Below are 576,716 nucleotides of genomic sequence, written 5' to 3'. Positions count from 1 at the left end.
TCATAATTTTTCTTCCAAGGAGCAAGAGTCTTTTAATTTCATGGCTACACTCACCATCTTCAGTGATTCTAGAGCCCCCCAAAATAAAGTCTCTCACTGTTTTCACTGTTTCCCCATCTATTTGCCATGAAGTGATGGGACCAGATGCCATGATCTTAGTTTTCTGAATGTTGAGTTTTAACTCAGCTTCTTCACTCTCCTCTTTCACTTTTACCAAGAGGCTCTTTAGTTCTTTGCTTTCTGCCATAAGGGTGTTGTCATCTGCATATCTGGGTTTATTGGTGTCTCTCCCGGAAATCTTGATTCCAGCTTGTGCTTATTCCAGCCCAGCATTTCTCATGATGTATTCTGCATATAAGTTAAATAAGCAGGGTGACAATATATAGCCTTGATGTACTCCTTTCCCGATTTGGAACCAGTCTGTTGTTCCATGACTAGTTCTAACTGTTGCTTCCTGACCTGCATACAGATTTCTCAGGAGGCCGGTCAGGTGGTCTGGTATTCCCATCTCTTGAAGAATTTTTCACAGTTTGTTGTGATCCACAAAGTCAAAGGCTTTGGCGTAGTCAATAAAGCAGAAGTAGATGTTTTTCTGGAACTCTTGCTTTTTTGATGATCCAATGGATGTTGGAAATTTGATCTCTGATTCCTCTGCCTTTTCTAAATCTAGCTTGAACATCTGGAAGTTCCCGGTTCACATACTGTTGAAGCCTGGCTTGGAGAATTTTGAGCTTTATTTTGCTAGCGTTTGAGATGAGTGCAATTGTGCAGTAGTTTGAGCATTCTTTGGCATTACCTTTCTTTGGGATTGGAATGACGACCTTTACTGATCCTGTGGAAGACCCAGTTTCCCCCTCAGTTGGTCTCTCCTATCAGGAAGCTTCCATAAGCCTCTTATCCTTCTCCATCAGAGAGCAGGCAGACTGAAAACCACAATCACAATCACTAAAGAAGTTATCTTTAGTCAATAGAATTTGAAGATAACAGACTGAATCAGAATCCTTTTTGGCAAAGCTGTATTATCTTCAGTCCCTTCTTTGAAATTAACTCTTACTGAATTTATTTCTTTTAGGCCTCTTTTTTTTTTGAAATTTTATTTTATTTTTAAACTTTACAATATTGTATTAGTTTTGCCAAATATCGAAATGAATCCGCCACAGGTATACCTGTGTTCCCCATCCTGAACCCTCCTCCCTCCTCCCTCCCCATACCATCCCTCTGGGTCATCCCAGTGCACCAGCCCCAAGCATCCAGTGTCGTGCATCAAACCTGGACTGGCGACTCATTTCATACATGATATTATACATGTTTCAAAAATGTCAAGGAAGAGCCAACTGCATCACTATTTTGACTATTTGTAATGACTTTCTCTAGAGCTACACAGTCCAATAAGGTAGCCACACACCAAATGTGGCTTAACTGTAAATTAATGAAAATTAAAATGTAATATTCAATACCTCAGTTGCAGTAGCCACATTTCAGTTGCTTAGTAGTCAACTCAAGAATAATTGCTGTTGCAATAAACACCACAAATGTAGAAATGTTCCGTATTTGTGTGAAGTTCTATTAGACAACACTGTATACTCAGTTGCTCAGTTGTGTCCAAATCTTTGCAACCCCATGTATGATAGCCTGCCAGGCTCCTCTGTCCATGGAATTTTCCAGGCAAGAATACTGGAGTTGTTACCATTTCCTGCTCCAGGGGATCTTCCTGGTACAGGGATTGAAACCACATCTCTTGTGTCTCCTGGATTGGCAGGCAGATTCTTTACCACTAGTGCCACCTAAGGGACCCCGTTAGCAACACTAATCTAAAGCTATCATAGTTTGCCTTTTAATTTTTAATCAAGACTCACTAGCTTTTCAGCTGGCAATACTTGCTAAGTTAAGAGTATTCACTTAGAATATTTGGCCAAGGGAATATCAGTTTTTTTGAGAGTCAGTTGTGAAAAACTATGCACGATTTCTTAAATGTCAGTGTTTTTAAAAGGTAATCCTTGATTTTTAAATTTTTCTGGTGGTATAAGCATGGTTACCTCTTTTCTCAAAGCCCAGTAAGGAGTGAGTTTGGTCATGATAAGGTAAGGGACGTGTCTCACCATTCAGCACATAGTTTTTTTTTTTTCATTGTGGAGTAATCCTACTTTCTTTTGGTTGTGTTAAAGAGAGCTCATCGTTTGAACCTACGGATTCAGGAGGGATGTCTAGGATTCTAATGGCTTCACACACAGACTATCAACCAGTTCAGTCATTTTTGACCTCACTCACTCTGCATCTGCAGAGTTTATGGTATCATATTTTCAGCCTCTTCTTGGCATAGAGCGCATATTGATCTGCTTTGGCTTCTTACGCTTCCAGATACTTAGTTTTCAGTCTTCTCTGTGCATTGCACTTTACCATTTGTCCACTTTCCTTCCAGTTTTCTTGTTTAACTAAAAGCTCCTATCTGCTACTTTCTTCTCTGTTTCTTTGTTCTCCTGGGTGATCCTCCTCCCTTTAAAAAAAAAAAGCTTTTATATAAATTATAATACAATTTTTCAAGGGAGAGGAGGTAAATGTTCACTGCTGCTGTGCCATGCTTAGTCATTAGTCATGTCTGATTCTTTGTGACCCCATGGACTGTAGCCTCCCAGGCTCCTCTGTCCATTGGGATTCTCCAGGCAAGAATACTGTAGTGGGTTGCCATGCCCTCCTCCAGGGGATCTTCCTAATCTAGGGATCAAACCCAGGTCTTCTACATTGCAGTTGGATTCTTCATCAGCTGAGCTACCAGGAAAGACCAAACTTTCACTATGTCAGGTTTAACCAGGAACCATGCATTATTTTATAGCTGAGCACTGAATAATAAGCAGGTGTAAAATATATATCAGGGAACTGACATGTATTGTGTATTTAATATGTACAGGATATCCTTTTAACATTAATATTCTTTTAGCATTAGAGTAATTTTATGCCATAGTTGGTATTATACATATGAGAAAATCAAAGTTATAGTAGATCATATCCTGGAGTTGCCAGTGTTTAATAAGTCAGAAGCTTAGCCTTTTAACTATGTTTGATTTTGTCATGCTCCCTAGTATCATATAGTTCAGTGATTAAAGGCACTGTTTGTTAAGGCTTCCTACTTGGGTTTGAATCCTAGATATGCAAAGCAACATTTAATTTCTGTTGTGCTTAATTTCTCCATATCTCATTTTCTCTGTGTGTTAAGATGTTGATAATAGTAGTATTAATGTCTAGTCTCATGGAGTTGTTGAAAGGATTAAATTCATAAATATAAAAGATTTTGAGCAGTGCCTGGCAGGTAGTAAAGTCAGTGGTTTGCTCATTTTTATTATTTTACTCTTCTCTCTGAAAGTAAAGGGCATCCCTTTCTCTTATGGATGGTCTTTTAAATCTAGGAGGAAGTATAACATTGAAAGTCTGATGTCCCTTTGTACTTTGCTTTTCATATTTTTTTTTCCTAGAACTTTCTATAACTAAGGATTGTATATGAAAGAATTGTTACTGAATGGGCTAATGAAAGAGAAAGATGCTAATCTATTTTACTTTTAAGGGGGAAATAGACCATGTAACTTTTGAAGATGGCTATCATGCTACAATTAAAATCTTCCAATTTGAGTGTCTTTCCGTATTACATCCATTCTCTTCATTCCCGTTCTCATAACCCTTCTAATTTCTCTGTCTTCCACCTTTGATTTAACATCCCTAGAAAATATTCTCCCCATAACAAAATTGCTTCAGAACCTTAGTTTTCAAAGTGTTGGTGCACAGAACATGAGAAGTAGCTGTGGGAATTTTAAAACTATCCTGAAACAACCTCTTTGCTTGCCTGGATTTTATACTTCTAACTAAATCCAATCCACTTCAAGCCTGAGTGCCATGAGCCTTTGGCAAAACTGAGTTTCTCGGTTCTATGCAGAAGTGAATTTTTTTTTTTTAAACATGCTGACAACCAAGATATAAATCTGTTCGTTTACACAGGTGACCTCATGAATATTCTTTTTCACTCTTTGTGTATTGGAGATTTAAAAATAATAAAGGCATTGAATATTTAAACTTTTTCTAATCATTGTAACTGGAGGGAGAGGGAGTGCAGATCCGTTCTTTGTACATGTGTTTTAAGGTTTAGGAGGAGAAGACATGAGAAAATACTTTATAGGCTTTGCTGAAACCAAAGCATGTGGAGCACAGTTTAATACATTTGCCAAATCCCAAATACAGCTGGGTACTCCCACAGTTCTTTTAATTGGAAACAGATTTCTTTGTTAATTCTGCACTGTGGAGAGAGCTCTAACAGTGTTTCTTTCCTGAAAGTAGGACATTATATTTGCAATGGGCACTTCTAATATCAACAACTCCTTAGCAAAGCTTTTGTTACAGTTTGAATAATATCTGACTGAAAAATTTCCAGTATTTTTCAGTAGGATTAGTAACTTCTATGTAGTTTAATGAATAGATAATTCATAATCAACACATAATTTTGTGTTTTAAAAATATGAAAGTAGAATTTATCTAAAGAATTAAAAATATAGAATATGTATATTAAAAATAAAAATTTACATTGTTTTAATTCATACAAAGCAAGAAAAAATTTACTTTTCTTGTAAGTTTGCAAAGTTTACTAAATTTTTAACATTTTCGTATGATAAAGTAAAAAAGACTTTATGTTGAGATAAAAATTTATGTATATGCAATATTTATTTTTATATGAAGTATACATATATATATTTGAAAAATATATATATTCCATTTAAAACAGCTAGCTTTTGAGTTATCAAATGTACAAATTCATATTAGTAAAATGGAAATACAATTCTTTAAAATGTATCTGTATCTAATACCTATAAGTGAAGTATAATTCACTTAATCATGTCCAAATCTTTGCGACCCCATGGACTATTCAGTCTATTCCCGTCCCAGGTCTCACACACTGCAGATGGATTCTTTACCAGCTGAGCCACCAGGGAAGCACAAGAATACTGGAGTGTGTAGCCTATCCGTTCTCCAGGGGATCTTCCCAGCTCAGGACTCAAACCGGGGTCTCCTGCATTGCAGGCAGATTCTTTGCCAGCTGAACTAACAGGGAAACCTTTCTGATACCCGTATGCCCATTCTAATGCTCAGTATATTTTGTTCTTAATAAAGGCTAATAATACTATTAATAATTTCAAAGAATATCATTATTAAGTTTTATAAACAAAGCATTATATTTTTTTAAAGAGTAACATTGAGGCATTATTTCAGATTGTCTTAGAATGTACATTAGGTATCGAAAAGAGGAAAGCAGCATCTAATTTTTAAAAACAGGTCCTTTTTGATAATCTAAAAGTTGGATAAAAGAGAATCATGTTAAAATAGTTTTACATTCACTGAACAGTTTTTAGGTCACACTTATAAAGTACATTTGAAACAATAAATATTTTTATATCTAATAGTATCATAATGATTATCTATATTTTCTACTGTTTGAAAATAATGTAGCTGACAGTGCTATTTTAAATTGGAATATGGAACTAAATTTAACAGAATAACTATTCTGTTAAATAGAGCTATTCTAGGAAACTGAGCATAATTGAAATACTGGCATTTGCTAAGGATATTCTGTAAAGACCATTTTCATTAAGAAACAGAAACATTCCTGAAAGTCTTAGTTTAAGTACTAAACTTTGTCCCAGCAATGTTTTTTTGAGAAGACAGCCCTTCCCTATTCCTCTGAAGGGGAGCTAAATAAAGGGTACATGTATGCATCAATCTGTTCCCAGGACTTTTGTTCTTTTCTGTGGATCTTTGTGTTATTCCCAGTGCTAATATCACAGTGTCTTAATACAAAAATTTTTAAAGTTTTTTTTGCTATCAGATGAAAAAGTCCTTTCCTGTTTTATTTTCATGCAGAATACTTACCCATTCATGGCCTTTTTAATTTCCATTTTTAGTTTAGAATCAGCTGTATAGTAGAGATTGTGCTATGGTGTTTGTTGGTAGTACATTGAATATGTGGATGAACTTGACATATTTATAATGAGTCTTCCAATCCATGTACTAGATATATCTTTCCATGTGTACAGGTCATCCTTAATTTCTCTCACTAAAGTTCTATCATCTGCTCCACAGAATTACTGCATATGTTCTCTTAGATTTATGTCCCACTGCCTAGTATTTTTGACATTATGGTAAGCTGTACCTTGTAAAGTTGGAGAAGGAAATGGCAACCAATTCCAGTATTCTCGCCTAGAGAATCCTGTGGGCAGAGGAGCCTGGTGGACTGCTGTCCACAGGGTCTCACAGAGTTGGACACGACTGAAGCGACTTAGCATGTATGCATGCATGCATTGGAGAAGGAAATGGCAACCCACTCCAGTATTCTTGCCTGGAGACTCCCAGGAACAGACGAGCCTGGTGGGCTGGCGTCTATGGGGTTGCACAGAGTCTGACACAACTGAAGTGACTTAGCAGCAGCAGCACTACCTTATAAAAATATTTTTAATGGTTGATGTTTAAAAATAAAAGATTTTGGTATGCCGATTTTATAGAGAATGACCTTATTCTCCTATCAATTTGTAGATTATTTTCATTTTCTGTGTAAAAAATTATATTATCCACAAATGTTGACAGTTGTCACATATACATATGGAATAAAATGATGATACTGGCTATCTTTGTTTTGTGCTTACTGTTGTAGTTTTAGCATTAAGCAGAATGTTTATGGAAATTTTTACTTTGTAGATAAATTTTATTAAATTGAAGGATATAGCTTTTATTTCTAATTTATTAAAAGTTGATTTTTTAAATCATAAAGGGATGTTGAATTCTAATGGATGTTTTTCTATATTAAAGCTAGTAATGCAATATTCTCTTTAAAATGTTAATGTGGCAAATTGTATCGATTGATTTTTCAGTGTAAGCCAGCACTGTACGCCTGAGATAGACCTAACTTGGTCATGACATGTTTTGTACATTATGCACAGCTGGTTTTAGTTTGTGAAATTTTGAATTTTTTCATCCATATTTGTACATATGACAGTGAATCACATTTTTTTTCCCTCTGGTTTCAATGTCTAAGTTTTTTGACTTACAAAATGAGATGTAGAATGTGGTTTCTTTTTGTCTAATTTCTAGAAGACTTTATTAATATTGGAAATATGTATTCTTTATGTCTTAGAACTCACTGAGGAGGACAAAAAGTTCTGGACCATATTTTGAGCTATTGCTGTCATGCATGTTAACATTTTAAATTCAATATAACTATATACATGTGTGTGTTTGTGTGTGTACACACACACACATATATATGTGGGCACACATACATATTTATGCTGAATTTAAAATGTTAACATACATGACGGCAATAATTCATAATATGGTCCAGAACTTTTTGTGGCGGAGGGCAAGGCAACCCACTCGAGTATTCTTGCCTGAAGAATCCCCATGGACAAAGCCTGGCAGGTTACAGTTCCTAGGTTGTGCAGAGTTGGACACGGCTAAGCAACTTAGCACGCACCATGTGTGTGTGTGTGTATCTGTATGTTTGTATGATATTTATCAACTAGTGAAATAAAATGCACATACAGAGAAACACATCATTTGTGTACAGATCAATGAACTGTCACAAAGTAAGCATACTCATGTAATCATCACCTATGTTAAAATGCAAACAAAATAAAACAGAGAAATAGGCATACCCCAGAAGCCCTCCTTGGTTCCTCATCACTCATTACCTCTGCATTCCACCCCAACCCCAACTCTCCTTACTTCATACACCAGAAGTTAATTTTGCCTATTTTCCTAGTTTCTTTTATTCCTGGCTTATGTTATTCACTATTAGGTTTGTTAAATTCATCTATATTTTTGTGAGGAGCAGTAGTTAGTTCATTTTCATGGCTGCTAGGTACTAAAATATATGTCAGTTGTACTTTTCATGCATATTTTAGTTGTGGTGGTTTATTTGCTAGGTCATGTCCAACTCTTGTGACCCCATGGACTGTCAGCTGCCAGGCTCCTTAGTCCATGGGATTTTCCAGGCAAGAATACTGGAGTGGGTGCCATTTCCTTCTCCAGAGGATCTTCCTAACCCAGAGATTGAACCCAGGTCTCCTGCACTGCCTATTAAAAGGCAGAGACATTACTTTGCCTACAAAAGTCTGTCTAGTCAAAGCTATGGTTTTTCCAGTATTCATGTATGGACATGAGAGTTGGGCCATAAAGAAACCTGAGTGTGGAAGAATTGACACTTTACTGTGATGTTTAAGAAGACTCTTGAGAGTCCCTTGGACTGCAAGGAGATCAAAGTAGTCAATCCTAAAGGAAATCAGTCCTGAATATTCATTAGAAGGACTGATGCTGAAGCTGAAGCTCCAATACTTTGGCTACCTGATACGAAGAACTGACTAATTGGAAAAGACCTTGATGCTGGAAGATTGAAGGCAGGAGGAGAAGGTGATGACAGAGGATGAGATGGTTGGATGGCATCATCAACTCAATAGACATGAATCCGAGCAAGCTCCGGGAGTTGGTAATAGACAGCGAAGCCTGGCATGCTACAGTCCATGGGGTCACAGAGAGTCGGACACAACTGAGCGACTGAACTAACTGACTCCGGCACTCCAGGCAGCTTCTTTACCAACTGAGCTACCAGGAGATTCCCATATTTTAGATAATGTCTAGTTAAAATACTGTTATGATAAGCACTCTTACAGAAGGCTCTTGTTCCATCAGTTCAGTTCAGTTCAGTTGCTCAGTCGTGTCCGACTCTTTGCGACCCCATGAATGGCAGCACGCCAGGCCTCCCTGTCCATCATCAACTTCCGGAGTTCACTCAGACTCACATCCATCGAGTCAGTGATGCCATCCAGCCATCTCATCCTCTGTCATCCCCTTCTCCTCCTGCCCCCAATCCCTCCCAGTATGAGTCTTTTCCAATGAGTCAACTCTTCGCATGAGGTGGCCAAAGTACTGGAGTTTCAGCTTTAGCATCATTCCTTCCAAAGAAATCCCAGGGCTGATCTCCTTCAGAATGGACTGGTTGGATCTCTTTGCAGTCCAAGGGACTCTCAAGAGTCTTCTCCAACACCACAGTTCAAAAGCATCAAATCTTGTTCCATAGATGCATATAATTTTAGGTGAAATGCTATTCATAGTGATCTTCTTAATTCAATAATGCCTGACTATTTGTGAATGAAATTTCTTGTTGCTTCACATCTTAGCCAATGTGTTGTCTTGCTGGGTGTAGTATCTCATTGTTTTTAATTAGAATTTTTTCATTGTTAGTGAAGATTAAAATCTTTTAGTATGCCTAATAGGTATTTGAATATTGTGTTTATAAAGTGCCTGTTCAGGTGTCCTACACATTTTTTACAAAAATAGGTTGCCTGACTCTTCTGTGTGGATGTGTAAAAAATTATTATATAACAGAATTATATATCATTCCAGATATGAGTGCTTGTTAATACATATAACTCCCTTTTGTAGGCTTGGATTTCCACTTTCTTAAGGATGTCTTTTAGCAAATATAACTTCTCAATTTTAATGTAATCAAGTTACTCAATCTTTAACTAAGATTTTTAAGGTTTTTTTTTAATTAAAAAATTAAAATTAAGTTTTTTTTTAATACTATTTAATAAGCTTTTTCTTACTCTGAGGTCCTGTTGATGTTCTGCTGTATCTATTAGAATCTTTATTTTGTTTTTAAGTTGGTGTATGAACTTGTATGAAACTGATTGTTCTATCTATTCTGAGGTAGGATTGTTTTAATTTCAATTTTTATAAACTTTATAAATAACCTTTATTATTGTTTTACAGAATCAGTGTTTAATCTGATTTATTCACATTTCCATTCTTTCCTCTGTGCTTTCTTTTTCCTTGCAGCTCTTAGCTTACCTTTGGGGATGTTTCCTCATGACTAAAGAATACCACTCAGAATTTCATTTAATATAAATCTGTTGGTTGCAAAGTCTTAGTTTTGCTTTGAAATGTAGTTTTTTGACTTTAAGTTTTTTGCTTATATATTACTTTGTATTTTTTTAATTAAAAATTTTTTTTTTTAATTTTAGGTCATTGATTCTTGAACTTTCTTTTTTTTCTTTTTTTCTTTTATATATATATATGTATATATATATATTTTACAATATTGCATTGGTTTTTCTTCACCTTCATTCTTAAAATATTTTTTATTAGATATAAAATCATCAGTTAAAACGTCTCTTATCTAAATACATTGAAAAAACATTCTAATGTTTTCTGACTTTTAATTAAGAAGTCAGCCATTAATCCTTGGAAAGTAATTTATCTTTCTGTCTTTCTCATTTTATATTCTTTCTCACTCTGATTTCTTTGTAGTTTTTCTTAGCTTCACTATTTTATGTCTGCTCTTTATCCTTATCCTGCTTGGATATCATTGCATTTTAAAATTTGGATAGTATCCTTTTCAACCCTTGAAAATTTTCACTGTCTCTTCAAATGCAGCTTGTGTCTCATTATCTTTCTGAGACTCTATTTAAATGTATGTTAGATTTACTCAAAAGTGAAAGTGAAAGCTCAGTTGAGTCTGACTCTTTGTGACCCCATGCACTACACAGTCCATGGAATTCTCCAGGCCAGAACACTGGAGTGGGTAGCCTTTCCCTTCTCCAGGGGATCTTCCCAACCCAGGGATCGATCCCAGGTCTCCCACACTGCACGCAGATTCTTTACCAGCTGAGCCACCAGGGAACTGTATCCTTAAGTATAATATATTTTCTCTCATAATGTAATATTTTTGTTTCTGTGTTTTACTCTTGATGGTTTCTATCTTCTAGTTCACAAATAGTTTCTTCATTTGTTACTAATTTTATCTTAAATCTATTATATCTTATTTTAGTAATTATACTTTTTGGTACTGTACATTCTATTTAGCTCTTTTTAAAATATATTACTTGAAAATATTGTGTTGCATTTTCCAGCTTGGCTTTTGCTGCCTTGAAAACTCTAAGCCTGGTTATTTTGCAATTGATTAAATTATGGTAATCCAGTATGTGAAGTGTCTATGGGTCTGCTTCTGTTGAGTTTTGTAAATGATGTCTTTCTTTTAGGTATCTAGTTATCTTGACTGTGCACTAGACACTGTACTTGAAAAAAAAAATCATAGAAAATTTCAAAGCCCAGAATACAATATTATCTTCTTACACAGAAAATTTTGGTTTGCTTTAGCTACACGTCTAGAAGTGCTAGAAATACTAGATTTGCTAATCCAATTTCAACACAGCATTTTTGGGGCTGTATACACACACACACACACACACACACACACATGCAGCTCAGCTGTGCATTATTAAGAGCCCAGAAAATGTATGTGTATATATATATATATATATATATATATATATATACATACACACACACAATTGTTGTTTTATTTATTGTTCATCTATATTTCTAGGGAGCAGTCCTTTGGGGTTGTAGTACAGGGAGTACTTGTAAGCCCGATGTGTGTGTGCTTAGTTGCTCAGTTGTGTCCGACTCTTTGTGACCCCATAGACTGTAACCTGCCAGGCTCCTCTGTTCATGGGGATTCTCCAAGCAAAAATACTGGAGTGGGCTGCCATTTCCTTCTCCAGGGGATCTTCCCAACCCAGGGACTGAACCCAGGGGTTCTGCATTACAGGTGGATTCTTTCCTGTCTGATCCACCAGGGAAGCCCTGGTGGCTTAAAAAGCCAGCCTTTTTTAAGTCCTTAACTCCAGGTTTTGTGTTTTGATCCCTGCAAGGCTATTGAACTGCAGCTTAGCAACTCAGCTCTTTCTTTTCATTTCCTAAATAGTCCCAGTACAAAAGTAATCTTGAACGTTGGGTTTGTTTTAAGTTGCATCCTCTCTTGGATTGATCTCAGCTTAGTAATTCTTTATGACTTATAAGTTATTCTATACATTAAAGAAGATTTATTCTTAATATTTTATCTAGCTATTTTTAGTCATTTCAACTAAATGACTGGTCTGAATTAACTAGTCTATCTCCAGCAGAGTTTCCTGAGATTTTGTGCTTTCAGTGTGATTTCATATCCTCAAAAGTGGTCACTGTAGTAAGGAGGATAGAGCATATTTCCATTTCCTTCAGTCCCCATAAAAAGTCTGCCTACAATGCAGGAGAACCGTGTTCCAATCCTGAGTCTCAAAGATCCCCTGGAGAAGGGACTGACTAACCAATCCAGTATTCTTGTCTGGAGAATTCATGGACAGAGGAGCCTGGCACTTTACAGTCCATGGGGTCGCAAAGAGTCAGACATGCCTGAGCGACTAACATTTTCACTTTTTTTCTCACGTATTCCCCATACATTAAGGTATAGGCCTAGTCCACTGATGATAAATGAGTTCAAAAAAGACATTAACTTTTGAAATCTAATAATATTTGTTTTAGATCAAATAAAGCTGTTAAACAAGTCAGTATTCTGCCCACATATGAAAGAGTGAGTTTTATAAAGCTTATATTATTACTCCCAATAAAATATCTGAGATTTTTTTTCTTTTCGTCTTGCTTAATGTTTATCGTAAAGGCAAACCACTTTTCATGTGAAAATGCAATTGGGTTTGTCAAGTACATTACTGTAGAGATTGTGTGTGTGCTCAGTTCTGTCCAACACTTTATGACCCACCATGATTCTCTGCTCATGGGATTTTCCTGGCAAGAATATTAGAGCAGGTTGCCATTTCCTGCTCCATGGAATCTTCCCAACCCAGAGACAGATATGCATCTCCAGTGTCTTCTGCATTGCGGGAGAATTCTTTACTGCTGAGCCACTGGGGAAGCCGATAGAGACTGTTACTATATGGTTAGAGAACGTCAGCATTTTAGGAATCAGCGAACTAAAATGGACTGGAATGGGTGAATTTAACTCAGATGACTGTTATATCTACTACTGTGGACAGGAATCCCTTAGAAGAAATGGAGTAGCTACCATGGTCAACAAAAGAGTCCAAAATGCAGTACTTGGATGCAATCTCAAAAATAACAGAATGATCTCTGTTCATTTCCAAGGCAAACCATTAAATATCATGGTTATCCAAGTCTATACCCCGACTAGTAACACTGAAGAAGCTGAAGTTGAATGGTTCTATGAAGACCTACAAGGCCTTTTAGAACGAACACCCAAAAAAGATGTCCTTTTCACTATAGGGGGCTGGAATGCAAAAGTAGGAAGTTAATAAACACCTGGAGTAACAGGCAAATTTGGCCTTGGAATACGGAATGAAGCAGGGCAAAGGCTAATAGAGTTTGCCAAGAGAATGCACTGGTTATAGCAAATACCCTCTTCCAACAACACAAGAGAAGGCTCTACACATGGAAATCATCAGATGGGCAACATCAAAATCAATTGATTATATTCTTTGCAGCCAAAGATGGAGAAATTCTATACAGTCAGCAAAACAAGACCAGGAGCTGACTGTGGCTCAGACCATGAACTCCTTATTGCCAAATGCAGACGTAAATTGAAGAAAGTGGGGAAAACCACTAGACCACTTAGGTATGACCTAAATCAAATCCTTTACGATTACACAGTGGAAGTGGGAAATAGATTTAAGGGACTAGATCTGATAGACTGAATGCCTGATGAACTATGGAGGTTCATGACATTGTACACGAGACAGGGAGCAAGACCATCCTCAAGAAAAGAAATGCAAAAAAGCAAAATGGCTGTCTGAGCAGGCCTTACAAATAGCTGTGAAAGGAAGAGAAGTGAAAAGCAAAGGAGAAAAGGAAAGATATACCCATTTGAATGTAGAGTTCCAAAGAATAGCAAGGAGAGATAAGAAAACCTTCCTCAGTGATCAGTGCAAAGAAATAGAGGAAAGCAATAGAATGGGAAAGACTAGAGATCTCTTCAAGAAAATCAGAGATACCAAGGGAACATTTCATGCAAAGATGGGCTCAATAAAGGACAGAAATGGTAGGGACCTAACAGAAGCAGAAGAGAGTAAGAAGAGATGGCAACAATACACAGAAGAACTGTACAAAAAGATCTTCATGACCCAGATAATCATGAAGGTGAGATCACTCATCTAGAGCCAGATGTCCTGGAATGTGAAGTCAAGTGGGCCTTAGGAAGCTTCACTATGAACAAAGCTAGTGGAGGTGATGAAATTCCAGTTGAGCTATTTTAAATTCTGAAAGATGATGCTGTGAAAGTACTGCCCTCAATATGCCAGCAAATTTGGAAAACTCAGCAGTGGTCACAGGACTGGAAAATGTCAATTTTTCATTCCAATCCCAAAGAAAGGCAATGCCAAAAAATGCTCAAACTATGCTCAAACTACCACACACTTGCACTCGTCTCACACACTAGCAAAGTAATGCTGAAAATTCTCCATGCCAGGCTTCAGCAATATGTGAACTGTGAACTTCCAGATGTTCAAGCTCAATTTAGAGGAACCAGAGATCAAATTGCCAAAATCTGCTGGATCATCAGAAAAGCAAGAGACTTCCAGAAAAACATCTATTTCTGCTTTATTGACTATGCCAAAGCCTTTGACTATGGATTACAATAAACTGTGGAAAATTCTGAAAGAGATGGGAATACAAGACCACCTGAACTGCCTCTTGAGAAATCTGTATGCAGGTCAGGAAGGAATAGTTAGAACTGGACATGAAACAACAGACTGATTCCAAATAGGAAAAGGAGTACATCAAGGCTGTATACTGTCACCCTGCTTATTTAACTTATATGCAAAGTACATCATGAGAAACGTTGGGCTGGAGGAAACACAAGCTAGAATCAGGATTGCTGGGAGAAATATATGCAGATGACACCACCCTTATGGCAGAAAGTGAAGAAGAACTAAAGGGCCTCTTGATGAACGTGAAATAGGAGAGTGAAAAGTTGGCTTAAAGCTCAACATTCAGAAAACGAAGATCATGACATCTGGTCCCATCACTTCATGGGAAATATATGAAGAAACAGTGGAAACAGTGGCTGACTTTATTTTCCTGGGCTCCAAAATCACTGCGTTGGTGACTGCAGCCATGAAATTAAAAGACCCTTACTCAGTGGAAGGAAAGTTACGCCCAACCTAGACAGCATTTTCAAAAGCAGAGACATGACTTTGCCAACAAAGGTTCCTCTATTCAAGGCTATGGTTTTTCCAATAGTCATGTGTGGATATAAGAGTTGGACTATAAAGAAAGCTGAGCCCTGAAAATTGATGTTTTTGAACTGTGGTGTTGGAGAAGACTCTTGAGATTCCCTTGGACTGCAAGGAGATCCAACCAGTCCATCTTAAATGAGATCAGTCCTGGGTGTTCACTGGAAGGACTGATGTTGAAGCTGAAATTCAAATACTTTGACCACCTGATAGGAAGAGTGGACTCATTTGAAAATACCCTGATCCTGGGTGGGATTGGGGGCAGGAGGAGAAGGGGATGACAGAGGATGAGATGGCTGGATGGCATCACCCACTCAATGGACATGAGTTTGAGTAAACTCTGGGAGTTAGTGATGGACAGGGAGGCCTGGTGTTCTGTGGTTCATGTGGTCACAGAGTTGGGCATGACAGCAACTGAACTGAACTGATATATGGCATTTGTGTTCTATTCAGCAAATGGCCATACTACTTCCTATTCTGCTTGTTGAAACATTGAATTCACTTAATACATGCATTCTTCAGTGGAATAATAAATATATTATTTAATGTGAAATAAAACATATCATTTGTTTATTTTTGCTTTTATTTTCAATATTCTGGGAGGTGGGTCATAGAGGATCCTGCTGTGATGTATGTCAGAGAGTGTTTCGCCTATGTTCTCCTCTAGGAGTTTTATAGTTTCTGGTCTTACGTTGAGATCTTTAATCCATTTTGAGTTTATTTTTGTGTATGGTGTTAGAAAATGTTCTAGTTTCATTCTTTTACAAGTGGCTGACCAGTTTTCCCAGCACCACTTGTTAAAGAGATTGTCTTTAATCCATTGTATATTCTTGCCTCCTTTGTCAAAGATAAGGTGTCCATAGGTACGTGGATTTATCTCTGGGCTTTCTATTTTGTTCCACTGATCTATATTTCTGTCTTTGTGCCAGTACCATATTGTCTTGATGACTGTGGCTTTGTAGTAGAGCCTGAAGTCAGGCAGGTTGATTCCTCCAGTTCCATTCTTCTTTCTCAAGATTGCTTTGGCTATTCGAGGTTTTTTGTATTTCCATACAAATTGTGAAATTATTTGTTCTAGCTCTGTGACGAATACCATTGGTAGCTTGATAGGGATTGCATTGAATCTATAAATTGCTTTGGGTAGTATATTCGTTTTCACTATATTGATTCTTCCAATCCATAAACATGGTATATTTCTCCATTTATTAATATCCTCTTTGATTTCTTTCACCAGTGTTTTATAGTTTTCTATATATAGGTCTTTAGTTTCTTTAGGTAGATGTATTCCTAAGTATTTTATTCTTTTCGTTGCAATGGTGAATAGAATTGTTTCCTTAATTTCTCTTTCTGTTTTCTCATTATTAGTGTATAGGAATGCAAGGGATTTCTGTGTGTTGATTTTATATCCTGCAACTTTACTATGCACAAATGGGACCTAGTTAAATTTAAAAGCTTCTGCACAACAAAGGAAACTGTAAGCAAGGTGAAAGACAGCCTTCAGAATGGAAGAAAATAATAGCAAATGAAGCAACTGACAAACAACTAATCTTAAATATATACAAGCAACTCCTACAGCTCAATTCCAGAAAAATAAATGACCCAATCAAAAAATGGGCCAAAGAACTAAAGACATTTCTCCAAAGAAGACATACAGATGGCTAACAAACACATGAAAAGATGCTAAAACATCACTTATTATTAGAGACATGCAAATCAAAACCACTATGAGGTACCATTTCACACCAGTCAGAATGGCTGTGATCCAAAAGTCTACAAGTAATGAATGCTGGAGAGGGTGTGGAGAAAAGGGAACCCTCTTACACTGCTGATGGGAATGCAAACTAGTACAGCCTCTATGGAGAACAGTGTGGAGATTCCTTAAAAAACTGGAAATAGAACTGCCTTATGACCCAGCAGTGCCACTGCTGGGCATACACACCGAGGAAACCAGAATTGCAAGAGACACATGTACCCCAATGTTCATTGCAGCACTGTTTATAATAGCCAGGACATGGAAGCAACCTAGATATCCATCAGCAGATGAATGGATAAGAAAGCTGTGGTACATATACACAGTGGAGTATTACTCAGCCATTAAAAAGAATACATTTGAATCAGTTCTAATGAGGTGGATGAAACTGGAGCCTATTATACAGAGTGAAGTAAGCCAGAAAGAATAACACCAATACAGTATACTAACACATATATATGGAATTTAGAAAGATGGTAACAATAACCCTGTATTCAAGACAGCAAAAGAGACACTGATGTATAGAACAGTCTTTTGGACTCTGTGGGAGAGGGAGAGGGTGGGATGATTTGGGAGAATGGCATTGAGACATGTATAATATCATATATGAAACGAGTTGCCAGTCCAGGTTCGATGCACGATACTGGATGCTTGGGGCTGGTGCACTGGGACGACCCAGAGGGATGGTATGGGGAGGGAGGAGGGAGGAGGGTTCAGGATGGGGAACACATGTATACCTGTAGTGGATTCATGTTGATATATGGCAAAACCAATACAATATTGTAAAGTTAAAAATAAAGTAAAATACATTAATTAATTTAAAAAAAGAAATAAAACATATCAAAGCACTTGTACTCTTATTTATCCAAAGTCACGTTACTTTTTCTCTATCAGTTCTGTGTATAACTTCAAATACAAAGAGGAATACAAATTCATGAGCTAGTTTTTTGCAAGTAATCATCTTTTCTATTCTTTATCTTTCAAATACTTGCTGATATCTACTTCACGGTTTCATTATGGTTCGCATTTGCACCACTCTTTACATGACTACATTGGAGAAAAGTGAATGTTAAGAGTTGTAATTATTACTCTCATTTATTCATAAAGAAACTGCAGTGCAAGAAATTAAATGTCACATGACTGTTCAGATTCAGAACCAGTGCTCCCTCTAAGACCCCTAGATTGTTTTCCCCCAACTTTTACTGATTTATAGCCTTCCCCTACTTTACATTAGAGATTTCAACTGTCGTGGGATGATTTATGCAAATTATGCATTGACATTTTTGAGAGAGTTGCTGAAATTTCTTTTTAATGAGTGATATAAATATAGCACGAGATAAGTTTTATAATGTCTTAGTTTAATTCTTTAGCATCAGTTACTTCTATAAATTGATTCAAAGTTCTCTGCCTTTCTTGATGGTCATGGAATAATTCTGTAGGTAATAAAGTTGTATTTAATTTAGCCATTCATGGAACTCTTGGAAGGATATTTTATATTTAGTTTGCATGGCATGGTGACATTTAAAATTTGATTTTAGAGCACTCTAACCAAATCTCCAAGAACTGTAACTAGCAATAAGTCCTTTACATAACCCAAGGGTTGTTTGGTTTTGATTAGTTTTACTTGACTTCATTTGGTTTTAATTAAACCTTGAGACAGTCCAGTGACTTTCATGAATAATGTGGGTTTCTCAAGTTAGAAAATAATTCTTCTGTGTAGAAAAGTGTAATATTTTCTTCACTGGGATGAATAAATATCAATTCAAAGACAATTTCAGAAGATTTCATAATCAGGATACATAGTGAGATTTTTTTTCTACTTAAGTGTTTCATGTTATTTTTTTGTATATTGATTCTTTATGTTGTTAGATGATAAAATGAAAATCACTCTATATGCTTCCAAAGCAATAATAAGATATATGCAATCATATAACTGTGAAAACCTTTATATTTAATGACATATTGTGGAAAGCAATTTGATTTTAAAAATAAGCTGCGATTCTAGTGAATTCAGGGAATTCTTTAATTCATGTGCTTTATAATAGCCTTTATTTCAATATTACAAAATCATAGGTTGTGTCTGAGACCATTTACTTAAGTCTTCTGTTACCTAGAACATAAATCTACCAGTAAAATAACTCTCTGGATATTAGTTAAATATAATGCGTATTATTCCTTTGAGAAGGGAGACAGAATAAGCACACTGAGCAGCACACTTTGAGGTTATCATTTTATTATTTGCCTTAAAAAAGAGAAATGTGGTCCTAGAGAAAAACCATAAGTTTTTTTTACAATTTCCAAATATTTACTTCATTCTGAAAAAAAGTGCTTTGGTCTCCTAAGATTTTATTTTTAAAAAGCCTACGTTGAGAAGCATAGACAAATACAAAACAAACTCAGAAATGGTGCTACTGGTGATAGAAAAATTCAAATTTCTCTTTGTTTAAATTTATGACTCCCTGGGTTCAGATAATACTGATTTCTTCCCAGAATCAATAACCCTATCACATAATTTAAGGTTATGCCAAAAACATTGCAGTTATAAATACAGGACACAGGAAGAAAAAAAAATGGATATAATAATTTAAGGACCTTATAATAATACTATTTTATGTTGTTATCATCAAATGAAGAAATCAATATATACATGAATATTCTGCCCCAAACAATATGTCTGCAGAATTTTGAACTGGAAAATAAATTTGTTCAAAAATGCAAGAAAATTTATTATTTCCCACCCTGAATCCAACAGCAAATCATTTATTGCATAAGTGTCTCCCAATTCTGTGATTTTAACACAGCACATATTTAATACTTACAAGTTTTTTTAATTGCATTCTTGAAATATTTGATTCCAGGATATAAATATCAATAGCCTCCACACATATTTTTGTTGAAAGTTGTTTATTAATACCTCGTGTGGTGACATAAATGAAAATTAATGACATCTGGCATCCCTGTGAATAAAGTTTTTGCATATTTACTTGTATTTAAATAAATAGCATGGGGAAAAAAGCACTGACTTCATATTTATACTGCTGATACTGGTGTTTAAGGTTTGCCATGAATTTACACTGTGTCTTTCTGTATTTCTCTTTCATCAAATGAGAGAGCTAAAAGCATTCGATGATTTTCCCATATTGCATGATCTATTAGTTAAGTTTATTTTGGCCAGCCTAGGATTATACAAGCTTAATATTTATAGTATGATACCATGTCAATTTCTTAATTATTTTTGACCTTGCAACTTTTAAATTCATCCTTAAGGAAGTAAAACTAATTGAACTGGCAAAAATTTTTATTCAATATTTCACTATTTCAAAATGAACAGATCTTGGTTTCTGTATAGGGCCGTTCAGTTCAGTGGCTCAGTCGTGTCTGACTCTTTGTGATGCCAAGGAATGCAGCATGCCAGGCTTCCCTGTCCATCACCAATTCCTGGAACTTACTCAAACTCATATCCATCAGGTCAATGATGCTATCCAACCATATCATCCTCTGTCGTGCCCTTCTCCCCCAACTTTCAATCTTTTCCAGCATCAGGGTCTTTTCAAATGAGTCAGTTCTTCCCATCAGGTGGCCAAGGTATTGGAGTTTCAGCTTCAGCATCAGTCCTTCCAGTGAATATTCAGAATTGATTTCCTTTAGGATGGACTGGTTGAATCTCCTTGCAGTCCAAGGGACTCTCAAGAGTCTTCTCCAACACCACAGTTCAAAAGCATCAATTCTTCGGCACTCAGTTTTCTTTATAGTCCAATTCTCACATCCATACATGACTACTGGAAAAACCATATTTTCACTGGACAGGCCTGTGTTGGCAAAGTAGTATCTGCTTTTTAATATGCTGTCTAGGTTGGTCATAACATTTCTTCAAAGGAGCAAGTATCTTTTTAATTTCATGGTTGCAGTCACCATCTGCAGTGATTTTGGAGCCCCCCAAAATAAAGTCAGCCACTGTTTTCATTGCTTCCTCATCTATTTGCCATGAAGTGATGGGACTGGACACCATGATCTTAGTTTTCTGAATGTTGTTTTAATCCAACTTTTTCACTCTCTTCTTTCACTTTCATCAAGAGGCTCTTTCTTTAGTTCTTCTTTGTTTTCTGCCATAAGGGTGATGTCATCTGCATATCTGGGGTTATTGATATTTCTCCCAGCAATCTTGATTCCAGCTTGTGCTTCATCCAGCCTGGCATTTCACATGATGTACTCTGCATATACATTAAACAAGCAGGGTGACAATATGCAGCCTTGATGTACTCCTTTCTCAATTTGGAACCAGTTTGTTATTCCATGTTCAGTTATAACTGTTGCTTCTTGACATGCATACAGATTTCTCAGGAGTCAGGTCAGGTGGTCTGGTATTCCCATCTCTTTCAGAATTTTCCACAGTTTATTGTGATCACACAGTCAAAGGCTTTGGCATAGTCAATAAAGCAGAAATAGATGTTTTTCTGGAACTCCCTTGCTTTTTCGATGATCCAGGGGATGTTGGCAATTTGATCTCTGGTTTCTCTGCCTTTTCTAAAACCAGCTTGAACACCTGGAAGTTCATGGTTCACATATTGCTGAAGCCTGGCTTGGAGAATTTTGAGCATTACTTTACTAGCGTGTGAGATGAGTGCAATTGTATGGTAGTTTGTGCATTCTTTGGCATTGCCTTTCTTTTAAATTTGAATGTAAACTGACCTTATCCAGTCCTGTGGCCACTGCTGTGTTGTCCAAATTTGCTGGAATATTGCATGCAGTATTGTCACAGCATCATCTTTGAGGATTTGAAAGAGCTCAACTGGAATTCCATCACCTCCACTAGCTTTGTTAGTAGTAATGTTTCCTAAGGCCCACCTGACTTCGCATTCCAGGATGTCTGGCTCAAGGTGAGTGATCACAACATCATTGTTATCTGAGTCATGATCACCTTTTTTGTATAATTCTTCTGTGTATTCTTGCCACCTCTTCTTAATAGCTTCTGCTTCTGCTTGGTCCATACTATTTCTGTCCTTTATTGTGGCCATCTTTGGATGAAATGTTCCCTTGGTATCTCTGATTTTCCTTAGGCCAAAGAGTACCTATTAATCCACTAAAGTGTTTTGAGGGCTTCTTGTTTTATTTTGCAGATACTGGTCAAGACCTTAGTGTCCTTAGGATTAAAAATTTAAGAAATTAATAAGACATGGACTTTGACCCTAATTTAGTCCTCTAGCTAGAAAGATGACAAAATTCAGTGAATAAAATGTTTATCAGTTCAATTTTTCATTAGCAGTAAATCTAAATTTTATTGATTCAGAATTCATCTCAGGTTTGTAAAACTAAGAGCTGGTACTCCTTTCAGTGAAAATGGAAACATTTTATTTAGAAAATGAACTTATGTGATCCATTTCAGCATGTCCATCAGAAGAGAGATTGATATAACTGTTTCATTTCACATGTAGAGAAGTATAAACTTGAACATAAAAGGCTCCATTTGAATTGAATTTCCTTGTCTTGAAACAAAAGGAACAAGAAGGTAGTGACTGATGTGTCTACTGGCGTGTCAGAGGTGGATTTCATCAGCTGCTCACTTGCATGCTGCCTTCAAGAGTTATAATGATCATCAGAATGGGGAAAATGTGCTAGTGAGTAACTGTGGGAAATGAAAGGTGTGGGTGACATTCACCACAGGTGTGCACTTGACTACTTTTTATTTTCCTGGATGGATTAATGAAAGGATGCAGAACCCGGGTTTTCTAAAAGCAGTGAGTTCCTCCTAACCCATCAGAATAGGGAAATGAAAAGCAACTGCACTGTATCTTCCTAACCACTTTTATTTTTGGTTGTAGTTATGTAAAAATCTTTGCTCTTAAAAAAATAAAGATTTGGCCAAGTCATGAGATCAACTCAGGATTTCGTTGGAATCCAGATTTTGGATAGCCACATTTTTTCAAAATGTCCAGTAGACTGAATTGCTTCTCTGGCTTCTAACACCAACCACTAATGCCAAGAACACTGGAGTGGAAGCAGGCAGTCACTAAAACACAATAGGACTTATTCCTACATCCTGGTTTTAAAGATGGGTCTTAAAAAATCAGGTATCTTGCTGTAGAAATCTCCACAAACCTTTTTCAAATACCTATGAGTAATCTTTGAACTAGCTCAACACACTAGTCCATTCCATTCACACAAGGAGATTCTCAGCTCTAAGTTCTCTCCCTTGGAGAGGATGAAATGATCAAGTAAGTATGGTCTGAACTTTGCCTTTTAGAAAACCTTCCCAAGGAATGAAATTGAGCTCTTGGAATAATGTAAAACAGTGAAATACAGACTTTTTGTTAACCTCACTGGAAAGCTGATTAAGAGTATATGTTTCTGTATTGACTGAAAGAAATTTATTTTTTCCTTTAAGTTCAGTTCAGTCACTCAGTCATGTCTGACTCTTTGCAACTCCATGGACTGCAGCATGCCAGACTTCCCTGTCCATCACTAAGTCCTGGAGCTTGCTCAAACTCATGTCCATTGAGTTGGTGATACCATCCAACCATCCCTGATATCTCAGTTGGTAAAGAATCTGCCTGCAATGCAGGAGACCCTGGTTCTATTCCTGGCCCAGGAAGATCCTCTGGAGAAGGGATAGGCTACCCACTCCAGTATTCATGGGCTTCCCTTGTGGCTCAGCTGGTAAAGAATCTGCCTGCAATGCCGGAGACCTGGGTTGGATCCCTGGGTTGGGAAGATCTCCTGGAGAAGGAAACAGCTACGCACTTCAGTATTCTGGCCTGGAGAATTCCATGGACTGTATAGTCCATAGGGTTGCAAAGAGTCAAACATGACTGAGCGACTTTCACAAACACAAACAAACTAGCAATCTAACCATCTCATCCTCTGTCATCCCCTTCTCCTCCTGCTTTCTGTCTTTCCCAGCATCAAGATCTTTTCCAATGAGTCAGTTCTTTCCATCAGGTGGCCAAAGTATTAGAGCTTCAGCTTCAGCATCAGTCCTTCCAACAAGTATTCACATACAATACAAAACACTCTATTATAATGTGAAATAACTCTCCTTTTGTCAGCTTCAAAGATTTTAGAGCCATTATTATAACAACCCCACATATTATTTGGAGGGTGGCCTTGAGCTAGGAGCTAGAAAGCCTGAATTACGGTCATGAATCTGGCAGTCACTCCTTATATTACCTTTGCCATCACCTCTTCTAGAAGAGATCATTAGTTCTAATCAAATATCCATGTGCTCACCAACATTTTCTGGCATCCCCTGTGGTGAGGTTGGAGTTGTGTGACAAAAGCCAGACATTAATCCCAGGGATGATTGTCACTTCCAATCTGAGGGATTTAAGTTAACCTGGATAAGTTTTCAATGATCTATGTCTATAGAGCAGTAAAAAAAAAAGGATTCCAAATGGGACAGCTGCAAGATGGAAGCAAAGAGATCTCTGAGTTGTAAAAGTAGAAAAAAAGCCACTTGCTCATTATGACATGAGCAAGGAGTAAATCTTTGTTGTGTCAAGCCACTCCAAACTGGGAGTCATTTGTTACCATAGTACAGCTTCCCCTCTGCTGATTAGTATCACTCTGGGAGTCATTGAAAACTGAGGGGTTCGGAGATTTCTAGACTCAATATGTCCCAGATGGAATTCTTGAGATTCTTTGGGGACATATGGCCTTCATTTTACAAGAGAAGGAATGGAGAAGTTTGGAGAGAATTGACTAAGGTCACAAAGTAAGTTTGGGGCTGTACTGCAAAATGTATTTCTCTGTAATTCTGTGGATTCCTATTTCCCAGCTATATTTCCCCACTACCCATAGCTTAACTATGGGACCATTCAAATTGGTTATTAATAAAATGCAAAACTGATTTTTCCTGGCTAGTAGGTTTTGTTCACTTAAACATGATGTAATTCTTGATGTGATGAATGATAGTGCATTCAAAATCCTGACTTTCAACCCAGGGATTTTTCTATCAAACTCTATTTTCTGGTAGTATATATACAATATATACATATTATGCAAAAATGGACACTGCATATATATATATATATATATATATATATATATATATATATATATGAAACACTACATATATATATATATATATATATATGTCCATTTTTATTGTAGTTGTTGAGTTGCTAAGTCATGTCCAACTCTTTGATTCCATGGACTGCTGCATGCCAGGCTTCCTGGTCCTTCACCATCTCCCAAAGTTTACTCAAACTCATGTCATTGAGTTGCTAATCCAATCCAATTGCCTAATCTTCTGTCACCCCCCTCTCCTCCTGTCTTCAATCTTTCCCAGCATCAGGGTCTTTTACAATGGGTGGGCTCTTCGCATTAGGTGCTAAAGAACTGGAGCTTCAACTTCTGCCTTAGTCCTTCCAATGAATATTCAGGGTTGATTTCCTTTAGGATTAACTGGTTTAATCTTCTTGTTGTCCAAGGGACTTTCAAGAGTCTTCTCCAGCACTACAATTTGAAAGTACCAATTCCTCGGCAAGTCCATGTTTTATGGGCAAAAAAAAAAAAAAAATCCTATCTCCCTTCTTAGTTCTAAGACAGTTTCAAGAACCCTATGATAGAATCCAGGCTGTTTTCACACTAATTAGTATTTAGAAACATTGCTTTTGTGACAAGTGGTAGTTTCTTATCTTTGGTAGCCAGTGTGAACATGACTATAGTCAAAATGGTTAAGCATCAGAATGAAAATTAAGTAAATGTCTACAATGTACTTAAAACAGAGCCTAGCACAGAATTAACAACAAATAGGTGTTTGTTAAGTAAAACAAGTAAATACAGTGATAATGATGGATCATGGGCTCTGAGAGTTAGAATCGAGTTGGCTTCCCATCTGATCTTTCTCTTGTAGTGCCCCCACATTTGTGGTATCTAGTTTCTATTTGATCATTTTTGGTGCTAGGAGATATAGATGTGCATTGTGTGATCAGATCAGATCAGCCACTCAGTCGTGTCCGACTCTTTGTGACCCCATGAATCGCAGCACACCAGGCCTCCCTGTCCATCACCAACTCCCGGAGTTCACTGAGACTGACGTCCATTGAGTCAGTGATGCCATCCAGCCATCTCATCCTCTGTCGTCCCCTTCTCCTCTTGCCCCCAATCCCTCCCAGCATCAGAGTCTTTTCCAATGAGTCAACTCTTCACATGAGGTGGCCAAAGTACTGGAGTTTCAGCTTTAGCATCATTCCTTCCAAAGAAATCCCAGGGCTGACCTCCTTCAGAATGGACTGGTTGGATCTCCTTGCAGTCCAAGGGACTCTCAAGAGTCTTCTCCAATACCACAGTTCGAAAGCATCAATTCTTCAGCGCTCAGCCTTCTTCACAGTCCGACTCTCACATCCATACATGACCACAGGGAAAACCATAGCCTTGACTAGATGAACCTTTGTTGGCAAAGTAATGTTTCTGCTTTTGAATATGCTCTCTAGATTGGTCATAACTTTCCTTCCAAGGAGTAAGCGTCTTTTAATTTCATGGCTGCAGTCACCATCTGTAGTGATTTTGGAGCCCAGAAAAATAAAGTCTGACACTGTTTCCACTGTTTCTTCATCTATTTCCCATGAAGTGATGGGACTGGATGCCATAATCTTCATTTTCTGAATGTTGAGTTTTAAGCCAACTTTTTCACTCCCCACTTTCACTTTCATCAAGAGGCTTTTGAGTTCCTCTTCACTTTCTGCTATAAGGGTGGTGTCATCTGCATATCTGAGGTTATTGATGTTTCTCCCGGCAATCTTGATTCCAGCTTGTGTTTCTTCCAGTCCAGCGTTTCTCATGATGTACTCTGCATATAAGTTAAATAAACAGTATTGTGTCGTACTATCTTTTTATTCAGGACCCTTTATCATCCCAATCATAGGTGAAAAAACAGGCTTGGAGATGTTAAGAAGTTTATTCAAGGTGGTGATGGTGGTTGTTCAGTTGCTAAGTCCATGTCTGATATTTTGCCACCCTGTGGACTGCAGCACACCAGGCTTCCCTGTCCCTCACTATCTCCTTGAGTTTGCCCAGGTTCATGTCCATTGATTTGATGATACTATCCAGTCATCTCATGCTCTGCCACTCTTTTGCCTTCAACCTTCCCCAGTGTCAGGGTCTTTTCCAATGAGTTGATTCTTGGCATAAGGTGGCCAAAGTATTGGAGCTTCAGCTTACCCAAGGTTACACAGCAAATAAGGCTCTTCCTAGGAAGTTCACAGTCTCGCCAATATTACTCTTTCGATTAGTAGTAGTGGGCTTCCCTGGTGGCTCAGTCGGTAAAGAATCTGACTGCAATGCAGGAGACCCAGGTTCAGTCCCTTGGTTGGGAAGATCCCCTGGAGAAGGAAATGGCAACACACTCCAGCATTCTTGCCTGGGAGGATCCTGTGGACAGAGGAGCCTGACAAACAACAGTCCATGGCGTCTCAAAGAGTCGGACATGAGTGAGTGACTAAACCACCACCACCATTAGTTACAGTAGATGTAGCAGTGTTGAATGTGGTAGCCTACAAGTTCTGACATTCATTTCCCACAGGGTAGGAGTGACTTGAGCCAAGACTGTGGGCTAAGGTTATTTCACTCCAACGGAGCAGCATTTTTTTTTTTTTAATTTAAACTACTAATTCAGTTATTTAATAATCTGTGCAAGAATTTTGTCAGAGAATCACCTCTTTTCTTTGGCCTTTTTGAAGTATTTTTCCCAGTGGCTACGGTGTGTACTTCTCTAGGCATCTCAAAGAAAAGTAGTGCAGCATACTGAATGTTTGTTTGTTGTATAAGTACTAAAGAAAGGCAGATAAAAATGAGTTCCCTTGTAGTCTAATTAGGACTTCAGTAGGTATTCAAGTGTTTAAAAGCTTCCATCATTACTATATATTGCTTCTGGGAGATTTTGGTTTTCTCTATTAGGAGAGCACCATATAAGTTCTATCACTGTGTAGATTGTAATTTGCTCAAACAATTATCACTTATGTTCTCATCATTTACTAAAAATCTTACCATTCTGCTTCTCTGTTTCAGAGTTGAATCTTAATTCCAATCCTTCCTTCTGCATTACTTCTATAAAATCTAATTTTTGGTTTGTTTTTGTGATGCTGATTAAGGTTTTACCTAGTCACTATTGTGTTCTAGGCATGAACCTATCAAGTGTCTCAGAGATAGTCATTAGATTGTATATTTGCCTTATGTTAAAAACTGAAGCTTACGTTTTTTAAATAACTGTATTCTATGCATTGCTATTTTTGGCAATTGAGGCCGTGCCACTCTTCACTTTCATTTTAAGAAACCACATCATTTTTTTCCCTGGGACCAAATGATATCTTCTCATAGGCATATTTTTCTAACCTTAATATGATTATAATTTCCTACTAATTTTTGCAATTCTTTATCTCCTTAGGGATATACAGTGGAAATATGTGGAAAAATGGAAAGCATATTGGCTTTGGGTCTGGAATCTAGCTTTAATATTTGGTTCCCATGTGATACTGAACATATTTAATTTCCCTGAACTGCATTTTCCCTTTGCATAAAAGGAGCATAATATTCAATATAGGATAGAGATCAAAAGCACAAACTCTGAATCTGTGTTGCCTAGTTTGAAGCTTGGCTCTGCCATTTTTCTGTGTTACCTTTGGCAAATTAGTTAACTCTTGGTGGCTCAGTTTCCACAATGGAAAGTGAGGAAATAATATCCAACTCATATGGTATTGTGAGGAATACACACACACACACATACACACACTTGCTTTGACTTTCAGATTATGATGAAGATTCATGATAAAGCTTGATGTACTGGCACTCTGTAAATGGTGGTGGTGATGACTATTATTTGTATGTGTATGATGATGCTTTAATGTAGCTCAGGGGATCGTAAACTTTTTTTGAAAAAGGTCAGTGAATGTTTTGGGCTTTGTGGCACATTTACTCAACTGTGCCATCATATAGCAACAGGAACTGTAAAGAACATGTAAATAAATGGCCATAGCTTTGTCCCAATAAAATTTCATTTACTAAAAACAGGCTTAAGGCTATGTTTGTAAATCATAATTTACCAACCTCTGGTTTAACTGATATCTAACATGCAAATTTGATGACATCAAGCAATTATGCCTTCTCTTCCCAAGTTACGTATAGTCAGTCTCTATCATTTGGTACTTGTGCTTTTTTCCTCTTTTGGAGTCTGACAAGTTTCTATTTTCAGTGGTTTGACAAGCATTCCTAGCTGTGTGCTAAAGTCAGTCTTACACTGTTAATTTAGACATAATGAATAGAATTAGCAACAATATTTTAGAATCATACCTGCTCATAATAAAAAGAGCTTCTATAGTTTATCATGATCTCTGTTGAGTATTTAATCTTACAACTACTTTTTCAGGAAAAATGTTTAAATCCTGCTCCTTTTCTCCAGGGTCTTGGGCTCCTTCACAGTGTTCTGTCATATCAATGCATAGTTCATGTACTACGGACAATGGTCAGTGTTATGGGTCTTGATTTATTGGAATCTTCATATTAACATTAATTTATTGCAGCCCAAATATTGCCTTTGACTTAGATCTGTGTCATAGTTTCTAAGTATAAATCACTACGTGTATGCTAAGTCACTTCAGTCTATTCTTTTGTGACGCTATGGACTATAGCCTGCCAGGTTCCTCTGTTCATGGGATTCTCCAGGCAAGAATACTGGAGAGGTTGTCATGCCCTCCTCCAGGGATTCTTTCCAACCCAGGAGTCAAACCTGTGTCTCCTGCGGCTCCTACATTATGGGCAGATTCTTTACCATTGAGCCACCGGGGAAGCCTATAATTATTATCCTCTTCAATATATAGTATGTGGAATTTCAATTGGTGAAACTGAAGACACATTTTCACTCAAAAGCATCTTAAGATTGCCATACATTGCTGTGGTGCACATGTTAATGGGCCTCTGAATACAAGGAGCATGATTGACTAAGAGGTTCAACTTCTGTGTCTTGAAATCCATCACTGCTTCTGTATCAGGCTTCCAATAGGCTGCTTGTCACCAGCAACTGAGTACAGAAGGGAGGCCATTTTCTGGGATAACTGTAGCTCATCTATTGAACAACTTTGGCTCAAGTATTCCCCAGTAGACTTTGCCAAACTCTTGGAACTCACATTATTGTGTAATATACTAAGAAGTACTTTCCTTCTGTCTTTACCTTATCTAGAGCCAGACCTATATCATATATGATGGCTCTACACATCTCTCCAGTCTTCCTCATAGACATTGCTCCTAATAAATCACTTTATCATATGTCTTCTAGTCTTTCAGTCCTGTCAGACTCTGTACGACCCCATGCACAGTAGCTTGCCAGGCTCCTCTGCCAATGGAATTCTCCAGGCAAGAATACTTGAGTGGGTTCCCAGTTCCTTCTCCAAGGGATCTTCCCAACCCAGAAATTGAACCCAAGCCTCCCACATTGCAGGTAGACCCTTTACCATCTAAGCCACCAGAGAAGCTTGCTGATTTTGACCTGGGGTCTGCTTCTAGGTAATCTATCAAATGGCAGACCTAAAATTAGAAGTATTATTTTGCTATCAATTTTTGAAGATGAGCAAATATTTTTAAAATAGATGGATAGAGAGCATTGTTCAAGAATCCAGAATATGTATAAGCATGGAAACATTGTTGTGGGGGAAGCAAAGTAGAATAAAAAGCATATTTTCAAGGATAAGTGAGGATTTTATTAAGATTTTGGTGGTAAAATGATTCATGCAAGACATGGAAAAACTTGTGCCTAGTAAATACTTTTAAGAATTGAAAGACTTCATCTTTCTTCATGGAAATTGATCAAAACAACTGATTTTGATTAAAAAGTAGTAATAAACATTTGTGGTAATTCTACTATTCACCAGGCGCTATAGACACTGTGCAATTGATTGGCAATATCCTAATGGCATCCCTTTCCAGTTCATTGTTTATAACTTGCGAAATAGCAGGCTTTTGTTGTATTTTCCAAATCACTCTGTCATTTTTTTTTCTTAGGAAATTTATTTATTTTGACAGGTCTCCTAGATAAGGAAATTCTGATGACTATTACCCAACAACTTTATATATGAAAGGGGAATCTTCTATTGAAAGAAGATTCAGTTCAGTTGCTCAGTTGTGTCCGACTCTTTGTGACCCCATGGACTGCAGCACTCCAGGCATCCCTGTCCATCACCAACTCCTGGAGATTACATAAGGTCCATTGAGTCGGTGATGCCATCCAACCATCTCATCCTCTGTCGTCCCCTTCTCCTCCCACTTTCAATCTTTCCCAGCATTAGGGCTTTTTCCAATGAGTCAGTTCTTCCCATCAGATGGCCAAAGTATTGGATTTTCAGTTTCAGTATCAGTCCTTTCCAATGAATATTCAGGACTGATTTCCTTTAGGATGGACTAATTGGATCTCTTTGCTGTTCAAGGGACTCTCAAGAATCTTCTCCAACACCACAGTTCAAAAGCATCAATTCTTCTGTGCTCAGTTTTCTTTATAGTCCAACTCTCACATCCATACATGACTACTGGAAAAACCATAACTTTGACTAGATGGTCCTTTGTTGACAAAGTAATGTCTCTGCTTTGTAATATTCAGTCTAGGTTGGTCATAACTTTTCTTCCAAGGGGCAAGTGTCTTGAAAACTTAATTGATACAGCAACATATAAAAGAATCTATGCTTAAATAAGTGAAAATATAGCATACAAAATTATATGTTCCATTATAACATAGTTAACACTGTGTTAACATGTATTTATGTATGTGTATATAAAATTAGAGCTTCCTTGGTAGCTCAGGTGGTAAAGAATCTGTCTGCAATGCAGAAGACCCCAGTTTGATTCCTGGGTCAGGAAGATCCCCTGGAGAAGGGAGAGGATACCCACTCCAGTATTCTTGGGCTTCCCTGATGGCTCAGCTGGCAAAGAATCTGCCTGCCCGAAACACTCTCTAATGTAAATCACGGCAGGATCCTCTATGACCCACCTCCCAGAGTAATGGAAATAAAAGCAAAAATAAACAAATGTGCCATAATTAAACTTAAAAGCTTTTGCACAATGAAAGAAACTATAAGCAAGGTGAAAAGACAGCCTTCAGAATGGGAAAAAATAATAGCAAATGAAGCAACTGACAAAGAATGAATCTCACAAATATACAAGCAGCTCATATACCTCAATACCAGAAAAATAAAAGACTCAATCAAAAAATGGGCCAAAGATCTAAACAGACATTTCCCCAAAGAAGACATATAGATGGCTAACAAACACATGAAAAGATACTCATCACTTATTATCAGAGAAATGCAAATCAAAACCACAATGAGGTACCTTCTCATGCTGGTCAGAATAGATGCTATCAAAATGTCTACAAACAGTAAATGCTGGAAAGGGTGCAGAGAAAAGGGAACCCTCTTACACTGTTGGTGGGAATGCAAACTAGTACAGCCACTATGGAGAACAGTGTGGAGATTCCTTAAAAAACTGGAAATAGAACTGCCATATGACCTAGAAATGCCACTGCTGGGCATATACACTGAAGAAACCAGAATTGAAAGAGACACGTGTACCCCACTGTTTATTGCAGCACTGTTTACAATATCTAGGACATGGAAGCAACCTAGATGTCTATCAGCAGCTGAATGGATAAGAAAGTTGTGGTACATATACACAGTGGAATATTACTCAGCTATTAAAAAGAATGCCTTTGAATCAGTTCTAATGAAGTGAATGAAACTGGAGCCTATTATACAGAGTGAAGTAAGTCAGAAAGAAAAACAGCAATATAGTATATTAACACATATATCTGAAGGAGATCAGCCCTGGTTTCTTTGGAGGGAATGATGCTGAAGCTGAAACTCCAGTACTTTGGCCACCTCATGTGAAGAGTTGACTCATTGGAAAAGACTCTGATGCTGGGAGGGATGGGGGGCAAGAGGAGAAGGGGACGACAGAGGATGAGATGGCTGGATGGCATCACTGACTCGATGGACGTGAGTCTCAGTGAACTCCGGGAATTGGTGATGGATAGGGAGACCTGGCGTGCTGCGATTCATGGGGTCCCGAAGAGTTGGACATGACAGAGCAACTGAACTGAACTGAAGAAAGATGGTAACGATGACCCTATATGCAAGACAGCAAAAGAGACACAGATATAAAGAACAGACTTTGAGACTCTGTGGAAGAAGTTAGGGGTGGGATGATCTGAGAGAATAGCACTAAAACATGTATATTAAAATATGTGAAGTAGATCACCAGTCCAAGCTTGATGCATGAAACAGGGCACTCAAAACTGGTGCACTGGGACAACCCTGAGGGATGGGATGTGGAGGGAGGTGAGAGGGGGGTTCAGGATGGGGGACACATGTACACCCATGGCTAATTCATGTCAATGGCAAAAACCACCATGATATTGTAAAGTAATTAGCCTCCAATTAAAATAAATTGAAAAAAAAAAAAAAGACTCTGCCTGCAATGCAGGAGACCTGGGTTCAATCCCTGGGTTGGGAAGATCCCCGGGAGGAGGGTATGGCAACCCACTCCAGATTCCTTACCTGGCAAATCCCCATGGTTAGAGGAGCCTCGTGGGCTATAGTCCATGGGGTTGCAAAGAGTCAGACATGACTGAATGACTAAGCACAGCACATACAAAATTAGAAGTTCATAATAATAATACATATTTGTGTTATGATGGGACTAAGTGATTTATTACTTCTCAGTTTTTGAAAATTTGCCTTGTATTGACGATTATGCTTTAAATATTAAACATTATAATCTAACAGAAACTTAAATATTGGGTGACAAACACATATATATGCTGCTGCTGCTAAGTCGCTTCAGTTGTGTCCAACTCTGTGCTACCCCATAGACAGCAGCCCACCAGGCTCCCCCATCCCTGGGATTCTCCAGGCAAGAACACTGGAATGGGTTGCCATTTCCTCCTCAATGCATGAAAGTGAAAAGTGAAAGTGAAGTCGCTCAGTCGTGTCCAACTCTCAGCGACCCCATGGACTGCAGCCTACCAGGCTCCTCTGAATATGGGATTTTCCAGGCAAGAGTACTGGAGTGGGGTGCCATTGCCTTCTCCACACATATATATAAGAGTTTACAATTCTTTTGAAGGTAGCCAATAAAATACTTGACTTTTTTGATTAGTAATTAGGTAATTAGGAAACAGTGGTTGCTATATATATTTTACTTGAGTATCATTCCTTCTGAAGTAAAATAGTAACTTTTCTTCTTATTTTGGAAAGCTCTGGGGGGGGGGTCTCAGTAATTTTAATTATTCTGTAACAAATTTTATTGAAAATTTAAATTTTAAATATACTCAATTTCACTCTAATCGTTCCTCATTCTCATATTTGCCCTTGGGACAAGATCCCCAAATTGAGTTTTGCTCTAAAAAAGGTTAATAGACTTGAATTATAGATGGAATACCATTTTTCTTGGCTAATATTTTAGTGTAAAAATAACCAAATGACATATTTCATGGTGTTTCACACTTCATAAAACACTTTCATTACATTATCTCATTTTATTCTCCTAAGTTTGTTGGAATGCATGGTAGAGTTATTTCCATTTTACCAGATGAGTACACACAATTAAAGTGCAATGAAATCAGGGTTCAATCTTGATCTGACTCCAGGTAAATCGAAATCAATGGCAATCAAAATGTAAATGGAACATTCATATAAGAGTGTATACTAGGAATAAACACACTAGGGAGAGTGAAATTTAACTCAAAGCTATAATTATTTATTTGATTTCTTTCAGGACCTTGTACTAATTAAATGATTCTCAGTTTTTTATATTGAAGGTTGAAAAGTTTAAAGAATGTTAGTTATAACAGTAGGAAAAGTGCAAAAATAAAAATCTTAGCCATGACCCACAAGTCCAAAGCAAACGTGATCAGTTTTATGTGTTTACTTGTTTTTTTATTTTTTCCTAAAAACAGTGATGATTGTATGAAAGGCATAATACTTTTCATGATAGAACCTCACATGCTTTGGAGAAGTAGGAGTAGAATGACGTGCATAGACCACAAAATGCAAAGGATCAAAGCCTTTTGTCTTTGTGGGGGAGATATTTTCAGAGAGTCTTCTATCTAGACTTCAAATCTAGCATAACCCTTCCTGTTTCCGAGCAGAGAAAAAATCCTGTTACAGAGAGCACAGAGAAAACATCAGTTCCTTTATAACAGTAGCTTTGAGGAGAGTAAATCTTCTTTGGCTCAAACATTTCACAGACTTGTGAACCAGAAAATTAGGAACAGTCAGTCACTAAAGCTAAAGAAATCCAGTTGGAAATTCTGTATTTGAGCAGTTGCAGACTGAGTATGTTCACAGTAAACATATGATTGTGTACTATGCTTTTTTATTTATGTTGTACTATTTATAACTTATGAAAATTATACCCATCAAGTGATCTGGAAAAGATTTCATACTATGTTAGCTTTTAAAACATGGTCTTTCGATTTCAAGACATTTAACATTTAAATGCCCTTGAAATGTATTTAGGTAAAGATTGTGAATAATGAGATTCAACAGAGTATTAAAATTTTAATAATCTCATGATTTATTAAAGAATCACTTCTATTTCCTTGTCAATCATCTAAATATTGCATACCTATAAATGCCTAGAATCAAACTATTTTAACCCAGTGAACTATGTGTGGTTCTAATCCTGTGCCAGGGCCACACTTTTGAAACAAAATCCTACATGAACCCATTGCTATATCATTGCCTGCGTCTGTACCTTTGGCATTTCCTCACATTGGTATGGAAACAACGTCTGCCTTCCTATATAAGACCACCCCTACATGTACCTGTGCTCGCAATCTGTTCATCTCTGGAATTAAAGGACTGTGCTTCCCAACCTTATATCTCTGCTTCAAACTTAATTTTCCCTCCCTGCTGGATCATTCCCAATGCGTAGGAATATTCTGTACTTTATCCAATCTTACAAAAATAAATAACTCCCTTGACCCTGCATGGCCAACTAGCCAAGCCACTTCTCTGATCTCCTTTGAGATAAGACTAATCAAGAGTCCTTCAAACTCTCTGCCTCTAATTCCTTTCTTCCATTCTCCCATATATCCATTCCAAGCAGGATTTTCTTGACAACATTCTAATGAAATAGCTCTTGTCAGAGTCACTAGTGACCTACACATTGCTGAACACAGCAGTCAGTTCTTGATCCTCATCTTACTCAAGCAGGATTTACGAGAATAAAACACTTCCTCACTCTTGAGTCCTTTCTTTGCTTGACTTCTGGGAATAAACTATCACTTGCTTTTATTCCATAGCACTTGCCCCTCCTTTTTTCTTTTCTTTGCTGGCCCTTCCCTGTTCCTGTTTCCTAAGCCACTTCAAAATTTTAATATCTCTCACAATTTTTTTTAAATTTTATTTTATTTTTAAACTTTACAATATTGTATTGGTTTTGCCAAATATCGAAATGAATGTGCCACAAGTATACATGTATTCCCCATCCTGAACCCTCCTCCCTCCTCCCTCCCCATACCATCCCTCTGGGTCGTTCCAGTGCACCAGCCCCAAGCATCCAGTATCGTGCATCGAACCTGGACTGGCAACTCGTTTCATATATGATATTATACATGTTTCAATGCCATTCTCCCAAATCTTCCCACCCTCTCCCTCTCCCACAGAGTCCAAAAGACTGTTCTATACATCAGTGTCTCTTTTGCTGTCTTGTATACAGGGTTATTGTTACCATCTTCCTGAATTCCATATATACGCGTTAGTATACTGTATTGGTGTTTTTCTTTCTGGCTTACTTCACTCTGTATAATAGGCTCCAGTTTCATCCACCTCATTAGAACTGATTCAAATGTATTCTTTTTAATGGCTGAGTAATACTCCATTGTGTATATGTACCACAGCTTTCTTATCCATTCATCTGCTGATGGGCATCTAGGTTGCTTCCATGTCCTGGCTATTATAAACAGTGCTGCAATGAACATTGGGGTACATATGTCTCTTTCAATTCTGGTTTCCTCGGTGTGTATGCCCAGCAGTCGGATTGCTGGATCAAAAGAAAGTTCTATTTCCAGTTTTTTAAGGAATCTCCACACTGTTCTCCATAGTTGCTGTACTAGTTTGCATTCCCACCAACAGTGTAAGAGGGTTCCCTTTTCTCCACACCCTCTCCAGCACTTATTACTTGTAGACTTTTGGATCGCAGCCATTCTGACTGGTGTGAAATGGTACCTCATTGTGGTTTTGATTTGCATTTCTCTGATAATGAGTGATGTTGAGCATCTTTTCATGTGTTTGTTAGCCATCTGTATGTCTTCTTTGGAGAAATGTCGGTTTAGTTCTTTGGCCCGTTTTTTGATTGGGTCATTTATTTTTCTGGAGTTGAGCTGTAGGAGTTGCTTGTATATTTTTGAGATTAGTTGTTTGTCAGTTGCTTCACTTGCTATTATTTTCTCCCATTCTGAAGGCTGTCTTTTCACCTTGATAATAGTTTCCTTTGTTGTGCAGAAGCTTTTAAGGTTAATTAGGTCCCATTTGTTTATTTTTGCTTTTATTTCCAATATTCTGGGAGGTGGGTCATAGAGGATCCTGCTGTGATGTATGTCGGAGAGTGTTTTGCCTATGTTCTCCTCTAGGAGTTTTATAGTTTCTGGTCTTACGTTTAGATCTTTAATCCATTTTGAGTTTATTTTTGTGTATGGTGTTAGAAAGTGCTCTAGTTTCTTTCTTTTACAAGTGGTTGGCCAGTATTCCCAGCACCACTTGTTAAAGAGATTGTCTTTAATCCATTGTATATTCTTGCCTCCTTTGTCAAAGATAAGGTGTCCATAGGTGCATGGATTTATCTCTGGGCTTTCTATTTTGTTCCATTGATCTATATTTCTGTCTTTGTGCCAGTACCATACTGTCTTGATGACTGTGGCTTTGTAGTAGAGCCTGAAGTCGGGTAGGTTGATTCCTCCAGTTCCATTCTTCTTTCTCAAGACAGCTTTGGCTATTCGAGGTTTTTTGTGTTTCCATACAAATTGTGAAATTATTTGTTCTAGCTCTGTGATGAATACCATTGGTAGCTTGATAGGGATTGCATTGAATCTATAAATTGCTTTGGGTAGTATACTCATTTTCACTATATTGATTCTTCCAATCCATGAACATGGTATATTTCTCCATCTATTAGTGTCCTCTTTGATTTCTTTCACCAGTGTTTTATAGTTTTCTATAGATAGGTCTTTAGTTTCTTTAGGTAGATATATTCCTAAGTATTTTATTCTTTTCGTTGCAATGGTGAATGGAATTGTTTCCTTAATTTCTCTTTCTGTTTTCTCATTATTAGTGTATAGGAATGCAAGGGATTTCTGTGTGTTGATTTTATATCCTGCAACTTTACTATAATCATTGATTAGTTCTAGTAATTTTCTGGTGGAGTCTTCAGGGTTTTCTATGTAGAGGATCATGTCATCTGCAAACAGTGAGAGTTTTACTTCTTCTTTTCCAGTTTGGATTCCTTTTATTTCTTTTTCTGCTCTGATTGCTGTGGCCAAAACTTCCAAAACTATGTTGAATAGTAATAGTGAAAGTGGACACCCTTGTCTTGTTCCTGACTTTAGAGGAAATGCTTTCAATTTTTCACCATTGAGGATAATGTTTGCTGTGGGTTTGTCATATATAGTTTTTATTATGTTGAGGTATGTTCCTTCTATTCCTGCTTTCTGGAGAGTTTTTATCATAAATGGATGTTGAATTTTGTCAAAGGCTTTCTCTGCATCTATTGAGATAAATATATGGTTTTTATTTTCCAATTTGTTAATGTGGTGTATTACATTGATTGACTTGTGGATATTGAAGAATCCTTGCATCCCTGGGATAAAGTCCACTTGGTCATCGTGTATGATCGTTTTAATGTGTTGTTGGATTCTGATTGCTAGAATTTTGTTAAGGATTTTTGCATCTATGTTCATCAGTCATATTGGCCTGTAGTTTTCTTTTTTTGTGGCATCTTTGTCAGGTTTTGGTATTAGGGTGATGGTGGCCTCATAGAATGAGTTTGGAAGTTTACCTTCCTCTGCAATTTTCTGGAAGAGTTTGAGTAGGATAGGTGTTAGCTCTTCTCTAAAGTTTTGGTAGAATTCAGCTGTGAAGCCATCTGGACCTGGGCTTTTGTTGGCTGGAAGATTTTTGATTACAGTTTCAATTTCCTTGCTTGTGATGGGTCTGTTAAGATTTTCTATTTCTTCCTGGTCCAGTTTTGGAAAATTGTACTTTTCTAAGAATTTGTCCATTTCTTCCATGTTGTCCAATTTATTGGCATATAATTGTTGATAGTAGTCTCTTATGATCCTTTGTATTTCTGTGTTGTCTGTTGTGATCTCTCCATTTTCATTTCTAATTTTATTGATTTGATTTTTCTCCCTTTGTTTCTTGATGAGTCTGGCTAATGGTTTGTCAATTTTAGTTATCCTCTCAAAGAACCAGCTTTTGGCTTTGTTGATTTTTGCTATGGTCTCTTTTGTTTCTTTTGCATTTATTTCTGCCCTAATTTTTAAGGTTTCTTTCCTTCTACTAACCCTGGGGTTCTTCATTTCTTCCTTTTCTAGTTGCTTTAGGTGTAGAGTTAGGTTGTTTATTTGACTTTTTTCTTGTTTCTTGAGGTATGCCTGTATTGCTATGAACTTTCCCCTTAGGACTGCTTTTACAGTGTCCCACAGGTTTTGAGTTGTTGTGTTTTCATTTTCATTCATTTCTATGCAAATTTTGATTTCTTTCTTGATTTCTTCTGTGATTTGTTGGTTATTCAGCAGTGTGTTGTTCAGCCTCCATGTGATGGAATTTTTAATAGTTTTTCTCCTGTAATTGAGATCTAATCTTACTGCATTGTGGTCAGAGAAGATGCTTGGAATGATTTCAATTTTTTTTGAATTTACCAAGGCTAGATTTATGGCCCAGGATGTGATCTATCCTGGAGAAGGTTCCATGTGCACTTGAGAAAAAGGTGAAATTCATTGTTTTGGGGTGAAATGTCCTATAGATATCAATTAGGTCTAACTGGTCTATTGTATCATTCAAAGTTTGTGTTTCCTTGTTGATTTTCTGTTTAGCTGATCTATCCATAGGTGTGAGTGGGGTATTAAAGTCTCCCACTATTATTGTGTTATTGTTAATTTCTCCTTTCATACTTGTTAGCATTTGTCTTATGTATTGCGGTGCTCCCGTGTTGGGTCCATATATATTTATAATTGTTATATCTTCTTCTTGGATTGATCCTTTGATCATTATGTAGTGACCATCTTTGTCTCTTTTCACAGCCTTTGTTTTAAAGTCTATTTTATCTGATATGAGTATTGCTACTCCTGCTTTTTTTTGGTCTCTATTTGCATGGAAAATCTTTTTCCAGCCCTTCACTTTCAGTCTGTATGTGTCCCCTGTTTTGAGGTGGGTCTCTTGTAGACAACATATGTAGGGGTCTTGTTTTTGTATCCATTCAGCCAGTCTTTGTCTTTTGGTTGCGGTGTTCAACCCATTTATGTTTAAGGTAATTATTGATAAGTATGATCCCGTTGCCATTTACTTTATTGTTTTGGGTTCGAATTTATACACCGTTTTTGTGTTTCCTGTCTAGAGAATATCCTTTAGTATTTGTTGGAGAGCTGGTTTGGTGGTGCTGAATTCTCTCAGCTTTTGCTTGCCTGTAAAGCTTTTGATTTCTCCTTCATATTTGATAGATCCTTGCTGGGTACAATAATCTGGGCTGTAGGTTATTTTCTTTCATCACTTTAAGTATGTCTTGCCATTCCCTCCTGGCTTGAAGAGTTTCTATTGAAAGATCAGCTGTTATCCTTATGGGAATTCCCTTGTGTGTTATTTGTTGCTTTTCCCTTGCTGCTTTTAATATTTGTTCTTTGTGTTTGATCTTTGTTAATTTGATTAATATGTGTCTTGGGGTGTTTCACCTTGGGTTTATCCTGTTTGGGACTCTCTGGCTTTCTTGGACTCGAGTGATTATTTCCTTCCCCATTTTAGGGAAGTTTTCAACTATTATCTCCTCAAGTATTTTCTCATGGTCTTTCTTTTTGTCTTCTTTTTCTGGGACCCCTATGATTCGAATGTTGTAGCGTTTAATATTGTCCTGGAGGTCTCTGAGATTGTCTTCATTTCTTTTAATTCATTTTTATTTTTTCCTCTCTGATTCATTTATTTTTCCCATTCTATCTTCTAATTCACTAATCCTATCTTCTGCCTCTGTTATTCTACTATTTATTGCCTCCAGAGTGTTTTTGATTTCATTTATTGCATTATTCATTATATATTGACTCTTTTTTATTTCTTTTAGGTCCTTGTTAAACCTTTCTTTCATCTTCTCAATCCTTGTCTCCAGGCTATTTATCTGTGATTCCATTTTGATTTCAAGATTTTGGGTCAATTTCACTATCATTATTTGGAATTCTTTATCAGATAGATTCCTTATCTCTTCCTCTTTTATTTGGTTTGGTGGGCATTTATCCTGTTCCTTTATCTGCTGGGTATTCCTCTCTCTCTTCATCTTGTTTAAATTGCTGAGTTTGGGGTGTCCTTTCTGTATTCTGGCAGTTTGTGGAGTTCTCTTTATTGTGGCATTTCCTCGCTGTGTGTGGGTTTGTACAGGTGGTTTGTCAAGGTTTCTTGGTTAGGGAAGCTTGTGTCGGTGTTCTGGTGGGTGGAGCTGTATTTCTTCTCTCTGGAGTGCAATGAAGTGTCCATTTATGAGTTATGAGGTGTCTATGGTTTTGGGGTGACTTTGGGCAGCCTGTATCTTGGAGCTCAGGGCTGTGTTCCTGTGTTGCTGGAGAATTTGCTTGGTATGTCTTGCCCTGGAACTTGTTGGCCCTTGTGTGGTGCTTGGTTTCAGTGTAGGTATGGAGGCGTTTGATAAGCTCCTGTCAATTACTGTTCCCTGGAGTCAGGAGTTCCCTGGAGTCAAGGTTTGGACTTAAGCCTCCTGTTTCCAGTTATCAGTCTTATTTTTACAGTAGTTTCAAAACTTCTCCTTCTATACAGCACCATTGATAAAACATCTATGTTAAAGGTGAAATGTTTCTCTACCGTGGGGGTCACCCAGAGAGGTTCACAGCATTACATGGAGAAGAGAAGAGGGAGTAGGGAGTAAGAGGTGACCCGAATGAGATGAGGTGGAATAATAGAGGAGAAAGTGGGCTAGCCAGTAATCACTTCCTTTTGTGCAATCCACAACTGGACCTCTCAGAGATGTTCACGGGGTTATACAGAGAAGAGAAGAAGGAGGAAGGAGACAGAAGTGGCAGGAGTATAAAAGGGGGGAATGAAAAGGAGGGAGACAGATCCAGCCAATACTCAGTTCCCTAAGTGTTCTCCACTGTCTGGAACACACAGAAATTCACAGAGTTGGGTAGAGTAGAGAGGGGTTAGGGAGGAGACACAGGCGACCTGGTGGAGAAAAAGGAGAGTCCAAAGGGAGAGAGAGCAGTCAAGCCAGTAACCTCACTCCCTAGTGAAAAATGGGTGCTGAAGATTGGGTTCTTAAAGGTACAAAATTGGTAACAAATACATAAAAGCAAAAATTAAAAATCTAGAGTAGAGTTTGGAATTTCAAAAATACAATGTTAAAGAAAAGAAGAAGGAAAAGAAAGAGAAAAAGAAACAAACAAAAACAAACAAAGTTGCAAAAATTATAAAGAAAATATAGGTACAAAATTGATAACAAATACCAAAAAACATAAATTAAAAATCTAGAGTAGAGTTTGGAATTTCAGATTTACAATGTTATATAAAAGAAGAATAGAAAGAAAGAGAGGGAGAAAAAAAAGTCACAAAAATTATAAAAAAATATATAGGTACAAAATTAATAACAAATACCAAAAAGCTAAAATTAAAAATCTAGAGTAGAGATTGGAATTTCAAAAATACAATGTTAAAGAAAAGAAGAAAAGGAAAAAAAAAGTCACAAAAACTGTAAAAAATATATATATGAAGTTTGCTTTAAAAAAAAAGGGTCTTTTTTTTTTTTGCTAAGTAATAGTAGGTTATAAAAGTGAAAATTAAAGGAATAATAGAGGACTTAAAATTTTTTTAAAAATTTAAAAAAAAAGAAAGAGAGAATGATCATAAAAATAGTAAAAATATATCTAGGACTTTCTCTGGTTTTGTTGTGGGTATTGTGGGGTCAGTTCATTTTCGGCTAGTTCCTTGGTCCGACATATTTCTTAAGATCTATAGGTCCCTTCCTATGTAGTCGGTACTATCCACAGGGTTTTAATCTATTGCCTGTAGCTTCCAAGGCGTTTCCCTCTGTTATAGCTTCTTTTGTTTGCTGGTCTCTTCAGTGTCTGGTTTCTGCCCTGACACAAAGGGCACGGTGGTGGACACTTTTGTTTTTTAGGCTCACTTGTTCAGTCGCGCTGTGGGAAGGGAGGGACGCTGCAAACAAATAACACTGGCATGTGCTCGCGATGCCTCAGCCACACTGGGTCTGCCCCTGCTCACGGCACATGTAGCCTCCCTGCCCACACTGCTCAGGCTCTAGGTTGCTCCGCCGGGAACCATCCGTGGCTGGCCCTGGGCTGCTTGCACCTCCCAGGTCCAAGCTGCTCAGGTTCAGGCACTCGGGTAGTCCTCAGAGGCGCAGACTCGGTTGGGTCTGCGTTTTGTGCCCTTCCCAGGTCCGAGCAGCTCAGGTGACCAGGTGTTTGGCGAGCGCGATTGCTGCGACTTATCGCCTCCCCGCCTCTCGGTTATCTAGGTGTACAACCAGTGCACCTTCTCAGGCAGATGTTGACCGTCCAGACCCCCAAGAAGTTTTAGTTAGCAAAGAAGCCTGCTTACAGTTTTGTAGATAATGTCTCTCTGGGGCTGCGATTGCCCCCTTCCAGCTCTGGCTGCCTGTCACCGGAGGGGGATGGTCTGTAGCCAGCTATCTCTGTTCAGTCCTTTGTTCCGTGCGTGGGCCTGGCGGTGTCTTAGGTTAGGGCTGGCTTTTTGCGTGGTAGATATCCCACAGTCTGGTTTGCTAGCCCAAATTATTTCGCTCAGATAGCGCTTGGGGTATTCAGGCCAGATCCTTACCCTAAGTGATGCAGCCCGCGCCCCGCCTCCCTGCCCAGCCCCCACTTGCTAGTGGCGTGTGCAGGCATCTGCGCTGCTTCTCCGCTGGGGGAGTTACCGTAGGGCTCACAGTCTGTGGGTTTTAATTGTTTATTTATTTTTCCTCCCTGTTATGTTGCCCTCTGTGCTTCCAAGGCTCGGCACAGATTCGGCAGTGAGGAGGTTTCCTGGTGTTTGGAAACTTCTCTCTTTTTAAGGCTCCCTTCCCTGGACGGAACTCTGTCCCTCCCTCTTTTGTTTCTTTTTTTGTCTTTTATATTTTTTCCTACCTCCTTTCGAAGACTTGGGTTACTTTTCTGGGTGCCTGATGTCCTCTGCTGGCATTCAGAAGTGGTTTTGTGGAATTTACTTGGCGTTTAAATGTTCTTTTGATGAATTTGTGGGGGAGAAAGTGTTCTCCCCGTCCTACTCCTCCGCCATCTTAGCCCCTCCCCTCTCACAATTTTTTGAACTTGGACTTTGGGTTAGGGTGACTCTTGCACTCCATTGGAATTGACAGGGGTCATTTGATGCCATTCAGCTGGTGGCTAATCTGGTTGGAAAGTTTTCAAGGTGATTTCACTTATGTGCTTTTTGCCTTGGTGAGTATATCTGGAAGTCAGAGTTCAGCAGGGTTCCTCTATCTATTGACTCCTTCCAGTAGTCTCTCCACTAGACTGACTGGACTTTATTCTTGGAAGCTCTGACTTCAAGAGACCAAAGCAAAAGCTGTCAGCCCTTTTCAGTCCAGGCCTGAAATTGACACTGTGTCATCTCTGCTATGTACTTTATTGGTCACTGCAGGCACAGATTTAAAAGCAAAGGAAATGAGGTTGCAATCATTGGGAGGAATATCAAATAATTTTCTGCCATCTTTAACTTTTCACATTCCTCAAACCCTTGTTTGATAAAATGTGGGAGTATCTCAGAGGTCAATCCTTATATATTTTCTATTCAATATGTCTATTTTTTTATGAACTCATCCAGTCTCTTGGCTTTAAATATCATCTGTTACCCTACGAGTCCCAAATAGCATTTCTACATTAGAGTCCAGAAATCAAGACTCTTTGATATCCAACTTATATCCATTATAGTTTCTCAGCCTCTGTACCTAGATCTCTAATGAACATCTCAAACTTGCCATGTTCAAAATAAAACTACTTATTCTTATCCTGAGATCTACCCCCTTCTCTTCGTTCTGTTTCTCAGTCCAAAACCCTTGGGGTCATTCTTGACAGTTCACTTTCTCTCACATTCTATTTCTAATTCAGCAGAAAATTATCTTGGGACGATGATCAACATACATTCATATTCTGGCTACGTTATACAACTTTCACCACCACCACACTACACATGGATATCACCAAATGGTCAATACCGAAAACAGACTGATTATATTCTTTGTGGCCAAAGATGGAGAAACTGTATATAGTCAGCAAAAAGAAGACCAGGAGCTGACTGTGGCTCGGATCATGAACTCCTTATTGCCAAATTCAGACTTAAATTGAAGAAAGTAGGGAAAACCACTAGACCATTCAGTTATGACCTAAATCAAATCCCTTATGATTATGCAGTGGAAGTGAAAAATAAATTCAAGGGGTTAGATCTGAGAGAGTGCCTAAAGAACTATGGATGGAGTTTCATGACACTGTACAGGAGGCAGTTATCAAGACCATCTCCAAGAAAAAGAAATGCAAAAAAGCAAAATGGTTGTCTGAGGAGGCCTTACAAATAGCTGAGAAAAGAAGAGAAGCAAAAGGCAAAGGAGAAAAGTAGAGATATACCCATTTGAATGCAGAGTTCCAAAGAATAGCAAGGAGAGATAAGAAAGCCTTCCACAGTGATCAATGCAAAGAAATAGAGGAAAATAATAGAATGGTAAAGACTAGAGACTTCTTCAAGAAAATTAGATATATCAAGGGGAACATTTCATGCAAAGATGGGCTCAATAAAGGACAGAAATGGTATGGATATAACAGAAGCAGAAGGTATTAAGAAGAGGTGGCAAGAATACATAGAAGAGAGATACAAAAAAGATCTTCATGACCCAGATAATCATGATGGTTTGATCTCTCACCTAGAGCCAGACATCCTGGAATGTAAAGTCAAGTGGGCCTTAGGAAACATCCCTATGAACAAAGCTAGTGGAGGTGATGGAATTTCAGTTGTGTTATTTCAAATCCTCAAAGATGATGCTGTGAAAGTGCTGCACTCAATCTGCCAGCAAATTTGGAAAACTCAACAGTGGCCACAGGACTGGGAAAGGTCAGTTTTCATTTCAATCCCAAGGAAAGGCAATGCCACAGAATGTTTGAACTACCACACAATTGCACTCATCTCACACGCTAGCAAAGTAATGCTCAAAATTCTCCAAACTAGGCTTCAATGGTATGTGAACTATGAACTTCCAGATGTTCAAACTCGTTTTAGAAAAGGTAGAGGAACCAGAGATCAGATTGTCAATATCTGCTGGATCATGGAAAAAGCAAGAGTTCCATAAAAACATCTACTTCTGCTTTATTGACTATGACAAAGCCTTTGACTGTGTGGATCACAGCAAACTGTTGAAAATTCTTTAAGAGATAGGAATACCAGACCACCTGAACTGCCTCTTGAGAAATCTGTATGCAGGTCAAGACGTGAGAGTTAGAACTGGACAAGAAACAACAGACTGGTACCAAATTGGGAAAGGAGTAATGCAAGGCTGCATATTGTCACCCTGCTTATTTAACTTATATGCAGAGTACATCATGCAAAATGCTGGGCTGAATGAAGCACAGGCTGGAATCAAGACTGTTGGGAGAAATATCAATAACCTCAGATATGCAGATGAGACCACCCTTATGGCAGAAAGCAAAGAAGAACTAAAGAGCCTCTTGATGAAAATGAAAGAGGAGAATGAAAAAGCTGGGTTAAAACTCAGCATTCAGAAAACTAAGATCATGGGATCATGTCCCATCCCTTCATGGCAAATAGATGGGGAAACAATGGAAACAATGAGAGACTTTATTTTGGGGGGCTCTAAAATGATGCTAAAGCTGAAACTCTAGTACTTTGGCCACCTCATGCGAAGAGTTGACTCATTGGAAAAGACTCTGATGCTGGAAGGGATTGGGGGCAGGAGGAGAAGGGGATGACAGAGGATGAGATGGCTGGATGGCATCACTGACTCGATGGACGTGAGTCTGAGTGAACTCTGGGAGTTGGTGATGGACAGAGAGGCCTGGCGTGCTGCGATTCATGGAGTCACAAAGAGTCGGACACGACTGAGCGACTGAACTGAACTGAAAATCACTGCAGATGACAACTGCAGCCATGCAATTAAAAGATGCTTGCTCCTTGGAAGAAAAGTTGTAACAAACCTAGACAGCATATTAAAGAGCAGAAACATTACCTTTCCAACAAAGATTTGTCTAGTCAAAGCTATGGTTTTTCCAGTAGTCATGTATGGGTGTGAGAGTTGGGCTATAAAGAAAGCTGAACACTGAAGTATTGATGCTTTTGAACTGTGGTATTAGAGAAGAGACTTGAGACACCCTTGGACTGCAAAGAGATCCAAGCAATCCATCCTAAAGGAAATCAGTGCTGAAAACTCATTGGAAGTACTGATGTTGAAGCTGAAACTCCAATATTTGGCAACCTGATGAGAAGAGCTGACTCATTTGAAAAGACCCTGATGCTGGGAAAGATTGAAGGCAGGAGGAGAAGGGGACAACAGAGGATGAGATGGTTTGATGGCATCACCAACTTGATGGACATGAGTTTGAGTAAGCTCCAGGTGTTGGTGACAGGCAAGGAAGCCTGGCATGCTACAGTCCATGGGGTCACAAATAGTCAGACACGACTGAGCAACTGAACTGACTGACTAAGCGTATAGCTATTACCTCTTACTTATCATTTTGTAATAGCCTATTAGCTGGTCTTTTTTCTTTTTGCTTTATCTTTTAGAAAATAAAATCTATTTGCAAATAGTTGCTGGAATGGTACTTTACAAATTGAAGTCTGCTTATACTGTTCTTTTGTTCAAATATTCCCATCTCAGGGTAAAAGTCAAATATGCAGAGAGTCTTTTGAGATTCCATGTGTCCTGCCCTGAACAATGTTCCTGACCTCATCTCTTATCATTCAGCTCTCGCTGACTACATGAAACTATACAGGGATCCCTTGCTTTTACTCAAACAGGCCAAGTAAATTCCCATTTAAGTACCTGGAAGGTTCTCCTCCTTTATTTTATTCAGGTCTCTGCTCTGCTGTCAATGCATCAGTGAGGCCATCCCTGACCTCCCTATGTAGAAACACAGTAGCAAAACCTCACAGTCTGAGACTTTCTAACTCCTAGAATGTCTCACCATTTCATATTTCTCCATTGTGCTTATCTCCAACTGTTGCCTTGCTTACCTTTTATGATCCCTCCCTATCAGAATTTGAGCTTCATGAAGAGAGATTCTTGTTAGGATTAAGGCTCGGTTTAGAGTTGGCTAAAAGGAAGAATCAACATTATCTATGTTTTAATATGTACTTTCTCAGTCATTTATTTTGTAGAATATACTATGATATCTTTTTCTAGTTCATAAATATTGGTTACATTTAGAATTTTTTTTCAAAGTTTCTAAGATTTGATTAGGAATGATCAGGAAGTGTTCTAGCACATTAAGTGAAAGTGACAGTCTCTCAGTTGTGTCCGACTCTTTGCAAACCATGGACTATACAGTACATGGAATTTTCCAGGCCAGAATACTGGAGTGGGTAGCCTATCCTTTCCCAGGGGATCTTCCCAACCCAGGAATTTAACTGGGGTCTCCTGCATTGCAGGCAGATTCTTTACCCGCTGAGCTACCAGGGAAGCTAGTATCCAATCATCATAACACTGGGTAAGAATGCCACCCTGGCCACTTACTAGCTATGTGACCTAAGGCAAATGACCTAAACTCTCCCTAAACATTAGCTACCCTGTCTTTAAATTGGGAAAACAGTACTATTTACTTCCTATGGATGCTATGAACATGTGATGATATAATGAATGTATGATATAATGAATGCACTTATGTTTGTCTAGAACATCATAACACATAGTAGGCACCCGATTAATATGGGTTGCTATTTTCTAATGTTAAATATTTGAGGATAAATAAAATATTTCAACATTTATTAATTTTTTCACAGTGACTCAGACATTTTTCAACTTGAAAGATGCTAAAAAGCTAAATTTAAACCGGGTTAGAATAATTTATTAATAAAATTATCCCATTTACACTCTTTTCATTCACATTTATTTCATTTCAATATACTCTAACTGGGTCCTGTTTTCTTCCAAAATGGCTATAATTATGGTGTAACATGTAGGCCATTTTGGAGAAGGCAATGGCAACCCACTCCAGTACTCTTGCCTGGAAAATCCCATGGACGGAGGAGCCTGGTGGGCTACAGTCCATGGGGTTCCTAAGAGTTGGACACGTCTGAGCGACTTCACTCTCACTTTTCACTTTCCTGCATTGGAGAAGGAAATGGCAACCCACTCCAATGTTCTTGCCTGGAGAATCCCAGGGATGGGGGAGCCTCGTGGGCTGACGTCTATGGGGTCACACAGAGTCGGACACGACTGAAGTGACTTAGCAGCAGCAACAGTAGGCCATTTTACTCAACTTTCAAAATAGTCTCTTTACTGTCTTTACCATTTTTACAACATACTTCTGTCATTAAGACATTGTAAAATTTTGCCTTTCCCCTCAAATATTTATATCTTTATTTGTGGAAGTTGTGCAATTTATTAAAACAAGTTATTTATACTGAAATATACTTTATGATTTTATTTCCTACTTAAGGAGTATTTGGAATTGCAAATAAAAAAAGCCAACTGATTATTTTAGTATTGCATAGTATGTTGAGATAAAGCCATTCTGCAATATTGGCTAGGCTTTAGAATATTTTATTGCTTATTTGCTGATACTTAGGTACTGTTACACAATTTTTCTAAATTATTAGATATAATTTGCATAGTATGAAATCTTACTTTACTTTTCAAATTATTTTAAATGAAAAATGGTGAATTGTAAATGGAATGGAAAATCATATGCCCATTTTAGACTGCATATTCAATTCTGTTCAATGAACAACAGACTCTACAATAAATATGATATGTAAAATTTTATAAGGAATATGATATAAATATTAGCTTTTACTAGTCAGTGTAATGAGGATACCACCTGACTATATAAACAGTAAAGGTATTACATATCTCTAAGGTAAATGAATGTTTTAAAGAATATTTCCCCATTGTTATTAGAACAGTTTTAGACTTTCTCAACTGTTGGTTTATATTTAGATGTTTTCATATTTCTTGTTTACTTTCAGTCTTTGGAAGTGGAAAAATAAATCAAGATTATGGTACTCATCTGTGAGTAGAACTGTCTCTTTTCTGTCACCTTCTTTTCCTTGAAAATCTTATTTGTCAGGCTGGCAGCAGTGCCAGTAGCACTCCAGACACCATGGCAGACCATCATACCCAAGCATTCAGCTTTGGTCTTTCTTGAATTCCTGGTGATACTGTGAAATCTGTTTGGATGAATATTACTTTCATTCTTCAAGAAAATAAGTTAGCACGTGGCTATAGCTAGTAAAGTGCCTGGCTCTTAGTGGATGAACCAAGACTATACCTACTGCCAGTTGTGCCACTCTGGGAAGTTGACTGAGTTTCTCGAGACCTCGATTTTCTTGTGCATAAAATGAGAATGGATTCCTGCTTCCTGGAATTGTAGTGCAGAATAAATGAGATTATAGCTCTCTTAAATCTTCTCTTGAAGAAATATGTTCATTGCAGCATGATTTACAATAGCCAAGACAGGGACACAAGCTCAGTGTTCATTGACAGATGAATGGATTGAGAAAGCGTGATATATAATATTATTCAACCATAGAAAAGAAGGAAATTCTGCTATTTGCATAAACATGGATGGATTTGAGGGCATTACACTTACATTACAGTAAATCAGACAAAGACAAATACTATATGATCTCACTTTTATCTGGGATTAGCAAAAAATAGCTAATAGAAACAGAGTAAATGTTGCCAAGGGCATGGGTGCCAGAGAACGTGGTGAAGCTGATCAAAGGGTACAAACTTCCAGTGATAAGATGAATAGGTTCTGGGGATCTAATATACAGCATGGTGATCATAGTTACCAACAGTGCAGTGCATACTTGAAGACTGTGAATAGAGTAAATCTTAACTTGAACTTTTGAAAAATGAAAAAAAAAAAAGTAACCTATGTGAGATGATATATGCATTAACTAGCATTATTGTTGTAATCATTTTGCAATATGTACCTGTATCAGTTTATCACATTGTATACCTTAAAGTTGCACAATGTTTTATGTCAATTATATCGCAGCAAAGCTGAAAAAAAGTAGTACTCAAAATTTAGATGACTGGATTTTTAAGAGTAGTAAACATTTAGTATTCAGACAACAAAGACAAAATAATTCTAAAAAATAAGAACAGGTCTATTTCTATGATATTGTGACTTAATGGAAATATGTGTGCTGTGCTGTGCTTAGTCACTCAGTCATGTCCGACTCTTTGCCACCCCAAGTATTGTAATCCACCAGGCTCCTCTGTCCATGGGATTCCCCAGACAAGAATACTGAAGTGGGTTGCCATGCCCTCCTCCAGGGGATCTTCCCAACCCAGGGATTGAACCCAGGTCTCCTGCATTACAGGTGGATTCTTTACCATCTGAGCCACTAGGGAAGCTCTATTGGAAATATATATATTTGGTTATTCATATTATCTTAGTCAATAGTTCCTGGCTCCCAGCTCCCTAAAACTTTGGAATTTCCTGAAAGATAGTAGCAGTAACAGCATCTTCTGTCATAGTATTTGGGCTCTTTTCCTAGTTCCTGAAAACCCTCAGAGTCATGAGATGGAAAAAAAGTGTCTTGTTACTTATACTAAGCACCTTTCCACCACAGCTGGATTTATATTAATGAAGTGACTCTGGAAAGTATGCAGTGGTAAAATCCTTACGTCTCATGCAGAAGGCACAAGAGACATGGATCCCTGGGTGGGGAAATCCTCTGCAGAAGGAAATGACAACCCACTCCAGTATTTCCTGGGGAATCCCATGGACAGAGGAGGCTGGTGGGCTACAGTTATGAAGAGTCACAAAGAGTTGAACGCAACTGAGCAACTGAGGGACTGAGGGTAGGGGCTAGTGTTCAGGGGAACCAACCATGAAAAGGGGATTTCAGCTTTAAATCCCACCCCTCGAGTTTCTAGGGAGAAAAGGGCCCCTGGAGATTGAATCCATTACTAATGGCCAAGGATTTACTCAATCAGGCTTATGAAATGAAGCCTCCATAAAAATTCAAAAGGGCAGAGTTTGAAGAGCTTCTGGCTTGGTGAGTACTTGGAGATTTGGCAGGAGTGCCTGGAGAGATCATGGAAGTTCTGTACTCCTTTCCACATACTTTCCCCTACATATCTTTTCAACTAACTGTTGATTCATATCCTTCGTAATAAAATGCTAATCTCATATGTAAACTGGTTTCTTGAGTTCTGTGAGCAACTTTAAAAAAATTAATCAAACCCAAGGAAGGGGTTGTGGAAACCTCTACATTATAGCCAGACTCTCAGAAGTGTAGGTAACAACTAGTCGGTAGGTCTGGAGCACGTATAACTTCCTGGGTTTGTGACTGGTATCTGAAGTGGAAAGTGGTCTTGTGAGTCTGAGCCCTGTGGGACTCAATGCAACCTCTGGGTAGATAGTGTCAGAACTGAGCTGAATTGTAAGATGCTCAGCTAGTGTCCTGAGAACTGCTTGGTGATGGGGGGAACCCCACCCCCTGTGACACTGGATGTACAGAATCTAAATAATATTCCAATGTATTTAATTTATTCAACATGGGCATAAAAGTAAGTAGAGAGTACTTAATAACATACTTGAGTATTAAAATTACCCAGATTTATAGATTACTTATTTTCCATTCAGATGTATTAGAGGCATTCATGAATTAAAATATAGAAATATGGTTTGCAGTAGTCCAGATCATAATGATTTTAGGTTCCTATGATACGGAATTCATTATCAAAATGGTGTATTTTACTCCAGGTTGTAAAAGCAAAGTCTTTGAGATATTTTGTTTTTATCATCTGTTACCTTTCAAAAGCAAATAGACTCAATCAAGACTTGCTATTAATGTCTCTCAGCTTCTTTTTTAACTTTTTATTTTATATTGGAGTGTAGTGAATTAACAGTGTTGTGATAGTTTCATGTGAAGAGTGAAAGGACTCAGCCATACATATACATGTGTCCATTCCCCCCCTGACTCCCCTCCTAGGCCATCCAGGCTGGTATATAACAGCAAGTTCTCCATTAGCCTCACAACATTCAGTTGCCCACCTGTCACTGGAAATTCCCCACACTGTTTAAACTTATGGACCGTTCCTTTGGGGTTTTGTATTCTGAAGTCTTTCCTCTTTAAGAAAAGCATCCATCACTCCATCTGTTTCCTGGGGACATCTTAGCTCTTTACCAGAGACATATATTTTCAAATGAGAATTTTGTTGGAAGATATATCAGATCTTTGACAGACCAGGAGATAGAAAATACATATGAAAACTCAAAGCTTTGAAAAACGTTATTGTTTTTCTGTGGTAATAAGAAATAGTACTACCTAAATAAGAATGGTCAACTCTCAAATCATAATCAGAATTTATGGATTAGTTCAATTCAATTATTCTCTAAGAAAAAAAAAATATATGCTCACTTCTGAAGTTGAATGTGGTATTCCATTGGTTCTCTAGGAATTAGTTTTATTTATTCATAATTTTGGTATTGGTACCTGGATTTTTCTTATCTTGTCTTACAATTTTTCTTGTTAAATATTTTAATCTTGACATTAAAAGTTTAAAGAATCATACAATTTATTTCTAGTTAAAATTACAACTATTTTTACTCCATTGTATTTACCAGACAAATATATTTTATAAGGAAATTTCAGATTTCAAATTAGAAAATAATCATATGTCACTTCAAATACACAGTTAAGAGGATATGATAAGTCACTTGAAGGATTCATGATAAAACTTAATACCAGTAGCACACATTTTAGAAGATGTTAAGCAGAAATGTTGCACAAGAAATAGACTTTCTGTTAAAAAAGAAAAAGCTGTTATAATTACTTAATCCAAATAGGGAAGAAGGCCTAAATTTGAATTCAAGGCATATTGCTGTAATACGCTATTAGCCTAATCCTTCATTTTCTTGTCAATTAAAGACTTATCTTTATTCACTGATTCACTTATCAGTAATTCGCTGGGTATTTTAAATCTGGTTGTTAAAAATCCCTTTGTTTATGGCAATAAGGCACCATTCATTTTGTGAACTTTATAAAACCAACCTCTGCCAACTTTGCTCTTTGAGAATGGCTCTAAAGTTGTGTTCCCACAGTAATTACTTATTCCAGAGATGTTCATTAAAGAATGAAGTAAGAGGCAAGTGTTTGAAACAATTGTATCCCACCAAAGCCAGCTTTACTAAGCACCTCCCCAGCATCTACAGTGCTGATACACATTTTTAAAACAGTTCTTGAGAAATATTATGCAGAATTTATACTTTAAGGGCTATTACCTAGAGTGATACTAAATATATAGGATATTATTTTTGCATTTTACATATTTAAATAAGAAATTCAGTGAAAGTTTGGGGGAAAGCTGGAATGGTTTTTGAATGAGACTGTCCATCATATACCTACTGTGAATAGTTCTGGTCATTCTAGTGTCTCTGCCCTCTATTCCCTACTCACCCACAGACTCAGGGATGTGAAAGGGAAGGAGGGGGATAAACCCAGTGAAGTTAGCTGAATCGTAACAGAGGGGAAAAAAATTAAAAAAAAAAAACATAGCTTTGGAGTTGTATATTTATTTTAGACCTAGTTTGTTATTGTAGCTAAGTAGGAAGAAGAGTTTCAGCATTTTACTGCTAAAGTGCTAGAATGTGTTCAAGTATTACATAGTTATCCTACAATGACAGTAAAGCCTCCCACTGACACTTAGTGGGTGAAAGAAGAGAGAAAATTCAGAACAAGGGAGAGATTTCAAGTGTCAACCTGTTAGTGACACATCTGAATTGATAAATCCCTTATACAAACAGAGATTTATTTATTTCTGTTACGTAAAATACTACAAGGGACCAAGGGAGGAAATCAGAGAACCTGGGATTGGGTATATTTCTCAAACTTCTAGGAGCTAAACAAAGTAAATACCAACCACTCCTAGTCAGCACATTCATTGTTTGAATGCTAAGAACACAGCCAAAGTGTTTTCAAAGTGCTTGGTAACTGTTTTCTGTTTCTGTCCTCTGGGTTTGATCTATTTTGTCCACCCAATTTTTTCCCTTTTGGTTAACTCTTATCCATCATGAAGATTTTGAATATAAATGCAGCTTAGTTTCAATATGCACACGTATGGTGTCTTGATGTTTAAATGAATTATTTAACTCTAAATTTCCAATGTTTTGCCTGCTATGTAGAATGATAAAACCAAGGGTCATATGGAAAAATACTGCAAGGAATAGTGGTATTTGCTGGACCTTATTTCCAGAAGGGTGGAGATCCTTGTATTGTTGTACTTAGACATATTTAGTCAAGATTCAGTCTGGTAGCATTTGAGAGAGATTACAGAAACTGTTTCTTCATCTGTTCGATAACAAGATTTATCTCAACTTTTTTTATTTTTATAAATAAAGATTAAATGACATTCACTATGAACACTGTAAGATCATTTTCTGGCATATAATGAATAGTCAATAAATGTTAACCATTATTATTACTCTATACCTATGACTAGAACACCTTATCTGTTTTTAAAAATAATACTTATATCCAAATTATAAATTAGTTCATATACCTATTACCAAAATTCTGAAAAATTAGAACAGAAAATAAGAATCTAGTGTAATACTGTTCTCTGGATGTGTCCACCATTAATAAAACATCATCATGCCTGCTCAGTCCCTCAGTCATGTCTGCCTCTTTGTAGGGCCATGGATTATAGTCTGTCAGGCTCCTCTGTCCATGGGATTCTCCAAGCAAGAATACTGGAGTGGGTTTCCACGCCCTCCTCCAGGGGATCTTCCTGACCCAGGGATCGAACCTGTGCCTCCTGTGGCTCCTGCATTGCTAGGCAGATTCTTTACCACTGAGCCACCTGGGAAGCCCAATATAACTACTATATGCCTTTGTTAAAACAGAATCCCCTTCTAAACAGTGGTTCTTAACCTTTTTTTTTTTTTCCACTGCCAGTTCATGAATATCTTTCCATCAATAAACACAGATGCACCATTGAATTTTTAGTGTCTGCATCATACTTCATTGTAGAACATAATTTAAGCAACCATCCCTGGCATCTTAAATGCTCTTTGTGGAAATAGGTGATAAGAAATGCTTTTAATCAGCACATTCTCATTAATTGCCTCTCTTTGTTTGTTAGAAATGATTGGAACTTACTTACTGCTTAGATCTGGATCCCAGCTCTGCTACCTATAGGCTGTTTGATCTTGGGCAAGTTACATAACTTCACTTTATCTCATATATCTTTTTTTTTCCATCTGTAAAATGGGGATATGATATCTGCATAACTTATTCTGTTGAGCAGGATACATTAGCTAAGACCTAAAGCTTTTGTGATTGATTTTTGGCATGTATTTAGTACTTGATGCGTATTAGATTGAGGCCCTGGAGATCCTCCCAAATCATTAAAGAAAAATTATCTCTTTGACTTAGGTAAATTTTATTTGCAAACGTGACATTTCCCTGAAATATATATGTGTTCTTTGCAATATTTACATGTAAAATATACATAACCCTTCAAAAATTTTAATTTCTAAACCATAATGTTTAGAGTAGAGTTTAAAATCATTTTGGGGCACACTTCTCACTGAACTATCTGGAAAAAATTATCATTGAACATCAGGAACTAGGTTGATATTTTGAAACTTTTCTTTCTTAACATATCTGAAGAATAGAGGACAGCCTTGGCAATATTCAGTCTTACTGTACTTCGTTGATGGGTACAGGGGTGCAGCCATGGGATCAGGAAGTTATCCCTCCTTTTTAAGCACAGAATGGGGGAGGGGGTAAAATCTGAAAGGATTCCGAAAAATGGTCTTCCCTCAGGTATGGTGATAATGTTGGTTCTACTTCTGCAGTGCTCATATATAACACCCTTACTAGGTAATCCTGGAACACATTGACCTTGATCAGTAAGACTCTTCAGTACCAACTTCCTCTGCCCTGCGGTGGTCCAAGCAGGGAAGGGCAAGGCAGGGCAGCTGGAGAACTTTGGTCAGGCTATCTGCAGCTTCATTTACTTCTCCCAGAAGGTCATAAGTGAACTGAAGTTTCACTGTGTGCCCAGGCATGGAAAACATTAGAAAGCATATTCTTAAGTGCTACTTTCTACTGATTCTACTTGTTAAAGCAATAAGCTCCAGACATATGATGGAAGATGTTCATAAGAATTTTCCTTGTTAGGTACATTAATTTGCATTTGTTATATCATAGTATAGGATTATGACTTAAACCTGTGTTTTTAAAATTTAGAGATTCATGGAACTCTAGGAATCATTTAATGACCAAGTTTGAGAAATTCTTCTAAAATATACACTATATGATAGTTTAGTGCTCACACAATTAGAAGTGCAAATATAAATTCTAGCGCAAATACAAACTGAAAAGATAAAAACTTGAGAGTAACCTGGTCATTAGTATTAAAAAATGTAAGTATTAATATAGCTTTCAGTTCAGTCACTCAGTCGTGTCCGACTCTTTGCAACCTCATGAACCACAGCACTCCAGGCCTCCCTGTCATCACCAACAACCAGAGTCTGAACAAACCCATGTCCATTGAGTCAGTGATGCCATCCAACCATCTCATCCTCTGTTGTCCCCTTCTCCTCCTGCCTTCAACTTTCCCAGCATCAGAGTCTTTTCAAATGAGTCAGCTCTTCCCATCAGGTGGCCAAAGTATTGGAGTTTCAGCTTCAACATCAGTCCTTCCAGTGAACACCCAGGACTGATCTCCTTTAGGATGGACTGGTTGGATAGCCTTGCAGTCCAGGGAACTCTCAAGAGTCTTCTCCAACACCACAGTTCAAAAGCATCAATTCATCTTCACTCAGCTTTCCTTATAGTCCAACTCTCACATCTATACATGACTACTGGAAAAACCATAGCCTTGACTAGACAGAACTTTGTTGACAAAATGATGTCTCTGCTTTTTAAAATGCTGTCTAGGTTTGTCATAACTTACCTTCCAAGGAGTAAGTGTCTTTTAATTTCATGGCTGCAATCACCATCTGCAGTGATTTTGGAGCCCAGAAAAATAATGTCAGCCACTGTTTCCACTGTTTCCCCATCTATTTGCCATGGAGTGATGGGACCAGATGCCATGATCTTTGTTTTCTGAATATTGAGCTTTAAGCCAATTTTTTCACTTTCCTCTTTCACTTTCATCAAGAGGCTCTTTAGTTCTTCTTCATTTTCTGTCATAAGGGTGGTGTCATCTGCATATCTGAGGTTATTGATATTTCTCCCAGCAATCTTGATGCCAGCTTGTGCTTCCTCCAGCCTAGCATTTCTCATGATGTACTCTGCATATAAGTTAAATAAGTAGGGTGACAATATACAGCCTTGATGGACTCCTTTTCCTATTTGGAATCAGTCTGTTGTTCCATGCCCAGTTCTAACTGTTGCTTCCTGACCTGCATACAGGTTTCTCAAGGGGCATATTCTTGTATCCCTGCAGGCAAAGATGTCTCAAGACATCCCCCAAAAGATGTCCTTTTCATTATAGGGAACTGGAATGCAAAAGTAGAAAGTCAAGAAACACCTGGAGTACAATTTGGCAAATTTGGCCTTGGAGTACAGAATGAACCAGGGCAAAGGCTAAGAGAGTTTTGCCAAGAGAATACACTGGTCATAGCAAACACCCTCTTCCAACAACACAAGAGAAAACTCTACACATGGACTTCACCAGATGGCCAACACCGAAATCAGATTGATTATATTCTTTGCAGCCAAAGATGGAGAAGCTCTATACAGTCAGCAAAAACAAGACTGGGAGCTGACTGTGGCTCAGATCATGAACTCCTTATCGCCAAATTCAGACAAATTGAAGAAAGTGGGGAAAACCGTTAGACCTTTCAGATATGACATAAATCACATCCCTTGTGACTATACAGTGGAAATCAGGAATAGATTTAAGGGACTAGATCTGATAGACAGAGTGCCTGATGAACTATAGATGGAGGTTTGTGACACTGTACAGGAGACAGGGATCAAGACCATCCCCAGGAAAAAGAAATGCAAAAAAGCAAATAGGCTGTCTGAGGAGGCCTTACAAATAGCTGTGAAAAGAAGAGATATGAAAAGCAAAGGAGAAAAGGAAAGATATACCCATTTGAATGCAGAATTCCAAAGATTAGCAAGAAGAGATAAGAAAGCCTTCCTTGGCGATCAATGCAAAAAATAGAGGAAAACAATAGAATAGGAAAGACTAGAGATCTCTAAAAGAAAATTAGAGATACCAAGGGAACATTTCAAGCAAAGATGGTCTCAATAAAGGACAGAAATGGTATGGACCTAACAGAAGCAGAAGAGAGTAAGAAGAGGTGGCAAGAATACACAGAAGAACTGTACAAAAAAGACCTTCATGACCCAGAAAATCATGATGGTGTGATCATTCACACTCACCTAGAGCCAGACATCCTGGAATGTGGAGTCAAGTGGGCCTTAGGAAGCATCACTACGAACAAAGCTAGTGGAGGTGATGGAATTTCAGTTGATATATTTCAAATCCTAAAAGATGATGCTGTGAAAGTTCTGCACTCAATATGCCAGCAAATTTGGAAAACTCAGCAGTGGCTACAGGACTGGAAAATGTCAATTTTCATTCCAATCCCACCCAAAGGCAATGCCAAAGAATACTCAAACTACGGCACAATTGCACTCATCTCACACGCTAGTAAAGTAATGCTCAAAATTCTCCAAGCCAGACTTCAGCAGTACATGAACCATGAACTTCCAGATGTTCAAGCTTGTTTTAGAAAATGCATTGGGACCAGAGATCAAATTGCCAACATCCACTGGATCATTGAAAAAGCAAGAGAGTTTCAGAAAAACATTTGTTTCTGCTTTGTTGACTATGCCAAAGCCTTTGACTGTGTGGATCACAATAAACTGTGGAAAATATAGCTTTAGGAGATAATAAAATAAAGACATCAAAATTAACAGAGATGTAAAATCGTCTAAGATCATATCTATGGAGACCACAGGATAATACCATTGCAAAGCAATGGTTCTCAATATGTGGTCCCCAGGGCATCATCACCTGGAAACTTATGGAAAAGTGAATTTTGAGACTCACTTCAAATTTGCTGAAACAGAAGATCTGGGGGTGTGACTCAGTCATCAGTGTTTTATTTTTTTAACAAGCTCTTTAGGTAATTCTGATATGCATGGGTTTGAGAACAATGTCATGATGTCAACTACATTCTAATCTTTCAGTTCAGTTCAGTCACTCAGTTGTGTCCAACTCTTTGCAACCCCATGGACTGCAGCATGCCAGGCCTCCCTGTCCACCACCAGCTCCTGGAGTTTACTCAAACTCATGCCCATCAAGTCGGTAATGCCATCCAACCATCTCATCCTCTGTCGTCCCCTTCTCCTCCTGCCCTCAATCTTTCCCAGCATCAGGGCCTTTTCAGATGAGTCAGCTCTTTGCATCAGGTGGCCAAAGTATTGGAGTTTCAGCTTCAACATCAATCCTCCCAACGAATATTCAGTACTGATTTCCCCTAGGATGGACTGGTTGGATCTCCTTGCAGTCCAAGGGACTCTCAAGAGTCTTCTCCAACACCACAGTTCAAAAGCATCAATTCTTCTGCACTCAGCTTTCTTTATAGTCCAACTCTCACATGCATACATGGCTACTGAAAAAACCATAGCCTTGACTAGACAGACCTTTGTTTGCAAAGTAATGTCTCTGCCTTTTAATATGCTATCTAGATTGGTCATAACTTTTCTTCAAAGGAGTAAGTGTCTTTTAATTTTATGGCTGCAGTCTCCATCCTCAATGATTTTGGAGTCCCCCAAAATAAAGTCTGCAACTGTTTCCACTGTTTCCCCATCTATTTGCCATGAAGTGATGGGACCAAATGCCATGTCTTTGTTTTGTGAATAGTAAGCTATAAGCCAACTTTTTCACTCTCCTCTTTCACTTTCATCAAGTGGCTCTTTAGTTCTTCTTTGCTTTCTGCCATAAGGGTGGTGTTATCTGCATATCTGAGGTTATTAATATTTCTCCTGGCAATATTCCAATCTTTACATACCAAATAAATACTCTCTGTTATTTACCTTAGGCTTCCCAGGTGGCACTAGAGGTAAAGAAGTTGCCTGTCAAAGCAGGAGACTTAAGAGATGTGGGTTTGATCCCTGGATTGGGAAGATCCGCTGGGAGAGGACATGGCAACCCACTCCAGTATTTTTGCCTTGGAAATCCAAGGGACAGAGGAGACTGGTGAGCTACAGTCCACAGCGTCTCAAAGAGTCGCACACGACTGAAGTGACTTATCATATTTATTTTATTTCACTCCATTTAAAGAGTTTGTCTCAGAGCCAGTTTGTAACTAAGGAAAAATTCAGTTTCATCTTTTTGTAGTCAAGCTCATTAAACAGTTATTCAGAGTATCTGAATGAATCTTACATTTGATTTTCCCTGCAGTGTGAACAAATATTTGGAAGCTTTTCAGATTAAAAGTGATTAATCTTCAAGGAAATGCAATCACATTTTTTTTGAAAGTCTAGTACTTATTAAAGAGTCCTTCATAGACTACCTTTGGAACTTGTAGGACATTCTCCACCATAATATTTTTTAGCTTCAAATTCTCCCTAATTGACCTCTGGTCAGAAACATTAACCTGATGACTACTTAATTTATTTGACTTTCCTAACTCCTGAGTCACAGTTGGAGTTAGCTTTGGAAGGAAACCGGAGGTCAAGTGCTTGCTGGAGTAAAACCGATTTTATTGGGAGAACTCAAAGCCAAAAGCTTATGTACCGCCCCCCTACTCCCTGCCCCCTGTTGCCACTGCTGATGTGGCTACTGATGTCTCTGCTGCTATGAAATCCTTTTTCCAAATGCCTAATTTATACATAGTTCTGAAGTCTCATCTTATGTCAGAGCAATGATGGTGATTGGGCTGCCCAGGATGAGAAAAGAAACAAGAGACCAGAAATCTCAGTGGTCAGTCTCCTGTTTCGTCCATCACCAGTATTCTGTCCACATTCACTGCCAATTCAAGTTGATCCATCTTTCATCCCCGATTTTCCAAACTTGAGCTTGTGAATAAATGTCCAGGATGACCATCATTTATGCAATGGAAGTACATTCTGGAGGAATAATCTAGAGGTTTTCCTCTGAACCTTAAAAGGACCTCTCATCTACTTCCTGAAGTTCACCCTCTAGAGCCCCTATGCTGCTACTGCTAAGTCGCTTCAGTCGTGTCTGACTCTGTGCGACCCCATAGACGGCAGCCTACCAGGCATCCCCGTCCCTGGGATTGTCCAGGCAAGAACACTGGAGTGGGTTGCCCTTTCCTTCTCCAATGCATGAAAGTGAAAAGTGAAAGTGAAGTCGCTCAGTCGTGTCCGACTCTTAGCGACCCCATGGACTGCAGCCTACCAGGCTGTTCCATCCATGGGATTTTCCAGGCAAGAGTACTGGAGTAGGGTGCCACTGGTATAGCCTGATTCTTTTTCCATAGCAGACAAGAAAGTGAGGGAACATTCTGGTCCCTGGAGGAAGAGAAATGCTCAGGGTCATGTTCAGTAGTTAGAACACCAACCAGGGATGTGGTGAGCAGAACCAGGGTCACTGAGCAAAATGCACATAAAACTCAATCTACTGCCACATCTCACAAGAAACCACTGGTGAGATTTATAAACAAATTTGTAGTCATTTATTGCTTTGTATGTACCCTATTTTACACAAAGTAGGTAATTTCTTATGTTTGTTTTTAACCTGCCTCTTTATAAAATTAAAAATTTATCATAAGCATCCCATTTTGGGGGTTTCTGTGGTGACTCAGGTGGTAAAGAATCTGCCTGCAAATCAGGAGACCTGTGTTTGATCCCTGAGTCGGGATGAACCCCTGGAGAAAGAACTGGCAACCCACTCCAGTATTCTTGCCTGGAGAATTCCACAGACAGAGGAGCCTGGCAGGTTATATAGTCCATGGGGTCACAAAGAGTTGGAATGAGCGATTAACACCATATCCCTTTTAAGGTCACACATGTTTCTATTGCAGTATCTTTTTAATAAGATTTCATAGTGTTTTCTTATTGTACAAAAGTTATTAAAACTATTTTAAATGCTTTAAAATTTAAAATATTTATTGTCTTCATTTTTGGACTGGGGCTTTTTAAATTATCTCCTATGAGTATGTAGAATAAAATCCAAAATATCAGCATGAGTGTTCACTTTTTTATTAGTGAATTTTAATAAAAATCTATCTTTTTAATGTAGATTAAATTGTTCAAGGTCAAAACTATATGAAGAAACAAACTGAAAATTCCTTCTAGCACCGTTTAAATTTTGTAGACTTCCAACATTTTGTAATACTGCTGCTGCTGCTGCTAAGTCGCTTCAGTCGTGTCCGACTCTGTGCGACCCCATAGACGGCAGCCCACCAGGCTTCCCCGTCCCTGGGATTCTCCAGGCAAGAACACTGGAGTGGCTTGCCATTTCCTCCTCCAATGCATGAAAGAGAAAAGTGAAAGTGAAGGCACTCAGTTGTGTCCAACTCTTAGCAACCCCATGGACTGCAGCCTACCAGGCTCCTCCGTCCATGGGATTTTCCAGGCAAGAGTACTGGAGTGGGGTGCTATATTTTGTAATACAAGTATCATCAAATATGATATATATCTTGTTTTGTCACATTTCTCTTTTCATAGAGGTAGCAGACTAGGAACATTTTTCTTTATTTAAAAGGAATTTTATACTGTATCCTGGCACTCTCTGACATTAGTACATAGATTGTGTATCTTTATGTGTAAGTTTTGTAGTTTATAATATGTATAATTTTTGTCCCTGACACAGAGTATTTGTTGTGTGAAGGAACTATATTATTGAATGCTGGGTACTTTCTTTTGCTACCACTTGTCTCAGTGAATAGTTTTATATATACTATATAAACTTATGTATGTCACATATATAATTCTATATGTAATATAGAATTTCATATCGATGTAGAATTATCTGCTGAAATTCATCTGGACAAAGTATAATCTATTTTTATAGCATTAATACTACTTTGATAGCTACTAATTCGACCTAAACTCCTTTCATAATCCAGGTATAGTAATTGTCCTATTTTATTTCTGAAATGTAGTAATGTAGGCAGTAACATAACAATCTGGGTATCTCAAATACCATTTCTTACCTTATAAAACGAAAAGTATATTTTAGTTGACTCCAGAGAATTTTTGCTCTTTGACAAAAGTTACCATGTGGGACAATTTAATTGTCAAAAAGAAGCATGAGATTTTCTTCCATGATTTTTCACAAGTTGCAAAGGAAAATTTACATAATTTAAGTGTAGGCATCTTCTGATATTTAGATTTGCTTTTGCAAATGTATAATCTTAATAAACATTTTTTTCTATGTATGTGTATGTGTGTGTGCACTCAATAATGTCTGACTCTTTTTGACACCACAGACTGTAACCTGCCAGGTTCCAGTCCATAAAATTTTCCAGGCAAGAAACTGGAGTGGGTTGCCTTTCCTACTCCAGAAGTTCTTGCCAACCCAGGGATCAAACCCCCGTCTCTTGTCTCCTGCATCTCCTGCATTGGTAGGCACATTCTTTACCCCTGTGCCACCTTCAAAGCCCATCTATTCCATACTGTACTTTTAAAAGACAGTGGATTGCCTGCTATGACAATTATTCTTTACTTTGGAGGATGTAACTTTTCTGACTTTTGGTCAAAGCCTCAAACTGATAACAATTACAAGACAATTGCATATTGTAATTATATATGTAATTCCCCATATAGATGGGGAAATAATGGAAACAATGAAACACTATTTTCTTAGGCTCCAAAATCACTATAGATGGTTACTGCAGCCATGAAATTAAAAGACACTTGCTCCTTGGAATAAAAGCTATGACAAATCTAGGCAGTATATTAAAAAGCAGATACATTACTTTGCTGACAAAGGTCCACATAGTCAAAGCTATGGTTTTTCTAGTAGTCATGTATATTAAAAAGCAGAGACATTACTTTTTCTAAAGAGGTCTGTCTAGTCAAGGCTTTGGTTTTTCCAGTGGTCATGTATGGATGTGAGAGTTGGACTATAAAGAAAGCTGAGCACCAAAGAATTGATGCTTTTGAACTGTGGTGTTGGAGAAGATTCTTGAGAGTCCCTTGGACTGCAAGGAGATCCAACCAGTCCATCCTAAAGGAGATCAGTCCTGGGTGTTCATTGGAAGGACTGATGCTGAAGCTGAAGTTCCAATACTTTGGCCACCTGATGCAAAGAGCTGATTCATTTGAAAAGGCCCTGATGCTGGGAAAGATTGAGGGCAGGAGGAGAAGGGGATGACAGAGGATGAGATGGTTAGATGGCATCACTGACTCCATGGACATGGGTTTGGGTGGACTCCCGGAGTTGGTCATGGACAGGAAGGCCTGGTGTGCTGCAGTTTATGGGGTCGCAAAGAGTTGGACACGACTGAGCAACTGGACTGAACTGAACTGAACTGAACATGTATGGGTGTGAGAGTTGAACCATAAAGAAGGCTGAGAGCTGAAGAATTGATGCTTTTGAACTGTGGTGTTGGAGAAGACTTGAGAGCCCGTTGGACTGCAAAGGGATCAAACCAGTCTATCCTAAAGGAAATTATATCTGAATATCCATCAGAAGTACTGATGCTGACCCTGAAGTTAAAGCTCCAGTACTTTGGCCACCTGATGAGAAAAACCGATTCATTGGAAAAGATCCTGATGCTGGGAAGGATAGATGGCAGAGGAGAAGGGGATGGCAGAGGATGAGATGGTTGGATGGCATCACCGATTCAGTAGACATGAGTTTGAGCAAGCTCTGGGAGATAGTGAAGGACAGGGACATTTGGTGTGCTGCAGTCCATGGGGTTGCAAAGAGTTGGACACTACTGAGAGACTGAACAACAACAGGACAATATGTACTGTTACTTTTAGTGAATTACATTTAGTAACTTGGGTTCTCTTCTTGCAGACTTCTTGAAGCATGCTTTCACCTTTAAGGATTTTGGCTGGTCATTAATGCAATGATTTCACTGTTTTTGTTCCCCTAGACTGTGTAATCTCATCAAAGTTTTCCCACATGGCCAAAATCTATATTAGCTATTTGGTGTGCGGTAAATTTAAAAGCCAGTAGTATTACTTCTACTCCTTATATATACAAAAAACAGATGTAGTGATTACACTGTAATGTTCCTGGCTAAAAGTAAATTTAGATGTTAGAATACAGTGTTTATATGTATTGGAGCAAAGTATATCATTCTTTCTCATTTCACTTAAATAGATGTTTAATAAAGTTCCTACTTATCAAAAGAGAAACTCCAGAGGAAGCCTAAATAAATGAGGTGATATTTTAAAAGTTAATGAATGAGGTGCCTTGATCTATGGCTCCATTATACTCTTTCATTGCTTCACAGAGCTCTTAAAACACAAGATGTGATGTAAAGGGTAGGTAAGCTAATTTAAACACTGCTTTAAAAAGTAGGCAGTGAAACACTTATGTTTACCAAAGAGCAAGAGTAAAAAGTCTTTATTCTAGAAGATATTAAAAGGCAACTTGTACCATTTAAATCTCCTTTTTAACATAATTAAAATTAAATTTGAATTGAATTGTGTTTAAAGTGAATAAGGCTATTAAAAATGTCTGGTGAGATAAAACACCAAAAATACTTTAAAACTTTAATTGTTACTCAGATAATATAAACATATTTGCTTTTGATAGAGATTGATTTGTATTATATGCTCATGAATATAGGTTTTTTTAATAACTGAAGTATAATTGACATCTAAGATTTGTCTCAGGTGCAATAGAATGGTTTGATATCTGTGTGTACTGGAAAATGGTCAACATGACAATTCTAGTTAACATCTGTCACCATACATAGTTACTCATTTTTTCTTTTTTGGCTTGTGATGGAGACTTTTCAAGATTTACTATCTCAGCAACTTTGAAATATACAATACAATATTTTTAACTATAGTCACTGTGCTGTAAATTATGTCCCTATGATTTATTTTTTATAAGCATAGTTTTATTATAAGTAGAGATCAGGCTTTTGGAGCCAACTTATTTCACATTGGTAATTTTGAAAGTTCTTTCATTTATTTTGGAATTTTGTATGAATGATTTTAACAGTATTACTAAGGTATCTCAGACATAGTTAGGGCTCTTTGTTCACAAGTAAGCCAAATTGAGTTAGCATAAACTGAAAATATGATTATTAAATGGCTGCTAGATTGTTTTGTGCTGTCTAATAGCAAGAAAGTGTTTTGCTCTTTAGCAGAGATTGAAATACTGTTTGTCTTCCATCTCTGCTTCTTCCTGTGTTCTTGTAGCTTTTCCTGTGCCAGACTGCTGATTCCAGCCTTCAAAAAGCTAGAAAGACGATCACTATACAGTTATGAGTCTCCATTGATTTCCAGGGGCTTCTATGGTAACTCAGATGGTTAAGAATCTGCCTGTAGTTCACGAGACCTGGGTTCGATACCTGGGTCAGAAAGATCCCTTAGAGAAAGGAATGGCAACCCACTCCAGTATTCTTGCCTGGAAAATTCCATGGACAGAGGAGCCTGGTGGGCTATAGTCCATGGGGTCACAAAGAGTCAGACACAACTGAGCGACTAATACACAACATTCAATTAAGTAAACTATATGATATATGGTACACAAATGCCATTTTCTCAAGCAAATTGTTCACAATAGGAGTATATAAAAGATGAATTAGAGATTTCCAAGTCCAAAATCCACACACAAACACATATGTATAAAGTGATGGAGGTTGAAGTTTTTTGTTTAAAGTTGCAAAACTATGTAGTGAAAACTTGTGATAAGGAACCACATGTTCTGGTTTTTAGCCCGTCATGCAGCTGCTATGAAATGATCCTTTGAGGAGAGAGCATTGTGCGATTTTAAGAATTACAGTGCAAAAATTTTATTCTCATGTTAAATTTAAATAGCTGTCTGTTTTACTGACTCAACAAATTCCTGAAAAGTACTGAAACTGAGAAAGATATATGGAGTTATATTTGGCACATACCTATCAGAATTTGGGGAGGCTTCTCATATGGCCCATGTTTTCAGTTCATTCACAACTCTGCATTACTTAAAAAAAAATTATTAATATGTACAAATGAGTCCACAGAGTGCCTGAAAGGGCTTTATTAGTAAAGTTCACCCAGAAGACTATTTTTTTTTTTTTTGAGGAAAATTATAGTAAGAAATGCATTTAAACTGTACTTTTCCAGCTGAATCATTAATTCATGAGTTCATTTATTTTCAAGAATAAGTTTATTGTTGCTATAATTTAGAAATTTGTAATTTCCTTTAACTGGAATTCTAAAGTCGTCCACAGTAGTGAGTTAATGAAAAGAATGAACGTAGCAATATTTTTGCTGAGTGTAAAAGATGATTTCCTGTTCATGCTCTTTATTTTCAGCACAAATGATCTGTGATAGTGGCAGTTGTTTCTAGTACATGTTGGTAATTAAGGGGTGGTGTTAACATGTACGGTAATCCATGAGCTTATTCTGTAACATCAGTGCTGCTTAGAAATTTGATTTTGTCAATGAAGTTCTTGAGCAAGATGAATTCATTTGTGTATTTATTTTTGAAAATCAAATTATGTGCATGAGAAGAATATTTAAGTATACCGTTACATAGGTAAGGCTTCCCTTGCGGATCAGATAGTAAAGAGTCCACCAACAATGCAGGAGACCTGGGTTCAATCCCTGGGTTGTGAAGATCCCTTGGAGGAGGGCATGGCAACCCACTCCAGTATTCTTGCCTGGAGAACTCCCACGGACAGAGGAGCCTGGAGGGCTACAGTCCATGGGGTCACAGAGTCAGACACGACTGAGTGACTAAGCACAGCACAACATATACAGGTAAGAAACTGCACGTTGGAGAAAACAACAGTTTTTCTACTACATTTCTATGTGCCGTTAATAAACTACTTTATTTTCTTAGGCATTATCTGTAAAATGTATAGTTAAGAAACTGAGGTTTCTTCTAGTTCTAACCAATCATGTTTCTAAGATAAACATTAATTACATATATAATTATGAATAAAAATTAACAAGATGAAGGTAAAATCTAATGTCCCATTCTTTTGAAACTTCAAAAAAAAAAAAAGAAAAAGGAATTGCTTCTGTGAAAACTAAATTAATTATTCTGGAAAAACTCCATGAAGGAGACCTTTAAAAAAGAGTCTCTGAAGAATTTACCACTTACTGTAAAGCTGTAACAGTCACTCAGTTGTGCCCGACTCCTTGCATCTCCATGGACTATAGTCTGCCAAGCCCCTCTCTCCATGGGATTCTCCAGGCAAGAATACTGGAGTGAGTTGCCATTTCCTTCTCCAAAGGATCTTTCTCACCCAGGGATTGAACCCGAGTCTCCTGCATTGCAGGTATATTCTTTACTGTTTGAGCCATCAGGGAAACCCTAACAGTTATGGGTGTAGTTTTTTTAAGAAAATCTAATAGTGTAGACTTCCTTAAGAGACGACCTTGGTGTTAAGTCAGTGATTAGGGAGTTAATGTATAAGTGAAGTACATTTTGAATTAAAATACCAAAGTGTGCATGGTTTAACAAATAATAAATGAATAAATACATAAACAAATAACTGTGTATTCCATAGTCTCCTAATGTAAGCTATCTCTATTCTTTCCTTAGTATCTTTCCTCTTGTGGAATTCTAGGAACTCAAGGAAGATTTTATAAATGAAGCATCCTAGACACTCTCATGCAATAGCTGCTCAGTCAATGTTATTTTCACTTCCTTCCCATTCTCACATTCATAGTAATGTTCCAACTTTCAAGCAAGCAGTTTAGAATATTTGAAATTAAAAAGAACAGAAAAGAGGAACATGAAACACTATTTTTAACTATGAGGAAGGCTGCTCTTTTTAAGGAGAAGATAAAAAGCTGACTCCCAATATTTTAAGGTAGAGATGACCACCCCGCCACCAGCCACCACTGCTAACTACTGCCCTTAAGATTTGGTTGTTATGAATGAGTGCATGAGAAGAAGCTGGCACTGTACGGTGTTTTCAGGTTCAGAAGTAATGCAACGTTGGAATGAACACTCTGGGCTCAGGAGATATAATGCCATCTACCAACTTTCCAGTGATATTTGTTAAATCTCTTTATTTCCCTACATTTCTTTCAATATCTAGAAATTAAGGAGTCTGAGCTACATTTAGTCTAAGCCACTTTTAACTACAAACATATTGCTTTTAGATGTGTATCCATTATGTACATACAAGCATATATTTTTGGCAAGTGGTTATTGTTTTTAATCCCCCAAATAGTTTTATCCATTATTTTCTGGAATATTCTCAGAGAATACAAATAATTCACATATTTACTTAGGCAAACTGTGAAGAGAAATGTAAAATTTCAGGTACTTTTCCTCCTGCATTATTTTCTGTTTTTTATAAAGCATTATAAGCAAGACTTGCCTTTAAGACTACCACCCAAGTAAGTAAATTTGTATCTGTGAATAATTACAAGCAGAGGAACATTGCATCTTAAAACAAGCAAAAACCATAAAGTCAACAAAAACAAGAAAACTCTTCATAAAAACAAAAGCGAAGTAAAATATTCCTATTAAGTGAAAGGCAAATATGGGAATGATTTTCACAGGGATGAGAAATATTGCTCTTTTACAACATCAGTTAAGGTGTAATATACACTCATGCCAAAAAAAATAGTCCTTTATGTTCTAGAGGCCCAAAAGAGGGTGGACTTATTTAGCTTATTTCTAAATTGTCAGCTCCCCCCCCCCATTCTTTCAATAAAATAAACTGTTTTGCTGAATAAGAGGGTTAAGAAAAGACCTGAGTGAATCACTCCAATTTGTTTCCACATTCTGAACAGTCAATAAAGGAATTTATTGCCTCATTAGGCAGTTTGAGTAGATTTCTGGAAATCTGGGTGATGTAAGACAGAAAAGTAACCTAGTAAGATATTTTACAAGCAATCGCAGATGAATTTGTTTTTGAAATTACAAGTTGCCAGTTAAACTGGAATGACATAGCAATTTGTGTCAAGAAATGGTGCCAGTCAGTGGGCTGGTTTCAAGGAGGAAACTGTATATCTATTTTCAGCAAGTACTAAAAAGTACTGTAAATACCGAGACTAAAAAATACAGTAAGACGACGGAGCCAGGATGACTGGAATCAGGAATCAACTTCTAAGTGAAAGCGATGAAAGGTGGTCCATTCAGATTTAATATATAGCCAGCAACGCCTACACAGGTTGTTGTATCCTGACTTTTGCCCTTCTAAGGTCTTGCCCTTTGTTTAGCTGATATTTAGCTCTAAATTCCAATGATACTTAAACTCAGATGTACCTCAGACCAAGGCAATTGTAACAGCTGTACTCCAACTGTGGGCCCAAAGACTCACAGCCAAGCAAGGGTAGATTCCTCCCCCACACTTTATGCTTGTAATAATCTTTCAGAGTCAGAGGGAACTTCTCTTTAACTTCTTTTAAAGTGACTGGAAATTTATTTGGTGGAAGCTAACGTATTTTTCTTGAAGGAAAGAATGTTGAATTCACTTCAAAACGTAAACAACCCAGGAGGAAAAAAAAAAACTAATAGAACAAATGATCTCATAGTTAGTAGGACACAGTGACTTGCTTGCCTAAACTTTCTTATCCTGTGCTTAAACAGATTAATCATGGTCAGTCTGCACTGTATCAATAGAGAATTGGATAGATTAATCAAATCAGCCATAAGTAAGGCATTTCAGGGAATCTTCCAGATGAAAGGAGTGGAAATATTTGTTTCCCATAATGAAAAGAACATGTGTATATGTGTCATATATATGACATCCTAGTTAACATATTTGGATATTGTTAAATTTGGAGAATAATGGAATAAAAATGAAAATAAAGGTTTAATCAGAACTCTGTTCTTGTCAGTCAAAAATCAGTTTTTCAGCATTGTTTTATGTTCTTCTTATAAAAGATGAAAATTTTAAGAGTGACCTTAGGATGTAAAAAGAAGGAAATGTATTCTCTACCATCAAATCTCCCCTTTCTTCCAAGTGACCATTCTTCTGCAGATGACTTTCTATCAGTATTTTATTGAATATGCTAGAGAATAAAAGGTAAGAGAAGAAGAAATAAGAAATATGATGACAGGATACTAAGAGGGAGACACTGGGAGAAGAGGCCTGGACTCCGGTCCTAGCTCTTCTCATCTCTATGGAGACACTTCCTTCATCTGTAAAATGTGAGGTTTGAACTGAATGATTTCAAGTTGCCCTTGGGGTTTTAAGACTCTGTGAGTCTAACATAGTGGTCCTGAGATTAAGATCCACTTAAACTTGAAGGATAGAATTAAAAGTATCAGAATGGTGCCATTTCTCATTAACATTTAAAAATTCCTTTCTAATTAACACCCTAAAAATTCCATATCTAATACCCTGTCAAATTTAAAGGTCTGCTATTTTGCATATTCTCCTACATAAAGTTATTTCTCCCTAGAAATCACAATATCGGTTATTTTTAATGATTATTTATGTTGATGGTGATATTCAATCCGTGAGGCTCTCATGGATTGCCTAATTCAGCAAATATTGAATTAATGGTTAATATGTGTTGGGCAGTGAGTAGGCAATAGAGAATACTACCACCACTGTGACCAGTATCCTCTTCCTCCACAAAATGACAAAATACTAAATAGTCCTTGATCTAGGGAGCTTAGAGTATGGTACATAATAATTAGGCAAATATTTGTTTGATGATTGAATGAATGTACTAAAGGAGATATTTAGAGTATAACATTGTGTGTGCTTAGTCACTCAGTCATGTCCGATTCTTTGCAACCCCATTGGCAGTACAGTAGCCTGCCAGGCTTCTGTGCCCATGGCAATTCTCCAGGCAAGAATACTGGAGTGGGTTGCCAAGCCCTCCTCCAGGGGATCTTCCCAACCCAGATATTGACTTCAGGTCTCTCACATTGCAGGCAGGTTCTTTACCATCTGAGCCACCAGGGAAGCCCATAATATTGTAAATCTGTGTGTGTGTGTATATATATATTCAGGCATATCCAGCTCTTTGCAACCCCATGGACTGCAGGACGCCAGGCTTCCCTGTCCTTCACCATCTCCCAAACTCATGTCCATTGAGTCGGTGATACCATCCAACAATCTCATCCTCTGTTGTCTCCTTCTCCTCCTGCCTTCAATCTTTCCCAGCATCAGGGTCTTTTCTAATAAGTTGGCTATTCCCATTGGGTGGCCAAAGTACTTGAGCTTCAGCTTCAGCTTCAGCATCAGTCCTTCCATTGAATATTCAGGGTTAATTTCCTTTAGGATTGACTGGTTTGATTTCCTTGTAGTCCAAGGGACTCTCAAGAGTCTTCTCCAACACTACAGTTCAAAAGCATAAATTATTTGGTGCTCAGCTTTCCTTATGGTCCAACTCTCACATCCATACATAACTACCAGAAAAACCATAGCTTTGACTATACAGACCTTTGTTGGCAAAGCAATATCTCTGTTTTTTAATATGCTGCCTAGTTTTGTCATAGGTTTTCTTTTTTTTTTTTTTTTTTTTTTTTTATTATTACAATTTTATTTTATTTTTAAACTTTACATAATTGTATTAGTTTTGCCAAATATCAAAATGAATCCGCCACAGGTATACATGAGAAGCAAGTGTCTTTTAATTTCTTGGCTGCAGTCACCATCTGCAGTGCTTTTGGAACTCAAGAAAATAAAGTCTGTCACTCTTTCCATTGTTTCCCCATCTATTTGCCATGAAATGATTGGGACTGGATGCCATGATCTTAGTTTTTTTAATGTTGAGTTTTAAGCAAGCTTTTTCACTCTCCTCTTTCACATTCATCAAGAATGTCTTTAGTTCCTCTTCACTTTCTGTCAGAAGAGTGGTGTCATCTGCATATCTGAGGTTATTTATATTTCTCCCAGCAATCTTGATTCCAGCTTGGGCTTCATCCAGCCCAGCATTTCGCATAATGTACTTTGCATAGAAGTTATATAAGCAGGGTGACAATATACAACCTTGATGTACTCCTTTGCCAATTTGGAGCCAGTCCATTGTTACATGTCCTGTTCTAACTGTTGTTTCTTGACCTGCATACCAATTTCTCAGGAGTCAAGTAAGGTGGTCTGGTATTCCCTTCTCTTTCAGAATTTTCCACAGTTTATTGTGATCCACACAGTCAAAGACATTGGTGTAGTCAATAAAGCAGAAGTAGATGGTTGTTTTGGAATTCTCTTGCTTTTTCCATGATCCAGCAGATGTTGGCAATTTGATCTATGGTTCCTTTGCCTTTTCTAAGTCCAGTTTGAACATCTGGACATTTTGAGCCTTATTTTGCTAACATGGACTTTTACAGTCCTATGGCCACTGTTGAGTTTTCCAAATTTGCTGGTATATTGAGTACAGCACTTTAATAGCATCATCTTTTAGGATTTGAAATAGCTCAGCTGGATTTCTGTCACCTCCACTAGCTTTGTTTGTAATGATGTTTTCTAAGGCCCGTTTGACTTGTACTCCAGGATGTCTGGCTCTAGGTGAGTGATCACAGCATTGTGGTTATCTGGGTCATTAAGATCTGTTTTATATAGTTCTTCTGTGTATTCTTGCCACCCCTTCTTAATATCTTGCCTGTTACGTCCTTACCATTTTTTCCTTTATTGTGCACAGCTTTGCATGAAATGTTCTCTAATTTTCTTGAAGAGATCTGTAGTCTTTCCCATTCTATTGTTTTCCTCTATTTCTCTTTATTTTTCACTTAGGAAGGCTTTCTTACCTCTCCTTGCTGTCTTTTGAAACTGCATTCAGATGAGTATTTCTTTACTTTTCTCCTTTTCCTTTCACTTCTTTTCTCAGCTATTTGTAAGTCCTCTTCAGAAAACCATTTTGCATTTTTACATTTCTTTTTCTTGGTGATGGTTTTGATCATGGCCTTCTGTTCAATGTTATGAACTTCCATCCATAGTTCGTCAGGCGCTCTGTCTCTCAGACCTAATCTCTTGAATTTTTTTTTTTTTCACTTCCACTGTATAATCATAAGGGATTTGGTTTAGGTCATGCCTGAGTGGCTTAGTGGTTTTCTCTACTTTCTTCAAGTCTGAATTTGCAATAATACATACATATATTTCTTCAAGTCTGAATTTGCAATAATACATACATATATTTATATGTGTAAATATAAATATATGTATGTATACATATTGGCCTGAAGAAAGTAGGGAAAACCACTAGGCAAATATATATGTATAATAAATGTATAGTTCTGCAGAGGAGTAGGAAAAGCTTGAGGAATCATGGTAATATTTAGAGAGGAGTTGACGTTCGAGCTGAGTGTGTGTGTGCTAAGTTGCTGCAGTTATGTCTGACCTTTTGTGTCCCTATGGACTGTAACCCTCCAGGCCACTTGGTCCATGGGATTCTCCAAGCAAGAATATGAGTGGGCTCTCCTCCAGGAGATCTTCTTGAGCCAGGGATCAAACCCCAGTCTCTTATGTCTCCTGCATTGGCAGCCGGGTTCTTTACCACTAGCACCACCTGGGAAGCCCTTTTGAGCTGAGTCATAATCCACAAATAAGATTTCTAAAGCACATTTCCTTACAGAGGTGGCATATCAGCTTATGGGATGTTTGGGGTTGTTGAGTTATATATTATGAGAAGTCATAGGTTATAGGATGTGAGGCTAGAGCAAAAATTGCCAAGATTTTTTACTGTCAGCCTGAGTAGTTAGAACTTCGCCCTATTAATCTTAGCATTTTGTTTGTGTAAGGAAAGGAACGGGATGAGCAGGTTGCTTTTGTGACTTCTGGTTCTCTGGCATGCCCAGAGGATCTGGATTAAACATTTTGAGGGATTCTCCAACTTTTTCACCCATGCTTCAGCAACCAAAGTCATGCCTTTCCTTTTAAAGTAATTTACCTTCTATAAATAATTTTGATGTTTAAACTACAAAATTGAACATACTGAGTAGGTCTTTTCCAATGATACATCCCCTTTCAACTTTCTGGAGATTCTGACATGTCTTCCATCACTTCAGCCACACCTACCTCCCGTTTTCTTAGACTCACGAATATACTGTATGCACCCAAGTGCTGTTCATACCCTAACACACACCCTTAAGGGACATAACTATTGCTAATTTTGTAACGAGCAAAGATAATAATATGGAAAGCCAGCAAGCAGTAACAAACATCTGGTTCAGACCTTGGGTTTGCCTCTGGCTACTGTGACTTGACCAAGATACTTAAACTCTCTGTAGCTAGGTTTTGAGGGATAATGTTACCTTCTTTTGTAGGGTTGTTTAGAGGACTAAAATACTTGATACAAACTATGACTTGACATATAATAAGAGGTTCATAAATTGCTGTTGATATCAGTGTTGTCATCATACAGTCGAGGAAGTCGGTATAATGTGTGTTCATCTCCTATGATGCCTTCCTTCTGAACCAATGAGTGGTGGTCTTTCCTTTTTGGAACACCCTTGAGTCCTTTTCAATCTCTCCCATGGAGAAGACACATTCTTCTCTTAGCCAGTCCCTCCTGTATTTCAATAGGAATCAATCCCTGAACCTAAGAACACATTCAAATCACCTCAAATTAAAACACTTCTTGTTCTAACCAATCGCCATTTTTATTCTTTTTTTCTTTCTTGTGCTTTCCTATTCTTAAAATGGTAACTTTTCTTTCTCTATCTGCTTTCTGCCCATGCATTCATTCAAGGATTTTTTTTTTTTTTTTCCCAAAGTTGCCTCTTTTATGCTTAACAGTTTAAGGACTATCAGGTCATTTCATTATCTCAGCACACTCCCCAATTTGAAAAAAAAAATGTCCTTTTTATTAATGCTGCTGAAGTAGCATTAGGCATGAATTAAATCTAAAAAGTGCTTTAGAAGGGATGTCACTGCAAAATGTAAGTTTTTTTTTGACACAAGGCTAAATTTAAGAATGATCCAGGATTTCAAAATCAAAGTAAGAGTAAGACAAAAGCAAAACAGTTTTGTGATAGGTTTATTATTGATTTTGTTGAGGTGCCAAGGTTAATTGGATTTGAAATAATATGAGTAATATTAATATTATATAAAATAATGAGATATTAAGCCATTCTTTTCATCATTTTATAGAAGTAGTTTGTTTCCTCCACCCTTTCCACCTTTTTTGATAAAACTAAGCACTCTAGAACATCTTGAATAAATGCAAGAAGATAGATTAGCATTATTAATACATCTGAACTGAACTTTTAATACTCTTTAATTTTGGCCAGTGAAAGTGTTTTGTTAATCTGAGCTTTCAAAAATAAACAGCATTCCAGAACGCGTAGACCCAAGGCACTTTGGTCTCATATTTCTCTGAATACCAAAATTCCTTTTCTTTTCTGTCTCTTTCAGGACACTTAAATCATTTGAAACAGAGCTGTGAGACTATATATGAGCTATTGACGATAACAGTGTGCATGTGTGTCTGTCAAGTCACTTCAGTCGTGTCCAACTCTTTGTGACCCATGGACTGTAGCCCGCTAGGCTCCTCTGTCCACAGGATTCTCCAGGCAAGAATACTGAAGTGGGTTACCATGACCTCCTCCAGGAGATCTTCTCAACCCATGGATCAAACCCACATCTCCCGTGTCTCCTGCATTGGCAGGCGGTTCTTTACCACTTGGGCTTCCTTCATATCTCAGCTGGTAAAGAATCTGCCTGCAATGCAGGAGACCCCAGGTTGATTCCTAGGTCAGGAAGATCCCCTGGAGAAGGGATAGGCTACCCACTCCAGTATTCTTGGGCTTCCTCTGTGGCTCAGCTGGTAAAAGAAACTGCCTGCAATGCGGGAGACCTGAGTTCGAGCACTGGGTTGGGAAGATCCCCTGGAGAAGGGAAAGGCTACCCACTCCAGTATTCTGGCCTGGAGAATTTCATGGACTGTATAGTCCATAGGGTCACAAAGAGTCTGACACGACTGAGCGACTTTCACTTCACTTCACTCTTTACCACTAGTGCCACCTGGGCAGCCCTAACACTGACCAAAGGGGGAAGCCTGGATAATAGGTAACATACCAAAACCAGGAAAACCTCATTACCTTAAATAGGATGAGATTGTGAAAGGAGGAACAAGCTGAATAAAACAGCTTGTTTGGTAGGACCTTTTTAGACTGCGTTACCTTTCCTCTGGAAAGATGTTGCAGGTAAATAAAATCAGGTCTTACTGGATAATAAGTATAATATATGCCATTTATTTTCATTACAAAGGGTTTTTATTGTATCTGAAGAATTCCACAGAGGGCCATTAAAAATCCATTATAGTGTTTTTAGTTAGTGATCTGCTCTGCTTCCCAAAACATGGTCATTTTATGCAGTATTAGACTTATGTGCATTTCTGCTTCTTGCCTGGTCCTCATTCTGAATACTTACAAGTAATTACTTGAGAGGGTTTTTCTTGCCTTGTTGGCCATTTCTTAAAGGTACAATATAATTTATTTGAGCAAAATAAATATACTAATGCTCTTTAGGAAAATTTCTCTTACATAAAAACTCAATTTAAACTCAAATGAAAGGTAATTTTTATTTGCAGTAATCGAAAGAAATGTACATTTCCAAAAGGAAAGGCTTCAAAGTTAAGAGTATTAATAATTTAGTTTGATAACAACATTAGCAATTATGTCTAGGAAAATAAGTTCTGTTTGCCATGCTCAGGAGGTTTCACTGGCTTTCTAAGATATCCCATTCTTCCACTTGGAATTCATGGTCTGTCTTTCAACTTACATTTTTTACTTATTTTATATGTAATTATTTTTTCCACATAAGTCCTTCTTCCACTGAGATCTACCTTTCCACCTTTGTGTATTTTCATCCATATGTGGGAATTTTCATCTATACTTATATTTTTACTTTTCTGTAAACACATTTTACTCTCTCTAAACACCTTTTCTGTTGCTTCAGTTTTTCTCCTGTCCTAAAGCTCTCTTAAATTCCTTCCTTCTCTATAAAACCTTGTGTGGATGTGGCTGTCTTTTTCTTTCCAATAGGTTTGTGTCTCTGCTGTCTTAAACTAATACGTCTTTGGGTAAAGCAGAGAGGGAGCATGCACTTGTTGGATGACCATGTTTTTCCACAGATTCTGCTAGGTGTCCTATATTATGTCTCATTTAATTCACATAGCACTCAGGGAATGAGGAGCAATTTTGTCTCTTGTACAAGTGAAGAAACTGGGCATAGTGAATTTAAGTAACATTCCCAAATTCCCTCTGGTAAAAAGCAATATAGCATACATTTAAATCTTTTGCTCTTTTGCATCAAAATCTGTTCCTGCATTCAGATGTCTTTCCCTATATGTGTGACTATTTCCTTTTCCCATCTTTCTGACAGCAAGGACTGTATAATGAGAATTTTTATCTGCTAGGTAGCTGTCACATAGCTGACCACATAATGGGCCTCAAATCTGCATTTTAAGTCCTTGTATAACTCAGTTGTGTTTTACAGTGTTTTTCTTATGCTACTCATTTTAAATGTATAAATTTATAATTGGAAATGGTATATTTTTCCCTGTAAGCAAAAAATAACTCATATGAATAATGAAGGCTCTTTCAAAAAATCTGGCTATAGCATCTCCAAGTTGGTCATAAACATATAAAAGTTTCTCATGTTTCTTGAGTTTAATTTCTGAGTGCCAAAGAATTGATGCTTTTGAACTGTGGTGTTGGAGAAGACTCTTGAGAGTCCCTTGGACTGCAAGGAGATCCAATCAGTCCATTTTGAAGATCAGCCCTGGGATTTCTTTGGAAGGAATGATGCTAAAGCTGAAACTCCAGTACTTTGGCCACCTCATGCGAAGAGTTGACTCATTGGAAAAGACTCTGATGCTGGGAGGGATTGGGGGCAGGAGGAGAAGGGGAGGACAGAGGATGAGATGGCTGGATGGCATCACTGACTCAATGGGCGTGAGTCTGAGTGAACTCCGGGAATTGGTGATGGACAGGGAGGCCTGGTGTGCTGCGATTCATGGGGTCACAAAGAGTCGGACACAACTGAGCGACTGAACTGAACTGAACTGACTGAGTCTGTGCATGGCAGATAATATTTGTTAGTTTATACAGCTTTGTGTTCTCTTCAGACCTACTTTTCTCAGATCGTTGAATCTTCATTGAGGACACAAAACATCTTTGAAAAAGTACTTTAAAAAGGCTTTTTTAAGAGGGAGGGTATATATGTATACCTATGGCTGATTCTTGATGTTTGACAGAAAACAACAAAAATCTGTAAAGCAATTATCCTTCAATTAAAAAATAAATAAATTTTAAAAACTAAAAATAAAAAGGAATGTATTTGAGTCAATTCTATTGAGGTGGTTGAACCAAGAGCCTATTATACAGAGTGAAGTAAGTCAGAAAGAGAAAGACAAATATTGTATATTAACAAATATGAATGGAATCTAAAAAGATGGTACCAATGATCCTACATGCAGAACAGGAGAGGAGATACAGACATAAAGAACAGACTTTTGGATTCAGTAGAAGAAGGAGAGGGTGTGATGATTTGAGAGAATAGCATTTAAACATCAGTTCAGTTCAGTTCAGTTGCTCAGTCGTGTCTGACCCTTTGCAACCCCATGGACTGCAGAACAGCAGGCTTCCTTGTCCATCACCAACTCCTGGAGCCTACTCAAATTCATGTCCATTGAGTAGGTCATGCTATCAAACCATCTCATCCTCTATTGTCCCCTTCTCCTTCCACCTTCAGTCTTTCCCAACATTAGGCTGTTTTCCAATGAGTCAGTTCTTCACATCAGGTGGCAAAAGTATTGGAGTTTCAGCTTCAGCATGAGTCCGTCTAATGAATATTCAGGACTGGTTTCCTTTAGGATGGACTGGTTGGATCTCCTTGCTGTCCAAGGAACGCTTAAGAGTCTTCTCCAACACCACAGTTCAAAAGCATCACTTCTTTGGCACTCAGCTTTCTTTATAGTCCAACTTTCACATCCATACATGACTACTGAAAAAAACATAGCTTTGACTACATGGACCTTTGTTGGCAAAGTAATGTCTCTGCTTTTTAATATGCTCTCTAGGTTGGTCATAACTTTTCTTCCAAGGAGCAGGCATCTTTTAATTTCATGGCTGCAGTCACCATCTGCAGTGATTTTAGAGCCCCCCCTAAATAAAGTCTGTCACTGTTTCCATTGTTTCCCCATCTATTTGCCATGAAGTGATGGGACCGGACGCCATGATCTTAGTTTTCTGAATGTTGAGCTTTAAGCCAACTTTTTCAGTCTCCTCTTTCACTTTTATCAAGAGGCTCTTTAGTTCTTTTTTGCGTTCTGCCATAAGCGTAGTGTCATCTGCATATATGAGGTTATTGATATTTCTGCCAGAAATCTTGATTCCAGCTTCTGCTTCATCCAGTGCAGCTTTTCTCATGATGTACTCTGCATATAAGTTAAATAAGCAGCGTGACAATATACAGCCTTGATGTACTCCTTTGTCGATTTGGGGCCAGTTTGTTCCATGTCCAGTTCTAACTATTGCTTCTTGACCTGCATACAGATTTCTAAGGAGGCAGATCAGATGGTCTGGTATTCCCATCTCTTGAAGAATTTTCCACAGTTTATTGTGATCCACACAGTCAAAGGCTTTGGCATAGTCTATAAAGCAGAAGTAGATGTTTTTCTGGAACTCTTTTGCTTTTTTTGATGATCCAACGGATGTCAGCAATTTGATGTCTGGTTCCTTTGCCTTTTCTAAATCCAGCTTGAACATTTGGAAGTTTGCGGTTCACGTACTGTATTTTGAAGCCTGACTTGGAGAATTTTGAGCATTACTTTGCTAGCGTGTGAGATGAGTGCAATGGTGTGGTAGTTTGAGCATTCTTTGGCATTGCCTTTTTTTGGGATTGGAATGAAAACTGACCTTTCCCAGTCCTGTTCCTTAAAAAAAAAAAAAAAGTACCTAAAAAAGGCATATCTAACTTTGAACTAAACTTACGTGTGAATTTATATGTCCTTAGGAAAGTCAGTGTTTAATACTTTGCCTTGGATTTGGTATCTTAAAAAGACAATTCATTTTTTTTTAATTTAAATTAAATAATATGTCTGAAGATATTTTCCAGGCCCAGCATGTTCTTGGGTAGAGAGAGCAAATTACAAAAAAGTTTTTACTGAACTCATACATATTGAGGTGACCTGTGAATGACTGACAAGCAACTCAGAAACTGCTCTGTAAATATTACCCATCTATTGTTTATCATTTAGTCTAAGCCAAGTTAATTAATAACTAAAAAAGAAGCTTTAGGTGATTGGATATTATTTCTTCACAGATCAGCATAAATTTCTTCCTTGTAACATGTATTCTAAGACAAACAGAAGTCATACTATACTACTTAGGCTAAATGAAAAATTTTATATAGGTTTTTTTTGTCAACCATTTCATATTAATTATGTAGGATGAAGGTGTGAGCTGCAGGAAACTAAAACAGAAAATAGGCTTGGTTCTTGGTCTAGTGGGATTTGCACTATGACAGGGGAAATTAGACATTGGCTTAAACAAACTGAGATACACTTAAAACATCCTAAGATATAACTGGTGAGAGAGGTGTAGATGAGTTCAGTAGAGACGGCCAAGATCTAGGATAGTCAGGGTAATTGTTTCCAAGGAGGTACAATTTGAGTGGAGCCTTCAAAGAGGAGCAGGATTTTTGTTAGATGGACAAAGCAGGTGACAGAGCAATTAGAGTGAGTGGGAAATTGAAAGTTAAATTTTAGAAGTCCCTTAGAATGATGAAAATGAAAGCTTTGTTCAAATAACAAAATTTTATTTATTTTTTCTTAGCTTGCATCTATCATTGACCACTGGTTTTGATTAGTGCATGTTACTGTGTTTGATATCTGTGCTCTTTTATTATTTGTATGATATAAACTTTGAATTCTTAGACACAAGCAATCCATTCCCTTGAGGGTCTGATCACTTGATGGGACCCAGTGATCTTAGCTGCTAGATGACTGATCACTTTGCACCCTATGGAACACCATCCTATCAAGCTATACCCTAATAGCATCAAAACCTGCAACTTCTGGAGAAGCTAAACTAGGAGTGTTAGAGCTTACTTCTACATATTCTCCAGCTGTGCATGAACAGCTTGACTTCTCATCTATTTCACGGTGAAATAGAAATTTTCAGACATTCTTTTTTCCCTTTGAGCTACCAAGATTTTGTGCTGCTTCTTTACTGGTCATTTCCTGAAAGTGTTGGAGGATTTGACTATCCTAAATCACTTTTTGTAGAACCAGCACATCCCTATAATGGTCTGAGGCTTCTCCTTTAATTATTGATAAGGATTGCCTTGAGACGAGTCAAAGAAGAGACCAGATTGAAACAGGAATCTGTTGGGTTCCCTGTTGCATGTTTTTAATTCACACGCCCACATAACTACATCCAACAGAGGTGACCTGAATTTTCTCCTTTGATGTTACATGCCATGAATTCCCATAGCAGGTCAGGAACAAAGAGGGCATTTTAAAGCTTTTTTCTAACATTGCCCTAGCAGTGACTGACTGAGTCCCAGGAACCTGCTCCTGATTTTAGAATCATAAACATCAGTAGGACTGAGATGCTTGCAGAGTGACTTTGATTTCTCTTGGGTGGTCAAAACACAGCATGTGTGATATTTTTACAAACTATGGTTCACAAAGCACATAGTTCTAGAGCATTTTGTTTTCATCATGTTCGTGTCAGTGGAAACAGTTGTGCTTCCTGATGTCTTACAGAGATGGCCTTTTTGGTAATTTTGGGCTACATTCCCAAGGATCCTGCATGTTGTCTGACCCTTATTCCTGAGGAAATAAGTAGGACTTGGACTGACCTGTTGTGGATAATGTACTTTCTCTAAGAATGGCAGAAGTAAAAACATCAGACTAGGATGCTCTCCAGAAATAATAATGGGGAATCACATCCTGTTTTGTAAACTCTTTGTACTTTACTCTCAGTGTGTTTGGTGAGAATATCAGTTTTAAAGGGCCATTATACTCTGAAAGATATAATTTTGCATTAAATTTGTTTTAGAGTTAAGGAAGATGAAGATAAGCTAAGGAAGAGAAATAAGACATTATTAACAGTTTATAAAATTGGCATAGGTACACCTATAGGAAGTTTTTGAATGGGTGATAATTTACAAGTTGACATTTCTTCTCTCCAGCAGTTTTATTTAAACTGCCTGTGATGATATGAAGATAAGAATGAATATCAATACTTAACCAGTGCTTCTTTTGAAAAAAATATTCTGGAAATCAGGTAAAAATAATACAAATAATTTTAGGAATGCATATTCCCTTTGTAAAAATAAACTATTTTCTTTATCAAGTTTGCTCTACAGATTCCTTCAAGAACTATATTTACCATCAAATTAATAGTTTAGAAACATTCCTTTGTTTCTAATATTTCATTTCTTTATAAAGAGCAGAATGTTTTACTACAGCATACATTCATAAATTCATTCCTTTAATAAAGTTATATTAGTAATATAATTACTTTTGTCGAAATATATTAAAGAGAATACAGAACATGTGCCTATTTGATTTGACTCGTTATAATTCTAAACAAAGGGCAGAGGTGAGATTTATGGAGAGAGTAACTTGGAAACTTACATTAACATATGTTAAATAGATAACCAATGGGAATTTCCTGTGTGTCTCAGGAAACCCAAACAGGGGCTCTGTATCAACCTAGAGAGGTGCGATGGGGAAGAAGATGGGAGGGAGGTTCAAAAGGGTGGGGATTTATGTATACCTATGGCAACCCACTCCAGTACTCTTGCCTGGAGAATCCCATGGATGGAAGAGTCTGGTAGGCTACAGCACACAGGGTCGCAAAGAGTCGCACACAACTAAGCGATTTCACTTCACTTCACTTCACTTCATGGGTGATTCATATTGAGGTCTGACATAAAATAACAACATTCTGCAAAGTGATTATCCTTCAATTAAAAATAAATTTAAAATATTTCTTTTAAAATAAATTTTTATCAAATAAATATATGCACACATATTTAAAATGCAAATAAGTTTAAAGTTAAAAAAAATCTAAAGAAACAAACCATTTGGCAGCAATACAGGAAGGAAGTCACTTTTAACTTCTTTACATTTATTTTACTTCTCTATTTTTTGAATAAAGTACATAGGCCTGCTCATGATTCCTCAGCTTAGATCTTATTGTTTTGATTTTTACTGCAAAAGTTGAAAATGTAAGCTCTCTGAAAACTCTGTAATTTTTTGCTCTATTCTTACAAAAGTATAGCTACATCGCCCTTTCAATTTAAATCCAGATCTGAGTTTTTAAGTATGAAGACTGTACAAATAGTGTTTAATTTTGAGACTAGAGATATGATATGATTATATTCCTTTCATTGCAGGATTTTTGTTTTCCCTTAAATTAATAAGTGCTTGATTTACTTTTCTGTTTCCTCCATCTGCCTTCCTCATTCCCTCTCTCCCTTCCTTGTTTTGCTGTCTCAAAACTTCAAAATCTTTATAAAACACTCCTGTCTTCAATTTTATATGTAATCAAGTTGGTTAGATCATCTATGCCATTAAAAACTAATTTTTTAAAAATGTAATTCTTCCTGGGCCCTCTATTCTCCCAGTTTATCTTGTCTAGTTTGTGCAAAAAATATGTCATTCAGGGGCTTTTTTGACTGTCATCCTGGAAATTTGTTTCCATTTTATGATGTTGCAACCTATTCCTTCTAGAAATTATGTCCTCCTTTATATATATATATTTTTTTTTCTTTTTTCTTGCTTGTACTTATGTTCTAGTAATGTTTTCAAAAGGATTCTACGGGTAATAAATATTTTACAAGCTTGTATGTTGAGAATTACCTATTCTACCTGATACTTGCTTGAATCTTTGACTGGGAATAGAATTATAGGCCTAAAATAACTTTTACTCAGAACTTTAAAAGCATTTTTTAAATTACCTTCCAGTTTCTTATGGTATTGAGAAGATCAATGTCATTTTGATCCTAATATTTTATATATCACCTACTTTCTCACTAATAAAATTTTGAGATATTCTCTTTATTTCTGGTGTTACAGATTTTATCAGGATGTGTTTTAGTGTAGGTTTTTATTCATTCCTTGTTTTGGGACACTTGATAGATCTTTTTAGTCACAATACTTATGCCGCCAATTATGAGACATTTCCTTGTATTATATCCCTAATCATTTCTTCAGTGACATTTTTTTCTCATCTCCATTTCTTTTTTAAATTTGACTAGTTCATTAATCTGTTTATTTATTTATTTTTGGCAGTGCTGGGACTTTGTTGCCACATGGGTTTTTGTCTGCTTGCAGTGAATGGGGGCTACTCTCTAGATGTGGTGTGCAAGCTGCTCATTGCAGAGGCTTCTCTTGTTCTGGAGCACGGGTTGTAGGGTACACAGACTTCAGTAATCATGACACATGGGGTCAGCAGTTGTGGCTCCCGGGCTTAGAGCACAAGCTTAATAGTTGTGGCACATGGGTTTGTTGCTCCTTGGCATGTGGGATCTTCCTGGATCAGGGATCAAACCCATTGCTCCTGTATTGGCAGGTGGATTCTTTATCACTGAGTCACCAGGGAAGACCGAATGACCATTTCCTGAATTAGCATTTGTGAGAATTATCTCCATTGACAATCTACTTTTTTAAAAGTCTTTTCTCTCCTCTATGTATTAATTTTTCTTTTTCAGTTTATTATTATCTTTTAACATTTTTACTAAATTTTCCTTGTTATGTTTATAGGTTAAATTAGTAATTATATGCTTTATTCATTGTTTGCTTCTTATGTTTTTTATTGCGTCTTATTTCACTAGGGCAATATTTTCCCTCATATTTGTGGATATTTATTATTCCTTTGAAATTTTCTTCTCACTGCAGATTCACTATTCTGAGTACCTTCATTCCTTTCCCTTGTTTCCTAATTTTTCCTTGATGGATTCCCAGTGACGGTTCTTGGCTTTCCAATCTTACTTTTGCAAGTGGTGCTGAAAACTTAATTGGAATTTTGTGCACAGGAGTGATTTATGTCAGCAGGTAGACTTTACTTTTGATCCATTGGGTTGGCAGTTGCCTTTTTTGATGGGCAAGACAACACATTATTATCTGTATTGGAGGTTATTTCTCTTTTGGAAGTTATTTACTCAAGAGAAAATTTCTTATTGTTTTTTTGAGCATTTAAAACCCCTGGGACTTAGCTGGGGAAGGTTGAAGTTTCACACTTCCCTGTGTGCTTAGACTTTCATATAACCTATAACTTTTTGCATTTTGATACCAAGTCTCTCGGCTGCCTTTTGTATTACAGTTTAGGGCCATTGTAGTTCAATTTCTCCAGACACCATTTACTTCCTTTAGAAATGAGAAGTTAATCCTCTCATTCCTTTACAGTGGTTATGTGATCATAAACAGGTGCCTAAATGTTCCTCTTATCATTTTTCAAATAGTCTGTCTATTTTCAACTCGTAGCCTCAACCCCACTTTTAACAATACCTGGATATTCCAAAGTCTGAGCTTTTCCTGAAAATTGTTGTGTAAGTATGTTTGTTATTTGTGATTATCATATGCTGTTTGTCTTTAATTTACTCTGTTAAATACAATTCCATTATTACACCCACTTTCTGCCTTTATATATTGTGATTTAGAGTTGTAAAAGTCCCTAGTTTTAGAAAATATTTGGGTTTGTGTGGTTTGTTTGGATGGCTTCCAAAAAAATATGTCCATGTCTTTATTCCCAGAATCTGTGAATGATACCTTATTGGAGAAAGAGCCTTTACGATGTAATTAAGTTAAGGACATGGAGACAAGAAGACTATCTTGGATTATCAATATAGGCCCTAAGTGCATCACAGCAGTTCTTACAAGAAGGAGGCAAAGGGAGATTTAATACACACAACAGAGAAGGCAATATGAAGATAGAGGCAGAGACTGGAGTGATATGACAATAAGACAGGAAATGCCAAGAAATATAGAAGTCATCAGAAACTAGAAAAAGCAAGGAAGGGATTCTTCTCCAGAACCTGCAAAGAGAACATGGTTCTACCAAAAAGATTGATTTCAGCCCATGAAACTAATGCTGAACTTCTGGTATTCAGAACTGTAAGAAAATAAATTTGTTTTCAGCCAGTAGGTTTGTAGGAATGTGTTACAGCAGCCACAAGAAACAAACACGGTTTGTATTAGAGTTTCTTTTTCTCCTTCATGCTTTGTGATGATTACTGAAGAAGGAAGGTATTTATTTCACCTTTTAGAAATGGGCATACTTTAATTCATAAGATAGTTTTATTTCTCAGAATTCTATCCTTCTCATATGAAGTATGCTCACTTTCAGAAGCATTAGAGCTTTCTCAGATATAGAATTTTAAGAGTGTTTTTATGTATTCCTCTCCTCTTATTACGTAGTGGAAAAAAAGAAAATAAATGAGTTGATGTGCTCAGTTGCGTCTGACTCTTTGCAAAGCTATAGACTGTAGCCTGCCAGGCTCCTCTGCCCACGGGATTGTCCCCGCAAGAATACTTGTGTGGTTTGCAATTTCTTCCTCCTGAATTGCCATTTCCTCCTCCACAGGATCTTCCTGACCCAGGGTTCAAACCTGAGTCTCCTGTATCTCCTTCACAGCAGGCTGAGCCACTGGGGAAGCTGCTATCTCCTCTCACATGGATCCTGCTCCTTTCCTTGCCTTTATTACCCTTTATTTTTCTACTCCAATAATCTGTTGATTATATACTTAGTGTTGGGCATTGTGGTAAGCTTTGGAAATAAAGAACCAATAAATCAGTTTTATTGCTCTCCATGAGCTCATCATCTATTGGCATAGAAAAGAAGCAAAAGCACAACGTTTACTTGGTGTAAGACATAAATCCAAAAGCAGAAATAAAAATCCACAACTGAAATATGGTATTGTAAGTGTGAAATTAGATACATGAGCAAAATGCTGTGGGCTTACAGGCCCATAGCAAATAGCTGCACTTGACAGAAACGGAGAGGATTTATGAAGTACAACTTGAGCAGGGTCTTGGGAGGTGAACTGAACAAGGAAAAGGCATTTTATAGAAAGGACTGCCTCAACACAAGACACATAATGTTAAAGAGCATGGATTATTTGGCTGGCAAGATATTTAATATGCTCAAGCATAGATTAAAGGTGGAAGAGTATAGGGTCATGAGACTGTAAATGTTGGAATCAGATTATGATGAATACATGTTTGCTATGTAAAGAAGTACAGGTGTTTATTATTTTTGAAATGAAGAAAAATGGGCTTAAAGCAAAAAAAAAAAAAAAAAAGTGGCATGGTCAATCAGGAGAAAAATTCTGGCAGAATTTTGATTATTGGAAGGATGAAGAGTAGCTAGAAGATCAGTTAGGTGTCCCTTGTAAGAAACCAGGTGAGCAGTAGATGAAAATGACCAGATCCAAAGCAGAGGTGATGAGACAAAGATGAGAGAATGGAATGAAGAGATAGTTATGAAGCATAAGTGGCGAAGTGATGGAAATCTACCACTCAGTGGAAGTGGTAAGGGCAATGCTGGCTCTCACAAAGTGTGATTGGAGGTTAGGGGAGAGGAATTCAATTGAGCCTGGGGGTGGGCAGAGGAGGTGACACTTCAGTGGAATCTTGAAAGAAGGAACAAAGTTATTTGAAACAGAGAAACTGTGGCAGCAAGGCTCCCCCAACACTGGAGATAATCTGAGAAAAGACATGAATGTGAGAAACAGATTGGCTGCTGCATTAACTCTAGGTGCTGTGCCTCTTGTGGGGTAAGACAGTCTATTGGGATGCAAGGTTTAAAGGAAGTCAGTGGAAGTCTCTGGGTGATTTTCCTCATCATTTCTTTCCCTAAATGTTCATTTTCACATTTATGTAAATCTTTATGCCTGGACCAATGTTTTGTCCACTACTTATACTTTCTTCCTTTTAAAATATACTCAGAACCTCTGTCTTTAAGGATAGCCATCCTAATATCATGTTCTTGAGAGAAATGTATACAGATTTGTACTCATTAAAATTTTATACAACTGTTTTGTACTTTTGTAATACACATTTTATTAAGTCAGCACATATCTAGCCAGTAGAAGGGAAGAGTCAAGATACTGTTCATGGCTCCCATTGGAGTTCAACACACTAATGTGTTCTCTTTTTGACCCGTGTTAAAGAAAAAGACAGCACCTCATAGCAGGGCTTTATAGTTCTCTGTATTACAAGTATCCTGCCATGTTTGACTATTTCTTCTTGAGTTTTGTTTTCTGAAAAAAAGAAAGCAGGAAAAGAATAAACTTTATAGTGTGTAAGCTAAATAATATATTCTAAAGTGCTCTAGCTCAGAGATTTACATAACTTTTTGAGCATATGCCATAGTTAGAATCAATTTCCTTTCATTAAAAGTCTCAAAGTTAATTAATTTAGCTAACAATTGGGGACAAAATGACAAACATGGCAACAATTCCCCAGTCTAATTAAATAGCTGTTAGGATCTAAAAAACAGCTCTTTACTGAAAGTTTTAAAACCAGAATCACAGAAATTCATCTGCCTTTGTGTTCAATAGCCCATCATATCCTTTCATAATTGGAAGTTGAAGTCTGATCACTGGGGTATAGGCTCAGAGACCACACAATAGTAGTATGTTGCTGAAGATTAACTTTTTAGGATCATCAAAATCAATAGTCTAAATTTTAATAACAGCAACCAGAGCTTCAGGTACAGTATAACAAAGGTTTTAGAGCCAGTGGTATATAATCTTAACTTGAATTTAGCACCCTTAATTTGGCATCTTGGTAGGCTTGCCACTCTTGACAATATCCCCTGACTCAGAATTTCCCCTCAGTTCAGTTCAGTAGAGTCGCTCAGTCGTGTCCGACTCTTTGTGACCCCATGAATCGCAGCACGCCAGGCCCGCCTGTCCATCACCAACTCCTGGAGTTCACTCAGACTCACGTCCATAGAGTCAGTGATGCCATCCATCCATCTCATCCTCTGTCGTCCCCTTCTCCTCCTGCCCCCAATCCCTCCCAGCATCAGAGTCTTTTCCAATGAGCCAACTCTTCACATGAGGTGGCCAAAGTACTGGGGTTTCAGCTTCAGCATCATCCCCTCCAAAGAAATCCCAGGGCTGATCTCCTTCAGAATGGACTGGTTGGATCTCCTTGCAGTCCAAGGGACTCTCAAGAGTCTTCTCCAACACCACAGTTCAAAAGCATCAATTCTTCGGCTGTCAGCCTTCTTCATAGTCCAACTCTCACATCCATACATGACCACAGGAAAAACCATAGCATTGACTAGATGGACCTTTGTTGGCAAAGTAATGTCTCTGCTTTTGAATATGCTATCTAGGTTGGTCATAACTTTCCTTCCAAGGAGTAATTGTCTTTTAATTTCATGACTGCGGTTACCATCTGTAGTGATTTTGGAGCCCAGAAAAATAAAGTCTGACACTGTTGCCACTGTTTCCCCATCTATTTCCCATGAAGTGATGGGACCAGATGCCATGATCTTCGTTTTCTGAATGTTGAGCTTTTAGCCAACTTTTTCACTCTCCACTTTCACTTTCATCAAGAGGCTTTTGAGTTCCTCTTCACTTTCTGCCATAAGGGTGGTGTCATCTGCATATCTGAGGTTATTGATATTTCTCCTGGCAATCTTGATTCCAGCTTGTGCTTCTTCCAGTCCAGCCTTTCTCATGATGTACTCTGCATATAAGTTAAATAAGCAGGGTGACAATACACAGCCTTGACGTACTCCTTTTCTTATTTGCAACCAGTCTGTTGTTCCATGTCCAGTTCTAACTGTTGCTTCCTGACCTGCATACAGATCTCAAGAGGCAGGTCAGGTGTTCTGGTATTCCCATCTCTTGAAGAATTTTCCACAGTTTATTGTGATCCATACAGTCAAAGGTTTTTGCATAGTCAATAAAGCAGAAATAGATGTTTTTCTGGAACTCTCTTGCTTTTTCCATGATCCAGAGGATGTTGGCAATTTGATCTCTGGTTCCTCTGCCTTTTCTAAACCAGCTTGAACATCTGGAAGTTCACAGTTCATGTATTGCTGAAGCCTGGCTTGGAGAATTTTAAGCATTATTTTACTAGCGTGTGAGATGAGTGCAACTGTGCGGTAGTTTGAGCATTCTTTGGCATTGCCTTTCTTTGGGATTGGAATGAAAACTGACCTTTTCCAGTCCTGTGGCCATTGCTGAGTTTTCCAAATTTGCTGGCATATTAAGTGCAGCACTTTCACAGCATCATCGTCCCAGATATCCTAGTCTGAAGGCTGAGAGTAGTTATATGAACGTAATCTTCACGTGTAAGAGTTGGCAGATATAGTATTTGACCCATATTACAATTAATGTCTTGGTAGTGTAGGAGAAAGAGGAATGAAGAAAAGCTACAGAGAAAGAACTTATGGTAGGCTGGCATTTTCACACCCTCTCAAGCTGCTCTTCATGACCTGCTCATGAAAGCCTCGCTTTATCTCAAAGACATTCCTCTGTCTCAATAGCAACTGGATTCTAGTCCTTGCCTAAGCACTGCCACCCCGCATGAGTCTTAATACACTAGAGTACATCTGCCTAAAGCTTCTGTTTTTTTTTTCCCCTGAATTTGTTACTGCTCTCATACCCTAGGTCTGTTTCTGGGGCCCAGGCAGATTTAGCTATGTGAGCTAGAGCAGTGATTTGACTGGATGGATCCTACCGACCTGAGGGTGCACGGGGACAGCTCAGGATCCCATGTGTAATCCCAGACAATCTGAATAGAAGGACAGCAATTCAGTACTGGCCACTCAGAAGACCCTTCCTTGAAGACCTCAGCACATGTCCCCTACAACAGTTTCCCACAGGATCAGGCTTCAGCTTTTACCTCTTACTAAGCTTCTCCCCCAACCCCCACCCCAGTGGTGCTAATGGTAAAGAACCTGCCTGCCACTGCGGGAAGATTTAAGAGTTGTGGGTTGGATCCCTGGGTCAGGAAGATCCCCTGGAGGAGGAAATGGCAACCCATTCCAGTATTCTTGCCTGGGAAATCCAATGGACAGAGGAGCCTGGCGGGCTACAGTCCATGGAGTGGTGAAGAGTCCTAGGCGACTGAATGACTAAGCACGCCCGCAGGCATGCAAGGCATGTGACCCATCCCGATTTGTCCCAGTTTGTGACTTTTCTCCATTCCCCTGTAGTTTGTAAATCTGTTTATTTACTTTGATCTGAATCAATCTCATACTTTCCAACCACTCTAGTTTTCTCAACCCTATTTGCTATCATCTCCAGTCCAGTTAGACTACTTTCCACATTCTCTTAAAAAGCCTCACTGACAGTGATACAGCAGCACAGAAACACTTACACATACACATTTCATATCACTTCTTCCGGAGCCATGTTTCTCTTCCCATTCTAGTCAGTTATTTTTTCAGATTATACAGTTCATCTCTCTCTCTCTGTCTCTCTGCATGTTGCATTCTCTCCTTTTTTCCTATTTCTAATCTCCATATTTTACCTCCTTTACTTGCTTTATTTATTTTTGTTGTTGTTTTGTTTTGTTTGTTTGTTTTAAAGAGACCTTTGAATGATAGGACCTAGACTTATTTTTTACATCTTTCTTGAAACAACAAAAGTTATGGAACTGGCTACTTTGGGCCAACCTGTACTCATTCTTGAGCCTGAGATTTTGCTTTTGTATTCCAATGCCTTGTTCTTTCTCTCTTCATTAATGACCCATTTGTGTAGATTCCTGTTTTCTTTCTTTCTATCTTTCTTTTCTTCTTCCTTCTTTCCACCCTTCCTTTCTCTGTCCTTTCCTATCTCCCGTTCTTATTTCCTTCCTTCTTTCTTCTTGTAATTTTCTTTTTAAACAACACCACTCATGTCCCTACTTGCTCACCAATTTGCTTCACACACCCTAAACTATAGCAACATTTCTTCTTGCTTTCCCGCTGCTCCCCCAATCCTTTGGGACCCATAGATAGAGGGTGGGTCTTAGACATGATGCTAAGTCACTTCAGTCGTGTCCGACTCTGTGTGACTCCATAGACGGCAGCCCATCAGGCTTCCCCCCGTCCCTGGGATTCTCCAGGCAAGAACACTGGAGTGGGTTGCCATTTCCTTCTCCAATGCATGAAAGTAAAAAGTGAAAGTGAAGTCGCTCAGTCATGTCTGACTCTTAGCGACCCCATGGACTGCAGCCTATCAGGCTCTTCCGTCCATGGGATTTTCCAGGCAAGAGTACTGGAGTGGCCTGCCATTGCCTTCTCTGGGGTCTTAGACATGAGATAGGTTAATTGTCTGGGAAGAAGATCTAATTAATTGTCAAAGTAGTAGGTGCTATGAGAAGACAATTGTCACTGAATGAAGAAGATGACTTTTGTGATATACTCTCAAAGGACAAAGCAAGAGTATATCCATACATGAACATGATTTTGCATATCAGTTCAGTTCAGTTCAGTTGCTCAGTCTTGTCCGACTCTTTGTGACCCCATGGACTGCAGCATGCCAGGCCTCCCTATCACCAACTCCTGGAGTTTACCCAAACTCATGTCAATTGAGTCAGTGATGCCACCCAATAATCTCATCCTCTGTTCTTCCCTTCTCCTCCTGCCTTCAATCTCTCCCACCATCAGGGTTTTTCAAATGAGTCAGCTCTGTGCATCAGGTGGCCAAAATATTGGAGTTTCAGCTTCAACATCAGTCCTTACAATGAATATTCAGCACTGGTTTCCTTTAGGATAGACTGTTTGGGTCTCCTTGCAGTCCAAGGGACTCTCAAGCATCTTCTCCAACACCACAGTTCAAAAGCATCAATTCTTCAGTGCTCAGCTTTCATTATAGTCCAACTCTCACATTCATACATAACTACTGGAAAAACCATAGCCTTAACTAGATGGACTTTGTTGACAAAGCAATGTCTCTGCTTTTTCAATATGCTATCTGGGTTGGTCATACATTTTCTTCCAAGGAGTAAGCATCTTTTAATTTCATGGCTGCAGTCACCATCTGCAGTGATTTTGAAGCCCCCCAAAATAAAATCTGCCACTGTTTCTCCTATTTCCCCATCTATTTCCCATGAAGTGATGGGACCAGAGGTCATGATCTTAGTTTTATGAATGTTGAGCTTTAAGCCAACTTTTTCACTCTCCACTTTCACTTTCATCAACAGGCTTTTTAGTTCCTCTTCGCTTTCTGCCATAAGAGTGGCGTCATCTGCATATCTGAGGTCATTGATATTTCTCCTGGCAATCTTGATTCAAGCTTGTGCTTCTTCCAGCACAGCGTTTCTCATGATGTACTCTGCATTTAAGTTAAATAAGCAGGGTGATGTTATACAGCCTTGATATACTCCTTTTCCTATTTGGAACCAAACTGTTGTTCCATGTCCGGTTCTAACTGTTGCTTCCTGACCTGCATACAGGTTTCTCAAGAGACTGGTCAGATGGTCTGGTCTTCCCATCTCTTTCAGAATTTTCTACAGTTTATTGTGATCCACAGAGTCAAAGACTCTGGCATAGTCAATAAAGCAGAAATAGATGTTTTTCTTGAACTCTTTTGCTTTTCTGATGATCCAGCAGATTTTGGCAATTTGATCTCCGGTTCCTCTGCCTTTTCTAAAACCAGCTTGAACATCAGGAAGTTCACGGTTCACATATTGCTGAAGCCTGACTTGGAGAATTTTGAGCATTACTTTACTAGCATGTGAGATGAGTGCAATTGTGCGGTAGTTTGAGCATTCTTTGGCATTGCCTTTCTTTGGGATTGGAATGAAAACTGACCTTTTCCAGTCCTGTGGCCATTGCTGAGTTTTCCAAGTTTGCTGACATATTGGGTGCAGCACTTTTACAGCATCATCTTTTAGGATTCGAAATAGCTCAACTGGAATTCCATCACCTCCACTAGCTTTGTTTGTAGTGATGCTTCCTAAGGTCCACTTGACTTCATATTCCAGGATGTCTAGCTCTAGGTGAGTGATCACACCATCGTGATCATCTGGGTCATGAAGATCTTTTTTTACCTCTTCTTAATATCTTCTGCTTCTGTTAGGTCCATACCTTTTCTGTCCTTTATTGAGCCCATCTTTGCATGAAATGTTCCCTTGGTATCTCTAATTTTCTTGAAGAGATCTCTAGTCTTTCCCATTCTGTTGTCCTCTATTTCTTTGCACTGATCCCTAAGGAAGGCTTTCTTATCTCTCCTTGGGGATGGTCTTGATAACTATCTCCTGTATAATGTGACAGACTTCTGTCCATTGTTCATTAGGCACTCTGTCTATCAGATCTCATCCCTTAAATCTATTTCTCACTTCCGCTGTATAATTGTGAAGGATTTGATTTTGGTCATACCTGAATGGTCTAGTGATTTTCCCTACTTTCTTCAATTTAAGTCTGAATTTGGCAATAAGGAGTTCATGATCTGAGCCACAGTCAGCTCCCAGTCTTGTTTTTGGTGACTGTATAAAGCTTCTCCATTTTGGCTACAAAGAATATAATTTATCTGATTTTGGTACAATAGTAGATATAATGGTCATCTGAGTTAAATTTACCCATTCCAGTCCATTTTAGTTCACTGATTCCTAAAATTTTGACGTTCACTCTTGCCATCTCCTGTTTGACCACTTCCAATTTGCCTTGATTCATGGATCTAATATTCCAGGTTCCTATGCAATATTGCTCTTTACAGAATGAGACCTTGCTTCTATCACCAGTCACATCCATAACTTGGTGTTGTTTTTGCTATGGCTCCATCTCTTCATTCTTTCTGGAGTTATTTCTCCACTGATCTCCATTTAAAATACTTTGAATTTTTTTCCTATAGAGATAAATAACAGAATAGAAGCAGTGAGATGGAAGGGTAAGAGTAACTTTCATTTAATTTTCAAAAAACACTAATTGATTGTATTTCAGAGTGTAAATAATAAAATAAGTTGAAAACTTTAAGGGTTGTGATAAAGAGAATGCTGGAATTAAGAGTATACCTAAGTTAGTAAAACCTGCCTCTCCTTTTATTTAATAAATATTTTTCTGTTATAAAGAAAATACAGTTAAAGTAATTTAGAGAAAGAAAAGTAAAAAATGAAGAAATCCATGACTCTGCCCTACAGAAATGACTGTAGATGTCAACATTTTAATACCTTATCCTTTTTCTATATTTAAGGACAGTCATCTTACAAAATTAGAATCATATATTACCTGGAGCTTGTTTTTTTTTTTTTTTTCTATTTCTGCTCTTTTTTACCTAAGGTTCATATTTTGTGACTTGACAATAATAATAAGTCCTAAAATAATGATTTTAAATGGCTGTATAACACAAATTGTTATACTCATTCTCAGTTTTGTAGACAATATAAACAACTTTATATAAAAATATTGGTCTATCTCACTGAGGAGTTTCTTAACAAAAGAGTCTGCCTTCTTCACGATAGAATCATTGACTTAACACTTTCTTAATTCAATGTTTCTGAGACTCCTTCCCCAGCTCAGAGCCTGTTCACTGGCAGATTCCTCTCTGGAAGTGTTGTCTCCTATATGTTATCATGATAGACCTCTACATTGTGCTTCAGTTACTGCTCTAACATTATCATACCAGAGATATATTTCCCTGAGCAGCTATATAAAATATAATGCCCACCATCTCCAAATTCATTCATTATCCCTCTGGTCCGCGTTACTTTTCATCTTAGTGTCAGCAGTACCTAACATGGTATGTTCACTTGTTTCTTGTCTCCCTTTACCTCCTAGAGTCTGAGTTAAATGAGAACAGATTCTATTTTGTTAAATACTTTATCCCCATTGCCTCAAACAATGCCTGGCACATAGTAAGTGATAGAGAAATATCTGTTTAATAAATAAACAAATAAAAAGAAAAAATGCAGGAATCTTGGCATGGAAGCTAGTTGCTTTCTACAAAGCTTGTTCCAATTTATACACTCATAAGCATAGAATAACCCACTTAGAATATTACTTTTAAAATTGTCAAACAATAGGAAATCTTGTACTATATTTCAATGTTACTTTAGTTTTTATTTATTTTATCTCTTCTTTGAATTATCTGTTCCTTTTATATTTTTCATCAAGGTGGTTGTTTCTTTCAAAGAATGTGCCAGAGTCTGTATGCATTATGTTGAAAATTTTCATATTTTTATAGTCATTTTCCATTTTTCATCGCATTCTCTCAATTTTTCCTTATGTTTTATGACATCTTAGATAAAATGAGTAGAATCGATTATTTTAGGAGTTCTTCCAGTGAGCTCACCTACACTGTTGCTATAGATTTCAAACTTGTCTTCCTATTTTTTAAAAATTTGTCATCCTTATCACTTCAATGACTTTTTTGGAGAGTCTTTATTTTTTTTCTTTTCTTGATAATACAGTGCTCGCTTTTATTTTGGCTTTCCCTTTAGTGATGTATACATATTTTTGAAGTAGTTCTACTATAAAATATACTTTAAACTCTTCTTAAAAACATAATTCAGTACAAAAATATTATATTTATAAATGTCCCATATTTATTTCTTTGGCTGTGCTGTTCTTTGTTGTGGCGAGCAGCCTCTTTAGTTGCAGCATATGAACTCTTAGTTTCGACACGTGTGAGGTAGTTCCCTGCCCAGGGATCAAATCCCAGCTTCCTGTCTTGGGAGCATGGAGTTTTAAACACTGGGCCATCTGGGAAGTCCCTGGAGTGTCATTTCTTATTTTCACTTTGTTTTTTTCCTTAATATCCACTCTTCTCTTTTCCTTTTAAAAATGTGCATTTCCATTGTATTTTCTTTATTTTAGGCCACTTCCTTCTTACATTAACGGGATTGGGATCATGTCTTCAAGAATTCTGCTTAAAATTCCTTTTTTAATATAGGATTTATTCAGTTGTTGCTCTTCTTTTGCTAATGCTCTTTTCCCATTTTCTCCATCATATTTTAAATATATATTTATATATTTTATTTTAATATATTTTCTCCATCATATTTTCCCCATTTTCTCCATCATATTTGTATACACTTTATATTTGTTTTTCATTTGTTTAACACTAAATTAGCTTATTCAATTTCATGTGTACACCCAGATGACACCTGTTGTTTTCTTACCATCCATTTCTTGCTGGTGAAATCCCCTTCTTGTCACCCTGCTGGTTGACAGCTTGGTGTGCAGATCTCCAAGAAGCATACATGGAGTGCAATTTCACTCTCTAAAAAGTAAAGGCTGTCTCTTGTATATCAAACCTTGTTGTTTCAGAAGCAGGAAAAGCTGCAATTCCTAACATGTGCCTTTCTCCACTATCTTCCTACTTCTGCTACCATCTACATTGCTTTAACCAAATTTTAGGGTATAAGATGTCACATGGTAATCTTCTCTCTCTCCCTTCCAATTTTCAAATACTAATGTCACAATAGGAAAAGATGGTACTGTGAAGATATACCTTTATTTGTCCCAAGAAGCAGCACTTTCTATTGATACCCAATAAAATCATGATAATCCAGGTTTTGGCAGGGGGAAGTAAAGTGGCTCAGTTATGTCTGACTCTTTGCGACCCCATGGACTATAGCCTACCAGGCTCCTCCATCCATAGGATTTTCCAGGCAAGAGTACTGGAGTGGGTTGCCACTTCCTTTTCCAAGAGATCTTCCCGACCCAGGGATAGAACCCAGGTCTCCCACATTGTAGGCAGACGCTTTACTCTCTGAGCCACAAGGAGAGCAGGGGGAGAGGATCCATTAATCAGAATATAGTTAATCAAGAAATGTTTAAATACTTTCTTGACTTTCAAATGAATAGGACTAGTCTGTCTATGTGTATAGACCATTCAATGTTTTTTCTTTTTTTTTTTCCAATGTTTTTTCTTAGTCCAATAGCATTAGCTTTAGAAGGATGGTAAAGAGCTTGTCTCTTTAAACTTAGTTTTTAGGATTGTTGTAAGATGTGTTTTTCTGTGTAGCTGTTTTAGTAGAAAATTGGTTGAAATCAACTTATGATGGCAGGAGTTATAGAAAACTGGCAGTTGGATAGTAAAGTTTTTTAAGCCTTTCATTTTAGTTCATCTGTACCTCTATCCAAAAGTGACTACCTTCCAAAGCATTGCAGGGAAAAATGTGTAGATATAGAATAAAATCCTTATGGGAAATTTCAACACCATATAATGTCACTAATATTTTGTCATTATTATACAATGCTTAGAAATTTTGCTTATAACTTCATATAGAAATATCATACTCTATCATTTTGAATGTCTTTTTAATTAACTGAAAGATAATTTAAAATTATTTTTATTTTTATTATGTATTCTAACTTCATATCTGTAAATACAAATATCTGGTGGTAAAGCTACCTAAACTATTAAATCTCTTTTCAAATTAGTTGAATTTAGCAAAAATTATCTGAAATTTTTGTTTAAATTATCATGGCATATAGAGTAGTAGATTTTTCTCTATAAAACTTAGATGGAACTGAAGGGGGAACAAATTGACAAACTATTTCCAATGCTATCCTAGTAGTAATCTTTTTGATGAAAGAGACCCCATTTCACAAAGTGGATTATTTTCATAATCTTTGTGTAATTAAAATATGTCTATGTATGTTTTAGCCAACTGGCCATAAGAAAATATCCCAGCCTATGAATTCACTAACGTTCTTTTAAATGGTGGTGTATATTTTGTTTTATGTAGGTTATCAGCGACCCTTCTGCACTTATCATAAAATCTTTTGTTTTTAGCATGCTGAAACTGCTGCAGAAGAAGTCAGATCCTTGGGGTGGTGACTGTAAACTTCTAATGTTTAAGACTGGGGACCTTGTTGACTATTAGGAGATAGCTGTCAGTTTTTAATAAGAACAAGAAAATAAAACTTGTTCTTCATAACGGATGAAAATGGAATATAGAATTACAGGGTGGTGTTGAATCATGGAATTTCTGAAGACTAGGCACAACCTCTTGAGAAACCTATATGCAGGTCAGGAAGCAACAGTTAGAACTGGACATGGAACAACAGACTGGTTCCAAATAGGAAAAGGAGTACATCAAGGCTGTATATTGTCACCCTGCTTATTTAACTTCTATGCAGAGTACATCATGAGAAATGCTGGGCTGGAAGAAGCACAAGCTGGAATCAAGATTGCTGGGAGAAATATCAATAACCTCAGATATGCAGATAACACCACCCTTATGGCAGAAAGTGAAGAGGAACTAAAGAGCGTCTTGATGAAAGTGAAAGAGGAGAGTGAAAAAGTTGGCTTAAAGCTCAACATTCAGAAAACAAAGATCATGGCATCTGGTCCCATCACTTCATGGGAAATAGATATGGGAACAGTGGAAACAGTGTCAGACTTTACTTTTTGGGGCTCCAAAATCACTGTGGATGGTGATTGCAGCCATGAAATTAAAAGACAATTACTCCTTGGAAGGAAAGTTATGACCAACCTAGATGGCATATTCAAAAGCAGAGACATTACTTTGCCAACAAAGGTCCATCTAGTCAAGGCTATGGTTTTTCCAGTGGTCATGTATGGATGTGAGAGTTGGACTATGAAGAAAGCTGAGCACTGAAGAATTAATGCTTTTCAACTGTGGTGTTGGAAAAGACTCTTGAGAGTGCCTTGGACTGCAAGGAGATCCAACCAGTCCATGCTAAAGGAGATCAGTCCCGGGTGTTCTTTGGAAGGAATGATGCTAAAGCTGAAACTCCAATACTTTGGCCACCTCATGCGAAGAGTTGACTCATTGGAAAAGACTCTGATGCTGAGAGGGATTGGGGGCAGGAGGAGAAGGGGACGACAGAGGATGAGATAGCTGGATGGCATCACCGACTCGATGGACATGAGTTTGAGTGAACTCCGGGAGTTGGTGATAGACAGGGAGGCCTGGTGTGCTGCAGCAAAGAGTCGGACACGACTGAGTGACTGAACTGAACTGAGGCACCTTTTAGGCAATAATTAATAATTCTTTTTTTAGTAGTTAGAATTCTTGATTTTCTGCATCTCTATTGCCTATATATACTCAAACTTTGGAATAATACTTGCTTTCAATATATAAAAATGTTACAACTGAATCACTAAAATGTGCCAAGACATTATTATTACTGTCATTGTTATTTCTATTATTATCTAACTTTTAAATTTAGTTTTATTGTTTATTGTTACTACAGGGGAAAAGTTTTAAGGGGAAGTTTGATTTTTTTTTTTTTTTTTTGAGATATAGTTGACACATAACATTCAATTAGTTTTAGGGATATAACACAGTAATTTGATACTGGTTATAACTGATTTTTTTTTTAACTTAGAGGCAATGTTAAATTAAATCTATCAGTTACTCCTATTGAATATTGGAAAAAAAAATGGAAACTCATTTTTGCCCTAACCTCCATTCATAACTAATTTTAACACTTTAATTACTAAATTCTTTATTGCCACAGTTTTCAAAATTGATCCTATCCACTAGATAATATTGTCTGATCCTATTTCTCTCACCTGCTTTATTCGTTCTTGGATTTTTGATTTGTCTTATTTTAGTAAGATAATGTCCAGTTTGAAGATCATGCCATTGGTCAACTAAAGATTATGGGATTGAAATACCAAGCTCAGCATCCAGATGTGATATTACCATTCCTATAGAAAGTTGCACCAGATGATGTTTTGTGGCTTCCTCAAGTAAATAGGATGCAAGAAATGTGGATGTGGCAGATTCATCTTTTTAATGATGGCTAGGGGAGTCAGACATGACTGAAGTGACTTAGCAGCAGCAGGGAGGTGCTTAGGCTTCCTGTGTGGCTCAGCAGTAAAAGAATCCACCCGCAATGCAGGAGCCACAGGAAATGCGGTTCGATCCCTGGGTTGGGAAGATCCCCTGGCGGAGGGCATGACAACCCACTCCAGTATTCTTGCCTGGAGAATCCCATGGACAGAGTAGCCTGGCTCGTTAGTCCTAGGGTCTCAAAGAGTCCAACATGACTGAAGCAACTGAGCAGGCACACATGCATTGGGGGGGTGGTCATTGTCTGTATAATTGCTATAAAATGCTATACAACTCTTTAATTGGATTATATTATCCAAAAGCATAAATTTGATTTGAAATAAAATTCCATCATATTTTTGTGTCATTATTTTATTGATGATGATGGTGGCTATTATTTTTAAAGTGTTTTTCTTTGAAGAATATGCAAACAATGTATGAAGTTCAAACAAACCTGCAGTTTTAAAAGATTGCTTTTCTCTTTAGTGTTTCACTTGTTTTCTGTTATTTTGAACTCTTATTTTTATGTGTATTTTAAAAAGAGGAAGCATTTGTCTTAGCTAGAGAACAAGATTTAATTAAAGTAGTTATGAGAATAAGAGAAATAGTGACGTTAAGATAATATGTAATCTTGAAAGAGTTTAAAGTAACTATTCCTATCTCCCAAAGTGGTATGATTTGAATTTTCCTACGCTTAGAGAACTTTGTTTATAGTAGTTTAACTTTGCGATTAGATATAATAAGTCAGTATCTTTAAAGAGAATGAAGCTAAAACAAAACCTAAGAACCAAGGTTATTAAGTGATATCTGTGACTATACAATGCATTATTTTGTCATTTCTATATTCCCAGCTTGAAATTTAATATAAAAGAAATACTTCATTGCTTTGTTCTAAAATTTGACCCAACATGGAAAAAATACGTTGTCTTGGACTTCTTAATAGAAAAAAATAAATAAATAAATAAAAATCTTTGACTGAATTAAGAGCTGTTCCTGCAAAAAGAAACTTGGAATATTTATTTACCTTTAGTCTATTTCATTTCTTTAGCATATTTTTTCTTAAAAATATTTCTAGATAGTAGTGTCTGCTTGGTTTTGGTTATCTTAGCTGTAATAAATAGACTTGGGACCCCCGAAGGCACACCCCACACACTTATGCTGTGTGACCTAAGGTCACAAGTAATGGCTGCAAGCTAATTGATTGAGAAAGGCTTGTCTGGAGGGGCCTCTTTGCGTCCTCCCTTTACATTCCTAAGTTCTGTGAAAGAGGCACTAGCAGCTCAGACTGGCAAGGAAGGAAAAAAAGAGAGGAAGTTTCTCTGCGTTCTGATTACATTCTGAGTTCCCTGTAGTGAGCTTAACTTCTCTCCACCCACTTCTTACCAAGAACTCTCTCACTTGAAGGTGAACAACTTAAAGCCTGAGCTCAGAGAGTTACCCGAAAAGTGATTTGAGTATTTATTGAACTGAAAGAACAAATTACCTACTTCAGGCGGTGGGAAGCGTATGGAAATTATATTAGAACTTCAGCAAAGTGCACAGCCGCATAATACAGAAGCCGAGACTCAGATTGACAGGCAAATAAGCCAGCTCGTGGAAGGGGCCTCTGGGTGGCAGCTCTGGGCTATTGGGTGTTGAACAACCATAGGCAAAACTGAAATGGAACAGGGGCAGAAAATAGCACCCTTTAACGCTGCGCAACCGTTGCTTTCTCATGGTGAGTGCAGATTTAAGATCCTATTTAAAATATACTTTCTATTCTGTAAAACAAGAAATCGTTTGTCCTTTGAGGGAAAAATCTAGCAGGAGCATTTCTTGAAAGTTCGTAGGCGATCTGGTTTTGTTTCTGCTTGATCTCACATTAAACTTGGCAGTGCTCACAGAGAAATACACTATTTGTATTGTCTTGCATGTCCTGTTGCTTAAAATTGTCCTTTTGTTTAAATCATGCTTCTCTTCAACCTGAATCAATATTGTTTTAGGCAAAGCATGTGTGGAATAGGTAATGAAGGAACCGTGGAGTGACAGAATATATGTAAACATTTCATTTAGTCCAACTTTGTGTCACTTCTCCCCGGCTTCACGTTTTGCCACCTTATCTCAGGAATATATAGCACAGTCTGTATGAAGAGAGCTTTGTGTGAGAATTCCAGCGAGTTAAAGGGTCAGGGCCTGTGTGTTATCTGACTGCCAGTGAGACTCAATGGGGTGTCCTCTGATTTTTAATCTAAAATAGGGGGGGAAAGTGCATCTTTACATATTAAAAAGTAAGTGTGTTACGATTCCAACAGTTGCCTCCTTATAGTTTATGCATGTTATTCCTGGCAAAAGATTGTGTAAGCTTCTTTTGAGAAGCAGCGTGCAAACTTCTTTTGTTTCTTTTTGCCTGGTTTGCTCACATTTCATGGCAGAAACTTTGCACAGTTTTTTTGTGTGTGTGTGTGTTTTTTTTTAATTATTGTGAAACAATGCTGAGGAATTTTTAATCTCAGTGCAAATATACTGGAAGTTAGTAAGCTTGCTTTTTCTGGGGAGAAAAAAAATACCTCACTGTAAATTGTGCTTAATTCATAGTTTGGCCACATTTAAAATCCTGTTTTAAATGTGCTTTTGTTAAACAACAACAACAAAAAAAATCAGAGTCTACAGGGAGTACTTCTAGAATGTTATAGAAGAGATTCTTCTGCCAAAACTGCAAAGTCAGTATTATAATTTTTATAAGTGCCAAAATATTATTGCTATTGTTGACATTGTTCAAAAAGCAATTTTATTAGCAAGGTGACTGCATTAGATGTTACCAAATGAATGAGGGGGAAAATGTGTCTTCTGTATTGTTGATTTGATAGAATACAGAGTTCTATATTGTAATTGTGCTTCATGTTCATTTATACTTTTTAAAGAGGACCTGTGCAATACAAATTTTGAAAAATTATTTTAAAAATAAAATTTCCTAAACTCCCTATGTTTTGAGAATTATGGTTTCTGTTTGCTAAATTAAAAAAAGAAAAAATATATATTAGAGTAATTGTGAAGCTATAAAACTTTATACTAAAGGGAGGAAAGCTTTTAAGAAAGAACAAATATGTTTTTACTTAGAGGGCAATTTTGAAGCATTACTTTGCTCTTCTTTTCTAAAGATTTCTGGAAACCTTTCATCTGTTGCAGAACTAAGTCATAGTCTTGACTTTTATACAATAACTATAAGGATAATTATTTTTGAGCTATTCTTATGATTTGATACAAGCTTCTTTCAACAATTGCAAAACGTGACTGACAAATCCATTTCTAAGAGAATAAGTTCATTATGTCCGTCACCTGTTACATTCATTCTGTTTTTTTTTTTTTTACCTAATACACAGTTTTTCACTGTTTATTAGTGTTGCAAAGAATTGAAAACCTTTGTTTTTTAAGAGAAAATGTTGAAGTGTTTATTTGCCTGAGCGTTTTGAGGTTTTTAAAATTACGTTCTCATCAGAATCTCCCAAAGTATGATTATTAAATAATGCCATTTGTTATGATCTTTATATAAATGGTCAAAATAGGAGATGTAAATTGTTTGAGTTTTTCTTTTAATATGTCTCAGTAAGTAAAGTTAAGATACGACTGAAGCCCTAGAAAATTTCTCCCTTTGATATGAAGATTGTGGAAAAAAAAAAAGTTTACAGCTTACCTATTCCCTTTCAACCATTCTGAGACCAAAAATTAAAGAGAACTTGATTATTCTCCTCGGTTAGAATCTCTAACCGAAACTCAGGAAGTTAGCCTGCTTTGGGGAGGGGCTACAAAGAATAGGGTTCCCTCTAATGGAAGTACATGAATTGTGATAAACAAAGGATAGGAAGATGTACTGCCAAGTTTTACTAACATTTAATCTTAAGCTACTATCTTCAGTCTTTTCCATTCGTATTTACTTATTGATTGGTTACTGAGGTGAAGGCATATTTTAAAACCTTTTACAATATTCGATAACATTATTTTTAAGCCATAATTTTAAGAAGGTATACATTTTCTTACATAAGGCCATTTCTCCACAGATGTTTAAATTTTGTATTAGATTAATAGGAAACAATGGAAATATGTTCACAAATTAATATGCAGTTATCTCTCTGATTCCCACATAAAACATATTTGTGATTAACTGTCTTTTCCTTATATTACTGTATCACATTAGATTAAATGTGATTGGGTTACTATATCACACACACACACAGAGTGTATGTGTATGTGTGTGGGTGTGTTTGCACTTGTGAGCTCACTGGACAGAGTGACTGAGTGGCCTGGACATATGCTAGGGTTATGACACTCTTTAACTTACTTCCTTAAATCTCATGGTCACTAAATATCAGGGTTTGTTCTATATGCTGGCAGCAGTAGACATCTGTTGCAGTGAATTTATGCCTTCTCTATGGAGGATGAATACCATATTGGCTGTGTTCTTGTTTCAATTACATTCATCAATTTGTTTTTTAAGATGAATTATTCTATCAAAATATAGGACAGAATCTACAGAATTAGATTCTATCATCTCTGACAAATTATGAGTCCTCAAAGACTTTCGTAGAGAGTGACCGTATGGTTTTTATTACCCTCCTCATGAGGTAGAAAGCATAGTCATTGCTCATTTTTCTAGACGCTTTGATCTTAGGAGTAGCATCTTTCTTAAATTGTGGAAATTTTAAAATTTTTCATTTCAAATATGGCTTCTTTTACCATTAGCTCTAATCTCTTTTTCTAGAACATCCTAGTATATGTGTGTTGAAGCTTCACAATATATCATACATATCTTAAGTTCTCTTTCATAATATAATCTTTCTGTGTTATGACTTTTTGTGTGTGAATTACTAATTTTTTGTGTATGTGGATTACTTCCAATTTACTAATTCTTGTTTTGACTCTATCCATTCCAGAATTTTTTTGACTATATTTTCTCCCCTGGGAATTCTAATTAATTCTTATACCACTTTTATTGTTTCATCTCTACTAACTTTCTTGTAAATTGTATTGATGATATTTCTAACTTCATTCTTCAAGGCTTCTAACATGCTTATTTTGAAATTCTGAAATTGATCTATTATTTTCATGTATCTGGAATGACTTCATTGATTTTGTGAAAAATTTTCCTCACAGTCTTTTTATATAATTTTACATGTCTTGGAATTTTGGTTTTCAGGCTCAATTGAGTGAGAGGGATTTTTAAAAATTCTTTAAATGTCTCTGTCTTTGTTAGCCTCACCTCACTATTATGGTCATAGAGTTGGGGCCCTGCACCCTCTCCATTCCCAGCTCAGAATCTCTGGTAATGGCTGTACGTTATCCAGTCACCACGTCAAAAAGCAGTTGTCCCAGCTGCTGACTGCCATGTTGTACCTGCTGCCTGGGGCCTCCCTACTGAGCAGTCTCTGTAATCCACGGCTCCAGGGAGACATGGTTCTTCACCTTCCTGTTATCTTACGCTCGGATTTTAATCAGTAAACATAGCACTGTTTCTCACCCCTTATGTGCAAGTGTGGCACCCTAGTTACCTTACAGATAGAGAAATGCTTGTCTCGTATTCCAAAAACCAACTGTTGCCCTGCAGCTCACTTTCTACTATTCTATCTCTGGCCCACAGAAGGATTGGCTTTTTTTGATTATCACTTTTACATGATCTCATTTAATATTTTACTTATTGCAGTTATATGTGGGAAGCAAAGGCAAGAGATTCAAGCCATATTCTTGACATCTTTGTAAGTTTCCCAACCAATGGGCTTTGGAATCAGAAAACGTGGGTTCAAATTCTAACTCATTTATTACTTTAGGAAAAGTCTTTAATTTCTTAAAAGTCTCCATTTTTTCCCAGCAAAGATACTGATAGCTATGCTTGTCTCATAATGCTGTTCTAAGCGCTGATTTAGATAATGCATGGAAAGCAGCTAGCCTTGAGGTTAGCTATATTAAATATCCAAATTCTAGGAAGTAAAATAGCAACCAAAATAAAGCCAGATTCTACCAACAAATCATGGAGTGAATAGATATGGTAATTCTTGTTTCTTGTATTCTGAGAAAATGAAACATTATTTTTGATAGCTAAAATTTTAAAGCTGAATGTCCAGTGCACGTCTAACAGGTAAATGTTCTGTTACAATACCCACGTACCCTAGGGCTTGCATGCTTAGTTGCCTGGTTGTATCCTACGCTTTGCAGCCCTTTGGACTGTAGCCTGCCAGACTCCTCTGACCATGGGATTTTCCAGGCAAGAATACTGGAAGGGGTTACCATTTCCTTTTCCAGGGGATCTTTCTGACCCAGAGATCGAGCCCCCATTTCCTGTGTCTCCTTCATTGCAGGTGGATTCTTGATGCCTGGAGCCGTCAGGAAGCCCCACATACCTTAGCAAGTGAATATATTTCAGAGAATTTCAGTAAAACACAAAGCGTTTTGCAAAATGATCTCTTGGTATAGTTATTCTAAATCCAAAGTAAAGTTATCTTTAAGCACAGTAGAAGAATGTGAGATAGTGCTATGAGAAAATGTTTGTGGAATGTTCTTTTGATTTTTTGGCTTTTTCTTTTGACTTTATTAACAGTTACATATAATACATGTTAAATAAATGTATAGAGTTTACAAATTATTATATACATATATATTTTACATATATAGGTTACAGTTATAGGTATATTACAGTTTCACCCCAGAATGGGTTTCAGTAATAGTGAAAAAAGAAGGAAGGAGGGTCTACTGAAAGGCCTTCAGGAGACTTGTTTTGTAGTTTTGTAGCTAATTTGTAACATTAGTATCTTTTCAAAATATCTGCTCTGATGGATTAGGATTCAAATTGACAACACTGGTAAAGGATATGTTTAGTTAGGAGTGGGGCAGGAATGAGTTTCTGAAAAGGTTTTCAAGATGAAGACTATGTGAGCAGTACACGAAGAGCTTCTCCTCTGTACATTGAAGGAGCATTGAAGTCACTTCCAAATGTCTGCTATTTCAACAACACTGCATAAAACATCATTTGTATATGTCCCTTGTGAGCATGTGGAGCTTTGTATTTTTAGGGTATACATCCAAAAGTGAAATCACTGGGTTGTGAGACGTATGTGGCCTCAGTTTTGTAAGTCTCCAAATTACTCTCCTAAATAGTAAAATTATTCTCTAACAGTGCTGTACAAATTTCTGCTTCCTTCAGAAGTTATTCGAGTACCCTTTGGCCCACGTTCTTTTCAGCCTTAAATGTTGCCCAATGTTTTAATTTTGGAAATCTGTTGAGTAAAATAGTATACTAAACTTCTTCAGCTTGATTTGCTTTTATTCCTATGAACTCAGGGGCTTTGCTGGTGGTGCTAGTGGTAAAGAACACCTTTACCCATGCAGGACACACAAGAGATGTGAGTTCTATCCCTGGGTTGGGAAGATGCCCTGGAGGAGAGCAGGACAACCTACTTCAGTATTCCTGCCTGGAGAATCCCATGGACAGAGGCTATAGGCCATAGTGTTACAAAGAGTCAGACACGGCTGAAGCAACTAAGCATGGACAATGAATTCAGAAAGATTTCCAATGAATTCCTAAAGATAGGTGAGCAATGGATGGACACTTTAGTTAGAAAGAGACTACAATAGGCTACTCATTTTTTAATGTGAATGTATCTTTATTTATTGACAATTCAAATGCTCTCTCTGGCTAATGGCTTGTTATACCTTTGCCAATTTTTTTTTTTTTTTGGTTAGGTTGTTTGTCTTTTTTTCATAGACTTATTGGCATCATTTATTTATTCCATCTGCCTTTCTCCCCACCATAGATCCCTTCACAGAGTGTCTTCTTGAATATAAAGCAAATAAAATCAGAGTTTTATCCCTTCTTTTTATATACAGTATTTTAAACCATGCTTTGGTTGTGTAATATACTATGGAGTTATTTCAAGAAATGTAAGAAACTGTGTTGCAAACTGTGAGGGATGAACACGTGAACACAATACACAGTATACCCATTGAGAACTTGGTTTTGCATGTGACTTTAAGAGAATTATAAAGCATTACAGGAATTTAGAGAGAAGATATTTATGTTCCCATTGAAAAATTTATATTCTTCAAAACAGTTGAGAATTATGTATTAGGAAATATGATTTATTCCTACTTTTAACCCAGCATTTTAAATATTACATTTTCTATACCTGTGGAAAGTTTGCAAATTGTAATTAAAGAAAACATATATTAAGGGCCTACTATATATCAACTGTGACAAGTATTAGTGAAGATGTAAGAATGAACAAAGCAGATAATCCTCGAATTCATGGGAGGTGGAGCCTGAGAGGTAAATGACAACGAGGGAAGAGTGTATACAGTGTAAAACAGACATTCATCGACAGAACACCTAGATGTCAGGCTGAAGTATGTTTGAGAAGTAAGGACAGCCAAATAGGCATGGGGAAGGCTCCAGGCAAAGGACAGATGCACAATATTATGAGTTTGAGAAACTGCTAGAAGCTTAAATTGGATAGAGTAGAATTTTAGGGATGATGAGAGGTTGAGAAGAAACTACAGAGATTAGTACTGGCTCAGTTTTGAACAGCCTAGTTTGGATTTTACCCTAAGTGCACTAGAGACCCATTTAAAGAGTTTAATATGGCTGCCCATTTGTCAGATATTGTCTTAGTTTGATAGAACCATATCCTGAGAGATGAATGATAGTGAAAACCATAACAATTGATATATTTCTCAAGAAATTACATAATCTGACTACTATAGTTAATTAGAGGGTTCAAAAGAAGGTTTCAAATTATGTGTTAATGAGCAATGTTTACATGCTTTCTCTTTCACACACACACACACATATATATATATATGATTATATGTGTGTGTGTGTGTGCATGCGTGTGCATGCATGCATGCATGCTCACTCAGTTGTATCTGACTTGCAACCTCATGAATCATAGCCCGCCAGGCTCCAATGTCCAGGCAACTATACTGTAATGAGTTGCCATTTCCTACTCCAGGGGAACTTCCTGACCCAGGGATCAAACCCACATCTCCACCATCTCCTTTATTGGCAGGCAGATCCTTTACCACTGAGCCACCTGGGAAGCCCATATACACACATATATATATATATATATATATATATGTATATATGTGTATATGTGTATAAAATCCTCATTAAATTACAAAACTTGTCATTGACTAAAAAATTTAAGAATCACTAAGTTAAACTAAGAACAGTAGTTGATTTTTCAGTTATAGAAACAGATGGAAATCCTGCCATTTGCAACGAGATGGATGAATCCTGAGAGTATTATAGTAAGTGAAATGTCAAAGAGAGAAAGATAAATGCTGTATGATTTTGCTTATATATGAAATCTAAAAACCAAACTTATAAAAACAGGTAACAGATTGGTGGTTGCCAGACGTAAGGGGAAGGGAGAGGGGGAAATAAATGAAGGTGATTAAAAGGTACAAACTTCCAGTTATAAAATAGATAAATCTTGGGTTGTAATGTATTGCATGTGGACCATAGTTAACAATATTGCATATTTGAAAGTTGTTATGAGAGTAGACTTTACAGCTTCTCATTACAAGAAAAAAATTGTTAAATACATGAGGTGATGAATATTAAGTAAGCATTGTGGTAATCATTTCACAGTGTATACTTACATATATTACATCATTATTTTGGAGCTTCCCTGTAACTCAAATGGTAAAGAACTTGCCTGCAATACAGGAAACCTGGGTTCGAATCCTGGGTCAGGAAGATCCTCTGGAGAAGGGAATGGCAACCCACTACAGCATTCTTGCCTGGAGAATCCCATGGACAGAGAAGCCTGGTGAGCTACATTCCATGGAGTTGCAAAGAATTGGACACGACTGAGTCTAACACTACTACTATGTTGCATATCTTAAATTTATAAAATGTTATATGTCAGTTATATTTCAGTAAAATTGGAGTGAAAAAAAAGACAAAAAAAAAAACCCCTGTAGTTGGCCAGAAAAAACCCTTGAGAAAATCAGTACTTAAGGAACAGATAGAGAAGGAGAAGTTCAAAAGGAAATAAAGAATGACCAGAAAAATAGCAGAGAGAATCATAGAAGCCTTGTGTGTTAAACACTTGGTAGTTAAAAGAAAAGGATTCCAATATTAAGTTCCTCAAATAAAATAAAACTTTATTCTCTGACCCTGTAAGCCAGTCCATGTATGCCAGGCGGCCACTCTGCTCTTCCAGGTCACTCAGGAACCTAGGAAGAGAGAAGAACCAAAGTGCAGAGGCAGCATCCTGTCCCTAAGTTGAAGACAGCCTAGAAACTAGATATGATATTCTGCTCTGTTCTACTCACCTAAATTTAGTCACACAGCCATGGCTAGAAGCAAGAAAACTGGGAAATGTAGTTTCCACTTGGGTGGCCATGTGATTAGAAAGAGAGGAAGAATGAATTTTGGGAGAATAACCAGCAGTTACTTCACCAACATTTTAAGTTAAAAAAACACTTCGTGATTAGAAAGTGATATGTGTGTGCGTGTGTGTGTGTGTGTGTGTGTACCTATTTAATATATTTATTGAGCAATTTTTCTATTTGGTCATTATATTATGTGATAAAAGTGAAAGTTGCTCAGTCATGACCAACTCTGTGACCCCATGGACTGTAGCCTGCCAGGCTTCTCTGCCCATGGAATTCTCCAGGCCAGAATACTGCAGTGGGTAGCTGTTCCTTTCTCCAGGGGATCTCCCCAATCCAGGGATCGAATCCAGGTCTCCGGGATTGCAGGCAGATTCTTTACCAGCTGAGCCACCAGGGAAGCGCCCCCGACTATGTGATAAGATTATAGCCATTTCAAAGAAATTCACTACCAAGTAGTTTATATTCTAGAAAGAAAAGATAGATTGAACGAATTAACAAATAAATGTTTGTGGCATAATATTAGAAAGTTATAAGTCCTAAGAAGAAAAAGATAGAAGTGCTATTTTCAGATACAACAGCCAGGGAACATCTATTATGCTAAAAATTGAAAAGGGTCCTTTGAAAGACAAAATATCGAGATCTCTGTCTTTAGGGAAAAATTCATAGTTGAGTTGAAAGTCTTGAATATTGGTTGAAAAAGGATGAGGAAAGTTGCTAATTAGGAGATTCAGAGTTAAAGGAGAGTTGTCTTTTTAAGGATTTGGTGGAGAAAATTGACCATGATTATAGCCTAAAGAGAAAATGCATGTAGAGATGAAGTTGTTGCAGGTCCTAGTGCTAGAACAACAGGCATGATTGATGGGCACAAGTGCAAACAGTTCAAGTAGGATGACCTCATTTTTTCTCAAGAATCAGGAAAGCTACTGAGAATGAGAGTTGTGTGGATTGGGTCAGTTTCTTGAGAAGAATTATATAAGTGTAGAGTTGCTGCATATCTGAAAAATCTAAGTCTAAGAGATAAGTGTGTCATGGGATTGACTCTGTGTTTGGATTACTCAGGATGTGGCTGATAGGCTAGATATTAGTAGTAGTGTTAGCCACTCAGTCATGTCTAACTCTTTGCCACCCCGTACACTGTAGTCCGCCATGCCTGTCTGTCCATGAAATTCTCCAGGCAAGAATACTACAGTGTGCTTCCATTTCCTTCTCCAAGTAGGCTAGGTAAGAGAGGTCATAACGAGAGTGGTTTAAGTCAGGGAGCCCCAACTCTGGAATCTAATACCTGATGATCTTAGGTAGAGGTGATATAATAATAATAGGAATAAAGTGTACAGTGAGTGTAACATACTGTAATCATCCTGAAACCATCCCCCTACCCCAGTCCATGGGAAAGTTGTCTTCCATGAAAAAGGTCCCTGGTGCCAAAAAAGTTGGGGACTACTAATTTAAGTGATGAAGCATAATGTCTATTCCAATGACAAAAGGAACCGTTTCCTTCAGGAGAGAAGAACTAGATAACCACATGCAGTTCGAGATCAATCCTGAGTTTGTAGAGTGACTGAGAAATGTATTTCAGGTTATTTTTTATATTAACAGGTTTTATATTTTTATATTAACAGCTTTCTTTTATATTAACTTGATGTTCAGAATTCCAAATTTTTAATTTAGCTGACTTCCTCATTTTTTATGTGTTTGTGTGTTATATAGAATTGTAAATTCACTGTCCAAGTTATGAAATCATGAAGACAAGTCATAAAACTATTAAGAAATTAAAACCATTAAGTGAACACCTATTGAGTTGGCATTTGGTTTTTCTTTAACTAATATGCTGGACCCTGGTAGAAATACTGTTTTTATTTCATGGAACAACTAAGGAAATAGAAACTACTAGGAAAAACATGTAGTTTATAAGCTACTTATTAATTTTCTAAATGTTTAGCATCTTATGTGTCATCATCTATATTCCATTAATCCATAGATTAAATCATACAGTAGACAGCCCTTCTTGGCAGGTGTGTTTTTCTTGGCAAGTTGATTCTGTTTTTCCATGTTTTGTCCTTTTTGTCTGGATATTTTCATATGCCTACCTACACTCCATCTTTTTATCAAAAATGACACCAATATAGAGAAATCATGGCCAAGCCTATGAGGATTTTTGCCTTTTGAAGGTAATACCTTGACATTATGACATTGTGGCATTTTCTTTCAAGCCTTTAAATTTATTTTTATAAAACTGTTCATAGTTTCTGTTAATTTTCTAGTTCACAGATTAATCCAAGATATACCTAATTTAGCTTTTTTGAGGTATTGTTGTTGTTTACTCGTCTCCAAGCAAGATCATCCTTCTTGTGTTCTGTTGTTCAGTCATGTCTGATTCTTTGTGACTCCATGGACTGTGGCCCACCATGCTCGTCTGTCCATGAAATTCTCCAGGCAAGAATACTGGAGTGGGTTGCCATTTCCTCCTTCAGGTAATCTTCTCAACCCAGGGATCGAACCCACATCTCTTGTGTCTCCTGCATTGGCAGGCAGATTCTTTACCATTGAGCCACCTGGGAAGCCTAGTATTTACTTTTCCATGAAATATATTTATTGGTTTGTCTTTCCTGTAAGTGCGCAAGTGTCTGTATGATTTTGCCTTTCAGTTGCATTAACCCATTTTTTTGACTTTTTTTTTGGGAGATAAGGCTGATTTCTGCATTTACATCTTATAATTCGTTACGTTGAAGTGCAATGCCTTTTTGCCTTCAGATCTCCGCACAATCTTTCATTACTCTTTCATACTGCCATTTCTTAGTGCTTTAAGTTTCTCCTCCACTACTTATTCCCCATTGCTAACACAGTCCACCCTTCAGCAGAATTTCACTCCAATTTCTGTGAAATATCTCCCTCAATAAAGAAGAGGTAAATATGTCAACCTCAAAACTAAATATGGTATTCTTTGACATCAGTATTTTCCATGTTAAATTCAGATATCTCATATACACCAATAATTGGTTTTCTTATTGTTCTCACCTTCTCAATCAATATTTTCTTGTCAGTCAGATGCAAATTAGTAGGATTAGATTTCATATGTTCTTGAAGGGAGGATATCACAACGCAATGTAGGAAGAGTTTTACAATCAATATTCATTTGTACTGTTTATGCACACATAGGGGAAAATGTCACAGGAATATGGCCCAAAACATCCAGGTTTAGAACACGTTAATCAACACTTAGAATTCTTTTTTCCTGTGGATAGAAAAAATGATCAATGCTTATTAAATGTTATTAACCTTTTAATCACTGTTATGCATTTAGCAAATCAATGTAATTATCTATTGGATGATTCGAAATGACGAGTTTGAAACAGAAATTTAGAAAAGCACACTGATGCTTGATACACATGCACAGACATGGGCATGTAGATTGATAGACATGCATTATGGAAAGCTGTATTATTTTATCTGCGTAAATTACTGAAATACTTTGAATTGGATTCAGATAAAATGAATTCTGAGTTGAAAATTTCAGCAGACACTACTAAAAATGAGGAACCAAAGGCATAGTCTTTACAATTTTGTTTTTAAAAAATTGATGAATCATGAACCATGTAACTTCAAAATAATGCTAACCTTTACGAAAATTTGAGGAATTGACTTCCTCTAGTGCCTTTAGATTCAAGGGATTTGATTTTTTAAATAGGGTAAAATTGCATGTATCATACATTTTGGAATATAACATATATAGACAGTTAGACACTAGACTCGGAACTTCCTGGGTGGCTCAGAGGTAAAGAATCCACCTGCCAATGCAGGAAACTCGGTTTCAATTCCTGGGTCAGGAAGATACCCTAGAGAAGGAAATGGCAAACCACTCCAGTGTTCTTGCCTGGGAAATCCCATGGACAGAAGAGCCTGGCGGGCTACACTCCTTGGGGTCACAAAGAGTCAGACAGGACTGAGGAAATGAACATCAGCAATAAACACATCAATTAAAGATAACTAAGACAGTGCTGCCTCCTCTCAAAAAGTTCTTGCCTCATTTTAGTTCACTTCATTTTGCAGAAAGTGTAACTATTATTTATAATGCTACTTACTATATCCCATTTCTTTTTAGTGTTTTCAAATATTCACTATTGAGCTAGATTAGCTCTTTTGGGGATTAGCCTAAACGCTTTAACTTTTTTACAGGGAAGAATGCTACATGTTGTGAATCAGCAGTTCAGGAACAGACTAGCTACATTCCCCATTTCTCTCCAGCCACTCTGGCAGGTGCTTTGAGATCCACAGAAAAATATCTGAGGATAAATCCCACTCACAAGTAGTACAGTGACATTAGTAGTTTAAGTAACAGTTTTTTTTTGACACTTTATAGAAAAGGCAGAATATAAAGACTCTTTTAGAACATGAAGTGTTATCAAATGAATGCTATGGAAATACATAACAAGGCAAAAACATTCTCAAAGACTTGATAATAATCATTGTGTAAGGGCAAAGCATCTGCTAGGCCTTGAGTGATGGAAAGGATTGACACATATGGCTACAGATTTAAAAGTCTAGCCAAATGGATTCAGTACTAGTGGGAAGGTCTATGGACCAATTCCATGTAGATGTAGCAATTCCTAGAAGAGTAAGTATGTCCAAATGGAGAAACTTTGTGGTCCAAGCAATAGCACAGGGGTGGGTTCAACACTGGAGAAAAGATGTGATGGCCATTCTACTCAAAGCAGGGTCATTCCAGCAAGTCTATCCAAAAATAAGATCATTGCCACCATGATTTTTTATTTTCCACTGTAATAATTAGATGATCAGTCAGCAGTCTTAGGCTCATAAGCCCACATGTGCTGAAGTAGTAGATAAAACCCCAGCATCTTAGAAGTTTAGAACTTACAGCAGAGTCCATGATGGTATTTTTGGGCACCTTTCTGCTCAGGATCCTTTCTCTTGCAGGTCCACCGATATCAACTCCCACAGCCTCAAATTATGAGTTCACACATAAGAGGATGGTACAGCTCTCGTGGGGAAGTGTTGTGCGTTGATCCTACCCACACTCTGAGTTCTTCAGAACTCAGCCACATGACCATACTTTGCTCAAGTGAATCTGGGAAATATGGTCTATCTGTGTCCCTGAAACAAAAACCTGAACCACTTATTCAAATAACATGTTTCTTTTGTAATTACAAATCTTCAAGTCAGGTACTATGGAGAACACCTTTATGAATAGGACATACTTTCTGCCCTCAAATTCTTAGGTAGGACTATACATAAATAAACGTTAGTGTGAGACCAGATGTATTAGTTCTCTATTAGAAGGGTAAAGTGTCTCTTACAAAGGAAAAACTCCCTGTAAGAGGCAAGGCTCGAGTAGAACTTGAAGCATAGGTGGGGGCTCACCACCAGGCAGCCGTGGAGAGCAGGAACACTGACACGGTAGCCGGTAGTTGTCACACAGCCTGCTGGGTGTAGAGAGAAAGATGTCTGGAAGACACTTGGGGATGACAATGTAACAGACCCTAAACACTCTGTTAGGCTTCTTGGATGGCTCAGATGATAAAGAATCTGCCTGCAATGCAGGAGACCTGGGTTCAATCCCTGGGTCAGGAAGATTGCCTGGAAAAGGAAATGACCACCCGATCCAGGATTTTTGACCGGAGAAATCCATGGACAGAGGAGCCTTCAGTCCATGGGGTCACAAAGAGTCAGCCACGACTGAGCAACTAACGCTTTCACTTTCACTTTTAACACAGTATTTATAGCTCAAGAGTCATTGCAAAATCCGCAGCATATGCTTAAGAAAGAAAGCAGTGTTCAGAATATGTTAGTATGAAAAGAAATTAACAAAGAGTAACAAGGAGCTACTTGAATTAAGGCAGTGGGAATGGAAATGAGAGAACAGTTAATGCAAAAACATTTGAAAAAGTGGATTTGAGATTGTTTGTGTTGGTGAGTAAATCTAGAGATTTTTGCATTCCACTGACAGAATGTTCTTGATGGTTAATCCTTGGGAATTATTTGAAGAGTTCAAAGAGCACTTTTGGTTGAGCTCATTAGCTAAGGGACTGGTAACAGCTGCCAAAGCAGGAACTTTTTCGGGGTTTGAGCAATGACATCTCTGGAGGCCTTGAACTTGAGAAGAGCAACAGAGATATCTAAGTTCTATTGTACTCACAAATTACCATATTTTGAAAAACAATTTCAAACAATATTAATGTGTAATTAAAATAGAAGTGTGTTATTTGGATAAGTCATTCAAATTTTTCTTTCAGGGTCACAGATAGATCACATTTCCCAGATTCACCTGAGCAAAATATGGCCATTTGGCTGAGTTCTGTAAAACAGAGTGTGAATCGAATCTATGTACAGTGGTTCACATTGTTAAATCCTCCCATGTATGAACTCATAATTGAAAAACAATTTCATAACAAGAAATAATACAAGTTAGATCCCCTTCCATCCTTTCAGCCCTAAGCAAATATATTTCTTTTATTTCTAAGTACCTTCCCTTGACCATATTCTCATACCACATTCTCTTCTAGACTTACTGTCAGAATATAGATAGTTTCAAAATTATGCAGAAAGGTAATTAACTTTAGAGAGTTTGAAGTCTCCATGAGTTCTTTTACTTGGTGATACTTGGTGAAGAACAGGGTAGGAATTCAGTTCTTCTCAAGTGGCACATGAAGTCTCCTCTGGATGTTCAAGAATATTCATTACTTAAAATGCTCTCCAGGAATGAGTGTTTTGAGGGCCACTTCTCCCCATTTCTTATGATGCAAGTATTTAAATGTTTGAGAAGTAATATAGCCTCTTGAACTCCCATTAGACCTGCTAGCAATAATTTACCAGATGTAAAGATCAAAAACTGTTGGTGGAGAATATTTGAAGCCTGGTTTCCAGGTGCTGTACTCTAAGAAAAATTTTCTATTAGCTACTGAAAATTGTACTCCTCCTAGAAGATAGCCTAATCCTTGTTAAGGTCAAAACAGAAGATCTTCGTCAATTCCTGCAGAGAAGAGGTAACAAAGTTTAGATGACAACCATGGCATTATAATTAATGTGTAACTTTTAGAACGATAATTTACTTTAAAATTACTCCAACTTTCAGTGAAATCATCTTACTTCCATTAAGCAAATTTTATGCTACATTTAAAATAAGTTGTGACTACCAATTGGAAATAGAGTACAGTAGCAACATTCAAATGAAAGTGCATTAATTATAATAAAAGTTTGTATCTCATAATACATTTTTCAAATGGTTTCAGTTACAATAATGGTTAGCATTTATGAATTCTTAAAATGCTTTGATCTAATGTGTAGTTTTCCATTTACTAATGGATACATTTTTAAAATTAATTGATTTTTTATTGAAGGATAATTGCTTTACAGAATTTTGCTGTTTTCTGTCAAACCTCAACATGAATCAGCCATAGGTATTCATAAACCCCCTCCCCTTTTGAAACTTCCTCCCATCTCCCTCCCCACCCCTCTAGGTTGATTAGCCAACGGGAATTTGCTGTATGGCTCAGGATACTAATGGATACATTTTCAAAACTGAAAAGAGGGCAGGATATCCTAAAAGTGTCTGAGATTACATTTGTTCCTTCCTGTTCATTGATGGTATTCTTTTGGTAAAGTGTGTGGAAAAAGACTGATTAGTTAACAGAAAATATGGATTTAGCTTAGGTTATTCTCTGGTTGACCATAAAATTTGTCTGAGTTCTTAGTTTTCGTCTATGATAACCACTCTATCCCCTGCATAGAGTTATTTTGAGGACAAAATTATGTTTCAGCGTACATAGAGAAAGGTATGAAGTACTCTTGGGTCTCTCCAGTATTTTTATACTATTGGCATATCTCAGCTGACTTCATCCCCATGTCCTACGTTGTCTCTTTTGGTCATTCAAAGCTCTGTAAAGTAGTCTTTGAGCCCAGACTACCAGTCTAAGTTTTCACCACCTGGGAGAATGAGACAGTTGATACATTTCTGTAAAGTAAAATACTGGATCAGTGATAAGGACAAAGAAAGAAAGGAATTGTATTCTATAGTTGGTTTCTGCCATAGGATTATTATTTTTTCCCATATTGCAATTATTAGTATATCATACCACTCTACTTAAAACCATCCATTAATGTTTTATAAATCTCTTGGCGTTTGATTTTTTTGTTTCTTCAAGGTTATCTTATTAATCTGTGATTTGAGGATTAGGTTGAAAATGTTTGATAATTAGGCATTCTTCTTGAAGTTTGTTTGCTTGAGTTAAAACTACAGTTAAGAATACTTCTTTTTTTTTTTTTTCCTGATAAAATAAAGGCTGACTCCCACTTACTTTTAAATAATATGCAATTGAAGGGAAAAAAATGTTTTCCTTGTTGATTCATTTTAGGGTTGGTTGTTCCTAATGACAATTTCTCCAACCTTGTAGGATCGTACTGCAGAAGGACCTTTTAGGATACTTATTACTTACAGAAACAAAAATTTAAAAAAAATAGAAAGTGAGAAGTGAAAACGTTGGGGGCTAAGTTTGTGTGTATAATAACTGGATAAATCCTTTGGTGAAGTACACTGGGTACTTATGGTATTTGATATATAAAATATAATGAATTTCATATTGGCATGATTTTAATAGGCCAAAATATTTATGATTAAACAAAGCATTTCCCAATTAAGAATTATGGGCATATTTGAAGTAAGAGTAGTTAAACTTTGTCAAGTGTCTCAAAAGTACACAAGGATTTGGTAGATAATCAGTCAAAATATTAGTTAGGATGAATGAATACATGTAACAGTGTGTATTTGGTTTGTTTTGTTTGTTTTCCTGTCTTTTTACAACTCCTTTAATAGGTAGGATTTATCTTCTGGTTCTTTTAAGAGTAGGATTTTCATTCACCTGTACTTTTTTTCCAAAGAGAAAAACCTTAAGTTTTTAGAAAATGTGCATAGAAAATATTAAGCATTTTAGCAATTCTTGTAATTTTTACCTTGCTTGTCAAAAGCAGTAATATTGCCATCATTCAGTGGCTACAATAATGTCGACAATTCACAAGCTTTTAAGAACAAGTGCATTATTCAGGGGAAATTTACAAATGACTGTTCATTCCCCCAGACTGCTAAAACAAAGCAAAATTAATTTTAGGTCTTACAGATCTAAGGTAACTGTCTGCAGCTTAATAAGTATGAGAAAGAAGATGAACTGAAAGGCAGGAAATACAATTTAGTGGTCAAATTTGTGCAGTTATGGAGGAAATTTCCAACGGAAATGGTGGAAGTACTGGCATACAAGGACTTTGGATAAGTGAAAATTCTGCTGGACAAAGGACTGAATTACAATTAGTAAGAATTTAATATTGCTCTAAGAAGGAATGCCTCTCTTGTCACTTATACTTATCTAATGAGTAGATTTCCAAGCTGAAACTTTAACATTTTGCTGTCAGTTATAAGTAAGTTGGGCAAATCAAGGTATGGGAATTGGACATATACAGTAAAGTATTTTCTCCCTGCTAGGATTTAGTTGCTTATGACCATGTAGCAGAATACCTAGAGGTCCTTTGTTCCAGAAACACTGAGGACATAGGAGATGTTCAGCAAATGCATGTGATTAGTTAAATAGAATTGTAAATATGTAGCTAGTGCAATCTTAAATCATGTTAGGATAAGAACATGTTTGGTTTAGTGAAACAGATTTAGTCACATTACAAAGTTCTAGAAATGACAACTTAAAATGTTTCTTTTAAATTTGTAGAAATTAAAAAAAAACATGGCAGGCTAGAAATGATGGGATGATAACTGAGATTTTACTATAGCAAGATTTAGCTAAGCAGCTGTTGAGATTGGATAATGGTATGTGAGTTTTCTCATCAGGTCTGTAACACATTTCCCCTAATACAGATTAAGAGTGCCTGGATAAATTATAATTATCCCTGTGGCTTTTGCATAATATAATTAAGTCTTGCTAATGCAGGGTACTTTCATTAAGTGAAAATTGATGTTTAAAAAGGATGGAAATATCTACAAGATCAGTTGAACTAAGGACAGAAATGTTGGCACTCATAACAGTGATGAAAATTTAAAAAAAAGAAATCCTGTATATTTTTGTTATATGGAGTTTTCAGAACGCAGAGTCTTGTTTATGTGACAGGCACATGAAGGATGGTTTCAATTAGGCTGACCCTGCTCAAGGCTGAGCTTGTGCACCAGGTGTCCAGACCACAGAATGGAAAATGCAATCTTTGTCTGCTTTACTTAAATATAGTACTGAGATCAGCCTGTCTTTTAAGTGCCTGATTGCTATTTAATTACAGAGAATTTCTCTTTAAAAGAGCAACCCAACAATAACAGAAAAAACAATACAGCACTCATTTCAGAGCCTCCTGCACCTTCCCATCATGTGGGAAGAGTGTGATATATCTAATAACTTTATACTGCTGGGTTTATTAAGTGGTAATCATTATCTGTTTTATAAAAGCTGTCTTTAAAATAGCTAATGGGAGTATTTCTGTTGACCAATAAGTGCCAACTAAAACTATGAATGCAAAGTAATCATGTTCATTCTTATGATAGTTTTATATATGGGTTTTAAGAGTTACAGTCATGTGGTAAAAAGACTGTTAATTTAGAGTGAACAAAGGTGAATTCAAATTCCAGCTCTGAAATGGTGACTTGCTATTTCTAAGCAAGTTTGTTAACTTCTCTAAGCCTAGATTTATCATCATTAAAATGAGGCCAATAATTCCTACCCTGGTGGGCTGTTGAGAGAGTTAAGTGAGTTGATTTACGTGAACCACCATCTTAAGAATGTTTTGATTAAATCTGATTTTAAGAAATAACTCACAAGAAATCTCTCAAAGGAGGGAATATGAAATAGACTAAATGATACTTTTCAGGAAAGTACTGCATTTGAAACTATGTTTATAAGATTATGAATTTATATTTAATTATAGAATAATAGTTTCCTCTTCTTTTTATCTCCTTTAAGTGAATTATTTAGCTTTCTCTAACACTCTGAAAGGCAAATATTTTTCAATGTTTATATCATAATTCTAAAAGAATTTCTCAATGTTTACTTAAGTCATTTTCAGAAGATTTAGAAAAGTTTTTTTTTTCCTTTTTCATTATGTTTCACATCTAGTATTTCTGCATTTATTTTATTAATTGATTTTGAATAACCTGGCACATGGGTCCATTTCCTTGCCCTCACTTTTTGGAAATAAGGACTGGCCTAGATATGTCAGTGATTAATAGAGTCCAGATGTTTATATTACTAGATCTTTCCTTCGATACTATTTAATAGAAGGCAAAATATGAAGCTGCCAATTGACAAACCATGAGATCCCTTTTATCTCTTCTTCACCATCTAGCTCCTCTAGCACAGCCATGAAAAATAGATCCTTAAGATGTGGCTGAAAAAAAAGTGTGAGGACTCGATGGTAGCATAAATTTGTTCATTGAAACTTTTTGAACCTTTACCATTTTATTTCCTATCAGAAGTTACAGTAATATAGACATAACACTAATATTTATTTTTCTACTGTTCTGCATTTATTCGGATCATTCCATGAGAATGATTAATAGGATAAGTTAGTAAAGTGATAAAAAGGGAAAGAAGACCCATATCTTACAGGTATTTTATTTTATAGTATGACAATAGATACAAAAATGGACGGTTAAATACGAACAAATGACAAACACATGGCAAACTATTATCAGAAATGAAGAACTATTTTTCTTTTCAGTAGGTTTTGTACTTAGTCTAGTAAGATTAAACATTCTTTTTGAAGTAAATTGTTTTACCTTTTAAAAGTGCCTTATTGCTGAATAGTGAATTAAGATGAACTTAATGTCACTAAAAAAAATTTTTTTTAATCCGTGCTGCACTTAAAGTGCAGTTTTATTTAATAAATTGTCATCCTTAACAAAAAACCTATTGTTTTATTAACCAGTTGTCTTTACTTACTGTATAAATTAAGTTGGTATGTGTTAAAGAACTGAGATCATCAAAATTTAGTTGAGGGAATCAAAGAATTATTGGAGGAAGTATTTTCATTATAGTTTTGAAACACATTTTATGAGTGACTCTTTAACCCTTTACACTAGGTGTTTTCATTCTTTTCATTACTATTATTCCTATTTGGAGGTTGGGAAACAGGCTGAGAAACAGCAAGTCTGGTTTCTCAGAGTCAGCTTTCCAAGCCTAGTGATCTTTGTAACTACACCCCAAAGGGGCAAGTGTTCTAAGAAAAACTAAATCCAGTCCTTTTTCAATCTGATATCTACCAGAAATTCTTACTGCCTTAAGAATTTTTCTTGGGTTGAAGAACTTACAATTACTGATAGTCTTTGACTAGACTTGTTCTTGAGGCATGTTGCTTACGAACAAAGCTGAATTAATATTTCCAGGATAATAAAATAAATAGCTTGTAAGTACATAAGTCCACTACATTTACATAGTATGGATAAATCACAATATATTAAAATGTTCTCATATTGTTAGATGTTTATATTGTTTCCTCTACTTCATTATTTCTAACAATCAATCCTGTAAGAAATACCAGTGTTTCTGCCTTCTTTTGCAGAAATGGGATTGTTAGTTAGGCTGAATTTTAAAATCATCCTTCAACAATTTTCTTGACAGTATATACTTCTATCAACAATGTCTTAAAGTCTTACTATTAAGAGAAAATGCAGGACATAGCTCAATATATATAATTAATCATGCGTGTATGCTCAGTCACTTTAGTTGTGTCTGACTCTTGGCAAGCCTATGGAATGTAGCCCACTAGGCTCCTCAGTCCATAGCATTCTCCAGTCAAGAGTACTGAAGTGGGTTTGCCGTGCCCTCTTCTGGGGGATCTTCCTGACCCAGGAATCAAACCCATGTCTTCTCCATTGCAGGCAGATTCTTTATTGCTGAGCTACTGGGAAAGCCAATAATTAATCATATGTATGTTAAAAACCACATATGTAATTGTGTAACATAACGACTGATGTGCACGAAGCTCTTATTTCTGAGGAACGGAATAAAATTGAAGAAAAGTAGGAAGGGAAATTTTTATATTAAATACATATGTATTGTCTGAACCTTTTATAATTAACATGAGTTTATATACTGTATGTATTTTAAAAATTGAAATAGAAACTCAAATATAATTAATATAGTGGTGCAAAGTAAATTTCAGAGCTTAATATGATGGCATTCAGATTCAAAACTGTCTGGGTATATTTTTGGTCTGAGGTTCCTCATATGTACTAGCACATGAACTTATTTTTGTAGGTAAAAATGGTAAAATAATAAAGCTATCTCAGTTTCCAGAACAAATCATTTCCATCTGTACCCCTGGATAAGTGTATTTCTGACTCGACCACATGAATAACATTACATATGTTTTTAAAAATCACTGTTTGCTGAAGACCTGAAGCAATTCACTTCACAACCACTGCTTTGCCTATGGTTGGCTTTGGCAATAAGAAACAAGACAGCTAATGCAATTTTAAGCTGTAACTAAAGATAGCACCAATTGGATTTAAGCTGAATATGCAGTTTATTTCAGTTGCTTTCCTTCTCCCTAAACCCTGATGTTCAAAGTTTAACTTGGAGTTGTTTTCTCAAGTTTAGCTATAGCCAAAGTCCACGAAATAGCTTAAGTCTGTCAACAGTTGACCTAATAGACTTGTCCTGTGTTGACATTTTGTTTTTTTCGTGTTAGACTCTTTATGGTAGGTACATGATTGTCAGCGAACTATATATTAAAATGGTCTAAGGAAATAAGTCTTGGGGAGTTTTAACAAATATTTAGGAATATTAGAGTTTTTTTAGTAGGATTTTGGGAGAAAGCATTTGTTCAGTAATTAATTCATTATTTCTCTTTAGTGATTTCTGAATAGGATCAATTATTTATTGAATACTGATCATGTCAGTAGGGTTATCAAGAAAAGACCAGTAGAGTGAAGTTAGAGGCATGGAATCAATGGATTCCATAAAATATATGGGGAATTAGTATAAACAGAATTAAAATAACCAAGAAGAATCCCTTCTACCAGGGCAATCAGGGGATACTCATTTAAGTGGAGAAACTCCAGCAGAATCTGGATGGATAGAGAGATGATTCATGGGTAGAGATGGGGCCATATTTTTGATATGATGAAATTTGAGAGGAGGAAAAAAAAATCAACATCTGATATATGCTACTGCTAGAGTAGGTAATAGGGTTTGGTGAGAGATATGCAGTGGTTGAAAAAAAAATCTTCCTGCTAATGCAGGAGATGTAAAAATCTTGGGTTTGATCTCTGGGTTGGAAAGATGCCCTGGAGAATAGAATGGCACCCTACTCCAGTGTTCTTGCCTGTAAAATTCCATGGGCAGAGGAGCCTGGTGGACTACAGTCCATAGGGTGGCAAAGAATTTAACACAACTGAACACATAGTATTTCATGAATGAAGGTTGGCTTCCCTGATAGCTCAAATGGTAAAGAATCTGCTTGCAATGCAGGAGTCTCAGAAGATGCAGGTTCAATCCCTGGGTTGGGAAGAACCCCTGGATGAGGAATAGCAACCCACTCCGGTATTCTTGCCTGGGAAATTCCATGGAGAGAGGAGCCTGGTGGGCTACAGTACAAGGGGTTACAGAGAGTCAGACATGACTGAGCATGCACATGCATTGACATTGGCAAGAATGAAGATAAGAGTGTAATGGAGGGCTCAGATCTTGAAAGTGATTAGAAGCCATGCTGAAGTCCACAGGTTTTTCCTTTGGGTGGTAAAGGCCTTTTAAAGGGTTTTCAACCAGAGACCAACTGTTCTGTACAATTTCAAAAGAGACCTTTGGAGTCGATGCAGAGGGGAAATAGAGGAAGCAAATAAGAAAAAAATTAAACGTTTCTTTCAGGTCATATTGATACATGAAATAAGGCCAGAGTACATTGGGATGTAAAGAACTGATACGCACAGGACATGTTAATGAAGTAGAGTTGACAGGAGTGGGTCAGTGATAACACTTGGAAGATGTAGAAATGCAGAAGTAAGGTTGATTCTCAAGCAAATCACCAGACAATGAGTAGACAGTGATGCTACCCACCAATATGAATAGGAGGGAAGGTCTGGAAGTGAAGGTAAAGAGTTCAGGGTTCAGACATGCTTTGTTTGAAGTATAAACAGGACTGCCATTTGGAGATGCCAAGTAACCAGTTGAATATGTGGGCCCACAGACTTGAAAATAGGAGAGGATTAAAGAAATAAATTTGTTTGTCATAAGCAATTAAAATGTGGAGTGTTAATATTACTCATGGTGAAGTACTGAGAAGAGAAAGAATAAAATTAGCAGTAGTGATGTGCAGAAACATCACATTTAAGTGAAGAAGAAGCTAGTAACGACTCTTGCCAAAATAATCCATAAGGTGTTAAAGTTAAGAGTCTCTTGGGAATGTTTGTGAGTTCAGTTTCAGTAATGCAGTGAAGTAGAAACATCCACTCAGTAGTATAAAAGAATTAAAAATAAATGGTAAAGTTCAAATGGACAAGTTCATTCTCTTTTTTTGAGGAACTTAGCTGTGAAAGGGAGGAGAAGACATTAAATAAAAGGTTCACAGGGTAGAGAAATGTATTGCCTGTCAAAATAGGAGATATATGAATATTATTAATGCTTTGTGGGAAATGAGCTGGTAGAGCAAGGGGTTGAAAATCTATAGACGATACGGAATTACTCAAGAAACACCTCAACATGATCCAGCAGAAATAAGAATCTGGTTCTCATCCTCATTATCAAGGAAACTGTGGTTGATGTAGCCGAAATTATGATATTTGACAGAACATCTTGTTTTCCATGACTTATATAACAAGTATTTTTAAACCTACATAGTCAAATGGCCAAAATAGTAGTCTTCCCTCCCATTCTCCTTCTGCTCCACTGTGTACAAGTATGTCTGTCTCTTCCTAGACCTGTTTAAAAAAAAACAAAAAAAAAACCACTAAAGTCTACCCCATTGCTCAAGCCAAAAACCTGAGTCATCCTTGCTTCTCAGCATAGATAGTTCTCCAATAATGTCCTCTGCATCTGCTTCTTTCATTTAGACTAATGCCTTGGGGTTGAAAGCATCAGTACATTATATTTGCACTATAAGTAATCTTCTAACTTTCTCTCTCTTTCTAGAACCTCCTGCCCCAACTTTTGCATCTGTTTTCCACTTGAAAGTGAAGTCGCTCAGTCGTGTCCTTGAAAGTGAAGTCGCTCAGTCGTGTCCTTGAAAGTGAAGTCGCTCAGTCGTGTCCGACTCTTTGTGACACCGTGGACTGTAGCCCACCAGGCTTCTCCGTCCATGGGATTCTACAGGAAAGAATACTGGAGTGGGTTGTCATTTCCTTCTCCAGGGGATCTTCCCGACCCAGGGATTGAACCCAGGTCTCCCGCATTGCGGGAAGATGCTTTAACCTCTGAGCCACCAGGGAAGCCCACTTAGCAGCCAGAATAATGCTATTGAAATTTAATCAAATCATGTTATTCTCTGGCTCAGTCTCTCCTTAACTCATAGTGGGCATGAGTAAATGATGACTACAAGAATCATTACTAGAATTTTTCCTTCTCCTTTCTCTTTTAGTGTCCCTTTTTCCCTGGTGACTCAGACAGTAAAGAATCTGCCTGCAAGGCAGGAGACCCAGGTTCCATCGTTGGGTCAGGAAGATACTCCGGAGAATGAAATGGCTACCCACTCCAGTATTCTTGCTTGGAGAATACCATGGATAGAGGAGGCTGGTGGGCTATAGACTGTGGGGTTTCAGAGAGTCAGACACAACTGAGTGATTAATAATTTAACCTTCTTTCCTTTGACTCTATCCAGTAAAGATATTATTAAAAGGAATTGATCATCTTATTTCAAACATATAGTAATCAATAAACTTGTGGCAAACAGAGTTAGTGTCAATGTGGCTTGTTTCTGTCATAAACACTTGGACCCTAGTTAATGTCTTCTTTGAATGAATTAGACTGAAGTATTATTTCTGTCACCTGTGTTTTATTGTACTCTCCAATTCCTAGTCATAAGTAAGATAATAGTTGATGATCTTTCATATTGTTTTTCTAATCAGATAATGGATAATGTCAAGTTCAGTTCAGTTTAGTCCCTCAGTAGTGTCTGACTCTTTGCAACCACACGGACTGCAGCACACCAGGCTTCCCTGTCCATCACCAACTCCCAGAGCTTGCTCAAACTCATGTCCATCAAGTTGGTGATGCCATCCAACCATCTCATCCTCTATCGTCCCCTTCTCCTCATGCCTTTAATCTTTCCCAGAATTAGGGTATTTCCAATGAGTAAATTTTTTTGCATCAGATGGCCAAAGTATTGGAGTTTCAGCTTCAGCATCAGTCCTTCCAAAGAATATTCAGAACTGATTTCCTTTGGGATTGACTGGTTGGAACTCCTTGCAGTCCAAGGGACTTTCAAGAGTCTTCTCCAACACCACAGTTAAAAAGCATCAATTCTTCAATGCTCAGCTTTCTTTGTAGTCCAAATCTCATATCCATACATGACTACTGGAAAAAACATAGGTTTGACTAGATGTAATGTCTCTGCTTTTTAATATGCTGTCTAGGTTGGTCATAGCTTTTCTTCCAAGGAGCAAGCATCTTTTAGTTTCATAGCTGCAGTCACCATCTGCAGTGATTTTGGAGCCCCCCAAAATAAAGTCTCTCGCTGTTTCCATTGTTTCCCCATCTATTAGACATGCAGTGATGGGACCAGATGCCATGATCTTAGTTTTCTGAATGTTGAGCTTTAAGCCAAATTTTTCACTCTCCTCTTTCATTTTCATCAAGAGGCTCTTTAGTTCTTTGCTTTCTGCCATAAGGGTGGTGTCATCTGCGTACCTGAGGTTATTGTTATTTCTCCCAGCAATCTTGATTCCAGCTTGTGCTTCATCCAGCCTTGCATTTTGCATGATGCATTTTGCATATAAGTTGAATAAGCAGGATGACAATATACAGCCTTGACATACTCCTTTTCTGATTTGGGACCAGTCTGTTGTTCCATGTCCAGTTCTAACTGTTGTTTCCTGACCTGCATGCAAATTTCTCAGGAGACAGTTCAGGTGGTCTGGTATTTCCATCTCTAAGAATTTTCCAAAGTTTGTTGTGATCCACACAGTCAAAGGCTTTGGCATAGTCAATAAGTCAGAAGTAAATGTTTTTCTGGAACTCTCTTGCTTTTTCAATGATCCAATGGGTGTTGGCAATTTGATCTCTGGTTCCTTTGCCTTTTCTAAATCCAGCTTGAACATCTGGAAGTTCATGGTTGACGTACTGTTGAAGCCTGACTTGTAGAATTTTGAGCATTACTTTGCTAGGGTGTGAGATGAGTGCAATTGTGTGGTAGTTTGAACATTCTTTGGCATTTCCTTTCTTGGGATTGGAATGAAAATTGACCTTTTCCAGTCCTATGGCCACTGCTGAGTTTTCCAAATTTGCTGGAAATATCAAAGTATGCACCATTTGTGTCAAAGATATAAAGAATGAAATTTTTAAGTACAGAAATAAATAGACCAAAAGAGAGACACTGATATTTTGAAAAGTTCAAGTCTTGCAACTAAGATTTATATAATGGCAGGTATTAGAAATAAGAGCATAACATAGGACAGTAAGTTCTGACTTTTTTTTAGGAAAATGTTTTTCTTAGTCCTCCTGCACTAAACTTGATTGTAAAAGAGGAAGGCACTTCAGAAGACTCTGTAGGAATCTCATCTACTGGAAAAAGATTACTGCAAGGAAGGTAGGGTGGAGTTGGTCAAAGACAATGGGTACAAATCTTGGTCATGCAATTTCTTATGGTTCTTAAATGTCATAATTCTGGGAAGATAATATAATTTTATTATTAATATATATTATTTCAAAAAATTCATTTTATGTTCAATATATATTCAGTATATTTGATTAATAATCTTGTGTTAATTTTAAGTGTGCAGCAAAGGGATTCAGTTATACATATACATACATTTATTCTTTTTCATATTCTTTTCTCATGTAAGTTATTACAGAATATTGAGTTGAGTTCCCTGTGCTATATAGTAGGTCACTCTTATCTATTTATATATAAATTTATATATTTTGTATATGTTAAACCCAAATTCAGTTTAGTTCAATTCAGTCGCTCAGTGGTGTCCAACTCCTTGTGACCCCATGAACCGCAGCACACCAGGCCTCCTTGTCCATCACCAAGTCCTGGAGTTTACCTAAACTCATGTCCATTGAGTTGCCATATAACCATCTCATCCTCTGTTGTCCCCTTCTCCTTCTGCCCTCAATCTTCAGCATCAGGTGGCCAAAATATTGGAGTTTCAGCTTTAACATCTGTCCTTCCAATGAACACCCAGGACTGATCTTTAGGGTGGATTGATTAGATCTCCTTGCAGTCCAAGGGACTCTCAAGAGTCTTCTCCAACACCACAGTTCAAAAGCATCAATTCTTTGGCACTCAGCTTTCTTTATAGTCCAACTCTCACATCAACACATGACTACTGGAAAAACCATAGCCTTGGCTAGACGGATCTTTGTTGACAAAGTAACGTCTCTGCTTTTGTCTAGGTTGGTCATAACTTTCCTTCCAAGGAGTAAGTGTCTTTTAATTTCATGGCTGCAATCACCATCTGCAGTGAGTTTGGAGCCCAGAAAAATAAACCCAGCCACTGTTTCCACTTTTTCCCCATCTATTTGCCATGAAGTGATGGGACCGGATGCCATGATCTTAATTTTCTGAATGTTAAGCTTTAGGCCAACTTTTTCACTCTCCTCTTTCACTTTCATCAAGAGGCTCTTTAGTTCTTCTTCACTTTCTGCCATAATGATGGTGTCATCTGCATATCTGAAGTTATTGATATTTCTCCTGGCAATATTGATTCCAGCTTATGCTTCTTCCAGCCCAAATTAAGGGCTTGTAATTAAAATAGTATCTTTAAATGATGGAGCTGGTCACTAAAAGCAGAAACTACCAGTTTCAAGTTCAGACATATCTAGTGAATATATAGATACATTATACATTACACATGTAATAATCTATACTATTATAGGGTTTCCCTGTTTGTGCAGTGGTAGAAAATCCACCTGGAATGCAAGTGATGTGGGTTCAGTCTGTGGATCAGAAAGATCTCCCAGAAAAGGAAATGGCAACCCCCTCCAGAATTCTTGCCTGGGAAATCACATGGACTGAGGAGCCTGGTTGGCTACAGTACATTGGGTCACAAAAGAGTTGGATACAACATAGCAACTAAACAACAACAACTGTAATATATACTAGCACTTAATTTTTGCGATATCTGTCATAAAACGCCCCTTAAAAACTAGTACTAGTAAATAAGGGTTATTAACTTGATTATACTATCAATAATCAAGTATGTGACTATGGGCCACCCTCTTGTCATCTCTTCTTTAAAATGAAGGGAACAAGTCTCCCCAGGCTTCCTCTGATGGGTCTATTCTACAATTTGATTTTTTTTTTTTTTTTGAATGAAGTGATTCACTAATTCAGTATGCTGCTGCTGCTAAGTCATGTCAGTCTTGTCCGACCCTGTGCGACCCCATAGACGGCAGCCCACCAAGTTCCAGTCCCTGGGATTCTCCAGGCAAGAACACTGGAGTGGGTTGCCATTTCCTCTCCATTGCATGAAAGTGAAAAGTGAAAGTGGAGTCGCTCAGTCATGTCCGACTCTTCGAGACTCCTTGGACTGTAGCCTACTGAATGTCATATTAAGGGAGTCTACAGGGAATGGGAGCATTAACTGGTAAAGCAGAAGCATTGCTAATGGACCTGAGACAGTAGCCACAGTCAGAGACTGGGCTGCCTATATCAAGGGAACCTAACCAATAATCATTTTATATTTACTAAACATTCTGTATATCTCTGTATCATTTTAATTTACAGAACTGTAGTTTCAGGCTGAACTTGAGCTCATGTTTTGTATGTTATTTGGGGTTCTTTGTTTACATTTCTAAAGTCAGCAAGATAAAACAACTACACAGAAAAGTGTTAATAGTTACATAATATCTTATTGGTAGGAGGTATGAAAATAAAGGCATGAGAAAGGTGCTTTAGTAGTCTAAAAATTCAGTCTTTTATGTTTAAACTATGTCATCCTATTTTGCAAATGCCTGCTCTAAGCATAACACTGAACTCATCCCTAAATATGAAACAGTAGTTAAGAAATTATTTGCAAAACAGATCTCAAGGTCTTTATTTTGTTCTTCCATGTGGAATCTATTTACTCATTTGCACATGTGGAACTTCTCATCTCTGCAGCATGCTTGAAAGCTTCACACTGAGTCTGAAAGTTGAGACAGATTTGGATCAGTAAGCAAATTAAAGATTCGCTTCAAAACATTCAATAGAAAAAAAATGTGTTCCTTTCAGTTTTTGAGGATTTATCTTTGCACAAAATATCTATCTACACATCAAAGACATTTAGATGTTTAGCTAAGTATTTTGTGGGCTGAAAAAGGAATATTCATTGGAAAGCAAGCTTGCCTCACAATAGAATTGTATTCTAAAATCTTGTTTGTATTTACATTCTGTATTTTATATGGATGGAATAATTTCACAAAGGCATGTCCTTTACCTGTCTTGTTCATATCCAGTGCTCCATTCAGTTCCTGGTATATATCAGAGTCTTAATAAATGTTTTGAAATAATACCATGGAAAAAAGATAAGCTAAAGCCTTGAGATTTAGCATTTGATCATTAGTACTGCCTCTAAACTAAGATTTTAGCCAAACTATTCCACCTTCATTAGGTCTCATTTTCCTTATCTTTTAAAAATAAGGATTTTTTTTTGATTGATGAGTAGTCTGGTTTTATAAAAGTACTTAGCAATTATAATATATATCTGAATAATCTTGTAATATATATCTGAATAATCTTGTAATCCCTCGAAGAAGGCAGTGGCACCCCACTCCAGTGTTCTTGCCTGGAGAATCCCAGGGACAGGGGAGCCTGGTGGGCTGCCGTCTATCGGGTCGCACAGAGTCGGACACGACTGAAGCGACTTAGCAGCAGCAGCAGCAGCAATCTTGTAATCCCTACCTTAAAATAAATATTTTTCTATAGATGATAAAATTTCTAAATTTATCAGTTAGGTCATCTAGTACATGAATTAAAAATTTCATGATATAGATTTTGTCTTATCACACTAAAGCATCATAATGCACTTTTACCCCACAGAAAGTTTGTATTGGAAAATAAGAACATAGTGGTACAATCTCTTAACTTTGAGAGAAGTACCAAGTTAGAGTCAAAATGAATTATTCCTTTTTTCTGCTGTGTGGTTCTGTAGGTTGAGGTTGAGAGCAGGCAGGCTGGAAAAGTGCACTAGGGTGAATGAAAGGTGGTATGTTAATAAATAAATGGGCATGATACTTCCCAAGTTTAGACAATACTCATGTTAAATGAGAATTCTAAGTCTGGATGTATCCTTGTGGAAATCTAGAACAGATATGAGTCAGATATCATATGGGATTAATATGTTATAAAATAATATATAAAGTATTGATCCTCCTGAATCACTCTCATTTTCAGGTCATTAGGAATTTTGTTGGGATAATCCTCCAAATGAATTTGAAGCATTCTATTCAAATGGTAAGTAGAACTACTTGTTATATTACCATTTTTCATCTGTAATTAATATAATTTTCTGAGTATTAAAATGAGAAATATTAATTACTATTCTTCACTCATATTTTGAATCATTTTTAAAGGAGAATTATGAAAGAACTTTCTTTTATTTTTTAAATTATCATGCTGGAATGAAAATATATGCCTTGTAAACTTGGGGAGTATTTATGACAGTCTTCTAAAAACTGGAATAAAGTTAGTGCCTGGAAATTAATAGATCTGCGATAAGCAAATATAGATAGGTAGGACTATTTGTAGAAATATACGTATAAAATTCTCTTTCCACATAATTATGTTTCTTCTTTTTTTTTTAATTTTATTTTATTTTTAAACTTTACATAATTGTATTAGTTTTGCTTCTTATATTGAAATTGTAAAATATGATTTATGGACTTCAACGGATGTGTAATTTACTTGAAAATGATATTGAATTCTGTACATTTTTACATCTGAGTACATTGGTCTAAAGTTACTTTGTTATCATTAAGAGTTATTTCATCAGGTTTTGAGATGAGATAAGTGAAGCCATTATTATTCTTGTTTAGTTTAGAAGCAATTTGCCAGAAACTGAGGACTATCATCCTTAAAACTTGCTGCTAAAGTGTGTGGTAATCATGGTGTTTGCCAGATGGGCTCTCAGTGTTTTCACACTATTGAAATAAGGGAGGTGTCCAAAATACAGCTAATTCTACATCTGACCTCGTGGCACAGGCAAGTGCTTTACAATTTTGTTTATTGTATTTTCTCATTATATATATTTACCATGGACAGATATTAAATGAAAACCAATTCAAATAAGAACAAAGCAACCATATTCTTACCACCTAAACATTACCAGTTAACCCTTCGAATATACTGGTGAATGTTTTTAGTATGTGAACACACAATTTTTTGCAGCAATTTGAAAAATGAAAGTGATAGCAGTATACAATTTAGCTTCACCCTATTTGCCCCCAAATGACTCTGCAACCTGAGTTTGAATCACTCGTTCTCTCTCTCTCTGCATGACATTGGGTACATTCTTTACCCTCTCTGGGCCTTTCTTTCCTTATAGGAAAAATAATAATCTACACCTAGTTGATGAGGTTCTCTTGAAGACTAAGCAAGTAAATAGAAATAAAGTGCTTAGAACAGTACTCAGTTGTTTCAAAATTATCCATTGATTTTTATTTTTATTTTCTGAAAAGTCAGATAAATAATGTAAATTTGTGCTTTTTTTTTTTTTTTGTATCCTGATACCTTATTTAAGCTCTTTATTTATTGTAATTACCTTTCTGTTGGTTCTTTTGTGTTTTCACTCTGAAAATAATTTTATCTTCAAAAAGAAATTGCTTATAGATAATTTTTGTTTTTAATGTTCAACACTTTTAAATTTTGAGTTCACCATGCAAATTTTCTTGACTACAGCTTTCAGTTCAATGCTAAATAGTGATAAATAACTTCTTCCTAGTTTTATTGGGGATGACGCTCTTGATGATCATTTAAGTATGATGTTGACTAAGTTTTTATTCTTTTTCATGTTAGGAAGTTATCATTTTCTTAGTGAGCTAGATTATCAGAAATTTCTGTTGATGCTTTAGATACACAGATATCATTTGAATCTGTTGAGGTGATGATTTCATTTTCCTCTCTCACTAATTTTAAGTATTCTTTGAATAGCTGGAAGCTTAGTCTTTTATACATACTTTAATTCAATGTTTATTTATTTTTTTAGTTTATGAGGGACTTTGAAAAAATGCTCAAAAGTAAAGGTGATTTATAGTATATTAAATTCCTTCCTTTAAAGTATTTTTTATTCTTTCTTTTGGGTACTCTTAAGGAAGTTATAGTCACATTGGAATCTTTACAATATGCTCTGTGGATATATTTTATCTTTTCTAATTTGTTAATTCTGTTGAATACTTAATCTATTTTTCATTGAATTTTTAAAATTCTGAGTTGTGCTTCTATCAAAATTTCTATAAGTGTATTCTAGATTATTTATATTAAGGTTTTAATATCATCAACTTTTTAAATCTTTGGAGAATGTTTTAAAACAATATATAATCCATGTCATGTTCTAAGTCAAATATGTTTTTATTTATTCAGTTTAACATAAGTAACCTTATTGTTCAAGTTTCATGTTTTTATAGTCTGTCTGCTGAACAGAGATGGGGCTACTTTGTACAAATTCTTACAAAGCCCAAGTGATTCACTGAATTTATATTCTAGTCACAAAGCTGCCAAGCATAAGTTGGTGAGTTATATCAGTCATACTTGTTTAGGAATAAGCATATAATAAGTTGTACTTATTTAGGAAGGAGAGTCTCTCAGGGATGAAAAAGATCGACTATAATCGGGATAACACTAAAGCCAGAAGAAAAAAATTAATATCTGTTTTGATCCGACATTAGGATCTTTTAGGAGTCCGACCTTTAGAAATACTCTCTTTTCTAAGAAAGGGGTGTTATTGTCCTTATTCTTTCCCAAGGTTCTGGCTCTTCCCTCTATATTCCTATTTCCTTCATCCAGGACATTTAAAAGATTTTCTTCTCAGTACTTTTTGACACTCTTTGACACTACCCTCTTAAATATCCAGTATAATGGCTTTGTCTGCTGAGTTCTCTTATTGCCCTCCCCTTTTCTCTTTAACAATTTTGCTATATATATAGCTTGTAAACACCAAGATGAATTTCTTCCAGAATTTGATATTCAGTGTTCATCCAGCCATCCATCAAACACTTATTGAAAATCAGCTATGTGTTATGCACTATAATAGGAAGTAGAAAATGCTATCTCCCTAGCTCAGCTAGAATGTTTAATCTCTATACTAAAGAGATCTTAATCTTCTGCTTGAACTCTTCAGGGTTCAGTGTCTCCAACTGGCATGAGTCTATCTTTAACTTGATAACCTAAAGATACCCAAAACTTTACTAAGTTCTATCTTTATTTCTAAATTTACACTTCTTACCATTCTTGTCCTGGTTTATGGTTGATAGTAAGCTTCTAGGCTCTTAATATATAATCTTTATTAAATTATTATTTTATGCTAAAGTCTTTTTATTGGGATATAGTTGCTTTACAATATTGTGTTACTTTCTTCTGTACAACAAAGTGAATTGGCTATATGCATACATATCCCTTCCCTCTTGGACCTCCCTCCCACCCCTCACCTATACCATCCATCTAGGTCATGACAGAGCACTGAGCTGAACTCCCACTAGCTTTCTGTTTTACACATAGTAGTGTATATATGTCAATCCCAGTCTCCTGATTAATTTCCCACCCCTCTTCTTCCCCCTCCTTGTGTCCACACATCCATTCCCTACACGTGCATCTCTATTTCTGACCTTCAAATACGTTTGTCTGTACCATTTTTCTAGATTCCACATACAAGCATTAGTCCTATCCCTAACTGACATTCATCAAAATCCTGTTGTTCACATATTTACATTTGTCCCAAGCTTCTCTACTTTTCTTTATCTTTGTATTTGTTACCTTAGTGTTAGAAGCACAAAATTTGCTTCTTGATTTTTTACAAGCTCCTATTCTGTATCCCTCCCTCTCTCGTCCATCAACCACAGTGCCATTAAGGTTCTCCCTGAAATGTGTATGGAATTAATGAGGTAATTAATTCCAGGTCTTCCCTTGGGGCTAGGATAGTAAAGAATCTGCTTGCAATGCAGGAGACCCAGGTTCCACTCCTAGGTTGGGAAGATCCCCTGGAGAAAGGAACGGCTACTCACTCCAGTTTTTTTGCCTGGAGAATTCCATGGACAGAGGAGCCCGGCAGGCTACAGTCCATGGGGTCACAAAAAGTTGGACATGGCTGAGTGATGAACACTAATGAGATAGTTACCCATTCAAAATTTTTGTGAGTTTGCTTTGCTTAGAGGAAAAGCACAAACTCCTCAGCTTGGCATTTTGTTTTTCTTCACAACTTGGTACCAAGTTCATTTCTTCTCAGTTTACTTGACACCTCTCTCCCCACTCATATGATGTAGTCATCTTTGACTACTGTGTATTGTGGCTTCTTCGTATTTAGATCATTTTCTGATACATAGTAGGTATTCAAATGGTGTTTGTTGATCATTATTTTGAGAAGACTCAGGTTTATGATAAGCAAGACGTTGTGATCTTCTGGGTGGGTCAGATTGATGAGATACTGTTTAATTTTGTAATTTATGAAAGCCTTTGAAGTTTCATATTACTGGAATGCCAGGAAAATAGGAATCATATATGTGACTTAGACAATCACATATGTGACTTAGTCAAGGACTTGGACAGTGACTTCGTCTAGCTGTGTTTTCTGGTTGTTAAATTGATGCTTCAAGCACCAGAAATTTATTCAGTATTATGGTTACAACTGTTTAATGCTCTAAGATTGATTGCTTTCCATTATCTGTGGAAGCTAAAGAAAACAATGGTTTGTATTTTGAGTATAAGTTTACCAGACGTGATGTAACATAATTATTATATGATGTGAGTATTCCGATTGATTCAAAACGGTTGTATACATAGACCTCAAAATAATTCACCTCCAAGACTGTATTATTATGATTTTTCCTGGTAGTGAAGTATTTATGATTATGTAATTTTCAGTGTTTTTTTTTTTAAAGAATGTAATTGGGTATTTGATTCTTTAACTCAAAGAACTGGGCTGAGATAGCTAGAAATAGGAGAGTCATAAGGATGTCATGGAAAATTTGAAGTGGAGAGTTTCACATCAAGATTAAATAAATTTAGCAGCTATTTGGCACAACTTATTTCAAATACTTGTTTTTGTCCTGCTTGTCTTCATCACATGAAGAGCAGCCAAGCTAGGTTTTTTTCTTATGATATTTTTGTTGAGTTAAAAGGTTTGAACCAAATGTTAAGTCTCTGAAATGATCCTTTACAAATTTTTATTGCTTGGTCATAGTCACTTCTTTCCAAGTGTCAAGGTTTGTCAACTCAGTAGTGTGATATGTCGGAGAAGGCAATGGCACCCCACTCCAGCACTCTTGCCTAGAAAATCCCATGGATGGAGGAGCCTGGTGGGCTGCAGTCCATGGGGTCGCTAAAGAGTCAGACACGACTGAGCAACTTCACTTTCACTTTTCACTTTCATCCATTGGAGAAGGAAATGGCAACCCACTCCAGTGTTCTTCCCTGGAGAATCCCAGGGATGGGGAAGCCTGGTGGGCTGCCGTCTATGGGGTCGCACAGAGTTGGACATGATTGAAGCAACTTAGCAGCAGCAGCAGTGTGATATGTAGTATATTCTGTACACATTGTCAATGACACAGTCTTTGAACATTTACTAGATTATTTTGACTACTTCACTAATGAAGGAAACTAAATTGAATGTACTATGGTTGCACTGATCTTTAACCATTGATGAGGAAAACATTATTCTGAATTGACTTAGTCACTATCGAGACGTTCTTTTCCTATATCCTGGAGAGTAAGAAAATCTTTGGTTTTCTAACTTCATCAGCAGGGGAGAAAATGAATTTTTTTTTGTAGTTTTAATTTACACATTTCTTTTGACTTTATAGTACTGTAAGCATTATAGTGAAGTGAAAGTCTCTCAGTCATGTTCGACTTTTTGCGACCCCATGGACTATACAGTCTGTGGAATTCTCCAGGCCAGAATATTGGAGTGGGTAGCCTTTCCCTTCTCTAGGGCATCTTCCCAACCCAGGGATCAAACCCAGATCTCCCACATTACAGGCAGATTCTTTACCAGCTGAGCCACCATGGACGCCCTGTAAGCATTATGAGCGCTATGAATGTATATTCAGTTTTATATTAAAACTTTGAAAAGATTAATTTCCATATTAAAGGTTTGCAAATATTTTTATTTTTTCCTTCTAAAAAGGGACTCTACTGTTCAGAGTTGACAATTATGATATGACAGCAAATAGCTTAAAATTGTTCGAGTTTTCCAATTTTGAGTGAGTTCCTAGTGTGAAAGGATGGGCTTCTATATACAAAATTATAGTTTTATATATCTGATAGTGTTCTTGAGAGCATCTGATATAATGTTCATGTTATACAGACATAGTACCAGAAAGGTTGAGTGAATTATCAAGTTCAGTGAATTATCTAGTCAGTGACAGATGGACCATAACCATAATGGTAAATATATGCATATAAGCATGAAAAGTCTTTCACAATAACTTCAAATTGATTATAAAAAAAGAACTGGGTCAAATCAGACTAAATACAGAAGAGTTAAAATAAGTATCTCAATATTAAAAATCACTGAAATTTTGCTTCATGTAGGCTTTTTTGAATTTTTAAATAAAATTCTAAAATAATCTCTGACAAGTACTTTTTTATAAATGAGTAGTTTTAATAACAGCAGATATTAACATTTATTTATTTTCATTGCAATATATTTTGAATTTTAAATATTTTTTTGAAATACATCTCTTTTTATGTAATTCAAAAGGGAGAGTAAGATTTTCTATTGTGAGTTTTTGAAAGACATTTAAAGTTTTATTTCAGAATAAAAGTTATTTCAGATGATGAATATGATGATTTCATCATACAAAATGTTGTAAAGCATAAATGATTTTAACTATGATAGAAATATATTAATCAGATTATAGCTAGTTGCTTATGATTAACTCTAATGTGAATATGTTTTTCCATTCCTACTGTTTTCCAACAATATAGTTCTTGCTTCTATGTTTAGAAAAATTTTAGGTTCTCTTGTTTAGAATTAAATATTGCTATATTTGTTGTTCAGTCACTAAGTCGTGTCAAACACTTTGAGATCCCATAGATTGCAGCACAGCAGGCTCATCTGTTCTCCACTATCTTCCAGAGATTGCTCAAATTCATATCCATTGAGTCAGTGATGCTATCTAACCATCTCATCCTCTGCCATGCCTTCAACCTGCCTGATGCCTTTCCCAGAATCAGTATCTTTTCCAGTGAGTCGCTCTTTGCATCACATGGCCAAAATCTTGGAGCCTCAGCTTCAGAAATAGTTCTTTTGATGAACATTCAGGGTTGATTTCCTTTAGGATTGACTGGTTTGAGTCAACTGTGGTCCTTGTAGGGACTCTCAAGAGTGAGATACCATTCTTACTTATCTCTTTCTCTCTATCTACTACCATGTTGCTCAAATTTGGCTGCTCCTTAGAAACACCTGAGATTAAAAAATACTCAGGCATAGATGATGAAAAGTTGATTGTGATGGTATTTTGCATGCATCTATGTCAAAACTTATAAAATTGTTTTGTTGTTATTGTTGTTCAGTCACTCAGTAATGTCCAGTTCATTGCAACCCCATGGACAGCAGCACACCAGCCTTCCCTGTCCTTCGCCATCTCCCAGAGCTTGCTCAAACTCATGTCCATTAAGTCAGTGATGCCATCCCCTTCTCTTCCTGCCTTCAATCTTTCCCAGCATCAGGGTCTTTTCCAATGAGTCAGTTCTTTGCATCAGGTGGTCAAAGTATTGGAGCTTCAGCTTCAACATCAGTCCTTCCAATGACTGTTCAGCACTGATTTCCTTTAGGATTCACTGGTTGATCTCCTTGTAGTCCAAGGGATTCTCAAGAGTCTTCTCCAACACCATAGCTCAAAAACATCAATTATTCAGCATTCAGCCTTCTTTATGGTCAAAACCTTGCATCCATGCATGACTACTGATAAAACCATAGCTTTGAATAGATGGACTTTTGTCGGCACAGTAATGTCTCTGTTTTTTAATATGCTGTTTAGGTTTGTCATAGCTTTTCTTTCAAGGAGCAAGCGTCTTTCAATTCTGTTGCTGTAGTCACCATATGCAGTGTTTTTGGAGCCCAGGAAAATAAAGTCTGTCACTGTTTCCATTGTGTCCCCATCTATTTGTCATGAAGTGATGGAACTAGATGTGATGATCTTCATTTTTTGATTGTTGAGTTTTAAGCCAGTTTTTTCACTCTCCTCTTTCACCTGCACCAAGAGGCCCTGTAGCTCCTCTTCACTTTCTGCCATAAGGGTGGTGTCATCTGCATGTCTGAGGTTATTGATATTTCTCCCAGCAGTCCTGATTCCAACTTGTGCTTCATCCAGCCTGGGATTTTCCATGATGTACTCTTCATATAACTTAAATTAACAGGGTGACAATATACAGCCTTGATGTACTCCTTTGGAACCAGTCTGTTGTTTCATGTCCATTTTCTAATTGTTTTTTCTTGACCTGCATACAGATTTCTCAGGAGGCAGGTAAGGTGGTTTGGTAGTCCCATCCCTTGAAGAATTTTCCACAGTTTTCTGTGATCCACACAGTCAAAAGATTTGGCGTAGTCAATAAAGCAAAATTAGATGTTTTTCTGAAACTCTTAGTTTTTTAACGATCCAACAGATGTTGGCATTTTGATCTCTGGTTCTTCTGCCTTTTCTAAATCCAGCTTGAACATCTGGAACTTCTCAGTTCATGTACTGTGGAAACCTGGCTTGGAGAGTTTTGAACATTACTTTGCTAGCATGTGAAAACCAAGCATACTGATCACTTGGATCATAACCTTGCCTAACTCAATGAAACTATGAGCCATGCTGTGTAGAGCCACCCAAGGTAGACAGATTATGATGGAGAGTTCTGATAAAACATGATCTACTGGAAAATAAAATGGCAAACCACTTTAGCATTCTTGCCTTGAGAACCCCATGAACAGTATGAAAAGGCAAAAAGATATGACACGGAAAGATTAATTCCCCAGGTTAGTAGGCACCCGGTGTGCTACTGGAGAAGAGTGGAGAAATAGCTCCAGAAAGAATGAAGAGGCTGAGCCAAAGCAGGAACAAGATCCTGTTGTGATGCGTCTGGTGGTGAAAGTAGTCTGTTGCTATAAAGAACAGTACTGCATAGGAACCTGGAATGTTAGGGCCATGAATCAAGGTAAATTGGAAGTGTGCAAGCAGGAGTTGGCAAGAGTGAACATCGACCTTTTAGGAATCAGTGAACTAAAAGGGAGCAGAATGGGTGAATTTAATTCAGATGATCATCTATTACTATGGGCATGAATCCCTCAGAAGAAATGGAGTAGCTCTTATAGTCAATAAAAGAGTCTGAAATGCAGGTGCAATCTCAAAAATGATAGAATGATCTCTGATCAAATTGTGTACTTTGAATATATTGTTTTTGTTGTTCTGTTGCTAAGTTGTGTCCAACTCTCTGGAACCCCGTGGACTGTAGCTCACCAGGCCTCCCTGTCCCTCACTATCTTCCAGTGATTTCCCAAGTTCATATCCATTGAACCAGTGATGCCATCCAACCATCTCATCCTCTGTCTACCTCTTCTTTTTCTGCCTTCAATCTTTACCAGCATCTGTTTGTTGTTGTTGTTGTTGTTGTTTTAAGTAACTCATTTGAAAAGACCCTGATGCTGGGAAAGACTGAAGGTGGGAGAAGGGGACGACAGAGGATGATGTGTTTGGATGGCATCACTGGCTCAATGGACATGAGTTTGAGTGACCTTCGGGAATTGGTAATGGACAGGAAAGCCTGGCATGCTGCAGTCCATGGGGTCGCAAAGAGTTGGACACGACTGAACGACTGAACTGAACTGAAAACATAATCTTACTTTTGGACCACTAATCCCCCTACTTGGTGGAGGAGAAAGAATACTCAGATCTCACTTGCAGAGATCCTGATTTAATTGGTTTTAGGCAGGGCTCAGGAGCTGGTGTTTGTTAATCTCCTCATATGATTATAATGCAACACCAGCATTGAGAACCTCTCCCCTAGTACTCATCTCAACTACTATGTATATGGTAAATTCTCAAAAATGGCTGTTATCATTGGAGAACTGAATACATTTCTTCTTTGTATTTGGTAATTCATTCACAGTAATGAAGGTTCACACACTGAAAGGACAGGAAATGAATAGATATGCCAGAGGAACTCCAGAAAAGGAAGTACAGTTGTTCCTCAGTAAAACAGAGGAAGAGACCCAACACCCACCAGGGATACCAAAATCCGTGCATGCTCAGGTCCTGTAGTCTACCCTCCGTATCTGTGGTTCTGGACTCAACCAACCTCAGAATAGTATAATGCTGTTCATTTATTAAAAAACCATTTATGTTGGCCCACACGATTCAGTCCTGTGTTGTTCAGAGGTCAACTGTACTCTCCAAATAGCCTTATGCAGAGTGTAACTATGCCACAGTCCTTCAAGCATACCTCTTAACTATGACACATCATAAAACTCCATCTGGGTAGGTTATGGTCCATTTTGAACAAAGACTGATAAAATCTGACAAATTGATCTGTTTAATATATGGAATTTAAGGCACAGCTTTTTTATTTTTTTCTTTTTAAAACAGTTAAAGAATGTATTTGTTGGAAAATTGCAATTTTATATGAAAAGTAACAGTTTATAAAACGTGTGCATAAAACACTTTCCTTTGGGAATTTATATATTTCGTGAGTCAGAATATTCAAGGTTATGGTGCAGTAATAAAGCATCCCACATTTCACTGGTTTACTGCAACAAAGATTTACTCTTTTACTTATACTACAGAACTCAAATAACTTTTAACATCAGTCCAGGCTCATGGAGGGACCACCTTGATTGTTATAACTGAGAAAAGGATATAAGCGAATGGCATGCTAACTCTTGAAGTTTTATATCTGCTCACACTCATTGACTGACACAGGTTATAAAGTCATAGCTAAGTCAAAAAGATATGAAAATACATTCCTACTAAGTGAACATGAGAGGAAAATTGGAGTATTTGTAACCAAGTTCTAGTGACTATCACAATCATTTTCTGCTGGATGACATAATTTTAGGGATAGCTTTTTTATGATTGTGGATGACTGGATATCTTTACTTCTCAATATAAGTCTACATTGTTAAGGAAGGTAGAATATTATTGTTGCTCCTTCTCAGAGAAGCTGAGAATCAGAAGGCCTGGATAGCGTTACTATACACCCACAGTTAGTGAGAAGGAGACTGGGGCTTATTTTATCTTTATAAAGTAATTGCTTTTCCATATGGTTCATTAATGAAAATCCTGTACTGTGTTCTTCTACTTTATATTCTATGGTCCTTTTGTATAACTGCTACTTATTTTCTAGTCAAATAAAGAGCCAATTTATGATTAACATACATTTTAGTTTTAAAGATATAAATTTATAACTGTTACTATCTCTTTTCTATATGTTTTCATTTTTATAATTTTATTATAAAAATATTATAAAATTATAAAAATTCATTATAAAAATTTCCCAAGCTTCTGTCCATCTTTAGAACTTCACTAGAAAATTATACTCTATCAAGTAAGAAGGCAAAACAAATCATTGTCACCAGGGTGTCACTGTTATATCACTGGAAGTAATGTTATTGTTTCTTAGTAAGATTTGATTTTGGTTGAAATCCCAGTGTTTCAGCTTACCACACAAAAAAACAAGAACAAACTGCAAACTAGTACAGCCACTATGGAGAACAGTGTGGAGATTGCTTAAAAAACTGGAAATAGAACTGCCTTATGATCCAGCAATCCCACTGCTGGGCACACACACTGAGGAAACCAGAAGGGAAAGAGACACGTGTACCCCAATGTTCATCGCAGCACTGTTTATAATAGCCAGGACATGGAAGCAACCTAGATGTCCATCAGCAGATGAATGGGTAAGAAAGCTGTGGTACATATACACAATGGAGTATTACTCAGCCATTAAAAAGAATACATTTGAATCAGTTCTAATGAGGTGGATGAAACTGGAGCCTATTATACAGAGTGAAGTAAGCCAGAAGGAAAAACACCAATACAGTATACTAACGCATATATATGGAATTTAGAAAGATGGTAACGATAACCCTGTATACGAGACAGCAAAAGAGACACTGATGTATAGAACAGGCTTATGGACTCTGTGGGAGAGGGAAAGAGTGGGAAGATTTGGGAGAATGGCATTGAAACATGTGAAATGTCATGTATGAAACGAGATACCAGTCCAGGTTCAATGCACGATACTGGATGCTTGGGGCTGGTGCACTGGGATGACCCAGAGGGATGGTATGGGGAGGGAGGAGGGAGGAGGGTTCAGGATGTGGAACACATGAGAAATAAAGGAATAAAAAATTTTAAAAGAAAAAAAAAAAAAAGAACAAACTGCTAATGGACAATTTCTTAAGAAACAGGAGGGAAACCTTTTCAATGTACAAAGTTCAGCTGATGGAGAGTTCTTTAATTATATTATTCTGGAATATTGGTATTTATTTATTTATATTTATATTATAAGAGTTGTGTCTGACTCTGTGATCCCACAAATGGTAATCTGCCAGACCTCTCTGTCCATGGAATTTTCCAGGCAAGAATACTGGATCAGGTTGCCATTTCCTACTTTAGGTGATCTCCTGACCCAGGGATTGAAACTGGATGTCCTGTATATCTGGCATTACAGATAAATTCTTTACTGCTGAGCCACCAGAGAAAAACATTTATATTTTATTTTTTAATAGATTTTAATAAAAATGAATCAGAAAACCTAATTAATCAAGTATGACTTGTAATTTTTTTTTTTTTTTTGGTGAAAGGATGTGAGCATGAACTTAACAAATTACATATAAAAGCCTTACAGAACCAAGTATTGTGGGATAGGTTCATAGTGCATCGGTGTTTTCAAGTTCACTCTATAACTTTACAAAGAAACCGTCAAAGGCAGGATGACTCAAGTTTTCCCTAACAGCACCTCTTCCTACCTAACATGAAAACAGTGCGGTTCAAAACTATGAACTGGGCTGCCAAGCTTTTGCTTTCAAATGTTTAACATTTTGGGAAACATGTGAATTCCACTATAATTTGCTTATTAAAGATCTCCATTTTGTAAAGTGCTATATATTATGATATATTTAAATATTGCTGGAGATTCAGTAGAAAAAACTTTTCATTGATGTGAAGTAGTAACAAGACAATATTCATCTGATGCACAAAAGCAGTCTATTGATACATCATTCTGCTGCTAAAATAGAGTATTAGGGAACATCCTCCGCACCCCTTTAGAAATATTACAGCCATGATTTCTGAAATATAAAGTCTGAGCCATTTGTTTTCAAAAATCTGACTGTGTCATGACACAACAGTGGAACTAAACCATAGTGAGTGGTTTAGCTCCATTTCCTCTACCTTCCCTAAGTGCCTACGGTTCTCATACCATATTACTTTCTGGGAGTCATCTCTGAAGCCTGTGGGAGATAACTTCCTCCCATTGCTAGTCAGTAGAGGGGTCCACCTTTCCTTGTGTTGGAGTTGGGGTGTATTTGTTCTACCCTGTTTATAGCTGGCAGGAGCCCTGCTTCTTCCTTATAACTCTCCTCTTCATCAGCACAGAGGGAGATTCAAAATCAGAAATGATCTTAATTAAATATTTTTTAGTACAGAAACACCCATTCCACAACCATGGTCTTTAGTACTCTTTTGGAGGTGTCCCTCCCCATCTTTGTCTTAGTAAAATTGAAGGCAGTAAAGCTTATCACAAAAGACAAGAATAAACATTCATCAAGGTGCAAAAGATATTTAGAGAATCTACATTTACTTACATTCATTATTGTCAACATGTTTAATCATGTGAGGTGTTATCAAAACTGGCTGAAATATTTTCCTCTATAGTATTTTCAAATAAAATTGTCTCCAAGAAAAATTATAAAAAGAATTTAAACATCCAAGATAAATATTAGAGAATATTTATTTTAGGGTTTGAGCTTCTAAAAATATCTTATACTACATCTTATTTGTATATATATGTATAAATATCTTTAATATGTATATATATATGTATAAATATCTTATACTACATCTTATATGTATATAGATGTATAAATATCTTATACTTTTAAAATATCTTATACTATAATAAATTATTATAATGCCTGATTTTTAGAGGAACTTATAGATCTTTTAGCTTTTTAATGAAACCATTTTATACATCTTAGTGATCTATAAACTATATGAGTATTAAATGAAAACATAACCAGATTTTAGTTGGTTTAGTTAATAGAGATTTTTTTTCTTAAAGACAAAACCATTGTCTGCTTTTAAAATCACACATTAAAGGTATCCACATCAAATATAAACTTTACAATGTCTTTTTGGAATATGAATAGAGTAAAAGTTTATATTTGGTTGGTTGTAAAAAATCTTTTCCTTTATCACATATTAATAAATAACATAAACATGATTTGGAAGACAGGAGCTAATTAGTAGATTATTCACAAGATTTAATTGAATATATATATTTTTTAATTACAGAAAGCATTTGAAATAATTGTTTAGGTAGATACCAAAAGCAGAATTTAGCAATTAATCTTATTCATTAAAAGACACATTTTCAAGAAACAAACAGAAACTAAAGTTTTGAGATGGCAATTTTATAATTATTGTTTTAAGAAGAATTTTATTATCTTAATAGAATGGAAATATCTACCACTATGAGAGAAATTTTATATTTTGATAAATACAATTTTAATTTAGACATAAGTTATTTTAAGCTATAAATGCTCATTAAAATTTTCATATTTCCACTTCTGTGCATTATTTATTGATTCAATAATCACAATTAAGCAGTAAAACATTATTTTAAAAGAGAATTTTGCAACCAGTATGTTGTCTTTAACAATGATATCATCTGCTGAAAAATTATAATTATATTTACATGATATTTTTTATAGTTTTTGAACTTTTTTAAGGTTGAGTACTTGTTTCTCTTTATGAAAAGGCATATAGAGAATAATAATTTTTGCTGATTCACTATAAAGTTTTACACTTGGTGGAAGAATTTTGCAAAATTTAAATTGTTTTAGTGATGAGCTAATTTTTAAAATATGGTTTAGCATTTACACAGAGACTGTGATGAAACGTCTTGTGCAGATATTATGGGATCTTTGTTCGTCCAAAATGCATTATTATATGTGAATTGGGCATGACTTTTATATTCTAATTTGATGCCTACCTTTGTTTAATTCTCTGCTCTCTGATGTTTTCTCAGGGGGCAAAGAAATAGAAAGTCACTCCTTTAAAAGATACATTTTCTTACAAGAATAAAACACTTTCTGAAATGTTAGTGAGGTACTGGTATTTTAATGTCCCTCATGTTTTTTTTATTTCTGAATTAAAAGAAATTTTAATTAAAGAACACTGTGATTGTTTTTTTCCTATCTCAAAAGTAGTTGATTTTGAATTAAAATTAAATATATTTGAATCTACATATGGTACTACTACTAAAGGAAATAAATGATTATAATGACTACATTTAGAGCTTTTTAAAAGTGCAACTTCTCATTTAAAAGAATTTATTTTCAACCATAAGGAATTGGTTATTCTGTGTGCATTTATCAGATAGGCCTCATATAATTTCTTGTATCTCTTAAGGAAGTCCATATGTAATAGACAAAGCATCCAAAAATACAAACCTAATGAAAAACATGCTTTTGTTGAGATGGTTTCACTCCAGTAACCCCAGAAATGTTGGCAAGTAATTTGAGTTTCAGTGATAAGATTCTGCTGCTGCTAGTGATGTTTCTGGCCCTTAGATAGTTTGAATTTTTACAAGAAAATCTTGCTGTTTATAGAAAGCTTAGGTCTGAGGGAATGTAGCCCCACTCTTGAGTTTAGATTTTGTGTGAGCATTAATAAAACCTCTGATTTCTGTTTTGGAAGAAGAATAGTGTATTTTAAAATAAATTTTTAATTTTTTTAAATTTATTTATTTTAATTGGAGGCTAATTACTTTACAATATTGTATTGGTTTGCCATACATCAACGTGAATCCACCACAGGTGTACACGTGTTCCCCATGCTGAACCCCCCTCCCACCATCCTCCCCGTACCATCCCTCTGGGTCATCCCAGTGCACCAGCCCCAAGCATCCTGTATCCTGCGTCAAACCTGGACTGGTGATTCGTTTCTTATATGATATTATACATGTTTCAATGTCATTCTCCCAAATCATCCCACCCTCTCTCTCTCCCACACAGTCGAAAAGATGGTTCTATACCTCTGTGTCTCTTTTGCTGTCTCGCATACAGGGTTATCATTACCATCTTTCTAAATTCCATATATATGCATTAGTATACTGTATTGGTGTTTTTCTTTCTGGCTTACTTCACTCTGTATAATAGGCTCCAGTTTCATCCACCTCATTAGAAATGATTCAAATGTATTCTTTTTAATGGCTGAGTAATATCTATTGTTTTACTATTGCTTACTCCTTGAAGGAAAGTTATGACCAACCTAGATAGCATATTCAAAAGCAGAGACATTACTTTGCCAACAAAGGTTCGTCTAGTCAAGGCTATGGTTTTTCCTGTGGTCATGTATGGATGTGAGAGTTGGACTGTGAAGAAGGCTGAGCGCCGAAGAATTGATGCTTTTGAACTGTGGTGTTGGAGAAGACTCTTAAGAGTCCCTTGGACTGCAAGGAGATCCAACCAGTCCATTCTGAAGAAAATCAGCCCTGGGATTTCTTTGGAAGGAATGATGCTAAAGCTGAAACTCCAGTACTTTGGCCACCTCATGCGAAAAGTTGACTCATTGGAAAAGACTCTGATGCTGGGAGGGATTGGGGGCAGGAGGAGAAGGGGACAACAGAGGATGAGATGGCTGGATGGCATCACTGACTCGATGGAGGTGAGTCTGAGTGAACTCCGGGAGTTGGTGATGGACAGGGAGGCCTGGCATGCTGCGATTCATGGGGTCGCAAAGAGTTGGACACGACTGAACGACTGATCTGATCTGATCTGAATATCTATTGTATATATGTACCACAGCTTTCTTATCCATTCATCTGCTGATGGACATCTAGGTTGCTTCCATGTCCTGGCTATTATAAACAGTGCTGCGATGAACATTGGGGTACACGTGTCTCTTTCAATTCTGGTTTCCTCAGTGTGTATGCCCAGCATTGGGATTGCTGGGTCATAAGGCAGTTCTGTTTCCAGTTTTTTAAGGAATCTCCACACTATCTCTCCACGGTGGCTGTACTAGTTTGCATTCCCACCAACAGTGTAAGAGGGTTCCCTTTTCTCCACACCCTCTCCAGCATTTATTGCTTGTAGACTTTTAGATCGCAGCCATTCTGACTGGCGTGAAATGGTACCTCATTGTGGTTTTGATTTGCATTTCTCTGATAATGAGTGATGTTGAGCATCTTTTCATGTGTTTGTTAGCCATCTGTATGTCTTCTTTGGAGAAATGTCTATTTAGTTCTTTGGCCACTTTTTTGATTGGGTCATTTATTTTTCTGGAATTGAGCTGTAGGAGTTGCTTGTATATTTTTGAGATTAGTGGTTTGTCAGTTGCTTCACTTGCTATTATTTCCTCCCATTCTGAAGGCTGTCTTTTCACCTTGCTTATAGTTTCCTTTGTTGTGCAGAAGCTTTTAATTTTAATTTGATCCCATTTGTTTATTTTTGCTTTGATTTCCAATATTCTGGGAGGTGGGTCATAGAGGATCCTGATGTGATTTATGTCGGAGAGTGTTTTTCCTATGTTCTCCTCTATGAGTTTCTGGTCTTACGTTTAGATCTTTAATCCATTTTGAGTTTATTTTTGTTTTACATTTTGTCCTATGTTCTCCTCTAGGAGTTTCTGGTCTTACGTTTAGATCTTTAATCCATTTTATTTTTGTGTATGGTGTTAGAAAGTGTTCTAGTTTCATTCTTTTACAAGTGGTTGACAAGTTTTCCCAGCACCACTTGTTAAAGAGATTGTCTTTAACCCATTGTATATTCTTGCCTCCTTTGTCAAAGATAAGGTGTCCATAGGTGCATGGATTTATCTCTGGGCTTTCTATTTTGTTCCATTGATCTATATTTCTGTCTTTGTGTCAGTACAATACTGTCTTGATGACTGTGGCTTTGTAGTAGAGCCTGATGTCAGGCAGGTTGATTCCTCCAATTCCATTCTTCTTTCTCAAGATTGCTTTGGCTATTCGAGGTTTTTTGTATTTCCATACAAATTGTGACATTATTTGTTCTAGCTCTGTGAAAAATACCATTGGTAGCTTGATAGAAATTGCATTGAATCTATAGATTGCTTTGGGTAGTATACTCATTTTCACTATATTGATTCTTCCAATCCATGAACATGGTATATTTCTCCATCTATTAGTGTCCTCTTTGATTTCTATAATAATTTAAAGGAAGGACTATTTTAGCCTTCCAAATTGTCTCTTTTGTATTCATGTGGTGTTGCTGAATTACTAAAATTTGTTTTTCCTGCTGGACATTTAAAATTATTTAACAAATCTTTTCTGCTCCAAGTAAAAGTCATTAAAATATAGTGTTTGAAAGTAAAACTTTTGAAAAGGTTTAATGCTTAAGTTCTGCAATGACTTGTAAAAATTTCTATCTATAAACTTGTTTTTGTTACTGATAATTTTGTGTAAACAGTGAATGGCTAAAATATATATTTAGTCATAAAAGAAATTAGCTGAACAGCAAAATGAGAATTGTTGTTTAGTCCCTAAGTCATGCCTAACTCTTTGTGACCCCATGAACCATAGCATTCCAGGCTTCCCTGTCCCTGTCCTTCACCATCTCCTGGAGTTTGCTCAACCTCATGTCCATTGAGTTGATGATGCCATCCAACCATCTCATCAAATTAAAACTAGTCTATCAAAGTTCCACTGCCCAGCTAAGAATGTTGGCTGCCACTAAGTAAGGACATTGACATGTCATTTAACCTCTTGAAGTCTCAGATTCACCATTAAAATAAGAGGACTGGATAAAGAAAATCATATACCATTTTATAATTTGAGATGACAAGCTGCAACCTCAAGTTTTCAACTTCTTCAAATTAGGATAGAGGACTTCAAAATGTTATTATAGTACTAACTAAATTTAGTAAGAGCACATATGTTAAACATTCACTCTTTTAATGTTCTATTTTGAGAAAAATAAAAAATAAACCATTCACTATGTTCACTATGTTAATATCACAATTTATAAAACTCAATATTTGGTATTTTGAACTTAAGTAGCTAAAGTGTGAAAGTTCTCCTATTATTAATTCTATCATGTTAGTGTAAGTTTAAATTCTGTGACAATCCATGTCTAATGAAATGACAATATTATATTTAATCCTATTCTGAGTGTTTTAGATGAAGGAAAGATCATAGCAAAACTCAACTTATAGCAATCTTCAAAAGTTAAGATTCACTGCTCTTTTTAAGAATACAGTGATTTCACTGTCAACTTAAAAAATTATTTTATTAAAAAAATACAATTTTATTTGAATTAATAAGAAATAAACATTTATCATTTTTTAAAATGTCATTCTTTTCCCAAAAATATACCATCTTGTGTCAAATCTGAAAGTAATGACATAATTAATGGCATGTCCTTAGTTACTCAGTCATGTCTGACTCTTTGTGACCCCAAGGACTGTAGCCTGCCAGGTTCCTCTGTCCATGGGGATTCTTCAGGCAAAAATACCAGAGTGGGTTGCCATGTCCTCAATTAATTGTATATGTAATATATTAAGATGTAACTTCAAAGCTGATTCAACAACAAATGAATACATATCATGAACCTTCCTTTTCCTTATTGATGCTCAAGCTAGTTAATAATAAAGTGAGGAATAATTTAGTTAACAACATTATCTAGATATATAGTCAAATTTAGAAATGCATTCATGGTAATATCATATTAAAAAGCAGAGACATTACTTTGCCAACAAAGAGACATCTTTGCCAACAAAGTCAAAGCTATGGTTTTTCCAGTAGTCATGTGTGGATGTAAGAGTTGGACTATAAAGAAAGCTGAATGCCGAAGGACTGATGCTTTTGAACTGTGGTGTTGGAGAAGACTCTTGAAAGTCCCTTGGACAGCAAGAGATTCAACCAGTCCATCGTAAAGGAAATCAGTCCTGAATATTCATTGGAAGGACTGATGCTGAAGCTGTAACTCCAATACTTTGGCCAACTGATGTGAAGAACTTACTTATTTGAAAAGACCCTGAATATGGGAAAGATTGAAGGCAGGAGGAGAAGGGGATGACAGAGGATGTGATGGCATTACCGACTCAATGGACATAATTTTGAGTAAACTCTTGGAGTTGGTGGTGAACAGAGAAGCCTGGCATGCTGCAGTCCATGGGGTCACAGAGTTGGACATGACTGAGCTACTGAACTGAACTGAACAAATTTTATATTGCATGCTTTTCTGAGGGATTTGTTGTATTAGGCTCTATGAAAACCTCTGAAGAAACTACTGCTTTTTACCACAGAATAAGGTTTTTACATTTACACTATGGAAGTGTAAAAATGGATAGCAAATATATGACAAAAAAATATTTGTGATGAGGTAACCTTAAAATAAAGAAAGCTGAGTGCAGAAGAATTGACGCTTTTGAACTATGGTGTTGGAGAAGACTCTTGAGAGTCCCTTGGACTGCAAGGAGATCCAACCAGTCCATCCTAAAGGAGATCAGTCCTGAGAATTCATTGGAAGGACTGATGTTGAAGCTGAAACTCCAATACTTTGGCCACCTGATGCTAAGAGCTGACTCATTGGAAAAGACCCTGATGCTGGTAAAGACTAAGGGAAGGAGGAGAAGGGGACAACGGAGGATAAGATGGTTGGATGGTATCACTGACTCAATGGACATGGGTTCGGGTAGACTCCAGGAGTTGGTGATGGACAGGGAGGCCTGGTGTGCTGCGGTTCATGGTGTGGCAATGAGTCGGACACTACTGAGCAACTGAACTGAACCTTAAAATATATTTCTAATTCATACCAGAAATTCTACTGTAGTAATATTTTTTGTCACTTATGAACATCTTTAATTATTTTCTTATTGAAATTTAAAAGTATTACATATCACTAATTTTGTACAATGAAATTTAATGTACTTAATCTATTGTTTTACTTAAATTCTGTCAATAATGTCAATATATTATCAGTGTAACAATGCCCCTCCATTGAAATATTTAGTATAAAGCCATGCTGTACAAATTCAAAAGTAGAATAGATCTATATCTTATCCTATTAGTGATTTCTGAGGAATAAAGTATGAGTATTCCAACTGATGTGCTTCTGAGGTGGCATAGTGGTAAAGTACCGGCCTGCCAGTGCAGGAGACGTAAGAGGTGCTGTTTTGATTCCTGGGTCAGGAAAATTCCCTGGAGGAGGGCATGGTAACCCACTCCAGCAATGTTGTCTGGAGAATTCCATGGACAGAGGAGCCTTGTGGGCTACAGTCCATAGGGTTGCAAAGAGGTGGACACGACTGAGATGACGTAGCACGAATTCCAACTGATACATTGAATAGACAGAGATGTTTCTTAGAGAGTTCTGTCATTTTCCTAAGCTGCCAGTTATGATAAAAACTAGTTCTAAATCCATAAATTCTTGTGAAAAAATAATACTCTTTTAGTAATCTGGTAATTTTAGAAAATTTTACTCCTGTTGATAGAACTAAGATGAATCACTTTCCCCCATGATTTTCAAATAGTTTACCACTTTTTGTCAGTATCTCTTTCTATGTTCTTTACACACAACTGTCATACAATTTCTTTTCCAATATCATTGTCTTTTCAATGTTTATGTTCAGAATTTATAGTAACAATTGGAATGAAACTTCTTTGCTTTGCACTAATTAAGATACCTCATCTCAAACAAGCTCTGCATTACTAAATGATATTAAAATTTATTAAACAGAAAATTTCTCTTTCAATTTGTTGATAGCTTATTTTACTACTTTTTTGGTATTCTTCATACAATTCAGCCAAATTATATTGGATATAATTGTCTATTAAAAAAAAAAAAAAACAGTCTATGCATTTAAAGAGTAATATCACGAAGGACCTTAGCTCATCATGCCACAGTATATCATGGCTGAAAATATCTCAGATAAGATAATGCATTGGGTCTTTGTTTTCTAGGGACATTGGAATTAAAATTAAATATAGAAGAAATGGAGTCTGAATATTTGATGTGAGTCCCAAGGTTTATGTTGAGTGTCTTATGTCATTATTAGAAGTCAAGTCTAAACAGTAAATCAAGAGACTTAGGATTCTACTCTGTCACTATGGTAGAACTTCTTAAGTGACAGTGAGCACAACAATCATCCAGAACAAATTATTTCTAAAATAGAATCCTAAACCCACCTCCCATTCAGATTTTTTGAATCTTCATTGTGTCTTTCAAATTCACATTTCTTAGAAACAACCACAAATGATTTTGATTAGACAAGGTTTTAAAAATTTTTTTTGTTTAGAGCATACATTTTTAGGCATGTCATTTTTATTATTACCAACTCAAGTCCTTTATCCATCAAAAAATAAATAAATAAATCATTTACAGGAATCTAAATTTCACAAAATCACATACTTTTTATGGAATGCTGCTGCTGCTGTGCTGCTGCTAAGTCGCTTCAGTCATGTCTGACTCTGTGTGACCCCATAGACAGCAGCCCACCAGGCTCCCCCTTCCCTGGAATTCTCCAGGCAAGAACACTGGAGTGGGTTGCCATTTCCTTCTCCAATGCATGAAAGTGAAAAGTGAAAGTGAAGTCGCTCAATCGTGTCTGACTCTTAGCGACCCCATGGACTGCAGCCCACCATGCTCCTCCATCCATGGGATTTTCCAGGCAAGAGTACTGGAGTGGGGTGCCATTGCCTTCTCCATTTTATGGAATAACATCTTTCAAAAACAGGTTTAATGACTGCCATGTTTTTGAACTTGAGCACTAATCTTTCTGTCAGCAATTTTTGTTATTCTCTGTAAACATTTTTGATTTTCCAGGTGGTGCTAGTGGTAAAGAACACAACTACCAATGCAGGAGACATAAGAGATGTGGGTTAGATCCCTGGGTCGGGACTACCACCTGGAAGAAGGCATGGCAACCCACTCCAGTGTTCTTGCCTGGAGAATCTCATAGACAGGGGAGCCTGGCAGGCTACAGTCTACGGAGTCACACAGAGTCAAACATGACACAAGTGACTTAGCATGCATGCACATTAATATTTTAGAATTAGATGTGCTATTGCAGTTTTCTGAGGTGATTCAGATTTTAATCATACTTTCCTGCTAGTAGCATAAACAACAGAAGCATTGCAGAAATTTTAGCTACTTCTAGAATCTGGACTATATCTCCCAGACCTCTATTCATGTAAAAACACACAATTTTTTTTTTTCAGACAAATTGTCTCACTTTGTGGTTCAAGAAATAGGATTGGAATAGCTAGGGGTGAAATACTATAGAAGCATAATATTTTAGAGCTTAGAGATGCCTCAGAGAATGTTGATCAGCTCCTGTCCTATACATGAAGTCCCTTTTAGCAATGTGCTGGACACATACGATATTATAGTATATCAATCACTAAGAACTACACTGGATCATGTTTTAAAACAGTTAGAAATGGATACATGCATATGTATGCCTGAGTCACTTGAAAGTATTCACTTGAAAGTATCATAACATTGTTAATCAACTAAACCCAATACAAAATAAAGTTAAAAAAAAAAGAAATTATTGTACAAGTAACAGAGGACACTACTTAAGCAGCTTGAGTTCAGTTCAGTTGCACAGTCATGTCCAACTCTTTGCAACCCCATGGACTGCAGCACACCAGGCTTCCGTTCATCACCAACTCCCAGCATTTACTAAAACTCCTGTCCATTGAGTTGGTGATGCCATCCAACCATCTCATCCTCTGTCTTCACCTTCTCCTCCTGCATTCTATATTTCCCAGCATCATGGTCTTTTCAGATGAGTCAGTTCTTCGCATCCGGTGGCCTAAGTACTGGAGTTTCAGCTTTAGCATCAGTCCTTCCAATGAATATTCAAGACTGATTTCCTTTAGGATGGACGAGTTGGATCTCCCTGCAGTCCAAGGGACTCTCAAGAGTCTTCTCCAACACCACAGTTCAAAAGCATCAATTCTTCAGCACTCAGATTTCTTTATAATCCAACTCTCACATACATATGTGACTACTTGGAAAAATCATAGCCTTGACTAGACAGCCCTTTGTTGGCAAAGTAATCTGCTTTCTAATATGCTGTCTAGATTGGTCTTAACTTTTCTTCCAAGGAGTAAGCATCTTTTAATTTCATGTCAATCACCATCTGCACCATCTGCAGTGATTTTGGAGCCCCCCAAAATACAGTCTGCCACTATTTCTACTGTTTCCCCATCCATTTGCCATGAAGTAATGGGACTAGATGCCATGATCTTAGTTTTCTGAATGTTGAGCTTTAAGCCAACTTTTTCACTCTTCTCCTTCATTTTCATCAACAGGCCCTTTAGTGCTTCTTCAATTTCTGCAATAAGGGTAATATCATCTGCAGATCTGAGGTTATTGATATTTCTCCTGGCAATCTTGATTCCAGTTTGTGCTTCATCCAGCCCAGCATTTCTCATGATGTCCTCTGCATATAAGTTAAATAAGTAGGGTGATAATATACAGCCTTAATGTACTCCTTTTCCTATTTGGAACCAGTCTGTTGTTCCATGTCTAGTTCTAACTGTTGCTTCTTGACCTGCATACAGATTTCTCAAGAGCCAGGGCAGGTGGTCTGGTATTCCCATTTCTTAAAGAATTTTCCACAGTTTGTTGTGATCCACACAGTCAAAGGCTTTGGCATAGTCAATAACCAGAAGTAGATGCTTTTCTGGAAATCTCTTGTTTTTTCGATGATCCAACAGATGTTGGCAATTTGATCTCTGGTGCCTGTGCCTTTTCTAAAACCAGCTTGAACATCTGGAAGTTCATGGTTCACATGTTGCTGAAGCCTGGCTTCAAGAATTTTGAGCATTATTTTACTAGCGTGTGAGATGAGTGCAATTGTGTAGTAGTTTGAGTATTCTTTGGCATTGCTTTTCTTTGGGATTGGAATGAAAACTGATCTTTCCCAGTCCTGTGTCTACTGCTGAGTTTTCCAAATTTGCTGGCATATTGAGTGCAGCCCTTTCATAGCATCATCTTTTAGGATTTGAAATATCTCAACTGGAATTCCATCACTTCCACTAGCTTTGTCCATAGTTATGCTTCCTAAGGCCCACTTGACTTCACATCACAGGATATCTGGCTCTAAGTGAGTAATCACACCATCGTGATTATCTGGGTCATGAAGTTCTTTTTTTGTAATTCTTTTGTGTATTCTTGCCACCTCTTCTTAATATGTTCTGCTTCTGTTAGGTCCATACCATTTCTGTCTTTTATTGAGCCTATCTTGGCATGAAATGTTCCCTTGGTATCTCTGATTTTCTTGAAGAGATCTCTAGTGTTTCCCATTCTGTTGTTTTCCTCTATTTCCTCTAACCAGCTTGAGCAGAAGGATAAATACTGTCTCACACTACAAGAAGCCTGATATTAGGCCATGTTGCTGTTGTTCAATCTCTAAGTCATGTCTGACTCTTTGAAACTCCATGGACTGCAGCACATTAGGCTTCCCTGTTCTTCACTCTTTCTCAGGGTTGCTCAAGCTCATGTCCATTGGATTGATGATGCCATCCAGCCATCTCATCCTCTGCAGCCCTCTTCTCCTCCTGCCTTCATTCTTTCCCAGCATCACAGTCTTTTCCAATGAGTCAGTTGTTTATATCAAGTGGCCAAAGTATCGGAGCTTCAGCTTCATTGTCAGTCCTTCCAGTATATACTCAGGGTTGATTTCCTTTAGGAGGTTAAGCCATAATTAAGTCTAATTAAAATCCTCAAGGATGCCTTTTAGATTCCAGATTCTTTCCCTCTGGTCCATACTGGGGCCTCTTATGCTTGCACTTTCTTTCATTGTTTTTTTTGCACTTTCTTTTGCTCTATAGCCTCATATTGACTGTCTAGGCAGGAAGCAAAGAAAAAAAATATGCTAAAAGCAAGATGGTGCCATTAAATTTGGGAAAGGATGTTTGCTTCTACATAAACCTCACTAGCCGGAACTGTGTCACTTTGTCTGTTCTGGCTTTATAAGAACCTGAGAAATTGAGTAATTTTACTTGAGCCCTCTGATGTCCCAAACCAAATAAGGGTTCTGACAGGGAAAAAAGTGAGAATTTATATATGGTGTTGGCAAATGGAAATTACCTGCTACAGCTGGTGTTTGTCTAAAGGAAAAATGTATCCAAAAGCTTTAGAATACTTGGTATAGATATGAAGGTATAATTCATTATTTGCTCATTGTGTGCAGCATTAACTATTTGGCACATTGCATTATTTAAAAAATGTAGTCATGGGTCTTCATAGTGCCTGGCTCACTTGTCTATGACAATAAAATTGGTGCTCATGTCTACCTGCCACAAAGGAATCTAAGAGGAAAAGGGAGAAGCTCCAGTTAAATTTTCGGAGTATAGTTGTGGATGAAAGATGGTGACGAATCCACTCAAATTGCAAAAACTATTGGCACCTCAGTGTGATAGGGTGGCTCAGATGGTAAAGAATCTTCCTGCAATGCTGGAGACCTGGGTTCGATCTTTGAGTCAGGAAGATCCCCCTAAGAAAGAAATGGCTACCCATCCCAGTATTCCAGCCTGGGGAATTCCATGAACAGTGGTGCCTGGTGGGCTACAGTCCATGGGGTCACAAAGAGTCAGACACAATTGAACGACTAACACTTTTGCTTTCAGTGTGGGAGCAGTCAGCAGGAAGGTAACCATTGTGTAACTGAACTCTATGCTGTTTTCATCAGTTTAAATATACGACTGACTTTGAGAAAGTCCTGAAATGGCCACTGCTCCACCTCTGAGAGACTCTGAGACAGTAAGTCCCCTATGTACAAACTTCAAGTTGCAAACTTTCAAATGTGAGAACATGTCAGCTGCTGTGCTATCCTACTGTACTTTTCAAGGTACTGTACTATAAGATTAAAAATATTTTCTTTAAAAACATTTTTTAAATGTTTGCTTTTTGTATTTGGCTCTTATGAGTTATTTGTGTGAAAAGTATTATAAACTTACTACAGTATAGTACTATGTAGCCAACTGTGTTAGTTTGGTACCTAGGCTAACTTTGTTGGACTTGAGAACAAATTGGACTTAATGAACTTGCTTTTGGAATGGGCCTCCTTTGTATATAGTGGACTTGCTGTATTTTGTTCCTTGTCAAATAGCAAATATGAATTAAAATGCTAAAATTTGGCAGTCTTCAACTGTCTTTTCTCCTCACAACTCCAGTCACCATTGGCATCTCTAGAATTTAAGCTTTTCCTGTAGGGTCTGGAGGAGGGTGAGGAAGGTGCAGTGGAAAGGGGGTTTCAGTGTTCACTGGCAGAGCTCCTTCTGGCAATCTCAGATGCCTTGGGCAGAGATAGAAGGGAACTTCTTTCTGGCAGCTTGTTGGAATTCAAATTAGTCAGTTCAAAATTAATCTTGATTATCACCTTTATGCCATAGCTTAGCTACTTCATAAGTTAAAGGTTGTGTGTGTGTGTGTGTGTGTGCGTGCCTAATCATGGAAAGAAACAAACCTGTACTAAGTTGAAAGCATACATTTATTTTGAGGGAAGAAATTGATGAATCTATCAAGAGAGATTTTCCATTATAAAAGGTAAATGTAATTTTGTATGATGCAGAAATCAACATTACTCAATAAACATAAAACAGTCTTAGATAGATAAATACTGGTAATACTTGGTATATATAATATGTGTGTAATATCTGTGTTTATCATGTATCCTAATGTAGTCTATAGGAAAGGTGAATATTTTTAAAAAAGAATTCAAAGGAACATATATTTGGTATATATGCACATAGTCTTAACTGAAAATAAGCACAAAAATGCTGCAAAATACAACAAATCATTAAGAACATTTTGAAAGACCTCTTGTCTATGTTGAACAAAGAATCCATTTCCTAGCTACATATTTACATTAGAAAATGGAACAGATGATATTATTTTTCCTTTGCCTGAGTAATTTCTTTTCACTTAATTGATTTTTCTTTTGTCTTTGCTATCAATTTGTCAGATAGCATGTGGTTTATTACTTTTATGGAGCTCAGATTTTCAAACAGAAGAGTTGAACATCTTTTCCATAATTTTATAACATTTTATTTCAGACATAATAAAGACAAATAGGTATGTGTGTGTTTTTACAACATTATGTCTCCTGCAATGTGAAGCAATATTTTATATAATAGCTTTAGGTATTCTATAATTATCACTTGAACTGAAAAAGGCAAACATTTTCCTTTGAGCACATTTTAAGAATAATTTTTCAAATACATATATTTGTGTGGATCGCAGAGTTCCCGGATTTCTTTCTGTGGCGCTTCAATAATATAACCAGCCTAGACAAGAGCTATTTCATGGCACAACTGAGTAGCTTTTATTATGTATTTCAATCAACGATTTGAGAAAAGCTTTTTGAAGTTTAATTTAAAACCCCTGTTATCATTGTAGTAGAGCAGCTCTAGCTATTTTTCTTCAGTTCATTGTCATTAACTAAAGCTAAGCCATTCTCTGTAATAATAAGGAACTGTTGGTGATTGCATTAACTCTTGAGGCTCTATCCAGTCTCAGGAGTAGCAGTCTGATGAACAAGGAGCAACCACTAAAAGTATTGGAAACCAAGTGAGGAACAGCAGTTTTGTCAAACTCGTGTAAATCCTTTAAGGGGTGCTAAAGATTTCGTTATTTGTCATGGTCAGTATTATTGTTGTTAGTTTCTATGGTTCTTTTCAGTTACGTATAGGAAACAAAATCTGTGTTTCTTTCAGGAGGAATCTTGTTAACTTCTGGAGTGGTATATGGGGTGAGGCAAAGATTCCCTAAGCTTTCTGATATACAATGGCAATTCTAATGTAAGAGTGACTGTTTGTGCACTTTCCATATCACCCTTATGGAAGTCTGCTGAACTCCAGTACACATTCAGGAGCACTACAATAGCTTCACGCAAATCTAATTTATTTATCTAATTCCTTGTGTAACATAAGAAAAAAAAAAAATAAATCCAGACTTCACCCCGAAGAGCTTGTCATGTATAGCTTTTGCCATTGCAGGAGATGTGGATTCGATCCCTGGATGGGGAAGATCCCTTGGAGAAGGAAATGACAACCTACTCCAGAATTCTTGCATGGGAAATCCCATGACAGAGGAGCCTGGCTGGCCACAGTTCTTGGGGTCACAAAGCAGTCAGACACAACTTAGCAGCTAAACAAGGACAAAAACAAACACTCAGATCACAGCATGGTTCATTCCACTGTATTTCCAAATATGAATTACCACAGATAGTATTATTCTTTAACATCATCTCTGTTTCCTTGAAGACAAATTGTCCGGACTATAGCACCTGTAACCACAGGCCTTGCAGGATGCTTCAGGTACGAATTCCACTGATATCCTGGTTCCTTGTCAGGTTGAGAGATCTAATGGAGACACTAGCCACCTCTGCAGGGATTTCAGTATTTATCACAGGCTTTTCCTATAAAATGATATCATTCTCATCACCATACAAAAAGATTATCAGTAAGGCTGTTGGACACATCACATATTATTAATATTCCTGTTTGTTTCTGGTATATAAATTCATCAAAATTCATTTTGAAGTACTGATTCATCGAGTGTATATGTGTTTGCATGCATGTCTGTATATCACAAAATTTAGTATCTTTATTTTACTAATATTTATTAAATTTGAGAAACAACCTGTCATTAATAATTTTGAAGAATATCAAAAATTAAAAAGTTTTCCCGATGTTTTTCTGTAAATACAAAATTAATTACATAGAAACTTTTTAAAAAGCAAAATCCAATCATAAAGGAAAAAAAGAAAAAAAGCTTTGATCTTTTATTTTGTGTGCTATTTATCTACTGCTGGTGTGGAACTACTTTTTCAATTATATCATTTATTTTTATAAATGATGTATAAATTATTAAAAAAATTTTATGCTTCTGTTCCTATTTTTAGGGTTACCATGTAACTTATTTTGTATGGACATTTGCCAGAATAAATAGTTCCAATGAATAAGATGTTTGCCATGTTATCTTTTTTCAGCAATTTTTTAAAAAGTCATTTCTTGCCATATTGTACTTGGTTCCAAGTTACTACTGTGCTTTACTGCCACAGAACATCTCACCTAAGTGTACAAAAGCTTACACATTCCTGGGATGTTCTGAATGGCAGTTAATGGCTTAAAAAGGAAAGTTTTATGATTAAACGTAAGTTTTCCAGACATGAGATTCATCAACATAGCTATTTAATACAATAGACAACTTGTCATAAATTATTGCTCTTAAAATGTCAAATTTGTTAATTTCATTGAAAGAAATATTTCAGAACTAATTTAAGAGAAAGCTAGTGTATTACCTTCCACTGCAAATGTAATAGTTTTTATATCCATAGCACAGATAGGAATGGTTTTGCTTTGTTTTGCCAGAGTATGGAGAAGGCAATGGCACCCCACTCCAGTACTCTTGCCTGGAAAATCCCATGGATGGAAGGGCCTGGTGGGCTGCAGTCCATGGGGTTGCTAGGAGTCGGACACGACTGAGCGACTTCACTTTATTTTTTCACTTTCATGCATTGGAGAAGGAAATGGCAACCCACTCCAGTGTTCTTGCCTGGAGAATCCCAGGGATGGGGGAGCCTGGTGGGCTTCTGTCTATGGGGTTGCACAGAGTCGGACACGACTGAAGCGACTTAGCAGCAGCAGCAGCAGCACCCAGAGTATAGAATTCATTCATTATGTCCTATCCTAATCTTGGACTTCCTTAGATTTCCATAAAGGCAGAGGCTTCTAAAAAAGGAACTGGCTCCAACATCTGCTGTTTTGACTTCTTAAAAATAATTCCATGTGAATGATTTTGTGATCCTATCCTCTTAAATATTGTCATTCTCTTAAGATATATATTTAAAAAGAAATCAAACTTTTAAAAACATCTCCTAGTTAGAGAATAAAAAACTTGTTGACTTAATTTGTAACTATCAAAAGATTCTGCCACTTTTTCTTCTTTCATAGTTAAATTTAAGCATTACCAAAAGAACTCTGGGAAAAATTGTCAAGAAGGCTTTTATGTTTTACAAATAATATTTGTTATGATGATTCATACTATCATTTTATAGTTATTTAGGGAGAATGTATATAGGCCGAGACAAGACAGTTAAGCTTTATTACTGGATATTGCTTAGAAATGTGCTACTCAACTGAAGACCTCTTTGATTTCCCCATAATTATTTTGTTGAAGTATGCTGGTAGATGATTTTTACTAGGTCATCTTATAGGAATTGCAGATACAAAATAGAGAAATAGAAATGCATGTAGAAATAAGAATATAAAATAGGCCAGAATTAAATGAAACATAAATCTAGTTCAATCAGCATCCCTGTATTATCACTGATGGTAGGTTGGAATGTTATCTTCTTTGATTTTTGTATTTAATAAGGAATTACTGAATACAAAACTTTAATTTCTAACTTAATGGACTAAATGAATAATGGAATGCCAGGCTCTTATGGTTGATTGAAGAAGAAAGTCATCTGGGGGCTAACATTTCTGCTGAGATCATGGAGGAGACGTGTGCTTACTTGATTAAATCATGATTCTTCTGGACCAACTTCTGCTCTAACTTATGGTTAGGTATGTAGGCAAAACATGCATACAGTAGATTTAAGAGCAACTCGATACCTTTGCCTCTTTATAATTTTAATGAATAATGTAGATTCTGAGTATGCAAAAGTTTTGATCATCTATGTTTTATGCTAAGCTGCTAAGTCGCTTCAGTCGTGTCTGACTCTGTGTGACCCCATAGACGGCAGCCCACCAGGGTCCCCCATCCCTGGGATTCTCCAGGCAAGAACACTGGAGTGGGTTGCCATTTCCTTCTCCAATGCATAAAAGTGAAAAGTGAAAGTGAAGTCGCTCAGTTGTGTCCAACTCTTCGCCACCCCATGGACTGCAGCCTACCAGGCTCCTCCGTCCATGGGATTTTCCAGGCAAGAGTACTGGAGTGGGGTGCCATTGCCTTCTCCCTATGTTTTATGGTTAGATACCCAAAATTTCTATCTCACGTCAGACAGTGCATTACCTACTAATAAACATAGAACATCCAGTGGCAGTAATGTTGATATAATCTGCTACTGTTTACTGGTTTGCATGTGTGTGTGATAATTCTGCCATATTCTTTACTATTTGTTTAGTTTTCCTAATGTTACCTATATGTATGTATACCTCCAGTTACACATACTTAAAGCATTATTTTTAATACCTTCAATACAAAGAAATATTTTTAAATATGTGAGAAGCCTGAATTCTATAGTAGCATTTACAATAGCATTTTATGTCTCAATTGATATTGATTTTTTAAAAATGCTTTTGCCTCAGAAACATTCTTTTTAGATTATTTGGTTTTTTCTTTATATGCAAATTGAAGAAATTCAAAGTTATTAGAAAAACATTTCTATTTAACTTAGTCTTCTTCAGACTGCAACCATATTGCCTAAAAAAATTAATAGCTAGATGTTTTCACATTTGTAGTTCATACAATGAGCTAATTTTATAAAAGGAAAAGACAAAACTTCTTTCTATGATTTGGCTTCATTTATTACAAAAGATTGCAAAGTAATTGAAGGAAAATGAAAACTAAATGAAATAATTAAATAAGCAATCTAATTTCTAGGTGTTAATTCAATTCTATTTCTAATCAATTTTCTGTATTTTAAACTTCAATTGCTTCTATCTCCTTTTTGCCTACAGGCATAGATGTCTCAAATTATGGGTTGGATACATCCCTGAGTACTTGGCATGATGACACAAGGGAAAAATGCCACTCAGAGAACTAGACTAATACATTTAACAGTTATACTGTTATTGGTGGTTTTAAACTCCAGATGGCCATGTCTAGTTGATTTGATTGTATTTGCCTGTAAGTTAGAAATCCGCACTGTGAAATAATAAGGCCAGAAAAGGATAAATCTTGACTTACTTGAGATGACCTTTTGCTTTTGAGATATTTTTAAGGGAAAGAGAGGGGTAGTGTATCAAAATGGAAATGTTGAGCAAGGTAAGTGAAAACCTTTTTGAATGTGTCTTGGTCAGTAAACTATACCAAATTGCCAGGAAGTAAACATACTGACTTTCATATTGATGCAGTTAATAAGTTTCCATATGTTCTACCTACACATTTGCAAATCTGAAAAAAATTAACTGAAGAATTCACTGAATTGTCATGCAAGAACCTTCTCTATAAACCATGGGGTCATTTGTTAGTCCCTTCTTGAATGATTACCTATCTCTAAAACTAACAGAGGTGTTCTTGAACCTAAATACATTTTTTTTAAGGCAGGAAAGATAAGTAAAAGTACATGGGAGGCTGACTGTTAACATTATCACAAACATTCTCCAGTGTAAGTGATCAGGATATTGAATTTATGATAATTGAATTTAATAGCTTTTGTCATAAAAGTATTTTCAAATATGAATAAGTAACTTCTTAACCAACAATTCATCTTTTGAAAGTACTTATATTTGGATTAGAATGAAAAGTTTTAGATTTGCTTTTAGGATGCCACTTAAAAAAACAGAGAAATCTCTCACAAGCCTTAATGGATTTCTTACTAGGAGACAAGCTTTCCATCAAAATTTTGCTGTAGTTTTTTGCAGCCTTGAATTCACATGAAGTTAATAGTTAACCTTGACCATCTTTGTTCCTTTTTTAAAAATTAAATATTTAGAAATAATTCATTACAATTTTAGCTGCTCCATTCTAAATATTTCTGCTGGTCAAATTTATAGTGAATAGGGGACCATTTTAAAGATAATCACTAACAGATTTTCTAGATCCCTTTTTACTACAGATTGCTTTACAATAAAGCTAACATATATCATTGAGTAATATTAATGCATACCATTCTTTTTTCTTTTAATCAAACTGAATTAAAACATATATGGAATGGCAGTTCTTCCTTTCATTTCAAACATGCTTAGTAGTTTGACTAATTTTCAAATAGTGGCCTGATTAATTGTAGTAAATGTATGCGTGCTTAGTCGTTCCTCTTTTGCAAATCCATGAACTGTCGCCTAGCAGGCTCCTCTGTCCATGGGGTTCTCCAGGCAAAAAGACTGGAGTGGGTTGCCATGCCCTCCTCCAGGGGATCTTCTCAACCCAGGGACTGAAACTGTCTCCTGAAGCTCCTGCACTGACAGCTGGATACGTTACCAATGTGCCACCGTTGTACTAAATATTGGGCATTAAATCAAGATTGTGTGTGTGTGTGAATCATAATTGCACAAAGTTCTTTATAGGGCCATCCAAAGACCTAGTTCTTTATATCTCTTGTCCCCTGGAGTTTTGTGCAAGATCTTCTCTGGTGGCTCAGATGGTAAAGAATCTGTCTGCAATGCAGGAGACTCAGGTTTGACCTCTGGATCAGGAAGGTCCTCTGGAGAAGGGAATAGCCACCCACTCCATTATTCTTGCCAGGAGAATTCCATGGACAGAGGAACCTATGGGCTACAGCCCAGGGGATCACAAACAGTTGGACACAGCTGAGTGCCTCACTCTTTTTCACACTTGCTTCTCTGTGGCTAAGCACACATCCCTAAATTCTATGACTGCCAATCTCCCTTGGCATATGGTAGTGATCTCCCTTTACGATATCTTAAAGATGGATTAAGTGAGGCTGGATTTGTGGATTCTGCCTTTAGTCCTGTCAGAGACCAGTGCTCTCTCTCTCTCCTTTGGGAACCTACAGTGAGGAAAAGCCCTGAGCCATCCTGCTTCCTTGACCCCATATCATATTCCTGAGTGATCAGAATATGGGGTTTCAATTATATATTGTCTTATCATTCCAAGGAGAGATAAAATCCCTGTTTCTCAATTCCCAAACCTCTTACTTCTGTATAATATTTATATGATTATGGACTTGGAAAGAGCCAATTTTGTAATGCTATCATATGTGATAGTAGGCTTTTGCTTTTAATTTTGACAGTCTGAAAGCTTATTCTGAGAGCTGCTTCCAGAGAAATCTAATTATTCTTGGTTAGGAATGTTCTTCTGGTGATACCACCAGCCTCCTGGGTACTAAGCATGTCTGATGATAGGTGATTCATAAGCCCTCTGTGACATTTCCCAATGAGCTGTTTTGTCACAGGTGATCCATTTTGTCAGATGTGTTATTTCAGCCTGAGCTTTAATGTGACTATCATGTTGCTGGGCAAGCAGCTGAGAGTGTTGCATAGCTTGTCACACGCTATACACCCTTTGAATCAGAATACATAATTTTCAAATCCCAGCATGTGAAATTTAAATGAGAATCCCGCCAAGTCACAGCTAATTTCTTCCTTCCTTACTTGATACCCGGGGGTCCAAAGTGCAAGCATTAAACTATCATAATCAGTCCTTGAAAATAAGTTAAATCAGTGCAAGGGCATAGATTCTCACTGGGGCAGGTTCTTTTACCTCTTCTCGCATTAGATTACTGATGGGTGAGTTTAAGAAAGCAGTCTGTTCAGATGACAAGCTGCTTGAATCAACTGTGACAAATGCAGGAGACTCTGCACGTGTGTGTGTGTGCACGCGCGCAATTCTAATGCTCATGTCTCCAGTCTTACTTTCTTTATGTTCCCACCTTGCAAGTTAGTATATCTATTAAAATGTGAATTTGTAATTTCAGTACAGCTCATTTTAATACAGTAACTTATTTGCATGAGTTCTGTAAATTCAGAGGAGTTGAAGATTAGTGACCAAGAATACAGTATAAGTATTCAGATCATTCTTAAAAATGGCTCACTTCCCTAACTAATTTTTAAATAAGCATTGGAAATTAAACTTAGAATTGCCTCATCAGTGTGAAAGTGAAGTTGCTCAGTCGTGTCCAACTCTTTGCAACTCCATGGACTGTAGCCTACCACGCTCCTCTGTCCATGGGATTTTCCAGGCAAGAGTACTGGAGTGGGGTGCCATTGCCTTCTCCAGAGGATCTTCATCAGTGTAGAATTCCCTTTAATTAGATTATTATGAAATTAGCTAAAGGGCATTTATAGAATTTGAATCCATTTAAAGAACAATTTTATACATTCCCTTGTGTTAGTATTTTGACTTTTCTTTTAAAAGTATTTTCTTTTAGTCATCTTACTTGTTTTAATTTTTAATTAAACTTACTTTTAACTTTTAATTCTTAAAAATGATTATGTATTTATATTTTTATAGATAGGTAACAATGTGTGTGTGCAAACTCAAACCATCCTGACAATAAAATCAAGCCAATTCATGTTTGAATTAAAGTAAAGAATGCAGAAAGGAAAGACCACAGGGGAAAAATAATGGTAAGCTTCACATCTATTTAAGTATAAAGCTAAAACTTAGCCACTAAAAGTAATATTTTATCAGAAATGACAAAAGTCTAGAGAAGGTGAATTGAAGCATATTCACATTTAAAAATTTGGAAGTAAGAGATGATATTGGTACATTTGAAACTATTAATATCATTATGTATCACTGGAAAAGTCATGCTGAATAATGTATTTTTAAATCATTGAACGTGTAGTTTTAAAAAAGATAATGACCTTCTTATAATGTCTTAAGCTAAAAGGAAATTTAAAGATATAATGTCTTTTTTGATATCTAAATATTCCAAATTTATCATTGTCTTCAGCTTCATTCTTTTGTTATATTCTACTGAAGTTAAATTTAATAACTTAAAATATTATTTGTAATGATTCAATATTCATAAAGATATCATTTTTCACTCATCTATCCATCCATATATGTACTTTGAAAGATGCCTGAAGTGAAGCTCTCCTGATACCAATTCTAGTTATTACTGCTTAAGGATTTTGGGTGTTTTAACATGTTTCTCTGTACCTTTTATTTCTTTACAAATAAATTTTTGAGTTCACAGTGGACATGAACCCTATAAATATAATAAAACAATTTTATTTAAAAGATAGTAATGACTAATATGCTAAGACATTACTGATGCTTAATTCTGGGTGGTAGGAATATGTATGATAGGGATGGCTTGTTTACTTCTTAGTACATTTCAGTATCATTTTAATTAAAAAATTCAAACAAATAAATTAATAAATTACAAGACATTGTAGAACCTACTATGGACAGGAATGGTATTTCCAAAAAAAAAGTAACAAACTGTTTCATCATGTGGAGCTTTGTTCTGTTAGTCAGTGACCCTAATAGTTATTTTCATTCCTTGAGGGAACAAATTTTGAACCTTGTGAAATGAGGTGGAATTTTCCGTAAGGGTGGAATTCATTAGCACAATATCTGCATTCTATGAAAACATCTGGTGATTTTGTCATATTGTCTTGTGTTTAGGCTTAATTTCCTGCCAAATAATAAGGGTGGGTTTTAAGAATAATTCACCATTTTTCTGTCCATAGACTTTTGACCAAATAAAGTATATTTGCATCAAAGGACTAAATAAGTTGCATTATAATTGTAACAGTTTTAAACTTTTCTGAAACATCTACTATTTTTCTCATTTTGAAGAGTAAATGTCACAATTCTTAGAATAAGTAAGTCCAGTTCACTTTCCAAGCAAAGCCTCCAAAGTATTCCGTAGAGATGCTTTAAGAAGGAAAGTAATGGTGGATGCTGTTTCCACTCATTTTCTACATAATATATTAACTTATCAACATATTGTTGTTGTTGTTGAGTCGCTAAGTCAAGACTGAGTTTTTGTGACTCCATGGACCATAGCCTGCCATGCTCCTCTGTCCGTGGAATTTCCCAGGCAAGAATATTGGACTGGGTTGCCATTTCCTTCTCCAGGGGATCTTCCTGACCAGGGATTGAACCCGACTCTCCTGCATTGACAGGAGGATTCTTTGCCACTGAGCCACCTGAGAAACCCAATCTTATCAACATGATCTAATGTCAAAGAAAATGAATAGAGTTAGTTTTTCACAAAGCAAAGATTAATCAGCTTTACTGACTTTGAGGTCAAATCTAGAAAGTAAAAAAAAAAAAATGAAGTACATTTTATAATTAGAAATGGCGAAATAATTGAAAAGTATTTTTAGAAATAACCATCTTCAATGTTTGCATTGAACATCTGTGCATTTTCTGTGGTTTGTTAACTTGTCATAAATATATTAATGAACTGGTATATAGCTAATTTAGAATGAACAAACTGTTCCTTAATGAGAGTGGTAATTGTGTTATCTTTTTGTCCCTGTTCTTTGCACAGTTCTTTTCATGTGGTGTGGCCTCACCACATGTGAAATTAGTGCTTCTGGAAGTTGAAATTGAATTAAATGCAGGAAAATAATTAATTCCAGTGCAAGATTGTCTATTATTTTCAAATTGTAGGCAAGTCAAGAAATTTCCCTGATCTTAAATCACAATTGTTTTTGTTCAGTCATTCATTCGTGTCTGACTCTTTGCGACCCCCTGGACTGCAGTATACCAGGCTTCCCTGTCTTTCACAATCTCCCAGAGTTTGGTCAAACTCATGTCCATTGAGTCAGTGATGCCACCCAATCATCTCGTTCTCTGTCATCCCCTTCTCCTTCTGCCTTCAATCTTTCCCAACATCAGGGCCTTTTCTAATGAGCCAGCTCTTTGCATCAGGTTGGCAAAGTTTTGGTAGCTTCAATTTCAGCATCAGTCCTTTCAATGAATATTCAGGATTGATTTCCTTTAGTATTGACTGGTTTGATCTCCTTGTAGTCCAAGGGACTCTCAAGAGTCTTCTCCAACACCACAGTCTAAATTTTTCAGCACTCAGCCTTCTTTGTGGTCCAACTCTCACATTCATGCATGACATAATTATGAAAAAATACCTCTCAGTGTAACGTGTTTTGACTATCAGAAGTGGTGGTTCAGTTGCTAAGTTGTGTCTGACTCTTTCGACCTTGTGGACTATAATTCACCAGGCTCCTCTGTCCTTGGGATTTTCCAGGCAAGAATACTGGAGTGGGTTGCCATTTCCTTCTCCAGGGGATCTTCCTGATCCACAAATCCAACCCAGGTCTCCTGCATTGCAGGCAGATTCTTTACTGACTAAGCTATAAGGGAAGCCTTGACTATCAGTGGATCTGGGTAAAAACTAAATTTTATACTTTCCATGATTCTGTTTCACTGGTCAAATTTATTTCCACTTTCCTTTTCCTCCTTAAAGAGTAACATTCTGTTTATTTATGGTATCACTCCCAATTTAAACCTCTTGACACCTGCCCCCGACCACAGAATATCTCTGTAGTATCTTTGTTTAATAATATTTAAAATATAGTTTTCATTGAGGGAACTCTTCCCATGTATCTGAGGTAAAATTGGTTCTCTTATTGTGTGCGTGGATTACTTTTAGATAAAAGTTCATGAGTTGGCAGAAGGAATTGAATGGGAACTAGTGAGTCAATCCTGAAAGGAATTCTATGAATGGATACTATAGTGCCTTCCCTCTAATAAAACCATTGTACATCTAACATTTAGTTTATGTTAATTGCTTTTTGACACATAAATAAACCCATCTTTATATTATGCAGGATTCCTGTTAGTGGTAATATCAAGAATATAAATCTTTCCTTGTGCCTTCTATTACTGTTCTTCTTCCCCAACCTGAAGTGACCTTAAGCAGGTTTTTAATTAAAGTAATGTGAGCCCCTGAGTGTATCACCTCTTTTATGCATGATCAGGTTACCCTAGCATATATTCCAACTCTCTTGTAAACTTGAATTTTATGGATGGGTAATAAAATCCTTCTTTTCAAGGTTTGCAATTTTATTTCCACCTTAAAAAAAAGTGATATATTCTTTGCAGTGCTTATATAATAGTGTGTAAAGTCTGAGAAATTCACATAAAGGTGTTTTAGATGGGGTTTGCAAATGTGGACTTTTAAGCCTCTGTTAATTTTTCAGCTCTTTAGAAATGAAGTGATGCTATTTTTTTTCTATGCAATATATATTTGATAGAGTTTTAATTTACTTGATTTGAAACAAGACTAAATTGTGGTTTCCAGCAGAAATATTTTAATCAGAGCTCCAAGTTTTGTAGGAATAAAACCCTCAGTCTTTGGAAAGATGCTTTAAGAATATCGGTGTACATGAAGATCATCAAATGTTAGCCCCACGTCATGTATGTCACAAATGTCAACACAGACAGTAATATAGGGTAGGGCTTAAGAATGTGGTGTTTGGAGGCAGACCAGCCTCTAACTTTTACTGTCATTATGACCTTGAGCAAGGATATTAATCTTTCTAAGATGGTTGATTTGTCTGTAAAACTGAAAGTAATTACATTAATTTTTAAGTTTGAGAAATTAGAGATGATGCAATTAAAAATGCTGATCACGAAGGGAGCAGTCTAAAGTATTTACTATTTTCAATGATTTATTCATACTTTAAATAACTAAAGAACTTCCTTCTTGCTCAGTCCTAAATAGCAGGCCTCGAATAGTTTAGTGAACTTTTTAGTATCTTGAACCCTCCATCATTTACTCAAAACTGTTTGTTTTTTTTAACACATTACATTTTATAAGGTAAAAAATACCTTACATCTTGTTTTTGTTCTGCCATAAGATATTATTTCTCTCTATAATGTTCTCTTTCTTTTCCAGTTGAGGCTGTCATGTAGATGGATACAATTCTGCCTTTGATTAGGGTTGTTGAAATAGTTCTTTCTTTCTTTCTTCTTTTCTTTCTTCCTTATAATGTAACCCTGGAAAGCTTTGTTGATTGAAAATTACCAAATAAAGGTTGATAGCAGTGATACCTTTAAATATTTTCTTCACACTCTTTTAAAATACAGTATTTGTATGTATGGTATGGGCTTCCCAGGTGAGTCAATGGTAAAGAATCCACCTGCCAATGTAGGAGACACAAGAGATGCAGGTTCAATCCCTGGGTTGGGAAGATTCCCTGAATAAGAAAATGGTAACCCACTCCAATATTCTTGCCTAGGAAATCCCATGGACAGAGGATACTGGTAGGTTACAGTCCACAGGGTCACACAAGTCAGACATGACCTAGAAACTAAACAATAATAACAACAATATATGGTATGTATGTGTCTGTGTGTATTTATATACATACATGCTGCTAAGTCACTTCAGTCGTGTCTGACTCTGTGTGACGCCATAGACGGCAGCCCACCAGGCTCCCCCATCCCTGGGATTCTCCAGGCAAGAACACTGGAGTGGGTTGCCATTTCCTTCTCCAAAGCATAAAAGTGAAAAGTGAAAGGGAAGTCGCTCAGTTGTGCCCGACTCTTAGCGACCCCATGGACTGCAGCCTACCAGGCTCCTCCGCCCATGGGATTTTCCAGGCAAGAGTACTGGAGTGGGGTGCCATTGCCTTCTCCGATATACATACATAGATATTTAAAATCAGTAGATGTCTACTGTTGATTATGTAACTTGATGTATATATACATTGGAGAAGGAAATGGCAACCTGCTCCTATATTCTTTCTTTTAAATTAATTAATTTATTTTAATTGGAGGATAATTACTTTACAGCATTGTGATGGTTTCTGCCATACATCCACATGAATTGGTCACAGGTATACACAGGTAGACACATGTAATCCTCCGTCCCACCTCCCTCCCCACCCTTTCTCTTTGAGTTGTCCCAGAGTACTGGTTTTGGGTGCCCTGCTTCGTGCATCAAATTTGCACTGGTCATCTATTTTTACATATGGTGATGTACATGTTTCAATGCTATTTTCTCAAATCATCCCACCTTGGCCTTCTCCCACTAGATCCAAAAGTCTGTTCTTTAAAATATGTCTCCTTTGCTGCCCTGCACGTAGGATCATTGGTACCATCTTTCTAAATTCCCTATATATATATACGTTAATATACAGTATTTGTCTTTCTCTGACTTACTTCACTTTGTACGATAGGCTCAAGGTTTATCTACCTCATTAGAACTAACTCAAATGCATTCCTTTTTATGGCTGAGTAGGCAAAGGCAACCCACTCCAGTACTCTTGCCTGGAAAATCCCATGGACGGAGGGGCCTGGTGGGCTGCAGTCCATGGGGTCGCTAGGAGTCAGACATGACTGAGCGACTTCACTTTCACTTTTCACTTTTCCTGCATTGGAGATGGAAATGGCAACCCACTCCAGTGTTCTTGCCTGGAGAATCCCAGGGACGGGGGAGCCTGGTGGGCTGCAGTCCATGGGGTCGCTAGGAGTCAGACATGACTGAGGGACTTCACTTTCACTTTTCACTTTCATGCATTGGAGAAGGAAATGGCAACCCACTCCAGTGTTCTTGCCTGGAGAATCCCAGGGATGGGGGAGCCTGGTGGGCCGCCATCTATGGGGTCGCACAGAATCGGACACGACTGAAGTGACTCAGCAGCAGCAGCAGCAGCAATATTCCATTGTATGTATGTACCACCATTCTTTATCCATTCATCTGTCAATGGACATCTAGGTTGCTTCCATATTCTTCCCTGGAAAATTCCATGGACAGAAAAGCCTAGTGGGCTACAGTCCATGGGGTCACAAAGAGTCGGACACAACTGAACACATGTGCGTGCATGTGTGCACACACACACACACACACATACATATGGTGGACAATTGTTGCTTTTAAATAAGGAACCAAATTTAAGAAGCACCATTCCTAAGAACTGATTATTTTAAAGCAGAAGTCACTCTTAAAGCTCTCAATCATGGGCTAAATTTACCCATTTTTAAATAGAGCTGCTGGGTGATATATGAGGAGGAGGTATGAGCTCTTGGCTTGAAAACAGAATACTTGCACTCTGGACAGAGATTGCATTCTCTCTTAACTTAGAACTATTATTTACATCTTTTCATTCCAATTCTTTCTTTATGAGATAGCCTTAAGAGTCTAAATATACTCGACGTAAACATGTTTTTCATTTTGTTTGGCTTTATTTTTTCTTCAGTATCTTGAGTTTTTCTCAGTATTTAATTTATGCAGGATCATGTAGTTTATGGGCTTCCCTGGTGGCTCAGATGGTAAAGAATATGCCTGCAATGAAGGAGACCTGGGTTCCATCCCTCAGTTGGGAAGATGCCCTGGAGAAGAGAGTGGCAACCAGTGTAGTTTATCTTATGTGCCATAATAAAGTTAAACTGAAGAGTTAAACAAAAGTCACTCAAGTTTTCTGAGTCTGTGTCTTAAAAGCATATTTTACCACAGAATTCTTTATTGAATAAATGATCCTCTGAGAGCTGAGTGAATTGTGTAAAGCTGTCTGAATGAGTTGGGGAAGTTTTCTCACAGGATGTAATGATTGAGCTTGAAGAAGGAATCTTCCAGCTGAAGATTAGAGCTACAAATTAGTCTATATTGAAGGTGTTGGGAACTGAAATTAGAGATGAAAATTCTTCCACCTGGAGTGTTTTCAGCTTCCAGGATTAGAGAACACACTTCATAGTGCCTTAAGCAACAGCAATAAAGACACCCACATAGAGTGGACCAAACAAGGTGGAAATGTAGTTCTGTTTCCCATAAAAGTCTTGAGAAAGCCAGCAGGTGGGTGACTGCTCCAGGAAGCCATCCAAGGTTCCAGATTCCATCTGTCTTATCATCTGCCATTTTCCAGACTGTATATATTATAGCTACCTGAACTGTTTGTATGTTAAGGAGTTAAGAGAATATATACAGGGAATAACCACTAATTTTGTTTTTTATTTTTGTTTTTTGCACAAATCTGATTTTGGAGACACATTTAATGTTTTCTGGGGAATTTACAGTTCTACAAAGCACTGGGAAATGCTGCTTAAGTTATGGTTTGTCTATTCATCTCCAACCTTTTGGTGTCAGGCAAATGGTTAAGTGTAGAACAGAACTTCTGTAGAGCAGCTTCTCAAAAAACGAAACACTAACAATAAGAAAAAAAAAGAAGGTAAGCAAGAGATGTTAAGGAGTTTTGTGCACATTTGGAGTTATAATTTCATTGACCCACAGGATTTTGAGGATTTTTATAGTCTTATGGTGACAATTATAACTTAAAAAATGAGTCTCAAAATATGGTCATCAGGCAATAGTCACTCTGTGGACTACAGTAAGAGGAATTAAATCAAAGAGCTGTGTTATAGTTACTGTTCAAAAACATCAAAACCAGGAAGGTAATCTCTCCATTTCCAAAGCAGACATGATTTAATATTGGGGTAGATTTGGACATTATGCTCTAGATACTCTTTGGAAAAGCAATTCAGAGGACACTAATTGAATTTTTGGATTGTAACAGAGATAATTTCAGCATGCCAAAAAATATTTAGCAAAAGTAAAGGCTCTTACTAATTTGATTTTCTCTAAGGGAAACAAAGTGATTGAAAACTAAAGTAGAAATTGAACTATTTCCATCATCAAAATCAGAATATGAAGGGAAAGCATAAACATTTCCACTGAGGAAATTTAAACAATTTTTTTTTTTTTTACTTTTCCAACAGCAGGAAAAATAGGTAATGAGAAGATTTTTGTCTTCACCTTATTACTATCATTGTTGTTATTTTGAGTAGAATGACTGCTCACTTGTGTTCTATGTCAAAAAATAACCAATAGGAGAATTTGTATGTGGGTGCTTCCCAAGTGGCTCTCGTGGTAAAGAATCTACCTTCCAATACAGGAAGCATAAGACATGAGGGTTCCACCCCTGGGTCAGGAAGATCCCCTGGAGTGGGAAATGGTAACCTTCTGCAGTATTCTTGCCTGGAACATTCCATGGGCAGGTGAGCCTGGCAGGCTACAGGACATGGGGTCTTATTACTTATTACAGTTTTTACTGGACTTTACAAGAACTATAGCTTCTTCATAAGATTTATGTACCAGTTTTTCTTTCCATTTAAAATAAAATGGTTCAAAATTTGTATTTTCTCTGAAAAACACCAGCCTCTTAAATAAATGCAACTCATGACAAGTGAAATAAATCTGTTAATACTACTGTAGGGCTAATGTGGAAAATATTTAGTGCTTAGTGTTAATTTTATTACAAGAGAATCAAAGCATTTAATATATTTAGAACCAAGTCTTGAAATAAATATTTGATTAAATCACTATAATTTATCTTGTACCTTGATATATGTGGCTAAAACTCATGTAAAAAACTTTTTGCAAGTTAGGAGATCATGATTTAGTTGGCAAGGAAACCATACATATAAAATGAACCAACATGAACATTTAAAAAGAGAAGAAAAAACTTAATAATTGATATTCCAAATGAATGATTCCTCTACAAACAGAGGAAAAATGCTAAAGAACATAATAAATAGAATCAAAAAAAATTGGGCAACATATAAATATTACATTTCAATCATACCATAAGCACAAAAGGAAACAACAAGACAAGATTTCAATTTGAAATTGAATTTGCCTTAAAAAGAATTGAAAAAAAGACAAATTAAATTTGGCCCTTAGTTTTTCCAGAAAATGCTTAGTATTTGTTTAAACTATTGCTGGTATGAGTAGTTTAAATCTATTCCTACATCTCACTTGAGGTAATAGCCATTCTGAGAGACAGAAATATAACTAATATTTTTTTTCTTCAAAATGTATTTTATCTTTACTTAAATTGGAATTCTGACTATTTGTTGGAATTTAATTAGTGCTTATTGATAATGAGCCCAACATAGGATGCATTATAACTCAGCACCCAGTTGTCTAATCTTTTTATGCTCTGTAATACACATTCTTGGGAAATGGAGACCGGGAAAATGCAAAGATGACAGAGCATAATGTTATCAAAAGTATATACTTTATTCCCTTTCAAGCTCATTTAATTTGGGGGTGCAGTGTGAAAAAATTATAATTTATTGCATATTGATGGTCATAAAGATTGCTTCAGAAAGTTTTTTTGTGTTTTCTTATGGTAGAGCCTGTGTTCCAGTTACAAAATTTTAAGAAAATTTCTTGTGAAAATGTGGCACTCTGAAAAAGAGGCTACTATGGAATTGTGGCCCTAGAATAATGGGCTTGCCTATGTATTTCCATGTTCTTAAGTGTTTTTCCACTCAAACATATTGTAAAACTAAGATTTACAGAATATATTGTCCATTCAAGATGGCTCAGACTGTAAAGAATCCGTTTACAATGTGGGAGACCTGGGTTTGATCCCTGGGTTGGAAAGAGCCCCTGGAGGAGGGCGTGGCAACCCACTCCAGTATTCTTGCCTGGAGGCTCCCCATGGACAGAGAAGCCTGGTGGGCTACAGTCCATGGGGTGGCGAAGAGTCGGACACACCTGAGCAACTAAGCACATTCCTGGGCTCTGAGTCCTAAGAGTGTCTGCTGAATAAAATAGAAAGCTCAACTTTGGACTTTATCCAAAGTTGATCCAAGTTAGCACAGCTGATAAAGAATCTGCCTGCAATGCAAAAGACCCCAGTTTGATCCCTGGGTTGGGCAGAGCCCCTGGAGAAGGGATAGGCTACTGACTCCAGTATTCTTGGGCTTTCCTGGTGGCTCAACTGGTAAAGAATCTTCCTGTAATGTGGAAGACCTAGGTTCGATCCCTGGGTTGGGAAGATTCCTGGAGAAGGGAATGGTTGCCCACTCCAGTATTCTGGCCTGGATAATTCCATGAACTGTATAGTCCATGGGGTCGCAAAGGGTCAGACACGACTGAGCAACTTTCACTTTACTCATGATGAAGAATAACCCAGATGATGACTTGTAGAACATTTAAGCCGTTGTCAATGTGGGATAATAGTTTAATGGTCTCAGCTCTTCTGTCATCTGAGAATTATGTACCTCAGTAGCCAGAACCCTAAAATTCATGATAGTGTAGTAATGCATTATTTAGCACATGCGAATATCTGAAAATTGAGAGTTTGTACATAATTTAACCATTTCAAATATTTAAAATGAAATGAATCCACTGGGGAAAATGTAGTATGCATGACTGATTAAATTAACATATTCTGTGTGTCAGCGTTACTCTAATTGTTTTATATATATTTTCAATTAAACTTATCACTTCCCTATTGGTGTGAAATTATTTTTATTCCTATTTTACAGATATGTACATAGAGTCCACAAGCTAAGGTCTAGAGTTACAATAATTAATTGTTGACTGAACTGAAATATAAGCCAGAAGTAAGTCAATTCTAGATTCTCTACACTTAAGATATTGCTCTACTACTAAGTAAACTGTGATTATCGTAGATTTTTTATTATATTCTGAAGGTCTGAGGTGACAGGAATGTGGAGTTGGGATAATCACTCGCTTTTACCCTTATTTCTGCTGGGTCAATACAGTCACCCTGGATTTCCTTGTAGATTGCTGTAGACAAAACCGGGACAGGCCAGACCAGCCACTTCACTTCACCTGGACAGAGCACAAAAATTTCTTGTTATGCTCTATCCACGGGTGTCTAGAATCAGTTCTTGTAACCTAACATCCCTGAACTTTTATAAAAATTCTTACCACTTGAACCTTCATGATTAAATTCTTGACTTTTCATTTTGCCTGAAGGACAATATGTTTTGCCAAACATTGAATCAAATATAGGCATACCTCATGTTATTGTGCTTTGTTTTATTGTGCTTCAGAGATATTTGTAATATTTTTTTACAAACTGAAGGTTTGTGATAACTCAATATGGAGCAAGTATAATTTAATTTAAAAATGTAGTGCCATTTTTCTAATGGCTTTTGTTCATGTCAAGTGTCCATCTCACATTTTGGTCATTCTTGAAATTTCAAACTTTTTATTAGGTTGGTGCAAAAGTAATTGTGATTTTTTGCATTGTTGAAATTTTCCATTTGATATTGGAATACATTCTAAATAAATATGGTTATGTTATACATCATTTTAATATGCATTTCTCACCTTCTATTTTTTGCTAGTGACTTATTACTTACTGTTTTTTATATTTATTTTAGACTAGAAATGATGTTAGACAAAAGGCAAATTTAAGCAATTTTATTATTCGAGTTCAGAATGGGCTGTAAAATAGCAGAGACAACTTGCAATGTCAGCAATGCATTTGGCAAAGGAACTGCTAATAAATGTACAGTGCAAATGTGGTTCAAGAAGTTTTACAAAGGAGACGGGAGCCTTGAAGTTGAGGAATGTAGTGGCCAGCCATCAGAAGTTGACAATGACAATTGTGAGCCATCAATGAAGCTGATCCTCTTACAACTACATGAGAAGTTGCCAAAGAATTCAACATCAACCATTCTGTGGTCGTTCAGCATTTAAAGCAAATTTTGTTCAGTCACTAAGTTGTGTTCGACTCTTTACGACACCATGGACTGCAGCATGCCAGGCTTCCCTGTCCTTCTCAAACTCCCAGAGTCTGCTCAAACTCATGTCCATTGAGTCAATGATGCTACCCAAACATCTCATCCTCTGTTGCCCCCTTCTCCTCCTGCCCTCAATCTTTCCCAGCATCAGGATCTTTTCCAATGTCAGTTCTTTGTATTAGATGGCCAAAGTTTTAGAGCTTCAGTTTCAACATCAGTCTTTCCAATGAATATTCAGGGTTGATTTCCATTAGGATTGACTGGTTTGTCAATAGTCCAAGGGGCTCTCAAGAGTCTTCTCCACCACCACAATTTGAAAGCATCAATTCTTCAGCACTCAGCCTTCTTTATGGTCCAAATTCCACATGAGTACGTGACTACTGAAAAAATCATATTGGAAAGGTGAAAGAGCTTGGTAAAAGGGTGCTTCATGAGCTGACCAAAAAATAAAAAAAAAATTTTTTTTGAAGTGTTATTTTCTCTCATTCTACACAAAAACAATGAACCATTTCTCAATCAGATTGTGATGTTGAATGAAAAGTGGATTTTATATGAGAACCAGTGACTCCATGGTTGGACTGAGAAGAAGCTCCAAAACACTTCCCACAGCCAAACTTGCACCAATAAAAGGTCATGGTCACTGTTGGTGGTCTACTGCCCATCTGCTCCACTACAGCTTTCTGAATCCAGGCAAAACCATGACATCTGAGAAATATGCTCAGCAAATCTGAGCAAAATGCTCAGCACAAAAAACTGCAATGCCTGCAGCCAGCATTGGTCAAAAGAAAGGTCCCAGTTCTTCATAGCAAAGCCCAACCACACATTTGCACATTTGTTCAAAAGTTGAACAAATTTGGCTATAAGGTTTGGCCTCATCTGCCATATTCACCTGGCCTGTCACCAGTCGACTACCACTTACTTCAACCATCTCTACAACTTTTTTCAGGGAGAATGCTTCCACAAGGAGCAGGAGGCAGAAGATGTTTTCTAAGAGTTCATCAAATTTGGAAGCACACATTTTTATGCTACAGGAATAGACAAACTTATTTCTCACTAGCATCTATCTATCTATCTATCTATCTATCTATATATATATATGTTGATTATAACAGTTCATATTTTGATTAATAAAGATGTATTTGAGCCTAGTTATAATGATTTAAAATTTATGGTCCAAAAGTGTAATTATGTTTGCACCAACCTAATATTCAATCTAATCACACTAGGACCACAGCCTTGTCTAACTCAATGAAATTAAGCCATGCCCGTGGGGCCACCCAAGATGGGTGAGTCATGGTGGAGAGGTCTGACAGAATGTGGTCCACTGGAAAAGGGAATGGCAAACCACTTCAGTATTCTTGCCTTGAGAACCCCATGAACAGTATGAAAAGGCAAAATGATAGGATACTGAAAGAGGAACTCCCCAGGTCAGTAGGTGCCCAATATCCTACTGGAGATCAGTGGAGAAATAACTTCAGAAAGAATGAAGGGATGGAGCCAAAACAAAAACAATACCCAGCTGTGGATGTGACTGGTGATAGAAGCAAGGTCCGATGCTGTAAAGAGCAATATTGCATAAGAACCTGGAATGTCAGGTCCATGAATCAAGGCAAATTGGAAGAGATCAAACAGTAGATGGCAAGAGTAAAAGTCAACATTCTAGGAATCAGCGAACTAAAATGGACTGGAATGGGTGAATTTAACTCAGATGACCATTATATCTACTATTGTGGGCAGGAATCCCTCAGAAGAAATGGAGTAGCCATCATGGTCAACAAAAGAGTTTGAAATGCAGTACTTGGATGCAATCTCAAAAACGACAGAATGATCTCTGTTCGTTTCCAAGGCAAACCATTCAATATCATGGTTATCCAAGTCTATGCCCCAACCAGTAATGCTGAAGAAGCTGAAGTTGAACGGTTCTATGAAGACCTACAAGACCTTTTAGAACTAACACCCAAAAAAGGTGTCCTTTTCATTATAGGGGACTGGAATGCAAAAGTAGGAAATCAAGAAACACCTGGAGTAACAGGCAAATTTAGCCTTGGAATACGGAATGAAGCAGGGCAAAACTTATAGAGTTTTGCCAAGAAAATGCACTGGTCATAGCAAACACCCTCTTCCAACAACACAAGAGAAGACTCTACACATGGACTTCACCAGATGGCCAACACCGAAAACAGATTGATTATATTCTTTGCAGCCAAAGATGGAGAAGCTCTATACAGTCAACAAAAACAAGACCAGGAGCTGACTGTGGCTCAGATCATGAATTCCTTATTACCAAATTCAGACTGAAATTGAAGAAAGTAGGGAAAACCACTAGACCATTCAGGTATGACCTAAATCAAATCCCTTATGATTATACAGTGGAAGTGAGAAATAGATTTAAGGGCCTAGATCTGATAGATAGAGTGCCTGATGAACTATGGAATGAGGTTCGTGATATTGTACAGGAGACAGGGATCAAGACCATCCCCATGGAAAAGAAATGCAAAAAAGCAAAATGGCTGTCTGGGGAGGCCTTACAAATAGCTGTGAAAAGAAGAGAAGTGAAAAGCAAAGGAGAAAAGGAAAGATATAAGCATCTGAATGCAGAATTCCAAAGAATAGCAAGAAAAGATAAGAAAGCCTTCCTCAGTGATCAATGCAAAGAAATAGAGGAAAACAACAGAACGGGAAAGACTAGAGATCTCTTCAAGAAAATTAGAGATACCAAGGGAACATTTCATGCAAAGATGGGATCGATAAAGGACAGAAATGGTATGGACCTAACAGAAGCAGAAGATATTAAGAAGAGAAGGCAAGAATACACAGAAGAACTGTTCAAAAAAGATCTTTACTACCCAGATAATCATGATGATGTGATCACTCACCTAGAGCCAGATATCCTGGAATATGAAGTCAAGTCGGCCTTAGAAAGCATTGCTACGAACAAAGCTAGTGGAGGTGATGGAATTCCAGTTGAGCTATTTCAAATCCTGAAAGATGATGCTGTGAAAGTGCTGCACTCAATATGCCAGCAAGTTTGGAAAACTCAGCAGTGGCCACAGGACTGGAAAAGGTCAGTTTCCATTCCAATCCCAAAGAAAGGCAATGCCAAAGAATGCTCAAACTACCGCACAATTGCACTCATCTCACACGCTAGTACAGTAATGCTCAAAATTCTCCAAGCCAGGCTTCAGCAATATGTGAACCGTGAACTTCCTGATGTTCAAGCTGGTTTTAGAAAAGGCAGAAGAACCAGAGATCAAATTGCCAACATCCGCTGGATCATCGAAAAAGCAAGAAAGTTCCAGAATATTTCTGCTTTATTGACTATGCCAAAGCCTTTGACTGTGTGGATCACAATAAACTGTGGAAAATTCTGAAAGAGATGGCAATACCAGACCACCCGATCTGCCTCTTGAGAAATTTGTATGCAGGTCAGGAAGCAACAGTTAGAACTGGACATGGAACAACAAGCAACAGTTAGAAGTGGACATGGAACAACAGTTAGAACTGGACATGGTTCCAAATAGGAAAAGGAGTACGTCAAGGCTGTATATTGTCACCCTGCTTATTTAACTTCTATGCAGAGTACATCATGAGAAATGCTGGGCTGGAAGAAGCACAAGCTAGAATCAAGATTGCCAGGAGAAATATCAATAACGTCAGATATGCAGATGACACTACCGTTATGGCAGAAAGTGAAGAGGAACTAAAAAGCCTCTTAATGAAGGTGAAAGAGGAGAGTGAAAAAGTTGGCTTAAAGCTCACCATTCAGAAAACTAAGATCATGGCATCTGGTCCCATCACTTCATGGGAAATAGATGGGGAAACATTGGAAACAGTGTCAGACTTTATTTTTGGGGCTCCAAAATCACTGCAGATGGTGACTGCAGCCATGAAATTAAAAGATGCTTACTCCTTGGAAGGAAAGTTATGACCAACCTAGATAGCATACTGAAAAGCAGAGACATTACTTTGCCAACAAAGGTCTGTCTAGTCAAGGCTATGGTTTTTCCAGTGGTGATATATGGATGTGAGAGTTGTACTGTGAAGAAAGCTGAGCACTGAAGAATTGATGCTTTTGAACTGTGGTGTTGGAGAAGACTCTTGAGATTCCCTTGGACTGCAAAGAGATCCAACCAGTCCTTTCTGAAAAAGATCAGCCCTGGGATTTCTTTGGAAGGAATGATGCTGAAGCTGAAACTCCAGTACTCTGGCCACCTCTTGCAAAGTGTTGACTTATTGGAAAAGACCGTGATGCTGGGAGTGATTGGAGGCAGGAGGAGAAGGGGACGACAGAGGATGAGATGGCTGGATAGCATCACTGATTCAATGGACATGAGTTTGAGTGAACTCCGGGAGTTGGTGATGGACAGGGAGGCCTGGCATGCTGCGATTCATGGGGTCGCAAAGTGTCGGACATGACTGAGCGACTGAACTGAACCAAACCGAACTGAATATTCTTTTATTTGGTTTGATGACCTGTGATTAGTGATTTGTAATGTTACCATTGCAAAAAAGATTATAATTTGCTGAAGTCTCAGATGATGGTGATCATTTTTTTAGGAATACAGTATTTTTAAATCAAGGTATGTGCTTTTTTTTAGATCCAATGCTGTTGCACACTTAAAAGTCTACAAGGATAGTATAAATACAAGTTTTCTATGCACTGGGAAACCAAAAATCTGTAACTGGCTTTCTTGTAGTATTTGCTTTATTGTGGTGGTCCAAACTGGTCGTGGCCTGTCTGGCATGTCTCTGAGGTATGCCCATGGAGCTGGCCCAGATTCTGCACTTGAGCCTGTAAAAATGCAGTTATTCCCTCAGTTGTGTCTGACTCTTTACAATCCCAATGGACTGTAGCCCACAGGCTCCTCTGCCCATGGAATTCTCCAGGCAAGAATACTGGAGTGGGTAGCCATTGCTTTTTCCAAGGAATCTTTCCGACCCAGGGATCAAACCTAGGTATCCTGCTTTGCAGGCAGACCCTTTACTGTCTGAGCTACCAGGGGCGAATCCCCTGTTGTGACCTAATTCTCATTTATTCTTGACACAGCACACAAAGTCCATAGGCCTTGCGACTTCTCAGGAAGTAAGTCCCTTCAGAGTTCAATCAAGCTGAATAAGCAGCAAAAATAGAAGAGTAGCATTCTTGGCAAATACGTATTAGAAACTTCCGTATTCAAATTATTTCTAAAATAAATTAAGAGTGTTTTCCAAACCAGGAAAAATATGCTTGTAAAAAATTAGTTTTGAAGTGTTGGGGAAACCATTGTATTTTAACTATTTCTTACTTGCTATTGGGTTCTATACATCATGCAACTTTTGATGCTACTTAAAGCTAAGCTAATACTCTGAATCTGTTGGTAAATGCATTTATTTCTGAAAAGTGATTGATTATTGAGTAAAATCACATTAGCAGCATTAATGTTACAATTCAGAGATGATAAGTTGTTATAGAACTATGGCGAGGATATATGTTATGTAATGCTATACAATTGTGGAAATGTACTTATACTGAGTAGGCACAGTTTTAGTCATTTTGGTCCATTTTTAGCAGCTTCAATTTAAAGAATCATACCTCATTTTTTTTCTTATATCATCTTATAATCATGTCATTTTCTAGAGTTTCACTTGGAGTAAGTAACTTCAATGTTATATAATGTAGAAATATGGATATAAAGTAGAATAAAATTTTATATTTTTGTTTAACTTTATATACATTTCACATATAACATAGTTTCTTAGTTAAATGAGAATAGAGGGCTATATTTAAATTAATAGCAAGGGCCGGCCACACTGATAAAATCTTTACCGTGACCTCTAAGTGTTGCTCAGTTGTATCTGACTCTATGAGACTGCATGGACTGCGGCCCTCCAGGCTCCTCTGTCCATGGGATTCTCCAAGCAAGAATACTGGAGTGGGTAGCCATTCTCTTTTCCGGGGGATTTCAGAGCAATGTATAGTAATAGAAATGACAGAAATAGGGCTAAAAGTAGTATACCCTCTGTTATTTGCCTCCATGGAGTGCTTAGGTGGCTTCAGAATATTCCACATAGAACCTGAAGATATGGTTTGTTTTTGACAAATATTATGAGCATTTTGATAACTGTATAGTTTGAATGATTCAAATAATAAAAACAAGTAGGTAGCTAAAGATCATTTATGCATCTAAATCTTTCTCTAAATCCACGATCTTCCTCATTATACTATAGATTTTTTCTTTTCACTATAGTTTTTCTGTTTATTTTGAACGAAAATATCTCTATGAGACTCTATACTCACTAGTTTAAGTATATAATCAGGATATTGGTTAAAGTCAAGTTTATAAGCTGTCCAGTGGAAAGTTTAGGCTTAAAATTTGCTATAGAGGTGTTGCATTTAACATCTCACAACAGAGGCAGGGTTTCAGATTGAGAATCTTGTCTACTTCACCTAGATCTACAAGAAGGGAAGAGACACAGGTGATACAGAGCTATTCTTAGAATGCAATTCTGGATTTATTCCAGTTTGCTATTTTTGTTGTTAGTTTTAATATGCATACTAATTTGCCTGGGCTGCTATAACCAAGTACCACAGGATGGAAGCTTAAGTAATAGACATTTATTTTTTCAAAGCTCTGGAGGCCACAGACATTCATTTTTTCAGAGTCAAAGGTATGGTATATTCAGTTACTGGTGAGGACTCTTCCTGGCTTGTAGACCTTTGCTTTCCACCTACACCTTTACTTGGCCTTTCTTTGATGTGTGTTCTGTGGAGGGATAGAGGGTGAGAGTGAGAAAGAGAGAGAAAACACCTTCTCTGGTGTCTCTTCTTAAAAGAACACTAATCCTATGTCTATGAATCTTATTGTAATCAAACAGGAAAGGAAGGGGAGGGATATATTAGGAGTTTGAGATTAACATATACACACTACTATATAGAAAATATATTGAAGGCAGGAGGAGAAGGGGATGACAGAGGATGAGATGGTTGAATGGCATCAGCAACTCAATGGACATGAGCTTGAGTAAACTCTGGGAGTTGGTGATGGACAGGGAGGCCTGGAGTGCTGCAGTCCATGGGGTCACAAAGAGTTGGACACAACTGAGCAACTGAACTGAACTGACTGATATAAAAAGTAAATAAATAACAAGGACCTACTATGTAGCACCCTCCTCTGGTAGCCCAGATGGTAAAGAATCTGCCTGCAATGCAGGAAACCCAGGTTCAATCCCTGGGTTGGGAAGATCTCCTGGAGAAGGGAATGGCTATCCACTCCAATATTCTGGCTTGGAGAACTCCATGGATGGATGAGCCTGGTAGGCTACAGCTCATGGGGTTGCAAAGAGTCGGACATGACTGAGCGACTAACACAATAAGTAGCCCACCCAGGGTACTATTGGATATATCCCATGTCTTATCAGTTCAGTTCAGTTCAGTTCAGTCACTCAGTCGTGTCCAACTCTTTGCGACCCCATGAATTGCAGCACGCCAGGCCTCCCTGTCCATCACCAACTCCCAGAGTTCACTCAGACTCACGTTCATTGATGTCTTATAGTTACCTGTAATGGAAAAACCTTAAAAGAATATGTGTCCTTTGCTGTACAGTGGCTGAAACTAGTACAACAGTATAAATCACCTATACTTCAATTAAAAAAAAAAAGAAGCTAATCTTAACAAGTCAAGGCCCCACCTTTGTGACCTCATTTAATCTCGATTACTTCTTTGGCGGTCCTGTCTCCTGATACAGCCACACTCGGGTTTAGGGCTTCATCCAGTATGTGAATTTGGGGTTCTAGTGGTAAAGAACCCATCTGCCAAAGTGGGAGACATGAGAGAAGACGTGAGTTCAATCCCTGGGTCAGGAAGATTCCCTGGAGTAGGAAATGACAACCTGCTTCAGTATCCTTGCCTGGATAATCCCATGGACTGAGGATCCTGATGGGTTATAGTCCGTGGGGTCACAAAGAGTTAGACATGAGTGAAGAGACTTAGCACACATGCACACATACTCAATCTATAACAATATGGAAGCACCAACATGTACCTGTGTATATCTGGAGACTTTCTAAAAACCTTGTTAAACCTCAGAGTATGGAGCAACACTGAGATCTATGTTCTGGTTTGTCCATATTAGAGTTCTCAATTTGTCCATATTAGAGTTCTCAATTTCTTCATCTCTTTACCCTCTCCAGGCGCTTTCTCAAGAAGGTGTCCTCTCTGTGGCTCATAGGTTTCCAGGCAAAAATAAAATTCCATTGGCTTTCACCTGCCAAGCCTCAGAGAACAAGGATGTTCAATTTTGCCTTTTTCTTCACCATATTACAAAATGCAGGATCCTGTGGAAATTAATCGGACAAATTTCTTAGAAAAAGAATGAGGCACCCTACTCTAGAACTGCATTAATATTTTGAAAACACATATTTCAGAATGCAAACTCTTAAAGGGAATTGACCAAACTATTAATTCTTGCTTCTTGGAAAATGCCCATGATGATAGAAACTGAAGTTTGGTAATACAAATTCTGCACTAAAATATTGATATGCCATTGACAATTAAAGGAAGCATACCAACACAGTAAAGTTTTGAAGTGATGTAGTTCAGTAACATATGTTCTTATGAACAAAAATTATTGAATTTCACAAAGCCCTGTTTGATTATTAAACTCATTATTATAAAATTAGCTAAAGATTAGAGTAATTATTTTTAAAAGACTAATATGTATTTCAGATCATTCTCATTTTCTAAAATAACTGTTTTACATATTTGTATAACTTTGCAAGTACTTCTTTAACATTTATTGAATTACTCATTTTATATATTTAAAGATTAGTCTAGGTATATTATGGAGAATGATTAGAATTTCTATCCTTCCAGAAATAGTATAATAAAATTATAATAATGATTTACATCAATGCTAAAGAATAATATTGAACTATATTATGCATTTGTAGTTCCATTCTATCTTTAATGGATTTCTAAAGTCATAATACCTAAGTAGAATTTTGTCAGGCACTGGGATATTTAATATAAAACTAAATTTACTTTTGTTTTGAAGTTGTATTAAACTTATGTGACTTAAATTTTAGGTAAGATAATTCTTTGAGCTACTGATTTCTGTGCTTCACACACTAAAGTATATCTATGGATATAGAATAAATGAATGTGCTATTTATAATAATGACTTTGTTTTATATAAATTGAGTGAGATAAAACATTTCTATGACTTTATTATGTGAGTGGTTATGGAGAGTCTTATGTTCCTTTTACTTTGCTTGCTTTTAAGATACTCTATGTGTGTGGGGGGCCTGGGTGTTTAGTCATGTATTTTTATCTTCTCAAATATTACTTATCCAAATTACATTTATTTGCATATACTTTAGGAATATTTGTTTTTAAATGATATTCAACATTTTGATATATGCAGATACACTAAAGATATGTTTAATGAAAAGTATCTTGGAACAATTTATGTGCAAAGAGTTTAGAAGTTAATATTGCTTTGTTGACCAAAATAAGGAAACAATGACTTAATAGGCTCAAGATATTAATTAGAGTGGATAATATAAATTTTATTCTGAAAATTTATTTATACTGAAAATCTCAAGTACGAATTCGAATGAAATGTTAAATTTCCTTATTCTTTGTAAAATTATTGTCAAGTAGAAATGGAAGTTGAGTGCATTTAAAGACTTTTTGAGCACAAAATAATAGGTTTCCTTCATGAGCTACTGGGTAAAGTTATTTTAGTTTTTACATGAAATACATACTGTTTACTATTCCTGATAAAAATGAAGCACTCTATTTAAAAAAATAGAGTGGAAAGAATGTAACACATTCACTCCTTAGGTTCTTAAGTCATTTTTTTTTTGTCCTTTTGTTCTGTAATTGATTGCTAGCACCCCCTTTAACCCACCTTAAAGGGCAGGCAGGAAATTCATGTTTTCGTTCATCAGCCCATCCCTCTGAAAAGCGTTCGATATTAAAACAGTTTGCAAGGAGCAAAAGCAGAGGAAACAAGAGGCCCAGCTAGCCTGTAGCAAGGTTAGAAGATACACGCAAGATTGCCTGCAGCACACAACGAGTCTTGTTCCTGTCCAGTATTTGCATGGAGGTATCAAGTTAATTAGGGTATGACTCTGTTCTTCACTTTCTATGTGACCTTTTATTATATCTGTGACTCACTAGTTCATGTGGTGTCATAAAGCTATTGGAAAGTCTTTCTAGCTCTCTGACACTAACTAGAAAAAATTAGGCATTTGATATCTCCTTTTGCCTGAAGGTTTTACAGCAGCAAATTACTCAGAGGCAAAGTTGATGTTGTGGTAGATTTGCTGTGGGTGTCAGAATGTTTCTTTTGTCTTTTAGTTCTCTGCCTTCCCGGTGATCAGGTGCGACCAAGAGAGTTGTGCAGAGAAGTGGAGGAGGGGGAGGTGGTTCAGGAAGAGGTTACATGGCAGAATTCCCACGAATGCTGGCGAAGGATGAAAAAGATAAAGAAATCTTGTTTTTCTGAACTAGAGGATTCTCTGCATGACTTCCCCACTGTTGGGGTGATGAGCTTTCAGGTTAAGATTTTATTAACAATTCATATGGAGATTGAGGGCAGCCTAGGAGCAGATTCTCACATAAACTTGATCTGTCCGTGAATGCTGTTCTCTGTTTGCCCTGACCCTGCATGGCTTAAGACACTGCCTGTGAGGCCAGTGTGCCAGACACAAAGAAAGAAATGAAAAGCAAGCACATTCCAGGAGTCTGCACAAAAGACCGAGCAGTTTTCTAGTCGTCTCCCCAGAGAGGATCTTATCTGCGTGGCCAAAAACCTCTAAAATGTTTTTATGTGTGTACCTAAAGTTTTAAAAATTGATGTGGCTGTTTATTAGGCATGAGTCTATAGCGATGTTTTGTTAGATTTTAAAGTTTTGTTTTTTGGAACTGTTGAAACTAGAAAAATATTTGCGAGGGTGCATTTTCTGAAGCTTAGCTTTAGAAGTCACTGGCCTTGAATTGTTTTTACTTTGATTGGTAGATACCTTGCAAAACGAGTCCTTTCCAGCTTTAAGAGACGCTTTAAAGCTTGACTTGACTTCACGATGCCTTGTGACACAACTGTGAAACTTGTGGCCGAGTTAATACATAAGATGAAATTGACATGGTGGGGTGGGTAGGTCACAGCCATCCCCGAGGTCCTTAGCACAGACAGCAGAGTTACATCCAAAAAGAAGCAAGTGGGAAAGAAAGTTTGACTGAGACAAAGTGCAAGGGAGACTAGGGACTTTTAACATTGTGCTATTTCTACAATTATTGGCATATACAAATATCTGCATCTAGATGTATGACAATGGGATAATAACAAGCTATTCACAAACTATTTCTCTATTATTTAATAGACTAGATTTGATTGTTTAACAAATGCACATTTTGATAGGATGATATTTTAAGGTTGAGGGGTTAAAATTTGATAAACATAATTAATTATGTTGCTAAATTACATATTTCCACAGATGCCTAAAAATACAGATATACAGACTTGAATTTTGTGTATGTATTTAGCTGTTCCAGTTGTTTCAAACTTTTATGGTTCCTAAATTAAATTACCAGTAGAGGAATGCAGGCAAATGCTGTTAATTTGATAGGTTTTGTTACTTTTATCTTATAATGGTTTTACTTCCGTGAAATTAACTGTTGTGCTTAGGCTAATTGTCAGTAATTGGTGACAAAATCACTTCATTGTTTTCCTATAGCATGATACTAATTAGGATCTTTGCAATATTGGCTCAGCCATGTTCTGTATTTTACTTTCTATATTGAATCATTGGTAGATAATATCAAGTGCAACTTAAAAAATCCATGAGATAAAATGTTTCTGTTAATAATTAAACAAGTCTTTTAAACAGCTTGTTGTAAATTAACTTTAAAATCTTGAAATTGAAGAAAGTTTTCTTATAGGTTAGTTGATTTCATGAAACATCAATTGATTTTTAAAGATTTGAGTTGAATCCCCTGGTATCATCCTTAAAATTTACAACTTCAACTGCTGAGTCACATGCATTTCTATTATTCTATTTGTCTCTGCAATATTGAAATTAGCGTTGCTAAAGTATCTTGTAAGGTATCACAGGGCTGAACTTATTGTCTTTCTTTTCATGCCTGACAGCTATATCATAAAATATAGCATATTATTTGTTCTTTTTTTTCTAACAAACTTTTTTTTTGTTTGTTTTATTTTTTGCCACAAAGGAATGCACTTATAGTTCACATAGAAATATATGTGAATTTGGAGATTATGAAAGCTTACTTTTATGTTTTTCTTTAAATATAGGGAAGTTTGTTCCATATCGGTGACAGATTATAAAGAAAGAAAATGGGATAATATTCTAGGGAAGTTTGTTCCATGTAGGTGACAGATTATGAAGAAAGAAAATGGGATAATATTCTGTTTTACGAAGTCAGGTTTAATTCCAGTAGGAGAAAATAGTACAACACTATGTATCCTATTAAAACAATCACAGTCAATAATACTTTGCTCATTTTTTCCTTAAAAGAGTTCTTCTCATCTAATTCCCTGTGATTTTTATGAATTTGTTATGTTATAAAACTTTTCTAATACTTTGAAGTATAGCCTCCTCACTTCTTTTCCTTATTCTAAGATACTTTTACCAGTTGAGTGCATTTTGCACTTTGCAAGGCATTCATTTTGTTTTAAATGCAATCATAATGTATAACTTAGAGCTCAGTGTCTCACAATCCTGAAAAAAGTTTTTAGGAGGTGATTAGAAAAATAATTGCCTATTAAAAGATGAAGATTGGTTTCAACAGGGAGAGAAGAAACTGAACTTTGAAATTGAAAGTATTCATTGTTAGCACGACACATATGCACCAAATCTGAAATTAGAGAAAACTCATGAAATACAGATCTTGGCAAGAGGAATTGTTTAAATTTTCTAAAGCTGTCAGACCATTTTTTTTTCCCTTTAAAGAACAACTTCAAATGGAAACCTTCACCTTTTGTACAAAGTTGAAATGTTTTATTATTACAGGATTGTTCTACACTGTACAAAACCTGAACAATTCAATAGCATGGAGGGGGAGGGCATGCACAAATGAAAATCTTTCTATCATTTTCGAATGTCCATAGCAAAGCACAAAAACTGTAAAAAATGTGTGGTTGTTTCCTTGAAAAAAAGAATCTTTTGATTTACAGCAGCTATTTGAATACCCATTCAGGCTCTTTTGTAATGTGCTATAATAAATGCACATCTCCTAAATGAAGAATACTCATGTGGGCACAAAACTCAAACATAAACTATGTTTAGATGTTGTATTTCAATAGGTTACCCCGGAGGATTAAACAAAGGTTCTTTTACTATCTTTTTTTTATCATTCTCTAGAAAATAAATTACCCAAAGTAAAATTTGGATGGTTCCCTTTTCACCTTATTGGTGGACATCCAATATATTCTCTTTTTATCAGTTTCAAATATACAGAATGGAAAAATTAATCAGTTTGAGGCTGACATTTAGATTTTAAAATGAGAAAGTATTATGAAAGTTACTTCGGGAAGATAATTTTTCTTTTTCATTCACCCTGCCTTATCATAGACTCTGGAGAGTACGGTAGGGTGGGGATTTTCTTTCTTGAGTGCTCTAAATGTACACGGAAAACATGAGAGAAGCTAGGGCTCTCGTGATACTGTGAGCCACGTCCATGGGCATTTGAATCCTATAGTTAACAAAAAACAAAAAAAACCCTAATAAATCCAGTCTTCTTCTCACATAATCACCCTTGACAACCATAGAGACACCACTGAGGCTAGCACGGGTAGCCGTCAGTATCTTTGACTGCTCTGGCCCCAGAAGTCTTTTATAATTGTAATCGGTTTCTTCATCACTCCAAGCTGGGCCAACACCCCTAATTAGCCACAGCCTCGTTTTGAAAATTAAAAACACCCCCCACGCAATACCATCAAGAAGAAGGAGTGCCCGACAGCAATAACTATGCTCTTTGTGTGAACTCACACTGTGGGCGAGTTCCTAGCCCCTGAACTCTAAGGGCCATGCGTGAGGTTAATCGACTTTCCCAGTGGGAGATACACACACATCAGGAAGACCACATCCCACTCTGATACCACCATACTCTTATCATGTTTGTTATAGTTTACTGTTTTGCTCTTTTGTTTCTTTAATCCATTGGTATGCTAGTTATATCAGAAACAGCTTCACTGTTTTACTGCCAAGTGTATAGCCCACTAACTAAAGTAAGCAGCGATCAATGAAATGTAAAATGTGATCAGAGGTAGAACGTATTTATTCTAAGCTAGTTTTACTTTATGTTGCTCAAATAAGTTCCACATTCCATGGAGCTTGTTTTTTTCCCAGGGGTTACACTCTGGAAACCTTTGGGAAAGTGGCCTTTTTTAATGACTACATTAAAAAACATAATCCATAATAAAACAGCATGGGATGTCTTGAGGCACTTCAAATTTTACTTAATTTAGAATGCAAGGAGGAACACTTCTGTCTTGCAATGCATGCGTATTTGTCTAAAGACATATACTACTCTTCCTATAATATCCACCTTTCTTGGGACCTTATTCTGTGTTGAGCCATATCACAATCAGTAACTTGGGGAAAATGTACATGATATGAAATACAGGCCTCAACAAGTAACAGGTGGAAAAAACAGGTTCATTATTGCATGCCCTGGGTCTCACCTGAGCAGGCAGCCGTTGACTCCTGCTCCAGGTGCCTACTATCTGTAGGTGAAATGAAATTGTGTATGTTTTGCTCAGTGTTCCATTGGACCCACTGTTTTCATTTGCAGGTTATGATTGAATGGAAAAGTCTTTTGCTGTAGAATTCAGGAGTAGCCTCCAACTAATGATTATTTTGCAAATTACCTAGCCTTCTATCAGCTAAGAAAATAACTTTCCCTTCTTTTTAACAGCAAGGGCTGGCTCCTTAAGACTTTAACCTCCAAGGATGAACACAGATAAAGAAAAAAAAATCAAACTCTAAATCATGCTTTTGGTGTATCTTCTAATTCTCTCTTTAAATTATGTGGGATAAGATGTGCCATTTATATTTTGTCATATTATGCACTGTCTCATTTAAAAATAATTCTAAATAAAAATAAGACAAGTTATAAAGAAGTCAGGCAGTTTGTGCTGTAATCTTGCATTATTAAAATATAAAAGTGAATTTGTGTAGAGTTTTGAGGTACATGTTTTTCCTAAGGTGTCACATGGCTATGGAAAGAAGCTGTGTGAAGACACAGGAGTTGCCTATATCTAATTAAGTGGCAAAATGATACAGAGAAACTTGACTAGAATGAAGGGGAAAAAAAACTGCCTTTTGGGAAGCCACATTAAAAACTTAATTTTATTTTCAAATACAGACTTCTCTTCTGGGGATAACTTCTAACAAGCCCAAGATGTGGACTCTTGCATGAATCATTACAACATACAGCCTAGAGTTTGGCCTCACTGTAAACTGTCAAAGGTACAAAAAAACCTGAGCAGGCCATGTGATTTGAGTTAACACACTCAGAGTGAAGTGAATTTAGGTCATTCTTAACCTTCTTGAGTTTTACATGTGCAGTTTTGCTCTTTGGTTTCTTTCTTTCTTCCTCTGATTGATTCCCAGGCAAAGCCAGAGCTCTTCAGCAGAAGGCTGAGATTATAACAGTGTCAGCCTTTGCTTTTAGCAGAGTGATGAGGTTATCAATAATGCATTGGAGATCTCAGGAACCGTGTATGTATGGACATCACAGCTGCCTGGCATTTACTGTAGAACTTGCAGATTTGAGCTGAGATGTCACCGCATCTGCTTTGGAGCCAGTTGTTGATGCCTTCTCAAGAAATCGTGGGGCCATAGGGAGAGCTGCAGAGATTATCTAAACGAAACATTGCATTTGAGCAGGTGATTCAGGAGTGAGAATATATCTATGAAATAGCTTTTTTAAAGAAGTCTATTCAATACTCCTCTAATAACGTTTTGTCTCCCTAGCTCCCTTCTAACGTTTCTAAGTTTTGCTGCTTCTCTGACAAGTTTATTCATATCCTAACAGCTTGCCTGGCAGCAGGGTTCATGTTCTGTACTTGGGCTTTCTGGTCACGATGGTGACTGAAAGTAATGGAGAGGAGGAATAAGAGAGTGTGGAAATGCAAAACTGTCTCTTGTTACATTTCATCGATCTCATTCTGGTGTCATTCAATTAAGACAGAAATGTGATGGATGGTCTCCACATAGATTCCTGGGTTGCTCTCCATCCTTTGCAGATAAAGCTTTTGTGTTTTATTTTTTGAGTGGGGGAGGGTGAGAAAAGGGCATGGGCAAGTGGGAGAAATCAAAGATGCTGTGTGATCTGAATTACAAATCAGTGTCTCTCCAAGGATGCTCCAAAATGTCAAACATACCATGTTTATATTTTCACTTCTTTCCTCATACACAGAGTCCTTCTGTTGACATATAGGGTAGGTTACTAGAATGTAAAGTAGGGCTAACTCTTGTTATAATTTTCAAAGACTGAAGAACTATCATCATCCTTCTACCAGCTCAAGATAATTAAAAATGAGCCACATGGCAAAAGACTTGTCAACTCATGTCATTTTTGAAGTTTGAGAAAGCGAAACATTCTTTTTTCACTTTTTATAGGCCTGGAATTCTAGGTCATCCTTTTGGCAACTATATTTTAAAGCTTGTAAGATGCAAATAATACATATAGTTACCTTTTGGTTAATAAATAAGTCATTATGATCGCCTGTGCTACAAAGAAGTATGCTGTTGTGAGTTAGAGATCAGAATCTAGTACAATATAAATTCTGATCCTCATCCTTGGTGACATGCTTTCCTTAACTGCATCCCTCCCTCATATTTGCTGCCAGTGTTATAATAACAGTGATGAGTGCTCATGGATGTGAGAACCTATAAAGGCAATAACTCATGTATGCAGTGTTTTACTTTTTAAAAGAAATTAAAATAATTAGTGCAAACAGATATCACAAAAGCAGGTTATGCTAAGTAAACTCCCTTGGTTTCTTCCAAAGTAATACCAGATTTCAAATGAGTATTCATGATTTTCTAATCAAGGTTACAGCTTCTGATAATTAATGCACACTGAAAGGCAGTGTAGAATAAAAATATAGGCAAGACTTTTAATATCAGATGAATATGTTAATGTCCAGGCTCCCCTATGTATATGGTATGTGACCTTGGAAAATATACTTACATCTTCTAGTTTAAAACTTAATTACTTTATCTGAAAAATAATCAAATAGAGTTGCACATTTAAGTATACATACATGCTTACTCTGTGTTTGTCCTATGCACGTTCGGCACACAGGAGCTATCACACAGGTTTACTTTCATCCTGAATTCCCCTTTATGATTTTGACACTGAGTAATTTGATCCTCTAATAAGCTTGCTCAGTCATTTGGGAAAGGAATGTAAGCTAAGAAAAATAATACAGTTGGATTTTAGCACTTTGAGTCCATTTTTTTTTTCCAGATCCTAATTCACAGAAGCAAATTTGCCAGTCTGATATTTTATTAAAGGATTTCCCAATCTTTCCTTATAAGTTTGTCCTAAAATTGTTGGTGAAAGGAACTCTGTATTAGGTCTTAATCTAATGTATTTATCAAAGAGGTTTTAACTATCATGCTTTAAGTTAAAGAGGAGTAGGAAACTAAAGCAGCTATGTACTAATTTTGTAAAGGTTAAGGGCACCCAGAAGTGATTTATTTGTGGATTTAGATTGATAGTTAAAATCATAACACACTCAGTAAGCTAAAGAACACCAATCTTGTACTGCTGCACATGTATAGCCTTATAGGTATTGGTAAAAGTTAAACGTATTTATGTGTAGTGGGATTTGACTCTCTTCATGATTCCTTCCTTCTGAGATCATGTGTGCTTAAATGGAGTATTTAAAGAAAATTATCTTCATGAATCAAGGCTTACCTAAAGTATACATCAAAGTGCAATTGGCATCTATTCAAGAAATTTCATCTATGAAGGATAGATAGTAACAAATAGTTTTCCTCTATGAACAAAACATAATAAATAACTAGGGTCTTTCTGCTGAAAGAGAGTTTTTATCCTAAACTTGTATTTTTTTTTTTTTCAATTATCTGCTTTTTGTGTGTAGTCTCTTACACCCATTTTGAAATCTACCAGTGCTTAGCTTGCGGATATAAAGTGCTCACAAATTCCTACAGTCACACACAATCATCCCACACTCACTGAGCATTACAGGGAATATATGTATTTGTGTGTTTGGATGGGGGATTAATACAGTCAATTAACTCATTTCATAGATGGTATAAGACGTGCTTGTTGATGTCCTAGGGTAATGTTCATTTTCCAACCAAAGATAGGGATTGCCATGCTGTGTTTGGTCATTCTCATTCACCCTTTGAGATATTTCAGCCGTAATCTGGGGGAGAGAGGTGGAGTACTTTTTTTACTCTTTTGGATCTAAGGAGGTGCTGCTGCTGCTAAGTTGCTTCAGTCGTGTCTGACTCTGTGCGACCCCAGAGACGGCAGCGCCACCAGGCTCCCCCGTCCCTGGGATTCTCCAGGCAAGAACACTGGAGTGGGTTGCCATTTCCTTCTCCAATGCATGAAAGTGAAAAGTGAAAGTGAAGTCGCTCAGTCATGTCCGACTCCTAGCGACCCCATGGACTGCAGCCCACCATGCTCCTCCATCCATGGGACTTGCCAGGCAAGAGTACTGGAGTGGGGTGCCATTGCCTTCTCCGAAGGAGGTGCTACTGTAAAGCAGCTTTCTAAGTTGCCCCACAGAAAATATTAGGTTAGCCAAAAAGTTCCCTTGGGGTTTTTGTACGATGTTACAGGAAAACCCAAACAAATGTTTTGGCCAACCCAGTATTTCGAAAGGTGGACTTTATAAAAAATTATAAGTAATCATTATTTATAGAAACAGACCCCCAGACTGAGTTCTTACCTTCTGCATTATAACTTTCCTTGTTTGATTCCAGGAGAACATATCACCTAAGACTTGTGGCTATCTTAAATCCCTTTTCCTAATTTCAACACAATTTACAGGATAGTTAAGCACTACTTGCCAAGGACATTTTTTACTTTAAAAATTATTTTGCTGCCTTCAGCTAAATGGAATTCGTCCTTGTTGTTGTTTACCTTCTACCTCTTTGTAGACTCTCTTTTTATTAGGTGAGCATTGTGAAGTTAAACAATTGCAGATGATCAAAGAATATCTGTTGCAGTAATCATGCTGATAATACTAACAGTGTCCTCAGGAGACAATGTTACTGTATTGTCTCCATTCCTATTTTGTGATCATTAAAGGAATTTCAAAGATGATGCTACCCTTAACCCCCGGTTGTCCCTTCTTTTCAACATTTATTCTTAACATGACAGAAAAGGCATCTTCTCCACAAGCGCTCCGTTTAGCATCTGGCCTACATTTACTATTAAACTCGTATGATGTTCTGGACGTTTTGTTCATGTAGGGTATGAACGATTTCAAATCAATAACTATATACAAGTTAGTATTAATGTTTATCATTTTGTGTCTATTGTTAGATTTTTTAGGATCTGACCTGTTGTCTCTCTCTTTTTTGTTCTGGTTCTTAGAGAAACCTTAGCCATGATGCGTGGCTTTCTGGCCATAACAACATGGCTTAGAATGCTTCTTTAACAAGCAGTCCATTACCACATATTTCAAATAGATTGTTCTTTTCCAACTTAAAAGTCTTTCATAATAGAATTTTTGTTAATGTTCCAGACTAGACAGCTCCAGATTGCTCTCCTCCAACTGAAACTCTGTTTCACTTAAGTCCATTTTCTATGTTGGCTCTCTCCCTTTTATTTTTCACACTTTACTCATCTTCTCTTCCCGAATAATGTTGGCAAATCTTTGGAATCATAAAATTAGAGTTTTAGTCTTGGCATGAACCCGAGGCCCACTAAAGTCATAATTGCTCATATTAAAGAGAAAATTTAGAAAATGTCCTTGCCTTGTGGGAAAAAAAAAACTAGATGATTTATTAAAGAATCAACTTATTATCTTGGCGTTTGTGGCGTACGGCTCTTCATATTTATCTTTCTGTCCATGGACCCTGGCACACAGGAGAGGGGTCAATGAATGCCTGTTGAAATAACTATGAATCTTTATGTCGTAGTTTGAAGATATTTTTAATACAAGATGAGTTAAATTTTAAACTTCCCAAATACAGATTTGCTAATAGTACATATTTTCTGACCATGAACAGGAGTTTGAATATTTTATAAGTATGTCTTGATAATTCTTCATCAAGCTTCTATTGCTCTAGGGGAAAGAATCAGGGCCTTATATTTGTTTGCCCTCAGACCATTTCTTGACAATTAGTATTAGAGTTGATATTTCCATGATTTTTATATTTGAAGATACAAGCTTGTTTGGTGAGTATGATTCTTTTTAAGAACTCCTAGTGGTTTGCTACATATGGAAATGTGGCAAGCCATTTTGGAAGTAGAATTTCAAGAAATATTATGCTAAGAATATAAGATACACACCAAAATCACACACATTAAAACATACTTAAGAAGAATAATGAAACTTTTTCATGTTGACATATCTTCTCACTGTACTCTCATCACGACCTTGTACCATCTCTCTCATCAAAATCCAATTTATCCCTGTGGGTTTTTCTGTTTTGCTTTGTTTTTAGTCACTAATGAGAATAATATCAGCTATTTGGCTGTCCACTTGAATTACTCAGATTAGTATTGAACCAGAGTTGTTTCTGACCACTAGGCACAGCAAGCATTCTAAATGATGGACTTGTAACAGATTGAATCAAAAGTGTGGGAAGGGAGAAGGAATTATCTGGACAAGCTGATCAATGGGAATAGATGTAAAACAGAAATGGGACCATGCTGCTTTCCACTTGTGAGTTGAGAAAAAAGAATGTTGGTGGTTTCTATGCATAATTGGAGACATTTAAAAGTACAGATGTGCACCTCTTACCTCATTTTTGTTATGTTAGATATTTCATGTCTTTTTTCCCTACTAGTGAAAAGTGAAGTGAAAGTCGTTCATTTGTGTCCGACTCTTTGCGACCCCAAGGACTACACAGTCCATGGAATTCTCCAGGCAAGAATACTGGAGTGGGTAGCCTTTCCCTTCTCCAGGGCATCTTCCCAACCCAGGAATTGAACCCAGGTTTCACCACATTGCAGGCAGATTCTTTACCAGCTGAGCTACAAGGGAAGCCCAAGAATACTGGAGTAGTAGCCTATCCCTTCTCCAGCAGATCTTCCCAACCCAGGAGTTGAACCAAGATCTCCTGCATTTCAGGCTAAACAAAAACTCACTCACTATTTTAGGTTGAACCTTGAAAAGGATCTGCACCTCACTTGGGCTTAAGTTTTCCAGGGTTCTGTTGTATTTGTTCAGAAAACTTACTTGATCATTTTACCCAGAGGTGATAAAGCCCTCAGAGCTTAACTCTCACAAATTCAAGTTTATGAGACTTTTGGAGAGAAAAAAGCAAACTACCATGGATACATAGACACATATATTTTGTTTGCTGGTCAAAAAATTTTCTTCTCAGTATAATGGACAATTTAGGAGACCATATTAATGTTTATATACTGCTTATAAATTCTAAAATCAAAATAAATAGTGCACATTAACCCTAAAGACTATGGCAGATAATTATCACCTGAAGCTCCAATCAAATGCTGGAGTTCTTGACTTGGTTTGGGAGGGGATTCCTTCAAATGGACTCTGTTATCACATCCTTTTTTATTATTCATGACGATCATCACTATTTACAAGCAAAATCATAGAAATGCTAATATAACTCAAAAATCAACAAAAATGACCTTAAAAAGTAAAGCTCCAAAGAACAAACCATTCACCAACAAATCGAAGCCTTTCATTGGCATAGTTGTATAGTTTGATTCTTTTTGTCGGCTTTGGTTTAAATAAGTATCAGTTTACCTAACAGTTTCAAATACAAAATAAAGTTGGATTAGATGATCTGTAATACTGCTGCCAAAGTTAGACATTTATAATTTCACAAATATATGACAGAAGTCTCCAAACAACTATACTATTTTGTGCCTTTCTGAATTTTGGAAAGTAGACTTTCTGAAAAATTTTTTTGTAATCAAAAATGAGTCAAAGGCCTCTTAACATAAGCATTATACTCAGCAAAGAGTGATTATGAGTGTACAAGACATCATTCTAACCTTAAGCAGCTTTTAAGTAGTAAAAAAGCAATTTTGCTAGGTAAAAAGCACTTAGAAACAAAAAGAAAACTAAAAACTCTAAGTTGGTTCTAAGTGCTCAAGATTGAAGAGCAAGAAGGATATAAATGATCCTGTTTTCAGACGCCAGGAAAGATTTAGGCTTTTCTTTATGTGACCTGGAGCACTCAGAGAAGGCTTTTGGATTAACTGTGTTTTGAGAATGGTTCTAAAAGAAAGTTAGAGGTAGAAAAGCCAACAACAATAACAACAAAATTTCAGCAAACTCTGTTTCTACTCCCAATATCAGGGCTGTGGGAAACCACACATTTTACATGGAGAAAATGGACCCATTAATGATTGCCCCTGAGCATCATAGAGGTGATCTATGATCACAAAGAAGATTAATATCCATTGTATATTTCTTTTCTGGCTGGACTTAATCATTGGTTTGATGATCCAAATCAAACCATGTGTCCCAATGAATAATTATGTAGGTATGATCATTCATGTAGGTAGGCATAAAAATGGTGGAGACAGTTTTGTATTTGTGGGTGAGTGGATATGTGTAGGAACACTTTTTTTTCACTTATTGCATAAATCTGTATATATCTGCCAAAACCTTTGAGGTGTTTTCAGACTGTGTTGGAATGTTACATGCTCAGAATGATGGAGAAACATGTATAATATGCCATAAGAAGTAATAATGTGTATGAAACACACTTGATTTCCCACTTATCCACTTCTGAACTCTGGCTCCTTTCCAGTTTTCCCTGTCTCAATAAATGGCACTAATATCCACCAAGAACCTCAACTGTAAAACTGAAGTATGATCTTGGCTTTCTCTCTTTTTCTGAGACCTGCATCTTTTCCATTAGCAAGTCCTGCCAACTTGATTTCTAACTCTGTTTCTACACAACTACTTCCCTCTATGTCTAAGACCTCCACTCGTCCTGGAGCCACTGGTATTTCTTTCGGAGGCTGTCACAATACTCTTTATTTCTGTTTTCATTCTTTTCTCCCTAGAGTTAACTTTTTAGATGAGAGTCAAGGTAATTTTTCAAAGACTTTCAAAGGCTTCTCAGAAAAAAAAAAAAAAAGTATCAAATACCATCTCCTTGAACCTGCATTAGGAGACCTCTCCCTGTATGCTGACTTCATCTACCACTCTCATCCTGTCCTAGTAATGCTGGCCTTCATGGAATTCCTCTAACATGTCATGATCCTTCACACAATCGTCAAATGACTACATTCAGACCACTTCTAAACTATAACTTCCTCAGACACACCTTCTCTGACCTCCCAACCACTGTTTAAAACTCATTACTCTCTACTTCCTTACCCTAACTTTTTTTATGACATTCAGTTCAGTTCAGTCGCTCAGTCGTGTCTGACTCTTTGTGACCCCATGGACTGCAGCATGTCAGGCTTCCCTGTCCATCACCAATGCCCAGAGCTTACTCAAACTCATGTCCATCAATTTGGTGATGCCATCCAACCATCTCATCCTCTGTTGTCCCTTTCTCCTCCCACTTTCAATCTTTCCCAGTATCAGGGTCTTTCCCAGTGAGTTAGTTCTTTGCATCAGGTGGCCAAAGCATTGGAGTTTCAGTTTCAACATCAGTCCTTCCAATGAATATTCAGGACTGATTTATTTTAGGATGAACTGTTTGGATATCCCTGTAGTCCAGGGGACTCTCAAAAGTCTTTTCCAACACCACAGTTCAAAAGCATCAATTCTTCAGTGCTCAGCTTTCTTTATAGTCCAACTCACATCCATACATGACTACTGGAAAAACTATAGCTTTGACTAGACAGACCTTTGTTGGCAAAGTAATGTCTCTGCTTTTTAATATGCTATCTAGGTTGGTCATAGCTTTTCTTCTGAAGAGCAAGTGTATTTTTAATTTCATGGCTGCAGTCACCATCTGCAGTGATTTTGGAGGCCCCCAAAATAAAGTCGCTCACTGTTTCCATTGTTTCCCCATCCATTTGCTATGAAGTGAAGGGACTGGATGCCATGATCTTAATTTTCTGAATGTTGAGTTTTAAGCCAACTTTTTCACTCTCCTCTTTCACTTTCATCAAGAGGCTCTTTAGTTCTTCTTTGCTTTCTGCCATAAGGGTGGTGTCATCTGCATATCTGAGGTTATTGATACTTCTCCTGGGAATCTTGATTCCAGCTCATGCTTCATCCAGCCCAGTATTTCACATGATGTACTCTGCATGTAAGTTAAATAAGCAGGGTGACAATATATAGCCTTGACGTACTCCTTTCCCACCTTGGAACCATTATGACATTAGTACTTGCCAATACCTAGACTCATGTTCTATGTTTGATTATTGTTTTTTTCCTCCATGTAAGCTGCAGAAAAGCAAATAAGGTCCCTTTATTCATCTCTAGTATCTAGGAGAATTTCAGACACATAAGGATTATTCTGTTAGTACTTATTGAAAAATGTGTTAAAGAAACTGGAACATAGTTTGGAAGACTATGTAAATGAGAAAATGTTTTGTAGCCAAGAGGACCTGGATTTAAATCTCAGTTTGGAGTCAGGCATACCTTCTGGATTTGGGGATATCACCAAACACCTGAGTTTTCTTTTGAAAAAATGGGAATATCACTACCTATCAGAATAATTTATAGAGAGGATTAGAGGTAATGAGCATTATAAACACTATTGTTGGCTAATATAGATGATACTGAAATTGTAACAGCAATGATATTGATGATAATTATAAGAATAATATGAAAGTTCCCTGAATTCAGGTCAGAGTACTTCACCAAAAAACAAAAATACCTACCCTTCAGTTATTACCAGGGACTTCTATTGGAAACTTGAATATATACCCTTGAGAAATAGCATAAGAACCATAGCTTAAAGAGTTTAAACTCATATAGGAGAAAACAACAAAAACTACACAGAAGAGAACAATCTCATTTTGGAAAAGAAACCGATCCAATGACCTAATGTATCTTTTCATTATTTCAAGCCAGAGTGTATATGTTTAATTCATAGAATAATTATGATTATTTTGATCATGATTATACATAGGAATAATTCATAAAAGCAATTCTTCACTGCTTCTATGTTGAAATACCCTTAGATGAAAATTGTACTCCTATCAGGAAAATTGGATTAAAACACACACACATCAAGGATTTCAGTATTGAAAGAATTTTCCATACAATATATTAAAGTTCATTGACTAGATTAACCCCCACTTGCACTTTGTGTGAATTATAAAAAGGTACCCTCTCCTCTGTGCAGGTACCACATTTGCTGGTGTAATTGGGCTTGTGCTTATGTTTTGGTGAGCAGAGTATGAGCTGGATTTCAGCCTCACCTTGCTAGATGGTGTCCCTTCTAGAAGGCACCCAACCAACCACAGGCAGGGGCCTGGTAAATATTAGATAGTGTATATGATGACAAAACAGGATTCTGAATAGGATGAACTGAAGATAGGTCCATGGTTTCAGCTCAGTTATGCTTTCCGTCAACTGGAAGTGTGCAGAATAAATGAGACATATGGTTTCTATAACAGAAAAACCATTATAACCATGTCATATTTAATCATAGGTCACTGATTATTGTTAATTCAAATTTTAATAAAGTAGTACATTTAATTGTAGTTCACTGATGATTGTTCATTTATATTCTAAAATATTACTATTGTCCAAGTAGTATGTTTGTGAATATTTTAAGTCTAAAAAGATATTTGGGTAAATTTTTGTGGTAAGGAGGTCAGGGTAGGAAAGGGAGGAGTTGATCAGGAACTGAACTTGGGTCATCCTTCTGCTTAGAGAGCCCCTTCAGTGCTAGATTTTATTCTATTGATCTTTATTGAGCACCCACTTCTCTGATGGAGAATGCAGTTGTCAACAATTTCAGACTATTTGAAAGCAACACATGGGAGCAGAGTATCAGTGTGTATATCAGGTTACACTCATATTGATGCCTTAACAAAGAAGGCAGATCAAAGGAAGAAAAGTCTGCATACTAACAGGCAGGTCAGAGAAGCTTCATGGGTGAAGCAGTCTTTCCTTTGGAACCCTTCGATGGCAAGACCACTCCGCCATGTTAATGTTACATCCTAGTTGTCTGTGTTAAGGCTGGTCCTTCGAACAGCTGAAAAAGCAAAAAAATTCAGCTGAAAGGAATGAACATGAATGAAGGGATGTTGGGAAAACAAAGGCAGAGCCTCTTCAAGGGACAGTAGACAATTCCTTTTGGCAGGAGGGCAGGGAACATACATGGAAAGAAGGGGATGCCCTGAACTCGATAAGATACAAATGAGTCATGATGTAGACCAAATTCTATAGGAGTTTGCATTTTTCTGTTTTCCTTTCTTTTTCAAAGTAATATGTTTCCTTGAAGACTTTTGAACACGACCAGATCTATCTATAATTTATAGTGAATGGTTTGTCTTATGGGCGTAGAGTGGATCATTTGAGTGAAGGAAAGTGAGGATGGTATTTAGAAGAAAATTAGTTTTTAAAAATTAATCAATTTTTAACCATTCTGGGTCTTCTTTGCTGTGCCTTCCCTAGTTACAGAGTGTGGGCTCAATAGTTGTGGTGCATGGGCTTAGATGCCCCACAACATGTGGGATCTTGCTGGAACAGGGGTCAAACCAGGGTCCCCTGTATTGGCAGATGGATCCTTAACCACAGGACCACTAGGGGAGTTTTAAAAGAAGATTCTTGGTTAAGATCTTAGAGAAGCAATAACGACTTCACAAAGATAAGGAAGATCAAGGCTTGGCATGCTATAGGAACTGTTCAGACAAAAGAAAAATGGAGAAGGAACAGATTGAGTAAAGCCAAAAGCCATCCTTGAACTCAGGGAATTTATAAAATATATTTCTTCTTAAGAACATGGGCAAGAAGATCTATACTGTTGAGCAAGTTTGCCTTTAGATTTATGATGGGTTCTTAGCTCCTTTACAGTTCTCTAAGACAATATTCATTTCTGTTTATTCATTAAGCGTCAAGACATACAGTCATCTATTTATTCACATATTCCTGTTTTATTTTATTTCAGATGATTTAAACAGATTTGATTTGCAAATGTAAGTGAACGCATGTATTTAATCAAGAATGTGTAAAGACATAATACTGCATTAAAGCCCTTTAATGCTGGTGTTTAAATATCTGTCTTTTTCAGATATTCTGTATACATATTACCCTTTAACTCTCCCCTGGCAATGATGATTTGCTTTTTTAGCAGTTTTTATTTTGTATTGGGGTGTAGCCAATTAACAATGTTGTGATAGTTTCAGGTAAATAGAGAAGGGACTTAGCCATCCATGTACATGTATCCATTCTCCCCCAAACTCTCCTCCCACATGTGTTCCATATAACATTGAGCAGAGTTCTCTGTCCTATATAGTAAGTTCTTGTTGGTTATCCACTTTAAATAAAGCAATTTAACTTTTTAAGGAAAGTTTAAACCTACATAACGGTTTCCCTGGTGGCTCAGACAGTAAAGAATTTGCCTGCGATGTGGGAGACCTGGGTTTGATGCCCAGATTGGGAATATCCTCTGGAGAAGGGAATGGCTCTCTATTTCAGTATTCTTGCCTGGAGAATTCCATGGACAGAGGAGCCTGGTGGGCTATAGTCCATCGGGTTGCAGAGGCAGACACAACTGAGAGACTAACACACACACCTACGTAAATGTTACAGAATAGTACATAGATTTTCCATATGTCCTTGACCCTGCTTCCTCTAACATTAATATCTTATATATCTTGAGTTCAATTATCAAAAGCAAGAAACAAACATTTGTATTGATGATTAGTTTTAAGGCTATTAGTCTCTCAATAATTTTTATAAAACAGTAAAATATATTTAGAAATAAGAATATTATAACATATTATTTATATGCTCTGAATGCTATTTTAAACTTTTAACATTGAAAGCCAATGTGATGAACTATACACTGTTAGCCAATAGTTAAGAACATAACCTACTATAAATGATCCTAACACTCTAATATGGACACCAGTTACGCTATTTATTTCAGGTTCCAGCAAACAGTTTTGACCTACTGTAGCTGACATGTTGCTATTGTTGGTATTGAGTCGCTAAGGTATTTTTAACACTCTGCAACCCGCCAGGCTCCTCTGTCTGTGGGATTTCCCAGGCAAGTAATACTGGGTGGGTTGCCATTTTCTTCTCCAGGGGATCTTTTCGACCTAGGGATTGAACCTGTGTCTCCTGCGTTTGGAGGCAGGTTCTTTACCACTGAGCCACCAGGGAAACCCCTTTCACTGACATAAATGTTTGCAAATAACAGACGTTTAAAAATAAAAATAAAGTTAAAAAAAGAAAAAGAAAACTGCAGGTGCTGTTGGATATAAAATGTCAAGTTTAGGAGTGACAGAGAACACCATCAAGGAGATGGTTTAGATAGTGGAAACACATCAGTGGGCAATTAAGGATTTATGGAAATTATGCAACATTAGTAAGGGCATTATTCATATCTCTGGAGCCTAGGAGGAGTGGCCAGCAATTTGCAGGGGGAAGGAAATGAGATTTATGTTTGGTGAGGACTTTTATATTCCTCTAGTAGAATTTTATGAGGGGCTGACTTTTTGGCCTGGAATCAACCTTCTCCAGTAGAAATACTTCCAGCCTTATTTCAGCACCCACCCTTGTTAAATACCCTCACCCACCCAATTGCTCAAGCCCAAAACCCAGAAGTCACCCTGTGCTTCTCTTTTTATAATTCCCTAAGTCTGATTCATCAATGAGTGCTATTACTTCTGCCTCATAAATGTGTCTTTAAACCATCTCATTCTGTTCATCTCAACTGCTACCACCCCAGAATGTGGCTCTGTCCTCTCATACCAGAACTATTGCAATAGCACCCTGACTGTTCTTGGAATTTATCCTTATCCCTCTCTAACCTCTTCTCCATAATCAAGCTGGATTTGTATTTTTAAATCATAAATTTCATTATGTCACTCTTTCCTTAAGATTTTCAAAGTCTTTCCATTGCACACAGATTGAAAGACCTAAAACACATCCAGAAATGGAATACTATTCAATGCTAAAATGAAACGAGCTATCAAGTCATGAAAAGATATGGAGGAACCTTAAATGTATATTACTAAGTGAAAGAAGCGAATCTACAAAGGTTATATGCTGTATGATTTCCACTTCATGGTGTTCTGGAGAATATTAAGATAAAGAAACAGGAAAAAAAAAAAAAAAAGGTTGCCAGAGGCTAGGTGTAAACAGATGGAGCACAGAGGATTTTGTAGTAGTAAAACTTCTGTATTTTGATATTATGGTATATATAATAATATGTTGTTGTTTTTTAGTCACTAAGTCGTGTCCAATTCTTTTGTGACCCCATGGAATGTAGCCCAGCAGTGTCCTCTGTCCATAATATTTCACAGGCAAGAATACTGGAGTGGGTTGGCATTTTCTTCTCCAGGGGATTTTCTCAACTCAAGGATCAAACCCACATCTCTTGCATTGGCAGGTGGATTCTTTACTACTGAACCACCTTTATGTTACATATTGTAGTATCACACAGTGTCTGGCCTTCTCTGGTGGCTCAGTCCATAAAGAATCTGCCTGCAGTGTGGGAGACTCGGATCGAACTCTGGATTGGGAAGATCCCCTGGAGAAGGGAATGACAACCCACTCCAGTATTCTTGCCTGGAGAATCCCCATGGACAGAGAAGCTTGGTGGGCTACAGTCCATGGGGTCACAGAGATTTGGACATGGCTAAGCGACTAAGCACAGCACAGTATCACACATATACTATATATGATATATATATATCATATATCATATAATTTCAGTGGTGGATAAATATTGTTATATGTTTGTACGAAGCCACAGAATGCTCAACACAAAGAGTGAATCTTAACGAACTTCCAGTATAATAATCTGTCAATGTAGGTCCATCAGTTGTAAAAAGTGTACCACTCTGGTGAGTGAGGTTGATAATGAGGGAAGTATGAATGTGGGGGCAGACATATTGAGAAACCTCTGTACCCTCCACTCAAGTTTGCTGTGAATCTATAACTGCTCTAGTAGATTAAGTATTTTTTTTTAATGTCCTAAAGGCATTGCATCAATTGTCTGCTGCCTATCCATCTAAACTCATCCCTCCTTTTGCCCAGAAGAGATCTGCTGTAAGTAAGATGTCCATGGCCCAGGAAGCAAAAGGGAGAACCTTCTCTTCTTCCCCACCTAGGGCTTACATTGCTCCTTCAGCATCTTTCTAAAGGCAGTTTCTAAAAGACAGTGGCGGATTCATTTCGATATTTGGCAAAACTAATATAATATTGTAAAGTTTAAAAATAAAATAAAATTAAAAAATAATAAATAAAAGACAGTAACAAAGTTGCAGTCGGGAAAAAAGCAAGTATCAGAAAGTTCTCATTTGACTGCTATTGTCTTAAAGTGACTTCCTACTCTCTAAGATGGGTGGTTGTCTTAAGCTCTTAGGGTGCTTTTAGTTGCACATAGAGGTCTCCACTGTGGCCATTCAATTGCACTTCCTGTGCATGGACTAATATATTTTTCTCTCTTAGCTGTGCCAATATCAGCTTGCATTTTGGGGGGATCTTTTCCACACAAACTCTCTCAGGGCTTCCAACATCCTTCCAGGTGCTTATCTAGGCAGCTGTTCTTCATTGTTCCATGGGTCATTCTCATGCATTTTTTGCAAGAATAAACTCTGGAAAGTCAAGCATATGTCAACATTATAGGAAGCTCTCCTTTAATCTGACACTAAAGCAACTAGATCATCCACGTGTGGCATTTATATTGTCCAGGCAGGAGTCAAAGACAATTGAGCTCTGTCTCCCAACTTCAACTCTCCAAGTGTTCCTACGGAAACTCCATCACTAAAGTTGATTGGAGGAGTAGACACAATGCTCCTGAAAGAAATCTTCAGAAAACCCTCTCACAACTCCAAGCCTTTTCTATGTGCACCGAGTAACCTACTTTGATATTCTATAAGGAGGTCTGTCTCACAACTCGCTTTGTAATCTACTATCTCATATGTAGTTACCCCAGTAAAAATCTTTTAACAGAGTGCACTGATAGTTATATAAAATAGATAAGATCTTCTATAAAGTGACAAGTCTAACTCTCTGGTTTTTAATTTGTCAAACTGGTCATTTAAAAGGCATTTTAGTATGTAAAGAGAAGTATAGATGGCTCTTATAAAAAAAAGTTTTTAATGGAAACCAAAATACTGATTGAATTTATAAAACTGCACTCGACATTAAGTGAAAAAGTCTACAATTAAGTGTGTTAAGTGTTCCTCGTGGCCTTTGTTTCACTTTTTACATGGTTAAATATAAATCTCCAGGAAGGGATGAATCTAGTTATTATTCTTTTAAGAGGTGAAAGATACTTGTTTGGTGAGAAATTCACTAAAGGGAAGCTCCAATTAAAGATGTCAACTACAGCACTTCCATGGTAATTTTAAAGCATGTTACTATTAATCATGTATTTTAATATCTAGAATTTATAATCCTGTAATCATTTGTCTTTAAGGGGCGGAAAAAGTACAATAAAACTTGTGGTTAAGTATCTCAGTAGGTAGAAACACCTTGTAATTTAGCTTTATAGTAGTGTTTTATTAATTTCAAAGTTGTGATTTTGGCCATAGATTACTAATATTGATTCCAACTGCTTCTCTAATCTTTGGAGCTCCTCTTGGTTTTAATGAACATATTTTATCTTCATCCAATAGATCTACAAGTTAAAAATTCTTAAAACTGAAATGATATTTTAATTCAAAATTCTTGGTTATTGATCAGTAGAAAATAGTGTCATACTTATTTGTAATATCAAAAGTAATATGTGTTTATTCACCAGTTGTTAATAAACTTAAAATACCTGATTAAATCTTTTCAATGTGTTGTGATGCCCTTAAACTTTTCAACTGAATATTTAAATAGCTGATACAGTTAAATATAAAATAATCTCATTGGTAAATTATTTTACCATGTGACTAGTCAAAGGATGTATAGGATGCAGCCATTCTTGGTAGAAAATGTTACCTATTTTGGCTTCTAGGAGCAAGTACCTCACCTGAGAGCTGAAGCAACCCACATAAGCATTTACTTTTAGGCAGATACTTGTTTAATTAGCTCCAGGGAACAAAAACCATAAACTAATATCCCAAGTGTGCAGTTTTTCAGTGAAGAAGATTTAGGAAGCCTGAATTATTCCCCAGATGATACAGGATTATGTTTTTATATTGTTAACAACCACTGCTTAATATATGAAGTCATACTTGATGGTCCCAGAATTTACAGATGTTAAAAAGTTTTCTTATCTATCATCTCATTCCTGAGAGATTCTATCTCAGGAGGCTCCCGCTACCCTGGGAATAAGATCCACACTCCTCCCCACAGGCCTTTTATAACGTCCTTGAGTGGTGAGTTCCTGCTCCTGCATCCCGGCTGGAGTCCGTCCTCCTCTGACCTCTGGCTGTTTCTAGCAGCCCTGATCTCCATATATTGCTTCCGATATGCTGGGTGTCTTCCTGCCTTGGGTCCCTCACATTCTAGTGGGGAAACCAAATGCTGTTCTTTCCATGGCTTGGTCATTCTCATTTTTTAAATCTCATTTCACCCTTTGCCTCTGGAGACCTTTCCTCTTGACCTTTTCCAACTACCTTCTCTATGTAGAAGGGCTTCCCAGGTGGCTCAGTGCTAAAGAATCTGCCTGCCAAGGCATGAGACACAGGAGATGGGGTTTGATCCCTGGGTTGGGAAGAGTACCTGGGGTAGGAAGTAGAAACCCATTCCAGTATTCTTGTCTGGGAAATCCTGAACTCTCTTCTCCTTTTCAGTCTCCTTATTCTACATCATAGCACATAATCACTTTTTAGAAATTTGTAATTACGTATTTAGCATCCAGAACATTGCTGAATAGATATGCAACAAGTATTTTTTGAATGGACAATGTCCTCAAAACCTGGGAAGGCACAAAGGCAATTAAAACATGTTAGTTGGCTGAATTAGTGGATTTAAGACTTGATATAAAATATTGTCAGTATCTATTTCACTTTATAAATTATCTCAGAAATGATTGTTTTGACAACAGACCTCTATTAAAAGATCAACAACCCCAAAGAACAGTTGCCAGTTTATTGCAAGTTTTCAAGGCTTATCATATTAATCTTTTAAATTATATATAACATTTTTTGGTCAGGAGCTTCCCTGGTGGCTCAGACAGTAAAACATCTGCCTGCAATTCAGGAGACCCAGGTTCGATCCCTGGGTTGAGAAGATCCTCTGGAGGAGGGCATGGCAGCCCACTCCAGTATTTTTGCCTGGAAAATCCTATGGACAGAGGAGCCTGGTGAGCCCCAGTCCATGGGATCACAAACAGTAGGACATGAGTGAGCGATTAATATTTCATTTTCATTGTTTTGGTCTGGATGGAAGAAATAACACTTTATACAAATACTGTCATGTTCAAAAATTTTTTATCAGCTTTTAAAAGTAAAATATAGGTGGAAATGTCAGGTTTTTTTTCATTTTAAAACAGTGATTCATTGTCAAATACATACAATTGAGGTATTGTGGCTTTTGATAGCAAAGACTATAATACTCCAAATATCTCAATTTTATTTTTCAAACTAGGTAGAATTTGAGAAGTGTAAGCCAGGGCACTGGGCACCTAGAAACAGATTAGAACTTGAGACTTTACTCTGAGAAATCTTATTGGCTGAGACATTTTCTGCTAAAGTCAGAATGATACATATTTGCTTTGATTAGAGAACAGTACAGCTAATAGACTGCATTGCATCTAGAGTCCAGATCAACAATGAAAGCATATAAAATTTTCACTGCCCACTTAAGAAATATTATATTTTTCTATAATATGATAAATTTATCAGTTTTAGTTCATAATTTTTTTTTTCAAATTGTGATTCAGGCAGTGAAAAAGTAACGGTAAATTATATTACTTAGATTTCTTTTTTCTTTTTTTAAATTTTTTTATTTTTAAACTTTACATAATTGTATTAGTTTTGCCAAATGTGGCGGATTCATTTTGATATTACTTAGATTTCTATAAAATCTCTTCAATAAAGAAAGTATCATTGGACATACAAAAGCTGAACTTCCATGGCCAATTTATAATGTAAAAAAGGAAAAATTAAATTACACATTTTAGCCCTATTTGTTTTTCAAATGTTGAAGAAAAATAAAGAAACTAAGAAAATATAGTTAGTGATTCTGATCTTCCTTTAGGAAACCCTGCATTTCAGACAAACTTGGATAGAAAGTGAAAGATGAACCCATTTGTGAATTGAATATGAAACTCAAAATATTAAACTTGAATTGAATATGAAACTTAAAATTTTAAATACTATTTTAGGGATGTGAGTTTAAAAGACATAGTTTTTAGGAACTCCCTGTGTGATTCCTTAGGAACATTTAAAAATAACATGTGAATTAAAATCAAAGCTAATAAGCATAGGCAGATCAACCCACAGGTGTTTTTAATTTGTTTGTATGCATTTTTTTAATTTATTTTTAAATGATGGGAGTATGTGTTATTTTCTACTGTACAGCAAGGTGAATCGACTGTGTGTGTGTGTGTGTATGTTTGTATGTGTTCAGTTGCTCGTTCATGGCCCCATGGACTTTAGACCACCGGGCTCCTCTGGCCATAGAATTTTCCAGACAAGAATACTGGAGTGGGTTGCCATTTCCTCCTCCAGGAGATCTTCTCGACCTAGGGATCTAACCCGTGTTCCTTGTGTCTTCTGCATTGGCAGGTGGATTCTTTACCACTAGCATCACCTGGGAATTAGCTATATGTATACATATATCCCCTCTTTTTGGATTTCCTTCCCGTTTAGGTCACCAGAGAGCACCACCTGGAGTTCTCTGTGCTATACAGTAGTTTCTCGTTGGTTATGTATTTTATACATATCATCAATAGTGCACATATGACTTACCTGCATTTAAACATAAAGTAATTCTTTTCTTCTTTTTGTGTTTTAGCCCATTTACTTGAAATGTCTTTTCTAGTTTTTAAGACATTGTATTATGAATGGCTCAAGCTAACCTTCACTCTAAAATGAATCTGTGTGCCCTAGTCCCTTCTGACGTCTTTCTTCTGAATTGCTATCAGAAAGCCTTAGTCTACCTAACTTTTCCCTTCTTGTTTTGAATTTGCTCCAAGTTCACGTGGGCCCAGAGCATGAATTTTGCAAATCATCTTTGGCTGTGGTTCCTGCTCAGTCTGAAAAAGGTAGTCTAGCAAGCAGATAAGAAAGAACAGGAATAGAATTAGACGCTTTCAGTTGCGAAGGCCATAAAGCACAAGAAAGCACAACTCAACAGTAACCGCACTCAAGGCTATTATGATGATTAGAAATTGAGTTCTGTGTTGAAGAAGAATGTTTCCTAGGTAGTGGCAGTCTGTCTAGAGACTATAACCTTGGGTTCATTGGCCTAAACTTGTTTATGAAAGAAATATAGCACAAATGATCTCCCTTTCTGGTCAGAAATATTTTATTGTTGTTGCTGTTTTTGTTCAGTTGCTCAGTCATATATGACTCTTTGTGACCCCTTGGACAGTAATGTGTAGGACCCCTTAAAACATACAAGAGTATCTTCATATCTCAGATTTTATTTACAGACTGTGTTTGAGGAAAGCCCAGGGCCAGGAACTACTTTCTATCATTAGAAAGGGAATTTTATTAACAGTAGTGACAATAAAATCATCACCGACTACTGACAGAGGAGCATGTCCTCATAATATTTTGCAGAAAGAAAATTATTGAAACAAATTTGAGCTATATTCAAACAAAATTTGAGCTGTATTTTTTTAAGTGGAGAAAGCTTTCCCAAAGTCCAGAATTTCAGGGTCATGTGATTTGCATAAATGACATAGTGTTTTGATTAAAAAAAACAAATTATTTGATTTAAATATGAGTTATCCCTTTTATATAGAATGTACAGAATATATTTGAATAACAAATATATTTTAAAAATTATATCTGAGACAATTGTAAACACTGCCCTTCTTGAAGGCTTTCATTTATTCTATATTTGAGGAAATTGGGAGATATGTAAATTGCAATGCTTGAAATCAATGTGTAAAAGGAAACTATCCTCATTTATAAAATAAAGGAAAGATAATTTATTCAACTAACATTAATGTTGCTGAACAGGGGCTTCTCTTGTGCTTTCAAATAATTTGTGAAAGTAAAGATTATTTTAGTTTTGATATTTAAAAATGATTGACATGATGGTTCTACTATGTGTAAATGGATTGCACAATGGACATATTTCTTTTGTTTACTGAGCTATGCTTTATGCAAGAGAACGCCTAAAAGCAAATATTTTGATAATTTTGAGGATATGATAAAGTTTATAAGAATTAAATCTTTTTTTGAGGTATGAGAGGAACCAATTGTAATAAGGATCTCATATACGAATTTCAAGGTAGAATTTTTATTGTGCATAATTTTGGGGGAATATTAAAGTGGCTATATAATAATTTTTGCTCACATTGGAGTCAGTGAGAGAGTATCGCTCTTGTAAGGTTTTTCATTGTTTAAAAAGAATGATATTTTAATGCAACTTTGACAAAGACTATACTATTAATTTTTCTTGGATCCTATGTTGCAATATCAGTTTAAGCATGTTTGCTTTAAATGACCATGTACACTAATTAGAAAGAAAACGATTCACCAGGAGCTATATCAAATACAGCCTGCAGATGGTATGAGCTTTTTTCAAGGATCCATATTGTCCTTGGACTTGGCTGTTGTATTATACTTTAAATGGAATTGATTGTGTGGTTGTAATGAAAGTAACAGATTGATTTCTATCCAGTGTTGCAAAGAGTAAATAGAAAAATGTTCCTGTCTTGACCTGCATTCATAACCGATGGGATTTGCTGGCCTTGGACCCAATCCTTAATGAGATAAGATGCAAATGTAATAAACCTGGCTTCAAAGTTTGAGAATCTTTTCAATGCCCATCAAAGATGTTTCTTTTTGCATTTAGATGTGTTGTATTGATTACATCACAATAACCTACGATATGTTCCTTTCTTTAAATGCTATTCATAATTTATAGTGTAATTAGCACTCATATTTGCCTTTATAAACATACCAAGATTATTGAAGTGTGGGTTATAACATAGTGGTATAGTTTTTAATTGTCCTTAAAATTGATTTACTTCTTTTGGCTATTTGAGTGTATGATAATAGTTTAACCTTGGATTTAACTATTTTTTGTTAATCAACATTTTTGGCTGTGGAATAAATTTTTATATTCTAATATATTAAGTAAGGTGTAATATTAGTATATTTTAGTAATCCATCGTAATAGTATGTTTTCTGAAGGACTATTCCTGCTGAATATTCATTCAGAATTATCACTGTATTATTTATTAAGATATGAAATGCTTGTTTCCAATAGTGAACTCTTAGTCTCTTCCCCTCATTCTTTCCTTGATAATTTAGAGAATAAGCAAACATGTGTGCTATAATTTTTACTCTGGTAGTTAGGATTTTATGAGACTTTTCCCCTACTCACCCCCCATAAATAAAACTCAGGCCCACAAAACATAGAATTGAAAATATGAAGTACAGTTAGGAACTTCACTTTGCTATAAATGAAGGAATGCAAAAAAAAGAGGAAAAAAGTAACAATTCATTTCTAAGCAACAGTTTCTTCACAAATTATGTGGCTTTTTTTGGATTTGTTTTATGTTTTGGGTAAAACAGTTTAGTGTAATCATGCTTAGATGAGACAAAACAAAACAAAATTAAAAAAAAAAAAAAACAACTAACACATTTGACTGCCGATGTTTCTCAGTTGTAGCTTCCAAGAGCTCTCTCTGTTTTTCCTAGCCCACTTGATACCCTGCAGGTTGTGGCAGACAATTCACAGGAAAAGCTTAGACATCAGGCTTGCACGCTTCTTGACTCCATTTTAAACCTTTTGTTCACACCAGGGTGGCATTTTTTCACACTGCATGTGGCAGTTTTGACTCCTATCCAACTTGTCTTATAAAATCAAAGTCTGTGATTTTTTTTTTACATTCACAGGGCTGCTTCCTGAACTGCTACTGCTGTTTGTGTCTTTCCTAGTGATTGGTTCAGAAGTTTATAGCAAAATGTGTTTTAGGGAGGGGGAGGAAGAAGACAGCGATATGAAAAATGTCCTGGCCTAAAACACAGGAAATACATTTTGAGTAAGAGGTTGACTCTGCAGAGATTGTACATGAAAATCAAATACACTTCCCACTATTTTAATTATTTTTGTGCAGTACTCTGTTGAATATACAGGTTAATTAAAAATGTATTTAATGATATCACTTTCAGGTTGCAAATGCCATTTTTTAAAGAACTATCACGTGATAACAAAAGGACAATCTCATTCTCGAATGAATATAATTATTTTCTCATATTATTTTATAATACTCAATGAGTGCAAATGAATTTTACTTTAAAATGTGATCATTCAACATACCTTACTATTTGACTCTAAGTTCAATCATGAATAAAATTAAACTTCTTTAAAAACATTATACTACGAAACACAAGATTTCAATAATTCCTGTATCAACTTCATCATTCTTAAAGTGTTCTTCTTTCCCTTCTGTTTAATTAAAAACATCACTTTAGTTCCCATTCATCTCCTTCATACTTTCAACTAATTACACATATATTTCAAATGAATTATATAAAGCCATATTTATGAAATAACAGCAGCAGAAGAAAATTTTAGCAAATGCAAAAGGTGTATGCCTTCACATGTTTCTACAGAGTAGTTATTAGGAAGGATTTGAAAACTACAAGTAGGAAATCTCTGCAGATGATATGGAAATAATAAATATATACATATAATTATCCTTTGGAATTCTTATTTTGTTTAAAGATTACCTTCTATTTGTATTAACAAAAGCATATAAAATATTCTGAAAATATCTCTTAGATATGTGATTCATTTCAGTATTATTTTCATAGGGGATATATGAGATTTCAATTTTAATCAACAGATCAATGAGGATTATATAATTTCTTATATTTTCTGAAATTATACAATAGTCACTTTCTTTTATTTTTAAATTACTGCTTTTTTAAAAGTAACAATTCAATCACAACATAAGGAGAAATGAAAATCCAGTTAATAGAAACCAATATTTAATGCAGCAATAAGTATTTGGTAATGATGTTAACAAATTTTAAAGTGAAAGAATCTTATTGCATATTTTCTTAAATTTTTAACTACAAAACCAACTTAAATAATTGAAGTTGCTTTATTTAATTCAAGTTGTATACTTGATACATTGTGAAGAATCATATTATAGTACTTTAAGGAAAAAAATATAAAAGCGGTAGCTGTAGATTATAGTTCTTATGCCTTCTAGTGAATACCTACATGATTTCAGTGCCTCTGAATTATTCATTACAATATTTGAAATGTGGAATGTATCTGTTATATTGAAAAAGAACTCAATTTAGATTTTTCTTTCATTCCTTAGAACAACAAAGTATGATTTGCAAGAACATAGCAGAGAAATAGCACTTTATTGTAACTTGTAATAGTAGATATGCTAGCACACAGAACAACTACTTCCTTTTCCTTTTATATACAGAAAACTACTTTACAACTCCTAGAAAGTATTTGAAAATAAAACAAAAACAAAAAAAAATATTTCAAAAATAAATAATTTCAAATGGTTGCTGTAAATAAAATTCTGTTTAAAACAAAAAAGATGGAATGAATTCAGTAGTCTGGAATTTTCTTGTGATTCACAGATATTGTATCAGGTACAGTTTTTTTTGTTTGTTTGTCTTTTAGTCAATTTAAAATCTCTCCTCATTAGTAAAAAAAAGAAAGTAAAAATGATTTATACTTGAATATTAAAGTTTTATAAAGATCATATAAAACCGTCATTAAAAACAAAACAATTAACTGAAAGCAAATAAAATATCCAAACAAACACATACTTATTTAATTGATATTTAGTGTTAAGCCCTAATTTAAAGCCTGACAGCATTGGAAATCTAATAAACCATTTGAAATTAAGAATATGAAAAATACAAAAATAATCATCTAAGGAAATTAAAGCTTATGAAATAAAATATACCTACTTTTGCAGCTCATATGTTTGTTGAAAACACGTTTGACTATCTCATATGCATGCCAAAGAATGTAGAAATATATTTAACTCATTTTTCAGTATCTGGCATAGAAAATTCCAACTTTTATTGCTTCAAGTTTCCTATTTCCTACCCTCCCCACCTACTCCCTCCGATTCTTCAGACTCTCTTCTGTCCAGCATTTCTTCTGTTTGAGGTGAACAAAATAAGACTCCTAAAAAGATACACACGAAATAACCTCCATCCAGCTGAAGAGAAGTAGGTTTTCTGCCTTTAGCCTGTCCTTATATGTTAATAAAATCAGCTCATACATTCTGCCACCAAATTCAGCTTGGAAATAATCCTCTGCTACTTAAGGTTGGATGAAAAGAGTATTCATTGTGAATTATGTTTCATCTGTCACAATAACCTTCTTTAGTCTGTCATGGACCTCCCCTTTGCCTGTGGCAATTAGAGAAAATAGGTATGCCTTGAAGTATGGGATAGTGGTTTCTTAAAACAAAAATTGATACACATAGACAATGCTTACTAAGCAATATATTGAAAAAAAAACATATCAAGCATTTTGATTCTGATTTTTTTAAAAGAATCAGTAAAATAATGTTTTAGAATGAGCAGGTGGAATTATGGTCATCGGTTATTGTTAATATACGTTATTGATGAAAAGCAATGAATTATAATAGTATTAAAAATTAAATGTCAACAATATATTTTCATATTGCATACTTTCTAATTAAATCATGACATAAGATACAAATTATAAATATATGGTATTATTTAACATAACAAATGAGAGTAATACATTTATGTGCCTGTAAGTATATTTCAATATTCCAGACTAACACTTTCACAATTTTTTAAAAGGGGAAAAACAAAGGAAAAAATTTCCCTTCACATAGTTTATCAAACATTTTTTTTAACTCAAAATCAATATGATTATTTGACTTACTTACTCTTACAATCACTGAAATTACCTTGAGGCAGTTCAAGTTCACCTTTCTGAAATTAAATCTGTTAAATGATAGACATCATCTAACCATCTTCTTAAGAAACCTCAACTTTCTGGTTTAACAGGATACAATTATACCACTTCTAGTTACAAATGAGTTAAACTAGATCATAAAAAGCTACAAAAGACAAAAACCAAAAACCAAAATATAGTTGACAAAAAATATTCCTTCAAAAGAAAGTCACTGCTGATGAAGTAATTCAGTCATCCTAACAGCTGGATGAAATAAAAAGACACAATTTAAGCTAACACGAAATTCATAGTCTGAAGAAAAAAATTCTTGAGACTAAAAGGAAAACCTTTTTTGGCCCACTGCACAGGTTGGGCACAAAAGTGCTTGCTAAGCTATCTATTTCACACATGCAACGACAGAAGGTTCGATATTCATTCGATCGATGAGTGAAAAGGCACAATGGCAAAATCAGACAGACTTCTTTTCAAATACAGATCTCCAATGTCCCCCTACAGTCTACAGATGCACGGCTGGTGGTGTGGCTCAGACGGAGCAAGGGTTACATCAAGGCTGTTCTCTGGACCGTGCAAACAGTCTAGACCAATGACCTGCAGCATCATGCCCTTTGAAGAAGAGGCAAGTTCGGTCATGATGAAGAAAAATCAAGGCGTACCCCTTTTAACAATAGGGAGCAGCTCGAGGCTGCAAAGAGGTAAGCAGGGGTAAGAAGAAAACGGCATCTGCTTCCATGGTTACAGGCCAACTATGAGAACCTTGCTTTTCAAGGGAGCCTGTTCTCAGGCTCCCTCACGGGGTATGTCATGCATTATAAGCAAAGGCAGGTTGAGCTGAAATCCGCATAGTTATTTCAGAGTAAAATGATACGGAGCACATGGCTGGCAGAAAAAAAAAAAAAAGTCACATGACTATTAAGAACCAGACTTGGGCTATTTCAGAATAGAATTTTTTTTTCTTAAACCAGTTTAAGAAAAGACAGTAAATTTGTATAAAATGAAGAGCCACGATAAACATGATTTTCATTTCTCAGGCTTTTATGTGAGCAGAGGTCAAGGGTCAAGATAATACCTCCCATTCCATGGCAGAATCATGAAGCCTATTGTTAATATAACTTTATGATGGATAGCGTTTAAAAATATTTCCATGTTTTGCTGGACTATAAGATAGAATATATGCTCTTGTGAATCTCTCCTGATTCTCTTTGATTTCCTGCCCTGGATCATCCCCTGTTTATGTTCATTTCCACGGTTAGATCTCATGAGGAAGGGTAGGAGATCTGGTGAGAAACTTCCTTGCTGTGGAAATGAAAGCTAAGGAAGTGTGGAGTTTCCTCTGCCTTTTGAAAGATGCTTATAGTGAATTCAGATCTATGCCAAAATTATGAGCCTCTGACAGTAGTTGTAATTCACATATTTATATTTTATTCATTGCTTGATACATCGATGAACGTATAGACTTTTTTTTTCCCTTTTCTGTGAAATGTTAAGTTGTTAAAGTTGAATTTTGTGATATGCTGCATTGGCAGCTAAAGCTATTTGGATAAAAAGTTGACAAATATAAAATGCAGCTTATTCTGTATTATTAAGGATCAGTCTACTATAAGTTACAAAAATGTAGCCATAATATAGATAGATAAAATGTTCCTATAACAATGTACCATAACTGAATATTACGAAAGTTCATATTTGTCTTTCTTCCAGTGATGGACAATTAACTCTAGATATTCCACGCAGTTTATACTTGAAGCAATTTTTAAGTGTATTGTTAAAATTAAGGAAAAAAGAAAGTAAAGAAGGTTCCAAAGGGCAAAGTATAAAACAACTTTCATTAAATTTATTTTTCAGAGGTTATGTTTGTTACTATAAATGAGCACCATATGGCTTGTATGTAACTAGTCATTTCAAATACCTACTTTGAAGGAAAATTACCTTGTAGCATTACAAAAGCAATTAAGTGTTGGTGACCATGATAGCAACAATTTTGTGCTCTCAGTTGAGAAATCAGAAGGTAATTTTGTGATGTATTCCTTCATGCTGATGTTGTGTTTTGAGCTAGGTTCATGGCTAAAGGTATGAATTTGTTTTTTTTCTTTCAGTGTGATAAGAAACATTTATTTCTATGCTTGCATGGTAAGGAAAACGTATAGGATTAAAAAAATGAACTACTGAAGTGTTACTCTTTTAGTATATAATACTTCCTACACTATTATAAGCAGTGAACACATTATCTTAAAAGAGTCATGTTGTAGTTTCTTGAAATAATTCACGTGCTGCTAAGGTAATTCAACATCAGAGTTTCTTTGATGAAACAGCAGATCATACTTGCTGCCAAAGGTCAAGTGCCAGCTATTTCTTCTGTGGAAAATCTACCTCTCAATTCTCTAAAGGAAAACAAAACAAAAGCAAATGCACTAAGGTTTATGGTTTGCATGATAGTTTGTGGGTTGTGGTTCAAGGAAAGAGAGGCTATTGCAAGAAATCCGTTGCAAAATAGGTAGCTGAATTCTTGGGGCTCTTTTTACTATTAACATTCAACCATTAGTCTTGCTCTTTTGTTTTTCAAAACATATTCAATTTTATGAATATGTATGTGTATACATAAATTAATGTAGATATAGGTTAAACACTTAGAGACATTCTCATAGACTCAGATGGATAGTTATTGAAATACTACTGCTTTAACATACTAATATTGCTTAAACATACTAATATAACATACTAACATACTCAGATATTTAATACTGAGTACTTATGGGGAAAATAACAGCCTCCTTCCTTAAGAAAGATTATATTTGAAGTATTAAATAGCTGAGTAATGTGTCCATACTACCTGTATTTTGCAACAAAATTCCACTCATGTAACAAGATGTATTAGATTTAAACACTCCTTAGAATTAAACATTGGAATGATTAGTACAATTTTCCCTCCCAACTATAAAATCAGAAACCGAAGGACTAAAATTGGCCTTGCCTAATGGGCCTCCCAGGCAGTTTAGTGGTAAAAAACCCATCTGCCAATGCAGGAGACATGAGTTTGATCCCTGGGTTTTAAGATCCCCTGGAAGAGGAAGATATGGCAACCCTTTCCAGTATTCTTTCTGGAAAAATCCCATGGACCTAGGAAACTGGCAGGCTACAGATCTTCAGGTCCCAAAGAGTCCAAAAAGACTGAGCCACTGAGCACACAAGCACACACAGTGGAGACTCACTCATATAAGAGAGAGAAAAGCACTGAAATGTTCAATGCCTTGATGTCTGATAGTGCATAGAATATAGTAGATGCTCAATAAAATATCTCTATTAAATAAATATGTAATTGCACTAAACAATCAATTACCTAAATATAATTCAATCTCATGAAATGTAGGACAGATTCTTCTCTAGGTATCAATACTTGTGTATCTTTTGTTACCTTTTTCTCTAGACCTTTCTATATAAATAAGTGTCACTGATTTATGACTACTGAAAGCCCATAATGTATGCTTGAAATGTATAATCAGAGCCACACTTCCCTAATAGGATTTGATGAAACACTATTTTTCTGAAAGATGTTCTGGAACCAAAAAAAAAAAAAAAAATCCAAAAGTCAAATACTTGTGAGAGGGATATTATATTAAACAATCTTAAATAGGTTTCTCATATAAAATACTTTCCAGGGCATTTAAAAGCTAAATATATGGTGTATCCCTAAGAGGGGCATACACTTGACACTGATTTCCAAAGTTATTTATTTAATCAACTTTGTTAATAAAATACTTAATATGACCTGATTTCAGTGATATGCTGAAGCTGGCTAAAACTAGCTTGGATGAGCTACTATTCTACTCCTTCCTAATCTCTGTTTTTGAGAGACAGCATTTTTTTGTTTGAAATCAGCTGTGGCAGAAGTATTTGCACCATAGAAATCAGCAAATTCTACAAATAAGAGTTGTTTTTTTTTCTTCCCTTTTTTCAGTATCAGTTGTTAAACAGTTACCAGCACACCATTATCTAATTTCCTCTCACTCCCTCTTTGTAGGTAAATTATGACCACTGAAAGGTCAACAGGTTCAGAAGTTTTCTATTTGTCAACCTGTCTAAAAGTAGTTTTCTATTCATCAACCTGTCTAAAACACAAAACTATTTAAATCAATTATGAAGACTAGACATAAAGAGAAAGTCAGTCATGGAAAATAATAGACACTCCAGTTTTTCTTTACAGATTTATCTTTTATATCAGGAAATAGTATAGTCTATCTTTCTGATTTCTCTAATTTACCTGAATAAACATCTATATTTATTTCTTTATACTTTTTTATAACAAAGTATTTATGTTTTGTTAATTGTCTACCCTAACCCTAATTTGTCTAATTAATTTGTTAATTGTCTAATCATGTCTGAGTTCCTGAGAACATATTTCTGAAAACTACCAGACAGCTTATAAATGTGTCTCTAACTTTAACTTACTTGATTATCATTGAATTTTTATAAAACTGAGATGAAGTATTATAGAGTAACTTATACTCTTATATTACATATCATTTAATTTTGGGAATATTATCAATTGTATTTACCCACTTGTTCTCTTGGGTGAGAAAACCAAAATGGAAAATCTATGAGTAGAGGAATTGAAATACATGTTTTTAACAGACAAGCCACTTAGTTCCCATTTGATTTTTTACCTATTAAATTACTTTGGGTAGGCTTCCCTGGTGGCTGAGCTAGTAAAGAATCTGCCTGCAATGCGGGAGACCTGGATTCAGTCCCTGGGTGGGGAAGATCCCCTGGAGAAGCGAAAGGCTACCCACTCCAGTACTCTGGCCTGGAGGATTCCATAGACTGTATAGTCCATGGGGACGCAAAGAGTCAGACACAACTGAAGAACTTTCACTCAGTCACTCATTATGGGTAGGTTATAGCTGAAATCTTTAAATATTGGGTGGATTATAAGTATAGACACTTGGTTAAGTAGTGCATGACTTAGAATCATAAATGAATTATTTTTTGGCCTTGATGCCTGAAGAATGAGTTCTATGATGACATGCTTTGAAGGGTCTCTGGGATCTATTTTGTGACAGTAAGCAGGATGATTTATAATATGATTGAAGAAGGGAATGGCAACCTACCCTGGTATTATTGCTGTGGAATACAAAGGACAGAGGAGCCTGGTGGGCTACAGTCCATGGTGTTGCAAAGAGTCAGACATAACTGAGCAAATTCACACACACTTCCAATTTACCTTTCCAATCTCATGGACCCAAAACATTGTATTTCAGTTCATATGGCTCACAAAGTAGTTAATTAATTTTGAGAGTCTATCTTTGGGTCAAGTATTACGTTATTCATTGGGAATTTAAACATGATTAATACAGATCTCTGCCTTTTGGTGTCCCCAGTAAATGTGACAAGAAAGCAGCTTAAATGTGCTAATATCTTGAGAGAAAACCATCTGAATATAACTCTGTCTACTATAAATCTAACATACATCTATATCATGAAAGCTAAGAATTCTATGAATTTAATCCCAGAATCTCATATACATTCTGGATTCTACTCTCATCACATAATACATGTCACAGAGAGCTTCATATTCATAAATACAATTATGAATTGCACAATCAAGACATGTGCACACTTGTTCAGTCTCTCAATCTCGTCTGACTCTTTGCAACCCCTTGGACTGCAGCCCACCAGTCTCCTTTGCCCAAGGGATTCTCCAGGCAAGAATACTGGAATGGGTTTCCATGCCCTCCTTCAGGGGATCTTCTCTACGCCTTTTATGTCTCCAGCATTGGCAAGTGGACCCTTTGCCACTGAGCCATCTGGGAAGCTACAGTCAAGATGATGAAGAAGTAATTTCTTAATATATATTCAAGTAAAGGGTAAGTGGAAACAGATAAATTACAGAAACTAACTGCACAGTGTATTTATAAAATTGAAGAAGCAGTATACATAGTCAAGATGCTCAAAGAATATTCTGCCACTATCATAAGTTGAATATCATTATCATATCAGACATCCAACTTAGAAGATATTGTGTGTGTATGTGTATTTGGATGTATGAAAAGAAATGTATTGAATGCTCATTGATTAAGATATTACTTGTAGTTGGAAAATCATTTAAACATATTAATATCATGCTTCTGAGAAATCAAAAGCCAATCAAAAGTTGTAAAAGGCTTTACTTTGTTACCATATCAGCCATATTGGACATAGTACACAATTTTAGCATTGGATACTTGTCTTCCCAATGCCATATAATATGGAACTCTTCTTCACAATTTTGAAAACAAATTAATGCAAAATATTTATGCATGAAAGATTAACTTATTTAATATAAAGTTTCTAATGAAAAATAATTTTGATTTTTGTTTGATAACTCATAAACACTATTTATAAAGACTATTATCATTCAGTTCTAGAAGGAAAAAATTATGATTTCATGTTTTTAAGAAGCTATCTTGCCTTTTTATAAACAAAGTTGTTTTTTAAAAAAATTCTATCTAGAGAATTTAATTCACATTTCTGAGCTTAGCTCAACTCTCCTCCCTTTTGAAAATGTTTTCCTTCTTTCTGGAACATCTTCACTTTCTACTTTTTCCTACCTCTTATTCACTCATATTGTTTTTCCTTCTAATTTATATTTATTATAATATTGAGTATTGTTTGTAGTTTTTGCTGAGCAGAAGAAAGTAGATGGCAATGGGAACATTTTAAAATACATGTGGGAATCATCACACTCTAAAGCTATAGTAATTGAATATAAAACTCAGCTCTGAAATTTCACTTTTTAAAAAATGATTTGTTTACCTTTTAAAAAACAAAATAAAATGACCTCTCACCTTTCTGAAAGGAGAGACAAACTTCCTGCTTTTTCCATTCTCTTATCTGAGGCATGAGTGGTACCTGTGTTTATTATAAGCCGTGCATAGGCTCCATTATTGCCTTGTAGTGTGTGTTATTACTAACATATCACCAGAAGGAATTTCCCTTAATTAGCACATCACAGACTTCATATTTTGATTGAGCATCAAACTCATTCTACATAGCTATTGTATGTGTATGTATGTGTTAACCCCCAGATGTTAACATCTGAAATAGGCATATTTCAATACCCTGTTTTTACAGATGACTGCCAACTATTGTGCTTGCTCTATTACTTTGTGCTCCCTTTGGTATTCTTTTTTCTCAAAGACATGATAGAATTTCTAATATGCCCAACAGACTTCTCAGATTTGTGTTAATTAAAAAGAGACTTCATTTAAATATATGTTTTTCTTTAAGGACTATATTCATGGATCTAAACTATGTTCCTTTCTAATGTATATGTATATGATATTCAATATTATTTGTAATAATTAATAATAGTTATTTCATTCTCTCCAAGAGTAATATTTTTATATGATGGCTTTATGTCTGCTGCTGCTAAGTCGCTTCAGTCGTGTCCAACTCTGTGTGACCCCATAGACGGCAGCCCACCAGGCTCCCCCGTCCCCGGGATTCTCCAGGCAAGAACACTGGAGTGGGTTGCCATTTCCTTCTCCAATGCGTGAAAGTGAAAAGTGAAAGTGAAGTCGCTCAGTCGTGTCCGACTCTTAGCAACCCCATGGACTGCAGCCTACCAGGCTCCTCCGTCCATGGGATTTTCCAGGCAAGAGTACTGGAGTGGGGTGCCATTGCCTTCTCCCCACTTTATGTCTATATATATACATATATATATATATATATATATACATATATATATATACATATACACACACACACACACATATATACACACATAAATCCCATAGTGGGCTTCCCTGGTGGCACTGGTGGTAAGAAACCACCTGCCAATACAGGAAATATAAGAGACACAGGTTCGATCCCTGCGTCGGAAATATCCCCTGGAGAAGGAAGTAGCTACCTAGTATCCTTGCCTGGAGAATCCCATGTTAAGAGGAACCTGGCAGGCTACAGTCCACAGGGTTGCACAGAGTCAGATACAACTGAAGAGACTTAGCACACACGCATATCCTAAATTATGTTTTATTTTATTTTTTTTAAGTAGACACTGATAGACATTTAATAAAATTATTAAACTAGCATTTAATAAAAACACTAAATAAAATAAGAATAGTAGGAAACTACCTAAATATACCAAAGGCTATTTGCTTTTATTATTTTTTATTTTATTTTATTTTTAAACTTTACATAATTGTATTAGTTTTGCCAAATATCAAAATGAATCCACCACAGGTATACATGTGTTCCCCATCCTGAACCCTCCTCCCTCCTCCCTCCCCATACCATCCCTCTGGGTCGTCCCAGTGCACTAGCCCCAAGCATTCAGTATCATGCATCTAACCTGGACTGGCATCTCGTATTTGCCTATGTCTATATCTATGAAGGCAGACAGATTTATATTTAAATTTGTATCAAGTAAGCAGTTCACTTTAAGATTATTTCAAATCACCAGGGAATATTGTTAATATTCAGATTCTGATTCAGGTGCCTGGGATTGGAGTCTGAGATTTTGCATTTTTAATAAGACCCCAGGGATGACAATGTTGCTGGCCTATGGAAAATAGAATATCAAGGAGTTAGAGACCTCCTAGTAAGGACTTCAAGTTTTGACTTTGTCCCTGATTCTGATCTTAACTTAGAGATTTAATCCTTTTGATTTGTTGTTTACTTATAAAATGGGTGGAATCTTGTTTCTACTGCTTCTTCATGGAATTGTTCTGTGGTCCAGATTAAATTAATTTAAAGTGACCCTGACTGGGAAAGATTGAGGGCAGGAGGAGAAGTGGGTGACAGAAAATCAGCTGGTTGAATGGCATCACCAACTCAATGGACATGAGTTTGAGCAAACTCTGGGCAACGGTGAAGGACAGGCAAGTCTGACATGGTACAGTCCATGGGGTCACAAGGGGTCACAAAGAGTCAGGCATGACTGAGCAACTGAACAATAACAAAGCAAGCTTTATAACAAAAGAGCAGAGGAGGTAATACAGATATTTCTTATCCTTTGAATATTATATTTTAACCCAGTGACCTAATTTCTGTTGATCTCTGCCCATTTGGCCTGAAATGATGGACCTAGTTTTACAACTATTTTCTAATAGTTCTTTGTTCTCATAAATCCTTCACTTTGTGTTTATTTATTGAGGTATTAATCCAACAGCTAATGATTGAGTAGCTACTGTGTACCATACCTTGTGCCAGCTTCTAAAGATACAATGAACTTCTCTCACTTCTATTGTTCATTCTTTCAAATAATTTCATTTATTGATTTCAGTCTGTGATTTTTTCTTTCTTCCTTCAATAGAGTGTTGGGACCATTTATCTGAAGGTTACACTTTTTTTTTTTTTTCCTCTTTGAACCAATTTTATCGAGTTTCAAAATATTTTCTGATTCTCCACTATGTGGTAAATCTCTGCAAAAGGAATAGAAAATTGAGGAAAGTACAGAAGGCACAGCTCTTTACCAAAGCATTTAAATTCTACTTAGGGAATGGTATATTTAACAATTCCTCAAACAGCTGTAATAGTACAAAGCAGGATATGACTAGTGTCATCCGACTTTGAAGAATGTTATGTGAAAGGATAAAATTCACAGCTGACTTGGAGATTTGCAAAGTCTTCTTAAAGGTGGATAATTGTGACAGAAAGAGACAAGAGAAAGAAAAGAGTAGATGTTAAAGATGGAGCAAATCATACCTTCCTTCTCTTTGCTTTTGTTCATGTTGAATTACTTAAATAATCTGGCATGGGAAAAAGATTTTAGAATATCTTTTTAGGTATGGTAGGTATGATGTAAAGTTGGAAATTCTCATAGAAAACACACTGTGATGACCTTGAATGCCAGCTACCAGATCTGAATTTTTGGGGGGAGCGTTAAGGAATCTTTGAAGATTGGTTTTCCTGTCATACATTCAAATTCAACCTTTAATTCAAGCTTGTAGAATTTAAACACAAATCAATTACATGAACTCAGTTCATACAGAGCAGATTGACAGCCTCCTGGTAATTTTTTGCTAGTTTCTATCAGATCGGCATGGCATCATAGACATGGTGTAATGGACGGTGTGAGGACACCTGGTTACTAGGTAAGCCCCGTGCACTAACTTACTAGTCTGTTGACCTTAGAGAAGGCACAGACTTCTATAAGTCTTCAGTTCAGTTCAGCCACTCAGTTGTGTCTGACTCTTCACAACCCCATGGAGTGCAGCATGCCAGGCTTCCCTAACCATCACCAACTCCCAGAGCTTGCTCAAACTCATGTCCATCAAGTCGATGGTGCCATCCAACCATTTTATCTTCTGTCGTCCCCTTCTCCACCTATCTTCAATCTTTCTCTGCATCAGGGTCCTTTCCAAAATGTCAGTTTTTCACATCCAGTGGGCAAAGTATTGGAGTTTCAGCTTCAGCCCTTCCAATTATTATTCCAGGACTGATTTCCTTTAGGATTGACTAGTTTGAGCTCCTGGCTGTCCAAGGGACACTCAAGAGTCTTCTCCAACACCACAGCCAAAAGCATCAATTCTTTGATGCTCAGCCTTCTTTATGATCCAACTCTCACATTCATACATGACTACTGAAAAAAACATAGCTTCGACTAGACGGACGTTTGTCTGCAAAGTAGTGTCTCTGCTTTTTAATATGCTGTATAGGTTTGTCATAGCTTTTCTTCCAAGGGGCAAGTGGCTTTTAATTTCATTACTGCAGTCACCACCTGCACTGATTTTGGGGCCCCAAAAATGCCTCTCTTAATGATTTTAATAATGAACTCTGCCTATTTTCAGAGGTCATCGTGGGAGAAATGTGGTAAATAAATGTGAAAACATAAGCTTTGAAAGTATAAAGGTCTGTACAAATATAAGCATTCCCCCTTGATTTTTTTCTATTCCTCTCCCTCCCTCTTTGGGGTGGAACATTGGAAAAAGTGATCCTTTCTGCCTTCTTTCTCTTTAAATGAAATATCATCTTCTTACTCCATTGTTTTAGGACTCACTGTGCACCAGTCCAGTACTATTGCCTGGAAAACCCCATGGACGGAGGAGCCTGGTAGGCTGCAGTCCATGGGGTCGCTAGGAGTCGGACATGACTGAGCGACTTCACTTTCACTTTTCACTTTCATGCATTGGAGAAGGAAATGACAACCCACTTCAGTGTTCTTGCCTGGAGAATCCCAGGGACGGGGGAGCCTGGTGGGCTGCCGTCTATGGGGTCGCACAGAGTCGGACACGACTGAAGTGACTTAGCTTAGCTGTGCACTTTTTGAGAACACATCTAACAATTGACTTGATTTACCTGTTCTTTTTTGGCTTTCCTGGTGGTGCAGTGGCAAAGAATTCACCTGCCAATTCAGGAGAAGCCGCTGATTGCAAGTTCAGTCCCTGGGTTGGGAAGATCCCCTGGAGAAGGAAATGATAACCCATTACAGTATTCTTGCCTAGGAAATCCCAAGGAGAGGAGCCTGGTGGGCTACAGTCCACAGGATCACAAAGAGTCAGACACAACTGAACAAGCACACACACTCTCTCTTATACTTTTTCAAAACCTGAAAATTATCCATAAAGCTGCTTTTTGTCTTTTATCTTATAATGATTTTTTTTTTCACATACAGACTGTACTAATTGCATCATCATTCTGACCTTAGCTTATATATCACCTCTTAAAATATTCACCAATGACAAGCCATGGGACCGCCCCCACCCCCCATCACCGATGAGATCATTCCCTATCCTCCTTTATTTGCTTTATGGCACTTTTCATTACCTTCAATTACTTTCTGCTTGTATTTGCTTATATACTGTATGTCTCAAGTCAATACAATTTTATTAGTTCATTATGTGACATGACAGTGTGATAGCAACATAGAATCTGTACCAATGTGTATGTCCTTAAGGAGACAAACAGTAATAAATACTGATAACAATAAATGACAGCCCACTCCAGTATTCTTGCCTGGGAAATCCCACGGACAGAAGGACTTGATTCATGGATTCACAAAAGAGTTGGACACGACTTAATGATCAAGCAACAGCAGCTATGTATAAACGTCAGTTGTTTAAAAAGAAGAATGTGCTACAGAGAAGAGAGTAAGCCGAAGATTATATGGGAAACATTAGGCCATTCTATGTTAGATACTCAGGGCAGGTCCCTGTCAGGGGCTGCTTATTCAAAGAGCAGAAGTAAGGGACCAAGATAAGAACACGTGTAGGCAAAAAGGGTTCCAAGCATGAGAACAGTGAGAACTGAGAGTATTCTATCTGTTTGTCTTTCTCCCATCTTCCTTCCTGCCTACCTGCCTTATTTCCTCCCTCCTTCCCTCTCTTTTCTCTTTCTCTCTCCCTCTTTCCTTTCTTCTTTCTATCCCCTTTTCTTCCTCTTCTTTTTCTCCTCCTTTTCCTTCCTTGCTTCGCTCATTACTTGCCTGTCTGCCTGCCTTCTTTCTCTTCTTCCTCCTCCTCTTTCATTTCTTGCTTGCTTTCCTTCTTTCCAGCCTCCCTGTCTCCATCCGTCCTTCCCTCCTTCATTATTTTCTTTGCTTCTCTCCTTTCTTTTCCTTTCTTTTGTAAAGTTATAACTATTTATTGCTTACTAAAGTTGTAGATAAACTTTTACCAGCACATCTCTGAGGAGACATTTGAAGTTCTTTACAGCAGTCCAAGTGATAGATGATGATGGCTTAGACCAGAGTGGTAGTGAAGGAGGAGATAGGAAGTGGTCACGTTTTGCAAGCAATCTTCAAAGGAAGCACAGACAAGCAGCGTTGCTCCATGATGGAGAAAATGCTGCACCAAGGATGCTTCCTAGGTTTTTAACCTAGGTAATTGATAGTGTAGCTGCCATTGATTGAAATGGCAATAACTTCAAGAACAGGTTTGGGAGTGAGTGTCAAGAATTTGGTTTTGTACATATAATGATTGAGATGTTTATTTGGCCTATCCAAATGGAGATGTCTTGTAGACATTAGAATACTTGAGTCTGGCACTCAGGGAAGAAGTCTGGATTAGTGATATCAGTTTGAGTATCATTTCTAAAGAGAATGGTAAGCACCTGTTCTTCATAATTTAAATGGGGAGTATGGGCATATCAGGTTTTCAAGGTTTTCATGCAGAGTAGAGAAGCCATGGTATTACATGGCTGTTGCATCTTGTTGAGACTGCTGAGTCAGGCGTTCTCTTGGTACATTTTTTAAAATAATATAATTTCTGTAACTAAGTAAAATTTGCCACAAATTGATTAAAGCCCTGTTTGTTGTTTCCCCAGTTCGATTTCATACTTATGCTTCTTGGAACCAATCAGCTACAGTCATCATTTCTCAAAAATCTGGATTCAGGACTCAGAACTGCCTGCATCAGAATTAAATGGCTGTATTTTAAAATGTAGAATCCTGCACTCAAATCCTGAATCATAATAGTCTGGGGACCCAGGAATCTGCATGATTATTAACATGTGCATGAACATTTAGCCACTTCTGCTATGGTGTATAAAGCATATTATCTTTTTAAAAATCTTTTTAAGATTCTTTCATTTTAAAAAGTTTTTCATGGTTGTTTATATTGCTTACATAGTTAAACCTGCCAACTCATGTTCCAAGTTGCTTAGATTAGAATAGAATTGATTTTAATCAGAAAGATGAACTCATTAGTTGGGCAACATAATGATGAAACTAATTTATCATTCCTTCTTTTTCTTTCAAACAGTATAGTTTCAGGGTGTACAGCAGCTTTAGGGGGAACTCTCCAGGTGGCACAGTGGTAAAGAATCCACCTGCCAATGAAAGTGACTTAGGAGAAGCATGTTTGATCCCTGGGTCAGGAAGATCCCCTGGAGGAGGAAATAGCAACCCACTCCAGTATTTTTGCCTGGAGAATCCCACGGACAGAGGAGCCTGGAGGGCTACAGTCCATGGGGTTGCAAAGAGTTGACATGACTGAGCGACTGAAGATGCAGGGACTGTTCCAATAGAAAAACTTGGTTTTGATGGTGGATATTGAATTGCTTCGATAATCTAAAATGTCTGTTAAGTATTTCTGATTCTCCCTTGCTCTGGGCATGTGATAGAAATGTGTTGCATTTCCTAGTCCCCTTGTGACTTAAGTGGGCACAGAAAGGGAAGAGAAGCCAATAAGTACTGTTCCTGGGGCCAGAACATTTAATTGTGTTCCTTTATCTTACATCTTTCCCTGTACTTGAGATGGAGGCTGCCCTGTTATCCTACTTTGCTGAGTTTTTGTGACGAGCAGAGCTCCTCTGCCCATCTGCAATAACACTTGGGGCGAATCAGAAGTGCAGCTTTGCAATTTTAAGCTACTAGGATGGGGACTTGTTATTACTGTAGCACAATCTACTTTCTCTAGCAGAACTGAGTTACTTGGGCCTAAGTTATCTCCCTTTCAAAAGGCTCATATTGTGAATCGACTGAATCAACCAATGTCACCTCATTCTTCAACAAATGTCAGTTCAGTTCAGTTCAGTTGCTCAGTCATGCCTGACTCTTTGCGACCCAATAGACTGCAGCACAACAGGCTTCCCTGTCCATCACCACATCCTGGAGCTTGGTCAAACTCATGTCCATTGACTCGGTGAAGCCATCTAACCATCTCATCCTGTGTCATCCCCTTCTCTTCCTGCCTTCAAGCTTTCCCTGCATCAGCTCTTTTCCAGTGAGTCAGTTCTTTGCATCGGGTGGCCAAAGTATTGTCACAAATGTCAGCAATTGTGTCAATATACATCTCTTCTCATTTAACCTTGCTACTAGACAGCATATTAAAAAGCAGAGACACTACTTTACCAACAAAGGTCCGTCTAGTCAAAGCTATGGTTTTTCCAGTAGTCATGTATGGATGTGAGAGTTGGACTATAAAGAAAGCTGAGCACTGAAGAATTGTTGCTTGTGAACGGTGGTGTTGGAGAAGACTCTTGAGAGTCCCTTGGACTGCAAGGAGATCCAACAGGTCCATCCTGAAGGAAATCAGTCCTGAATATTTATTGGAAGGACTGATGCTGAAGCTGAAACTCCAATACTCTGGCCACTTGATGTGAAGAGCTGATTCATTTGAAAAGACCCTGTTGTTGGGAAAGATTGAAGACAGGAGGAGAAGGGGACAACAGAGGATGAGATGGTTGGATGGCATCACCAATGTGATGGACATGAGTTTGAGCAATCTCCAGGAGTTGGTGATGGACAGGGAAGCCTGGTGTTTTGAAGTCCATGGGGTCGCAGATAGTCAGACACGACTGAGCAACTGAACTGAACTGAACCAGATGGTTTGTTTAAAAAACAAACAAAAAGCAAAATAAGTTGTACACCAATTTCTGAAAATGCACACAGTTATATTACCCTTCACGTACAAAATCTGTCAAACAGCCCATTCCAATAATCTGGCAGTGGTTTCCTCTTCTCCTTACAGCATGTCATTTAGCATTTAGTAGGAAAGGTTGACTGCTGAACTGGTGGTCAGGAGAATGAGCCTTGTGGTAATACCAGGTTAAGGAGTCTCCTTCTAAGTGAAAGGATGGGTCATAAATTAAGTAGAATTCTATATCTAGAGTTTCAAAGATATTAGCCTCTTAGCCTTCAGTTGAGTTCAGTTCAGTTGCTCAGTTGTGTCCGACTCTTTGCGACCCCATGAACCATAGTATACCAGGCATCCCTGTCCATCACCAACTTCCAGAGTCCACCCAAACCCATGTCCATTGTGTCAGTGATGCCATCCAACCATCTCATCCTCTGTCGTCCCCTTCTCCTCTTGCCCTCAGTCTTTCCCACCATCAGGGTCTTTTCCAATGAGTCAACTCTTCACATCATGTGGCCAAAGTATTGGAACTTCAGCTTCAGCATCATCCTTCCAATGAACACTCAGGACTGATTTCTTTTAGGATGGACTGGTTGGATCTCCTTGCAGTCCAAAGGACTCTCAAGAGTCTTCTCCAACACCACAGTTCAAAAGCATCAATTCTTCGGCACTCAGCTTTCTTTATAGTCCAACTCTCATATCCATACATGACTACTGGAAAAAACATAGCCTTGACTAGATGGACCTTTGTTGACAAAGTAATGTCTCTGCTTTTTAATATACTGTCTAGGTTGGTCATAACTTTCCTCCCAAGGAGTAAGTGTCTTTTAATTTCATGGCTACAGTCACCATCTGCAGTGATTTTGGAGCCCCAAAAAATAGAGTCAGCCACTGTTTCCACTGTTTCCCCATCTATTTGTCATGAAGTGATGGGACCAGATACCATGATCTTAGTTTTCTGAATATTGAGTTTTAAGCCAATGTTTTCACTCTCCTCTTTGACTTTCATCAAGAGGCTCTTTTTTTATTTTTTTTCTTTTTTTTTTTTGTCTTTTTTTTAAACCTTACATAATTGTATTAGTTTTGCCAAATATCAAAATGAATCCACCACAGGTATAGAGGCTCTTTAGTTCTTCACTTTCTGCCATAAGGGTGGTGTCATCTGCATATCTGAGATTATTGATTTTTCTCCCAGAAATCTTGATTCCAGCTTGTGCTTCTTCCAGCCCAGCATTTCTCATGATGTACTCTGCATATATTCTGGGACTTCTGTACTTTGTACAATTGGGAGATGTGTGCATACTCAGTCTCTCAGTCGTGTCCAGCTCTGTGTGACCCTATGGACTGTAGCCCGCCAGGCTCCTCAGTCTATGGAATTCTCCAGTCAAGAATACTGGAGTGGGTTGCCTTTTCCAATTTCAGAGGATCTTCCCAACCCAGGGATCAAACCTCTGGGGTCTCCTGCATCTTCTGCATCTCAGGCAAATTCTTTATCCCTGTGTCACCTGGGAAACCCAATGGGGAGATGCTTACCCAGTATTTCTAGCCAGATCACATTTTGATCCCCATTGTCTCACCAATGAAAAATTGTCACCGCTCTTTATAAATCACCAAATTCTCATGTAAAATTTACAGAGCAATATTTGGAAATTCCCTAGTGTGCAAACAGATGACTGTATAAAGAAGATGTGGTACATATACACAATGTAATATTACTCAGCCATAAAAGGGAGTGTAAATGGTTCATTTGTAGAGATGTGGATGGACCTAGAGTCTATCATACAGAGTGAAATAAGTCAGAAATAGAAAAAATAGATCATATATTTGCATGTATGTGGAATCTATAAAAATGGTACAGGTGAACCTGTTTCTAGGGCAAGAATAGAGACTCAGATGAAGAGAACAGACTTGTAGACACAGCAGGGGAAGGGAAAGGTAGGGTGAATTGGCAGATTTGGATTGATCTATATATACACCCCTATGTGCAAAACAGATAACTAGTGGGAACCTGCTGTATAGCACAGGAAGCTCAGCTCAGTGCTTGGAGATGTCCTGGAAGGGTGGGATGGGGTCGGGGTGGAGGTAGGTCCCAGAGAGGGAGCATATATGTATACATATAACTGATTCTCTTCATTGTACAGGGCTTCCCTGGTGGCTCAGCATCCACCTGCAATGCAGGAAACCCAGGTTCAATCCCTGGGATCAGGAAGATACTCTAGAGAAGGGAATGGCAACTTACTCCAGTATTCTTGCCTGGAGAATTTCATGGATGGAGGAGCCTGGTTGTCTACAGTCCAGTGGTTCACAAAGACTCAGACACAACTGAGCAACTAACACTATCACTTCATTGTAGAGCCGAAACTAACACAACATTGTACAATTATATATCAATAAAAAATAATAAGGTAAATTACAGGCACCAACAGAATTAATTACAGATTTTAGGGTTTTTTTTCCGCTATGTTCTACTAGAAGTACAAAAAACAAAACTGACCAGAAGCTTACACTATTTTACTTAAGAAATATGAATCTATTGGTACATGATATTTAAAACTTTAGACTCTCTCAATATTTTTGTTATTCATGTTGGTTCCAAATACATAAAGAGTTATTTGTAGTTATTTAAGTGAAAAAATATATATTTAAACCATTTACATATTGTGTAGAGTTTTTTAAACATAAAACAGTCTACATTGACTTAAAATCTTGAAACAATTCGGTTATAAGTTTTGATTCTGCTGTCTTCTTTCTGCATACTCATGGTCTGGAAAGGAGACTAGCCTTCCTTAATGTTTTAGTTTCCAAATACTTTGCCAATTATGAATGAACTAGGTCAAAAGAGTAAAACATTCTTTCTACAGACTACATGAATATTCCGCTGTTTGAAAAACTGGACTAGCCCATCAATCATGTTGTTAATATTGTAGATTCTCACAGAGTTGAAATATAGCCTGTAAAACCTCATCTGTAAGCATGTGTTTTCCAAAATCTTCACCTCATTTAAAATTATTTTAGTTACTGCTAGGGATAAACAATTTTTGGATGCCTATGACAGCAAATAGTATTGGTAAGGAAGTTAATTATAAATAGAGTATATAAAATGACATTTTAAAACATTTCTAAAAAACAGAATAGTTTTAAATTATTGAAATTTTAGATATCACATTTAGTTATGATTATCTATTTTAAAAGTAAGATTTAAAAATAAAGCTGTATTTAAAAAGTAGCATTCTACTAATAACCCCTGTGATTCAAAAATCTTTAATATAAAATTAGAAATATTAAACAACTTAAATGGTGGTGTTTTATAGATTCACCCATATGACAACCTTTTGTCTCTAAAATATTTGTGATTATTTTAGAAACAACAATAGCAATAAAAATATCAAGAGTGCAATTTGACTTTGAAGCCAATTTACGTAAACTTATCTTTGGCTGGATATGTTTAATAGTTTTACTAATGTTAATCCCTGTGAATTTCGATATTTGGAAGTCTTGTACTTTCAAATTTAGAAGGCAGACCTACAATGAATTGTATTGATTATTCTAGCAACATACTTTGTTGATAACATTATTGTGCAGTAATTTTTAGGGAATCCAAGAGGAAGGCTATTTTTACTAAAGGGAACATGTTTCCAACTAACAGTATGTAAACTGCCATATTTAAATTTTTTAGACTCCCATTTTAAAAAGGACATTTTGGTTTTAAGATTTTTTTAATGTAAATGTAAATTGATCCCTTTGAATGTATGTTAGTTCATGGAAATTTTTTAAATTTCAGCTTTGTTGAGTTATAATTAACATAAAACTGTAAGATATTTAAGATAAACATTGTAGTGATTAGTTATGTGTATACATTGTGGAAAGATTCCTCTCATCTAGTTGATAAATGCATCCATCAGCTCACATGTTTATCTCATATTAATTTATTTTTGGTGAGAACACTTAAATTGTACTCTCTTAGCATAGTTCATGGAAATTTTTAACGAAGACCCTATCTTGATATATTTATTTTCTTTTCAGGTTATTTATCATTAAAATGGCATTGTAAAGTGATGACTCAGAAGTTAACAGTAAGTCTTAATTATTTGAAAGAAGTGTCATTTTAATATTGTACTATAACAAGTCATACCATATGTGGTAATTTTTTTTTCCCATCTAATTTTGTATGTTAGTGTAAAGCATAGAATGTGACCAGAACTCTTAGACCTCAAAGTATATTTTTCAGTGAAGCCAAAATATTTTTACTAAACTATCCTAGTCAATAATTTTTGGATTTGGCAAGTTTCAGTGCAGTCCTGTTTTTGAGAAAAGTCAATGAAAGTATTTCCCTTCTAATTCAATAACCTTTTTATCCTGAATCCATTTTTCCTTTTGGTGCAAATACTTACAAAGTCAGTATTTTGACAGTAACAATAATATATTATGTTATTTTTTTCTGTGCTGAAAATAGTTAATGATTAGGCTGGACTTACGCATCTGTCAGCCAGAAGACCTACTTATTAAACCAAATGAAATAGGTGTGATTAAAATCCTTTCTTTTTTTATTGAGTTATATGACCCTGGTTAGCTATACATTTACATCTAATATGTATATATTACTGTTGCTGTTTCAAATTATGAATCTTCATGTTTTTAATAAACTATTTTGATCACCCATATGTTTTCTTCTGAAATGGATATACACCATATGCAATGGACTGGAGAAATTCTTTTGCTTTTTCTCATGATTCAGTAGAATAATTTAAAATATCTGTTCTGGAAAAATTGTCAACCAATACTTTAATGAAGTGCAATTTTAATGTAACAGATTTTCTTTCTCTCCTGACATTAAGATATACTTTTTTGCTTATAACATTTCTTAACCAAAGACAGTTGATACAAAAAAATACTTATGATAGACTCAGAAATAAAATACAGAAAAAATAGTGTCAAATTAAAAGCAGTTGGTGAATTTAAGTATATGAATATTCACATAAAAATACACACACATAGAGATTATCTGTATATATATAATTATATATCATTGTATATTTTAGATATGTAAGTATGTATTATATGAATATAAAATGATATATCATTGCTTTAAATAAATTATATAAGTATATATGTAAATTATATAAGTATATATATTTAAATCTATATAATTATGTAAGTATATAATTGTAGAAGCAGTATGTTAAAACTCAAAACAGATTCTTGTAATAGAAAGCTACTTACCCTTTCCTTCTCTTAATCCCCTCCTCTTTCTGAGGCAGCCAATGCCAAAGTTGACATGTGCTCCTCTACCTCATTTTTGTGAGCTTCTCTAAGCTCAGAAAGCACAGTTGCACGTTTTTATGTCTTTTTTGTCAAAAAGGTTTTTTTTGTTTGTTTTTATAAACAAACTACCAAGAATATTTCTCTTTAGCTTATTTTTTTTTATAGTTGTCCCTTCATGTTAATATAGGTAATGTTCCACACTATGGAGCACTGACATTTATTTAAAGAAAATAAAAATCCGGATGCTTAGTGTCCTCCCTCTATCACAGCCCTAGTTTAGAAGGCACAGATTGTGCTTTGAAAGGCAAATCTGACTGATATTTTAACTCCAACATAGGTATCCAAAATGACTTGAGGCCTATATTAGAACTGGATATCAAGATTTAAGAAAGAAAGTGAAAGAAAGTGAAGTCGCTCAGTCGTGTCCGACACTTTGCGACCCCGTGAACTGTAGCCTACGAGGCTCTTCCGTCCATGGGATTCTCCAGGCAAGATTACTGGAGTGGGTTGCTATTTCTTTCTCCAGGGGATCTTCCTGATTCAGGGATTGAACCCAGGTCTCCTGCATTGCAGGCGGACACTTTACCCTCTGAGCCCACTAGATCACATGCAGATCAGTGAGTCCCTGTACTGAGCTACATGTGATCTAGGGGTATCCATCACCAACAATATGTGATGCACAAAACAGAATACATGTTGCTTTGCTTCAGTATAATGGTTGCATTTATCAGATATAACATTTGATGAAAACAAAAGTCACAATATAAAAATGTGACTTAGTATAAATGAATGAGTTTAGCGGATGGATTTGCTAATTGTTCTAATCCTCCATGGACGGTTTAAAATATTTCAGGAGTTCTCTTTAGACCAAGATTAGACATAATGTGGAGAGAAAAAATGCATTAAGTCATTGTTGTTGCTGTTTTGTTGCTAAGTTGTGTCCAACACTTTGTGACAATATGGACTGTAGCCCACCAGGCTCCTCTGTCTGTGGAATTTCCCAGGCAAGAATACTGAAGTGGGTTGCCATTTCCTACTCCAGGGGATCTTCCCAGCCAGGGATCAAACCTGCATCTCCTACATTGGCAAGGAGGTTCTTTACCACTGAGCCACCAGGGAAGCACCCTAAATTAAGCCATGGTCTTATACCAATAAATGTATTTTAAAAAAATAATCATACTAATTGTATTTGAGAGTAAACAACTTTACTTGTACAAAACATAATTAGCAATTTTGTTTATAATGGCACAGGTCACCTGAAAGCTAACTAGCTAGATAGATGTAATACATGTTCATCATTTTTATATATTACACGTCTGCTGATAATATTGATGTTATACTACTGTTAAGTCTATTAGATATTTATATATTTCACATACTATAGTGATATGGATATACATTTGTATATAAAACTCATACAGGTTATTCTGTAACATCTCATGGGAAACTTGAATGAACTTTTTGGCCAAACTAATATTATACTCAACACGCTGATAAGTACATCTGACTTTTGCCCCTTTAAATTTTGTGTAGAAAAGATACTTTATTTTTAAAAATTTAAATATTAACACAACAGTATTCTAAAGCTAGATTGTGCCTTTAAGAAGTTTCTTACTAAGTTTTTACAAGTCTCTGTGTAGGGGTATGTTGTATATGTGACTGTATGTTTCACATTGAGCTTAGATTTGGAGTTAGCAGTGTGGATCAGACCGTTTTAGCCTAACCAAGTGTGAAGAGAAAATTAATGAGTGATGCAATTTGATCCATCAGTGTTCATTGAGCACTTGCTATGCACTAGGTAATATTCTAAGTGGTAGAAGTATAGTAGTGAACACAAGTTCCAACAAGTATGACTTTTACATTCTAGCGGTAATGGTGGGGCAGAAGGGAGGCAGGCATTAAACCAACAAGTGAAAAAAAAAATAATACTGTTTTTTTTTAAACCTACTTAGAAAGTCATTACACCCACCAAAATTTTTTAAATGAGTCATCGTTGTATGTATGAACAATGTAAGGAAAATCCCAAATCTAGTATGTTTCTATCCTTTGTACAGTATTATCCACTTTATTTTTTAAATATAAATTTATTTGTTTTAATTGGAGGCTAATTACTTTGCAATATTGTATTGGTTTTGCCATACATCAACATGAATCTGCCACAGGTGTACATGTGTTCCCCTCCTGAACCCCCCTTCCACCTCCCTCCCCATACCATCTCTCTGGGTCATCCCAGTGCACCAGCCCTGAGCATCCTGTATCATGCATCGACCCTGGTCTGGTGATTCATTTCACATATGATATTATGTATGTTTCAATGCCATTCTCCCAAATAATCCCACCCTTGCCCTCTCCCACAGAGTCCAAAAGACTGTTCTATATATGTGTTTTTCTTTTGCTGTCTTGCATACAGGGTTATTATTACCATCTTTCTAAATTCCATATATATGAGTTAGTATACTGTATTGGTGTTTTTCTTTCTGGCTTACTTCATTCTGTATAATAGGCTGTAGTTTCATCCACCTCATTAGAACCGATTCAAATGTATTCTTTTTAATGGCTGAGTAATACTCCATTGTGTATATGTACCACTGCTTTCTTATCCATTCGTCTGCTGATGGACATCTAGGTTGCTTCCATGTCCTGGCTATTATAAACAGTGTTGCGATGAACATTGGGGTACATGTGTCTCTTTCAATTCTGGTTTCCTCAGTGTGTATGCCCAGCAGTGGGATTGCTGGGTCATGTGTCAGTTCTATTTCCAGTTTTTTAAGGAATTTCCACACTGTTCTCCTAGTGGCTGTACTAGTTTGCCTTCCCACCAACAGTGTAAGAGGGTTCCCTTTTCTCCACACCCTTTCCAGCATTTATTGCTTGTAGACTTTTGGATCGCAGCCATTCTGACTGGTGAGAAATGGTACCTCATAGTGGTTTTGATTTGCATTTTTCTGATAATGAATGATGTTGAACATCTTTTCATATGTTTGTTAGCCATCTGTATGTCTTCTTTGGAGAAATGTCTGTTTAGTTCTTTGGCCCATTTTTTGATTGGGTCATTTATTTTTCTGAAATTGAGCTGCAGGAGTTGCTTATATATTTTTGAGATTAATTATTTGTCAGTTGTTTCATTTGCTGTTATTTTCTCCCATTCTGAAGTCTATCTTTTCACCTTGCTTATAGTTTCCTTTGTTGTGCAGAAGCTTTTAATTTCAATTAGGTCCCATTTGTTTATTTTTACTTTTATTTCCAGTATTCTGGGAGGTGGGTCATAGAGGATCCTACTGTGATTTATGTTGGAAAGTGTTTTACCTATATTCTTCTCTAGGAGTTTTATAGTTTCTGGTCTTACTTGAGATCTTTAAAGATCTTAGTTGAGATCTTTAATCCATTTTGAGTTTATTTTTGTGTATGGTGTTAGAAAGTGTTCTAGTTTCATTCTTTTACAAGTGGTTGACCAGTTTTCCCAGCACCAATTGTTAAAGAGATTGTCTTTTCTCCATTGTATATTCTTGCCTCCTTTGTCAAAGATAAGGTGTCCATAGGTGCATGGATTTATCTCTGGGCTTTCTATTTTGTTCCATTGATCTATATTTCTGTGTTTGTGCCAGTACCATACTGTCTTGATGACTGTGGCTTTGTAGTAGAGCCTGAAGTCAGGCAGGTTGATTCATCCAGTTCCATTCTTCTTTCTCAAGATTGCTTTGGCTCTTCAAGGTTTTTTGTATTTCCATACAAATTGTGACATTTTTGGTTCTAGCTCTGTGAAAAATACTGTTGGTAGCTTGATAGGGATTGCATTGAATCTATAGATTGCTTTGGGTAGTATACTCATTTTCACTATATTGATTCTTCTGATCCATGAACACGGTATATTTCTCCATCTATTAGTGTCCTCTTTGATTTACTGTTTTTAATAGTGTCAAATGATGTGAAGAAAAATAACATTGGGTGGGAGGTTAAAAGGAAAATATCTTCTCTTTTATGTTGAGGAAGGCTTTTCTGTGTTGGTAGCATCTGAGGAGAGACTTGGAAAAGTAAAGCAGTATGCTTCCCATGAGTTATCTGGGAAGAACCTCGCAGGCCAAGGGAAGAGTCAGAATCAAGACCCCCAGCAGGCAAGACTGTTTTGGGAGAGCACTTTCTCCAAGGAGAGTGTGCATATTTGAGCAATGCCAACACATCTAACGTGTTGGGGCCAAGTCATGGAAGCTCCTGTTGGTGTGTTAAGAATATTGGATTTTTTTTCTATGTCACATGGGAAGCCATTCTAATCAGAGATGTGAATTGATTTACATTTTTCAGAATGTGCTTTGCTCTGTAAAGAATAGCCTGAGAGAAATGTGGGAAGTCATTTAGCACTTTTAAGTACTTTGAAAGAGCGAACTTATATCTCCTGGGATATCTTAAGCAGAATGATTTAAATACTATGATGTTTAATTAATATTTTATTTTCATATTTATAACAGAACAGAATAATATGTTTACATCTTTTAAAGCAATATTGGCATATAGAGAGTTCTATATAAAACCTATTATCTTAAACCCCTTTGTCATCATTATCACTGGCATGACCAAAAGGCATAATAGATGCCCTTAGGGAAAATCATAGTCCCCTCAAATGGTTTTACAAGTATGATCCTCTATTCCTTGCTAAAATCAAACATAAATGATTTTGGAGTGTACTATGTATAGTATACTATACATAGAATTGTTTAAGAATAATATGTGTAACAACTAATACTTTATTCTTCTGAACTTACTTCATAAATTATAAACCTAATTTTTAAAAATAATAGCTAAAATAAACCTGCTTACATTATTTACACTTTAAAAATTGAGTCCCAATCAAACTTATCCCTCCTCATTCATGTGAAAATTTCGTCTGAAAGCCTAAATATGTACATTCATTCCAAGTTGCCTTTTTTGAGCACTTGTTGATCCTTCCATATGACTATCTTTTGGGTGTTGATGGTTTGTATATTTTTCCACTATTAAGCCTAAATTGATGTAGATGACACACACCACACACACACACATGTTCACAACTTGAATAACATTAACTGTACTAAATCTATGACTTAGCATATAGAGAGAGGCATATTATCAAAAGTAGTATCTTTTTTTTTCTTCTTTGGTTTATTCTTTAGTTTCCTGAGGACCACTTTTTTAACAAAAGGTACACAGATCAGTTTTTTGTGGTTTTAAAAATTTTTGTGTGTAATTTTTGTTTGTTTGTCTTGTTCTTTGTGTTTTGTTTTGATTTTTTGTTTGTTTTAGCCTGGCAGAATGATGAATAGTGTTAATTTTAACTTGAGTTTCAAATACTGATTGATATTTTAAGACATACACCTTTGATATTAACAAAATAAACAAACAAAAGCAGATCATTAAGCCAAATGGATAAATTCTGATACAGATAAATGTTCCAGTTTTATGAACTAGGTCTGGCAACCTAATTTACATACTTTAGAAATTTAAGTATATTTACCTGTCTAGGGCTTTCCAGGTGGTGCTAGTGGGTAAAGAACCTGCCTGTCAATTCAGGTTAGACATAAGAGATAATGGGTTCGATCCCTGGGTCGGGAAGATTCCCTGGAGGAGGGCACAGCAACCCACCCCAGTATCCTTGCCTGGAAAGTCCCATGGACAGAAGAGCCTGGCAGGCTGAAGTCCTTAGGGTTGCACAGAGTCAGACACGACTGAAGCAACTTAGCACATGAGGTGTGTAAATAAACTGTATAACTTCAATATAGCCCACATTTTGTACATTAAACTAGAAGAAAAAAAAAGAAACATGGGACAAATAATATCATAAAAGATATTAATAATGCTCAAAATATAAAATGACTCCATGAGTGTTTGTCTTTTAGTAAAAATTATGTTTCATTATATATAAATTTGCACATCTAAGGCTAAATCTGAAATATTCTAACAGTGAAATTCAATCTGGTCTCAGCTAACTTACATATGATTAACTAATAAAAGTTGACACTGAGCTCATTTTGTATTTTAAATATAAAACATATGTTGCACAAGTTAAATTGACATATGTCAAACACCTTCAAAATGTATGTATCAATATTTACATAATATTCTTTCATAAATCTTTATAGAATGATCTTAAAATTAAATCACTGGTCTTCAGAAAGTTAATATGACAATATCCAAACAGAATTGAGATCTCAGACTTAAAACATAAGTTCCAGTCTATTTGCCTTTGGCTCAGCACCAAAGTGCCTCCTGAAAGATGTCACCATAGAAAGCTGTTTGTACAGCCTTTCATTCTGCTCCCAAGCGGGTGTACATAGCTCAGCTGATGTCTAGAAGCTGTTCATCTGTGCAAGCAGAGACAAGGCTTTTGCTTTTCTTGCTAATAGTATGGTTTGCCATTGTTTAACCTCTAGATCTGGCCCTGGATGGGAGTTTGATCATCAATACTCTATCTGGGGAAAAAAGCGGAAGCGTAGGATGTGGGGAAGGGATAGAGAAAGAAAGAAGGAAAGGCTCAAGTGAGCCCCAGCTGGGAGAAAAGAACTAAATTCTTCGCCAGGAAGCAATACCCATCTTGTGCTGTGTGTCTGCATGCATTCTAAGTCACTTTGGTCTAATCCAACTCTTTGTGACCCTGTCCATGGGGTTTCCCAGGCAAGAATACTGGAGTGGCTTGCCGTGCCCTCCTCCAGGGGATCTTCTGAATCCAGGATCAAACCCATGTCTCTTGTGTCTCTTGCATTGAGAGGCAAGTTCTTTCCCACAAGCACCACCTGGAAGCCCAGTTGTTCATATCTAGTGTTTAAATATAAGATGTTTTTCACACTGAGTAATACCTAAATGTTACCTGACAGTAGTATTCTGGACAACCACAGGAGCCAAATTTAAAAAGAAAACTAAAAAATATTTGCCTTTGTCAGACTCTTCTAGACACCTCAGTTTGGTCTTCAAACTGACCCCTTCCTCAGGAGTTTTCAAGGATATATCTGTCTGGTCTTTTCACTATGTGTTCAGTTCAGTCACTTAGTCATGTCTGACTGACCACATGGACTGGAGCACTAGTTGTTTAAAATCTAACTCCTAGGAGATGCAGCCTCACTCTTCTAAGAAGCAAGGAAACAGTCTAGAGTAAAGGAATGAGTGAGTGGAAGTCGATCAGTCATGTCCAACTCCGAGCGACCCTGTGAACTGTAGCCTGCCCATGTAGTCCATGGAATTCTCCAAGCAAGAATACTGGAGTGGGTAGCCATTCCCTTCTCCAGAGGATGTTCCTGACCCAAGGATCAAACCTGCCTGTCCCTCATTATGGGCAGATTCTAGACTGTCTAAGCCACCAGGGAAGCCCAGGCTAGAGCAAGGCTCCATGCCAAGTGCTCTATTGGGCAGGCTCTTCTGAGAACTGTCTGATCTCATTCAGAAAACATAAAATAATTGGCAGTCAGCATTAGAAACTTGTATAAAAACTCGACAGAATGATTTTGTGTCCATGGCAAATAATAATGTATGCATATTTTAATACTTTATAATTTAATTTTTCTAGTTATTCATTTTTATTTTTTCAAGACTATTGAGGAAACCAATCATCTGGCTCTTCACACAGTTACTGAGAGAGGCACTTTCGGTTTAACATAGACCATTATTATAGGACAAGTCTGAACAATAGTAAAGCCTATTCTATTCTAGTCCCTTGAAATATCAGGGCTAAAAGGAGGCTGCATAATGTTATCCTCAAAGGACTTTATCTTTTGATTAATAAACTTCTTCCTTTCTATGGGATAATTGTTTAATATTTATGTGAAAACATTCTGAATGCAAGGAATCATGTTTAAACACTCAATAGAATGTCAATAGAACTGCATTTATAAAATCCTATTATCATTTTAAACCCATTTTATTCTCACTGTCATTGTTTAACGTCATAGTATAGTATTTGCATATGATGCTCTTCAAATATTTATTAGCAAAAAAACAATAAATATGAATCTATCAACCCAGTATGTAATTTATCATGAAACTCTTTAATTTCTGTATTTAAAAATTATATACACATATAGCCTTTGATAGAGAAAAAAGAGAAAACTCTCCTTAAAAACTAGAAGAATGAAATGATTTATTGACAGTTATGCTAACAAGGTACCCTATTTTAGCAACCACTTGTCTATTTTCAAACACCAGTAGAAATCATTCAAAATAGCTGATTATTACAGCAAGGCATAAGGGATATGAAAACAAGACTGCTTTTAATCTTGAAAAGCAAGTGTAACGAAATTTAAGCATAGATGTCAATAGAGAAAAATATTCTCTGTTTTGCCACAAAGTCATTGCTCGCATAGTAAGCCCAGCAATTCACAAAACCTTCACACAAAGAGTCATTGTGTGCTGTGCATGCGGCAAGCTGGCAGTTGCTTCATAAAATGTATTATTAAATTGCCGTTACTGCCATCTAGTGGAAAGAAATAATCCATGTCACTGTGTCACTAGTTAAGTCCTAAAGTTCTAGGGGGAAAGGGAAAACCACCATTTGGATTTGCATATATCCTAAGAAGTAAAACAGCAAACTGGAAGATATAATTGCATGAATATTGCAACATAATAGACAGATAATAACTGAATAAGAGGTTTAAGGAAAGAAAAAAATAGTGAGAATGGATGCATGTATCTGTAAGATTCATTTTGGAGCCAAAATTAAACATAAAATGTTGTTTCTCACTGGATGCAGTGAGATGATCTGAACTGGGGCATCTTTATTACTTGTACACTTATTTTCTCATTTTTCATGTGCTCATTAAGTCTTAAAAGTTGAAAAAGAAAAGTGATTTGTTCTTCTCAAACTTTCAGTTACCAGGAAAGTATCTGGAAATCTTTTTACCGTGTTACAATGTAGATTCAAACTCAGACATTAAAAAAAAAGGCAGGGGGAACCATTAAAAAACTAAGATGATGAAATCTAGTCCTGGTGGGCTGCCGTCTGTGGCATCACACAGAGTTGGAAACGACTGAAGTGACTTAGCAGCAGCAGCAGTCCCATCACTCCATGGCAAATAGAAGGGGAAAAATTGGAAGCAGTGACAGATTTTATTTTCCTGGGCTCCAAAATGACTGTGGATGCTAACTGCAGCCATGGAATTAGAAGAGGCTTACTCCAGGTCAAGAAGCAACAGTGAGAACTGGACATGGAACAACAAACTGATTCCAAATTGGGAAAGGAGTACATCAAATTTGTTTACTGTCACCTTGCTTATTTAACTTATATGCAGAATACATCATCTGAAATGCCAGGGTGGATGAAGCACAAACTGGAATCAAGATTGCTGGGAGAAGTATCAATAACCTGTTTGCAGATGACACCACCCTTACGGCAAAAGGAAAGAGGAGCTAAAGAGCCTCTTGATGAAAATGAAAAAGGAAAGTGAAAAAGCTGGCTTAAAACTAAACATTCACAAAATGAAGATCATGGCATCCAGTGCCATCACTTCAAGGCAAATAAGAAAGCTGAGAGCTGAAGAATTGATGCGTTTGAACTGTGGTATTGGAGAAGATTCTTGAGAGTCCCTTAGACTGCAAGGAGATCAAACCAGTCCATCCTAAAGGAAATCAACCCTAAATATTCGTTGGAAGGACTAATGCTGAAGCTGAAGCTTCAGTACTTTGGCCACCTGATGTGAAGAACTGACTCATTGGAAAAGACCCTGATGCTGGGAAAGATTGAAGGCAGGAGGAGAAGGGGGCAACAGAGAATGAGATAATTGGATGGCATCACCGACTCAATGGATATGTAAAATAAAAAGCAGTCATACTAGCATCCCATGTTTCTCATAAGGAAAAAATGAGTTACAAATAATCTCGCCATGAGCTATAGGATATTGCCCTTTTTATAGATTAAAGACAGCATCCAAAATTTTATATGCATTGATGCATGTGTGCATTCTCAGTCGCTTAGTCGTGTTGGACTCTGTGACCCCATGGACTGTAGCTTGTCAGGCTCCTCTGTTCATGGAATTTTCTAAGCAAGAATATTTCCTCCTCCAGGTGACTTTCCTGACCTGGGGATCGAATCAGAATTTCCTGCATTGGCAGGCGATTTCTTTGCCATTGAACCACCTGGAAGACCCTACAGTTTTATATAGTTAAAAATAAATGTTGCTCATCTATTTTATGCATAGTAGTTTGTATCTGTTCAGTTCAGTTCAGTCGCTCAGTCGTGTCCAACTCTTTGCAACCCCATGAATCGCAGCACGCCAGGCCTCCCTGTCCATCACCAACTCCCGGAGTTCACTCAGACTCAAGTCCATCGAGTCAGTGATGCCATCCAGCCATCTCATCCTCTGTTGTCCCCTTCTCCTCCTGCCCCCAATCCCTCCCAGCATCAGAGTCTTTTCCAATGAGTCAACTCTTCGCATGAGGTGGCCAAAGTACTGAAGTTTCAGCTTTAGCATCATTCCTTCCAAAGAAATCCCAGGGCTGATCTTCTTCAGAATGGACTGGTTGGATCTCCTTGCAGTCCAAGGGATTCTCAAGAGTCTTCTCCAACACCACAGTTCAAAAGCATCAATTCTTTGGCACTCAGCCTTCTTCACAGTCCAACTCTCACATCCATACATGACCACAGGAAAAACCATAGCCTTGACTAGATGGACCTTTGTTGGCAAAGTAATGTCTCTGCTTTTGAATATGCCATCTAGGTTGGTCATAACTTTCCTTCTAAGGAGTAAGCATCTTTTAATTTCATGGCTGCAGTCAACATCTGCAGTGATTTTGGAGCCCCCCAAAAATAAAGTCTGACACTGTTTCCACTCTTTCCCCATCTATTTGTCATGAAGTGATGGGACCGGATGCCATGATCTTTGTTTTCTGAATGTTGAGCTTTAAGCCAACTTTTTCACTCTCTGCTTTCACTTTCATCAAGAGGCTTTTTAGTTCCTCTTTGCTTTCTGCCATAAGGGAGGTGTCATCTGCATAGCTGAGGTTATTGATATTTCTCCTGGAAATCTTGATTCCAGCTTGTGTTTCTTCCAGTCCAGTGTTTCTCATGATGTACTCTGCATAGAAGTTAAATAAGCAGGGTGACGATATACAGCCTTGACATACTCCTTTTCCTATTTGGAACCAGTCTGTTGTTCCATGTCCAGTTCTAACTGTTGCTTCCTGATCTGCATACAGATTTCTCAAGAGGCAGGTCAGGTGGTCTGGTATTCCCATCTCTTTCAGAATTTTCCACAGTTTATTGTGATCCACACAGTCAAAGGCTTTGGCATAGTCAATAAAGCAGAAATAGATGTGTTTCTGGAACTCTCTTGCTTTTTCCATGATCCAGCAGATGTTGGCAATTTGTATCTGTTAGTCATATATTACCCCTCCCATCCTTTGGTAACAATAAACTACTTTTCCATGTCTGTGAGTCTGTTGTGTATATAGTGAGATTAGCAACAAGGATTTACCCTATAGCATGGGGAATTATAGTCAATAGTTTGTAATAATTATAATAAAATGAAATCTGCAAAAAAATTGAATTACTATGTTGTACTCCTGAAATTTATGCAATATTATAGATAAATTTGAGGGTGCTGGTCTTAGTTGTTCAGTCGTGTCTGATTCTTTACAACCCCATGGGCTGTAGCCTGCTGGGGTCCTCTGTCCATGGGGATTCTCCAGGCAAGAATACTGGAGTGGACTGCCATGCCCTCCTCCAGGGGATCTTCCCAACCCAGGGATCAAACCCAAGTTTCCCACATTGCAGGTGGATTCTTCAATTTAAAAGACACACAAAAACTAAATGTGTAAATTATGTAACATAGTATCTAGGACTTAGTAGCCAATAAATGTTAGTATCACTGTGTCACAGGGTATATTTATGGACACTTGAATGTATTCACATCTTAAAAAGTTTCATACAAGGAAAAGAGAATTTTGAGACTTCTATAAAGGAAGCCTGATATAAATCTGTAAAGGGTGTTACCTTTAGGTTTCATCCAAGGATAACATAAATATGAAATTTGTGAATTATTCTGTAAAAAAATATTTTGGGAAAAATTTTGGGAAATTTTTGGGAAATTCCCAAAAGTTTGGGGAAACTTTTGGTTATGGGAAACAAAAATAATTGTTCTAGATAAAGAAATATTGGGATTATTTACTTTGGTCTCTTTGTATTACCTGAAACTAAGTCTAGAATGAAAGATAATGCATTTATTTTTAGACCAGTTTAGATTCACAGAAAAATTGAGAGGAAGGTGTAGAATTTTCCCATACCGCCTGCCCTCACGTATGCATAGCCTCCCCCATTTTTAGTACCCCTATCAGAGTGGTCCATTTGTTTTGAAGCCTCCATTGTCACATCATTAAAAAAACAAAGCCCATAGTTTATATTAGTGTCTACTGTTGGTGCTGTGCATTCTGTGGGTTTGGACAAAGGTATGATGACATTAATCCACCATTATGGTATCACGCAGAATCATTTCACTGCTCTAAAAATCCTCTGTGCTCCACATACTCAGTCCTCCCTGTCTCTTAACTCCTGGCAATCATTGATCTCTTTCCTTTCTGCATAGTTTTGCCTTCTCCAGAATGTCATATATGCAGTTATAGCCTTTTTAGATGGGCCTCTTACATATACATCTTACAAATATACATCTAAGTTTCTTCCATTTTTTTCATGACTTGATAACGCGTTTCTTTTTAGCACTGAATAATAATCTATTGGCTGGATGTACCATAGTTTACTTATCAGATAATGCATTTTTATTCAGCATCAAATTCACATCATGAAGCATGAATGCATAAAGTGTGAGGACATAAAAGGACAGAGATTTAATATTTAAATTTAATCTTTATAAACCTATTGTGTAGAAAATAGGCCATGATGCTACCTATTGTTTTCTAAATGATTAGAGAAAAATGTATTTTATGTATCTGAATTCTCTGTCATGTTTTTCTTATGCTGTAAATATTTTACATGATTTAATAAGATGTTACACTCCTTAGTTGTATGCTGAGTTATATCAGTATGTGATAAATAATTCATATTTATAAAGTTTTGTTCCAAAAATAAGATTTTAGCATTGTGTTGGGTAAAAGGATAGTAACTTTCATCCATTTAGATGAAAAACAGTTTTACTTTCTTTTGAGCAAGTTTAATGCCATTGCTTATATGAGTAGAGATTTCCTAATTCCAACCCTCAAGTTTTATGATTGCCTGAAGTTTGTTTATTTTGGCTTTTATAAAGTACTATTGGTAAACCACAGAGAAGCATGTAAAGAAGTAAATAAAATTTTGAACTGTCAGAGCAAGATATTATTACTTAAATTGATGCTAATAAGTATTGATTTATTAGTTAGTGTTAGTCTCTTAGTTGTGTCTGACTCTCTGACCCTATGGACTGCAGCCTACCGGGTTCCTTTGTCCATGAAATTTTCCAGGCAAGGATACTGGAGTGGGTTGCCATTTCCTTCTCCAGGCGATCTTCCCAACCCAGGGATCAAGCCCAGGTCTCCTGCACTGCAGGCAGATCCTTTACTGACTGAGCTTCAAGGGATGCTAATAAGTATTGATTTATATATGCTATTAAATGGGAGAAAACATTTTATTTTCTTTCTGAAAATTCCTCCTTTCTCTAGAATTTGAGAATTTGAAATACTTTCAACCTTTTAATGTATATAAAAGATGAATTATAAACCCGTTTTATAATGAAAGTAATTTCTATTACCATGGAGTTTGAAGACTAATGTTCTAAGTTGCAAAGATAGTGGCATGAAGAATTGAAGCCAGTGTAATCTATTCAGGGTGAGCCACCTAATACACTTAAAGATTAAATCATTAGACGATGTTTGTTGGATGATGAAATTCAAGTGGATGTTATATAAAGAGATCAGGGAATTACTGAATTCTGTTCCATGAAGATGCAAAACCAGTGTTCTGTTGTAGCAAATAAGTAAATAAATAACATATTCTGCATACATACACAAAAGAATTGAAAGCAAGAACTTGAACAGGTATTTGTTTACCTATGTTCACAGCAGTGTTATTCACAATAGCTAAAAGTGGAAACAACCCAAATATTCATTGATAAAAGTGTGAAAAAACATGTATTCATGCATATACTGGAATAGACTTAGAAAGGAATGAAACTCTGATATGTATTATGGATGACATGTAGCATGGATGATCCTTATTTCATTTTCGTTGTTCAGTTGCTAAGTCAAGTCTGACTCTTTACCACTTCATGGACTATGCCACACCAAGCTTTTCTGTCCTCCACTGTCTTGTGGAGTTTGCTCACATTTACATCCATTGAGTTGGTTGCTATCTAATTATCTCATCCTCTGCCACCCCCTTATCCTTTTGCCTTCAATCCTTCCCAGCATCAGGGTCTTTTTTTGCATCAGGTGGCCAAAGTTTTGGGCTTTCCTGGTAGCTCAACTGGTAAAGAATCCACCTACAATGCAGGAGACCCTGGTTTGATTCGTGGGTCAGGAAGATCCCCCACAGAAGGGATAGGTTACCCATTCTAGTATTCATGGGCTTCCCTGGTGGCTCAGACCATAAAAGAATCCACTTGTAATGCGGGAGACCTGGGTTCGGTCCTTGGGTTGGGAAGATCCCCTAGAGGGCATGGCAACCCACTGCAGTATTCTTGAGCCTGAAGAAGCTTCAGCAACAATCATTCCAACCACTATTTAGGGTTGATTTCCTTTAGGATTTACTGGTTTGATCTCTTGGCAGTCCAAGGGACTTTTAAGTGTCTTTTCCAGCACCACAATTGGAAAGCATTGATTCTTTGGAGCTCAGCCTCCTTATTTCATAGGTTAAGTAAAATAAGCCAAACACAGAAGGACAGATATTGTATGATTCAACTTGTTTGAGGTATCTAAGGTAGTCAAATATACAAATAAAGACAGAAAGTAGAATGGTGGTTACTAAAGGCTGGAGGAATGAGGAAATGGGGAGTTATTGTTTAATGGTTACAGAATTTCAGTTTGGGACTATGAAAAAGGCCTGGAGATATACAGGCTGTGTGATGATTATACAACAATGTGAATGTACTTAATGCCACTGAACTGTATACTTAAAATGACAAATTTTATGAAATTATGTTTCTTTTAGTAAAATTTTTAAAAAATCAAGAAAAGGCTAATAGATTCACAGGCATTATACTATATATGAAATATTTTAGGAATCATACAATTAATCAAAAAAAGAAAAATGATTAGTCTGTTGCCATACCTATACTCCTAATTTGAGTGGGAATTTAAGTTTGTCACATCTTAAGAAATTTTTTTAAAAAAAGTGGTTTGGTGAGTTACTGAATCTGATACGATAAAGAATTATAGTGAATATAATCACACACAAAAAGAAATGTTGAAAGTAAGGTAAGTAAGCATCTATGTGTCCCCTCAGGCAATGTTAATTAGCACTCAGAGTCTTGATATCCTCTATAAAACTGGCCATTGTGGGAATTACAGGAGAATTAAAAGCACCTATCATTCTCTTAAATACAGAGCAAGTTCTAAGTGATGGGTGGTTATTATTACTTTTTCTCTGTTGTGATTGTTGCTTGAGCTTTCAAGATGTAGAGTGATAAATTCGATATAAATAACAAAAAGTTCAAGCAAACACTGTACTATAAATATGTGGAGTATGAAGACATAAAATAAAATAGATTAGAAATAAGGGCTAATGCTAGAGGGTTACACCTTCCTGTTACCCCCTAGTACTATCAGAGAAAGAATAATAATAGTATTAAAACCAAAGGAGTCTATACAAGCAGTTTCAGTTTACTAAACACTTTTGTATATGGCTTCATTTCACCTTCACATCAACCCATCCAAAATATCTGTGACAAAATGTTTAAAAATCCTAAAACAGAGACTGTGATTGACGAAGTCACAATGCAATGACACAGATTCCAAGTCCAGTCCCTTCATGCCATGCTGCACATCGAAGAATTAGGTGTGGATCGCGTATAGCACATCCTGTGTTTTCATCATACTGGATTCTTACTCGAGTTTATTCAAGAAAACAGTGATGACAAAGAATATATTAATTCAAAACTTCCATCAGAAATTCTTGGACGTAGGTTGAAATCAATCGATAGTCCTAATTTTCATGGCAGCCTCAGTTCTGACATTCCTAAGGGGCAAATATTATAAATTTCTGTAGAAATAATTATAGAATAATTACAATTAATTATAATTAATTCTGTAGAATTAATTATAGAATAATTCTTATCTCTAAATAACAAAGATTATCAGTAATAAAGCTGGTAGCAAAAGTTGAACTGCAAACCTCTTTCAATATACCATAGAGAGACATAACCATGCTTACACAAATTTTTTATAATGCATATATTTCTATGAATATATATTTTCCTCATACAAATTTGTTTAGGCAGTTTATTCATTGCCTATCTTCTTATTCCAATTGCCTAAATTTCAGTAGACTTTCTTTTATTTCTACTTAGCAACATTTTGCTTTGTAGAGGTACAGGCAGATATTCACTATCATGGCTCCTTCTAAAATTATCTATGTTTGTTTGGTCAGTGCTCTGGGCTAAAATTCTGATCATCAGCATTACTTCACTTTAGAAAGAAAATTGGTTTGGTTTTATGTGGGAACATTGTACAACTGGATTGCTGTGTTAATATACATGCTAGTGAATGATGGTTTAAAGACCACTTTTGTTGTATAAAATTTATTATATTTTATTTTTATACTTCTTTATAGGATTAGAGGGCTTCTCAGTTAGCACTATTGGTAAGGAACCCTCCTACCAATGCAGGAGATGTAAGAGATGTGAGTTCAGTCCCTGGGTCGGGAAGATCCCCTGGAGGAGAACACAGCAATCCACTCCAGTATTTTTGTCTGAAGAGTCACATGGACAGAGGAGCCTGGTGGGCTACAGTCCATGGGGTCACAAAGGGTTGGGCATGACTGAAGCAGCTTAGCACACATGCACGCATAGGGTTAGAATTGTTTAAAGTGTTGGTGTATAGAGGGCATGTGTATCGTTTTGTTAATTGCTATATGCCACTTTAAAGTGTATTATTCCCCCAAAGAAAATGGCAGCTTTGCTCTCTAAAAAGACCTATGCAAAACCGAAACGACTTAACTTGCTTTTAGAGTACTATATTTTCTAGATTGATGGTGTAAAAAAACCTGCATGTGTAAAGCAAACTTGTTTTAGGTAACAAATTAAGAGACCAGCAAAAACTGGTTGTCTAAGAAAGATGTATAGTTAACTAAAAATTGAACAAAAACTGCCTATGAAATTTAGAATACATTTAAAGCAGCTGTATCAACCATCTATGTAGTTGATGCAGGTAAGGAAAAAAGAATAAAAGATTAGCTTGAAAAATGGACATTAGGAAAGACCTTAAGGAATGAAACATGCAAATAAAATTTATTTCTTCAGATCACTGATGTAAAATACTATTAGTTTGTTGATTACATAACACTGAATGAAAATAAGTTAAATGAGCATGTTGTCACTCAATTGGTTTTTAAATAATATATTTGCTGTATGAACAGTAAATGTTTATTATGGAAAATGCTGATAACTAAGAAATAAGAGAAATTATTCACAATCTCAGTTTTGAATATAAACTATGCAAGTTTTGGTATATAACCTTTCCTACATTTTTCTATGTATTTGTGTGTGTGTGTGTGTGTGTGTGATCATCAATTGGATTCTTTTGTAAGTAACATTTTTAACACATTGAAAATAATTTGTCATGTCAACAGTTTTTGATAATTCTGAGTATTATTTTTCAATGAGCAATGTACTTAACATTTAAGAGTTTAGCACCTCTCCATTGATTTTCTCAAAATACCTGTTTGGCAATGACAGGAAAATAGATTTTAACTTAGTGTTTTCTGTTAACTTTACATGAGCTCCTAGTGAGCAGTCCAGGTAAGCTTTGAGCCTGGCATGTGTATTTAATCCCTGGGGCCTCAAGCACACTCTAGAACCAGAATGGACAAATAAGAATGGGCATGCTGGAGAGCTGAGACCAAGCTGAGGTCTAGAATGAAGAAGGGTATGGGAATAGGCTAGATTCAGAAGCAAGAGAACAGGGCTAGGAAATACTGATACTCCCATCTAGGGAGGATGAGCTCAGGGAAAGGGATCAAAACACTGGAGAAGCATAAATTGTCAAAGTAAGCAACACTTGCATAAATTTGACAATAATTAAGACTAGGATCTAAGGAACTATGAAATGGATAAGAGCCATAAAAAGAAATTTTAAAGTGACATGCATTGACATTTTAATTCTACTAATATTTATAAGTCATGGGATACTTTTTATCCTCAGCTTCAAACAATTTATAATCTATATGATGTAATAAGACATGACTGTCAAGTGATATAGTACAAGTCAGTATATAAGTCGTATGAGTCAAGAATAAATGCTACAGGAAGTCATATAGAAGAAAGGGTACCTCTAACTTTGGTCTAGAGATTTATGAGGATATTAGCAGCTGATATTGACAAGTATTTCCTCCTTTTGATCTAATTTTATCCTCACAACACTTTGAGATAAGTTGTTATTGTCAGGAAGACAGTGTGTATGGTGGTTACAATCTTGGAGCCAGAATGTCTAGGATTGAATCCCAGCCACTTACTCTTGTGGCTTTTGGTAATGCATTTAACTCTCTCTGTTTCAGTTCTCTCATAGAAAATAAATAATGACAGTATCAATCTCATAGAGTTGTTGTAAAGACTAAATGTGTTAAGAGACAGAAAGTACTTAGAACTAGTTATGATGTTATTATTAGTAGTTCCATTTTTGTGATTAAACAATTAAAGTTCGAACCATTTAGTTCATATACTTAAGTATGCAGGCAGCAAATGGAGGAGCTAGGGGGTAAAGTCCAGCCCTGCTCTCTTGTGAATCTGAGTTCTTTGATTTTAACCACTTTGATGCTTCAAACTTTAAGCATGGAAAGAATGAGTCAAAGATAAGAATTTTGATCATGGCTGACTGGAATCATTAGTGAAACAGAGCAGAGACTAAGAAAGTTAGTCTTAGTTGTTGCTATTATTGTTTTTGGAAGCAAAAAGGTTCAATTTGAGATGTCTTGAATTGGAACTGGTGCTGAAGCATTTAGGGTGAAATGTTGTGACTGTTAGCGAGAAATCCTGGACTAGACTCATGACTGAGCAGGAGTGGGAGTTAAGATTAGGGAGACATACATGCATAGAGTTAACAGTGAATGCTGTGAAAGTAGATAAGATTGGCAAGGAGAGGATATTTAAACAGCAAATGATAAAAAAGGATGCCCAACATCAGAATTCATTGACTTAGGATTCAAAGGTAAAAGCTGACAGTGTACATCTGGAGAAAAGGATAGTCTGTTTTCATGGAAGAACAAATCCAAGAATTTCAATGAAGATAGAATGGGACCTCCCAACTATGTGGGTGTAAGTGAAAAGAAGAAAAAGTACAAGTGTTAGTCTGATCAAACCTGGGTCTCCTGCGTTGCAGGCAGATTCTTTACTGTCTGAGCCATGGGGGAAGCCCATGTGAGCAGAAAGGAAAGGCATTTCCAGTGCATTGATTCTGAAATTGCTCAGGAGGTTCAGGCCTCGAGGTTTTGAAGAGTCTGAAATATTTTTGTTTTATTTTGTTTGGGGAGAGGGTATGTGGGGTGGGCAGGGAAGCATGCTTAGAGCACTCAAATAAATTAAGTTCTCCTTTATTTCAGTCCTTCCTAGGACTGATTGTAATGTATTTTCCTGTGTTTATCTTGAGCCATGTCAGCGTTATCTGGAACTGTGGTGTGCTATTCTGGAGTTATCACATTTCTCCTCTCACAGACCATACTTTCTTGGAAATACTAGAGATATTGAAGCAGAGGAATATGAGCAGAGAGCTTTATAACCCACACTTTTATGCTAGCCTAATGTGATTTTTCAACTTGAACTTGATTAAAGTTAAATAAAATGTCTAATTCAGCTTCTCAGTTGTATTCTACACATTTCAAATGTTTAATAACCAAAAGAGGCTTTTGACTTTCAATTTTGTGGAAAATTATAAAATATTTCTGTCATTCCAGAGAGTTCTGTTGGACAGTGTTGCTTTAGACAGTGTATGTCTTAAACTTCTGATTTTTAAACAATCTGCCAGTCATAAGACTGTCTTTTACACTTTGAAGATTTTCAACTTACATAAATAACAATAATAAACAGTAATTATCAAAAACAAATTTTTCTCCACATTTTTACTAATGGTTCTTGTCACCTATGATCAAAAATATATCTTTATCTCACTCATTTTTTTGTAAAATTTTAACTTTCAAGAAAAACTTTCTGTTTTGTATTAGAGCTAGATGATCACATACCAATATCTTGAGTAGTCTATCAGCGTGATAAGAGAGGCTTCCTTAATAACTCAAATGTTAAAAAGCTGCCTGTAAGGCAGGAAGCACAGGAGACATGGATTTGATCTCTGGATCAGGAAGATTCCCCTGGAGAAGGAAATGACAACTCACTCCAGTATTATTGCCAGGAAAATCCCATGGATAGAGAAGCCTGGTAGGCTATAGTCCACCGGATCACAAAGATAATGTGATTTAAAAGCTAATTTGCGTATCTCAGAAATAAAATGACTATTAAGGAGTATAAGGTTTTTTTCTTCGTGAATCATTAACTTAAAAATTATAAATTTTGAATATATAATTACTGTGTTTGATTCCATTTGAAAATGTAGACATCAGCTAGAACTTCCATGAGATACATATGCTTTTTCTTATTTAATAAATTTTTATATACATGGAGGAGGAATAAATTTAGCTTGTCACTATATCATTCAAAAATGATTTTGATTAACACTGTGAGAAATATCTCATGATAACTATTAAAACCTTGCAGTTAGAACTGCACTGAAGGCATGCCATTTGCAGATAATTGGTGCTTAATGTTACAAATATACAGAATATTACCAATACTTTACTCCTCAACCATAACTTATTGGCCTTCATAACTTTTGCTAGTATACTTTCTGTTTAATACGGAGGTCAAACAATGTTTTTGCGTGGATTTTTAGGAATCTGAAAAATATTTACTACTAAGGTTCTTTTCTATGCTGCAGTGGATGTTGACAGTTTGATTTCTGGTTCCTCTGACTTTTTTAAACCCAGCTTGTACATCTGGAAGTTCTTGGTTCACATATTGTTGAAGCCTAGCTTGAAGGATTTTGAGCATTACCTTGCTATCATATGAAATGAGAGCAGTTGTACGGTAGTTTGAACATTCTTTGGCATTGCCCTTCCTTGGGATTGGAATGGAAACTGACATTTTCCAGTCCTGTGGCCGTTGCTGAGTATTCCAAATTTACTGGCATATTAAGTGCAACACTTTAACAGCATCATCTTTTAGAATTTGAAATAGTTCAGCTGGAATTCCATAACCTCCACTAGCTTTGTTCGTAATAAAGCTTCCTAGAGTTGGACTGTGAAGAAGGCTGAGTGCCGAAGAATTGATGCTTTTGAACTGTGGTGTTGGAGAAGACTCTTGAGAGTCCCTTGGATTGCAAGGAGATCCAATCAGTCCATTCTGAAGGAGATCAGCCCTGGGATTTCTTTGGAAGGAATGATGCTAAAGCTGAAACTTCAGTACTTTGGCCACCTCATGCGAAGAGTTGACTCACTGGAAAAGACTCTGATGCTGGGAGGGATTGAGGGCAAGAGGAGAAGGGGACGACAGAGGATGAGATGGCTGGATGGCATCACTGACTCGACAGACGTGAGTCTGAGTGAACTCCGGGAGTTGGTGATGGACAGGGAGGCCTGGAGCGCTGCGATTCATGGGGTCGCAAAGAGTCGGACACAACTGAGCAACTGATCTGATCTGATCTGAAGGCTCATTTGATTTCACATTCCAGGATGTCTGGCTGTAGGTGAGTGACCACACAATTCATGGTTATCAAGGTCATTAAGACCTTATTTATAGAGTGTATTCTTGATACCTCTTCTTAATCTCTTATGCTTCTGTTAGGTCCTTGCTGTTTCTGTCCTTTATTGTGCCCATCTTTCTGTGAAATGCTCCCTTGGTACCTCCAATTTTCTTGAAGATATCTCTAATATTTCCCATTCTATTGTTTTCCTCTATTTCTTCGCATTATTCACTGAAGAAGGCTTTCTTTTCTCTCCTTACTATTCTCTAGAGCTCTGCATTCAGCTAGGTATATCTGTCCCTTTCTCCTTTGCCTTTTGCTTCTCTTCTTTTCTCAGCTATTTGTCAGGCCTACTCAGACAACCATGTTGCCTTCTTGCATTTCTTTTTCTTTGGGATGGTTTTGATCACCGCCTCCTGGACAATGTTATGAACCTCTCTGTCCAAGGTTCTTCACACACTCTGTCTCCCAGATCTAATCCCTGAATCTAGTTGTCTTTTCCACTGTATAATCATAAGGGATTTGATTTAGGTCATACTTGAATGGACACATCCACAACTCAGTGTCAATTTCACTTTGACCCAGCCTCTTCATTCTTCTGGAGCTATTCTCTGCTCTTTCCCAGTAGCATATTGGATATCTACTGACCTGGGGGGCTCATCTTCCAGTGTCATATATTTTTGCCTTTCCATACTGCTCATGGGATTCCCAAGGGAAGAATACTAGAGTGGTTGTCTATTCTCTTCTCCAATGGACCACCTTTTGTCAGAACTCTCCACCATGACCTGTCCATTTTGGATGGCCCTTCATGACATGGCTCTTGGCTTTATTGAGTCACACAAGACTTCATTGAGTTGCACATTGTAATCCATGTTGTCATTTTGGTTAGCTTCCTGTGATGGTGATTTTGTTCTGGAAGCTGTGGCATTATAGATCTTTCTTTTTCTGCCTGCCCTCTGATGGATGAGATATAAGAGGCTTGTACAAGATTCCTGATGGGAGGGACTGGCTGTGGGGAAAACTTGGTCTTGCTCTGTTGAGCAGGACTGCTGCTGCTGCTGCTGCTAAGTCTCTTTAGTCGTGTCCGACTCAGTGCGACCCCATAGACGGTAGCCCACCAGGCTCTGCCATCCCTGGGATTCTCCAAGGCAAGAACACTGGACTGGGTTGCCATTTCCTTCACTCAATGAAAGTGAAGTCGCTCAGTTGTGTCCGACTCTTTGCGACCCCATGGACTGCAGCCTACCCTGCTCCTCCATCCATGGGATTTTCCAGGCACGAGTACTGGAGTGGGGTGCCATTGCCTTCTCCACAGTACTCAGTAAATCTTTAATTCAATTGTCTGCAGGTAGGTGGGTCTGTGCTTCCTCCCTGTTAGTTGCAATGCTTATAATGATGCCTCCTTATTGATGCCTAAAGGCGTCATTGGATATCACTTCATATATGTCCAATGGATTCAAGCTGGTGTCAAGTTTGAAGCTCAAAGGCAGATTGTAGTTCTACAAGATTAGAAATGTATTATCTATTTGGGTAATTTGGAACTTTATATTTTAATTTATATTTTAAATGAATTACTCTATTATATTATAGAAGACTCTTGGATCATTCAAGCTCTCCCATCTTGTTGACATTTGTTTGAGTCTACTTATTCAGTTATATATTTTCAAAAGAACATAGAATAGCAATGCTGCACAACTGGAAATTTTCTTGCATTCTACTTCTTCCTTCAGTATCACATGATTAATTCATCCGTCTGTCCTCTGATTCAGCAATCTGCCCCCAGGCCCTTCACATGATATTGTGTCCTCACTAGTGGTCTATCACTGTGGCTTTAATATCAGCTAAATTCAGTTCCAGGTGCTTGATGTTGGCAACTTAAATTTAGAATCATGTATTATGTATTTAAAGAAACTACTAGATTTTCCTAATGAGAGAAAACACCTCTGCAGAAATCTTCTTTAACATTTCTTCTTTAGACATTTTCCTGAATGTTGCTGAATCCATTTTGGAATTTTACTCTGGCTAATAGTTTCATTAAATATTGGATAGTTACACAGTAGTATTATCATGACTTTTAGTTTTAGATAGCTTGGTGGTAAAAATATTATTTCCATGGAGTTAGGAAATTTTGAGTTTGGAGACTGTTTTGGTGAAAATAACATCAATTTTAGTGTAAGACTGGTTATGAGTGGACAGAGCCAATTCTAGTACTGCCACTAACCACCTATAGACACTCAAGTAATTCAACTTCTTGAGCCTCAGTTTCCTCAAGATGAATAAAAATGTTGTATTACTAGACTGCAAAAATATCAAATGAGGAGATGCTAAAAAACCATCACTGTCAGTGGTAGAGTAGAACCTTAATAAATATCGATTGCCTTTTCCTTTCATCTCTGCCATATTCTAAATTATAATAGTCTTTTCATTTAGTCTCTAAATCATGCCTTACTCTTTGCAACTCCATGAATTGTAGCCCATCAGGCTCCCGCATCAATGGGATTTTCCAGGCAAGAATACTGGAGTAGGTTGCCATTTCCTTCTCCAATAATAGTCTTCTAGAAAGTGAAGTCACTCTTTGAGACTGCATAGACTATATAGCCTGTCAAGCTTTTCCATCCATGGGATTTTACAAACAAGAATACTGCAGTGGGTTGCCATTTCCTTCTGCAGGGGATCTTCCAGATCCAGGGATCAAATCTAGGTCTCTTGCACTGCAGGCAGACTCTTTACCATCTGAGCCACCAGGGAAGTCCCTAGCACCATCTTAATTTTGAATGCAAACAGAATCAGAATTTTAGCTATCATCCAATTCACTCGTCTGTCCAGTCTGTTTCTGTGTAGTTCACAGAACAGCTTGGACTTAAAAGCCTTAAATATCATTGAATCTTTTACCTAAAGGCAAATAATCTTTCAAATTATATTTGAATATTTCTAATATTGAGAACTTTCTACTTCACAAAGCAACACATTATAATTTTTAGAAATTTACCTTGTATGATGACCTACAGGATTCTAAAGAAATGTTTTAGACTCTTAGATTGGACACCAGAGAAAGTAACCTGACAGTTCCTTAGTTAAAAGGGTAGTCACTGACCACAAAAACTCAGGAAAGCAACCTGTGAGAGATGGCACACACACAAGTTACAACTGTACTAACTTAAAAAAGATATTCTGTGCATGTTAAGTTCTCTTACACTTCTCTCCTGTAATCATGGGCCAGCCTAGTGATTGGGAAAAAGGGACTCAAGGTGTCAACTATGGAAAGAAGTAACTATATATACCCTTCCCTCTTTCTCTACCACAGCAATTTCTGAACCTGAGTCAAACCCAGATAGAAGGGATGAAAGTATGTGAATGCACTTTAATTTTTAATGCGGGAAATTGTCTACAACATCTGTGGCTTTTCCCAAGACTTTTTTCCAGGAAGAGAATGTGTATATTCAGAGGAGCATGAATGGAAGACATTGGCTAAAAAAGAGTTGGTTTATTTTGGATTTCAATCCCTACCAAGGCCAACTTTTTCAATAAACCTTTTCACAAAATTTTGTGTTAGATCCTATGGAGACTTTCCTTGCCATTATACTTAATGCAACATTGAAAATCTTAAAAGAAATGGATACTAGTTTAGAAATATGCATGTATATACAGACATTTTGATTGAGGCAAATATGTTTAGTGAAATCAAATCTTCCAGACTTCAAATTGCAATCCAAGTCATATGAATACAAATGAACTTAAAAATAATATTGCACATATATAAAAAGTCAATTTTTAAAAAATTTCCTTGAAGGAAAGTATAAATCAGCAGCTAGACTTGTATCTGTTTAATTTTAAGCCATGATAAAAGAATTGCTCTGCTGTGGCTCATTAACACACTTTTAAAAAACAAATCATAACTTTTTTCCATTTTATGTAACATTTTATTTTGCCTGATTATGTTTTCTCATAAAAGAGACCTCTGTGACTTATATAAATGTGAAAAGGAGTTATTTCTGAGAAATATTATTGGCAATAAGGAATTGGCTTAGGTAAACTATTTTACAATCACTGGGGGCTTATATGAAGATCAAATTTATTACCATGTAACTTCATAACATATACATTAATTTCATAGCTTTGTTTTTATTGTTCTGTTTCTTGTGCATGTACTTTATTACATTCTTTGCTCACACTCTCCAATTTCCTTATTCCATTCTCTTGATTATCTGTAAGACTTAGATAAAGTAAATATTAGGGGTAGTGATCAAATTAGAAAGTTTTTATAAATTCCATAAAACATTACATTGCTAGAGTAAATTATTCAGTACATAATGCAGGCCAAGAAAAAACTCCCTTCAACTCCAAATTTTCTCTAAATTATATTGGACTATACAGAATTCAGTGGTATTTTGACATGTATTAATATTAGTTATGAATATAAGGTTTAGAGTTTGTAACTAAATTGTAATATTTAGTAATATTAAAGATCCAGTAGCTTCTTTTAAGATTAATCGGCATAGTTCTGTTGTTAGATATTACTATATGCTAAAATGTCAATTTGAAACCAAAATGCATGAAGATTGACTAAAAGTGTTAGACTTAGGAAGAAATCATTAAATACATGATGAATATATATAGAATTTTTATTTTATATTAACAACAAAGACTGGAACCAAATGTACAGTTTGCTCTTTCTAGTGAATATTGTCTTTTAATTTCACATACATGTAATATGGGGCTTCCCTGGTAGCTTAGATGGTAGAGACTCTGCCTGCAATGCAGGAGACATGGGTTCGATCCCTGTGTTGGGAGGATCCCCTGGAGGAGGGCAGGACAACCCACTCCCGTATTCTTGCCTGGAGAATTCCCTGAACAGCAGCCTGGAGAGCTACAGTACATAGCGTTGCAAATAGCGGGAGGTAACTCAAGCGACTTAGCACACATATGTAAAATGGGGAAATTCTAAAATCTTAATCAATCTTAAAGAGAGGTAAAAGAAAGGCGTTCAAAAGCATATTTGAATAAATGTTTTATATTTACCATTTTCAGGATTTCATAGTGAGATGCATAAAGCTTTTTAATTTGAATACTTATTACTAAAACTTACCCAGTAGCAGTAGATTAATATTGATAGGGAAAAAGCAAATATATTTCATCTCCCAAGACACTAAAATTTCTGCTGAATGAGGGAAACAAAGTAAAATAATTTTGAAAATGTAAAATATTGAAATATAAGTTAATTTTATCTTAGTCATCTTTGTCATTATTATTGAAGAAAGGCAGATTTTATACACCAGAATTATTTTAGATTAAAAACTGCTTCCTGACATATGAATTGACTCTTGTATCTATTTTTCTGAGACATTATTGACTATAACATGTTCATTAAATTTTGTAGTAATTCAATTACACAATTCATAGCTGATAAAGTTTTAATGTAGTTTATAATTTTATAATTTGAACTGACAGTTTTCTAGTGCTAGGCATTTTCCAAAATGCTTTCGTAAGCTTAATATCTTTCAATTTCTACAAAAATGTATGCAGTAGGAAATAGTATCCCTCTTTTAGAGATGAAAAAAATTAAGTTTCAGAGAGATGAAAGCACTTAATTTTAGATGACTGAATCAGAACTCAATTCATGTCAAGAGAGAGTCAGTCAAGTTTAAGAGTCTGGACACTGCAATCAGAAGCTCTGAGTTCAGATTCAAAATTTTCCTTTTACTAGTTATGGGCTCTTGGGGAATTACAAAATCTCTGTCTGTCTCACTTTAATTATTTAAAAGTGCTTTAATATAAGCATTTTCTTTGCAGGGTTGTTGTGATGATTAAATAACTAAGCACCTGAAAAGTGCTTTGGATTTGTTGTATTATTTTGTTGGACACCAATAAATAACTGTTGATTGTTGCTTGCTGTTGTTTAGTCACTCAGTCCTGACTGACTGTGAGCCCATGGACTGTAGCCTACCAAGTTCCTCTGTTCATGGGATCCTCCAGGCAAGAATACTGGAGTGGGTTTCCATTTCCTTCTCTAGGGAATCTTCCCAGCCCGTGGATCAAACCTGTGTCTCCTGAACTGGCATGTGGATTCTTTACTGCTGAGCCAACAAGGAAGCCTGGTTGTTATTTAGTATCAATCAGCCTTAAGATTCTGAATTGCAATTATTTGATATACCAATCAGAACTCTTTCATCTTTTGTGAGAGAAATCTCATTTAAAGTAGCTTAAGTTAAAGAAAGGTGAGTTACTGGACCCCTGAGTTGGGAGAGTTACTGTAGTAACTCATACATTCAAAGGAAGACCTGAACTCAGGTGAGATGGCACTGGAGACTCAGGTCTTGCCCAATCTACAATCTCCTTTGTTCATTTCTGATGACTCTGCTCTACCTCATGGTTGGCATTGTTCTCTTCTGTGGTAGCTAGGCGTTATTCTTGTCAGTCACAGAGAAAGACTCTGATTGGCTCTGCTTAAATTTTGACTACCCTCTTTTCTCCTACCAGTTATTTCCAGGGGAAAGGGGGAAATCTGGGACATATGCATTTCCTTATGTCTAGGAGATTGGGCTTCCCTAGTAGCTCAGGTGGTAAAGAATCTGCTTGAAATGCAGGAGATCTGGGTTCGATCTCCCCTGGATAAAGGAATGGCAATGCACTCCAGTGTTCTTGCCTGGAGAATTCCATGGACAGAGGAGCCTTGTGGGCTACAGTCCACAGAGTCACAAACAGTTGGATATGACTGAGAGACTAATACACGGGAGGTTGGTTTGTTGTTCAAAGCAATTGAAGGGAAATGCATGCTGGTCAGAAAAAGAAAAAGAAAAAAATGAAACAATGCACTATATTTGGCTTCTCAAAAATCAGGAATAAAAGAATCTTAAATCTTCAACTAAACACTAAATTTGCCCTGTAAAGTTTTCATAAGATCCTCCTTTCACTTTGGAAGATGATTGTGCCAAGATACCATCGTGTTGGCTAGCACCAAGCAGAGGTCTCAGAGTCTTGCCTAACGTTTTGATGAAGCAAAGGATATTTGCTTGTATGATTCCATATCAGCAGACAGGTTAATGATGGTCTGATATCATAAACAGATCCTGTGCATATGCAGTCATCTGATTAATTTACCAGGCATTCATATGTTATATTAAGAGGACAGCAGACCTTTTCCTCTGACAACTGCACAAAATGAGTTTACACACCTAATTGTACTAGTTACTTTGTTAGTTTGTCACCAAGAAAGCACTCCTACATCATCTTTGAGAAAGCATTCATATTGTTAAAATATTGAAAAGTCATTCCAAGGTTTAATTTTCAAAGTGTTCAGTGTTAGTCACTCAGTCACGTCCAACTCTTTGTGACCCCATGGACTGTAGCCCACCAGGATCCTCTGTCTGTGGAATTCTCCAGGCAAGAATTGGATAGTAGGTTGCTATTTCCTTCTCTGCAGGCATCTTCCCAACCCAGGCATTGAACCTTGGTCTCCTGCATTGCAGACTCTTTACCCACTGAGTTAAATTTGAATAAAATATTGCTAACCTCGCCTCCACCCAACCCCTCTGTGGTTTCTGGGTGATACTTTGGGAACCACTAATTTCTAAATTTCATGAGAGGCTGAATTATAGCTATTGAATTAAAGAGTTAATTTGGAATCATTAAAACTTCAAAAGAAAGGACTATGTATATAGCAATATAATAATTTTAAGTTGACCCAGACTTCAAGTTTTTCCTCACTATACACCTGGTTTAATGCTTAAATGCTATTTCTGCTTTGTACTCGTAATGAATTCTCCCTTTTCTTGCATTATGTAAGTTTGAATTACCTCTATGTCCAGACTTGAAATCATCACTTTTCCCTCAAACCTGCTTATTCTTCTCTTATTTCTAACTCAGTTGTTGCCCAGATTTGAAGCCTAGATGACACCTTGACCTCTTTTTCAAAGTCCTAATCCATATCTAATGTTGATTGAGTATGACTTCTAGTGATCCTTAGTTTTTTTCTATTTATTTATATTATTAGTTTTAGTCCTCCACATTAGGTCATCATCTTTCTAGTGAATTATTGAAATAGACATTTTTTTTAGCTTTCTTCTTTTCAACCTTGCCTTCCCTGATCTACTCTCCATATTTCAACACAGTGATCTTTCTCAAATGGAATTCTCATCATCTTACAACTGTCAGTAGCTCTGTTACACTTAGAATTAAGCTATATTTCTTGACTTGGGATTCTAGGTCTTTTGTGATTGGTTCCTCTTTATCTCTTTAGCAGGATTATCCTCTGAATCTGAATTCTTTCAGCCTACAATCCAAATAGTGCTAAAATGCTCATTGGAATGGGATTCTCAGGTAGCTCAGTGGTAAATAATCCACCTGCCAAAGCAGGAGATGCAAGAGATGCTGATTTGATCCCTGAATCAGAAAGATCCATCCCCTGGAGGAGGAAATGGTAACCCACTCTAGTATTCTCACCTGGAAAATCCCTTGGAGAGAAGAGACTGGAAGAACCTGGCAAGCTATTGTCTATGGTTTCACAGAGAGTAGGACATGAGTGAGCAACTGAGCACACAATATTCAGATATATATTCCATAGGAGCTTCAGACTAAAGAATCTCAGTGTTATGCAGATAGTATTATCTTAACATACCAACTTATAATGAATTTATAAGGGTTAATGGGCCGTTAAAACTCTTTAAATAAAATATGCCTAATTCCACATGCTTTAGAGAACTTTATTGATTCATTTCTTGGTCATTATGTTACCTTGTATAAAGTAAGAGTCCTTGGAACTCCCCTAATGGTCCCAGAGTGGGTGAGACTCTGCACTTCTGATGCAGAGAGCATAGGTTCTATCCCTAGTTGGGGAACTAAGATCCCACATGCCACAAGGCCAGAAAATAAAAATAAGTAAATAAAAGTAAAATAGGAATTCCTTTTTTCCCCTGTGGGAAAATAATGATGACTATGAATCAGTTCTGTTCAGTTCACTTCAGTCACTCAGTCATGTTCGACTCTTGGAGACCCCATGAATCGCAGCACACCAGGCCTCCCTGTCCATCACCAACTTCCAGAGTTCACTCAGACTCACATCCATCGAGTCAGTGATGCCATCCAGCCATTTCATCCTCTGTCTTCCTCTTCTCCTCCTGCCCCCAATCCCTCCCAGCATCAGAGTCTTTTCCAATGAGTCAACTCTTCGCATGAGGTGGCCAAAAGACTGCAGTTTCAGCTTTAGCATCATTCCTTCCAAAGAAATCCCAGGGCTGATCTCCTTCAGAATCGACTGGTTGGATCTCCTTGCAGTCCAAGGGACTCTCAAGACTCTTCTCCAACACCACAGTTCAAAAGCATCAATTCTTCGGCACTCAGCTTTCTTCACAGTCCAACTCTCACATCCATACATGACTACTGGAAAAACCATAGCCTTGATTAGATGGACCTTTGTTGGCAAAGTAATGTCTCTGCTTTTCAATATGCTATCTAGGTTGGTCATAACTTTTTTTCCAAGGAGTGTCTTTTAATTTCATGGCTGCAGTCACCATCTGCAGTGATTTTGGAGCCTAAAAAGATAAAGTCTGACACTGTTTCCACTGTTTCCGCATCTATTTCCCATGAAGTGATGGGACCGGATGCCATGATCTTCGTTTTCTGAATGCTGAGCTTTAAGCCAACTTTTTCACTCTCCACTTTCACTTCCATCAAAAGGCTTTTTAGTTCCTCTTCGCTTTCTGCCATAAGGGTGGTGTCATCTATATAGATATAAATATGCATTAATAGGGCTTCCCTGAGAGCCCATTTGGTAACAAATCTGCCTGCAGTGCAAGAGACTCTGGTTTGGGAGTTGGGAAGATCCACTGAAGAAGGGATAGGCTACCCACTCCAGTATTCTTGGGCTTCCTTTGTGGCTCAGGTGATAAAGAATCGGCCTGTAATGCGAGAGACCTGAGTTCAATCCCTGGGTTGGGAAGAAGGCCTGGAGAAGGGAAAAGCTACCCACTCCAGTATTTTGGCCTCGAGAATTACATGGACAGTCTATGGGATCACAAAGAGTCAAACATAACTGAGCGACTTTGACTTTTTACCTTTAGAAAATATGCATCGCCTCTGAATCTTTCACTGTTGATTTCTTGAAAAATGAAGGCTGATGACTGAATGCAACCACAGAACATATATAGATACATTGTGCTTTCTTCTTATTAACTTTACTGTTGTGCCCCATATCTTCTAACAGTGTATAGAAACTTCATAGCACTAGATGTTCCCAGTTCCAAGTATAGAGCATTCTTTATTCTTTTATCTTTAGTTACATTATAACTCATCTCTAATGGCTCTTGTTTGTCACTTCATGGGGAATCGATGGGGAAACAGTGGAAACAGTGGCTGACTTTATTTTTGGGGGCTCCAAAATCACTGAAGATGGTGATTGCAGCCATGAAATTAAAAGACACTTACTCCTTGGAAGGAAAGTTTTGACCAACCTAGATAGCATATTCAAAAGCAGAGATATTACTTTGCCAACAAAGGTCCATCTAGTCAAGGCTATGGTTTTTCCTGTGGTCATGTATGGATGTGAGAGTTGGACTGTGAAGAAAGCTGAGCACTGAAAAATTGATGCTTTTGAACTGTGGTGTTGGAGAAGAGTCTTGAGAGTCCCTTGGACTGCAAGGAGATCCAACCAGTCGATTCTGAAGGAGATCAGCCCTGGGATTTCTTTGGAAGGAATGATGCTAAAGCTGAAACTGCAGTCCTTTGGCCACCTCATGCGAAGAGTTGACTCATTGGAAAAGACTCTGATGCTGGGAGGGATTGGGGGCAGGAAGAGAAGGGGACGACAGAGGATGAGATGGCTGGATGGCATCACTGACTTGATGGATGTGAGTCTGAGTGAACTCCGGGAGTTGGTGAAGGACAGGGAGGCCTGGCATGCTGCGATTCATGGGGGTCACAAAGAGTGGGACATGATTGAGCGACTGAACTGAACTGAACTGAATGGCCCTTTTTTTGGCATTTTAAAGTTTAGAATGATTGAGGAATGAACTGTTAACAATAAATCATATCAAGTATAAAAAAGGTATATTTGAAAAGGCATTATATTATATTGTTTCTGACTCACGTAACCAGTTTCACTTGAGAGATGATAGAGTGTAATCAGATCTACTTTTAAAACATATTTTGAAGTGTTTTGGAGAAAAAGAAACAAAAAACAGGGAAGGAAAATAACAATTTTGGGGGTATTATTAATAAGTTTTTTTTTTCCTTTAGAATGTGTTGGGCTGTGCTTAGTCACTCAGTTGTGTCTGACTCTTTGCGACCCCATGGACTGCAGCCTACCAGGCTCCTCCATCCATGGGATTTTCCAGGCAAGAGTACTGGAGTGTGTTGTCATTCCCTCCTCTTTGTTTAGAATATCTTTCAGTAAATAAGTTTTTTCCTGTTTCTGGCAAAAGATAACTAAAATGCAAATATTGAAGCTATAAAATAAGATAAAAATCATTGTGAGGAATTTTAAAACATGTAACTACCCATAATTTCATCACTTAAGAAAAATGTTAATTTTGTTTTTTATTCATTACAGATATTTTATGAGTAAATATTTTATACTTAATGGGGAAAATATGCCATATATTATCCTTTGTACCTACCATTATTACATGAACATTATTGAAATTCTATTTTTACTTAGTGGTCTATTGCCATTTATCATTCTCCAATTGCTGAATATATTTTTTATTTCCAGTTTTCAACATTACAATTAACAATTCAATAAACATGTCCACATAATGTCTAGGTTCTATTTTTAACAGCAGAATTTAGTTTAGTAATACCTGGAAAGGAAATTAATGTTTCAGAGGTGATGATGTCTTTCTTCTGAAGAACATTAAGTTTATATAGTTAGGAAGGCTCAGCTTTCTACCCCAGTACAAGTACTATGATATATTTACCTTTCATTTTTCCATTTACTATTTTCCTTATTTCACACAAAGCAGAACTTAATTTTTATGTGCTTGCTATAAAGGTGTAATGCTCTATTGTTGATATAAAGAGATCCTAGCATTGAGATAATTGACTCTAGGTACTGTCTTCTTCATTACATCCTGTATGATTCATGTCCACAGAGGAACCTTTAGATCATTTGGTTAGATTGCTTGAACTACTCCCAAAATTTACATGAGATTGGCTTCATTTAATTTGTTCCAGAATTTCTCAGGGTATCTCTCTTACTTTTTTTATAAGATTCTATTGTATCTCTTCTCAATAGAATGCCTATGTAAATAAGTTCAGTTAAAATATATTAATAACATGGCCAATATCACTTTACTCTTAAAAGAATCAAAAGAATTTTGATGACATCACTTAATAATAATATGATGGAATTAATCAGTCTAGTTTTTATTATTGGATAGTTGTATTTTCCAAGAGTCGCAGGATCCAGAAATTCAGCTTCCATAATTGATACTATTAACATTTCCATTTAAAAGTTAATTTGACTACAGGGTAGGCTTTCCTAACTATTGATTAAGCATACTAGAATCCATTCAGTATTCTAGAGGACAATGATTCTTAATTTAAGAAGAAATGATCTTGACAATGATGTAAATTTTATAAAAATACTTGTGCCTTATGGCTGGAAGAATGATACTGGTGTGTTCATAAGTATGAGGAAATGGTTGAAGCATGGGAAGCAAAAGGAATAGGAAAGAAGGTCAGAGAGGAAGCAGATGATGTCTTGTAAGGTCTCAGCTATTTTAAGGATATGGCTTTTATTCTGAATGAGTCGATATACTATTAGAAGTTTTGAACAGAGAACTGACAAAATATGATTTACATTTTAACAGTTTTCTTTAGCTAGAGTTAAGAGTAAGAAGTAGGGAAAGAAGCAGGGATGAAAATTACATGACTTTTTAGAAACCCACTTCAACAAACACCAGGTATTATAATATGGTGGCACCTTGGCCCACGTTGTTAGAAGTGGAGGTATTGAAAAGGGATAGATAAATTCTGGAGATAGAGCCAAAAATTTTGTTGATGCATTGGGTGTAGTTAGAGATGACTCCAAATTTTTAGCTTGAGCAACTGGCTGAATAGTTCATCATGTCAATGTGTAGTTGCAATCATTCAAGTTGAGAGTGGAGACCATGAACCAGGTTTTAGGGAGATCATGATTCAGATTTGAACGTATTAGGCTTTGTGGCAATGTTTAGTTGGCATTGTATTTGAAGTTTAGATTTTAGGGGAGAAGTCCATGCTGGAGTTATATATTTGGATTTTTTAAGCATGTAGAGTTTATTGAAGGCTTAAACTGAATCTGATTGTCATCATAAGGCTCAAGAGATAGTAAATGAATAGATAAAGGGAAAAAATATAAAACAATTGTTGTTTGTAACCATAGTTTTCCTAAATAGACAATTGGGGAAAACAGGCTTTGGAAAAATATTTACACTATTCTAGATTCTGTGCCACTATTATTTAGTCCCATAATCTGATACAAATTTATAATAAATATTAACATGAAGGAGTTGTCAAAAACAATGGTAAGATTTAGAATAATATTAAATTTAGTCAAACTTTTCCCCTCTACCTTCTGCATTAATTTTGAAGTAATGATGTAATTTTCAAACTTATTGTTTTTATTCTTGCCTTCCTAACTTTCCTATGTGCAAAAAAATTCTACCTGGAGTATCTGAGAGTCAATGCATCGTTCCCCAACTGATGTAGAAATGAAGATATGAAGATCCACTCAGCTCATGCAGTTAGCCACCTTCCCTCCCCCACTTTAACCCTCACCTCTGTAATAGATCTCACTACAACTGAAAACATCCCTGGTACAATGACTGGCTGGCCCACTACTACAATTATCAAAGTTAGAGAGAATCTTTAGTTTCTTGTTATTTGTCCCTTAAATTTAATCCATACTTTTTGTGTGTGGCTGAGAATACTATGTGAATTTTTTCCCCTTTTTCATTTTTAGATGTTGACTATAACAGTGCAAGACTAACATAAATACACCCAGTATTATTTAGTTGGTTTGTAGCTATAGCCTAATATTTCTAAGCGCTTTCAAATATATTTTCTTGTTGATGGCTCATAAAATCCTTGTGAAGGAGGAAACCATCATTCATATACTTTGAAAAACTGAGGCTCTAATTGGTCCTGTTTGAGCTACAGAGCTGCTTAATGAAATAAAAACCCAGGTTTTCGGTTTCTAATACTGAACATATATGTGAGTTTATGTGTGGTGGACGCATGCACACACATACATTTGTGAATGTGTACATATTTCAGTATATTTCAGTGTGAATGTAACTCCTTGTGGCAAGACAGATGGTAGTATGTATAATGAAATGTGTCAAAAGAAAAATTTACATGTGGTATCGGCTTATAAGAACAAACAAAATGTGAGCAATTGTCTATAAAGCAATTGATCATTTTTCATTAGAATTCAAGTGAATTGAGATCTTGTTAGATGGTAAATTTTGTTCAAGTTTTAATAGCTCAACTGTTAGTATTTTACATTACTCTGTAATCTTATATTAGTAAGCCTATTAAGTCATGAAATGCAAAATAATATCTAGGAGATGCAGAATTCATAAAATAACCAATTCTGTAATTTATACTATTTATTAAAAGCAATATTTATAGATGTGTGTTCAAAAAGCAACAGATGATATAAGTTGTAACTATAAACAAACCATCTTTAGAGAGTTACCTATGAAAATATAGCCATTCACTTGAAAATTCTGATAATTCAAGAAAAATATTCAACCTATATTTAACTTTCATTTATGTGAAGTAAAAGTGCAACATGTGATTTTATTCAACTCTGTGATATAACTCTCCCTCCTTGAAAACGACCACTTGCTTTGTCTTAACAGTTAATCCTGTGTCTTCTACAACTGACTGACTTTTGAGACCACTTGTACCTTTGAGATGGGAAGTCATAATATTTTCTTTCAAGGGTCTATTTATGCTATGAATGAATCTAATGTCTTTGAAGAGTGGCAGTGTCTTGCATAGTTGAAAAAAGAAAAGAACTCTAAGATTGGCTCCTCAAATTTAATCTAATGCAAATGGGATTTCTTATTTAGTTTTGTGTAAACAGAACCACATATGTAATTAGTATTGAGCAGCATATGAAATACATCAGGAATGTGTTTTTATATGTGCATCTCATGGATACCAGGAGAATTTTGTTTACAAATATATATTTTAATATAACTTACTACTACTGACTACAGTGTCTTAATATATTTCACAGATGTTTATTTCTTCACGTGTTCTAATAATTTTTTCCCAAAACGTTGAACTTGATGTTTTGAACTCTGCTTGGCCTATACCCTTCTTAGTTTAAAAATGTTTAGTACTATTTGATTTATTATATATGTAATAAATATGCTAGCTCCATGCCTGACACTCCATTTAAATTCAATAGATGTTTGCCTGCAGGAGGAAAGAATGAACTCTTGAAAATTCTCTAAAAAAATCCTCATCTTGAGAATTCTTACAGCTCTAGAATTTCAAAAACTCTTTGTCCCTAATTAGTTTTGGACATTAGGTTTTTAGCTTGGGTAGCAGGTCCCTCCTGTTTCCGTATTATTCCATTTTATTGGAATTTTACTTTGCTGTGTTTATGCATTTGTGAAATATGGATAAGTAATATTATGATATCATTTGTTTTTCAGTCCTAAGTCATGTCTGACTCTTTGTGATCCCCTAGGCTGAAGCATGCCAGGCTTCCCTGTCCTTCACTCTCTCCCATAGTTTGCTCAAACTTATATCCATTGAGTCAGTGAAAGTGAAAGTGAAGTCACTCAGTCGTGTCTGACTCTCTGCGACCACATGGACTGTAGCCTACCAGGCTCCTCCATCCATGGGATTTTCCAGGCAAGAATACTGGAGTGGATTGCCATTTCCTTCTCCAGGGGATCTTCCCAACCCAGGGAACGAAACTGGGTCTCCCACATTGCAGGAAGACGCTTTACCATCTGAGCCAACAAGGAAGCTATCTCACCCTCTGTTGCTTCTTCTGCCCTCAATCTTTCCCAGCATCAGGATCCTCTCCAATGTGTCAGCTCTCTACGTCTGGTAGCCAAAGTATTGGAGCTTCAGCGACAGCATCAATCCTTCTAATGAATAATCAGGGTTGATTTCCTTAATATTACCTTGAGACCATATGATTTATGTACAAACACATGTCATTTCTGGGTGAGGATCACATCCTTTTGACTGTGGAGGGAAATGATAGCTATTGGTTGATTTGGTAAAGGATTTGAGATGTAATTGAAAATAAAGTAAAATATTACCAGATTTCTATCTGGATATTTATTTACCAATATATATCATATATAAATAAATTATAGATTATCCAATTTAGATAATAGATTCCAAATAAATTATATGTAGGTCAGTTCAGTTCAGTTCAGTTGTTCAGTCGTATCTGACTCTTTGCAACCCCATGAAGTGCAGCATGCCAGGCCTACCTGTCCATCACAACTCCCAGAGCTTTCCCAAACTCATGTCCATTGAGTTGGTGATGCCATCTAGCCATCTCATCCTCTGTTGTTCCCTTCTCCTCCTGCCCCCAATCCCTCTCAGCATCAGGGTCTTTTCCAATGAGTCAATTCTTCGCATGAGGTGGCCAAAGTACTGGAGTTTCAGCTTTAGCATCAGTCCTTCCAAAGAACACCCAGGACTGATCTCCTTTAGGATGGACTGGTTGGATCTCCTTGCAGTCCAAGGGACTCTCAAGAGTCTTCTCCAACACCACAGTTCAAAAGGATCAATTCTTCGGTGCTCAGCTTTCTTTATAGTCCAAATCTCACATCCATACATGACTACTGGAAAAACCATAGCCATGACTAGATGGACCTTTGTTGGCAAAGTAATGTCTCTGCTTTTTAATATGCTGTCTAGATTGGTCGTAACTTTCCTTCCAAGGAGTAAGCATCTTTTAATTTCATGGCTACAGTCACCATCTGCAATGATTTTGGAGCCCCCAAAAATAAAGTCAGCCACTGTTTCCCCATCTATTTGCCATGAAGTGATGGGACTGGATGCCATGATCTTAGTTTTCTGAATGTTGAGCTTTAAGCAAACTTTTTCACTCTCCTCTTTCACTTTCATCAAGAGGCTCTTTAGTTCTTCTTCACTTTCTGCCATAAGGGTGGTGCCATCTGCATATCTGAGCTTATTGATATTTCTCCTGGCAATCTTGATTCCAGCTTGTGGTTCCTCCAGCTGAGCATTTCTCATGATGTACTCTACATATAAGTTAAATAAGCAGGGTGACAATATACAGCCTTGATGTACTCCTTTTCCTATTTGGAACCAGTCTGTAGTTCCATGTCCAGTTCTAACTGTTGCTTCCTGACCTGCATTCAGATTTCTCAAGAGGCAGGTCAGGTGGTCTGGAATTCCCATCTCTTTCATAATTTTCCACAGTTTATTGTGATCTTCACAGTCAAAGGCTTTGGCATAGTCAATAAAGCAGAAATAGATGTTTTTCTGGAACTCTTTTTCTTTTTCCATGATCCAGCAGTTGTTGGCAATTTGATCTCTGGTTCCTCTGCCTTTTCTAAAACCAGCAGGTCACGCCCTAATAATTTTGTAAAAATTCACTGTCTAAAATGCATCAGTGCTCCTCCACTTATCACTTTGTCATGTAAAGGTAATTACTAGCAATGGAATCATCTTCCAGATAGGCAAAAGGCTAGCTCACTAAAGTGTACACAGCCTTTTGTCGGACCTAGATATTAAGGAAACGAAAGACAAAACAGTCCCTTGAATCCCAGTGTTATGTATGTTCCTGTGACGAGTATAAGAAAGGAGAATATTTGTAAAGAGATCACAACAAAAAGTATATTATTTTTCTATCCTATTGACACCAGATATTAGGTCATGGATTCTAAGGAGTCTTGGAAGAACAGCTTGGTAATTTAAAGATGTCACAGGTTTCCTTAAATAAAGGAGAGTAGCTAGATCAACATTCTCTCCTTTTTTCTGTTGAGCCTGATGGGTGAATAGTTCTTTGCCTTTCTGTAACCTCGGGTAATGTAAGTGGACACTCAAATTCTCACAGAAAGATGAGAATTTATGATATTAATGTTTGCATGAATGAGTACTTTGAAGGCAATAATGTTGCCATCATTTTGGGGGTGGGAGAGGATTGCTGGACATAAGCCTAAGTCAAGGTTTCTTCCCCTAGATTTTCTTAAACCATTATATGTTAACACATCTTTATGTAAAAAGAGTAAATTTAGGAAGTTAATAACACAACATCATAAACGAAAGGTGAAAATAGGAACATTCAAGTCTGGACTGAGTCTGATCTTAGACACAAACTCTGGGATTTGACCAAGAATTCTCAAGTGGCTGAAATAAATGAAGAAAACAGGAACAGTGTCAGTTAGAATATTGGAAAGAACCCAATATCCAGTCCATTAATGATGTGATTAATGTTACAGGACATGTTATTGTGATATATTTTACATCAGAGTTCTAAATATATTTGATAATTTCCAATCATCTAGTCTGCCATCATTTTATAAAATATTCATGTTTGAAAGATTCATCATACATACTGGTCTATTCTGAAAATTTGATTTCATTAGTTAGGATGGTATGAATAATCTTTTTTTTTTTTCAGTTAACAATATTTTCTAGTATAAACCTCCTCTAAACTAAGAAATAGGTCCAAACTCCAAAATAATACACTTAAAAAGTCTATGTTTTCTGCAATCTAGATGTGTGCTTTGGAGTTAAATTTGATTTGAATTCACAAATGAAATTTTGAATGTGGGAAATATTTAGGTTTGAAAAGTATTCATTATTTTATAGGTTTCAGAATTTTTTGTCAATATTCAATTTCAAAGAAAACTAAACAATTTGAAATGATGGTTTAAAATATAAGTGCAAAATATTTGATACCTAAGTAATTAGCCTAATAGTTTAATATTATTTTATAAATTGTAGTTTACATTCTTAATTCTACAATTACGACAGTTCATGATGTATCATTCTTATAGTAAGGCATATAGAAGAAGGCATTTATAGTATAAGGCTCACTTTTAACCCATGTATTATGATGTATAGAGCCATCATTTTAATGAAAGCTAAAAATAAGAAGGCTATGGTTTTTCCAGTGGTCATGTATGGATGTGAGAGTTGGACTGTGAAGAAAGCTGAGTGCTGAAGAATTGATGCTTTTGAACTGTGGTGTTGGAGAAGACTCTTGAGAGTCCCTTGAACTGCAAGGACATCCAACCAGTCCATTCTAAAGGAGATCAGCCCTGGGTGTTCTTTGGAAGGAATGATGCTAAAGCTGAAACTGCAATACTTTGGCCACCTCATGCGAAGAGTTAACTCATTGGAAAAGACTGTGATGCTGGGAGGGATTAGGGGCAGGAGGAGAAGGGGACAACAGAGGATGAGATGGCTGGATGGCATCACCAACTCGATGGACATGAGTTTGAATGAACTCTGGGAGGAGTTGGTGACGGACAGGGAGGCCTGGCATGCTGCGATTCATGGGGTCTCAAAGAGTCGGCCATGACTGAACAACTGAACTGAACTGAACTGACCTGAAGCAAAATTTAAGTAGAGATTTGCATCAGTCGCTTCTTCTTAAATGAGAACTTCACATTTTCACAAAAATAAAAGTCTTTATGTTTAAGAATTTTGTTTCTTCTTTACTAGTAAAGAAATTGGATGACCATCACTGGAAAATAAGCTAAAATTGAAGAGTGACTGACCTGTATTATTCCCCAAGTGAATTAAAATGTCAGAGTATATTAATATAGAAATATAATTTTTCCACAGTCCTATTACCCTCTGAAGGAGTATCTGAAACAAATTGGGGATCCCTATCTATTTATAAGAGCATAAGAAGATTGATTCTGGAAGATAATTGCCTCTTTATCAGTATGCTCTGTTGGTCACATGATGCAAAGAACTAACTCATTGGAAAAGACTGATGCTGGGAAAGATTGAAGGCAAATGGAGAAGGGGGCAGCAGAGTATGAGGATATGAGATGGTCAGATAGCATCACCAACTTAATGGACATAAATCTGAGCAAACTCTGGGAGACAGTGAAGGACAGGGGAGTCTGGGTTTAGTACATGGGGTCACAATGAGTTGGACATGACTTAGTGACTAAATAACAATAGATTAAAGAATAGTTTTGTCATTGATAATATAATGACTGTGATGCTATGTGTTCAATATAAAACATGATTATTTTAAAATTAAAACCTTTTAAATTGTTTATAAAATCAGTTTCTGCTTTGAAACTGAAAGTCGCTCAGTCATGTCTGACTCTTTGCGACCCCATGGACTATACAGTCCATGGAATTCTCCAGGCCAGAGTACTGGAGTAGGTAGCATTTCCCTTCTCCAGGATATCTTCCCAACCCAGGGATCAAACCCAGGTCTCCTGCATTGCAGGCAGATTCTTTACCAGCTGAGCCACAAGGGAAAACCTTGTGCTTTACTGTCAATAAAAAAGTGTTAACTACTTACTCAGATTTATTACTTTTAATTGAACTCTTAATCTTGATCATTGTGGCAATTTGTTTTAGGTGAATACTTTAAGAAAGAAATTCATTCAAAATCACACCATGATTTTCAGGTACAGATAATTTATTATTAATAATAGTTTGATATACTTTTCAAGTGTTCTTGACCACTCTTAGAGTTGATGATACATAGGTTAATGGATAGGATGCTAGCAGTTACTTATTAATCAGAGTAAATCTGGTATTGAAATGTAATACACATGAACATAACATGAAACTTTGAGTAAATCAATTTGTGACTCCACATGTTCTCAATTATAAAATAATAGTGTCGAATTCCACAATCATTCAGCCTCATCTCAATTCTTTTATAATCATTTTGGGAAACTGTGCTTTTGTTGAAAAAGATATTGGCATGTAAAATAAAGAATTTAGAATGTCTTCCACAAAAGCTTTTAATTTAGCTCAAGGCAAACATTGAATATACACATAAAATATAGTTCACTGTTTGTGTTAAATCTAGAGACTCAAATCTTGTATGTGCCAGAAGTGTATGGACTTATGACACACGGATTGTCACATTTTGAACCAGAGTAATGTTTTGTAGGAACTGGTAGCCGCAGAAATGTTCCCTGTGGTCTCTGGATGGAAGAAGCAATCAAACAACTGGGTCCTAATAGTTTTCTAAGAAACAAATCAAGCAGCCTCATTAGCAAGGCTGATGGTTGCCTTTTACATTATCTTTAGAATGAACAAAACCCTGGGGCCTGATTGGCAGCTTCTTTACCTCCCTCCACTTTAAGGCTTTCCACAATACAATTCCCAAAAGCCCTGAATGTACTCCTCATGCAGAAAGATTGCTGGAAAACCCTTTGCAAGCCTTATACAGAAAAAGACAAGAGTTGTAAAACCATTAACTGGTCATAACTAAAGTATTAGGAGTATAGTGAAACTCTCCTTCACCAAACTGAAAGGCCATATAAAAATTTTTATATACTTGTAGATAAGATTGTTTTTATTTATGACATATGAATTCAAGTCTTTCAAGGAGAAAACTCAGTTAAGTGAGATCCACTGGTAGTTGGAGTTCAAAGTCAGTGAGCAAATGGAAATCATTGCAGCATCTCTTTCATTTCCCTGGTGGACATTAGACCACTCAAAATGTGTCACATAATTTACAGTCCCTTGATAGTAATTGAATATACACATTGAGAGTGCACTGGCAGAACACTTAAGGAAGATTGAGTGCAGGAGGACCTGCCTATGTTATTTTTGGCTCTACCCTGGGTTTTGCTTTTAATTCTTTTTTCTTGAGATTAATTTCGGTTTGGTTCTTCCATCCTATCCAAACAAAAGCTTTGGAAAAAGAGATTAGCAGCATCAAAGACAGCGTGATTTTTAGTTTCAGAGACATTATGATGTAATGGCAGCAGGAGAAAATAAAACTTACAATTTACCATAAAAATTTTTTAAACTGCAAGAATAGTAGAATTAAGGAATTAATGAGAAAGATAACATTTGAGCTATTTCCTAAATGTAGAGTAGGATTTTCCAAGTTTTAAGTTAATATTTCTACTTTGGTATTTAATACATCCATTAATGTTTGGGGAAATGAGATAATTTTGTAGTTAACATGTGAAATGTAAAAATTGTTTTAACACTATTAACTCCAAATCTCTAGATTCTTTAAATGGTTTCTTTATCATGCAACATGGAATCTTCCTTGGCAGTAACTTCGAATATTTCAGAGGCTACAGATCAAATTAGTAAGGATTTCATTCCACCCTCTCCTTCCCCACCTATGTCCACATGTCCATTCTCAAAATCTGTATCTCTGTTTCTGCCCTGGAAATAGGTTCATCTGTACCATTTTTCTAGGGAGATTGAAGAGAGAGGGGATATATATGTGTCCATATACCTGATTCACTTTGTTGTACAGCAGAAAGTAACACAGCATTGTGAAGCAATAATACACCAATAAAAAGAGGGGGGAAAAAAAGCAGTAAGAATTTCAACTTGATTTTATAAAGATTTCCAAGCATTCGAAACATGTAATAGGAAATGAGGACCTGACAAACATGGCTGTTTGAAGAACAGTTTTTGCTTTATTTTTTCCTCTGCATTCCTTCTTTGCCCTATTGCTCTCCCTCATCTTTTTTCTTGCAGTGCATAATATCCAGAGATTGTCCATCTGACATCTATTTTCTCACACATGTGAGTCAAATGATGTCCCACTCACTGAGACCAAGATGGCTTTTTCTGACTGTTAAGTTTTGCTTTAGTAAATTGCATTTTTCATTTTATTGAGACAAAGACAGTGAAAACAACAATAGATAGCAATAAAGTGTTCATCAGTGAATATTTCCCATGTTGAGACCAAATGAGAACATTTTCAAGCAATTTAATTAATGACAACTCAAATTGATTTGGATATTTACAAGGGAAACTGCCTCTTCTAAGATATTTATAGACCTCTCAGTTTCAAGAATACTATATATAGAGTTTCTTTCTTTTTTTTAAGAAAACACAATATTCCTTTTTCCTTTCTGCTACTTAATATGTTGATAATAAGGTATAAAAAGGTAAATTTTTGCCTCTGAATTTAAGAGAAAATAGGATGAAAACACAGACTGTTAAGATCATAAGATTACAAAAGCTGTGTTATTTTGCTTACCGATTTATTTTCTCCATCTTATCTTTGAAATCTTGCTTAATCTATTTTTCCTTCTAAATCATCTTTATTTTTCCTTCTATACAAGTTTTCTGTGATTATTTTTTGTGTTAAACTTCTGTCTCCAAACATATATATAGCATTGTGTGTGATATAATTGTTGTTCAGGCGCTCAATCATGTCTGTTTGCGACCTCATGGACTGCAGCATACGAAGGTTTCCTGTTCTTCACCATCTCCCAGAGTTTGTTCAAACTCATGTCCATTGAGTTGGTGATTCATCTAACCATCTGATCCCCTGTTGACCCCTTCTCCCCCCGCCCTCAATATTTCCCAGTATCGGGGTCTCTTCCAATGAGTTGGCTCTTTGCATCAGGTAGCCAAAGTATTGGTGCTTCCGCTTCAACTACTGATGGACATGGTTGTTGTTTAGTGGCTAAGTGGTGTCCGACTCTTTTGTGATCTCATGGACTGTAGCCCACTAGGTTCCTCAGGGATTTCCCGGGCAAGAATTCTGCAGTGTTTCCATTTCCTTCTCCAGGGGATATTTCTGACCCAGGGATCAAATGTGACTCTCCTGCATTAGCAGGTGGGTCTTTACCACTGAGCCGCTAGGGAAGCCCTATGTGAGAAAGTAGCATATTGATTAACTTTATACTTACTTGCTTTCCATAATACCTTGGTGTTCCCATAGTAGTTAGAAGGCATTGTCTGTGATATTTGTCAGTAGAGATTTAGGATTCTGTGTGTGCTACTCATACAGAATTCATAATCATTAAAAAATAAGTCTAGAAAGTTCTCAGAAAATGTCATCCCCTTATCTTTAAAAAAAAAAAAACCAACAAATATCTCCTTTTTAATCATGTTCACCTTGCCTTGGTGAAATATGACATTACACATTACCATATTTAGTAAAATATTAATGTATGTATAATGCACACTATACATTTGAAAAATTGTCCCTCTTTTCCTTTCTCCTATGTTTGGAAAAACTGTACTACCTTATTTGTAGAGATTTGCAGTAAAAGTCAAAGATAGTGTAGATTTTAAACTAAGTCAGTATTTTTCATGTCTATTTCCTGTGATGTACATTGAACAGATTGGCTCTTTGCATAAAGCTGTGATGATGAGCCAAAGGGGAAGCATGCAAAAGTGTATGCAGAAGGATACAGATCCTAAAAATAATATAAAACATCTGTAAAAGAAAAAACAGTTCAGATAAAACAAAAAACTGTGTATTATAAACTATTTTATATTTATATAAAAAGAAGAAAATAAAAACGAGAAATAAGTTATAGCTATTTTTAGGACAATGATTTGAGATTTGCCAGTGATGTCAGTTTTGTTGAATGGAAAACACTGAAGTGACAAGCGACTCTTTTTGTCAAATGCTGCTTTCCACTAAGATGCTTTATCACTCTCTAATTACTCAAACCTTCTTCTCTGACCTATTATGAAATACGGGCAGTCTCAGGGAGAAACTAGAGGCAAAGTAATAATAGCACATTAGATAAAAGGCCTGAGCAAGCTTCCAAAAATTTTATAGAGTAAAACTTCAGTTAACTCTGATTGAATCAGTTCACAAATTTCCTATGTACAAGTGAACATTTTATTTTTTTAATTTTTGCATGTTTTTTGAAGTATAGTTGATTTACAATGTTGTGTTAATTTCTGCTGTACAGCAAAGTAATTCAATATACATATATATGCATTCTTTTTATATTCTTTGTCATGTTTTATCATAAGATATTAAATATAGTTCTCTGTGCTATATGGTAGGAACTTGTTGTTTATCCATTCTATATATAAAAACTGACATGTGTTTTTAACCACAAATGAACATTTTTATACTAGACTTCTTCTAATAACCCAAAACCTATACACTATATTCATAGTCTTTGTTAATATTATAATAATGTAAAAATATGAATCAGGGTTCATGAAGCAGAATCTAAATGCAGCAAAAAAATCAAATACAAAAGTAAAATGTGGAACACAATAGTAGATATTACTATGGCAACACCTGGTTTTCAGTAAGAAATTAGTGACCTCTGAGATTTTTCTGAGCACCCACATGCTTTTGTTCTCTCACTCACTGAATCAATAAATATTTACTGAGTATGTATTACTCTAGATGATGGAAACTGGTCCTGGTTCCATGCTCTTGTTTTGTGATGGTAAATGTATTAGCAAAGTATTAATAGCAGGGGAAAATCATCCAAGAGCTAAAATTATTTTTCAGTTATTCTTTCTGTAGTACATGTGAAGTGAAGGAGGCAGTGTTATTGTCATGTAATGTGATTTGCATTGAGCTTCCTAAAGGCAGGGAATTTAATTTAGTTCAAAGATCTATGGGAGAGAATGCCTCACCAACTTAGTGGCAGGCCTTATTTTTTCATTCTGTCCAAATACAACTTGCTTCTTGTAGTAGCAATCAGAAACAGTATAAAACACAGAAAGTTCATGGTCAGATTTAATCTGGGCATGGTCATGCCACAGGGAATTTGGTGGCTATACATTATAGCAGTATTTTAGAATTTGTATAAAGGTCTATGATATGTGTTCATAAGTTCTAAAATTTAAAATTTCACAGAGAAAAATGGTTGAATAAGAGTTACATATAACCCCATTAGCCTGAATTTTTGATGGGAACAGGGAGTGAATGTGTTCTAATCAAAATACCATTATTCACCTCTTCCGGTCTCCTTTGCTACTGATTGGCAATTTTCTCTTCTGGATGCTGAATGTCACCTACTGAGTCCTATGAAGGACTGTTAGGGGGCCACATGCATGATTTACTGGGTCTATGCTAAGTCACGTCAGTCGTGTCCAATTCTGTGCGACCCCATAGATGGAAGCCCACCAGGCTCCCCCATCCCTGGGATTCTCCAGGCAAGAACGCTGGAGTGGGTTGCCATGTCCTTCTCCAATGCATGAAAGTGAAAAGAAGTGAAGTCGCTCAGTCGTGTCCGATTCTTAGCGACCCCATGGACTGCAGCCCACCAGGGTCCTCCATCCATGGGATTTTCCAGGCAAGAGTACTGGAGTGGGGTGCCATTGTCTACTACCCACTATTTCATACTTGTCATCTCTGTTAGCATAAGTGATCTTTTCAGACAGCACTGAGGATTATTAAAAACTCAGATTTCTGAAACTACAGGTGGAAGACATGCAGGTATAATTGAGGTGAAATATTAGGTTATAGACAGAGACCTCCACCTGGAACATTTTGGATCCAAAGAGCATTTTGGATTCCTAAATGGTAACCTTCAAGGCTTCGTGATTAGCATATGCCACACACACAGAGACACAAACACACAAGTTACATAAAGTGTTCCATCCTAGAAATAAAAGTACAAAATAATATCAGTGATAAATCAGAAAATTCAAAGCTCAGTAAACACTTTCAGTAATAAACATAATATTTCAGGTACTCTTTAGATCAGGTCAGTCACTCAGTTGTGTCCAACTCCTTGTGACCCCAGAGACTCTTTAGATAGCTAACTTTATTTTCACAACAACCCTATTTTAGGTACTAGCCTCACCATCATCTACAGATGAGGAAACTAGGAAACAGGGAGATTAAGTGTTATAGCTAAGGATACACAACTAGTGTTATATTATTTAAACAAGGAAATCATTAGACTGAGGTGGCTTTAAAGCCCAGATAAATAAACCCAAACCTAAGCCTGAAATGCCTCAAGGTTAGGAAATCAAAACCTCAAAACAGTCAATCATAAGCAGCCAATTTGTTTGTTGTTTCAGTCACTAAGTCATGTCTGACTCTTTGCAACCCCATGGACTATAGCCCTCCAGGGTTCTCTGTCCATGCGATTGTCCCAGGCAAGAATACTGGAGTGAATTGTCATTTCCTTCTGCAAGCTCTTACTGATGCAGGGATTGAACTCCAGGGTCCTGCTTGTCAGGCGAATTCTTTACCACTGGGCCACCTTGGAAGCCCTAAGTAGACAATTAGTCTTTCCCAAATAAGGAACCCACTAAAGCCATACAGTCCCTTGGACTGTAAGGAGATCCAACCATTCCATCCTAAAGGAGATCAGTCTTGGGTATTCATTGGAAGGACTGATGTTGAAGCTGAAACTCCAATACTTTGGCCACCTGATGCGAAGAGCTGACTCATTTGAAAAGGCCCTGATGCTGGGAAAGATTGACGGCAGGAGGAGAAGGGGACCGCAGAAGATGAGATGGTTGGATGGCATCACCAACTCAATGGACATGAGTTTGGGTAGGCTCTGGGAGTTGGTGATGGACAGGGAGGCCTGGCGAGCTGCAGTTCATGGGGTCACAAAGAGTCAGACACGACTAAGCGACTGAACTGAACTGAACTGAAAGCCATAGCCAAGAAGATAATTTCCTTCTGCACCTTCTCTGTAAGCTTTTATCTAGTTCATATCCATGGAGCGATTCGGACAACTTCATGTTTGGAGTTCCCTGATTCAGTCAAATCTATTTTTATTTAAATAAGCTCTTAAAAATCTTAATATGTCTCAGTTTGTCTTTTAGCACTAGTAATGAAAAAAACCTGAATTTGTACCTGAATACTCTGTCTAGTCAAGGCTATGGTTTTTCCAGTGTTCATGTATGGATGTGAAAGTTGGACTGTGAAGAAAGCTGAGCACTGAAGAATTGATGCTTTTGAACTGTGGTGCTGGAGAAGACTCTTGAGAGTCCCTTGGACTGCAAGGACATTCAACCAGTCCATTCTAAAGGAGATCAGTCCTGGGTGTTCTTTGGAAGGACTGATGCTAAAGCTGAAACTCCAATACTTTGGCCACCTCATGCGAAGAGTTGACTCATTGGAAAAGACCCTGATGCTGGGAGGGATTGGAGGCAGGAGGAGAAGGAGACGACAGAGGATGAGATGGCTGGATGGCATCACCGACTCGATGGACATGAGTTTGGGTGAACTCCGGGAGTTGGTGATGGACAGGGAGGCCTGGCCTTCTGCAATTTATGGGGTTGCAAAGAGTCGAACATGACTGAGTGACTGAACTGAACTGAATCTGATTCCAAATTGTGTATGCCTTATTTCCACAGCCTGACAGTTCAACCTTACGGTAAAATTTGTCTCTTTATATTAAGTGGCAATAACAAATACTCTACTTAAAAATGTGCACATTACTTGGTTGAAAATGAAGGATAATTTGAATTTCCATAAAATCTTGTGTATATAGCTACAAGATTCAAGACCTTGAGTAGAGTAAATGAAATAAAAAGTTATATTTAAGAAAGAAGATTCTAATAAATTTAAACTATAAAAGAAGGAAATCATTGGGAAAAATTTAACAGAAAAGGGAAAGTTCATACTAGAAGTTCATCAAGTAAACATTTATCTATCTCAGGAACAAATTATACTAGCACACAGAAAAGGCAAAAAGAGTAACAAGATACTAAATTGGCTACAATCAGAGACCTGAAAGTCAAGTGGAAAAGCCACAGAGTGGAATCCAAGCCATAACCTGAAGGAAAAAAAATAGCACAATGAGAAAGACATGGCAAAAAGCTAAATGAGAAAGATGATGCAACCATAAGGCCTAGTCATAGCACATACATCCACCAAAACCAAAGAATCCTTAAAACAACAATAACAAATTATCTAGCTGCTAAAATTAGTGTACAGCCTCAATTATTTATACCCTAATTTAAGAATGATCATATTTGCAGTGAATTTGCGTTGAAATTTACTTTGACTTAGCAAAACTTTTGTCATCATAAGAAAAAAAAATAAGATAGACATTTAAGAAAAAAACTTCATCTAAATATTCTAGGAAATCTATTTAAGAACTAACAGTTGGTATGTAAATTGCAAATTACAAGTGAATGAACTACTTAATTAACAGATTCTCATTTGTTAAGCTAAAGTCAAGGGATACACTTAATGAAAAGCACAGCTATACTGGAGCAGGAAACTGAATCTTTATGTTAAATCAAAACCTAATCAATGAATGTGTGTGACATATTGCTGTATATATTGATTATATGCTTCCTGATTTTGCTAAAATGCTAAACATTTTATTCTGATCTTATATTGTAACAACTGAATAACAAGGATGGCTCTCCATAATTCAAATCCAATTGTCTCTAAATCCTAATCTCTAAAGTCATTGTTAAATAGAAGCCACTGATTCAGGGATCTATAGTTGAATCAGTGACATTCAATCAATATCAGAATTTAAGGATTTAACCAGGTATTCTCCAATAAGTTCATGTCAAGTATACATCTTGAAAAATGCCCCCTCTATACTTTACTTCAGAATCTTGGATTTGAAATCTCTGAGATTCTACAGGTTTTAACCATGAGAATTTGCCTGGGGGAACAGGGGAAGGAGAGCGAGAATTTAGGTAACTATATAAACATGATGCTCCTGGTTTGTTTTTCCTCAGCTAACATTTATCTCTTTGGCATGATGAAGGGCAGATCAACGTTGATTGTAAAAACAAACACAATTAGCACTAAAGCAGCATATGTTAACTCTGCTGCAGCCTGATGATGAATGAGCTGTAAGTGATGCCAACACCTGTTCTTGATGATGATGCGTAACACCCAATCCCAGTGGAGTAATGAGCGTGCAGACACATTGGTGCACATTTCACCAATTACAGTGGTTTATGGAGGAGTTATGGTAGCATTCTCTCTCTTTCAGTCTCTTCTCTGAGTACTTCTTTGTTTATTCACTCATTCGTTCGTGGCTTCACAGTTAGCATTGAACTATGTATATTCAGATATAAGTGATATTAGCTACATGGGGCAGTACTTCTGCTGCTGCTGCTGCTAAGTCGCTTCAGTCGTGTCCGACCCTGTGCGACCCCATAGACAGCAGCCCACCAGGCTCCACCGTCCCTGGGATTCTCCAGGCAAGAACACTGGAGTGCATTGCCATTTCCTTCTCCAATGCGTGAAAGTGAAAAGTGAAAGTGAAGTCACTCAGTCGTGTTCAACTCTTAGCGACCCCATGGACTGCAGCCTACCAGGCTCCTCCACTCATGGGATTTTCCAGGCAAGAGTACTGGAGTGGGGTGCCATTGCCTTCTCCGGGGGCAATACTAGGTTACCCCAAGTCCTGAGTGACTAGGAGTGTGCTTCTGTGCTATAATAATCCCTTCTAAATTGCCACTGCTAAGTCATCTATTTTGGGCCTGATATTGATTGACATTATCAGGCATCTCAACCAGATAGACTCTGAGAATGGCTGAAAGTGTTATTGTTCAGTTGCAATGTTTTACAAAGACAATGTGATAAGAAAACGAGAGTAGTAGAACATATGGGATGGTGTGTTCTCTATTAATATACAATGTAGTCAGCATAACTACATACATATTTCTATGTAACATGTCAAATTATAAAATATAGTTTTGATATTTATCTTCTAGTATTGTTTCAGCGAAGAACAAATAATGTTGTACCTATGTGGAGCTTCAATGCCACGTAGTGATCTTTGTTATGACATACATGGTTTGATGTTCCGTAAGAAAATGTTATTAATATGACTAAGTAATGTGAATTACTTATCCTGTCCTTAATTTTTACCTCATTTTATTTCTGATCATCCCCTTTCTCTTTGCTTCAAAATCTAGACAAATTTTTCTTTCCTGTACTAAATAGAATTCCTTTACCTGTAATTAGATCATCCCAACCTGCAGATTATTATTTCTTCCTATTTTATAGACTCTTGTTTTACTGTCCAGCTGACACATTTGCTCTATCTATAAACATATTCAGAGCCTTCCACTCTTAACGACAGTTTTTTTTTCAATTCTTACTCCTATGTTATGATTAAAAAAAAAACTTTTATTGAAGTATAACTGATTAACAATGTTGTATTGATTTCTGCTATACAGCAAAGTTGCTGCTCTACAGCAAAGTGACTCATATATATGTATCTCTCCATCTTTTTTTTTTTTATAGTCTTTCCCATTATGGCTTAATTATAGAATACTTATTTAGTTTCTTATTCTATATAGTAGGACTTTATTATTTTTCCATCTATATATACTAGCTTCATAAGACATTCTTTTAACTGGCCAATTTCTTTAAAAATTTTCAAATCCATTGCTCTTATGTACTCATGTTTTTATTTCTTAACTCAGTGAAGTTATTATGGAGATGTCAGTATTTCAGGTTATCACAAAATTTACCCTCTCAAAACCCATGACCATTGGCTATTACCATGTTTCTTTATAATCTTACATATCACTTTCTTAATGTCCAGATGGTAGGTTGCAAGAAAATAAGGACTATATCTGCTTTATTTTCTAAAGAGGCTTTATAAACTGATGAAAACACAGTGTAGCCTCTGGAGCTAGACTCCCCAGGTTCAAAACCCTTTATTTCCTGTCATAGCTGAATGACCGTGGTGAAATTTCTAACCTCTCTGTTTTAGTTGCTGCATTTATAAAATGGCAACTAATAATACGCAATTCATAAAAGCCATTGTGAGGAAGACTATGAAATTTACATGTGCAACAAGTGTGTGAATAGCTTACCACTTAGTAAGTGTCCTATATATCTCAGCTACTCTTAGCATTATTTAGCTCTAATTTTTGTCACCTCTCTAATCCCAGAAATTAGCACTATGTCTGATACATACTAACTTTCAACCAATATTTTGTGGATGAATAAATGAAATGAATTAATGAATGCTACATTTAACACAGCTGAAATTACATTTTAAAAACATTCATCTCCTTTGACTTTCACATCACTGAAACACCACTACCCAAAATATTTATTCATTCTTTATTCATGAAACAGAATTCCATTTCCAACTCCTCCATTAGTAGAAAAGCCACTCTGCAAGTTTCTCCCAGGGAGAAGAGAAGATAGAAGAAAGAAAGAAAGAAAGATAGTACTAAGACATGTCCGACTCTTGGTGGTCCCATGAACTGTAGCCTGCCAGGTTCCTCTGTCTGTGGGATTGATTCTCTAGGCAAGAATACTGAAGCGGGTTCTTCAGAGGAACTTCCTGACCCAGGAGTTGAACCCAGGTCTCCCGCATTGCTGACAGATGCTTAAACTTGAGATGAATTTACTACTGAAATGACTTATTCTCCCACCTTGCTTTTTTATAACATTAAAATCCATTCTCTCCACAGCAGCCAAAACAATTATCTGAAAATATAAGACAGAGCATGATTTCCTCACTTAAACCATCCTGTAACTTCCTAATACACTGAGAAGAAAATCCAAATTCGGCGTACTCCAGCGGATACGACCTTAACCTTGCTTGACCTGGCCCTGCCTATTTCTGTGGTTCAGTGCGCTCAGTTGCTCAGTCATGTCCAACTCTTTGTGATCTCATGGACTGTAGCCCTCCAGGCTCTTCTGTCCATGGGATTATCCAGGCAAGAATACCAGACTGGGTTGTCATTTCCTCCTCTAGAGGATCTTCCCGACCCAGGTATTGAACCTGACACTCTTGTATCTCCTGCATTGGCAGGCCAAATCTTCACTGCCATGCCACCTGGGAAGCCCCAAAAGTGAAAGTGTTATTCAGTCATGTCTGATTCTTTGTGAACGTTTCTCTGTAGTCTACAATCACAGATCTACAATCACATATCTCACCTAGCTCAGTCGTGCTGCTGACACTGGCTTTTCCCTCTTGCATTGCTTTGCCCTTGGATTCTTACTTGTCTAACATCTTATCTTTTAGACTCTGTTGAAAGAATACCTCTTTTATCCTTTTCTCACAGACATTTTCTTTGACCCACCTCCCTCTCCTCAATTCTACATATACTCTCCTGCTTTGTTTCTTCATATCACTGTCTGGAATTATCTTCTCAATGTATTACTCACTTATTATCATCTATCTTTTCCACTGGAACCAAGTTCCATGGTGACAGAGATCTTGACCATCTGATTCATCATTTTGACTCACTGCTTGGGACGCTATAAATTGTTTACTACCTGTTAAAATGCATTAATAGAGGAGACGAGAGACAGGAGCCATGCCACAAAATGCTTTGTGTATCATGTTACAGAGACAAATTGTATCTCAAATGCAACAGAAACCATCAAGAGATGTTAAGTAGAAGATAGACATTTAAGAAAATTTTATAGAGGAATATATATGTGAGTTAGCACTTGAAAAACAAGTGAAATTTGAAAGAAGGGAGAGGTACATTCCAATGAGAGATGCTAGGATGACAAGATGGTCCATGATACCATAGGGATGGATGTGTGTTTGGGATATAGTGAGTAGCTGAGTTTACTTGCTACAAAACTTTTCTTTAAGCTAGAAACACTGAAATGGTAGAGATCGACTATAAAATGCTCTTTTGCTTGGTGATGTGATTTGGGATTGTATTCTAACACTTAGTATTCTTTGAAAAGTAGAGATGAATTGGAAATCAACATGATAGAAATCAGGAGAAAAATCATCCTTGAAGCATGAAAATCCTTCTAGTTCTTTAGAGCCCAACTTACGGATTGCATCCTTTATATGGCCCTTTTATGAGCCTAATAGAAGGATGTTCCTAGGTGCAATATGGTCCAGTTCTTTTCTAAGAACTCAGATCCAAGGATGTAGTGACATCCCCCATATCACAGGCAATTAATTTAGAGTTAAGACCTAGAGGATAATATTCCTAAACTGAATTCCCCAATTTTTAGGCCAAAATAAAATAATTCTTTTCAGAGAAGGCAATGGCACCCCACTCCAGTACTTTTGCCTAGAAAATCCCATGGACGGAGGAGCCTGGTAGGCTGCAGTTCATGGGGTCGCTAGAGTCAGACACGACTGAGCGACTTCACTTTCACGCATTGGAGAAGGACATGGCAACCCACTCCAATATTCTTGCCTGGAGAATCCCAAGGATGGGAAGTCTGGTTGGCTGCCGTCTATGGGGTCGCACAGAGTCGGACACTACTGAAGCGACGCAGCAGCAGCAGCAGCAAAATAATTTTTTTAAACAGTTCCATTTCCCATCTAAAATTTTTCAATAAAAGTTATAGCCATAGTTTCAAAGCTGCTTTATTGGGTGATTTTGAATTTGACTATATACTAGGCATTCTTTCTGTGATAATACCAATGAGCAGCTCATTTATAAAAGATATATAGGGATATGACACTGATTTGGGCATACCTGTCAAACTAAAATGTCTTGGCTTTTTAAAAAATCTTTAGGGAGATAAAAAACAGGTCTTCTGATAATAAGTATTGGTCATGGAAAATTGTTAGGGACCACCCACACCATGTAAACATATATTTAAAAACCAGCATTAAATGTTTATATTTGCAATTCTTAAAATTTTATTGGAACACCTGTGGAATATAGAGTAAGAAAAGACTTAAAACATTCTTCTATTTCATTTAAGGGAGAAAAAAGGGACAGTATAAAAAGCACTATTTTAAAAGCAATGAGCTTTTGGATATTTATTATGTGCAAAGGAATTTCTTGACAATGAACATCTGCACGTCCTCTAACAAGTAGTGTCCAATATAAATTTATACAATCAACAATTTATTCTAACACTTAATTTAAATTCTCCTGCAAAAGAGCTAAACAGATTAATTAAATACAAAAAAAAAATCTCTTAAGCTTAAAACAAATGAAAAACACAAGTTATTTGAAATCTTTCCTTTAAACTCTCATTTTAACTGAAGATTAAAAGAAAAAAAAAACCTTTTATTGTCTGGATTTCCTCTGTTTCATCAGTTTATTATTTGGGCCCTCATTTATTTTTCCTCCCAAGGGTATATAGTTATGATTTTAAAATCAATTTGGAGCTCCTGTGTTTCTTTGCTCCATTAACACCATAGTTGTAGATATGTGATGATCAGAATGCAAAGGATGGAATGTCTTTGAAAAGCTTAAAAATTCCTTTGTAAAGATTTACTTTAGAGAAATAGTGATTGTGCCAGTTTTAATAGCATGAAGTGAATGTCTCTTCTTTCTTCTGTTTCATGTGACCTTCCCTTTCTTCAATGCTTCCTGTCGCTAAGTGCAAAAACAACGCCACTGCCTTAGTCATTTTGAGCTGCTGTAACAAAATCAAAACAAAGACTGGGGACTTCAACAGCAGCCATTTAATTCTCATGGTTCTGGAGACTGAGAAGCCCAAGATCAAGGTGCTGGTAGACTTAGTGTCTGATGAGGCCCTTTTACTAGTTTTCAGGCAGGCACCTTCCTTGTTTCCTCCTATGTGGCTGAGTGGTAAAGAGCCTACCTGTCAATGCAAGAGATGCAAGAAATGCAGATTCAATCCCTGGGTTGGGAAGATCCCCTGGAGGAGGAAATGGCAACACACTCCAGTATTCTTGCCTGGGAAATCTCATGGATGCAGGAGACTGGCAGGCTACAGTCCATGAGGTCACAGAGAGTCAGACCTGTACCTTTCTTCTGTGTCCTCATAAGGTGGGTGGGTGAGGGGGGCAGGTTCTTCCTCTTCTTATACACTAATGACATCCTCAAGGGCTACATGATCAGAACCTTTGTTAAACCTAATTAGCCCACAGAAGCCCCACACCAAAGGCTAGTAGGGCTTCAACATATAAATGAGGATGGGGTAGGTTGGATAAATATTCAGCCCATGGCAAGAAGTAAGAACATACTTTGAGTTTTCTGTGGGTTTTCTGTGTTTCTTCCAGTTTGACGTTTTTGTGAAAATCAGTGCTGAACCTGAATACTTTGCCACTAAGTGACATAGTGTTCACGTAGCTAGCCCACTCTGGGTCTGATTCTAACGGAACACTTTTGTTTTTATTCATTTTTATATTGGGATTTCTAGTAATATATAATTTAAGCAAAGATTTCTATTATTCAAGTTAAATGAAGCAAACATTTGAAAATCACTAGTGTTGTTCAGTCACTCGGTCGTGTCCCATCTGTGATCCTATGAACTGCAGCACACAAGGCTTCCTGGTCTTTCACTATCCTCTGGAGCTTGCTCAAAGTCATGACCTTCGAGTTGGTGATGCCATCCAACCATCTCATCCTCTGTCGTCTCCTTCTCCTCCTGCCTTCAATCTTTCTCAGCATCATGGTCTTTTCCAGTGAGTCATCTCTGCAGAACTTAAAAGAACTAGATGATAGTGCCTCATCTGTGATCGATCTGGCCAGCTTTTCTATTCAAGACTGTGTAATCTTGGGCATGTCTTAGAAGCTCTAGAAGCTTGTGTCTTTCCCTTTAACCAGACTCTCTCTTAGAAATGTCTGAGATAGAAATGTTTATACAGTCTGAATGAAGCTAATGGAGTCTGCAGGGTGGGTATTTGCAAACCCTGGCATCTTAACCATTTCACCAGTCTTTTAGCTTTGTAAAGCAAATGACTGTGATGAAAATGAAGATGGGGACTGAGTCCATCATGATTTATTACGTAGCCTGACACAGAACAGATGCTTAATAAAACTTTTGCGAGTGAATTTAAAAATTAAAAAATGCAGTGGCCATAAATGTGGAGAGTGGGGAATAAGCATAGACTTCTGCACTTAAAATGTCACTGATAGTTGGATATTCCCAAAAGACTAAGGGACCCTTTCCTGCTGTCTCATATGTTCCTGTTCCAGGGCCATTACAGCTGCCAAGAAGTAAATAGGATTGTGTTTCCTTAAGTTTTGGCAGTGGAGAGAAGGATGTGTTTGGGGGAAATGGCCCTTAGGCAGAGCCCTTCTAGAGATGTCATAGAGGGGCTGTTCATCTGATTAAATGAGTGGGAAAGAGCAACTACCTTGATAAACCAGGATGGTGGGAGAAAGTTTGTTTATACCTAGAAAATGTCTTAGACTATATTCAGTGTGCATCAAGAGACTTTTCCATCTAGCTGATAATTTTACTGCCACACATAGTATAAGGTATCAATGGAGATGTATCTGTTTTTTGTGGGCCAGATGACTGTGTCATAAGCCTTAGGGGTACTTCTTCTAAGATAGTCATCTACTTTCTGGTTCTTCCCTAGGAGTAGAATCTCCTCTGAACTCTGATATTTGGCCTTCTGTCCTTTGTTTGGTGTTCTGCCTCACTTGTAACTGAAAGAACAAGCATGTTCCTTAAGCCCCAGCCTCAGATTTCGACTTGTATCTTAACTGTTCCTCCTACTTCTTTGTCAGTTGTGACGATTCCATATTCCAGGCAACCAAACCAGTTACATTTTAAGCCCTTTCTGTGAAAACATCACATCAGATTAAACTGAGGTCTGAGAACTTGTGTTTTTAATTTTTGAAGTAGCATAAGGCTTGAACCTCATATTATGTCACATTCACCTTCTTGACAGTTTTATCAGCAACAGTTGACGCTATACCAGACATTACTAAATAATTCCTATCTTGGCTGCATGTTGCATGTGTGCTAAGTCTCTTCAGTCATGCTTGACTCTTTGCAACGCCATGGATGTAGACTCCTCTGCCCATGGGGTTCTCCAGGCAGGAATGGGAATTGGGTTGGAGTGGGTTGCCATGCTCTCCTCTTGGTTGCAAGCTATTTCTGTTTAGTGCTACAATCTAAATTATCTTCCACTTTTCTCCTTTTCTAAGTCCATATAACTGTTTTGGAGTTAAGCTAATTAATCGTTAAGCATTTCAAATAAAACTCTCCCTCCCAAATAACAGCATATAGCCACTTTACCACATTTTCATCTTTACATTTGCAGATTCCCATCAAAGTCTTCTAATAGACATGAGTGGTTGGCATCATCACCATCCACATTTTCTAGATGAGACAAAGGGGATCCTAGGGATTTCAGACTGGAGAAGGCAATGGCAACCCACTCCAGTACTCCTGCCTGGAAAATCCCATGGACGGAGGAGCCTGGTAGGCTGCAGTCCATGGGGTTGCTAAGAGTCGGACACGACTAAGCGTCTTTACTTTCACTTTTCACTTTCATGCATTGGAGAAGGAACTGGCAACCCACTCCAGTGTTCTTGCCTGGAGAATCTCAGGGATGGGGGAGCCTGGTGGGCTGCTGTCTATGGGGTTGCACAGAGTCAGACACGACTGAAGTGACTTAGCAGCAGCAGCAGCAGGGATTTCAGACAGCTTATCCCATATTCTTCAGATAACAAATACTAGCTGTGGAAATCTAGGAGCCACCTATACTATATCACTGAATGTCACAAAACCAGCATCAGGGATTATATTCACATTTTTAACCTTTATTTTATTGGAGCATCTGTGAAATATGAACTAACAAACGGCTCAAAATAGAGCTGAGCAGAGTGAAGATGAGGCCGTTCCTCTGCTCTAAAGAGCTTTCAGGTGCCCTGTCCTCTTTTTCTTCTCCTGGAACAAATTTTCCCTGATAACTGTCCAGCTCATTCTCACTTCAAAGCACCAGTTCTGTCAGCACAAAGGGAAGAAAAAAATGATCTTTCAGTATAATTTTCTACACTGACTACCTGTCTTTTTCCATATTTAGACATAATTTGTGCTGCTAAATAGGGTTGCCCCCTAGCCATTTAGACTAAACTCTGAATTTCAAACGGATACGTGGTTTAAAACTGCCATAAGCCATTAGTTCTGAGGATGAAGAGACTGGTTATTTTAAGTAAAAAAGTAAAAATAAAAGGTAAACAGACAAGAGAACTTTCCCCTCTTTATTTAGTGTTCATGGACGAAACCTCAGGATGCTGCCATTTGCGTGGCACGACCATCCTGCCGTAGCCTTCACCAGAGGAGCTTTCTGAGCTTGGGTGTGGGTCAAGATTGGCATCCCAAGGCTGTAACCGCGGGGCCCGCAGATGGCGACCTGCCACCACCACCTCTGAGGAGCCCAGGCTTTGCGGGACTTGACTGCTTTCCATTCCTGCTCCTTAGTGGGTTTCCTCCTTCACCACCTCTGAGAAAGCCACAGTGTCCAAAAGAAGGAAGCAGGCCAGCGTCAACAGTCTGGGGCCTCCTCAACCTCTCACCACTTTCCCTCCACCTTCCCCTCAATCTGTGAGTCAAGGATACGGAATTAAAAAAATAATAATAATCATTCCACTAGATCAAGTTCTGCCTGTGCTTTTGGCTTTTCTATATGCTGTTACCTTTTTTAGAGAAAATAGTCCTTTGTATTATCCCATTTCCCCTTCTTGTGACCCTGCTTTTAGATTTAAATGTCCTTCCAGGTGATGAACTAAAGCTGTGTACAATACTATGTGTTAATCCAAGACTTGGTCTATCTCACCTTACTTCAGAAAAAGAAAACCATTTGCTCATATAAAATACCAGTGTAGCAGTTAGCATTCTTTGTGATGGTTATATGCACATACATGATAGATATATGGGTGTGTATATACGCACATCCACAAAAATGCATATACAAATACATATGTGTGAGCATACACACCACAATGCAAATATACAAGTTTCTGTTTGTTTTAGCTTTTGTAATCAGATCAGATCAGATCAGTCGCTCAGTCGTGTCCGACTCTTTGCGACCCCATGAATAGCAGCACGCCAGGCCTCCCTGTCCATCACTAACTCCTGGAGTTCACTCAGACTCATGTCCATCAAGTCAGTGATGCCATCCAGCCATCTCATCCTCTGTCGTCCCCTTCTCCTCCCGCCCCCAATCCCTCCCAGCATCAGAGTCTTTTCCAGTGAGTCAACTCTTCGCATGAGGTGGCCAAAGTACTGGAGTTTCAGCTTTAGCATCATTCCTTCCAAAGAAATCCCAGGGCTGATCTCCTTCAGAATGGACTGGTTGGATCTCCTGGCAGTCCAAGGCTTTTGTTAGGTGAACAGCTATTTGAGCCTCCCCTCCTACCGTCTAACTCGTGCTGAAGTTTTTGGTTCGATGACAGAATTGTAACAGCCTGCCCATTTTGTTCCACTTGTTGTTCCTGCCAAGGTTGTTCCAGTTGTTGAGAAAATGGTACTATTCTGACTTCAGTCTGGTGATTTGAAGGTGTAACAATAACTCAGCTACATTGTTTTATTTTGTTTATTTTGTGTTACCTTAGAACTAGAAATTGGACCCTTTAAAAGACTAAGTGATAATAAAGAGGGATATAATAATTTCTGGATACATTAGGCTGTGAATACTTAGTATGAAGAGACTGGATAACATGAAGCCAGGATGTGTGCCTTAAAAAAATGAAATAAATTTTAGAGGCAAAATCTGGGTTCTTCCACCTATTAGGAAGAGGTCAGGAATTAAAAGGATCTTAAACTTATTTTTTTTTTATTATGTAGTGTATTTTCCATTTTTATTTTAAAATTTTACAAAGAAGCTTTCTTTTAAATTGGAGGGTAATTGCTTTACAATTTTGGCTGGTTTATGCTGTATATCAATGTGAATTAGTCATAATTATATATATATATATCCCCTCTGTCTTCAGCCTGCTACACCACTCCCATTCCACCCCTCCAGGTTGTCACAAAACACCAGGCTGTGCTCCCTTTTTTATAGTTCAGATATAGCCTAAAAAGGTTGCAGTAAATCTGAAAACAAAGAATATAATTCTAACATAAATACTGAGAGAAATATTGAATAAATGCACAGATCTTAGTGGCATTAACAACAGGAAATATTTTAGTGGATGCTGTATTATAAGGTAATAATGTTATTATAATTATAGGTAATATAATTATAACTCTAGGTAATGTTATTAGGCTTGGGAAGTACCAAGATGACTAAAATATTGCTCTAACCTGAGAAGGCTCAAATTCTGGTTTAGGAGAAAGAGAAATAAATAATTACAATCCAGACATATGATCCAAATTCTTGAACATATTGTGCAAGAGCTATTAACTAGCTTGGGAAAGATGCAGAATTCTTTCCAGAAAGGAGTTATACTGATCCTTCCTATGTGTGGCAGGAGGAGCCTGGGCAGCACCAGAAGAAGACTTTACTTTCTTTAGATGCCAAAATTCAAGATTTTCTAACCAGGCTCTTAGGAGTGCAGCTCAGAACAGCTGTTTTTGCTTCTGCCTCCAATTCTTGACTACTAATTTTAAATACTTTTCTGAGAATATCACTGTTCTCTCAGCTATTATATATTATTTTTCTTGGCTTCTTCTATTTTTTTCTATGCATTAGACAGAAAAGATAATAGCTTATAAAACAATAATTTATTATGGAAAAACACTTGCAGAGATTTTAATAGTTCTGTGTATGTTATCTATCTTTGTATTTTTGTTTATATTCATTTTTAGAGTGATTCATTTTATGTGTATCCTAGAGAATATGTCAGAGAAGGCAATGGCACCCCACTCCAGTACTCTTGCCTGGAAAATCCCATGGATGGAGGAGCCTGGTAGGCTACAGTCCATGGGGTCGCTAAGAGTCAGACACGACTGAAGCAACTTAGCAGTAGCAGTAGCAGTAGCAGAGAATATGTACTTTAATTCCCCCAATCTTATTAATGAAAACTGTCCTTGGTAATACTGTCCGATAAAGACATACTTTTGTTGAAATACTGTTGAATTAGAAGTTCTTGTGGAACATGTGGCATATTTATCCAGGAATACCATTTGTTTTGCCAGCATCTGTAAGAATTTATTTAATTTTTTACTTTATCCAAACGCTCAGAACCCCAGTATAGAAAATGTCATTGAGATGGATTTGTATGTAGAAAAAAAAATGGTTGAAAAAAAAAAACCAATGGAAGACATTAAAGTTTTCTAAATAGTCAAATTAAGCATACATGAACTTTCTTTGATTACAACTAATTTAAAACTGCATACCCTTGTGTGGTCTTCCCTGAAGGATCAGTGGTAAAGAATCTTGCCTGCAATGTATAAGACATGGGTTCTATCCCTGGGTCAGGACTGCCCCTGAAGAACGATATAGAAACCCACCCCAGTATTCTTGCCTGGGAAATCCCATGGACAGAGGAGTCTGGTGGGTTACAGTCCATGGGGTTGCCAAGAATCCAACATGATTTAGCGACTAAACAACAACAACAATCCTCTGTGTAGTCCTAATTTTACTACTAATTCATCCATTTAGAATATTGATGAAACATTTAGCCAGGAGCTGCTAACACACACACACACACACACACACATACACGAAGCATTATTTCCTATATATCTATATGAAACCTAGTTTCATTATCTGGTTTCTGTGTTCCCAGATGGTCCTCTTTCTATGCCTAATGCTAGTTCTTGTCCTATGGCAGTTTCCAATGAACTGACCATTTGCTTGTATAAAAGTTGATGAATTTGATATATTAATTACAGAAAAGTCTAAGTGCAGATGCTTAAAACACATTAATTGTACTTTAGTTTGTTTGATGTCTTTGATTCCTATTAACTACTGGAAAAAATCCATTTATGTGCAATTTAAAGAGGACTGTCTCTTTTTCAGAGCTACTAACTTTTTATAGCATCTGTTGGAGCCATGAGGCAGAAGTGATAACAGACATGAGAGGGCATACTTCATAACTGTCTTGAAAATTAGAGGAAAAACTCCTCTGTGATCTAAGTGAAAAATCTTCCCTCATTACTAAGGAAATAATCGGAGAGTAAATAGCCTCTCCATGTGGAATGTTCATGTCCATACAAATGTGTAGTCAACTAGTTTAACTTTTGAAAAATCTAACCTGACTATAAGTTTTACTCTCCGAATTTTTATTGAAATACTCTCAATTAGATATTATCTGTCAAAAATGGCAATAGAAATATTGGCTTAATACAATTCAGGCACTGTTTTAAATATTTTATACCTAAGAATATAATATAGAAACCAAATGATACCTAGTAAAGTGTTCTAAGTGTGTTGTGCTAAGTAATTTGATGCATCAAAAATAATACTTTAAAGTTTTCATCTTTAAAACTGAATTTTTATTGTTGTTAAACAATCCTAATTTGGGGGAATAACTGTTGATTAATTGTGTGTGCTGTGTGTGTGCTCGCTCACTAGGTCCTGTGTGACTCTTTGTGACCCTGAGCACTGTAGCCTGCCAGGCTCTTCTGTCCATGGGATTCTCCAGGCAAGAGTACTGGAGTGGGTTGCCATTTCCTTCTTCAGGGGATCTTCCTGACCCAGGGATCAAACCCACTTCTCATTCATCTCCTGCATTTGCAGGCAGATTCTTTAACCCTGAGCCCTTTAGTTTAAAGACGAAATTCTAGTTTTTAAGCTGAAATCAGTGTCAGTTCAGAGGACATGGCTATCCTTTGTTGCTAACCTTTTCTATTCTAAAACCATGCCCATTTCTGTAACTAAGGACACTTCTCTTTAAAAAGAACAATTGCTACAAGATGGAGTTCTTAAAGTGGAGTGAATTGCAGTACTCCGTGCGTGATTGCTGCCGTGTCTTAAACAAGAGACATTAAAAGAAATAAATGCCAGGTGGTCTCATTAGGACATTTGGACTTACACTTTTGAACCTTTGGCACCCACGTGACAAAGAGGCTCATTGCTTTGATGCTGTTTCAACATGACAAAATCCACAGTTTTATTGTTTGCAAATGTTAGCCTCTTCCCCAAATACTCATTTTCTCTAATTATGGAGAATTCTTCCACAGTGTAATAATCCTTTTATATATTGCAAATTAAAATTTGGTGTTTTTAGGATAATGCCGCTGAACAGTATGCTGCTGCTGCTGCTGAGTCGATTCAGTCGTGTCTGACTCTGTGCAACCCCATAGGTGGCAGCTCACCAGGCTCCCCCGTCCCAGTACAGTAGTGGAGAAATTTTGAAAGGCTCTTTTTAATTTTTTCCCCTGAATCAAGACTTTGGCTACAGGGAATTTAAAACATTTGTTTAGGAGAAAGTTATTAGTAGTAATGCGTGTGCATGCTATGTTGCTTCAATTTTGTCCAACTCTTTGTGACACTATGGACTATAACCCTCCAGGCTCCTCTGTCCATGGGATTCTCCAGGCAACAATACTAGAGTGGGTTGCCATGCCCTTCTCCAGGTGATCTTCCTGACCTGAGGATTGAACTTGTGTCTCTACATCTCCTGCATTGGCAGGCAGATTCTTCACCACTAGTGCCGCCTGGGAAGTCCTAATAGTTATGAACTTTGTTCATATAGTGCTTTTTAGGATAAATTGGTAGTTTACCTTTACTAAATATATTTATTTTCAGGGATATACTTTCACTGAGGGTTTTGATTCCAGTTATCTGAAAAATATTTATACAAAGTATAGATGGTATTTTAATTAATTTATATTAAAATAGTCTTTATAAAGTGTTTCTTAAATAATTTATTTTAAAAGTACACATTATAAGACAGCTTATGGACTGGGAGAAAATATTTCAAATAATGCGATCCACAAGGGGTTAATTTCCAAAATATACAAACAGCTCATACAGTTCAATATAAGAAAACAAGCAACCCAATAAAAAAATGGGCAGAAGCCCTAAATAGACATTTTTCTGAAGACTTATAGATGGTCAATGATGCTAATTATTGTGGTTGTTTAGTCATTGTGTCTGGCTTTTGCAGCCCCATGTAGTGTAGCCTGCTAGGGTTCTCTGTCCTTGGGTTTTCCCAGTCAAGAATATTGGAGTGGGTTTCCATTTCCCTCTCCAGGTAGCTTTCTTGACCTAGGGACTGAAACATGCATTTCTTGCATTGGCAGGTAATTCTTTACCACCAACCCACAAGGGAAGTCCCTCACTGTTTAATAGAGAAATCAAATCAAAACTACAATGAGGTATCACCTCATTCTAGTCAGAAGGGCCATTATCAAGAAGTCTACAAATAATTAATCCTGGAGAGGGTATAGAAAAAAGAGAAGCTTCCTACATTATTGATGAGAATGTGAATTGGTGCAGCCAATATGAAGAACAGTATGGAGATTCCTTAAAATATAAAAATAGATTTATCATATGATCCAACTATCCCACTGCTGGGAATATAGCCATAAAACATGAAAGCTCAAAGATGGAAAGTTATATGTACCCCAATTTAAATAACAGCACTATTTACAATAGCCAAGACTTGGAAGCAAAGTAACTGTCCATTAATGGAAGAAAGGATAAAGAAGAAGTGGTATATGTATATAATGGAATATTACATAAAATATTGACATTTGAAGCAAAATGGATGCACCTAGAGATTATTATACTAAATGCAATAAATTAAACAGAGTAAGACAAATGCTGTCTGATATTACTTATATGTGGAATCTAAAATGTGATACAAATGAACTTATGTACAAAATATAAATAGAGTTACAAATATGGAAAACAGGCATATGGTTTCCAAAGGGGAGGGGAGAATAAATGAGGAGTTTGGGATTAACATATACACATAACTGTACATAAAATAGATCAACAACAAGGACCTCTATTGGGAACTCTATTCAATATCTTGTAATAACCTGTAATGGAAAAGAATCTGAAAAAGAATATATATATATAACTGATCACTTTGCTGTACACTTGAAACTAACACAGAATTCTACATCACACTATTGCTTGCTCACTTACCCGGCTGTGTCTGACTCTTTGTGACCCCATGGACTACAGCATGCCAGGCCTCCCTGTCCATCACCATCTCCTGCAGTTTGCCCAAGTTCATGTTCCTTACATCAGTAATGCCACCCAGCCATTGCATCCTCTGACACACTCTTCTCCTTCTGCTCTCAATCTTTCCCGGAATAGGGACTTTTCCAATGAGTTGGCTGTGCTCATTAGATGACCAAAATACTGGAGCTTCAGCTTCAGCATCAGTCCTTCCAGTGTTGGATCTCCCTTAAGATTGACCGGTTTGATCTCCTTCTGTCCAAGGGACTTTCAGGAGTCTTCTCAGCACCACAGTTCAAAGGCACCGATTCTTTGGCATTCTGCCTTCTTTATGGTCCAGCTCTCATAACCATAAGCGACTACTGGGATATCATAGCCTTGATTATATGGACCTTTGTCAGCAGAGTAGTGTCTCTGCTTTTCAACACACTGTCTAGATTTGTCAATCACACTATACACCATTTTTTTAAAAATCATAAAATAGTTCACATTGTAAATGGATAACTGGTGAGAGTTTGAAGCGAAAGCAAATTGTAAGTGATTTTTGGGGAGGTTAGCCTAGGTGAATAAATATATAGCTGCTAAAACTTTAAATAAATGCAAAATTTTAAGTAAAAGACTCCTTTTCCATCATAAAAGTGAATGCCAAGGGATAGATAATTTGCTTTCTAAGGAACTTCTTTTCTCCCCCCAACAAAATAGATGGATCAGCATACACTGAAGAAAACAACTTCCTCTGTATTCCAACAAATATTTAGTATTTAGCTAAAAATTGTTTTGGGGGCTTCCAAGGTGGCTCAGTGGTATGGAATTTGCCTGCCAATGCGAGGAGACACAGGAGACTCAGTTTCAGTCCCTGGCTTGGGAAGATCCCCTGGAGGATAAAATGGCAACCCACTCCAGTATTCTTGCCTGGGAAATCCTATGGACAGAGGAGCCTGGCAGGCTATAGTCCATGGATTGCAAAGAGTCAGACATGACTTAGCATGCACACAAAAGTTGTTTAAAAAAAAAAAGTTGTTTTTATCAAAATTTTTTAAAATGTGAGATTACAAATGCTACCTTTCTGATTAGGACAAGAACAGGTATTTTGGTACCCAAACAAGTTTTTCTAAATTGTATTCTACTTAGAACAAATTTTATCTAGGACAAATTTATTTTTCTTTGTGGAATACAGACATGTGATCTAAAATTTGACATTATCTTCTAACTTCACCTTTCTCTCCTAAAGTACCCTCTCATCTCTTCATGACACAGGTAGTTTCCAAATGATTATTTATCCATAAGAATCTCACAAAGTTCTTTACTGTTTTCCATTAAGTATTTACACATGGGTTTCCCTAGTTGCTCAGCTGGTAAAGAATCTGCCTGCAATGTGGGACGGAGAAGGCAATGGCACCCCACTGCAGTACTCTTGCCTGGAAAATCCCATGGACAGAGGAGCCTGGTAGGCTACAGTCCATGGGGTCTCGAAGAATCCAACACGACTGAGCGACTTCACTTTCACTTTTCACTTTCATGCATTGGAGAAGGAAATGGCAACCCACTCCAGTGTTCTTGTCTGGAGAATCCCAGGGACGGAGGAGCCTGGTGGGCTGCCGTCTATGGGGTCGCACAGAGTCGGACATGACGCGACTTAGCAGCAGAAGCAGCAGCAATGTGGGAGACATTTGATCCCTGGGTTTAATCCCCGGATTGGGAAGATCCTCTGAAGAAGGGAATGGCAAACCACTGCAGTATTTTGGCCTGGAGAATTCCATGGACTGTATGTGTCCCAGAGAGTCAGACACAACTGAGTGGCTTTCACTATCACTATTTACACATCAAGCCTATTCTAAAACTTGTGGTTTGGAAAGCACTTTTAATATGTATCTGGTGGTCTACAGTCCATGGGTTCAGAGATTCAGACACAACTAATTGACTGATCACACATGCACACATATTAAAGTTACATAGAGATAAGCATTGTAATCTTTTTCATTTCCTTATTGTTTTTCTCATATATTGAGTGCCTTCCATTACTAGGAAGATTTTAGATTTAACAGGTAGAAGCATGTTTTGGAATTAAAGGGAAAAAAAGGTAGCTATTTTATGATGATTGTGATGTCATTCCAAAAGCAAGTACATTAAACATCATTATTTCAAGTAGCTATATGTTCTTTCTATTTGAGGACTAAACTTCACAGATTCTTCTAGTGGACAAAATAGTATGTCTCCGGTATGATTACTCATCAATTAATGTGTCATATTTCATCTTAATTTCAACTTTAATTACTGTAGGGATTTTTAATGCTAGTTAAAAAAAATCAAAATGCCCTTGGGGTTCTAATATTTAAACATGTTTAAACTATACTATAGACTATAGACATCCCAGGCACTGAGTCATCAGTGTTCTGCAAGTCCCAGCCTAAAATGGAAGACACTCAAATGCACCAATACATAAACCAAGCACTACTGTGAAAATTCCTTGATGAGCCTAATCCTAATTTATAAAGTTGAATTCCAAATTTTGAGCAAACCTTAGAATTTGATTTGAGACAAGGTAACACTGATCATCTTTCTTTAAAGACTTATTTTAAGTTTTCTTCTTCCTTCCTTCTGTGTTTTGCTCTTTTGCTTTTCCCTCCCTTCATGTTTCTTTTTTTCTCCTTTATTTCCTTTCTTTTTATGTTTTAATTGTTGACTTTTCCAGGAGTATCCCAAGGAATTCTGTGAAATTATTCTGTATTTTTTTTCATTTGTTTTGTTTTTCAGTAAGTCTTTCTTCACTAGTCTAACATTTTGATTGTTTGACTTGAATATTTTCATGTTGAATGTTGACTCAAATGCAATATGTTAAAATTATAAAATTAAACTTGCATTAAGTGAAATTATATGTGTGTATATTACATTTTTTAAAATGCCATAAAACAATATGGCTTTATTCATTCTGCAGTAACTTTTAAAATGCATTCTTTAATTAAAAAGAGAAAATCTTAAACATGCTGGTTAAAATGCTAAGCATCTTAAAATCTTAAAATGTCTAAATACCTGGCACTTAATGCTTTAATAATATTCAAGATGTTTTATATATTTTAAGTTGTGGTGTGTGCATGTGAATGTGCACAGGCGTGCTCAGTTGCTCTGATTTTTGCAACTCTATGGACTGTAGCTCACTAGGCTCCTCTGTCCATGGAATTTTCCCAGGGAAGAATACTGCGCTGGGTTGGTGATTCCTGCTCCAGGGGATCTCCCAACACAGAGATCCAACCCATGTCTCTCGTTTCTTCTGAATTGTCAGGCAGATTCTTTACGACTGTACCACTGGGAAGCCTCTAAATTCCCATAACTCTTCTCAAATTAGCCATTATTAAAAAGTAGCCTTTGTATTAGTTTCTCTTTTACACTTTGGTATGAAATTTTCACTACTGATAAATGTTTTACATTTTAATTTGATTTCCTTTTTAAAAATCTGAGTTTTTTATTTTTTTATTTTTATTTATTTTTTATTTTATTTTATTTTATTTTTAAACTTTACATAATTGTATTAGTTTTGCCAAATACCAAAATGAATCTGCCACAGGTATAATGATATGATCATCACACATAAATTTAGCTTACCTACATTTGTTAAAAACTAAATTATAATGAAAAATTAGAAATTAGTAAAATATTGGACATTGAAATCTTGCTGAAATAAATTATGGTATCACATATTAATAATGTTGTCTGTCATGTGCCTTAACTTTTTGACAGTTGATATATGAAAAAAAATTAAATGTCTTTGAAAATTTCTTCAAAGGACAGTGCATTTATAGTCATTGATGTGCACCCTCCTTTGTATAAATGTAACTTTTCTTTCAACTTTTAAATTAGATCTCTTTGTGATACTCTAAATGACATATGAATGTAGAGTAAGTGCTTACTATGCTAATTTATTTTGTTTGTTACCTTAGTGTCATCCTAAAGAGCTAATTGGGTTTCTCTGGTGGCTCTCAGTTCAGTTCAGTCACTCAGTGGTGTCAGACTCTTTTCAACACCACGGACTGCAGCACACCAGGCTTCCCTGTCCATCAGCAACTCCTGGAGTTTACTCAAACTCATGTCCACTGAGTTGATGATGCCATCCCTCCATCTCTTCCACTGTCATCCCCTTCTCCTCCTGCCCTCAATCTTTCCCAGGATGAGGGTCTTTTCAAATGAGTCAGTTCGCATCAGGTGGCCAAAGTATGGGAGTTTCAGCTTCAGCATCAGTCCTTCCAATGAATATTCAGGACTGATTTCCTTTAGGATGGACTGGTTGGATCTCCTTGCCATCCAAGAGACTCTCAAGAATCTTCTCCAACACCACATTTCAAAAGCTTCAATTATTCGGTGCTCTAGTGGTGAAGAACATGCCTGCCAGTGCAGAAGACACAAGAGAAGTGGGTTCAATTCATAGGTTGGGAAGATCCCCTGGAGGAGGGCCCAACAACCCACTCCAGTGTTCTTTCCTGGCTAATCCCCTGGACAGAGGAGCCTGGTGGGCTGTAGTCCATAGGGTCACAAAAACTCAGACATGAATAAGCCACTAAGCAACAACAACAAATTTCTAAATATTCTATCATCTGTTCATCAGCATTTAATCATTGTTGTTGAAGTGTTAAAGGATTTTGAGAAGATCATTATTTGACAAAGTACACCCACTGGCAGATTGATCTGTGTTCATAGAAGATATTTGTTATTTTTAATGGAGCTGTTTCATTTGTTTAATTTATTGAGCAAATATCATATGTCAGTTACTTTCCTGAGAGCTGGCAGTTCAGGTCTTCCACATTGAAGGTGGATTCTTTACTGTGTGAGCCATCGGGGAAGTTTTCTAAATAATATTTATCTAAGAATTCCAGGATTTTGAAATAAAGTATTACTATATCCCTACCATCAAACTTTTATTGAAAGCTTTGTCTAGTTATTATGAAATAATATTCCTCATGCATTTGTTTGGTATCCTGGATAGTGAAGATTAACTAAAATGGTGAGAAAAACAACAAAAAAAAGAAAACATGGAACAGCAACCTGGAGAGAGTTGGAGTGACATTAAATGCCTTCTTCTTAGAAGAAAGAACAATCAAATCCAGCATTTGCCTCAAGATTCAGATAATTCTAAAACATCTAACTTTCTAAATAGAGGAGGCTGTCCCAATTAAGTAAATTATAATTTGTATGGGAGGACCTGATTATAGGAAAAAGGTTGCTTTTTTAAAAAACTAGTAAATTCCCCCAAGGAAAAATTATATTAAAATATACATTATGCTTTTTTGAAGGGTATATAGTGTCCATGGGGTCACTAAGAGTCAGATACGACTGAGCAACTTCACTTTCACTTTTCACTTTCATACATTGGAGAAGGAAATGGCAACCCGCTCCAGTGTTCTTGCCTGGAGAATCCCAGGGACAGTGGAGCCTGATGGGCTGCCGTTTATGGGGTTGCACAGAGTCGGACACGACTTAGCAGCAGCAGCAGTGTCAAAGGGTATATAGGTTGGCAGTCCTGATCAACCACTTGAGAAAAGGTAATCTTACTTTTTGTTAATTAAAGTGACTATAAATAAAAAATAATTATGATTATGTAAGTAGCCTAATTAAAGCACAAAAAGTCCCTTGATTAATGTACATCTGATATATACGATCTGAATATAATGGCAGATATGAAAAACAGCTTTAATTTCAAACCCCACTGCAACCACAAAATACTTTGTTCTCAAACAATCTGATGACTATAAACTGATATTGTGAAATGACATAGTGTTTTTGGTCAAGGATCATCCTTTCTGTTGGAGAAGGAAATGGCAACCCACTCCAGTATTTTTGCCTGGAGAATTCCATGGACAGAGGAGCCTGGTGAGCTATAGTCCATGGGATAGCAAAGAGTTGGACAGGGCTGAGTGACTGAGCAGGCACACACCCTTTATGCTAGTCCAGAACCTAAATGCCAGATATTCATATGCTTTCACTTCTCAAGCTACAGAACCTGCATAGAAATTTTGACTCTTCTCAAGACCCAAATATTTGAAGTTACTAAACAGTATCAAAGCATTGATGTTATATACATATATTTTATGGGTGTAACATGTTATGGCTGCCTGTAATAGGACCTAGGGGTCCGTGAAGTAATACTGATCTTCAAATAAATTTGACTGTTATTTTTACCAGCAAAATAAGTGTATGTGGGGAAAGAAGAGAACTGCACTTCAGGACAAGCAATATTTGGTGAACTATAGGCAGGTCTGGAGAACAGAGGAGAAGGGCTTGCTTTTGTAGAGGAAAGGGGTAAATTGAGGAGGCTGTGGTGGTTCTTCATTGGCTGTAGGTGGGGGCCAGTTTGCTGTTCTGGGTCAGGAAATCTTTCTTCCTGCTGGGATCTGCAGGCTGGAGTGAGTTATATGCGTGGCAGCACCCTTTGCAGGGCTTCCAGGCTCCAATTTGAATGACATTAGTTTATTTTCACAGTGCATGTACATACGTGCTCAGTTGCTCTGCTGCTGCTAAGTCGCTTCAGTCTGGTCTGACTCTGTGTGACCCCATAGATGGCAGCCCACCAGGCTCCCCTATCCCTGGGATTCTCCAGGCAAGAACACTGGAGTGGGTTGCCATTTCCTTCTCCAAGTTGCTCAGTCATGTCCAGTTCTTTCCAACCCCATAGACTGTAGCTCATCAGGCTTCTCTGTGGAATTTTCTAGGCAAGCATACTGGAGTGGGTTGCCACTTCCTTCTCCAGGAGATCTTCCCAACCCAGGGATCGAACCCGCATTTCTCGTGTCTCCTTCATTAGCATGTGGACTCTCTACCACTAGCACCACCTGGGAAGCCCTTCACAGTACATAACTATTTCCAAACTGCCACTAGGGTTCTTATATTTTAATTTCTTTGAAATTTATATAGTGGTTTATGCTCTTGATTTCTGTCACAGTCTTTCTTTGATTTTAGTATCAACATATTATTGAAGTGACCATTTCAAATGATGTAACCATAAGATCAATACAATTCAGAGTTCCCATTAGAAATTAGCTTTCCCTCAAAGAAGAAGGGATATCGGTTCATGATTTTTCCCCACTAATTTCTATTTTAAAAGAAGAGACATTTTCCCAAGGAAAGAAAATTTCCAATAAATGATATTAACTTAAAAGTTGAAATTACAATAAACTGCAGGTATCAGAAATCAAACTAATTTGGCAAAAAACTCATCTTTTCTCATAGATATATCATGAAGTCATTCTGTCTAATGTACCATAGGCTTGAAATTAGGTAAAGCAGAGATACCTCTGGTACAGTTTTCAAATGTAGAACACTCCTACTCTAGATTTCTATTGGATTTGTATAATGACACATCTTATCTCCCTCTTTTTAAATGCCATATTTCTCATTAGAATTTTCAAGTTTCTGATAACTCCTATAGCAGAGAAATCTGATTCACCTTCCTTAATCCAAAGTTTACCAAGTTTATTTGCTGAGGGAATGCTTTTTTTCATAATAGACCAATTAACATCTTCTGGAACTAGTGTGTCACAGAACAAATGCTACTAAAATACCTGAGCATTTTAGTTGCTGTCGGAATGAAATCCGTATCTGATTGACATAGAGGTTTTCAGTTTTGTAAAACTCAGTGACCAGCTTGGTACTGGCCCAAGAACCTGTTGGACACTCTGAATTATTGTCTTTTAGAAGTCAGCAGTGATTAGTAATTGACTACTCAGGTGGTGCTAGTGGTAAAGAAACCGCTTGCTAATGCAGGAGACTGAGAGACACGGGTTTGATCCCTGGGTCCAGAAGATGCACTGGAGAAGGAAATGGCAACCCACTCTAGTATTCTTGCCCGGAGAATCCCATGGACAGAGTATTCTGGCGGGCTATGGTCCATAGCATCACAAAGAGTCAGCCACGACTGAAGTGACTTAGCACAGTTTGAGAACAACAGACTCAATATATTTAAAAATCCAACATCTTTGGAATTTGACAGTACCACTTTGGAGTGGGCAACTAAAATGCATATTTCATATTTTGGAGTCCATGAAAATACACTGAATTTAGGGACAGAAATGTATTGAGCGATACTTAATGGAACTGACCTTCAGTGTGAGAGGGATTAGTACTTACAGCACATAATTTTCTGGGAGCTCCAAGACTCTTTAAGTCCAAACTTACTTGTTCATATTGTGTCACTCAGTGAAATTCCAACTGTGGAGCTCTTTGACCTCTCACTTGAATCAGACAATCAAAGCAATCGGGGCATTTTCTACCCCATGACTTTGCTTAGGCTTTTTCTCGTCCCCAAAATGCCTTTGTCCTTTATGCCTCAGCCTCCACCCATCAGAATTCTCTGCTCTCTTCAAACTTCCTTACCTCTCTATTACCTTTCCCCATTTTCTTCTTGTTGGAAAACTATTTGTCCAAGCCTCTATGAGGTCATCCCAATGATTCCTTTCTTCCTTCATCCCAAGGATTTGGCTTGCCTCTTTGTTATAACACATTCTATGAAATACTGTTACTGAGAAATGTGTAATAGTCAACCAACACTGATAAGGCACTTTTAATAATCAGAGACCATGTTTTACTTATGAAAAACAATGTCTTGCACAGAGTAGTTACTCAAAATTGGGTGGCATGACAACCTCAAAATTGGCCTTGATCATCTTTTTTACATTAGGAAAGTCGCATGAAAACTCAGATTGAAAATCACATTCTGAGTTTCTATTTATTAGTCTTTTACTGAAATACACAGGTCGCTTCACTTGTGAACAGGTATTTCTTTCTTGAGGACCCAAGCAGTTTTGGTATATTTTCTTAATTCACTTAATTGGTCACTTAATTCTGGACCCTTTACAGCTGGTTGAAATTTTTTAATAAAATGAAAAGGCAATATGATACACACACTATATAGTCAAATTTTGGGTCTTTATTCCCTCCAGATGTTGTTCTTTACTCATTTCTTTTAGTGGTTGGAAATTGTTCTTTTTTTTAGAGAATTGCCTGGTAGTCCAGGGGTTAGGACTGTAGGTTTTCCCTGCTGAGGGCCTGGGTTCAATTCCTTTTTGGGGAATAAGATCCCATAAACCGTGAGGCGCAGCCAAAACAAATATTCTTTTTTTTTTAACTTCTTTTAAATAATTTCAGATTTACAAAACCGTTTGAAAAATATTGCAGAATTTCCTTATAATTTCCAACCAGTTTCCCCAAACGTTAACATCTGACATAATCAGGATACGATTAGTAATACTAGAAAATTAGCACTGAAGCAGTTCTATTACATGCTCTATAGGGCTGGTCATGTTTCTTTAGTTGTTTCACTCAGCTCCTTTTTCGTGGTTCAGGATCTGATCTTTAAATCACCTTGTCTCCTCCAGTCTGACATACCCTCAGTCTTTCTTTGCTGATTAGCATCATGATCTTAACACATTCAGAGAGCATTTGCCCCAGTGGTTTTTCAGAATGTGAATTTCAGGTTGTCTGATATGTAAGCAGTGACTGTATCCTTTGAGAAATATATTCATAGTCTTTTGTGAGGATTATTTGAGTGGAAAACATTTGTTTCTCCAAATGCTTTGCTGAATCATAGACTTATTTTCCCTGGTATAAGAATGGGTATTTTAGAGATTTTTTTAAAAGGCAGAAAAGTCTTATTTTTCTTCTTTGTGGTTGATTTTTCCTGTATAATTCCTTTGAAATACTTATATGTTTGTTCAATATGAAAGTTTTTTTAAAGTCATACATATTATGCATTTTCTTTCTTAGTAATCAATAGGTAGATAGTATCAGACAAGTCAAGATGTTGAAATATAATTGTTTGAAGTGATCCATTCATTGCCCTGGTTGGAAAATCCTAGGCTTGATTGATGTACCTCTTCAATGAATACCAAAGTCACACCTAAAATGTGCTATTTTACATTGATATGACTAAATATTTTTGTAATGCATGTCCCTCCTTCTTTTCTAATGTTCCCTACACTCTGGAAAATTTTTCCACCCTGCTTTTTTGGTAACTCCTCCACTCATTTTGACCAATCCCTGCATTGACCAATTTACTCTAGCCTGGTTTCCCTCCGTACCACTTCACTGAAATTGCTCCTTTAAATAGGGCAGATGCCTTTCTCAAAGCTCAGTGTGCTGCTCATGTGCATCCTTTAACAATGTTGCCTACTCTCTTCTTTCATGAAATGTTTACCTTCTCATAATATCTGAGATACCTTCTTTCTTGGCTCTCCTTCTACATCCCAGAATGCTTCTTATTCTCTTCCTCTTACTTGCATTTACATAGAGGTATTCCATTGGTTTATTTTTTAACTGTACCGTGCATATTCTCTGGACTGTCCCAAAGGCTCCCAGAGATCTAGTTATTCCCTTTGTGCAGGTGACACAATCTTTAATTTGGATATCCATCCTGATCATAATTTCTCTTAGATACATCCAGCTCAATTAGCTCTCAAACAAAAATCACAGATTTCCCCTTTAACATGAACTTCTTAGGTCTTCTAACCTCCTACTAAACAGGCTGAGATTAAATCCACTCATTAAGTTCTCCCATCACATGTTGTCTGCTGCCTCCTAATCTATACTATTCTCTTTATCTACATGGTTGTTCTTCTCTCCTTTCATGTTTGTACAGACTTTTTTTGGGGTGCCGTTCAAACTCTATATCAGTGCTGCCTGCTTTATTAACTCAACAGTCATTTAAGATTCTTGTGTTTATAATTAAGTTTATTGTTTTATGTTTTATCATTAGTTGTAGACATGTCAGTATTTCTTCATTGGAGTATAAATCCTTCAAGTGATATTTGTGGTCCTCATAAGGTAGCCCAGTGCCTTACTTACATATAGATTTGTTTTACTGACTTGAACCTAACTTGCCCTGGTTGGAATTTTAGAAACCACTCCCGGCTTCTTGTTGTAGTTTTGGTTATTTGTTTTGTTTAATTTTGTTTAGCCAGCCATGCAAACAGCATGCTCCTCTCAGGTATGATAATGTCACACTGTAACATGGAGGCATTAGTATTTCTTTTTCATTCATTCATTCATCCATAATAGGGACATAGAAATTAAAGTGAAAGCAGCTAAAATTCCCTAGAAAACATCTCAATCACTCAGAGCAATATCTTGGGCAGTTACTAAATTAACATTCTTTTTATCAAACACAATGTACTGAGGTGGAAACACAAGCACATACTTGCAGTTTACTCTTATTCCCTTAGTGATCTGCAGATCAAAAAGATATGTGTTCTGACATTTCATTTTTGAAACTCGATGCCATGTTTGTTCAATTTATCTAATTAGGACCTATTAGCACCTCAAATAGGTACTTTATAAAACAACACCACCACCAGGTGTTAGCCCAGGGACAAAAGAATAAATCCAAATTTAACACTTTTCAAAGGTGAATCTGTAACATTTTGATGTCTTGAGAACATTCAATAACAATTTAGTGTTCTTAGAAACAGTATACTAATTTGTTTATTGTTTCCAGACCTCTTAATAAAAATTGAAAATAGTTCTTAAAAACTGATCATTGTTTGGGTAAATATTTGTATGAATATGCATAAGTATAATTTTTTATAACATAAAACTACTTTTCAGGAGTTTGTGGCTGCTTTTGAGAAAGAAAACTCTTGATGTCAAGTTCTGAAAAGTGAAGAGAATGAAATACAGAATATGGTAAGTGACTTGCAGATAAACTATTTCAGCCTCATCTCATCTTATGCTCCATTGTGCGGTTATCATTTGTAAGGTGTATACATATAAATGCATACTTGTGGTAGTCACTGTTGCAATCAGTTGTAAAATATGACCACAGTTGAATCAAACTCCGTCTTCTCCTTTACATTTATTTGGATAAATTTGATGTAACAGACACTTGGCTATCAAACATGACAGGAGATTTTTACTCTGATTTTTAACTGGGGAAAATTCAAGATGGTTTGTAAGATTGGGACACTCATATTTGTGCTTTGGTAACTGTGGAGTTATATGAGATAATGTTTAGGGTCAAGATCTTGCTTTACAAAAGAGCAAAGACTTATCAATTTCTTAAAATTTGGTTATACTTGTTATTCAAACTATTCAACATTGACATGCAGCAGTTAAAAAAAATATATATATGTGTGTGTGTTGATGCTTACAAGGCTTGTTAAAAAGTAGTTTACAAAAAGCAAGTTGGTTTTACTGAGTTTATAGAATCCCTAGTGTTTGGGGTTATTCTCTTTTCTTGTTGTGTTTTCTATAATGAGTGAAGGTCCTTTCCTCATTCTATTCAGAAGATACTCTGTGGGGCTTCTTAATGGATGAGTTATAGGGGGTTGAAAGAACGAAGGAAAGACAGAGGAAGAGTGTTGCAGAGCCATTTGTGGAGCACGCGTAGAGACACGCTGACGCTCTGTGCTCTCCTCAGTCCCCACCATCCCACCCCACCCAAAGCCCAGTGAATTTGTCCATGCTCATGGTGACAGCAGCATGAACTAGATTTTTCCTGGGATAGTTTCCTAGAAACTATCAATTGATCTCATTTTATTTAGTTAGGGTCATTCTTTTAGACTAGAATTTCTTAAATCAGGATCAGAGAGTAAGCTTTATATAAGGTTATTAGCAATCCCTCTGAAATAATATGTAGTATACTGTATGTATATTCTTTTATCCTGTGGAGATGATCAATAGGTTTTTATCAATTTTTTAAAGGATCTTGATGACACAAAAAGTTTTTATCTAGCATGGTTCTATTAATTTACAACAGTTGTGATTAAATAATTTGAAGGAAGTATAGAGACTTTATGTACACATTTTTATTAATATCCCAGGTGGTGTTGGCTGTAAGTTTGCACCTTCATGACTCCTTTTTAATTAAAAATGTTTTTAGAGAAATAAAAACTATTCAAAAGAGTTTTGTTAGTGTTTTCCCTTTCGTCATTCTCTAAGTCCTGAACCAAATTTAAAGTTTTTCTTGCAAATAAAAAAATAGAAAACTCCACTGAAGTTTGCTTTATAGTCACTTTACAAACCCTCACATAGACTTTTAGTTATTCTATGACTGAATATTTTTATTTTAAAATACATTTATTATTTTTTTGCGTATTCTTCCAGTATTGGACCCTGTTATATGAGTATTGATCCCTATTGCCTCCAGAGTTCTGTTCTGTTTGTTTTGTTGTTTTTGCTTACAGTTGTAAGTAGGAACAGCAGTTCTGATCTGGTCACAATTTTTCTACATTTTTGTTGGAAACTATGAAAAATACTTGCTCTGCTTCCTGCACAGAATATCTACCCCTGGTAATGTGGACACTGCGTCACACTTCCATCGGCACTCCTAAAGTTATTTATTCTTTGGTATTCCAGCAGCCAATTTTATTTTCACTGAACTCTGTTTGTTAGGAGATTCTCAGTTAGCCTATATCTATACCAAATGATAACTGATTTTATCTTTTTCATTAAATATGCAAGTTATAAAGGAATAGTACAGATATTTTGATTTTTTTTTTTTTTTTTGATGAAGGGGAGGAGAGAAGTTATTCTGGTTTCTGATGAGACCAAGAAGGCCTCCATGCCAGCCCACATCTCCATTTGATGGTGAATGTGTTTCCCACCTAGATGACATCTGAAGCCTTTTAGCTTTAGTCATTGCACCACAATTATTTTTTCTTCTCTTCGTGAATCAATTTTCCAGAATAAAAAGTTGAAATTTGATAAGATCAATGTACAAAGCCAAAAGTTGCTCTGAGTTACGGTGTTATTTCTCAGCCAGATGCTTGTCTCTTCTGCCCAGCTGGAAAATTTCTGTGAGCAGAGATCTCTTTAGTGCCAAGAGGGATAAGCAGAATGGGATGAAAATATATCTGTTGTTACATGGATGACCCCACTCACACTGACTCTGTCAGTGAGTTTTCCTTAGAGTCCTTGGAGGAATGCTTTGCCTAACCACCTAGCCCAACATTTAGGATTTACTTTTAAGATAGTCAGTTAATATTTCTTAGACATAAACTTTTGGCCAGAGTAACTGGAAACTTGAGTTTATTAAACTTTTACATACTTAACTATGGTCTTCTGGGTATTTTAAACTCAGCCATTTGACTTCAGACCTTCTTTTTTACCCCCCAAAATATACAGCGTGAAATGTTTGAGAAGTAATTGGATACAGTATCTTTTTCAAGTCCTTCATATCTTATTTTGTCCAGATAATAGAGAAAAATATACAGTATTCCAGTGATTAAATATGCTAGACATAGCTCGAAGCTTGAATTTCTAGGAAAATTAAACAGAAGTGGTAATGATATGGAATTTAGACACCTAAATACCTAAGCTAATAATATTTATATATATATATATATAAATGTGTAAAAACCTAGCTTGAAAAACAAAAAAAATATAGATATGTAAATGACTTATGAGATATCATACTATGGAACAGTAGAAAACTTTTTAAAAAATGATAGCACTATGCATGTTCTGACTTGAGAATTTTCCATAATGTATTTTTGGGGAAAAGATAAATCAATCAAGTTTAGTATAAATATGTATGATAAAATCTCTCTTCTCACAGAAAAATAAACACCTATATCAATCATACTTTAGCACATACACATGTATGCAAAATATAATTTTAGTCCATTTGGTTTACGAAAATAAGACAAGTCAGCATACATTTGTTCATGCAGTGAAAATGTCTTCAAATCACACACAGATTAATAGCTATATTAGGGGAGCAGAATGATCAGTTCAGTTCAGTTCAGTCGCTCAGTCATGTCTGTCTCTTTGAGACCCCATAGACTGCAGAACGCCAGGCTTCTCTGTCTATCACCAACTCCCTGAGCTTGTTCAAACTCATGTCCATCCAGTCAGTGATGCCATCAAACTATCTCATCCTCTGTCGTCCCCTTCCCCTGACTTCAATCATCTCCAGCATCATGGTCTTTTCCAATGAGTCAATGCTTTGCATCAGGTGGCCAAAGTATTGGAGCTTTAGCTTCAGCATCAATCCTTCCAAAGAATATTCAGGACTGATTTCCTTTTGGATGGATTGGCTTGATCTCCTTGCTGTCCAAGGGGCTCTCAAGAGGCTTCTCCAACATCACAGATCAAAAACATCAATTCTTTGGTGCTCAGCTTTCTTTATAGTCCAACTCTCACATTCATACATGGCTACTGTAAAAACCATAGCTTTGACTAGATGGACCTTTGTCAGCAAAGTAATGTCTTTGCTTTTTAATATGCTATCTAGGTTGGTCATAACTTTTCTTCCAAGGAGCAAGTGTCTTTTAATTTCATGGCTGCAATTACCATCTGCAGTGATTTTGGAGCCAAAAAAAAAAAAAAAAGCCTCTCCCTGTTTCCATTGTTTCCCCATCTATTTGCCATAAAGTGATGGGACCAGATGCCATGATCTTCGATTTCTGAATGTTGAGTTTTAAGCCAACTTTTTCAGTCTCCTCTTTCACTTTCATCAAGAGGCTCTTTAGTTTTTCTTCACTTTCTGCCATAAGTATGGTGTTATCTGTATATATGAGGTTATTGACATTTCTCCTGGCAATCTTGCTTCCAGCTTGTTCTCCATCCAGCCCGGTATTTCACATGTACTCTGCATATAAGTTAAATAAGCAGGGTGACAATATACAGCCTTGGAGAAAGGAAAGAAAGCCATCTTATTTTCTGCTTTACAGACTTCTATTTTACTAGATATTTTAACCTCAAGAAAGTATTACTTTTATATCTTAAAAGACTCAAGCATGATATTTATTGAGCAATTTTTTAGAAGTTTGTTTGGCATTGCCTATTATTTGGTGGCATTCTGTTTAGCAATATTTATTTTTTCAACAGAAATTAATGAAATAAGATTATATTTGTGCTATATTCTTAGATTATATAAAGTTTTATTCTGGTAAGAATCTATGTTATATTTTTCCCTTCCTATTTCACAGCAATTAGGGTGACTCATTTTCTTTTTCTACTGCTGATTAGATTCTTGAGACATTATTTCCAGTGTCTCATTCACCAGTTTTCTTTCAGGTTCAGCTAAATTATTATCAGAGATTATTTGTTTTCCATGCAAGGCAAGTTTTCAACATGGTCTAAATTTTACATATTGTTCCTATACTTTCCACGGATGCTGAGCTTGAACTAGTATCAATATTCATACATAATTTTTTTTGTGTGTGTGTAAGGAACATTAATATATATGTGTAATTATATATTTTTAAAAATTAAATTATAGATTTTTTTTAAAAGTCATAAACAGAAGGGTTTACTTTACCACCTGATGTGAAGGCTGACTCATTGGAAAAGACCCTGATGCTGGGAAAGATTGAAGGCAGGAGAAGGGGATGACAGAGGATGAGATGGTTGGATGGCATCACCGACTGGATGGACATGAGTTTGAGCAAGCTCAGGGAGTTGGAGATGGACAGGGAAGCCTGGTGTGCTGCAGTCCATGGGGTCACAAACAGTTGGACACAACTGAGTGACTGAACTGAACTGAAACAGAAGGGAATACTGAGTACAGACATTGCCAATGTTAATGAATGAAAAAGTTGCATTTGCTTTGAGAAAGACAGTGACTGCTTGAGTTTTAACTCCTATGTGAAAATGTCATTCAGTCAGTCATACCCGACTCTTTTTGACCCCATGAACTGTATCCTGCCAGGCTCCTCTGTCCATGGAATTCAACAGGCATGCACTGGATATGGTGGACTGGAGTGGGTAGCCATTCCCTTCTCAGGTGATCTTCCTGACCCAGGGATCTAACCCAGGTCTTCTGCATTGCATGCAGATTCTTTACCATCTGAGCCACCAGGGAATCCCTAACTGCTGTTTGGCTGTCCGTTAATAGGAAGTTAACATACAAAAAGGGAGCCACATTACTGAGCCAGTAATGAGAAAGGGAGAAAGAGAGGGGGAGGAAGGGAGGAAAGATAAAAAAAGAATGAATGAAAGGAAAATCGGGAAAAAGGGAGAGAGAAAGGGAAGGAAGGAAGGATGGAAGTCAGGCAAGCAATGGAAGAAATTTGTATATAAACAAAGGGCACGCAGAAGGTTTCCGGTCCAGTGTGTTTCCTTTGCTTATTCCACAGATTAGATTGTCAAAATTCAGCATCTCTCAGAAATCGAGGCTATTAGCCATTTACAACTTACTTTGAATTAATTTAATCAGATTAGGATTTTGCTTAGAGCCTGCCAAAATCAGCCAGTATGAGGAAAATGGAGTTTGAATGAAAAGTGGAACTGACAAGACAGCTTGATTTTGAAGCATGGAGCTGCTGTTCCAGGAGGAATGGATGCAGGGATTGAGTGAGTGAGGAGAGCTTGGGGCATCCAGAGGGCAGCATGAGGGGCCTGGATGCCCAAGGGCTGATTAGGAGAGTTTACCAAGAGGTGAGAAGTTTCCCAAGACAAACAGCATGCTTTTTGTTTGGCGAAGGTCCCTGGTGGCAGCACACATTCTTGACATCTGCTCTGGTTACATCTAATCACTGTTATATTATTTATGAGATTTAGAGGTACCGTGTTCTCTGAGAGGACAGCTGAAGGTTATGGGTTTATACCTAGGTGTCTGTTGAGTTTCATGTCCCACTGGTTTTGCTTGTAACCTAAAAGGTATTATAGTTTAAACCCTTGTTTATTGGGCTAATGTAACATTAATTATGTTTTTAGCAGACTTGAGATTTTTAATCCCAAAACTTAGTCAGCATTCCATATGTCATGTTTCACATGGACCTTGTGAAGTGTAGACTAGATGTATCAGAACTGAAACAGGCTTTTCATTCCCACTGTTGAGCATTTCAGCCTTCTTCAGAAGGTTATAAATTTGAAATGTAATCTGCATCATGGTGTGGGAAACACTGTGGTGAGAGATCTGGCCAGATGAAAGTGCAAGTCTGTTTGCCATCAATGCCTTTTTCCTGAGAGAGCCACATTCCATTTCAATATATTTTATATCTCCCAGTTCTCATGAAAAAGTTACTATTAGAATATATATATATATATATATATATATATGTTATCCAATATGAATGTATGCATGTGAGATTATATATATATATATATATATATATATATATGAAACATGTTAGGATATCAAATTCAGCTTTTATTACCATGACTACTTTGTTTTAGATGCCAAAAAAAGTTATACTAACAGTAAACATTTAAGAAGTTATACTTCCTTGAGCCCAAATCAAGAGCTTTAGAAAGAAAATGAGGAAGGCTGTATTTAAGAAAAAGAAACTTGTATTAACCTGCTGCTGCTGCTGCTGCTGCTAAGTCGCTTCAGTCATGTCTGACTCTGTGCGACTCCATAGACGGCAGCCCATTAGGCTCCTCTGTCCCTGGGATTCTCCAGGCAAAAATACTGGAGTGGGTTGCCATTTCCTTCTCCAATGTATTAACCTTCTAGGGCTGTCCAAACAAAATACTACAATCAGGGTGGCTTTAAACAAGAGAAATTTATTTTTTTAAATTGATTTATTTTTAATTGGAGGATAACTGCTTTACAATATTGCATTGGTCTCCACCACACATCAACATGAATCAATCACAGATAGTGCCCGCCCCCTCTTTCTTAAGCCTCTCTCCCACCACCTCCCTCCCCCTTATAGTTCTGAAGGTTGGAAGTTTGAGATCCATGTGTCAGCAGGCCATTTCTCTCTGAATCCTCTGTTGCACGCTTTTGTATTAGCTTCTGAGTTGCCAGAAATCCCTGGTGGGCCTTAGTTTGTAGAGGCATCTCTCCAGTCTCTACCGGCATTATACAATGATGTTGACCCTGTGATTTCAGTCTTTATTTGGCTGTCATCCCTCTGTGTGTCTGTGTTAAGTCTCTTCTCCTCTCCTTTGAAGGTCACTAGTCATACCGGATTAAGGACCCAGCCTACTGCAGTGTGAACTGATCTTCACTAATTACTTCTGTAATGACTCTATTTCCAAATTAGTTCACATTCACAGGTACCTGGGGCTATGACCTGAACATAGCTTTGTGGGGGGCACAATTCAACCCACAAACAGGAATAAACTAGATGACAAATATATACTTAAACCATGATAAAAGAACAAATGTTCAAAATAAGAAAAACGAAGTGTTAAATTATTCATGTATCATATTATTCTCATCTCTTAATCAGAGTATGAAATGACTCAAAAATGCTACTTTCCAAAATCTGGTTTCTTCCTGTATGTGAATTTGTATTTATTCCAAAGGCTTAAATTGGCTATTTTAAATTAACCTTAAACATTTATATTTTCTATGTAATTCAAGATTTTATTTCTACTTCATTCAGCATTAAATATTTCAGTTAATGTGGCTTCCTAGGTGGCTCAGTGTTAAAGAATCCACCTGCCAATCCAGGAGACACTGGAGATGCATGTTCAACCCCGGGGTTCAATCAACCCACTCCAGTATTCTTGCCTGGAAAACCCCATGGACAGAGGAGTCTGGAGAGCTACAGTCCGTGGAGTCACAAAGAATTGGGCATAACTGAGTGACTGAGTGCGCACACCCACTGATTTCACTTAATAGTTTTCACATCAAGTAATTCAGAACATTTTGGAGTGTTTATTCAGTGCCAAGCACTGTATGGGTTACTGAGAATGAAAAGAGAGAAGCTAGCCCCCTGATCTTAAAGTTTTGGGAAATGGATGAAAGCAAATTATAGTAGATTTAGAAGTATGTTGGTACTATGGCAAGACATTAACAAAATGCTGAACTAGACTTTGGTTAGAAAATACAATATTGTACAGTAATTAGCCTCTAATTAAAATAAATAAATTTAAATTTTAAAAAATATTAATTGAGAAAAAAAAAAGAGAAAATAGTTCAGGAAGTCTTCCTGATACAATGGAAACCCATGCTGTCTCCAAATAGAAGACAGTCAGGCAAAGTGTGAGAAGGAAGGGCATGACCGCAAAGGCCCAGATTAAGAACAGAAAACAGTCAACTTAGTTTCATGCATGAATGGTGTAATGTGGATAATTTATAAGAGATGTTATTAGAGTGATAAACAATACCTAAATCACAAAAAGGAGAGTCAGTACCCACTGTAAAATAAGCACTCAATAAATGTTTCCTTAGAGACAGTATAGACAGTCTCTGGCAGCAGATTGTTTGGGCTTAATCTTGCTTTTCCATTTATTTGAACCTAATTTAGTAGAATTAGCACTCAGTGCATTTTGTAATTAACTGTTGCACTTTATTTAAGATCATTCTCTACTGATTGACTCTGAAGTGCATAAAAGATGCATTCACGGGAACTTGATGTCAAATGATGAAATTTGGGGTTTTCTCACAAATATCAATGTCTACAAAGTTTTCATTAAATCTTCTTACTGATCATCATGGTGCTCTACAAATTTATTTCCTGGGAAAAAGAAAAAATAAGTGAAATAACTTTTTTGTAATTCTGACACAGTATCAGTTAAGTTCAGTTCAGTCACTCAGTTCAGTTCAGTCGTTCAGTCGTATCTGACTCTGCGACCTTATGAATTGCAGCACGCCAGGCCTCCCCATCACCAACTCTCGGAGTTCACTCAAACTCACATCCATCGAGTCAGTGATGCCATCCAGCCATCTCATCCTCTGTCGTCCTGTTTTCCTCCTGCCCCCAATCCCTCCCAACATCAGAGTCTTTTCCAATGAGTCAACTCTTCGCATGAGGTGGCCAAAGTACTGGAGTTTCAGCTTCAGCATCAGTCCTTCCAATGAATATTCAGGACTGATTTCCTTTAGAATAAACTAGTTGGATTTCCTTGCTGTCCAAGGGACTCTCAAAAGACTTCTCCAACACCACAGTTCAAAAGCATCAATTCTTTGAAACTCAGCTTTCTTCACAGTCCAACTCTCACATCCAAACATGACTACTGGAAAAACAATAGCTTTGACTAGATGGACATTTGTTGGCAAAGTGATGTCTCTGCTTTCTAATATTCTGTCTATGTTGGTCATAATTTTTCTTCCAAGGAACATGCATCTTTTAATATCATGGCTACAGTCATCATCTGCAGTGATTTGGGAGCCCCCAAAATAAAGTCTTGTCACTGTTTCCATTGTTTCCCCATCTATTTGCCATGAAGTGATGGGACCAGATGCCATGATCTTAGTTTTCTGAATGTTGACTTTTAAGCCAACTTTTTCACTCTCCTCTTTCATTTTCATCAAGAGGCTCTTTAGTTCTTCTTCTCTTTCTGCCATAAGCATGGTGTCATCTGCATATCTGAGGTTATTGATATTTCTCCTGGCAATCTTGATTCTCGCTTGTTTTTCATCCAGCCCAGCAATTCTCATGATGTCCTCTGCATATATGTTAAATAAGCAGGGTGACAATATACATCCTTGACGTACTCCTTTTCCTATTTGGAACCAGTCTGTTGTTCCATGTCCAGTTCTAACTGTTGCTTCTTGACATGCATACAGATTTCTCAGGAAGGTCAGGTGGTCTGGTATTCCCATCTTTTGAAGAATTTTCCATAATATGTTGTGATCCAAATAGTCAAAGGCTTTGGCATAGTCAATAAAGCAGAAATAGATGTTTTCTTGGAACTCTCTTGCTTTTTCAGTGATCCAGCAGATTTGATCTCTGGTGCCTGTGCCTTTTCTAAAACCAGTTTGAACATCTGAAAGTTCTCAGTTCATGTATTGTTGAAGCCTTGCTTGGTGAATTTTGAGTATTACTTTGCTAGTGTGTGAGATGAGTGCAATTGTGCAGTAGTTTGAGCATTCTTTGGTATTGCCTTTCTTTGGGATTGGAATGAAAACTCACCTTTTCCAGTCCTGTGGCTATTGCTGAGTTTTCCAAATTTGCTGGCATAATGACTGCAGCACTTTCGCAGCATCATCTTTTAGGATTTGAAATAGCTCAGCTGGAATTCCATTGCCTTCACTAGCTTTGTTAGTAGTGATGCTTCCTCAGGTCCACTTGACTTCACATTCCAGGATGTCTGGCCATTATGGTTACCTGGGTCATGAAGATCTTTTTTGTATAGCTCTTGTGTGTATTCTTGCCACCTCATCTTAATATCTTCTGCTTCTGTTTGGTCCATACCATTTCTGTCCTTTACTGAGCCCATCTTTACATGAAATATTCCCTTGGTATCTCTAATTTTCTTGAAGAGATCTCTAGTCTTTCCCATTCTATTGTTTTCCTCTATTTCTGTGTATTGATCACTGAGGAAGGCTTTCTTATCTCTCTTTGCTATTCTTTGGAATACTGCATTCAAATGGGTATATCTTTCCTTTTCTTTTTTGCCTTTAGCTTCTCTTCTAGTCACAGCTATGTGTAAGGCCTCCTCAGACAACCATTTTCCCTTTTTGCATTTCTTTTTCTTGGGGATGGTGGTGATTACTGCCTCCTGTACAATGTAATGAACCTCTGTCCATAGTTCTTCAGGTACTCTGTCTATCAGATCTAATCCCTTGAATCTATTTGTCACTTCCACCATTTAGTCATAGGTAATTTGATTTAGTCATACCTGAATGGTCTACTGGTTTTCCCTACTTTCTTAAATTTAAGTCTGAATTTGGCAATAAGGAGTTCATGATCTGAGCCACAGTCAGCTCCCAGTCTTGGTTTTGGTGACTGTATAAAGCTTCTCCATCTTTGGCTGCAAAGTATATAATCAATCTGACTTCAGTGTTGGCCATCTGGTGATGTCCGTGTGTAGAGTCTTCTCTTGTGTTATTGGAAAAGGGTGTTTGCCATTACCGGTGTGTTCTCTTGGCAAAACTCTATTAGCCTTTGCCCTGCTTCATTCTGTACTTCAAGGCCTAATTTGCCTGTTACTCCAGGTGTTTCTTGACTTCTTACTTTTGCATTCCAGTCCCCTATAATGGAAAGGACATCTTTTAATGGTGACCTCCTTCAAAAGTTCCCATGCACGCACTGCTGCCAACCCTGCAGCAGGCCACCACTGGCTCACATTTCTGCCAGAGTCTCCTGGACACTCCCGGGCAAGTCTGGGTCAGTCTCTTGTGGGGTCACTGCTCCTTTCTCCTGGGTCCTGGTACACACAAGGTTTTGTGTGTGCCCTCCAAGAGTCTGTTTCCCCAGTCTTGTGTAAGTTTTGGTGGCTCTATGGTGAGGTTAACCTTCCGAGAGGGCTTGTGCCATACCCAGGTCTATTGCACCTTGAGCTCCTGCCCCTGCAGCAGTCCACTGCTGACCCAAACCCTGCAGGATACACTCAAACACATTCCTGTCAGTCTCTGTTGGGTCTCTGGGTCCTTTTGCACCCAAGGTTTGTCTGAGCCCTCTGAGCATCTCTGGTAGGTATGGAGTTTGATTCTAAACGTGATCTTGCCCCTCCGACTGTCTTTCTGGGTTTCTCCTTTGCCCTTGGGTGTGGTGTATCTCCTCAAAGTCACTCCAGTGCCACACATCCAGACAGAGTATCACAGGTTTGTAAATGATCATCATTAGCAAGTTTTGGAGTAGAACATATCACTATTGTTTTAAGTCATCATCAAACATTGTGTTATGAAGGATGTAGCACGACAAACCTATTTCTTAGTATAGGGAAAAGAGAAGAAAATGGAGTATAAAAACTTAAGGAAGATTTCTGAGTCAAGATGCAGAGTTTTGGGTCCATCATGAGTAAGAAAGTCCTCTATACTAAATTCTTTTTTAAACTTATTTTTGTTTTTTTGGCTTTATTGAGGTATGATTAACAAGTTAAAAACTATACATATTTAGGTATAAAACATGGTGTTTTGATGTAAGTATACCTTATGTAATGTTTATCACACTCAGTCAAGCTAATTAGCATATCCATTGCTTTACATAGTTGTGTGTGTGTGTGTGTGTGTGTGTGTGTGTGTGTGTGATGAGAACACTTAAGATTTATTCCACTAGAACATTTCAGATATACAGTAATTGGAGAAGGCAATGGCACCCCACGCCAGTACTCTTGCCTGGAAAATCCCATGGACGGAGGAGCCTGGTAGGCTACAGTCCATGGGGTCGCTAAGAGTCAGACACAACTGAGTGACTTCACTTTCACTTTTCACTTTCATGCATTGGAGAAGGACATGGCAACCCACTCCAGTGTTCTTGCCTGGAGAATCCCAGGGACGGGGGAGCCTGGTGGGCTGCCGTCTATGGGGTCGCACAGTCGGACATGACTGAAGCAACTTAGCAGTAGCAGCAGCAGCAATACAGTAATAGCTCAGACGGTAAAGCATCTACCTACAATGCGGAAGACCCAGGTTCGATCCCTGGGATGGGAAGATCCCCTGGAGAAGGCAATGGCACCTGACTCCAGTACTGTTGCCTGGAAAATCCCATGGACTGAGGAGCCTGGTAGGCTACAGTGCACGGGGTCACAGAGTCGGACACAACTGAGCGACTTCACTTCACTTCACTTCACTTCAATACAGTAATACTAAGAATAGTTACCATGTTGTACATTAGATATCTAGAGTTTATTCATGTTACAGCTCAAAGTTTGTAATCTTTGAGCAGCATCTCCCATTTCTCCCACCTCCTCTGCCCCTGCAAACCACTATTCTACTCTCTGTTTTTCTAAGTTGGACTTTTTTTAGATTCCACGTATAAGTGAGATCACACAATATTTGTCTTTCTGTTTCTGGTTTATTTCACTTAGAATAATGTCCTTTAAATTCATATGCATTTTCACAAATGGCAAGATTTCCTTTTTTAAAGGCTGATTAATATTACATCATGTATTGTGTGTCTGTTTCTTTATCCATTCATCCATTGGTGGACACTGAATTTTGATCCAACAGTTAGTCAGCTGGCATATCTTATGTAGTTTTATAAAGAAGAATAAAATCTCTTAATTTTTGATCATTTAAGATGTTTTTCTGTTGCCTTTATGCATGAGATGAAATCTGGCTAGGCTATAATACTTTCCATGTTATATTAAAGAAAAATGAACTCTACATTATTTAAATAATAAGGAATGTTACTGGCTTATATAACTGAAAACAGTGAAATGTCGAGTAAGAAGAAATTTGCATTTTGATAATATCTCTATCAGTTCAGTTCAGTTCAGTCACTCAGTCGTGTCTGACTCTTTGCAACCCCATGAATCGCAGCACGCCAGGCCTCCCTGTCTATCACCAACTCCTGGAGTTCACCCAAACCCATATCCATTGTGTTGGTGATGCCATCCAACCATCTCAACCTCTGTCGTCCCCTTCTACTCCTGCCCTCAATCTTTCCCAGCATAAGGGTCTTTTCCAAGGAGTCAGCTCTCCTCATCAGGTGGCCAAAGTATTGGAGTTTCAGCTTTAACATCAGTCCTTCCAATGAACACCCAGGACTAATCTCTTTTAGGATGGACTGGTTGGATCTCCTTGCAGTCCAAGGGACTCTCAAGAGTCTTCTCCAACACCACAGTTCAAGAGCATCAATTCTTCTGTGCTCAGCTTTCTCTCTCACATCTCTCTCCAACTCTCACATCCATACATAACTATTGGAAAAACCATAGCCTTGACTAGATGGACCTTTGTTGGCAAAGTAATGTCTCTGCTTTTTAATATACTGTCCAGGTTGGTTATTGGAGAAGGAAATGGCAACCCATTCCAGTGTTCTTGCCTGGAGAATCCCTTGGACGGAGAAGCCTGGTAGGCTGCAGTCCATGGCGTCACACAGAGTCAGACACGACTGAAGCGACTTAGCAGCAGCAGCAGCCAGGTTGGCCATAACTTTCCTTCCAAGAAGCAAGCGTCTTTTAATTTCTTGCTGCAGTCACCATCCACAGTCATTTTGGAGCTCAGAAAAGTAAAGTCAGCCACTGTTTCCACTGTTTCTTCATCTATTTGCCATGAAGTGATGGGACTGGATGCCATAATCTTAGTTTTCTGAATGTTGAGCTTTAAGCCAACTTTTTCACTCTCTTCTTTCACTTTCGTCAATACATTACTTCCTACAAAAAAAATTTAGTTGCTCAGTCATGCCCAACTTTTTGGGACCCCATGAGCTATAGCCTACTGGGCTCCTCTGTCCTAAGAATTCTCCAGGCAAGAATACTAGAGTGGGTTGCCATGCTCTCCTCCAGGGTATGGTCCCAACCCAGGGATCAAACCTGGGTGTCCTGAATTGCAGGCAGTTTCTTTACCATCCAAACCACCAGGGAGTCCATACTTTTTCAGATAGATTTTCCCATATGCCCCTTCTTTATTATTGTTCCAGGATCCCAGTCAGGACTCCACTTTCTGTTAAGAGTCATGTTTCTTTATACTATTCTTGGTTGTGACAGTTTCTCAGACTTGTTTCTAATGATACAGAGCTAGTCATGTTACTATTTTTCTTTGTGGGTATTAAGATCATTCTTAATCCTTCTGAAAGTATAAAATAAATTTGTTAAAATATGAAAAGCCTTGAAAAGCTGGTTTATAAATCTAGAAAATGGGAACTTGACAATTTTGAGGTACTGATCAATTGTTCCATAGGAAATCTCTCAACTGGAATTTGTCTGATGTTTTTCTTAGATTGAAGTATACATTTTGGGAAGGAAGATCACCAAGGTGAATTGCCATTTTCATTACATAATATAAAAATTAAATGTTTTAAAAATAACATCAATGTTGATATTACTCTTTGATCATTTGGCTTGCAGAAATGTTTGTCAGCTTTCTCCACTGTAAACTATTTTTTTCTCTCTTTCAATATTGTGCTCTTTGGAAGGAAGTTACTTCATAGTTACTAAGAAGTTACTATGCTCAGCCCACACTTAAGGAGTTGGCAGATTTGTTCCACCTTCTTAAGTATGGAATACATAGCCATTAATTTATATCGGTATTTATGGATATTTCATGGATATGTATGTTCATGGATATTTATTCATGGATATTTATTTTGTATTCATGGATATTTATTTAGTATTGATACTTTGGGTTGTAGTCCAATACTACTTTATGTATTTTGTTGTTTAAATTGCTTCAAATTTGGCCCTTGAGACCTCTTTCAATTGGCTCCTGTATCCCTTTAATGTATCTTCACCACTGTTTATTTTTTATTTTTATTTCTGGTACTTACTTTTTGGCACTATAAGAAGCTGCAGGCCCATTTTGCTGAGTCCTGGGATCAGACAGTTCTCCAAGGAGCCCTAGTCCATTTTATTGGAGAATGGTATTGGAAACCAAGATCTGGGTGATATATGTGTTCATCTGTACTGGAGACATTGCATACTGGGCTCTCTCCTAACAGAGCAAAAACATATAACAGAGCAAAAACATACATATATTTAGATTGTCCTTTTTTTCATCACCAGCAATTTGTAGTTTTCCACATAAATATATATTGTACATACATATTTTGTATTGTACATACCATCTGGTGGCTCAGACAGTAAAGCGTCTGTCTACAATGCGGGAGACCTGGGTTCAATCCCTGGGTCGGAAAGATCCCCTGGAGAAGGAAATGGCAATCCACTCCAGTACTATTGCCTGGAAAATCCCATGGACAGAGGAGCCTGGTAGGCTACAGTCCATGGGGTCGCAAAGAGTCGGATATGACTAAGCGACTTCACTTTCCTTTATAGGGTCACAAAAAGTTGGACACTATTGAAGCCACTTAGAATGCAGGCTCGCACCACACGTAGCTGATTTGACACACTTTCATATTGCAATCTGATTACTACTGTTAGTTACTGATAGTCACTCAGTCTCGTCTGACTCTTTCGACCCCATGAACTGCAGCCCACCAGGCTCCTCTGTCTATGGAATTCTCCAGGCAAGAATACTGGAATGGGTTGCCATTCCTTTCTCTAGGGGATCTTTCTGACCCAGGGATGAAATCAGGGTCTCCTACATTGCAGGTGGATTCTTTACAGTTTGAGCCACCAGGAAATGTAGGAGACCTTGATATCATCACATGATATGATTATCATGTCTTTTTTGTGCAGAGAACATTTAAGATCTATTCTCTTAGCAATTTTCATGTGTACAATACAGTGGTGTTTACTATAATCACAATGCTGTACATTAGAACCCCAGAACTTACTCATTTGCTAACTGGCAGTTGGATTTTATATATCAATCTTGTATCCTGAAATCTTGCTCTAGTTGCTTTTTTATTTTAAAAAATTGCTTGCAATTTTCCTATATAGACAATCCTATCATCAATGAATAGAGACAGTTTTATTTTTTCCCATATTTATCTTTTTTTTTTCTCCCATTTTGTCTTATGGCATCAGCCAGGGCTTCCTATGTGATGCTGAATAGGAATGGTGACAGGGAACATGCTTGCCTTGTTCTTGGTCTTAGAGGGAAAGTACCTAGCTACTCACTTTTGATTGTGTTAACTGTAGGGTATTGTAGATGTCCTTCACCTATTTGGAGAAATTCCCCCTCTATTCCTAGCTTGCTGAATATTTTTATTATGATTGAGTGTTGGATTTTGTTAAATGCTATTTCTTCTGTGTCAATTAATATAATCACATGATTTACCAGAGAAGGGAATGGCGGCCCATCCAGTCTCTTGCCTGGAAAATCCCATGGACAGAGAAGCCTGGTAGGCTGCAGTCCATGGGATTGCTAAGAGAGGAACATGACTGATTGACTTCACTTTCACTTTTCACTTTCGTTCAGTGGAGAAGGAAATGGCAACCCACTCCAATGTTCTTGCCTGGAGAATCCTAGGGACGGGGGAGCCTGGTGGGCTGCCGTCTATGGGGTCACACAGAGTCAGACATGACTGAAGCAACTTAGCAGCAGCAGCATGATTTACCTCCTTTAGTCTGTTGATATGGTAGATTACATTGATTGACTTTTCAGATGTTGAAACAGCCTTGCATACCTGAAATAAATATCATTTAGTTTCAGTGTGTTATTATTTTTATACATTGTTGAATTTCACTTGTTAATATTTTAGTGAGTTTTTACTTTGTGTCTATATTCAAGAGAGATACAAGTCTATGATTTTTTTTTCTTGTATCTAATTTTAGCATTAAAATAATGCCAGGCTCATTGAATGAGTTAGCTAGTGTTCTGCTTTAAAAAAAAAAATAAAAGAAACTCTGGGAAAATGATATTACTTCTTCCTTTAATGTTTGGTAGAAATCGCTTGTGAAACTGTTTCTGTCTGGTGATTCCTTTGGAGAAAAGTTATTAGTTATTAATTCAACTTATTTATAGATATAGGACTAGTCATGTTATCTATTTCTCCTTGTATGTATTTAGATTTTTCTTAATCCTTCTGAAACTATAAATTATGAAAAGTCTCAAAAACAAATTATAAATCTAGAAAATGGAATGAAGCAGGAATGGTTTTAAAAAAAACTTGCAAAGTGAAGTCTGTTTTAAAATCATTCCATTACTAAATTTTTTTTTTTCTGTTTATATGTATGCTGTGTGTCCATGTGTATCATCATTTGTTACCCCAGGTTTTAACTTACTTTTCTATTTTGATAATTGTATGTTGTGTCAGGTATTATTTTAAAACTTTGCATGTGATTTTCTTGATCATTTAGGATTATTTTCTTTATAAGAACTTGAATTATTCTGTTCCCTGATCACATTCAATTTACATTTAACATTTATTTTTGGGGTATTCTCAGTATTTTAGGGGTATTCTAATTAGGAAACATATTCAAAATACTTTTGTATTTTTCCTATATCTTGCTTAAATCTAAAGCCACTATAGTGTGGTTCACAATTTACTTTGGTATAATAATGGACTTCTGTGCACAACAATGATGTCTTGGATTTTATTTTTTAATTGTTAAGTTTTAAAGAGATATGTGGTCTTTTTGGTCTCAGCTAGCATGGTAAATAACGGAACTGCTTACCAAAAATGACAGGAGAGACTAACAATTATAATTTCACACAAATAGTGATGTCTCCAGGCACTTTAAGACAATGATATTAGGAAGCTGTAGGGTGACAAAAATATATCATATTTTATAATAGAGTAACCTGTTTATTATTAATACTTAAATATGTGATGATTATCAATGTTGTCCTAATATTCTATCTAATTTTACTAAATCGCTTGACATTACCTAATGCTTTGGCATTTTGACACGCTCAGCAAACACAGTGCTATTTTCCTCAGAATTGACTGTTTGGCTTTCAATTTGCTACCTAGACTATTGGAAACATGAGATTGAGCGCTGTTATTATTTTTTAACCCCACACAACAGTTAGCCTAGTGGCCCTGCACAGAGTTGACATTAATTAAAATTTTTGAGAGGATAGATGAATCAAAAGATGAATGAATGCTAACATCACATGCCAACTGATGGGTAAACCATCATCTCCTTGCACTGGTAACTTCAATTGTCTTTTCCTTACCTCTTCTGATCAGGTGTATTATTTCTCTATTAGCATCTTCATTCTCCTTCTCACTCTATATGGAGATCTCATTGGTTCTTACATGGAAGCTGGTAACCTAATCAACAAAACAACTAAATTATCATATTCATGGGTCTGCCCAACTTCTGGAGTAGTATATAGGGGTATACCAGGGAGTGAGAATCTTAGGGCTGTCTTAGAATTCAGCCTGACACAGGAGCAAAAGTGTTCCTGTTCTAATCCATTTCCCATCATGATCTTGCTACTTCCAGCTTTATGTAGGTGGAGGGTCCATGCTTAATTATCTGGGCACATATGGTTTCCCTTGGGGATATTTTGATTACCCCCTTGACTTATTTTATCTTTGATTATTTTCAGTCTCACCTCCTTTACCTTTATCCAAACTTTCTTACAAGGCACCCACATTTCTTTTTCTTCTTCCTTTAGAGTCTATTCTCTTTGTAGAATTTATTTGAACTTTCCCTTTACAAAGACTAACCTTTGATCATTCCAACTCTTGATATGAAATTTTTATCTAGTACCATGCCTCGATTGTAAATTATCTATGGATCAGAACTATCATGTAAAATCAAACACCTGAGTATAGACACAAATTGTAATCAAGTAATCAACAATAAGATAATTTTTCACTCCTTTTAACTTAAGCGTTATATTAGTTTTCTCAGGCTGTGATAAAATATACCACAGACTGGATGACTTAAAAAGCTGACATTTATTTCATAAGCTACCGCAGAAGAACATATAGTTGTGTAATTTGTATGATATTTTCTTGGTAGATTGTAATAGACCATTCAGAGAAACATGAATATTTTTGTGGATTGAAAGAGAGGCACACACACACAAACATTTTCCTACATTTTATCTGATTCCATGAGAATTCTGAGCAAGCAATTTTACTCCGCTATGTAGGAAGCTAGATCCAAAGCAAATCTTCCAGGTTAATGCATGTAGTCCTTTCAGAATGAGATAGTAACTCATTTGTTATGCAATATTATCTCAACATGCATTTTTAATGAATTGGGTCTTTCAGGTAACCTGTACTCATCAAACCTAATAGTTCACCCTCTCTAGAACCATCTTCACTACTTTTTGTAACTTCAATCTCTCATTTCTAAAATAAAACAGAAATATTAATTTGTGGTCAGAAATAGCAACAAAGTATACTTTCTATTAAAGTATGAGAACAACTTTGCAAAACTATCCTTGGTAGTACTTTTGCAGTATATCAGAAATGTTTCTTTTTTGGTCATCTTCTGACTACACTGTGAACCGAATTAGTTACCTTAAAAAAATAAAAGTTTTACTGGCTATTTGCCTGTAAACAGACATTCTTCTACCCCGGAGCAACAACAGAAGCTAAGATCCCTAAATGAAAAGATGCTGTCCTCTCTCACCATGGCTTTCCATAATTAGGAATTTGGTCAGGAATAAGAATAACTTGATTATAGTCCATGTTATCAGACTCCTGTCAACGTCTTTCTCTCTTCCACATGTTGAATGACTTCCTGACTTATTTTCTGTGTATATGTAATGTTTGGCTGCCATCTTGTGTGCAATAACTCTTGGTTATCAGATCTTTTCTTCCTGTTACATCAGATAATTCTTATTATTTAAACTGTGCTTCTCCTGACTAACTTCTCTTTAGTTTCCTTTTCACTTTAGGCTACCATGGGCATATTTTAATCTTTTACAATTCATAATTAATTTTCACATTCAGCCTAATAGCTAAATAAGGTTAGAAATTTAGGAAAGATAAATGGGATCACTTGGTACTTTTTCATATAAGGAACACAAATTACTTTTGTGCTCGGACACTGCTTCTGGAGGAGTCTTAAGTAGTAAGAACTAACTTTCAGAATGATTTGAGTCTCTGTACCCATTCTACCAACTTTCCATCTTGGTAGGGCTGAAGAAGTTTGGGTCGGGTTGAATAGGTACCATCTTTGTTCTTAGAAGTGCTTGGTAGGGGTCTTGTTCTTGCCATGCACAAGTGTTATCTTAGTGTTATTTGAAAACATCTGAAGAATTTAGGTTAGAATTTCAAAGAATATATGAATCTTTGTAACCTTCAAATCTTTTCTTCTGTGAAAGAAAATGTCACTCTTCTTTAAATAGATCGTAAAATTATTCCGAATTACCAGATGCAAAGGCTGAGCAACACACAGTTCAGATTTACCACGAGGAATAGGGTTAAATTTTGCTCTCCAATGACAAATCCCAACCCAGAACAGATTTTTAGCCACGCAGCTAGCAGAACTCGCTGGGTGAACTGCACAGGCCATGGTGGGTGCAGAGCTCAGAGCCGGAAAGCAAACAGCTGCTGTAGCCTGATTTCAGTTAAAATAGTGTGAGTGTTTAGTCTGGCGCACGGCTTCAGGGGAGATTGGCAGCTGGGTCAAACAAAGTCCTTCCATTGGCTGTCTTCCCAGGCAGCTTCTGCTAGTATTTAGGTACTAGTGCAGTGTAGGGCCCTTTCTCAGGCAAAACCTAACATCTGACCGCACCCTCTCTTCTTTTTCCAGAAAAAAAAAAAAGCAGGAAAAAAAGCTTCTTTTTCCTTCTTTCGTTAAGATAAATTCTCCAGTAGACAACCTCTCCCACTAATTGTGTATTAGCAGTGTATTTTATCTTGAGAGCTGACGCACTGAGCTCTCAACGTGGTGTGGAAGGCAGGCTGTTCCAGGGTTGGATTCATAAAAGGGCCTTTATGGTTTGTGAAAGAATATCTGTGTGCTTAGGCAGGAAACTTTTTGATCTGCAGGAAAGCCAGAAGACATCTAGGTAAGGCTGCGTATCAAATCTACTTTTTGGGGGAAAAGTTGGGCAGTGAGAATGAATCATTACAAGCGACGTGAGCTTGGAGTGTGCCTGTTCACTTCTGTAGAAGTTTAAAAGGTACTTATTTGTTTGCTTATTTTTTGTTTGTTTGTTTAAATCTTAAGGGAATACTGTAGTCTGCATTTTGACGATTTTGTTTTCTGCTGTTGAACTGATTATAGTGGATATAGGGTTTTATTATATAGCAAAATCTTTGTAAACTGCCGCAGAAAGAAAGTGTATTTAGGAGGGAAATTGACAAGTTTTAAAGAGTAATTGTACAATCATTTGAGGACAGAGGAACACTGCATTAGACTAACAAGGGTTTAATTACCAAAAGAAGTTTAATGTTGCTTTGGAAGGAATATTAAGTAAGTTGTCTTTGTCTCTTACTTTTTAATTTTAGTCGCTGATTTAGCCTGTTGGGTCACATTTTTTGTTAGTGCTGAAGGCTGCCATGAATCCCTAATGAGGCCCCTTTGCACATGATTTTGGCACTTGGCCAAGATCAACTTCCCAGCGGCAAGCTTTCTCTAAAGAACCTGAAGCAAAAAAAAAAGTTGTTTTTTTTTTTTTTTTTGATTAGAAATCATGTCTGAAAGCTGCCATAATCAGTTGTGTAGGCATGTCAAAATGACTTTATACAGTAAATATGAAACAAGCATTTAAAAACATTTTCCTCATATTGTTGCTTTTGAGAATTATGAGTTCCTGCTTGTGGCCACCTAAAATATGTTATAACAAGAACAATCTTAAAAAAGAAGATTTACCGATTTTTTTTTGTTTTCCTCAGCAGATCAGTGTAGGGATAATCACAATGAGAACTATATAGTACGAACAAGTTATTCAAAACACTTCAGGATAATTAGCAGATTAATTCTGAAAAATGTTCATCTCTGTCAGTAATACTCAGTGGACAGTAAGTAATGAAGTTTTCTAGAAGTTTCACTCCGTGCACAATGAAGTTTAACATTTTTAAAATGGGATGTTTTGTATATTTTAAATATCATAGTGTTTAAGATTCTAAAATATGTTAGAACTTTTCTTATAATTTTAAAAATGTATTAACACCTTGATGTGTTTACAACAAATGTTTTAATAGAAGTACTTGATATATATAAACATGACTGAATAACTTTAAATACTTGTATTTATTTGCTGTTTTGCAATAAAAATGATGTGTTTGTGTGTGTGAAAGAAATCATAAAGACACTTTCATCTGATTTTTAGAACTGTCACTTTTTATTTTTTTATACATGAATTTTTTCACGAAAGCCAATGCGTTACTTTGTACTCCAGCATTTTAAGAGTTAAACTCACAGGTTGCAATGAAATACCTTAGTAATCAGATACAAACAACTTCAGATTTTACATAACCATTTTCAGCAGTATATTTAGACATTAGAAATAGACATATAGAAGTGTATTTAAAAGCAGAAAAGTGGGATCTCAGTTGCTCTGTTTTCTTTTTAAGAAACCTTATTATACTGTTATTTTGCCTTATATGTTAGTCTACAGTAATCTACAGTGAAACTTTATTTTTCACTTTAAAATAACTGTATTTTTTAAAGAAATATTGATAAGAATCTGATTTATTCTTTAAAGAATCATGAGTTAGAGCTGTTTTAGTGGATATGTGCTTCATATATTTATCGCTATGTTTATCTTACCTTTTCTTTTTATTACATGGTAAAAAGATTGCTAATTCGTCATAGAAAACAGTGAACATTAGCTTAAAGCAAGTTTTAGCATTACCAAATGCATCTGATATCCTTCAGATCAGTTTATGTATGTATATATAATTTACGTATGTATAAAATATTTTTGGTATTACTGTGGGGTGGGTTACGATACTGTGTTTACCTTGCTATTAGTTGTATTCAGGCATGAAGTGTTTTAAGTTACATTAGTCAACATTAAAATACAGAGATGCTATAAATTGGGAAAGGGCAATACATATCTGATATTTATAGATATTTACCTGGATAAGTTCTATACTTCCTTGTGAGATCACAGTTGAATTCTCATTTAATCTAATATTTTATATTCTTGAAAAAGAAATTAATATATAAGATAGATATTTCAAAATTTGAGTAAGCAGGAACATTTTTATTATTTACTGTGATCAAACAGGTGCAGGGAAAATAAGATAGCTTGCTTATTCAGCAAGGTCCTTGCTTAAAAATTATTTTTGAATTCTATTTTTATCTTAACCTTAGCTGTCATAACACAACATTGTCTTCTGTTTCCATTTATTTTTAATTAATTGTCTTGCTTATTTGAAATTGACAGAATATTTCCCTTAAATATATTGAGAAATGTTTCAAGTGATGATTTTAGCTGTTGCTGTGGTAGGGTTTTTTGGCTACTAGAGGTCATAATAAAATAAATGCGGTAAAATGTCAAACTTTTAAAGTGCACAAATATGTTAGTTTGTGAGGTCAGAAAAAATTAAATTGTACAAAATTACTGACAAATACTTTTGAGTTGAGGTATAAACACATAAGTATTGAGAAAAATTTAAGTCGTGTACTTTACTGAAAAAGCTAAGAAATTTACTTTATTTTGCAATAGTTATAAATTGTAATTGAATATTTCAAAAGTATATGCTTGTTATGGAATTATTATTAGCTAATTTTTCTTTTGGGACAATGGCTGAAAAACACTGAATACATATTTTCACTGAGTTATTTTAAAACAACATTCAGAATACAATTACTTCTAAAAGGAAAAATATTTCAATATTTTGTTAAGTTTATTTGCAAAGAACAGTTTGAATAATTTGATTTATTTGTTATTTTCCCCAATCTCTTCGAAATGTAAAAACCTATTCCACTTTACAATCTGGAAACTTCTTTACTCTTTAGAGAAAGTGAAATTCATTTGCAGTTGTCAATTTAAATTATGGGTCTTTACCGTTTTAAGTGTGACAGTGCTTTGGTTAGTTTCAGTTATGCAACAGGCACATAAAATTCTTTCTTTCCCCTCAGTTAGAAGAAATATTAAATAATTAAGTACAAAATGTACTTCTTGTTGAAAAGAAAACACACTTTAAAGTTGCAGTATTTTATCCACAACTTTTACATGCGAGAAATGTTATAACAGAGCATTTTGGTTGAGCATTTTATTAATCAAACAAAATGCTTTGTTCTAAGTAGTAAATCCAGCAATGAGGTAAATGTATTGCTACATTAGATCGAATATAATTATTGAATTTTGGCACACCTGCAATGACCTCTGCCGTAAAAGATTAGTATACGTAGGATGATCTTGAATTTGTAATAACAAAAGTAGACGCTGAAACACGTTAAGACAGTAACTTTTGTTGTACTGGAGAAAGTATGTGCCAACAGTAGAGATACGTTTTGTGTAAACTGCTGATATTATTTTGTCATTTAATGAATACAGTGACTCTTGAACATTAAAAAATTACTTTTTTGAAAGTGCATTCATAAGACTTTTTCCATAGAAATAACTAGTATTTTATTCTTTTATGAGATGAACAACTGTTATATTTCCATATGTAGCTATAAATTAGATAACCAGGTAATTATTTAAATGTTATAGTTTGATTTTAAATACAATTTATATTAAATAAAAATAAATAATGCTTTTTTATTTTGTCTATTTCATATAAAAGAACGATCAATTTGCACTTGTTGCATTTCTTAGTTACTATTGATTTAATTTTAAAATTATCGTAAAGTAAATATTGCTATTTGATATAGTTTTTAAACATGGTATGATTTATTTTATAAACAATCTGACTTATTATATATTTAAACAATGGCAATTTACATCCAGCTGTATATTCTTTTTCTCAAAGTCAAGATCAGCAAAGGGCCTCTTTTTTGGTTCTCAATTTTTTTTTCTAAAAAAATCTAGTGTTTAGTTTTAACTTTTAGCTTTCTTGTTTATATGTCCAGGTACATCTTCTGCTCTGAGTAAATCTTGAGATATCTATCTTATGAGAATTAGGCTGGAAAATGTAGTAGAGTGTTCGAAGTTAATTCTTATTCCACAGTCCGCTGAATAAACGAAGATTTTGAGTTTTATATTGAAAGCTAGTTTATATATAAATCAGTATAGACGACCACATCATATCTGATGATTTTGATAATTTGAAGCACTGAATATTCTGTGTAAATTAGGGGTCATTTACATATTTGTGTAGTGATTCTAGATACTTTATTATTAGTTTTAAAGATTTACTAATTTGTAGAAAATGTATAATGTGATTATTGGCTTAAAAATTATTAGTATTTACTAGTTTTTAAATTGCCTCCACTTTGCTATTCTTGAGTGTCATGTAATAACTCACCTAAAAAATACCATGAAACTAAGCCATGCTTTATTTTTCATTTCTCCCATTAACTTAAGAGGTCAACATGTGTGTGTGGTGGGATACCTGAAAATATTTCAAAATTTTTTTCTCTCCTGTGATTATCAACTACCTTACTATTTGCAAAGATTTTGAAAGGAATGACTATATTTTTTAAAAAACATTTATGTAAATGTGAGGAATACATGGGCTTTCTACAGACTTCAGTTTAAAAAAAAAATAGGAATAAAATGAAGATTAATGACGTGGTGTATTTTTATAGCAACTAATTACAACTTGCTATTCATCCCCAAACAACAAACTGGAAAGATACACAGTGGGCTTTAAGAGCAGCCTTCATTTGCTTTTCACTTAAGAGCTACTAGGAAAGTGGTAGCAAAGTGACGATTTTGGTCCAGTCTAATATGATGTATAAAGTTTCAGGCCCATGTAGTCATTTTCCATGTCTTGCTTCAGAGCCCCCATAAGACTAATCTCAGAAATTTTTGCAGAAGTATGTTGCAGAACACACTCTTTCTTGTTAACTGGAGGGTCTGTGATTGGGTCTCTTTGGCAAAGGCAGTGTTCTTCTCTGTATAGTAATTTAAAAAAACAAAATCACAATTTGGGTAGATCAGCTCAATCAGTTGGCCAAATCAGCATAATAACCAAGCCAACTCAGCCTTAACAAGGATAATTAGTTTTTCATTCTTCACTAAACCTGGGCACTTTCCTGAAGAATGTGGACAGTTGTACGTGAAAGATTGAGTGTCTAAAAGCTGTATAATATGTATTTTCTACTTGTGAATTAATAAACTGTGCTTTGTGATCAAAATAATTTATATCAATATACATTGCATGCCCAAAATATTTAAACAATGATAGAAGCAACTGTCCTGAAATTCAATTTGGGATTAATTTTATTATAATTTATTTGAGATGTCATCTGCAAACTACTCATTGAAACCATTTTAAAAATTGTTTCTATTATTGTCTTCATGAGGCATAATGATGTAAATAGAAATTTTTTGCTAATGGGGCAGCTTTTGAAAATTGTAGGTATGTTGCTATTGCTTACTCTGTAGGATTCTAAATGGATCACATGTACTTTCCTCTCCACTCCTACAGTGGAATATTTATATATTCATAAATATTCCCCAGAGAGATTTTTTTGTCAACAGCCAATTTTAGATACATTCATGTAGCTTGACAGTCAAAAGTTTGATGCATAGAAAATCCCTATTCAAGTGAAATTTAGCTGTTTCTAAAACATATTCAATTAGGTAATGAATTAGGTTAGGTAATGAATCAACAAGGATAGAGAAACAAAGAATGACTTGTAATTTTGTCAGATGAAACAGCAATAATCAGTTCAGAATATTTATATAATGATAACATTTTTATATTGACATATTTTGTACCATGAAATTTAAATTAGAAATTGCTATTTGTTATTAGAAGGTAGTAATTGACTTTGGTAATCAGTAGTTCAAAATGCCTGATGTAAGACAAAGGGTTGACTAATTGAATGAATTGATCTTAGATAAAATGTGAGCTACTAGGCGACTTCATATCTGGGATTTGTTTAAATTTTCAATACCCAAATCATTAAACATGAATGTAATAGTATTTGCGTATTTTCTGCTTTCAGAATCAGCCAGTCTACCTATGAAATTTGTTCCCTCCTCTTTGACAAGTAAACAACTTCAGAGTAATCAAATATCTTACAGTTTCCATTTTCTATCTTAATGTCTACTCAGATGAAACTTGAAGTAACTAAATCTTGTAACAGTCTGGATTAATAGTGAGATGAGATTATGTGATGAGCCCCAAATGAAATTATATATATATATATATATATATATATATATATATATATTATATATGTATATAGATAATATAATATATATAAAACACAAGTGTTTACCAGCATTTTTGTTGTCAGATTTACAATTTGCATTGCAGGTAAAGCTTTTCCTTTCTCGCTTGAGAAAAGTGCAATTAAAGTATTTTATAGATGTGCACAATGTACAGCTGCTTTCTTCTAAATTTCACAGAAATGAGTTAAATTTTAATGGATTTAAAACTCACTGCATTTTAATGGTTTTTAAATTGGATTTGAAGCATCATTACTAGGTTTACTAGATAAAGGGAATTAATACTTATGAGCACTTGGGAGAGTCCCTGTCTAGGTAGCATTAAGCTATGGAACCAGTAAGCTATTGGAAATTACAACCAGACCAAAACATACAGCAGGTTTGTGAAGATTGATTAAGAGTGTAGATCTCTTCTATATACTCTATGCCTTCATGACATTACATTATATACTTCCTGATAACATGCAAGATGATCCAACTACAGCCAAAATGTGTATGTGTGCATGTTCACAAGATAAGGTGTGTGTGTGTAAGAGATCTTTATGTTTACTTGCTAAGTGACAAGAAAAATAGAAAAATATGATGTAAATACATTGGTATAATAGGGAATACTAATAAACTGTATTTGTCTATGGGATTATAAGCAATGACCTTGAGCCTACATTTCTGGAAAATCATTTTTAAAAAATCCATTCATTTCACTTAGAGCTACTTATATACTCCACAGTGATAAAGTGAAAGTGAAGTCACTCAGTCGTGTCCAACTCTTTGCGACCCCATGGACTATAGCCTACCAGGCTCCTCCGTCCCTGGGATTTTCCAGGCAAGAATACTGGAGTGGGTTGCCATTTCCTTCTCCAGGGGATCTTCCTGACCCAGGGATTGAACCCAGGTCTCCTGGATTTCAGGCAGATGCTTTATGTCTGAGCCACCAATGAAGCCCATAGTGATAAGCTGCTGCTGCTGCTGCTGCTGCTAAGTCACTTCAGTCGTGTCCGACTCTGTGCGACCCCATAGACGGCAGCCCACCAGGTTCCCCCGTCCCTGGGATTCTCCAGGCAAGAACACTGGAGTGGGTCACCATTTCCTTCTCCAATGCATGAAAGTGAAAAGTGAAAGTGAAGTCTCTCAGTCGTGTCCGACCGTCAGCGACCCCATGGACTGCAGCCTTCCAGGCTCCTCCGTCCATGGGATTTTCCAGACAAGAGTACTGGAGTGGGCTGCCATTGCCTTCTCTGAGTGATAAGCTACTGTCATTAGTATTATATGACCAGGAAAATACCTGCTTTTTATTTTGTTGAAGTATAGTTTATTTACAATATTGTTTTATTTTCAGGTGTATAGCAAAGTGATCCAGTTATACATAGCCATTTTTTTCAGATTATTTTCCATTATAGGATTTTATAAGATATTGAATGTCATTCCCTGCATTGTACGGTAAATACGTGTTGCTTTTCTATTTTTTATATATATATATATATAATAGAATATGCAACATTCTATATACACACACATATATATAATAGTGTGTATCTGCTAACCCCATACTCTTAATATAGTCATCCCCCCACTTCCTCTTTGATAACCATGTTTGTTTTCTATGTCTGGGAGTCTGTTTCTATTTTGTAAATAGATTCACTTGTAACCTTTTTTTAGATTTCATATGTAAGTGATATCATATGATATTTATCTTTCTCCATTTGCTTACTTCACTTAGTTTAATAATCTCTAGGCCCATCCATGTTGCTGCAAGTGACGTTATATCATTCTTTTTATGCCTGAGTAATATCCCATTGTGGGGTGTATGTGTGTGTGTGTGTGTGGGTACAGACACCATGTCTTTATCCATTTATCTATTGATGGACACTTAACCATGTCTTGGCTATTATAGACAGTGCTGCTTTAAACTTTGGGGTTCATATTAAAATTAAAGTTTTCATCTTTTTTGAATCTATGCCCAGAACTGGGATTGCTGGATCCATATTTAGGTTTTTAAGGAAACGTCATACTGTTTTCCATAGTCATCGCACCAGTTTATATTTTCATCAACAGTGTAGAAGGGTTCTATTTTCTCCACACCTTCTTTAGCATTTATTATTTGTAAACGCTCTGATGATGTCCATTCTGACTAGTGTGAATGATACCTGATTTTGATTTGAATTTCTCTAATAATAAGCAGTGTTGAGCATCTTTTCATGTGCCTGTTCATCATCTGTGTATCTTCTTTGGAGAAATGTCTGTTTCTGTCTTCTGCCCATTCTGTAAGACATATTTATTTGGCTGCATCCGGTCTTAGTTCCAGTGTGGGGGATATTCATTTCGTCATGCAGGATCTTCTGTTGCATTGCTTGGGCTCTCTAGTTGTGGTCTGCAGGCTTAGTTGTCCTGCAGCATGTGCGGTGTTAGTTCCACAACTAGGGATGGAACCCATTTCCCTGCATTGCAAGGTGGATTCTCAACCCCTGGATCACCAAGAAAGCCACCCGTTTTCTTACTTTTTTTTTTTTCTTTTGGTATTGAGTTATATGGACTATTTGTGTATTTTCCAAATTAACCCCTCATTGGTCCCTTCATTTTCAACTTTTTTTTTTCAGTTCTGTAGGCTGTATTTTTGTTTTGTTGATTGTTTGCTGTGCAGAAACTTTTAAGTTTGATTAGGTCTTATTTGTTTATTATTTGCTTATTTGCTTTTATTTCTTTTGCCTTGGAAGACTGATCTAAGAACATATCAGTACAATTTATGTCAGAGTATGTTTTGTCTGTGTTTTCTTCTATAAGTTTTATGGTGTCATGTCTTATATTTAAGTCCTTAAACCATTTGGAGTTTACATTTGTGTATGGTGTGAGGGAGGGTCCAACTTCATGAGTTTACATGTAGCTGTCCAACTTTCCCAACACCACTTGCTAAAGAGACTGTCTTTTATCCATTGTATTTCCTTGCCTCTTTTATGGAAGATATTTTGACTGTAGGTGTATGGGTTTATTTCGAGGCTCTCTATTCTGTTCCACTGATCTACGTGTCTCCTTTTGCGCCAATAACATACTGTTTTGGTTGCTGTAGCTTTGTAGTATTGTCTGCAGTCTGAGAGGGTTTTATCTCCAGCTTTTTTTTTAACTTTTTATTTTATACTGGAGTATAGCTGATTAACAATATTGTGATGGTTTCAGGTATACAGCAGTCTGACTCAACCATAGATAAACATGTATCCATTTTGCCTCAAACTCCCGTCCCATCCAGGCTGCCACCTAACATTAGCAGAGTTCCCTGTGCTATCTAGTAAATCCTTGTTGGTTATCCATTGTAAATATACCAGTGTGTACATGCCGGTCTCAAACTCCCCAACTGTCCCTTCCCCCTAGTAATCATAAGTTCATCCTCTAGTTTGTGGGTCTGTTTCTGTTTTGTAAATCAGTTTATTTACATCACTTCTTTTTAGATTCCTCACATAAGCAGTATCACACAATATTTGTTTTTCTCTGTTTGACCTACTTCACTCAGTATAACAATCTATAGATCCATCCATGTTACTGCAAATGGCATTATTACATTCTCTTTATTGGTTGAGTAATATTCAACTGTATGTGTGTACTACATCTTCTTTATCCATTTCTCTGTTGATGGACATTTAGGTTGCTTCCATGTCTCAAGCATTGTAAATAGTGCTACAATGAACTGCATGGGTATGTTTGGGCCATGTTTTCCTATTGATATATGCCTAAGAGTAGGATTGCAGGCTCATATGGTAGCTCTATTTTAGTTCCAGCTTTGTTCTTTTTTCTCAGGATTGCTTTGGCAATTCTGGATTGGTAAAGATCTGTTCTTCACCGAGTTACCTCGGGCTGAAAACAGACTTTTCTCTGCAGCTTGGAATAGCCACACTTTTCTAAAACTCCTCTGAGAAGGCGTGTTGATGGTTGCAGGTAAAAGTGGAAGTGGTAGGTGAATGATTGCTTTGGGCCAGGGAATCAAAGGGTGTTTATCCTGTGTCAGCTCAGAGAGTCATTATAATTAATCCATTAGTATTTTAACAGTAATTTGCTTTTCTAACAGTTTTAGTAAAATAACTGCAAAAAATTGACCTTGGAGGTATTTAGAAAACTGACTCATTGGTTAGGAGTATCCTGATGGAACCCTTTATCTGTTCTGTCTACAACATTTTTTTTCAAATAATTAGCTCCTGCCATTGTAAGTGTTATACATGACCAGTCATTGAAGCAGTGGTTCAGATCCTGTGCAAAGATCTTTGTCATCTCCCTTGATTTTTTAAATAACCATCAAATTGGGGATCATTACCCTTATTGTACAGATGAGAGTTCTTAGAGTGCTTAGGTAATTTTCTTAGAGTTCCTGGCCTATTGAGTGTCCTTGTCGTGATTTGAATCTGTGTTAATAGTGCTTCTAGTCCATCCTATTTTCAAATGCACTATATATTTAATGATTTTTGGCTTTAAGAGTATAAGGAACATTAAATATAAGCCTTTGATTTAAAAGCTATTTTTTAACAGCTGCAGAAATAAAGTTCTAAAATCATTAAAAATCAGTCATAGATAGAGAATAGTGAGAGATACTTTATATATAGGTATTTTTAATATATGAAGTATATTAATATTCAGTTCAGTTCAGTCACTCAGTCATGTACAACTCTTTGCGACCCCATGAATTGCAGCATGCCAGGCTTCCCTGTCCATCACCAACTCCCGGAGTTCACCCAAACTCATGTCCATTGAGTCAGTGATGCCATCCAGCCATCTTATCCTCTGTTGTCCCCTTCTCCTCCTGCCCCCAATCCCTCCCAGCATCAGAGTCTTTTCCAATGAGTCAACTCTTCTCATGAGGTGGCCAAAGTATTGGAGTTTCAGCTTTAGCATCCAAAGAACACCCAGGACTGATCTCCTTTAGAATGGACTGGTTGGATTTCCATGCAGTCCAAGCCCCAAACAGTAATGCTGAAGAAGCTAAAGTTGAATGGTTCTATGAAGACCTACAAGACCTTTTAGAACTAACAGCCAAAAAAGATGTCTTTTTCATTATATGGGACTGGAATGCAAAAGTAGGAAGTCAAGAAACACCTGGGGTAACAGGCAAATTTGGCCTTGGAGTATGGAATGAAGCAGGGCCAAGACTAATAGAGTTTTGCCAAGAGAATGCACTGGTCATAGCAAACACCCTATTCCAACAACACAAGAGGAGACTCTACACATGGACATCACCAGATGATCAAAACAGAAATCAGATTGATTACATTCTTTGCAGCCAAAGATGGAGAAGCTCTATACAGTCAGCAAAAACAAGACCAGGAGCTGACTGTGGCTCAGATCATGAGCTCCTTATTGCCAAATTCAGACTTAAATTGAAGAAAGTAGTGAAAACCACTAGACCATTCAGGTATGACTGAAATCATTTAATGTTAAGCAATAACCAGTCACCAATTAAATGCTTTTGGGTATAAGAGGTTTTTTACATTAAAAAAATGATTATGTGGGTAACGATTGCATTTCTAATATGAGTCTCTTTTGCATATCGGTGGCTTAAAATATTGAGCTGTAGACTAGTACAATAGGGGGAAAAACATCTTCTTAGCCAGGAAATTTCACTAGCTTGCTTTGTTAACGTATATTTTATTATAACTAAAGAGGCACATGAACTGGAGAGGCACAGTGAGTTTTCACTGCAGTCACCAATAATACCCAGTCGTCCTGAGCAGAGCATGATCATGGCATTGCCTGGAAGCAGAGGTTCAGAACTTTTTCCACAGGGTTTTGCGGCTCTGAAGTCAGTGTTCCCTCTAGATGATGGTGTCTTTTCAAAATTCAGTTTGTCCATATCACAGGCTGTGTAGAAAGAAACTTGAACTATATTACAGAGCAATTGTTGATAAATGTTTAAAAATTAGATTTCTAACTTCTGTTAAGACTAAAACTTAAAAGAAATGAGGATATGGGCAAAAAATGCATTTTATAAAATTGTTGGATATGATTTTTCAAACTCTCTTGATGAACATTAAAAAAATTGTCCCAAAATCACTTTTCCAACTCTAAGATATTTGATTCATTCACTTTTTGAGCTGTGATCATAATCAATGCTCTTTCTTTAACTTCCTCATTGTAGAAGAAAATGGTAATGTAGAGAGAGAAAAAAATGATCTTTCTGCTCATGTTAATAATACCACTGCCTGGAAAGTTGGCTTTGAATATAAATCTTCCTTCAAGTTTTGTATTCCTTTCTCCTCACAAGGGCCTCTTAATGCTGTAAAGTCATTTATATCCAGTTACCAAATGTTCTGTTTTTCTCTTTTTAAAATACTAGTGATATGGAAACAAAATAGAAGAGGTATTTAGCTTCATTACTCAACATGAAAAGGGCTAATAAAAATATATATATTGAACATAAACTTGACCATGAATTATTGTTTCTGTAAAAGTCACATTATTAAAAGTTTCTAGTTTATAATTTCATCTTTGATTTGTATCCTCGGGCACTTTGATCCTTTCATGAGTTTTGTTGAAATGTCCATTTAGCATGCTTTCTGAAAAATTGAAGATGGTCCTTTGACTTTTTTGTTTCTTTATGAAACTATAAGATTTTTTTTAATGGAGATATTTAACATATGTGCTCCCTAACTATACAGGTGGGTGAATGTTTTACATATGTGTAAATATACATAATCACATGCATATATATGAATGTCTCAGATCAGGATATAGAATTTTCCAGCACCCTAGAAGATTATCTCATGCCTTATTGGTGTCTATCACTATTAAACAAATACCATTGATTAGGTTTACCAGTTTTTTATTTCATATAAATCGAATCACACAGCACATATACATTTTTGTCTGGCTTGTGTTACTCATCATTCTGTCCATGTGATTTCTCCCCTTGTACATATCATAGGTTCTTTTTATTATGTTATAGTATTTTTATGTGACTATATTACAATTAATTTATTAATTATATACCTATTGGTTGTTTCCAGTTGTTTTTACATGATTTTTAAAATGTAGATCTGGTGTTAAAAATGTAGAAGGCAGTTTTTCTTTCTAGTAGATAAAATAGGAAATAGAGTCACTTTAATTAAACCGTTTAAGTCAGTGTTCTCTTTATATAATGGACTTGCGCTGTTTGAACCACATGAAACCAGGACTCAACATCACTTATATTAATGGAAATGTTTTCTGAAAATGAGACTTACTATGTATTATTTCAAGTAGATGCTAAGTATTCCTAAAATACTTAAAGTTTTAATCAGTATCCATTTGCTTTTATTGCTTATTACATATTTGTTGTTGTTCAGTTGCTCAGTCGTGTCGAACTCTTTGAGACCCCATGCACTGTAGCACACCAGGCTTCCCTGTACTTCACTGTCTCCTGGAGTTTGCTCAAACTCATGTTCATTGAATCAGTGATGCCATCCAACCATTTCATCCTCTGTCATCCCCTTGTCCTCCTGCATTCAGCCTTTCCCAGCATCAGGATCATTTCCAATGAGCTGGCCCTTCGCATCAGTTGGCCAAAGTATTGGAGTTTCAGCTTCAACATCAGTCCTTCCAATGAATATTCAGCGTTGATTTCTTTTTGGATTGACTGGTTTGATTTCCTCGCTGTCCAAGGGACTCTCAAGAGTCTTCTCTAGCACTACAGTTCAAAAGCAGCAATTCTTTGGCTCTCAGCCTTCTTTATGTTTCAACCCTCACGTCTGTACATGACTACTAGAAAAACCAACGGTTTGACTAGATGGACCTTTGTCAGTAAAGTGATGGCTCTGATTTTTAATACGCTGTCTAGGTTTGTTATAGCTTTTCTTCCAAGGAGCAAGCATCTTTTAATTTCATGACTGCAGTCAGTGTCCACAGTAATTTTGGAGCCCAAGAAAATAAAGTCTGTCACTGTTTCCACTATTTCTCATCTACATGCCATGAAGTGATGGGACTGGATGCCATGATCTTCCTTTTCTGAATGTTGAGTTTTAAGCCAGCTTTTTACTCTCCTCTTTCACCTTCATCAAGAGGCTCCTTAGTTCCTCTTCACTTTCTGCATTTAAGGTGGTGTCATCTGCATATCTGAGGTTATTGATATTTCATCTGGCAATCTTGATTCCAGCTTGAGCTTCATCCAGCTGGGCATGTCACATGATGTACTTTGCATGTAAGTTGAATAAGCAGGGTGACAATATGCAGCCTTGGCATACTCCTTTACTCATTTTGAACCAGACCGTTTTCCACATCCAGTTCTGTTACTTCTTGCCCTGCATATAGGTTTCTTAGGAAGTAGGTAAGGTGATCTTGTGCATATATACATGTAACTATAATTATAGCTAACTCCACATATGCATCTTTTTAAACTTAGTTGTCAGTTATTTCAAGTCCTTATGGATGGCTGAAATTTTATCATGTAAAGCAACATAAACTGAGCTATTATCTTTGACAAAGAATTGTTTGGAATGATTCTGCATGTATTTAATCTCTTCATTTCATATATGAACAAAATAAAATCCAGTATTTTGACAATATGAATAAATATTTGTTTGAAAGTAATAGGAATAGTTTTATAGACATTTTTGGTATCATTTTCTGTTATTTTTATTATTGTTTTTCCTCCATACCTGTGCTTCTATATTCAAATTAAGATGATTTACTCTACTTGGAAAACACAAACATCACATAAAAAATTGAAAAGTTCTTTATTGAAGAATGAAATAAGATTAAATTTTTGTTTAGATGTTATTATCCCACTTATCTATTGAGTTATTTACTAGCTTCTGTTGAGTACCTCACACAACACTGACTATATTTGGCTATTTTGGTAAATAATATAGGAATGCCATTTGGTAATATTTACACACTAATAAGCAACTGCTTTAAATATAATAAATAACATCAATGTAGTACATTAAAATGCAGTTTACAAAGCCCTTACACATAATACACACATTAACTCGGGTGGGGGGGGGAGAAATATCACACTTCCCAGCAACCCTAAACAGTGAAATAGCAAGTATCCTATAGCTAGTAAGGACTTCCCAAGTCGCTCAGTGGTAAAGAATACACCTGCAATGCAAGAGACATGGATTTGATCTCTGGGTCAGGAAAATCCCTTGGAGAAGGAAATGGCAACCCATTCCAGTATTCTTGCCTGAGGAATTCTATGGACAGAGGAATCTGGCCAGCTACAGTTCATAGGATCATAAAGAGTCAGGCACAACTGAGCACACACACATATTTAGTAAAGTCTGATTTATGACCTGTAATGGGATTTTTCCCACTCTGATTCTATCATCTCTTATTATAAGAAACTGCTGCTGCTGCTAAGTCACTTCAGTCGTGTCTAACTCTGTGCGACCCCATAGACGGCAGCCCACCAGGCTCCCCTGTCCCTGGGATTCTCCAGGCAAGAACACTGGAGTGGGTTGCCATTTCCTTTTCCAATGCATAAAAGTGAAAAGTGAAAGCAAAGTATCTCAGTCGTGTCCGACAGTCGTGTCCAACTCTTCACGACCCCATAGACTGCAGCCTACCAGTCTCCTACGTCCATGGGATTTGCCAGGCAAGAGTACTGGAGTGGGGTGCCATCGCCTTCTCTAATTATAAGAAACTACATCTCTATAAATAATGGAATGCCATTTAAGAGGCCCAGGCTGAACAAATAGTTTGCTACATTTTTGCAAAATATTTTTTAATACTGTTTTTTTTTTAATATTTATCACACTACAAAAATTCCCTTGTAATCTGGGAATTTCTCATCAATAAATAATTTGTTTCTACAGATCTATTAGGGGTTATATTTTTAAAACATTTTGACTGTAAAATTGGTAGTACCACTTTTTTATTATTTTTTTTTATACAACCAGTCCAAATTTGGCTGAGGTCAGTGTTGGTCTTTATTATTTTTGAAAACTATACAATGTCCGATAATGATCCTGTTTTTGGCACAAACTGGCAATAAGTTTCCCTCCCAGATGAATTCATAGATGGCCTGTTCACCACGCAAACATGTAATGGACACTATAAAATTCCACTGCTTTGATTCTACTTAATTAGCTGTAATTTTGTCTAATAGAAAGAGAACGCCAACTTCTTGCAATGCTTTTTTTCTCCATAATTTTATTTTAGATATTAAATACATTTTTAAATGTGTGCAAATGTGTGAAGGTGTCCAAATAAATCAAGTAATATGAACATTTTAAAAATACTAGCTTGCTTTACTACTGTGCTATGTGTCTTTGGCTTTGCGAAAACATGCCGAAGGTACTGACCATTGTAGGGGCTTTTAGATGTTTTGCTGAAACTCTCTCACCTTTTCTATGATCCAATGGATGTTGGCAACTTGATCTCTGGTTCCTATGCCTTTTCTAAATCCAGCTTGAACATCTGGAAGTTCTCAGTTCATGTACTGTTAAAGCCCCGCTTGGAGAGTTTTGAGCATTACTTTACTAGTGTGTGAGATGAGTGCAGTTGTGTGGTAGTTTGAGCATTCTTTGGCATTGCCTTTCTTTGGGATTGGAATGAAAACTGAAAACTGATCTTTTCCAGTCCTGAGGCCACTGCTGAGTTTTCCAAATTTGCTGGCATAATGAGTGCAACACTTTAGCAGCATTATTTTTAGGACTTGAAATAGCTCAACTGGAATTCCATCACTTCCACTAGCTTTGTTGGTAGTGATTCTTCCTAAGGCCCACTTGACTTCACATTCCTGGATGTCTGGTTCTAGTGAGTGATCACACCATTGTGGTTATCTAGGTCATGAAAACCTTTTTTATGTATCTCTTCTGTGTATTCTTGCCACCTCTTCTTAATATCTTCTGCTTCTGTTAGGTCCATACCATTTCTGTCCTTTATGGTGCCCATCTTTGCATAAAATGTTCCCTTTGTATCTCTAATTTTCTTGAAGAGATCTCTAGACTTTCTCAATCTGTTGTTTTACTTTATTTCTTTGCACTGATCACTGAGGAAGGCTTTCTCATCTCTCCTTGCTATTCTTTGGAACTCTGCACTCTGCATTCAAATGGGTATATCTTTCCTTTTCTCCTTTGCCTTTTGCCAGTAACATATATGTATACATATACATTTTATTATAAATATATACCATAAATACATTTGTATTGTATATAATTTTATAGATAAATATATAGAATGTATATGCCTGTGTATCTATTTATACATGAGTATTTATTTACTGTGTATATTCCTAAGTGCTCAGTTGTGTCCAACTCCTTGCAACTCCATGGAATGGAGCCCACCAGGCTCCTCTATCCATGGGATTTTCCAGAAAAGAGTACTGGAGTGTGTAGCCATTTTCTACTCCAGAGGATATTCCTGACACAGAGATTGAACCCATGTCTCTTGTGTTGCCTGCATTGGCAGATGGATTCTTTACCACTGCACCACCTGGGAAGCCCCATTTCTTTACTGAGATGAATTTACTTCATGAAAATTATTTTAGGCTTTGAAACTTTTATCTGAAATAGTCTGAATCTCAGGTTATTTTTAGAGGTATAAAAGGTTTCCAGGAGAAAACATCAAGACATATGACTTTTTTTTAATTAATAGTGATTTATTTTGAAGCTATAATATTTATATTCTGAAATGCTTTTAGTCTAATATAGAGCAAGAACTAGAACATTAGTAGATTATCATTCTGCCAGTATTATATTTAGTTTTGTTAAGAGAAAGCGAATTTACATTTAACTACAAGGAACAAAGAACTCAATATTTGTTTTATTTTGTTCAGACTTATTGTGAAATAATAAAGTACAAGATTTCTACTATCTATAATAACTGCTTTGATATAATCATAGTTTTAAATATAATTTATCTATAAGTTTTATTTTGAAAGGAGGGGATATAGCTGATATATCTTTGATTTTTTTCTTGTCTTGTTTTTAAGAAATTCTAGGTTTTCCAAAATTAAATTGCAGTTCAGGTCAATACAGACCACAATGGTATCCACACTTAATTAGAAAATTGTCATATGTGGAAGACTTTCTCCTGCCCTATCCAAATTAGATAGAATATCTTTAACTTTATTCCTTATTCGTTTTAGGGCCTAATATGATTGATCAGAAATAACACTCCATTCTGACGCATGACTAATTTGTCATTTGAGTTTGTTAAAAAAAAATTCAAGCCACAAAGTATTAAAGAGGTATAGATTATCTCATTCTTTTGCATTTGTTTCATTACTATTTTTTAAAAGTCTTTATAAAAGAAGTATTGCAAAATTAACTGCTAACCTCTCACCCTATGTTGTTCTTCCTATTTCTGATGGCTTCTAATATTAGGTAAATGATTCAAGGAATGAAAAGATGAACAAAGGGCTTGGTATATGTATCAACCAAAGTAATATCTGCCCTTATTAAAAAGACATCTGTAGGTATTTCTGTCCCCATGAAGATTATAACTTGGTTGAAAATATTAAATAGAAATGAGCCACATGAGAAAAATAAAAAATAGGCTAACATGACTGAACTACTGGATCAAAAAAAAAAAAATCATTTGCTCTACTTAAAAGAAAAAGTAATCAAATCAAAGTCAATGACAACCACTTTGAACAACTTTCTATGAAAAAAGGGGGAAAAAAAAAAGTTGGACTTCCCTGGTGGCTCAGATGGTAAAGAATCTGACTGCAGTGCAGGAGACCCAGGTTCAGTTCCTGGGTTGGGAAGATGTCCTGGAGTAGAAAATGGCTACCCACTCCAGTCTTCTTGCCTGGAGAATTCCATGGACAGAGCAACCTGGTGGTGGGGTTGAGCGGGGCGTTGCAAAGAGTTGGACACAACTGAGTGCCTAACACTTCATATGAAAAATCAACTTTGAAATTGCATATGAGCCTCTTAGAAAACTAACTGAATTTTACAAAGTCATTAGTTGATACTATGTGTGAAAACTACCTTGAAAATATATTTGGCACCCCATTTAAATCTCTGCTGTAGAAACGGAAGTGACATATAATAGTTGTTCAACAAATACATGTTGAATTAATGAGTAAACAATCCTAATAAAATGAGTGTTTGTTTCTCTAGCTCAGTTTCCCCTTCTCAACATGGCTCATTTCCTTAAAGACAGGAGATTGTTAATACTGTTTCTGGAGTGCTTATCCAATGCTTCAGTTTCTTTGCAACAGAATAGCATCTAGGTAAAACTTACATATTCAGAGAAGTCACTCTGATTCCCATTTTGTAATATTATCAGCCAATGAAATTGATAATTTCAGAAGATCTTTAAGTGTGCTAACATGTAATCATTGTGGCTATATCTGGTCCATGAAAGAATAAAGACTGTCACCAAAGGTTTAGTAGTTAGTTTTATTTTCAATTACTAATAAATTTTGATGTTTAATGAGGATACATACAGAGTATTATGCTAAATTGTGATAGTGCCTCTGTTAAACACCTTTTAACTAGTGTAGTAAATGGAGCAGTATTTTTTCTTCTTGATGATAACTTTTAAGTCCTACAGTTCATATGTGTTTTGATTCTCCTGTTCATGGTGTTGCCTTTGACTCTCTGTGTGTCATCACCAGGAAATTTCTTAACTAATCATTGGGGATGTTTAATCAAAATCAATTCATTTAGTTAACAACAAATGTACATTTAGGAGTATGGGGGAAGCCAAGTTTATAATGATTGAATTATTTTATTATATATTACTAGCACAGATATAAAACCCATGATCTTTCCTCTCCTCTCCCCCCACCTCCCCCCCCCAAAAAAAATCAAAGAGATTTGGGAGCAAATAATTTTTTACAGCACAAATCTTTTCAGAAGATAATTCCAGCAGCTACAACTACTACTACTATGTTGGAGTCTGTACTGGTCTTCTCCTAGAGTAGTATTGTTAGAATAATGGCTGCTAGAGTCAGGCTCAGTTCAGTTCAGTTCAGTTAGTCACTCGGTCGTGTCCAACTCTTTGGGACACCATGGCCTGCAGCACACCAGGCTTCCCTGATCATCACCAACTCCTGGAGCCTACTCAAACTCATGTCCATCGAGTCGGCGATGCCATCCAACCATCTCATCTTCTGTTGTCCCCTTCTCCTCCCGCCTTCAATCTTTCCCAGCATCAGGGTCTTTTCCAATGAGTCAGTTCTTTGCATCAAGTGGCAAAACTATTGGGAGTTTCAGCTTCAACATCAGTCCTTCCAATGAATATTCAGGACTGATTTTCTTTAGGATTTTCTGGTTGGATTTCCTTGCAGTCCAAGGGACTCTCAAGAGTCTTCTCCAACACCACAGTTCAAAAGCATCAATTCTTCAGCATTCAGCTTTCTTTGTAGTACAACTCTCACATCCATACATGACTACTGGAAAAAGGATAGCTTTGACTAGAAGGACCTTTGTTGGCAAAGTAATGTCTCTGCTGTTTAATATGCTGTCTAGATTGGTCATAGCTTTTCTTTCAAGGAGCAAGCGTCTTTTAATTTCATGGCTGCAGTCACCCTCTGCAGTGATTCTGGAGCCCAAGAAAATACAGTCTGTCACTGTTTCCATTGTTTTCCCGTCTATTTGCCATGAAATGATAGGACTGGATGCCATGGTCTAAGTTTTTTGAAATTTGAATTTTAAGCCAAATTTTTCACTCTTGGAGTCAGGCTGTCCAAGTTCAAATCCATGTCTGCCAATAGCTAGTTATCAAATCTTGTAAAAGTACCTTCCCTACCTTATTTTTATTTGTTAATTAGTGATAACACAACTGATTTTTGAAATATTTGTTAACTTCAAAAATAATAACATCTCTTCCAATTAAATGAAGATGCATAGAACTTAATTCAGATGTGGGAGTGAGTATGAATGAATTGGGAAAGGAGGCATGTTCTTCAGAAATGTCATTCTTTCTTAATCTAATGCCAGTGAAAAAGCATCATAGTATCCAATGTATTGCCATCATGGAAGTCAGAACAGAGAACAGTGTGGCAAGTTTCTAAGAATATGGGAAAATATTAATAATAAATATTGCCTCCAGTTTTTATATCATCATTAACTGGAAGGTGTGCCAGCCTTAGCTTCCATTTATTTTTGTTTTTTTCTTTTGAAACATTTCAAAGAACTGTAAGCATGTTAATTAAACCAGAATAAAACTTCAAAGTATCCATTTCCTTCTCATAGTCTAGGCTCACATAAGAAAATGCAATTAAGTTGAAAAAAAGTTTTATTTGCCCCAGGTTTACATTGGGAAGTGATGAAATATGCATTCTCAACTCTTATTTCTTTCTGGAATCAATTGTCACTTTCTCTTGGCCTTCTTTTCTAAAGTAACTGGTTATTTTGGTTACTGTCAAAGGCTAAATGGTGTTTGCAGCCATCTTTTTTCTCCTTCTGATGCTAATTCTATTGTTTAATAAACTAAGGGAAAGGAATACCAGAAGAAATGAAACCTGGACTTTTAAGTTTTGGAAAAGAAATCAGTATATTGCTTAATTGTTGTCTTTTATGTACAGGTTTAAATATATAAATTTGGACTAACCTTGAGCTTAATTCATCTATTTAGATATGAAATATAGTTCCAAGTCAAGCTAGCCAATTTTTCTTTAAGATGTATTGATATCAGTTTATCTTGCCCTGCTTAAAAATACCTTTTTATACCCTTCATTTTGAACTATTTAATTTTTTTAAACTTTAATAACTTTTCAGTGTGGAAAATCTGATTGTCTCTAATCCAATCTCTTTATATAAAGTCTAATGAATCCATTTTAAGAGCAAACTTGAACTTTTATAGAAGACTAGCTGTTAGAGGGCAGCACAGTACCTAATCTATGCTGATCTAAATCTCAGGAATTTTCCCTATCTTGGATCTCTTGTATATGCAGATATTGAAAACATCAATGCTTCTATTCTCTCATTTTTTCACAAAAATATCAGACCTGATGGGTGATTTGTTTTTCTTTTTTATTTCAAGATTTAACTAGAAACATAAATCAGAAAAAAACTAACTGAAATAAAAGTTTTAAAAAAGAAAATGAATGGAAAATGAATGGATATTTTGGGAAGGGAAATGATATGGTGGTGAACTGAGTGAAGTGAAGTTGCTCAGTCATGTCCGACTCTCTCTTTGTGACCCCATGGACTGTAGCCTATCAGGCTTTTCTGTCCACGGGATTTTCCAGGCAAGAGTACTGTGGGTTGCCATTTCCTTCTCCAGGGGATCTTCCTGACCCAGGGATCGAACCCGGGTCTCTTGCATTGCAGGCAGATGCTTTTACCCTCTGAGCCACCAGGGAATCAATGCAGTGGTAGATTAGATTAAAGCAACCAAGTTTCAGAAACTAAAGTGTTGAAGTTCAACAAAAGATGCCCAAATTCTTGAGTGCAGTAAAACAAACGTATAGCAGAGAGTCTTCTTGCAGAGTCTATATGTTGCTTGATTAAAACTTTAAAAAAGGATGAAGAATATCCTTCAGTAGGTCAGCAATTTCTAAGAACATATGTATGCTATCCATCCAAAGTAATAAGGAATTGAAATCATCTGTCTACCTACCGCCATTTCATTTTCTTTACAACCCTCTAACTATGTCTCATCAGCAAATTAAATTTCTCTTCACACAGGTTGAAGGTTATTTACAAAACAGACTTCCACCATGCTAGTTCATCCTGCATATTACAGTTGAATTATTACATTATTGCAGCCATTTTCCAACTGATTTTCAAGGTTTTATTTCATTGATAATGTACTCCATTTCTTTTGCCTAATTTCCTTCAAAAAGTTAAGATCATAATTCTGCTTTTCTAAGAGTCTTTTATGATGCTGAAGTGTGTTTCCTCCTTCCAAACTTGCATATTGAGTATCATCGACTGATTATTTTACAAATTGATCATGGAGAAACTTTCTGTGATGAAACATTTCTTGATATTGTTTTATAAGTACAATACATATGCACCTTAGATGGCTCAATAGAAAGTTTGCAGAAAGATTTTGAAAGACCTTTCACCCCCATTTTTTAATTGAAGTATAGTTGATGTGCAATATCATATAATTTACAGGTGAACAATATAAAGATTCTGAAAGATCTTAAGGGGTATATGGAAATAAATGAAGAATAGAGTTGAAAGAGAAAAGTGATGGCATTCTGCAGGGCAAGAAACATGATCTGAATTTTATGTTTAACCTGCCTTATTAAATAAATTGAACTTTCTTAGGAATTCCATCTTTTAAAATATGACCACTACAATTAATAGTAAAGACAGTAGCGCTATGTATAAGCCATGTATTAGGCCTCCAAGGTCATTGCTTGACTAAAAACTTAGCTTTTAGTGTTCCATAAATTCTTTTCAGAGCCTATTTCTATAACTTTGTATTTAATGTGTATTTATGTGTATTTGATGTGTATTTAAAGATTGTATTTAATGTGTATTTATGTGTATTTGATGTGTATTTAAACTTTGTATTTCATGTGTATTTATGTGTATTTGATGTGTATTTAAAGATTGAAAAGAATAAGAAACTGATTTTGTTTAGTTACCAAAACATAAAAATTATATGTTGTGGTTTTAATTTTATATTTATTTGTTTGAAGATGAGTATAAGAGATAAAATTCTCACTATTCTAGTAACTATTTTATAGTCATTAACTACTCCATGAAGCTATTATCATTGTTTTAAATTGTTTTAGCATCAATAGCTAGCACTGTAACATAATAAGATATTTGAACTCACTGTACAAATAACATCCAGAATATATTAAAATAAAATTTTAAATACCAATTGAGTTTTTAAAAAAGTATTTTATTGGTAGCCATGGTAAAATTTTGACAATAGTGAATTTAAAATAAATGAAATTCTCCAGGCCAGAATACTGGAGTGGGTAGCCTTTCCCTTCTCCAGGGGATCTTCCCAACCCAGGGATCGAACCCATGTCTCCCACATTGCAGGCTGATTCTTTACCAGCTGAGCCACAAGGGAAGCCCAAGAGTATCAGTGTGGGTAGCCTATCCCTTTCCAGTGGACCTTCCCAGACCCAGGAATTGAACCTGGGTCTCCTGCATTGCAGGTGGATTCTTTAACAAATGAGCTATCAGGGGAGCCCCATTCTAGTTAGTAATATAAATCAGACTTCCAAAAGATGTAGGAAGATAAAATTTAAAAAATTATGTCAGTAAAAAAGTAAAAAAAAAAAAAAAAACAGAGAAATACAGGTCTGTTGTATTAAACATCTGTAAAAATCACTGAACTATTTGAAAATGATTTTCTTCAGAAATAATACTTGCTACAAGCCAAAAATAAAAAAAAATAACTTCAGTAAAAGTTAAATATAATGAGAAATTCTATATCATAGTCAAAATAATTCCATTATCTCATTCGTGATTACTGCAGTGATTTTTGAAAACCACTTAAGTTGTTCCATCTGATTTGTCTATTGAAGGCTTTTTCTGTGTGAATGTGCTGTGTAATACACACATATAGAAGATTCTGTGAGTTATATTTTAGACCTAAAACTATATGTGTTTGTTTTGGGAGGTTGTTTTGTTTTGTTTGCTCTCTTTTGTTTTTGTTTTTGAAGAACTGTGGTATAATAGAAAAATAGCCAGCAAGCAAGAGAGCAGTGATAAAGAGGATGGGAAACAGAGAAAAGTTGATAAGTTTGTCTACCCTTTGTACATCAGTTTCATGTTGAATGTCTTCGTCACTTCTCTTTAGTATGTGCTTCAGTTGCTGTGGAACTCTCACCAGGTTTTCATAGTTTTCATAGCATTATATGTTTTCCTATGTGCTGTGCTTAGTCACTCAGCCGTGTCTCTTTGAGATGTCATGGACTGTAGCCCGCCAGGCTCCTCTGTCCCTGGAGATTCTCCAAGCAAGAATACTGGAGTGGGTTGCCATGCCCTCCTCCCGGGGATCTTGCCAACCCAGGGATTGAACCCAGGTCTCCCACATTGCAGGTGGATTCTTTACCATCTGAGCCACTTAGGGAAGCCTGTGTTTGTCAGAATATTGGAGGACCAGCAAAAAATTTTTAGATAGAAAAGAAGGGAAGAATTTTTCATATTGTAGAATAGTACGGACACATTAAAAAAGATTCTTCCCTTCTTTTCTATTTGAAAAATTGTCTGCTGGTCCTCCACTGTTCTGACATCTCATTTGAAAAATCTCTACTTAGTCCCTCAGGGAGAGTTTGACTGTTTTTTTCTGGGATGGTACATATCTTTATCACAATGCTTTACATGGTGCCTTACAAATATTCATTTACATACATGTCTGCTCTCAAGCTATATTGTCAGCTCCTTACAGCCAAAAATATTTCTTATTCATTTATATGTTCTTACCACCTTCTATTATACTTTCATAGTTGGCATTCTATGAAAGGCTGATTGATCTTTGTAAGCTTTAAACCAGTCCTTTAGAACAAGAATATATTTTCAGTGAGATGTTATAGGATCCCAAATAATAGTTTATGCTCTCTGCTGTCTTGTTTTTCCCCATGAAACTACATAATCATGAAAAAACAAACAAACACCAAATTTAGGAACAAGATTTGTTTGAAAAATGCTAATTTGAGTAACTGGAATGAAATATCTAAAGAAGTATGAATATCATCTGAAGAGAAATTGAGACTATAAATAATTTTTCTATATTGCTTCTCAGTTTTTCCTAGACAAGAGACTATTAAAATAGAAAAATCATTAGAGGATATATTGAATATATAAATGAATGAAGCCCAGAGATGTTGATTGACATACTCAAGTCATGTCTTTTAGTACTGATGCTAGAACTGAAGCCCAGATCACAATGTCAAGTAAAAAGTAAAATCCTGACTTAAAATGCTGTGATTTTTTTTAAAGTTTATTTTCAAATAATTTTAGACCTCTGCAAAAGTTACAAAAATAAAGTACATATATAAACTCTTTCCTTAGTTTCTTTTAATGTTAGCAGCTTATGTAGTTACAGTGTAATTATAAAAAAACTGGGAAATTAAACTCAGGTTCCTGCATTACCTTTTTTGTCGAGTCTCCTCAATATTTTATCGTTTCTCTGTCTTAGCTTATTTAAGACCTTGAAGGGGACTCACCAGTTATTCTGTAGAATGACTTTCAATTTGGATTTGTCCAGTGCTTTCTCATGAGTATATCGGGGATATGCATTTTGGGCATATGCCCTATACAGTTCATCATATCAGGGGTACATGATGTCAATAGATCTTATTGCTGATGATTTTAACTACTGTCTCTTGAGGAAAGGGATGTTGGCTAGATTTTTTCCAAAGTAAGATTGCTATTTTTCTCTTCCCTATATGTATATGTATATATCTTAGAAGAAATACTTTTAGACTAAGCATATATCTTGTTTTCCTTCAATCTCTTTCCCACTGATTATAACATTTATTGGTAGATCTTGTCCATAACAAATATTATTGTTACATTTGCCTAATGTGATTTTGTATGTCCCTCATTCCTTCCACATTTATTGATTGGAATTCTTCAACAGAAGGGATGTTCCTTGTCCTACATTTGTTGTTTATTCAATTATATATTTATATTAGTGTGAAAACATGTATTTATTTATTTTAGGAGTTATAGCTCAATACTATCATTCTGCATTAGAGGAAGCCCTGGTGGCTCAGATGCTAAAGAATCTGCCTGCAAGTGCAGAAGACCTGAATTCAGTCTCTGGGTTGGGAAGATCTCCTGGAGGAGAGCATGGCAACCCACTCCAGTATTCTTGCTTGGAGAATCCCCATGGACAGAGCCTGGTAGGCTATAGTTCACGGGGTCACAAAGAGTCGGACACAACTAAGCAACTAAGCACAGCAGCACATCATTATGCAGTTTGTTCAAATTATTCCAGCATTGATTACTGGGGAATGTTTTTCAGGCTGGCTTACTGTCTACTTGATATGGTCCACCTTTTTTTTTCCTGAGGATTTTCTTATTTTTTGGCAACACAAAATATTCCAGACTCACCTTGGTGTTTTTCCTGCTCAGGACAGAAATAAGCCACTTGTCCAAAGAGTTATGGTTCCTTTCATTGGAGAATGGATTTAGAAACCAAGATCTAGGTGCCAGGTATGCTTGTTACTAAGGGGTATTATTACTTGTAGTCCCTTTTAATGCACAATTTTAGGGAATATATGCATATATACTAATCTATGCATAGACATTCATATTTATTTCTACATTACTCTGTCTATAAATATATGAACAATTATGAATTAATATTATATCTCTGATTTTAATCTAATAAACAGGTTTCATTCTAACCACCTGCCTTTCCATGTTTGTAAATTTTTCTCAAACAATGAAAAACTTGGCTCTCCTTATCTACAATATACTTACTTATTTGTTCAGTCCTGGGACACACAAGTGGAGAAGGCAATGGCACCCCACTCCAGTACTCTTGCCTGGAAAATCCCATGGATGGAGGAGTCTGGAAGGCTGCAGTCCATGGGGTCGCTGACGGTCGGACAGGACTGAGCAACTTCACTTTCACTTTTCACTTTCATGCATTGGAGAAGGAAATGGCAACCCACTCCTGTGTTCTTGCCTGGAGAATCCCAGGGACGGGAGAGCCTGATGGGCTGCTGTCTGTGGGGTCGCACAGAGCCGGGCACGACTGACGTGACTCAGCAGCAGCAGCAGGGACACACAAGTAGTTACAAAGTTGATAACCCTTACCCCTGTGAGAAACTGACTTAATAATGAGAGTAAAGGAATTGTGTACAATTATTTTTGCCTCACAGTATCTCAACATATTTTTTTTCCAAAGCTATTTTGGTTCATTATTATCTTTTACTTTCCATTCAGTGTGGCTGTGTTATTCCTTTATAATATAACTAGGTTCATTTGTTACTCATATGTCTCACCTCATATCCTGGGTTATTTAATTTCTCAATTAATTTTGTAAACTTTACTTTTTTATTAAGTTTGCAGGAGTTATGAAATTTACCATGATTCTAAAAGAGGAAACTATAAAAAACAGCTATACTTGGGGAAATGTTGCACCCACTACATTCTTCCTGCCAGATTCCCATTCTCCTCTTTTTTTTTTAACCCCCATTTTTCCCCCATTCCGTGTAGATAACTACTTTTTCTGGTTTCTGGTTTACACTTTCTGTATTTCTTTTGCAGATATGTAAAAAGCAGATACATGTTTATTTACTTGTATCTGTTTTTCTTATAAGACATGTAGCTACTATTGATACTCTTTTGTAATTTGCTTCTTTATCAATTTTTTTTTGAAAACAAAACTCAGTTCAGCTGCGTGGTATGCCCTTGTGCTGTGTGGCTCTAACATAATATAGTAAATGACTTTCCTGTACACAAGCATTAGGTTGTCTCCAATATTTTGCACCTAATACAATGCTCAAGTGAATTAATTACTGCATACGTATTTTCGAATTGTCAGAGATATCATGAAGGTAAATTCCTAGAAGTCGAATTGCTAAGTCGATTGATGATTGCATAGGTAGTTTTGTTATTTGTTATTGTTCAGCCACTCAGTCATGTCTGCCTCACTGTGACCCCATTGACTGCAGCAGGCCAGGCTTCCTTGTCCTTCACCATCTCCTGGAGCTTGCTCAAACTCATGTCCATTGAGTCAGTAATGCCATCCAACCATCTCATCCTCTGTCATCCTCTTCTCCTGCCTTCAACCTTTCCAAGTATCGGAGTCTTTTCTAATAAGTTGTCTCTTCACATCAGATGGCCTAAGTATTGGTGCTTCAGCTTCAGCATCAGTCCTTCCAATGACTATTCAGGACTGATTTCCTTTAGGATTGACTGGTTTGATCTCCTTGCAGTCCAAGGGACTCTCAAGAGTCTTCTTCAGCACCACAGTTCAAAATCATCAATTCTTGGGCACTCAGTCTTCTTTATGTTCCAACTCTGATATCCTTACATAACTACTGGAAAAACTATAGCTTTGACTATATGGACCTTTGGAAATAATGTCTCTGCTTTTTAATACGTTATCTAGGTTTGTCATAGATTTTCTTCTAAGGAGCAAACATCTTTTAATTTCACGTGGTCACCATCTGCAGTGATTTTAGAGCCCAAGAAGATAAAGTCTGTCACTGTTTCTATTCTTTCCCAAACTATTTGCCACAAAGAGATGGGACTTGATGCCATGATCTTAATCTTTTGAATGTTGAGTTTTAAGCCAGCTTTTTCACTCTCTTCTTTTACCTTCATCAAGAGGCTTTTTCATTCTTTTTTGCTTTGTGCCATAAGAATGGTGTCATCTGCATATGTGAGGTTGTTGATATTTCTCCCACAGCCTTGATCCCAGTTTATGATTCATCCAGCCTGATGTGCTTTGCATATAAGTTAAATAAGCAGAGTGACAATATGCAGCCTTGATGTACTCCTTTACCAATTTTGAACCAGTCTGTTCTTTCATATTTTGTTAGGTATTGTCCAGTTTTTCTCCAGAAGCCTTGGAGCAATTTTTATTTCTACAAGTACTAGAGAGGTGTGCCTGGTTCCCCCTATACCATCATAAACAAAATGTGATAGCCTTAATTTTTGCCAATATGCATTAAGAAATGCTATCTCAGTGTTTTAATTCTCATTCACTGATTATGACTGAATTAAAATATTTCCATATAGAGGGAATTATGTTTATCTTTTGTGTGAAAATTGCTGATTCAAATATTTTTCTAATTTTTATGTTTTAGTATTTGTTCCTCAATTTCTAACAATTTTTGATATATTTGGACATATATTGTGGCCCTTTGTCTGTGGTATGTGTTGTGAATATATTCTCTCAGTTTTTCAATTGTCTTTTCAAACTTTCTATTGCATATTTTTAGTTTTATTTTTCATTTATTCAATGTTATCAATCTTTTACTTTTTTGTTTTCCAGTTTTAGAGATATAATTGACATACAGCACTATATAAGTTTAAGATGTACAGCATAATGACTTGACATATATATATATAGCAAAATATTTACCATGATAAGTCTAATTAACATTTATTGCTTCATATAGTTTAAAAAATCATTTTTTTCCTTGTGATGAGAAATGTTAGAATATTTTCTTTAATTGATTCTGCAAATGAAGTCACTAAATGAAATCTAGAAAGACTTTTCCTAATACATGGAAAAAGAGGAATTTATTAATGCTTTCTTCTGGTACTTATATAGTTTCATTTTAAAATCTTGATCCCTAATCCATTTAGAATTTATTTTGGTATGTACTGTGAGCTATGAACCTAATTTTAATCTGTTTCCAAGTGGCTACCCAGTTGTGCCAGCACCTATTATTAAAAGTTTATCTTTACTTTAGTGATTAGAGATACCATTTTTAACATGACTTAAATTTTAGACTAGTTCTGGTTTTTGTAGTCCACTCTTTTGAATTATTTGTCTACCTTTGTACAGTACTACATGTTTTAATTATAGAGGATTTATAGTATATTTTAATCTAGTAGTGCTGGTCCCCCTTGGCAACCCACTCCAGTACTCTTGCCTGGAAAATCCTATGGACGGAGGGGCCTGGTAGGCTGCAGTCCATGGGGTTGCTGAGGGTCGGACACGACTGAGCGACTTCACTTTCACTTTTCACTTTCCTGCATTGGAGAAGGCAATGGCAACCCACTCCAGTGTTCTTGCCTGGAGAATCCCATGGACTGGGGGAGCCTGGTGGGCTGCCGTCTGTGGGGTCGCACAGAGTCGGACACGACTGAAGCGACTTAGCAGCAGCAGTGTTTCCCTGGCTATTCTTTCATACTTGATTTTAAAATAGACTTTAGAATCAACTTGTCTAACTTGTCAAGCTATAAAGTAGCTGCTGGTGATTTTATCGGAATTTTATTGAGTTTTTAAACTAATTTAGGGAGAGCTCACATCTTTTTAATGTTGAGTTGTCTTAGTCAAGAACAGGGTATTATTTTTTAATTTGTTCATGTCTACTTTTATGTCTTTTAGGAGTATTATAAAAAATGTTAAATGTTTTGCATTGCTTGTTAAATTAATTCCTAAGTATTTAATCTTCTTTATTATTATTGTAAATGGTTTCCCTCTGTCATTGTTTCCTTTATTTATTTGTTGGTATATTAACGCTATGTACTTTTGTTTATTAATATTATATCAAGATACCTATTGGATTCTCTATTTGAATTAGCTTTATCATTCATTCTCTGAGGTTTTCCTTGTATTCTATTTATATTACCTGCAAATAGAGATAGTGTTGCTGCTTCTCTAACTGTTTTTGTGCCACTAATTAATGTCTGTCATCTAATTTCATAAGCTAATATCTTGATTGCATTACTGAATAGCAGCATAAATAGTGGGCATGATTACCTTGTTCTCAATGTTAGTGAAGATGTTTCTAGTTTTCTAATTAAATAAAATAATGGATTTTAGATAAAGTAACCCTCAATTCCTATTTTGTTTTGCATTTTATTTAATTATGAATGAGAGTTTAATCTTGTCAAAACTGTTTTCAGCTTCCATAGAGATCATGTTTCCCCTTAGATCTGTGACATAATAATGTGATAGTAGCTTTCTAAATATTGAAGTGATTTTCCATTTGTAGAATAAAGCCATTTTGTCCTGGGGCATTATTTTCTTAATACGGTATTGTATTCAGTTTGTTAACATTTTATTTATCTTTCTTACACTGTGAGTGAAGTTAGTCTTTTCTTTTTTTGTGATGTATTTATTTTTAGGTATAATTGCTATACTTATTTCATAAGAGTAATTATGAATATTTAATTTATTCTTAATGCACTTAAATAATTTCTACAGTCTTTAGTTCATATAGCCATAGAAAATAGATAAAAATAATCCCCTGTCAAAACATCAGGGCCTGATGCTTTTTGTGGAATAATTTCTAGAATAGTTTCAGTGTATTTTTCCTGCAAAAATTGGTCTAAGATTTGTATACAAGTGTAATTGACTTGGTAATATATAGTTATCTAATTTTTCAAGTTTATTTGAATAAAGCTTTTCAAAGCAGTCCAGTGTGTGTGTCTGTTCACATGTGTGATATGTATGCATGTCAATATGCTATAATTTCTTTGGTTTCAATAGTTACTTCCTTTTTCCATTTCTTTCTTTACATAACTTCTTTACTATGCTTTCTTACTGCTTTTTCTTAATCAGATTACCTAGTACTTTGTCTCTTATTAATTAACAATTTTTGAAGTTTATTAACTAGATCTACTCTTTAATATTCTCTGGGGCTTCCCTGATAGCTCAGTTTGTAAAGAATCTGCCTGCAATGCAAGAAGCCCTGGTTCAATTCCTGGGTTGGGAAGATCCACTGGAGAAGGGATAGGCTACCCACTCCAGTATTCTTGGGCTTCTCTTGGGCCTCAGCTGGTAAAAAATCGGCCTGCAATGTGGGAGGCCTGGGTTTGTTCCCTGGAGAAAGGAAAGGCTACCCACTCCAGTGGTCTGGCCTGGAGAATTCCATGGACTATATAGTCCATGGGTTGTAAAGAGTTGGACACAACTGAGTGACTTTCACTGATCACCGACTGGAGATGTTGGTTATGTTAGTTACGTCTTCTATCTCCTCTCTTACATTTTTTCTTCTTGTTCTGTCTTGTACTGGTAGTGTCATAACAAAGCCTTGCATTATAAGTGTTTTTCTCTTCTTGCATCTCTTGTAGATTTAACCTCATAAATGCAATGTTGTGATTTCTTTAGCCCTTTTCCAGCTGCTTGAATTCATGGATGACTCGTGAACCTTTCTCACTCAACAAAATGGGAGGATGCCCTGAAATTACCTTATTGCGCTGCTTAAAAATAAGATTCCATTGATTCTTTAATGTATAAATCCCCCTGATGGAATTCAGAACACATTCATCCTACCACAAAGTGAATTTTATAGCAATTTGATGTCACATAGCTACGAGAATTGTTTGTGTGTATCGTATGAAACATTTTGTCTCAAAAATAGATTATTAAATATTTGTAATATTTACCATTGAATACTTTAGATGATTAAACTATTGACACTTCGTGAAAGTTAGTCCTGTGGTTCCTAAACTTGGCTGCGCATCCTGTTAAGAGCATGTCACATGGGTGCGTAGGTCATACCAGTGTAAGTTTGGTTCAGCATGTCTGTATGTGCGTGAGACCCGGAAGCAGAAAATGTGGAACTATGTAGGGAAACCACTGGTGTAGTCCTCTCATTTTGCAAGTGTTCCTCTTAAGCAATGTTTAATTCCTGGCTCACTCACTTTGATATTCAGATGTATTTAAACCTATTATGTTGCTTTGCTAGTAGATGTCCCCCCTGTGGAGCCCTTTTGAGTTCCCTGGTGGCTCAGACGATAAAGAATCTGCCTGCAATGCAGGAGACCCAGGTTCAATCCCTGGGTTGGGAAAATCCCCTGCAAAAGGGAATGACAACTCACTCCAGTATTCTTGCCTAGAGAATTCCATGGACAGACCGTGGGGTCACAGAGTCAGACATGACTGAGCCACTAACACAACAACTCACTTTGATAGTCAGATGCACTCAAATCTATTATGTTGCTTTGTTAGTAAATGTCCCCACTATGGACCTCTGGCATCATGACATGCATTCAACCATTTAAAATGTACTTAGGTTGACAATAGGCAATATTAATTTTCTCTCCTAAATAAAGTATATAAAATTTTCTTTAAAGCTAGTACTCATCTTCCCAGACCAGAAAGAAAAAGAAACAGAACTGTACTAAAAGCTTTAAATGAAGCTGAAAGATATGATTATTTAACAAATTTGTTCACCATAAAAATAGAGAAAAAACTTTGTACACTGAAAGCATCTGGGCACTTAGAAAAGACCATGAGTGGTTAGAAAAATACAAAGAAGGAACATGAAAATGGAGTATTTGGAAACTAGTGTAATAAAACTATGACCATTGAGCTCATTCAAGCAGCAGAAATGTAAGTTAGAAGCCAAACTCTAACTGTTTGGGGTTTTCCTGGACCTCAAAACAACATCACTTCATAAATTCAGCTAGGGCTAAGTCTTTATTCTGAGTTTTTCCTTGTCTTGCTAAGCCCCAGGCTCAATTTCAACTGAGCCCTAGATGATGGAATTGTCAGATTGACGTCTCATCCAAACTGATGAAATAAGCAGCGAATCTCTGTGATTGTCTACCAAATACAAAGGAAAAGAATAGGTTATATTACTGACTACATTCATTTGTCTGATAGTTTCTCTGTTAAGCTGCTGGTAGTTGAATTATTTATTATCTCCTTCGACTGCAAAATAGATACAGTGTAGAAACTCAGAGGTTATTCATATACCCTCTAAAATCGATCCTGTGTGTTTACACATTGCACACTGACATTCATTTTTATAAAATTATTCTGGTGTGACAGGGGTGGGAGCCTGAAAGCCCTGGTCTTAGATTTTCAGTGGTGACAGAGTTAGAAATGATCTGCTTCAGGCTGTTACTCTGAATCTCTTGAGATGACTGGAGGCTGGGAAAGAATTTCAAACCTGTCTTCATCTTCCAGGCCAAGATTCCTTGAAAAACCAATTTTCATTTTAGATACAGAGTAGCCTTTGATTTCCCTTCATAATGCGTATAAACACATAGAGTCACCTTTGTCTTCATCTCAAGGTTCTTCACTTTCTGCTTTTAGAGACAAAGCAAGTCAGGAGAATTTGACTAATTTGAAAAATGACCAAATTATGATTGCCCTGAAGCAGGTCACAGTATGAGTTTATCAGTGAGTCATTTTATAGCCTCTGATAAGCCTTCTAGCTCCGAATTCATCTTCTGCTAATATTCCTATATCTTCCAAAGCAAGTCTATGGGAGGAATTATCAGCAAAAAATTTATTTTCTTGTGATGGATGCACCTTAACTCTTTGAAGGTAAATAAAATTTTATCAGTTTTCACTCCAATTCAAATGATAAGAGTCCTATGTAACAGATGTTAATATTAGCCAAAAGAAAAACTACAAGATCCTTCCATCTTTTGAAAGAAAACGAAATATCCAACCACCATTATATTATAGTTCTTTACATAAATAAGACTAAGGGAAAATCAATAAAATTATTTTACTTAAGAGGTAATCATGCATCCCCTTGATTATTTAAATGTCAATTGAAGTGCAGATGTTCTGCTATTCAACAGATGCCTTCCACAGTATATGTAGTACTTTCAGTGGTATATGCAAACAAAATTGCATTGATTTCAGAGTTCTGAATGTCTCCAAAAATGCCCTGGTACATTGCTTAGTAGTTAAAAGCAGTTAACACAATTGTTGATTTGAGATAAGATCATTGTCATCAGATCCTGGTTCAGAGAAAGCAGACACTGTAGCTATAATAATATATACTATTTAAGTATATTTTTAAGTAGTACTTAAGGGATCAATTGTTTTAAGCAGTGTTCTTGGTGCAAAGACACCCCCAACAGTGACTTTTATCCCCACTGTAAGCATCCTACATTGCCTTTTATTGTAAGTTTCATAAGAAAAACTCTTTTGTGTTCCATGAGCTGATGATAGAGTAATTATATAGTATTTTTCAACAAGGAGATTATGAAACTTTCATTAAATAAAAACTGAAGAAATGACAATATAAAATTCAGTCAAGATGCCACCTACTCCACATTTCCATACACATGACTACTTTCTCCAGGGTTCTCTTTTTGTCTAATTGCACTACAGGGAAGTCTGAACATTCATTGAACCAAGTAAATTAGATGTGGCTCCTGGTTTCTACTTTTCATTGTGACTCAAGTTGTTCAGACACAAAGTGATTTAAAGTCCTTAGCTCAGAGCTTTAATTAGAAAAATATTTGAGAAAATAGTTATATGCCCCAAATATATTGAGTATCAGCTCTAGGACAGATACTTTGCTTGAGATATGAAGACAAAAATAAGTGATTTTGTCTATTATTTGAGATATACAAATTAACAAATCATTATTCATAGCTTTTTTACATGAAGTTCACAATCTCCATCTAAGTGTATGAATATCTTGAGATTCTTGAAATATTAAAATTATATGCAAATTATCATGAGCCTATGAATATGAACATTTTTATAAGGAGATGTTCATGGATTTCATTATGTTCTCTGAAGCTTCATAATGTAAACAGATTTAGGAATTATTAATCCTCTTCTCCCTAGGCAATGTGAGCTAATTTCAGTGGGAGAGTTTTTAATATGAACTTTTAATTTGTACTTTAGGCTTCCTTGGTGGCTCAGACAGTAAAAAAGTCTGCCCTCAGTGCTACCTGGGTTCAGTCCCTGGGTCAGGAAGATCCCCTGGGGAAGGGAATGGCAAGCCACTCCAGTATTCTTGCCTGGAGAATTCCAAGGACTGAGAAGCCTGGTGGGCTGCAGTCCATGGGGTCACAAAGAGTAAGAAATGACTGAGTGACTTTCTTTCATTCTAATATGTAAAGAAATTTTGATTCAAAAGTATTATGATTTGCCTAATGTCAATCACTCAGTTGTGCCTGACTCTTTGCCAATCCATGGACTGCAGCACGCCAGGCTTCCCTGTCCATCATTAACTCATGGAACTTGCTGGAACTGATGTCCATTGTGTTGGTGATGCCATCCAATCATCTCATCCTCTGTCGTGCCCTTCTCCTCCTGCCTTCAGTCTTTACCAGGATCAAGGTCTTTTCCAGTGAATCAGTTCTTCACATCAGGTGGCCAAAGTATTGGAGTTTCAGCTTCGGCATCAGTCCTTCCAATGAATATTCAGGACTGATTTCCTTTAGGATTTTCTAGTTTAATTTCCTTGCAGTCCAATGGAATCTCAAGAGTCTTCTCCAATGCCACAGCTCAAAAGCAGTAATTCTTGGCTGCTCAGCTTTCTTTATGGTCTGACTCTCACATCCATACATGACTTCTGGAAAAATCATAGCTTTGACTTGATGGACCTTTGTCAGTAAAGTGATGTCTCTGCTTTTTAATAGGTTGTCTAGGTTGGTCATAACTTTTCTTCCAAGGAGCAAACGTCTTTTAATTTCATGGCTGCAGTCACCATCTGCAGTGATTTTGGAGCCCAAGAAAATAAAGTCTGTCACTGTTTCCCCATCTATTTGCCATGAAGTGATGGGACCAGATGCCATGACCTTTGTTTTTTGAATGTTAAGTTTTAAGCCAGCTTTTTCAGTCTCTTCTTTCACCTTCATCAAGAGGCTCTTTAGTTCCTTTTTGCTTTCTGCCATAAGGGTGGTGGCATTTGCATATCTGAGGTTACTGATATTTCCCCCAGCAATCTTGATTCCAGCTTGTGCTCATCCAACCCGACATTTCTGTTTAATGACAGATTTAAAATGAGAATAATAAATTGTCTTTTGGCATAATCCAGAGTTGCTTCCCGCCATATATTTATTTCATTAATATTATCTGAATTTTTGTTCAAACTCTAAAATGTTGGGTAGCCATATAAGCTGAAGCATTTTTTCCTACATTCTCTTCATCTGCTAAATGAAAACATAGGCTTTCATATGCCTCCATTTCTCATAGGGGAAAATTTCAACTCAGATTTGGACATCCAAATTCTAATTCAGTTTTTAATATTTCTGCTCAGTTTTTGTAAGAAGTGAATGAACACCAGAATTTTTTCAATGTAATTTCCTGGAAGAGACCTAATCTGAGAACATTGTTTATCCAAGCCATAACATCTTTGATGTCTAAATCTTTGTTCATCATAGAGATACATCACAAAGGAAAGATTCCATTTACTTCCTCTGTTTTCTGGCCAACTAGGACAGGGCACAAATGAACAAAATTTTAGATAGTTCAGTAGCATCGGGTAAGATGTTCTAGTTAGACAAGTGAACCAGTAGTGGAGTGAGTCTGGAGAGTCCATTCTCCATGTGTTCTAGTAGTCATCAGTGGTTTGACTTGTCTTTTTTGTTTATTTGCTTAGCATTCAAATTTGGTTTCACTATCAGGAAAATGGTGATATCGTTTCTCATTTATCATTTGTCAGTGTAAATTAGAGCAATTTAATGCTCTCTTATATGACCTCATATTGTGTTTTTTTTTTTTACTTTTACCGTGACTTTTATCACTATAATATGTAAACACACACATATTGATTATATATAATCCTTCTATGAGAGCTGCAGTAAAGATTTTACTTGTTTTCAGTTTAAAAACTGGGAAAAAATCTTTTCAAAAAAAGGTAACATGTCTTTCTATGTTGTCATTATGAAGAGTAAAGTTCATGTTACATTTCTATATTTATATAACATTTTACCAATCTTGGGAGTGAAAAATAGAAGGAAATTAGGTCAGATTTAGCCTTTATAAAAGACATTTTTACTCTGACACACCACTGGGTGGAGTACATTGCTAGCCCAGAATCTAATATTACTGTATTGTAGGTGTTTTTGTGCCAGATGAGAGAAACTTCTAATTAAAGTTGAGGTTTTGTGTATTGTTTTAAGAATCTGGACATATTTAATAAAGGCTAAATACTAGAATATAATACCAACATTGAATATGCCTTGGCACTGTAAGTTTCAAGATTCAATCCATTATCTCTATGCCCATGGGAGATAAGGTTTGACACCCTGCCTAGAAAACTCGGAAAGAATTATTTGGAAGAAGGCCATTTTATGTTCTCGTCAAAAGAGCAGCTGCAATTTGGGCAGAATTAGTGCTTTAACTCTACATGGAAAAGCAGGAAGCTTATTTTTGATAATGGAATCAAACTGTATCCAGATATTGAATTTGACTTTTCATTTGATGTTGCTTTGATACAGCTTATATTGGAGCTGAGCTCTAATCATATAGTAAAATGAACTGTCTGATGCTCTGTGGGACTACTGTTGTCAATAGCATTTACCTGAATCCAGCCTTCAGAACTTTAAGAATGAGAATGATTTCATGGTAGGTGTCAGTTCTGTATGATTTTCAATTTCCCCCATTTCTCTCTTGTCTCTCTAATTCTTTCTTTCCAGTGCTGAGAAATTGAAATTTACTGATAAAGACTAAAAATCTTCAGCCTTACAATTTTACTGTGCTTCAACTTTTGCAGTCCAATAAAATAGCGACATTTTTGTAAAACCATTCGGAACCTACAATTCTTAATATATGGGTGCGCTTTTCAAATACATATCATTCGTTCTTTGTAAGAGAGGATTCTCACTTTGACTATTCCTTTCTCTGTTTCTTTTATCCCTTAAATTTTATTTTCCTGCTCACATTATACTGCTTTTTTCCTTCTAAGCCTTCAGCTCTCAGACCTCGCCCTGTAGCTTTCATGCTTCTAAACCATCCCTCCTGCTCCATTTTCTATTCTAAAGTGAATTCTCTTTCATCTGTGTTTTGTAATAACCCCATATTTGCACCTCACTTAAGTTTGCTTCCCAATGCTATTAAAGAATCTTTATTCCTCCTTCCCTCCTCACCCCTCTTATCCCCACCCAAGTATAGCATCTCATCTATTTCTCTATACGAAGCTGTGGTTCACCCAAGGGAGGGACTTTCTCATGCATGCCGCTCAGTGCTATGATGATTTCAATAGTGCCAGCATATTTTAACCACATCATTATCATGTAGTCCCAAAGCCTTGCTCACTGAAAACACCATCTTTAAAAGGATTTCATTTCCATTAATCAATTTTAAAACTGGAGATTCAAGCACGTAAAGCATCTATTAGAATGTTCTTTACTTGTTCCCACATTCATTTCGTTCTGTTGGCTATCTAAGAGAAAAGAATTGTGCAGAAGTCTTTTCTCTCTCCACGCTTACCTCTCCTTTCTATATCCCACCGAGCCCGCCCTCCCCACCAAGTCTATTCTTCCATACAGTAGTTAAATCAGAGCATGAGGCAGTACAGCATTGTGTGAACTGGTGGCCACACAAGTACTTTGTATTCACTGGAGGTTTAGAAGCCCAGCAGCTGCATATAAATATGCATAGTTGAGAGATTCATGATGGTGCCACCTCATTCTAGTGCTGGTTGGCTGCAGTGCAGGCACTACAAATCAATGAACATTTTCCCCATCCATCAGCTGCTTGCTTGCAAGCAGACAAAACACTTACAATGCCAGAAACCCACAGAGAGCTCCTTAGTGAACGAAACCTCACTGTCACAAGATTCAAAATAGCCCTCTCCCTCCCACCCTGAGCCTTCACAGCTCTCAGCCTCAAATGTCTTTTTTATCCAATGTGGATCGCAAGCACTTAAAAAATAACACAAGGAAAGAAAGAGAGAGAAAAAAAAGGAGCAATGATAAATCAGGACTGGAGGGTCCTCACATTACACTTGCCATAAAACAAAGGATTCTTTGAGCATTAACCCTTTTAGAGAATAAAATAAAGATGAATCAGCTTATGTTGACTATACTGCTTTACAGTTGTAGGGTTTGAGTGTTAAAGCATTTAGATATGCAAAGCATTGTGCCATGCTTTGGCAGACATTTGTAATTTATCCATAGTTATTTGATTGCTTGGGGTATTGAAGGAGTTATAATATGCTGATATGAGAAAAATAAATCATAGATGTATTTAATAAGAAGAAATCATGTTTTCTCCAATTGAAAATTTTTTGCAGAGGACTCAGCTATATTTATATTGTCAATCATTCAATCCATGCAGAAATTTTAATAAAAGCTTAATTTCATTTAATAAAATTTCCTGTGTGATATATTAATGAACCAAATGTATATTTCTTGGTGAAAAGATATATATTCATTACATCTAGGGAAAAAATCTATTTTTCATTTTTAGATAGATTACATTGGCAACAAAATAGTTCATTCTTATGTAGAGTGAATAATTAGCTATTAATCAGTTTATAACACTTTCTGATAACTTGCCCATCAACTTACCAATAAGAGTAACAATCAATTAGATTTCTCATTCATTCTTCAACTATTTGTCAAATACTTACTATAGCACTATGCAGCATAAAATAATATATGCTAACATCTATAGTCCTTGTTTTTAAAATTTAAATAATCTTGTTAGGGAGATAAGAAATACAGTTATACAAATGACCATGTCACATTCAAATTTTGAAGAAGTCTAGTTGGGATTTGGCACGTTCAAAATAATTAGTAAATATATAATAAGTGTATATGGCATATTGACTTAAAGTTATCTAGCTGATTAATATGTTTGGTTACCACATTGCAGGAGGGGTAAAAACAAATACAGTTAAGGTAGGTAAAACTGTCCAGAACTATGACTCAGAGAAGCCGACTGAGCATACATTTTGTTTGCTGGTAAGCAGCAAAACCAAAATTCAAACCCCTATCTTCTTAGCTCCAGAGTCCACTAAGCCATGTTGAATTACAAGACAGAATGTGGTAATTGCTCTAGTGGATCAGAGGAAGTAAAGATCACTTCCAGCTAGGATGACCAAAGGAGACATCCTTAAGAAAGAGTAGCATTTGAGCAAGTCTTTGAAAAATAGGCATAGCAGCAAAGCAGAAACTACAGACAGGGATGAAGGTAGGTGAAACCTTATGACTCTGGAAAACAAGTTGCCAGATAGACAAAGAACATCCCTTTTGGTGAAATGGATGCTGTAAATAATACCATTATTTAAAGAATTGCTAACTGAACTTCTCACTCATTAGAAATGAAATCCACAAGTGATTTATACTTCAGATTTCAAAAAGAAGTCAGTTAAGTTGTCTGAATCTGTTTTTTCATTTCTAAAGTAAGGGAATGAACAAAATAAACAATGACGGCTCCTCTAGGGAGTTCTGTTTTGTAATGCTTTTATTTTCATTTTCTTTTAGGATACAAAAAAAAAAGCCAGAAGTAGCTGATTCAATGTATTCTAGTTCTATAACTTATTATTCTAAGAATGCAAAACACATCTAGATATTTAAATATCTATATTATCTGTCTCTCTATATTAGATATGTATATATATACACACACATACATATATATATTGGACTTTCCTGGTGTCTCAGTAGTAAATAATCTGCCTGCAGGAACCATAGGGGACAGGAGACATGGATTCAATCCTTGGGTCAGGAAGATCCCCTGGAGGAGGAAATGGCAATCCACTCCAACATTCTTGCCTGTGAAATCCCATGGAGAGAGGACCTATGGGATCACAAAGAGTCAGACACGACTGAAGCGACTGAGCAATCACATACACAAATATGCATTTGCCCTTAACTGGCTAATCTAGGCTCTGTATTTAATTTCAAGAGAACTTTGTTTTTGGTCATATATTTTCCCCCATTTTGCTTCCCATTACTGTTGGAATGAAAACTAATTCTTGTAAAAATTTAACCAATACATAGAGAGAAAATAACCATATATTAAGCATGTGATAAATACAAAATTTGGGGATTTTACACTCTTCATAATATGTTTCTGTGTTGCAACTATTAGAGACAATATAGATATTGGAATATTAGATATTAGATCATGAAAAAGTCTTTTGTAGTCTTCAAATGCTTTTAAGTAATTCACACGTTTCCACTTTTCTAGCCTATAACTCAGACAATATTCAAAGCAGTATTATCACAATGTTTATTGAATATGTATAAATGGTATATATATGTACCTACTGAATGAATATATTTTGTGTGTGCACATGCATGCATGCATGTAAATCAGTTACAGGAACGTGAGAACTTAAAAGAATGGTACAATACTTATTTTTTCCTGACTTCCAATTTTTGTTATTTTCTGTCAACACTTTCTCCTAATTTTCCTTCCCAAAAAATAAATGAGAAAAAAGAGAGAAGTGATTTGCTTGAATTTAGGGTGAGAAAAAAATCAAACGTCATTTTTCTCATAATTTTTGCAAAGGCTATTGAAGGAATATTAGTGGGGAGCTTTTCCTTGAATAGAATTGCCCGGGATGGAACTCCATCCTGCCATTGTTGCTACCAGGCACATTCAGGGGGAACTGAATGTTGTGAGAGTCCCAAACTCTCATTTTCCATCTCAAAGTTTCTCCTGTGTCTTAAAGGAGTAGGTTTTGGTAAATACTTACTTTGATTTCAACCTATTTGAAACTAAGCTGATTATATTAGGTTTGTTTTAGTGATTTGAACTAAATTGCACCCCACTCGTAGCAAACAATGCAATGCTTTGGTCATTTTCATCCTGGTTCTGATCTTAAGTGTGGATAGTTTAAGCTCCTTTTGGTTAAATCAGTTTATGGTTAAATTGGCCAATCTTCTTAACAAATATTTACTGAGCACCAACTGTATTCATTAGCACTGTCTTTTTATGATGAAAGGAAATGTAACAAGGTTTCTGAACTTGAGGTTTATATTTTATGTTGAGAAATAACTAAATCCTTGAAAAGTTGACCAATATAAAGTCTTATGTATATGAATACTAAATGTGTGATTGGGTATACAAAGTTCAGAGACCAGGAACTTACATAAGTCCTGGCTTTGTTACCAGGCAGTTGCTGTTCGGTCACTCAGTCATGTCTGACTATTTGTGACCCCGTGGGCCAGGCTTCCCTGTCCTTCGTCATCTCCTGGAGCTTGCTCAAACTGATGTCCATTGAGTTGGTGATGCCGTCCAACCACCTCATCCTCTGCCGTCCCCTTCACCTGCCTTCAATCTTTCCCAGCATCAGGGTCTTTTCTAGGCAACTAGGCAGTACTTTCTAATGGGAGAAAACTCTCAAAATAAACTTGCCTATGTTGCATTCTGAGGATATTCAAGTTGAAAACCACTGCCCCAGGCAATGAAAGAAGTTGAAACAATTTGTGCAGATAATCACTTAATAAAAAATGGATGAAACTGGAGCAATGGATAGATTACAGTAAATTTTACTATCATAACATGAAAACACCCTTCCTTCAGATGATACAAATACTATCCTGTACGTATGACCTTAAGTTAGAAGAATTTTAGTTTTATAAAGGCATTTCTGGTGCAAAATGAGTTACTTTTGAATAGAATCATTGATTTTTGTCAAATTTTGTAATAGTTAAGAACAAACATTATTAAGTAATTTCAAAACTAGTCATGGCATTGAATGCTATATTTCAGGAAGAAAGAATACGACTAAATACCAAAAAAGTACAACATCTTAAGGCTGAAACTTGGATAGAATGTGAATCTAACAGCCCTTAAGCCTCCCATTTTTCTTTGTTACCATCTATATAATTATCTAGTTGAGTGAGCAGCAGGTCTAATAAAATGTTATGTTGGAGTCAACATTTTCAGATGTGAATTGCTTCAAGTTAGCCCACTTACCCTCTCAGTGAACTTGGAAATCTGTTTCATATCATATAAATCTCAGATTTCTCAGCAACAACATGTAAAAAATAATTGTTCCCAAATCTACCTTCCAGAATTGTGAGGGTTCTGTAAGAAGTAAATGAGTAAGCTCTAAAAATAGTAAAGCCCACAATTTGAGATGTTGTCATTGTTCTTATATTATTTTCTTTGTTCTCTGATAATTTTCTTCTAATGTTCAAAAAATCAATTATGTTTTAAATTCTACCTTTTAACACATTTTTGTTGACAGATATTGTGTTATTTCTTAAGTCTTTTCTTCTCTCATAGAACTGATAAAAATTTTTGTCTGATATACACATTTATTATTTTAATCAGTAGCTGGAAGAGAGGTAAAGTCATGTTAAAGTAATTATAGTCTTTCACTAGAAAAACTATAATTGTGGACAAAATAATGATAAAGTTACTTATAAATTAATGATTAGAGTGTAATGCATAAGCTTTTTAATGGTTTATTGAGCAATGGATTCCAAAACCATGTTATTTCTTAAAATCTAAGACTTTTGAAGAGATTGAAAAAACAAATAAAAATAAAACTTTTTATATTTAAAATTTACTATTGATTCCTCAATAAATTGCTACATGGCAGGAATATTAGCTAAACAAACACAAATTTGACTAAAAAATTTTAATTTTGACCAAACTGGCATTCTGTTATCATGCACTGTAGATTAAGTTTCAAATGAAATTTTGGCCACCCAAGAAAACCTAGGTAACAGGACATCATCTCATCTACAAAAGTGATTGGTTTACATCTTCTTAAACTATTTGGGTCCAGACAGTGATTTGAAATGTTATTCATCTCTGAATTGAAAAATATTGGGTTGTTCTTAATTTGCCCTGTCCTAACTCACTCTCTTGGAGAAGGCAATGGCAACCCACTCCAGTACTCTTGCCTGGAAAATCCCATGGACGGAGGAGACTGGTAGGCTGCAGTCCATTGGGTCGTGAAGAGTCGGACACAACTGAGCGACTTTCCTTTCACTTTACATTTTCATGCATTGGAGAAGGAAATGGCAACCCACTCCAGTGTTCTTGCCTGGAGAATCCCAGGGACGGGAAGCCTGGTGGGCTGCCGTCTATGGGATCGCACAGAGTTGGACACGACTGAAGCGACTTAGCAGCAGCAGCAGGCAGTTATAATAAATTGTAATTAGTATGCTGAAGGGTAAGCAGAAAGAACTAATGAAATGTTTAACTTAGATTTAAGAAAAGAGAGCTGTTTGAGAATTCACACAATCATTCAGTTTCTTAACAGCTATTTATTTAGTGCCTATTATCAACTAGCTGGGGCTTCCTTAGTGGCTCAGTGATAATCTGCCTACCATGTAGGAGCCTCTGGAGACACAGGTTCGATCCCTGGGTCGGGAAAATCCCCTGGAGGAGGGCATGGCAACTCACTCCAGTGTTCTTGCCCAGAGAATTCCATGGACAGAGGAATCTTGTGGGTTACAGTCCATAGAGTCACAAAGAGTCAGGCATGATTGAAGTGACTGAGCATGCATGTTCACGTTTACTAGTCATTGACCCAAATGCTAGAAATATGTTGAGAAGAAAAGCAGATACTGTATGTTCTATGGGCCAGGTGTCATCTTGTGGGAAAAGATAGTATTCTAATAATTACTACAATAAATATAAAATTACAGCTGTAAGAGTTGCTACGACCTGGTGTTTCTCAACTGAGAGTGATTGTGCCCCTCCTAGGAGACCATTGCCAATGTCTGGATATATTTTTGAATTGTCCCAACTCGGGGATTTTTCTGTCTTCAAATTGGTAGAAGCCATGGGATCTAACATCCTACAACACAATGTATAGGCCCCACAATAAAGAATTATCTAGATCAAAATGCCATTGTGCCAAGGTTGAGAAATCCTGGAGTAATTCCACCATTCTTCATAGAATAAAAGCCCGTAACGGCAGGGGTGCGCTTCTTTTTTATACTAACGTAAAAATATGCCTAGAAATGTGCGTGTCATATAATAGGTAGAGGCGTCCCTTAGTATACATGGGGTTATTGGTTCCAAGAGTCACCAGATACCAAAATCCATGAAAATTTAGGTCCCTTAGTCACCCCTGTATCTGCAAGTTCTGCATAAAAATCCAAGAATGTTTAGTTCTTTCACTCCTGTATCTGCATGTTCTGCCTGGCAGGATTTGGCATTTGTAGATTTAAGCAACCAACAGTCATAAGCATCCTATGAAATCTGCAGTTGCTTGAATCCATAGATGCAGCACCCGTAGATACAGAGGACAGCAAAGTTTAGTAAATATCTGTAGGGTAAATGAATTAGTTGTGAGTGACTACCTGAAAGAGTGATTTGCATTTTCAAAAGTTTGCTCTGAGAGTAAGTAGGTTATGTTAAGAAGCTGAAAGACAGCTAGAGAGTCTGGAATCAAAGCAAACAGAAGGATGGTTCCATTGATAAAACCACTGAGAATGGGCTTATAGATGTTAAAAACCTATTTGCAAGACTTGATCACTTGATCTTGATCAAGTATGTAAAATCTAAATTGTTCCTCCTGAAATGTCACAGCTTCTTTTTGTTCTACTTTCATCGGAGAACACATTATACACGTTTAAGTACATTCAACTCTTTTATGGTCAAAGAAATATAAAACATCTTCAGCCTGTCATTTTTTGTCTTTGCTGATTTCTGTTTTCCAAGTCCTCAGAATCATTGTCTAGTTCAAGAGCACCAGACAAGAATCATTTAATGACTTAGATGATTTTAGGTGTAAGGACAGATAAGGTCAAGGCATTGGGTTCCTGAGAGTGACAGTTCTTGAGGGTGTGGGTGGGATGCTGGAACAGAAATCGGATGGGTATTTCAAAAAAAGCTGCACAGCTGTCTATTTCTGCCATTTGCATACAACCAAAAAAGCGGAGCCTGGCAGACTACAGTTCATGAGGTCACAAAAGAGTCAGACACGATTTAGCGCCTAAACAGCAAGAGCAAAAAAGTGGAACATTGCTTTCTCCAGTGATGTGCTCTGACACCCTGGATGAGGCAGTATCTACCCTTTACTGAGTCTCCAAGCCCCCTGTCTGTAATTTCTGAATGATGCCTACACTATAAATACTTCCCATTCTCCTTTACCAGTGGGAAAAAAGGTTAAACAGTTTGTGAATTACACATGGTAAAAATGATACTGATAGTGATTACATTTGTGAAAATCTTAGAACATATCATCAAAAGGACCAAAATATTAGAAAATTGCTCTTTCTCTGTAATAATATACTCTAAACAGTTTACCTCATTTATGATGACCAGAACTATAGCTTTCCTTCATCAAAAAGGAAAATATGCCCTACTCTGTGCATTCACACACATTTTTTCCAGTCACTACTCCTAAGGGTGTAGTAGTAGCTCTCCACAATTGAAGGCAAAAGGGTGCCTGGGAATACATGAGGACAGTAAATGGGAATGGAAGGGAGAGGCGAGGGGGCATGCAGCTGACTGTATTTATCTCTACTCATTTCGTGTTCCATTCTATTTGAAGGGAGAGTGTAGCTAAGAAATAGGCATAATTAACAAATCATTTACATATTTTAGCCATTTTAAATGAAATCATTCATGTGATATCTAATATTCTTCTTTTTGAAATTGTGTTACTGTATACTTTTGTATAGTTTGTATGATTGTATTATGTATCTAAACAGCTGATTAACAAATATTAACAAATAATTAACAAAATTCAATCACTTAAAGTTCAATTTGTAAAATTGTGTGTGTGTTTGTGTGAATCTGCCACCTGTTTAGGGCTCCCCTAGTAGCTGAATGGTAAAGAAACTGCCTGCCAATGCAAGAGATGTGAGTTCCATCCCTGGGTCAGGAAGATTCCCTGGAGAAGGGAATGGCTACCCACTCCAGCACTCTTGCCTGGGAAATGCCATGGACAGAGGAGCCTGCTGGGCTACAGTTCAGGGGGTCGCCAAAGAATCTGACATGACTTAGTGATTAAACAACAACAACCAAGCCTTTAACATTGATTTAACTGAAATACTTAGAGAGTGATAAACTGAAATTTTAGAAAAAGTAGCTAAAACCTAGCAGAGGCCACTCTTGGGATCCCTTTCAAATCCTAAGGGAGAAGTGGAAAACCCATATCAATCTGTTGCCCACGGTGAAGATTTTCTAGTACAGGTGACATTGCATTTTCTGGTGGATGAAGGAACTTTAGGAGTAATTGTGTCTCCATCAGGACATTTATTGAACTTGACTAAATCAAGAATGGAGCCTTGATCTGTGAGCTGAGCAATCCTCACTCCCACGTAAGGCAGTGATTCCTATCCCCATGTGACCATTAGCATCACCCTGGGGATCTTGCAGAATGCATGTGCCTTGTACCCATTCCTAGATGTTCTGCTTCTATAGGTCTGGAGTGGAGCCTTGGCAGAAAAGACTCCTGAGTAAGCCCCGTGTACTTTCTGAATTAGAAATCACCGATCTTGAATTTTCTTCTCATATTCATACTGTGAGGGTCCCTAGTATTTGGAGAGTTCCTCACTGGACAAAATATGAAGAGATTACATCCTTTAGGACAGTGACATGCTACCCTATGAGTTTTGGGTGTAGATTAACTTAACTTGTCCTGTGTTTCTTCCCAAGTTTTGCTTATGATTCATGGTTTTACAAAAGCAAAGCCCTACATATTTTTGCCCATGTTTAAATAATGTTTAAAATAGTATTTCTTATAGTGTATAATATTGCCAACTACTAATTTAGTCTAAAAGATTCCTTTTCTAAGAAATATGGATTAATAGATCCTGTATGCTTTTTTGAGAAATATAATTTAGAATAATATTTGCACAGGCAATGAAAATGAAGGAAATAAAAGGTATAAATAATAAATTAATGCACAATGCCTTTATTGCCTATCATTAGAATATAGGCACCTTGAGGCTCACACATATTTTAATTAAAATGTCATTCATCCTTTATATATTTAAAATAATATAGAAATGGGTTATTTTCAAGTTAATACTTCAATGGTATGTTATACACACAAAGAAGAAATCATATCCTTGTTTTTATTCTTTCAGTAGACATAATAAAAACTTTATCAGTGATTTAAAAATATAATTTCTGCCTTTATAATGCTGCTAATGAGGTGTTCAGAGAAGGCAATGGCACCTCACTCCAGTACTTTGCTTGGAAAATCCCGTGGACAGAGGAGCCTGGTAGGCTGCAGTGCATGGGGTCGCGAAGAGTCAGACACGACTGAGCAACTTCACTTTCACTTTTTACTTTCATGCACTGGAGAAGGAAATGGCAACCCACTCCAGTGTTCTTGCCTGGAGAATCCCAGGGACAGGGAGCCTGGTGGGCTGCCGTCTATGGAGTCGCACAGAGTTGGACACGACTGAAGCGACTTAGCAGCAGCAGCAGCAATGAGGTCTTAGTTGCAAGTTCAGTCATATCTTGTTGGACTTCTCAATGCATTTGACTTGAACAACTATCCTGTTTGAAATTTTGTTGACTCATGTGATTCTCCACATTCTTTTCCTTCTAACCTCTCATCATTCCTCCTCTCTGTCTCCAGGAACACTATCATCTATCATTCTGGAATTCCTTCTCCCTACAGTCTATGTGGTGTTTCTAGGTGAGCAAATTGATTCCCCTAGTTTCAGCTCTTACTAGTGGGAGTTTCCCCATTTTTTTTATCACCAGTAAAATGACTTCTTCCTTGAGTCACATATTCATTGCCCTCTAGGTGGCTCTGCTGCTGCTGCTAAGTCACGTCAGTCATCCGACTCTACGACCCCATAGATGGCAGCCCAACAGGCTCCTCTGTCCCGGGGATTCTCCAGGCAGTAATTCTGGAGTGGGTTGCCATTACCTTCTCCAATGCATGAAAGTGAAAATTGAAAGTGAAGTCGCTCAGTCGTGTCCAACTCTTAGTGACCCCATGGACTGCAGCCCACCAGGCTCCTCCGTCCACGGAATTTTCCAAGCAAGAGTACTGGAGTAGGGTGCCATTGCCTTCTCCCTAGGTGGCTGTAACCGTGTCTTAAATTTTAAAACTGTATCTCAGCATTTCCTCTTCAAATTTGTTGTTCCTCTTACACTTTCTATCCTTGGTGATGGCATCAGAATGAACCAGTTTTCCAAGCTGAAATTTAAGTCATCTGTCATTCCTCCTGAAACACCATCACCCATATCTGTCTCTTCCTAGTATAGCTTTGTAAACATTTATGGAAACTTTTCTTCCTCTCCCTGTGTATTCCCATTCCTCTCGTTTTAAGACTCGCATCGTCTCTCTTTTGAACTGTTACAAAACCCTCTTAATTTGTTTCTCCATTCCAATTCTTGCCTGAGCAATATACAATTAAATAAACATCTTAACGTATTACCCTGCATGTACACTGAAAGATATCAATTGTGCATAACAGGAATAGCAAATACAGCACCAAATCCATGACTCCTTTGCAACTATGGACATTTTAGTAACTAAAATATCCGAAATAAAAAAATCCTAATATTTGTTCAGAATCATTCTCAAAACAGAAAAAAACAAAGCCAACCAGTTCCATCATAAAAGCTTTGGCATTAAGAGTAAATTCACTTGCCATGTAAACTAGAATAACCCCCCTGTTCCCAGTACAACATAAGTTCATCCATAACCTGGCCTCTGTCAAATTCTGCAGTTTTGTTTCCAGCCACTCACTGACGTGTGCATTATGTATCAATAACACTTCAGTGACAGCCTTTTTTCTTTTTTTCTTTTTCTTTTACAGCATGCAGCTCCTTCTCTCCAGGCTTTTGCTTATGCTGACCTCTTTGTCTGGAGGCTTACTCTTCACCCCCAACTTTTCGTCAATTCCAATTCCAGTTCATTCTTACCTGTCCTTGTAGAGCCAACCTAGTCCACACCCTCAACCTGACTCCAATGGGAGATGATGACTTTAATACATGTCCTGTAATATCCTGTGCATTTTTCTATTAAGGTCTGTCATTACTTCTATTTTACTTGATTATCATATTTTCCAGTTATGTGTTTGTCTAACTTACTAGATGATAGGTATCTTGAAACAAAAACCACAGTTTTATTATTTTTTGCAACTTGGGGACAACTACAACAGTAACTAACACATAGCCAAGCACTATATAAGCTGAATTAATTTTTAAAGTATTGCTGTAAATGGAGCAAGGTAGGTATATGTAGGAGAGGTTTTCATCCTTCTTTAAAGCGAAATCCATCAACTTTTGACATATTCTGTCTAGCCTGATATAGTCCACTCCAGTTCATCTAATTAATTCATGTTGTCAGGTTGCTATAGGAATTAGAGTTTTAGACATTTGTCTAAATGCCAGATATGCTAGACACATTTTACATAAATGTATATATTTAAATGATGACTGAGTTAATGACTTCAGAGAAGACAATTTTTTTTTCTGAAATTGCTTCTAAATACCTAAATTCTGTAGTTTTTAGTTATGAATTATTATCACATATCATCCATCAAAGTTTTATATATATATATATATAGTATTTATTTGTCTTTGCCCATATTTAAAAGAATACATCTTGACTTGATTATTGGTGCAGTGTGAGTACTATTTATTCACCACAGACATATGCTTTGCCTTCATATGTATGCAGAACATCTACTAAGTGTTTTGATAGTAAGACTTTTATAACATAATTCACACTGCTTTTCTAGTCTTCTTACTCATAAACTGAAAGCATAAATGTACCTTCCATGAAGTAGGTATATGTGCTCTGCATAGCATGGAGGAATTTTCAATTAAAAGCTACTTGGTTGTAGCAATGTATTTTTAGAGTCCTCAGTTAAAGAATTAAGTTTTCTTGAATTTTTACTTGTATGTTTTTTGTAAAACTAAACATAAATGATTATATGTTATCATAGGTATTCATTATCTGAGTCTGAATTTTTGGTCAAGGTATGTGTGTGTGTGTTGTTTGAAAAAAATGTAAGAAGAAAGAGGCAGAGGGAAAAGGGTTCAGTTTCAGAATACAAAGGTGTGTAATTTGTTCCAATAATACATGAACTTTTGAATTGGAACTTAGGTGAATTGGATCTCATATTTTACATGGAATGATTTGAAAATGATGAGACAGCAATATGAAATATTTCCACTTGATTCACTGAAAATCAGTAAATAGCACAAAGTAATTTTCTCTTTGGTGTCTGAATATAATCTGGTGACTCCTAGATTTGGAATGTGTTGAAATATAATTGTTTGTCTTAAAATATGAAACAATATGTACACTAGCCAATTCACAGAAATGAATGGGAGGCTCTCCAAAAGTGTCATAAAATTGCAGGGAAAAATATCTGTAAGATGAATAGAAATAGTTCCCTTTTTATCCTTGTTTTGAGTTAACCAGGCAAACCAACCTCATGTGTAGGAAAATGGAGAAGGAAAATGTGCCCAAGGAAACAGACTGATTCCTGGCCTTAACAAGTTGTGTTTTCATGTGTGAGAGTACCGATAGGAATCACTTCCTCTGAGTGATGGTATAGCCCAGTTCATTCCTAGTGTTTTCTGAACACTTACTACATGCCAGGGATGATAAATAAAAACAAAGAATTGATCCCACCTCAGAGAGTTTGCCAGTTAGTGGCAGAGAGGGGCAGGTTATTCAAATACACAGAAATAAAAGTAAAATGTTCACTGTCCAAACTGCTAAGAAGATGTAGTGCAAAGGAATAAACAGGGTGATGGGGGAAGCCTGTCTGAGGAAGTGACACATCTGTTATTTGGAGGATAAATGTTAGGTAAGCAAAAAGAAAGAGAAGAGAGCTATACAGTATCTTTGTTATGAACATATACATTCTTAGAAAACACACATGCTGACTTCAGACTTTTACTGATATCTGAGGTGGCATGGAGGGGAGATGAAATATGTTGGATAGAACTTTGGCTACAATAAGTATTTATTTAGCTCACATTCTAAAAAGGAGAAGATAAATAAACATTTTAGTAAATAAATATTTACTTGCTGTTATTGTTTATTCACTAAGTTGTGTCTGACTCTTGTGACCCCATGGACTGTAGCCTGCCAGACTCCTCTGTCCATGGGATTTCCCAGGCAAGGATACCGGAGTGGGTTGGCTTTCCCTTCTTCAGGAGATCCTCCTGACCCACGGATCGTACTTGCATCTCCTGCATCGACAGGTGGGTTCTTTATCACTGAGCCACCATGGAAACCGATATCATGTGTAATAGGTAGTAATAAAGTGAAAGTGAAAGTGAAGTTCGCTAAGTCATGTCCAACTCTTTGCGACCCCATGGACTATAGCCTACCAGGCTCCTCAGTCCATGGAATTTTCCAGGCAAGAGTACTGGAGTGGGTTGCCATTTCCTTCTCCAAGATAGTGATAACTGCTATGAAAAATAAAGCAAACAAGAAATGGAAAGGTTAGGGAAGGACGCCATTTCAGATTAGGTGATAAGGGAAGACCATTCTAGGCAGACCTCTGAGTGAAGAGAGATCATTAACTATGTCTTTTTTTTTTTTTTTTTTAAGAGCTTAAGATGACTCTGGAAACATGGTAATGCCTGTTTAATCTGGGTTGGAGAATTAGAGCCTGTTCTATAATTCTTGATACTCCATACATGTATATTTGAAGTATTTTAGAAATTATCAGATAATGTATGTGTTTTTAGTCTGGGGGAAGGATACTGGTGTCTACAAGGTACTGAAAGAATCTAGATTAGCACCAACAGTATGGTAGGAGTTTCATATGAGACACGCCTGGAGAAGTGGGTGGGTGCTAAACCAGCAAGTCCTTGCAAACTCTGTGGTGAATGTCAGTCTTTATTCTCAGAGCGATGGGAAGCCACTGAAGGACTTTCAGTGTGCGTAGGAGTAATAAGATTGGATCTGGCTTTTGAGGAATTTAAGAATTTCCATTTAGTTAAGCAGTTTTAAACTGGCATTTGCAACTTGCCAGGCTCTGTGCCTGATGTTTGTTGTTGTGGTTTAGTTGATGAGTCAAGTCTAACCCTTTGTGACCCCATGAATGGTCACCCACCAGGCTCCTCTGTCCATAGGTTTCCCAGGCAAGAAAACTGAAGTGGGTTGCCATTTTATTCTCAGGGGATCTTCCCAATCCAGAGATCAAACTCACATCTCCTGCGTTGGCAGGCGGGTTCTCTACCACCGAGCCGTGAGGATCCAGGGAGACATAATACTGATAGGTCTTTGTACTTAAAGAACTTGAAGTCTAAGAGATGGGTAAAATTTTTGTGGTCATCTGTAGATAAACTCACTGGGGGGAAACATTGAAATCTCCTGGTAAGGGTTTTGTTCTATGCCTTTAGCAGTCTGCATGTTATCATCTTTGATGAAGGATTGGGCAATTGCCTTGATTTTAATGGCTTTGAGAATTTTGGTAACTCACTGTTCATTTGTTGGGGAGAAAAATTTGTTTCTGTGTCATTGAGTAGCTACTTATATGCCATTATATACTTATATGCCTTATATGCCACTACTTATACTTTTTCCAGTTTTGTATTGTATCTGTACAATATTTATGATTTTTTTTTCCAAATTTGAGACTTCTAGTATGATAAGGCCAAGAAATTCTGGGTAAAAGAAGAATCATGTGAGGGGCTTGTTTTCTGTAAAAACAAAACAAAAGTCACCCCTTTAGAGTGTTATTTGAGGATTGGAACTTTAAAGTTTTTGCCAAAAAGGGCATTTAGAATTCAAGTATCAGTGATCAAAGGACTTTTAATATTTTGGAAGTAGTGTGTGTAATCTGTCCAAGGAACATATTCTAAGTGATTCATTACTATTTAAAACCTAGAAGAAGTGATAAAGATGAACTCTTGATGAGAATATATGAATTTATGGAAGGATGCCAAACAACTCCAAAGAATAGTTTAAGATCTTTTGAGGACTTCCCTCTGATTTGGGAATTTCCAATGATTGACATCATTCTTCTAGTGTTTTATCATTTCCCACAAAAGTTAACTCATGAGCTTCATTGTTTGCCATGGTGGGAATGTTGTTTTTAGTCATACTTGGTCCTTGACCTATTCTCTTTAGTTGAGTAGAAAACAGTTACCAAGCTCCTCCATTATCTCAAGTGATTTATTGACCTAAGCATAAATTTCAGAGCAACTTAGATTTTATCTAAATAACTCAAATTGACACCATATAAAATAAGTCATCTTATATTCATCATAATAAGAGAGCAGTTTCTTTCAAGAACTAGGTAGACTATTAAATCTTATGAACATCTAAAACTCAATTATTATATTATGAAAAAAAGTAATTTTTCTCAGACTATAGCATCTATAGATGATTCTGAGGAAGAAAAAAAATGTATACCTAATAATGATGTTTGCTTTTCAGATAATCATGGGTCATTTCAGTTTAGTTCAGTTCAGCCACTCAGTCATGTCTTCCTCTTTGCGACCCCATGGACTGAAGTATACCAGGCTTACCTGTCCATCATCAACTCCTTGAGCTTGCTCAAACTCATGTGCATTGAGTTGGTGATGCCATCCAACCAACTCATCCTCAGTCGTCCCCTTCTCCTCCTGCCTTCAAACTTTCCCAGCAGCAGTGTCCTTTTCAAATGAGTCATTTTTTTCTCACTAGGTGAGAAGTAGGCCAAAATATTGGAGCTTCAGCTTCAGCATCAGTCCTTCCAATGAACATTCAGGACTGATTTCCTTCAGGATTGACTGGTTTGATCTCCTTGCAGTCCAAGGGACTCTCAAGAGTCTTCTCCAACACCACAGTTCAAAAACATCAATTCTTCAGTGCTCAGCTTTATTTATGGATAGAAACAACTAACTGAATAATAAATATTTTTATGCAAATAACAAAAGAGTGGAATTGTATCAAGCCTGATTTTGTTGCTGTTGTTCAGTGGCTCAATCAAGCCTGCTTCTTTGTGACCCCATGGACTACAGCATGCCAGACTTCCCTGTCCTTGACTATGTCTCAGTATTTGCTCAAACTCATGTCCATTGAGTCAATAATGCCATCCAACCATCTCATCCTCTGTCACCAGCTTCTCCCCATGTCCTCATTTTTTCCTGGTATCAGGGTCTTTTCCGATGAGTCAGTTCTTCTCATCAGGTGACCAGTGTATTGGAGCTTCAGCTTCAGCATCAGTCCTTCCAATGAATATCCTGGATTGATTTCCTTTAGGATTTACCAGTTTAATCTCCTTGCAGTCCAAGGATTCTTGAGAGTCTTCTCCAGAAAAAGATGTATTTTTCATCACAGAGGACTACAATGCAAAAGTAGGAAGTCAAGAGATACCTGGAGTAACAGGCAAGTTTGGCCTTGGAGTACAAAATGAAACAGGGGAAAGGCTAACAGAGTTTTGCCAAGAGAATGCACTAGTCATAGCAGACAACCTCTTCCAACAACACAAGAGACAACTCTACACATGGACGTCACCAGATGGTCAATACAGAAGTCAGATTGATTATATTCTTTGCAAACAAAGATGGAGAAGCTCTATATACTCAGCAAAAACAAGACCAGGAGCTAACTGTGGCTCAGACCATGAGCTCCTTTTGCAAAAAAATAAAGTCTGAAAAAGTAAAGCATTTCATGTTTACACGTTAGAATTGAATAAATTGATTGTTTGAATGTGGCCAAGGAACAAAATGAAGAGTAAAATAAGCTTATTTATAAAAGAAGAGAATGGGAATGCTAAAATCAGAAAATGAGGGAACTTAATTTTCAATTATTTTATATTTGTTGCTCCTACATAGTTTCAACTCCAAAGAGGGAAAAAAAAAAAAAGCAAGAACAAAAAAACAGAATAGTGCTTCTGATTTGGAGAAACTTTGCCTTAGGAAGCATCACTATGAACGAAGCTAGTGGATGCGATGGAATTCCAGTTGAGCTATTTCAAATTCTAAAAGATGATGCTGTGAAAGTGCTGCACTCAATATGCCAGCAAATTTGGAAAATTCAGCAGTGGCCACAGGACTGGAAAACATCCGTTTAAATACCAATCCCAAAGAAAGGTAATGCCAAAGAATGCTCAAACTACTGCACAATTGCACTCATCTCACACGCTAGTAAAATAATGCTCAAAAGTCTCCAAGCCAGGCTTCAGCAATATATGAACTGTGAACTTCCACATGTTCAAGCTGGTTTTAGAAAAGGCAGAGGAACCAGAGATCAAATATCCAACATCTGTTGGATCATCGAAAAAGCAAGAGAGTTCCAGAAAAACATCTATTTCTGCTTTATTGACTATGCCAAAGCCTTTGACTGTGTGGATCACAATAAACTGTAGAAAACTCTGAAAGAGATGGGAATACCAGACTACCTGTCCTGCCTCTTGAGAAACCTGTATGCAGGTCAGGAAGCAACAGTTAGAACTGGACATTGAACAACAGACTGGTTCCAAATAGGAAAAGGCGTATGTCAAGGCTGTATATTGTCACCCTGCTTATTTAACTTATATGCAGAGTATATCATGAGAAACGCTGGACTGGAAGAAACACAAGCTGGAATCAAGATTTCTGGGAGAAATATCAATAACCTCAGATATGCAGATGACACCACCCTTATGGCAGAAAGTGAAGAGGAACTAAAAAGCCTCTTGATGAAAATGAAAGAGGAGAGTGAAAAAGTTGGCTTAAAGCTCAACATTCAGAAAATGAAGATCATGGCATCCGGTCCCATCACTTCATGGGAAATAGATGGGGAAACAGTGGAAACAGTGTGAGACTTCATTTTTCTGGGCTCCAAAATCACTGCAGATGGTGACTGCAGCCATGAAATTAAAAGACGCTTACTCCTTGGAAGGAAAGTTATGACCAACCTAGATAGCATATTCAAAAGCAGAGACATTACTTTGCCAACAAAGGTTCGTCTAGTCAAGGCTATGGTTTTTCCAGCGGTCATGTATGGATGTGAGAGTTGGACTGTGAAGAAGGCAGAGCACCGAAGAACTGGTGATTTTGAACTATGGTGTTGGAGAAGACTCTTGAGAGTCCCTTGGACTGCAAGGAGATCCAATCAGTCCATTCTGAAGGAGATCAGCCCTGGGATTTCTTTGGAGGGAATGATGCTAAAGCTGAAACTCCAGTACTTTGGCCACCTCATGCTAAGAGTTGACTCATTGGAAAAGACTCTGATGCTAGGAGGGATTGGGGGCAAGAGGAGAAGGGGACAGCAGAGGATGAGATGGCTGGATGGCATCACTGACTCGATGGATGTGAGTCTCAGTGAACTCCGGAAGTTGGTGATGGACAGGGAAGCCTGGAGTGCTGCGATTCATGGGGTCGCAAAGAGTCGGACACGACTGAGCGACTGATCTGATCTGATCTGATGGCATCCGGTCTCATCATTTCATGGCAGATAGATGGGAAAACAGTCGAAACAGTGGCTTACTTTATTTTTCTGGGGTCCAAAATCACTGTGGATGGTGACTGCGGCAATGAAATTAAAAGACGCTTGCTCATTGGAAGGAAAGTTATGACCAACCTAGACAGCATATTAAAAAGCAGAGACATTACTTTGCCAACAAAGTTTCATCTATTCATCTATGGTTTTTCCAGTGGTCATGTATGCATGTGAGAGTTGGTCTATAAAGAAAGGTGAACCCCAAAGAATTAATGTTTTTGAACTGCAGTGTTGGAAAAGACTGTTGAGAATCCCTTGGACTGGAAGGAGATCCAACCAGTCCATCCTAAAGGAGATCAGTCCTGGGTGTTCATTGGAAGGACTGATGTTGAAGCTCAAACTCCAATACTTTGGTCACCTGATGTGGAGAGTTGACTCACTTGAAAAGACCCTGATGCTGGGAAGGATTGAGGGCAGGAGGCGAAGGGGACGACAGAGGATGAGATGGTTGGATGGCATCACCAACACAATGGACATGGGTTTGGGGGGACTCTGCGAGTTGGTGATGGACAGGAAGGCCTGGTGTGCTGTGGTTCATGGGGTTGCAAAGAGTCGGACATGACTGAGCTATTGAACTGAACTTCACTGAACTTGCCTCATTTTTCTAACTCAAAGTTTAAAGCAGTATGATACAGTACAAAAGCAAATGGATTCAGAGTTTTCTAACTTAAGTTTACTAACTAAGGTTCAGTTCTATCTTTCTCACTGGCAATTGAGGTTACATAATGATCATATAACCATTTTGTGTTCACTTTCCTGAATAACACTTACTTCATAAATTTTATGAGTGATAATATGTAATTAGGGGACATGTTTAAAGAATTTTAACATATGACAGCAACATGAAGCTTTTAAGATATTACACTGGATATTAAGGATTGCAAGAATTGATGTGATGATGGAAGAGTCTTCTTTTTCAGAGAGTCAGTAAGGTGGGGCTGCAGGAATTGGGCTTTGGAGCAATAGGCACTCAGATCAAAACCCTGCCTTCTCCCTTTACAGTCTTTCTGATGTTAGGACGTCATTAAATCTTCTAAAGTATCCATTTATTTATCCACAAGTGGAAATAATAATTATGAGTCTTAACTAATATGTGTCAATGACCTAGGATGGTGTCCAAAGCTAAATGAAGCTCATTAAGTTCCTTTCTGGTGCATTGTCTTTATTTTTTTTTCTTTTTTTTCTTTAATAGAAAATTATTTAATTAGTATACATGTGTTCCCCATCCTGAACCCTCCTCCCTCCTCCCTCCCCACACCATCCCTCTGGGTCGTCCCAGTGCACCAGCCCCAAGCATCCAGCATCGTGCATTGAACCTGGACTGGCATCTCGTTTCATACATGACGTTTCACATGTTTCAATGCCATTTTCCTAAATCTTCCCACCCTCTCCCTCTCCCACAGAGTCCATAAGACTGTTCTATACATCAGTGTCTCTTTTGCTGTCTCGTATACAGGGTTATCGTTACCATCTTTCTAAATTCCATATATATGCGTTAGTATACTGTATTGGTGTTTTTCCTTCTGGCTTACTTCACTCTGTATAATAGGCTCCAGTTTCATCCACCTCATTAGAACTGATTCAAATGTATTCTTTTTAATGGCTGAGTAATACTCCATTGTGTATATGTACCACAGCTTTCTTATCCATTCATCTGCTGATGGACATCTAGGTTGCTTCCATGTCCTGGCTATTATAAACAGTGCTGCGATGAACATTGGGGTACACGTGTCTCTTTCCCTTCTGTTCTCCTCAGTGTGTATGCCCAGCAGTGGGATTGCTGGATTATAAGGCAGTTCTATTTCCAGTTTTTAAAGGAATCTCCACACTGTTCTCCATAGTGGCTGTACTAGTTTGCATTCCCACCAACAGTGTAAGAGGGTTCCCTTTTCTCCACACCCTCTCCAGCATTTATTATTTGTAGCCTTTTGGATCGCAGCCATTCTGACTGGTGTGAAATGGTACCTCATAGTGGTTTTGATTTGCATTTCTCTGATAATGAGTGATGTTGAGCATCTTTTCATGTGTTTGTTAGCCATCTGTATGTCTTCTTTGGAGAAATGTCTATTTAGATCTTTGGCCCATTTTTTGATTGGGTCATTTATTTTTCTGGAGTTGAGCTGTAGGAGTTGCTTGTTTATTTTTGAGATTAGTTGTTTGTCAATTGCTTCATTTGCTATTATTTTCTCCCATTCTGAAGGCTGTCTTTTCACCTTGCTAATAGTTTCCTTTGATGTGCAGAAGCTTTTAAGTTTAATTAGGTCCCATTTGTTTATTTTTACTTTTATTTCCAATATTCTGGGAGGTGGATCATAGAGGATCCTGCTGTGATGTATGTCAGAGAGTGTTTTGCCTATGTTCTCCTCTAGGAGTTTTATAGTTTCTGGTCTTACGTTGAGATCTTTAATCCATTTTGAGTTTATTTTTGTATATGGTGTTAGAAAGTGTCCTAGTTTCATTCTTTTACAAGTGGTTGACCAGATTTCCCAGCACCACTTGTTAAAGAGATTGTCTTTAATCCATTGTATATTCTTGCCTCCTTTGTCAAAGATAAGGTGTCCATATGTGCGTGGATTTATCTCTGGGCTTTCTATTTTGTTCCATTGATCTATATTTCTGTCTTTGTGCCAGTACCATACTGTCTTGATAACTGTGGCTTTGTAGTAGAGCCTGAAGTCAGGTAGGTTGATTCCTCCAGTTCCATTTTTCTTTCTCAAGATCGCTTTGGCTATTCGAGGTTTTTTGTATTTCCATACAAATTGTGAAATTATTTGTTCTAGCTCTGTGAAGAATACTGTTGGTAGCTTGATAGGGATTGCATTGAATCTATAAATTGCTTTGGGTAGTATACTCATTTTCACAATATTGATTCTTCCAATCCATGAACATGGTATATTTCTCCATCTATTAGTGTCCTCTTTGATTTCTTTCACCAGTGTTTTATAGTTTTCTATATATAGGTCTTTAGTTTCTTTAGGTAGATATATTCCTAAGTATTTTATTCTTTTCGTTGCAATGGTGAATGGAATTGTTTCCTTAATTTCCCTTTCTGTTTTCTCATTATTAGTGTATAGGAATGCAAGGGATTTCTGTGTGTTGGTTTTATATCCTGCAACTTTACTATAATCATTGATTAGTTCTAGTAATTTTCTGGTGGAGTCTTTAGGGTTTTCTATGTAGAGGATCATGTCATCTGCAAATAGTGAGAGTTTTACTTCTTCTTTTCCAATTTGGATTCCTTTTATTTCTTTTTCTGCTCTGATTGCTGTGGCCAAAACTTCCAAAACTATTTTGAATAGTAATGGTGAAAGTGGGCACCCTTGTCTTGTTCCTGACTTTAGAGGAAATGCTTTCAATTTTTCACCATTGAGGATAATGTTTGCTGTGGGTTTGTCATATATAGCTTTTATTATGTTGAGGTATGTTCCTTCTATTCCTGCTTTCTGGAGAGTTTTTATCATAAATGGATGTTGAATTTTGTCAAAGGCTTTCTCTGCATCTATTGAGATAATCATATGGTTTTTGTTTTTCAATTTGTTAATGTGGTGTATAACATTGATTGATTTGCGGATATTGAAGAATCCTTGCATCCCTGGGATAAAGCCCACTTGGTCATGGTGTATGATCTTTTTAATGTGTCGTTGGATTCTGATTGCTAGAATTTTGTTTAGGGTTTTTGCATCTATGTTCATCAGTGATATTGGCCTGTAGTTTTCTTTTTTTGTGGGATCTTTGTCAGGTTTTGGTATTAGGGTGATGGTGGCCTCATAGAATGAGTTTGGAAGTTTACCTTCCTCTGCAATTTTCTGGAAGAGTTCGAGCAGGATAGGTGTTAGCTCTTCTCTAAATTTTTGGTAGAATTCAGCTGTGAAGCCGTCTGGACCTGGGCTTTTGTTTGCTGGAAGATTTTTGATTACAGTTTCAATTTCCGTGCTTGTGATGGGTCTGTTAAGGTTTTCTATTTCTTCCTGGTCCAGTTTTGGAAAGTTGTACTTTTCTAAGAATTTGTCCATTTCTTCCTCGTTGTCCATTTTATTGGCATATAATTGTTGATAATAGTCTCTTATGATCCTTTGTATTTCTGTGTTGTCTGTTGTGATCTCTCCATTTTCGTTTCTAATTTTATTGATTTGATTTTTCTCCCTTTGTTTCTTGATGAGTCTGGCTAATGGTTTGTCAATTTTATTTATCCTTTCAAAGAACCAGCTTTTGGCTTTGTTGATTTTTGCTATGGTCTCTTTTGTTTCTTTTGCATTTATTTCTGCCCTAATTTTTAAGATTTCTTTCCTTCTACTAACCCTGGGGTTCTTCATTTCTTCCTTTTCTAGTTGCTTTAGGTGTAGAGTTAGGTTATTTATTTGACTTTTTTCTTATTTCTTGAGGTGTGCCTGTATTGCTATGAACTTTCCCCTTAGGACTGCTTTTACCGTGTCCCACAGGTTTTGGGTTGTTGTGTTTTCATTTTCATTCGTTTCTATGCAAATTTTGATTTCTTTTTTGATTTCTTCTGTGATTTGTTGGTTATTCAGCAGCGTGTTGTTCAGCCTCCATATGTTGGAATTTTTAATAGTTTTTCTCCTGTAATTGAGATCTAATCTTACTGCATTGTGGTCAGAAAAGATGCTTGGAACGATTTCTATTTTTTTGAATTTACCAAGGCTAGCTTTATGGCCCAGGATGTGATCTATCCTGGAGAAGGTTCCATGTGCACTTGAGAAAAAGGTGAAGTTCATTGTTTTGGGATGAAATGTCCTATAGATATCAATTAGGTCTAACTGGTCTATTGTATCATTTAAAGTTTGTGTTTCCTTGTTAATTTTCTGTTTAGTTGATCTATCCATAGGTGTGAGTGGGGTATTAAAGTCTCCCACTATTATTGTGTTATTGTTAATTTCTCCTTTCATACTTGTTAGCATTTGTCTTACATACTGCGGTGCTCCCGTGTTGGGTGCATATATATTTATAATTGTTATATCTTCTTCTTGGATTGATCCTTTGATCATTATGTAGTGACCTTCTTTGTCTCTTTTCACAGCCTTTGTTTTAAAGTCTATTTTATCTGATATGAGTATTGCTACTCCTGCTTTCTTTTGGTCCCTATTTGCATGGAAAATCTTTTTCCAGCCCTTCACTTTCAGTCTGTATGTGTCCCCTGTTTTGAGGTGAGTCTCCTGTAGACAACATATGTAGGGGTCTTGTTTTTGTATCCATTCAGCCAGTCTTTGTCTTTTGGTTGGGGCATTCAACCCATTTACGTTTAAGGTAATTACTGATAAATATGATCCCGTTGCCATTTACTTTATTGTTTGGGGTTCGAATTTATACACCATTTTTGTGTTTCCTGTCTAGAGAATATCCTTTAGTATTTGTTGGAGAGCTGGTTTGGTGGTGCAGAATTCTCTCAGCTTTTGCTTGTCTGAGAAGCTTTTGATTTCTCCTTCATACTTGAATGAAATCCTTGCTGGGTACAATAATCTGGGCTGTAGGTTATTTTCTTTCATCATTTTAAGTATGTCTTGCCATTCCCTCCTGGCTTGAAGAGTTTCTATTGAAAGATCAGCTGTTATCCTAATGGGAATTCCCTTGTGTGTTATTTGTTGTTTTTCCCTTGCTGCTTTTAATATTTGGTCTCTGTGTTTGATCTTTGTTAATTTGATTAATATGTGTCTTGGGGTGTTTCGCCTTGGGTTTATCCTGTTTGGGATTCTCTGGGTTTCTTGGACTTGGGTGATTATTTCCTTCCCCAGTTTAGGGAAGTTTTCAACTATTATCTCCTCAAGTATTTTCTCATGGTCTTTCTTTTTGTCTTCTTCTTCTGGAACCCCTATGATTCGAATGTTGTAGCGTTTAATATTGTCCTGGAGGTCTCTGAGATTGTCCTCATTTCTTTTAATTCGTTTTTCTTTTATTTTCCCTGATTCACTTATTTCTACCATTCTATCTTCTAACTCACTAATCCTATCTTCTGCCTCTGTTATTCTACTATTTGTTGCCTCCAGAGTGTTTTTAATTTCATTTATTGCATTATTCATTATATATTGACTCTTTTTTATTTCTTCTAGGTCCTTGTTAAACCTTTCTTGCATCTTCTCAATCCTTGTCTCCAAGCTATTTATCTGTGATTCCATTTTAATTTCAAGATTTTGGATCAATTTCACTATCATTATTCGGAATTCTTTATCAGGTAGATTCCCTATCTCTTCCTCTTTTGTTTGGTTTGGTGGGCATTTATCCTGTTCCTTTATCTGCTGGCTATTCCTCTGTCTCTTCATCTTGTTTAAATTGCTGAGTTTGGGGTGTCCTTTCTGTATTCTGGCAGTTTGTGGAGTTCTCTTTATTGTGGCTTTTCCTCGCTGTGTGTGGGTTTGTACAGGTGGCTTGTCAAGGTTTCCTGGTTCGGGAAGCTTGTGTCGGTGTTCTGATGGGTGGAGCTGTATTTCTTCTCTTTGTTCAGTCGCGCTGTGGGGAGGGAGGGAGGGATGCTGCAAACAAATAACACTGGCGTGCGCTCGCAGTGCCTCAGCCACACTGGGTCTGCCCCCGCTCACGGCGCGTGTAGCCTCCCTGCCCACACTGCTCGGGCTCTAGGTTGTTCCGCCGGGAACAATCCGAGGCTGGCCCTGGGTTGCATGTGCCTCCCAGGTCCAAGCCGCTCAGGTTCAGGCACTCGGGTAGTCCTCAGAGGCGCAGACTCAGTTGGGCCTGAGTTTTGTGCTCTTCCCAGGTCCGAGCAGCTCAGGTGATGAGGTGTTTGGCAAGCGCCAATGCTGCGACTTATCGCCTCCCCGCCACTCGGTTATCTGGGTGTAAAACCAGCGCACCTTCTCAGGCAGATGTTAACCGTCCAGACCCCCAAGAAGTTTTAGTTAGCAAAGAAGCCTGCTTACAGTTTTATAGATAATGTCTCTCTGGGGCTGCGATTGCCCCCTTCCGGCTCTGGCTGCCTGTCACTGGAGGGGGAAGGTCTGTAGCCAGCTATCTCTGTTCAGTCCTTTGTTCCGTGCGCGGGCCTGGCGGTCTTAGGTTAGGGCTGGCTTTTCGCGTGGTAGATATCCCACAGTCTGGTTTGCTAGCCCAAATTATTTTGCTCAGATAGTGCTCAGGGTATTCAGGCCAGATTCTTACTCTAAGCGATGCAGCCCGCGCTGCGCCTCCCTGCCCAGCCCCCGCTTGCTAATGGCGTGTGCAGGCGTCTGCGCTGCTTCTCCGCTGGGGGAGTTACCGTAGGACTCGCAATCTTCGAGTTTTAATTGTTTATTTATTTTTTCTTCCTGTTATGTTGCCCTCTGTGCTTCCAAAGCTCGGCACAGATTCGGCAGTGAGAAGGTTTCCTGGTGTTTGGAAACTTCTCTCTTTTTAAGACTCCCTTCCCGGGATGGAACTCCGTCCCTCCCTCTTTTGTCTCTTTTTTTGTCTTTTATATTTTTTCCTACCTCCTTTCGAAGAGTTGGATTGCTTTTCTGGGTGCCTGATGTCCTCTGCCGGCACTCAGAAGTTGTTTTGTGGAATTTACTCGACGCTTAAATGCTCTTTTGATGAATTTGTGGGGGAGAAAGTGTTCTCCCCGTCCTACTCCTCCGCCATCTTGGCTCCTCCTCTGCATTGTCTTTAATCATTGTTCTTTTCAAATATTTACCTATAATATTTTTACACTCAAATATGTGTTGCAAAAATTTGAACAAAGCATGTTGTTATCCCATTTTACAGAAAGATCACATGGTGACATGAAGGAAAAACTCAGACTCAAAGGTTTCCAATACCATAATAACATAACCAAGGTGATAGCTTAGAGCCTCAAGGAATCAATGTAACTTTTTTTTTCTCTTTCAACATCCTAATCTTCCAACCTTATCTAAAATCTTAACACTGATCCACAAGTCCCCATTTCCATGGTTTATCTATCTTCATAGCACTGATCACCATCTAGTTTGTTACATTTTATTTATTAATTTGCTTATTATTTAGGATAGTATTTAAACTCAGAACAAGAATTTCTTGTTTCCTTAGTTAAAGTTACTAATTATTTTGTATCTTCCAAAATGAAAGTGGGGATATTTTAGGAATAAAATATTGAGCATTTAATTTATTGCAAGATAAAATACATTTAAAAAGAGTGTGTATCCCCTTTTAATAAATATGAAGCTTACTCTATCATGTATGTATGAATATAGTTAAAAATCACACATGTTAGATCTGTATGATTTTTAAAATACAACGAATTTTACCTGCGTGGTGATTTTTACTACAGAAAGGTATTAAACGGGACAGTTGGACAATCTGTCACTGGGGTGCCATCACTGCTTTTTCCAGATCAACTGACAAGACCTCAGCTGGGTCCTTAAAATTACTTAAGAATACTTCTACAGCTATCCTCCTGGATATGTTCCAACTGTCACTTGGGAAAAAAAAAATCACTAGAGATAAATCTCTACACCAGGTCTTTTGGCAGAAAACCAGTAATATCATCATCTCCAAAAGAGCCTTTGTAGGGAAAAAGGCCTTATCAAATTCCTTGGACATGAAGTTACTGTTGGAACAATTCTTAAGCCATGTGATCACCATGCAAGTAAGCTGCAGCTTTTGAAAGGTCAGAAATGGGCTTATAGGGATTAGGCCATCTTATTATTGTTAGGGAGAAGGCATGGCACCCCACTCCTGCACTCTTGCCTGGAAAATCCCATGGACGGAGGAGCCTGGTAGGCTGCAGTCCATGGGGTCGCTAAGAGTCGGACATGACTGAGCGATTTCACTTTCACTTTTCACTTTCATGCATTGGAGAAGGAAATGGCAACCCACTCCAGTGTTCTTGCCTGGAGAATCCCAGGGATGGGGGAGCCTGGTGGGCTGCCATCTATGGGGTCACACAGAGTTGGACACGACTGAAGGGACTTAGCAGCAGCAGCACCAATATTAGAGAATGAAGGTTGTTAGAATACTATAAAAGCATTAGGTCTTATAACCTTTTGTGAGAAGAATCTGTGTGCCATTAACTTAACCACAATTTCCTGGTATTATTAAAGAGACAAAGCCTAAAAGACTAATGATAATCCTTACCCTCCTGTGGATGTGAATTCAAAGTATAGAATTAGGTTATTCAAAATGCAGGGTGTTCAGATGGTGACTGCAGCCATGAAATTAAAAGACGCTTACTCCTTGGAAGGAAAGTTATGACCAACCTAGATAGCATATTCAAAAGCAGAGACATTACTTTGCCAACAAAGTTTCATCTAGTCAAGGCTATGGTTTTTCCTGCGGTCATGTATGGATGTGAGAGTTGGACTGTGAAGAAGGCTGCGTGCCGAAGAATTGATGCTTTTGAACTGTGGTGTTGGAGAAGACTCTTGAGAGTCCCTCGGACTGCAAGGAGATCCAATCAGTCCATTCTGAAGGAGATCAGCCCCGGGATTTCTTTGGAAGGAATGATGCTAAACCTGAAACTCCAGTACTTTGGCCACCTCATGTGAAGAGTTGACTCACTGGAAAAGACTCTGATGCTGGGTGGGATTGGGGGCAGGAGGAGAAGGGGATGACAGAGGATGAGATGGCTGGATGGCATCACTGACTCGATGGACGTGAGTCTGAGTGAACTCCGCGAGTTGGTGAGGGACAGGGAGGCCTGGCGTGCTGCGATTCATGGGGTCGCAAGGAGTCGGACACGACTGAGTGACTGATCTGATCTGATATGAACAGAAAATAAGGTGTGTAAAAGCTAGGAAAAACACAACTATTTCTCCTAAACAAAAATGTATGGAAAAAAAAAAATTACACTATGAAAAGGCAAAAAGGTAAGACACTGAAAGATGAACTCCCCAGGTCGGTAGGTGCCCAATATGCTACTGGAGATCAGTGGAAAAATAATCCAGGAAGAATGAAGGGATGGAGCCAAAGCAAAAACACCCAGTTGTGGATGCACTGATGATAGAAGCAAGGTCCGATGCTGTAAAGAACAATATTGCATAGGATCCTGAAATGTCAGGTCCATGAATCAAGGCAAATCGGAAGTGGTCAAACAGGAGATGGCAAGAATGAACGTCCACATTCTAGGAATCAGCGAACTAAAACGGACTGGAATGGGTGAATTTAACTCAGATGACCCTTATATCTACTACTGTGGGCAAGAATCGCTTAGAAGAAATGGAGTAGCCATCATAGTCAATAAAAGAGTCCAAAATGCAGTACTTGGATGCAATCTCAAAAACGACAGAATAATCTCTGTTCGTTTCCAAGGCAAACGATTCAATATCACAGTAACCCAAGTCTATGCCCCAACCAGTAATGCTGAAGAAGCTGAAGTTGAACAGGTCTATGAAGACCTACAAGACCTTTTAGAACTAACACCCAAAGAAGATGTCCTTTTCATTATAGCGGACTGGAATGCAAAAGTAGGAAGTCAAGAAACACCTGGAGTAACAGGCAAATTTGGCCTTGGAGTACAGAATGAAGCAGGGCAAAGGCTAATAGAGTTTTGCCAAGAGAACACATTGGTCATAGCAAACACCCTTTTCCAACAACACAAGAGAAGACTCTACACATGGACATCACCAGATGGTCAATACTGAAGTCAGATTGATTATACTCTTTGCAGCCAAAGATGGAGAAGCTCTATACTGTCAGCAAAAACAAGACCAGGAGCTGACTGTGGCTCAGATCAAGAACTCCTTATTGCCAAATTCAGAATTAAATTGAAGAAAGTAGGGAAAACCACTAGACCATTCAGGTATGACCTAAATTAAATCCCTTATTATACAGTGGAAGTGAGAAATAGATTTAAGGGACTAGATCTGATAGATAGAGTGCCTGATGAACTATGGACAGAGGATCATGACATTGTAAAGAAGACAGGGATCAAGACCATCCCCATGGAAAAGAAATGCAAAAAAGCAAAATGGCTGTCTGAGGAGGCCTTACAAATAGCTGTGAAAAGAAGTTAAGTGAAAAGCAAAGGAGAAAAGGAAAGATATAAGCATGTGAATGCAGAGTTCCAAAGAATAGCAAGGAGAGATAAGAAATCCTTCCTCAGGGATCAATGCAAAGTAATAGAGGAAAATGACAGAATGGGAAAGACTAGATATCTTCAAAGAAATTAGAGATACCAAGGGAACATTTCATGCAAAGATGGGCACAGTAAAAGACAGAAATGGTATGGACCTAACAGAAGCAGAAGATATTAAGAAGAGGTGGCCAGAATACACAGAACTGTATAAAAAAGATCTTCATGACCCAGATAATCACAATGGTGTGATCACTCACCTAGAGCCAGACATTCTGGAATGTGAAGTCAAATGGGCCTTAGGAAGCATCACTAGGAACAAAGCTAGATGGAATTCCAGTTGAGCTATTTCAAATCCTAAAAGTTGATGCTGTGAAACTGTTGCACTCAGTATGCCAGCAAATTTGGAAAACTCAGCAGTGGCCCCAGAACTGGAAAAGGTCAGTTTTCATTCCAATACCTAAGAAAGGCAATGCCAAAGAATGCTCAAACTACTGCACAATTGCACTCATCTAACATGTATGGATGTGAGAGTTGGACTACAAAGAAAGCTGAGCACCGAAGAATTGATACTTTTGAACTGTGGTGCTGTAGAAGACTCTTGCAAATCCCTTGGACTGCAAAGAGATCCAACAAGTCCGTCCTAAAGGAGACCAGTCCTGGGTGTTCATTGGAAGGACTGATGCTGAGGCTGAAACTCCAATACTTTGGCCACCTCATGTGAAGAGTTGACTCATTGGAAAAGACCCTGATGCTGGGAGGGATTGGGGGCAGGAGGAGAAGGGGATGACAGAGGATGAGATGGCTGGATGGCATAACTGACTTGATGCACATGAGTTTGGGTGAACTCCAGGAGTTGGTGATGGACAGGGAGGCCTGCCATGTTGCGATTCTTGGGGTCGCAAAGAGTCAGACACAACTGAGCAACTGAACTGAACTGAACTGAATGCACTATAAAGTAATGCTCAAAATTCTCCAAGCCAGGCTTCAGCAGTACATGAACTGTGAAGTTCCAGAAGTTCAAGCTGGGGTTTTAGAAAAGGCAGAGGAACTAGAGATCAAATTGCCAACATTCCCTGAATCATTGAAAAAACAACAGAGTTCCAAAAAACATCTATTTCTGCTTTATTGACTATGCCAAAGCCTTTAACTGTGTGGATCACAATAAACTGTGGAAAATTCTGAAAGAGATGGGAATACCAGACCACCTGTCCTGCCTCTTGAGAAACCTGTATGCAGGTCAGGAAGCAACAGTTAGATCTGGACATGGAACAACAGACTGGTTCCAAATAGGAAAAGGAGTACGTCAAGGCTGTATATTGTCACCCTACTTATTTAACTTATATGCAGAGTACATCATGAGAAATGCTGGGCTGGAAGAAGCACAAGCTGGAATCCAGATTGCCGGGAGATATGTTAATAACCTCAGATATGCAGATGACATCACCCTTATGGGAGAAAGTGAAGAGAAATTGAAGAGACTCTTGATGAAAGTGAAAGAGGAGAGTGGAAAAGTTGGCTTAAAATTCAACATTCAGAAAACTAAGATCGTGGCATCTGGTCCTATCACATCATCAGAAATAGATGGGGAAACAGTGGAAACAGTGAGAAACTTTATTTTGGGGGGCTCCAAAATCACAGCAGATGGTGACTGCAGCCATGAAATTAAAAGACGCTTGCTCCTTGGAAGGAAAGTTATGACCAACCTAGACAGCATATTATAAAGCAGAGACGTTACTTTGTCAACAAATGTCTGTCTAGTCAATGCTATAGTTTTTCCAGTAGTCATGTATGGATGTGAGAGTTGGGCTTTAAAAAAGCTGAGTGCCAAAGAATTGATGCTTTTGAACTGTGATGTTGGAGAAGACTCTTGAGAGTCCCATGGACTGCAAGGAGATCCAACCAGTCCATCCTAAAGGAAATCAGTCCTGGGTGTTCATTGGAAGGACTGATGTTAAAGCTGAAACTCCAATACTTTGGCCACCTGATGTTAAGAGCTGACTCACTGCAAAAGACCCTGAGGCTGGGAAGGATTGAAGGCAGGAGGAGAAGGGGATAACAGAGGATGAGATGGTTGGATGGCATCATTGACTCAATGGACATGGGTTTTGGTGAACTCCAGGAATTACTGATGGACAGGGAGACCTGGCATGCTCTGGTTCATGGGATCTCAAATAGTCGGACATGACTGAGCGACTGAACCGAACTGAACTGAGCTGAAAAATTTATACTTTATTAGTAAAGTCAGAAATGTACTGTTTTTAAATTGAATTTTATTTTTTATCCTTAAACTTCTATGTTGATCCACATAGAAGAATATGGGTTTTCAAGTAAAAATATAGTACCAGGATACCTCATGTAATATGAAGAGAAGCTAGACAGGAACCTCAAAGCTAAAAATGTGGAAGTTTTCATGCCCACTATTCTTAAAATGGCAGTACTCAGCATAGTGGAAATCAATGGAAAACATATGCTTTGATAATAAAATTAGGCTTTACTTTAAATATTATGTTATACATTTGTATTCATCTATTTATATGTAAAATAAGAAAACTTATTTAGACATTAAAAAGGTTTTAACCCAGTTGGCCCACAGGTAATACAAAACATTTAAATTCAATTTTTTAAAATTATTTAAACTTTTTGTTTTATTTTGGAGTATAGTTGATTAACATTGCTGTGTTTGTTTCAGTTATACAACAAAGTGACTCAGCCATATATATACATGTTTCTACCCCTTTTCAGAGGGTTTCCCTGGTAGCTCAGAAGGTAAAGAATCTGCCTGCAATATGGGAGAACTAGGTTCAATCCCTGGGTCGGGAAGATACCCCAGAGAAGGAAATGGCAAACCACTCTAGTATCCTTGACTGGAAAATATGGACAGAGAAGCCTGATGGGCTGCAGTCCAGGGGGTTGCAAAGAGTCAGACATGACTGAGTGACCAACACTTTCACTTTTCACCCCTTTTCAAATTCTTTTTCCAATTAAGTTGTTACAGAATACTGAACAGAGTTTCTTGTGCTATATAGTGGGTCCTTCCTGGTTATCCATTTTGGATATAACAGAGCATACATTTCAATTCCAACGCCCTATCTACCAACACCCACCACTCCCCCCTGTTAACTATAAGTTCAAATTCTATTTTAATAAATACTTGAAATATAATTCTCTATGGGCTTCCCTGGTCGCTCAGATGTTAAAGAATCTGCCTGCAATGCAGGAGACCCAGGTTCAATCCCTGGGTCAAGGATAAAGCATGCATATTTTATGTTGAGGTGTAACATGAAGACATAAAGGTGGTTGTTCCTGTGTGCTGAGAATGAAATGCTACAGTCTAATTCTGCTTTTCTTAAATGCATTAAGCAACTTTGTCTGTGGAATATACACTCGTTGAGTCCTCTTATTCTGAGGAAAGAAGAAAAGACTTTAGGAATCAAGCATAGTTGTGTGGGCATTCTCAGTCACTCAGCTCTGTCTGACTCTTTGTGAGTCCAGGGGGTGCAGACCACCAAGTTCTTCTGTCGATGGAATATCCCAGGCAAGGATACTATAGCAGGTTGCCATTTCCTACTCCAGGGGACCTTTCTGACCCAGGGATTGGACCCAAGTCTCTTGTGTCTCCTGCATTGGCAGGTGGATTCTTTACCCCTGAGCCACCAGGGAGCCCGAAAGCATAATTAGATTTATACAACATTTTAAAGTCTTTTGATTGTTTAAACTGCATTTTTCTAAAACAGGATATGTTTTAAGTGTTTTTTGGTGGCATCTTTAATAAACAGTAGTCTCCTCAGTGGAAGAGGAAAGCAGAAAACAAGAGAGCTTCTAATTAATTTCGTATTAAAAATAGTAATTCGACATTCACTTCTTCCTTCTCCAACTGTCTACAACATCTTGTATCTCACACTCTGGTAATCTTGCCCTAAAGTGGCAGGGATTTATCCTGTGTATGTCACTTTGAAACGTGTAGACATGTTTATTTATCATAACCCTGATAGTAGAGTTGTTTATAAAGCCAAAACTCTAGTCTCTAGCCAAAGATATTTCAGAACATAAATACATAATGGATTAAACCATATATTTCAGTGTTTAGCCATACTTGCTTGTGTACAACGTAAATGCGTTCACCCACAATACTATGTGAATGTTTCCATTTATATATTTGTAAGAGGGCTGACCTCTAAATAGAAAAATGTAGAAACATTTTTACTTCATTGCTTACCAAAATTTCAAAGAACATACTTCCTTGTAATTCGGTATGTTTATACTAATATATTTGTAAGAGGGCTGACCTCTAAATAGAAAAATGTAGAAACATTTTTACTTTATTACTTACCAAAATTTCAAAGAACATATTTCCTTGTAATTCATTCTATGACTTTATTTCTCTTAAATATGGTTGGGTTAAGTTGCTTAAACTTTGGCTCGCAGAAATAATTTTTTTTTTCAGAATTCTTTCCTCATGATTTAAGTATAATTGAAAAATTGTAGCAATAAAATCCAACAAATATTTCTTATTACTAAATAATGCTCCATCTTCTTAGAGACACTAGTACTTTGACTAGCTACACTCCAAATGTTTAAATTTCACACTTGGAAACACTTTTTTATTCCATGTCTTTTTGATATCTGATGTAACTTTTAAACTGTGACTCTCGTCCTTTGACATTCTGCAGTGGAAACATGAATTAATCATTGAGTTTGTCCAGCAAGCAGAGTGACATCTTACTGTGATACTATGAGCTTCCAGCAGGGCCAACACAAGCTGTACCTGAATTTACAGCACAAGAAAATATCCCCATAGGAGTAACATTGCTGCATGCTCAACTTCCAGTCCTCAAAATTCTAGATCTTGTTAGTACAGGGGTGGATTCTATTCTTTTGCAATGTTGACTCTATTATTGCATTTTCTGAAAACATAGAGGTTACTGTTAACAGCAACACAGACCGGGGTCCAGGGGTTACTGCCCACCTTATAAAGGCATTCATAAGATATGGTTTAATAAGCCATTGTTATTGTTACAAAAATTGCATTTTATTAAGGATCACAAATGATTGTACATATAATAAATATGTATTTTTAATGAAGTCTAGTTGGATTGCAGATGATTTCATTACTGCGTATAGTTATACAGATGAGCTTAGAGAGGGGAGCCATTTGTTAGACTTTCCTTGAAGACTGCCCTGTAAAAAGATTTTATGCAAAGTGATACTGTGTTGGTTCTCTCACACCCTGCTTGCAGTGTTCAGTAGAGACAGTTTTTGTCAGCTTTGTAGCTCTTGTTTTTTCCCTTTTTTTTCCCCCTGACTTTTGTCACTGATTATAAGAAGTTTATGACTAGAATCTTGTCATTTAACTCTTTAATTGGCCCTCCATATACAGGGGTTCTGCATCCATGGATCCAACCTACTGCTATTTGGAAGGTATTAACAAAGTATTCTAGAAAGTTTCACAAAGCAAAACTTGAATTTTCCATTCAGATAACTCTTTACATAGGATTTACATTGTATAAGGTATTTTACTTATCTAGAGATGATTTAAAGTATATGGAAGGAGAGAAATACAAGAGGGAGATTAATAAGATATACAGACTTCCAGATACAAAATAAATGAATTAGAGGTATACAATGGAGAGTGTGGGAAATACTGCTGTTGTTGTTTAGTCACTAAGTTGTTTCCAGTGCTTTCTGACCCCATGGACTGCAGCACACACAGTCTTCACCATCTCCCATACCTTGCTCAATCTCATGTCCTTTGAGTCGGTGATGCCATCCAACCATCTCATCCTCTGTCACCCCGTTTCTCCTCCTGCCTTCAATCTTTCCCAGCATCAGGGTCTTTTCAAATGAGTCAGTTCTTCACATCAGGTGGTCAAAGTATTGGAGTTTTAGCTTTGGCATCAGTCCTTCCAGTGAATATTTAGAGTCAATTTCCTTTAGGATTGACTGGTTTGATCTCCTTCCAGTCCAAGGGACTCTCAAGAGTCTTCTCAAGCACCACAGTTCAAAAGCTTCATTTCTTCGGCACTCAGCCTTCTTTATGGTCCAACTCTCACATCCATACATGACTACTGGAAGAACCATAGCTTTGACTATATGGACATTTGTCAGCAAAGTAATGTCTCTTCTTTTCGATATGCTGTCTAGGTTTGTCATAGTTTTTCTTCCAAGAGCAAACCTCTTTTAATCTCATGGCTATAGTCACCATTTGCAGTGGGAAATATAGTCAATAATTATGTAGTATCTTTGTAGAGTATTATAACGAGAATTATCATGATGATCATTTTGAAATAGAAATATCGAATCACTTTGTTGTCTACCAAGAGCGCAGTGTTGCAGGTCAATTATACTTCAAAGCAAACAAGCAAACTCACAGAAAAAGAGATCATATTCGTGGTTACCAGAGGTACTGGTATAGGGAGGGTGAATTAGATGAAGGCAGTCAAAAGGTCAAACTTCCAGTTATAAGATAGATAAGTACTTTGGATGTAATGTATATGACAATAAGATAAATAAGTACTGGGGTGTAATGTACATGATAAATATAATTAGCACTGTTGTATGTTAGATATGAGGGTTGTCAAAAGAATGATCCTAAGAGTTCTCATCACAAGGAAAAGTTTTTTTCTATTCATTTTTGTATCTATATGAAATGATGGCTGTTCACTAAATATATTGTGTAAATGATGATGCATGTAAATCAAATAATTATGCTGTGTATCTTAAACTTATTTCATGCTATATGTTAATTATATCTCAAAAGAGGAAGGAAAAAAGTTAAAGTTTATAGGAGGATGTGCATAGGTTACATGCAAATTCTGTGCTATTTTATAGAGGAACGTGAGCATCCAGGGATTTGTGTATCCATGGGAAAGAGAAGGTCCTAGAACTAATCCCTTTCACATACCAAGGGAGGACTATATCTCTCTTTACCAAAGAAAGGAGTTTTGAATGATGTAGATAAAATAAATATTGATTCAATAGGTCATTTATGCAATTAGGAGTATGAAGCTTTGCCAAGAAGATGGAACTTTTCCAAAGCAAAATGCAGAATTCCACTCTTCTCTACTCCTTCCTAATCTTGGAAGTTACGAAGAATTAAGTAACTTAATGCTGTGGGATGAGGCTGGGAAATGGATATTCTACCCTTAGTTTTGCCATAAGCTAACTATAGGCTACTGCTTTATTTTGTAAAGTGAGGATGTTGAACCAGTTGATTTTTAAGTTACCTCCTAGTTCTAAGATCAGTTCTATTCTAATGAAGATCACCAGAATTTCCTTATAGTAATTTCCTCTTCGAGGTAATATCTCTCTTAAAACTCTGGAACATGGGACTTGATCTCACTCCAGGTTGAAATCTTGTGATCATATCCACAAAATGGACTACAAGTTAGTACCTGTATTTTTTAACTTAATTTTTATTTTTTAACACAGAAAACATTTTCTATTGCAGTATGGCAGTTAGCAATGTTGTGATAGTTTCAGATGAACAGTGAAGGGACTCAGCTATATATATACATGTATCCATTCTCCCCCAGATGCCCCCTTCCATCCAGGCTGGCACATAACATTGAGCAGAGTTCCATGTGCTATACAATAAGTTTTTGTTGGTTATCCATTTTAAATATAGCAGTGTGCACATGATCTTCCCAAAGTCTGTAACTATCCCTTCCCCTGGAAACCATGAGTTCCTTTTCTAAGTCCGTCTCTTTCTGTTTTCTAAGTAAGTTCATTTATATCATTTTTTAGATTCCACATGTAAGAGATGTCATATGATATTTGTTCTTCTCTGTCTGACTTACTTCACTCAGTGTGACACCTAATGATATAAAAAGATGTTATTAAATCTAGAAGTGTTTGCGATTTTATAGGGTTTTTTTTTGTTTCATTTTGGCAATAAGGCATGATTGTTTTTTCCTTTTTACCTCTACTGTCAACGGTAAAATTGCTAAATTGGCTAATAGTTGTAAATAAGAAGAGTCTTAATCACTATGTCCATACCCAACAGATAGCAAAAATCTCAGTCAACATATATTTTATTGTAATGCTTATGTGCCCTTCAGTGCTGCCAAACTCATTTGTGGATGGAAAAGCAATTCCTTGACACAGTAAATAAACTAACCCCCAGCAAATAGACCACGAACACTCAGTGTTAATAATAATGCTAAAACAATCCTCCTATTTTGTTGCTCTCTATGTCATGCATTTTCTATTTATTTTTTAGGATATCCTTGAAGATTAGTCAGAGAGCCTCTTATGTGCCTCTAAAGGTAGGAAAAAGAACCCTGATTTCTGGTTATAGAATATATTTGTAATTCTATGGCAAATAGAATGCTTTTGTTTTAGCTATGTTTTAATACTTTACACCTCTTTTTAGATATAGACATAATTAATGTTGCTTATTTGGAAAATCTGAAAAATGTGTTATCTCTACTCACCTGTCAACTCGAAATCATCCAATGCATAGTGTTTAATTGTCAGTTTGCACTTTTCTTCATATTATTATATACTGTGAAGTTAAAGTGAAAATGTTAGTCACTCAATCATGTCTGACTCTTTGTGCCATGAACTATAGCCCACCAGACTCCTCTGTCCATGGCAAGAATTCTCCAGGCAAAAATAAAAATGACTAGTCATTCCCTTTGCATGGGATTTTCCAGACCCAGGTATTGAATGCAGGTCTCCTTCATGCAGGTTGATTCTTTACTGTTCCCCTTACTATTACATATTACTACAGTTTATTGTATTATTTAGAGTTTTTTTCCCCTATGGGCAGAATTTATTCATTATTTTACATTTTGTATTACCTTCATAATTTTAGCGTAGTTTGACATTACCATTTATGACTTCAATATATCAAGAAGATAATTTTATAATATATACACTTATGTATGAGCTTCCAAGGTAGCTCAGTGGTAAAGAATACGCCTGCCAATGCAGGAGACGTACGAGATGTAGGTTAAATCCCTGTGTCTCTAAGATCCCTTCGAGGAGGAAATGGCAACCTACTCCATCCAGTATTCTTGCCTGGAAAATTCCATGGACAGAGAAGCCTGGCGAGCTACAGTCCATGGGGCTGCAAAGGGTCAACTCTACTGGGCACACACACACGCATGCACACTTTTGTATATTAACGTACAGAATATATTGTTGCTGCTGCTAAGTCTGCTGCTGCTAAGTCGCTTCAGTCGTGTCCGACTTTGTGTGACCCCATAGACGGCAGCCCATCAGGCTCCCCTGTCCCTGGGATTCTCCAGGCAAGAACACTGGAGTGGGTTGCCATTTCCTTCTCCAATGCATGAAAGTGAAAAGTGAAAGGGAAGTCGTTCAGTCATGTCCAAAGCTCAGCGACCCCATGGACTGCAGCCTTCCAGGCTCCTCCATCCATGGGATTTTCCAGGCAAGAGTACTGGAGTGGGGTGCCATTGCCTTCTCCGGAATATATTGTTAGAAACTATGATTCTCTAACCTACCATAATTTCATACTTTTCTTCTTATTTTAAAACTATAATTTTTAAAGAAACAACCAAAGTTGCCATAAATATAATTAGCTATCAGTAATTTATTAAAATAAATTTTAATTTGGAAGAATTTAATTTTGTATTAGCTTTTCTTAATGAGTGCCAGAAAATGTGTCCCTTTTCTTGGCTAGAATATATGTGAAGATAAATTTAGAATTTCTACTCTAGTAGATACTTCTCAGATAATAGCTTAATTGCAGCTATTTCAAACCAAATTGTTTAATTGTGGTGAATCATATGCAAATTGTTCAGATGTAGGTCAACCTCCCACTTGCACATTCTAGCACCTCTTCTCTAATTCAAGACAAACTGCTCAATTTCCTGAAAGAGGCAGAATGGTACAGATTAAGAACATATGGCAAAAGCAAAATGATAATAACATAAAAACAACAATGAGCTAGGAGTCATAAAGATGGCAAGCAAAGCAGGTTGCATTTATTTTACCTTAGCTGATGATCTTCTGTGCTTGATGTGTGTTTGGTACACTATCGTTTGCTCACTGCTCGTGAGATTTGTATTTGGCAAATCATGGTGCCTCTAAGTTGCTAAGTCTCCTCACCTGTACTCATTTTCGGTGTTCTGGCTGAGTGATACAAGTCGACTTCACAGATGGACAACAATACCTTGGGTAGCTCTGAAAGTGACCAACTGTGATATATTGCTATTGTAGAAGGTCTGGAAATCCTTTATTTTCCTAGCTACTACATTCTAGTTCTAATCTGTAATTGCCTTTGTGGTGGGTCATTGTATCACTTTCTAATGAACGACTGAGATTTTATGAACTCTATTTAAACTTTATATGTCATCTGCTATGAAACAAAAGAATTTATTTACAGTTTCTAAAGCACCAATGAATGATAAAGCAGATTCATGTGTTTTTTATGTGTTGTCTTTAATCTCTAGGAGATTATCACCAATATTTTTGGTATTTTGACAGAAAATAATGAGACTTGCTGGTTACTGACAAAAAAAAAAAAAATTAGCCTTAAATCTAATAAAATTCGAAATCTGCCTTACTATAAACATAGTTTTTAACATTATCATTCTTCAGTGGAGTTTGATTTAAGAATTTGAATTTGTATTTTCATGTAGTTTATGATATTTCAATTTTTCTGAAATTTGTTTTGAGTTAAATTTTTCATTCTTGAAGAATTATTGAATTAGGTTACTGACTTAAATAACACCTGTGTTTTTTTCAATCTTAGAATGGGAAAAAATTATATGTTGTATGCTTTGTAATTCTTTCAATATCAATACTTTTGTTGTTAGGAAGTGTTTCATATTAAAAATAGAGAATTATACTAAATAGAAAAATATGTTTCCCTCAAAGTTAGCTACTGCTAAAGTTTTGGTGTTTTTCTTTCATGGTTCCTTCTTTACATACACAAATATCAATATCAATCTGTGCACACAATGCTTTCACACTATATGCATGAATCTATGTTTTTTTAGCATTTTAATTATGAAGTTTCTTCTAAGTCAATATATGTTATCTATTTCATCCTTTCTAATGGCTGCATATTAGACAATTTTTTGATGTGCCATGATTTATTTAATAGGCCCTTTAAATCTTTTCTTAAATAGAACTTTAAAATAGAATGAAAGCAGGCCTTCCTTAATTACATTTTTGGCAGGCATACAAAAGAATAATTCTCACTTGTACTTTGAATTAGGAAATTAAGGAGTAAAGAAAAAGTGTTACAGTAAAGAGTCATAAAAAGTATTAGGTAAGTGCACATAAATGGTCAGGGGAAAGAAAAGCTCATAATGTAGATGTTTATGCAACTGTGTTCTAGGTATGTAAGAGTAACGTTCTGATTTTTTTTTCAAGATTCACCCCAGATGAAACCTTATTTCATAGCTTTCAAAAAGATGTTTCCCTTCATCCTCATTCTCACCAGTCATCTTACATCTTTATAAAGCTTTTGGAAAAATAGATGTCTTCATACATGTTATGTCACATACAGAATTTCATCTTGTATTTAATTTTTTTCCCTACAGGATGTTAACCTTTAGAGGGTAATGACTTTGTGTTACTCCTATTTGAACTTAGTAGGTGCTGAATAAATGGCAGTCAGCTAAATTGGATTGAAGTGTGACAAGGGGGAGAAATCAGGTAGAAATGTTTAGTCCTACCAAATGTTTATAAAGGACCACTACCTACCTATTATCTTTGGAGTAACACAGTAGTAATTGTTAATAATTTTTCTGATGAATGAGATACAAAAGATATAAACACATGATTTTTGATACACAGTAAAAGTTCTTTTAAATTGAACTTTAATGATTCTTAGTTGCATTCAAGCTTAAAATCAGACCAGTTGTTTCAGAAAATTATTTATAAATTTATTTTAAAAAACCTGTATTGTACTGAAATTATACATTACCTCATATGGATCTAAAAATGCTTTGCCAGCCTTAAAGTATTATACACATGTAAGACATTATTTTTATTGATAAGACAGTAATAAATTTGTCTCTGTGGGTTAAAAGTACGGATAGTTAATTGCAAAGTAGAAATTACATGTAAAAGAAGCAATTCTTTGCATTAATTCTGTTAGTAGAAGCAGAGTATTGTTAGTACTTGTATGTAATGCAAGTTGCTACTCGTGCTGTTTAAATGAATCTTTGACATTATCTCAACCAGCAAAAGTAGACTTATTAATGGCTTGAATTGTGTCTAAAAAAATCTCTGATTTCATACTAGTCTGAATTCAATGGTAGTATTAATTTACAATATCTTGAACATATGTATCAAATTATTTTTTAACAGAAAAATGAAAAATAAGTGGGTATAAGATCTCTTTTGAAACTGAAAGTAATGCCTACCGCATAATAGTTTTTCTCCTCATCTGACTTCCAGAAGTCACCAGCCCCAAACTCTGATTCTACAAACATCTTATTGGACAAATCAGGAATGAGGAAAGAATCTTGCTCAGTCTTCTAAATAAATTTTTGAGCTTACTACTGACCTTTACTTGCCCAGAACTTGAACCTTAATATTTCAGATATATGCTTTTGTGTCACTTTGTTCTCAGAGCTCTCCCATTTATTGTTATCTAATATTTGGCTAGGGTTACAAATGCAGGTACTTTTGGAACCCATGAGTATAGCCAAAGGGGGTGTAACAGACCAATACTGTACATTTGGGAGTGGTGTGGACTGAGGAAAAGACGATCGCATGCTCAACAAACAGGGGCTGTTTCTACTCATTCCAGTCATACTTTCTACCTAACACTATATTCCAGGAGCCATAACTTCTAAAGGTAAAAGGAATTGAATATTGAAATTTCTATGTGAAATCTCACAGTTTCTAAATATGGGCTCAATTTTAAACATTGGGGAAAAAAAAGGAAACCATGTAAAGGAATCATAGCATGCTTTTAGGTAAGCAATTTGCTACATTTGCATAGATACCCTGCAAATACTTACTCAGTCAATGAGTGAATTATGGATATCTATAAGACACAGGGAAATAAATGAACACTCTAGCCCTTGTTCTCCCGTGTTCGTTGGAAATTTCATGTAATACTTTAAGGAGGACAATAGCCATTAGAAATAAATATGGAGACCTACAGATAAGCTTTTTCAGTCTATATCTGGATTCTGGAAAAGAGAAAGCAAGAGTGAGCTCAGTAAGCAAAGGTTTTGTTAAGATATATTATGATACGCAAAGAATGATGTTATCACTTTTTGAACACACTTTTATCTTATTCCCAACTTACCTTATGCTCTTAATTTATTACTCTTTTCTTTAGTCCCTCAAATCTTTTGTCATTTTGTTAATTTTAAAAGAAATTGGTGAGTTAAGATAATGACTCTATGGGAAGTCAAACACAAGGGAAAAATAAAAATCAAGTACGCCAATTTTGTCACATAATCCTTAATGAATAAACATGGGTTCAGTGGACTCTGGTTTGTTTTACATTTTGACCTTCAAGATTTACTTTCTTTTTGAGATCTCTCCTGCTTTCCTTCTGGACAAACTCACCTTCCTTCTTTCATTTCAGTCCTTTATTATATCACCACATTTCACTGCATTTAATGGCACCTAATTACAGTTGCTCACACATCTCTCTTCCCAAGTAGACTTGAGAATCTCAAGGCCATAAAAAATATCTTTTAACAATCATAAACTTATAGAAATTTGTACCTACATTACAGAGAACTTTTCCACTGAACCATTTGAAAATAAATTGCCAGCATAATGCCACATTACCCAGAGTGCTTTAGGATGTGTCTCCCTACAAACAAAGACATTTCCCACATAACCACAATAAAATCATCAATATCAGGTACTAAGGACTAAATTGTGCCCCACATTATAGTCATATAGCTTCCCTGGTGGCTCAGATGGTAAAGAATCCACCTGCAATGTGGGAAGCCTGGGTTCAGTCCCTGGGTTGGGAAGATCCCCTGGAGAATGGCATGACAACCCACTCCGGTATTCTTGCCTGGAGAATCCCCATGGACAGAGGAGCTTGGAGGGCTATGGTCCAAGGGGTCACAAAGAATCAGACACAACTGAGCAACTAAGCACACTCAGTCCCACTCACATGTCAAAGCCCTAACCCCTCCTCCAATCCCCCGTAATGGTATTTGGAGAATAGCCTGCGCCAAGTGTAATGGTATTTTGAGGAGAGGCCTTTGGTAGCTAAGCAGGTTTAGATGAGGTAATGAGCATGGTGCTCTCATCATAGGTTAGTGCTCTTATAGGAAGAGATGCCAGAGAGTTTGTTTACTTTCTCACTGTTATGTGCGAACAAAAGCAAGAAAGAAGGAATTTGGTGAGTTCCTTGATCATGGCTTGCCAGCCTCCAAATCTATAAAACATAAATTCCTGTTGCTTGAGCCACCCAGTTGATCCTATTTTGTTAACACAGCTGCAACGAACTAATACATCAGGAAATTAACATCCTTACTTAGTTCACTACTATCTAATCCCCAGATCCCATTCAAGTTTCATCAGTTGTCCAAATAAATTCCAACTATTGGTCTGTAGTGTGTAAGAATTTGTTTCCAAATTATGTGCCTTGTTTTTAGTTTCATTTTATTAGTCTTCATGAATGTAGAAAAATTCTACAGACTTTCCTTGACTTTTACGACCCTGATACTTTTGAAGATTACACTCCAGTTGCTTTGTGGCACAGCCTTTAATTTGGATTTGTTGGAATTAAGGGCCATAGTTTATGCAAATTTAGATCCTAGCATCTAAGACTGTGTCTGGCATATAGATGATATTCAATAAACACTTGTTGAGTAATGAATTAGTTACTGAAAACTCTGAATCACTTGCATAATGCTAATAGCAACAATTTCAAAATTTTAAAGAGAAAATTGTAAAGCAGTTTCAAAATAAGAAATAAAGAAAACACACACACACAAACTCTGATGTCTTCTCTTAGTGTTTTTGAGATCTGTTCTTTATTTGTTGAACATGCATACATTGGCTATTGTGTAAGTTAATAACAGTTTCTTTAGAGCAGTGCTTCTCAAAGCGTGGTCTGTGGATTGCTTCCAGTTTATGTTCTATTTCTGGTTCATGATGACATTGGGGTTACGTATTTAGAAATCCTTTTTAGCATTTTGACAAAGTGGTTCTATTTCTGTTGGATCTATTAATTCTGAAGTGACATATTAGATATATTTTATCTGATTTTCTTTTTTATTCCATTTATCTAGTAATTAATTTGCATTGTATTTGCCATATTATTGATCCATAATGGATTAGAAGTTAAAAATGGCTCATTTATCACAGTTTGTGGTTATTCCCATCAGAGTAAATTGTGATTAAAGTGGATGCGAACTTGGTGGAATTTGACCTTGCACCTAAAGAATGGGTAAAACCTTCTTGTTTTCTTCAGTCGTTCAGTTATGTCTGACTCTTTGCAACCCCATGGACTGCCACACTCAAGGCTTCCCTGTCCTTCATGATTTCCTGGAGTTTGCTCAGACTCATGTCCATTGAGTCAGTGATGCCATCCAACCATCTCATCCTCTCTTACCCACTTCTCCTCCTGCCCTCAATTTTTTCAAGCATTAGGATCTTTTCCAATGGGTTGACTCTTCTCATTAAACAGCCAAAATACTGGAGCTTCAGCTTCATCAATAATCCTTCCAATGAATATTCAGGTTTGAATTACTGTAGGATTAACTGGTTTGATCTCCTTGTTGTAAAATAGGTAAAGATCTTACTAGTTTATAAATTAGAGAAATGAGCAATTCAGGCATAATAAAGTATGAGAGGAAGCTTATGTCTATTTGCATTATGTGGTTCCACGTGTGCACTTATTTGTGTGCTTGTATGTGTTGGATGGGTATTAGAAGACAGGAACTTCAAGAGATGATAAGACCTCATGATTCTAAAGGGAGCCGAGAGCAACCCCTCCCATATTTGATTGCACTGAATTCCAAAACATTGATCCTACTGGCATTGCCCTTGCAGTACATTCTTATGTTCTCCCTTTCCTTTTGAAAACATTCTTTCCTTTGACCACCAGACACTTAGAATTCCCACTACTGACAAAAAACCAATAAGCTCCTGTGACCAAGACAGTGGACAGTGCTACTATTACCGCTTGTAGATAACGGAGACTATGCACAGCTTGTGTATTAGTCACTCAGTCATGTCCTACTCTTTGTGACTCCATGGACTGTAGCCCTCCAGGCTCCTCTGTCCATGGAATTCTCCGGGCAGGAATACTGGAGTGGGTTGCCATTCCCTTCTCCAGGGGATCTTCCTGACCCAGGGATTGAACCTGGATCTCCTGCATTGCAGGCAGATTCTTTATCATTTACAAATATTTAAATGAAAAGAGGAGAGCTTTAGTTAGAAAAAAGGGAAAGCAATGAGAGAAAGAATAGAGTGAGCATGAGAAATGCTGCTAGGGAAAGAAGAACCTAAAAGGAAGGATATATTATTGCATCAAGTTTAACTTACTCTGTTAGCCTTAAAGGGCAGTAGCATTTATTTCAGTTCAAAACATTTACCAGGAAACTGTCATGGAGCAGACACTGAAATCAGGGAATGCAAAGAAGAATAAAACATAAGAACTTTCCCTAGAACGAATTCAGTGGTTTGGGTAAGACAGATAGGTAAACACAACTTCAGTGTAGTGGTTGGGACTTTCACTGGGGAATTTGCAGGTACAGAGGGTAGGTGATTGTCCAACCTTCCAGGATTCTCTGAGGAGATTATGCTCATAAAAGGTCTTGATGAAAACTAAACCAAACTGAAATAAATGGGTGAAGAAGAAGCGCAATTTGATAATCAGTACTCAGTTTAGGAGCTGGAAGATTGTTGCTGTAGTTGTTCAGCACTCAGTCTTGTCTGACCCTTTGTGATCCCATGAACTGCAGCACACCAGGCTGCCCTGTCCTTCACTATCTTCTGGAGTTTGCTCAAATACATGTCCATTTAGTCAGTGATGACATCCAACCATCTTGTCCTCTGTTGCCCTCTTCTCCTTTTCCTTTCAATCTGCATATTAGAGGTTATTGATACATCATTGGTGCTTAATAAATAGTTGTTGAATGAATGGATGATTTACTTAATTAGAATGAATTGACATACTAGAGGTAAATGCAACTCCAGGAAGAGGAACTAGGCAGGATGTGGAAGTGTAACATAGCAGTGGTGAATTAAGATGAGGGAGACATCATCAGTCCTCCACACCAGACTAAAAATTGCATGACAGAGACACGTGAGTTGAAAATGGAGACATAAGTAGAAGTCAGGTAATGGAGACATTTCTCTGCAGTATTAAGGCCTCATAGATTCAAAGTATCTATCAGTAATGGGAGTGACATGGGATATTTGTATTGTAGTTTGATTATAGATGACTAAGTGTGGGAGAGACAAGATAGATATAGCGGCCTACTAGTATAGATAGGAGGCTAGCTCACTGGTCTTGACAAGAAAAGGTGAAGATCTAACATATGGCTATGAAGAAGAGATGGCAAATGGGGAAGGGGCAGACAGACAGATTCATGAGTTACTTGAGAAATAGAATCAGTGGAATGTTTCACGTACATAGTGGGTAGTGTGGGGGGAGGGCGGTAAATCACAGTCTGAAAGAAAAGGGGGAAAGCTTGAACACTTTCTATATTTATGACTTTAGTCTCTGCATGAATGAAGATATCCTATGTTGAGCCAAGGAATATGGGAAGACAGATAAATGTTTGGAAAACAGGGAGAGACACCAAAAGGAATCCAGCTTTAGCCATTTAATTGAGATGCCTGTTGAGGAAGAGAGATCAAAACTGAAGAAATATATGAACATATGGGCTTCCCAGGGGGCACTGTAGGAGATACCAGAGATGCAGGTTCAATCCCTGGGTCAGGAAAACCCCTGGAAGAGGGCATGGCAACCCGCTCCAGTGTTCTTGCCTGGAGAAAGCTATGGGCAGAGGAACCTAGTGGGCTATATAGTCCATAGGGTCACAAAGATTTGGACATAACCTCAGATATGTAGATGACACCATCCTTATGGCAGAAAGTGAAGAGGAACTAAAAAGCCTCTTGATGAAAGTGAAAGAGGAGAGTGAAAAAGTTGGCTTAAAGCTCAACATTCAGAAAATGAAGATCATGGCATCCAGTCCCATCACATCATGGGAAATAGATGGAGAAACAGTGGAAACAGTGTCAGACTTTATTTTTTTGGACTCCAAAATCACTGCAGATGGTGACTACAGCCATGAAATTAAAAGACGCTTACTCCTTGGAAGGAAAGTTATGACCAGTCTAGATAGCATATTAAAAAGCAGAGACATTACTTTGCCAACAAAGGTCCTTCTAGTCAAGGCTATGGTTTTTCCAGTGGTCATGTATGGATGTGAGAGTTGGACTGTGAAGAAAGCTGAGTGCCAAAGAATGGATGCTTTTGAACTGTGGTGTTGGAGAAGACTCTTGAGAGTCCCTTGGACTGCAAGGAGATTCAACCAGTCCATTCTAAAGCAGATCAGTCCTGTGTGTTCATTGGAAGGACTGATGCTAAAGCTAAAACTCCAGTACTTTGGCCACCTCATGCATAGAGTTGACTCATTGGAAAAGACCCTGAGGCTGGGAGGGATTGGGGGCGGGAGGAGAAGGGGAAGACAGAGGATGAGATGGCTGGATGGCATCACTGACTCAGTGGACATGAGTTTGAGTAAACTCCGGAAGTTGGTGATGGACAGGGAGGCCTGGCGTGCTGCAATTCATGGGGTCATAAAGAGTCAGACACGACTGAGCACTGAACTGAAGTGGCTTAGCATGCACACACACATCTATGAACATATATGTTATGTAATTTTAAAGGTATGCATATATAACAAAGGTTTAATGTATCAATCTGTCTGCACAGGATCATCTAAAACTTTATTTTTTCATTAATTTATGGCTGTCAAATTAACTTATTGCTTGAATGTATCATTAGAAACTCTGGTACTTCATTCTATATTTCAAAACGTATCATAGAGTAAATGCTGTAACTTGAACCTGGTTCCTGACTTGTGAAAACATCATGTGTCTCTGCTACCAAAGCCAAGAGAACTGTGCCAATTACATGCCTGAACCTGTTTCAGTTTAATTACATGGATTACTGAAGCAGAAACAACCTTTGTGCTTAATTGACCCTTATAATTGTCTTAGTTCTCTGCTTTGCCCTTCTTGGGGGTATAATTCCATGTCCTACTATTATTAGGAAGAAAAATTCACTTCCTTTTTTGGTAACTCCAGAAAAAAGAAAGATTAAAATATACTTTAGTGCTCAGAGAATTAACATTTTATCAGCCTCTGTAGCTAGAGAGTAATATACTGAGCAAAGGGGAAAGAGATGACCCAGAGTCACCTCATTGTCCTCATGTGAGAGTTGAGTTACCTCTTACACTTGTTTTTTTTTTATTTTTATTTTTTACAACCAACCTCAGTAACTCGGTTCTATCAATAGTGACCTTTGAGCATCTCCCAATTTAAGATATCCAAAGCCCAAATAGATTCTTGAACTCTGCATATATTTGAATCTGTGTTGTAAAGGTTAGGTCTCTAGTCAATTCATGCACCTGCAGGGAAACTCAAAATGGATTAGTCAACAGGAAAAGAATGCTTACTCTTCAGTCTCTCAACCACAAATTCAACTTTTCCATATAGCAGTCCAAAACCTAAGAACTTCAACTAAATGGAGACATTAAAAGCACAGACGTCATTATATCCCTAATATTTCACTCATAATACCTACTCAGTAATTTTTTCAACCAGTTAATGGAAAAGCCAGAATGGTAATGTCATGCATGAATAAATTATGATTCTCTCAAATTACCTTTTTGGATTATCTTTTATGAAAGAGGTAGACAAAATTTATGTAATGCCACTCCTTTTTCTCCTGGACACAGTCTGTGAGAATGTGTGTTAAGCTTTTAGTAATCAATTTTAACTGTGTTAAATATATAGAATATACAAACATAATATACATACAAAAAATATACAAATATAAGTTGAGAGTTTTAAAACTCAGAAATATTTCACAGTTTCACAGTCCCAATTCATAAAGCCCCACATCATTTATTTTCATCCATTCCAGTGTTTGTCCATTTGTGGATTTTTGTCAGGGAGTATTGAGCACATGCTCTCTACTAGCACTGTATTAGGCTTTGCAGACTCACAGGTATAAATTAGATTGTCTGTCCTCAGACGGGTGCACACAGATGCAGGAGCACAGACGACAGCTTTTAGCCATAATCTGTCCTGAAATCCTCTGGTATGGATTCCCAGTCTTCTTAGGCAGCCTGAAAAGATGGATCAGGGAGTTCCAGCTACCTTAAACAAATACTGATGACAGGAAAAGCACACTTGAGAAATGAAGAATGTGATGTTGAGAATGCTGAGGGTAAGTGGGGGAGGAGCAGGAGAAGTAGACATGTGCCAAACTGGACATGTTAATGATTTTGAATTAAATTCTGAAGATGATAAAGAACAAATGAATAAATGCAAGAATGGACATGAGTTTACAGACTTACTTTTTAGAGTGATCTCTGGAAGTTTTCACAACTGTGAAAGCTAAATAAATTGATCAACAAAGAAAAGTCAGTAGAGTGATCAATGCATAGAATAATAAAATAACTGCACAGGTTATTCAAGAGCTGTTTTAAATATCAAATTGACAAGACTTCACCACTCATAGAGGGAGGTTAACACAAGCTGAAAATCTTGGATAACTGTCAATGTTTGCAAGAAAGGTTGGGTAGAAAAAGTGCCATTGTGCATGTGTGCTAATGAGACAATGAGTTCAATTATGAACATGTTGAGAGGTTGGTGTGTTTAAGGTACATTCAGCTAATTATACAAGTTGACTGTTGAACAGATAGAGAAAATTAGACCAGTAGTAAACTAGAGATAGTTATAATCAGTATTGAGAGGTGGAAGGCAATTAATTGATGTGAATAAAATAGTCCAATGGTATATCTCTGGCAAGAAGTGAATATAGCTTCAGACCATGATGAGCCAGTAGAGTATAGGAAATTATAAATGCAGGACTGATGTGAGAAAAGTCTCCAGAATCTTAATGTCTTTGGATATTGATGCGGAATGATTTCATTTGAAAGATGCCTTATATTAAAAGAAAAAAAAAATCCAAGTTCTGGGAATAATCTTTCCAAAATAAAAGGAAGAGCACCCAAATCTTGAAATATGTTCCTATTCTTCAAATCTTATTTTTCAACAATCCACTTTATGTTTCAACTCAGAAGTGGTTAAACTCATCCTATTCACATATGAGCACAAAAACATGACCAGGGATTATTCAGCACTCAGAATCCCACTTTCACCTGTCAGATTTTTTTGTTTTTTAGTTTTATACCACCCAATTCACTTAAAGAACAATCTTTTAAAGTGTGAAGTTTTCAGTGATCTAACTCACTCAGTCATAGCAATATTTTCCTACATTAGCTCATCAGAAAGAATGCCAATGGCATAAAAATAAATGGGAGTAAAAATAGCTTAAATATTTGACCTTAATAACATATTGCTTAACTATTTGGTTTAATGTAACCTTCATATGCGGAGAAGGCAATGGCACCCCAATCCAGTACTCTTGCCTGGAAAATCCCATGGATGGAGGAGCCTGGAAGGCTGTAGTCCATGGGGTCGCTGAGGGTCGGACACGACTGAGCTACTTCACTTTCACTTTTCACTTTCATGCATTGGAGAAGGAAATGGCAACCCACTCCAGTGTTCTTGCCTGGAGAATCCCAGGGACGGGGAAGCCTGGTGGGCTGCCGTCAATGGGGTCGCACAGAGTCGGACACGACTGAAGTGACTTAGCAATAGCAAACCTTCATATGAATTCACATAATCTAATAAAAAGATTTCATTTTCTATACTGTAAAACAAAGTTAGAGAAAGATTAAATGGCTGCAGAAAGAAACATAGTCTAGGAAGGCTTTTTTTTTTTTTTCCTTTGAGAATTAAATAGGCTTTAGATAGATGCTATATAAAATATATTTTAAAACAATATTTTAGTCAAGTTAATTTTTGACTTTTAACTATTCCTGGGCACCTTAGTGATATCTCTGTGGGATCAATATTATTAAAAAACTATGAGGTTGAATGCCATAAAGATGAATCAATTCCATAATCCTAAGTTTTATTGTTGCTGTTCAGTTGCTAAATCATGTCCTACTGTTTGCAATGCCATGAACTGCAGAACACTAGGCTTTCCTTCCTTCACTGTCTCCCTGAGTTTGCTAAAACTCATGTCCATTGAGCCATCCAACCACCTCAGTCTTATCCTCTGTCACCTCCTTCTCCTCCTGCCCTCAACCCTTCCCAGCATCAGGGTCTTTTCCTATGAGTCGGCCCTTCACATCAGGTGGCCAAAATATTGGAGCTTCAGCATCAGTCCTTCCAATGAATATTCAGGTTGATTTTCTTTAGGGTTGACCGATTTGATCTCCTTGCATCTAAGGGACTTGCAAGGGTCTTCTCTAGCACCACAATTCAAAGCATCAGTTCTTTGGCACCCAGCCTTCTTTATAGTTCACATCCGTACATGACTAATGGAAAAACCATGGATTTTACTAAATAAACCTTTGTCAGCAAAGTGATGTCTCTGCTTTTTAACACACTCTCTGGGTTTGTCATAGCTATTCTTGCTGGATTCATTATTACTCAGATTTTACTATATTCTTTTATCATCAGTAAGATAGTTTTCAAACAAACCAGTTAACTTTTATCAAAACCAGATACAAATATATAGGACTTAGTTACTTAATTTGACAATAATTTTCTTCTAATTTATGTGGTCAGAAAATTTCATCATTTTCATTATATTATCTTAATTGCCATTTTAAAATATAAGTATTGGACCGTGCATGTCAAAGTCATAAATAAACAGATAAAGCCTCTGTCTTTTATAACAATCATTAGTATTCATGCTAAAAACTGGTTTTTTTAGAAAATAATTTCACAAACAAAAATAATATATTACCATTTAAGACAATTTGAATATCTGTCATTATTCATGAACATATTGGATTGGTTGGTTCTTTGTTAACCCAAATTCTAACCTCTTGTTCCCTTTCCTACTTCATCCCTCTTCTGTCTTGGGTGTAGTATTTTCTTGATCAGACAGAGCCACATATTGCTCTAACCTGTGTGTGTTCAATAAATACCAAGAGAATTTGGAATGCTTCCCCAAAAAAGAATTTTTAAAAAAGCTCTCTAAAGAAGAAACACAAAAAATACCCTTCCCCATTTCTAAATTATCATATATTGTTTTTAAGAGTATGACTTTAAGGGTTGCAAGAGAACAGGGCAGGGTGAGGGGAAGTTGGGACAATTTACTTATTTGAAGGACATTGAAAAATGATACCATCCAAGATTGGTATTTTCATGAGTTTCTTGATGTAATATGTAATTAAAATAAGTGTTTGCTTATTTTATTATTGCTCAGATCTACTTTTAGGAAGAAGCTTGTATCCAATTTTATGGAATATATCTTTAATCTAGTGTCTAAAAATAAATCCCTCCTTAAGTTTAACTCTGTCTAACTCAATGAAACAATGATGGACAGGTCAGGGTGGAGAGGTCTGACAAAACGTGGTTCACTGGAGAAGGGAATGACAAACCACTTCAGTATTCTTGCCTTGAGAACCCCATGAACAGTATTAAAAGGCAAAAAGATTGGACAATGAAAGATGAACTCCCCAGGTCAGTAGGTGCCCAATATGCTACTGGAGATCAGTGGAAAAATAATCTAGAAAGAATGAAGGGATGGAGCCAAAGTAAAAACAACACCCAGTTGTGGATGTGACTGGTGATGGAAGTAAAGTCTGATGCTATAAAGAGCAATATTTCATAGGAACCTGGAATGTTAGGTCCATGAATCAAAGCAAATTGGAAGTGATCAAACAGGAGATGGCAAGAGTGAATATCGACATTTTAGGAATCAGGAACTAAAATGGACTGGAATAGGTGAATTTAACTCAGATGACCACTATATCTACACTGCGGGCAAGAATCCCTTAGAAGAAATGGAGTAGCCATCATTGGCAACAAAATGCAGTACTTGGATGCAATCTCAAAAACGACAGAATGATCTCTGTTCGTTTCCAAGGCAAACCATTCAATATCACAGTAATCCTAGTCTATGCCCCTACCAGTAATGCTGAAGAAACTGAAATTGCATGGTTTTATGAAAACCTACAAGACCTTTTAGAACTAACACCCAAAGAAGATGTCCTTTTCATTAGAGGGGACTGGAATGCAAAAGTAGGAAGTCAAGAAACACCTGGAGTAACAGGCTAATTTGGCCTTGGAGTACAGAATGAAGCAGAGCAAAGGCTAATAGAGTTTTGCCAAGAGAATGCACTGGTCATAGCAAACACACTTTTCCAACAACACAAGAGAAGACTCTACACATGGACATCACCAGATGGCCAAAACCGAAATCAAATTGATTATATTCTTTGCAGCCAAAGATGGAGAAGCTATATACAGTCAGCAAAAACAAGACTGGGAGCTGACCATGGCTCAGATCATGAACTCCTTACTGCCAAATTAAGACTTAAATTGAAGAAAGTGGGGGAAACCACTAGACCATTTGGGTATGACCTAAATCAAATAACTTATAATTGTACAGTGGAAGTGACAAATGGATTCAAGGGATTAGATCTGATAAAGTGCCTGAAGAAATATGGATGGAGGTTCATAACATTGTACAGGAGGCAGTAATCATGACCATCCCCAAGAAAAAGAAATGCAAAAAGGCAAAATGGCAGTCTGAGGAGGCCTTACAAATAGCTGAGAAAAGAAGAGAACCTAAAGGCAAAGGAGAAAAGGAAAGATATACCCATTTGAATGCAGAATTCCAAAGAATAGCAAGGAGAGATAAGAAAGCCTTCCTCAGTGATCAATGCAAAGATATAGAGGAAGACAATAGAATGGGAAAGACTAGAGATCTCTTTAAGAAAGTAAGAGATACCAAGGGAACATTTCATGCAAAGATGGTCTCAATAAAGGACAGAAATGGTATGGACCTACACAAAGCAGAAGATATTAAGAAGAGGTGGCAAGAATACACAGAGAACTATACAAAAAAAGATCTGCACGACCCAGATAACCATGATGGTGTGATCACTCACCTAGAGCCAGACACCCTGGTATGCAAAGTCGAGTGGGCCTTAAGAAGCATCACTACTCACAAAACTAGTGGAGGTGATGGAGCTCCAGTTGAGCTTTTCAAATCACAAAAGGTGATGATGTGAAAGTGCTGCACTCAATATGCCAGCAAATTTGGAAAATATTGTCACCCCGCTTATTTAACTTATATGCAGAGTACATCTTGAGAAATGCTGGACTGGATGAAGCACAAGATGGAATCAAGATTGCCAGGAGAACTATCAATAACCTCAGATGATAACACACTTATGGCAGAAAGCGAAGAATAACTAAAGAGCCTCTTGATGAAAGTGAAAGAAGAGAGTGAAAAAGTTGGCTTAAAGATCAACATTCAGAAAACTAAGATCATGGCATCTGGTCCTATCACTTCATTGCAAATAGATGGGGAAACAACAAAAACAGTGAGAGACTTTATTTTGGGGGGCTCCAAAATCGCTACAGATGGTGACTGCAGCCATGAAATTAAAAGATGATTGCTCCTTGGAGGATAAGTTATCAACCTAGACAGCATATTAAAAAGCAGAGACATTACTTTGCCAACAAAGATCTGTCTAGTCCAGGCTATTATTTTTCCAGTAGTCATGTATGGATGTGAGAGTTGGACTATAAGGAAAGCTGAGCGCCAAAGAATTGATGGTTTTGAACTGTGGTATTGGACAGCAAGGAGATCCAACCAGTCCATCCTAAAGGAAATCAGTCCTGAATATTCATTGGAAAGGACTGATATTGAAACTGAAACTCCAATACTTTTGCACCTGATTTTAAGGGCTGACTTATTTGAAAAGACCCTGATGATGGGAAAGATTGAAGGCAGGAGGAGAGGGGGATGACAGAGGATGAGATGGTTGAATGGCATTACCAATTCAAATGACATGAATTTAAGTAAACTTCAGGAGTTGGTGATGGACAAGGAAGCCTGGCATGCTGCAGTCCATGGGGTCACAAAGAATCTGACATGACTGAGGACTGAACTGAACTGTTTAACTTACTAACATATTTCCAACTTAGAATTTCATGATAATAAAAGTTTGTATTTTTAACATCAGTACCCCATTGGAATTTAAAAGTTTTTGTTATCTTGGGCTTAAAATAAGAAATTAATATATTCACAGAGATAAAAGTAAGAACACCTTCATCAATAAGGCAGAGTAAGAAAAATAAATGTTCTCCTGTGACATGTTTTCTCTTATAACCAAATGAATCAGATTTTGACATTTTTAAAGTAAGCATTTTTGAGATGCTTATTTTCTCTTTTATCAACTTATATGCACATCTTTATTCTTTGACACTTTATTTCCATTCAACTTGATCTAACTCACTCTCTTCCAGATTCGTGGCTAGCTCCTCCTTACTCCCTTGAGATTTCCATTATTTTAATGAAAAGATAATATTCAGTTTTTACCGTTGATATTTTTCTTCTCTTTATAGCTTGCAAAATTTGACCTCACCACCTTCTCCAACATAGCCCTCTTTCTTTGGTCTTCTTCCTACCTTTGCTATACTCTCCCCACCCTGCATGCCCCTAACCTTGCCTCAGTTAATGTCTGGTGAAGGCTCCTCTTAGGCATAGCCACACTCTCCTCTCATTTATGGACCCACACTCTATGAATAAACATCGAGCAGAGCAATGAATTTCATTTATCAGTTATCAAACACTCCCTAATATTTTATAAACAATTTATTTTTGTATTCCCAGAACCCTAATGTTTGATGACAGATAGTTCTAGGTGCTCAATTGTTGTTTATTATATAAACATCATCAAAAAAAGTTATTTTGTATTTTAAATTAATTCCTTCAGATATTATTTAGTTTTTTGCAATATTTTTTAGCTAATACCTAAACACACTCTGCCTGATTTTATAACTGTTTTAGTACTAATAAATATGTTCTTATGAAAGTAAAATTTCTTTGTATATAAAACTTTTAGCATAGCTTAATATTTTATTTCACATGTGTATCATTTTATAGACATATTTAACTGAATTTTAACTTTTCCTTTGGATACATTTCTCTAAATAAAATTGTTATAATCTAAATTTTAGAGTTTGTGAGAAACTGCTTTCCAGAAAGATAGAAATTTATGAGACTTCCAGAGTCACTTCTCTCTTGCCAGCATTGAGAAGACTTGTGGTGTTTAAAGTTTGCTAATTATATAAACATAAAAAATTGGAATTTGTCATTTTAAACTACATTTCTTTCATTTATTCTCATTAGAGGATAATGTTTTACAATGTTTAGCACAATTTCCACAAGAGTCTTCTGGCTTCCAGTCTTCCTACTAACCTCTAATCCACTAGTACCTTATAGCACAGTCCTGCACACATTGAACAGAGAATATCAGTGATTCCAAGTTACTCACAAAATAGCTTCCAAGTTGATGGTCCAGATTACTATCCTCTTTACAGCCTACTCCCAACCTCCTTTCTCTTCATAAAATTTTTACCTTTCCCTTATATAGCCTGCAATTATGTTCAGCCGATTGATGTACTTTCTAATGCCCCTTTTTCTATAAATTTTATCTTTCCATATCTACCACTTGAAATCCTACCTATTTTTTAAAATGAAAGTGAAAGCCATGCGGTTGTATCTGACTCTTTGTGATACCGTGGACTATACAGCCCATGGAATTCTCCAGGACAGAATACTGGAGTGGGGTAGCCATTCCCTTCTCTAGGGAATCTTCCCAAACCAGGGATCGAACCAAGGTCTCCCACATTGCAGGTGGAGTCTTTACCCTCCAAGCCACCAGGGAAGCCCATGAATACTGGAGTGGATAGCCTAACCCTTCTCCAGAGAATCTTTCTGACCCAGGAATCAAACTGGTGTCTCCTGCATTGCAGGCAGATTCTTTACCAGCTGAGATGAGGGAAGCCCACCTGTTGTTTAATATTTGGTAAATGTGCCCTAACAGTTTTAGTGAAATACCTGTTTATCTCCTATTGCATTTAATTTTTCATTTCCCTGTCCTGAGTGTCCAGTTTTACTGAAAAGTCCCAATACTGACATATCAAGACATTTGAGAGCATGTCCTACATTTTAAAATTTAATTACGAGACAGCAGACCTTTTTAGGAGAAGGCAATGGCACCCCACTCCAGTCCTCTTGCCTGGAAAATCCCATGGACAGAGGAGCCTGGTAGGCTGCAGTCCATGGGGTCGCTAAGAGTCGGACACGACTGAGCGACTTCCCTTTAACTTTTCACTTTCATGCATTGGAGAAGGAAATGGCAACCCACTCCAGTGTTCTTGCCTGGAGAATCCCAGGGACGGGGGAGCCTGGTGGGCTTTCGTCTATGGGGTTGCACAGAGTCGGACACGACTGAAGCGACTTAACAGCAGCAGACCTTTTTAAAATCTTGTGTATATTTTTAAATTTTATTGGATTATAATAGCTTTATAATATTGTGTAATTTCTGCTGTACATCAGAGTAAATCAGTTATATGCATACATACACCCCTTCTTTTTTAGACTTTCTTCCCATTTAGATCACCACAGAACAATGAGTAGAATTATCTGTGCTCTTATAGGTAGGTTCAGTTACCTGTTTTATACATAGTAATGTATATGTGTCAATTCCAATTGCCCAGTTCATTTCACCTCCCCTTTACCCTTCAGTATCCATAAGTTTGTTCTCTACATCTGTGTCTCTATTTATGCTTTGCAAATAAGTTCTTCTGTTCCATTTTTTCAGATTCCACATTTAAGTGATATTATATGATACTTGTTTTTCTCTTTCTGACTTAGCTCACTCTGTGTGGCAGTCTCTATGTCTGTCCTTGTCCCTGCAAATGGCACTGTTTCTTTCCTTTGTGTGGCTGAGTAATATTCCATCATATACATGTATTACATCTTCTTTGTCCATTCCTCTGCTGATGAAAATCTAGGTTACTTCCATGTCCTGGCTCTTGTAAATATTGTTGCAATGGACACTGAGTTGCAGGTATCCTTTTGAATCATGATTTTCTTCAGATAAGTGCCACGGAGTGTAATTGCTGGGTCATATGGTAGTATTGTGTTTAGTTTTTTGAGGAATCTCCATACAGTTCTCCATAGTGGCTATACCAATTTACATTCCCACCAACAGTGTTGGAGGATTTTCTTTTCTCCAAATCCTCTCCTAAAACATTTATTGTTTGTAGATTAATTTTAATGATAGCCATTCTGACCAGTGTGAGGTGATAACTCATTGTAGTTTTGATTTGCATTTTTTTAATAATTAGTGATGTTAAGCATCTCTGCATGTACTTTTTGTATGTCTTCTTTGGAGAAATGTCTATTTAGTTCTTCTGCCCAGTTTTTTTTATTTTGTTTGTTTTTTGTTTTGATATTGAGTTTCATACTCTGTATGTTTTAGAGACTAAGTCTTTTTTGGTTGGTTCATTTGCAAATGTTTTCTCCCATTCTGAGGGTTGTTTTTTTGTCTTGTTTATGGGTTCCTTTGCTGTGCAAAAGCTTTTAAGCTTAATTTGGTCTCATTTGCTTATTTTTATTTTCATTACTCTAACAGATGGGTCAAAAAAGATCTTGTTGTGATCTATGTCAAATAGTATTCTGCCTGTGTTTCCTTCTAAGAGTTCCATAGTGTCTGGCCTTACAATCAGGTTTTTAATCCGTTTTTAATTTATTTTTGTGTATAGTGTGTATGGTGTTAGGGAGTATTCTGACCTCATTTTTTCACAGGTAGCTGTCTAACTTTCCCAGCACCACTATTGAAGACATTGCCTTTTCTCCAGTGGATATTGTTGAGTCCTTTGTCCTAGATTAGGTGGCCATATGTTCATGGATTTATCTCTGGACTTTCCATCTGGTTCTATTAATCTTTATTTCTGTGTTTGTGCCAGGACCATACCATCCTGATTATTGTAGGTTTGTAGTATAGTCTGGGGCTTCCCTGATAGCTCAGTTGGTAAAGAATCCACCTGCAATGCAGGAGACACTGGTCTGATTCCTGGGTCAGGAAGATCGACTGGAGAAGGGATAGGCTACCTACTCCAGTATTCTTGGGCTTCCCTGGTGGCTCAGCTGGTAAAGAATCTGCCGGCAGTGCAGGAGACCTGGGTTTGATCCCTTCATTGGCAAGATCCCCTGGAGAAGGGACCAGCTACACACTCCAGTATTCTATCCTGGAGAATTCCATGGACTGTATAGTCCATGGGGTCACAAAGAGTTGGCACAACTGAGTGACTTTCATTTTTAGTATAGTCTGAAGTCAGGGAGCCTAATTCCTCCAGCTCTGTTTTCATTCTTAAAACTGCTTTATCTATTCAGGGTCTTTGATATTTCCATAAAAATTGTAAATTTTTTAAGTTCTATGTCTGTGAAAAATACCATTGATAGTTTGTTTGGGATTGCACTGATGCATTGCTTCAAGTAGTATTCATCTTCACAATGCTGATTCTTCCAATCCAAGAGCATGCTATGGCTCTCCATATGTTTGTGTCATCTTTCTTTTCTTTCATCAGTATTCTACAGTTTCTGAGTACAGGTCACAGGTATTGTTTGTCTCCTTAGGTAGATTTATTCCTAGGTGCTGTATTCTTTTTGTTGCAGTAGTGAATGAGATTGTTTCCTCAGTCTCTCTTTTCGATTGTTCATTGTTAGTGTATAGGAATGTAAGAGATTTATGTGTATTAATTTTGTATCTTGAAACTTTACCAAATTAATCGATAAGCTCTAGTAGTTTTCTGGTGGCCTCTTGTGGATTTTCTGTATGTGGTTTCATGTCATCTGCAAACAGTGACAGTTTTACTTCTTTTTTCCAAATTAGATTCCTTTTATTTCTTTTTCTTCTCTGATTACCATGGCTAGGATTTCCAAAACTGTTGAACAATAGTGGTGAGAATGAACATCTTTGTCTTATTCCTAATCTTAGAAGCAAACTTTCAGGTTTTCAATATTGAAAAGAATGTTTTCTGTGTGTTTGTTGCATATGGCCTTTATTATGTTGAGGTAGATTCCCTCTATGCCCACTTTCTGGAGAGTTTTTACCATAAATAGGTATTCAATTTTGTCAGAAGCTTTTTATACATCTATTGAGATGACCCTATAATTTTTATTCTTCAATTTGTTAATATGCTATGTCACATTCATTGACTTACATATATTGAAGAACTCTGCATCTGTGACATAAATCCCACTTGAACATGATGTATAACGTTTTTAATATGTTGTTGGTTTTGGTTTGTAAGTATTTTATTGAAGATTTTTGCATTTAAGTATATCAGTGATATTGGCCTATAATTTTCTTTTTTGTGTGATACCTTTGTTTGGCGTTGCTATCAGGGTGAAGATGACCTAGTAGAATTAACTTGGAAGTGTTCCTCCCTCTGCAGTTTTTCGGATTGTTTTGAGAAGAGTGTTAGCTCTTCTAAAATGTGTGATAGAATTCACCTTTGATGCCATCTTACCCTGGACTGTTTGTTGGAAGAGTTTTAATTACAGTTTCAACTTCAGTTCAGTTCAGTTCAGGCGCTCAGTCAGGTCTGACTCTTTGCCACCCTATGGACTGCAGCATTCCAGGCTTCCCTGTCCATCACCAACTCTTGGAGTTGACCCTAAATCATGTCCATTGAGTCTGGGATGCCATCCAATCATCTCATCCTGTTGTCCCTTTTCTTCCTGCCTTCAATCTTTACCAGCAGCAGGGTCTTTTCCAGTGAGTCAGTTCTTCGCATCAGGTGGCCAAAGTATTCGAGTTTCAGCTTCAACATCAGTTCTTCCAAAGAACACTCAGGACTGATCTCCTTTAGGATGGACTGGTTGGATCTCCTTGCAGTCCAAGGGACTCTCAAGAGTCTTCTCCAACACCACAGTTCAAAAGCATCAACTCTTCAGCGCTCAGGTTTCTTTATAGTCCAACTCTCGCATCCATACATGACTGCTGGAAAAACCATAACCTTGACTAGATGAACCTTTGTTGACAAAGTAATGTCTCTGCTTTTTAATATGCTGTCCAGGTTGGTCATAACTTTCCTTCCAAGGAGAAAGTGTCTTTTAATTTCATGGCTTCAGTCACCATCTGTAGTGATTTTGGAGCCCCCCAAAATAAAGTATCTCACTGTTTTCATTGTTTCCCCATCTATTTGCCATGAAGTGATAGGACCAGATGCCATGATCTTGGTTTTCTGAATGTTGAGCTTTAAGCCAACTTTTTCACTCTCCTCTTTCACTTTCATCAACATGAACTTGCTCAGTCGTGTCTAACTCTTTGCAACCCCATGGACTGTAGTCTACCAGGCTCCTCTGTCCTTGGGATTTTCCAGGAATAGTATGGGAGTGGATTGCCATTTCCTTCTCCAAGGGATCTTCCCAACCCAGGGATCGAACCTGGGTCTCCCACATCATAGACAGACGCTTTACCGTCTGAGCCATAAAATACCAAGGCTCAAGGTCTAGTGAAAGTCAGCTCCACCATCTTGGACCTAATTGGCTCTAACCAGTTTTCTTATGGCTGTGTTATTCCTAACAAAATCCATTTATCTAACTAATTGTAATCCAATTTTAGAAAATCTTGATCATGCATAACTCTTTTTAGTATTTTTCATACTGTTTTATTTATTTATTTATTTTTTACTGAAAACACACTTCCTACTTTCCTTTAGCAACCAAGAACTAAGTTTTATATTAGCATTTTATAGATTGGTGAGCATAAATTCCAGTGATAATCTATAAAACCCTTGCTTTCTTAGAACATTTTAGGATGGCACCAAACATTATTCATTTATAGTCCCAAATCTATTTAGTTTCTCTGTAAAAGGAAATTAGTGTTTAGTAGTAAATGTTTCAAAATCTTATTTTATTTGGAAATGACCTAACTATTCAATAGACTTCCAACACTTAGCACACTTAGCACAACCCTTAGAAATTTAAGTTACGCCAATCTGGAGAGACTATTTTAGACAGATATTTCTAGAGAATAATTATTCTTAATAGAGTTTATATCTCTATTAAGCTCATATTTATATCTCTAAAAGCTCATATCTCATTTACATTTTTCAAGAAGTTTCTTCACTCGAGGTAATTTCCTTGTTGATAAACTTGTAACAGATATAATAGTAAACTTATATTAAACCTAGGTACAATGAAAATATTCTACTTAATGTTAATTACTCTAAGACATGTCTATATTAGATAGGTCAACAAACAAACATTAATGTCAAGTATTTAATAGTGAATATTTCCCAGGTCACATGAACCTGGAATTTGTTTAATTTAGAATTATTTGATTTGTAAGCTCTTTAATTCTTCTTCACTTTCTGCCATAAGGGTGGTGTCATCTGCATGTCTGAGGTTATTGATATTTCTCGGGCAATCTTGATTCCAGCTGTGCTTCATCCAGCCCAGTGTTTCTCATGATGTACTCTGCATATAAGTTAAATAAGCAGAGTGACAATATATAGCCTTGACGTACTCCTTTTCCTATTTGGAACCAGTCTGTTGTTCCATGTCCAGTTCTAACTGTTGCTTCCTGACCCTGCATACAGATTTCTCAAGAGGCAGGTAAGGTGGTCTGGTATTCCCATCTCTTTCAGAATTTTCCACAGTTTATTGTGATCCACACAGTCAAAGGATTTGTCATAGTCAATAAAGCAGAAATAGATGTTTTTCTGGAAATCTCTTGCTTTTTCGATGATCCAACAGATGTTGGCAATTTGATCTCTGGTTCCTCTGCCTTTTCTAAAACCAACTTGAACATCTGGAAGTTCACAGTTCACATATTGTTGAAGCCTGGCTTGCAGAATTTTGAGCATTACTTTACTAGCATGTGAGATAAGTGCAATTGTGCGGTAGTTTGAGCATTCTTTGACATTGCCTTTCTTTGGGATTGGGATGAAAACTGACCTTTTCCAGTCCTGTGGCCACTGCTGAGTTTTCTAAATTTGTTGGCATATTGAGTGCTGCACTTCCACAGCATCATCTTTTAGGATTTGACAGTTTCAACTTAATTACTTGTAACTGGTCCTTTTATATTTTCTATTTCTTCCTGATTCAATCTTGAAAGGTTGCACTTTTCTAAGAATTTGTCCATTCTTTCTATGTTGTCCATTTTTTTGTCATGTAGCTGCTTTTAGTAGTCTCTTATGATCATTTGTTATTTCTGCAGTGTCTGTTGTAACTTCTTATTTTTCATTTCAAATTTCATTGAGTCTTCTCTCTTTTCTTCTTGTTGAGTCTGGCTAAAACTTTCAATTTTGGTTACCTTCTCAAAGAACCAGGCTTCCCTGGTGACTCAGCTGGTAAAGAATCCGCCTACAATGCGGGAGACCTGGGTTCGATCACTGGGTTGGGAAAATCCCCTGGAGAAGGGAAAGGCTACCCACTCAAGTATTCTAGCCTGGAGAATTCCTTGGACTATACAGTACAGGGGTTGCATACTGCTGCTGCTAAGTCACTGCAGTCGTGTCCGACTCTGTGCGACCCTGTAGACAGCAGCCCACCAGGCTCCCCCATCTCTGGGATTCTCCAGGCAAGAACACCGGAGTGGGTTGCCATTTCCTTCTCCAATGCATGAAAGTGAAAAGTGAAAGTGAAGTCGCTCAGCCATGTCCGACTCTGTGACCCCATGGACTACAGCCTACCAGGCTCCTCCATCCATGGGATTTTCCAGGCAAGAGTACTGGAGTGGGGTGCCACTGCCTTCTCCACAGGGGTTGCATAGAGTCCCATGATTGAGTGACTTTCACTTTCAATACTTTCTCAAAGAATCAGCTTTTAGTTTCATTCATCTTTGCTATTGTTTTTTTATTTCTATTTCATTTATTTCTGCTCTGATTTTTATGATTTCTTTCCTTCCACTAACTTAGGTGTTTGTTTCTTTTTCTAGTTGCTTTTTGCATAAGGTTAGAGTGTTAATTTGAGATTTTTCTTGTTCCATGAGGTGGAATTGTACTGCTATAAACTTCCCTCTTAGAACTGTTTTTGCTGCATCTCATAGGTTTGGGGTCATTGTGTTTTCATTATCATTCATTCCTAGGTAATTTTTATTACCTCTTTGATTTAGTTTAACCTTCATGTGTTTGTGTTTTTACAGGGTTTTTTTTCCCTGTAATTTATTTTTAATCTAATTGTATTGTGGTCCAAAAAGATGCTTGACACAATTTCAATTATCTTAAATTTGCCAAGACTTGATTTGTGACTCAATTATCTTAAATTTTTCAAGACTTGATTTGTAACCTAAGTGATCTATCCTTGAGAATGTTCCATGTGCATTTGAGAAGAAAGTGTATTCTTTGCTTTCAGATGGAATATCCTATAAAAATTAATTAAATCTCTCTGGCCTTATTTATCATTTGAAGCATATGTTTCCTTACTAATTTTCTGCCTGGGTGATTGTTCCATTGGTGTATGTGGGATGGTAAAATCCCTCACTATTATTGTGTTACTGTTGATTTCTCTTTTTTATGGCTATCAGCATTTGCTTTTTGTATGAAGATGTTCCTATGTTGGGTGTGTACAATTGTTATATATTCTTGGATTGATCCTTTGATCATTATGTAGTGTCCATTCTTGTCTCTTGTAACAGTCTTTATTTAAAATCTATTGTGTCCAACACAAATATTGCTACTCCAGCTTCCTTTTGATTTCCATTTGCAAAGAATCTATTTCATTCCCTCGCTTTCAATCTGTATGCGTTCCTAGTTCTGAAGTGAGTCTCTTGTAGACAGCATATATAAGGGTTTTGTTTTTTAATCCATTTAGCAAGTCTGTGTCTTTTGGTTGAAGTATTTAATCCACTCACATTTGAAGTGCTCATTTCACATGCTAGGAAAGTAATGCTCACAATCTTACAGGCTAAGCTTCAACAGTATGTGAACCAAGAACTTCCAGATGTACAAGCTGGATTTAGAAAAGGCAGAAGAACAAGAAATCAAATTACCACCATCCATTGGACCATAAAAAAAAGCAAGCAAATTCCGAAAAATATTTACTGCTGCTTTGTTGACTATGCTAAAGTCTTTGACAATGTGGATCAAAACAAACTGGAAAATTCTTAAAGAAATGAGAATAACAGGCCACTTTATCTTCCTCCTGAGAAAACTATATGCAGGTCAAGAAGCAACAGTTAGAACTGGACACAGAACAATGGCCTGATTCACAACTGGGAAAAGAGTACATCAAGACTGTATATTGTTGCCCTACTTATTTAACTTATAGATATGCAGAGTACATCATGTGAAATGCCAGGCTGGATTAATTACAAGCTGGAATCAAGATTTCTGGGAGAAATATCAACAACCTCAGATATGCAGATGATACTACTCCAATGGCAGAAAGTGAAGAGAACTAAAAAGCCTCTTGATGAAGGTGAAAGAGAAGAATAAAAAAGATAGCTTAAAACTCAGCATCCAAAAAACTAAGATTGTGGTCCCATCACTTCATGGCAAATAGATGGAGAAAAACTTGAAGTGGTGACAGATTGTATATTCTTGGGCTCCAAACTCACTGCAGATGGTGACTGCATCCAAGAAATTAAAGACTCTTGCTTCTTGGAAGAAAACTTATATCCAACCAAGACAGCATATTAAAAAGCAGTTGACATCACTTTGCTGACAAAAGTCCATATAGTCGAAGCTATGATTTTTCCAGTAGTCATGTACAGATGTGATAGTTGGACCATAAAGAAGGCTGAATGCTGAAGAATTGATGATTTTGAGTTGTGGTGCTGGAGAAGACTCCTGAGAGTCTCTTGGGTGCAAGGAGATCAAGCCAGTCAATCCTAAAGGAAATCAACTCTGAATATTCATTAGAAGGACTGATGCTGAAGCTCTAATATTTTGGCCGCCTGATGTGAAGAGCCAACTCATTGGAAAAGACCCTGATGCTAGGAAAGATTGAGGGCAGGAGGAGAAGTGGATGAAAGAGGATGAGATTTTGGATGGCATCACTAACTCAATCAATGGACTTGAGCTTGATAAAACTCCAGGAGATAGTGAAGGACAGGGAAGCCTAGTGTGCTGCAATCCATGGGTTTGCACAAAGTCAGACATGACATAGTGACTGAACCACAGCAAGGACAACACCTTTAAGGCAATTATCAATATGTATTTCCTTTTCCAGAGAAGGCAATGGCACCCCACTCCAGTACTTTTGCCTGGAGAATCCCATGGGCGGAGGAGCCTGGTAGGCTGCAGTCCATGGGGTTGCTGAGGGTCGGACACGACTGAGTGACTTCACTTTCACTTTTCACTTTCATGCATTGGAGAAGGAAATGGCAACCCACTCCAGTGTTCTTGCCTGGAGAATCCCAGGGACGGGGGAGCCTGGTGGGCTGCCGTCTGTGGGGTCTCACAGAGTCAGACACGACTGAAGCGACTTAGCAGCATGTTCCTTTTCCAGTAATTTTGAGCATTACTTAGCTAGTGTGTGAGATAAGCGCAGTTGTGAGGCAGTTTGAACATTCTTTGGCATTACCTTTCTTTGAGATTGGAATGAAAACTGACCTTTTCCAGTCCTGTGGCCACTGCTGAGTTTTCCAAATTTGCTGGCATATTGACTGCTGCACTTTCACAGCATTATCTTTTAGGATTTGAAATAGCTCAGCTGGAATTCTATCACCTCCACTAGCTTTGTTGGTAGTGATGCTTCCTGAGGCCCACTCGCCTTCACAATCCAGGATGTCTGGCTCTAAGTGAGTGATCACACCATTGTGTGGTTATCTGGGTCATGAAGATCTTTTTTGTATAGTTCTTCTGTATATTCTTGCCACCTCTTCTTAATATCTTCTGCTTCTATTAGGTCCATACCATTTCTGAACTGATTTCCTATTGCTCTTTGCTTAACTTTTTTAGGTTTGTTTTTGTAAGTTTTTTTCTTTTTTCTCTTCCTCTATTATTCTTTTCTCTTGTGCTTTTGCCCAGAGAAGTTCCTTTATCAATTGTAAAGCTGGTTTGGTGGTGTTTACTTCTCCTAGCTTTTGCTTTCTACAAATCTTTTAATTTCTCTGTTGATTTAGAAAGAGAGCCCTACTTGGTAGATTAGATTTCTTCCCCTTTATTGCTTTAAATATATTCTGCCACTCACTTCTGGCCTTCAGAATTTCTGCTGAAAAACCAGCTGATAACCTTATGGGGTTTCCCTTGTATGTTACTTGTTGCTTTTCTCTTACTGTTTTTAATAATTTTTAATTTATTTTTTGTTTGTTTGATTAAAACATCTTGACATGTTCCTCCATGGGTTTATCCTGTATGGAACTCTTTGCACTTCTTTGACTTAGGTGACTACTTCCTACCCATGTTAGTTAAGTTTTGAACTATGATCTTTTCCAATATTTTCTCAGGCCCTTTCCTTTTTTCTCCCTCTTCTATCACCACCACCGCCCCCACCCACCCCCACAACCTATAATTCAAACACTGAGATGTTTCATGTTGTCCCATGGGTCTCTGAGACAGTTCTCTTTTCTTTTCATTCTTTTTTTTCCCTTCATTCTGTCCCACAGCAGAGATTTCCCTCATTTTGTATCTCAGGTCACTTATCTGTTTTTATCCTTAGTCATTCATCCTGTTATTGATTTTTTCTAGTGGATTCTCCATTTCAGTTATTGTCTTGTTCATCTATGTTTGTTCTTTAGTTTGTCTAGATTTTTGTTTAACTTTTCCTGTATCTTCTTGATCTGTACCTCCATTCTTTTTTCCAAGCTCTTTGGTCACCTATACTATCATTACTCTGAATTCTTTTTCAGATAGGTTGCTTTCCTCCTCTTCATTTATCTGTTTTTGTAGATTTCTGTCTTGCTTCTTCATCCGCAACATATTTCTTTGTCGTGTCATTTTGTCAGACTTACCGTGTTTGTGGTCTCCTTTCTTCAGGCTGCAGGATCCTAGTTCCTCCTTGCTGGTGAGTGAGGGTGGTCCAGAGACTTGTGCTATTATCCTCTTGATATGGGGCTTGATTGGTGTTGTGTTGATCAGAGCCTGACCTAGGTATTGAGCAGGGCCTCCCTTTAGCTCTATGGTTGATGGTGCCTTGTCAGGGGTGGGGCCTCCTCCCTGATCAGTGGAGGCCCACAGATCTGTTTATTAGCTGTATTTCTTATCTGCAGTATGAGGCAGGTAGAGTTGGAACACTCCCGCTGGGAGTGAAGCTGCTGGGTATTCTGCCTCTGGAGCTGCTCACATTTGGGTGTACTCTGTTGTGTCACCTTTCACCTGTTGTGCAAGCTTCCAGACTATGCTGATGTTGGCCCTATTCTCAGCCCCATCTGAACTGCGGGTTTGTCGGAAATTGCCCCTGTTGTCTCTCAGACATTGCTTTCACCAGGCCAGCAGAATAGATCCACTGAAGTCAGGTCCCAAGTTTGAAGTCATGGATCATAGATATAGACCTGTTTTGGGTGTTATGGGATCAGCTCACAAAGTCCTCAGCTGCTAAAGCTAGGCCTGTCTTGGCTGAGGGAGCATTAATACATTCAGATGTTTTGTAGGCCCTGAGTTTTCACCAAGCAAATTGTAGGGGTGTCAGTTGATGGTTAAACAACTAGCTTCAAGGAGAGATTTCAGTTTTTCTTCTTTAGTTGCACGGCCCCTAGGGCTCAGCTGTGGTTTTAGCCCTACCTATGCATGTGAACCAACCACAGGGTGGTCTTGGCACCAAGGCTGCCTTGGAGCACCAAGTTCTGTCCTTTTGAGTACAGAGCATGGAGGTGGCAAGCTGCCAGGGTCATGGAAGCCCTGGTGACAACAGGTGTGTGGGGGACTTGGCAAATGTGACAGATCTAGTCCAGTCTTTGATGAGGCATGCAGGGAAGCCAGTGGCCATGAGTGTGAGAGATCCAGTTTTGATAGGGCCTTTCCTAGCTTCCAGTTACTGGCAAGAGATGGCCAGACTGGGCAGAAGCTTTCCCTAGTGCCTGAGGGGACAGAAACTAGCATGTGGGGAGAGGGACTGCAGTGGTGGCTCCACTCCATGTCTGTCATTTAGTTATGCTGCCTTGCTTCTGTGGCAGTCTGATTTTGTCCACAAGCATTCCTAGTTGCAGGGTCCCTCCCTCCCATCCCCTCAGGCTGTCTCCTCACACCCAAGAGCAGTCCTCTCCCCAGGTTAGCTCTTCAGTCCCCACATTCCAGCACCCAGCCCTCATGCACACTGGCAGACATACGCATCCCAGGCTTGAGCATGAGTGTGCAGGGCTATGGCATGGACTGCCTGTGTAGATCTAAGTCTTCCTATTTTGCCACAGACCAGCTGTTTCACTCTCTTTTGACAGCTCAGATATTTCCTTCTGTCCCATCTAATCTCCCCATCAGTGCAGGAGTTTCTCCAAATGTGGGAACCTCTCTGTTCCTCCAGCTCCCCTTCAGGGGTGTGTGTCCCAGCCCACGTCCTCTTTTTCCTTTCTTCTTTATTTCATCCTGCTTGGTTATGTGGGGATCTTTCTTGTCCTTTCTGGTGTCCAGGGTCTTCTGCTAGTGTTCAGCTGGGGCTCTAAGAGAACTGTTCCATCTGTAGATGTATTCTAATGCATTTGTGGAGAGAGATGACCTCTGTGTCTTCCTATTGCTCTGCCATCTTCTTCCTTCAATTTTGTGTTTTAAAATAACTTAAGGTCTGAATATCTAGAAGGCTTCCCTAGTGGCTCAGCAGTACAGAATCTGCCTACCAGTGCAGGAGACTCAGGTTCAAACTCTGGGGTCAGGAAGATCCTCTGGAGAAGGAAATAGGAACCCATTCCAGTGTTCTTGCCTGGGAAATCCTATGGGCAGAGGAGCCAGTGGGTTGAAGTCCATGGTGATGCAAGGTGTTAGACATGACTTAGTGACTAGACAACAACAGTAACATATCTAGAATCCCCCAGAAATGTTTGTCAAATTTTGGTTGCTGAGTCTTTGAAAAATAGCTTAAAGATACGTAAATAATAAGTATTTGACCAATTAAGACAATTTAAAACAATTTACATATGGTGCTTATGTTCTATATAAGTATACATTTAAGTTTAATTCAAAAATTATGCAAACTAACTTTAATTGTCCCCAAATTGTAGTCATTAAATCCTATTTATATTGTAGTGTTCTTGGGATACATGAGTTTCATTTTCGATAATCTGCCTTCTATTCAGACAAATGCATGTTTTTTTCCCCAAAGAAAAAGTAAGAACATAACAATCAAGCTATGCATTTGGCTTACAGATTAATTATTCATGGAAAAATAGACCATTTGATTTGATAATCAGTTCAGTTGGCTTGTACAATATTTAGAGCTGCAACTTCAAATTCATAAATCAAAATTTTTTCTTCCATCTGTTAATATCACCTGCCTCATTGGGATGTATATTTATATTTACACTTGCATTTATATGTATATTTGTATCTTACTTAGCATAGTAGTTGAACACAGTAATCAGAAAATAATTGTGGTCCTTTTAATAAACAGTGATAGGTCAACTTATAAACCTATATGTAGGAAATCATTCAGTAATTTTTTAAATGTTTGGGTTTTTCTTTTTAAATATTTATCTGAAATACACTTGCTATTTCTCTAGTCTAGCTGGAATTCGAATTTTCTGAGGTGTTATTAATTTATGATCATGGACTCAAAGAAAGCATAGTTATTGCTTTAGGTGAAATTAGAGTGAGAAGTAACATAGAAAATATTCTCAGGTCATATACCGAGTTATCAAGATCCAAATTTATTAATGACTTTGACTTAAATGTAATTGTCAATTAACTCTCTGTTGGAGAGAAATGATGTTTTTATATTATTTATAGTTTATCTCATCTAAAATAAATAGAATGTTTTTCTGGCAAAAAAAAAAAAAAAAAAATTTGCTTTGACTTCCTGTTTAGGCATTTTGTTTCCAGAATCTTCAAACACCTCAGCCACACAAAGTACAATTCCAGTGGTCTTCAGACCACACAAATAGTACAATGTTTAATACTTGGTTTAACAAAATAGAGGCATTAGCACTCACAATTTTGATTCTTTACATATTGACTGGACTCGTTAAGGCAAAAGATCAAAGACTCTTTTTAAAAAGAAAACCTCCATGGTAGAAAAATGGGGAAAAGCTGAGTTTCAAATTAAATCTTAAGCCTCATAGGTTGGCTTTTCAATGGTCCAAACCTCAATTTTTTTGCTCTTGCTCCTGTTTGAAATAAACCTAAGTGCTATGTGTTGCTAGCTTTTATGGTTTCTTTGTTAACAGCATTTTCTTCTTTTTAATCAGCCTGTCTCTTGCTTGTATTATTTTCTTTGATCTCTGTTCTCTTTTAATTTTCCTCTTTTTTTCTACATAGTCCTTTTTTATCTCCCTTTTTCTTCATCCTCCTCTAAATCTTCATACTTGAATCTAATGATTAGACCTTATAGCAATAGAATCCTTTTGTCTGCTTGAAATAAGCATACATAGACAACACTGTGACATTTTCTTAGTACTTTTGTCCCACGTCCACTTTTTTTATAATCTATGAAGCTATAGGAGGTGAACTTTGAGAAAATATTCTCAACATATAACTTTCTTTTGTAATTCTCAGTACCAATTTGGAATGTTGTTCATCTATATCTTTCTCTGGCTGGATCTCCAGCTAGTTCTCTGGCTAGATGGCACCAAACCACAGGATTTCAGACCACACAATGTACTTATCAACACTTTAGTTAAACTAGCCTTTTTGTTTTGTTTTTTACCCTACAGCCAAAAACAAAAGAAAACCTACCCTGCCAAAAATATTTTAATTTTTAACTTTTTGGTTGGTAGTTTTGGCATCAAGCATGTAAGCTTTAATCATAGAAATGCATTTCTTATAGTGGGAGAGAGTATGTCAACTAACTAGAGCAAAGCAAATAAAAAAATTCTCAAGATGAACAGGGCATTCAGGCAAACACTGTGGCAAGGAGGCTGGCACTTCCTCATCTAAAGGACAGTGTCTTTTGGCCAAAGCTACCCTCCTCTTTTGCTTTGACACTTGGACGTGGTAACTGAGTTCGCAAGACAAAACTAAACATTGCCCATGTTAATGTTAGGGGAGTGTGAAATAGAGCTCATAAACTAGAATTCATGAATATAATTATGTTGCAGTATTGCTGGGAAAAAAAGCAGACTCATAGCTATATTAAGTCAATTATTTGAGTGTCAGGTACTGGTAAGTTTAATTTATTAAAGGGATGATTTGGGTGTACTCAGTTCCAGCAAAATGGATGCTTTCGATTACTGAACTTGGGCTTTCATTAAAAGGCTGTTGAGCTGGAAGTAAGTTAAGAAAGGGGACCGTTAGGCATTGCATCATTATTTGTTGAGATTTGTCTTAAGGCAGATGGAATTAAAGAAATACTGGTATAAATTCTACACTCTTTGATGATGATTTGGAAACAAGTTATTTTAGAAAATTTAGAGCAGGAAAATAGATTTTTGATTTTTTAATTGAAGTATAGTTGATTTACTATGTTAATTTCTGCTGCATGGAAAAGTGATTTGGTTTTAAAATTAGAATTTTAAATTTAACACTAAAGTAATTTGAAGAAGTAAAACAAAGACATATTTTAGATTGTGGAGTTTTCCAGATTTATTTCTGTGTTTGCTGAATTTTTCTTATGCAGTAGAATTTTATAAAAGATAAATAGTAACCCTGTGTTCTGCAAAGAAAACAGACAACACACCTTCTTTTCTGCTTGCATTTGTTCCTTGAAAATTCTTTATTTGAATTTGAAGAGAGAAAAATGCCATATTTCTGGGAATAATCCTACAGTGCTAAAATAAACACAGGTATAGAAATAAATGGGTTATCACAGCTCTCCTCTTTACTTTGCACATTTATATTATACACGGCAGAAAAACACATCCCACTAGTTTCCCCAGACCATCCCATGACTTGGACCTTTCCAGTCTATTTCCTACAAGCTCTCAGATTTCTCAGTTCCTATCCCTATGTGTTCTTAGCAATCCCCTCAGCTGCATTTCTTTTCAGTGCCCTAGACATCTCACTATTACTATTAGAAATATTGATAAATTATTATTGTCCATTTTATAAAATATTATTAATGTTAATATTGTCAATATGTTATCAGTATTCAATGACTCCCTCTTCAAACATAATACATACAACGGTGTTAGATTAGGCAGATCAGACCCTCAAACTAGAAGAGGCAGGATAGAGCTGTGTGAACCAAGTAAGTAACAAGATCCAGAGGAATTAGAAATCTCATGTAGGAGAGCTTCTCCTGGACTCCCTGTTGTTTCTTTGGTTGGTAAGGATAATTTACCAGTCATCCCTTTTTAAAAGTATTAATGGCAAAATAGAATTGTTGTACCTTTTGAATTTAGAATGTAATTTCTTTGTAAGTATATACAAATTCTATAAGAATTCTAATGGGAGCTTATTTCTAGAATTACAAACAGCATTTAAAGAAATAGGCAAAATAATAAACATTTTTTTACAACAGGATAAAAAGCTTTCAAAATGCTAAAATTTATCCAGTACTCATCAGTGCAATTTAACAAGAATTGATCTTTCCATCACAGAGCTTTAAAAATAATTTAATTGCTGGATTATTCCATTTAGGAGAATGAAAAGAATCAGAAAGAAAATAGAATTCCTTCAGAAATTCAAAAATTGTTCTAATAAAGAATTATTAAAAGTGCATTTTCTGCCAAGTTCCCTTTTAATACAGATATGCTAAATTTTTGAGTGAATAGGAAAAACCTTAAATGATGTGTAATATTTGGGAGTTCGTTTAGTTTCAATGTTTTTGTGTAGGCATACATTTTGAGTTGGGGCTTCTCTGTGGCTCAGTGTTACAGAATCTGCCTGCAATGCAAAAGACGAGAATTTGATCCCTGGGTCTGAAAGATCCCCTGGAGAAGGAAACGGCAATCTACTCCAGTATTCTTGCCTGGGAAACCCCATGGACAGAGGAACCTGACGTGCTACTATCTATGGGTCCCAAAGAGTCAGACACAACTGAGTGACTAAGTAACAACAGTAGCAGTTTGAGTTGGCAAAAATTTTTATTTACATGTTTTCTAACGGTTCTGAAATACTGTGCTGCATATCTATGGAAATTCAAGTTTTATACATGAGAGTTTTACTTTTTAAAAGTCAGTACCATGTGGCAAATTTTAACTTTTATAGCAAAGAAAAAAAATTTGTTATATCTTAAAAACCATTTCAATTACTAGAAAAACATGAAGAAAATGTTTTATGAATTCTGACGTAAGCAGGAATATAATGCTCTAATATTTTTTTACTGCTCTAAGTATATCCACTACAACTGATCAGTAATTTCTAAGTGCTTGCTATATTTTAGTACAGTTTTCATTATAAAGTAAAAGATTTTCTTATTGTTCACTCACTAAATCATGTCTGACTCTTTGTGACCTTATGGACTGCAGCACACTGGGCTCCTTGTCTTCTACTATCTCCCAGAGCTTAACCATCTCATTCTCTGCCACTCCCTTCTCCTTTTGCTTTCCATCTTTCCCAGCATCAGTGTCTTCTCCAATGAGTCAGCTCCTCACATTAGGTGGCCAAGGTATTGGGCTTCAGGTTCAGCATCAGTCCTTCCAATGACTATTCAGGTTTAATTTCCTTTGCTGCTGCTGCTGCTAAGTCACTTCAGTCCAACTCTGTGCGACCCCATAGACAGCAGCCCACTAGACTCCTCTGTCCCTGGGATTCTCCAGGCAAGAACACTGGAGTGGGTTGCCATTTCCTTCTCCAATGCATGAAATTGAAAAGTGAAAGTGAAGTTGCTCAGTCGGGCCGACTCTTAGCGACCCTGTGGACTGCAGCCTGCCAGGCTTCTCCGTCCATGGGATTTTCCAGACAAGAGTACTGGAGTGGGTTGCCATTGCCTTCTCCTTTAGGATTGACTAATTTGATCTCCTTGCAGTCCAAGGGACTCTCAAGAATCTTCTCCAGCAACACAATTCAAAAGCAAGAATTCTTCAGCCTTCTTTGTAGTCCAACTCTCAAATATGTAATGACTACTGGAAAAACCATAGCTTTGACTATACGGACATTTTGCCAGCAAAGTGATGTCTCTGCTTTTTATTTATTTATTTTTTTTAATTTTATTTTATTTTTAAACTTTACATAATTGTATTAGTTTTGCCAAATATCAAAATGAATTTGCCATAGGTATACATGTGTTCCCCATCCTGAACCCGCTGTCAAGTTTGTGGTAGCTCAGCTGGTAAAGAATCCGCCTGCAATGCAAGAGATCCCAGTTTAATTCCTGGGTTGGGAACATCCCCTGGAGAAGGAATAGACTACCCACTCCAGTGTTCTTGGGCTTCCCTGGTGGCTCAGCTGGGAAGGAATCCACCTGCAATATGGGAGACCTGGGTTTGATCCCTGGGTTGGGAAGATCCCCTGGAGAGGAGAATGGCAATCCACTTCAGTATTCTGTCCTGGAGAATTCCACAGACTTTATAGTCCATGGGGTTGCAAAGAGTCGGACATGACTGAGCGACTTTCAACTTCACTAGGTTTGTTATAGCTTTCCTTCTAAGCCCAAAGTAAAAGAAAGCAAAATAATTAACACAGTACCTCTCTTTAACCGTATTATAATTATGGAAATGTATGTGAAACACATGAAAGAACTTTGAATGATAAAAAGCTTTATTACCAGGAAGTGTTATTAGGGATAGAAGAGTTGGGAGGAGATGGGGCCTAATGACAGTGGCAATAATAAGAGAGTTCTTCCTAAAGCAGCAGGATTATAATGTGCACTGTGTAGAACTTTGTTAATGAGACAAGGGTAAAAGTGGAAGGCATTTTATATAAAGTGAATATCATGGACAACAGAATGCAGTTTCCAATGGTCGTGACTTTTAATGAGACAGTGTGAAGGTGATCCTGAAGTATTTGTTGATGAATCTCAACAAATTTAGTTGAGAATGATGGAAACAATTTATATATGGTTGTGACATCTAGATAGGAAAGTTGGAGTTTGGTGTCGTTTGAAAGAGAACTCTGTAAGTGATTTTTAAGCAAAGTATGATGAAAGCAGCATTTAGCGTGGATTAGTCTGGAAATGGTATGCAATATGTGGGTGACTGTTGGAGTGTGGAAAGGCCAGAGGCAGCCTGGAGCCAGGAAAGTCCATTGGAAATGGTTGCAATGTTGCAGGTGTGAAATGAGTGATAAGCTTTTAGCTTCAGGTGGTGGGAATTAGAATGGCATGAAAATGGAGGATACCTGATGCATTTAGTTTATGATAACATTAAATATCAATATTTTAATCTTATAAATACCCTCATATGTTTGGTCTGAAGGCTGTTGGTTTAGTTCTGTGAGCAAAATATGTTTTCACTAATACATTCCTTATCTCTTAAAGGCATTATTAAAAATCCACATTGCCCTGTCTATACAGAAGGTAGTACAACCTCCTCGTCTCCACTAAGGACATGTACTTGGAATTATTTTCCATCAGTGGCAGTATAATTTGCTTAACCAAACATGCTCTTAGCTATCTCAAAAATGCAACAGCAAGTATTTTGAGATTGTTGGCAGGGGTTAATAACCCAGTGATGGCTTAGGACTGAAGTCTGTAGCTATGAAACAGAAGGCAGAAGGTATATAATGCATACTATCCCCCAACAGTATAATAAATGCCATTGGCTGAGCAGCTGAACCAATCCGTCTTGTGTAACATGGAGGGTAAGCTAGCTATCAGAAAGATGGAAAAAAGTTAAGCTGACAGAATTTCTTTTTGAGCTCTATGTCTAAGAAGGCCTTTGCACGAATTCTGTAGTCAGAATCCAGGCTCCAAATTAGACTGATAGCATATTTAATGAAGATATGAGATTGATGCTTATATGAATCTTACAAAAAACAAAGGAGTACATTTTCACTTTTAAAATAGTAATTCATACTGTGCTTATTAATTAGAATGCCATTTAGAGTTCATTTATGTGACGGAGTTCAGCAATACAAGCATGATGATTCTTTACATAAAGTGGGAAATTTTCTTTCCTGCCCGTTCGAAGGATAAGACTCATTTTGTAATTAGAAGGTGAATATTAGAAACAGTGTTTTACTGTTGTTATTGCTGCTGTTTTTGTTTTATTTGATTTTATCTTTAATTGCAATATAGTTGATTTATAATGTTTCAGGTGCACAACAAAGTGATTCAGATACACGTATACTTATCTTTATCAGATTATTTTCCCATATAGGTTATTACGAGATATTGGAAGTACTGAATACAGTTCAAGTCGGTCCTTGTTGCTTATCTGTTCTACGCATGCTGCTGCTGCTGCTGCTGCTAGGTCGCTTCAGTCGTGTCTGACTCTGTGCGTAATGGTCAGTATATGTTAATCCCAAATTTCAAATTTATCACTCCCATCCCTTTTCCCTTTGTTAACCGTAAGTCTGTTTTTATGTCTGTGAATCTATATCTGTTTTGTATAGAAGTTCATTTGTACCATTTTTAGACTTTACATTTAAGTTTTATCATATATTTGTCTTTGTCTGACTTACTTCACTTAGTATGATAATCTCTAGGTCCGTCCACGTTGCTGCAAATGGCAATGTTTCATTCTTTTTTGACTGAGTAATATTCCATTGTAAGTATATACCACATCTTCTTTCTCCATTTATTTGTTGATAGACATTTAGGTTCCTTCCTTATATTGGCTACTGTAAGTAGCACTGCTATGAACAATGGGTTCATGTATATTTTCAAGTTACAGTTTTCTCTGGATATATGTATAGGACTGGGGTTGCTGGATCATATGGTAGTTATACTTTTAGTTTTTTTAAGGAATCCCGCTACTGTTTTCCACAGTGGCTGTACCATAGTATGGTAGCTGTACCATCATAGTACCAATTTTCATTCCCACCAGAAGTGTACAAGGGTTCCCTTTTCTCCAAGCCTTCACCAGCATATATCTGTGAACATTTTGATGATGGGCATTCTGACTGGTGTGAGGTAATACCTAATAACTGATTTTAGTTTTAACGTGCATTTCTTTAATAATTAGTGATGCTGAGCATCTTTTCACATGCCTGTTGGCCATCTGTATATCTTCTCTGGAGAAATGCCTATTTTGGTTGTCTACCCATTTTTGAAATGGGTTTTTTGGTTTCTTGTTGTTGGGAGTTGTAAGAGCTGTTGGTGTCTTTCAAAATTAATTCTTTGTCACTTTGCAAATATTTTCTCCCGTTCCATAGATGTCTTTTTCTTTTGTGTATAGTTTCCTTTGCTATGCAAAAGCTTTTCAGTTTAATTAGGTCCCATTTGTTTAACTTTGTTTTTGTTTTCATTACCCTAGGAGACAAATTCAAAAAATTATCGCTGTGTTTTATGTCAAAGACTGTCCTGTATGTTTTTCTCTAGGAGTTTATGGTATTCAGTGTTACATTTAAATCTTTAGTCCATATTGAGTTTATTTCTGCATATGGTGTTAGACAGTGTTCTAATTTCATTCTTTTACATGTACTGTCCAATTTTTCCAGCATCACTTACTGAAGACATTGGAGTGAATGCTTTCAGATTTGCACCACTGAAGATGATGTTAGCTGTGGGTTTGTCATATATGTCATTAATTATGTTGAGGCATGTTCCCTCTATGCCTACACTCTGTATTGTTTGATTTTATTTTGGTTTATTTATAAACTATCCTATACTGGCTTTACTTAAAATGTCCTTTACCTTGACTAAGGGGATCAATACAGGATGGTTTTGACATAATAAATGTTATATACATTGTATCTGCATCTTGTCAATTCCATTTGTCCTGCTGCTTTAGCAACTAATTTCCTTATATCAGCAAATTGACGATTAAGTGACCCAAATAAGTTGTTTTGCTAGCTCAAGAGAGTGCTTTTAACATGCACTATCCTCTTGGACACTTGTACAACTTTATTCCAAATCTCTGTGTATCTATTTGTCTATTTTTGCCCTCTCTACCTCTCTAATGTTATTTACATAACAGATATTCAATCAGTTATATTGCTGCAACCCATAATTCATGATTCAAGTGTACTAATGTATATTATTTCTACATCTCAGTCATGGGAGAATTATAGAGATATAAGTAAATTATTGTCTGACTTTTATATAATACAGCAAGTATTTTTAGGGCTTCTTGAATCTTGTGATTACAACTTCTATTTTAAAATTAAGTAGTGAACCATATTGAAAATCTCTAGGAATTTTCTCTGGGCAGTGTAAGCCTTTCACTTTTTAAAGAGATGTATTAAACTTCACTTTCTGAGTCATAGTTGTCTGAATAAAAACTGTATTAGAGCTCTGGTGTGATCCTCACAGGTAGCCTAATTCCCCTTCAGTCTAAAATGCATAAGAGAGCTTGAGAGAAGTGGGGAAATTGATTTAAACTGTATAGAGAGTTCACTGCTTGGAGCCGATTTATCTGTTCTTTGCCCACAGGCATAGTGATAATTAAAACTTACTCATCAATAGTATGACAGGCTTCTTGTTGGCTCAAATGTAAAGAATCTGCCTGCAATGTAAGAGACACAGGTTCAATCGCTGGATTGGGAAGATCCCTTGAAAAAGAAGCTGGCAACCTACCACTATATTCTTGCCTGGAGAATTCCATGGACAGAGGAGCCTGTTGGGCTACAGTCCATGAAATTGCAAAAGAGTTGGACATGACTGAGCAACTAAATAGCACCAACAACGTCAACATGGAGATTGCTTACTTAAAAAAGAAAAATATCTTTTCTTCTTAATGATGAAGAGAAGTTGTAAATAGTTTAGATGGGAACATCAAGATGATAGAAGTGAAGTTATGCCAAATCATGGAGGGGGAAGGAATCACAAGCTTCTTGTAACATCAAAAATAGCAAATGGTGACAAAAACGTATAGCAATGTTTAATGTGTTTTGATATTTTTAATGACTACTTCAGGAAATGAATACTATAAAGTAGATAAGTATAAAACATATTTAAGATATCAAATCAAAATGTAATTATGTAAAGTTTAAAAATAAAATAAAATTTAAAAAAAAAGAATTGATTGCACCAGATTGCACCATACTGAAAGAAAAAAATAAATAAATGTAAAGCCTTAAAATAGATCTGTTTTTAAAAAAGTCTAACTATGCTGAATTAATACAAGTCAACTTGGGGTAGATTCAAACCAGGAACTTGAAATTCTGACTCTAAAATATGACCTTGAAGTTTATCTGAAAATTGCTCATGTAAATAATTTATTTCCATGGGGAAAGTTCATATAATTATTTTTAAAAGTCATTGTGAGAAACTATACCCAAATGTCATGTTATATTTTTTTGTATTATGTTTCAATTTTCATTCAGAGAATAAGTGAGAAAAAAGAATCTTATGTACTTTTAAAAATTAAAAGACACAAATGTCCTCATTGTCTTTAAGTGGAGAACAAAATAGGAAAAAGGAATTTCTAGAAGTCCATGGCAATTTTGTCTCTTGCTAACAATTATAATGTAGTGTAGATCTTGCAAGCATCTTAATCATTGTGGAGAAGCCAGTTAATTTTTATTTATTTATTTATATACAGATACATTTTAACAATATAATTAATAATAAAATATAGTTGCTAGTCACAAGATGTATATTCTCAGGACACGATTAGTAATGATGTTTCACTAAAAATGATTTTACTGGATTTATTTTGCTTACTGCTTTTTTTTTTTTTTAAGAAATTGTATCTTCCATCAGGAAAAAATTGTGCCCATCAGTCTGTGTAGAGTAGAAAGAGAGAATGCAGAGAAGAGAAATAAAAGAACAGTGAGTGAATAAAAAGTGGGATGTGAGAATCTTTGGGAGTAAATTACAGAACTGCTCTATAAGTAAGAGAAATTGGTTGTCCAAACCAAGAGCGCTGATCAAAACCTTGTTGCAGAGGTAACCATAGAATACTGGTTATCAGTGGGAGAGCTTATATATGCCACTGCACATTTGTAAATGTGTGATGGTATATGTGTGTGAGGGAGAGTGTGTGTGTGTGTGAGAGAGAGAGAGAGAGGGTGGGTAAGGAGGAGGAAGGTACCTGTGTCCTTTTTATTCTGAATTCATTTTCTATTTGGATGCAGTTACTACAATGGTGTTAAGATTTCCAGAAAACAAGGAAGTTATTTTTCAACTTCCATCAATATATTTAATATAACACATTCAAGTTTGTCCTAGATATGTTTTGATACTCTTTGTCAACTTATAATTCTTCAAGAATTGGAATCAGTTGACAATAACTGTGCATCTGTGGTTAATTAGCTCAGTGAGTTGACTCATGGCACTAAGGAGGCCAAAGCCTGTGTCTGATCTTCGTGTGGTCTGGTGGGGTTTGCTCTTCTTGACTCACAGACTACAGTTCAAATCCAGGCCAAGTATCTCATAGCTGCTTGCCACTGACAATAAGGAAACTGGAAAAGAGAAAGTAAATCCAACAATATGAGTGGAAAAGATCCACAACTACACACAGTATCTGCTTGTTATTATTTGTCAGTTATGTTCACGTGTGAAGAAAAGCATCAGTTATCCCCTCAGTACCGCAATAAACAGTTACAAAGGAAACTGTGACCTCAAATGACATATGAAGAAATAAATAATACTAAAAATTGTCTGAAGAGACCATGGAAAATGAACTAATTCATAACCGAATATTGAATCTACTTCAACTTGCAAGTGAAGCAAAATTCCACAGGCTGATTTTTTCTTCAGTAGATCTTAGGGGTTCTTAAGAGATCTGATAGAAATACACACACCCTACAGGCTACTTTGAGTTCTGAGCCAACTGTGAAATAAGGCAAAAGAAGGGAAACAGGAGGCAGATGGGAGGCCAAAATATCACATTTGTTGTGGTTAAAGACTAGATTGGAGGATTTAGCTTATGTTAATAGCTACACAGACTTTTTCATAGAAGCCTCAGAATCAGAGAAACTTATTCACCCATTTGGACTAGAAAATCTAGGTCTTCTCTGTAACAGGCCCGTTTTACTGTAGAAACCTCTTTTTGCAGGAAGGTCATCTTCAAAAAAAATAGAGTAGCAAAGGGGATTAATTTATGTGTGGAAATTTTTTTCTTGAAAACCTATCAGATTAGGTCACTGAAAAGACTGACTAAAAAAAGGAGAGAGGCCTGGATTGTTTTATAGGAAAAAAAAAAATCAGGAATGGAAAAGAATTCCTGCCACCCCCTACCTCAGCTACAAAACATCTTTTTAATTGAATAAATGGCCAGCATAAAAAAAAAAAAAAAAAGCAGGGAGAATGCCATAAACAACAATTAACACCATGTGTACACTGTGATAGAAAAATGCTTCTAAGCTTTTTTAGAATCAAGGTAGCTCTGTAGTATGGTGGTTGCTTCTGATGGTCTCACAAATTTCTGAGGGTGGACGGATCATGTGATATCTGCCATACTGTGATCATAAAAATGATTGTAGAGAAATGCCTTGATTGGAAAAATTAGCACTGCATACCATGATGGAAAAAATCATATTCAAAGGAAATATTTTGGTCAAATAGTTCATTTTACTGACTCATTATCATTAATGATAAACTCAGTGTAGCTTTATTCTAAATGAGATAGCCCATGAAAATAAATCTTTCATTTTTTTTCATTTTAATATTTTTTATTTGGTTTGTTTCTTCTTCCAGATTTATTGAGATATAATTGACACATTACCCTGTATAAATTTAAGGTGTACAGCATAATGGTTTAACTTACATATATCATGAAATTAGTACCACAATAAGTTTAGTGAACAGCCATCATCTCATATAGATACAAAATTAAAAACATAAAAAAAAATCTTTTGTGTGATGAGAACACTTAGGACTTAGGCTTGTCACGTATGTTATATAGGAGTGCTAATTCCATTAAGTCTCTAGTACTTGCTTATCTTATACCTGGAAGTTTGTACCTTTTGACCACCTTCATCCAATTCTACCTTCCCCCAACACCTTGCCTCTGATAATCACAAATCTGATCTCTTTTTCTATGATTTTGTTTTTTTGAAGCATAATTGACCTATAACATTATGTTACTGTTATATAGCATTAGTGATGTGGTTTTTCAATGCATTTCAAGTATCACCATAAGTCTAGTCACAATATGTCATTATGCAAGATACTATATAATTATTGACTATATTCTCCACACTGTACATTTTATACCTGTGATTCATTTATTTTGCAACTGAAAGCTTGAATCAACACCTCTCGATCTACTTCCCCTTTTCGGTTTTGTTCACTTATTTTGTTTTGTTATATTCCACGTATAAGTGAAATCATACGTTATTTGTCTGAAAGCATATCTTTTAAACACTGTGTGGCATGTTCCCTTTCAGGTATTCACAATAACACAGTGTGTTTCAGATCTTTAATGTTTGCCTCTGTTGTAGTTTTTCCAATACTTTTGATAAGAAACATCATTGTAATTGGGTAAATTTGAGATGGGGATACACTCATTAAAATTATGGAATAAATTTACCATCCTCAAAATTCTTTGTTGTCATTGTTCAGTCGCTTTTGTTGTGTCCGACTCTTTGTGACCCCATGGACTGCCGTAGGCCAGGCTTCCCTATCCTTCACTATCTCTAGGAGTTTGCTCTAACTCCTGGCCATTTAGTCTGTGAGTGCCTAGTATATAACTAAGAATGAAGAGGGAATTTATCTTCAAATTATGTTGTTAAAAGAAAATTCAAGGACTTCCCTGGTGGTCCAGTTGTTAAGAATGGGGTTGCAGGTTTGATCGCTGGTCAAGGAGCTAGGATCCCACACGCCTCAGGGCCTCTAAGCACATGCCCCACAGCTACTGAGCTCATGCACCACAACTAAGACTCTTAACAGCCAGGGAAAAAAAGAAAGAAAAAAGAAAAATGTATGGCATGCCAAGTGGAAAGAATGTTTTTCATGTTGTAGAACTAGTAAGCCATTTCACATTTATACTCAATTGGAGAAGGAAATGGCAACCCACTCCAGTGTTCTTGCCTGGAGAATCCCAGGGACGGGAGCCTGGTGGGCTGCCGTCTATGGGGTCGCCCAGAGTCGGACATGACTGACGTGACTTAGCAGCAGCCATCTATAAAAACTCCATGTTGGAGTATGTTGGCATTGTAATTGTTATATTTAGCGTGGATGACTATAGATATACTAATTATTTTCACAAAGCAAGCTTTGCATTTGTTAATTTCTTTTTTCAGAATATTACTTTGGTCAGTGAAATCTTTCATTTTAAAACTGCAATATTTTTCCAAGAAGAGCCACCTTAGAAAATTAACTTGATTATACAAATGAGAACAACTCGATATTCATTAATTTGACAAATATTTCGAGTACTTCTTTAGTGCCTGGCACTCTTTAAAGCACCCCTGATACAACAGTCAATGGAATAGGCAAATATTCCTGACCTCACAGACTTTAATTCCTATGGCAAGAGGCTAACCCTCTACCACTTCTCAAATATTTTGAGGTAAATACTTCTCCAAATTTAAATAAATAAAAATGTCTGTTATTATAGGATTAAAAGCCCCCCAATGGATTGGTAAGCCCAGAAAAGAATAAAGAAGTAGGAGAATTTGTTTACTCTTTTTTCAAAGAGGCAGAAGATTATAAGATTATACCAGTACAAAACCTCCTGTGTATTTTCAAACCTGCAGAAAGCTTTTATGAAACAAGTGACTCAATATTACTTTTTTGATCCCTATTGCAACATTTTTCTCTTCTTTCTTGATTCTAAAAATCACTGCATCTTTGTCACTTTTCCTACTTAATTTATCTGCATTGTATGACTGAATGTAACTGAATTTTCAGTCATTAAAACAACAGAGTTTTAAATTAACTATATTAATTTCATGATTCAAACTCTGTAACTTCTATGCTTGTCATAATACTTTTAATACAAGTGACAGATAGGTGGTTGCATGGTAACCATTGTGAACTTCCACTTTCTCTCTAAACTCTATACTTTTTCAACTATCCTGAAATAATATAGATTGACACATAAAAATGTTATTCCTTTAGAAAAGAAAAAGTCTGATAATAAACCTAAATTCATAATTTTCCATCACAATACTAAGTTATAATGAATCTTCAAATACATGCAATGCACCCTTTTAGGATACTTGTATTTTTATGAATTTCCTAGATTTCTAATTTGCCTTAAATGAATCTGTACTACAGATTAGTGAATATTTCAAAAATTAACTATTAGACAACACTATTTATTTTAAGTAAATAAAATTTTATTTAATTATGATAAAGTGGATGTATTGTTTAAAAAATCTTTAATAGTCCTGCATACTTGTGGTTTACAAAAACAGTTTAACCTGAGTTTATATGCAAATATTAATTAAATTCTCTCTCTCAAGTTTTCATAGAAGGTGGATATATAGAGTTTTGTAAAATCAAAGATTCAGTCTTAGATTTAAGACTGTGTCTTAGTTCAAGTTAATGACATGCTCTAAAATACAACCTTCAGTCCTATTATTCATTATAGATTTAATTTGGTCTTTGGAGAAGTTATTAACAAGTCAATTCAACTATATGTGAAATGAATACATTTTAATTGTGAAGATTCAAAATTGTATAGAAAAAATTGATAAGAAAATACTTTTTAAACTAGGCCTTTTGTTGATGAAAATAATCATTAAAAGTATCTTGGTATGTTTATGTCTCATGTTAATAAAACTGGAAGAAAGTCTAATTCAACTTGAATTCTTCCTGATTTGCTTTTTCAGACATTCTCACACAACAGAGCTCCAAAGGTTTTTCACCTTCTTCATGTTCTTTTGCATGAAGTGAGCAGTCCAGATAATCAGGATTCACTAAACTCCAAACTATTTGCTTTTACTTATTTTCAGTGAATTATATCCCATCCTCAAGAAAAACAAACAAACAAATAATATCTACTGGTCTAAACAATATTCAAAAACATTCAATACAATTTTAAGGAAAAAAAAAATTTATATTCTGTGCCTCTCCCAGTCCGCACTACCCTCGGTGGGCAGGGGTAGGGAGAAGGCAGCAAAAAGGAGGAGAGAGAGAGAGAGAGGCAGAGACAGAAACAGAGATAGAGAGGAAGAAACAGGAAAACAAAATACAACAAGCTGAAAGATAAAAAAAAAAAAAAAGAAGAAGAAGTTAGTGGGGGGGGGGGGGAACCACTGGTCTTGGATAAGAATCAGATGACCTGGGTTCCTGGGTTTTAAGTCCTGGATATGTTACTTTAAGCAGATACGCTAATCACTTTGACTTTTAGTTTCTTGGCTTGTAGAGGAGAATAAGAACACCTGCCCTACTTTGTTTTTAAAGAAGTGATGGTTATCAAACAATGTATGTAAAATTGAGTGTCAAATAAATGCACAATAGTTGTTATGGCATTGATGTTTATAAGAAATGTTACTGGGAAATATTGCTAGCTAGCTTTCCATAGTTATTGTCAAATGAGCATAAAGTTTTGAGGCTTAAAAATCACTGTGACAGTTGACATTATTTAATATTTATTCTGTATAGACATGTTCTAACATCTTTAGGTGAATTTATGTATTTAATCCTTTCAACAACCTAACAGAGTAATTATTATCTTTATTCCTATCAAAAAGGAGAGGAAAAGTGAGCATAGCCTGATCAAATAACTTTACCCAGGGTCACAGTGCCAGAAGGGGTTCAGATGATACGGTCTCACTGTCTAGACAGGGCAATATCTACTGTAGGATTCATGTACACACTTTTCCAGCCTCTGTTGAAACATATCTGAGCCAATGAGATGTCTGGATGTGTTCACTGTGGTGAGTGGACTTCCTCCCATGGTAACTCCCAAGTCTTTAAAAAGCATGTCCATGAATTAAGTTGATGCTTATTTCCCTATCACAGCAAACATAAATATCCAGAACTGTTGAAAGAAAATACCTTCAATAACTCACTATTGCTATTATAAGAAAAATTTCAATAATAATTTGGACAAATGACAGTGAGGGAGTAGAAAGGGTCAAGTTCTAAAGTATGTTCTGAAGTATCATGATGTGAAACAGTGAGTGTTAGTGACTCAAGTTGTGTCTGACTCTTTACGACCCCATGGACTATAGCCTGCCAGGCCCCTCTGTCCATGGAATTCTCCAGGCAAAAATACGGGAGTGGATCAGTTCAGTTCAATTCATTCGCACAGTCATATCCGACTCTGCAACCCCATGGACTTCAGCATGCCAGTCTTCCCTGTCCATCACCAACTCCCGGAACCTACTCAAACTCATGTCCATTGTGTCGGTGATGCCATCCAACATCCTCTGTCGTCCCCTTCTCCCATCTTCAATCTTTCCCAGCATCAGGGTCCTTTCCAATGAGTCAGTTCTTCACATCAGGTGGCCAAAGTATTGGAGTTTCAGCTTCAGTATCAGTCCTTCCAATGAGTATTCAGGACTGATTTCCTTTAGGATGCAGTGGTTGGATCTCCTTGGAGTCCAAGGGACTCTCAAGAGTCTTCTCAGTTCAAAAGCATCAATTCTTTGGCACTCAACTTTCTTTATGGTCCAACTCTCACATCCATACATGACACTGGAAAAACTGTAACTTTGACTAGATGGACATTTTTTGGTAAAGTAATGTCTCTGTTTTTTAATATGCTGTCTAGGTTGGTCATAATTTTCCTTCCAAGGAGCAAGCATCTTTTAATTTCATGGCTGCAGTCACCATCTGCAGTGATTTTGGAGCCCAAGAAAATAAAGCATGTCACTGTTTCCATTGTTTCTCCATCTATTTGCCATGAAGTGATGGGACCAGATGTCATGATCTTAGTTTTCTGAATGTTGAGGTTTAAGCCAACTTTTTCACTCTCCTCTTTCACTTTCTTCAAGAGGCTCTTTAGTTCTTCACTTTATTCCACAAGGGTGGTTTCATCTGCATATCTGAGGTTATCGATATGTTTCCCGGCAATTTTGATTTCAGCTTGTGCTTCATCCAGCCCAGCATTTCACATGATGTACTCTGAATATACATTAACTAAGTAGGATGATGATATACAGCCTTGACATACTCCCTTCCCAATTTGGAACCAATCTATTGTTCCATGTCCAGTTCTAACTGTTGCTTTTGACCTGCACACAGATTTGTCAGGAGGCAGGTCAAGTGGTCTGGTATTCCCATCTCTTTAAGAACTTTCCAGTTTCTTGTGATCCACACTGTCAAAGGCTTTGGCATAGTCAAGAAAGCAAAAGTAAATGTTTTTATGGAACTCACTAGCTATTTTGGTGATGAATCAGATGTTGGCAATTTGATCTCTGGTTCATCTAAATCCAGCTTGAACATCTGGAAGTTCAGTTCACGGTTCACACACTGTTGAAGCCTGACTTGGAGGATTTTGTGCATTACTTTGCTAGCGTGTGAGATGAGTGCAATTGTGTGGTAGTCTGAACATTCTTTGGCATTGCCTCTCTTTGGGATCGGAATGAAAATCGACCGTTTCGAGTCCTGTGGACACTGCTGTTTTCCAGATTTGCTGGCATATTGAGTCCAGCACTTCACAGCATCGTCTTTTAGGATTTGAATAGCTCAACTGGAATTCCATCATCTCCACTAGCTTTGTTTGTAGTGATGCTTCCTAAGCATCCAAAGTGCCTTCCAAAGTTTTTTTTTTTTTTTTTTTTTCTTGACTTCACATTCCAGGATGTCTGGCTCTAGGTGAGTGATCACACCACTGTGGTTATCTGGGTCATTAAATCTTTTTTGTATAGTTCTATGTATTTTTGCCACCTCTTCTTAATATCTTCTGCTTCTATTAGGTCTATACCATTTCTGTCCTTTATTGAGCCCATCTCTGCATGAAATGTTCCCTTGGTATCTCTAATTTTCTTGAAGAGATCTCTAGTCTTTCCCATTTTATTGTTTTCCTCAATTTCTTTGCACTGATCCCTGAGGAAGGCTTTCTTATCTCTCCTTGCTATTCTTTGGAACTCTGCATTCAAATGGGTATATCTTATCCTTTTCTCCCTTGCCTTTAGCTTCTCCTCTTTTTTCAGCTATTTGTCAGGCATCCTCAGACAACATTTTGCCTTTTTGAATTTCTTTTTCTTGGGGATAGCCATTCCCTTCTCCCGCAGATCTTCCTGACCCAGGGATCGAACCCAAGTCTCCTACACTGCAGGCAGATTCTTTACCATTTGAGCCACCAGGGAAGCCCTAGAAATATCATGATGGGACCTTACAAATGCATTCTTAGATGTTTGTTATTCTGTATATGAGGAAAGACATTTTGTAGTATAATCTAAGCAATAAACCTTTTGAAATGAAACATATTGTCCTTGCTTGCTCAACATATGTAGGAAATTCTTGCATGTACACATGCACATGTTAACGTTTCAGAAGTTCAGACTGAATAGTTAAATAGATCCATTCTCCACACCCTGGAAATGTGTCTCCTAGGGACCATCTTTGTCAAAATCAAATAATTACAATAAACACAATGACTACTGAGGCATTATTTGTGAAGTGAATAAAGCAAATGAAATTAAATAGTTAATTCTGATGCCAACTCTGACTACAGTATAAGCTATGTAAAGCAAGTCTTACTTCAAGTTGTTAGATTATTTTTTTAACCAAAGTATGTATTTAGCATATCTAAATGTTGTTTTTATTTTCAATCATCTTGGTTTTTCTCTTTTCTGCCTTAAAATAACAAATAGATGCTCCTTTTCTTTAAAATTGAAGACAGTGTCATATAGATAGTTTTAATTACTGAACTGTGAGTAAATAACATTACACATGCACACACATATGTTCTCTTTTCCTATAATATCCTATTTTCAAATGAGAAAACACACATTTGGACAAGCAACCATGGAGTTTATTTGTTAGAAATCAATTGGAAATTATTTTGAAAATAATCAAGGTATATAATCTATCTTGTAGTATATTTGAACTGTTTTAATTAAAGGAAATATTCAACTAACAATAATTTTATTCAAGGACCATGCATGACACCTGAACTTTATCTTTTCCTTTTCTGTCTTTGATGCGGAGTTGGATATGTTTTTGCCTGTGGACTAAAACAGATTCTGTACCAAACACTAGCTTCTTTTGGTGCTTTCGAGGTACCACCACACTGAATGCCAGACAATGCTTTCCAATATACATCCCACAAAGTATTTGATTTTTATCATATTTAAAACAGAATGAATTTTGAAATATGTCATAGAATTGTTCTTAATGTCCAGATTTTTACTTAACCATCAACGTCCACGCGCACCATAGAGCTTTTCTAGATTTTCTTTTCATATCTTCCCACCCAATCCTTCTTTACGCCTGTTCTCAGTCATAGTCCACTTTCAAAGGTACATGTGACTTTGACATGTTTTATTATTTCTGCAAGATGTTAAGCGTTTTGAAGACATAAAAAGAGTAATGGCAATATTGATATTGTTGTAGCTCCTTGTCTGTTTTTATTTTGGCTACAGCAGATTGAATTCAGTAAATAAAGATTTGGCATAGACACGGACTGACCGATAGATGATTGACGTCCCTACAAGAAAACAAAAGTATGTGAAGTCACTGAAACTCAGATGATAAAATATGTATATATATATATATATATATATATATATATATATATATATATAATGCAATTCAAAACATACATATATAAAAATATAAAGAGTATGTAGTTTAAGGATGAATAACCAAATTATATCTTCTAAACAGTATACTGACCTTACACTCAGTGCGATAGACTAGCTAGGCATTGAATGTTATGGCAAGTTAAGGGAGCACATTATTTCTTCTAAAAGATTTAATTTTTTTAAAGCAGTTTTAGGTTTATAGCAATACGAAGAGGAAGAAATATATGGAGATTTCCCACATGACCCCTATTCCCCACATATGCATAGCCTTCCCCATTATCATAGCCACCCTCCATGAGAGGGGTACATTTGTTGCAATTAATGAACCTACTTTAATACATCATTATCACCAAAGTCCATGAAGTTTACATTTGGATTCACTGTTTAAAAAAAAAAAAAAAAAACTATTTCCTTCTTTTTGACTGCATTGGATCTTCGATGGGAACTCCTTCGTTGGAGTGCAAGGGACTCCATTGCCATGTCTTCTGTTATTGTGGAGTCACGGGCACTCAGCACGTGGGCTTCGGTAGTTGTGACACATGGGCCTAGTTGCTGCATGTCTTTGCGATCTTCCCCGACCAGAAATCAAACCCGTGTCCCCTGCATTAGCAGGAGAATTCTTAACCACTGGCCCACCAGAGAAGTCCCCTAGGACTCACTCTTGATGTTGTTCCTTATATGGGTTTGGACAAATCTGTCACCATTCTAGTATTCAGAGTAGCTTCACTGGCCTAAAATCCTCTGTACTCTGCCTAATCACCCCTTCCTTTCCCCAACATGCTACTGTGAACATATGTGTGAAGGGTTTTGTGTAGAGATACATGTTTTCAACTCCTTTGATTAAATATCAAGGAGCATGATTCTATGATAAGAATATTATTTTTGTGAAAAATTGATAAAATGTCTTCCAAAGCAGCTGGACCATTTCACATTCCCACCAGTAACAAATGAGAATGCCTGTCGCTCCATACCCTGTTCAGCACTTGGGGGTGTCAGTGTTTCAAATTTTGGCCATTCTAATCAGTGTGTTATTTCAGTCTGCATTTCCCTGAAAACATGATACATAAAGTTCTTTCCTACATTTATTTTCCATCTGTATATCTTATTTTTAAATGATTGGAGCAGAGTCGACTTACAATGTTGTTTTAGTTTCACTATGTAGAACAAAGTGTGTCAGTTGTACATATACATGTATTCACTCTTCTTGTTTGTTTTAGATTTTCCCATATAGACCATTGCAGAGTATTGAGTAGAGTTCCCTGTGTTATACAGCAAGGTTTTTATTAGTTATCTATTTTATATATGGGAGAAGGCAATGGCACCCCACTCCAGTACTCTTGCCTGGAAAATCCCATGGATGGAGGAGTCTGGTGGGCTACAGTCCATGGGGTCGCTAAGAGTCGGACACGACTGAGCGACTTCACTTTCACTTTTCACTTTCATGCATTGGAGAAGGAAATGGCAACCCACTCCTGTGTTCTTGCCTGGAGAATCCCAGGGACAGGGGAGCCTGGCAGGCTGCCATCTATGGGGTCACACGGAGTCGGACACAACTGATGTGACTTAGCAGTAGCAGTAGCATTTTATATATAGTAGCACGTGTGCGTCAATCCCAATATATCTTCTTTAGTGAGGCACCTGTTAAGGTCTTTGTGTGTACTCAGTCATTTCAGTCATGCCTGATGCTTTGAGACCCTGTGGACTGTAGCCCTCCAGGCTCCTCTGTCCATGGGCTTCTTCAGGCAAGGACACTGGAGTGGGTTGCCGTGCTGTCCTCCAGAGTTTCTTCCCAACCCAGAGATTGAACCTGCATCTCCTGCAAAGCAGGCAGATTTTTGTATCCACTGAACCAAGGTCTTCGGCTCATTGTTTAGTGAGGTTGTTTGTTCCTTTTTGTTGAGTTTTAAGAGTTCTTTCTATATTTGGATCAATCCTTTTTCAGAACTTTTGTAAATATTTTATCCCAGTCTGGTGTTTATCTACTCATTCTCTTGCATATTATTATTTTTTTTTTTTCTGAAAGACTATCTTGGCCTATTACAGAACTGGGACTCTATATTCAACCAAAGTTTAATAACCAAGGCCACTAGTAATGACACTATGTGTTCATGCTAAGTTGCTTCAGTCGTGCAACATATGCACTGTTCAACCCTATGGACTATAGCCCTCCAGGCTCCTCTGTCCATGGGATTTTCCCGGCAGCAATACTGGAGTGGGTTGCCATGCTCTCCTCCAGGGGATCTTCTCTACCCAGTAATTGAACCTGTGTCTCTTATGTCTCCTGTATTGGCAGGAAGATTCTTTATCACTAGTGCTACCCAGGAAGTCCAATAATGACACCAATAAAATTAAATACACATAGAAAATTAAAATTATGGCAATATATTCTGTTCAGTAAGTACACTATACTATGTTTTCTAAATATGTAATATTTAGAATATTAAATATGTAAATATTACATATTTAGAAAACATACAGAAAATATATTCAGTGTGTTTAAAGTTATTTCCCTGTTAATAGAATAACATTCCATTATTTAAAAATAATTTGTGGGATATTCCATTCTCTTATAATATAATATAGACTATATAGACCTATAATATGTTTCTATAGTTAAAGAGTTAGGAACAATAAAAGAAAGAATTGATTAAAGTGGATTCAATTCATGCACAAATCATTCCATTTTTTTTTTAGTTACACATGGTGTTTGTGAAATAAAAACTGCTCTTAATTTATGAAAGTAACATTAATAACAGTATCTTTGCATTAATCACAAAATTAACATTGTTGATAAACAATAACCCATGTTGTCACTCATAATAGTATGCCAATAGAGATTATTTTGCATGTAAAATATGAACAGTAAGTTCCTTGTGTAGACCATGAAATGATTCTAAATGTAGGCATCCTAAAGAATTTTCATTTGGTTCTAGAAAAATAAAGATGTAAAAAATGATGTAGTTGGACCAATGGCCATCAATATGGGACTAATCTGAAGCATTCACATTATAAATCTGGAATAAATTTAATACAATTGACTACAGATGGCAACATATGAATAATCCACGTTTTGCTAATTCGGCCCACTCTTGTTCAACCACAGTCCTTTTAAAGAGACTCTGTCATCACTTGCAGAAGATATGCAGACCTGGAGGGTGACATTACACCAGCACACCACAAGTTAGTGGGGAGGATGAGGGCAATTTTATCTGGAATGAAAATTATTTTCAAGTATCGGTAATTGACAGTACACACGTGAGGGGAGCATCAGGTCATATGTGACTTTTGAAAAGTAGAACGTGCTATCTGTAATTGAGAACAGACAGTGGAAGAGGATGTGGTGAACAGAAAACCAAGGTGCGATTCCTTATGTGCAGTTAGATCCTTAAGTATCTTGTAGAATGAATTGCCTCTACCTTTCTGGGATGGCATTAATTAACATTTATTCTATTTTTAATTCTTTAAATACGTTATTGTACTTGGATATCATTTGAGTATATTCATTTCACTGCAGAAAGACACTCCTATTAAATAATTCAATTGCTAAAAGGAAATAACTAACAGGTGTTCCCAGTTTTGAGTGCATGCCCTTCCCAGCAGTACTTTCCATATTGCCTCAATCCTAGGATCGAGCAGGTCCTGTCTGCACACCTTGGGCTCATGCTCTACTTGTTTCTAAAGGTTTTACCACTTACTTCTGGGGATGCAATTTGTGAAGTCATGTGTGAACATTTGATACTAAGTCAAAGGAGCCTTTGTGGTGTCTCTCCTTAGGTAGAAAGTCAAGTCGGCTATTTTAAACTTTGTTCCTTAACTCTTCTAATAAAAATTTCTATTTTATTAACCAGAAATGTTTATAGCCTATCATTCTCATTAAATCTGAAATTAGTTATTGTGTAAGGCATAGCTACTAAGTGGATAAGAAAGATGCCAGACCTCTAAGATTGCTACACTTAGTAAGTGAGCCTCATTTGTATGTGAACCAGGAAATAAAATATCATCCATATTTAAGATGAATGCTTGTTTTAAACAGTCCAATTAATACAACTAGCAGCTTTGCCTATCTGCAACATGTTTAACTACCCAACTTTATTAATTTTAAACTTGACATGATTTATCTTCTCCAACTTTTAGTACAGTAGTAGGACTGATTAAAAGTCCCAAAGAAAGAGCATTTATGACATACACTAAATTTATGGTCTTGATTTTTTTTCTTACTCTCAAATCAGTTTATTTAAGGGCCTTTTAATCTGGTTTGTAAGCTTTCAGGGGGATGATCTTGGTACCCCAAATTTTTAAATCAGCCAAAGCCTGAAAAGATCTGCTAATTACTTGTGAGCCAAATCTTTAGACTTGAGAAGGCCCAGATATCCAAAAGCAGCAAAAGACACATTTTTAAAATTAGTTAAAGACATATACTGAAAATTGCATATTATTTAGTTTCTCTGTTTTGGAAAAATGAAAATTGAATTGTATAATTCTGTAGTTACTGCAAGAGTAATGGTTAAAAAACTCTAAGCCACTTAAAACACCGATGTTACCACACACTTAAAAACATTTTTTTCTCCAATGTGAAAATGTTATACAAGCAAATATAACCATACATGGATGAACTTCATGCTCATCAAAGTTGGATTAGAAAAATTAGTCTGAATCATCAACTATACCAATTGACATAAATTGCTTAGCAACAGACCCATAATTTGAGAGTGTTCAGTAAATATTAATACTTTTCTATACCTATTAAAGGATTTTTAACTTGACTTTTAAATGCATGTATGAACTAATATAAGTAATGATGAAACCTCATTTTACATGGCCAATATTTTGAGAAATCATGTTTATTTAAAACTTCTCACTTCAATTAAAATGTTTTCATCACGTCCCATCTGATACAAAGATAATGAATGGTCATAATTTCTTAATGAGTCTTGATGATCATAAGGGCAAAAATAATAAGCAATTTAATTCTTTATATTAATTGTTTGAAGTCAGTTAATTAAAAAAGGTTTTATTCTCCACTACTCATTTTGATTTTCTAAAGAAATTTGGGCAATATTTTCTGAAGATTCCAGAATGTTTTTCATTTGCGTAATTTACTAATTATGTTTTATGGTGTCTTTAAGCATATTTTTCTGGAAAAAGTCTTATTTTTCATGAAAATAATAATTCCAGTAGGAGCCTTCGCCTTTACTTATGTGGACTCGGTGGAGTATTTTGACTTCCAGATTATGCGAGTTATTATTTACTTACTATCATTATTCCAATCTAGGCTTTGATTTTAAAATTTCACATTGTGCTTGACATAGTTAAGTTGCCAAGTCGTGTCCAACTCTTGCAACCCCATGGACTGTAGCCTGCCAGGCTTCTCTGTCCATGGGATTCTCCAGGCAAGAGTACTGGAGTGGGTTGCCATTTCCTTCTCCAAGGGATCTTCCAACCCAGTAATTGAACCCTGATCGCCTGCATTGCAGGCAGATTCTCTCCCGACTGAGCTATGAAGGAAGCCCATGCTTGACATAGTTTTATATTTCTGTGACTTAAGTTTAATTTTGTTAAAAGGTAGACTGAGGCATATTAACATTTTAAACATTTATTTGAGGACAAAAAATGATTTGAATCTGGCAGCACCAACTGAAAGTGGTTAGAAACTCTCAGAAGGGCTTTACTGTTAGGAACTATAGGATAGACTTTTTAACAGAGAAGACAGTGAAGCAAAGCCAGGAAATTTGATGGCTATAGCTTAATCAGTTGCCTAATTTAGGAAAGGCTTGTTGGCTGTTTGTGATTGGATATCTTTAGGTTTCAATTTCTTATCCTTGATGCATTTCAGGCTTAGGTTTCGGTTCACTTACAAAGGCACCAAAGCCACCTCCTATATATCTCATGCCCTCCTTGTGTAATTCATTTAATGATTTCAATCTGCTTTATATTTTCATGAGCTACTTATTTTTTTCTGCATTTTCATACCATTTCTGTCCACTGTCACTCCTCCCACCTTGCCAACCACCACCATGCAAGTTTCAAGGAGGAAAATAAATTTTCTTTTGCCCTTCTAGTTTCTTCTGCTGACCTAAGAATTAATGTGAGACAGGTTAACAGGGTAAAATAAAAATTGATTTTGTATATACAAGAGTCTAACATACATGAGGTTCAAAGACAGAAAGGTAAAATGAGGTATATATTCCATTGTAAGCTGAGAAATTGGCAGGAGTTTGGGGTTCCCAGGATAGACCATCCACAGAAGAATACGAAGAATAGATGCTCCGTCATTCGAGCTTCCCTGGTGGCTCAGATGGTAAAGCGTCTGCCCGCAATGTAGGAGGCCCGGGTTCAATCCCTGGGTTGGGATGATCCTGTGGAGTAGGAAATGGCAACCCACTCCAGTACTCTTACCTGGAAAATTCCGTGGACGGAGGAGCCTGATAGGCTACAGTCCGTGGGGTTGCAAAGAGTCGGACAGGACTGAGTGACTTCACTTTCACTCTCAATTTAATGTTTAGTCTGCCATATAAGGTGGGGCCACTAAGATGAAATGTATCTCCGGTAAAAATCTCTATTTTCTTGGACAAATCCTTAATTTAAATTCTTCGAGGTTTCTCTTGAGACTTCGGTTCTCAGTTGCCATTAGTTTTCCGGTCTACTATATCCTTCTACTCTTCTGTCTATTCATTCTATTAATTCTGAGAGTATTATATTTAACCTTCAACTAAAAATCTTTATGTCTATTTAAAAAATAATTGTAATACATTATAGAACTCTATGTAACTTTGTTTCATATTTTCCAAGTCTCCTGTAGATGTGTTATTATACATTCATAATTTTAAAAAAAAACTAAAAAAGAAAATAAAAACAATAAATTTCGTGAGAAAAAGCACTTCATTTTACAGATCATCTTTGCTGAAATGGCCTTGAGTCATTTTAGGAAATTATATGAAATAAATTATTTAAAAGATTCAAATCTATGTAGACTAGAAGTTAAAAAAAAAAGAACATAAAGAAAAAGACTATAAGAAATAGTGTGGTATGTTGTGGTACAGGTATTATTTGTGCAGGAGTTCAGAACAGATTTGCCCAAAGATGTACCACTTTGATACATGGATTGTTTCGTGGGTTTCCCAGGTGGCGCTAGTGGTAAAGAACCCATTGCCAATGCAGGAGAGGTAAAAGACAAGGGTTCAATCCCTGGGTTGGGAAGATACCCTGGAGAAGGAAATGGCAACCCACTCCAGTATTCTTGTCTGGAGAATTCCATGGAAGCACTACGAATTAATTCAACATAATTAAGATTTATACAATTTTCACACAATGCCCTTCTCCAGAGGATCTTCCCAGCCTAGGAATCGATCCCAGGTATCCTGGATTGCAGGCAGATTCTTTACCATCTAAGCTACTAGGGAAGCCCATTCACACAATAGCAGGATACAAATTCTATTCAAGGTCCCATAGACTATAAACGAGGAGACACTGGAACATATCCAGAGACATAAAACAAGGTGCCAAAATTTCATGGTCTAAGGTATTGAAATCATATAGAGTCTGTTCTCTTATCACTGTGGAATTATGTTAGAAATCAATATCAAAAGATATTTGAAAATAACCCACTTATTTTCAAGTGCAACGTGGTATTTACCAAGACAGACCTTTAACTTAGCTGTTGAAAACCCTAATAAAGTTTAAAGATTGAAAAAACATGGAGGGTAATTGCAGAGAATAAAGCATTTAAATGAGAAATTAATAACAAAATGAGAAATTAATAACAAAGATACTTAAAACCCCATGTATTTGGAAATTAAACATCCTCTTTTAAATGATGGGTGTATCTAAGAAGCCATAACAAGGAAAATTAGAAAATATTTGTAACAGAATAAAAATGAAAAGAGAATTAATCAGAATTTGTTGCATGAGCTGAAGGTGCTCAACGCAACTAAATACAATGTTTCTCACTAAATTTATGAAAAAAAGTAAGCAAAAGGTATCATAGGGAAGAAAAATTTATCCAATTTTCTACTTTGTCCCAAGTTCCACATTTTAATGGGCTTCCCTGGTGGCTCAGATGATAAAGAATCTGCCTGCAATGCAGGATACCCAAAACTTCTGTTTGTATTCTTTGATAACACAAGAAAGGAAAACATAAATGAAGGGACAGTGAATGGAAATTCCTAAGTGGGAGCAGTTAGTATCTTTTGAAATTTAGAAAATGTTCAAGAAGAAAATAAAAAGGAAACAAAATGGAAACGAGACAAGAGAAAATTTCAAAAATTGTAATTTAGCTCAGAGGTCAGCAAGCTGTAGCTGGCAGCTCAAATCCAGGACCTGTTTCTGTACAGTGTACTTGCTAAAAATAGTTTTTACATTTGTACATGTTTGAAAAAATAAATATATTTTATATATGAAAATTGATAAATTAAAATTGTGTTGTCCATGATAAAATTTTATTGGAACATTGCCCCTTTCTTTAATTTATGTGTTGTCTGGACTATACTACAATAGCAGAATCAAGCAGTTATAACAAAGACCATATGACATGCAATACTTAAGGCATTTATTATCTAGCCCTTTACAGAAAAGTCTGCTGACCTCTGATTCAAAGCATTTCCCAAGCAGATTTTCCTAGCTAGTCAAATCACTGTTTACTGAATAACACTTTGGCATTTCAAGTCTAAATAAACCAATAAGCAGTCAGTTTGTTCAGATTTTTCCATGAGCATTTTCTTTACAATAACACAAAATGCAAAATACTGTAAAAACAGTTTCCTTGATGCATTTGTTAATTTAAAAAAAATAATAAACTTTATTTTGAGATAACTTACATGTAGCCCTAAGACATAAAACAAAGGGATACCATGTATTACTTACTCAGTTACCAGTTGAAAATAATAATATGAAATCACAATCTAGATATTAACCTGAATACAGTTAATATAGAATATTCTCATCTTACAGGATTCTTCTTGTTGCCCTTTTATACCCACTCCTGGTTGCCTCCCACTTTCCCCCTACCTTAACCCCTTCCATTTTCCATTTCTATAATTTTATCATTCCAAAATTTTAGAGATGCAATCATAAAGAACAGAACCTTTGGGGAGGGACTTTTTTCATTCAGCATAAGTCTCAAGAAATCATCCACGTTGTTGTATGTGAATAGTTAGTTCCTGTCTATTGCTGAGGAGTATCCCATGGTAAAACCCATGGTATGGGTTTATCTGTTTGACCCCTTATCAACTGAAGAACACCTGTTATTTCTAGCTTTGAGTTATTATGGAAGAAAAAAAAATGGCTATAAACATTCATATACAGGTTTCTGCATGAGTATACATTTTCATTTCTTTGGGATAAATGCCCAAGAGGAAAATTGCTGGGTCGTATGGTAAACATATGTTTAGTTTTAAAAGAATGTGCCAAACTGTTTTCCAGACTAACTGCACCATTTTAAATTCCCATCAGCAATAATAGGAATGATCCAATATCCTCACCAATGTTTAGTGTACTCACTAATTTTTTTAGTTTGAGATCTTCTAAGAGAAGTGTAGTAACATCTCATTGTGGTTTTAATTTGCATTTCCTAATGACTAATAATGTTCAACATCTAATGTGCTTATTTGCCATCTGTGTATCCTCTTGGATGAAATGTCTCTTCATTGTTTCACCCATTTCCATTTGGATTGTTTGGTTTTTTTCCTGTTGAGTTGTGAAGGCTCTTTATATTTGCATGTGTGTGGACTAAGTTGCTTCAGTATTGTTCAACTCTGTGTGACCCTAAGGACTGCAGCCTGCCAGGCACCTCTGGCAGTGGGATTCTCCAGCAAAGAATATTGGAGTGGATTGCCATTCCCTCCTCCAGGGGATCTTCCTGACCCAGAGATCAATTGAACCGGCATCTTTCATGTCTCTGGCATTGGCAGGGAGGTTCTTTACCACTAGCACCATATTTACTAGATACTGATTGTCAGATATGAGGTTTGAAAATATTTCCTTTAAATCTGTAGCTTGTCTTTTCATCCTCTCAATGGAAATTTTTATGGAGCAAAAGATTTTAACTTTGATGAAGACTAATTTACCATTTTTCTTTATGGTTTGTGATTTTGGTGTCAATTTTAGGAACATTTTGCCTAGCCTCAGATCCCATAGAATTTGTCCTATGTTATTTTTGAGACGATTGTAATGTTATATTTATGTTTAAGTTAGTTTTTAAGTATTTTAAGTAATTTTAATTAATTAAAATTAAAATAATATGAATAATAAAAAATAAAAAATGAAATAAAATTTTAAATACAGAAGTTAATTTTTAAAATTTTGAGTTAATATCTTGCCTGGAAAATCCCATGGACAGAGGAGCCTGGTAGGCTGCAGTCCATGGGGTCGCAAAGAGTCGACTGAACGACTTGACTTTCACTTTTCACTTTCATGCATTGGAGAAGGAAAGGGCAACCCACTCCAGTGTTCTTGCCTGGAGAATCCTGGGGATAGGGGAGCCTGGTGGGCTGCCGCCTCTGGGGTCGCACAGAGTCAGACACGAATGAAGCGACTTAGCAGCAGCGGCAGCAGGATATATATTACTCTTTTTTCTTGGTTGGTAGATGTTTAATTACTCCAGTATCATTTGTTGAAAAGATTATTTTTTCTCCATTGAGTTTGTTTTTGTGTCTCTTTCAAAAATCAATTAGGCACATATGTGTGGGTCTATTTTTATATTCCCTGTTCTGTTTCATTGATTGATGTGTCTGTTCCTTCACCAATGCCACACAGTCTTGATTGTCATCAAATAGGAATCTAATACTGTATTTATTATAAACATATTATTATATATATAATCTTATACTTAATATTAAGAAATATACTATTATAGAGTGAGTTTTGAAATTGGATAATCTTCGCAATATATTTTTCCAACATTGTTTTAAGTATTCTAGTTCCTTTGCAAGTCCATATGAAGTTTGGAATAATTTTATCTGTTTCTAAAAAAAAACGCTTGCTGGGATTTTGATAGAGGATTACATTAAACCTATATATCAATTTGGGAAGAATTGACATCTCAACTATGTTGAGACTTGGAGTCTGTGAACATATGTTTCTTCCAGTCTCTTCAGTTTCTCTCCTCAGGATTTGTATAATATTCAGTATTCAAGTTTTTTACATTTATATTTAGATCTATACCTAAGTATGTCATTTTGAGTGATTTTTATTAGCATTGTATTTGTATTTTTATCTTTCATTTTCTTTTTTTTATTACTTTGTTACCCTAGCTAGAATAGAACTTGCATATTAAGTTAAATAAGAATAGTGAGAGTGAACATTCTTACCTTATTGCTGATTTTAATGAACAGCATTTAGTCTTTTCCTTTAAGTATAATGTTGACCATAGGGTTTTTTGGTAGAAGATCTTCATGAAATTGAGGAAATTCCCTTTATTCCTAGTTGTAAGAGCATTTTCAATCATGAATGGCGGCTGATCTTTTCAAATGCTTATTCAACACCCATTCATATATTCATGTGGTTTTTTTAGCCTGTTAATATGATACATTATATTCATTTTAGAATATTGAACTAGCCTTGAATCCCTGGAATAACCCTCTACTGTTGTAGTATATAAGTCCTTTTATATGTTGCTGAATTCTATTTGTTAATCTTTTATTAAAAATTTTGAAGTCTATTTTCTGAAGGGATTGGTCTATACTTTTTTCCTACTGTCTTTGTCTGGTGTTGTTATCAAGATATTAGTTTCAAAAAAATAAATTGGAAATTGTTTCCTTTTTTATTTTCTCAAAAAAATGTGTAGAATTTGCATTAAATCTGCTTTAAATATGTTAGAATTATTCAATATAACTGTCTAAGACCATAGATTTCTTTTTGAGGGAGTTTTTAATTATTAAGGTGATTTTTAAATATAGCTGTTCAGTTCAGTTCAGTTCAGTTCAGTCGCTCAGTTGTGTCCCTCTCTTTGCAACCCCATGAATTGCAGCACGTCAGGCCTCCCTGTCCATCACCAACTCCCGGAGTTCTTTCAAACTCATGTCCATCGAGTCGGTGATGCCATCCAGCCATCTCATCCTCTGTCATCCCCTTCTCCTCCTGTCCCCAATCCCTCCCAGCATCAGAGTCTTATCCAGTGAGTTAGCTCTTCACATGAGGTGGCCAAAATATTGGAGTTTCAGTCTCAGCATCAGTCCTTCCAATGAACACCCGGGACTGGTCTCCTTTAGCATGGACTGGTTGGATCTCCTTGCAGTCCAAGGGACTCTCAAGAGTCTTCTCCAACACCACAGTTCAAAAGCATCAATTCTTCAGCGCTCAGCTTTCTTCACAGTCCAACTCTCACATCCATACATGACCACTGGAAAAACCATAGCCTTGACTAGAAGGACCTTTTTTGGCAAAGTAATATCTCTGCTTTTTAATATGCTGTCTAGGTTGGTCATAACTTTCCTTCCAAGGAGTAAGCATCTTTTAATTTCATGGCTGCAGTCACCATCTGCAGTGATTTTGGAGCCCACAAAAATAAAGTCTGACACTGTTTCCCCATCTATTTCCCATGAAGTAATGGGACCAGATGCCATGATCTTCATTTTCTGAATGTTGAGCTTTAAGCCAACTTTTTCACTCACCTCTTTCACTTTCATCAAGAGGCTTTTTAGTTCCTCTTCACTTTCTCCCATAAGGGTGGTGTCATCTAGGCCTATTCAAATGATCTAGTTTATATTGAGTGAGTTGTAATTTATGATTTTGGAGAATTGGTGCATTTTATCTAATTTGTCTAGGTTCTGTGTTTGTAGTTTTTCATTATTGTTTTTAGATATCTACAAGGTTCTGTAGTGATATATCCTATTTCATTACAGAAACTTATAATTTGTGTCTTCTCTCTTTTTTGTTAGTCTTCCTGGAGGTTTGCCAAGTTATCTTCTCTTTTTCCTATTAGTTTCTAGTTTGATTCTATTGCAGTCAGAAAACATACAAGATATGATTTCACTTATTCTTAATTTGTTCACATTTACTTTATGGGCCAGGATATGGTCTGTCTTGGTATATGTTTTGGGGGACTTGAAAATAATGTGTATTATTCTACTGTATGATGATATGCTCTAAAAATGTCAATTAGACTCTGTTGTTTGATGATGATGAATTCTGTATCTGTGCTAATTTTCCATCTAGTTGTTCTAACAATTGTTGAAAGAGGTGTGTTGAAGTCTACAACATCAATCATGGGTTTGTCTGTTTTTCTCTTCTATTTTGCCAGTTTTCATGCTAAACAATTTGCATCTCTTTTGTTTGAAATATACACACTCAGAGTTGCTATGTCTTTTTTTAAAGCATTTTATGTTGTTGTCTCTGGTAATTTTATTGAAGTTTTTTTGTTTTTGATATTAATATTATTTTCTTTGATTAACGTTTGCATGAGATATATATTGTGTCCATCATTTTACTTTCAAGCTGTATATGTTATTAGGTATGAGTTTCTTGTGGATAGCATATAACTAAGCTGTGATTTTTTTTTCCCACTCCATTGTGTAGATCTCTGCACTTTAATTGGTATATTCAGACAATTTAGATTTAATTTATTTATAGATATGTTATACTTAAAGCTTGATGTTTCGTCCTTTGTTTTCTATATTTTCTGTTTTATTTCTCCTACCTTCCTGTGGGTTACTTGAAAATTTTTTAGAATTTTTACTTACCTAGTGTTTTTCTGTATATCTGCTTGTGCATTTTTTGTGGTTGTTTTATATATTAAATTATATATACATAACTTATCAGAGTCCACTAGTGTCTTCATTTGCCTATTCAGATGAAGTATGTAAATTTTACTTGCTTTTTGGTACCTTTATCCTTATCCATTTATAATATAATTATTTTGAATATTTTTTCCACCTGCATTTAGAATCACATCAGACAGTGATAAATTTTTATTTTCACCATCAACCATAACTTAGAGAACTCCAAAGAAGGAAAGTCTATTATTTTTACTCATATTTTTGTTGCTGGATTCTTTCTTCCTTTCTAAAGTTTTGCCAAGTTTCTTCTTTTATCATTTCCTTTCTGTTTAGACAACTTCCTTAACCATTCTTTTAGGGTAGATTTACTGTTGAAAATTATCTTAGTGCCCCTTTGTCAGATACTGGTTTGATTTGCCCTTAATTCCTAGAGGATATTTTCCATAGATACAGGATTCTGGGTTAACAGTTCTTTTCTTTCAGCCATTAAAAATATTGTTCCCTTCATCTTGGCCACCATGGTTTCTGATGAGTAACTCACTTGTCAGAATTTTTTTTTTTTCCTTTATACGTAAGGTCATGTTTTTCTCTTGCTGTTTTCAACATTTTTTTCTTTGTCTTTAGTTTTTAGAGGTTTGACTAAGATGTGCTTTGGTGTGGATTTCTTTGGGTATTTCCTGCTTGTGGTTTGATAATCTTCTTGAATCTGTGTGACTTCTGCTAAATTTGGGGAGTTTCCAGTCGTTAATTCTTTGAGCATGTTTTGTACATTGCCCTCTATATCCTTTCTTTCTGGGATTTCAGTGGCATAAATATTTTTTCTTTTCTTATAGTTCCATAGTTGCATAAGGCTCTATTACCTAATTTCTTTTTAAGTGTATTTTCTCTGTGTAGTTCAGATTAGGTGATTTCTTTTGTTCTCGCTTCCAGGTTACTGATTCTTTCCTCTGCCCTCTCCATTTGTTCTTTACGCCAGCTATTGTATGTCCCGGGCTTCCCAGCTGGTGCTAGTGCACCAACCACTTGCCAATGCAGGAGACATGAGATGTGGGTTCTATCCCTGGGTTAGAAAGATCCCCTGGAAGAGGACACAGCAACCCACTCCAGGATTCTTGCCTGGAGAATCCCATGGACAGAGGAAGCTATAGTCCATGGGGTCGCAAAAAGTCATACACAACCATGGCGACTTAATACACACACATTGTATTTTCTAGTTCAAAAATTTCCATCTGATTACTTTTATATCTTCCATTTATTTGCTAAGACTTTTTTTAAGTTTATTTCAACCATGTTCATAATTGCTCACTGAGGCATTTTTATGATGGCTACTTTAGAATCTTTGCATGGTAATTGTGGTATCTCTGTTATCCTGGTGTTCATGTGCATTGATTGTCTTATTATATTCAGCTTGAGATCATCCTGCTTCTCTGTGTGCAAGATCTTTCCAGCTGAAGCCTGGACATTTGGATGTCATGTTATGAGTCTCTGGATCTTATTTAAAGCTTCTATTTAAGCTAGCTTCCCCCTGACACTAATCCAACAGGAAAAAGGGGGTACACTTTCAGGTTTAGGTAGAAGTACAGGCACCCTGTGGCCACCAATGACACCTAACTTTTTGCTTCAGGGAGGGGTTAAGTATTCCTCTTCCCCAGCAGGCCTCCAATGATACCCTCCTGGCCGGGGAAATTTGGAGAGGTTTTTTTAATTGTTCCCTTTGTGCCTTTTCCGGCTTACAGGTTGAGGGGTGGTGGGGTGGCCTTGTGACTGCTGGGAAGTTTCTAATGTCCTGACTCTCCACTAGGTATCCTTTGTCTGACATCCCCTTAGCAGGAAGAAGAAGCTTGAATCATTACTTTTGGGTTTGGGTGGGTGTTCAGCCTCTTTATGAGTCTCCATTGAGACTGTATTTGGGAGGAAGAGTCCTCATTATTCCCTGACAAGGATGAAAATCCAAATTTCCTATTCAGACATTCCTACACTGCCCTGGGGTTAGCAGGGAGGAGTTGTTTGGGGTACTTTGTTCTAGCCTCACAAGTTTGGCACTAGCCCCTGCCCCCCAACTCTGCCTTTGCAGGCATGGGGTGGGTGTGTGGCGTTTGATGAGAGCAAAGTGGTATTGTCCCTGTGCTTTCTGTCTTTTCAGCCTACTGCTTTTCTGATTTTGACTGTAGAGAACAAGTTTTTGTTGGGAAATTTCGGGATTGCACCAGTTGGTGTCTCTGGGTTGCAGGCTTCCTCAGCCTTGAGTTTTGGATATGAAGCAAAATTAAAATGCAGGGAACTCGCCATCAGTTGTCCCTTGGGTCCTAGGGTCCCTAACTGGACTATCTTTTCTCCATCTTTCAGAGTCTTTTTACCTTTGTTTTATAGACAATTTCCAGGTTTTTTCATTGTACCTAGCAGCAGAATTTAGGATAAACTACTCCATCTGCCTGGAAGTGAATATTTGCCACATCTTCTGTTTTTGTTTTTTCAGTTGAGGTGTCAATATATACTTTTCAAATGAGGTTCTCTAAGGAATCAGGCAGAATTGTAAAAAAGTTCTAATTGTATTTTGCATTAAAAGGAGTAAATTTTAAATAGCAGATGACAAAGTATCTCTATCTATAAGCTATTTTTTATATCCATTTCATTCCACTTTCCTATTCCTATCACTTTGTTTCTTGACTAGCAATAATGCTCCTTTAGGATCTACAACACTTCTGTTCAGATGTGAGCTTTTCTCACTTGAAAGTTCTTACTGAAAGACTCCTACTTGGGGGCATGCCCATTTGATTCACTGCTGCTCCCCTATGTCTACCACAAGGCCTGGCCATATAATACTACTTAATAATATCTATTGAATAAATGAATGAGAACTCAAAATTTAACTGTTTTCTTTCTATGAGGGCTTGTCTACTTTCTTCTTACTATGCTGAAGCATGGGGCACATGTGTCTGCCATGCTCAATTCTCCATCCGGCACTCTAAAGCATGTACTTAGGACATTAGCAAAATTTGTCCAGAATTTTGCAATCTAGAAAAAAAGCATTTTTAAATTCAGCATGTGTAAGCTTTTGTTTTATGGTTTACAATTGTTTGTGTTCTGAATTACAAATGAGGAGGACACCAGAATGGTTCCCATGCATGTGTGTGTACATATTCATTGCTACGATTCCTTAAGAAGGTGACCCAAAGACCATGACTCAAAAAAATGCATACCTTTTTCAGGGTATTTCCTAGATCACTTGTGCTTTTTTTTTTTTTTTTTTTGATGATTTTCTTTTATTAGGCAAGTCATGGTTTGATAATTTTTTAAAATATTTTTCAGGTATTGTGAAGTGTGTGTGTGCATCGGGGTAGGGGTGCCTACATGGAGGAGGCATAACATTGGTCTGTAGTTTTGTAAGGCACTGAATATAATTTGAAAATGTTGGTAACAGAGTTCTAAAGATCCTCTCATTAATTGAAAAATTGAAACACTTTTAAATGCGGGTAGAACATGATTCTTTTCAGTACTACTGAGTATGTTTGGTTTAAATACTAATAAGACTTGCTTTGTTTGGCTTTAGATTCTGCTTAAGGAAATGGAGAAAGATTTAATTCACTGTACTTTTGTTAGAAAGTATGGAAATGTTTGTCCACGGGAACTTTCGTCGCCCGCTAGATTGGAAATTCACCGGGGAAAGGGAACCATTTCATTTTATTGCCTAAGAGCTGTTGATATATTTCCTGCATCTTTCAAAGGCATCTTTCATACCATACAGGAAAACTGTAGCTGGTGAAGGAACAGAAAGAGCACTCCTTACATGAGTCAGACTCGGCAAACTTGCACAGCAGCTGTGCTAGGTGCTGTGAAGGATTATCACAGGACCCAGTTGCAGTGGTCTGTGTGGTCGAAGAGACAACTGGCTCCCTCAGGGGACCACTTTGATGGAGACTGCGGCAATAATGCATTCCCACTGTTGCTAGTGGATTTTGTGACCATGTAGTATAAAACTGGTGCCAGATAAAATCAGAAAGTAATAAAAAGCAAGACGAAACTCAGAGATTGTAAGTCTTCACGTGAGGGACTGAAACGAATGTCCTGGGCTTGTTGCATGCACTCTTAAGGAAAAAGGAGCCTGAGGAAGGGATGCCTTTAACTCGAAAAACTTGCAGAGACTTCAGTCTTTTCATTTGAGAACCACTTGGGTGTGTTGTGAAATAAAGTTGCAGAGTAGGCATGTTCAGACCTTTATTTGCTACATTTAGTAGGAAAGATTCCCCCCCTCCCTCCTAACTACAAGAAGCCAGAGTTTTCCGTGCAAACTGGAGCAGGCGTTGCAAGAATCAGATTCACTTTGGACGACTCTTCACATTCCAAGTCATCATTGCATTAGGCAGCACAATTCCATCTCTGGTTGATGGGCAGAAAAAGTGGGCAGCTTGCCAGGTAGACGTTTCCATGACTCCCAGCCCCCAAAGGTGATGCGTTTTTCAGCTAATTCAATGAAGAGTGGGCTGAACTTTGGGTCTAAACGAGACAATAGCTGCCTTCGCAGTATCAGCAGAATGGTTGATGGGAATGCACTCTACATTTGGCAGAGGATCATGTGACCTTACGACTGAGATTTTGTGATGGTGCCAACGGAGACTTGGAAAGCAGGAACCGTCCTGACTTTTTTCTTCTTTTTTAGCATGGCTCAGAAAATGGTGGATCTTAATACTTGACTTTAGCCAGACTCAGCAAGCGACTGAGCTTTGAAGCACAACTTCGCCTTTATTCTGGGTTTTTGGCAGGCCACCAGGAGGCTGTCCCTTTCACGCCTGATAAATTCTGCTGCTTATCTCTAAATGGGGGTGGGGGGGGGAAAGAAAGAACATATAAACAGAATATTGAGGCATAACAAGTGAATCCTAAAATTGTATGTGCTTTTTGTTTTTTGCCTTTTCTTACTGCTGATTCTTTTTTTTTTTTTTTTTTTTTAATGTTAATACCCTTTTTGCTTGCTGAAGAATCCAAGTAGTTTTTTTTTTTTTTGGTTTGTACTGAACAGGCATTTGAACTGGGCAAACAGGACGGCAGCAGCAGTGAGCGTGAGATCATTGCAGCAGTGTAGCAAACTGGCACCCTGCCTTCTCACCCTTTTGGTTCAGGAGACAAACGTGTGCAATCCTCATTTCTAAAGTCAGCAGAGCCTGGAAGGATTCCTGGTCTCTCCCACCTTCTACCATTCTGCTGCCAGGGACGGCAAGGATTGGTGCAGCTTCTGCGCAGTGCTTTGTGCTTGCAATACCGAGAAGGAAGAAAAAGAAGACAAGCACCCTGGTCCTCTTTTTTTCCCAAGAAATAGCAGGAGGCATGAAGAAAAAATCTGAGTTTGTCCTACTCCATACAACAGTGCTGAAAAAAAAAAGAGAGAGAGAGAGAGATGCTCCTGCTCAAAAACAAAAACAAACAAACAAAAATCCAAACCAAAACAAACTAAAAAAAAGGCAAACATTGGCTTGTATTTAACTACAGAGACATCGCGCTTTGTAAAGCAGCTTTGTAAGGCAGCATAAGCAAATGAGCCTTCTGTATTTGTATTATTGCAAAAATATGGCATAATAAGCAATTTATTGCACTTGGTGAAATCGCACCTTTCGTATCAGGTATAACTTTTTTTTGTTGTTTCTTTTTAAGTCTACTGTTATATAAAAGGGGATCCTTGCACTTTCAGTTTACTCTTTTATAACTCATCTCCCACTTTATTCTTATTAACTTTTTCCTTTTGCTCTCTTGCTCTAATCCTGAGTAGAATAGAAACTTTAGCAAAACTAGAGAAATCTCTATGAAAAAGACGGTACCTGTTTTAATTTTTGTTATACATAGAAGTTTTGGAAAAGCATTTATATGTTATCTGTGCTTTTTGTGTACAGTATTACTTTTTGCTGTCAAGAAAAGTGAACATTTAGCCCTAGTTGGTAAAGAAACTAAATCTTTCATGTGATGTGACTCATAATTTGAAATATGAAAGAAGAAACTTTTTGAACTCTTAAAACAGGGTTGTATTAGAATGTGTGTTAAAATTCTCTAATAAGTGAAATTTAGTTTGAGGGAAGTTATATTTAATTTACTTACCAAGATTTCATGTGACAAAAATAAGGATGAAAAGATCATGTTCTCAGTTGCTAAGTAGAAAAAGAGCTTGTTCCACAATAATACTGACCTTTAAAATATATTTAAAAGAAGCATTTGTCTTAGAGCTGTTAGAAATATCAATTAGGTACTTTAGCGGAAAAAGTACACACAAACTTGTTTTACGTTTAAAGCAATGTATTGGCTCAGCATATAATGCATTGCATTCTAATTATTTTGTGTGTTTGTATTAGTAAATTGCTGAGCAATTTAAGCATTTTGTAACAAAAACCTAGTTTTGCCTAATTCAGTGGGAAAGGATTAGCCGATGTATTGCACCTATTTTAAGTTTTATTAAAACTGTTTCTAAACATGTTTTTAAATTGTTAAAAAAAAGAATGCTTTTGAAATATAGAGCGTTTATAAAGACTATAATTTGCACGTGAAGAATTGATGCTATAATATTTTCCGTGAAAAGAATAAACTTCAAGCAAACTGTTGTGCTTTTAAAATCGTATTTTATTATAATAGAAATATATAGGGTAAACAATGAAAAATACTACAGAGGTGATGAATTCTACCTTCTGTTTTGTCATTATACAAAGAATTGTGGGAAATTACAAATACCCTATATACTGATAACATTCAAATAAAATGTTTTATTAAGTTTATTGGTTATTGTTCACTAATTATTTAAAAAATAGCTCTTGTTCCTTTATGCTGCCTCAGCTAATGAAACATCAACTTTCACAGGCTTAATTAACATTTATAAACCTGTTTTCATGTTTCAAGATCCTTTAGTTGAAAAACATTATTTTAAATGTTATTTTTAGGAGCCATTAGTCTCTACACTCTTAATTATCTTATTAAGCTCCATGCCAAATCCAAATCTCTTTTCAGCTTTCACTAGTTCATTGTGCAAAACCTAGTCGCTTCTTTAACAGCCATGCCTCCTTTCACTTTCAAAACTGTTACTGTGAAAACAACACCAACCAAAATGAATGCATAAATGCAAACTATGAAACCACATTATATGTCATATGAGTAGCCTTGGGTGGGGCTCCATGAGTCTTCCAAGCCTTTAAAAAAAAAAAAAAAACTTTAAAAGGTTTTGCCCATTTTGGTATTGTGTTTTCTTCTCGATCGACTACCTTCATTCCCACCATACACCCAGATGCTTCTCCTAGACAGCAGTTGTCTGACATTTCTCCTTTTGTGGTTGTTTTAGGGAAAAACTTAAAGTGGATATGAGAAGTGAAGAAAGTGATCATAGGAGAAAATCATCTCAGGTAAAACTAAAAATCAAAAGAGCAATTAATATTTAATATTTTTAAAGAAAAAATAATTTTGACTATTTAATTATAAGACTATGTTTCATACTCTTTATGGATTTAGCTGTTGGAATTGTCATTGATGGTTTGAGAGTTTATAATATTACCTACCTTTTTGGAAAATTTTTGTCTCTGTCTGGGATCAATGTACAGTTTGGGTCCCTTTGAATATAGATCTAAATATCCATTCCTATAATATAGGTGAAATACTGTTGAATAGAAAGTAATTTAGGAAAAAGACAATATATTTTGTCATTTGTCTGTCACACCATATAAAAGGAAGTGAAATCTGGGGAAAGGGAATGAAGTTCTGCTCTTTTTTTGTGATCTACTAAGAGAATGAAACCAAAATATACATTCTTATGGTTAAGATAAAACCCCAAACAAATGTTGCTTTGATTTCATGTCTAAATTTATGAATATATGTTGAAATATTTTTTGCTACATCTGAATGTCTGAGTGTTGATTTTTTTACTATAGTTTTTAATAAGCATGGGAATAATTAGAAAACAAAAACTAATAAAAATTATGTAGACCACATTATCTATAATCTGTAACAAACATTTTATTTCAAAACATGCAAAAACACTAATTAATTTTTATGCAGTACTATTAGTTTTCACAATGAAGATATAATTGAACATGCTAAATAATGTGGATTAAGTGAAACGATTAATAATGTACAACTTATAATTTTGTTGCCGTTGAGTTGGGAATTTTAAAAATTGTGTACGTGTGTGGCTTTATGTTTACTCTTTGTGTGTTTGCTTATTGTTCTGTGATTTAAAATTTTTTTAATAACAATTTATTTTTGCCCAACCTGTTGACCAGATGAGAGTTGTATGTAGCCATATCAGATGTTTTAAGTACATATTTTTTGAAAAATAAATTTCAATATATTGTGTTTAAGGGACAAGATATCCCCTTTCATGCAGTTGATCTGGAGTATAAATGTTGGCACACAGTAGTAGTAATGATGCTATTAATGTATCATTAATGTTTGTTTTCTGATATTAATTTACCCAAATATTGTTCATTTAACTATAGACATGTATATTTAAGAATTTAAATAACTTCCTGTGCTCTTTGTGTAATCAACAAAATCTTACTTGTTTTATGAGAAAGTTACAATATTACCAGTTCCTTGAAACCACTAACTGAGGTTTTATGAGTTAAAACAAGCTGTCTAGCTCTAACACAATTAGCTTAATAGTTAATTTGGTCTTAATTATAGGCTCGTAATACTATATTCATGCCTCACAATTACATAATTCATGCATGCATATATGGATTCTTTTTTATTTTCTTTTAAAATTCATCATTAATTAGGATAGTCTAATTCCAAAATATTCGTTCTTAAAACAAAAGTAATCTGTGACTTTCACTATACTGTTTTCAAAATTCTCATGTATATAACTTGTATTTAGTGTAGAGTATTTATGAAGGCCTTTAACTGGAAATATGCATCCTTAGAACATTTTGGCATTTAAATATTTATGCTAAAGTATTGATATTATTATTTTGGTCTCTGAATTTCATCAGATATTTACAACAAATTCTGCATTATTAGGGAGCCCACGTGAGACGTTGCCCATTGGCATAAACCCGTAGATCCGATCTTGTGGTGAAGTGGACCGCACAAGCTCGCTTCTATGGGTCTGTGTCAGTGTGGTAATCTGACAAAATGCAATATACATTGATGTTAAATAATATTTCAATCAAACTCCTGTTAAACTCCAGTTGTTTACTGTTTATACTTATATATATAAATCCTCACCTGTCTTTTGAGGCAGGCTTCAGTTGTTGACCACTTGAGAAGACTCAGCACAGCCATTGAAGTTTAAATCCAAGTGTAATAAATTATTTTAAAAACTTGAATTTTTTATAGCAAGGTTTGAACCAATATCTGCATAGATTCTGTTCAGAAACTTCTGTTCACATTCCAGTCGTTAATGCACTTCATTAACTTCAATTAGAAAATTAAAGGCTGTGAACTGGATGTGTCACTGTTGAACCTATTTCTCCTTAAAAATGAAGCTGAATTGCTATTGACTTTTAATATTATTAATTGCTAGTGGAATTATGCCATGAGAGATGTCAGAAGGCATTTTATATGAACTTTGCTGGAAACTGAAGAGGTTAGGATAGTCCTAGTAGACACAAATTCAGTTTATCAGTAAAATGTTAGGATTATATACATAATTATGTAGTTACATCTACATCCTTGCCAAGTCCTTAGGTGTATGGCTGCCATATTTGGAGGAGCTGACTGAAGATATGATAAGGAGTTTGAAGCAACACTGGAAGCTGTGTGCATCCGGGTTGAGGTAGTAGGTTGTATGGTTTAGAGTTACACCCTGGGAGTTAACTGTACAACCTTCTAGCTTTCCTTGGAGCACACTTGAGCCATCGAGGAATTCTTCATCATTTTATTCTGATTGAGCCAATTTCTGTGCAAGAAGGTTATGTGTCATGAGTATTTTAGATAATTAAAATTATCTTTTATCTGTAAGCATGAGATTATTGTATTTGCATCTGCTTATAAACTGGCAAGATGGTATTTCTGATCGCTTGTTACTCTATAATCAAACATATTTAAGAACTGGGGAGTAGTGACTTAAACTGCATAAATATTGCAGCTTTCATCATCCATAGATTCACAAAATTTGACATTTAATTTTGCAAACTTGTTATTGGTCTTTCTGTTTTTATTGGCTACTTGAACACTGTCGTATTAAAAAAAAGTCTGCTAGTGTCAATGACCTTCACAGCACATTGTCTGAGTCTTTCTTATGACACATCACTTTCTCTCTTATGTTACAGCTATCTATGTGGGTGTTTACTTTTTCCATACTAGACTGTAAGCCCCTTGAGGGCAAAGTCCATGCCGTATTTTTCATTGTATCCCCTGCAATGCCTTACACATAATAAGATCTATTTATTTATTGGATGAATGAATGAGTGGAGTAGAAGATCTCTCTCTGTGATGAATTTCTATTGAATATTTGAATGAATTACAACAGCAGCCATAAATCTGAGGGGTTTTCTTAATTATTATTTGTCTTAAAGCATACCTAAATTTAATTCCGAGAGTGCTGTGCATTAGTAATATACTTGACTTGTTTATGTTCTGTGTTTGAGTATGTCTACTCATCATAGACATATAATTTAATTTATGACAGCTTTTTCCCTAGAATAAAAACAGTGGGCCACGTTCATTTTTATTAATAAGTTCATTGTAGTTTATAATCCTAAATTTTGCTTACGTACATTTCTTTTGACTTTTTAAATTCCTTGATTTCCAGATGAATAATTTTCCTTTTAGCATAAGTCTTATAAATCAGCTTTTTGTATTCTGTATACTTTCCTTACCATTTACCTTTTATTTTTTTACAACTTTAACTGTTGAGTAAAAAGGAACAACTAAACCAGAAATATATTAAGAAATTAATAACAAGTATGTGAAGTATAATTTGAGGATTAAATTTTTGTTTGAAGGAAAGGCACCTACAATATTCTCTCTGTACAAAGCAAATTGGTCTCTTTTGGAGTCCATTAGCTGTGTGCCTACTTTACTGACAGTGAATGCTATAATTTATATAGATCATTTTTCACCCACAGGATTAAATAACTAGATATTATATAACTTATTTAAACTCCCAGATTGAAACATTGAATACATAAAAAAAATGTTTTAGATACAATTATCTGTTAAGAACCATAGGATCCTAGGATGAGCTTTCTATAGAACACTCAGGCATGTCCCTGTCTCAGAATCTAGAATTTACAAACAATGGAGGTGAAGAAGGAACTTTCTAATCCCCAAGGGTAAGAACACGTGAGACTTAGAAGGTTGAAGACTAGTGATTTCAAGCATAATTATTTGGCTGGTCTGCAGAACTCAAAAACTAGTAGTCTCTAAGAAAGAAAAGTCTCTTCGAGGACTAATCAAGAGATAATGAACAAGGGTCAGGATACACAGACCAGAGAGTGAGAAAGAGAGGTTGGAAGAAACAGACAACTGAGTTGTAAACAATTACATCTCTGTAAGTTTAACTCTTGAGAATGTAGTTCCTCTTTGTTGTTGTTGTTCAGACACTAAGTTGTGTCTGACTCTTTGTGACCTTGTGTGTGTATATGTGTGTATAACCCCAATACTCTGTCTACAGATTTGGAGAAAAGTCATGTACACATTGAGGGCCAAATGCAATACTATTTCCAATAAATGCCTGTTTCTGTGCAGTGCAATAGTTAAGTAGACAGCAGAAGTCAACTATGATACGCAGTTTAAGGATAATCTTTCAAAGTACTATGACAGACGCACAGAATATTTAAAGTGAACAGTATGAAAGAATAACTGAAAAAATGATAACGAGATAGCTATGATCCATTGTGTTGGTCTTGCAGAAATCATACCAAGTCTACAGGGCAGAGGATGTAATTAGCTTCAGTAAAGAAAATAAAGAGACTGCTACTTGAGAGAATTATGCTTTCACTAGTGATTAATAGTAAAATTTTCTTCCAGATCCTTTATTTCTATGGAAAAAATGGCAAAGAAATATACAAATTGACAAGATTATTTTTTGAAGAAACTAATTTTGAGGATCCATATCTAGAAATAGTTAAATTATAACTCAGAAACCATGGAAAAACACTGTACATTTAGAAACTTAGCATTCAGCTGTGGGACAACTATGCAGATTCACATAATTTCTTCTGAATTTTAAGTGGTCAAGTTTTACTCCATTCTAACCTTTTCACGTTTGGTAACAAAGGAAGTGTGAAAATTCAGGAAACAAATATCAGCAAATCATATCTTACTTAACTCTTATCTCTTTTGGTGTTTGGGGACATTAAGTTTAGGTTCATAGTGGCTGGCTGACCTTAATGCTTTGTGGAATGAGGTAGGAAGGAGTGAGAGGAAAGAAAGAAGGGGAGAGCGAGAAAGGAAGAGAAGAAAGAAGGAAAGGAAAGGAAAACCATCTGCAAAGCAATTGACTGAAACTTACCAGAGAAGTCTAATTTAGCTCATAATATGATGAACTAAATCGGCCAAAGTAACTATGAGAGAATCAGATAAATCTCTTGGCAATTGGACTGGATCTTCTTGAACATGATCCAGCAGTTCATGAACTGTTATTAAAATAAGTGAGTCACTTTCTGTAAATACTCATTTTGTTTCTCTTTTGCCTATTACCAAATGCTGACTCATGAGCTTAGGTGATTCCCCAGATGATGTGATTCAGGCTTCTGACACCCTGAGCATTTCTAGTTTTTCTTCTCAGATTATAGGAGTCACTCTTGAGGTCACTGATCTTGACCTGTACCCACACCAGCTCCCTAAAAGACCCATAGGAAACACCCATGAAAATCATTAAATGAAGATTCTGACATAAGCAAGAGAACATTTATTTCTCACTTGCTTACCAATTCCTATCACCCACTACTACTTTCAAGCAAACCTGCTACTAATTGCCATCATGTTCTTTAAGATCCACATGTATCACTTCTTCATCCACAAAGCTTTTATTCTTTCTCTAAAAGGGAATTTCTCAGTTTATAAATTCCCGTAGCCACTGCAGCCTTTTTTCCCCACAGGCTTTTTCTCTAACTTCCTTTAGTAGTATATCCAAGTCTTCCAGGGCACTGTGACTGCTTTGTTACCTCCTGCAATGTACATATTTTTTTAAGCTGTTGCGTTGAGTTAAACTTTAAAATCACTTATGGGCAATCGAAATTATACACATCTTAAAATAAACTATGCTTCAGCAGTAAAGCCCTGTGTTGTTCAATGTATTTCCAGACTCCAGAGTATATCATTATGGGATGAGGATTTTTTTGTTTGTTTTTAACATTGTCGTGATTAATAATCTATCTGGACTAAGCCTATCATATGCCATTGAAGGTTATTTATGAAATTGACTGATTTCTATTATTTATGATACATCTAAGCCCCTTGAGTACAGTAACATGTCTTTCAAATCTAACAACTCTTACCATAGTGCTCAGGTTATAGGATGAATTGTAGACCTCTTTGGTGAATAAATAGAACTTTTAATGAAATAAAAACGTGATGTGATACTGTGAAGTAATTTTATATTTAAGTGGACTTCTTCAAAATGTTTGTTTAGAATTTAAGAGAAATTAAGGTTATCACTTTTAACTTTTATGAATCTATTTGATGGCGGTTCCTAATTTTTAAGTTGGCGTTGGCTTGTGTGTTCCTCCATTTGTTCTGTTTTTACTTGGGCACATAGTTGATTAACAATGCTGTTTTAGTGTACAGCACAGAGATTCTGTTATACATATACACGTATCTATGCTTTTTCAAATTCTTTTTCCCATTTAGGTTATTAGAGAACGTTGAGCAGAAGTCCTGTGCTATACAGTAGATCTTTGTTAGTTACTTATTTTTTAGTAGAGTGGTGCGTGCCTGTCAATCCCAAACTCCCAATCTATCCCTCCCCTGTCATCCTTCCCCTCTGGTAACCATAAGATCATTCTCTGTGGCTCTGTTTCTGTTTTGTAAATAAGTTTATTTGTTTCATTTTTTTAGATTCCACATATGGGCAAGATCATATGATATTTTACTTTGTCTGATTTACTACATTTAGTATGACACTTTCCAGATCCATCCATGTTGCTGGAAATGGTATTATTTCACTCTTTTTATGGCTGAGTAACATTCTATTGAGGTACCACATCTTCTTCATCCATCCATCTGTTGATGGACATTTATGTTGCTTCCTGGTCTTGGCTGTTGTAAACGGTGTTGCAGTGAAAGTTGGGGTGCAAGCATCCTTTGAACCATGTTTCTGTCAGGGCATATGCCCAGAAGTGGGATTGCTGTTATCATATGGTAGCTCTATTTTTATTTTTTAAGGAAACCCGTACAGTCTCCATATCGGCTATACCAATTTACATTCCCACCAGTCGTGTAGGAGGATTCACTTTTCTCCAAACTCTGTCCAACATTTATTTTTTGTAGATTTTTTGATGATGGCCATTCTGACTAGTATGAAGTGATATCTCATTGTGGTTTTGGTTTGCATTTCTCTAATAATTAGTGATATTGAGCATCTTCTCATGTGCCTCTTGGCTGTCTTCTTTGGAGAAATGTCTATTAACATTTCTCACTCTAAGCTATGTGGAATGTGTGAGTTAAATAAACTAGCAATGTTTCTTCCTTGTATCTGTTTCTTTCCTCTTAAATCCTCTTTTCACTCTGAACTATTGGAGCACTTTATTTATGCCAATCATATTCAGCCTTGTATTTCCCCTTACTTTTTATATGTTTAAGTAGTAAGTGATAAAGTTAGACTTTAAGCCATATATTTCATGTAAACTTTTACTTTTAGTTGACACTTAAGGAGTACTTGATGGAAATTAAAAGTAAAATCTAGATTTGTAGATAGTAAGAACCTTAGAAATCAACTGGCTTACTTTCCAAGTGACCAAAATGGAGCCCAGAATCTTTAATAATTTTGAAAAGGGTCCATCCTCTAGTTACAGACATAGCCCATATTTCTATCCAGATTAGTGACCCATCCAAGAAAATGTATCTCATGTTCTTGAGAAGCAATGTATCTCTTGAGTAGCAATTTTTGGATAATTAATTTTGATTAACTTATTGAAATTAAATAAGGCTTTATTTCTGAAAGACCATGAGTAGAACTATCTTCAGATTCAAATATGATAGGTATATAATTAATATTATTTAAAATAAATTCTGTATCCATTTGATTGTTTCTTTTCAAGTACCAGAGCATTCTTATTCTTCTAAGCATAGAGAGGATATTACTCTCCAGTTCTGCAGTGATATTTCTCCTTCTTGGCGAATTATTCTCCAGGAAGAGGAGTATGGCCTAGCAGTTGGTGGTATATCTTAAATGAAAAGGGAAGAACTCTGAGCATGCACACACACACACACACACACACACATACACATGCACACATGAACTGGTTAACCTCTTAGCATTGTGTTGCTTAGGAGAATGGAAGTTAATATGAAATGGTAGCCATAACTAAGTCCAGCTTCAGAACTAAATTACCTATGCCCTTACGTTATATGCAATATATCATTATGTAAAACACCTTACGAGGGGTCATGAATTTAAATAACTTCAGGGTCTTGGCTGTGTAATAAGCCAGACTTAAAGACAAGAGGAAGAAACTGGGCACTGTGGTAGACTAAAGAAGTCATGCTTGCTTTCCAGATATTCCAATGTGATTTTAATCCATCAATCTAAATTTGGCCCCCAGAGGTAATCAGTTCTCCATCTTTGGAATGAAGGCATCAAACAGTAAACCAAAATTGCAATAAATCTGTTTTGTTTGTTTTTTTTATGAATTTAACCACATCTTTTCTTATGGTTGAACTAGATAATTTAGAGCATCTTTGGTACTTTCAGGTCAAGTATAAGGTGTATAAAAATGGTACATTAGTGCACACTTACATGCTTATACTGTTACTTCAAATAGACATGTATGATTCATGACAGTCTAAATATTTCTTTGAATATAATTGACTAATGAAAAATAGTCATTGGTCAAGCAGAAGCTACTGATTATTTTGATGCTATTTTAATGAACAAAATGCAGTAGTAGAAATTGTAGTAGTCCTAGTGTGTGGATTTTCATTTGCATCTAAATCTTGATGTTCAAAACATTGAGGTTCTTTTTTATTTCTCAAGTAATTAATATTATAGATTGATGGAGAGATAGAAATCTTAAGTCAGAAAAAAAATCAAAAGGTTAAATAGAGTGAACAAAGTTAAAGTTGAGTGTTCTTGTCACCGTATAAAGTCTTAGAAACTCAGGCTACTGGGTAGACTTTAAGAGTGAAGTAATAATATTGCTGTTAGTTATATTTTGTGTTATAATTAAAAGACAAATTATTCATAAATCTGAAATTAGGTCACGTCCCTGTTCATAAATTTTTCAATATGATTTAATCTAATAAACTTAAATTTGGCAAATAGGAATGACACAATCAGTTATGAAAATGCTGAGTTTATAGTAATAAAGAAGGCATGTGTTTGCAATTTTGCTATATCTGTTTAATATAGTTGGGATCAGTAGTTGATGAGTAAATTCACAAAGCCTTTTAAAGAAACAGTTCTTAAATACATGCATAAATACATATTCTGTTTAAATTTTAAAATTTGATAATGCACTTATTTGCTGGTTTTGTGTTTTGTTTTTTTACTGTGCAGGCTCTTTGTTGCTGCTCACAGGCTTTCTCTAGTTGCGGCAAGTGAGGGCTGCTCTCTGGCTGTGGGCTTCTCATCGCAGTGTCTTCTGTTGTTGCAGAGCATGGGTTCTAGCGTGTGTTGGCTTCAGTAGCTGTTGTGCATGGGCTCAGTGCGTGCAGCACAGAGCCTTAGTTACCCTGTGGCATGTGGTATTTTTCTGGATCCCATGTATCGGGATCAAACCTATGTCCCCTGAATTGGCAGGGGGATTCTTAACCAGTGGACCATCAGGGAAGTCCAGACAATGTTTTTAAGTTAGCCAAGAACTATTTCTGAGTTTAGGTTGCTGATAATAGATCTTAGTTTTAGTCATCTTTTCTTTCTGTAAATCCCATAATTCATCCTTGAGTTCTAATTTTGATTGCTTTATAAATGGCTTTAACTGGAAATCCAATACAAAGAAATTAGAGAGCAAATTCTTATTTTTCTCTATGGTTTTATTTCTAATGTCTTACCTCCATTTAATGCTATAGTATTTTTTTAAAGTGACTGAATTTTGTCTTTCCAAAATTTTCAGGTTTAGAACACCTCCCATTCTTTTACACTCATATTTAAATTGATTTATATAATATTTAATTAAATTACACAATTTTATATTAAGCCAACTGGTATAAACTGATTTGGCAATAAACATAAGTGACTACCAAGAAACACTCACAGCACGGGTGGGAACAGAAATACTTTGGTGTTCTATAAGTTTCTGAGATGATGAAAATGCTTCCTAAACTGTCCAAAACAGTAACCACTAGGCATATGCGCCTACTGTGACTCCAGAATTGAACTTTAAATTTAGTTAATGTCAGTTAACATTGAAATAGCTATATGTGGCTAGTAGCTAGTAGCCACATATAGCTATTGGACAGTACAGTTTTAGAAAGTACTTTACTGCTTTTAGCACGCTGGTGACATTTGTTCAAACTGTCAGATACTCTGTAAAGTGGTGAATGGCTATGGGTATTTTCTCTGTAGTTGAATTAAGATTTAGGGGAAGAATGGCTAGGGAAATGTGAAGTGGTAGAAGTTCATTTTTGTTTTTAATTTGTTTGTTTATTTTGATCCTCTTTGAGTATAGATTTAGTTCGATGGAATTTTAAAACTTTATTTAAAAAAAAGAAGTCAAAAAATTAGAAACTACAGAGGTTTGCAGCTTTTTTTCCTGAAGCATTTGATCAATACAAATCTAATTAGAAAGGAAATACATTAAGTCTCACACTGGCCAAAAAAAAAAGTATTGTTGATTTAAGAACCAGAAATCCATAAGGAGCCATAGAATAAACTTGTTGAGTCTCTGTGCCTTTTGAAAATATTTATAATTCTTTAGAGGTATGCGGATGTGTTTATTTTACCGAAGAAAAAGTCCTAGTTCTTGTCAGATTATCATGGGACTCCATGGCTTCCTGAAAAAGTTAAGAATAACTTTGGTTATTTGTTTAATACTTTTTAAGGTGCCAGAAGTTAATTAATTAGTACATTCTGCTAGAATTGTAAGCTTTCTCTTACAAATATTATAAATCTATCCATCCACATATATATTTCAAATTATAAAGTTTATTTACATAATTAAGGTTAAAACTTTAGTTCAACTTTGTGCAATATGTAATTTATATGTAATTTAATTAATAATAATGCATAATTTAATTAGCTAAACCTATGGAACATGGTTGATAAAGAGAATAGCTTAATTTCTTAGAAAGATTTAATAAAATTGAATAGCTGAAATCCCTGTCATATTAAATTTGAACTTTCAACTGTAAATTATTACAAAAGCTTATAAAAATACAGATTTGAACCATCTCTGTTTCCTGTATCAGTGCCTTTATGTATTCTTGCTTTTGAATGGGTCGAGTCCGCTGAAGCAGTATATTATGAGTACAATTTATAAAAACTGAATAGACCATTGCCAGTCCTGTACTCAATAAAAAGACTTATCTCACGTGAAAATATGGGGAAAAAATAGAAATTTTACTCTAATAGTATCAATCCTCTTTTAAAAGTGAGAAAACCACAGTCAGGTTTATATAGTTTCCTACAATCACATAAATGGTAAATCCTAGGACTGGAAGAAATGCGTCTTGCACCAGAGAAGTTAATTGGAACTACTTTGTTATATGTCTCCAGTGACTGAAGCTTAGCACCTCAGAAGTGGTTAGTACCCACAGTAAGCGTTTGAAAGTAAGATTTGCTCTACTCCCCTTAAAGTGTAAATGCAGCTTCACTATTTGACCTGACCAGCCCTCTTTTGTGTTTCTAGAGACTTCCTGGACCAGTGTTTCTTTCAGTCTAGAGACCCACACAACAAAAGTTCAATGGCTCTTTTCCACTTCTGATTTTGTAAAATACAGAATAGTATAAGGTTGCCACACCTACGTTAAAACAATAAATTGACCTCTAACTGAGAATTTATCAACTCAGTGTGCTAAAAAGTTGATCTAATGGTAAAGAGAAACATGGGTGGTATCTTTCTATTCCATGAATAATTACTTCTGTTTTAAAGCCTTCAACACATTGGAGTACAATAAACCTTACTCAACAGCTACTTGAGAATAATTTACTGATATTTGGGAAATAGCTACAGTTGTTCAGATGATAAAGAATCTGATGCAATGCAGGAGACCCAGGCTTGATCCCTGGGTCAGGAAGATCCCCGGGAGAAGGAATGGCAAACCCACTCCAGTATTCTTGTCTGGAGAATTCCATGAACAGAGGAGCCTGGCAGGCTACAGTCCATGGGGTCTCAAAGAGTCAGACAAAATTGAGTGACTTTCACAGCAACAACAACAACACCATTGTTTCTTACATCATCTGGTAACTCAGAGAAACCTCCTTTTTCTTTCTTGCTTTTCTAATATTATTAGCTTGACACTTTATTTAACCTTGCCTTGCTCTGAGTTTTAAGATCTTTTAGAACAGTGTTTTCTCAACTCTATTGCTTAAAGACCTGCAGGGGGATGGGCAAGTGGGGCAGGAGGTGGGTGTAGTTTGAAAAAATCTTCAGTGTTATTCAGATTTTCCATCTGCATCATCACCTATTCCAGAAGGCATCCATTTTGTGATAGGATTTCAGTGGCCTCAGAAAGATCACCCCTTCTCCAGACTAGCTTGGGCTTTCATTGCATAGTAAACCTAGAGCATGGTTTTTGACTGTTCCCCATTTTCCAGAATAAGGAGCTTGAACTCCAATCCTGGAGTCTGGCACTCCTGGATTTATAACAAGTCTGAGTCAGGCACCACTTCAAAAGCTGATCTTTTCATCAGTACTGCACGACCTTCATCTGTAAAGTAAAAATTATGATACTGGCACTGCAAGGATTTTGTGAAGATGAAAAGACTTTACGTATATGGCATGTAGCAGGCGTGGTGCCTAATAGATAATAGGAATTAAAAGATATATAATTATTATGGTCATCATTATACATATTAAATAATGCAGAGTAGTTTACTGATTAAACATCCCACAGATTCAATGCTGTGGGGTTTATCTTTGTAAAGTCAGCCACATTGAGAGGAGTGATTTTCTCTGGGCCCAGCCCCTTGATTCCTGAGTATCGTGGCTTTGCTGATTTAATCATGGCTCTGCTGATTTTAAAAAATTGCATTTCAGATAGTTCTCTCACTGGCAGATCATTGTAGACAAGAAGCCTCACCTTATCCTCTGAGAAAGGAAATAATCCCTCTTCCTACGTCTGAAGTTATCTTTTTGTCTTCTTACTTCCAATACAAGCAGTTTGTCACTACTGTGATAAGTTGCGTAAGTGCCTTAGTTTTTCCATCTGTAAAATAGGGCTAACAATCCCATCCTATAGTACCTCTCCGGACTCTTGAGAAACTAAAAGTATGTAATATGGAAAAAAACAGACAAACAAACAAAAACAGCAGCATTCCCACAGATAGAAAATTAACCATTTAAACTTACCTATAGGAAATTTAGGGTTTCCTTGGTGGCTCAGATGGTAAAGAATCTGCCTGCAATGTGGGAGACCTGGGTTCAATCCCTGAGTCGGGTAGATCCCCTGGAGAAGGGAAGAGTTATACACTCCTGTATTCTTTCCTGGAGAATTCCATGGACAGAGGAGCCTGGTGGGCTACAGTCCATGGGGTCGCAAAGAGTCAGACACAATTGAGTGACTAACACACATGCACAGAGGAATTTTTGTAAATGGAATTCCAGGGAAGGAGAAGTAGCAAAGTCTTCTTAAGCTAATCCTTCCCAAGGAGAAGACGTCTCTCTCAATACCTCTCCTTGCCACTATCTCTTTGTCTCTCTCTCTTTCTGTCTGTCTCTCTGTGTCTTTCTTTCTCTCACTCCTTCTCTCTCTTTCCTTCTCTCTCTTGTATTGTGTCTGCATTACCGCTCAAGAGTTCCCTTCTCAGATCTGACGTGAAAGTGAAAGTGAAGTCGCTCAGTTGTGTCTGACTCTGCGACCCCATGGACTGTAGCCTACGAGGTTCCTCCATCCATAGAATTTTCTAGGCAAGAATACTGGAGTGGGTTGCCACTTCCTTCTCCAGGGGATCTTCCCGACCCAGGGATCAAACCCGTGTCTCCCGCATTGTAAGCAGATGCTTTTACCCGTCTGAGCCACCAGGGAAGCTCCAGCCAAGTGCTAAAAGTAAGAATGCTACATTTAATAGATAACTGAATGAATTATTGATTAATTAAATTAATGAGAACAGCTACAGAAATGTAGACTTTACTTCATAAGAAACTGGAAAGTATTAGCTGCAGTGCAATTAATATATTAATAGTTTGCTAATCTTGGTTATGTTTCCCAAGTGGCTCAGTGGTAAAAGAATCTGCCTGCTGATACAGGAGACACAAGAGATCCTTGAGTCAGGAAGATCCCATGAAGAAGGAAATGGCAACCCTCCCCTATATTCTTGTCTATGAAATCCCATGGACCAAGGAGCCTGGCAGAATACTTTTCATGAAATCGCAGAGTTGTACATGACTGAACACACGCGCGCGCGCACACACACACACACACACACACAATCTTGGTGATTATCTTGGACAGGTGTTGCCATAAGAAGCTAAGTCAGTTCTATAATTACTTTCCAACAGTTTTATTTTCATATAAAGCTGATCATCTCATTATCAGCGAGGGTATCCCACTTTGCCTGTGTGATAAGATTAATTTGTATTAAACATTTCTCACTGAAATTTGGGTGGCTCCCTATGTTTCATGATTAAGTCAATATTTGGTTCATCTGTAAAAAACTAAGTTCAGTTTGTCATGCTAGTCCAGTAAAAGCATATTCAGTAACTTCATTACAACCACATTTGATTTTAGATAATAAGAGGGTTTTAAACTAAGTTCAGATTTGTGAGGTTTTAAACATGGCTTTTTCCCCCAGGCTGGATACGGTGCTATATCAGAGTATTGAATGAGTTCCCAAAGCAGGAAAACTTCCAGGGAGGAAGCAGCATTGCATCTAAAGTTCAGTGGCGTCATGCCTGTAGGGTCTGATAGCCACTAACTGTTGCTCTGCTTACGTCCTACAAACCTACAGAAAGTCCACATCGCCCTGCTGGGTCCTGGATGAGTTCTTAAATACTCTCCAGGAAATAGCATCTTTATCTACTTGGCCCTAAGCACCTATTTTTCCATTCGTGATGGATTTCAGGAGCTGATACACTGACCTTGACAATTTGCAAATGCTGTTTAACTGATAGCTTTGAAAGCTCTATGCCTTCAGTTGGTGTTTTCAGATTAGGTGGATGATTGTTGGGGTACAGGGAAGGTAGACTTTCTTTCTTTCTTTCTTTAGATAGTTTCAGGATCCCTGGGTCAGGAATATCTCCTGGAGAAGGGAATGGCTACCCACTCTAGTATTCTTGCCTGGAGAATTTCATGGACAGAGAAGCTTAGCAGGCTACAGTCCATGGGGTTGCATAGAGTCGAACACTTGTAATACATAGCATGGAGTTTAGGTATAGGACTGTTAGATTTGGCAAGTAAAAATATAGAATACCCAGTTAAATTTGAATTTTAGATAGACAATGAATAGATTTTAGTATCACTATGTTCAATAGTTCATGTTGATTTTATTGTTTATATCTGAAATACAAATTTGACTTTGCCACCTATATTTTTATTTAGGCAACTCTTTTAGGGTAGCATTTTCCATAATTAAGTGTCTTATCTTACTTCCCCATATATTCTCCACTCTCATCAAATAAGGAAGTGAAAACTTTATAAAGAAACCAGAATATGATTTATGTCATAAGATAGCAGAGGAAAGCATGCAAAAGTAATATAATAATTTATAATAAATAATAGAACATTTGAGATATTTTTTCCCTAAATGTTAGAGCCATGTAAAATAAGTATTAGGCCATATTACTTCACAAGATTAAACAAAGTAGTTTAGCAAATGATGTTTAACTAAGGGAAGTCAGTTAATAACTTCAGCATAAAATCAGGGGATTAAATTTTTGTTATAATGTCAAAGCCACATTATCTGGCACATTCTGTGATATTCGAAGCAATCTTTGCATTAGTTATGACAGATTATTATTATTATTATTTTGCTTTTTATGTGTTTTTTGAGAGTTCCAGAGGGAAAGTTTTCTGGAAAATGAACATTCTGGTGAAAGCAGTGTAAAGCATTACTCACTTGGCACATCTGCTGCTGCTGTCAGTTACTTTAGAATCTTTGTTAGCTTTTCAAACATCAGCTACCATCACAGGATAAATCTTCCACACATAACCTGTGCTGCGTCTGGGTTTGAACTGGAGTTGGAGGATATTTCACACGGGGCCTCTTAGAAATGGAGAATGCTGGTGGCCACAGGCACTGTTTGCACATGCCATAGTCATCCTTTCTCACAGCCTGATTTCTTCCTTCCCGACCATCCTGAGGGTCCCCAGCTCTGTGGTTCCCACCCTTTCCAGTTTTGTTCAGACCCCACCGGAGCCAAGCTTCCCAGCTGGGTCTTCTCCCCACACTTGTCAGAATTGAAGTTCCTTTCTATTCTGGCAATCATGGGCAGAGAATCACGGACCTGGAGACTTTCACAGTGTTACCCATCGGGTCACACCAGGCACACACATATGCTTATCCACGTGTTCACACACAATGAATCTTTTCATTTAATGAGGCAATTTGTCCTGTCCACTTGGCCCGTTTCCTCTATTTTATACAAAAGGATGCAAGCACATAAAGATCAGGAGATTGTTTTCAAAGTCACATAGTCATTTACAAGTCAAGGCTGGAACTCTGATCCTTTCATTAAATCAATCTTTTCAGAGAATTCAGTTCTTCCTCTGGCATATGGGATCATATGGCCAAAGAGTGATGCTTTGTGAGAATTAAACAAAAACTTAAAGTATCTAGCTGAATTGCTTATAATGGGCTTTCAGAAAACATTTATTTCTTCCTCCCAATTTCACTGAAGACTTTATTAGAATTTATGAATATATTTATTAGAAGACCCAGCTTTAGTTGGGGCTAAGAATTCTATTCATTCCCAGATCTCTGCCTAGCTTGCTTTTTGAGACTGATGAATTTGTGTGTAATCTTTCTGTTCCTGGACATAATTCTCTGTTATTCAATGATGTTTTGTGATTATATGATTCTATGTTTTTTTCTATTTTAGAGTTTCCTAATTAATTAGCCTGTAGTTTAACTCAATAAGTATTTTCAAAGGAATAAGCACATGAGAATACAGTAGTGTTGTTATTATTTGCTAGCTGTTTACTGACATATTTGAAAATAACATAAGGGGGCTTCCCTGGTGGTCCAGTGATTAAGATTTTGCCTTTCAATGCAAGGGAGGCAGATTTGATCCCTGATTAGAAAGCTAAGATTCCACATGCCTCATGGCCCAAAATCCAAAACATAAAACAAAAGCGATATTGTAACAAACTCACTAAAATGTTTAAAATGGTCCACATTAAAAAATAGTCTTAAAAAAAGGAAAACTATAGGTATTATATGGTTTCCATGGTATTTTGAAGTAAACCATGGGATATTTTAAAGTAATTGCATGTCTAAGAAGTGTCCCTTATATCTAAGTTTAGATATTTACTCAGTTTTCCCAGTATTTTATTGAAGCTTCTCTCTTTCACTTCCTGAAGCTCCCTCACCTCTCTCCGTAAGTCCCTACCCAAAGAGTAGTGTGTATTTCACAACAGTTTTATTGTCTCATATGCAGAATAAATTTCTCTGCAAGACAGGAGGAACTTCACAGTCTGTTACCAATGTACCAACATCAACCTGTTAGGCTTCTCCATCATCTCCTGGCAACATCTCTTTCCAGTTCATACCCATTCACCGTTGCCTTTTATTCAGCCACGCTGGGGCTCCATACCCAAAGGAAGCTCAGGAAAAGTGTTCTATAACGGAAGGCAGAAAGTATGTAAGATCAGGCTTAGGAAGGAGGCAGCCAGGACACAAATGTGGCCTTATAAAAATATCTGTGGCATCTGTCTCTATAAGCTTCACTTGTTTTATCTAAAGCGAGAGTAATAATACAGTATAGAGCCCCTATAGGATTAACTGAAATAGGATCACTTAACTTACATTATAAATTGTTACTGGGAATGCAGTAAGTGGAAGCTGATGTGATATGGTAAAGATGAACATGAAAGTCTCTGTTTATTTTGTTCCTTTTGTCCAAGACAGGGTTTTGTTTTTTTTTTTTAAATTTCTGGCAAAATTGTATGCATTCTTCCTCATGAGGATATTGGAGGAATGACTGTCAAATTCCCTGTCACTCTTATTACCTACGACTTTTTTGTTTTGTTTATTTGTTTTTTAAGTTACAAACTAAGGAAGTAAAGGATACAATGTCAATTAAGAAATGAGAGTGAAAAGATCAGAACATGCAACCTAAACATTACTACATATAAATATGAATATAGGGGAAAACAGATCTTAAAGAATGAATACAATTTTACAGTTAGTGCTTTTGTGCTATACTGTATTTCTTCTCATTCAAACTTTATCTTATTTTAAAAATTCAAGTACTGAAAATGTCTCTTGTAATTTGTTGATCATCCTACAGTGGTCCAAAGAGGGCTGATGTTTATAAGGGTCAAGAAATCTGGTTCTCTGATGCAATCACTTAATTTACTTTACTTTGGTGTTGTGACAATGCACGCTTCTATAGGCAGGCCCAGGGAAAAATGAAGCTGAAGCAGTATTATTTTTCCTAGTACAGTTGATCTGGACATGTGGATCTTCTCCCCTTGACTTCAAACCCAGGAGTCCTTTCTTTTGTCTGACACTTGATTGTTTCAGTGTTGACTTCATAACAATGCCTATTTTGTGTTGATTGGGGCAGTCTGCAGACTACTTCCATGCTTACCTCATTTTTACTCCATAATAACCCAAAGAGAAACAGAGAAGTTATTAGGATCTGTGTGTTGCAAATGAGGGACCTAAGGTCTAGTTTGAATTCAGATTTCCTTTCTCCCATACTGCTGTTTACACTGCACAATTTTGCCTCTCATTGCTTCCTTCGGGCTGCCATAGACCTACGTCTGAGCTATTCTATACTAGTAGAATATTTCCTACTTACTTATTCTACACTAGTAAGAGAAACCCAATATTCTCCTGTGTATATTCTAGTAAAGTGCTAAGAATAGCCATGGGCTATACACCCATTGAGTTTGCATACTAAAGGCTCCTTTAGTTCTCCAAGATAAACAGCTGGCTAGTTCACATTGTGGTTTAGGGATGCACAATCTGCATTTAGTAATTAGCTCTTGAACTGAGCAATAAACGTCAATGAGTCTTTTATTTCCCTGCTCAAGGAGAGGGAGAGCATGAAACAGAGACAGAGTGTGCTCCAGTATCAGGTTGTCAGATTTGGACTCGCTTGTGAGACGTATGGTCTTAAATGATCTTTTAACTTCTCTGTGCCTCAGATGCTTCCTCTGTAAAGTGTTGCCCAACCTCAAATGTTGCAGAGAAGGCTGAATGAAATAAATATAAAGAACAGTGTTGGCTTGTAAGGAGAGCTCAGTAACTATTAACTCCTAATCATTATCGTTATTCATTACTTTGTGGACTTAAAAGCAACAATTTCATACCAATCTGAGTTGATCATTGAAATGAGTATCACATTTTTCTTCATGCAAGTAAATAAGTTCTTTTTAAATCAAGAAATAAAGGGATTTGGAATTAACATTTGTGTACCATGAAGTGATTTCAGTTCACTCTAGTTTCAGTAAAACCTTTGTAAGTTTTCACCATGGTGGAAATCGAACACATTCCCTCTAGCGTATTGGCCTCGCATGAGGAATGTATATAACTTTATGTTGAAAGTACAGTTACAAGTGCCAGATGCTGTCTTGATACTTGCTTGAAATTCATCCCTTTAGGGTTATGTTTTAATAATGAAGGGTGGAAATTTGCTGTAAGCATTCAGGTTTGATTTAGACATAGGTTAATAGTGTTTGCTGTAATATATTTAACATTCCAAGACTCTTTTCTGATTTATTTTATCACATTTATCATAAAACTAACAATTATTAATCACTCCCATTTTTCTATTAAATCAGCTAGAACACAACAAAGCTGGTATTAATATAGCTTGACAAATGATAGAATTTCAGAGCTCCTTCTCCTAAGAAAGTGGAAAATACCTGATGCAGGCCGTTGTCAGTGAAAGGGAAATCTGTCCCCACAAGGTTATCTCATATAAATATTAATATTCCTTATATGACCATTGCTTCTAGCATTTCATTTTCCAAATGCACTTTTTACAAACATGTAATATTATGGTCCATTACCAACCACTAATGGAGAATTTTATGACTAACTTTTGCACCAAAAACAATTATTTGCTGTGTGAGGATAGATTTGCAAAACAAGATTTGGTAGCATTTAAATGGACACTTATTTTTAGAGGAAGACTGCCCTGACTGTGTCCTAACACTTAGATTGCCGTCTCATGGCATCATTATCTCCAGGCCCAGACGGGCTTCTCTTGCACTTAAGGAGCATAAGGAAGCCAATTTGATTACATAGGCTGTTTCTTATCACTAGGAAATTTGGGGATGGAAAAATAATAACTTGTAATAAATACTATAGGGTTTGAAGTCATGTCTATCTTCCAAGATAATTAACAATTTCAGTTGCTTCAGGAACCAGGAAGGCACAAAACTTTTCTACTGTATGCTCTTTTTAGGAAGAATAGTGGGTATAATTCTTGATAAGTCAAAATGAACAAAGTGAACTGTTGCACTAGGGTGTGAATATGATTAGAATTATTCGATCAGCCCATAAAATGTTCTCTTAAGCATATAGACTTTTTAAACATACAGGCTTCCCTGGTGACTCAGATGGTAAAGAGTCTGCCTGCAATGAGGGAGAGCCAAGTTTGATCCTTGGGTAGGGAAGATCCCCTGGAGAAGGAAATGGCAACCCACTCCAGTATTTTGCCTGGAAAATCTCATGGACAAAGGACCCTGGTGGGCTATAGTTCATGGGGTTGCAAAGAGTCAGACACGACTGAGCGACTTAACACCACCAAATATAGAAAATCCAAATTTCTAGGAAAATACCTAAGGATATCCTCTTATAGTAACTTCATAATTCTTTCTATGTTTTATTTAATATGTTGGCTATCTGGATCTACTAACATTATTTTTAAGTGTCTTCCTTTATTGATATTGCTATAATCTATTTCAAACATTGAGATCTGATGATAATTATAAATAATGATTTAAAAAATATATATTAAATATTACATTTGCATTTTAAATTACTGTTCCAGGAGATTTGATTCTTAGTCTAGAATTCATGTACTGATATAGAAGGTGATAATGTGGAATTTTTTTTTTTTTTTTAAATTTTAATGTGTAGGACTTACCTGTACCCTGCTGGCGCTAGTGGTAAAGAATCCACCTCCCAATGCAGGAGATGCAATAGATGTGGGTTCAATCCATGAGTTAGGAGTATCCCCTGGAGAAGGAAATGGCAACCCACTCCAGTATTCTGGCTTGTAAAATTCCGTGGACAGAGGAACCTGGCCGGCTATAGTCTAGGGGTTGCAGAGTCGGACACAACTGAGCACACACACACACACACTCACACACACACAAATAAACTTTAAGTATGTATAATTAATCTCCACAGATAGTTCTTGCAAACATTGTTCCCATGTTGTTTAAAATGTAAATGAGAAAATAATGAATAAATAAAATAGAAGTTAAGTGACAGGCCTGAAGCCTCAGAATTAGTTCATGACCCCACCAAGAATCCTATCTTGATTTCTTTTCATTTGGTCAAATTTTTTTCTCTACTCTTTTAAAGAAGTCAGTGTTTTATTTAACACAACTGACTTGAGTACATGGCTTTGCCTTTGTCAACACAAAGTATACCTTACAATAGTATTGTGTTTACAAGGAACATACAAAATATAAATGGCAATATGACACCTAGTATGTGATAATTAATCACAAATAGCAATCTAATGTGACAAAATTCATTAAATTGCTAATTCTGTCAATATAAATGTTTCTGTGAAGAGTATTCTTTTTACTTTAAGGAAGCTAAATAATACAGTAATCAATGAGAAGTGTAACCACTCTGTGGTAAAATGCTTTCCCATTTTTAAAACTAATTTGCTTATGTATTTAGGAACACTATGAACAAGGTTTCTTTTTTGAATTATGAAGATGAGATTTTTGTATTTCTTTTGATAGAACTATTACCAAGTTGCAAAAGTAAGCTTATAAGTTAGGAAATTCTTAGAAATGTAGTTCCAAAGAGAAAACTTCCAATGTGATGGGAAAAAAAAAAAAAAGATAACTTAACAGGCATTTCTCTGTACAGTTTGGAAATAGTCGAACCATAGAGGTTTACAAAAGCATTGCTGTCATGATCTTTGGAACAAGACTGCCACGAGGAACTGAAGGGGTCCCCCTTACACACACAGCGTCATTCCTCCTACTCGTCCCTCCTGATCTTTCATCTCCTCTCCATTGCTTGAAATATTTACCTATCATACACCAGTCTCAGACATCACATTCTCCAAGAATCCTCCTCACAAGCTTTAAGGCAGTAGCAAAGATTCTCCAATGTGTTTTTTATTTTTAGCACCCCAGCCTTCATCAGAGTGTGTTATTGCAGTTGCCCATTTAGCTGGCACCATCTCCCGCTAGCGGCTACAGTCATTGGGTCCATAGAGTCAGACATGAATGAAGACATTCACACACATACACACACACACATATCTCCTGCTAGACTTTCCAACTCCATGAGGAAAGGAGCTGAGTGTCCCATTAACTAGCCCAGTGTTTCACATGTAGTAAGTTGATCAGTTCTAATGAGCTGAAAGATCCCAAAGTTATCCAAGCCCTGTGACGTTCTTTAGAATTTACACAGGATCTCTTCTGAGGCTCTTCACAACTCCTTATTTCACCCACAGTACAAATTAAGAAGGTGAGATTCACGGGGGCTAAGAGCTAGGTGGTCGTGTACCGTTAATGGCAGAATGAGGAAATCTCACACATTTTCTCCTCTGTTTCATTTAATGGATTTATGCTGAGCATCCTGTACTTGCCAGACATTATGTCAGAACCTGGGATCCAAAGATTAATAGGTTAAGATCTCCTGAAGCTCTCTGCCTAGTCAGAGAACTAGACTATAAACAGTAATTATAATACAATGTGATAAGGGTTTTGACGGAACAATGTGCTCTTGTGCTGTGGCATTTCCAAAGAAGGAATAAAAAGTGTGCATGTTCATTTGCTCTATTTCATTTTATTTTTAATGTTCTTTTATTACCCTTTTATGTCTGAATGTTTAGTACATAACCACTCTTTCAGAAAAAGGTAGGCAGAAGCCTATGCAAATTAATGGAAGTTTAAATATTGCAATACTATTTCTAAACTAATTAGTTTTCATTATTGTTCATATTACACATGAATTTGAATATCAAACAAAAGTCTATATAAAGCCTCACCCATGATAGTTTTAAACGGCTTGCTTAGTAAAATCACTCTCACTGTCATTTATGTAACTTGGGATCCTAAGAGAATCCTCAAGAGACAGTTATCACAAGCACATTAACAATAATAGGTGAGTGAAGAACTGGGGTAGGAGTGCAGTATGGCATGACGATGGCTTAGCGTGAGTCAGGAACTTGCAAGACTGTTCTAGAAGGCAGCTGTGTGCCTGAGTTTTGATCAGAAGTTCATCTGCTGTTTTAAAAAAATCTTTTAAAGAAAAACTAGTTGAGTGGAGAAAAATATTTATTTTTCCTTTCATAGTTTTTAAATTATTCTTCAGAAAAAGGAAACAACCATGGAAAATGGGGACATTTAATAATGACAAAATATCTTGCTAAAGGAATGAAAAATAGGTAATTGTCAATAAATAGCATGAGTCTATTTGCAATGCTTACTAATATGGAGGAAAAGGGCCTGGCCTTACTAATCTATCTGTTTCCTTTGCTATGTATGGTGTCTTACTCATGACTGAAAATCTTCTACCAAGATGAGATGACACTTTCAACTTCATTCTTTAAAACAGAATAAACAAAAATTGAAGAGACCAAAGAAAATGTACAGAAAATGTCACTTTGCATTAAAAGCCTAATTTCAGAAACCTAAGAGCAGTCTACTGTCAGTGATTAAGAGCTAGAGAATTCACTGAGTGTTTCAAAATAATACCTGTTTCCTACTGAAGCAGCCAAACCAGTGAAGATGGGTAGATGCCAATAAGGGGGCAGTCACCCCTCCCAAGCATCTAAAGAATGCACATTCAACACATTCCAGGAGCACCTCCCCCACTGGCGAGCTGGCAATTTTGCTCAGCCCAGTGTCTCTCCACTTCAAACTGCATTGTGCAGAAATTAATAGGGAAGAAAGAGATGCCTTTCTGGAATCGTCAAGATGCTCCACCCTGTCACCCTTTCCCCTGTAAGTCAGTCAGAAACCCATTGTGAAAAGAGGAAAAGTGTATGTCCGAAAGTTTCTGGTGAAGGGAGTGGAAAGGTCTGCAGAGATAAACACAGTAACTCTCATAGAATTTGCTAGATACTATTTTTGCCTTTGAGTCACTATAATTTTTTGGTTGAAGCCCCTTCAGACCACCCTCCACTGCCTGCTCGTGTTTTCCCATTGTAAGAATGGAGGGCAACGCTATGGACTGTAGCCCGCCAGGCTCCTGTATCCATGAACTTTTCCAGGGAAGAATACTGGAGTGGGTTGCCATTTTCACTGTAGATTAAGGCCACCCAACAGTGGTTTAGTCATGTGAATGGCTTTAGCAGGCAGAAAATCCTGCCCTTACCAGTGTTCACAAACTGTCCAATTGCTGCTTACTAAACAAATCTGTCAGGAAATTCATTCCACTCTTGCTAACCAGAAGCAATAAATCAGCAAAGTGGATTAATTGTACTATGTCACTGGTTTTTACTGCTATGTAGATACCTATGCATCCCCCTCAAGGAGCATCTGAACTTGGTATATGTGGAAATTGTGTGTGTGTGTCTGTGTGTGTGCATGCACGTGCACACACATGTGTGCTCAGTCACTCAGTTGTTTCCAAGTCTTTGGGACCCCATGACTGTAGATTGCCAGTCCCCTCTGTTCATGGAATTTCTCCTGCAAGAATACTGGAATGGGTTGTCATTTGCTACTCCACAGGATCATCCTGACCCAGGGATCTAACCTGTATCTCCTGTGTCTCCTGCATTGACAGATGGATTCTTTACCATTGTGCCACCTTGGAATCCCATATGTGGAAGTTGGTCTTGGCCTTTTCCAGTCCTGTGGCCACTGCTGAGTTTTCCAAATTTACTGGTATATTGAGTGCAGCACTTTCATAGCATCATCTTTCAGGATTTGAAATATCTAAACTGGAATTCCATCACCTCCACTAGCTTTGTTCGTAGTGATGCTTTCTAAGGCCCACTTGACTTGACATTCCAGGATGTCTGGCTCTAACATTTACTTTTTATGGTGATGTTTATAATGTTGATTTTTCTCCCCATAATTCCTCTCTTTCCTAAATAATAGATGTAGAAGCATGAAACTGTGTATTTATCTCAGAAAATAAATGACCTTTGATTTTATCTGCATGATATTTTCCTAATACTAAAGCTACTAGTTCTTGGATTTTGAGTGTGTATTTCACATTCTGGCATCTAGATTTTTATCATTCTCAGGTAGAATAAATTGGTTCTTAAGTGTCATGCCTTCACTAATTACCTACAGAAAACATAATAAAAGAGACCACATGCCCTCCAGTGAGAATTTACCTACTTCTGTTGGTCATTTGAGAGACATCAATAATTTGGAGGGGATGGATCTGCAAAATTGTGAATATCATTTTGGTGCTGAAACCAACAAGGTTTGTTAGTCTTATATGTCCCCTATATGACACTCTGGAAAAGGTCAGTTTTCATTCCAATCCCAAAGAAAGGCAATGCCAAAGAATGCTCAAACTACCGCACAATTGTACTCATCTCACATGCGAGTAAAGTAATGCTCAAAATTCTCCAAGCCAGGCTTCAGCAATATGTGAACCGTGAACTTCCTGATGTTCAAGCTTGTTTTAGAAAAGGCAGAGGAACCAGAGATCAAATTGCCAACATCCACTGGATCATAGAAAAAGCAGCAGAGTTCCAGAAAAACATCTATTTCTGCTTTATTGACTATACCAAAGCCTTTGACTGTGTGGATCACAATAAACTGTGGAAAATTCTGAAAGAGATGGGAATACCAGACCACCTGATCTGCCTCTTGAGAAATTTGTATGCAGGTCAGGAAGCAACAGTTAGAACTGGACATGGAACAACAGACTGGTTCCAAATAGAAAAAGGAGTTCGTCAAGGCTGTATATTGTCACCCTGCTTATTTAACTTATATGCAGAGTACATCATGAGAAACGCTGGACTGGAAGAAACACAAGCTGGAATCAAGATTGCCAGGAGAAATATCAATAACCTCAGACATGCAGATGACACCACCCTTATGGCAGAAAGTGAAGAGGAACTAAAAAGCTTCTTGATGAAAGTGAAAGAGGAGAGTGAAAAAGTTGGCTTAAAGCTCAACATTCAGAAAACGAAGATCATGGCATCCGGTCCCACCACTTCATGGGAAATAGATGGGGATACAGTGGAAACAGTGTCAGACTTTATTTTTGGGGGCTCCAAAATCACTACAGATGGTGATTGCAGCCATGAAATTAAAAGATGCTTACTCCTTGGAAGTAAAGTTATGACCAACCTAGATAGCATATTGAAAAGCAGAAACATTACTTTGCCAACAAAGGTCCGTCTAGTCAAGGCTATGGTTTTTCCAGTGGTCATGTATGGATGTGAGAGTTGGACTGTGAAGAAGGCTGAGCGCCAAAGAATTGATGCTTTTGAACTGTGGTGTTGGAGAAGACTCTTGAGAGTTCCTTGGACTGCAAGGAGATCCAACCAGTCCATTCTGAAGGAGATCAGCCCTGGGATTTCTTTGGAGGGAATGATGCTAAAGCTGAAACTCCAGTACTTTGGCCACCTCATGTGAAGAGTTGACTCATTGGAAAAGACCCTGGTGCTGGGAGGGATTGGGGGCAGGAGGAGAAGGGGACGACAGAGGATGAGATGGCTGGATGGCATCACTGACTCGATGGATGTGAGTCTGAGTGAACTCCAGGAGTTGGTGATGGACAGGGAGGCCTGGCATGCTGTGATTCATGGGGTCACAAAGAGTCGGACACGACTGAGCGACTGATCTGATCTCATCTGATATGACACTCTAGAAGGGTTTCCCTCCTGGCTCAGTGGTAAGAATCTGGCTGCCAATGTAGGAAATGTGTGTTCGATCCCAGGGTTGGGAAGATCCCCTGGAGGAAGAAATGGCAACCCACTCCAGTATTCTTGCCTGGGAAATCCCATGATCAGAGGAGCCTGGTGGGCTGTAGTCCATGGGGTCACAAAGAGTCAGACACAATAAAGGACATGCATACATGACACTGTAGGCAATTATTATTATTTACTATTCATACCTACTATTCTTTTTTTCCCATTTTTACTTGATTTTTTACCTTCAGATCCCATTTGTGTGTGTGTGTGTGTGTGTGTGTGTAACATGATGGCTTTTTGGAAAAGTAATGTAGATAGAAGAGATAATTGGGGAGTAAGTACAATGACAAACATTTTTAAGTGTTCTAAGTACCATAATATAACCTCGACTTGCAGTATATGTTCAAAATTGAAAGTTAAAATTAATATACATTTTCATATAATAAAATTATAAAGTTATGCATATGGAAAAATTCATAAAACCTTAAATATAATTAGTCAGGAAAGAGACACATTCAATAGTGAGTTGTATCCTGCACTGTTAGACTATGATGTTTCTGGTTAAATGTTTTGTAACCAGAGAGATGTATATTTTTAAAATCTTACTTGCATCAAATAATTTGAGTGTGGATCCCACTTAGCCATTGTTTTTGCTTCTTATCAGCAACTTTTTATTTAAAAGTTCTTATAAAGAATACAGATGATCACAGGTCTGGGTTTTTTATTTGATTCTGAACTTTTTGCCGATGTTAAACATAGTGAGTTTAGAATATCTAATGTTACTTGTCAAAAAAAGCAAATTTATTATTCTGTTTCTCAACAAAATCTTTAAGGAGAGAATTAAGTTTTTTAAAATTATTCAATGCATCCACATTGTCCTGTTCCCTTCCTAGTAACTGACAACTTTCGTATAAAATAACTATAATATTTAAAGAATGGAAAATTATGGATCCATGTTGTGCAGTGGTCAATTAAAAAGGTCTTTTTCTTGAACCCAGCAAATTTCATTCCCATCCCTTGAAATAAATTTAATGTACACTGATAAATATTAGATTTCCTGAAATCTGAAAGACTCTAAGAGGTTTACTTGGAGAACTTCAAGACTCTAAGGAGTTCAGTCTGAGACCAGTTAACTAAACCTTAATGTTTTTGGTGTTCTTATTTTCTCACTGGCTATCAACATCATGCCATCATCCATAACAGAAGATTTTCCTTAAAATAATTATATCCTCAACATTGCTCACTAATATTTTCCTTACAAGCAAAAGCCCTCGCCTACATATTTATAGGTAACTTTTGACCCCATATTTGGTCTGGAGTAATCTCTTTACTAATTTTCACATTTAGCTGGCTGAAAGGATGACTACAATGTTACATATTTCTTGTTGACTAAGACAAAGTGAGTATCCCACAGAAGAAAATACGGCATTTACTGTCCTTATTTATTTTGGGCCACTGACTCACACATATAGATGCATGGCAACCTTCTGCAATTAAACTAATTAGTTTATATGTGAGGCCTCTCTTTCAACCTTGAAAAAGGCATCTAAATATTTGATAATGCATTGTCTGCACCTAGAGTTCCAAAGGGCCTTCCTGATGGCTGAGATGGTAAAGAATCTGTCTGCATTGCAGGAGAGCAGGGTTCGATCCCTGGATTGGGAAGATCCCCTGGAGGAGGGCATGGCAACCCACTCCAGTATTCTTGCCTGGAGAACCCCCATGGACAGAGGAGCCTGGCGGGCTACAGTCCATGGTATCGCAAAGAGCCAGACATGACTGAGTGACTAAGCACAGCACAGGGTTCTGAAACATAAACCCAATGAAGTGTACAAAGCCCATTTTAGAGCAGAGGTAGTTTTAAAAGCACTTAAATATTGTTTTGCAGAATGCATTGCTGCAGGGTGACACAGCCATGCAAACATGACACCACCATCTTATGGAATGTACAAAAAGGGGTGGCTCTTGTGCCAAATAAACATTCTTCAATTAACGCTTCACAATATGTAGTGTGAACATTCATAGTCTGTGTTTATCCATCCTGAGGCTGCTACTTTTAATGCCTCAGAAACTGTTGCTTGTGTACATTCTCCTTCTGGTGGATCTTGTAGAGGGGAAGATCTGATCACAGATACATTTTCCTCTTGAATCTAAAAAAGCTAAAAAAAAAAAAATGAATATGAGATGGAATTAAGATGAATTAAGTCCTGTCCTATAAATAGAGGTTAGAGAGGATTGCCAGGAAACTAATGTGGTAATAAAGGGCTTCCCCGGAGGCTCAGTGGTAAAGAATCTGCCTGCCAATGCTAGAGACTCAGATTTGATCCCTGGGTTGGGAAGATCCCCTGGAGCAGGAAATGGCTACTCCCTCCAGTATTCTTGCCTGGGCAGTTCCTTGAACAGAGGAGCCTGGCGGGCTACAGCGCATGGGGTCGCAGAGAGTCAGATACGACTGAGTGACTAAACAACAATAGGTCTTAAAAGTGAGATAGACCATGTTATTACCTGATTTCTCCCTTTTGCTACTGAAAAGGTTTGCTTCCACATTGTTCATTTTGTCTGTACTACTCTTATTTTTAAAAAATAATGCTCATTGTTTTTTTATTAGTTTTATAGTTTTAATAAAATATAACACCTTAATTTTGAATAGCTATGAAAACTTTTATGTCTTATTCTTCAAAAAGGCTGATGTTCAAATAATTCTAATGGTTCTATTTATTATACATTTATACATATTCTGGAAGAAGGCAATGGCAACTCACTCCAGTACTCTTGCCTGGAGAATCCCAGGGACAGAGGAGCCTGTTGGGCTGCCGTCTGTGGGGTCGCACAGAGTTGGACACGACTGAAGTGACTTAGCAGCAGCAGCAGCATGCGTATTCTGAAGAAGAAAAAGAAATACTTATCTTTAGCATGGCTTAAATTGTTTTGCCCCCATTTTGTCAGAAGTATTAATATTTCTTAGAGCAACCAAAATTCACATCACATCAGCAAGTATACAGACCCCAGTGCTCAGTGATTAGGTTTAGTGGAAAGGCATATTTCCTGCATGTTTTATTAATGGCTCTATTTCATGCATACTTATTTTCCAGTGTCTGTATCTCAAATTATTCTTTATTTGCTTATATTGACTTCAGTTTCATAGGCCTACATAGAATGCTGGTGTACAAATGTTTAAATAGTTCTTTGAGAGACACACTGTGATATTAGTCTTATATGTTATATATATAATATCCCCTTATAAGTTATATAAACAATATGTACATTTTACCTAAATCATATAATATCCACTCTTAAATAAAATTTTTAAAGCCAGTATGTTCTTTCCTAATAATTTTTCTGAAAATAAATTATTTTAAATAACAGGTAAAGCTAATAGGTGGGCTTCCCTGGTGGCTCAGACAGGAAATAATCTGCCTTCAATGCAGGAGGCCTGGGTTCAATCCCTGGGTCAGGAAGATCCCCTGGAGAAGGAAAGTGAAAACCCACTCCAGTATTCTTTTTCGGTAAATCCCATGTACAGAGGGATTTATCTCTAAAATAGGTAACTAATGAGAACCTACTGTATATTTTAGGGAATCCTACTCAATGCTCCGTGGTGACTTAAATGGGAAGGAAATAAAAAAAGGGGAGATATATAGATATAGATATATATGATTCACTTTGCCATACAGTAGAAATTAACACATCATTATAAAGCCATTATGTGCACATGCTAAATCTCTTCCATTGTGCCTGACTCTTTGCCACCCTATGGACTGTAGGGCACCAAGCTCCTCTGTCCATGGAATTCTCTAGACAAGAATACTGGAGTGAGTTGCCATGCCCTCCTCCAGGGGATTTTTCCAACCCAGGGATTGAACCCCTGTCTCTTTTAAGTCTTCTGTATTTTGGCAGGCAGGTTCTTTACCACTAGCACCACCTGGGAAGTGCCCCCACCCCCACCCCCGCCCCGCCCACTGCCAAAGCAACTATACTCCAATAAAAAAAAATTTAAGAAATCAGGTCTTGTGAATGAACCACTTGGAAGTTTGGTTAAAAGCCAGTGAAAATTGTAGAAATGGCAGCAAAAACATCCTTAATGTAGGTAGAAATATAAGTATACTTAACTAGTCAAGAGTAGAATTTCTGTTATCTTGTGACTGCACTAGAGGTTTGAAAGACACACGAGCAGGCAGGGTTTTCACTTATCTCTCAATGCATCTGCTCAGTGAATGAGTATCAGGTTATATGGAACTTGTCTGGTAAATCCCCCCAAAATATAAACTAGTGAAACAAGAGAGCTAGGAATGTAAGTGAACATGTTTGAACCTCATATGCTGTTCAATTTTGAAACCTTTAGTAATTTCATTTTTTTATTATGTATCATTGTTATTCCTCCTCTAGAACAGGCTGTTCTGTGACTTTTCTTTCCTGTCTTCATGTTTTTAAAAATAGTATCTAACACATTCTGTACTTAACCCCAAGGAAAATTTTACAGGGTTTCTTTAAATTTTTAAAGAGAGAGCAAACCGTTCTGAAGAAAGAAACACAAAATTCCAGACAGGTTTGAAGTGTGTAAAAACTCTAAACATCTGGATCCTGAGAAAATTAGGAAGGTCAAAGATTACCTCTTTGGTTAGAAATTCTACCTCTCTGATTTGTTCAGGACAGCCTTTTTGTGAAAAGAGTTTTGACTGTAAAGAGTGAATGAATGAATAAGCATTTTACATTAAACAAGCTTAGCTTTGTTTTATTGCTGCTGTTCCTTTGTTGTTATAATTTATGCATCTAATTCATGCAATGCCCAACATGTTTTCTTCTCTTTAAAAAATAACCCTTAGTGAAATACTTTCACTTCTAAACAGTGAGATAGATATATATATATATATATATATATCTGTGTGTGTGTGTGTGTGTGTGTGTGTGTTAGCCACTCCGTTGTGTCTGACTGTTTGGGACCCCATGGATTGTAACCCATCAGGCTCCTCCATCCATGGAATTCTCCAGCCAAGAAAAGTGGAGTGGATTGCTATTTCCTACTCCAAAATATATATATTTCATATATATATGAAATGTAATGTATTATATGAAATTATACATATATATAAAGATGATATATATTTTAATTTTCTTTTAGTTAACAGAGATCTATCTGGGAGTGTTGTCTGGAATACTGATAAAAAATTTTCCAAGTACCCTCAAGCCTATCTGAATAGGAGATGAAGAGTAGTCAGAATAGAAGAATTATCTCCTCTTTACCCACACTATTGATTTTTTTCTAAATAATGAGTGAAAGGGAAAAGACATTAAAAAAAAATCTTTTGAGTTATATGGGCTTGCACTACTACTCACTTTACAATTATAAAAATTTATAAGGTTATCTGGAATTGGGATACCTTATTGCAATAACCAGTCAGCTTCTTTTAAAACTTGTTGGCGTTATTTGAGAAACCACTGAATGGATCCTCTCCTACCCTATTAAGAAAGCCCCTCTCTGCTACTGCTTTTCAGATAGGAAGATCAGGGTGCCTGGAAGAAACCAGGAAAAGAACCTCTGTGTATTACATTCCCCTGACTTGTTCACTTACCTCCTTTTCCTCCTCATAAGTAATAGATGTGTTTTTAGGGTCTATGTGCGACTTGTTATTTTCAAAATTATTATAAGGTTATCTCTTCCAAGGAGTCTGACATGCCTTTCATATTTTCCATTGCCTTTGTAAACCGCCTTTTTGGATGGGACTTGTGAATTGAGATGGCATTATTACAGTTTGGAAATTTTCATTATCTGACTCTTTCTCTCAGAATAAAAGTGCCCTCAGACCCTGAAACGTCCACATGTTGTTAAGTCACTAAGTCAAGTCTGACTCTTTGTGACCCCATGGACTGCAGCACGCCAGGCTTCCCTATCCTTCACCGTCCCCCAGAGTTTGCTCAAACTCACATCCATTGAGTCGGTGTTGCCATCCACTAGTTGTCTCTCTTTCTTTTTACCCTGTAGACCTTATATACCTCAATTAAAGGGAAATATTTAGACTTTTCCCCTTTATTCTTTGTTCTGTTTCACATCTTTAAAACCCAGCAACTTTGTCACCACAAGCCAAGTTTAAAAATATAGAAATGAACTGGGAGTATTTTTTGTTTGTTTAATTTAACAAAATTTGATTTAAAAGTAGCAAGAAAAATAGCCCAAATCAAACTGTTACATGGACTGTTGTTTTCTATTGATATGGTGCTTTTTGTTTTCATTGGGTTTAAAGTTGCACAATTAACATTCCATTCCAATGTGATAGCTTGATGCTTTTTCAAGTGGGGCAACAAAACTTCGAAGTGTTAAGTAGCCTGTCGGTAGTTGCACCATGAACATGGCAGAGACAAAATTAGAACTTCATTTCTAAGTTTCAGTGTTTTTTTCATCTGCTTTTCTTTTTTATATTCAATTCTCAATTTAGAAATGATATGGGCTTTCAAAATTAATTTAGCCTCTCAAAAACACTTGTCCTATGATATACTTAGCTTTTCTGTGATTTACATGCTTATTTTCAAAAGGTTAAAAATGCCAGAAATGTGAATGAAATAGAAATACAAATAAAATCCTCCAAACTGATAATTTTCTTGTTTTAATAAAATCCTCATGGGAGATTTGGTACAAACTTTGATGTTCTACAAACTGACTTTATTCCTTGGAATAGCCATAATGGTGTTTTGCTAAACACTCTTTTATCTTGAAACTTGAGAATACCACATGGGAGAAAATAGAATATTTTGTTGATATTTCCTTTGAGCATTAAAGCATTCAGTAACTATTCTCAAAGTCTACTAGATAAAGAAAAACTTTAAGTTTAGCTGAGTTTTTTAGCTGACTAGTGTGTAGTCAAATCAGAAAGAAAATAAGTGACAGAATAGTTGGGTACTGAACCAATGGAAAAATAACTGAATGAATGAAATGAAACATAAGCAAAGGCTTTAAAGAAATTATATTAGATATTATGATTCTACGCTTGATATGTTGCAAAAATTTAAACAAAAATGGAAAAATCTCTAAGCCACCAAAATTATTCAGTGATGCCTAAGTTACTCAGTTATTTTAAATCATTGTAACTTTCTCACTTCTGCAGTGTTACACAAAGGGAAGAAATTCAATAGGGAACAAGACACATGGAGAAAAGTATTGATTTCAACACTATCTGTAACATCCACAAACTGGAACCTCCAGAGATTCTCAGCATTCTGAAACAGTTAAACACACCATGGGACTTTCCCAAATGTAATTTTATACAGCTACTTAAATTATTAATTAGATGAATAGTAACATGCAATTAGGGAAGAGCATGAGCTTTGGGATTGAACAGACTATGTTTGAATCCTTCTGCCATTTCCAAAATCCTCAGAATACGAAGGGATCTCTAGAATCTCTGTGCCTTCTTAGAAATTCTTCCTGACGTGATGGAGACCACCTGTGTGGTTGGGTAGTGGGATCCAAATTCATAAGTCTCCTTTGAGGCTTCCCTGGTGGTTCAGTGGTAGAGAATCACCTGCTAACGTTCGATCCCTGATCTGGGAAGATCCCATATATGGAACAACTAAACCCTTGCACATCTACTGAGACTGTCCTCTAGGGTCCAGGAGCCACAGCTATTGAGCCCATGTGCTGCACCGACTGCAGCCTGCACACCCTAGAGCCCATGCTCTCCAACATGAGAGGCCACTGCAAAGAGAAGTCTGAACATGGCAACAATGAGCAGCCCCTGCTTGCAGCAGCGAAAGAAAAGCCAGTGCAGCAATGAAGACACAACACAGCCAAAAATAAAATTAATAGAAATAAATTAATAAGTAAAATTATTATTTTTAAAAAGTGTGCTCTCAGAGAGGCCAATTTAATTTTGTCTGGTGCTGTGATAATACACAGAAAAAGAGAGATGAAGCTCAGACTTAAAAAGGCAAGGATCAAATTCTCATGGCTTGATATTGGATACATTACTTTCTTTGAACTTCAGATTTCCTGTCAATAAAATGCAAATAAGGATATCACTTATCTTATGGAGTCATTGTGATGATAAAATGGCATGACCTGAACCAACATCAGACTACATAGGGTTTAGGTATTGAATACATGGTAATTTATTGCTATTATCTTGGTGGGTCATTTTACTCATTAAAAAATATCCTACTTAAAAATATTTTAATTGTTCATTTTTGATCAAATAGCTTATTTTCAGTATAACATTAAAGACACTCTGTAACTGTTTCCTAATCCAATTGCTTGGCCATTTTTCTCAATAAAGCTCCTTGCAAAAGCCAGCTTTCTACCTCTCTGACCTGGTCATTTCCCAAATGTTGTGTGAATCCACCTTAAGCCGTACCTTTTCCTCTGCCCTCAGACCTGATGTCTTTTCATTCTAATCGTGCCTTCTCAAACAGTCTTTTGTGTCCTTCAAGGCTCAACTCAAGTGGACTTGTTGGGTAGTCTCTCTCTCCTGTGTTCTTACACAGTCTTTTTAAAACAGCATTATTCCATTTTGGAATAATGGGATTCCATTATCCCATTTTCCATGCATTATGATTTTGTGTCAGACACTTCCACTGCATATTAGCCTATTTTAGGAGAGAGATCTTATCTCCCCACATGCTATTTATTCTTTTAGCAACTTAATCACTTGTACACAGTGGATGCTCAAAAACTATGTGTCAAATTAAATTCAAAGGTGACTGAAGTGAAGTGAAAGTCACTCAGAATCTTTGGACCCCCATGGACCATAGCCCGCCAGGTTCCTCTGTCCATGGAACTTTCCAGGCAAGAATACTGGAGTAGGTAGCCATTCCTTCTCTAGGGGATCTTCCCAGCCCAGGGATCGAACCCAGTCCCCCCACATTGCAGGTGGATTCTTTACTGTCTGAGCCAGGAGGGAAGCTGTGGTGACTGAAAGCTCCAGAAGTAAACCTTATGTGACACTTATTGATGAGTAAGTGCCATTTGAAGTGCCCCGTTGGAGTGTGACTTTTCTAATTTTAACGTATCAAAATTTCGTTTATGTGAGGTCAGTCCTATAAAGGCAAAATGTATTGGAAAACTTGACCTGAGATCAGTTTTTCCACCCTAATTTTGCTTAAATTATACAGATATAAGAAGTATAGGTGTATATAAAACTTACAGGTACAAATTACATGTGTATAATATTCTTTCTATTTAGGTGTATTCATGGGCATAACCCTTATGTAATCTGCAAGCTCTATCCCTGGCTTGTTTACAACAGTGTCTATAATATTATGGGAAATTTTTACTACTTAAAAGTAGGGAAAGATAAGTACATTCATTAACATGGCAATTTGGAAGACTTGTGAATCCTCTGAAAAGAAAATAGACTAGTGATTTCAAACATACTTTATAATTCTTTCTTTGCAAAGAAAGAAATTTTAGGTTTTTAAAACTGACTCACTATAAGGGTGGTGATATTAGGGGAAAGAAAAAGTGAAAAACCTGATCCTAACATGAATGTCAGCTCATCTTAAAAGAGTTCTTAACTTTACTGTAATTAAAATATTTTTTCATGATATTCACTTTCTGACAAAGTCAATATATATGATAATCCAATCAAAGAATCAAAATGTGTAATCATAAGCTTATGATTTATTTTCTCTTGGTGTTTCATACTGAATGACCCAACCCTGGTTAAAGAATTGACTCTACTTGCCATAGTTTAACAAAGAAAACCCATCAAAATTTAAAACTATCGAGGTCAGAGTAAGCTTTCAAAAATCTTTATTCTTGATCATATGCAGTAGTGAACTTAAACTTTAAAGATAAATCCATTAGTATTTTGCAAGTTCCAGTTCTCTCTTATCAGAAATGGAGAAGGAGTCATTTAAGTAATTACATGTGTATTTGTGTGCTCAGTCATGTTTAACTCTTTGCAGCCCCACTTTCTATGGCCCATAGGGTTCCTCTGTCCATGAGATTTTCCAGGCCAGAATCCTAGAGCTGATTGACGCTTCTTCCTCCAAGGGATCTTCCCAGTCCAGGGATCAAACCTGAATCTCCTGCGTTGGCAGGAAGGTTCTTTACCACTGAGCCACCTGGAAAGCCCCTTAAGTACATATTTTTCTTCAAATAGAAAAAAAGACAAACTGATTCACATGTAACCCTAACTTGGAAGTGTTATTTGATTTAGGAAGTGTCTAGAGTATGTTAAGAATCTCATCTTATTTTATGAGTCCTTTCTCTGTTTCACTTCATGTTGCTTCTCCAGCCCCCACCCTCCACCCCTGCAATTCTCCTCATGTTCATCTTTATGCAACAAATTAGGACTTCTCACTCCATCCTGAGTATGTATTTTTATTACTTTTTACATGGCCAAGTTCCAAACGATTTTTAAATATATGGATGCATGCGTGCTCAGTCTCTACAGTAATGTCCGACTCTTTACAACTCCACGAACTATAAGCCTGCAAGGCTCCTCTGTCCATAAGATTCTCCAGGCAAGACTACAAGAGTGAGTTGCCATGCCCTCCTCTGGGGGATCTTCCTGATCCAGGGACTGAATCTGTGTCTCTTGTGTCACCTACATTAGAGGTGGATTCTTTACCCACTGTGCCACCTGGGAAGCCCTTTTAAATATATAATAATCTACTATTCCCCCATGGAGACTGGATGATATTTGTGTACCACCTCTACAAATGAAACATACGTATAAGCGTATAAGCAAACAACTAGTATAAATAAATGCTGCCTTGATGATTAAAATTAATTATTAGGACTTAGAAGCCTTTATTAAACAAAAATGCAATTGTTAAGCTAGTTCAGTGACAATTACATTTAAGTACATACTTTTAAAATGTATTCTGTTACTCAATACATAACCCAAAGAAATTAAAACTCTTATCATCTTACAAGTTTTATGTGATATGCCTAATAAAGTATTTGGAATATTGATGAAATATCATGTCTTATTAGCATTTGAAAAGAATCAAGCTAATATTAACAATTAAATAATCCTTTAATATAGTTAAGAGCAAAAATCACAAATACACATGAAATATTTGCCTTTTTAAGACCACTTTCCTCAGTATACCAGCTCAAAACTAGATGAGAAATCCATTCTTAGTTCTTGAGGATGAATTAGGACTGACACACATTTTTAGAGTTCAACAACTTAGAATAGTATTTTTCCATAAAGTTTTCATAGCCTGTGTTGCACAGATCAAATATTAAAAGTTTATTTTATAACTGAAATGCCAAAGAAATTGTGAGAAAAAGGGTAAAAAGTTAAATCAAACATCAATAATGCTTAGTTTAAGTAAGGAACTAATTGCTTTCTATTACCTTATAATTCTTAAAGTAAACCTCATGTTTTTAAATAACATTATTTATGAAATTTAGTGTTTAGCTGGGCATGTTTCAAGATATTATCAGTTGGAGAACACCTAAGATAAATTATTTTTAATAAGAACCCACCCCTCCTTTTTTAATCTCAGCTGAAATTTTCATTTTTGTTTGTTTGTCATGGAAAAGTATTTGTGGAACAGTTTGTGATGGTAGATTATGAAGATTCCTGGTTTTTTTTTTATTTTTAACAAACATCATGAATATTCATTTATATAAGGTATATGTATTTATATAAATACATCATATGTTACATGTGTCTTTAAAGTATTATGAAAGTGAAAGTCACTCAGTCATGTCCGACTCTTTGTGACCCCATGGACTATAGAAATCCATGGAATTCTCCAGGCCAGAATACTGGAGTGGGTAGCCTTTCCCTTTCCCAGGATCTTTCCAACCCAGGAATTGAACCCAAGTCTCCTGCATTGTAGGCGGATTCTTTACCAGCTGAGCCACAAGGGAAACCCCAGAATACTGGAGTGTCCCTTCTTCTATCCCTTCTCCAGTGGATATTCCCGAGCCAGGAATCTCCTGCATTGCAGGCAGATTCTTTGCCACATGTGAATAAATATATAGACATCATAGGGTCATAGCACTCTGGAATACATATGAATTCAAATAAGAAAAATATTTATAAATAGCACTGAAAACTTTAGTCATGTGGATTGCCTTATGAAGCATGTTTTAATATTCAATAGAGAACAGTGTGGGAGTTGCCTAATTTCAGTTCTATTTTAAAACAATGGGAAATTTAACTGGTTGCTTAATTTTAAATGATATATTCATAAAATTAAGCTATGTCCATTCAACAGTTTTTCCAATCAAGTTAACTTTCCCTCTGCTCACCAAGAATATTATCTAGTAGACTCTGATTATTTCTGAAGAGGTTGGTTCTTATCTGATACAGATTGATTTTTAGTGGCATTTACCCCCAAAGTGAAAGAAAATTGGGGATTTTATATTTCGGGTTGGCTAAGAAGATATTTTGGGACTTTTGAATTATCTACAAAAATGTGGACCTTTGAGTTGTAAAGGACTTTAGATCCTAATTCTGCAGGAGATCTAAAATGATGCAGTGCTTCCTGTATATCCCACAGTCAGATAATAACCAACGATAGTAAAGAGGGGAGATCTCCCACCTTTTGGTCAGGTGCAATTTTATATTACCCTGAAATTCTTAGAGGTAATCCTAAGGACTCTGAAAATTTCATTATTTATTAAATCACATTTCTAACTCTTCCAGAGTATTTTTCCATAGCTTCTGTACACAGTGAATGACACATAAAAATCAGTTATGGGTTTACAATGTGAATGAACTTAAACACTTTAATGTGAAAAAAGTCATCAAAGTGTCAGTTGTATCCTTCCCTGCAACCCCATGGACTGTAGCTCACCAGGGTCCTCTGTCCATGGAATTCTTCAGGCAAGAAAACTGGAGTGGGGGTAGCCATTCCCTTCTCCAGGGGATTTTCCCAACCCAGGGATCGAACATAGGTCTCCCTATGTGAGCACCATCTGTCATCCAGTACAGGGAAAGTACACCTTAGAACTGTGTATTTCCACCCCACTCATTTTATTTAGAGCTACAACTTATAAGGAAGTTACTGATTGTCGATCCAGTGTAATTGAAATAGTCACACATTTGAATAAGAAGGCTAAATAATGAAAATAATGTATCCTGCATATTGATTTAACTAAGGAGGGAAAATAAAGCATATTTGTGACTTGTTTATGTGTGGAGAAGACTTTTGAGAGTCCCTAGAACTGCAAGGAGATCCAACCAGTCCATCCTAAGGGAAATCAGTCCTGAGTGTTCATTGAAAGGACTGATGTTGAAGCTGAAACTCCAATATTTTGGCCACCTGATGCGAAGAACTGACTCATTGGAAAATACCCTGATGCTGGGAAAGATTGAAGATGGGAGGAGAAGGGGACGACAGAGAATGAGATGGTTGGATGGCATCACTGACTCAATGGACATGAGTTTGAGTAAACTCCAGGAGCTGGTGATGGACAGGGAGGCCTGGTGTGCTGCAGTCCATGGGGTTGCAAGGAGTCAGACACGACTGAGGGACTGAACTGAACTGAAATGTGTATGTTTTAACACAACAAAAGCTAGAGATAGAACTTGTGAGATAGTTAGATTTATTTTCCCAAGAATATCTTTTTGATGGCTTTAGTGAAGAAAATGACACATTTGAATCAATCTATTGTGCATAGTTTAAAATGCCAAGAATACATTTATTCTTCTGGGTTTTTACTTGCTTTAAATTTATCTAACTTTTATGAAGGCTCTTTACCTCAAGGATTGGCTGCGTCATATTTTAGTTTGGGGACAAACATCTTAAAGCTTCCCTGGTGGTTCAAACAGTAAAGAATCTGCCTACCAATGCAGGAGACCTGGGTTCAGTCCCTGGGTTGGGAAGATCCCCTGGAGAAGGGAATGGCTACCCACTGCAGCATTCTTGCCTGGAGAATCCCATGGACAGAGGAACCTGGTGGGCTACGGTTCATGGGATCGCCAAGTGTTGGACACTGCTGAGTGACTAACTCTTAAGTTTTACCCTGTGTGCAGTTATATGCTTCCAGGGTAGAGCAAAGTGGCTGCTGTTCTGGGGTTTCTCTTCTTCTAGTAGCAGAATCACCCCCCTGCAGCACTGCATGGGGAACTTTCCTAATCCACATTTGTTTCTCCCAGGACTCTGGCTCCTTAGGGATTTGGCTGCCTAGCTTGGTGGAAGTATTCCAGCTCTGCTTTCTTTCGGATAGTATTTCTCCTTCATTTTATCTAAATAGAGGATTATATTAGCTAAACATGATTAAATTTGAGATATGAGTAGGTACATGCTGGTGTCTGGTTTTGTTACAGTTTCTTATGGTCGATGTCTCTGCATGTAGCATAATGTTTTAACGTGACGATCTTTAGTAGCTACAACTCCTAGGAAAAAGTTAGGAATAACCCTAAGCAAGTTGAAGAAAAAACAAAAAACAGGCATTTAAGTTTTTAATTCAATTAGTAACTCATAAAATCTACTGATGAGGATGCAAATAGCCTTTATAAGCATTAATCTCATGAAATGAACATTTTGTAAAAGTGAATGTGGAGTTTTTAGATCTGTAGGCAAATCTTTACTGTCGGTTGAATTTATTTCAAGAGCTTTTCTGGTCACCTTTGAACCTCGATGATTTCTCCAGATGTACAGAAGTGAACAATGTAAAAATCTTGCTGTTTCAGCACAACTGATTCCAGCTGGCTGGGAACTGGATCTGCAAGTCATTGGTTACAGCTGTGTTTCGATTTATGTGATGGTTGAAAAAATAAATTACCCGATTAGATGGCTAGAAAGAGGACTCTTTGTTTAGCCCTTGTGTGGGGGCTGAAAGTGTTTATGGTGCTGTTTTCTACACAGTCTTTGCAAAGTAAGCTGGACAAATAGACTTATTCAATGCCCCTAAGAAATGTTGCATATTCAGCTTTAATTCTTTGCTAAAGAAACTTTTTTAATATAATGCTGTCTTCCAGCAAATGTTTTAAAGGTCTAGCTTTTAAGAAAAGCAGTAAGTTTTCTGTCCTACTGAGCACTGAATTTAGTCATTGAAAAGCCATTTCCTTTTGTTTAACATGTACTTTAAAACATGTCTTCGATAGGCATATGAATTAAAGTATGCTTCTCTAATATTCAAAGCTTTATGATAGCAAAGTATTTGAACATAAATCCTAATTTAACCTTTTTCTTTAATGGCTTATGGCTCATGAAGCACAAAATAAAATTAAAGTAACTAAATAAAGAAATATAATCACATATTACTGCAAAAAACTGACATGTCTGTGAGGTTGAATCTGTGACTATTTTTGTTGTTACTTAAGTAAAGTTTTATAGGTAAGAGTTGGCAGAGTATTAAATAGCATATAACTTTTCAGGTTCTGGGCTTCCTTGATAGCTCAGCAGTAAAGAATTTGCCTGCAATTCAGGAGACACGAGTTCAATCTTTGGGGCAGGAAGATCCCCTGGAGAAGGAAATGCCAACCCACTCCATTATTCTTGCCTGGGAAATCCCATGGACAGAGGGGCCTGGTGGGCTAGAATCCATGGAGTTGCAAAGAGTAGAACATGACTGAGCGACTCAACAACAACAGCAACAAATTTTTCAGGTTAGCAAAAGTCAAAATGTTAGTAACTACTGGAGATTTATTAGAGTACTCTCCTTCCAAGATAATGTAAGGTTGTATGAATTATTCTTAATTATATTCCAAGCTAGTTTTTTTCCTAAAGGTTTTGGAAAAAATTTGGAAAAAATATAAATGGACAGAATTCTCAAGTGAACTTGAAAATGAGACCAAGCACTTGATCAGGTATTATAATGTCCAGCAGAGTCATAGTAATTCAGTGTGGGGAATATATCATTTTTTTTTACCACAATTATTCTTTATCCCTTTCCTTTCTTAGACTGAAATGTGTATTATAGAATTTAAGTGATGCAGAATGAATAATCATAATGTATCCAAAAGGCAACAAAAGTGGGGTTGATCTGTTTTCAACTGGCAGATGGTTACGCTGAGTCAGGCTATTTCTCTGATCAATTGAAGTATACCCTCTACCCCTTAACAAATCAGTGCGATTGCTTGGGAAGTATGGGAACAAAACATGAGAACGTAGGATACACTGGAACATTCACAATTCAGAAATACTTAAATGATGTTTATAATGCTTTAAGTATTTTTTTCTCCACCCATACAATGGAAGCTTCCTCATCCTACATTGAATACCTGTATAATAAGGTTCAAGGGTAAGTTACAGTGGCATTCTTCATGAAAGAATATGTTGTGAAAAGTTAAAAAGTGTCTCTTTATAGTTATACTTCTAAAAGTTAATCAGGAAGCAATATTTATCACTGAAACACAGAGATAGCAGAGTGAAAATTCAATCTTAAAAAAATGTCTTTGTTTGATATTAAGTTTCAAAACTACACAGTGTTATAATAGGAAAAATCAGGAAATGAAATAAAGGAATCTATAAAGAGAGAATATTTTATTTAATTGACCTATCATTTGTGTTCCATTCCTACCTATCATAATTAATGGATAAAGTATTATCTTTCCTTTCTTTAAAAAAAGCTTACAAAATTAGCATATTTTTCATACTAAAAAATAACTAGAAATCTAGAATAAAAATGACTATGCGCAAATAAAATAATAACTATCCATTAATCACTTCACTGAAGTTAAGCAGCATTCAGTGTTTTTAATAAATCAAAAAAGATGTTTTTAAAGTTTTTGATAAGAGAATTTTAAACCTATGATTCACCTGTTTTTCTGATATCTATTTTCCCCCCAAAATTTCTAAATCCACTTAAGGAAGTTTTATAAACTGACGTATTTTAGCTTGAATGGTAAATGTATTTTTAAAGCTAAACTATGTCTATGCAATCAATCCTAGATTTTTTTACCTCCATGTAGGGTAATTTTTGTAAATAAGTTATCTGAGGAGACTGAGTTCATCTCTTTAGTGCATGTACCATAACATGTGTATATATTTTCCTAAAACTTGGGAAATTATTACATCTCTAGTTCTACAATAAAAATATTTTCTATATTGTTTCAAATCAATGATGATTTAAATGTAAACAGGGTAATCCACATAAAAAATGTAATATAACACTTTAATATTGCCATATCACATGGCTAGCATGAAAGGATACACTTTTGAGATTGAATTATTAGATGAGGTATTAGAGGGACATATGAAGAGGATTTATCATTAGTCTTTTGGAATGAATGCTACTGGATGGTACCGTGAAGATTAAATGACACAATTATGCATACAAGTATCTAATTGGAAGGTAGCAATGATCACACGTGTTTCCAGCTTTACTTCATTGCACAAAATTTTAGCACTGAATTACATCTTGGTGTTTAACCTAGTCATCCAACCTAATTTTAAAGACAAAAAAGCTAAGGTTCCAAGAGTTAAATGACTCATCCAAGACCATAAATTTTATCATTTACCAAACTGGCACCAGAACCAGTTACCTGACTGTAAGATGACTTCTCTTCTCACTTTGTTTGAAAGTGTTGTATATAGAACATAAGGAAAACAGTACAGTTGGCTCTCCAAATCTGTGTTTCCTGAACCCACGGATTCAAATATTCAAAAATATTCCACCCCCTCCAAATCCCAGAAGGTTCTAAAGAGAAAAACTTGGAATTGCTGCATTCTGGCAACTGTTTACATAGTATTTACATTGTATTAGGTATTATAAGTGATTACTTAAAACATATGGAAGGACATGTGTAAGTTATATGTAAATACTACACTACAGGATTGTATATAATGGGCTTGAGCATCCCTTACATAAGGATTTTAGTATTCCCTGGGGGTTCTGAAACCAATCCCCCACAGCAACTGAGGGATGCCTGTATTTTTGTAATATGTTAGCTAAAACATAATTTATTTTTTCTCTTTTGTTATAGACTTCATGCTCTAAGTATAACAGTAATTCTGAAGTCATTTGATATCATTTCCACATAATGTCCCATCTAAAAAAGTCAAAATTAATTTCTTACTCACTTACCTGTGAGGAAGCACATCAGCACAGCAGAAATAGTCATTTATTGTTTGAATGTATAATCCTGCTAACTTTTGAAAACTACTCTTCTGGATTTCAAGATAATTTAGCACAGCATAATTTTTTCCGTGGTCCCCACATTGCCCCTCATTATCATACTCTATGCTTTTCCTGAAAGAGAATCCCTCGACCAGCACCCTCAAGACTTATTTGTTCATGTGTGTGGCTCTACAGAAGTCGCTGTCTTTATCACTTTCCCCTCAAGACCTCCCTCAAGTTCATGTTCTTGCTCTAATTACCCCTGGTTCAGACTTGATCTCCTCTCTTCTGTCTAGTGTGGCTTTGAATGTGGTCCCCTTGTGGATACTGATGACAGACTGGATTGGCAAGTGGGTTATACACTTGGGGAAAGCAGGGGGAATGAGGGGAAGAGGAGAGGAAAATGGGGAGAAGGTAGGAGAAAGGGAGAGAGAGATTGCAGTGTTACAATCACATACATTTTCTAAATAGAAGAGTAAATATTAGACTTCACATGCCGGGGTCTAAAGGATCATCCTTGAAAGGAATTGAGATCTGTGTGATTATTTTTCCATGTCAGTTGTGATGCTCTGTACTTACATATCAAAAGAGGAAGAAAAAGTAACTTTAGGTTGACAAATAACCCTTTTGCATTCCAGTCCGAACGCGTCTGAGTTAAACACTGAGTCATCCCCTAGTCCAAATACTAAAACACTAAAAGGAAAGATGTCAAGTTTTTTCCTTGTTGAAAACCAGCTGCATCATTCACCAGGAAATTTTTAAAGTAATAATTTGTATACATTTATGTTTTACTTCATTTTCATTTTGCATAAGATAATTAGTTCCAGAATCTGACTGATAGCCCAGAATTATCTTAACAAGGTCTACACACATGCCAGTACACACCTGTTTCTCCCCCATTCATGTTTTATTTAGTAGAAAATTCCCAACCAGGTCATCCTAGTTTACTGGCATCTGACTGTTGTCTCCTCTGCCCTTTAATTGTTCTTTTCTCTTTAAAAAAAAAAAGAAATAAAATAGAATAACCATAGTTGTTACTGCTCTTAACTGCAATTCCCTTAAAAAATTTGTTTTTCTGTGTTATTGCTACTCATGCTACTATTACAGCCCTTCTTTATTGGAAACAGAGATATGTAATATACGTTGTTTGGCACTAAAAAGAGCACGACTCTCATTTCTGGAAAGGTTAGACAAATAAGCATCTGTCAGATATATTCAGAGACTTTAGCTGGAGTATACTTTTGTGTGTTCTCATGGTTTTGTTGTCAGTTATCTTAAAGTTCATTTCTTACACCTCTTCCCCTTCAGTAATCTTTCATATTTCAAGCTAATAATAAATAAAATTATTAGATGCTCTGTGGGCAAAGGAAATTCTCATATTTTAGATCTTCAGATAAATCTGTATAAATTCATCCTCTTAAAATAGACCAGAATGAAAGTATTGGGACCCAGTGATCAGTTATGCTATAAACTTTTCACAAGGACACTTTAAGTTAGCACTGTACAATAAAACTTTCTGCAGGGTTGGAAATGTTTTATAGCTGTGTTGTTCAGAATGGTAACCACGAGTCACATGTGCTGTTTTACATTTGAAATATGGCTCGGGCAACAGAGGAATTGAATGTTTACCTTATTTAATTCTAATTTTCATAACTACCTGTGGCTGGTCATACTTTATTAGAAAGTGTAGGTTAAATAAAATAAAGAAAATATGCAAGTGATAAAAAAAATGTAATCTACACATCCATGAATTTTGAGTCCAAGTTTGAACTGTAGATCATTTTTTTTCTATCCTCCATCTTCCCTGTCCTAAACCTCATCAGTGTTTTTAAATACATTTCCCATAACAATGAGTTCAAATGGCCTTTCTGAGAAAAGATCCCTTGTAAGGTAGGAGGCAGGTTGTATTAAAATATTTCAGAGCAGTGATTGCTACTTTTAACTTAATAAATCATTTGCTATACATCTAGATCTAGCATGGTTTTTTTTAAGTTAACAGAACACAAATAAAAATAATTGATCTAGGAAGACCATACTTGCATTGCTTGCTCAAATTAAATATAAAACAGACTGAAATTTTTACTTTGTAAATAGTTTAGCCATAGTCATACTCTCATTTAGATGTTTTAGTATTGATGAATGGAAGTTTAGAATAAGAGACCTTAAATCCATGTCTATGACAGTCATAGTTGAACTGATTGAGTATACTCTCTTTCAAATAAATATTGATTTAATCATGTCTGCATTCCCATTGGCCCAGTGGTGGTCTTGACAGAAGCCTAGGCACTTGAAACTGGCTCAGCCCTGTCTGGATATTAATATTTTAAATGCATGGCCATTTATAATTACTATTTTTATTCAAACCTTTATTCTTGATTTTCTGATTCACTTGATTAATATTTTATGCCTTCTGTAAAGTTAAGTAGTATGTGTATCTGTATGTAATAAACAAAGAAAGCATGGGATAGGAAAAGAAGTTGCCTTTGCATCTGTTGGTTCTGATTCGCAGAGCTAGGAGTGAGGTGTTTATGCAGGCAGTCCACAGAGCTAAGATATCAGTCGGCAGTTTGCTGTAAGCACATGTTCAATTATTAAAATAGTCGACATTTTATGTCTGATAGCCATAGTGAGGTCACGACATTAATTTATCCAGAGTACTGTGGGAAACTGTCTAGAGAAAAAATAGCATAAAAGACACTGATGATGCTGGAGAGAGACAGAAAAAAAAAAAAAAAAAGATGGATCTGAGCAGAGACTCTAAGAGATGACCAATTTAATACACACACGTAGAACAGGAGGGATGAAGTCAGCAGGCGTCTCACTGTTACCAACAGTAACTATTTTAAGCTGTGCTGTGCATGTGTTGATTTCTGTTATGGTTTTTCATTAGATTCTAAGCTTGAACACTATTCTAGAGTCTTTGGTTTCTGAAATCTAATATTGCATTTGTTGTTTCAATGCTCAGTGATTCTTTGCTCTTTCTTCTCTGTCCCTTTCTTTACCTTCTCCATTTCCCTCCCTCTTCCTATTTCTTCGTTTCCTTTTCTTCCCACCTCATATTCTTTTCCTTTCTGCCTTTCTCTCTCCGGTGAGTATGTACTTAATACCATGCCTCCTCCCGGTGACCACTTCTTTATTTATTTGCGTTTTTTGGTTTTGCACTTGAATTTTTCCTTTTTTTCTGTTCTTTTTCTTTCGAATCAGGAGCCTGTAGGAGCAGCTTATAGAGGTACATATCCTACTGCAGATGCTTCTGTCTGAGCTATGTGATGTTTTCTTTGGAACCTCTGCAAATGATCGTCCTTCATGTTTGTTGCCACAGATCTATTGCCAAACTGCTACCTTAGTCGGTCCTGCAGTGCTGCAGTGCATGCTGGGATCTGTCTGTGTGAGTAAACCGAAATCTCTCCACCACCAGACAGCATCAGAGTTGGCTTGAGAACTGCTTTACTTTTCTTCCCTTTGTGTGTGTTTCTTGTGTGCTGCAGAGTCACCGATGGCTAGCTCTGTCTGGCAAGTAATTCAGAAATATCGCTCATGTAGAAAGAAAAGGTAGGCTGTTTACTGCATTCTATCATTAAAGGGAGCAACTGAAGAACAAAAGAACTGGAAAAATACCTATATACAGTTTTTTATGTTATGAAACGCTGTAGCACAAACACGACCGTTCAGCCAGACTTTTACTCCCTTTTGTAACAATGCACATAGTAGATTGTTTTCACATCTGTACACAAATCCATATTTTCCGTAAACATATATTTAATTTTTAATATTTGTAGTCTGCACACATTTCTTAGTCTCCAAGACTTTCACATATTCATCAATGTGGCTATATAGTATCATTTTTGAAAGTTCTTAAATCAAAAAAGTAAAATATATACCAACATCCTTTTGCTTGATTTCATTCCAGTAAGTTAGGGTTTCAACACAGTTTAGATCATATTGATGATTCAGATCCTGGCAGATCTTATAATTCCTATGAAATGAGAGCACAGCTAATAAAAATATAAGGCAATTATTTTTGTTAAAATCATAGCTTTTTTCATTATTCGATAGAAATGATTGACCCTGAAAGAACCCACCTCACTCATCTGTCTCTTGGGCTGTTTGGGGGCTTCATATATAGAAGTGGAAAAGCTCCTTTTGCTCTTTCGTCAGCCGGGGAGACAGAATGGGGCGGGGGGTGGGGGGGTGTGGAATAAGGCCTTGAATAAACTCCAGGGCTGCTAGAGAATTGCTGGCATTATTTCTCTATCACGTGTGAGCCTGGCTGCCTGCTTCCTGAGGTAGTGAATCCAGGATAAGACTGTGTCGGAGCCTGTTTCCACAACTGTATTTGGAGATCTATCTTATTGATTTGGGGGTAGGGGGGAGTGGAGAAGGGGTGGGGATCGGAGTGTGAGGTGAGGGGAGGACCAGCTGACTACTGGCTCACTGAAGCACAAGACAGTTTCTTCCGGAAAGATGTCAAACAACTGAGACATAGCCACAGAGGAAGTAGAAAGGTGGAAAAATAAGCAGACCCTAGAAGAAATGAAGGCTTTGGGGCTTTTCCTTTTCACTCCTTTTTTTTTCCTTCCGTCTTTTTTTCCCCCCATCATCTGACCTGCAAAGGCTAGAGTGACAGCGTCATGCAAATACTGCAGTCCCGCAGGTCTGGGAGAGGGTGGATGCTAGACTGTGAGTTAATGTTAATGATGAGCGCAGTGAAAATACCAGCCGCTGCCACCCCCTGCACACAGAAGCGCTCTGAGTCAGCATCAGATGCTTTGCCTCGCCTCTCGCTGGGTGTCTGTATGCCTGTGCGCGCGCGTGCTCGCTCGGGCATCCGTGTCTAGCCGAGGGGAGGGGGTGGCGTGTGAGTGCGTGGAGGGTAAAAGCCAGTCAGTCAGTGAGAAGCAAAGGTACGTTGGAGAGCAACTAAAATCTGACTGATTTCCATCTTTGGAGCATCAGATGTATTCCCTAAGGAGGATGGGTCTCCGTGATGGGGGTGGTATAATTATGTTAATGTCATATTTATGGAGGGGTGAGATTTTTCATTCTAATAATTGGTTGAATGCTATGGTCAAAAATTGTAAAGCCATATTCAGTTTTAAGGAAAAGCATGGACTTATATCTAAGGACTGTTTTATTATTATTTTTTCTTTTTTTCATTTTTTTTGCTTTTTGTGAGTGGTGCTTTTTTGTTTTATTTTTTTTTAACTATTTACTATTTTAATCCATAACTGATTCTGTATGGAAAATCAAACGATAAACAAAAAGAGATCTTATATAATGATGCATTACATCATGGAGCAGAATATTTAAAGTCTTACAAGGCAAAGTAAAGATCTGGACAGAGTGGGGGGTGGTGGTGGTTGGAAAGGGGTGTGGTACTAGGGTGGAGGAGGGGGGCCAGTTAGCAAATATTTTGTTCAGTATAGCTTTCCTTGCAGCTTACTTGGAAATGGATGATTCACCTGTTTTTCAGGAAAACATTCTAATTCTTTCCGTTTTTGTTTTTGTTTTTTTTCCTCCTCTTTTCCCTTTTAAGATCAACCACTTCAGAAGAACCAGATTCCACTTCTGTGGCCAGGACTTTTATGTTATGGCTGGTCTGATTGTTTTACCCTGCGTTCTATGCTTCTAAACCTTGGATCATTCCTAAAGTACAAATTCTGTTCTCGAACCACAAACAAGGATAAAAGATCGGAAGAAATTCAGTGAATATACAGGGTTGGAATTGTGTATTTTCAAAAGTGTTGAGCTTTATAATGCGATTATTTAAAGATAGAGTCTTTTATTTTCTTATGTTGCCAGCATTTTAAGTTACGTGTTTATTAAGTGGCACTGCTCAAATAACTACAGAGTATGCATGGAAATATTGGTTGTCTGAATAGTTTGGAGATTCAAAGAGAAATAGCAAGCTGCAGAGGTACTAAATTATGACATGCAAAAAAGTTTTTGTTTTATTCTTAACTGCAACAGTGTGTGTATATATATATACACACACACATATAAATGTATGCATACATATATATATATATATATGTATTGATTTAACGTGTTATATGTCCTGGGCCCACCTTACAAGTTGTGCTGTATAGGCAGGCGTATAATGGGAAGCAAAATTCAATCAGGTCCCATTAACCGGCATATAATCCTTCTTTAATGTAATAGAAGCTATGGTGTTGCTGTACAAATTTGCTAGAAACAGATTTTTAACCCATTTTTGGTCTCTTTCTTAGATCTAATGGAATGACTCTTAACTGTTCATTATCTGCATTGTTCCTTACATTCTTCATTATTTTAAGGTCTGGAATTAGTCTATCAATGGTTGTTGTGAATATTCAGCTCATCCTAACTTATATATACCATACATATATCTATATTTCTACTTTTGTGTTTTCACTAGTATTTAGAGGGAAAAGTTAACTGAACCCAACTGTCATTTCTAAACTAGCCTTATTACTGGAAGAAGAATTCTACCGCATCCAACCGGACTTTTCCTAGTCCCTGAGACCCTAACTTGTGAGGTATTTCAGTAGCATCACAAGTCAGGCTCTTGGGACCTAGGCGGAGGGGACTGGCACCTTTGGACTTACTGCCTGTCTGCAGTTACCGTCAGAACAAAGAACACACATAGGTTCTGCCCAGGAGGAGAGAACAATGCTCTTATTTATAATCAGCAATGTTATCGCCATGACCCACCCCCCAAAATGCTATTTTCAGAAGCTGTACTCTAAAGTGATGACAGAGTTGCACAGAAATAGCATTTGTATTATATCATAATGACCATATAAAAGCAATATAAGTTATCTCTGTAAGAAGCAAAATTAAAACACAGTGTTTTTGAAATGCTTCTTTTGGTGTATTTTCAGGTGGCTAGCCCAAGAGAGGAACTCCTTGGTTAATAATGAAGAGAGTGTTTTATATTTACATGTTTTTTCTTATGCATAAAGATATATGCATTAGCTACTTAAATAATTCCTACATGTTTTCATAACTGTGGCTGAAAATATGTACTATACAGCTCTAGACATGCTTGAGGCCTAGAAATAAAATGATTTGCCGTCTTCTTTATTTGACCCTGTTAGATTTTATACTGATTTAAGAAGAATGCTGTTTTATACTTGATATTTGTTGCCAGAGTTTTCTTTAGTCTTTTTAACCAGACAAAATGCTTGAAATGTCTTATAGTAAGACATTATTTTGTTATAAAAGTATGAATTATCATAATTAGCAGGAATATGATATCTTTTAATTTTTGCATTTTACTTGGCTTATGTCATGGATGTATGTGAGAAAATTTAGTAAACACCACCTATGAAGTCAGATAGTTCTAGTTTTCCTATCAATTGAATCTGAACTGCAGACTTACACTTTTATGAGAATTTTAATCTGAGGTAACTATTCTAACTATAACATGTCACACTTGAACATTATTAGCTATTGCCATATCAAATGTGCATTTTTGAAAACAGAATCTTACATTAAATCTATTTTTAAATTTTATAATTATGTTGCAGATATTAAGATTCAAAATGGAGGCGAGAGATTTTTCCATAATAGAAGAAACAATATTATTTCATTCTTTAAACTCTACTGCTTTACAGGGGTACTATAAATTGTATATATCTTCTCATTTTAAAAATAAATCTCAGGATGTGTTTTAGAATACTGTAATGGAGTCTTTGTCCACATTTTTATTGAATTTGTTAGAATTACTTATTATTTGAAATGTCACAGAATACAAAACACTCATGAGTTATATTTCCTAAAAAAGTGTTGTTAAAATATCATAAACATACTCCCCATCTATACAGGCACATAGAATGTGTTTAAAAATGTATTAAGCATGTATCCACCCTGTATCTTTTCAGATTTTTTATTTATATCACCTACTTCATTAGTCTAATATCTCAAAATTTTAAGTATGTATATGTGTATAAACATGTTTTAAAATTTCAAATGAACAGAGATAATAATATAAGCTGTAAAGTTTTGGGTAGTATTTATTTTTTACTTCTTTTAACCTTATTCTCATTGTAATTAAGCATTGTTAAAAGCATAAGCTACTCAGTACAAAGAACTCTATGTACCTACAAGCACACAGAAACTTGCTTATATTTAACAGCAACATTTACCCAGTGAATCAGAAAGTGTCTCATATAAAACACCACCACATACAGGTGTATGTTTACAAACACCTGTTTTAAAAGCAATATGTATAATGTGTCCCATTACTTTAGTTCCAAAATGATGTAAGGGAGAGATGTTTGTTGGCTTTAATATTATCAAATGTAAGCTATCTCAAATGCAGGATTTTTATGTCTTCGTATTTATGAATCACACTATACATTAACTTCTGCTTCATAGTCAGAAGATACCAAAGCTAGACTTAAAGTGCAACTGTGTTTATTTTCCACATAAACATACAAATATATATATATATATATATATATGTTACTAATCATCATGCATTCTGTGAACCCTCTGTATGTAATATTTGATATGTCAACTATCTGTTCTGATTGCATCATTGGTAAAGCTTTTCTCTTACTCCATAAAGGTGAGTAGAGATATAAGTGAGTAACTTTGCTCATATAAATTACTTTATGCTGTATATGGATAGATGGATGCCACTTTTTCTGCATTTCTATCTTAGCTGTCACAGGATGATACTGTTTGGGGGCTGTATAAAATGATTTGGAAAATCAGATCTTACTAAGCTTAAAATAAAGGGAGATATCTACAACAAAGAGCGAGAAAATGATGTGTGTTGCATACGAAAAAAGCAATGATATTAACAATTCTATGGCTTCCTGGTTGGGAGACCAGTCTGAGCCAGACGCATATATTAAAGGCTGTCTGCCGCCGATGTGAGCTTGCTCAATGCGGTGGAAATGAGGAATCACCTCCTCTATGACACCAGCTTATTTTTACATTTTAATTTTGAAATAGCAAATCACTGTTTTACATAAACATACTAACCCCTGCTTGATTCTTTGCCTTTTTCACATTGTTTGCTATTTATTGTCAACTTCCAGCTCTGTTTTTTTTTTTTTTTAAGTATCATCTCTCACCTTAGACATCTATCAAATACCAATGACGTATTAGTTTTTCTTTTGTCTCTTTTACATTGCTCTGTTAATATTGTGATACTCATGCTTTTAACTTTTAATCTCTGTAAGGAAAACAGCTATTTTTCAAAATTGGCATTTTTTAAAGCCTTTTAGGATCCATCAAGGAAGCCACTTCTGGAATTTTGCCAAATCTAAATATGATTATATTTCATTTCTGGGTTCATGGGGTCAGTATCTTTCTGAGTATAAAAGTCCTTAACACTTTAGTGTGCCAGTAAAGCTGCAGTAGAGGTGCAGAGATTAAGCTACATTAATAATGTCTAGAAGAGGTATAGGTGTCTCAGGGGAATTATAATGCAGGTTAATTAGTAATGAAATTACAAGTGGTATATACTGCCTTGAATTCCTTAAACTCAAATGGACATACTAGTACATGTGCCCAGATTTAGTCTAATTCACCTGATGAATATTTAAAAGGTTTTGCAAGTTGTTATGTTTGGATGAGTTTCGAGCAAAGCAGTACGTAAAGGGTTAGCTAATGCCCAAATATTCTTGCCATTTACACACGCAGTGCAGCCTACATTTCGGTAGGCAGCAAGTGCAGGCATCATTTTGATTACTTGGATTCTTTTGTTTAATTTCTCACTAGACATTTAACTTAGCACAGAAATCCCACTGATCCCTTAGTGACTGTATTTAGAAAAGGAAAACAAAGTTCCTAATATAGAGAAGTTTTCAAAAATCCTGAACATTTGTAAGCTTTTGAAAAATAGGCTTTTTACTACAACGCTGCAAATACATAGTATGTGGAAACTTAGGTGCTAACATTATCTGTCATCTCCATATTTAGTTTTTTATCTCTAAGTGACCAACTACACTGAGACATTATATGCATGTATATTAATACACATTAGCATATGTACTTAATACACACTTTAATATATACATTAATATGTGTTAATATACATATTTATATATTCAAAGATATCTTAATTTTTTAAATCTTTGGTAAAAATAGTATGAAAATGGAGAATTTTTCATATAATTATCCACAATATTTCTTCAATGTGTTAGCTTTGATTTTCATTGAATGTTGCTTTTTTCCCAGCTTTATCAGATAGAGTGCATTACTAGCCAATAATATTAAGTTGTATGTAATGTCTTACTTGTAGCAGTTTGAAAGCAGGTGGAACTTGAAGGTAATTGAGATTAAGTGAATTTAAGATGAAATAGTTTTATATAATCAGCTAATGCCATGCATATTTTATAAAGAATTTCAAAGTGAAAATTTTTCATATGGTGAAATAAATTTTTCATTGTATCTGATGTAAGAAATATGGTTTTAAGTGTGTTACCTTCATAATTATTCCTAAACAAAACTAGAGTGCAAAATAATCTTGGACTATATCTGTTAGGTCAACTAAATGAGAGTAATAATTCCTAGATTTCATCTTGGCCTTTTGGGTTTCTGGGGCATTTTAGGTCTTTGATGTAAAGTGGACTTAACCATTTCACTTTTCTAAGAAATTTCTTCCTCTCTCCTGGTAGGTATCTGATGATTTGTGAACCCTAGATGACTATTCTGTGGAGTCATCTTTCCTTGCCTTTGAATTAACTTTCCCTAGGCCCTGAGTCAACATCAATATTTTATACATCCAAATTGGTAGGTCTTTCTTGAAATTCTCCTATGTGTTTTTCTGGACATATAAGTGAATTATGAGAAATTACACTATTGTGGTGTTTCCAGTTTTCAGACATCTTCACTAAGGGATTTGGGTGATGTTGAAACGTTAGACGCACTTGGTTTTGTAGAATTTAAAAATGTAATGTCTTTCTCATGGTAAACTTCCTCTTCTTAGCGGTGAGGGGAGAACCAGTATGAGGCTAAGTTACTACTCTGTTAAACATCGCATTGAAAACCCAGCCTGTGCATTTATGAACCTTGGGGAGGATCCTACATTAGACAACATTTTTTGTTGGGGGATTACACCATAGAGGTTCCCTTCACTTTTCTCTCTTCCTGGCCCCCCTCCACCCAACATGGAGTCTTTTCAACTTCTTCAAAGAAGTGGGGAAAAAAGTAGACTCTTTATTAATGGCAGAAAACAAACTGGCTGCTGGACTTCCGAGACAGCCTTCTAATAATAAAGCAGGGTAAGCACTATGACAAAGAATTCTTGAATGTACTAAATATATAGGGAAGCCTATTTAAATTCACCAGAGGGGCTTAGAGGACAAACAGCAGAAAGTTTAGAATTCAATTCAAGCCATGCCAGAAAATGAAAATGTACTTAAAATAGGATTTCTGAAACAATTGTTCAAAGACATGTCAACTTTTAAGGTTCTTTCTAGAATAATGAAATTTGTACTTTAGTTTCTGTGGTGACTTTTTCCATTAAAAAGGAAGAGTGTCTTATGTAACAAAGGAAGAGTGTCAAAGTAACTGTGTCTTATGTTTAAAGAAAATGCATTTTCTTTCCAGAGTGTGCTCTAGTGAGGTCTACCAAGTGTACTGATGAAAATCACCCACATATATACATGAGACAAAGAGATGATGTAATAATGGAAATGCTCTTCCTACTTTGAAAGAAAAGAAGCTCAACTTGTCTGTTCTCTCTAGTTCATTTCCTTCCATTCACTCTTGTGACATATTTTTAAATAAATGTAACAAAGTAATTCTGAAAGAGTAAATTGCTGACAAATAATATGACCATGTGTTGTTAAAAATGATTTTAAAAATGATACCTATCTTATCTCTTTCAGACTTTAGAAAATACTCTTTACACTTTATAAGACATGTGCATCTATAAGAAGTACCACATCTATAAGAATGTATATTTTATTAGTCTTAGTGTTGAGATAAATAGCTGCTTGTAGAGTTTGTTTAAAGGCCGTTATGGCCTTGACTCAGGGATGAAATTTCTAGTGGGCTTTTTCCTAGTATCTTCTTGTAGAATTAATATAGATCTTAGAAAAAGATTGTCATTCTTTGTCTCAGGGATTACAGGTTGTAAAGAAGATGAAAACTTGGTCTCACTAGTGAGACATATTTGTTGCCATTGAGAAAAGATTTTACTTAAGAATGAAGCCCATGTGAATTTCCAATTCATAAGTACAACTTATCAACTTAAAATAAACTATTAATTTGTTAATTCATCCATTCACTCATAAATGTAAATTTAACATAAAAAAATAACTCAATGAATTAAGGCTGCATAAATACATGGGTTCATCATGGCCAATAAAGATGTGACCATTTAACAAAATTTGATTGACTTTAAAATGAAATGTCAGATATGTGATTAAAATACAGAGATTAAATATTTAATAATAAAAAGTATTTGTTGTCTTCAATACATTAGACGAAGCTTGATTCATAATTTACCAAATAACTGAACTCATTTCCAGTTATGTTTTAATGACATTTTAATATCAAGGACTTCAGAATTGATCAACAAAATAATTCAAGTAAATTCCTTAGCTCAGTGCCTAGCACTAAGAAATTGCTTTTGCTAAACAGACCATTTTTTTCATCACTCAAATTTACCGGGTGTACAATGTTCCAAAGGATGAGATTCAGACACCATTAGGAAATCATTTCAGCTCCAGGGCACTCACAAATCATTTATTATAAATATCTTTATCAAGGGTTTTCTGAGTGTCAGTTGTAGGAAAGGAAAAGAGGAATTCTGCTCTTAAATAGCTTATGGACTACAAAAGCTGTCTTTCACTTTTCTGACACTTTTGTGTCCTTTTTGTGTGCCTTAGCCTTTCATAAATTCTGTACTTTGGAGGCTTTATTCTTTTTCATATTTTATTGATTAGCATTTTATGAGGCTTGTCCTATTTTCTAGGTGTATATGAGATAACTTGTCTATATATTTGGACAAGATGTGGGATATTGCTAGGATTTTTCACTGCCTAGATATTATGCAAAGGTCTGGTGATTAAGAACCATAGACCATGACAATGTTAATAACTGTGGTTTATAAAAATGGCACTTCCAGAATAATGGGACCAAAATGCAATATTTACACATGTTGTCAGTACATGTAAAAAAAGCACTATCATTTAATTTCTTTTAAGAAAGAACTAAATTGGATATAATGATATTGATCAGGCAGAGTTTCATAAAGCAGCAATTACATTAATTAGTCAAAAGATCAAAACATTTTAATTGGGCTGTTCTCTGGAGTTAACAAAATATGCAGAATAAACTTGGATTTTTAGACTTTTGCATCATAAAAGCCACCACTGAACTAGAATAGTGAAGCAGAAATAGAAAACCAGAATATTAGTACAACTTTTACCACTAGTTATGGAACTGAACTTCTCTCCTCTTCACTTTTTAAATTTATGATTGATTTATAAAATAATGATTTTCAGGTTAACATTGGTACATCATTAGATAGTTACATATTTTTTCCATCCCACAGGAGACTTTTTGAGTCATGTTCGGAAGGACTAGCAGTAGCTTGTACTGAGTGCTAAATCACTTCAGTTACGTCCGACTCTTTGCAACCCTATTGACTGCAGCCCTCCAGGCTTCCCTGTCCATGGGATTCTTCATGCAAAAGTGCTTGAGTGGGTTGCCATGCTGTCCTTCAGGGGATCTTCCTGACCCAGGGATCGAACGCACATCTCTTTCATCTCCTTGCATTGTCAGATGGGTTCTTTACCGCTAGTGCCCCCTGGGAAGCCCCAGCATTAGCTTAGATCATTGGACTAATCAGACTCCTTCAGTAGCAAAAGACCAAAACTCAGCTCAAGATAGTTTATACAAAAGAGAAAACTATATGGACATCATCTCCTCCTCTTCCTCCCCTTCCTCTTCCTTCTCTTTCTCCTCTTTCTCTTCCTCCTCCTTTTGTTTCTCCTTTCCTCCTCTACCTGGGTCCCTCTCCCTTACCCCACAATATCTCCCCCCACCTCCCTATCTCCAATAAATGCATTGACTTCATTCTCAGGCAGTTGACCTCATTCTTGCATTCTCTCTAGTTGATAGCCAATATGACCATTGGGAACTCCAGATATGTCTCCTATGCCACATTCCTACAGCTTGATATTCCAGGAGGAAAAAGTAAAATGCTTCTCCTTATCCCGACATCAATTTCAATTCTCTGAAAGGTTCAGCTTGCCTCTGTTTTGGAGCAACTTCTCTGTCCACTTGTTACTCAGGTTGGACAGGCCGTGTAGGGGAGGCAGTACAAGATAAAGCTGCGTGCGCGCGTGCTAAGTCGTTTCAGTCGTGTCTGACTCTTTGCCTCCCTATGGATTGTAGCCCACCAAGTTCCTCTCTCCATGGGATTCTCCAAGCAAGAATACTGGAGTGGGTTGCCATACCCTCCTTCAGGGGATCTTCCCAACCCAGATATCAAGACCTCATCTCTTAAGTCTCCTGCATTAGCAGGTGGGTTCTTTACCACTCGCGCCACCTGAGAAGCCCCATAAGATATACCTGGCAAGTTTAATGTCAGTGGCAGAAGGTGAAAGAAATTCAAAGCAGGCAAAAATGTAACAGGACTCCCAACAACCACTCCACATTTCCAGCTTCCTTTACATAATGATACATTATAGGCTTCTGTCTTGGTAAACTTAGTGGAGGCCTATCAACATAGGTAATATTAAGTTTTTTAAAACAAATGTGTTCTGTATAGCTTTGTAACTATAAAACATTAGCAGCAGCAAATCTCAACCTTGGAGATTAATTACATGGAGATTAATTATAGTATTTTTTTTAAGTTTGAGATTTTAATTAGGATCTTAGTTGCCTGACCAAGGATCAAACCCATGCCCCCTGTAGTGGAAGGCAGAACCTTAACCACTGGAATGCAAAAGTTCTGAGATTGATTATATTTTATTAGCATTTTTCATGATCATTTAATATTTTACATATATTGGAAAAGTCAATGTTTAGACTCATTTAGGAATTTGTCATTTAAAAAATTATTTAGGATTATTAGAAATAGGAGTTCAGTATAAAAGGGATATTGTTTTTATTATGTAGCCTAGTGTCTGTCCTCAGCCACCATATGGTTAGGTCATTCTGTTACAGAAAATTTTATATCCTTTTACCTTTACTTCTAATATTATAATACTAGGGAGCTTCATGATGCTGCTTATTAAAAATATTTTATTTTGACTTGTGAGTTAGTTTCTTCCTCTTCTGCTATCTTTAGATATATATATATGTGTGTGTGTGTGTGTGTGTGTGTGTGTGTGTATGCATATGTGGGTGTGTATACATACATTATATATGTATATAAAACATTCTAACTGTATAAAATCAATACAATGGCTATAATTTTATACAGATATAATCATATTTGTATATACATATAGTTATACATGTATTCCCAGGTGGCTCAGTGGTAAAGAATCCACCTGCCAATGCAGGAGACACAGGTTCAGTCCCTGCTCAGGAAGATCCCCTGGAATAGGAAATGGCAACCCAGTCCAGTATTCTTGCCTGGAAAATCCCAAGGACAGAGGAACCTGGCAGGCTGTAACATATGGGGTCACAAAGACTCAGACATGACTGAGCATGATAGTAATACATATATTCATATAATGCACACATATACAACTGCATCTTTCTATAAATATAAGAGTTATATAATTTTATATGATTAGAATGTTAGATGCTAAGCCTTTTCAGCACTTTTTACCATGTTATGCACTGGACAATTTTAGATATTATACTACCACTGACTCCTATTTAGGGATCTTCTTCACTGAGAAAAAGATTAATTTGCTATGAATAATGATTCTCATGCAAAACATTTTGGGTTTTTGTGATGTAGATGAGCAAGGCTATAAATATAATTTAGAAAGTTTGAAAATTGATTTTCACATCCACAATTCTTCTTCCTAATTAATCAAATTACAAAATTATGCTGTGGTTTCCAGTATATTAAAATAAGTTGTCATATTTGGAACATCTGTTTTTGCTCATATTACAAGTATGTGTTTCTAAACGTCTGAAATATAGATTGCCATAAATAATCTTTATTATTTATTCCATGGAAGTGTGATACCTACTTCCTCTCATAATGCTTGTTTATTTCCCACAAAGTAAATCTTCCAGATTGTATTTTATCTTTTTCCTTATCAAGATAGAGGGGAAAAGTTGAGGGCTTTAGTTAAGCCTTGCTGATTGGTTAAGAAAAGGGCTGTCATTGGCAGCCCTTCCAGACACTAGGCTGTGGCTCCAGACAGTCAGCTGGTGCTATCACTTTGTCTCAACTATAAATCAGTCTCGTAATGGCCAAGGCTGACACCTTGACATTTTCAAGAAGAGTAAAAGACCTGATTTGAATGGAAATCAATTTTATTTCACAAATCTTGGATTATTACTCTGAGTCTTTTCATCTTGTGTCTTCTTGAGACTTGCTTGGAATTTTCATGCTCATCAGAGGATTATTTGCATCATTATACATCTTTTTGCTGTGAAAAACATATTCGTACTTCCTTATTCAGTCTCAAGATGGAAAACTTGATTGTTAAAATTTTATATAAGAAAAAAATCACTGATAAGCTAAATTTTATTTTAACCATGATGTATTGATAGTTTAAAAATATGACAGTAGCAGTAACTGCCATTAGTTTTGCAGAATGTTTGTAAAATGTTCTGTGATTTTGAAATGCAAGATGTATGAATACATTCCCAGATTAACCTTTGATTATCTAATATTATATAATGTCATTCATGGAGTGGTTTTGAACTTCAATTAAGCAACTCTCAAGCCTAGAATACCCTGAAAAGTATTTGATTTATACTTTTATGTTCTTGCACATAAAATGTAGATTTAAGGATTATAGAGTTGGTGAGAAATTGCATGCATTTAATTGTATTACATAGGTCAAGCATTAAATTATGCTACGATGTTTTTGACCAAGTGACATAGAAAAAAATCCACATTTGACTAGTGTAAAAAGAAGTTCCTTATAGCTCCTGTAGGAGCTTCCCATTGAATGGTTTATAAAAATTAACAATTCTGTTATGTCTTCCACCTTTAGAAACCAATTTCTTTAAACCCACAGAGGAAAAGAAACTTGTACTTCCTTAGTATGTTTGCCTGTTCCCTCAACAAGATTGATTTAAACTCAGTGAAACCTTAGATCTTTGAAACATAACTATTACCTGAGATTTGGGGCATCAGCCCTCTTGTCAAGTATGGAAAAATCACCCCAAAGTCTGGCAGTGACTTCTCTTTCTCCTCTTCATTATTAGTCTTCAATTTTGTCCCAAATCTTACTTCTAAAGAAGAATATTCTTTGATTTCTAAGTTCATTATTTTGAAGGGTCCCATGAACAAGTGTGAGTTTCCTTGGTGGCTCAGTGGTAAATAATCCTCCTGCCAATGCAGGAGATGCAGGTTTGGTCCCTAGGTCAAGAAGATCCCCTGGAGTAGGATATGGCAACCCACTCCAGTATTCTTGCCTGGGGAATCCCATGGACAGAGGAGCCTGGTGGGCTGCAGTCCACAGGGTCACAAAAGAACTGGACATGCCTCAGCAATTAAACAAAAACAAGGAACAAGTGCGGCTATAGGTAATTACAAACAGGAGACAATCAACTCATAAATCTTTTTATCCATCCTTATTTTCATCCATCCATTCATTCATAATCTATACAAAACAAGACCCTATGCTGCTGCTGCTAAGTCATTTCAGTCGTGTCCAACTCTGTGCGACCCCATAGACAGCAGCCCACCAGGCTCCCCCATCCCTGGGATTCTCCAGGCAAGAACACTGGAGTGGGTTGCCATTTCCTTCTCCAGTGTGTGAAAGTGAAAAGTGAAAGTGAAGTCGCTCAGTCGTGTCCAACTCTTCGAGATCCCTTGGACTGCAGCCTACCAGGCTCCTCTATCCATGGGATTTTCCAGGCAAGAGTACTGGAGTGGGGTGCCATTGCCTTCTCCCACCCTATGCTAAGTATGTGCAAAATACAAAATGAAGTTAGGATCCCTTCTTCACAAGATACGTTCTTAAGAAAAAATAAGAAAAACTAAAAATTTTTAAAAAGTTATCAAATCAGAATATAACAGATCCTGAGCAATATAAAAACAGAGTGTTTTGGGTTTGGAGAGGAAGTATTTACTTTGGCTGTGGAGAATCAAAGACAATTCTCAAGAGGAGGCTGTATTTAGCTAGTCTGTGACAGAAATTCTAGAGGAAGTGATGGCTGAGTTTCAGCAAAAATATGCAGCATGAGCAAATGTGTAGATGCAGGAAAGACAGGCTATGTTTGGTATTTAATTTTGTTGGAACATTAGGTGCATTCTTATGCAATGCCTATTGAAGGATAACCTGAGACCAGCTTATGGAGGCCCTTCAGTGCTCACAGAGGCTTTTCTAGTAACTGTGTAGTTTTACAGTATGGCAGACACTGGGCGTCTTTTAAAGATTTGGGGAAAGAGTCAAGATTAATCCAAAATCAGTGTAACTGAAGACCTCAACTTAGGGGACATATCAGAACTACTCAGAAAGACTTATGAAGATGCACCATTCTTCTAACCTTGTACATTCTGACTCAGCTGGATAAAAGTCAAGCCCATGCAGATGCATTTCGTAAAAGCTCCTAGATAAGGTAGAGACTGGTGAGAAGAACAAGGATAATTAGACATAGGAAGAAACCAAAATAGAGATCTAAACTTGGGCTTCCTGATCTGAGGTCTGCCATGTTCCCATGAGATTGTATGAAATATTTTGAGTGGATGTTCATTATTTTGGGGGAAATGAGCCTGTAGTGTTTCTAAGATTCTGAACTGAGACTAAAATTACACAAAAATTAAGAACCGGTAGGAATACTTAGTGTGAAAATGAGATGGTATATATGAGAAATCATGACCATATAATTAAGATAATTTCATAACCTAGTAGATTGCATGGGGATAAAAACTATGGCAAGGAAAAAACAAATGGAAAATGACAATAAATCCCTCCTTCTTTTGACACTTGAAGAATGAGAATGATAACCCTCTGTGAACCAGATTCCCCCAGTTCCTATTGCAGTTAATAGAAATCTGATATCATGCATGTCGGATTCATGGTGTCAGTGTGACTCCCAAAGGTAAGATATCAAGCAACTAATTAAAATTTTGGAGGTGATTACACAGCTTTGAAAATAATTTTTACACAAAGCTGGTTGAACATGTTGAAGTCAGGAATCTAGGCTTATCTTCTATATCTCTCTTTGATGTTCATTTCTTTCAGATTCTCAGTTAATCTCAAAATGATCACTGATGCTATCCCATGTTGTTTTTAGGCCAGTAGGAATAAAGAGGAAAATAAGGACATTACATGCAGCAAAGTCAGTCACTCAGTCATGTCTCTTTGTGACCCCATAGACTGTAGCCCAATAGGCTCATTTGCCCACAGAAATTTCCAACAATATTACTGGAGTGGGGTGTCATTTCCTACTCCAGGGAATCTTCCCAAGCCAGGGATCAAACCCAGGTCTCTTGTGTCTCCTGAATTGACACCTGGATACGTTACCACTAGTGCTATCTGGAAAGTCCAAGAATGTACACTTATTTTAAATAAAAACTCTGCCATATCCTTAGAATTTATTCAGAAGGTCCACAAGGCTTTTTTTTTTTTTTTTTTACTTTACAATATTGTATTGGTTTTGCCATACATCAACATGCATCCACCACGGGTGTACACGTGTTCCCCATCCTGAACCCACAAGGCTTTTGATGAAGGCTTTTCATGGAAATGTAGACTTTATTCTGGGTAGACATTCATCCAGTTAAAAACCAGAGGAATAAGTGAATAGATAATTGCAGAAAAATAGAAATCTCTATCATAATGAAATATGTAATTTTAAAGCATGCAATAACTCATGAAACAGAACCATAATATGGAGACATTTTATCTCAACCTAAGTAAGTATGTTGATTGGAAAGAGGCAGAAATTTCTTTATAACATTGTTTGTTTATGAAAATATATCTCATTTAAAACCCCTGTCTTCCTCAAGTGAATCATATCCTGAAAATGCTGAAATTCTTCTGTATGCAACTGGAAAGATAGTATTAACTTTTTAAAAATAGAGTAACTAGAATTGGAGTAACCTACAAGTCCAATGTTATTAAACCTGCTAGTCTCAATTCATCTTTAAGATATTTTTACATTACTCTAAAGGCAACTGGCAAAGTGGTTGTCTGAGGAGGCAGTGTATTAAACCTAGACAGAATATTAAAAAGCAGAGATATCACTTTGCTGACAAAAGTCCATGTAATCAAAGCTGTATTTTTTTCCAGTAGTCATGTGTGGATGAGATGGTTGGACCATAAAGAAGGCTGAGGCCAAAGAATTAATGCTTTTGAATGTTGGTGTTGGAGAAGATGCTTGAATCCCTTGGACAGCAAGGAGATCAAACCAGTCAATCCTAAAGGAAATCAACCCTGAATATGCATTGAAAAGACTGATGCTGAAGCTCCAATACTTTGGCCACATATGCAAAGAACTGAATCATTGGAAAAAATCTTGATACTGGGAAAGATTGAGGGCAGGAGGAGAAGGGGCAACAGAGAATGAGATAGTTGGATACACTCACTGACTCAATGGACAGAAGTCTGAGCAAATTCCAGGAGATAGTGAAGGACAGGGAAGCCTGGCATACTGCAGTTCATGGGTTTGCAAAGAGTCAGACACGACTTAGCTACTGAACAACAACACAGGCAAGTAGCTTATTTACAAAATATATTAAACTTTCCCTGCATAATAAAAGGCTTTGTTTCATAAAATTAGAAATTCCAGGCAGAAAATCAAATATATATGTATGCATATATGTATACATATATGTGTGTGTGTATATATGTATGTGTATATATATATATGTATAATCACTCAGAAAATAATTCCAGTTGTCATATGGTATATAATCATACATCTCTCTTCTTATTTGTCTTTCTTATTCACACATACACTGAATATCTTCATAAATATTTGTAACTTGCTGTTTAATTGTTAATACCAAAGGAACATTTCCCACATATCATTTTAGCATATGCTCATTATGTTATTGTTTGGGTGTAATATGATTAATTTACCTACTGCAACTCAGCTCCAATTAAACAGCAAGTTACAAATATTGATGCTTTTGAACTGTGGTGTTGAAGAAGACTCTTGAGAGTCCCTTGGACTGCAAGGAGATCCAGCCAGTCTATTCTGAAGGAGATCAGCCCTGGGATTTCTTTGGAAGGAATGATGCTAAAGCTGAAACTCCAGTACTTTGGCCACCTCATGCAAAGAGTTGACTCATTGGAAAAGACTCTGATGCTGGGAGGGATTGGGGGCAGGAGGAGAAGGGGATGACAGAGGATGAGATGGCTGGATGGCATCACTGACTCGCTGGACGTGAGTCTGAGTGAACTCCGGGAGTTGGTGATGGACAGGGAGGCCTGGCGTGCTGCGATTCATGGGGTCGCAAAGAGTCGGACACGACTGAGTGACTGATCTGATCTGATCTGATTCCATTGATATATTAATTTAGATAGATGACAACGGCCTGAATGAAGGTGGTGTCAGTGGAAGTGGAGAGAGAATGATGGAACAGAGAAGTGTTTACAAGAGCCAAGGGATTAACTGCATGTAGAATGATATCTGAAAAATTTTAACCAAGGTTATCATTTCCCCAATTTATGCTTGTTGGTTTTATTTTTCTCTATCCATTTGATCAATGCCATTTATTCCTTTAGTGGAAAGACACACTGTTCTGATTTGGAAGAGCTGGGCTCTTGAGAGGGAAATGGTTTTCTTTTTCATTCTTAAAGGACTTGGTTAGGAATAGTAACCTAGATACTAGAGGTTTGGATCATAGGATTTATAAAAGTTAATCCTAAACTAGAGAAGAGTTTAGGTTATGAGCTAGAAGTAGTTGCTCATCTCACAGGACAGCATGAAACTTTCTAAACTGGGGATATGAAGAGCAGAGAAAAGGAGAGAAAGAGAGAGGAGAGAAAATTGGATGTAGATTAGGAACATCGCATAATGTCTTCTGACTGCTGTAACTTCTAGGGGAGGAAAACGGGTAACAGGCTCCTATTGGATGAGTATAAAGACATAAGAGCCAGAGGGATTATGAGCCCTGCCCCCTGGAACCCTCCTGGGTGGGCTAGATGGGACAGCTTTGCAGATGCTTATAGAAGTGGCAGCAGGGGACAACTAGAGGGAGTCTGAACTAGCACCCTGGCCTCTCACCCTCAACCCAACACCTTCTTCCAAGAAAGCCCTTCAGCAGGGCACAGGAGAGATCTGGAAAAATGTCCTTGCCTTCAATAGGCATCAAGGAGATAGCTGGAAAATGGAGGGAAGTATGGAGTTTCAAAAGATCCACAACAGCTAGAACCAAAGAAAGAGGGTTATTCAGCAAACTGGGCTTGTTGAAAGGAGCATTTTAGATAGTTTCACTGCTGAGGGAAGAATTTCCAAAGGCGAAAGACCAACACACCAAAAGACACATTAGCAGAGGTTAATGAGAACCAGAAAAGAGTGGGTAGCCTTAGCGGGGAGAAAGTAGAAATCAGAGATGTGAAATGCCACCTTTATTATATACTAAATTCTCATATATTCTAGAATATTCTAGGAAGTAGTAAGTAACAAGTGAAAGTTGCTCAGTAGTGTACGACTGTTTGCAACCCCAGGAATTCTCCAGGCCAAAATACTGAAGTGGATAGCCTTTCCCTTTTCCAAGGAATCTTCCCAACCCAGGGATTGAAATCAGCTCTCCTTCATTGCAGGTGGATTCTTTACCAGCCGAGTCACAAGGGAAGCCCAAAAATACTGGAGTGGGTAGCTTATCCCTTCTCCAGAGGATCTTTCTGACCCAGGAATAGAACCGAGGTCTCCTGCATTGCAGGCAGATTCTTTACTGGCTGAGCTACCAGGGAAGCTCCAGTCTATTTAAAAACAGATTATTCAATAGCATGTTAAATCACTTCAGTCATGTCCAACTCTTTGCACCTCTAGACCATAGCCCGCCAGGCTCCTCTATCCATCTGATTCTCCAGGCAAGAATACTGGAGTAAATTGCCATGCCCTCCTCCAGGGGATCTTTCTAATCCAGATATTGATCCCACATCTCTTAAGTCTCCTCCATTGGCAGGTGAGTTCTTTACCACTAGCACCACCTGGAAAATCCCATGGACAGAGGAGCCTGGTAGGCTGCAGTCCTAAGCAGCTAAGAGTCGCTGGGGTCGCTAAGAGTCGGACACGACTGAGCGACTTCACTTTCACTTTTCACTGTCATGCATTGGAGAAGGAAATGGCAACCCACTCCAGTGTTCTTGCCTGGAGAATCCCAGGGACGGGGGAGCCTGGTGGGCTGCCGTCTATGGGGTCGCACAGAGTCGGACACGACTGAAGCTCCGCAGCAGCAGCAGCAGCAGCAGCAGCAGCAGCAGCAGCACCACCACCTGGGAAGCTCAAATTCAATAGTGATAACTATATTTCTAAATTTTCATTTACTTTGCCTTTCTAGCGAGTGAATTAAGAACCTTTGGAAATTGTAACCTTTTTCATGTAGTTCATCCAAGATTTAGCATAATGTAGTCTCTTTTCAAGTTTCTTTCAAGACTTTGCTTTTTTCTTATTTTGACCTGGTCCTTGTCAAATAGGTCAATTTATTTATTCAGTCAATCAAAAAAATACATTGAGTACCTTCCATATGGCAGGCAGGTTATTCTAATCTGTAAGCTTAGTTTTAAAGTGTGAACTTAGTTTCAGTTACAGTTTATTTTATTGTATTTGTTTAATGTTAATTGAACATACCCATGTCTTTGTACCAAATGGAGCATGTTCTTCACAAAATTTTTATTTATGGGTGGACATTAGGATTACAATTAGAAAAAAAGTACTCACAAGCATACCTACTCACTAAAATATAGGAAATATTGATGATCCTAAAGAAAATATACAATGAAATAGTTGAGAATGTAGTCGCTCAGTCGTGTCGGACTCTTTGTGACCCCGTGGACTGTAGCCCGCCAGGCTCCTCTGTCAATGGAATTCTCCAGGGGAGAATACTGGAGTGGGTTGCCATTCCCATCTCCAGGGGATCTTCCCAACCCAAGGATTGAGCCCAGGTCTCCTTTATTGCAGGCAGATTCTTTACTATCTGAGCCAACAAGGAAGCCTCCAAATCATGGCATATATCTTCAAAGTCATTGACTAAAAGAACGTCATGAGAAAAACAGTATTGTTTCTTTCTAGTGCTTCTAATATCTTTCCTGGGAATTCAGGTGGAACAGAGAATCCAGTGAAATCTTGCTTTGCATCATTATTAAGCTCATATCTGCAAGCTAATCTTCTGTGATAAGGTTAAAATGTAAAAGCATTTGAATCAATAGCTCTTTCAGATGCTGCTTTGATAAAATTACTTCATTTTCTTTTCCAACTAATTAAGTCATGTAAGTAGAAAGATTAAGAGGAAAACTTACTCATATTATAAGAAACAGGATCCAAACAGTTTATTGAGCTGTATTGTTGGCATCTTTGCAACCAATAAAACTCTTTAATAATCAGGTCTCAGAAACATCTGTCCTAGAAAGTGTTATACACTCTGGCTTCTATTTACTTGAAAAGGAATTAACCTAGGGTCAGGGGCAGAGGTAAGGTTACTTCTACCTGGAAATTAATCATAAAATTCATTTTACCCTTTGATGTCTGTGAACATACACCTCACCCCCACCTCCATCTTTTATCTTCTTAAAACCCTCAAGCTCCCTTTCATGTGTTGTGGCAATTTAAAAGAATCTAAAGTTGTGGATTTGTTTATTTACTCAATTAAATACTGAAAGTATAATAGGGTAGGGTAAAAAGTTTTTAAAAGATGTGACACCTTAAAAAGAAATTCACAGACATCATAAGTGACTCTAATATATTGGTGAGTTTCAGGCTATGTTCTTAGTCATATTTCTACTAGAAGAAACCTATGCTCCATTTTGTGTTTTCTCATTTGCATTACTGAAAAGTTATTCATGCATATGAAAAGGATAATGTTCATCTCCATATCCTTTCCTCTTCATATTACAAACCCAGTGTGTTTATGAGTTGTACATAAATATTGCAGTATCTGTATATTTATGCATACATATCTATGTGATTCAAATTTGGTATCACAACTGTATAGCAAGCCCAAGTGATAATATTATGTACAAGATGTGTCTTATTACATCATTAATGGAATATCAAAATTGTCAAATATGTTGAAATCCAATAATTGTAACTGACAAGCTCTAGCATGATTTGTCTCCATTGGGAAGCATTGAAAAAGAGAGAGAGAAAGGAATGTATGTACTCCCCCTCTAAATGCATGTGACTGTATGGCATGCTTTTATTACTTCTGCAAATATCTTTCATGAGAGGCTGTTTTCACAGCATTCAAAGTAACTAGCTACTGAAGTTTTTATGTGTGCATAAGCCTTATCATCTCCTAAATCCAGAAATTCAGTGCTGTTCCAGAAAGAACTACAAAGTTGAACTGGCAAGAAGAAAAATGACCAACCTGGCTGGACTTATCTCCCTCTAATATATGATTTGCCTTACTCAATATTCCAGGAAATTATTTACCTGAAAGTTTAGATAGAGCTCACAGAGTAAAACTATTTCTCTTCTACTCTCCGGTTCTGTTTCTACTCCGTAGAAAAGTAAATGCTATTGCTTAATTCCAAAAAGTTTTCTCTCAAAAATATCTTGGCATGTGGCAATTTGAGGAAACGAGGCTAACAATGAATTTCATGGACACAGAATTCATTCATTACAATGATAGGTTATTCAAGAATCCCCACCCTTTGTGTTCTGCTTTATCTGTATTTAGGGATGGCATGAAGGAGGAGAAAAAGGAAGCTTATTTTTTTTTCTTTAAAATTAATTCCCAGTTAACCATTTACTAGTGGATTATTTTAAGCCCAGAGGACCTTATAATTGCATGTTTCTTTTCAGTAATTATGGCAGATATTCAAGTGAATAGACAGTGATAGGCATGGATAGAAGAACCTGGCTTTCTAGACAGACCCACATGTCCGAGATCAAACAGCTACAGCACATTTAGGGTTACAGTCTCCTTCCCTTCCTCCTCATTCTCAACCACAGTGGAGCTTTTTCCAGCGTTGCCATGGTAACAATATATCTGGCTGCTAGCTCTGTCGTAAGTTATTGAACTGAGACTGGCTTTTGGTTTAGCAGATAATTAGGTTCTGTCTCACAGGTTCATTTTCCTGTGACTGGGACGTGAATATGACCTACAGCTGGCCTCAATTTCAGTGTCACAGACAAAACTTTAACCCTTCCCAAGCTCCCAAGGCGCTCTCCTAACTAAGCCTTGCTTGTGAAGTGGAGGAAGTCCACTGCAGCCCACCTATATTTCCTAAAACTAAGGAAAATAACTAGATTGTACACATAGAGCATTCTCAAAAATAAAAATACATCAACAATAGGCACATGTACTTATGTCTTTCCATGTAACATAATACATAGTGTATGTGTACATATAACAGATGAAACTGTCTCTTCATTATCATTCTGTTGTTCTTTAATAATTTTTAAAGTTATGTCAAATTGCAGTTTGGATTCCATAGTACATAGATTTCAAAAGCACCATTTTCAGGGATATTAGCTGGGTATACTTATTTTCAGCTTTCAGAACTGCCTGACAGTTGATTCATGTCCTTCCCTTTCCTTCTTAATAAACCCTAGATTTTTGCTGACATTGAAAGGTTCCTTTGGAGTCACAGGCAGGTCCCTGCTACAGGGAACCATGCCATCTCTGCTGAAATGCCCAAATGTTCACTCAGGGCTTGAATCTTGCTGGGCTGAAAAATCAGCAAAGATCTGCCCTTTGTTTAGGACAAAGAAGCAAGCATAACTTTTAGAATAGATACTGAACTTACAATACCCACAGCAACACAGAAACCTGTATGGTTAATATGAAAGAGTGTGTCTTTCTATGTCAAGCAATAAGAAAGGCTTTCAAGAAAATCTATTTGAAAAAATTTACTGTATTTCACCTAAAACCTTTCTGTGAAAAAGGAAGAAAGGAACAAGGAAGGGAGAGTTGAGACCACAGTGATTAAAAGACGAATTAAATAAATTTTATAGCTTAACTGGCTGAAAGTTGCATAACTGTGTCAACAGAGATAGGAAAGACTTCAGTTCAGTTCAGTCACTCAGTCATGTCTGACTCTTTGCAATCCCATGGACTGCAGCACGCCAGGCCTCCCTGTCTATTGCCGACTCCCGGAATTTACTCAAACTCATGTCCGTTGAGTCAGTGATGCTATCCAACCATCTTATCCTCTGTTGTCCCCTTCTCTTCCTGCCTTCAATCTTTCCCAGTATCAGGGTCTTTTCTAATGAATCAGTTCTTCACATCAGGTGGCCAAAATATTGGAGTTTCAGCTTCAGCATCAGTCCTTCCAATGAATATTCAGGACTGATTTCCTTTAGAATTGACTGGTTTGATCTCCTTGCATTCCAAGGGACTCTCAAGAATCTTCTCCAATACCACAGTTCAAAAGCATCAATTATTTGACACTCAGCTTTCTTTATAGTCCAACTCTCACATCCATACATGACTACTGGAAAAATCATAGCTTTGACTAGATTGACCTTTGTTGCCAAAGTAATGTCTCAGCTTTTTAATATGCTGTCTAGGTTGGACTTGGGATACTCAAAAGTTGGATGTTGAAACTAGGAGGTGTGTGAGTTCCTATGAATGTATATGTGTGTGTGAGCACATGCAAGTGTGCCACATAGGCTATGTCATTTAATCCATTCCTTCCATTCTCAAACTCTGGATGAAAAGAGCATCTTGAATGGCAACAGCCTCGGGTGTCCTGAGTTAGAGCAGCCATGGGTCAGGCCGGATGCTATGAATGCAGAGAACTTAGTGGAGGGAGTTGTGGTTGGGAAGGGGAGAGGAGGGAAGCTAGAGAGTTATATGTGACAAATTCAGCTGTTGGCAGTTATTTTCCACTGAACTGATCTTCTTTTAACTTTTAAGCTCAAGTACGTAGCCCTTGCTTTCTTACTAATGATCAATAAGTATTGAATAAATGTACAAATTCTTCACTCCATAAACCATATAGTAAGAATTATTTGTTGTTGTTGTTTAGTCTCTAGGTCATGTCTGACTCTTTGTTACCCTGTGGACTGAAGCATACCAGCCTCTTCTGTCCTTCACTGTCTCCTAGAATTTGCTAAAACCATGTTCATTGATTCAATGATGCCATCCAACCATCTCATCTTCTTTTGCCCACTTCTCCTACTGCCTTCTGTCTTTCTCAACATCAGGGTCTTTTCCAAGGAATTGGCTCATCACATCATGTGGCCAAATTTTTGGAGCTTCAGCTTCAGCATCAGTCCTTCCAATGAACATTAGAGGTTGATCTCCTTTAGGATTGACTTATTTGATCTCTTTGCAGTCCAAGAGACTCTCAAGAGTCTTCTCCAACACCACAGTTCAACAGCATCAATTCTTCAGCATTCAGCCTTCTTTATGGTCCAACTCTCACATATGTACATGACTACTGGAAAAACCATAGCTTTAACTCTAGCTTATTTTTGGGTTGGCCAGAAAGTTCATTCCAGTTTTCCCTAAGATGCTATGGAATATCGCAAACTAACTTTTTGGCCAATTCAGTGAATTAGCACTCATTTATAAAGAGCACTTGGGAATTCTACAAGCATTTTCCATCCAGAGTCCTTCCTACCATCTTCTCATGGTTTCCTGTAACACTTAAATCCTATACATACATGTCATCTCTTGCCTGCATGGTATTGCCTTATAACTGATCTGTTTCCTTCTTATTCCCTACTGTAGTCTCTACTATGCCTGCATGATAGAGCATGCATTTCAAATGCACATCAATTAAAGTCATCCTCCTCCTCACAACTTCCCAGGGATTTTCCATATGATCCGAACAGCATACACAGCCCTTACTGTGCTTCCTGACCTTGCCCCTACCTACCTCGCTGATGCCATCATCCCCTCTTTTCACTCTCTACCTTGCCTTTCCTCAGCCCGTTGAGCATACACACACTGGGGAGCCCTCTCTGAGAGCACTTGACTCATTCCTTTACTGTATTCTTGTCTCTCTGCAAAAATGTCACCTTCTTAAAGGTGCTTTTCCTAAACATCCTAAAAAACACCTCCTGTATTTTCCATTGCTTCTTCTGCTTCAAGGTATCTTTGTAGTGTTTATTACTTCTTGATAGAATCTTAGACAAGCAAACAAACATATGCCTTTCCCACTAAAATATAAACTCCCTATCAGCAGGAGCTTTGATTATTCATGAGTATACCTGTAATGCCTTGAACCCAGTAGGCTGGACACTGCATGCCTGTATGCTCAGTCACTTCAATCATGTCTGACTCTTTGCAACCCTATGGACTGCAGCCCACCAAGCTTCTTTGTCCATGGGATTCTCCAGGCAAGAATACTAGAGTGGGTTGCCATGCCCTCCTCCAGGGGACCTTCCCAACCCAGGGATTAAACCTGTGTCTCCTATCTCTCCTGTATCACAGGTAGATTCTTTACTCACTGAGCCACCCAGGAAGCCCAGGCTGGACCCTAGTCTACTTTAATAAATATTTGTTGATTTAATAAGTGAATAAATGATTGAATAAAGAAATCCATTTAGAATGTATGAGTATCCCAACCTATGTAAGACCAAATAACAAGTGTTCCCAAAACAATGAATGAATGAAACCTCATCCTACATGATGAAATTGCATGAGTAGATATAACACTTAGGTACATAGTTTATATTTCTACAATTCCCTTCTTTAGACTGAGGTAAAACAAGGACAGGAAGCTGATTTCTAAATCATCCTTACATACATTAAACTCAGAGCATCATTCATGTACCAAACCCATTTCAACTCTAGTTATATTTAATAAAAGCTGCAATCACTTTGCTCACTGCCAGTGCATATGTAGGTCAGTGGTGGACTTGAGAGCAACTGGCCAGATGATCTTCTGGAATGCCAATAAATAATGAAAAAATATATAAATCTAATGCTGTGGGTAAAGCTCTTAGATTGGTGCTTGGTTAAAATACCCACTCAGTCAATGATAGCTATTATCCTCTTAGTTTAAGTTATTATACACATTAAAATTAAATGTTTAGCTATAGACTCAATCTAATTTTATAATGCCTTTGTGTTAATAAGGCCTCTTAACATGGAAGCAACAAATATAAAGGAACTTTATGTAGCTATTCATGATTCTGCCCAGCTCAAGGTTAAGATAGCAGCAATATACTCCAACCAAAATAAAAGACATCTCCACTTGACTGCAGCTCTTCATAACACTTCACAGGGGTCAAGCTGTGTTATTTTCCTTCCGTGTTAAACAGAAAGCATCTTAGAAGCATAGTTCAATTATTGATTGAATAGTGGGTTCAATCTAACTGTGATTCTAACAAATACACTCCAATGAGTTCAAGACCAGGGCTGAGCCAACAAAAGGTGAAGGTTTCATTCAGGCTTCAACGCAAATGCTCAGACTGAATTAGTAACATAGATGCCTTATACTGTTTGGCTACTAAAAACACTGCTCAGTACCAGTTAGGCAATACTAGTAGAATGACAGGCAAAATGTTGATGGTGGTTTTAATGACCAGATACTAAAATGGACATCAATATAAAATAAGTTGGTGAAAAATATAGACCCTGGAAGAGATTAATACACAACTTAGGTTTAATTACTCAGTATTTAGGAGAAAAGGCTAATATATACTGTTTTAAATAGCATAAAAGTTCTTTTTGTCAATTATTTATCCTCCAGTATCCTTTTCTTGGGCTTCCCTGGTAACTCAAACAATGCAGGAGACTCTGGTTCAATCCCTGGGTCAGGAAGATCCCCTGGAGAAGAGAAATGGCTACTCACTACAGTATTCTTGCCTGGAGAATTCTGTGGACAGACCCTGGTGGGCTACAGTCCATGGCTTCACAAAGAGTTGGACACAACTGGGTGACTAACATACACACACACACACACATTCTTTTCTCATTCTTTTCAAACTATAAAGTTTTCTGTATTTAATGTTTGGTCTGTGAAATAAAGTAAGAAGGAGAGTATTACATTTGACCTTCTAGAGAATCTTAATCTTTTTGTCTATGCTTCTATTAGCACATAATTCAAATATATTGGCTATCTTCTTCTTGACAGTCCTTTGTTCTAGAGGACTCCTTTTAACAATGGAATATCACAAACCGAACTCTGGTCAGATTCCCCCTCAGTCCCCAAATATTACTGAATGAGTTATATTTTCTGTTTCCATAAACTCTTCCTTATGCATTTTTTGCTACATTTTCTTTTGGTTTTCTGCTCGTTCCAATATTAATGAAAAATATTTTAGGTAATCAACTTAAAACTCTATTGTGAAAAATCCTGAAGATACACAAATTAGAGAGAATAGCTTAATGAACCTCTAAATGCTCATCACCCATAGAGGATCAGCTATTCAATGATTTATTAGAGAGGAGGGGAAAATTGACATCTTATTTTTCCAAGCCACACTGAGATATATGTAACATTGTATATTATATTGTGAAATGATTACTATGATAAGGATAGGTAAGATATCCATCATCTCACATAGTTGCATAGTTATTTTTTTGTGTGGCGAGAACACTTAAGATCTACTCTCAGCAAATTGCAGGTGTTTGATATAGTATTATCAACTGTAGTCATCAGGCTGTATGTTAGATATCCAGAACTTATTCATCTTATAACTGGCAACTTGCACCCTTTGCTCATCATCATTCATTTCCCCTATTCCTCAGCTCCTGGCAGTCACCAACCTACAAATTGTTTCTTTCAGTTCATTTTTTTTTTTAATTTAGATTCTACATATAGTGAGATCACGTGGCATTTGTCTTTCTCTGTCTGACTTATTTCACTTGGCATTATGCCCTCAAGTTTCACCTATGTTGTCATAAATGACAGGATTTCCTTATTTTTATGACTGAATAATATTTCGCTATATTATGCATACTTTTATTATGTAGATACACACATGTGTATACATGCACACCACATCTCCTTTATCCATTCATTCATCCATCAATGGATACTTAGGTTGTTTCATGCCTTGGCTATTTGTAAATAATGCTGCAATGAGCGTGGGGCTGCAGATATCTCTTTGAAACAATGATTTCATTATCTTTGGATATATACCCAGCTATTCGACTTTCATCAATGTATGACCAATCTGGTTTCATCTGTACCCACTGTTCACTCATTTCTAGCTTGCTGGATTATTTTTAAACAAGCTCATGCATCATATATTATTCATGCATCTATAAATATGTCAGTTTGTGTCTCTAAAAGTAGTGCACTGTTTTTTAAAGCACAATATCACTATTACCCTACAAATACTTACAATAGTTCCCTAATATCATCAAATATCCCATAAGTGTACAAATTTTCCTGTGTGTCTCTTTATTTTTTAAATGTCAATTTTTTTGAATGAGGATGCAAACACAGGCCACACATAGCATTTGGTGGACATATGTCCACAATCCCTTCAGTACATAGTTTCCTCTCCATTTAGTTCTTTGCAACTTGTTGATGAAACAGTTACCCTTTAGTGTCTTTCTTATTCTAGATTTTGCTGATTTCATCCTCGCAGTGTCATCAGTCATTGTCTTATCTACTGGTGTTTCCGGTAAACTGAGTGCTTCACTGAAATACTACATTCAGATCCTTTTCCTTTTTTGGTTTTAGCAAGATTCATACATGGTATTGTATATATCCCACCAGGAAGCACATAAACATCCTGTCTTTATTGTGACTAAATGGGAGGAAGTTTGTGATTTTCTAAGTATTTAATTATGATTGTATCATCCAGGAGTCAAATATTTCAAACTCATATGTTATATTTAATATATCATTATTTCATGATATTTCAAAAAGATCACCTTGAGCTCCAGAGATTCCATCAACTGAGCAAGTTTGA

At 36.7% G+C, this 576,716-nt stretch overlaps 1 long non-coding RNA gene across 5 annotated transcripts; it reads left to right on the top strand.

Moving 5' to 3' along the window:
• The first annotated feature begins 103,998 nt into the window (after positions 1-103,998).
• LOC133253735 (uncharacterized) lies at positions 103,999-564,791 on the top strand. Of its 5 annotated transcripts, XR_009738405.1 has the most exons (11): positions 103,999-104,676; positions 135,852-135,911; positions 225,771-225,967; positions 244,568-244,617; positions 324,784-324,861; positions 424,139-424,184; positions 496,303-502,743; positions 546,879-547,226; positions 549,211-554,405; positions 555,225-558,152; positions 564,011-564,791. It is a non-coding gene; the product is annotated as an uncharacterized LOC133253735 (long non-coding RNA). The 5 variants fall into 5 exon arrangements; XR_009738416.1 differs by lacking the exon at positions 564,011-564,791 and having other exon boundaries at positions 104,007-104,676; positions 498,595-502,743; positions 555,225-558,884; XR_009738437.1 differs by lacking the exon at positions 564,011-564,791 and having other exon boundaries at positions 104,015-104,676; positions 498,595-498,655; positions 555,225-558,884.
• Positions 564,792-576,716: the final 11,925 nt, after the last annotated feature.

This window comes from Bos javanicus, chromosome 1, assembly GCF_032452875.1.
Source record: "Bos javanicus breed banteng chromosome 1, ARS-OSU_banteng_1.0, whole genome shotgun sequence".
Taxonomy (NCBI): domain Eukaryota; kingdom Metazoa; phylum Chordata; class Mammalia; order Artiodactyla; family Bovidae; genus Bos; species Bos javanicus.
This window is presented reverse-complemented; position numbering and strand designations above follow the sequence as displayed.